At 43.4% G+C, this 565448-nt stretch overlaps 1 protein-coding gene and 164 non-coding genes across 167 annotated transcripts; all 165 read left to right on the top strand.

The window, feature by feature from the left end:
* Nucleotides 1-60894: 60894 nt before the first annotated feature.
* On the top strand, nt 60895-164040 carry IRF2 (interferon regulatory factor 2). Of its 3 annotated transcripts, none has more exons than XM_077477295.1 (9): nt 60895-61061; nt 105189-105299; nt 130448-130547; nt 133671-133847; nt 143917-143963; nt 146653-146770; nt 153947-154105; nt 155464-155504; nt 161372-164040. In XM_077477295.1, the coding sequence occupies exons 2-9, from the start codon at nt 105213-105215 to the stop codon at nt 161681-161683; spliced, it is 1041 nt and encodes a 346-aa protein (XP_077333421.1). In that variant the 5' UTR covers nt 60895-61061; nt 105189-105212; the 3' UTR covers nt 161684-164040. The 3 variants fall into 3 exon arrangements, with proteins under 3 accessions (XP_077333421.1, XP_077333420.1, XP_077333422.1); XM_077477294.1 differs by lacking the exon at nt 60895-61061 and adding an exon at nt 61068-61349; XM_077477296.1 differs by lacking the exon at nt 60895-61061 and adding an exon at nt 103929-104066.
* Nucleotides 164041-294047: 130007 nt separating this feature from the next.
* On the top strand, nt 294048-294132 carry TRNAN-AUU (transfer RNA asparagine (anticodon AUU)). The gene is given in 2 exon segments: nt 294048-294084; nt 294097-294132. It is a non-coding gene; the product is annotated as a tRNA-Asn (tRNA).
* A 2315-nt stretch (nt 294133-296447) lies between these two features.
* On the top strand, nt 296448-296532 carry TRNAR-UCU (transfer RNA arginine (anticodon UCU)). Its single transcript is given in 2 exon segments — nt 296448-296484; nt 296497-296532. It is a non-coding gene; the product is annotated as a tRNA-Arg (tRNA).
* Nucleotides 296533-297647: 1115 nt separating this feature from the next.
* Nucleotides 297648-297732, top strand: TRNAR-UCU (transfer RNA arginine (anticodon UCU)). The gene is given in 2 exon segments: nt 297648-297684; nt 297697-297732. It is a non-coding gene; the product is annotated as a tRNA-Arg (tRNA).
* Nucleotides 297733-298847: 1115 nt separating this feature from the next.
* On the top strand, nt 298848-298932 carry TRNAR-UCU (transfer RNA arginine (anticodon UCU)). Its single transcript is given in 2 exon segments — nt 298848-298884; nt 298897-298932. It is a non-coding gene; the product is annotated as a tRNA-Arg (tRNA).
* Nucleotides 298933-300047: 1115 nt separating this feature from the next.
* TRNAR-UCU (transfer RNA arginine (anticodon UCU)) lies at nt 300048-300132 on the top strand. Its single transcript is given in 2 exon segments — nt 300048-300084; nt 300097-300132. It is a non-coding gene; the product is annotated as a tRNA-Arg (tRNA).
* A 1115-nt stretch (nt 300133-301247) lies between these two features.
* On the top strand, nt 301248-301332 carry TRNAR-UCU (transfer RNA arginine (anticodon UCU)). Its single transcript is given in 2 exon segments — nt 301248-301284; nt 301297-301332. It is a non-coding gene; the product is annotated as a tRNA-Arg (tRNA).
* Nucleotides 301333-302447: 1115 nt separating this feature from the next.
* On the top strand, nt 302448-302532 carry TRNAR-UCU (transfer RNA arginine (anticodon UCU)). Its single transcript is given in 2 exon segments — nt 302448-302484; nt 302497-302532. It is a non-coding gene; the product is annotated as a tRNA-Arg (tRNA).
* A 1115-nt stretch (nt 302533-303647) lies between these two features.
* On the top strand, nt 303648-303732 carry TRNAR-UCU (transfer RNA arginine (anticodon UCU)). Its single transcript is given in 2 exon segments — nt 303648-303684; nt 303697-303732. It is a non-coding gene; the product is annotated as a tRNA-Arg (tRNA).
* A 1115-nt stretch (nt 303733-304847) lies between these two features.
* On the top strand, nt 304848-304932 carry TRNAN-AUU (transfer RNA asparagine (anticodon AUU)). The gene is given in 2 exon segments: nt 304848-304884; nt 304897-304932. It is a non-coding gene; the product is annotated as a tRNA-Asn (tRNA).
* Nucleotides 304933-307247: 2315 nt separating this feature from the next.
* TRNAR-UCU (transfer RNA arginine (anticodon UCU)) lies at nt 307248-307332 on the top strand. Its single transcript is given in 2 exon segments — nt 307248-307284; nt 307297-307332. It is a non-coding gene; the product is annotated as a tRNA-Arg (tRNA).
* Nucleotides 307333-308447: 1115 nt separating this feature from the next.
* Nucleotides 308448-308532, top strand: TRNAR-UCU (transfer RNA arginine (anticodon UCU)). Its single transcript is given in 2 exon segments — nt 308448-308484; nt 308497-308532. It is a non-coding gene; the product is annotated as a tRNA-Arg (tRNA).
* A 1115-nt stretch (nt 308533-309647) lies between these two features.
* TRNAR-UCU (transfer RNA arginine (anticodon UCU)) lies at nt 309648-309732 on the top strand. Its single transcript is given in 2 exon segments — nt 309648-309684; nt 309697-309732. It is a non-coding gene; the product is annotated as a tRNA-Arg (tRNA).
* A 1115-nt stretch (nt 309733-310847) lies between these two features.
* TRNAR-UCU (transfer RNA arginine (anticodon UCU)) lies at nt 310848-310932 on the top strand. The gene is given in 2 exon segments: nt 310848-310884; nt 310897-310932. It is a non-coding gene; the product is annotated as a tRNA-Arg (tRNA).
* Nucleotides 310933-312047: 1115 nt separating this feature from the next.
* TRNAR-UCU (transfer RNA arginine (anticodon UCU)) lies at nt 312048-312132 on the top strand. The gene is given in 2 exon segments: nt 312048-312084; nt 312097-312132. It is a non-coding gene; the product is annotated as a tRNA-Arg (tRNA).
* A 1116-nt stretch (nt 312133-313248) lies between these two features.
* On the top strand, nt 313249-313333 carry TRNAR-UCU (transfer RNA arginine (anticodon UCU)). Its single transcript is given in 2 exon segments — nt 313249-313285; nt 313298-313333. It is a non-coding gene; the product is annotated as a tRNA-Arg (tRNA).
* A 1115-nt stretch (nt 313334-314448) lies between these two features.
* Nucleotides 314449-314533, top strand: TRNAR-UCU (transfer RNA arginine (anticodon UCU)). Its single transcript is given in 2 exon segments — nt 314449-314485; nt 314498-314533. It is a non-coding gene; the product is annotated as a tRNA-Arg (tRNA).
* A 1115-nt stretch (nt 314534-315648) lies between these two features.
* Nucleotides 315649-315733, top strand: TRNAR-UCU (transfer RNA arginine (anticodon UCU)). The gene is given in 2 exon segments: nt 315649-315685; nt 315698-315733. It is a non-coding gene; the product is annotated as a tRNA-Arg (tRNA).
* Nucleotides 315734-316848: 1115 nt separating this feature from the next.
* On the top strand, nt 316849-316933 carry TRNAR-UCU (transfer RNA arginine (anticodon UCU)). The gene is given in 2 exon segments: nt 316849-316885; nt 316898-316933. It is a non-coding gene; the product is annotated as a tRNA-Arg (tRNA).
* A 1115-nt stretch (nt 316934-318048) lies between these two features.
* Nucleotides 318049-318133, top strand: TRNAR-UCU (transfer RNA arginine (anticodon UCU)). Its single transcript is given in 2 exon segments — nt 318049-318085; nt 318098-318133. It is a non-coding gene; the product is annotated as a tRNA-Arg (tRNA).
* A 1115-nt stretch (nt 318134-319248) lies between these two features.
* TRNAR-UCU (transfer RNA arginine (anticodon UCU)) lies at nt 319249-319333 on the top strand. The gene is given in 2 exon segments: nt 319249-319285; nt 319298-319333. It is a non-coding gene; the product is annotated as a tRNA-Arg (tRNA).
* Nucleotides 319334-320448: 1115 nt separating this feature from the next.
* On the top strand, nt 320449-320533 carry TRNAR-UCU (transfer RNA arginine (anticodon UCU)). Its single transcript is given in 2 exon segments — nt 320449-320485; nt 320498-320533. It is a non-coding gene; the product is annotated as a tRNA-Arg (tRNA).
* A 1115-nt stretch (nt 320534-321648) lies between these two features.
* Nucleotides 321649-321733, top strand: TRNAR-UCU (transfer RNA arginine (anticodon UCU)). Its single transcript is given in 2 exon segments — nt 321649-321685; nt 321698-321733. It is a non-coding gene; the product is annotated as a tRNA-Arg (tRNA).
* Nucleotides 321734-322848: 1115 nt separating this feature from the next.
* TRNAR-UCU (transfer RNA arginine (anticodon UCU)) lies at nt 322849-322933 on the top strand. Its single transcript is given in 2 exon segments — nt 322849-322885; nt 322898-322933. It is a non-coding gene; the product is annotated as a tRNA-Arg (tRNA).
* Nucleotides 322934-324048: 1115 nt separating this feature from the next.
* TRNAR-UCU (transfer RNA arginine (anticodon UCU)) lies at nt 324049-324133 on the top strand. Its single transcript is given in 2 exon segments — nt 324049-324085; nt 324098-324133. It is a non-coding gene; the product is annotated as a tRNA-Arg (tRNA).
* A 1115-nt stretch (nt 324134-325248) lies between these two features.
* TRNAR-UCU (transfer RNA arginine (anticodon UCU)) lies at nt 325249-325333 on the top strand. Its single transcript is given in 2 exon segments — nt 325249-325285; nt 325298-325333. It is a non-coding gene; the product is annotated as a tRNA-Arg (tRNA).
* Nucleotides 325334-326448: 1115 nt separating this feature from the next.
* On the top strand, nt 326449-326533 carry TRNAR-UCU (transfer RNA arginine (anticodon UCU)). The gene is given in 2 exon segments: nt 326449-326485; nt 326498-326533. It is a non-coding gene; the product is annotated as a tRNA-Arg (tRNA).
* A 1115-nt stretch (nt 326534-327648) lies between these two features.
* Nucleotides 327649-327733, top strand: TRNAR-UCU (transfer RNA arginine (anticodon UCU)). The gene is given in 2 exon segments: nt 327649-327685; nt 327698-327733. It is a non-coding gene; the product is annotated as a tRNA-Arg (tRNA).
* A 1115-nt stretch (nt 327734-328848) lies between these two features.
* On the top strand, nt 328849-328933 carry TRNAR-UCU (transfer RNA arginine (anticodon UCU)). The gene is given in 2 exon segments: nt 328849-328885; nt 328898-328933. It is a non-coding gene; the product is annotated as a tRNA-Arg (tRNA).
* A 1115-nt stretch (nt 328934-330048) lies between these two features.
* TRNAR-UCU (transfer RNA arginine (anticodon UCU)) lies at nt 330049-330133 on the top strand. Its single transcript is given in 2 exon segments — nt 330049-330085; nt 330098-330133. It is a non-coding gene; the product is annotated as a tRNA-Arg (tRNA).
* Nucleotides 330134-331248: 1115 nt separating this feature from the next.
* Nucleotides 331249-331333, top strand: TRNAR-UCU (transfer RNA arginine (anticodon UCU)). The gene is given in 2 exon segments: nt 331249-331285; nt 331298-331333. It is a non-coding gene; the product is annotated as a tRNA-Arg (tRNA).
* A 1115-nt stretch (nt 331334-332448) lies between these two features.
* TRNAR-UCU (transfer RNA arginine (anticodon UCU)) lies at nt 332449-332533 on the top strand. Its single transcript is given in 2 exon segments — nt 332449-332485; nt 332498-332533. It is a non-coding gene; the product is annotated as a tRNA-Arg (tRNA).
* Nucleotides 332534-333648: 1115 nt separating this feature from the next.
* Nucleotides 333649-333733, top strand: TRNAR-UCU (transfer RNA arginine (anticodon UCU)). Its single transcript is given in 2 exon segments — nt 333649-333685; nt 333698-333733. It is a non-coding gene; the product is annotated as a tRNA-Arg (tRNA).
* A 1115-nt stretch (nt 333734-334848) lies between these two features.
* TRNAR-UCU (transfer RNA arginine (anticodon UCU)) lies at nt 334849-334933 on the top strand. The gene is given in 2 exon segments: nt 334849-334885; nt 334898-334933. It is a non-coding gene; the product is annotated as a tRNA-Arg (tRNA).
* Nucleotides 334934-337248: 2315 nt separating this feature from the next.
* Nucleotides 337249-337333, top strand: TRNAR-UCU (transfer RNA arginine (anticodon UCU)). Its single transcript is given in 2 exon segments — nt 337249-337285; nt 337298-337333. It is a non-coding gene; the product is annotated as a tRNA-Arg (tRNA).
* A 1115-nt stretch (nt 337334-338448) lies between these two features.
* TRNAR-UCU (transfer RNA arginine (anticodon UCU)) lies at nt 338449-338533 on the top strand. The gene is given in 2 exon segments: nt 338449-338485; nt 338498-338533. It is a non-coding gene; the product is annotated as a tRNA-Arg (tRNA).
* Nucleotides 338534-340848: 2315 nt separating this feature from the next.
* TRNAR-UCU (transfer RNA arginine (anticodon UCU)) lies at nt 340849-340933 on the top strand. The gene is given in 2 exon segments: nt 340849-340885; nt 340898-340933. It is a non-coding gene; the product is annotated as a tRNA-Arg (tRNA).
* A 1115-nt stretch (nt 340934-342048) lies between these two features.
* Nucleotides 342049-342133, top strand: TRNAR-UCU (transfer RNA arginine (anticodon UCU)). The gene is given in 2 exon segments: nt 342049-342085; nt 342098-342133. It is a non-coding gene; the product is annotated as a tRNA-Arg (tRNA).
* Nucleotides 342134-343248: 1115 nt separating this feature from the next.
* Nucleotides 343249-343333, top strand: TRNAR-UCU (transfer RNA arginine (anticodon UCU)). The gene is given in 2 exon segments: nt 343249-343285; nt 343298-343333. It is a non-coding gene; the product is annotated as a tRNA-Arg (tRNA).
* A 1115-nt stretch (nt 343334-344448) lies between these two features.
* On the top strand, nt 344449-344533 carry TRNAR-UCU (transfer RNA arginine (anticodon UCU)). Its single transcript is given in 2 exon segments — nt 344449-344485; nt 344498-344533. It is a non-coding gene; the product is annotated as a tRNA-Arg (tRNA).
* A 1115-nt stretch (nt 344534-345648) lies between these two features.
* On the top strand, nt 345649-345733 carry TRNAR-UCU (transfer RNA arginine (anticodon UCU)). The gene is given in 2 exon segments: nt 345649-345685; nt 345698-345733. It is a non-coding gene; the product is annotated as a tRNA-Arg (tRNA).
* A 1115-nt stretch (nt 345734-346848) lies between these two features.
* On the top strand, nt 346849-346933 carry TRNAR-UCU (transfer RNA arginine (anticodon UCU)). Its single transcript is given in 2 exon segments — nt 346849-346885; nt 346898-346933. It is a non-coding gene; the product is annotated as a tRNA-Arg (tRNA).
* Nucleotides 346934-348048: 1115 nt separating this feature from the next.
* TRNAR-UCU (transfer RNA arginine (anticodon UCU)) lies at nt 348049-348133 on the top strand. Its single transcript is given in 2 exon segments — nt 348049-348085; nt 348098-348133. It is a non-coding gene; the product is annotated as a tRNA-Arg (tRNA).
* A 1115-nt stretch (nt 348134-349248) lies between these two features.
* On the top strand, nt 349249-349333 carry TRNAR-UCU (transfer RNA arginine (anticodon UCU)). Its single transcript is given in 2 exon segments — nt 349249-349285; nt 349298-349333. It is a non-coding gene; the product is annotated as a tRNA-Arg (tRNA).
* A 1115-nt stretch (nt 349334-350448) lies between these two features.
* Nucleotides 350449-350533, top strand: TRNAR-UCU (transfer RNA arginine (anticodon UCU)). Its single transcript is given in 2 exon segments — nt 350449-350485; nt 350498-350533. It is a non-coding gene; the product is annotated as a tRNA-Arg (tRNA).
* A 1115-nt stretch (nt 350534-351648) lies between these two features.
* On the top strand, nt 351649-351733 carry TRNAR-UCU (transfer RNA arginine (anticodon UCU)). The gene is given in 2 exon segments: nt 351649-351685; nt 351698-351733. It is a non-coding gene; the product is annotated as a tRNA-Arg (tRNA).
* Nucleotides 351734-352848: 1115 nt separating this feature from the next.
* Nucleotides 352849-352933, top strand: TRNAR-UCU (transfer RNA arginine (anticodon UCU)). Its single transcript is given in 2 exon segments — nt 352849-352885; nt 352898-352933. It is a non-coding gene; the product is annotated as a tRNA-Arg (tRNA).
* Nucleotides 352934-354048: 1115 nt separating this feature from the next.
* On the top strand, nt 354049-354133 carry TRNAR-UCU (transfer RNA arginine (anticodon UCU)). Its single transcript is given in 2 exon segments — nt 354049-354085; nt 354098-354133. It is a non-coding gene; the product is annotated as a tRNA-Arg (tRNA).
* Nucleotides 354134-355248: 1115 nt separating this feature from the next.
* TRNAR-UCU (transfer RNA arginine (anticodon UCU)) lies at nt 355249-355333 on the top strand. Its single transcript is given in 2 exon segments — nt 355249-355285; nt 355298-355333. It is a non-coding gene; the product is annotated as a tRNA-Arg (tRNA).
* A 1115-nt stretch (nt 355334-356448) lies between these two features.
* On the top strand, nt 356449-356533 carry TRNAR-UCU (transfer RNA arginine (anticodon UCU)). The gene is given in 2 exon segments: nt 356449-356485; nt 356498-356533. It is a non-coding gene; the product is annotated as a tRNA-Arg (tRNA).
* A 1115-nt stretch (nt 356534-357648) lies between these two features.
* On the top strand, nt 357649-357733 carry TRNAR-UCU (transfer RNA arginine (anticodon UCU)). The gene is given in 2 exon segments: nt 357649-357685; nt 357698-357733. It is a non-coding gene; the product is annotated as a tRNA-Arg (tRNA).
* A 3554-nt stretch (nt 357734-361287) lies between these two features.
* On the top strand, nt 361288-361372 carry TRNAR-UCU (transfer RNA arginine (anticodon UCU)). Its single transcript is given in 2 exon segments — nt 361288-361324; nt 361337-361372. It is a non-coding gene; the product is annotated as a tRNA-Arg (tRNA).
* A 421-nt stretch (nt 361373-361793) lies between these two features.
* On the top strand, nt 361794-361878 carry TRNAR-UCU (transfer RNA arginine (anticodon UCU)). Its single transcript is given in 2 exon segments — nt 361794-361830; nt 361843-361878. It is a non-coding gene; the product is annotated as a tRNA-Arg (tRNA).
* Nucleotides 361879-362299: 421 nt separating this feature from the next.
* Nucleotides 362300-362384, top strand: TRNAR-UCU (transfer RNA arginine (anticodon UCU)). The gene is given in 2 exon segments: nt 362300-362336; nt 362349-362384. It is a non-coding gene; the product is annotated as a tRNA-Arg (tRNA).
* A 1128-nt stretch (nt 362385-363512) lies between these two features.
* On the top strand, nt 363513-363597 carry TRNAR-UCU (transfer RNA arginine (anticodon UCU)). Its single transcript is given in 2 exon segments — nt 363513-363549; nt 363562-363597. It is a non-coding gene; the product is annotated as a tRNA-Arg (tRNA).
* Nucleotides 363598-369324: 5727 nt separating this feature from the next.
* TRNAR-UCU (transfer RNA arginine (anticodon UCU)) lies at nt 369325-369409 on the top strand. Its single transcript is given in 2 exon segments — nt 369325-369361; nt 369374-369409. It is a non-coding gene; the product is annotated as a tRNA-Arg (tRNA).
* Nucleotides 369410-372963: 3554 nt separating this feature from the next.
* TRNAR-UCU (transfer RNA arginine (anticodon UCU)) lies at nt 372964-373048 on the top strand. Its single transcript is given in 2 exon segments — nt 372964-373000; nt 373013-373048. It is a non-coding gene; the product is annotated as a tRNA-Arg (tRNA).
* A 421-nt stretch (nt 373049-373469) lies between these two features.
* On the top strand, nt 373470-373554 carry TRNAR-UCU (transfer RNA arginine (anticodon UCU)). The gene is given in 2 exon segments: nt 373470-373506; nt 373519-373554. It is a non-coding gene; the product is annotated as a tRNA-Arg (tRNA).
* Nucleotides 373555-373975: 421 nt separating this feature from the next.
* Nucleotides 373976-374060, top strand: TRNAR-UCU (transfer RNA arginine (anticodon UCU)). The gene is given in 2 exon segments: nt 373976-374012; nt 374025-374060. It is a non-coding gene; the product is annotated as a tRNA-Arg (tRNA).
* A 1141-nt stretch (nt 374061-375201) lies between these two features.
* TRNAR-UCU (transfer RNA arginine (anticodon UCU)) lies at nt 375202-375286 on the top strand. The gene is given in 2 exon segments: nt 375202-375238; nt 375251-375286. It is a non-coding gene; the product is annotated as a tRNA-Arg (tRNA).
* Nucleotides 375287-376907: 1621 nt separating this feature from the next.
* On the top strand, nt 376908-376992 carry TRNAR-UCU (transfer RNA arginine (anticodon UCU)). The gene is given in 2 exon segments: nt 376908-376944; nt 376957-376992. It is a non-coding gene; the product is annotated as a tRNA-Arg (tRNA).
* Nucleotides 376993-378107: 1115 nt separating this feature from the next.
* On the top strand, nt 378108-378192 carry TRNAR-UCU (transfer RNA arginine (anticodon UCU)). Its single transcript is given in 2 exon segments — nt 378108-378144; nt 378157-378192. It is a non-coding gene; the product is annotated as a tRNA-Arg (tRNA).
* A 4718-nt stretch (nt 378193-382910) lies between these two features.
* TRNAR-UCU (transfer RNA arginine (anticodon UCU)) lies at nt 382911-382995 on the top strand. Its single transcript is given in 2 exon segments — nt 382911-382947; nt 382960-382995. It is a non-coding gene; the product is annotated as a tRNA-Arg (tRNA).
* A 2318-nt stretch (nt 382996-385313) lies between these two features.
* TRNAR-UCU (transfer RNA arginine (anticodon UCU)) lies at nt 385314-385398 on the top strand. Its single transcript is given in 2 exon segments — nt 385314-385350; nt 385363-385398. It is a non-coding gene; the product is annotated as a tRNA-Arg (tRNA).
* Nucleotides 385399-386513: 1115 nt separating this feature from the next.
* Nucleotides 386514-386598, top strand: TRNAR-UCU (transfer RNA arginine (anticodon UCU)). The gene is given in 2 exon segments: nt 386514-386550; nt 386563-386598. It is a non-coding gene; the product is annotated as a tRNA-Arg (tRNA).
* Nucleotides 386599-387713: 1115 nt separating this feature from the next.
* Nucleotides 387714-387798, top strand: TRNAR-UCU (transfer RNA arginine (anticodon UCU)). Its single transcript is given in 2 exon segments — nt 387714-387750; nt 387763-387798. It is a non-coding gene; the product is annotated as a tRNA-Arg (tRNA).
* Nucleotides 387799-388912: 1114 nt separating this feature from the next.
* TRNAR-UCU (transfer RNA arginine (anticodon UCU)) lies at nt 388913-388997 on the top strand. The gene is given in 2 exon segments: nt 388913-388949; nt 388962-388997. It is a non-coding gene; the product is annotated as a tRNA-Arg (tRNA).
* A 1115-nt stretch (nt 388998-390112) lies between these two features.
* On the top strand, nt 390113-390197 carry TRNAR-UCU (transfer RNA arginine (anticodon UCU)). Its single transcript is given in 2 exon segments — nt 390113-390149; nt 390162-390197. It is a non-coding gene; the product is annotated as a tRNA-Arg (tRNA).
* A 1379-nt stretch (nt 390198-391576) lies between these two features.
* Nucleotides 391577-391661, top strand: TRNAR-UCU (transfer RNA arginine (anticodon UCU)). Its single transcript is given in 2 exon segments — nt 391577-391613; nt 391626-391661. It is a non-coding gene; the product is annotated as a tRNA-Arg (tRNA).
* A 2579-nt stretch (nt 391662-394240) lies between these two features.
* TRNAR-UCU (transfer RNA arginine (anticodon UCU)) lies at nt 394241-394325 on the top strand. Its single transcript is given in 2 exon segments — nt 394241-394277; nt 394290-394325. It is a non-coding gene; the product is annotated as a tRNA-Arg (tRNA).
* A 1115-nt stretch (nt 394326-395440) lies between these two features.
* On the top strand, nt 395441-395525 carry TRNAR-UCU (transfer RNA arginine (anticodon UCU)). The gene is given in 2 exon segments: nt 395441-395477; nt 395490-395525. It is a non-coding gene; the product is annotated as a tRNA-Arg (tRNA).
* A 1167-nt stretch (nt 395526-396692) lies between these two features.
* On the top strand, nt 396693-396777 carry TRNAR-UCU (transfer RNA arginine (anticodon UCU)). The gene is given in 2 exon segments: nt 396693-396729; nt 396742-396777. It is a non-coding gene; the product is annotated as a tRNA-Arg (tRNA).
* Nucleotides 396778-397892: 1115 nt separating this feature from the next.
* Nucleotides 397893-397977, top strand: TRNAR-UCU (transfer RNA arginine (anticodon UCU)). Its single transcript is given in 2 exon segments — nt 397893-397929; nt 397942-397977. It is a non-coding gene; the product is annotated as a tRNA-Arg (tRNA).
* A 1128-nt stretch (nt 397978-399105) lies between these two features.
* TRNAR-UCU (transfer RNA arginine (anticodon UCU)) lies at nt 399106-399190 on the top strand. The gene is given in 2 exon segments: nt 399106-399142; nt 399155-399190. It is a non-coding gene; the product is annotated as a tRNA-Arg (tRNA).
* A 1115-nt stretch (nt 399191-400305) lies between these two features.
* On the top strand, nt 400306-400390 carry TRNAR-UCU (transfer RNA arginine (anticodon UCU)). The gene is given in 2 exon segments: nt 400306-400342; nt 400355-400390. It is a non-coding gene; the product is annotated as a tRNA-Arg (tRNA).
* A 1128-nt stretch (nt 400391-401518) lies between these two features.
* Nucleotides 401519-401603, top strand: TRNAR-UCU (transfer RNA arginine (anticodon UCU)). The gene is given in 2 exon segments: nt 401519-401555; nt 401568-401603. It is a non-coding gene; the product is annotated as a tRNA-Arg (tRNA).
* Nucleotides 401604-402718: 1115 nt separating this feature from the next.
* TRNAR-UCU (transfer RNA arginine (anticodon UCU)) lies at nt 402719-402803 on the top strand. The gene is given in 2 exon segments: nt 402719-402755; nt 402768-402803. It is a non-coding gene; the product is annotated as a tRNA-Arg (tRNA).
* A 1115-nt stretch (nt 402804-403918) lies between these two features.
* Nucleotides 403919-404003, top strand: TRNAR-UCU (transfer RNA arginine (anticodon UCU)). Its single transcript is given in 2 exon segments — nt 403919-403955; nt 403968-404003. It is a non-coding gene; the product is annotated as a tRNA-Arg (tRNA).
* A 2341-nt stretch (nt 404004-406344) lies between these two features.
* TRNAR-UCU (transfer RNA arginine (anticodon UCU)) lies at nt 406345-406429 on the top strand. Its single transcript is given in 2 exon segments — nt 406345-406381; nt 406394-406429. It is a non-coding gene; the product is annotated as a tRNA-Arg (tRNA).
* A 1115-nt stretch (nt 406430-407544) lies between these two features.
* TRNAR-UCU (transfer RNA arginine (anticodon UCU)) lies at nt 407545-407629 on the top strand. Its single transcript is given in 2 exon segments — nt 407545-407581; nt 407594-407629. It is a non-coding gene; the product is annotated as a tRNA-Arg (tRNA).
* A 3698-nt stretch (nt 407630-411327) lies between these two features.
* On the top strand, nt 411328-411412 carry TRNAR-UCU (transfer RNA arginine (anticodon UCU)). The gene is given in 2 exon segments: nt 411328-411364; nt 411377-411412. It is a non-coding gene; the product is annotated as a tRNA-Arg (tRNA).
* A 2315-nt stretch (nt 411413-413727) lies between these two features.
* Nucleotides 413728-413812, top strand: TRNAR-UCU (transfer RNA arginine (anticodon UCU)). The gene is given in 2 exon segments: nt 413728-413764; nt 413777-413812. It is a non-coding gene; the product is annotated as a tRNA-Arg (tRNA).
* A 1115-nt stretch (nt 413813-414927) lies between these two features.
* TRNAR-UCU (transfer RNA arginine (anticodon UCU)) lies at nt 414928-415012 on the top strand. The gene is given in 2 exon segments: nt 414928-414964; nt 414977-415012. It is a non-coding gene; the product is annotated as a tRNA-Arg (tRNA).
* Nucleotides 415013-416127: 1115 nt separating this feature from the next.
* TRNAR-UCU (transfer RNA arginine (anticodon UCU)) lies at nt 416128-416212 on the top strand. Its single transcript is given in 2 exon segments — nt 416128-416164; nt 416177-416212. It is a non-coding gene; the product is annotated as a tRNA-Arg (tRNA).
* Nucleotides 416213-419497: 3285 nt separating this feature from the next.
* On the top strand, nt 419498-419582 carry TRNAR-UCU (transfer RNA arginine (anticodon UCU)). Its single transcript is given in 2 exon segments — nt 419498-419534; nt 419547-419582. It is a non-coding gene; the product is annotated as a tRNA-Arg (tRNA).
* A 423-nt stretch (nt 419583-420005) lies between these two features.
* Nucleotides 420006-420090, top strand: TRNAR-UCU (transfer RNA arginine (anticodon UCU)). Its single transcript is given in 2 exon segments — nt 420006-420042; nt 420055-420090. It is a non-coding gene; the product is annotated as a tRNA-Arg (tRNA).
* Nucleotides 420091-421231: 1141 nt separating this feature from the next.
* Nucleotides 421232-421316, top strand: TRNAR-UCU (transfer RNA arginine (anticodon UCU)). The gene is given in 2 exon segments: nt 421232-421268; nt 421281-421316. It is a non-coding gene; the product is annotated as a tRNA-Arg (tRNA).
* Nucleotides 421317-422444: 1128 nt separating this feature from the next.
* Nucleotides 422445-422529, top strand: TRNAR-UCU (transfer RNA arginine (anticodon UCU)). The gene is given in 2 exon segments: nt 422445-422481; nt 422494-422529. It is a non-coding gene; the product is annotated as a tRNA-Arg (tRNA).
* A 1115-nt stretch (nt 422530-423644) lies between these two features.
* TRNAR-UCU (transfer RNA arginine (anticodon UCU)) lies at nt 423645-423729 on the top strand. The gene is given in 2 exon segments: nt 423645-423681; nt 423694-423729. It is a non-coding gene; the product is annotated as a tRNA-Arg (tRNA).
* A 1115-nt stretch (nt 423730-424844) lies between these two features.
* TRNAR-UCU (transfer RNA arginine (anticodon UCU)) lies at nt 424845-424929 on the top strand. Its single transcript is given in 2 exon segments — nt 424845-424881; nt 424894-424929. It is a non-coding gene; the product is annotated as a tRNA-Arg (tRNA).
* Nucleotides 424930-426044: 1115 nt separating this feature from the next.
* On the top strand, nt 426045-426129 carry TRNAR-UCU (transfer RNA arginine (anticodon UCU)). The gene is given in 2 exon segments: nt 426045-426081; nt 426094-426129. It is a non-coding gene; the product is annotated as a tRNA-Arg (tRNA).
* A 2315-nt stretch (nt 426130-428444) lies between these two features.
* TRNAR-UCU (transfer RNA arginine (anticodon UCU)) lies at nt 428445-428529 on the top strand. The gene is given in 2 exon segments: nt 428445-428481; nt 428494-428529. It is a non-coding gene; the product is annotated as a tRNA-Arg (tRNA).
* A 1115-nt stretch (nt 428530-429644) lies between these two features.
* TRNAR-UCU (transfer RNA arginine (anticodon UCU)) lies at nt 429645-429729 on the top strand. The gene is given in 2 exon segments: nt 429645-429681; nt 429694-429729. It is a non-coding gene; the product is annotated as a tRNA-Arg (tRNA).
* Nucleotides 429730-430857: 1128 nt separating this feature from the next.
* TRNAR-UCU (transfer RNA arginine (anticodon UCU)) lies at nt 430858-430942 on the top strand. Its single transcript is given in 2 exon segments — nt 430858-430894; nt 430907-430942. It is a non-coding gene; the product is annotated as a tRNA-Arg (tRNA).
* Nucleotides 430943-433650: 2708 nt separating this feature from the next.
* TRNAR-UCU (transfer RNA arginine (anticodon UCU)) lies at nt 433651-433735 on the top strand. Its single transcript is given in 2 exon segments — nt 433651-433687; nt 433700-433735. It is a non-coding gene; the product is annotated as a tRNA-Arg (tRNA).
* A 1128-nt stretch (nt 433736-434863) lies between these two features.
* TRNAR-UCU (transfer RNA arginine (anticodon UCU)) lies at nt 434864-434948 on the top strand. The gene is given in 2 exon segments: nt 434864-434900; nt 434913-434948. It is a non-coding gene; the product is annotated as a tRNA-Arg (tRNA).
* A 2734-nt stretch (nt 434949-437682) lies between these two features.
* On the top strand, nt 437683-437767 carry TRNAR-UCU (transfer RNA arginine (anticodon UCU)). Its single transcript is given in 2 exon segments — nt 437683-437719; nt 437732-437767. It is a non-coding gene; the product is annotated as a tRNA-Arg (tRNA).
* A 1115-nt stretch (nt 437768-438882) lies between these two features.
* TRNAR-UCU (transfer RNA arginine (anticodon UCU)) lies at nt 438883-438967 on the top strand. Its single transcript is given in 2 exon segments — nt 438883-438919; nt 438932-438967. It is a non-coding gene; the product is annotated as a tRNA-Arg (tRNA).
* A 1128-nt stretch (nt 438968-440095) lies between these two features.
* TRNAR-UCU (transfer RNA arginine (anticodon UCU)) lies at nt 440096-440180 on the top strand. The gene is given in 2 exon segments: nt 440096-440132; nt 440145-440180. It is a non-coding gene; the product is annotated as a tRNA-Arg (tRNA).
* Nucleotides 440181-442901: 2721 nt separating this feature from the next.
* On the top strand, nt 442902-442986 carry TRNAR-UCU (transfer RNA arginine (anticodon UCU)). The gene is given in 2 exon segments: nt 442902-442938; nt 442951-442986. It is a non-coding gene; the product is annotated as a tRNA-Arg (tRNA).
* Nucleotides 442987-444114: 1128 nt separating this feature from the next.
* Nucleotides 444115-444199, top strand: TRNAR-UCU (transfer RNA arginine (anticodon UCU)). The gene is given in 2 exon segments: nt 444115-444151; nt 444164-444199. It is a non-coding gene; the product is annotated as a tRNA-Arg (tRNA).
* A 2721-nt stretch (nt 444200-446920) lies between these two features.
* Nucleotides 446921-447005, top strand: TRNAR-UCU (transfer RNA arginine (anticodon UCU)). Its single transcript is given in 2 exon segments — nt 446921-446957; nt 446970-447005. It is a non-coding gene; the product is annotated as a tRNA-Arg (tRNA).
* Nucleotides 447006-448120: 1115 nt separating this feature from the next.
* TRNAR-UCU (transfer RNA arginine (anticodon UCU)) lies at nt 448121-448205 on the top strand. The gene is given in 2 exon segments: nt 448121-448157; nt 448170-448205. It is a non-coding gene; the product is annotated as a tRNA-Arg (tRNA).
* Nucleotides 448206-449320: 1115 nt separating this feature from the next.
* TRNAR-UCU (transfer RNA arginine (anticodon UCU)) lies at nt 449321-449405 on the top strand. Its single transcript is given in 2 exon segments — nt 449321-449357; nt 449370-449405. It is a non-coding gene; the product is annotated as a tRNA-Arg (tRNA).
* A 2315-nt stretch (nt 449406-451720) lies between these two features.
* Nucleotides 451721-451805, top strand: TRNAR-UCU (transfer RNA arginine (anticodon UCU)). The gene is given in 2 exon segments: nt 451721-451757; nt 451770-451805. It is a non-coding gene; the product is annotated as a tRNA-Arg (tRNA).
* Nucleotides 451806-456520: 4715 nt separating this feature from the next.
* On the top strand, nt 456521-456605 carry TRNAR-UCU (transfer RNA arginine (anticodon UCU)). Its single transcript is given in 2 exon segments — nt 456521-456557; nt 456570-456605. It is a non-coding gene; the product is annotated as a tRNA-Arg (tRNA).
* A 1115-nt stretch (nt 456606-457720) lies between these two features.
* On the top strand, nt 457721-457805 carry TRNAR-UCU (transfer RNA arginine (anticodon UCU)). The gene is given in 2 exon segments: nt 457721-457757; nt 457770-457805. It is a non-coding gene; the product is annotated as a tRNA-Arg (tRNA).
* Nucleotides 457806-458920: 1115 nt separating this feature from the next.
* On the top strand, nt 458921-459005 carry TRNAR-UCU (transfer RNA arginine (anticodon UCU)). Its single transcript is given in 2 exon segments — nt 458921-458957; nt 458970-459005. It is a non-coding gene; the product is annotated as a tRNA-Arg (tRNA).
* Nucleotides 459006-460120: 1115 nt separating this feature from the next.
* On the top strand, nt 460121-460205 carry TRNAR-UCU (transfer RNA arginine (anticodon UCU)). The gene is given in 2 exon segments: nt 460121-460157; nt 460170-460205. It is a non-coding gene; the product is annotated as a tRNA-Arg (tRNA).
* A 1114-nt stretch (nt 460206-461319) lies between these two features.
* TRNAR-UCU (transfer RNA arginine (anticodon UCU)) lies at nt 461320-461404 on the top strand. The gene is given in 2 exon segments: nt 461320-461356; nt 461369-461404. It is a non-coding gene; the product is annotated as a tRNA-Arg (tRNA).
* A 4049-nt stretch (nt 461405-465453) lies between these two features.
* TRNAR-UCU (transfer RNA arginine (anticodon UCU)) lies at nt 465454-465538 on the top strand. The gene is given in 2 exon segments: nt 465454-465490; nt 465503-465538. It is a non-coding gene; the product is annotated as a tRNA-Arg (tRNA).
* Nucleotides 465539-469041: 3503 nt separating this feature from the next.
* Nucleotides 469042-469126, top strand: TRNAR-UCU (transfer RNA arginine (anticodon UCU)). Its single transcript is given in 2 exon segments — nt 469042-469078; nt 469091-469126. It is a non-coding gene; the product is annotated as a tRNA-Arg (tRNA).
* Nucleotides 469127-471441: 2315 nt separating this feature from the next.
* Nucleotides 471442-471526, top strand: TRNAR-UCU (transfer RNA arginine (anticodon UCU)). Its single transcript is given in 2 exon segments — nt 471442-471478; nt 471491-471526. It is a non-coding gene; the product is annotated as a tRNA-Arg (tRNA).
* Nucleotides 471527-475041: 3515 nt separating this feature from the next.
* On the top strand, nt 475042-475126 carry TRNAR-UCU (transfer RNA arginine (anticodon UCU)). The gene is given in 2 exon segments: nt 475042-475078; nt 475091-475126. It is a non-coding gene; the product is annotated as a tRNA-Arg (tRNA).
* Nucleotides 475127-476241: 1115 nt separating this feature from the next.
* Nucleotides 476242-476326, top strand: TRNAR-UCU (transfer RNA arginine (anticodon UCU)). The gene is given in 2 exon segments: nt 476242-476278; nt 476291-476326. It is a non-coding gene; the product is annotated as a tRNA-Arg (tRNA).
* Nucleotides 476327-478641: 2315 nt separating this feature from the next.
* On the top strand, nt 478642-478726 carry TRNAR-UCU (transfer RNA arginine (anticodon UCU)). Its single transcript is given in 2 exon segments — nt 478642-478678; nt 478691-478726. It is a non-coding gene; the product is annotated as a tRNA-Arg (tRNA).
* A 1115-nt stretch (nt 478727-479841) lies between these two features.
* TRNAR-UCU (transfer RNA arginine (anticodon UCU)) lies at nt 479842-479926 on the top strand. The gene is given in 2 exon segments: nt 479842-479878; nt 479891-479926. It is a non-coding gene; the product is annotated as a tRNA-Arg (tRNA).
* Nucleotides 479927-482241: 2315 nt separating this feature from the next.
* On the top strand, nt 482242-482326 carry TRNAR-UCU (transfer RNA arginine (anticodon UCU)). The gene is given in 2 exon segments: nt 482242-482278; nt 482291-482326. It is a non-coding gene; the product is annotated as a tRNA-Arg (tRNA).
* A 2310-nt stretch (nt 482327-484636) lies between these two features.
* TRNAR-UCU (transfer RNA arginine (anticodon UCU)) lies at nt 484637-484721 on the top strand. Its single transcript is given in 2 exon segments — nt 484637-484673; nt 484686-484721. It is a non-coding gene; the product is annotated as a tRNA-Arg (tRNA).
* A 1115-nt stretch (nt 484722-485836) lies between these two features.
* Nucleotides 485837-485921, top strand: TRNAR-UCU (transfer RNA arginine (anticodon UCU)). Its single transcript is given in 2 exon segments — nt 485837-485873; nt 485886-485921. It is a non-coding gene; the product is annotated as a tRNA-Arg (tRNA).
* Nucleotides 485922-487049: 1128 nt separating this feature from the next.
* Nucleotides 487050-487134, top strand: TRNAR-UCU (transfer RNA arginine (anticodon UCU)). The gene is given in 2 exon segments: nt 487050-487086; nt 487099-487134. It is a non-coding gene; the product is annotated as a tRNA-Arg (tRNA).
* A 1115-nt stretch (nt 487135-488249) lies between these two features.
* Nucleotides 488250-488334, top strand: TRNAR-UCU (transfer RNA arginine (anticodon UCU)). Its single transcript is given in 2 exon segments — nt 488250-488286; nt 488299-488334. It is a non-coding gene; the product is annotated as a tRNA-Arg (tRNA).
* A 1115-nt stretch (nt 488335-489449) lies between these two features.
* Nucleotides 489450-489534, top strand: TRNAR-UCU (transfer RNA arginine (anticodon UCU)). Its single transcript is given in 2 exon segments — nt 489450-489486; nt 489499-489534. It is a non-coding gene; the product is annotated as a tRNA-Arg (tRNA).
* Nucleotides 489535-490649: 1115 nt separating this feature from the next.
* On the top strand, nt 490650-490734 carry TRNAR-UCU (transfer RNA arginine (anticodon UCU)). The gene is given in 2 exon segments: nt 490650-490686; nt 490699-490734. It is a non-coding gene; the product is annotated as a tRNA-Arg (tRNA).
* A 1115-nt stretch (nt 490735-491849) lies between these two features.
* Nucleotides 491850-491934, top strand: TRNAR-UCU (transfer RNA arginine (anticodon UCU)). The gene is given in 2 exon segments: nt 491850-491886; nt 491899-491934. It is a non-coding gene; the product is annotated as a tRNA-Arg (tRNA).
* Nucleotides 491935-493049: 1115 nt separating this feature from the next.
* On the top strand, nt 493050-493134 carry TRNAR-UCU (transfer RNA arginine (anticodon UCU)). The gene is given in 2 exon segments: nt 493050-493086; nt 493099-493134. It is a non-coding gene; the product is annotated as a tRNA-Arg (tRNA).
* Nucleotides 493135-494249: 1115 nt separating this feature from the next.
* TRNAR-UCU (transfer RNA arginine (anticodon UCU)) lies at nt 494250-494334 on the top strand. The gene is given in 2 exon segments: nt 494250-494286; nt 494299-494334. It is a non-coding gene; the product is annotated as a tRNA-Arg (tRNA).
* A 2315-nt stretch (nt 494335-496649) lies between these two features.
* On the top strand, nt 496650-496734 carry TRNAR-UCU (transfer RNA arginine (anticodon UCU)). Its single transcript is given in 2 exon segments — nt 496650-496686; nt 496699-496734. It is a non-coding gene; the product is annotated as a tRNA-Arg (tRNA).
* A 2328-nt stretch (nt 496735-499062) lies between these two features.
* Nucleotides 499063-499147, top strand: TRNAR-UCU (transfer RNA arginine (anticodon UCU)). The gene is given in 2 exon segments: nt 499063-499099; nt 499112-499147. It is a non-coding gene; the product is annotated as a tRNA-Arg (tRNA).
* Nucleotides 499148-500262: 1115 nt separating this feature from the next.
* Nucleotides 500263-500347, top strand: TRNAR-UCU (transfer RNA arginine (anticodon UCU)). The gene is given in 2 exon segments: nt 500263-500299; nt 500312-500347. It is a non-coding gene; the product is annotated as a tRNA-Arg (tRNA).
* A 1115-nt stretch (nt 500348-501462) lies between these two features.
* Nucleotides 501463-501547, top strand: TRNAR-UCU (transfer RNA arginine (anticodon UCU)). Its single transcript is given in 2 exon segments — nt 501463-501499; nt 501512-501547. It is a non-coding gene; the product is annotated as a tRNA-Arg (tRNA).
* Nucleotides 501548-502662: 1115 nt separating this feature from the next.
* TRNAR-UCU (transfer RNA arginine (anticodon UCU)) lies at nt 502663-502747 on the top strand. The gene is given in 2 exon segments: nt 502663-502699; nt 502712-502747. It is a non-coding gene; the product is annotated as a tRNA-Arg (tRNA).
* A 2315-nt stretch (nt 502748-505062) lies between these two features.
* TRNAR-UCU (transfer RNA arginine (anticodon UCU)) lies at nt 505063-505147 on the top strand. The gene is given in 2 exon segments: nt 505063-505099; nt 505112-505147. It is a non-coding gene; the product is annotated as a tRNA-Arg (tRNA).
* A 1115-nt stretch (nt 505148-506262) lies between these two features.
* TRNAR-UCU (transfer RNA arginine (anticodon UCU)) lies at nt 506263-506347 on the top strand. Its single transcript is given in 2 exon segments — nt 506263-506299; nt 506312-506347. It is a non-coding gene; the product is annotated as a tRNA-Arg (tRNA).
* A 1115-nt stretch (nt 506348-507462) lies between these two features.
* Nucleotides 507463-507547, top strand: TRNAR-UCU (transfer RNA arginine (anticodon UCU)). The gene is given in 2 exon segments: nt 507463-507499; nt 507512-507547. It is a non-coding gene; the product is annotated as a tRNA-Arg (tRNA).
* Nucleotides 507548-508662: 1115 nt separating this feature from the next.
* Nucleotides 508663-508747, top strand: TRNAR-UCU (transfer RNA arginine (anticodon UCU)). The gene is given in 2 exon segments: nt 508663-508699; nt 508712-508747. It is a non-coding gene; the product is annotated as a tRNA-Arg (tRNA).
* Nucleotides 508748-511062: 2315 nt separating this feature from the next.
* On the top strand, nt 511063-511147 carry TRNAR-UCU (transfer RNA arginine (anticodon UCU)). Its single transcript is given in 2 exon segments — nt 511063-511099; nt 511112-511147. It is a non-coding gene; the product is annotated as a tRNA-Arg (tRNA).
* Nucleotides 511148-513457: 2310 nt separating this feature from the next.
* TRNAR-UCU (transfer RNA arginine (anticodon UCU)) lies at nt 513458-513542 on the top strand. Its single transcript is given in 2 exon segments — nt 513458-513494; nt 513507-513542. It is a non-coding gene; the product is annotated as a tRNA-Arg (tRNA).
* Nucleotides 513543-514657: 1115 nt separating this feature from the next.
* TRNAR-UCU (transfer RNA arginine (anticodon UCU)) lies at nt 514658-514742 on the top strand. Its single transcript is given in 2 exon segments — nt 514658-514694; nt 514707-514742. It is a non-coding gene; the product is annotated as a tRNA-Arg (tRNA).
* A 1115-nt stretch (nt 514743-515857) lies between these two features.
* On the top strand, nt 515858-515942 carry TRNAR-UCU (transfer RNA arginine (anticodon UCU)). Its single transcript is given in 2 exon segments — nt 515858-515894; nt 515907-515942. It is a non-coding gene; the product is annotated as a tRNA-Arg (tRNA).
* Nucleotides 515943-517057: 1115 nt separating this feature from the next.
* On the top strand, nt 517058-517142 carry TRNAR-UCU (transfer RNA arginine (anticodon UCU)). The gene is given in 2 exon segments: nt 517058-517094; nt 517107-517142. It is a non-coding gene; the product is annotated as a tRNA-Arg (tRNA).
* A 1115-nt stretch (nt 517143-518257) lies between these two features.
* On the top strand, nt 518258-518342 carry TRNAR-UCU (transfer RNA arginine (anticodon UCU)). The gene is given in 2 exon segments: nt 518258-518294; nt 518307-518342. It is a non-coding gene; the product is annotated as a tRNA-Arg (tRNA).
* A 1115-nt stretch (nt 518343-519457) lies between these two features.
* Nucleotides 519458-519542, top strand: TRNAR-UCU (transfer RNA arginine (anticodon UCU)). Its single transcript is given in 2 exon segments — nt 519458-519494; nt 519507-519542. It is a non-coding gene; the product is annotated as a tRNA-Arg (tRNA).
* A 4715-nt stretch (nt 519543-524257) lies between these two features.
* TRNAR-UCU (transfer RNA arginine (anticodon UCU)) lies at nt 524258-524342 on the top strand. Its single transcript is given in 2 exon segments — nt 524258-524294; nt 524307-524342. It is a non-coding gene; the product is annotated as a tRNA-Arg (tRNA).
* A 1116-nt stretch (nt 524343-525458) lies between these two features.
* Nucleotides 525459-525543, top strand: TRNAR-UCU (transfer RNA arginine (anticodon UCU)). Its single transcript is given in 2 exon segments — nt 525459-525495; nt 525508-525543. It is a non-coding gene; the product is annotated as a tRNA-Arg (tRNA).
* A 1115-nt stretch (nt 525544-526658) lies between these two features.
* On the top strand, nt 526659-526743 carry TRNAR-UCU (transfer RNA arginine (anticodon UCU)). Its single transcript is given in 2 exon segments — nt 526659-526695; nt 526708-526743. It is a non-coding gene; the product is annotated as a tRNA-Arg (tRNA).
* A 1115-nt stretch (nt 526744-527858) lies between these two features.
* Nucleotides 527859-527943, top strand: TRNAR-UCU (transfer RNA arginine (anticodon UCU)). Its single transcript is given in 2 exon segments — nt 527859-527895; nt 527908-527943. It is a non-coding gene; the product is annotated as a tRNA-Arg (tRNA).
* A 5457-nt stretch (nt 527944-533400) lies between these two features.
* Nucleotides 533401-533485, top strand: TRNAR-UCU (transfer RNA arginine (anticodon UCU)). The gene is given in 2 exon segments: nt 533401-533437; nt 533450-533485. It is a non-coding gene; the product is annotated as a tRNA-Arg (tRNA).
* A 1115-nt stretch (nt 533486-534600) lies between these two features.
* Nucleotides 534601-534685, top strand: TRNAR-UCU (transfer RNA arginine (anticodon UCU)). Its single transcript is given in 2 exon segments — nt 534601-534637; nt 534650-534685. It is a non-coding gene; the product is annotated as a tRNA-Arg (tRNA).
* A 1115-nt stretch (nt 534686-535800) lies between these two features.
* TRNAR-UCU (transfer RNA arginine (anticodon UCU)) lies at nt 535801-535885 on the top strand. Its single transcript is given in 2 exon segments — nt 535801-535837; nt 535850-535885. It is a non-coding gene; the product is annotated as a tRNA-Arg (tRNA).
* A 1116-nt stretch (nt 535886-537001) lies between these two features.
* TRNAR-UCU (transfer RNA arginine (anticodon UCU)) lies at nt 537002-537086 on the top strand. The gene is given in 2 exon segments: nt 537002-537038; nt 537051-537086. It is a non-coding gene; the product is annotated as a tRNA-Arg (tRNA).
* Nucleotides 537087-538201: 1115 nt separating this feature from the next.
* Nucleotides 538202-538286, top strand: TRNAR-UCU (transfer RNA arginine (anticodon UCU)). The gene is given in 2 exon segments: nt 538202-538238; nt 538251-538286. It is a non-coding gene; the product is annotated as a tRNA-Arg (tRNA).
* A 1116-nt stretch (nt 538287-539402) lies between these two features.
* Nucleotides 539403-539487, top strand: TRNAR-UCU (transfer RNA arginine (anticodon UCU)). The gene is given in 2 exon segments: nt 539403-539439; nt 539452-539487. It is a non-coding gene; the product is annotated as a tRNA-Arg (tRNA).
* Nucleotides 539488-540602: 1115 nt separating this feature from the next.
* On the top strand, nt 540603-540687 carry TRNAR-UCU (transfer RNA arginine (anticodon UCU)). The gene is given in 2 exon segments: nt 540603-540639; nt 540652-540687. It is a non-coding gene; the product is annotated as a tRNA-Arg (tRNA).
* Nucleotides 540688-541803: 1116 nt separating this feature from the next.
* TRNAR-UCU (transfer RNA arginine (anticodon UCU)) lies at nt 541804-541888 on the top strand. The gene is given in 2 exon segments: nt 541804-541840; nt 541853-541888. It is a non-coding gene; the product is annotated as a tRNA-Arg (tRNA).
* A 1115-nt stretch (nt 541889-543003) lies between these two features.
* TRNAR-UCU (transfer RNA arginine (anticodon UCU)) lies at nt 543004-543088 on the top strand. Its single transcript is given in 2 exon segments — nt 543004-543040; nt 543053-543088. It is a non-coding gene; the product is annotated as a tRNA-Arg (tRNA).
* A 1115-nt stretch (nt 543089-544203) lies between these two features.
* TRNAR-UCU (transfer RNA arginine (anticodon UCU)) lies at nt 544204-544288 on the top strand. The gene is given in 2 exon segments: nt 544204-544240; nt 544253-544288. It is a non-coding gene; the product is annotated as a tRNA-Arg (tRNA).
* A 1115-nt stretch (nt 544289-545403) lies between these two features.
* On the top strand, nt 545404-545488 carry TRNAR-UCU (transfer RNA arginine (anticodon UCU)). Its single transcript is given in 2 exon segments — nt 545404-545440; nt 545453-545488. It is a non-coding gene; the product is annotated as a tRNA-Arg (tRNA).
* Nucleotides 545489-547829: 2341 nt separating this feature from the next.
* On the top strand, nt 547830-547914 carry TRNAR-UCU (transfer RNA arginine (anticodon UCU)). Its single transcript is given in 2 exon segments — nt 547830-547866; nt 547879-547914. It is a non-coding gene; the product is annotated as a tRNA-Arg (tRNA).
* A 2341-nt stretch (nt 547915-550255) lies between these two features.
* TRNAR-UCU (transfer RNA arginine (anticodon UCU)) lies at nt 550256-550340 on the top strand. Its single transcript is given in 2 exon segments — nt 550256-550292; nt 550305-550340. It is a non-coding gene; the product is annotated as a tRNA-Arg (tRNA).
* Nucleotides 550341-551455: 1115 nt separating this feature from the next.
* On the top strand, nt 551456-551540 carry TRNAR-UCU (transfer RNA arginine (anticodon UCU)). The gene is given in 2 exon segments: nt 551456-551492; nt 551505-551540. It is a non-coding gene; the product is annotated as a tRNA-Arg (tRNA).
* A 2341-nt stretch (nt 551541-553881) lies between these two features.
* TRNAR-UCU (transfer RNA arginine (anticodon UCU)) lies at nt 553882-553966 on the top strand. The gene is given in 2 exon segments: nt 553882-553918; nt 553931-553966. It is a non-coding gene; the product is annotated as a tRNA-Arg (tRNA).
* A 1115-nt stretch (nt 553967-555081) lies between these two features.
* On the top strand, nt 555082-555166 carry TRNAR-UCU (transfer RNA arginine (anticodon UCU)). Its single transcript is given in 2 exon segments — nt 555082-555118; nt 555131-555166. It is a non-coding gene; the product is annotated as a tRNA-Arg (tRNA).
* Nucleotides 555167-556294: 1128 nt separating this feature from the next.
* Nucleotides 556295-556379, top strand: TRNAR-UCU (transfer RNA arginine (anticodon UCU)). Its single transcript is given in 2 exon segments — nt 556295-556331; nt 556344-556379. It is a non-coding gene; the product is annotated as a tRNA-Arg (tRNA).
* Nucleotides 556380-562294: 5915 nt separating this feature from the next.
* Nucleotides 562295-562379, top strand: TRNAR-UCU (transfer RNA arginine (anticodon UCU)). Its single transcript is given in 2 exon segments — nt 562295-562331; nt 562344-562379. It is a non-coding gene; the product is annotated as a tRNA-Arg (tRNA).
* The last annotated feature ends 3069 nt before the right edge of the window (nt 562380-565448 follow it).

Below are 565448 nucleotides of genomic sequence, written 5' to 3'. Positions count from 1 at the left end.
GCTGCTAACACAAATATTGCTGGAAACAATATATAAAGATATATGGACAATGATATAGCGCTCTATTCAAAACAAACAAAATATATAAAAAAGTTCATAAACAAAAATATAGTGAATGGCTTCAAAATACGATATCCTCAGATATGGTGATCACATCCAAAGGCAGAAGAAGGAATAGTCATAATCCATTTCATACGCAGAGGAGGAGGGGAACCGTCACCAACACCCAAAAACACTGACTCTTACCATAGATGTACAGATAAAAACGCATGTAGTAAATCACCAAGGGGGAGGCAGTTTTCTATGCTGATTTCCCTTCGTCTACAGAAGCGCAATCATCTCAATGGGAGTCGTCCAATGGGAAAAGAGGATTCCTATTTCTGTTTAGTAGGCACTTCACTTCCCAGGAACTGCTTAAATCTCCAGACCAACAATCCTCCCAAAAACCATAGAAAACATAAAACAAAGTGGCCTCATTGCGCAGGTATACTGATAAACCAATAATCTTTTTATTCTCTAAAACCGTAGTTGAACTCACATTTAAGATGAGATATACAGGCATCAAATGACATTCGGCTACAGATGGAAAAAAACGAATGAAGACCACTCCTGTGCTCCTTCTGATGTCACCAGGTCCCAAAAAACGCCCGACGTTTCGCCACCAACGTGCGTCCTCAGGGGCATGACCGTGACAGAAGAAGGAGAGCTATAAATACAGATAACTATCAAACAATTAGTGGCCTACCTTGATTCAGGTGTCAGTCTGTGGCTGCAATGTGCAACCCATTAGAAATCACCGCCGCCCCACCATGTTCCCAGCACATTCAATTGCATTCAAACAGGGGGAAGGTAAACAAGGTGACCACTTCCGGTGCGCCGTGCGTATCAAAACACCGGACTTCCGGTCTAAAGATGCGCTCCAGCGGAAAAAAACCCCAAATATAAACGAAAAAAGAGATAAAAAAATGGTGTCCTGCACAGGAGAAAACCCAAACAGACCATATCGATCCACCCAACGAGTGCCCCAGGGCATCCAGCCCCAGAAGCAACCTCGTCAGGTCACTCGGTATACCCGGAAGTGAAGTACGTCTCACGGCGCACCACTTCCGGTGTATAGATGCGTTCCACCTCACAGAGCCACTGCATGGATGGCAAACTTCCGGTCCTGCGCAGAGCACTCGGCAGCGAGGGAACAATTCTCTCAGTGTCTATGTGCTCAGCAGGAGTAAAACCGCCTGAAAACAGGCAGTCTACAACGAACATGCCCAATGCAACCGGCCACACAGAAGCAAAAGCACAAATATGAATGGAAACACCCACACCCCGCTTATCATGACCATAAACAGGGCAGAAATGCAGCATCCAATGGCCACACAGAAATGGAGAACTGCTGACCAAAGCAGCGATATGAACCAAACAAAACAAAAAAAAATTTTTTTATTTTGTTTATAAAATATGGAACAGCAAAAAAAAAAAAAAATTTTTTTAAAAAAATAATTCAATTAAATTAAAACAAAAGAAAAGAGATATAAACTAATATATTATGTCACTAAAAATATACCCATAATATATCCCTTTTGATGGGGACCATAGAAAGGATATAATATCTCCAAAGGGAGAAAACAATTAAAATTAACCCAGCAGAGTCAAAAAATATCGCATAATACACCTATCCACCCAAGGATCTAGTATAGCTATATGGGAAAGGAACCATAAACATCGTACAGGAGCAAAGGAGTGGTATCCATGTACATAAATCAAAAATTAAAACACACACACAAAGAAATTCAAACAACTTTAGCTGTTACTAATAAATGCATTTACATCCCATTCGACATTCATGCCGAATGGGGCATAGCACTGAACCTGATAGATCCATTTGGTTTCGAGACGTGAAATTTCACGAACCATATTGCTGCCTCTCCAGTGCCCCTGAAATCTGTCGATACCCATAAAGATGGTGCCCTGAGGGTTCTTATTATGCTTTAGGGCAAAATGTTTCGATAGACTATGTTTTGGGAATCCTTTCTTAATATTGGCTATGTGCTCTTCAAGCCTGACATGTAGTTGCCGCTTGGTCCTCCCAATATACTGTTTCGAACATGGGCACTGTATTAAGTAAACTACATATTTGGAGGAGCAAGAAATAAATGGCTTTATCTGAAATGTTTCCAATGTCGAAGTTGACTGGAACGATTCAGTTCTCCTACCGGTGAGGGAATTCAGTTTACACGTGGGACATCTCCTGCATGGAAAAAACCCACCCATATTCTGAAAAAAGGAGGATTTCCTCGGTGGACTAATAACGTTAGGGGCCAGCTGCAGTCGTAAAGGGGGCACTCCCCGATAAACGACTTTGGGGCGTTCCGGCAATAAAGAACATTAGGGTGATAGATAAGAAGATTGTCACCAAAACTTTTTTTAAAGAAACTGACCGCAATGGGTTTATTAACATTAATAGTTGCCACCATAAGGTCTGGTTGGATTCTATTCCCAAAAGTCAGTTTTTACGATTAAGGCGGAATTGCACCGAAGTTGAGGATTTTTTTAAGGAGGCTGGCATTCTGAGGGCCCGTTTTATTGAAAAGGGGTATCAGGAAGAAATTTTAGAAAAAGCTTTTCTTGCAGCTCTCTATAAGGATAGGGAAGAGCTGCTAGGGACGAGAGATAGAGTTGAGGACATTTCCTTTAGGTTCTCGTTTATTACGAGTTATTCCAATCAATATTATGACATTAAAACTATAGTGTCTAAATATTGGAATGTACTCAAAGGTGACAAGGTTCTTGGTTCTTTATTGCCGGAACGCCCCAAAGTCGTTTATCGGGGAGTGCCCCCTTTACGACTGCAGCTGGCCCCTAACGTTATTAGTCCACCGAGGAAATCCTCCTTTTTTCAGAATATGGGTGGGTTTTTTCCATGCAGGAGATGTCCCACGTGTAAACTGAATTCCCTCACCGGTAGGAGAACTGAATCGTTCCAGTCAACTTCGACATTGGAAACATTTCAGATAAAGCCATTTATTTCTTGCTCCTCCAAATATGTAGTTTACTTAATACAGTGCCCATGTTCGAAACAGTATATTGGGAGGACCAAGCGGCAATTACACGTCAGGCTTGAAGAGCACATAGCCAATATTAAGAAAGGATTCCCAAAACATAGTCTATCGAAACATTTTGCCCTAAAGCATAATAAGAACCCTCAGGGCACCATCTTTATGGGTATCGACAGATTTCAGGGGCACTGGAGAGGCAGCAATATGGTTCGTGAAATTTCACGTCTCGAAACTAAATGGATCTATCAGGTTCAGTGCTATGCCCCATTCGGCATGAATGTCGAATGGGATGTAAATGCATTTATTAGTAACAGCTAAAGTTGTTTGAATTTCTTTGTGTGTGTGTTTTAATTTTTGATTTATGTACATGGATACCACTCCTTTGCTCCTGTACGATGTTTATGGTTCCTTTCCCATATAGCTATACTAGATCCTTGGGTGGATAGGTGTATTATGCGATATTTTTTGACTCTGCTGGGTTAATTTTAATTGTTTTCTCCCTTTGGAGATATTATATCCTTTCTATGGTCCCCATCAAAAGGGATATATTATGGGTATATTTTTAGTGACATAATATATTAGTTTATATCTCTTTTCTTTTGTTTTAATTTAATTGAATTATTTTTTAAAAAAAATTTTTTTTTTTTGCTGTTCCATATTTTATAAACATAAAAAATTTTTTTTTTTTTTTGTTTTGTTTGGTTCATATCGCTGCTTTGGTCAGCAGTTCTCCATTTCTGTGTGGCCATTGGATGCTGCATTTCTGCCCTGTTTATGGTCATGATAAGCGGGGTGTGGGTGTTTCCATTCATATTTGTGCTTTTGCTTCTGTGTGGCCGGTTGCATTGGGCATGTTCGTTGTAGACTGCCTGTTTTCAGGCGGTTTTACTCCTGCTGAGCACATAGACACTGAGAGAATTGTTCCCTCGCTGCCGAGTGCTCTGCGCAGGACCGGAAGTTTGCCATCCATGCAGTGGCTCTGTGAGGTGGAACGCATCTATACACCGGAAGTGGTGCGCCGTGAGACGTACTTCACTTCCGGGTATACCGAGTGACCTGACGAGGTTGCTTCTGGGGCTGGATGCCCTGGGGCACTCGTTGGGTGGATCGATATGGTCTGTTTGGGTTTTCTCCTGTGCAGGACACCATTTTTTTATCTCTTTTTTCGTTTATATTTGGGGTTTTTTTCCGCTGGAGCGCATCTTTAGACCGGAAGTCCGGTGTTTTGATACGCACGGCGCACCGGAAGTGGTCACCTTGTTTACCTTCCCCCTGTTTGAATGCAATTGAATGTGCTGGGAACATGGTGGGGCGGCGGTGATTTCTAATGGGTTGCACATTGCAGCCACAGACTGACACCTGAATCAAGGTAGGCCACTAATTGTTTGATAGTTATCTGTATTTATAGCTCTCCTTCTTCTGTCACGGTCATGCCCCTGAGGACGCACGTTGGTGGCGAAACGTCGGGCGTTTTTTGGGACCTGGTGACATCAGAAGGAGCACAGGAGTGGTCTTCATTCGTTTTTTTCCATCTGTAGCCGAATGTCATTTGATGCCTGTATATCTCATCTTAAATGTGAGTTCAACTACGGTTTTAGAGAATAAAAAGATTATTGGTTTATCAGTATACCTGCGCAATGAGGCCACTTTGTTTTATGTTTTCTATGGTTTTTGGGAGGATTGTTGGTCTGGAGATTTAAGCAGTTCCTGGGAAGTGAAGTGCCTACTAAACAGAAATAGGAATCCTCTTTTCCCATTGGACGACTCCCATTGAGATGATTGCGCTTCTGTAGACGAAGGGAAATCAGCATAGAAAACTGCCTCCCCCTTGGTGATTTACTACATGCGTTTTTATCTGTACATCTATGGTAAGAGTCAGTGTTTTTGGGTGTTGGTGACGGTTCCCCTCCTCCTCTGCGTATGAAATGGATTATGACTATTCCTTCTTCTGCCTTTGGATGTGATCACCATATCTGAGGATATCGTATTTTGAAGCCATTCACTATATTTTTGTTTATGAACTTTTTTATATATTTTGTTTGTTTTGAATAGAGCGCTATATCATTGTCCATATATCTTTATATATTGTTTCCAGCAATATTTGTGTTAGCAGCTATTTTTGTTTTATATAGATTGATTTTGCTTTTTAGCGCAACAAAATTTTTTTCACTTTTCTCTGTTATCTGGATTTTATATTGTGTTGCTTTTGATTGTGGTTTAGATGGATATTTTTGATTTTAGGGCTGCTTATGCAGTGGACACTGAGGGTGTATTTAATGCCATAGATGTTCCTAATGACGATTTGGGGGGAGTGTTTATGAGACTAAAAAATCTTCTTACTACTGAATTGCATACCAAATGGGATATTGCTTTTTTTAAACAATACCTTTTGGATAAGATGGTTCCCCGAAGTCTAAGGTGGGACCTGACCCCTTTGAGTGATGTAGAAGATACTAATGAGTGGTTTCAGTTTTTTAACGACGCAGGCCTGAAGCTTCTCCAGTTTTTGGTGGGGAAGAAATTGGAGAAGTTACAGAGGGTTGATGCCGAGGTTAATGTCCTTAGGGAGAATCTGAAACCATTCAAAGATTCCGGAGAATATTTGGAGAAATCCGAATCTCTCAGAAAATATTTAGAAAAGGAGGGGATAGAACAGCGTAACAAAAAGAAGAAAAAATATCTTAGAGATTTAGGTGACTACCAAAAAAAAGAAGTATTTAAATGGCAGTCCAAAAAGATAGGAGGAGCTAATGCAGTGGGAGGGGGGGGTGCTGAATCCTCTATGGAGGTTCAAAACCATCAGAATGTTACTGTTGGTTCATCTAGTGTTAGTTTAAGCCAATTACCTACTAACAGCCAACATACGGGCCATCCTCAACAGCATGGACCACCAGCCAAAGGTAGTGGTAGAGGAGGCGGGAAGAAACGGGGTGGTAATCAGAGATCGTTCCAACCCCCACCACTTAATACACAAAATCGCTTTGCCCCACTTGAGTGGAGAGAAGGTCCATATGTGGACGACCGCTATCTCACTGAGTATCCCAGTCAATGGAGTAACAATAACTTTATGGGGAATAACCGATCTCCTAGAACGCCCAATGACTGGTGGCAGGAGCCAAGGTACCCTCCCACTGGTGTACCAGGTGGTGGAGGGGGTAGGCCTCTAGGAGAAAATAGTTTTTTTCAGGGGGCCCAGAATTACAAGAGAAACCTAAACCCAAAAGGGGTACCAGAGGGGGGAGGCGGGTCCGCACAAAAAAGGAAGCGCATTTGAAGGATTTTGGCTTATTTAATTTGAGCGGAACAGTTTTGACTAACGAGGAGAAACATGTCTTGAATCATGGTCTTAAATTTGCCCCCCCCAAACCTCTGAATAAATTTCAAACTTTTATAGATGTTCAAAAATTCATCAGAAGAATTAATATCCAGAGGTATATGGTTGGGAATCCCTTTACTAAGAAGAGTTTGGTTTCTAATGACATTAGACACACTAGTTTAACAAATGCCTCCCTTTTTAACCCTCCAGGCCCTGTTCCTCCAGCGGTTGCAGTTTTTAAAGATTTGGTCTTGAAAGACCTACAGGAGTTAAATGTTAAAAAAAGTAAACAAGAATATACGTTTAGGAAGGGTATGGAAACACTTAAAAATAGAGATGACATCATAGTCCGCCCCGCGGATAAAGGGGGGGGCATTGTCATCCTAGACAAAGAGGCCTATAGGACCGAGATGACACGTCTCTTGTCCGATAAAGCCACCTACTCTTTGCTAAGAGGGAATCCTGTAATACAGTATAGAAAGGATTTGGTGGAAATTGTTGATAGGGGTCATCTCGATGGTATTGTTTCCAAAAAAGAGAAAGCCTTCTTGATTCCTATTGTGCCACGCACACCAATCATTTATTATCTACCCAAGATCCATAAGGATCCTATTTGCCCCCCTGGAAGACCGATTGTCAGTGGCATCGACTCGGTGACTTCCAGGGTGGGCAAATATATTGATAATTTTTTGCAGCCCCTGGTGATAAATACACCATCGTACCTTAGGGATTCTAAGCAGGTCATTAATCTGCTGAGAGATATTTGTTGGGATGATACTTTTATTTTCGCAACAGCGGATGTTTCCTCCCTTTATACGATTATCTCTCACCAACATGGAATGGAGGCCGTTGAGTATTTTTTGCAACGCGATACCTTGCATCCGCAACAGATTGATTTTATCATGAGCCTCCTTAAATATGCCATGGAGAAAAACTACTTTTGGTATGATGGGTCCTATTATGTCCAAAAGAGAGGTGTCGCCATGGGGGCAAAATTTGCCCCGAGTATGGCTAATCTATTTATGGCCAAATGGGAGGAGGATGTCATATATCGCGAGGCCAAGCCAGAGCTGGTTCTCTGGAAACGGTATATTGATGACATCCTCCTCCTATGGAAAGGTAGTTTGCAGTCACTTAGGGATTTCATTTATGGCCTGAATCAAAATGATAGGGGCATAATTTTGACCTTTGAAGCCAGCAGCAAGGTAATTCACTTTCTAGATTTGGACATTAGGGTGATAGATAAGAAGATTGTCACCAAAACTTTTTTTAAAGAAACTGACCGCAATGGGTTTATTAACATTAATAGTTGCCACCATAAGGTCTGGTTGGATTCTATTCCCAAAAGTCAGTTTTTACGATTAAGGCGGAATTGCACCGAAGTTGAGGATTTTTTTAAGGAGGCTGGCATTCTGAGGGCCCGTTTTATTGAAAAGGGGTATCAGGAAGAAATTTTAGAAAAAGCTTTTCTTGCAGCTCTCTATAAGGATAGGGAAGAGCTGCTAGGGACGAGAGATAGAGTTGAGGACATTTCCTTTAGGTTCTCGTTTATTACGAGTTATTCCAATCAATATTATGACATTAAAACTATAGTGTCTAAATATTGGAATGTACTCAAAGGTGACAAGGTTCTTGGTTCTTTATTGCCGGAACGCCCCAAAGTCGTTTATCGGGGAGTGCCCCCTTTACGACTGCAGCTGGCCCCTAACGTTATTAGTCCACCGAGGAAATCCTCCTTTTTTCAGAATATGGGTGGGTTTTTTCCATGCAGGAGATGTCCCACGTGTAAACTGAATTCCCTCACCGGTAGGAGAACTGAATCGTTCCAGTCAACTTCGACATTGGAAACATTTCAGATAAAGCCATTTATTTCTTGCTCCTCCAAATATGTAGTTTACTTAATACAGTGCCCATGTTCGAAACAGTATATTGGGAGGACCAAGCGGCAATTACACGTCAGGCTTGAAGAGCACATAGCCAATATTAAGAAAGGATTCCCAAAACATAGTCTATCGAAACATTTTGCCCTAAAGCATAATAAGAACCCTCAGGGCACCATCTTTATGGGTATCGACAGATTTCAGGGGCACTGGAGAGGCAGCAATATGGTTCGTGAAATTTCACGTCTCGAAACTAAATGGATCTATCAGGTTCAGTGCTATGCCCCATTCGGCATGAATGTCGAATGGGATGTAAATGCATTTATTAGTAACAGCTAAAGTTGTTTGAATTTCTTTGTGTGTGTGTTTTAATTTTTGATTTATGTACATGGATACCACTCCTTTGCTCCTGTACGATGTTTATGGTTCCTTTCCCATATAGCTATACTAGATCCTTGGGTGGATAGGTGTATTATGCGATATTTTTTGACTCTGCTGGGTTAATTTTAATTGTTTTCTCCCTTTGGAGATATTATATCCTTTCTATGGTCCCCATCAAAAGGGATATATTATGGGTATATTTTTAGTGACATAATATATTAGTTTATATCTCTTTTCTTTTGTTTTAATTTAATTGAATTATTTTTTAAAAAAAATTTTTTTTTTTTTGCTGTTCCATATTTTATAAACAAAATAAAAAAATTTTTTTTTTGTTTTGTTTGGTTCATATCGCTGCTTTGGTCAGCAGTTCTCCATTTCTGTGTGGCCATTGGATGCTGCATTTCTGCCCTGTTTATGGTCATGATAAGCGGGGTGTGGGTGTTTCCATTCATATTTGTGCTTTTGCTTCTGTGTGGCCGGTTGCATTGGGCATGTTCGTTGTAGACTGCCTGTTTTCAGGCGGTTTTACTCCTGCTGAGCACATAGACACTGAGAGAATTGTTCCCTCGCTGCCGAGTGCTCTGCGCAGGACCGGAAGTTTGCCATCCATGCAGTGGCTCTGTGAGGTGGAACGCATCTATACACCGGAAGTGGTGCGCCGTGAGACGTACTTCACTTCCGGGTATACCGAGTGACCTGACGAGGTTGCTTCTGGGGCTGGATGCCCTGGGGCACTCGTTGGGTGGATCGATATGGTCTGTTTGGGTTTTCTCCTGTGCAGGACACCATTTTTTTATCTCTTTTTTCGTTTATATTTGGGGTTTTTTTCCGCTGGAGCGCATCTTTAGACCGGAAGTCCGGTGTTTTGATACGCACGGCGCACCGGAAGTGGTCACCTTGTTTACCTTCCCCCTGTTTGAATGCAATTGAATGTGCTGGGAACATGGTGGGGCGGCGGTGATTTCTAATGGGTTGCACATTGCAGCCACAGACTGACACCTGAATCAAGGTAGGCCACTAATTGTTTGATAGTTATCTGTATTTATAGCTCTCCTTCTTCTGTCACGGTCATGCCCCTGAGGACGCACGTTGGTGGCGAAACGTCGGGCGTTTTTTGGGACCTGGTGACATCAGAAGGAGCACAGGAGTGGTCTTCATTCGTTTTTTTCCATCTGTAGCCGAATGTCATTTGATGCCTGTATATCTCATCTTAAATGTGAGTTCAACTACGGTTTTAGAGAATAAAAAGATTATTGGTTTATCAGTATACCTGCGCAATGAGGCCACTTTGTTTTATGTTTTCTATGGTTTTTGGGAGGATTGTTGGTCTGGAGATTTAAGCAGTTCCTGGGAAGTGAAGTGCCTACTAAACAGAAATAGGAATCCTCTTTTCCCATTGGACGACTCCCATTGAGATGATTGCGCTTCTGTAGACGAAGGGAAATCAGCATAGAAAACTGCCTCCCCCTTGGTGATTTACTACATGCGTTTTTATCTGTACATCTATGGTAAGAGTCAGTGTTTTTGGGTGTTGGTGACGGTTCCCCTCCTCCTCTGCGTATGAAATGGATTATGACTATTCCTTCTTCTGCCTTTGGATGTGATCACCATATCTGAGGATATCGTATTTTGAAGCCATTCACTATATTTTTGTTTATGAACTTTTTTATATATTTTGTTTGTTTTGAATAGAGCGCTATATCATTGTCCATATATCTTTATATATTGTTTCCAGCAATATTTGTGTTAGCAGCTATTTTTGTTTTATATAGATTGATTTTGCTTTTTAGCGCAACAAAATTTTTTTCACTTTTCTCTGTTATCTGGATTTTATATTGTGTTGCTTTTGATTGTGGTTTAGATGGATATTTTTGATTTTAGGGCTGCTTATGCAGTGGACACTGAGGGTGTATTTAATGCCATAGATGTTCCTAATGACGATTTGGGGGGAGTGTTTATGAGACTAAAAAATCTTCTTACTACTGAATTGCATACCAAATGGGATATTGCTTTTTTTAAACAATACCTTTTGGATAAGATGGTTCCCCGAAGTCTAAGGTGGGACCTGACCCCTTTGAGTGATGTAGAAGATACTAATGAGTGGTTTCAGTTTTTTAACGACGCAGGCCTGAAGCTTCTCCAGTTTTTGGTGGGGAAGAAATTGGAGAAGTTACAGAGGGTTGATGCCGAGGTTAATGTCCTTAGGGAGAATCTGAAACCATTCAAAGATTCCGGAGAATATTTGGAGAAATCCGAATCTCTCAGAAAATATTTAGAAAAGGAGGGGATAGAACAGCGTAACAAAAAGAAGAAAAAATATCTTAGAGATTTAGGTGACTACCAAAAAAAAGAAGTATTTAAATGGCAGTCCAAAAAGATAGGAGGAGCTAATGCAGTGGGAGGGGGGGGTGCTGAATCCTCTATGGAGGTTCAAAACCATCAGAATGTTACTGTTGGTTCATCTAGTGTTAGTTTAAGCCAATTACCTACTAACAGCCAACATACGGGCCATCCTCAACAGCATGGACCACCAGCCAAAGGTAGTGGTAGAGGAGGCGGGAAGAAACGGGGTGGTAATCAGAGATCGTTCCAACCCCCACCACTTAATACACAAAATCGCTTTGCCCCACTTGAGTGGAGAGAAGGTCCATATGTGGACGACCGCTATCTCACTGAGTATCCCAGTCAATGGAGTAACAATAACTTTATGGGGAATAACCGATCTCCTAGAACGCCCAATGACTGGTGGCAGGAGCCAAGGTACCCTCCCACTGGTGTACCAGGTGGTGGAGGGGGTAGGCCTCTAGGAGAAAATAGTTTTTTTCAGGGGGCCCAGAATTACAAGAGAAACCTAAACCCAAAAGGGGTACCAGAGGGGGGAGGCGGGTCCGCACAAAAAAGGAAGCGCATTTGAAGGATTTTGGCTTATTTAATTTGAGCGGAACAGTTTTGACTAACGAGGAGAAACATGTCTTGAATCATGGTCTTAAATTTGCCCCCCCCAAACCTCTGAATAAATTTCAAACTTTTATAGATGTTCAAAAATTCATCAGAAGAATTAATATCCAGAGGTATATGGTTGGGAATCCCTTTACTAAGAAGAGTTTGGTTTCTAATGACATTAGACACACTAGTTTAACAAATGCCTCCCTTTTTAACCCTCCAGGCCCTGTTCCTCCAGCGGTTGCAGTTTTTAAAGATTTGGTCTTGAAAGACCTACAGGAGTTAAATGTTAAAAAAAGTAAACAAGAATATACGTTTAGGAAGGGTATGGAAACACTTAAAAATAGAGATGACATCATAGTCCGCCCCGCGGATAAAGGGGGGGGGCATTGTCATCCTAGACAAAGAGGCCTATAGGACCGAGATGACACGTCTCTTGTCCGATAAAGCCACCTACTCTTTGCTAAGAGGGAATCCTGTAATACAGTATAGAAAGGATTTGGTGGAAATTGTTGATAGGGGTCATCTCGATGGTATTGTTTCCAAAAAAGAGAAAGCCTTCTTGATTCCTATTGTGCCACGCACACCAATCATTTATTATCTACCCAAGATCCATAAGGATCCTATTTGCCCCCCTGGAAGACCGATTGTCAGTGGCATCGACTCGGTGACTTCCAGGGTGGGCAAATATATTGATAATTTTTTGCAGCCCCTGGTGATAAATACACCATCGTACCTTAGGGATTCTAAGCAGGTCATTAATCTGCTGAGAGATATTTGTTGGGATGATACTTTTATTTTCGCAACAGCGGATGTTTCCTCCCTTTATACGATTATCTCTCACCAACATGGAATGGAGGCCGTTGAGTATTTTTTGCAACGCGATACCTTGCATCCGCAACAGATTGATTTTATCATGAGCCTCCTTAAATATGCCATGGAGAAAAACTACTTTTGGTATGATGGGTCCTATTATGTCCAAAAGAGAGGTGTCGCCATGGGGGCAAAATTTGCCCCGAGTATGGCTAATCTATTTATGGCCAAATGGGAGGAGGATGTCATATATCGCGAGGCCAAGCCAGAGCTGGTTCTCTGGAAACGGTATATTGATGACATCCTCCTCCTATGGAAAGGTAGTTTGCAGTCACTTAGGGATTTCATTTATGGCCTGAATCAAAATGATAGGGGCATAATTTTGACCTTTGAAGCCAGCAGCAAGGTAATTCACTTTCTAGATTTGGACATTAGGGTGATAGATAAGAAGATTGTCACCAAAACTTTTTTTAAAGAAACTGACCGCAATGGGTTTATTAACATTAATAGTTGCCACCATAAGGTCTGGTTGGATTCTATTCCCAAAAGTCAGTTTTTACGATTAAGGCGGAATTGCACCGAAGTTGAGGATTTTTTTAAGGAGGCTGGCATTCTGAGGGCCCGTTTTATTGAAAAGGGGTATCAGGAAGAAATTTTAGAAAAAGCTTTTCTTGCAGCTCTCTATAAGGATAGGGAAGAGCTGCTAGGGACGAGAGATAGAGTTGAGGACATTTCCTTTAGGTTCTCGTTTATTACGAGTTATTCCAATCAATATTATGACATTAAAACTATAGTGTCTAAATATTGGAATGTACTCAAAGGTGACAAGGTTCTTGGTTCTTTATTGCCGGAACGCCCCAAAGTCGTTTATCGGGGAGTGCCCCCTTTACGACTGCAGCTGGCCCCTAACGTTATTAGTCCACCGAGGAAATCCTCCTTTTTTCAGAATATGGGTGGGTTTTTTCCATGCAGGAGATGTCCCACGTGTAAACTGAATTCCCTCACCGGTAGGAGAACTGAATCGTTCCAGTCAACTTCGACATTGGAAACATTTCAGATAAAGCCATTTATTTCTTGCTCCTCCAAATATGTAGTTTACTTAATACAGTGCCCATGTTCGAAACAGTATATTGGGAGGACCAAGCGGCAATTACACGTCAGGCTTGAAGAGCACATAGCCAATATTAAGAAAGGATTCCCAAAACATAGTCTATCGAAACATTTTGCCCTAAAGCATAATAAGAACCCTCAGGGCACCATCTTTATGGGTATCGACAGATTTCAGGGGCACTGGAGAGGCAGCAATATGGTTCGTGAAATTTCACGTCTCGAAACTAAATGGATCTATCAGGTTCAGTGCTATGCCCCATTCGGCATGAATGTCGAATGGGATGTAAATGCATTTATTAGTAACAGCTAAAGTTGTTTGAATTTCTTTGTGTGTGTGTTTTAATTTTTGATTTATGTACATGGATACCACTCCTTTGCTCCTGTACGATGTTTATGGTTCCTTTCCCATATAGCTATACTAGATCCTTGGGTGGATAGGTGTATTATGCGATATTTTTTGACTCTGCTGGGTTAATTTTAATTGTTTTCTCCCTTTGGAGATATTATATCCTTTCTATGGTCCCCATCAAAAGGGATATATTATGGGTATATTTTTAGTGACATAATATATTAGTTTATATCTCTTTTCTTTTGTTTTAATTTAATTGAATTATTTTTTAAAAAAAATTTTTTTTTTTTGCTGTTCCATATTTTATAAACATAAAAAATTTTTTTTTTTTTTTTGTTTTGTTTGGTTCATATCGCTGCTTTGGTCAGCAGTTCTCCATTTCTGTGTGGCCATTGGATGCTGCATTTCTGCCCTGTTTATGGTCATGATAAGCGGGGTGTGGGTGTTTCCATTCATATTTGTGCTTTTGCTTCTGTGTGGCCGGTTGCATTGGGCATGTTCGTTGTAGACTGCCTGTTTTCAGGCGGTTTTACTCCTGCTGAGCACATAGACACTGAGAGAATTGTTCCCTCGCTGCCGAGTGCTCTGCGCAGGACCGGAAGTTTGCCATCCATGCAGTGGCTCTGTGAGGTGGAACGCATCTATACACCGGAAGTGGTGCGCCGTGAGACGTACTTCACTTCCGGGTATACCGAGTGACCTGACGAGGTTGCTTCTGGGGCTGGATGCCCTGGGGCACTCGTTGGGTGGATCGATATGGTCTGTTTGGGTTTTCTCCTGTGCAGGACACCATTTTTTTATCTCTTTTTTCGTTTATATTTGGGGTTTTTTTCCGCTGGAGCGCATCTTTAGACCGGAAGTCCGGTGTTTTGATACGCACGGCGCACCGGAAGTGGTCACCTTGTTTACCTTCCCCCTGTTTGAATGCAATTGAATGTGCTGGGAACATGGTGGGGCGGCGGTGATTTCTAATGGGTTGCACATTGCAGCCACAGACTGACACCTGAATCAAGGTAGGCCACTAATTGTTTGATAGTTATCTGTATTTATAGCTCTCCTTCTTCTGTCACGGTCATGCCCCTGAGGACGCACGTTGGTGGCGAAACGTCGGGCGTTTTTTGGGACCTGGTGACATCAGAAGGAGCACAGGAGTGGTCTTCATTCGTTTTTTTCCATCTGTAGCCGAATGTCATTTGATGCCTGTATATCTCATCTTAAATGTGAGTTCAACTACGGTTTTAGAGAATAAAAAGATTATTGGTTTATCAGTATACCTGCGCAATGAGGCCACTTTGTTTTATGTTTTCTATGGTTTTTGGGAGGATTGTTGGTCTGGAGATTTAAGCAGTTCCTGGGAAGTGAAGTGCCTACTAAACAGAAATAGGAATCCTCTTTTCCCATTGGACGACTCCCATTGAGATGATTGCGCTTCTGTAGACGAAGGGAAATCAGCATAGAAAACTGCCTCCCCCTTGGTGATTTACTACATGCGTTTTTATCTGTACATCTATGGTAAGAGTCAGTGTTTTTGGGTGTTGGTGACGGTTCCCCTCCTCCTCTGCGTATGAAATGGATTATGACTATTCCTTCTTCTGCCTTTGGATGTGATCACCATATCTGAGGATATCGTATTTTGAAGCCATTCACTATATTTTTGTTTATGAACTTTTTTATATATTTTGTTTGTTTTGAATAGAGCGCTATATCATTGTCCATATATCTTTATATATTGTTTCCAGCAATATTTGTGTTAGCAGCTATTTTTGTTTTATATAGATTGATTTTGCTTTTTAGCGCAACAAAATTTTTTTCACTTTTCTCTGTTATCTGGATTTTATATTGTGTTGCTTTTGATTGTGGTTTAGATGGATATTTTTGATTTTAGGGCTGCTTATGCAGTGGACACTGAGGGTGTATTTAATGCCATAGATGTTCCTAATGACGATTTGGGGGGAGTGTTTATGAGACTAAAAAATCTTCTTACTACTGAATTGCATACCAAATGGGATATTGCTTTTTTTAAACAATACCTTTTGGATAAGATGGTTCCCCGAAGTCTAAGGTGGGACCTGACCCCTTTGAGTGATGTAGAAGATACTAATGAGTGGTTTCAGTTTTTTAACGACGCAGGCCTGAAGCTTCTCCAGTTTTTGGTGGGGAAGAAATTGGAGAAGTTACAGAGGGTTGATGCCGAGGTTAATGTCCTTAGGGAGAATCTGAAACCATTCAAAGATTCCGGAGAATATTTGGAGAAATCCGAATCTCTCAGAAAATATTTAGAAAAGGAGGGGATAGAACAGCGTAACAAAAAGAAGAAAAAATATCTTAGAGATTTAGGTGACTACCAAAAAAAAGAAGTATTTAAATGGCAGTCCAAAAAGATAGGAGGAGCTAATGCAGTGGGAGGGGGGGGTGCTGAATCCTCTATGGAGGTTCAAAACCATCAGAATGTTACTGTTGGTTCATCTAGTGTTAGTTTAAGCCAATTACCTACTAACAGCCAACATACGGGCCATCCTCAACAGCATGGACCACCAGCCAAAGGTAGTGGTAGAGGAGGCGGGAAGAAACGGGGTGGTAATCAGAGATCGTTCCAACCCCCACCACTTAATACACAAAATCGCTTTGCCCCACTTGAGTGGAGAGAAGGTCCATATGTGGACGACCGCTATCTCACTGAGTATCCCAGTCAATGGAGTAACAATAACTTTATGGGGAATAACCGATCTCCTAGAACGCCCAATGACTGGTGGCAGGAGCCAAGGTACCCTCCCACTGGTGTACCAGGTGGTGGAGGGGGTAGGCCTCTAGGAGAAAATAGTTTTTTTCAGGGGGCCCAGAATTACAAGAGAAACCTAAACCCAAAAGGGGTACCAGAGGGGGGAGGCGGGTCCGCACAAAAAAGGAAGCGCATTTGAAGGATTTTGGCTTATTTAATTTGAGCGGAACAGTTTTGACTAACGAGGAGAAACATGTCTTGAATCATGGTCTTAAATTTGCCCCCCCCAAACCTCTGAATAAATTTCAAACTTTTATAGATGTTCAAAAATTCATCAGAAGAATTAATATCCAGAGGTATATGGTTGGGAATCCCTTTACTAAGAAGAGTTTGGTTTCTAATGACATTAGACACACTAGTTTAACAAATGCCTCCCTTTTTAACCCTCCAGGCCCTGTTCCTCCAGCGGTTGCAGTTTTTAAAGATTTGGTCTTGAAAGACCTACAGGAGTTAAATGTTAAAAAAAGTAAACAAGAATATACGTTTAGGAAGGGTATGGAAACACTTAAAAATAGAGATGACATCATAGTCCGCCCCGCGGATAAAGGGGGGGGCATTGTCATCCTAGACAAAGAGGCCTATAGGACCGAGATGACACGTCTCTTGTCCGATAAAGCCACCTACTCTTTGCTAAGAGGGAATCCTGTAATACAGTATAGAAAGGATTTGGTGGAAATTGTTGATAGGGGTCATCTCGATGGTATTGTTTCCAAAAAAGAGAAAGCCTTCTTGATTCCTATTGTGCCACGCACACCAATCATTTATTATCTACCCAAGATCCATAAGGATCCTATTTGCCCCCCTGGAAGACCGATTGTCAGTGGCATCGACTCGGTGACTTCCAGGGTGGGCAAATATATTGATAATTTTTTGCAGCCCCTGGTGATAAATACACCATCGTACCTTAGGGATTCTAAGCAGGTCATTAATCTGCTGAGAGATATTTGTTGGGATGATACTTTTATTTTCGCAACAGCGGATGTTTCCTCCCTTTATACGATTATCTCTCACCAACATGGAATGGAGGCCGTTGAGTATTTTTTGCAACGCGATACCTTGCATCCGCAACAGATTGATTTTATCATGAGCCTCCTTAAATATGCCATGGAGAAAAACTACTTTTGGTATGATGGGTCCTATTATGTCCAAAAGAGAGGTGTCGCCATGGGGGCAAAATTTGCCCCGAGTATGGCTAATCTATTTATGGCCAAATGGGAGGAGGATGTCATATATCGCGAGGCCAAGCCAGAGCTGGTTCTCTGGAAACGGTATATTGATGACATCCTCCTCCTATGGAAAGGTAGTTTGCAGTCACTTAGGGATTTCATTTATGGCCTGAATCAAAATGATAGGGGCATAATTTTGACCTTTGAAGCCAGCAGCAAGGTAATTCACTTTCTAGATTTGGACATTAGGGTGATAGATAAGAAGATTGTCACCAAAACTTTTTTTAAAGAAACTGACCGCAATGGGTTTATTAACATTAATAGTTGCCACCATAAGGTCTGGTTGGATTCTATTCCCAAAAGTCAGTTTTTACGATTAAGGCGGAATTGCACCGAAGTTGAGGATTTTTTTAAGGAGGCTGGCATTCTGAGGGCCCGTTTTATTGAAAAGGGGTATCAGGAAGAAATTTTAGAAAAAGCTTTTCTTGCAGCTCTCTATAAGGATAGGGAAGAGCTGCTAGGGACGAGAGATAGAGTTGAGGACATTTCCTTTAGGTTCTCGTTTATTACGAGTTATTCCAATCAATATTATGACATTAAAACTATAGTGTCTAAATATTGGAATGTACTCAAAGGTGACAAGGTTCTTGGTTCTTTATTGCCGGAACGCCCCAAAGTCGTTTATCGGGGAGTGCCCCCTTTACGACTGCAGCTGGCCCCTAACGTTATTAGTCCACCGAGGAAATCCTCCTTTTTTCAGAATATGGGTGGGTTTTTTCCATGCAGGAGATGTCCCACGTGTAAACTGAATTCCCTCACCGGTAGGAGAACTGAATCGTTCCAGTCAACTTCGACATTGGAAACATTTCAGATAAAGCCATTTATTTCTTGCTCCTCCAAATATGTAGTTTACTTAATACAGTGCCCATGTTCGAAACAGTATATTGGGAGGACCAAGCGGCAATTACACGTCAGGCTTGAAGAGCACATAGCCAATATTAAGAAAGGATTCCCAAAACATAGTCTATCGAAACATTTTGCCCTAAAGCATAATAAGAACCCTCAGGGCACCATCTTTATGGGTATCGACAGATTTCAGGGGCACTGGAGAGGCAGCAATATGGTTCGTGAAATTTCACGTCTCGAAACTAAATGGATCTATCAGGTTCAGTGCTATGCCCCATTCGGCATGAATGTCGAATGGGATGTAAATGCATTTATTAGTAACAGCTAAAGTTGTTTGAATTTCTTTGTGTGTGTGTTTTAATTTTTGATTTATGTACATGGATACCACTCCTTTGCTCCTGTACGATGTTTATGGTTCCTTTCCCATATAGCTATACTAGATCCTTGGGTGGATAGGTGTATTATGCGATATTTTTTGACTCTGCTGGGTTAATTTTAATTGTTTTCTCCCTTTGGAGATATTATATCCTTTCTATGGTCCCCATCAAAAGGGATATATTATGGGTATATTTTTAGTGACATAATATATTAGTTTATATCTCTTTTCTTTTGTTTTAATTTAATTGAATTATTTTTTAAAAAAAATTTTTTTTTTTTTGCTGTTCCATATTTTATAAACAAAATAAAAAAATTTTTTTTTTGTTTTGTTTGGTTCATATCGCTGCTTTGGTCAGCAGTTCTCCATTTCTGTGTGGCCATTGGATGCTGCATTTCTGCCCTGTTTATGGTCATGATAAGCGGGGTGTGGGTGTTTCCATTCATATTTGTGCTTTTGCTTCTGTGTGGCCGGTTGCATTGGGCATGTTCGTTGTAGACTGCCTGTTTTCAGGCGGTTTTACTCCTGCTGAGCACATAGACACTGAGAGAATTGTTCCCTCGCTGCCGAGTGCTCTGCGCAGGACCGGAAGTTTGCCATCCATGCAGTGGCTCTGTGAGGTGGAACGCATCTATACACCGGAAGTGGTGCGCCGTGAGACGTACTTCACTTCCGGGTATACCGAGTGACCTGACGAGGTTGCTTCTGGGGCTGGATGCCCTGGGGCACTCGTTGGGTGGATCGATATGGTCTGTTTGGGTTTTCTCCTGTGCAGGACACCATTTTTTTATCTCTTTTTTCGTTTATATTTGGGGTTTTTTTCCGCTGGAGCGCATCTTTAGACCGGAAGTCCGGTGTTTTGATACGCACGGCGCACCGGAAGTGGTCACCTTGTTTACCTTCCCCCTGTTTGAATGCAATTGAATGTGCTGGGAACATGGTGGGGCGGCGGTGATTTCTAATGGGTTGCACATTGCAGCCACAGACTGACACCTGAATCAAGGTAGGCCACTAATTGTTTGATAGTTATCTGTATTTATAGCTCTCCTTCTTCTGTCACGGTCATGCCCCTGAGGACGCACGTTGGTGGCGAAACGTCGGGCGTTTTTTGGGACCTGGTGACATCAGAAGGAGCACAGGAGTGGTCTTCATTCGTTTTTTTCCATCTGTAGCCGAATGTCATTTGATGCCTGTATATCTCATCTTAAATGTGAGTTCAACTACGGTTTTAGAGAATAAAAAGATTATTGGTTTATCAGTATACCTGCGCAATGAGGCCACTTTGTTTTATGTTTTCTATGGTTTTTGGGAGGATTGTTGGTCTGGAGATTTAAGCAGTTCCTGGGAAGTGAAGTGCCTACTAAACAGAAATAGGAATCCTCTTTTCCCATTGGACGACTCCCATTGAGATGATTGCGCTTCTGTAGACGAAGGGAAATCAGCATAGAAAACTGCCTCCCCCTTGGTGATTTACTACATGCGTTTTTATCTGTACATCTATGGTAAGAGTCAGTGTTTTTGGGTGTTGGTGACGGTTCCCCTCCTCCTCTGCGTATGAAATGGATTATGACTATTCCTTCTTCTGCCTTTGGATGTGATCACCATATCTGAGGATATCGTATTTTGAAGCCATTCACTATATTTTTGTTTATGAACTTTTTTATATATTTTGTTTGTTTTGAATAGAGCGCTATATCATTGTCCATATATCTTTATATATTGTTTCCAGCAATATTTGTGTTAGCAGCTATTTTTGTTTTATATAGATTGATTTTGCTTTTTAGCGCAACAAAATTTTTTTCACTTTTCTATATATATATATATATAAGCCATAAATTCACCTTTTACATTTATTTGTCTATTGGAGTAGGGGAATATCTATTTCTTGATCATACATCACAGGACACAGGAGCTTCATTACATAGTGGGTTATATAGGCACCTCTGGTGATTGGACACTGGTTGACCCCAATTAAGGAGAATTCCTCCCCTATATAACCCCTCCCATATGGGAGGCACCTCAGTTTTTTTGCCAGTGTCTATGGTGGTTGGTTACGTAAAACTTTAGCTCTGTGCAGGTCCCTGCGGGGGGCCTAAGGGCTACAACAAACCGGATCCATACCTCGGGCCGATATTTGACTCCCAAGATGTTATGGTACCCAGGCCTCGTCAGCCGAAGAAACAAGGTTTGGCCTGTAAGTCCTCTCCATTGGAAGACTGGGCTCTGGGAAAACCAGACTTGGTGTACTGTTTACACAGAGTGCACGAAAGTTTCTGGCAGAGTCTTTTACATGGTCCAGGTAGGAGGCTCTTCCAAGAAAGAGCCCCAGATAAACCTGAAGGTTGGCTAACACTACCCGCCGTGATGGGTGAAGGCTGGAATTTGTCTGGTTCAGCAATTCCTGCGGCGGGGACAGGTAAGGGAAGTTAATCCTATATATATAATTATATGATGGATTTCTTCATTGTGAGAAGTTGTATGTCTTACCTTGTTTCCACCACTAGAGGGAGCAAGAGCAGCCTGATGCATACTTACATGCCTTTCAGTACACACGCTCAGTGAAGCTTGGTTCTCCAGCTGTCTCACATCTCCACTGCAATCCCTGCCACAACAAGGTAACACGGGGTCCCACGTAGTCTGGGTGTCAGAGAGTTGCCCGTAGCGGACATGTCACTGGGCGCGCTGCGGGGCGTCGATGTGTGCTGGTGCGCGCGAGTGCGCGCTGGTGCGCACGCGCGTGCGTCGGTGCGTGTTGGCGCCAGTCGGCCTACTTAAGTGTTCCCCCGTGGTGTGCTCGGTGCTGTCCGATCTGCAGCTTCCTGTGCCCTGTTGCTTGTGTTCCTGAACTCCTGTTTACCCGGCTCGTCCCTTGGATTTTCCTGTCTGCTGCCTGCCTTCGACCTCGGCCTGTCTCTGACCTCGCATCTGCCTGCTCCTTTGTACCAAGCTGCCCGCCTGTTGCCAACCCTGCTTGTGACCTGGACTCGAACTTGCTCATCCCTTGTCTGCACTGTCTGCCTGCTGTCATCTGTGCCTGTGGCTGGACCTGCCCACCACCTTCTGCTCGCATCTGCTCCTGCTTCCAGCTGTGAGAGTCTGTCTACCTGTCTGAATCCTGCCGTCGGATCTCTCCTTCAGCATCTAACCCGCCAGGCTCTCATACCCGTCTGCGCTCCCGTGCCTCCTGTCCATCCTACCAGGGGCCGTGAACCAGACCCGTAAGGGAGACCTTCCCCTGCTATTTCGGGCTCACCTGTCAGGTACGTGGGTCTGACACTGGGGGTCCCACGCAGCTCTGGTGGAGTTCTCCTTTCCCCCTCTGGATCCCGCGGTCATTGTGCACGCTCGCGGGCACGCGTGCCGGGCGCGTTCCCGGCCTAATGGAGGAGGGGGGAGTGTGGTTGTGAGCCGTGCACGTCAGTGTGCACGGCGCTGTACTGCGCGGGCGCCAGGCGGCAGTTCTAAAAAGCCCAGAGCGTCAGGGGGCTGTCAGTGTGAGACACAGGAGCTGTGGGCAGTAAGCATCCGTGGGGATTGGATCCAGGCAAACCTTAGACACCTACTCAGCATCAGGTTGTGATGCATATATATTTATTGTGAGACTTTAAGCACAACAGTGATTGCACTTGTACTAGTACCTCTGCTTTGTAGCTTAGGACTATGTCTCCTCGTAAGAGGGTCTCAGGGGGAGGTAGCAAGGGCACTGGTAAATCACTGCCTAGGTCCAGGGGTTCTAAAAGTGCCTGTAAGTTACCATCCCCCCCTGCAAGACTGGAGCCAGCCTCTCAAGACGAGTCAGTGCCCCTGTCAGGTTTTGCGGGACAGGTAAGGGAAGTTAATCCTATATATATAATTATATGATGGATTTCTTCATTGTGAGAAGTTGTATGTCTTACCTTGTTTCCACCACTAGAGGGAGCAAGAGCAGCCTGATGCATACTTACATGCCTTTCAGTACACACGCTCAGTGAAGCTTGGTTCTCCAGCTGTCTCACATCTCCACTGCAATCCCTGCCACAACAAGGTAACACGGGGTCCCACGTAGTCTGGGTGTCAGAGAGTTGCCCGTAGCGGACATGTCACTGGGCGCGCTGCGGGGCGTCGATGTGTGCTGGTGCGCGCGAGTGCGCGCTGGTGCGCACGCGCGTGCGTCGGTGCGCGTTGGCGCCAGTCGGCCTACTTAAGTGTTCCCCCGTGGTGTGCTCGGTGCTGTCCGATCTGCAGCTTCCTGTGCCCTGTTGCTTGTGTTCCTGAACTCCTGTTTACCCGGCTCGTCCCTTGGATTTTCCTGTCTGCTGCCTGCCTTCGACCTCGGCCTGTCTCTGACCTCGCATCTGCCTGCTCCTTTGTACCAAGCTGCCCGCCTGTTGCCAACCCTGCTTGTGACCTGGACTCGAACTTGCTCATCCCTTGTCTGCACTGTCTGCCTGCTGTCATCTGTGCCTGTGGCTGGACCTGCCCACCACCTTCTGCTCGCATCTGCTCCTGCTTCCAGCTGTGAGAGTCTGTCTACCTGTCTGAATCCTGCCGTCGGATCTCTCCTTCAGCATCTAACCCGCCAGGCTCTCATACCCATCTGCGCTCCCGTGCCTCCTGTCCATCCTACCAGGGGCCGTGAACCAGACCCGTAAGGGAGACCTTCCCCTGCTATTTCGGGCTCACCTGTCAGGTACGTGGGTCTGACACTGGGGGTCCCACGCAGCTCTGGTGGAGTTCTCCTTTCCCCCTCTGGATCCCGCGGTCATTGTGCACGCTCGCGGGCACGCGTGCCGGGCGCGTTCCCGGCCTAATGGAGGAGGGGGGAGTGTGGTTGTGAGCCGTGCACGTCAGTGTGCCCGGCGCTGTACTGCGCGGGCGCCAGGCGGCAGTTCTAAAAAGCCCAGAGCGTCAGGGGGCTGTCAGTGTGAGACACAGGAGCTGTGGGCAGTAAGCATCCGTGGGGATTGGATCCAGGCAAACCTTAGACACCTACTCAGCATCAGGTTGTGATGCATATATATTTATTGTGAGACTTTAAGCACAACAGTGATTGCACTTGTACTAGTACCTCTGCTTTGTAGCTTAGGACTATGTCTCCTCGTAAGAGGGTCTCAGGGGGAGGTAGCAAGGGCACTGGTAAATCACTGCCTAGGTCCAGGGGTTCTAAAAGTGCCTGTAAGTTACCATCCCCCCCTGCAAGACTGGAGCCAGCCTCTCAAGACGAGTCAGTGCCCCTGTCAGGTTTTGCAGCCTCTCCTAATGTCCCAGCCCCGGTTTATGTGACTGAGGACTCCCTTAGGGCTACATTGGAGGGTTTTGAAGGGAGAATAATGAATTTTATTTCTGCTTCCCTGAAAGATAGCAGGAAAAGGGGTAGATCCCCTCCCTCTGCTGAAATTCCTCTCTCAGATGATTCTTCTGAAAATGAGGAGCGATCATGAGCAGTCAGAGGAATCAGAGGAAGAGGAGAGAGTCCCCTACTCCCAGGCGCTCAGAAAACAGGTGCAGTATTATACTGAATTGGTGCGTACCGCATTCAGAATGCCTGCTGCTGAAGTCGCTACGTCCTCTGTTTCTTCCCTGGGAGTCAGGAAAGCCCCACAGACTGCCTATTCCTTTCCAATTCATCCCTTAATGGATGAATTGTTGTATAAGGATTCGGGACATCCCGATAAACTGTTTGCTCCTCCTAAAAGGTTTTCTATGCATTATCCTCTGGAGGAAAGTTTCACCAAGAAGTGGGGGGTCCCATCTGTTGATGCGGCTGTTTCTTGCGTGAATAAAAACCCGACTTGTCCCTTGGATAATGCGCAGGTATTTAAGGATCCAACTGATAAAAAGCTGGAAACTTTATTAAAAGCCTCCTTTTCCATGACTGGCGCTGTGGTGCAACCTACAGTCACAGCAGTGGGGTTGTGTCAGTTCCTCAAGGAACAGGTTAAGCAGATGCTTGGGCTCCTTCCCAGTGAGGAAGTAGAAAATTATGCATAACTGCCTCATATTCTGTGTTTCATGATTGATGCGATTTTGGATTCTGTCCAACAAGCATCACATTTGTCCCTCATGTTGGTACACATGCGAAGGGCCCTTTGGCTAAAGAATTGGGCTGCTGAGCTGTCATGCAAGAAGCATTTGATTGGGTTCCCATTTAAAGGGGAACGTTTGTTTGGAGAAGAATTAGACAAATTCGTCCAAAAAATTTCGGGAGGTAAATCTACTCTCCTTCCAGTCAAAAGGAGCAAGCGTCTTTCATTTAGGCGTGCTCTCTCTCCCGGAGCATCAAGCTCTAAGCAGTGGCGACGGCCTTCTCAACCCTCCTCTACAGGAAAGGCTCAAGGCCGAGCCCAGGGATAGAAAAAGACTTGGGGGCAAAAGCCTGCCAAGCAGAGCCCAAAAGCTTTCTTGTGAAGGGGCGCCCCCGCTCGGTCGAGTGGGGGGAAGGCTCCTGCGGTTTACAGGAGCCTGGCCGGAAGAGATCCGGGACAAGTGGGTGATCTCTTCGGTATCTCTGGGCTACAGGCTAGAGTTTCAGGAGATTCCACCTTCTCGTTTTCTAAGGTCAAGGATCCCCAGGGATCCAGTAAAGCAAAAACCGCTATTTCTGGCCTTAGATCACTTGCTATCCCAGGGGGTGATAGTAGAAGTGGACCCAAAAGAACAGGGTTCAGGCTTTTACTCAAATCTCTTCACCGTTCCGAAGCCAAATGAAAGTGTCAGACCTATCCTAGATCTGAAGGATCTGAACCGGTTTTTGCGCATCCGGTCCTTCCGAATGCAGTCAATTCGCACTGTGGTCTCCTCCCTGCAAGGGGGAGAGTTTATGGCATCAATAGACATCAAGGATGCATATCTCCATGTGCCAATTTTTCCCGCACACCAAAAATTTCTAAGGTTCGCGGTAGAGCGGCGCCATTTTCAATTTGTGGCCTTGCCGTTCGGGCTTGCTACGGCCCCTCGAGTCTTCACAAAGATTCTGGACCCTCTCTTGGCAAACCTAAGAGCTCAGGGTATAGCCATCATGGCTTATCTAGACGATTTGCTTCTCATGGAGAAAACAGCAGCGTTCCTGAACCACAGCGTCACCAGAACGCTAGAACACCTGGAACGCCTAGGTTGGATCATAAACCTAGAAAAGTCATCCCTACAGCCTGCTACCAGGTTGGAATACCTGGGTATGATCATCGACACCGCTCAGGGCAACGTGTTTCTTCCAAGGCCAAAGGCCTTGGCCATTGGGGATCTGGTGCGCCTAATTCTGGGCAGGAGATCTTCCCCCGTTCGATTGTGCATGAGACTGTTAGGGAAAATGGTCGCCTCCTTCGAGGCCGTCCCATTCGCCCAGTTCCACTCAAGGCCTCTGCAAAGATGCATCCTTGCGGCTTGGAACAGAAAGCCCCAATCCTTGGATCTTCCTATGCGTCTATCCCCAGGGGCACGCAGGAGTCTCATCTGGTGGTTACAAACCAAGAATTTGCTGAAGGGCAAAACTTTTCTTCCTCTTCCATGGAAGATTATCACGACAGATGCCAGCCTGACAGGCTGGGGAGCAGTGTTGGAGGAGACGTGCTCGCAGGGGAAATAGTCTGCGATCGAGAAGCTATTGCCCATAAATGTTTTGGAGATCCGGGCAGTTTATATGGCTCTCATAAAGTGGTCTTACAGACTACGAGGTCTCCCTGTTCGAGTTCAGTCCGACAATGCCACAGCAGTGGCTTATATCAATCACCAGGGCGCTACCAGGAGTCTGGTGGCCCAAAAAGAGGTGAATCGCATAATTGTCTGGGCAGAAAAGCATGTTCCGTGTCTTTCTGCAGTCTTCATTCCAGGAGTGGAAAATTGGCAGGCGGATTTTCTGAGCCACCAGAAGTTGTGCCCAGGAGAATGGGCTCTGCACCCCGACGTGTTTCGGAACATATGTCACAGGTGGGGTACTCCAGACGTAGATCTGTTTGCATCCAGGTTCAACAGGAAACTGGACAATTTGGTGTCAAGGACAAGAGATACACTTGCTCAGGGGTCAGATGCTCTGACAGTTCCCTGGGATCAGTACAATCTGATCTATGCCTTCCCCCCGAGCCCGCTTCTGTCGCGGTTCCTGGGAAGAGTCAAGAGGGAGACAAAGTCGGTCCTTTTGGTGGCCCCGGCTTGGCCCAGGCGACCATGGTACGCAGAGATCATGAAGTTGGCATTAGGCAGGCCATGGATCCTCCCTCTCCGGCCAGATCTGCTCTCACAGGGTCCAATCTACCATCCTGCTTTATGCAGTCTGAATTTGACGTTTGGCTGCTGAGACCCACATTCTGAGAGACCGTGGCCTTTCGGGGCCAGTCCTTTCTACTCTGGTCAATGCCAGAATGCCGGCCTCCAGGCTTATTTATTACAAAATCTGGAGGGCATATGTTTCCTGGTGTGAACTCAGGAAATGGCATCCTAGAAAGTATGTCATTAGCAGGATCTTGGCCTTTCTCCAGTCAGGCCTAGAAATGAATATGGCCATAAGCACTATCAAGGTGCAGATTTCGGCCCTGTCAGTGTTTTTTCAAAAGCCACTTGCATCGCATTCCCTGGTGCGGGCTTTCATCCAGGGCTCCATGCGGATAAGACCGCTAGTCAAACCTCCGGTATGCCCATGGGATCTGAATTTGGTTCTCTCGGCTTTGCAGGGGCAACCATTTGAACCTTTGCATCTGGCTTCATTAGTTCTCCTGACTAAAAAATTGGTCTTCTTGGTAGCCATATCCACGGCTAGAAGAGTATCAGAGCTAGCAGCTCTTTCCAGCAAGGAGCCGTATCTAATTATTCATAAGGACCGGGTGGTCATGCGTCCCAACAGGTCCTTTCTACCTAAGGTGGTTTCGGGATTCCATTTGAATCAAGACGTAATCCTACCATCCTTTTTTCCGGATCCACAGTCCGCAGAAGAAGAATCTTTGCACACTTTGGATGTGGTTAGAGCAATCAGTATTTATCTTCAAGCAACTGCTCAGATAAGGAAAACTGCTTATTTATTTTGCCGGAAGGCCCTAGGAAGGGCCAGGCGGCGTCAAAATCCACTCTCTCAAGATGGATTAGACAGGTTATTTCTCAGCCCTATAGTGTAAAGGGGAAGATTCCTCCTTTTCAAGTGAAAGCGCACTCAACTAGGGCTGTAAGTGCTTCTTGGGCAGTGCATCACCAGGCCTCCCTGGCTCAGATCTGTAAGGCTGCAACTTGGTCATCAGTCCACACATTCACCAGATTCTATCAGGTGGATGTCAGAGGGCAAGATGATATTGCCTTCGGGCGCAGCGTACTGCAAGCTGCAGTTTAGGTCCTCCGGTCCCTGGCGGTCTATAATTATGATCTTTGTCTCCCTCCCCTCAATCTGAGCATTGCTTTGGGACATCCCACTATGTAATGAAGCTCCTGTGTCCCGTGATGTATGGTCAAGAAAATGGGATTTTTATATACAGCTTACCTGTAAAATCCTTTTCTTGAGAGTACATCACGGGACACAGCGCTCCCGCTCCTCTTGGGTTTTACGTGGTTTCTTATTGCTTTGCTACAAAACTGAGGTGCCTCCCATATGGGAGGGGTTATATAGGGGAGGAATTCTCCTTAATTGGGGTCAACCAGTGTCCAATCACCAGAGGTGCCTATATAACCCACTATGTAATGAAGCTCCTGTGTCCCGTGATGTACTCTCAAGAAAAGGATTTTACAGGTAAGCTGTATATAAAAATCCCATTATTTGAGACATAACAGAAAATAGAAAATATATTTATTTTCCAAATTTTTGGTCTCTCTTTTCGTTTTTTTATAGCAACATTTTTTTAAAAACCACGTGGTTATTAACCACTTAAGCCCCGGACCATTTTGCTGGCCAAAGACCAGAGCACTTTTTGCGATTCTGCACTGCGCTGCTTTAACTGACAATTGTGCGGTCGTGTGACGTGGCTCCCAAATAAAATAGACATCCTTTTTCCCCACAAATAGAGCTTTTTTTGGTGGTATTCGATCGCCCCTGCAGTTTTTATTTTTTGCGCTATAAACAAAAAAAAGAGCGTCAATTTTGAAAAAAAAAACATTATTTTTTACATTTTTCTATAATAAATATCCCCCAAAAATATATATATATAAAAAAAACACTTTTTTCCCTCAGTTTAGGCCGATATGTATTCTTCTACATATTTTTGGTAAAAAAAAAAAAAAATCGCAATAAGTGTATATTGATTGGTTTGCACAAAAGTTATAGTGTTAATAATAGGGGATAGTTTTATGGCATTTTTATTAATAATTATTTTTTTTTTACTAGTAATGGCGGCGATCATTGATTTTTATCATGACTGTGACATTATGGCAGACACATCAGACATTTTTGACATATTTTTGGGACCATTGTCATTTATACAGCAACCAGTGCTATCCAAATGCACTGATTCCTGTGTAAATGACACTGGCAGTGAAGGGGTTTACCACTAGGGGGCAGTGTAGGCTTAAGTATGTCCTGGGGAGTGATTCTAACTGGGGGGCGTGGCTGTGTGTGACACATCACTGATCTCTGCTCCCGATCACAGGGAGCAGGGATCAGTGACACTGTCTCTAGGCAGAACGGGGGAAATGCTTGTTTGCATTAGCATCTCCCGATACTTCCTCTCCGTGAGGCGATCGTGGGTATTCCCGCAGCGATCTAATCTGCCGGACCCACTACCTGACTCACGGAGGTCCCGGCCGGCCCACACGCAATGGCACCACGGAAAATTTAAAGGGACATACAGGTATGCCCACATACATCAGCGTGTGCCGGTCGAGAAACGGTTAAATATCACCAAAATAAATCTCTATATGTACTATTTGGGTACATTTTGCATGACCCTGCAATTTGGCAGTTAAAGTAGCCCAATGCCGAACAGCAAAAAAATGGCCTGGTTATGAAGGGGGTAAAACCTTCTGGAGCTCAAGTGGTTAAAAGGTAGGAGGGAAATAAGCATCCAAGGGATTGTTTTAGAAATTAGGTTACGTGCCAATAGAGGTGAGAAGTATTAGAGAGATACTATACATTAGAAGACAATTAGGAAAAATAGGATTTTTATAACAGCTTACCTGTAAAATCCTTTTCTTTTGAGGTGCATCACGGAACACAGGGACTCATTAATTACTGATGGGTTATAGGATATCACTAGGTGATTGGACACTGGCACACCCTAGACAGGAAGTTCAATCCCCCATATAACCCCTCCCCCTACTGGAGGTACCTCAGTTTTGTAGCAAAGCAATATAAGTGTATTAGAAGAGGGGAGGGACCTCTGTGTCCCGTGATGTACCTCAAAAGAAAAGGATTTTACAGGTAAGCTGTTATAATCCTATTTTCTTTCTCGTACATCACGGGACACAGAGACTCAGTAATTACTGATGGGATGTCCCAGAGCAATGCTATCTGAGGGGAGGGGAACCACACAACATAGGGTGTAATCATACCCGAGGACCCTGTACCACTGCCTGCAGCACACTACACCCAAAGGCGATGTCCTCATGCCTTCTCACATCCACCTGATAAAATTTGGTGAATGTATGGACTGATGACCAGGTTGCAGCCTTGCAGATTTGAGCCATGGGGGCCTGGTGATGCGCCGCCCACGAAGCACTAATAGCCCTAGTGGAGTGCACCTTGATCTGAAAAGGCGGAATCTTTTGCTTCAAACCATAAGCTTGAACAATTACTTGTCAAATCCATTTAGCAATGGTAGATTTCGATGCTGCCTGTCCTCTCTTGGGACCCTCTGGCAATATGAACAAAACATCTGTTTTGCGAACCTGAGCAGTCGCTTCCAGATAGGCTTTGACTGCTCTCACTACATCCAAAGAATGTAGTGACTTCTCTTCCGTAGAACAGGGATTTGGAAAAAAGGAAGGCAGAACAATATATTGGTTTAGATGAAAACCTGAGACCACCTTCGGTAGAAAACTAGGATGAGGGCATAACACCACTCTATCTTTGTGCATTATCAGATACGGTTCTTTACAAGAGAGGGCAGATAATTCTGATACTCTTCTGGCAGAAGAAATGGCCACCAGAAAAATAAATTTCCTTGTCAACAGAACTAAGGGAATCTGATGTATCAGTTCAAAAGGCTGCTTCTGTAAAGCTGACAGAACCAAATTCAAATCCCAGGGGTTCAGAGGCGCCCTAACTGGAGGATTAAGGCGCGTTACCCCTTGTATAAAGCTTCGGACCAAAGAATGCGAAGCAAGTGGACGTTGAAACAGAACCGATAAGGCTGAGACTTGGCCCTTGATGGTACTCAAGCTCAGTTTCATCTCTAACCTATTTTGCAGAAATTCAAGGATTCTGCTTATGACATATTTTCTGGGGTGCCAACACCTGGATTCACACCAAGAGACATATGCTTTCCAGACTCTATGATAAATCATTCTGGAAGCTGGCTTTCTTGCATTAATCAAGGTAGATATCACAGGGCCCGAAAGTCCACAGTTCTTCAGAATGTGGGTTTCAATAGCCAAACCATTAAATTTAGCATTTGTAAGGTAGGATGGAATACCGGTCTCTGGGATAGCAGGTCTGGACGGGACGGTAGGGTCCAAAGAGAGTCTACTGCCATCTTCACTATTTCTGCATACCAAGCTCTTCTGGGCCATGCCGGGGCCACCAGAAGCACTGACTTATTTTCCTGCCTGATCCTGCAAAGCAGTCTTGGCAGTAGCAGAATAAGAGGGAACGCATAAATCAGAGAGAACTGATGCCATGGAGTTACCAACGCATCTGTCCCGCATGCATGAGGATCCCTCATTCTTGACACAAAGTTGTCGACCTTGTTGTTGAACCTGGACGCAAAGAGATCTACATCCAGAACCCCCCCCCATCTCTGGCATATGGCCAAGAAGACGTTGGGGTGAAGAGACCATTCCCCTGGGACTGACTGCTGGCGGCTCAAGTTGTCCGCCTGCCAGTTCTCTACCCCCGGAATGAAGACTGCGATATGCATGGCACATGTCTTTCTGCCCAAATTAAGATCTGGTTTAATTCTTCCTGAGCTGCACGACTCTTGGTGCCCCCTTGGTGATTGATATAAGCCACTGCTGTGGCATTGTCAGACTGGATCCTGAGTGTCCAGGCTTTTAGGGCTAGATACGCAGCACGAATCTCCAGAATGTTGATGGGTAAGGCCCTCTCGGTCTTGGACCATCTCCCTTTGGACAGTCGACTGTTCCAAGACTGCCCCCCAACCCGAAAGACTGGCATCTGTTGTTACCACTGTTCAGGTAACTGGTAAAAAGGATTTTCCTTTCCGCAGATTTTCAACCACCAGCTGAGACTCCAATGCATTGTAGGGGACAGATGCATCGGAAAATCTAACGCCTGAACCTTCTTGTTCTAGGCCAATAGGATACTGTTTTGCAGTAGCCTTGAATGAGACTGAGTGTAGGGAACTGCTTCAAATGAAGCCACCATCTTCCCCAACAACCTCATACTAAGACGAATAGAAGTACCCTTCTTTGCCCTGACTACCTGAATCAGTTCTCTTATAGCATTGATCTTTGCTTGGGGTAGGAATACCCTCTGCTGGGCTGTATCTATGACCAGACCCAAATACTCTAGTCTTCTTACTGGTTTTAAAGAAGACTTCTCTAATTTGACGACCCAACCTAGGCATTCCAGGTAATTGATTGTGGTGACCAAATTTTTGTCCAGGGTGGGCTACCAACCGGTCTATCAAGAGTAAGACGTCTAGGTATGCTATTATCGTTATACCTTGGGCCCTTAATCTGGCCAGAAGAGGGGCCAAGATCTTTGTAAACACAGACCTACGAACTGAAAGTGGCATTTTTCTATTTCGAAACGCAGGAATTTTTGATGAGCAGGGAAAATAGGTACATGCAGGTACGCATCCTTGATGTCTATTGATGCCAGAAGTTCTCCTCCTTGTAGGATGGAAACTACCGATCGGATCGATTCCATGCGAAAGGACCATATCTCTAGAAAATCTGTTTAGATCTTTGAGATCTAGAATGGGTCTGACATCTCCGTTCGGTTTTGGTACCGTGAAATGGTTTCAATAAAACCCCATTCCCTGCTCTTGCATGGGAACTAGCATGATATCTTATTGCGACAATAGTCGCTCCAACGCTAGAAGGAGAGACTTCTTTTTCTCTGGGTCTCTGGGTACATTTGATCTGAGGAAACGAGGAGAAGGGAATTCTCGGAATTCTAGTTTGTAACCTAGAGTTATTGTGGAGACCACCCATTTGTCCTGAAATTCCTCCTGCCAGAGCCCTGAGAATTTTAGTAGTCTTACCCCCACTCGAGTGAGCGGGGGCGCCCCTTCATAAGGAGGTCTAGCGTTTTGTCTTGAAGACCTTCTCCCCCAGGACTTCTTTTGTCCCTGGGGTTGACTCTGAGTTTTAACCTTAGAGCCTGACGGAGGAGGCCGTCGTGACTGCCTGGAGGCTGATGACCCCGGCACTGGAGAAAGTGCCCGTTTAAAGGAGGGACATTCACTCCTTTTCTTGACTGGTAAAAGGGTGCTTTTCCCACTAGAGATCCTTTGGATATAATTGTCCAAATCCTCTCCAAACAGTTTTGCACCATGAAAGGGAAATCCCACCAGGAGTTTCTTACATGGTGATTCGCCTGACCAATTTTTCAGCCACAAGATTCTACGCATGTGTACCAATCCAAGCGTAAGGCGAGAGGTCTGAAGGATAGAATCTCTTATAGCATCAACAGCAAAACACAAAGCCGCTGGTAGGTTAGCTAACCCCCGGGCTTGCTGTTCAGGTAAAGCTTTAAGCACCTGTTTAACATGGTCTGTCAAATATTGACAGACTCCAATTGCTGCCACTGCAGGTTGAGCTACTGAACCTGCCAAGGAGAAAACATTTTTTAATAGGAATTCCATTTTCTTATCAGTTGGATTACTAAGTATCTGCGCGTTGTCAACAGGACAAGTCAGGCTTTTTTTTTTACGGAGGAAATGGCGGCGCCACATCTTAGTAAATTTTTCCTCCATAGGATAAAGTGTAGAAAACTTCTTAGGGGGAAAATAAATGTTTATCTGGGTGATCCCACTCAGAATAGATAAGCCTTTCCAGCAAACCATGAACAGGAAAAGCATGTGCAGTTTGAGAAGGTTTCAGTGAACCCAGAGAAGAAGTGGGTTCTCTAACTGACTCAGGTACGGGTAACTTAAACGTGGAACAGACCAATCCAGCAAGAATTTGCACCAACATTTTCTCATCCTGAGAAGCTGAAGAGGGCCCTTCTCCACTAGATTCCTCATAAGTGGAATCATCAGTCTCCTCCCGATTCCTCTCCTTTATCCCAGAGTTCCTCACTCTGAGGGTTCTGGGTGACAGAGGGGGGCCTAGTGCGTTTTCGTCCGCTGAGTGAAGATGCGATTAAGGCCACTAATCTTTCCTCTAAACCGTTTATGGTTGAGGAAAAAACCTCCTGTGTAATGTACACAGGGGCTGAAGTGCCAGAAGCAGATGCAGCCTCTGACCCCGACGGCTCTCCCTGGCCAGCCTCCCTGGGTCCTGCAGGGGGGGAAGGTGCTGCAGGGGGGGGGGGGTCCTCAGAGCCTGAAGGTACCTCTTTTACCCATAGTGCAAAGCAACAAAAGGTAGAGGTACCACAAAAAAATGCACTGACTGCTGAGCCCTGTAGTTCAGCAACTGCCACTGCTACTAAGACTCAGTCTGGTGTCTAAGTAAATGCTGCCTGGGAATGCCTGTGTCTCCCACACTCACATGCACCTGTCAGCTCTGTGTCCCTCCATAGGCTGTGTGCATCTGAAAAAGAGTGCACTTTAAAGCCTGTGTAGCCTAGGTACCTCCAGTAGGGGGAGAGGTTATATGGGGGATTGAACTTCCTGTCTAGGGTGTGCCAGTGTCCAATAACCTAGTGATACCCTATAACCCATCAGTAATTACTGAGTCTCTGTGTCCCATGATGTACGAGAAAGAAACACTTGATCTTAGCACCCAAAGCCATGTGCTGAAACAGGAAACATCTGCACCCTGAGAGCTACTGTACTGTTGATAACTATTCTGACAGTGGGCAGCCAGCAAGGGGGAGGCTCTTCCATAAATATGAGGCTGGAAATTATTTGATAGGGCAGCTATGATGTTTATTGGTACCCTGATATATGATCAAAACAAGACCTGCTGCAATTTCAGTGTACCCACTTCGGGTTAAAATTTCACTATGCAGAAAGCACTACTCAATAAAGTGTATGTTTAGGCAAAATAAAGAGAAAACATATGCAATACATCTCAACACTACGTGCATTTTTTATTTTGTGTTGTCTCCTTAAAACCTTGCAAGTACAGAAACTGCCCTGCCAGAAATCCAGTGAGCACCTAACATTGAGCTGACTACTTTGCTGTAAGAAAATCCCAACCGGTGTTGTTATCCCTGCCTAAGGTTTCTTCTACTGGACCGCAGAACACCGCCTCCTTGTGTTATGGGGAATGTGGTTTGTAGAACTGTGTCATCAGCGCAAACAAAAAATGTATATATTGCAATGATGTCTTAAATATGTTTTTTTAGATGTACACTTTGTCGCATATACGGTTTGTGTTTTTCAAGTGCATGAAAAAAAGCATTACAAGATGCATGACTGCCATTATTGTAGAAGAATAACAATTTTGAGTTGTTATCCATTGTAACAATGAGTTAAGCCCCATACACACTATCAGTTTATCTGCTGAGTTGTTCCTTCAGATTTACCAAAACCATATAATATGACGTCAAACCTTAGGAGTTTAAATTTGTATGCAATCAGGCAGGCCCTTGCATTACATGGTTTTGTTAAACCTGAGGGGAAAAAATCAGCAGAAAATCTGATAGTGTATATGGGGCATTACAATCATGGTGTTCCTGAGTCTGCATCCTTTGCAGTTAAGGCTAAAAAACCCAAACAATCCCATGGAAATAAAGTACTACTAGTACTTGTGAATGCTGGGTCTGATATATCGCCATTTTTTCCATTTTCATTTAGTTCTTGAGTTTCTTAATACTGGAGGGGAAAGTGAAAGTAAAAGAAATTAATCACATCACTGCAGCAGAGTATAACACAAGAGAAATGAAAGGGAAAGAAAGAAGTACGTGTCTAATTGGAATCAAATCTAACCGTGTATTTAAGAGAGCTCCAAATCTCATTATTAGTGAGATATTGGCTGTGAGTATTCTAAGTGATCTATAATCTGCTCAGTTTATGTAGGACTGGTGTTCGTTTCTTCCCTGAACTATTATAAAAAAGATTGCATCAATGCAATACAATTCAGAGCTTAGTCATTTTTCCTCTTCTGCCTTTGCATTCTTTCCATCTTCATAGCTGTTCTTTACGAGTTGCACACATGAGATTACGCACATTTACACCTGTACTGTATGTCAGTATGCTGTAACTACCATGTTACCAATGGCATTGATCTCATGAAAGAGTTTGGAATAGCTGTGTATTAACACTGATTTATTAAATAATTTTAAAACGTTCACACAATAGATTTTGTGAATATTCATTTCAAATTCTCTAATCGTGTACAAATAAAAAAAAGTAAACGTGAATTTACTTTTCACATGAATAGATCATTTAAAGTGTTACTAAACCCAGTAATATGAAAATAGTTCATCTGCCCCCCCCCCCCCCAACCCACATTGGCAACAAATATTCTTTTTACATTAAAATACTGCCACTATATACCTTTTTGGCTGATCTGTATACCACGGTCAGTGATAAACTGCACAGTTTCTCCAGTGCTTAAAAATTTATATAGGAGGAGATTTTTACTTCAGCCTGTATACACGCCCACATGTATGATGCCAATATCATGAGACCTCAGGGCCGTCTTTAAGGCTGGGCCCTGTCATTGTTGTGGGGTCCAAAACAGCTGCCTCATTTGCCAACCATCCAGGTTTAAATTGCCTTGTACCTTGAAGTTTTAGTCCTGTGTCCCGATATCTCAGTGTGAAGTGCTGCTACTAATGCTGCCCAGCTCTGCCCTATTGTTGTGTACAGATGACTCACCTGCAGACCTTGTGTTTACATGTAAATAACCGGCATTCATATTTAACCAGTTCCCGACCAGCGCACGCCGATGTACATCAGCAGAATGGCACGGGCAGGCATATTGGTGTACAGGTACGTCCAATCTTCAATGCCGCCCTGCCATCGCTCGCGTGGCGTTCGGGACCCCTGTGAGTCCAGTCGCGGGTCCCGCGGACTTGATCGCCGCGGGCATACCCACGATCGTCTCACGGGACGGCTGAATGGAGGAAATGCCGTGTAAACAGCATTTCTCCATTCTGCCTAGCAACTAGTGACGCTGATCTCTGCTCTGTGTGATTGGAGCAGAGATCAGTGCTCACTAAATGAAAGCCCAACCCCCCCCCACAGTTAGTAACACACCCCTAGGGACACTTAACCCCTACACTGCCACCCACTGGTTAACCCCTTCACTGCCAGTGTCACTTACACAGGAATCACTGCATTTATATAGCAGTGATTACTGTAGAAATGACAATGGTCCCAAAAATGTGTCAAAAATGTCCGATGTGTCCGCCATAATGTAGCAGTCACAATAAAAATCGCTGATCGCCACCATTACTAGTAAAAAAAAAAAAAATTATTAATAAAAATGAAATAAAACTATCCCTATTTTGTAAACGCTATAACTTTTGCGCAAACCAATCAATAATCGCTTATTGCGATTTTTTTTTACCAAAAATATGTAGAAGAATACTTATCGGCCTAAACTGAGGGAAAAAAATGTTTTTTTAATATATTTTTGGGGGATATTTATTATAACAAAAAGTAAAAAATAATGAATTTTTTCAAAATTGTCGCTCTATTTTTATTTATAGCGCAAAAAATAAAAACCGCAGAGGTGATCAAATACCACTAAAAGAAAGCTCTATTTGTGGAAAAAAAAGTACGTCAATTTTGTTTGGGAGCCACGTCGCACGACCGCGCAGTTGTCAGTTAAACACGACGCAGTGCCGAATCACAAAAAGTGGTCTGGTCTTTGACCAGCAAAATGGTACGGTCTGTAAGTGGTTAAATATCGTCGGTAATACTAAGTAAATAGCTGTGTCTGGCTGCATTGATATGTAAATAAAGGTGGCATTCATATGTACATCATGTAAATAACATTAAATATAAAAACCTATGAGTGATTAATTGATTGCAATAGTAGTGAAAAAAGTTGATCTACCTCTCTAATAAATCAAACATACCATAATTTATAAAAAGAATTGTAATTAACAAGTGTTAATAATGAAATTCGAAAAATCCCAGTGAAGTGATAAAAAAGTCCAATAAATGAAAAATAGTCCAGTGAAAACTTAACTAAATACCTACATTTCATAAGAATTCATGGAAGAATAAAAAATATTAGGTTAATAGTAGCAATAAAAATGAAATGTAAAAAATATATATTAGTGATAATAATAAAAAATTGGTGATAATATGAGTGTAATAATAATGTAAAAATAAAAAGTGTTCAATATTCTGTGCAACCAAAACACACCAAGGATCGTGACCACCACCACACAAAATATGCGCTTACCAAAAGGCAAGAGATTTCATGCCCATAGTCAATCTCCATAGCACCTCCTCAGACCATGATCACAGTAGGCTCCCTTATTGAATGAAACAGACCGGGACCGTCAACAGCAGCACGTGAAGCAGAAAGGAAGTACTCGGGATTCCAGGGAAATGGAAAGAAGACTCACCATAGCATAATTCCGTATTACAAATTTAATAGAAGTAAACAAATACACTTACATAGAAAGCAGTATAAACACCCATAAAAAAATGCCGGCCGGCATGCAATTGCCCGTCCAACCTACGCTGTATCGTGATGACGTCAGCACGTGGTGACCCAGGTTTTTATTTTTCTTAACAAACACAAAACAATACAGACGCACAACAGCTCTGCCAACATCAGGCCATTAACAAGGAAGGGACCCACGTAGGGGTCATAGGGTATTGTTACAATATCAAGGATCGTTAGAATATTTATGACTTCCTTAGTAAAGCAGCAACATTAGGTTGTCCTGGCTCCTGCTCCATGGGTGGACTGACAATGAGCTAGCTCACCTAGAATATCTCGCTAGCCCGGGTTAGTTTATCAGTATGTTAAGGAGAGTCATCATATATCAGAGAGGTCACCTAATCTGTTGCAGCAGTGGAGGATTCCGCTAATCACTTACTCTACACTCTGTCATGTTTTTTTGGACAGCCTCTATGTGTGTAGGTGTCCCTGTAGAGGGGTACCACATTGTTAACAAGTGTTTTCCATAAGCCTATAGAGGGAGGAGTCTTTCGCTTCCAGCATAGGACATTGGATTTCCTGGCATAGAACAGCAGGAGGTCCACTCTGGGCACCAAGTCCTCCACCAGCCCCAGCAGGCATATTCTTGGGGATGGATCAATAGAGATACTTAGCAGATCATTCCCCTCTGAAAGAATTTGTGACCAGAAACCTGTAATGACCGGGGAGGACCGAAAGATGTGGATAAAGTCCCCAGAGGCATGGTCACACCGATAGCATTCTGGGGAGAGAGAAGACCTCATCCTATGAACCCGAGCAGGAGTAAGATATGCCCTATGGACAATCTTGTATTGAATGAGACGGTCTCTCAAGGAAACCAGTATTTTAAATGGGAAGTCCCACACATCCTCCCAATCCTCGTACTCCATCTCCAGAACATCACGGCCCCATTGCTGATGGAGCCTGTACAGTTCAGGAGAAGAGACCCGGAGGAGATGTGCATATAGCACTGAGGTGGGTTTTCCAGTACAGTCAAACCGCAAAATCCGCTCTAGGTCAGATTGCACCATCTGCCTTTCACCTGGAGGGAACTGAGCCCTGAAAGCATGGGACAACTGTAGATACCTGAATTTGTGCAAGAGCGGGGTGCTGTGCTGAGACATTAAGTGATCAAAGGAGAATATCGTTAGGTCTGAGGTGATGTCTGAGAGAGCCTTGATATTGTACCTGGCCCATATCACAGGGTCTGGTATTTCAAGAAAGTGTTGTAGGTTGGGATTGTTCCAGAGTGGGGGGTTCGGGGATACAGCGGTCACAGGTCAGGCCTTCCCTCCAGGTCCTAAGGGTGGTACGCATGGAAGGCGTTAGGTCGTATGGAGCCTTTGGACCTGCAAAAGAAGATTCAACAGCGCCTCCGCAGATCGCAACACCGCAGCCTCAATGGCCCAAGCCGAGTTGTATCTATCTGGAACAAGCCACCAGAATGCAGTGACCAATTGGGCTGCAATGAAGTATTTGTGACAGTCCGGGAACGCTAAGCCCCCCTGCGAACTAGGGCGCATTAGGGTGGTTAATTTAAAGGAGGGAGGATGTGGACCCCAAAGAAAGGAGGAGAAAACCCTGTTTAGTTGGGAAAAGAATGATTTGGGGATCCATTGAGGGGAATTACGAAAAAAGTATGTAAACTTGGAAAGGATTTTCATCTTGATGAGGTTAACACGACCCAGTAGGGACAGAGGGAGGTTCTCCCATGCTTTCAGTTTGGCTTTGACTGAGTTAATTACCGGTGACAAGTTCATTGGAATGAAGTCAGTAACGTTCCCTGAAATACACACCCCCAAATAGTTAAGCTTGTTCACCCATTGTAGCTGAAGAGAAGCCTAGGCCTCTTTTTTAGCTTCGGCATCAATAGCCAGAAGCTGCGACTTTGCCCAATTAACCCTGAGCCCCGTCATTAAAGAAAATTCTTCCAGGACTGACAATGCCCCCTACAGAGAGGAGCCTGCATCATTCAGGAAGAGGAGGAGGTTGTCTGCATACAAGGCCACCCTTTCCTCCAGCCAGCCCAGCCGTAGACTTAATGTGTTGCGAAACATGTAGTGTCTCCACCACTGGTTTGGTACAATCATTTTTATTGTAAAAAGAATAACATCTTGAGGGAAAGTCCTGCAGGAGGGGGAGGTCGCAGATCTGCTTTCAGGAGAGGCCCAGACTGCTTAGGTGCAAAGTGGGAAGAGCATTGGACCACCAAGGTGACCATACTTTAAGGAATTTAGAGTGAGAATCATTTAATATGCTTGACATTTCCTCGTTGATCAGTTAGGGTGCTCTTCACCATGACAAATGGAACAGAAGGCCTCTTACATGCTCTGACTATAACCCTGTAGGCCGCAATGAATAAATAAGATGGCAGTTTCTGTTGGTATGAGAACAAATGCAACAAGGTGATCTTAGCATCTTTGCATATGCGAATGTAGGGATTGTAGGAGTCCAAACACCCTGGACCAAAACCCACCAAAGTGTACTACATCGCCCTATTGGCCACACCTGCTAAAGCACCGGTCGTTGTAGGCCAGGTTCGACCTCACAATCCGGGCTGGTACCCAATTCCATCATTGAAGGACTTTGTATGCAATGTTTTTTTTTATTTAGCTGTCAGCAGGAGGCACACTGGAAGGTGTCCTGGAGTCTTACTCTGAGCACACACGGAAAAAGCAGCTACAAAGGCAGTTACATCAGCAGATAGACTAGGCCACCAGAATTGTTGGGAAATGGCCCAAAACAGTTGATTTTTTACAGTGTGAAAGTTTCTCTGGGTCTATCGAAAAACCAGCAGTGGAAATGACGTAACCCAGGAATTTAACCTGTTCACGATGGAATTCACACTTCTCCAATTTAAAATAGAGATTGTTCTCTCTTAGTTTCTGAAGCACACAACAGATATCTGTGTGGTGCCTCTCCAGGAACTTGAAAAATATGAGGGTATCGTAGAGATTAACCACCACACATAACTGCAAAAAATCTTGGAGAGCATTGTTAATAAATTCCTGGAAAACTGCTGGGGTGTTGCAAAGGCTAAAAGGCATTAAAAATGTACTCCTAATGGCCTGTTCTGGTATTAAATGCAGTTTTCCACTAGTCGCCCTCCTTAATCCTTACTAGATTGTATGCCCCTCTCAAATCAAACTCCCTTGAGGCGGTCAAATAACTCCGTAATCAACAGAATCGGATAGGCTTTCATAATCATGAAACGATTGAAACCCTATAATCAATACAAGGTCTCAGTTCACCACTCTTCTTCACAAAGAAGAAACCAGTACCAGCACCAGCAGGAGACAAGGATTTGCGGATGAAACCTTCATAAAATGCGTCTGCAACATACTCCTCCATGGCCTTATCCTCCAAGACTGACAAAGGGTAAACCCAACCATGAGGGGATATGGCACCAAGTTGAAGGTCAATTGCGCAATCATACGACCGGTGTGGAGGCAAACTACCGGCTTGACCTTTGTCAAAGATATCGCTAAAATCACGGTACTCCTCCTGCAGGAAGTAGAGAGAGAAGTGCACAGGACCTTGGCTACCTTCAAGAAGCAAGTCTTACTGCATTGTGGTGACCAGGAGAGAACCCAGCACAGAGCCAATAAAAAGAGGGGTTGTGCCTCTGTAACCAAGGATAACCAATATCCAGTGGAAATTTAGGTGAGGAAATAACTTGGAATTGGATTATCTGATGGTGAAGAGCCCCTATGGCCACGGACAACGGAACAGTCTCATGAGTCACATGGGCAGGCTGTAGGGGTCTTCCATCAAGAGCCTCAGTGGCAAGTGGAGTGTCACGCAGCTGCAGCGGAATCGAGTGCTACGATACAAAGGCAGCATCAATGAATAGGCCTGCAGCCCAGAGTGTTGATTAGAGCCTGTATCTCGACAGACGACTCAGCTCAAGAAAGGGTAACTGAAACCAGGGGGTTATCCTTCTGGATAACTGGGGATGAAACAAGGTCACCTAAGGTCTGTCTCCGGGACGTTTCTTGGATGGGTAGGACAAAACTTCCAAAAGTGGCCTGGCCACAATAAAGGCACAATCTCTCCCTCCTTCTAAGAGTCCTCTCATCTGCAGAGAGATGCGTGAAGCCCAAGTGCATGGGTTCATCTTCACAGACCAACTCGGTACTAGGAGGCATGGGAGGTGAGGAAGGCAAGGGTGGGACTGCAAAGCTCAAACATACAGGAGACTTCCGCAAGCGCTCCTTAAAAGAGAGTCTTTCTCTGAGCCTGGATTCAATGAGGATGGCAATGATCAACTCCTCCAGCTCAGTGGGTATATCTCGGGCTACTATATCATCCTTGATGGTATCCAAGAGACCATGAGAAAAAACAGCCACGAGGGCCTCATTGTTCCAAGCAACCTCTACTGCCAGAGTACGTAATTCAATGGCATAATCGGCAACAGTTCTTGTACTCTGTTTGATGGACATGAGGCACTTGGCAGCAGAAGCAGAGCATACGGGAACGTCAAATACCCTTTTGAAGGAAGCCACAAACTCAGGGTAAATCAAGACAACAGGTTTTTGTGTCTCCCATAGAGGGTTTGCGCAGGCCAAGGCTCTCTCAGAAAGCAAAAATATCATAAAACCTACTTTGCTTCTGTCCGTGGGAAACGTCTGGGGCAGCACCTCAAAATATATATCAACCTGGTTGAGAAACCCTCTGCATTGGACTGGATCGCCCCCAAATTGCTGGGGAAGTGGAGTGGAACCAGACTTACCTCTTATAGAGGTAATACTCGAGGCAGGTGCCTGCACAGAGACTGGAGCAGCAGCAGGGATCACCTGCAACACCGGTTGTACTGGAGCAGCCACAGTGGGAGATTCCAGGTGAGCCCTGCGACTCAGGAGCATTTATAACGCCATGGCAAACTGATCCATATGGTGATCCTGCTCATCCAGTCTGGAAAAAATATTACCAACAAGTGGATTGACTGCATCTTCTGATTTCCTGGCCTTCGCCTACTGTCAGAAACTATGAATCAGACAGAGACAGAAGTACAGTTAAATCTCACTTGCGTAATAATAATAAAAAAAGCTAAACATAGTCAAAACATAGCCAGAGTTCAGGAACCGGAATGGATAGTCAGACAAGCCAAAAATGTCAGGTAGCCAGAGATGAGCGTAGTAGAACAACAAGTAGGATCTGGAGCCAGAAGGAATGTCAGGTCCATGTAGACATACACACACAAACACACCTTCACACACTTACACATATATATATACATATATTTATATACAATATATATCTACATACACTAGCACACACTTAAATACATACACACATGCTAGCATACATTCATACTTATATACTAATTCATATACTCTCATTTACATACACACAATGATTTGTATTTGCACTAATTGCACCTATCCTTAGGTGTGCATTTATATTAAATAAGTATGTATAGACTTGACTCACATACATTCCTCACCACTCACTTCACACACATACACTGTCATGTTGGTCATTACATGAAAAAAATCCCATGAGAGGTCAAGACTCTACAAAACCAATTAATCAGTCCTTCATGTAACATCCAATTCTTATGAGGGGGACTTCAAATATATGCCGTGATGTGGAAATGTTGATACTGGATATCCAAATTCCACCAGCAACAAACTTATAAGGAGATAGCAGGTACACTTATCATAGAAAAATAATGGGTACTCTTAGCCTAAGATGTGGACCCACACACCGGGATGGTGGGTCAATCATGCATCTAGGTGAATCCACCGCAAATGGTCCTCCAGAGGGAATGATCAGACACCCGGCTCTCAATCGAGATATCCAATGTAGGTTGTCTGTGTCTCAAACTCCCCGGAAAATACAATCATAAAGGTAGGTATAATAAGAAAAAAATTGAATAGAAAAAAAAAAAAATCTGAGCTGCATTTTTTGTTTTTTTAACGTCTCGTAAATGCATGTTGGAATGACCATGATGCTACCCTTTAGATCGTTTTGATGCATACGTCTGCTCTGACCATCCAAGAAGCAGAAAACAACCGGGTGGCACACAACCCAACTGAAGAGGGGGTTCCAGTCTCCTATCCTTGTACACTTTCTTAACCAACTTGATTATCCATGAAACTATTGTACTAGAGCACTGGATCTGCAAACCATGGCTCCCCAGCTGCCGCAGAATCACATGTCCCATGAGGTATTGTAAGGCTCCATGCACACTGAAGCTCAAAAAAGCTTTTTCTGGACACCAGATTGCTGGCAGAAAACGCTGGTTGAAAAACGTGCTTTTAACAGTGCTTTGTACCGTTTATGAGTGTTTTATAGCATTAGCACAGAATACACAAAGGACACTCCAAAAATCCCACAGCGCATTCCAAACTCCCACAATGCATTGAAAAAATAGAACGCCAAACGCTAATTAGCCCGTGTTTATGAGAATTTATCAGCGTTTGTCGTTTTTTGGTGGTGAAAATGGCAATTTGAACGCAAATTTCTGGCGTTCAGAAAAAATCCCATAAACTCCACTGCTCACTAAAGCTAAAAAAACGTCCATGTGTACATGGACACATAGGCTAACACAGAGTGGAGTTTATGGGCTTTTAAAAAAAAAAACGCCCAAACTCCAATAAACTGCAGTTTATGAGCTCCAGTGTGCATGGAGCCTAAAGCTCTGATATTTACAGACATGATGGATACTAGACATGTGCATTCGTTTTTGTCCTAATGCATTTTCGTCCGAATCTCAGGTATTTTCATTTTCGTTTTGACAAACGATAACGAAAGTGCAGAATCTGAAAAACGAAAGATCCGACATAAATAAATGCTTTATTTTCGTTGTTACAACAGTTCGATTTAGAATAGGAGATTCGACGTGACTGACAATAACAATCTGTGTCTATAGAACCTGTGGTCGAATGTGCCTAACCTTAACTCTATTAGTCCAAGATTATATAGAGAAAATATTCGACAGAGAGAAAAGATTTGACAGAGAGAAAAGATTCTAAAGTGCTAATTTTAAAGGCTAATATGCAAGTTACTGTCATAAAAAGTGTTTGGGGACCCGGGTCCTGCCCCAGGGGACATGTATCGATGCAAAAAAAAGTTTTAAAAACATCAGTTTTTCGGGAGAAAAAAAAAAAAAAGTGTGGGGTTCCCCCAAATTCAATTACCAGGCCCTTCAGGTCTGGTATGGATATTAAGGGGAACCCTGCATCAAATGTAAAAAAAAAAAATTGACGTGGGGTTCCCCCTTAATATCCATACCAGACCTGAAGGGCCTGGTAACTGAATTTTGGGGAACCCCATGCTTTATTTTATTTTTTTTTTATCAATGACTTTCAATGAGTGTTCTCTGTATTACGGGAGCTGACAATTCATTATAGCCACGAGTGATTTTAAAGGACTTTTTTTCCTGCAGAAATTACACTTTGTGCAGGGACAGTTCTAAGCAGGGGAAACATGCGTCCCTTCACAGGTATACCAAACACTTTTTAGGACAGTAACTTGCATATTAGCCTTTAAAATTAGCACTTTAGATTTTGAACGTTGGAGTCCCATAGACTTTAATAGGGTTCTAAAGTTCACACGAAGTATGCTATATACTAGCCCTGTTGAATCTTCTTTATACATTCGACAGACACCATAAGCCTTCAAAGACAGATTCGGCCATAATTCATGTGGATTTTCGGACGAATGCAATTTTTGAACGAAAAACTAAATAAATAAAAACTAATTTTGGGAGTAACTAAATAAATTTATTTTTTGGACGAAAGCGAAATTCCGAAACAAAATATTTTACTCTGCACATGTCTTATGGATACTCTGGAATGGCCGGAGGGCCCCAGATGATGCTTCTTTGCCCTGTCTTTTTTTTTATTTTTTTTTGAGTGTTACAAATAGGTTAGATGAAAGTCTGAAGGGATTTATGGCTTGAAGATAGTGTACCGAAGTAATATTGTCTTCATGAAGAAGGTCAAAATTGGATTTGAAAAGATTGGCGGGGCCTAAGGCTCGGAGATAGTAGAGGAAGAGAAGAACTTGTGCCGCGTACACACGATTGGAATTCTCGTTGGAAAAAGCTAAGATGGTTTTTCCGACGGAATTCCGCTCAAACTTGGCTTGCATACACATGGTCACACAAAAGTTCTATCCGAGTACAAAAAATAATATTATTATTTAGATCCCAGAGCCTGAAGTTCTGATATTCCCCAGCCCGATGCCATCGCTACCAAGAAAAATAATTTCCACGTGAGATTCCACAAGAATGCATTTTTCTGGGGGGGGGGGGGGGGAGTGGGGCAGCTCCCACTTCCTCCCGGGGGAACCGCGGCGCCTAAAGGAAGATCACCTCTCCCCCTCCCTCTCGGCAATCATCTGGGACACATCACAGATCCCAGATATTGCCAGGCAAGTCACAGCATGCAGTGCAGCTCACGCATGTGCAGTGCGTCCCCGGCTGTGAAGCCACGGCCGGACGCCCACAGTGACAATGTTGGCTCCGCAGAGAGGAAGGAAAGACGAGCAGGGCTTTATTCCCCCACATTGCTGGACCCTGGGACAGGTAAGTGTCCCATTATTAAATGTCAGCAGCTGCAATATTTGTAGCCACTGACTTTTAATTTATTTTTTCGGTCCTTCAGATTCCTCTCTGCCCAAATGAAGATGAGTTCCACTTCCCTTAGTAAGGAACTGTTGTTGATTCCACCTTGGTGATGTACTGTATGTGTGATATTGCAACTCTATTGTCTATCCGAATCAGAACTGATTTGTCCTTGATCTGAGAGAGCAAATGCTGTTGATATGAGATAAGCCACCTGGATTTCCAGGATATTTGCGATGATGTCTGCCCATCTTTCTTGAACCAACATCTGGTTGCAATGTGTCCCCTAGCCTAGGCATCTCCCTCTTTGTCCATCAGTGCAGACCCCTGTGCATCAAACTTAGGATAGATGGTTTGCTCCATTGCTTCAGGAATTCTAGCTAAAGGAGCCTGAGGTATCCATGGGACCATCTGGATTCAAAAAGACAAAAATCCTTATTAGGTTGAGTTAGCTTGAGGCTGTTATGGAGGACCATGTCCTCACTCTCTTTACTTTCTGAATGATCACCCACACTTTCTGAGATGGCAGGGACACCATCCCTTTTGTGGTGTTGAATAAGGCGCCTGGAAACTGGAGAAAAAATGACTCGTTTGATGATTTACCAACCAACCGTATCTTGATAGTGTAGGCTACGGCATTCACCTGTGTTCCACTAGCTGGGCTGGATCTTTTTGAATATGAAGAACTATGGGGGTTATCTACGAAAGGCAAATCCACTTTGCACTACAAGTGCAAAGTGCACTTGAAATTGCACTGAAAGCTGCAAATCTGAAGGGAAGATCTTAAATGAGAGGAAGCTCTGCTGATTTTATCATCCAATAATGTGCAAGCTAAAATGCTGTTTTTTATTTCACTTGCATGTCCCCCTCGGATCTACAGCGACTGCGCTTCCAAGTGCACCTTTAGTGCAATTTCAAGTGCACTTTTAGTGCAAAGTGGATTTGCCTTTTTGGAAATAACCCCCTATGTCTTTTCATGGATGGTATCCTGATCTGGTTGGGGTCTTCAAAGTTTTGTTTATGTCGCCTTGATGTCCGCTTGGACTTCTGGCGTACAAGGCTGAAGTACGTAAACGTAGCAGCATAAGTGCTCTCTTTTTTTTCTCTACTCACCTGGACGATGGTCCCTACCTTAAATGTTGCAGAGGGTCTTGTTCGGATGGCGTACTGATTATTAACAGACAGAAAAAACAGCTAGATAAAGATAAAGGAGTTAGCGACTGGTATTTCAGCTGGAGCAAGGAAACGTTATTCCTGAGTAATGAAAAGAAAGAAATTACATTTACTGTTGGCAAAAAACAGGGTCCCTTCCAGGAGCTCCCTGCATAGGCAACCTCCTCAGATGATAACAGACTACCATGCCTAAAACTCCCAGCAATAAACAATGGAGAGGGGAGGGACATGTGTGGAAGATACAACCCTCTAAAAAAATGATTTTCGACAAACAAGGGCAAAAATGTTTAAATTTGCCCATATTCAAGATGGCCACCACAACCTAAGGCCTAGGACCTATAAGGCCCGCCTGACTAAACATGGCCCACCAAGCCGGCTCCTGACTTCTTTGCATGCACAAAGTGGGCATGAAGACGCTGAGGGACTCGGAAAAGCCGGCACGAGGTGTGTGCTAAAGTAACCCGGAATGAAAGTACAATATCACAAGGAGGGGAATGTGGTGGGGAGGAAGAAAGCCAGAAAGAGAGAGGAACGCAAGGAAAGAAAAGCAAGAGAAAATGGATGACAGGAGAAGAAATGGAAGGCTAAGTGAAAAATAGATATAGCTGCTTTCTCTGCTGCAGGCTTGAGTAAATGCCAGTATATAAATGCAGATAGGAGCTCTTAGTTAAGAGACATCTGCTGTCCCACAGAAGGGACTCTCTATCTTATCAGCACATTTAGCTGCCCAAGAATAGGGAATGCACCTGAGAGAGGCTTGAACCCAGCTGGAAGCTGCGGACTGCAGAGATAAGGGACGTTTGACCACCATTCACTGACCATGAGGTATGAGGGAAAAAAAGGAGAATGCTGGGAGTGCACTAAGGTGGAGCTTGTCACAGGTATGCTGCCATGGAGGCACTAGGAAAAAGTTTTGCCTACAGTTCTACTTTAACCCCTTCCCGCCGAGCGTACGCAGATGTGTGTATGTATTTTTTTAAAAGCGCCCGCCGTCCCCGCGAGCTCACAAAGCAAAGAAAATGCATACGGAAGTCGCGCCCGCATATGTAAACGGTGTACAAATCACACATGTGAGGTATCGCCTCGATCGTCAGATCGAGTGCAATAATTCTAGCACTAGACCTCCTCTGCAACGCTAACCTGGTAACCGTAAAAAAATTTAAAGCGTCGCCTATTGAGATTTTTAGGTACCATACTTTGTCGTCAATCCACGAGTGCGTGCAATTATAAAGTGTGACATGTTTGGTATCTATTTACTCTGCGTAACATTATCTTTCACATTATGCAAAAAAAATGGGCTAATTTTACGGTTTTGTTTTTTTTTAATTCATGAAAGTGTCCCTTTTCCCAAAAAGTTGCGTTTAAAACACTGCTGCGCAAATACTGTGTGACATAAAATATTGCAACAATCGCCATTTTATTCTCTAGAGTCTCTGCTAAAAAATATATATATATATAATGTTTGGGGGTTCCAAGTAATTTTCTAGCAAAAAATATGAATTTTAACTTGTAAACACCAAATTCCAAAAATAGGCTTAGTCATGAAAGGGTTAAATACTGAAATTTGCACTTAAAACTGTAATTTTGTAACTTTAGGAAATGCCAGTAAAAACGTGGTCGTGGCAGTAAATTTTGGATGTTGTGGCAGTAAATTTCAATCTGGTAGGTTGGGAACACTGTAGAGCGCTGAGTCCATCTGTAATGGCTCTCTCCTTTCACTTCCCGGGCCTCACAAGCTTTGCTGAGGAAAGGGCAATTGGCTCCTGCTGTTGTCAGCTGAATCTGGTGGCAAAGGAGTGGGGGGGGGGGGGCAGTGCTGAGCCCCCAAGTGTGCCTCCACAGCAAGTGGCTTTGGCTTCCTATGCCAAGAAGAGGTGGAGCCAGGAGCCCCAGTTAGGGGTCCAAGAAGAGGAAGTTCAGGGCTGCTCTGTGCCATTTCGGGCAAGCATAAACCATTTTCGGCTCAACTCACTAAGACCCCTTTCACACTGGGCCGCCAGTGCGTTAGCAGTAAAGCGCCGCTCTTCTTATAGGTGATTTACTGCTGTTTAAGCTGCGCTTTTTGGCTGCTGGCAAGGCACTTTTAACATCTGCTAGCGGTCAAAACGGTTAAAACGCCCACGTTGCTGCACTTCCAAAGTGCTTTTCAGGCGCTTTGGAATCACTAACACGGTACAAAGGGTAAACCGCGCTACTCAAACAGCAAAAGAAAGTAACCTATAAGCAGCAACCCTAATCGTAATACTCCGATATCAAACTAAATAGGTGAACAAAATGAGCTGCGCTAAAAACAAAAAAATTTATATACCTAAAACCTAATCCAAAACTATACCGATAGATATTGAAAAGAACAATATTAAGTGACGAAAATATGATTAGTAAATAGTATACATAAATGCTATCATATCATCATATAAGTGAATAAAGTGTATACTAGATCTGAAGTGAAATTAACATAAATATTATAGAAAAAACCCCCCACAAAAATTAATGTATATTAAAACAAAAATTATGTGTGCTAAATCTAAACCAATAAAATTAGCAAAAATGGTATTCAAAAGCAATAAAGAGTTCATATATAATGAAGAAAAATTTGTCCAAAAAATATTGTTGATTCCTCAAAATTGATATTAAGGTGCAAAAATATCCACAAATGCGTGTATATAGAAAATAATCAAAACAATCCTCCACCAGTGAGAAGAGGGGCCGCTTACCAGAGTTTTAGATCCCAGTATTAGTGAGATCAGTAAGGCAACAGCACAGAGGTTTCTGGATGAACCGTCACAGGCACCACACCGTTTGCATCTCCAATACGAAGGCTCCAATCGGGTAACGAAGGTATCGTAGATTGCTGACACCACGCTGCTTCTATCTCCAATAAATATAAATAAATATTGGAGATAGAAGCAGCGTGGTGTCAGCAATCTACGATACCTTCGTTTCCCGATTGGAGCCTTCGTATTGGAGATGCAAACGGTGTGGTGCCTGTGACGGTTCATCCAGAAACCTCTGTGCTGTTGCCTTACTGATCTCACTAATACTGGGATCTAAAACTCTGGTAAGCGGCCCCTCTTCTCACTGGTGGAGGATTGTTTTGATTATTTTCTATATACACGCATTTGTGGATATTGTTGCACCTTAATATCAATTTTGAGGAATCAACAATATTTTTTGGACAAATTTTTCTTCATTATATATGAACTCTTTATTGCTTTTGAATACCATTTTTGCTAATTTTATTGGTTTAGATTTAGCACACATAATTTTTGTTTTAATATACATAAATTTTTGTGGGGGGTTTTTTCTATAATATTTATGTTAATTTCACTTCAGATCTAGTATACACTTTATTCACTTATATGATGATATGATAGCATTTATGTATACTATTTACTAATCATATTTTCGTCACTTAATATTGTTCTTTTCTATATCTATCGGTATAGTTTTGGATTAGGTTTTAGGTATATACATTTTTTTGTTTTTAGCGCAGCTCATTTTGTTCACCTATTTTGCTTTGGAATCACTGGCCATTCATTGCAATGGGCAGTGGCTGTATACTGCGCTCCCAAACCGCCCCAAAGATGCGGCTTGCAGGACATTTTCTAATGTCTCACAAGCACACCGCCCCACTGTGAAGGCACTCAGGCTTTCCCATTTGGGCAGCATGGGAAGAGGTTTTCAGGCGCTATTTCTAGTGCTAAAATGCCTGAAAACTGCCTCAGTTTGAAAGGGATCTAAGAGATAAATACTGCATGAATTTTTTTGTTAAAATAACTCATGCAGTATTTGTCTCAAAAGTAGTCACTTCACAAAAAAATGCATTATTTAACGAACGTGTTAATTATTTATGTCTTGCAATATTTAGCACTTTTTTTTTAATCAGGCCTGATTCACACTTGTGCAGGTTGCAATTTGCATATTGCAGGTGCATTTTGCATTTTTCAATACACATTAACCACTTCCCGACCAGCGCACGACGATGTACGTCGACAGAATGGCACGGGCAGGCATATTGGCGTACAGGTACATCCAATATTCAATGCCACCCTGCCATCGGGAGCACGCCGCCGGCGGCGCGCTCCCGCGCTGGTCGGGTCCCCGTGAGTCCGGTCGCGGGACCCGCGGACTCGATCGCCGCGGGCATCCCCGCGATCGTCTCACGGAGCGGCCGAATGGAGGAAATGCTGTGTAAACATTTCTCCATTCTGCCTAGCAACTAGTGACGCTGATCTCTGCTCCATGTGATTGGAGCAGAGATCAGTGTTCACTAAATGAAAGCCCAACCCCCCCACAGTTAGTAACACACCCCTAGGAACACTTAACCCCTACACTGCCACCCACTGGTTAACCCTTTCACTGCCAGTGTCATTTACACAGGAATCACTGCATTTATATAGCAGTGATTACTGTATAAATGACAATGGTCCCAAAAATGTGTCAAAAATGTCCGATGGGTCCCCCACAATGTCGCAGTCACAATAAAAATCGCTGATCGCCGCCATTACTAGTAAAAAAAAATAATAATAAAAAATTATTAATAAAAATGCTATAAAACTATCCCTATTTTGTAAACGCTATAACTTTTGCGCAAACCAATCAATAATCGCTTATTGCGATTTTTTTTACCAAAAATATGTAGAAGAATACGTATCGGCCTTAACTGAGGGAAAAAAATGTTTTTTTATATATTTTTGGGGGATATTTATTATAACAAAAAGTAAAAAATAATGTGTTTTTTTCAAAATTGTCGCTCTATTTTTGTTTATAGCGCAAAAAATAAAAACCGCAGGGGTGATCAAATACCACCAAAAGAAAGCTCTATTTGTGGTAAAAAAAGGATGTCAATTTTGTTTGGGAGCCACGTCGCCCGACCGCGCAATTGTCAGTTAAAGCGAAGCAGTGCCGAATCGCAAAAAGTGGTCTGGTCTTTGACCAGCAAAATGGTCCGGTCTGCAAGTGGTTAAACCACTGAAGTCTATGGAACCAAAAAAATAAAAATAAAAAACCCTCGCCCTTTCCATAAAATGCATAGATGTGAACTATATCCATAGGAAACCATTTTAAATGGGCTGTAGAATACCTCCCAACACTTAGGCTGCTTTCACACTGGGGCGGTATTCAGGCGTTACAGCGCTAAAAATAGCGCCTGTGTAGCGCCTGAAAAAAACCGGCCCCTTTAACTCCAGTGTGAAAGCCGGAGGGCTTTCACACTGGAGCGATGCGCTGGCAGGACGGTGAAAAAAGTCCTGCTAGCCGCATCTTTGGAGCGGTGTATTCACCGCTCCTATACCGCTCCTACCCATTGAAATCAATGGGACACCGCGGCAATACCGCCGGCAAAGCGCCGCTGCATCGGCGCTTTGCGGGCGGGTTTAACCCTTTTTCGGCCGCTAGCGGGGGTTAAAACCACCCCGCTAGCGCCCGCAGACCGCCGCTAAAACGACGGTAAAGCGCCGCTAAAAATAGCGGCGCTTTACCGCTGGCGCTGCTCCCGCCCCAGTGTGAAAGCAGCCTTAGAGATGGGAATGAGGGACACCTACCAGCAAACGTATGTAGGCATGGGACACGCCCCCTGTCACACCCCATTAAAGGAGGATTAACCCCCCCCAAAAAAGTTTAATTAAATCCACAAGGGCTTTTTTTTTTACCACTACTGTTCCTTTATATCGGCTTTTAAAATTTACAAATTTGGCAGTTTAGAATTTGGATGAAAGGTTTGTCACTGGGATACACTTTCTGAAGGATAAAAACTTGCATTTTATGTACAGCTATTTGGATCAAGCCAAACTGAGGGGGCAAATAAGGAGGAAAGAGGGACATTGCTTCAAATCAGGGACAGTCCCGCTAAATCAGGGACAGTTGGGAGCTATGCTGTAGTGTGTATGTGCAAAACTGAGAATGCACTAAAAAATGCATAGGTGTGAACCAGGCCCAACACTGCACCAGAAGTGTTAATATAGCACACAGCAATATTGTGAAACTATGAAAACATTCAAGGGTGTTTTCATTCACAACACAGTCTCCCTCTGATGAAATGTTACAATTTATATTTATTCCTGAGCTCAGGGGGAGAACATTTTCACACTGATACATTGTATACTTTTCACTTCCTGGCCAGTGCAGAGTTCCTTAGGCTCCATTCACACCTGAACGTAACGTTTTCTGGCAGAAAATCGTGCGATTTTGCGGCGTTTTGTCGCAATTTTGTCCAGGGCAAAAGGTCACCAATGTAAAAAGAAGAAAAACGCCCATATCTGCCCGATTTGAGCGACAAAAAAAGGGTCCAGAACTTGTTTGAGCTTCAGGCGACTTGGAGTGGAGATGTGAACCATCTCCATTGAGAATAATAGATTTTTTCCCCTCCAGCGTTTTGTAGCTTCAAGCTTCAAGCTACAAAATGCTCAGTTGTGAATGGGGCCTAAGGCCTCATGTACACTGCTGCTGCTAAACGGACGTTTAGGGTCCTTTCACACGGGGCGGATCAGTTCTGATCCGCCCCGTGGATATCCGTTTGCTCAGCGGGGATCACTCTGCTGATCCCCGCTGAGCAGGGAGAAGACAGCTCCGTCTCTGCACACTGCGCAGGGACGGACCTCTCACAGCGCCGCTCTCCCCTATGGGAGATCGGATGACGACGGACCGCAGTGCCCGTCGTCACCCGATCCGATCCGCAGACGGATGGAAAAATAGCTTTTTCCTCCGTTACACTTTTTCGGATCGGAGCGGGTCGGATGTCAGCGGACATGTCACCGCTGACATCCGACGCTCCATAGAGCTCTATGGAGCACCCGTTCAGGCCCGCCGGAAAAACTGACAGGCGGGCCTGAACGGGACGTCAGTGTGAAAGAGGCCTTAGGAGCAGTTGGGCATTTTTTTGTCAACTGCTCCTGAACCCTCTTCTATGTTATCTTATCAGTACATGTACACAGAGTCATTTCTGGGCAGTTGAGTTAAGAGGCATTTCAAGCACCAAAGCTTCTAAACGCGGTAATTTGTGTTTAGCCGCGTTTTGTTTACAGGCGTTGTTCATTTTTGGCTATTTTGAAAAAAATTAATTTTTAAACGCAAATGTGACAAAATGCCACATGCAGCATGTAAACGCAGGAAAACGGACGTTTTAAACATGGGTTACTATCTGTCAGGTTAAATCATTCAGGAGAGTTTGTAAAAACGTCCTGTGTACATGAAGCCTAAATGCTATTTTGTACTTTTCTAGCACCAGGTGATAAATAACGAATGTGTGTTTTTTTTACTGAATTAACTGTAACCACTTATCATCCGGGCCAATTCTGACAGTTTGCTCCTACATGTAAAAATCTCATTTTATTTTGCTAGAAAATTACTTAGAACCACCAAATATTATATATAAGTATATTTTTTTAGCAGAGGCCATATAGAATAAAATGGTAGGTGTTGCAATTTTTTATGTCACACGTTATTTGCAAAGCAGCTTTTCAAGTGCAATTTTTGATAAAAAAAAGTTTTAATTAAATAAAAAAAACACAACACTAAAGTTAGCCCAATTTTTTGTATAATGTAAATGATAATGTTACGCTGGGTAAAGAGATACCTAACATGCAACACTTTAAAATTCCGTCTGCCCGGGGAAACGAGGCAAACTACAGTGCTTAAAATTCTCCATAGGTGATGCTTTAAACACCTTTACAGGTTACCAGTTTAGCACAGGAGGTCTGGTGCTAGAATTATTTATTTTTATCTGACAATACCCCACATGAGTGGTGCCATCACCATTTACATAAGCATTCTGAAGTAAGGTATGCATTCGCATTTGCAAATTTTTTTTAGAATTATTTATTTAATATAAACATTTATTTTTCTGGATTAACCGTATTGCTATCCCAAGGGATGAATAACACCCCTTGTGATAGCATAAGCTGTGACAGGTCCTCTTTATGGAGAGATCAGGGATCTATTAGACCCCAAATCTCTCATCTAGCTTCCCATGCAGCCGATCAGACACAGACCGGTCTGATCGGCTGCTTTCCTGGCTGCTGGTGGCCAGATAAAGAGGGGTGGAACCAGAAGTGATGACATAACATGTCGCTCCCGATTTCTGGGCTTACAGAGCAGGGAGCTCAGTTCCTCTCTCTCTTTCTGTTCAGGGCAGCCATCGCTGCATAGCTTCTTGGGCACAGCGATCAAACAGCAGAGCCCAGGAGAGGCAGCTGCGAGAGAAGGGATCGAGTGGCTAGCTAACCACTCGGATCACTTATGCATGTTAGGGAATCGCTGTCTGAAAAGACACATACCAGAATGATCAGTGGCGGCCCGTCCATTAGGGTCGCACGCACACCGCCCCCCCCCCTTTTTTTGTAGCACGTGATTAGAATAAGAGGCTTCAAAAAAAGGTGGGCTTGGGGCACAGAGCACTGCTGCAGTTGTGTGACTATAGCCTATGAATATTCGCTATTGACACACTGATCCTCCTCCCGGGCGAATCAGGAAGCAGGTCTTGAGACCCATCACCCAATTGGCTGAAAGGACAGTACACATAGGAGGAGGGAGGAGACACACGGCGGAAGCAGCTGTAATGTAGCAGAGGAGGAGAGGACACAGGAGCTGCCTGCCGATACAGGAACCGCTGCTCGCAATGTAGATGGGGTAAGTGCCAGGCTGGATGACCAACCGGCAGAGCTTTTTTTTCAGCGGGAACTTGGTGGAAATGAGTTCCAGCAACTCTGGCTCAGACCCTTTAGTGCCTGCTCACCACAATCACTTGTAAACACAGGAGTCTGATTTCTGAGTTTACAAGTGACAGCTCTGCACTCTGTATGTAATGCAATCCTGATATTTATGCCCCTTTAAGACCCTTCTACTGTTTGTGAGATATGACCACACCCACTATTTGATGTGATTTGGAGGGTGTGTGTGGGAGGGGTTTTGGCGGGTCGTGGTTGAGTTCCAGCACCTATTGTTTGAGAAAAAAAGCCCTACCGATCGAGGAGGGTGCAGGTGACCTGCGACCGCCGACTGACCTACCTACCTGGAGCGGGCGGGGGTAGTTGTTTGCTACCCCCCCCCAGAAAAAAAAAACACCAGCCACCACTGGGAATGATGCCTGTAGGTGCAGGCATCATTCCGTTATAACTACTGAAACCGGAGGACGTCCTCCCAGCAGGAAGTGGTTAATGATTTATCTATTTTTTTGCACTATTTACCTCAATATCTTAACAAATGTGTGGTTTCTACCTCACAATCAATATTTTACTTTGATTAATTGACTCTTTTATAATCTCATATATTTCCAAAAAATGAGTCACATGACCTTCATATCGCATGTGGTAACTTTTAGGCTGGGTTCACACTTGTGCGATGCGGGAACCAGTGCGATTCCTGTGTGGGTTCCCACATCGCACCTGAATCGCAGGCACTGCGATCTGCGAACCACTGTAGGTGTCAATGTAAACTTAATGACACCCCCAGATCGGTTTGCAGATCGCAGTGCTAACTGTCAAATGGTACAGGAATCATATAGCATAGATGTGAACACCCAGGAGATCCGATTCCAGTGTGGACCAAAAAAAGGGTCCTGTATGATTTTGGTGAGAATGCGACAGTTTGTATGGCTGAATTCGTATCGCACATGTGATCTGCACAGCAATTCAGTGTGAATCACGTGCGATGTTTGCGATCGCATAAGTGTGAACCCTGCCTCATTGAATTAACCCCTTTGTATTAAAAAAAAAAATAAGTTTACAATGAATTTAAAGCGGTTGTAAACCCTCCCTAGTGACGTTTAACTATAGGTAAGCCTAGAATAAGGCTAGGTAGTGGAAATATCTCCTAAATGTGCGTCGTTTAGGAGAGATTTCACTTGTAGTGCGCCGATGATTTAATCACCACATGCGCTGTGAAGAACATGACCTCCTTGCCATTTCTTCCCCCAGCGTGTACCGTTACTGAGGGCTCCCATGCTCATGCGCGGGGGTGACATCACGCGACTCTGGCCAGTCAAAGAGCCGGAGTCTGTGGTCCCCGGAAGGAAGAGGGGTGAAGATGGACGCAGCCTGCACAGGGGACAGCAATGGATTTGCTTGCGGGTAAGTGTACCATAATGGGCCAGTATGCGATACACACCAGCCCATTATGCTTTTAATTTGCAGGGAGCAAAAGAGGAAGTAAAACCCATCAGGGTTTACTTCCTCTTTAAGCAGCACCTGTGTCCATTTTTGGGCAATGTATTGGTTATATATGAGCATATGCTTGTCAGCAGTCATGTATTGTGGACCAGCAGGCCTGACAATGGGAGTATGTGTGGATGTATGCCCCCTGTCCTGTGTCCCTGTCTCCTGGGGCCCCTGTCCTGTGTCCCTGTCCAGTGGGGCCTCGGTCTCCCCTGCCCTGGGTCCCTGTCCCGTGGGGCCTCTGTCTCCCCTGCCCTGGGTCCCTGTCCCGTGGGGCCTCTGTCTCCCCTGCCCTGGGTCCCTGTCCCGTGGGGCCTCTGTCTCCCCTGCCCTGGGTCCCTGTCCCGTGGGGCCTCTGTCTCCCCTGCCCTGGGTCCCTGTCCCGTGGGGGCCTCTGTCTCCCCTGCCCTGGGTCCCTGTCCCGTGGGGGCCTCTGTCTCCCCTGCCCTGGGTCCCTGTCCCGTGGGGGCCTCTGTCTCCCCTGCCCTGGGTCCCTGTCCCGTGGGGGCCTCTGTCTCCCCTGCCCTGGGTCCCTGTCCCGTGGGGCCTCTGTCTCCCCTGCCCTGGGTCCCTGTCCCGTGAGCGCCTCTGTCTCCCCTGCCCTGGGTCCCTGTCCCGTGGGGGCCTCTGTCTCCCCTGCCCTGTCCCCCGTGGGGCCTCTGTCTCCCCTGCCCTGTCCCCCGTGGGGCCTCTGTCTCCCCTGCCCCCCGTGGGGCCTCTGTCTCCCCTGCCCTGTCCCCCGTGGGGCCTCTGTCTCCCCTGCCCTGCCCCCCGTGGGGCCTCTGTCTCCCCCGCCCTGTCCCCCGTGGGGCCTCTGTCTCCCCGTGGGGCCTCTGTCTCCCCCGCCCTGTCCCCCGTGGGGCCTGTCTCCCCTGCCCTGTCCCATGGGGCCTTTGTCTCCCCTGCCCTGGGTCCCTGTCCCGTGGGGCCTCTGTCTCCCCTGCCCTGGGTCCCTGTCCCGTGGGGCCTCTGTCTCCCCTGCCCTGGGTCCCTGTCCCGTGGGGGCCTCTGTCTCCCCTGCCCTGGGTCCCTGTCCCGTGGGGGCCTCTGTCTCCCCTGCCCTGTGTCCCGTGGGGCCTCTGTCTCCCCTGCCCTGTGTCCCGTGGGGCCTCTGTCTCCCCTGCCCTGTCCCCCGTGGGGCCTCTGTCTCCCCTGCCCTGTCCCCCGTGGGGCCTCTGTCTCCCCCGCCCTGTCCCCCGTGGGGCCTCTGTCTCCCCTGCCCTGTCCCATGGGGCCTCTGTCTCCCCTGCCCTGTCCCGTGGGGCCCCTGTCCCCTCTGTCCTGTGTCCCCTGGGGTCTCTGTCTACCCTGTCCTGTGTCCCTGTCCCCCCAGGCCTCTGTTCTGTGTCCCTGTCCCACTGGGCCTCTGTCCCTGTTCCCCCGGTTCTATGTCCTTGGGACCTGTGTCTCTGTCTCCCCCTGTCCTGTGTCCCTGGGGCCTCTGTCCCCCTGTCCCTGTCCTGTGTCCCTGGGGCCTTTGTCCTGTCTCCTGGGGCCCCTGTCCTGTCTCTGCCCCCCTGTCCTGTGTCCCTGTCCCCTGGGGCCTCTGTACTGTGTCCCTGCCCCCCTGTACTGTCTCCTGGGGCCCCTGTCCTGTGTCCCTGTCCCCTGGGGCCGGTGTCCCCTGTCCTCGTCCCCCCTGTACTGTCTCCTGGGGCCTCTGTCCTGTGTCCCTGTCCTCTCTGTCCCCCCTGTACTGTCTCCTGGGGCCTCTGTCCTGTGTCCCTGTCCTGTCTCTTGGGGCCCCAGTCCTGTGTCTCTGTCCTGTGTCCCTGTCTCCTCTGTCCTGTGTCCCTGGGGCCTTTTTCCTGTGTCCCTGTCCCCTCTGTCCTGTGTCCCTTTTCCTGTTCCCTCTGTCCTGTGCTCCTGGGGCCTTTTTCCTGTGTCCCTGTCCCCTCTGTCCTGTGCTCCTGTCCCCTCTGTCCCTGGGGCCCCAGTCCTGTGTCTTTGTCCCCTCTGTCCTGTGTCCCTGGGGCCTTTTTCCTGTGTTCCTGTCCCCTCTGTCCCTGTCCCCTGGGGCCTCTAGCTGTCCGCCCTTTCCTCCTCAGTGAGGAGAGGAGAGGGAAGTGAAAATGAAATTGCCTTGTGCAGAGAATGGCTGTGTCGGGGGGCGGGCTCACCAATGAGAAGGAGGCCCCTCCTCCTCCCTTCCCTGTCCTTGTGCTGAGCAAACACGAAACAAACAAATCCTGGGAGGGGGGATCTCTCTCCGGGCTCAGCTCTCTCTCACTTTCCTCTCCTTGTTTTGCTTTCGATCTGGAGCCGTCAGTTTTAGTTTTGATCCTGCGATCTGTTACTATTGGTAAGTAACTTCCTCCTGATCTCCGGGCACACTGCACTGCACATTGGGACTGGGTCTGTGTGTTGTGTGGATGGCTTTCAGGTCTCAGCACACAATTCCAGGAAGCAGAGCCTGTTACGAAATAAATGTCAGAAGGGAGAAGAAGAAGAGGTGTGATTAGGAAGCCTGGATTGGGAGTTGAGATAAAACGAAGTTTTAATTTCGGTTTTGGATTAAGAGTGCTGATCATCATTGGCTGTCAGGATGAGGAGGCTGATCGCTGTGCCAGGCTGGAGCAGTCAGCTGGAGGTAGGTAGATGGGTGGCTAGGTGGGCACTGTGATGGGGGACCTTGGCTGGATGTGCTCTGTGCATGGTGATGGTGGGTGCAGAGCTCCATCCTCAGAACATGGGCAGGAATGCTGGGCACATCACCCAGCTGACAGCCTGCTATTTCCAGTCCTTTACACAGCTCTGATTTCAGTGTGCAAGCAGGAGAAAAGCTTTGCAGCACTGGCATCCCATAGTAACCCATGGATTTTGTGCAAGTCATTTCCCCCAAGTCTGTCATCTGGTGACCATACACGCTTCTCATCAATTTCTTCTCCGATCCACTCTCCCCATAGGATTTATAGCGGAGAACCCATTTGATCGATATGCTACAAGCAGGGATTTCGATCGATAGTTGGAAGATATTGTCTTGCATCTCTATTTTCACCTTGCAGTCTCATAATCTGATCAATAGGAATCCCATCAAAGCAACATGATATCATTTATCACCTGACAGTTTGATCAAATTTGGTCTAACGCGATTATAAGGGAAGTTATGCCTTTTTGATTTTGTCGTTCGTTTTTGATTGGACCATATGTTGATCAGATAGTGAAATTGAAGCGAGTATGGCCACCATTAGGATGTCAGAGAATAAAGGTGAGGGTAGATGGATCGAAATTCACCTGCTTCAGCAGACCGTTCAAATTTCAAGCCATCTATGGCCGTTCCTATTTGTCACTCTAATGATTGACGCCTCTCGATCGGGACTGTTGGTATATTTTTGTTCGATCAGTGCTTGCAGCCTATTGGCGACGGCACTGATCGATAGATTTTGACAGCAGAGGAGTTTCGCTATCAGAATACAATAGAACAGCAGGGAGGATTTCTTCGTAGCCCTCAAATGTGTGGATGGGGGAATCAATTTGTTTTGATTAAGCAGTTGACTGATTAAAAAATCGATCTATTTATGGCCAGCTTGGACCTACAGATCTGTATATGTAGCTACAATGCCGTTGCTGTAAATGCATTGTTAGATGTAGTAATAGTACTGTTCTTGCATAGTGACCACTGGTTGAACTGCATTCCATATGTTTGTATGTGTAGAATATATTAAGGGCCCATGTAGAGGTGCGCGCTTTTTTTGTAGCGTTGGGTAGGTATGTTGTCATGCCTCATTGTAAGTTTCTTTGGTGTGTGTGCGTTTTGATGTGCAATTCGTAATGCTGTTGTGAATTTAGAAAATGCAATGGATAGGGTTAACAGCCATTGACCAAGGCTATCTAAGCGGGCCTTCACCCTATCCACTCAATTTCTAGCATTCCACTCAGTTGTGTTTTTATTTTTTTGGTGGGGCACATCCCTGCACTTCTTGGCTCCTCAACTAGGCGAGAATGATGCATCTGCTGCCCGCAGCCTTGTAGGATACTTGCATGATGCATCCCTGGAGGCCTGAGGGTACTATGCAGTGCGTCATGGGGGGGTGGCGGTCTGTTCCTAGTTTGATACGCTGCTATTGACTTTATGGGCCTCCCAACATTAAAATGCAGAGAAAAACAGAGATGTATTTTTTTTAAACTCGCTGCACAGTGCCAGTGCTGCTGTTAGAAATCACAGTTTACTATGCTTCAGTTATGGATTTGGGGGGGGGGGAACCAGATACTGGAACCGATCCCCCCTGCAGCAACTGATAGGAGGGTAGAGGAAGAGAAGTTGGGGGCGCCACAGCTGGATCGGTTTCAGCAAAAGGGCAGTACAGCTGGCCCTCTTGTTCATCAGGTGCCCAGGCCACCCAGTTAAACTGGTAGGACCTTGGCCCCGTACAGGTAGGCCGGTTGTACTGCCCTGACTGCAGCACTCAGAAGCTGTTTCTTATGGAAAACCATGATACATGTGTTTTGAAATGTGTAAAATGAAAATGCAACAGCAAAAATGGGACCTTATGCTTTGAGAGTATGTTTGCATATATAATATAGATTAATGAATGTAAAAAGCAAACTTGCACCCACCCTGTCATTATTATATAGCGCCAACAGTTTACACAGCGCTTTACATAGTCTGGCAATATCATATACAATATTAGTGAGTAACCAGTTGGATTGCAGTCACATAACCTAGACAGTGCAGTGTCCGCAGTCCCAAGAAGGCCTTAAATTGACAGCATGCGAGTCTTTATTTACCAGCTAGAAAAGGTGAAACATTCACATACGACCCAGGAGAGTTGCACAATTGTGGAGCAAAGTCTGCAAAACAATCTTTCAGAGAGGACAGACTTTATCCCAGTAACATGAAGTGCGTTCTGCAAAACCGGTGAAAAGCAAGTATAGACTGCCGAGCTAATAGATTAATTGGCTCCTAGAAGTGACAGCCCTTAAATGGGAGCGGCTAAAAAGCACGCATAAACGTGTGTTTTTTGCTTTTTTATTTAAAATTTTTTTTTTTTTTTTTTGGTGTTTGAGAGTAATGGTTTTCATCCTCTTGAGTGTTGTTGGGCTTTGGTGATTTTGCGATAAAACATTCAGGCATAAATGGATGCTGAAGGGGCTCTGGATTTGTAGAAGCACCTGTGTGCAATAGCTTCTTCACACTTATACGTTTTAACCCACAATGCATGTACATGGGTTATCCAATGTTTTTAATGGTGTTAGTTTACATCTGTGGGATGTGTTGACATGTATTGTCCATTTCTTGATGCATTCATGCACATTATAGAGCCTACTGTTGACAAAGGTGTCATATGCAAACACATTATTATTGATAACACTTGTAAAAATGCATGGAATTGTGCAAGGAAAGGTGTGACTGCTACTTTACTTAGTGTGCTAGTGATTGCTTTCAACAGAGACGTCAGCTGGAATTGGCTCTACTTGTGATCACAGTATGGTTGCTGTGCAAAGTCAACACAGCTATGTGGAATCTGTAAAGGGTTTACACCTCTCCTTGAACATATACCTTTCTCTGTGCTTTCTCATGCTTTTTTATATGCACAATCATTCGTCCATTGGCTGAGATTTCTTGGATTGTCACAAAAATAGATTTTGTTGAGCCTTTCCTCCACACAGCAAATGGAGACGCAAGTCCCGTACGAACGATATGAAAATCGGAAGTAAAATTTCATCCGATGAACGTTCTGACTATTTTCGGATCGTTAGTATGGTGCTTTTGACGGGTGATTCTGTTTTTGTGTCAGACAACAGCTGGATGTACAGACTATAAAATATTTGTCGTATGTGAGCTCAACGTCTGATTTTCGTTTAAGGCCTGAAAAAAATCGTAAGTGCAAGACTATGCATGCTCAAACTAAAGAATACATTATTCAACACATTATGTCACTTCTGAAGTTGAATTGTGGCATACAAATTTCATATTGTGAGTAACCTCTTCACTTTTGACATGAGACTAGCATGCAACAAAAAAACGGACGAACGGTCGCCCAAAAATCTGATCGTGTGTACGAGGCTTGAAGTGGAGTTCCATCCAAAAGTGAAACTTGCACTCATTTGTCACCTCCCCCCCTCCGGTGCCCCATTTGGCACCTTCCGGGGGGGGGGGGGGGGATACCTGTCCTTGATAGGTATCCTGTTCCCACTTTTGGGACATCACCACTTGGCTCCCTCCTCCTTCCCCTGCCACCGGGCCAGTAGGAGAGAGGAGCGGAGCTTCATGTATGCGCAGTAGGGTCCCGGCTTGAAGCCGTAAGGCTACACTGCTGGGACCCCCTACCCACAATATCAGCGACATTACATTTTGACAGCCAGCAGAATATCTTCCACTACCTGTCTAAGTGGGGATCGGGGAGCCAGTCCTTTCGTAACATGTTACACCCTGATAATGGATATAACATCTTATGAAAGGTGAACTAATCCTTTTAAAAATTGAAGGAGCAGGATGTAAATTTTTCTCAAACAAACAAAATTCTAACAGTGAAGGTGGTTTTCATTTGGGGAAATTCCAAAATTGAATGATAAAAGCAATCAAAATGAAGTATTTTTGAATGACATTCGTCAAGATTCTGATGGCATTATCGATTGTACTGAGAATATTTTTCATGAAAATTTACCATTTTAAAGGCAGGCAAAGTTGGCTCTAGTTTCTGGAGGAATCAACTGAAGTTCATGGATGGCCTGGCTCATCAAAAGTTAATTTTAAAATTTGAGTTGGGTGGAAATTTACCAGCTGAACAGTTACTGCATACTATCTGTTTGGCAGTGCCACTGTACTGAGGCAGAGGTGGGTACCTGAACACAATGGCTGGCAGTGTGTCTTCCTTCATCCACACTATTAGGCCTTGTTTTCACAGGGTGTACTACAGCATATGCCCCTACGAGGGCCATAGTTCCCTGCATGGGGATGCTCCAGTGTACCATGCAGACAATCACATTGATGTCCGTTTAAACACAGCGGTGCAGATCCTCGAATGCAGACACCAAATTGAAAGCAGTGTGTGAGCAGTCACTGTGTCCCAGTTGACATCAATGGGACTGCCTGCACGAAACACCTGTGCTTCCCCTTGTGGGTAAACGCAGCCCTTGCAGTGGTGTACTCTGTAGTACACCTAGAGCTGCACGATTCTGGATAAAAAGAGAATCACAATTTTTTTTTGCTTAGAATAAAGATCACGATTCTCAGCATAACATCATCTTTCACATTATACAAAAAAATGGGCTAACTTTGCTGTTTGTTTAGTTTTAATTAATTGAAGTGTATTTTTTTCCCCCAAAAAATTGTGTTTGAAAGACCGCTGCGCAAATACAGTGTGACCTAAAATATTGCAATGACTGCCATTTTATTTCCTAGGGTCTCTGCTAAAAGAAAATATATCATTTTTGAAGGTTCAAAGTAATTTTCTAGCAAAAAATATTGATTTTTAACTCGTAAGCAACAAGTGTCGGAAAAAGGTTTAGTCTTTAAGTGGTTAAACTACCTTCATTTACAGACCTGAAGTTCATCCTTTTTGATCTAAAAGAACCAAATGATACATTGGGGGTTATTTACTAAAGGAAAAATCCACTTTGCACTGCAAGTGCACATGAAAATGCACTTGGAAGTAAAGTCGCTGTAAATCCGGTGGGGACATGCAAGGAAAAAAAAAAAAAAAAAACATTTTAGCTTGCAAATGATTAGATGATAAAATCAGCAGAGCCACTCATTTCATATCTACCCCTTAAATTTGGAGCGACTGCACTTCCAAGTGCATTTCAGTGCAAAGTAGATTTGCCTTTTGTAAATAACCCCCAATGTTTCTTTTTATTGCTCAGCACTAAGCTATGTTGTGATAAACTTTGCTGGCTTTAGAATTGCTTTGCACTTGTTATATGAATCGTAGAAATGCTAGATTTAGATTGTAAGGCCCCTTTCACACCAACGTCCCGTTCAGGCCCGCCTGTCAGTTTTTCAGGCGGACCTGAACGGGTGCTCCATAGAGCTCTATGGAGCGTCGGATGTCAGCGGTGACATGTCCGCTGACATCCGACCCGCTCCGATCCGAAAAAGTGTGACGGAGGAAAAAGCTATTTTTCCATCCGTCTGCGGATCGGATCGGGTGACGACGGGCACTGCGGTCCGTCGTCATCCGATCTCCCATAGGGGAGAGCGGCGCTGTGACAGGTCCGTCCCTGCACAGTGTGCGGAGACAGACCTGTCATCTCCCTGCTCAGCGGGGATCGGCGGAGTGATCCCCGCTGAGCAAACGGACATCCACGGGGCGGATCAGAACTGATCCGCCCCGTGTGAAAGGACCCTAAGGGGGGTTGAATCGAGTTTTTTTTTATTTATTTTTTTTAACAATGAGCTGTACCTGGGGGTCAATGAGGCCTTACAGCTTTGCGGTAAAACATGTGGCTGCAAGGCAGAGGAAAGGGGTGTTCATGTGCAACCATTATGCTTTACAATACCAATATTATACCCACTGTTGTGCTAAATCGGGCCCTGCGGCTACCGCCCCTCAAGGCGCAGCAGTGCTGGTGTTTACGGGTTAAAACAGCCGGTGAGGAGGTCACATAATGGGGATCGCTCTTCAGACCACACCACAAGTTTAAGCGAGCCCTTGAGCTTAAATGGGGGGGGGGGTCAAGATATGTATGGCTACCCATACCAAAAGTTATTTAGGCTAGAACATACAGACTTCATGCAGATGGTGACCTTGGTGGAGATTGATTCTTGGGCAGTAGTGTGATTTAACCTAAGAACAGATGTGGATGTTTGCCTGCACTGTATAGCCATGGTCATCGGCCAGAGTTGTGGCCTTGTCTACACTATAGTGACCATGTACTTCCCCATCCCGTGAAGCTTCCCACCTAGGGTTGCAACCTCATCCCTTTAAAATGGAACACATATTAATTACACAGGTTCTGTAGCTGCTTAAGGCGGTAATTAAATTCACTTTGTGCTTCATCTGCATTAAATTAGCCTCATAACCTGTGTATGTCATGTGTTCAGGTTTAAAGGGATGAGGTGGCAACTCTACTCCCACCCCGATGACAGCTGGGGTAGTTGGAGACCTAAGCGGGTACGTTTTTCAGTCAGCTGGTGTTGGTTATGTAACAGGATTTTGTTCAAACTTTATTGTGAAAGTGTTTGCATCTATCCAATAACAGCTGCTGTGTGCAAGGTTTCTATTTCCCAGCTTATCTTCTCTGCCAGGATTGTCCAGGCCCACACATGGCTGTGTACACTACAGACAACCAGTACACACGGTCAGCTTTTTTCCATACGTAATAGAGGAAGGCTCCTGGTGACTGCAGGCCTCAGCACATAAAAGTGTACTGGGCCTGCCGCCTGACAGGCTCTCCTCCAGTGTTTACTGCAAAGTCAGCAGGCACTGCAATAGTTAAGCTGCTTGAAAGCTTCTCTCCTTTCAGTCAAGTAAGTTTCATGATTGATTTCACGTCTGGCCTATAGCAGTGCTCCATTGAGATGAGATTAGCCAATCATGTTCCTTTTTAACACGTCAGTGAGAAGGAAGGACTGTGTTGCTGGCAACTTCTAATAAGCAGAGGGGGAAGGGAGGCTGCCTGAGACTCCATAGCTGTAGTAGTTCTGTAGATGTACAGCGCATGCTGGCTTCTGAGCAGCTAAGCCTATCATCTATAGGCAATGTTTTCTTCTACATGGCAGCAGTGAAAGCAAGTCCTGTGTGTGTGTAGTGTTGTATTCAGTACGAGACTGCTACATACTAACACATATAGCATGAGAAAGCGGTATAAATTGTGACGCTAATAAAAAAACTGAGGATTAGAAGGTAGATACTATCTATAGCAGGCCATCCAGTCCAATGACTTCTCTATTTAGTACCTGAGAATGACAGCTGTACACTGCAGCGCTAAAAAAAAAGCTGCTTTTACAGGCATTTTCAGCTTGAATTGTGTGCTTTCTTGTGCATGGTTTTTATTGAGCTTCTTCAAGCTCCTTTTTGAGCTGTTTTCACCATAAGCATTTTTTTTTCCACAAAAAGGACCTGGGGGTCCTAGTAGATAGCAGGTGCATGCCATTGCTGAGCCTATTAACAAAGCAAACAGAATATTGGCATGCATTAAAAAGGGGATCAACTCTAGAGATAAAATGATAATTCTTCCGCTCTACAAGACTCTGGTCTGGCTGCACCTGGAGTATGCTGTCCACTTCTGGGCACCAGTCCGGTTTAACCTTAAACTACGTAGAGGGTTCTTTACTGCAAGAGCGGCAAGGATGTGGAATTCCCTTCCGGGGGTGGTCTCAGCGGGGAGCACTGATGATTTAAAAAAATTATTGGATAAGCACCTGAACGACCAATCACAATCACGCTGAAGTCAGCCGGATTTGACTGTGATGACGTACGACTGGACTAGAATAAGGAAGTTCATAGCCAGTAGCCAATAGCTGCCTTAGCGTCGGTTTTCGTCCATCGGACTAGCATACAGGCGAATGGCTTTTTCGACCAGACTCTAGTCCGTCAGAAAGATTTTAAACATGTTCTAAATCTAAAGTCTGTCTGATTTTTCGACAGTAAAGGTCCGATGAAGCCCACACACGGTCGAATTGTCTAACGGATTTGTTCCGTCGGACCTTTGCTGTTAGTCTGGCCGTGTGTACACGGTATTAGTTGGAGTTTGGCTTCAATTTGTTCGTGTATGTAAATGTGCTAGTTCATCTAATGTTGCGTACACGCGATCACACAATCCGATAGACTCAAGTCCGCCGGACAATTCCCCGCCCCCCCCCCCTGTTTTTTTTTTTACCCAAAAGTCCGGCGGACTAAGAAAGTAGTTTTACACCAAAATATGTCTGCCGGACTCGCAGTCCGGCGGACAATACGGCAGTGTGTGTGCTAATCTGCCATACTTTTGAAATGAACGGACTTTCCCGCGCACAGAGAAAAGTCCGTTCATTTTGAGCGCGGCTCCAGGTAGCCGGGACCAGCGAATGAAGCGTCGCTGGCCCTGTCACCTGGTATGGACTTAAAGGGGAAGCCCTACGCCGAAAAAACGGCGTGGGGCCCCCCCTAGGTCCATATAAGACCCTTATCCGAGCGCGCAACCCGGCCGGTCAGGAGAGGGGGTGGTGGCGAGCGAGTGCCCCCCTCCTCCTGAGCCGTACCAGGCCGCGTGCCCTCAACATGGGGGGGGCTTTGAGGAAGGGGGGCCGTGCGGCCCCCCCACCCCAAAGCACATTGTCCCCATGTTGAGGACAAGGGCCTCTTCCTGACAGCCCTGGCCGTTGGTTGTCGGGGTCTGCGGGCGGGGGGCTTATCGGAATCCGGGAGCCCCCTTTAATAAGGGGGCCCCCGGATACCGGCCCCCCACACTATGCAGGGACGGACCTGTCAGAGTGCCGCTCTCCCCTATGGGAGATCGGGTGACGATGGACCGGGTCGGATGTCAGCGGACATGTCACCGCTGACATCCGACGCTCCATAGACCTCTATGGAGTATCCGTTCAGGTCCGCCTAAAAGTTTTTCAGGTGGACCTGAACGGATCAGTAGTGTGAAAGAGCCCTTATTCAAATGAATTAGCTGCCCAAAATCGTAAATAAACTAAACACTATTCCAGAAGTTCTCCATGTGGTTTAGAAATTGTGCCTAAAGCACTGTGTATCTTTACTTCCTGTACAATGTTGTGACCCACACTACCTCTATTTCCTCTTAAAGTGGTTGTAAACCCTTACAACACACTTTGACCTACAGGTAAGCCTAGATTAAGGCTCGCCTGTAGGTCCAAGAAATATCTCCTAAACCTATACGGTTTAGGAGATATTTGCCCGAAGACAGGCACCGCTGTCTACGGTGCATGCACCATAGACAGCGGCGCACTGAGCGCGGCATTTTCAACGACGGAGCTGCCGTGCGTGTCGGCTCCTGTGCGCATGCGCGGGAGTGACGTCATCGCGGCTTCGCCGAATGACAGCGGCGGAGCTGCGAGACCCCACCGAGAAGATGGATGCGCCGGACTACAGGGGACAGCGGTGACTTCGCTGGCTCCTGTGTCAGGTAAGTGACACATAATGGACTACTATGCGATGCATAGTAGTCCATTATGCTTTGCCTTTGGCAGGGAATGAAAGAGGAAGTAAACTCATCAGGGTTTACTTCCTCTTTAAGATCTGGTTTACACCTATGTGTTTTCACTTTTGCAGAAACACACTACAGTCCATTTAACATGGTATCCTATAAGTGACATTCACATCTGTGCATTTATTATAAAGGGTCAGGGACTTATTTATTTTTTTCCCACAGCAGGTTGCTTTTTTGGTTCCATAGACCTCAATGGAAACTGCATTTTTGATGCATTTAAGCTGCATTTTTGCAATTTTTTCCTGCAAAACAGACACCTCCCCAAAAAGCAAAACGCACCAAAAATGCATTAAAAAAGCACAGAAAATGCGTGTGAAAAAAATGCACCTGGAAAACGCATCAATCGCAACCTGCATCGGTATAAACCAGGTGTTTTCAGTTTTGCAGAAACACCCTACAGTCCATTTAACATATAGAAAAAGGGGGAAACAGACTGCGCTAAGGTGAAAGATTGTGAAGTGTGTAAAATAATTGTGAATTTCTTAAATGATAAAAAATATCAAAGGTGTTCAGCTGCGGCTTCACTGTATCACATACAAGCAAAATAGATAAACGAAAAAACATAAGCCGCGCTTAAACAAAGAAAAATGTGATCAGCTACTTGTACAGTAGTATTAAGATATACACTATATAGGGTACAGTGATATTAGGATATACACCATATAGGGTACAGCAACCCTTTAAAAATATGTGCGTAATATAGAACACATATATATTATTGTTCTAGATTCAAAACTTCGCTGCTGTGATTCGCTATATATAATGAGAATGCATGACATAACTTATAAATACGAAAAATATATAAAACATCAACACCCAGTGTATAAACAATAAGTCCGTGTATAGAACGCCAAAATGATTGACGTAAGGCTGTAAATATAAGACCTCTAAAAATAAAAAATAATGTTCATGTAATCCAAACTGAGAAAAATCGTGTTCAATCCACCACCAGCATGTGTTAAGATTTGCTGCTTACCAGACGAATATGACCCCCCACTACAGAGGGTCACACAGAGCTCTATGAAATTGTGCACCACTTCCAGCCACAGGGGAGGGGATTCCACGATGTCCTCCTGACCTTGCTGCTTCAGAAGCTCTTGGGAAGAAAAGCTCGCTCCCGTATACTTGGCTCAAGGTCCAAAAGAAGGACTCAAAGGCAGGGGCATCAAAATCATAAAGGGAGATAAAACTCAAAATAGTATAAAACCCTTTTATTTTGGGATAAAAAATATAAAAATACACTTACAGATGTGTAAAAGAAAATACGCCTTAAGTCCGTGGCGCCGGCCGGACGCACACGGACAGACCCGTTCTCCTGGAACCCGTCACAAACACGAGGTGATAGCGTACCGCTCAGCGGTACGCTATCACCTCGTGTTTGTGACGGGTTTCAGGAGAACGGGTCTGTCCGTGTGCGTCCGGCCGGCGCCACGGACTTAAGGCGTATTTTCTTTTACACATCTGTAAGTGTATTTTTATATTTTTTATCCCAAAATAAAAGGGTTTTATACTATTTTGAGTTTTATCTCCCTTTATGATTTTGATGCCCCTGCCTTTGAGTCCTTCTTTTGGACCTTGAGCCAAGTATACGGGAGCGAGCTTTTCTTCCCAAGAGCTTCTGAAGCAGCAAGGTCAGGAGGACATCGTGGAATCCCCTCCCCTGTGGCTGGAAGTGGTGCACAATTTCATAGAGCTCTGTGTGACCCTCTGTAGTGGGGGGTCATATTCGTCTGGTAAGCAGCAAATCTTAACACATGCTGGTGGTGGATTGAACACGATTTTTCTCAGTTTGGATTACATGAACATTATTTTTTATTTTTAGAGGTCTTATATTTACAGCCTTACGTCAATCATTTTGGCGTTCTATACACGGACTTATTGTTTATACACTGGGTGTTGATGTTTTATATATTTTTCGTATTTATAAGTTATGTCATGCATTCTCATTATATATAGCGAATCACAGCAGCGAAGTTTTGAATCTAGAACAATAATATATATGTGTTCTATATTACGCACATATTTTTAAAGGGTTGCTGTACCCTATATGGTGTGAGTCCATTTAACATGTTTAGTTAGTTTCCTAATGGTCACGTTCATTTCTGCGCATTTTCATGTTGTGCGTTTTTTGGAAAGGATCAAGGATTTTTTTATTCTATTTTTTTCCTGCAGCAGGTTGCATGTTTGGTTCCATAGGCTTCAACGGAAATGCTTAAACACATCAGAATTTCAATGCTTGCATTTTTTATTTGTTATCTTGGGCTTGCAGGAGAAACCAGCAAAAACGGACACTTCCCAAAAATGCAAAGTGCATCAAAAACCCATTAAAACGTATGTGATAAAAACAGAAAATGCGCCCAGAAAATGCATCAACTGCAACCTGCATAGATATAAACGAGGCCTAAAGCCAGCACCATTTTGGCAGTGTCCCATATCTTCTTCCTCCATCCCTCCTCCTGCCCACCACTGACCACAGATCCCGTACATGGGCAGAAGAACATAGGATCTGCTGGAAGAAGAATCACTAGTGCCTATGCCGGAGCTGGAGGCTAAGGTCCTTCTAACAAACGCTCTGCAGATCCCACCACAGAAAGAATGCCAAGAAATCAGGACACACTGGGCCTGCACAGGTATATGTCACCTGCTAAAAACATGACAAAAACTGGATTCTGTATCTTTAGCATTGTCGCACTTTAGTAGTCATGCAACAAATTGCTCAGATGTGAAATGGGGGATAGAGTTCTAACCCTTCCAGATGTTGCTAAAAATTAGTTTGCTGACTTATCCCAGTTTTTTTTTTTTTTTTTGTCACTTTCTGTCCTGACAGGAAGTAAGCGCAAATCGTTCCAGTAGAAGCACAGCAGTAAATCCTGACAAAGGAAGCCATCCCCACTGGGGGAAGACAGCGGTTATTGCTAGCGACAATAATCCACCACCAGCAGTGCACCAGCCACTAGCGATAAATGCATGTAAAATCTGGCAGGCTGGTTGTACCCAAGTTGATCAGTCAACTTGGTACATTCAGCCTTGCCCATACCTGGTTCCAATGCAGGAACCCGTCTATGGCCTGGCCTTAGACGTGTGATAGCTCATCCCATGTTGGCTGTGTAGACTTTTGTAGAGGTAGACCGATTGTTTTATCCGTAGACCATGTATGGTGTTCATTCTTGAAGTCTTATAGGCGGTTTACATCTTCCATTCACAATTCAACAGTAAATAAAGGCATTTCACTCCTTGAACAAACATTCGGGGCAAAAGTGTTTTCTTTTGAAGTGGGTTCAAGCTTACCTGGCGCTTTCACAACTTTGTAAACCCAATGGCTTCTTATCTTATCAGAATATGAATTTTTTTTTTTCCTTGCTATTGATTGCACTATGGATATTTGTCCTTCCTATATATCACTACACTGGAGGCCTGAGATCAAGTCTTGTGAAAGGAGAGCAAGGAATAGAGAAGGAAGGACTGACACACCCATGGCAGTGAGCCCTCAGGAATGTGTGTGGATGAATGGGTTACTAATGAAGTTTACAACGCTGGAAAACTGGTCTGGCAGCCTCACTTCTTAAGTCTGAGTGTGTACAGCTTTGCAGCATTTATCTACTTCTCCCATACAAATTTCAGGGTGTTGTGTAAGTTCTAAATCCATTTCAGGTTCTCTGGCTTTATTTAAAACTGATCTCTGGGGAAAAAAGCAATATTTGCACATTTGCTATGTAAAAATAAATCGCCTCTAATTATCTGGATGCTGCTGCATTTTTTTTTTTTTTTTTTTTTTTTTTTTAATTCTAACTTTCATACATTCTGACACTGCTATAAGTACTGAAAATGACATTTCGGACTCTAGTACGCTGCATAAAGTGAAGGCTGCGTGGGTCACTTGCACTACACCTCTTCCATTCATAAAACCTCTTGTAGTATTCCCTCAGCATACAAAGTTTTCTTTGTTTGGACGAGGATCAGATGAATATCACAATCTCCAATCACAGAACACCTTGAATTTTGTGAAAAGAATACAAAATGTTTTGTGAACAGATACGGTAAATTGTGAGCAGCCGACGTAGCCATAACTGTTTGAAGTATGCTAAAGACAGGAGTGTCATTTTCGAGCCGACAGATACAGTGGTGTCAGAATAAATTCAAACTGGCATTTTTTACTGTACACAGCAGCTTCCAAATGGGACACACATCGGTAGGGTAATTTTATTTTTACATAGCAAATATTGTTCGTTCTTGGACTTGGGCTTTAAACGTGTCTCCGGCCAGTCCTGTATGTGTTGCCCAGTAGCTGCCAGTAAGATTCCGCCCTCTATCGCTTCCAGTTCAGGATTGAATGTGATTGGCAATGGAACAATTCAGGTGGGGTCTCTGAACTCTTGTGAAATGTAATGTATTTGTTGGGTATCGGGACGTAGTTATGGCAAATAAATTCCTATGTTGTACATGTCACTTTACTGAGCTTTGTAAGGTACTTTGAACAGGAAAAATCAATGGATTGAACATGTAAATATATACACTTAAAAAGCCCTGTTTCTTTTGGAATGGGCACTAAATTTATTATATTACAGGTACTTGTATAGCGCCCTCAATTTATGCAGCGGTATACATATATATTGTGCATTCACATCAATCCTTGCCCTTAAAGGAGTTGTAAAGGTAGAAAGTTTTTTTATCTTCATGCATTCAAGCCTTCTGTATATAGCAGCCAGCACCCCCTAGTACTTACCTGAGCCCCATCTCTGTTCAGGAGTGTTTTGGCTGTCCTGGACTCCCTCCTGATTGGCTGAGAGACAGCGGCAGCTCCATGTCTGAATGGACACACAGAGCTGTGACTCTGCTCGGGTGCCCCCATAGCATAGCTGCTTGCTGTGGGGGCACTCGACAGGAGGGAGGGGCCAGGAGAGCCAAATGGGAGGATCTGGACTGCTCTGTGCAAAGTAACTGCAACAGAGGAAGTAAGTATAACATGTTTGTAAAGTCTTGTTGAAAGTGTATTAAGTGTCTTTCTTAATAATGCACCCCCCCCCATAGCAGCCTTTCTCAGCCCTTTAAACAGAGAGAACCCGTGAAATATCTTTCTGGTCTCAGGGAAACCCTGCTAAAAAATGATTATCTCTACAACTCGTGATACATAGTGTGATGGTAAGTGGGAAGAATGCTCTTTACACTTCTGGTCATTGAGGAAAAGTGACCCCCCCTTACAGATGGCTAAAAAGATCAATGGTGTCAGTGGGAACTTATCTGAGAGGAAGAATTGCTGATTGCATAAGGAACCCCTAGCAACCTCTGGAGGAACCCTAAAGTTCCATGGAACCCTGGTTGAGAAACCCTGTAGTAGAGACTTCCCAATCAAATTCAGCACCATAGACTGTTCCTCAGATAGTGATCTGCAGAAAACATCAGAAAATAGCAATATACTATATACATAATTATATTCCAACGTCCGAACAGAATCAGTAACTACGATATGAGTAAGAGCCGGTTCACACAGAGGCAACACGACTTCCAGCGTGACTTTGGGAGGCAACTTGGACATGACTTGAGTATGAATCACAGCGCGACTTGAGGCAACTTACAAGGCAACTTGAAGTTGCCTCCAGGACAGGGGGCTTTGCCAGTGGCCAATCACATAGTTAATCAGCTCTGTGGGAGGGAGGGGTTTGCCTAGAAAACTATTTTTACTTCCTGGAAAGTTGCTTCAGTTAAGACAGGTGATCAGACTTGGAGGCGACTTCCATTGAAGTCACCTTTTGCCGGATTGAAGTAGTACAGGAACCTTTTCTGAAGTCGGAGCCACTTCAGTAGTGTGCATTAAGACGGCTCCATTCACTTCCATTGATTTTTCTCAACCACGCGACTTGAAATCGGATCCCAGGTCGTCCCCGTGTGAACCAGCTCAAGGCTCTTAATAACCTTATATAAATGCACAAATTCAGCTTTTACAGATATAATTAGGACAAGGATTCATAAAACCAGGGTGGTAGAGAGAGACTTATTACAAATGCTCACTGATAACAGAATCTTGCTTTGTTTTCATTTCAGTTTCTCCTTTTGATAGGAGCGGAAACTCGATTTGGAGGTTTGGGCATCTCATTTGTTTTTGAGTGTGCATGTCCTCTTTCTCTTTATATGACTATTGAGTAGTTCCGTAGTAGACACCACTGTGGAATGTTTGATGTGTCATAAGTTTCAAATACAATGTGTACATTTTAAATCTGAAAATTGTGAAAAAGTACACACTCTTAAAGCGGCCACAACCATTTTATCCCTGAGAAACCCTTGAAATAATTTTCACGTCTTGTGAAACCTCTGCTAAATCCAATTCATTGGGGCTTAGTGGGGAAAAATGTCTATTACATTGTTGGGCAGTGGGAAGAATGGCATGCTACTGACTGCCAAGTGGTATTGGATCCATCAAATGGGATTGTTCACAGCTCCTAGCAATCTTTGGAGGAACTTTAGGGTTCCATGGAACCCTGGTTGAGATTGCTCTAAAGTGTTCTACATAATGAGCATGTTGTAGACCACATTGTTGGTAAAAGTGAGCTCGTCTGCACTGAGCACACATATGGACAAACCTGCAATGTAGGAGCGTGTGCATTGTAAAGTAAGGCGGGGCGGGCACATACATGTTGCTGCTTGGCTGTTTTGGACATATTTTCATACATGTGAATTTAATGGGACAACCAGAATAGAAGGGTAATTCTAATTAAAAAATCTCCTGTACCCCTTAGCCAGATCATGTTTTAAATGCTGTATGTATACGATGTATCACCTGGTCAAGAAGTGAGGGGAACATCTCCCTCATGGGACACGGGCATAATTTATTCCTAAAAGTTCTAAACCTTAGTTTCTCTAATAGAAAAAAAATAAGTTTTTCGTTGATGCCTGTTTCTTTGCTAGGGGGATTTCCCTGCACTTCTTCTTCTTTTTTGGTCTTACACCTGTCAGACAGGAAGCCCTGAGGTTTTCCCTCACTTCCTGTTTTGTCAAATAAACAAAGTATGGAGAACTCTTCTAAATGGGGGCATAAACCGTGGTACATAAGACAGAGGTACTAACCTTTTCACACTCTACCTTAAACCAGAGTTCCACCCAAAAGTGGAACTTCCACTTATATGCTTCCTCCGGTGTCACATTTGACACCTTTTCAGGTATTTGTCGCTGCTGACTTTTTTTTTTTTTTTTTTTCACCCAGGCTGGACCTCCTCTTTATAAGGTGATGTTAAACCTTTTAAAATGTTAAAATCATTTACAGCAGCTGGCCTCAGTACTTGCCTTGTGTGCTGCTTCTCCTTCTTTTAGAGCCACCTACATGCACGCTCCTGCTAGACCAGGGGTGTCCAAACTTTTTTTTTTAAAGAGGGCCATATTTGATGAAGTGAACATGCTTGAGGGCCGACCATTTTGCCTGACATTCTTTAAACCATTAAAATTCGGTCTACGTGTGTTCGTTTGAGCACTAATACACTGCCCAACAAGAATTCTCTTGCCTTTGTGGCTGTGTGTGGTGAACAGATGAGCTTGGGCGTTTTATTTGGATATACTGTATTTATCGGCGGTCTGCCTATGTAAACAAGGCAGATCGCCGTTCTGCTTGTAAGAAGATGGAGATCTTTTGTTTCTGCTAAGCAGGAACACGGATCTCTGTATTCTGTCAGTTAAACCATCCCCCCCACACAATAATCACTTCAAGGGAACACGTTTAACCCTTTGATTGCCCCTGATGTCAACCCCTTCCCTGCCAGTGGCATTAGTACAATGACTGTGCATTTTTGTACAAAAAAATTTTAAGAACTGATCACTGTATTAGTGTTACTGGTCCCCAAAAAGTGTCAGTTCGTGCTTAATTTGTCTGCCACAATGTCACAGTCCTGCTAAAAAATCGCTGATCGGCACCATTACTAGTAAAAAAAAAAAAAAAAAAAAAAAGTCCCTAAATCTATCACATAGTTTGTAGATGCTATAAATTTTGTGCAAACCAATCCAATATATGCTTATTGGGATTTTTTTTTTAAGTGAAAGAAGTATTTTTTTATTATTATAATACATTTTTTTTGGATATGTTTTATAGCAGAAAGTGAAAAAAAAAAAACTATATATATATATATATATATATATATATATATATATATATATATATATATATATTATAATATAATTTTTCAAAATAAAAACCACAGAGCTGATCAAACCTTGCCAAAAGAAAGCTGTATTTGTGGGGGGGGGGGGGGGGCGTCAATTTTATTTGGGTACAGTGTCGCATGACCGCGCAATGTGTCGTATCGCATAAAATGGCCTGGTCAGGAAGGGGGTTAAACCTTCCGGAGCTGAAGTGGTTAAAAAGAAAAGCATACATTTTTCTCTGCTCCTCTGATACTACTGTAAACTTTATACTGTACTAGCAGTTGCGTGGGAATTTTACTGCTGAATATGGATAGTTTTATAGGAGCTTCACTTTTTGTTTCACGTTTCCTCTGTTCTGTGCCTGCCTTGTACGGATTAGGGGAAAAGTAAAGGCAATGGACAATTTTGTGATGCTGAAATTCTAACATGTTGAACCACCCCCCCCCCCCCCCCCAAATCTAGAATATGCTAGGCAGGCAGTGGTTTTAAAACTGATAGGCTCATGTACTTCAGCTCCCAGTACTTCTGCCAGTACAGAACATCTTTTTCAGAACAGAAACTGTAGACACGGCTCTATTATTAGAATGTGAAATAGGAAGTAGAAGAAGCAGGAAGTAGAAGAACGTTAGAAACATCTTTGAAACTGTTGGGAGAGATTAAACGCAACCCTTTTTTTTTTTTTTTTTTTTTTTTTTTATTTCTCTTGAAGGGGGATATATTACGCTTTTTATAAAACATTGTAATCTGACAGTTCCTGAAGGTCTGCATAATTTACTATTTATTTTCCTAAGAACTCAATGTATAGCTGAATGTCATTTTTTGATGATTTATTTATTTTAATTTTTTATGGCAATCTCTTCTCTGAACCCTTGAAAAACTGCAGGGGAAGGTGAAATGTTAAAAATAAATAAATAAATAAATAAATAAATGTATATATATATATATATATATATATATATATATATATATATATTATAATACTATTAAAATTTTGAAGTGTAATTGGTTTAGGAGGGAACCATGCAGTATGTGGCGCTACAAGATCATGCTGTTCGGTGGAGTAATGTAGTGTGAAAATAGTCATAGGATCATTGTGAAAATGGTGCATCTGTCATCACCATTTCATCACATGCTATGTGTGGTACAATATAAAGATGAAAGCATTAACTATTTAAGCCTGAGATTTACAGCCTTCAAAAGTAGAGCTTATTCGTAATAGCGAATTCTTAAAGCTGACCCCGGGAATGGTGCAAAATGCATTGTCATTCATTTTAATGAGGGAACTACAAGTCCTTGCTGCCACCACGGAAGACAGACCGTTCTCAATGGAACACGAGTGCAGTGATCACTATACAGTGCCTTGCAAAAGTTTTCACCCCCCCCTGGCTTCTTACCTATATTGTTACGTTACAGCCTTTAGTTCAATGATGGATCAGAACACAATACAGACAGTCCCCAGATTACAAACAAAATGGGGTCTGTAGACTTGTTAAGTTGAATCTGTATGTAAGTCGGAACAGGTACATATTTTTTTTTTTTTTAAGTGTAACTTCAGCCAAAAAAACTATTTTTAAGCTTTTTGGATAGCATAGGGAAGGGTTAACACCCCTGTAACGTTTGTTTTGCTGTTTGTGTCCCTGATCAGAAGATTTCACCTCACTTTCTGTCCCAATGACAATTGGATTTTGAAAATTTTGGGTTGTTGTGGAAACAAGCCTTGGTGATGGCCTCAGTGGAGGTACCTTTTTCCCATAATAACTCTTACAGGAGCAAATTTCCCTTCCTGGGGGTAGATTTCCTCTCACTTCCTGTTATCTCCCTCTGTTTGTAACTAGGGGACCGCCTTTAGTCTAAGAGTTGGTGAAGTAAAATTAGAAAAATATATACAGAAAACTATTTTTCGGAAATGATAAATGATAAAAAACTGATAATTGGCATGTGCGTATGTATTCACCCCCTTTGTTATGAAGCTCATAAAAAGCTCTGGTGCAACCAATTACCTTCAGAAGTCACATAATTAGTGAAATAATGTCCACCCATGTGCAATCTGAGTGTCACTTGCTCTGCCATTACATATACACACCTTTTTTTGAAAGGTTCCGGAGGCTGCAACACCTAAGCAAGAGGAACCACTAACCAAACACTGCCATGAAGACCAAGGAACTCCCCAAACAAGTAAGGCACAATGTTGTTGAGAAGAACAAGTCAGGGTTAGGTTATAAAAAATAAAAAAAAAATAATAATCTTTGATCCCAAGGAGCACCATCAAAGCTATCATAACCAAATGGAAAGAACATGGCACAACAGCAAACCTGCCAAGAGACGGCTGCACCACAAAAACTCATGGACCGGGTAAGGAGGGCATTAATCAGAGAGGCAGCACAGAGAGACCTAAGGTAACACTGGAGTATCTATACATAGGACAACAATAAGCTGTACACGCCATAGAGTTGGGCTTTATGGCAGAGTAGCCAAAAGAAAGCCATTACTTTCAGCAAAAAAACAAAATGGCACGTTTTGAGTTTGCAAAAAGGCATGTGGGAGACTCCCAAAATGTATGGAGAAAGGTGCTCTGGTCTGATACGACTAAAATTGAACTTTCGGGCCATCAAAGAAAATGCTATGTCTGGTGCAAACCCAACACATCACATCACCCAAAGAAACACCATCCCCACAGTGAAACATGGTGGTGGCAGCATCATGCTGTGGGGGTGTTTTTCACCAGCCGGGACTGGAAAACTGGTCAGAGTTGAGGGAAGGATGGATGGTGCTAAATACAGGGATATTCTTGAGCAAAACCTGTACCACTCTGTGTGTGTGATTTGAAGCTAGGACAGAGGTTCACCTTCCAGCAGGACAATGACCCCAACACTTGAGGGCTTTAAGGGGAAACGTAAATGTGTTGGAATTGTCTAGTCAAAGCCCAGACCTCAATCCAATAGAAAATCTGTGGTCGGACTTGGTTTGCTGTTCCTGGAGTCTGTACTCTGGACGTAGTGCATTTCCTGGACTCCACACTCTGTACGTTGCATAATTCTGAACTCGGCGCTCTGGACGTTAAGCGTGCCTAAGCCCTGCACTCAGCAATGTAGTGCACCCCACATACAACTGGCCCTTTTGGGGGCAATCGTACTGCTGGTGTGGCCCGTGATGAAACTGAGTTTGACAACCATGCTCTATTCTATGAAGGCTTTCCTGTTAAGGACTTAATTTCCTACATGTTTGTGCCTAATGCAGTTTGTACCCTTTTTTTCTTTTTCGTTTTCTTTTTTTTGACAGGGTGTAAATGTATACACACATTATATACTTTTCCCCCTATATTTTCATTAATAGCTAGGGAGTCTTCCTAGAGGGGACTAAAAAGCAAACTGCTACAGTGGTTGGTCTTTTCCTTGCATGTGGCAGAGAAGTGATAATGTGTCTTGTACAGCAGCTTCTAGTCTTGGGTTGTCCTCAAAGACTTATCACCTTTGCACTGTGAATTGCATCGGGCTACATAAGGACATTATCTTTGGCATGTAATAAAATTGTTTTAAAGCTGAACTCCAGGAAAAAGACTGGAGGATCGATATTGTTAAACTGAGCATGGATGATTCGCTTTTATTTTGATCAGCCAGCGCGCTAAAAAAAATAAAAAATTCTTCTCCATTCACACAAGTGAGGTGGATGTGGAAAATCTAACGATCGACTTCTCTTGAGCGGGAGCGGCCACACACCGTTCCAAATTGAACCGGTCACTGCTGATCCAGCAAAATTTCCATCAGTCTATGAACAGCTCAAGTCTCTCTTGTAGTGCAAACTTGTCAGTCTTAAGGCCCCCCTACACGCGATACAAAAATCGGATGGAAAAATTCGTACGACGAGCTGTCTGCCAATTTTCGGATCATTAGTATGGTACCTTGGACAGCCGATTTTTCGCTTTTTCGTCAGACAAAAGCTGGATGTGGAGACTATAAAATTTGTCAGACGCTAACTCAACGTCCAATTTTCGTTTCATTACTACGGTTTTCATACGAAAAAAATCGTAAGAGCAAGACTTCGCAATGCTCCGAAATGAAAGAATACATACAAAACTATTCAACACATTACGTCACTTCTGACATACGAAAAATGTTGTATTGTGAGTATCCTCTTCACTTTCGACATGAGACTAGCATGCCACAAAAAACGGACGTTCGGTCGTCTGTAAATCTGAGCGCGTGCACGAGGCTTTACTCTATGAATTTGCTTGCTGGTGGTAAGATTGCACAGTCGACTTTATCAGCCTGCTGCTGTTCCTTAGTTGTGCAGTAAGCAGGTTAGGGACTAGGAGGTGACAGTTCTGTGTTTCTGAGCTGAAATGGAATGTTGTTGACCCTTCTGGCTATGCAGCGTGACAGGTGTGCAAATTCTAAGTGGCTGGACAAAATCACAAATAGTTGGGCATTTAGTCCCTGTTTGTCAAATCTCAGCATTCACATATCTATTTAAACTGTACTTTAGTCCTCATGGGCACTGGGCCCATGTGCAGTGCATCGTATCCTGGTGTTTTTGTGTGCACAGGAGACACAGCTACAGCACCAAGCCCCACTCTATGGGATCTATGACTGGATGAAATAAGCAGCAGCTGGACGCTGTACCGAGTGCTACTCGAATTTAGGGCCATGGGTGTTCAGGTGCACCAAATTTCGGGATTTGAAGCACAGGTGTTAATAGTGTATGTGTGATCAGCTATAAGGCCCCATTCACACCTGAGCATTTTTTTGCTTGAGGCCTCAAGCTACAAAGCGCTGGAGGGGAAAAAATCTATTCTCTATGGAGATGGTTCACATCTCTACTCCAAAACGCCTGAAGCTCAAACAAGTTCTGGAACTTTTTTTTATCTTTTTCGTCAGATTTGTGCGTTTTTCAGTTTTTTTACATTGGTGACCTTTTTGACCTGTACAAAATCACTGCAAAATCATGTGACCTTCTGCCTGAAAACGCTACGCTCAGGTGTGAATGGGGTCTTAGCATTCAATAAATGTCTGTATGCCACATGGTTTAGGTGTATATAGGAGACCCTAAACACCTGGTGTACAGTAGGACAAAACAACATCTTAAAGTGATTGTAAACCCTTACAATCCACTTTTTGCTACAGGTAAGCCTATAATTTAGGAGATATCCCCTGTATCTGTATGTGCTGACGTAATCGGCACATGCGCACTGAAGCAATGGCACGCACGTGCCGCTTGCTTCAGTGAGTGTGCCATTACCGACGGCTCCTGCACGCATGCACGGGACTCAAGACATCGCAGCTCCGGCCAATCACAGCGCCAGAGCCGTGATACTCGGAAGTAACTCTGGGGAGAAGTCGCTGGCTGGTGCTGTGTAGGTCACCTAGGTCACCACAGTGAGGTGAGTATTCCATAATGGGCTAGTATGCTACGCATACTAGCTCATTATGCCTTTTGTCTTGCAGGTTTTTTTTTTTTTTTTTTCCCCCAAGTGGCTTTACAACCACTTTAAGCAAGCCTCGTCTTTTAATTCATACAGAAACAAAAACACTTGAACTTTCTCAGAGAGCTACTCAAACCGAAACCATAGTTTATTTTTCTATATGGAGCTCATGTGACAGGAAAAGGGTTAATCTAGTGTTGCGTCCTGCCCAGTTAATTTCGATTTACAGTTCTGTGTGTGTTTGAACTTGCATCATGCAGAGAAGATTGCAAGTCCCAACAGAATTGTGAGGAGTCACCGTAAAATAAGAACATTGGCTTTGCAGTGGTAAGAAGTGATCTGCCCAGCAAGCTATAGGAAAACCACATCTCTCTTACTTTTTAATAGGGGGCTATTTATCCAGCCTGGGAACATTGTGAACAGCTTGTACTGCATTGCAGATTTGTACATCTGTTCTCTCATGTGGATGTTCTAGTTCGTTATTAGAAAGGATAAATGTCCATTCAACTACTCACCACCTGCTTACTCCAGAACAGGGCCGTCTTTTAATATAGATTGGACCCTGGGCAAAAATTTTCTTGGGGGGGGGGGGGGCATGCAATTTCCCTCTCTGCCTACTCTGAGACATACAATAAATAGCAGCTAGACTTAAAATCAGTTTTCTGTATCAGATCAGGCAGCAATTACAGCATATCATTACTGCTTACTGACTAGTTGCTAGAGGTTACAGCACACATTATGGCTCACTGATTAGTTACTAGAGGTTACAGCACATCACCTCCTCACAGCAGGGGAGCATGATATACATCAGGAATGCTGCCATTATTTACATATCAATGCCGCCAGCCGCAGCTATTTACTTAGTATTGTCACCCCTATTTACATACTAATTCCGGTTATTTACATGTAAACACAGGGTCTGCAGGTGAGTCATCTTGTGCACAACAATAGGGCAGAGCTGGGCAGCATTAGTACCAGCACTTCAGATTGAGATATTGGGACACATCACAGGAGTAAAACTTCGAGGGACAAGGGAATTTAAACCTGGAAGGTTGGCAAGTATGAGGCAGCTGTTTTGGGCCCCACAACAATGACAGGGCCCAGGGCAGCTGCCCCTTTTGCCCTGCCTTAAAGACGGCCCTGCTCCAGAATAATGCCTAGTACACATGATCAGTAAGCCGAATGGAAAATATCGATTTTGAAGTAATCGTACGATAATCTGATCGTTGGCGCACAGCTTTCGAGAGCCAATCATGACTGTTCATGTGACATTTACTGACGCAAATTTTTTTTTCATGCGGTAAAAAAGCAGAAGAGCCCAGAAACGAAAGCATTACAGTACAATACAACACATTACATCACTTCTGATGTTGTATTCTGTCATACGAGGATTTTCATAACTTTAGTAACCTCGTCATTTGAAAAACAAAAACAGACGATCATTCATCTGATATTCTCATTGTGAGTGTGAGTCTTAAAGAGGAGCTCCAGTCTAATGTGAAAAAAATAAGTCAGCAGCTACAAAAACTGTAGCTGCTGACTTAAAAAAAAAAAATATAGCCACACACCTGACCCAGGATCCCCTTCACCCCAGACGGTTCTACCGGCTGTCTTCTTTTCTTGGCACTGAAATCTTAACTATGGGCACCCCCGGAAGTGACAGCTTGCAGCTTCACAGACAGGTTCCCACTGCACATGTGCATTGTCCATGGTCAAGAAGTCTGGGACAGAAGACTGCAAGGGGAACTTCCGATTGCCTACCTGATTGACAGGTATCTGCTGCTCTCCCCCAGCCCCCACCTCCCACGCCTCAAAAGCGACCAGTTCTTCAAGAGGAGCAGGGGACGAGTGCTTAAAGAGGACCTTCTCCTTTTGGGTGGAGATCCACTTGAAGGTTAAAGGGGACCAGTTGGCATGCAATTCTGGGAGCTGCCAATGCCAACCTGTTTTTGAAGATGTAATTACCAAGGCTGCCAACCTTGTTCAGATCCCTAACCTGAAACCCCAGAAGCCTCTTTAATGCTTTAGTCACCCATTATATAATGAAAACGTGATAAGTATAAAACGGTGACACTTACAGCTTTTACATACAACATAGTGGTAGGAGCACCCATATTTCCAACCTGAAATGCTAAATTGTGTATCCTTTAATAAGGCAGAAAGAAAAAAAACTAGTGTCAAAACTGTTGGTAGAGATCATCCCTTTTTTCTCTTTTTTTTTTTTTTTTTTTTTTTTTTTTTAACGATTTTGCTGAGATTTTACCTAGTTTACGGTGCATTTTTCACAGGATGTGGTTCAAACACATCAAAAGCAACATGAGTGCATCTTTACATTTTTGGTGCACCGAATGGGTTTTTTGGTGCTCAAACCGATACCGAAAATGAAAAATACACTAGGCCGAAAACCGATACCGAAACAGCACCGATACCAAAACATATTTAAAAAATATATATTTTTATACAGGAGATGGTCAGAGACTGGGGAAATGGTCAGAGACTGGGGACATGGTACAGGAAATGGTCAGAGACTGGGGACATGGTACAGGAAATGGTCAGAGACTGGGGACATGGTACAGGAAATGGTCAGAGACTGGGGGCGCGGTACAGGAAATGGTCAGAGACTGGGGGCGCGGTACAGGAGATGGTCAGAGACTGGGGACGCGGTACAAGAGATCAATGCAGCCTCACCAGTGCCCGTCAGATGCAGCCAGCCAGTGTCCCCATTGCAGCCAGAGTGTTCCATCCGTCCAATCCTGCGGGTGATCTGTCTATTAAAGTGCCCGGACTAGGGGGAGGGGCTGTGTGTGACGGCGCGTGGCCGGGAACACTCAGCTATTGAAATGAAAGCTGTGATGTTCCCGACACTGTGATCAAACAGGCGGCGGAGGTGGCTCTCCTGCGCTATAGGATACCCCCATGATGGGCGGCACCAGGGGCGGGGGGCAGAGCCCAGCTGAGCCCCGCCCCCACCCAGGCCACTACCCATTTTCGGCTCCATTATCGGCCGTTTTTTCTCTTTCAGCAAATTGCCGAAAAGTGCATTTTCGACCGATATGTTTTGGCGGCCGAAATTTTGGTGCATCCCTACTTTCAATGCATTTCAATTAGGAGGAGGTGCATTTTTGGTTTTATTTTTTTTTCTGCACCAAAAATACAGCAAGCAGAATTAAAAATAAATAAATAATAAAAAAAAAACACACCAGAGCCGTAATGGATCAGTGTGAAGATTTCCATAGGAATACATGATCACATGTTTTTTTTTTCTTCTGCTTTTTTTTTTTTTTTTTTTTAACACAACAGTCGAAGAAAAATGGATCATCGTGAAAGCAGCCTAAGTGTCAAATTCAACCCTGAATAATACCGAAGTCACTGAATGGAAACCACACTGGATTCTGCACAGAAACCGGACCGGTATATATGTAACCGGCCTTTACAGTAAATTGATTCAATAGCCATATATAATGTGTCTAGTCAATGACCAGTTTAGGGGCTACGGCTACAACAACCCATCAGATTAAACCTGTCACATTTTTATTTATTTCTTTTGACAAGCTAGTTTGGGAATGAAAAGTTAGATCTGATTGCTTGCCAGGGACGATGATTTTGCAGTCTCTCTTTATTTTAACTGTCCCAGCAAAAGTAAAACCATTTTCTGTTTGGTGATCACCAACACGTGTTCAGGGTGTGCCTGGGCACACCCTAATCAACCCCCTGCGCATCGCTCTGCCTGGCAATTCAACTCCGCTCTGCAGCTATTTAAAAAAGAATCTTCCCAGGTCCCATTGTTTAGCTAAGGACCTGGGGGCAGAAACGAGGGGGGGGGGCGGACTATTTAACCTCTTCCGGGTGCAGGCGAAGGGATCTTCCGCACTGCGGCTTCCGACAATTGAAGTCCTGGCCCCTTCTATATCAATCTGCTGAGGCAGGCTAGGACTTTTATTTAATTGTCGCAGTGCGGTAGATCACTCTGCCTGCACCCGACAGTGGTAGGCACTTTTATACCCTCAAAAGTGAGATATTATGGATCTGTTTAGAACCCTGATATTTCACCAAGGCTCCCCAAACAGGGCTGTTATAAAAAAATAAAAATAAAAAAAATCTACTTATACCGACCACAGGCCTAGTGATACTGTCCTCTGCCCCACTGACACCGTCCATGTTTTAATACATTTTAAAATGTTTGTTTATATTTTATTTATAAGGGTCTGTTCACATTGGAATGCAATGCGGGAGAGCCGTGTACATATGCGGCTTCTCAAACCACATTCCATTCCAATTGCACTTCCTTTTGCGATCTGCTGTGGGGGTCAGGTAATGCAGTGTATTTGCCCACATTGGATCGCATGGTTGAGGTGCATTTCAAAGTTTAGCTCGGTGCTGTTTCAGTCCATTCAAAATGAATGTGGCTGAAATCAAACAGCAAAGAACTGCATGTGAATCGCACAGCGTTCCTGTATGATTAACATGCACTAGTGTGAATGGGCCCTTAGAGAGTGAGTGAGTGTGAGTGTGTGTGTGTGTGTGTGTGTGTGTGTGTGTGTGTTTATATGTATATGTATATGTGTGTGTGTGTGTGTGTGTGTGTGTATATAATATATATATATATATATATTTACACACACACGCGCACGCGCGCGCTACGGTGAACACTATTTATATAGCCGGGACTGGAATATTACAGCATATAATATCATACTTCAGATGCATCTAATTGGATTTAATCACAATGCAGTATTGCCAGGAACTTTCACTGTCACCTAAGCTAAACCTCCACAACCATAGGCAGTCAAGTTAGTTTGCTACATTTGAGCTTTACCGATTGTGATTGGATGGAACATATGGGGTGAACATTATGGCACCCCTTTCTTCTGGTTACATTGGACCTATGAGAAAGTAGTTTTAACCCTGGGTGTATCTAAATGTGTTCCTGTTATGGGGCCAAATTCCCACTTGTTACTATTCCAAAGCTGATAGAGGATTATTACAGGTAAGGAAAGGTTGCTTGAAATTTGCACTGTGTGCATCTTTCTTGCGTGTTAATTGTTTGCTCAGAATTTGGAATAAGTAAATTGGAAAGTCATATTACAATTATATCTGCTCGTAGTTGACTTGAGCCAAGAGCACTGATGGGGAACCCAGAAAGAGATGGATCAGGGATGCCATGTGCAAACCCTTTGTAAGTATGACATGTTTGTAAAGATTATTTTAATTTAAAAAAAAAATCACTTTAAGCAATAATTTAAAAAAAGCACCAAGGTACATACATCACTTTCCAAGCAAACTATCCACGGAGATAATTTAAAATGTTGGCAACTATTGTTTTAAAATGGTTAAAATATTAGTGCTAGGAATTCTGTGAAATTTTTACAAACTGATTTGGAAGAATTCAGTATTGATCTGTAAGTAATTATCTAGCAGAAACCAGTCCATATGAACTACTAACCAAATTTTCCCACAATACCTCGCACGCTCACAGATGAAACAATTATTATGGTTCGGTTAAGGCACATTGCATCAAAAGCTTCACCCTCACAGTGTATCAGTCACCTACCTGCAGACCGGTACCGCAGGGTGCACCCACGTACCACAGGTCTGCGGATCAGTGGACCTAAATTGTAAAGAACTTTGCAGTCCTCCAATCTGCAGAACTGCGCTGACAAGTTATATGATCTGCGATAATCTCTTGTGATTTTAGAGGTGAACGGAGATTGGCAGACAGCCACCAACAGTTTCAACTTCCATTAGCATTTTATCGCTAAGCTCAAATCAAGTAAAAACTGTATCCTGTGCCAATTTAGTGAGCTAAGAAAACAATGGGGTTGCTTTACTAAAACTGGAGAGTGCAAAGTCTGGTGCAGCTCTGCATAGAAACCAATCAGCTTCCAGTTTTTAGCCTGGGTTCACACTAAATGCGGCTTTGAAATCAGTGAGTGTTCAGCTGAACTCGCACAATTTCAAACCGGCATTTCAGTCCGACTTTGGGGGTGCTTTGAGAGACATCTGTGTAAGGGCCAGCACAGATATCTTTTGAAATCGCCGCCAAAGTCGCCAAAAGTAGTGCAGGAACTACTTTTGGGAATCAATGCGGTGCCGCAAAGTTGGAGCCGCACTGATTAGGAATGTTGCTGGCAATAGGCGGCGAATATTAAATCATCTGGATGTGAACAGGGGCTTATTGTTAAAGCTTAATTGAACTAGTTAAAGTTAGAAGTTGGTTACCATACACCTCTGCACTGGATTTAACAAACCTATCATACTTGCCTACACTGTGCAGCTTGTTTTGCACAGAGTGGGCCCGAACCTCATCTTCTGCGGTCCCCCGGTGGCTCTCGCAGCTACTCCCCACATCAGATAACCCCCTAGGAGAAGCACGCTCCCGAGTGGGTTACCTTGCCAGCACGTTCCCGAGTCCAGCATTCGGCGTCCATAGCCGCCAAATGTATGACTTAGCCCCCCCCCCTGCCTGGTGCCCACGTCATTGGATTTGATTGACAGCCGCAGGAGCCAATGGCTGTGCTGCTATCAATCTATCCAATCAAGGGCCGAGAACCCCGAGCAGAGGCACAGCGCGTCCCCGCCGTGTCAAGTTCCTGGGCTCAGGTAAGTAAAACTGGGGGGGGGGATCACTGCCAGGTGGGTTTTTTTTTTTCACCCTAATGCATAGGATGCATTAAGGTGAAAAAACATGTGGGTTTACAACCCCTTTAAGCCCAGGTTCAAACTAAACTGTGGAAATTAAAGCTGTGCGAGTTCAGCTGAGCTCACACGATTTCACTCCTGCATGTCAGTCCTGATTTCGGCCACGATTTCAGAGACATCTGTGCAGGTTTCGGAATAGATGAAAGTAGTACAGAAACTACTTTTTGGAATCGGTGCAGCGGCGCAGATGCGGCATCGCACTGATTAGGACTGTGCCATTGAGGGCAATTGTCACCGAGCTGTCTGTGTCTCCATTTGGAGAATTCTGCTTCCTGCTGCAGTAACAGTGTTGATAGGATTTTATTTTTGGAGTTTTCCTACTCTGAAACAAAGAAAAACGCTGATAAAATATATGTGCATGGACACATAGGATAACATGCTGGGGAGTTTACTGGCTACATTAAAAAAAAAACTGCCTGCAGCCCAAAACAGCAGCTGTAAAAACGTCCAGCGAGCATGAAGTCTTAGAGCCCATTCACACAGGGGCAACTCCTGATCCGACTGCAGGTCGCCCCTAGTCGCCTCAGGTCGCCTCAGGTCGGACAACATTTAAAAAGCAATGTAAGTGAATGAGAGCCGTGTTAATGCACGCTACTGAAGTCGCTCCGACTTCAAAAAAGGTTCCTGTACTACTTCTATCCGACTTGTAGGCGACCGGTACCCATTGATTTCAATGGAGGTCGCCTCCAAGTCGGATCTCCGTCTATACGGAGGCGACTTTGACAGAATTATCAGCTCTCAAGAGGGAACTCGACGGCAAATTTCTGAAAAAAATTTGGCGTGGGTTCCCCCTCCGAGAGCATACCAGGCCCTTAGGTCTGGTATGGATTCCAAGGGGAACCCCCTACGCCGAAAAAACGGCGTGGGGGTCCCCCCCAGACCCTTATCCGAGCACGCTACCCGGCCGGCCAGGAAGGGGGGTGGGGACGAGCGGGCGGCCCCCCCCCTCCTGAGCCGTACCAGGCCGCGTGCCCTCAACATGGGGGGGTGCCTTGGGGGAGGGGGGGCGTGCGGCCCCCCCACCCCAAAGCACCTTGTCCCCATGTTGATGAGGACAAGGGCCTCTTCCCGACAACCCTGGCCGTTGGTTGTCGGGGTCTGCGGGCGGGGGGCTTATCGGAATCCGGGAGCCCCCTTTAATAAGGGGGCCCCCGGATACCGGCCCCCCACCCTATGTGAATGAGTATGGGGTACAATGTACCCCTACCCATTCACCTGTGAAATAAAGTACAATAAAACACACAACACAGAGAAAAAGTATTTTATTGCACAGCCGGGGGTCTTCCGTCTTCGGGGGTCTTCTCGCCGGACTCCTCCGCTATGTGTGTGTAGCTCTTTTGCCAGCGGAGGAGTCCGGCTTTCTTCCTCCCCGCCGCCGGCCTCTTCTCCCGACTTCGGGGGTCTTGTCCCCCTCTTCGGTTCTTCTGCCGGGCCACCGCGCCTGGTCCGGTGGCCCGGTCTTCTGTCGCCGTCTTCCGTTCTTCTGTCGCCGCCTTCGGTTCTTCTGCCGGGCCACCGCGCCTTCTTATAGCTCTTTTACAGGCGGTGGCCCGGTCTTCCGTCGCCGCCGCCGCCGCCGCCGCCGCCGCCGCCTTCCGTTCTTCTCCTTCTTCTTCTCCTGGAGATGTTGACTCGACGAGCTCTCCGGCCACAATGCCAGGGACGCGCTCCGCTGCCTCTTATATAGGGACAATGGGGCGGTGTCACATGGGTTGATGTCACATGGGTTGGTCACATGGGTTGATGTCACATGGTGACCCCGCCCCCTTACCATGTGACATCAACCCATGTGACCAACCCATGTGACATCAACCCATGTGACACCGCCCCATTGTCCCTATATAAGAGGCAGCGGAGCGCGTCCCTGGCATTGTGGCCGGAGAGCTCGTCGAGTCAACATCTCCAGGAGAAGAAGAAGGAGAAGAACGGAAGGCGGCGGCGGCGGCGGCGGCGACGGAAGACCGGGCCACCGCCTGTAAAAGAGCTATAAGAAGGCGCGGTGGCCCGGCAGAAGAACCGAAGGCGGCGACAGAAGAACGGAAGACGGCGACAGAAGACCGGGCCACCGGACCAGGCGCGGTGGCCCGGCAGAAGAACCGAAGAGGGGGACAAGACCCCCGAAGTCGGGAGAAGAGGCCGGCGACGGGGAGGAAGAAAGCCGGACTCCTCCGCTGGCAAAAGAGCTACACACACATAGCGGAGGAGTCCGGCGAGAAGACCCCCGAAGACGGAAGACCCCCGGCTGTGCAATAAAATACTTTTTCTCTGTGTTGTGTGTTTTATTGTACTTTATTTCACAGGTGAATGGGTAGGGGTACATTGTACCCCATACTCATTCACATAGGGTGGGGGGCCGGTATCCGGGGGCCCCCTTATTAAAGGGGGCTCCCGGATTCCGATAAGCCCCCCGCCCGCAGACCCCGACAACCAACGGCCAGGGTTGTCGGGAAGAGGCCCTTGTCCTCATCAACATGGGGACAAGGTGCTTTGGGGTGGGGGGGCCGCACGCCCCCCTCCCCCAAGGCACCCCCCCATGTTGAGGGCACGCGGCCTGGTACGGCTCAGGAGGGGGGGGGCCGCCCGCTCGTCCCCACCCCCTTTCCTGGCCGGCCGGGTAGCGTGCTCGGATAAGGGTCTGGTGTGGATCTGGGGGGGACCCCCACGCCGTTTTTTCGGCGTAGGGGGTTCCCCTTGGAATCCATACCAGACCTAAGGGCCTGGTATGCTCTCGGAGGGGGAACCCACGCCAAATTTTTTTCAGAAATTTGCCGTCGAGTTTCCCCTTGAGCTCATTCTCTGCTTGGCCGAGGCAAAAGTCGCCTGGCCTGGGGCGACTTGTAAGTCGTCCCAAGTCGCGCTTGAAGTCATCACAAGTCGTTTTGAAGTCGTCCCAAGTCGCCGCTGTCAAGTCGTGTCCAAGTAGCCTGATCAAGTCGCCTACAAGTCGTGTTGCCCCTGTGTGAATGGGCTCTGAAGATGATTATTATTGGGGTTAAAGTTTTGTGAATTGTATGTTTTTAAATTTTACTGCTTTATTGAATGATTATTTGAGCGCATCACACTGTTTACTTTTATTAACGTTATTTGAAGTGTCACATGGCGACTCTTCACTTACGTCTTTTGTGCTACCTGTACTGCACATATGTCCATACAAAGCACCACGTATTGCCCATTCTGTGCATGTGCCCGAACTAGTGCCATACTGCATCCCCGAGCCAGCTCGCTACCCCTAATATGCTTTCATTCCTCAAGAGCCCATGCGTCCCCTGAACAGGGGGTGTCTTCAGGGAGACCCTGCAAGGCAAAGGAGCCCCCTATAGGCAGAAGCTCCGCACACTAGAACTTTAAAAGCACATTATGCTGCAATGACTGCACAAAAAGGGACATGAAACAATCATAATGTAAGGTATGTTGCAACATGTATTCTTACTATTTCTCCTTGAAGGGTTTTATACAATAGGTTACAGCATACTGTCTTGGAAAAAAAATCTCCTCTAGTCAGATAGCCCCTTTATACCCAAACAGTATTTTGGGACTATTTATCTTCTAATTTGTTGTCAGCAACTTTTGCTGTAATCAGCAGGACATGCCAATTCATCTAAAGAAAACAAACACCACTCATGAAACAGTACTTTGATCTGCTGTTATCTTTTAGAAGCATTGGAGTTAGTTTATAATATTACTTTTTCTTGGAACAAAACTGAGGATCTCTGCTTACCACTGTCACATACACCAGGGCGTTCGTTATGATGCCCAGACAAAGCTATTGGATGTAATATCCAGGTGGCGTCAGGCATCAGCACCTTGCTCTACTGACCTGCCTGTCCAATGGTGATACATGCAGGAGGCTTCTCCCATTTTCCTTTTGAAATCAATTAGACTTAAAGTGAGTGTTTGCTGTTCCAAATTAGAACCATGAGACAATTTACGGTATTGCAAAATGTTCTCTCTCTGCATCTGTCTACAGGATGTATTTTTCTAGCTACTTAACCATGTGTTTATATATCAAAACACAGTAAATCAGTGTTTGTACCTAGTTAGTAGCTAAATGCGAGGCCCAATATTGTTCTTGCACAGGAGATCTTTGGTGTCCAAGTCCACCACTGTCACCCAGGGTCACTTCAATCAGATTTTGATCATTTATCTCAAGGTTGATTCATCTTACTTGTTGGAAATCTTTGTGAAGACAAAGGGAGGTTTATTAGCAGAGATGTGCAGAGTGGAGTTGTGTAGAATATGTAATGTACGGAATGGAGAGGTGTGGTGTGGGTTATATGATGCACATAATGGAGGGGTATGAGGTGCGTGATGTATGGTGTGGTGTGGTAAAGGGTACATAATGTATAGAGTGGAGTATATATTGTGTAGATTGTCATATTGTTAGATCGGAGACAAATAGAGGTTTAACAGAGATTTGCGGAACAAAGTATGTGATGTACAGGGCAGAGTGGTATGAAGTATGTGATGGACAGAATGGGGTGGTGTGGGATATGCAGTTGACAGAGTTGGGTGGTGTAGGGCAGTGGTTCTCAACCTCAGTCCTCAAGTACCCCTAACAGGCCGTGCTTTGAAAACTTTTCTTAGATTAAATAGCTCTTATCAATACCATGTCATTTATATTGATTTAAAACCACTGTGCAAATTAAAAGGAAAACCTGAAAACATGGATCGTTGGGGGTACTTAAAGACTTGAGGTTGAGAACCACTGGTGTAGAGAAAATGATGGACAGAGTGGGATGGTGTAGGGTACGCAATGGACAGAGAGGGGAGGGGGGTGTGGTGTAGGCGATGGACAGAGTGGGGGGGGGGGTGTGGGGTACGTGATGGACAGTGGGGGGGGTGTGGGGTACACGATGGATGGAGCGGGGGGGTGTAGGGTACGCGATGGACGGAGTGGGGCGGTGTAGGGTACGCGATGGACGGAGTGGGGCGGTGTAGGGTACGCGATGGACGGAGTGGGGGCGGTGTAGGGTACGCGATGGACGGAGTGGGGGCGGTGTAGGGTACGCGATGGACGGAGTGGGGGCGGTGTAGGGTACGCGATGGACGGAGTGGGGCGGTGTAGGGTACGCGATGGACGGAGTGGGGCGGTGTAGGGTACGCGATGGACGGAGTGGGGCGGTGTAGGGTACGCGATGGACGGAGTGGGGCGGTGTAGGGTACGCGATGGACGGAGTGGGGCGGTGTAGGGTACGCGATGGACGGAGTGGGGCGGTGTAGGGTACGCGATATACAGGGTGCAGTGATGTACCATGTGGTGTGGGGTACATGATGCACAGAGTGGGGGGGGGGTGTAGATGTGATGCACAGAGTGGAGTATGAGATTTACAGACTGGAGTGGGGTGGAGTATCTGATATGTAAACTGAAGTTGAGAATATGCAAAGCATGTTTGTCTCAGAATTGTTCAGAAATGTAATGATAATTATAGGGGGTAGTAAATGGCAAAGGTAGGGAGCACATTATGGAATTCCCTTTTAAATAGGGTTCTGTCAAACTTCATGTAAACAGAGAGTTACACATGAGAATTCAGAAAGCAAAACTGAAGGTAAAAATACAGCTTACACATTTTGTGTAAACTGTTTAAACTACTGTAATGCCATATATACAGCTATTGTGTGGGTGAGCATTCTGCAGTTTCTGATGTTACTTCTGCTTCTCCAGGCTACTACTTGGAATATAGAATGAAGCCCACTGGTGCTGTCCCTCCGTCAGGCATTCACTTCCTGTAGTGTAAGCCCTCCCAACCTCCCCCCTTCCAGCCTAAATAACTAAAATAGCCTGACTGGCTCACAGATAAAGCATGTTAGTTTGTCTGCAATGTGTATTACTACTATAAGGCCTAACTGGTACATAGTACAGTCCCTGCTTGTCTTGGCCTAATTTCTGGTGTGCATGTGATTATAAGGGTACAACAATTTTAAAGCATAAAGCTTAGGTGGAGGGAAAGTAAATATAATTTCTAACTATATTACCATAGCAAATTCTACCCTGTGCTGATTTTTTTTTTTTTTTGTATTCATAAACTTAGCATGACTCATATTTATATGAGACAATTAATGAAAAAACCTTGTCTTCTATAGCTGGCTGCCAAAACTCAATATGAAATATGAATTGTCCTTTCCTTTCACCTCGCATTGGTGCTTTTATTTGCAATACAAAATTTGTTTTCCTGTGACTGCGTGCGCCCGGGAAGGGAGAAATGCAGACCAGCAATCCCATGCCCCCCAGAGGGAAAAACAAAAAAAGGGCAGCATTCTACTCCCGCCGCAGTACTATAGCCTGAGCCAGATGTCCAGCCTTCACCCATCACGGCGGGTTCTGTCAGCCACAGACCAAGGACTGGGTACCCTTTTATGAGGGTCCACTCCCTTGGACCTGTACAGCACCCCACAGGAAATGCCTTAGTTCTGAAGTGCCCAGGATTTCCGCAATGCAGGGTCCAGCGCCACTCGGGGTCTCATTGCAGGCAAAACCTTGCAGTTGCTTCTGTTCTTCTTTATGAGGCTCGGGTACCATTTATCTTAGCATAGCAGCTTTTCCTAAATGGATCCGATTGAAAAAGCTGTCCCTTGATTTGTCAAAAACTGACTCGAGACCTTTAGCTTCGAGTAAAGAGAGTATAAAAGGGACTGTATCCGCCTTTTAAGACACTGGCGGAAAAACTGAAGTACTTCCTGTATGTGAGGGGTTATATAGACGGGGACTTCCTGTCTTTTTTTTTTTTTTTTATTCTGCCAGTGTCCAATCACCTATAGGTGGCGTATAACCCAGGTAGTAATGTATATGGCTGCTCTGTGTCCCATGATAAAGGAAAATAATCTTTCTAATGACAGTGCTGCTCTTGGTGTTCTGTAATGTTTATGATATGGACTGCTTGCACAGAATTTGCTTTCACTTGTAGTTCAGTGCTTATCGGGTATATATGGTTGCCTGTCAGACCAGCACTTTATGACTCTGTTTGAAATGTGCTTCCTCAGTGATCCACACACAAGATTAAAAAGAAATGGCTATACCGCTGTCAGTGCACCACTACTTCCCAGGATTCTCTTCTTTCTACTTCAGTATTAAAATTTTAGATACAGTTTCTCATTAATAAATGTTCTAAATTGACACGGGTTGTAAAGAAGAATACATGGCTCTGATAAATATAAAGCTTTAAATTCAAGAGCACATTCAATTCTCCTGTGATTAAAAATAAAAAACAATTGGCAGGTGATTGCTATGGGGGTGCAGCTGAAGAAAAATGGCAGCTGTGATATTGGCACAAGCCAGCACTGTGTAACTTACTGACGACTCTGCTGACTGTTCCATAGAAGCAGATAGGCTGTACTCGCTGTATTCATCACATGGGTTTCATTTTCATTTCTGACTGGAATAAACCTTCGATGGCCTGTCATTTTATGAGGTATATACTGTATAAAGGGCTGTTTCATAACATATTATTTTTGGAGGTATCTATGTCAACATGCTTTATAACCGGGACAGGAAGTGAAAGCCAAAAATCCTAAATGGAGACACACCTAACAATCAACATCAGAGTTTCTAGCCTTATTTTTCTCTCTCTTGAGACCAAAAAATTGGCACTTGGGACTTTACATTAGAATAGTTTGGTAATGGTTTCTTGTTTTTTGTTTTTTAAAACCCCACTGGGTAATGTGTATAAGTTTATAGGTCTACTTTGATCATTTGAAACAATTCTATTAGTATTTTGTTTTTACCTTTTTTATAATGCCTCTTGAACAATAGGATTCTGATTTTGTTGTAGACCAAAATGTATGGCTACTCTGTGCTGCCAAAATGATAAATAGTTAAAGTGGTTGTAAAAGCTAAAGGTTTTTTACCTCATGCATGCTTTGGTAAAAACCCTCAGTGTGAAGCTCCCCGCTCAGCCCCCCCCCCCCAATACTTAAGTCTGATCTCGATCCAGCGATGTGCATGAGACCCAAGGCTCGCCCAGGTCTCTCCCTAGTGATTGGCTGAGATGCAGGAGCCATTGGCTCCTGCAGCTGTCAATCACAGCCAGCGAGACAGAGGGCGGGGCTGAGCCGTACTCTGTGTCCTATGGACGCAGAGAGCCAGCTCGGGAGTGAGCATGCATGAGTGCCCCCACAGCAAGCCTGCTTGCTCTGGAGGCACTCGGCAAGGGGGAGGGGCTCAGAGCGGCGGTGGAGACCTGAGAATAGGAGGATTGGGGTTGCTCTGTGCAAAACCGCTGCACAGAGCATTTTTTTTCCTTTTTATAATCACTTTAATGAGGGCTCTTTATTTTATTTCAAAAGTTTTTATTAGAGATTTTGCATATTACAGATAATACATGCGGTAAAACAATGGATGAGGTATTGTAACAAACTTACAGGGGGAGAAGTGAATCAGACACTATTGGAATACACTATGCGTCTTTACGTGTAGGTACAAAATTTGCAAAGTAAACTCAACTCGTGTGTGAGAACATTCGACATTAACCACAGTGGAGAATCTTCAGGGTTCTCTCACTGTACGTGTTGTACCAGAAGATCACCAGTTTGGCCATCCCACCCAGTCACCCCCAAGGGGATCTAACTGTGCACGGGTGAGAGGTCGACCCATACAGCTGTGGTCCTCGTGGTAGCGAGGGCCCTTTAATTAATATGTATGTTCACACAGGAGTGTCATGAAATTAGTAGGCCCATATGAAAGATAAGTGGGCCCTAGGCATTGATAAAGAAAAATGCCTCAGCTACATTGAAAATTAATGAACAGTAGACGGTGGCTCCTGTTCATTCATAAACTGAAGCATTGTAAACGCAGTTTAGATGCTTCATTTGTGAATGGACAGAGTCAGTGATCAATGACTCTGTCCATTCAGAAACAGAAGGGGCAAGTAAATTACATGTTTACCAGCCCCTTTCCCCATTCTCCATCCTGACAGATCTGCCACAGCAGCTGGCGGGAGAGCAGGGATGCCGACAGCTCTGCGGGGGGGGGGGGATGACACTGGAGGACACCGGGGGGACCAGAGGATGACACTGGGTGACATCGGGGGGGCAGAGGATGACACTGGGGGACATTGGGGTGCTGGGGGATGACACTGGAGCACACTGGGGGGCCGGAGGAGCACACAGGGACAGTCGGTAGTGAGGGCAGTTCCGAGCACTGATTTCCCTGTATAGCTTTCAATACAGCAGCTGAAAGCCACGGGAGGAAAGAGGAGAAGCGGCTATCGGCTGCTTCTTTGAAACCCATACAGGGAGATCAGTGTTTGTATCTGCCCCCTCCACCTGTAACGAACAACCTGACTGTCAATCAGGGGCGGATCATCCATTAGTGCCATTAGTCCCCCCCCCATGTTCAACACCCCGCACCCATGGATGATAATCCACTGTGTTCACAGTTTAATTTGGTGTCTCTGGTGCCTAAAGCATAGATTATATATACAATTAGGAAGGAAGGGAATAAGAAGGTGAAGGAATTTGCTAGTCTTTTATTTAATTTAATGATGTGGACTGAATCTTTTCTTTTTGGTTTCATCTGTTTTTTTTTTTTTTTTTTTTTTTGTGGATAGACAAGACGATGCTGGTTCATTTTTTAAACAAGGGGTCAGAGTCTTGGTAGAAGATCAATCAATGATTGTATATGTCAATTTACTGTACCAAAAATCATTCCCAAATGTGGCAAAGACAGCAAGTCTGGATTACAATTTTAACTTTTCATGAAACACATCTTGAAACTGTATTTGTGCTTGTGTTCTATTTAATTCCATGCAATTGCTTAGCAGTAATAGTTACATGCACAGCAGTGAATTTCCCAAAATACCACCACAATAATTGCCTATAATTTATTTGTGAAATACTTCACCAGACCTGGTGTCAAGGAGAGAGACCATAGAGCTGAGATGTCTCTCATAGCAACCAAACATTGTTTAAAATTGAACTCTTGCCAAAGCCCACTAATGAACTGCAACTGCTGCATTTGTGAAAATTCTTATGTTCATTCATTCAGCCCGTACAGTACAGTAGGCTCCAAACCTTGGGTCCAAGTCTCAGCACCACTTTCATACTGGGGCTGCGCCGTGTTAGCAGTAAAGCGCCGCTAGTTTAAGCTGCGCTTTACCGTCATTTTAGCATTTTTCGGGGCACTTTTAACCCCCACTAGAGGCCGAGCAAAGGGTTAAAAGTGCCTGCGTTTTTGCACTGACAAAGCGCCTTGCATGCACTTCAGTAGCGCTGCCCATTCATTTCAATGGGCAGGGCATTTTTGGAGTGGTGTATACACCGCTCTGGCACTGCCTCCAAGATGCTGCTTGCAGGACATTTCCCGTACCACCCCAGTGTGAAAGCACTCGGGCTTTCACACTGGGGAGGCATGAGAAGCGCCTTACAGGTGCTATTTTTGCGCTAAAATGCCTGAAAAGTGCCTTCAGTGTGAAAGGGGTCTTACACTTCCAAGTGGAGTACACAGATGATAGCAGTTCCCCCACTCTGCATGACCTCCATTCAGAAAATGTATTGTATTTTCACAGAATACAAGGTGTTCTGTGATTTGAAAAGGGGAGATTGTGATATCCATCCTTACAACCTCCATTCACAGAACACCTTGCATTTTTCCAGTGCAAATGTCCACATTTCAGGAGTTTAGCTTTAGGAATTAAAAATGGGAGCAAGATTTGAGTCCTAAAAAATCCAAATCTGAATCTCCTCCAACCCTAAACTTTGAAACTACAATTTTTACTATGTATCTAATCCAGTTATTAAACTTTATACATGTTTATCTTTAGCTAAAATGTGTTAAACTAATATATCCCAAATTACATGACTGTTATAGTATTCACCTCCTGTTAATATACTGAGAAGCCTCATTTCACACTTATACATTCTACTTAAAGCGGGAGTCCGCCGGGAGTGCCCGTTTTTTTATTTTTTTTTTTTTTATTTTTTTTTTAAAGCCAGCAACTACAAATACTGCAGTTGCTGACTTTTTTAAAATAGTGACACTTACCTGTCCAGCGCGCCCGCGATGTCGGCACCCGAAGCCGATCTCTCGATCGTCTCTCGGGTGCTGCCGCCGCCATCTTGGGTATGGGAATCAGGAAGTGGAGCCTTTCGGCTTCATTTCCCGGTTCCCTACTGCGCATGCGCGAGTCGCGCAGCGCAATGAGGATGGACCCGCTGCCTCTGGGATCTGTGTGTTTCCCAGCAGGCAGCGGGGGACTTTCGGAAAGGGGCGTAATCTACGCCCCTTTCCGCAGAGAGCTATCCAGGAAGTGGGTGCAGATACCTGTACTGTACAGGTACCTGCACCCCCTCCCCCCTGAAAGGTGCCAATTGTGGCGCCGGAAGGGGGAGGATTCCAATGAGCGGAAGGTCCACTTTAGTGTGGACCTCCGCTTTAACTATAAATCTATTGTATGACTTTTTTTTTTTTTTTTTTTGCATTATATTCAATAAAATATTTGAAAAGAAAAAAAAAATCCAAATCTGTTTACAAGCACTGATCTGATGATCACAGAACACATTCCTCTCTGTTTGGCTGCATCACTTCCCAGCACATTACACTGCTTCCTCCAGTCATTTTAGATTCCATTCTAGAACAAGGAGGACAGAAACCTTTTCAAATGTTTTTAGTACACACACACACACACACACACACACACACACACACACACACACAAAACAGTGCAATGGCTTCAAAAACAATTCACAAACACAATAGAGTATTCTTAATAAATCATCATGCTCTGTGACAAGCATGCTAGGTTTAATTGTTGGTCCTTTATGAGAAAATGGACTGCTGTAATTCTGATTATTTTATTTATTTTTGGTATGCCCAATTTCCAATCTACTCTTCTCTAAACCTAACCATACACGTTTAGATTTAAACACTCGTAGAAAAATTGTTCACCTGAACTTCCTTTCTTGCTGTCATTAAGTTGACTAATTTTGTTTGGAAGACCTTTTAGATTTTCATCCAGACCTGCCATTTGGATGGAATGTCTAGATGTATTAAAAAGGTTTCATTACAAAGTGTATAATTACACAAATATGAAAACCACATTTACAGAATTTCATTGGTAAAGAATTTTTTTTCCCATCCTGCTCCTTTTGAGTTTTTGCTTCACTTTGGTTAAAAATTACCAAATTTCCACTAGAAAGTAAAAAAAAAAAAATGTTCTGAAAATTCAAATTTTTGTACAAAAACTAGTGTATGGTCAGCTTTAGTTTGTTCAGTAATGATAATAGTCTTTAATTTCCAGTAGTATGTTTTAGGACCATGTTAACATATATACAAGTAGATTACATTTGCATTCAATTGTACTTACTAATAGAGTCTCTAAGTGCCCGTTCACACTACCGCGACTTGTCAGGCGACTTAGCCGCCTGACAAGTCGCGCTCCGTTCTGTACTATGGAACCGTTCTAATAGGAGCGACTCAAGTCTCTCTGACTTAGAAAAAGGTTCCTGTACTATTTTTGGGGCGACTTCAGGCGACTTGCATTGACTTCTATACAGAAGTCATTTTGCAAGTCGCCGCTGAAGTTGTGTGCAGGTCGCGTCTGTGAGTCGTGCTGCAAGTCGCGTCGCCCCTGTGTGAACGGGCACTTACATTACTACTATTGAGTAGTAACACAAACAATAACAAGTTTATTTATATTGCATTCAAACCAACCTATCAAAATTATACTTATACCTTATCTGCACCTTTTGTTTTTCACTTGCATGTGCACTGGTCGTGTAGTTTCATGGTGTCCTTTTGTAGCCCTGTAAACACAATCTGTAGTAGAGTAAATCTTCACATTCCTTTTGTCAGCAGTTTCTGTTTTATGGGTTCAAAAAAGGCATGCAGAATGGCACTGCACAGATAACAGACAGAGATTATGCGTTGAGCTGTGAAGCCACAAGGAGTCACAGTTGGCTGCCCATAGTTAAGATGCCGGTGCCTGCCCCAGAAAGACTGGGGTTGGTGGGTGAGGATATTTCTGGATCCTGGGACAGGTAAGTGTGTGTGTTGTTTTTTTTTTTCTTTTAAAGTAAGCTGTGACAGTATTTGTAGCTGCTGACTTTCAAATTTTTGTTTACAAGGTGAAGAGCCTCTTTTAGGACCTGACACTTACTGTGAAGAAACTACATATCCCACAATCCCTTTGTTTCTCAGTCTAGTGCTCTGCAGGTGAAAGCTTCATAGTAATTAGATCTGACAGAGACCAAGCAGGCAGAGTAATGAAGGGAAGAGATGTGTTTTCATGACATTAGCACATTAGCACATTAGCACGCCCACAGTTTTAATGCACAGAGGAAATGGTGAGGCATAGACTGGAAGCTGCCAGAACAAGCAGTTACCCCTCCCTTAGGCTGACCATACACTATATACAATTTTCTTCAATTTCCTTTAGGTTTACCTTCAGCTTTGTAGTGCAAGGTCCTGCCTGACTGCATACAAATTGAAAGTGTTTAGGTTTGACCTCATATGGTTTTGGTAAATCTTAAGGAAAGTTGAACGATCCGGTCCACAAAATAATGAGGATCTGTCCCCTTCTGGTTTAGGCAGATTGGATCCAAGGGTAGCCGGGTATAAATGGACAGCAGAGTCTGTTTACTCCTGGCCACCCATAGAGCAGAGTGGGCTCTGTTTGTGTCCTCAGTCTGCAGTAACTGAAAGAACATAAATGTTTCATCCACCCTCTGTGTTCTGATCAGCAGGGGACCCCCCCCTTCTGATCGAAACGGAATCTGCCCAGTAAAAAAAGGGGCCTTATGCCTAGTACATATGATGACGCCAAAAACGGACGAAAAATACTGCCTTTGAAGCGATCATCCAATTAGTACACAGCTTTTGAGAGCTGGTCACGAGGGTCAAGTTCCATGGCTCGGGTAAGTAAAACTCGGGGGCCGGTCACTGCCATGTGTTTTTTCACCTTCATGCATAGGATGCATGAAGGTGAAAAAACACAGGTTTTTTAATATCTAGTTAAAACAACAAAAACATTGCAGTGCCTTTTAAAACGCTGTTACATACTTGGCTGTATCTGGTAAACAACTTATTTGTTAATATATCACTTTGTTACTTTGCCTATTGAATAAAATTGTTTTTTTTTTTTTTTTTATAAATGTCCTCAGTGTCATTCCTTGAACCTGGAAAAAATGCCTGTGGAAAGGATGCGGATGCGGCCGTGGTTAGAAGAACAGATAAATGCAGATCGAATCCCAGGATTGAAATGGTTAAATAAGGTACTGTCCTAATTTTTAATGTTATAAGGCATTTCCCTGACATTGTTGTCCTGTTTGAAGACCGTGCTACTGAGTTTTGTGGCACTATATAGTTCGGGAATAAGTAGAGGAGCAAGTCAAAAATCCTTTCCTTCTGTAATACAAATGTCTATAAAAAGTAACGTTTCCTCTGCAAATTTTGATTTGCTAAACCAACCCATCTGCTGCCAGCATTATTTTTATGATGATTGCTGCTGCGACATAGTGCCTGGCAGAAGGTCGAATCCTAGTTTAGTTTAGTTCAGTGCTGCTGCCATACTCCTTTGCCATTCTTTTAGCGGGTGAAAGGCCCATTTTGGTGGTGGTTCTGCATGCTACCTAGATACTTTTTAGTTGATCCAAGTCAATGTGTATGATTGCTCTTTGCTCCTAAAATATGATTTCCAAAGGAATCCAACAGAATTTCTACCATCAAAAACAATTCCGTGTAAGATTACCTGGAGGGCCCAAAGATTGATTTTTGGATTCCACAGGTTGTACCCTGCCCCAGAGAATTATAATGCGTTTTTTGTAGAAAATCATTTTTTATTTTATTTTTTATTTTGGCTACAATACCTTTTTTAAATAGTGTCAGAAATTTGGTGTTTAGCAGTCCACTAAATCCAATGGTGCTTATCTGCTCTTACACACCCCAAAATACAGCGCCTTAATACAGGCAGTCCCCGAGTTACGAACATCTGAGTTACGAATGACTCCTACTTATGAATGGAGGTGGTGTGATGTCGCTGTCAGCCGCGTGCGTTCCACACTGGTCCCGGATACATCTGAGCAACCATCTTGCAGCGCAGGAAACATCCCACACTGCAGTACTGCATGGCCGCAAGAGCCCCCCAAATAACATGACTGCATGCACAGAAGCACCCGGGACGTCCCACATCACTGCACAGGCTGGAGTTACACTTAGAAATGTACTATTTCGAATTACAAATAAATTAAACGCAAGAACAAACCTACAGTCCCTAACTTGTTCGGAACCCAGGGACCGCCTGTATAGGGTAACAAAGCTGTGCTTGTTTTCTGATCTTATTTCCACAAGACGCCTTATCTTGCTTCCTTACAGCTGTTTGTGCGTACAGTCAACCAGAACCGGGCACATTCACACCAGAAACTGCACTTTTTGCATGCACTGCATTTTAGTGCATTTTCTCGCATTTGCATGTGTTTCTGCACATTTGTGAGACTGCAAAATCCAGCTTGCTACTTTTTTCACTGCCCTGCATTGTAATGGTGTGAACTATGCCCATAGGATAATCTGGACCTTTGGACTGTCTATGCAGTGGAAATGCAGTCAAAAAATGAATCAAACTACATCTAGTGTGAATATGCCCTAAAGGTTGCTTTTAAATTGCATCCTTGATGATCGCTTTTTTTACAATGCAGCAGATATTTATTTCAGGGGCTTGTATAGCTCCGACAGTTTACACAGCACTTTACATATATATTGTACAATCACATCAATCCCTGCCTTCAAGGAGCTTACAAGCTGACGTCGCTAACTCACGTTCATGCATACACATACTAGGACCAATTTAGACAGGAACCAATTAACCTCCCCGCATGTCTTTTGAGTTTGAGAGGAAGCCGGGGTACCCAGAGGAAACCCACACAGGCACTGGGAAAACATGCACGCTCCAGGCAGATAGTGCTGTAGTTGGGATTTGAACCGACCACCCTAGTGCTAGGCAGGATTGTTAACCACTTAGCCACTACACTGCTCAAATTTCCCTGCTTTAACAAAAAAGGCATTGCCAAGATGGATGCATATTTTCACACAGAAATGTACCCTATGGTTGATTTGACATTACCATTCACATTGTACAAATATGTTATTCTAGAAGGATAGGTTAACATGAAATGGCTACAATGTGCTTCAAAACTAACCCCTGACGCTTATTTCACTTTTTTTTATTTTTAATTTATCTTTTTTTTTTTTTTTTTTTTTTTTTAATGCTTTTACCAAAGTCTGAAAATGTTTGTGATCGTGTGTAGCTCTGTCATACTAGCTGCAGCACAGTCTTTATTTAATAAATTATGTTTTTTTATGTCTTATTATGAAAGTGTGCATTGCACAATCCCCAATTTCAAGAGGAAATACATCTGACATATACAACTTTGAGATATTATGTTGGAACTTCCTCTTGGATCATTAATGTTGTAAAAGGTTTACATAAGGCATTTGAGGTTTGTTAGTGATTACGCAATATTTTTTATCACTTGTTAAATAGAACAGCTGTCAATAAAAATGGTAAATGAGATATTGATAATTTTTTTTTTCTGTGTATTACTGAAGATGAGAATTGAGTTAACTTGTTCCTAAGCCACAGGTTGGATAGTAAATCTCCATGAGTGCAAAAAAAGATAATGATTAACTTTATTCCCTAGCTATGGAGTTGTTTGTCAAGTCAAAGCTTGTACTGGGTCGAGTAGCTGTCACATTGAGTTGTTTTCTGTACAAATAGTACCGTCACTTGCTGTAACATGAAGGCACAGGAACAGGGGTGTATCTAAACTCCATTGGGCCCTGATGAAAAAAATTCTAAGCCAGGGCCCTCAACATTGTTTTTTTAATACCAGTTGGCATACCACGCACACTAATAAAATATACAACAATCTAGCTTGTATTAAGAAGAGAGCTGCCCCCAACTGAAACATGGCCTGTAGATTCCACACTGTTGATGTATTAAACTTTTGCTAAGTCTACCTTAATGATACCTCTTCCCCTAGTGTCCTATCCAAGAAGAAATATCTTATGATTGATGGTAATAGAACATATCTCTCTCAAGCTGTCTGTGGACACTCAACAGTGTACAATTGTTTAGCAAAGGTTTGACCCTTAGTGCCCGTTCACACTACCGCGACTTGTCAGGCGACTTAGCCGCCTGACAAGTCGCGCTCCGTTCTGTACTATGGAACCGTTCTAATAGGAGCGACTCAAGTCGCTCCGACTTGGAAAAAGGTTCCTGTAGTATTTTCGGGGCGACTTCAGGCGACTTGCATTGACTTCTATACAGAAGTCATTTTGCAAGTCGCCGCTGAAGTCGTGTGCAGGTCGCGTCTGTGAGACGCGCTGCAAGTCGCGTCGCCCCTGTGTGAACGGGCACTTAGGAGGCAGTTGGTCAGATGGCTATCCCATAAATATGTGCACATGGCTCACCCAAGCATACAGTGGTTAAGATTGGAGCAGAAGGAGGGAGCAAATGTTTTCAAAGCATCAGAATTTACTGTGGATGGAGCTATAACAATCAGGCAGGTGTCTGCTCTTTTCATAGCCTGAATAATGTGAAGACCAAACTTGAAGGGAAGCAAATATGACCTGAAGGAAACATGGGGACTTAAGGATGCCTGACCTCATCTTTCCAAATAATAGCTCTGCTCCTGTTATGCTGGCCATCAGGCTTTAATGCTTATGTAAGTGCCCTGGAGCAAGTCCTCATATAAGAACTTCTAACTCTTCTATAACTTTATTGATCTGCACATATGTTCCAGGTCAGTGATTGAGATAGATCATGTGATTTTTTTTTTTTCCTTCCTGCAACCATGGGTTGCAAGAAAGAAAATCACTAGACTTTTCCTACAACAGTCATTTTTGATGGGGAATTCCTCCCGTGGAGTTATTGTGCTCTCCCGATGGAGGGGTGTGGGGAACCATCCCTATCGGAACAACACAATGGAAAATCGCTAGCGGCTATAGCTACAGGCAGTAATCACATACTAGAAATTCAACATGCTGGTTGTACCCAATTCGATCATTGGATTGACTTGGGTACAATCAGCCTGCCCATAGGTGAATCGGATCTCGGCTGGCCCCTGCTGAACCGGCCAAGTTTTAAACCATCTTTTGCCAGCTTTAAAGTATTAAACCTACTTGATCAGCATAACAGCCAGGCAACTAGAAATGAGGGAGCTGTCATGTCGATCTTGCTTTCACTTCCTACTGTGTTGCTTACCTGGAACAGGCATGCAAGAAAAATTTTGATTTTCCATACTTCACTGGCTACATGCTTGTTCCAGAAGAGCGACTGTCTAGTTTGAAGGACCAGTATGGCAGCCTCAGAGTCTGTATATAAAGAAGACCAAGTCAATAATGACCACACCATATTGCTATCCTTATTGGTTTGCTTTAAGAAAGAATACAACCAAAAAGTGTGGACAGCCAAGAAGACTTTAATATAGTGCAAAGACTAGTTTGGAAACATTGTATGTGTATCTAGTTTCCAGTTCTTGTAAAAACATACCCAAATCCACAACACTGCTCAAGAGCTGCTCCTCCTGTCATCCACTGATACGACAGTCTTGGTGCGGGTTCCTGCAACCCATTCCTGCTCACCATCAGAAGTAAAAAGTTGAAAGCCACACTTGAGGAAGCTCTTCTTACTTTATTTATTCAAATCATCAGCAAAACACCTGCATACATAGTATCTCCACACTTACTTGACCCTGGGCCCCTGGGCTTGAGTTACTTTAGGGCCCTACCTTCTATACGTTACCGTATTTATCAGCGTATAACACTCACTGGCGTATAACACGCACCCCAAGTTTAGGAGGGAATTTTAAGGAAAAAAACTTTTAGAAGGGAAGTTTAAGGAAAAACATTGTATTTAAATGCCCATCAATGCAGCCTTATCAGTGTCCATCTGCAGCCTTGTCCTGTGTCATTGCAGCCTTTTCAGTGTCATTTGCAGCCTTATCAGTGTAGCCTTGTCATTTGCAGCCTTGCCCCAGTGTAATTTGCAGCCTTGAAGTTTAAAAATGGCGCCGCCCAGGGCCGTTTTTAAGGCAGGGCAAAAGGGGCAGCTACCCTGGGCCCTGTCATTGTTGTGTGGCCCAAAGCAGCTTCCTTATACTTGCCAACAATCCTGGTTTAAATTCCCTTGCCCCTTGAGATTTTTAGTCCTGTGCTGTCCAATATCTCAAGTGCTGCTACTAATGCTGCCCAGCTCTGCCCTATTGTTGTGTACAGAATGACTCACCTGCAGACCCTGTGTTTACATGTAAATTACCGGCATTCATGTAAATAGCTTGATATGTATATCATACCCCCCTGAGGTCATATCCACAGTAATCTCTAGCAAGCAGAAATCATGTGCTGTAACATCTAGCAACTAACCAGCCAGAACTGTAATGTGTGCTGTAACCTCTAGCAACCAGTCAGTGAACGGCAATGATACATTGTAACCTCTGTCAACCAATCACAATAGCTGCCAGATATGATTCAGTAAACTGATTTTGAGTCTAGCTGCTATTTTTTGTATGTCTCAAAGCAGGTGGAGAGCAAAACTGCATGGGGGGTGGGGCCCACGAAAAGTTTTTTTGCCCAGGGTCCAATCAATGTTAAAGCCGGCCCTGGCGCCGTCCTGTGTATCTCGGCAGCTCTCGGGTCCTCTCGGTGTCTCTCGGGTCCTCTCCCACTCTTGAGCGGAACCGAGAGTAGCCGAGTGTACTCGGCTCAGCTCAATCACGCCCAGTCCCTGTGTTATGTCCATCATAGGGCAGGACTGAGCGTGACTGTGAGTGGAGCCGAGCCGAGTACACTCGGCTATGTATCTCGACGGGGCCCCCTATTAGGCGGGGCCCCCTGTTGAGTGGGGGCCATGGGCTTAAGCCCAGTCAAGCCCAATGGTAAGTCCAGCTATGATTGTGGTATGTTGTAGTTTTTCAAGTATGAAGGAAATATAGAGGTGTGCCATGGTGGCTGGTCAAAGGTTTATTTTAATTTTCTACATCCAGAAACAGTCAAGGAACGATTTACAAAACAGAAGTGAGATGATATCTATTTTTCCTCATTTGGCCTTTAACAGATATCTGTAAAAAGATCAAAGTGCAATGATGTGTTGAGCTATAACAGACGGTCTATCTTTATCAATCTGAAATTACGAAAGTATGAGCAGAGTTCTTTTTTGCCTGTGACTTGGTTGTAAGGCTCCATTGACACTAGTGTTTTTTTTTTTTTTTAAGCTCTTATGCTGCGTACACACGACAAGACTTTTTGACAGCAAAGGTCCGATGGAACGAGTCCATCGGACAGTTCAATCGTGTGGGGGCTCCATCGGACCTTTGCTTGCCAAAAATCCAGCGGACTTTAGAAATAGATCATGTTTTAAGTTTTTCCACCACAACAGTTCGTGTGTATGCTAGTGCGAAGGACAAAAACTGACGCTAGGGCAGCTATTGGCTACTGGCTATGAACTTCCTTATTCTAGTCCAGTCGTACATCATCACGCTCGAATCCGTCAAACTTTGGTGTAATTGTGTGTGGCCAAATCCGTTCATTCAGAAAGTCCATCGGAACTCCGCCAAAAGTCCGTTGGAAAGACCATCGGAACTAGTCCCTCGAAAAGTCCGGTCATGTGCACGTGACATTAGAAGTTATTATGAGCATTTTTTTCATCTCCTACAACAGTGATTCTCAACCAGGGTTCCTCCAAAGGTTGCTAGGGGTTCCTTCAGCATTGGGCAATTTCTGCCCCTCGGATAAGTTCCCACTGACACCATTGATCTTTTTAGCTATCTGTAAGGAGGTAATTCTTCCCAATGACCAATAATGTAAGGACCAATCTTCCCACTGATCATCACACTATTGTATTATGACTTGTAGATCTCTAATTTCTAGCAGGGGTTCCCCGAGATCGGAGAACTATTTCAAGGGTTCCTCTGTGTTGAAAAGGTTGAGAAAGGCTGTCCTAGAAGGTAATGGTGTTATACTATGTGTCCATGCAAGCTATTTTATGCTAGAAGCATTATTCAAGCTTAGCATTTAGGAGCAGAAAAATATTTTTTGTAGCATTTTTGGGATCGTTTTTCCGGTAGAAAAAATGTGAAACGCTACTAAAATGATCCACTTCTTACACGTGTTTTTGTTAACACTTCTAAAAGCTACTAAAAGGTTACTACAAGCCAGGACACAAATGCTATTATCAGCATTTTTTTTTATGTTTTTTTTTTTTTTTTGCGCTTTTAAACACTAGCGCGCATGGAGCCTAAAAGTTATTCCTCTTTTTCTATCTCAGAAAGCTGGGAGTTGTGAGTTAAATGTGTTTGGCCACCATCCTACTCGCTTTTCAAATACATTTTACACTTTAAAACAAAGGATGTTCATTTTGGCTGATCCAAGTTTGCTTTAACTTTGAAAGAAAAAGAAAACTGAGCCAAAACCTATTTCCCTTAAACTTGGCTGCAGTGGTAGTACATCATCTTATGCCAACAAATCTACAGTAAATAACTGCAACAAGCACATCCATGTTACATTTGTAGTGGTGTGCATTGTGTGCTACACTGCCCAATAAAGTTGCCCATACACTAGTAGAATTTTGTTTTGTTTTTGGAACATTCCTTCAATTTTGTAATGTTTACAGAATGGGGTCAAAGTGATGTTAATTTTCAACAGTAATGATGAAAAAGCATCTGCAAAGCATCACACCCACAATCCTCAGATCACGGATACAATGCCACGATCCTGCAGACTTGGTACTCTGTATGCCCATACCTCCAGAATGGGCAGGCAGTTACTGAATTGCAGGAACTGCGCAGCGCAGTTCTTTGAGAACTACAAGCCGTCAGCCCCTCGCACAGTACTACCTGTAGTTCATTCACAGATTTCTGTGAATGAATGACACGGCGGTGTGGGCGGAGCACCACATAGTGCATGGTTTTTTAATTGTGATAGTGGGTGCAGGGGAAAATCCCCTGCCTGCTGTCACTCACAAGGAGGGGGTGGGGAGCTGGAACATGTTACATGTTCCACTCTAAGGCCCCTGTCACACCTGAGCATTTTTGTAGCTTGAAGGCTGAAGCTACAAAATGCTGGAGGGGAAAAATTCAATTAATCTTTATGGAGATGGTTCACATCTCCAATGCCTGAAGCTCAAACAAATTCTGGAACTTTTTTTTTTTTTTTTTAGGCAGATTTGAGCGTTCTTCTTTTTTTTTTTTTTTTTTTTATTAAAATGTCAGCATAACTTTTATTCTCATTGCCTTTTAATGAGAAAGTACCATAAATCAAATACCGCTGTCCATCCAGACTACACTGGATGTCTAAACCCCCACTAAAAAAAACACGGTGACATGAATTCATATTTTTTCTTTGTTTACATTTTTTTCAATAAAAAAAAAAGAACAGGGTCAAACAAATGGCTATGTATTAGAGGTCAACCGATATATCGGCCGGCCGATATATCGGCCGATATTTGCCGTTTTTTAATTAATCGGCATCGGCTGATTGAGCTGATAAAAAGGCCGATTTAGAACAGCGGGACTTGGAAATGACTTCTGTAATAGAAGTCAGTGTAAGGCCGCGTACACACGCGGGGACTGTTCGCTCAACTTTGTCCGTCAAACAGTTTCAGCGGACAGTCCGCTCAAAATTAGCATGGACGGACTTGCCCACACACGACGAACGAACAGTCCGCTGATACCGTGCCCGATGACGTGAACGGCACGTACGACGGGACTAGAAAACGACGTCCTATACACTGCAATGCAAACTTCGGCGTGTAAATCCTTTCTGAGCATGCGCGGAACTTAGTTTGACGAACAAGCCTACACACGAGGGGACTGTTCGCTGAAACAAAGTTTCAGCGGACAGTTTTTCGGAATTTCCGAAAAACTTTGTTCAGCAGACTGTCCGCTGAAACTGTCCGCTGAAAGCCCACACACGAGCGGACTGTCCGCCGAAACACTGTTCAACGGACAAAGTTGAGCGAACAGTCCCCGCGTGTGTACGTTGCCTGAGTCCTCATAGAAACAGTCTTTCCTCCTCTCTGGGCAGCCTGCCAAGAAAAAAACAGAAAGATACAATGTTTACACTTGAATGAATGAAATCATCTCTGTGTGTAGAAGTTCTCAGTTTAACCATTTAAAGGCTAAATCTTTTCTGACACTTGTTGCTTACAAGTAAAAGTCCTGTATTTTCTGCCAGAAAATCACTTAGACCCCCCAAAAAGTATATATATATTTTTTAGCAGAGATCCTAGGGAATAAAATAGCGGTTGTTACAATATTTTATGTCACACGGCATTTGCGCAGAGGTCTTTCAAATGCATTTTTTTGGGGGGGAAAAAAAATACACTTAATGATTTAAAAAAAAACAAAAAAAAAACAGTAAATTAGGCCATTTTTTTTTTTTCGTCCAAAAGTTTTGAGTACTTGTTTTTATTTTATAGGCTGCTTGCACACTGGAGCGGGCAGGCGTTGATGGTAAAATGTTGCTAGTTTTAGCGGCTCTTTACCATCATTTTAGCGGTGCTATTCAGCTGCTAGTGGGGCGCATATAATCCTAGTTAGCGGCCGAAGAAGAGGTTAAATGCGCCCGTGAAGCACCGCTGCCAAATCGCATTGAATGCGCTTGGGCAGTGGTGCCCATTAATATCAATGGGCAGGAGTGGTGGAGAAGCGGTATACACCACTCCAAACGTGCTGCTTGCATCGCCTCAGTGTGAAAGCGCTCTGTCTTTCACACAGACTGCAAGGGAGCCGTTTTGCAGGCACTTTACAGGCGCTATTTTTAGCCCAAAAGCGCCTAAAAAAACGCCCCAGTGGGAAAGGTGTCTGTTAGGTTTTATGAGATGAAGGGGGATAAAAAAATAAAAAATCGGCCTAACATATCGGCCAAAAAAAATCGGCATCATATATCGGCCATCGGCCGCCATGATTTCTAAATATCGGCATTGGCCAGAGAAAAACCCATATCGGTCGACCTCTACTATGTATTCAGCGCTACAAAAAGTACGAGTCTGTTGGCGAGTTTGTTAAAATCCCTGCAATGTACATAGATCACCCAGAGGGGATTGTTTTTACTCGTCAAAAAAGTGGAGTTACTCTTTAAGTGCATTACTGTGTACCAAGCACTCATAAGTCATACTTATACTGATTTGACTACAGTAGGCTGAAAATCTTTCACTTTGTAATAATGATACCTTTGTTTGGTTGCATGAAGGGGAGGGGGCATTCTTGCGTAAACCTATAGAGGTTTTTGGCTTTGCTTCCCCTGTCACTACATCGCTATTTTGGATTTGAAAATACCATGGTAAAAAAATAGCATGATATTTAAAATGACAAATTTTTGTAATGCTATTTTAAAGCATACAAAATAGAATGTTTTATTCATGAGTTCTGTTATTAGCTGTATGGAAAATATCATACTTGATAGATATTTGTGTGTGAAAATATCAGCCATTGACCTCGAAGGTTGTCTAAGTACAGTAGTGTGACAATTCTGTATATTCCACAAAATTTCAGTTCCTGTCTGGTAAAACTGTTGTCAGCAGGACAGGAAGTGGAGGCTAAATCCCTCTAATGGAGCTTTGTATAACATAAAAAATTCAGTTGAAGTTCACACCTTTCCCCACTAGAAAAAAATGTTTTGGCTTGACATCCTCTTTAACCACTTAAGCCCCGGACCAATTTGCAACCAAAGGACCAGGCCCCTTTTTTGCGATTCGGCACTGCGCCATTTTAACTGACAATTGTGCGGTCATGCGACTTGGCTCCCAAACAAAATTGGCGTCCTTTTTTCCCCACAAATGGAGCTTTCTTTTGGTGGTATTTGATCACCTGCGATTTTTATTTTTTGCGCTATAAACAAAAAGAGCGCAATTTTGAAAAAATATGCAATATTACTTTTTGCTATAATAAATATCCCCAAAAAAATATATAAAAAAACATTTCTTTTCCTCCGTTTAGGCCGATGCGTATTCTTCTACATATGTTTGGTAAAAAAAATGCAATTAGCGATTATTGATTGGTTTACGCAAAAGTTATGGCGTTTACAAAATAGGGGATAGTTTTTATAGCATTTTTATTAATATATATTTTTTTTGTGACTGCGACATTATGGCGGACACATCGGGCATTTTTGACACATTTTTGGGACCATTGTCATTTATACAGCAATCAGTGCTATTTAAATGCACCGATTCCTGTGTAAATGACACTGGCAGTGAAGGAGTTAAACACTAGGGGGCAGTGTAGGTGTTATGTATGACGTTATGTGGCTGGCTGCAAGTCTAAGTCTGGCTGCAATCATTTTTTCTGTGGGCAGCTGACGTTGCTGCCTTTTCTCCTCCTGGATTTACACAGACACACACTTGCAGCTCTGATTGGCCCTCCTATGACTCAACCCCCTTGCCTTCCTGGCAAACGCTCATGAGAGTTCGAGAGAGAGCTGTGCATGATGTCATATGCCTAGGCTAATGACCAGACAAGAAACGGGAAGTGGGCTGTATAGGGTATTTGGATAGTAAAACATATTTTTTTTTCTGCCAGTAAAGTTAAAACAACAAGGGCAGAAGATTGAATAGATGAAAAGTTGAAAAAATAACTGAAGGTCCACTTTAAGTTCCATAGTAAGTATAACAAGCATGCTATTCTGCATACACAAACAGATTTTACTGTTGTGGTTTTAGTAGCACTTTAGCAGAGCATTTTCCTAATTCAGTAGAGTTCTCTGCTCAGCCTACAGCTGTCAAAAGGAAAAAAAAAAGGCAGCCTTCTTATGGAGATAAAGAGAAACATTTTAACACTTTGTATCCACTCCACTTTTGGATCAAAGGAATGAACTTCGGCCTGTAAATAAGATCAGCTTAACCACTTAAAGATTAAACCTTTTTGACACTTGTTGCTTACAAGTTAAAATCTGTATTTTTTGCTACAAATTTACTTAGAACCCCCAAACACATTATATATATATATATATATATATATATATATATATATATATATATATATATATATATATATATAAAAAATTTTCATCCAAACAAACCATTTTTGTTTGTTCAATTCATTTAGATTTGGTCATTTTATATATTTTATATTATGATGGATATTTTCTTTGATATGTTTATGGGTTCTCTCTATTTTTTGTTAGACATGTGTAGTCAGAGCAGTTATATACGATTTCATGTTAAATGGTCCTGAAGAAGCGGGGACTCCCACGAAACGTGTAGACCAGACCAATTTACTATGCAATTGCTGATTAACTGAACTCAAGCTACTGTATCAGTGTTATTCTTGTAACTCTGTACTGTATGGTATACCTGCGGATGTATTTTTAAATATGTAATGTAATAAAAGTTTGCATAACTTTATATAAGCTCTAGGGTCAGTTTAGTTCTCAAAAGCATATTTAAAGTCCCGTTAGAGTCCGTTCACACAGGGGCAACTTGGGATCCGACTTCAAGTCGCCCCAAGTTGCCTCAGGTCGGACAACATTTAAAAACCAATGTAAGTGAATGAGAGCTGTCTTAATGCACGCTACTGAAGTCGCTCCGACTTCAAAAGAAGTTCCTTTACTACTTCAATCCGACTTGTAGGCGACCGGTACCCATTGATTTCAATGGAGGTCGCCTCCAAGTCGGATCTCTGTCTATACGGAGGCGACTTTGACAGAAATATTAGCTCTGAAGGGGGAACTCCACGCCAAATTTCTGAAAAAAAATTGGCGTGGGTTCCCCCTCCAAGAGCATACCAGGCCCTTAGGTCTGGTATGGATTCCAAGGGGAACCCCCTATGCCGAAAAAAGGGCGTGGGGGTCCCCCCAGATCCACACCAGACCCTTATCCGAGCACGCTACTCGGCCGGCCAGGAAAGGGGGTGGGGATGAGCGTGTGCCCCCCCCTCCTGAGCCGTACCAGGCCGCGTGCCCTCAACATGGGGGGGTGCCTTGGGGAAGGGGGGGCCGCGCGGCCCCCCCAACCCAAAGCACCTTGTCCCCATGTTGATGAGGACAAGGGCCTCTTCCCGACAACCCTGGCCGTTTTGGTTGTCGGGGTCTGCGGGCGGGGGGCTTATCGGAATCCGGGAGCCCCCTTTAATAAGGGGGCCCCCGGATACCGGCCCCCCACCCTATGTGAATGAGTATGGGGTACAATGTACCCCTACCCATTCACCTGTAGAATAAAAGTACCAAAAAAAACACAACACAGGGTTAAAATATTTTATTGCACGGCTCCGGGGGTCTTCCGTCTTCGGGGATCTTCTCGCCGGACTCCTCCGCTATCTTCTTGTAGCTCTTTTGCTAGCGGAGGGGCTTTCTTCCTCCGCCGCCGGCCTCTTCTCCCGACTTCGGGGGTCTTGTCCCCCTCTTCGGTTCTTCTGCCGGGCCACCGCGCCTTCTTATAGCTCTTTTACAGGCGGTGGCCCGGACGCCGCCGCCTTCCGTTCTTCTCCCTCCTCCCTCCTCCCTCCTCCTCGCCAGAGCCGCGCTGCGCAGCGCAACCACTTATATAGTGACAATGGGGCGGTGTCACATGGTATATGTCACATGGGTTGGTGTCACATGGTGACCCCGCCCCCTTACGATGTCATAGTCCCCATGTGACATATACCATGTGACACCGTCCCATTGTCACTATATAAGTGGCCGCGCAGCGTGGCTCTGGCATTCCGGCCGGAGAGATCGTCGAGGCAACATCTCCTGGAGGAGAAGAAGAAGAACGGAAGGCAGCGGCGACAGAAGACCGGGCCACCGCCTGTAAAAGAGCTATAAGAAGGCGCGGTGGCCCGGCAGAAGAACCGAAGAGGGGGACAAGACCCCCGAAGTCGGGAGAAGAGGCCGGCGGCGGGGAGGAAGAAAGCCGGACTCCTCCGCTAGTAAAAGAGCTACAAGAAGATAGCGGAGGAGTCCGGCGAGAAGACCCCGGAAGACCCCCGGAGCTGTGCAATAAAATATTTTAACGCTGTGTTGTGTTTTTTTTTGGTACTTTTATTTTACGGGTGAATGGGTAGGGGTACATTGTACCCCATACTCATTCACATAGGGTGGGGGGCCGGTATCCGGGGGCCCCCTTATTAAAGGGGGCTCCCGGATTCCGATAAGCCCCCCGCCCGCAGACCCCGACAACCAACGGCCAGGGTTGTCGGGAAGAGGCCCTTGTCCTCATCAACATGGGGACAAGGTGCTTTGGGGTGGGGGGGCCGCACGGCCCCCCCTCCCCCAAGGCACCCCCCCATGTTGAGGGCACGCGGCCTGGTACGGCTCAGGAGGGGGGGCGCACGCTCGTCCCCACCCCCTTTCCTGGCCGGCCGGGTAGCGTGCTCGGATAAGGGTCTGGTGTGGATCTGGGGGGACCCCCCAGCCGTTTTTTCGGCGTAGGGGGTTCCCCTTGGAATCCATACCAGACCTAAGGGCCTGGTATGCTCTCGGAGGGGGAACCCACGCCAAATTTTTTTCAGAAATTTGGCGTGGAGTTCCCCCTTCAGAGCTCATTCTCTGATTGGCCACGGCAAAAGTCGCCTGGCCTTGGGCGACTTGTAAATCGTCCCAAGTCAGGTTGAAGTCATCACAAGTCGCGCTGTGATCTAAACTCAAGTCGTGTCCAAGTTGCCTCACTCAAGTCGCCTACAAGTCGTGTTGCCCCTGTGTGAACGGACCCTTACACTTGTGTTTGGCTTTTAAAAAAGTGTCTGTTTTTGTGTTTTAAAATAAAGCTTTCCTGTATATATTGCTTTAAAGCTGAACTCCAAACTTACATTTAAGTACAGTGCCTTGAAAAAGTAGTCACACCCCTTGAAATTTTCCACATTTATGTTACAACCAAAAACATAAATGTATTTTATGTGACAGAACAACACAAAGTGGCACATAATTGTGAAGTGGAAAGAAAATGATAAATGGTTTTCAAAATGTTTTACAAAGAAATATGTGAAAAGTGTGGCATGCATTTGTATTCAGCCCCGAGTCAATACTTTGTAGAACCACCTAAAGAATTCTCTGCAATTACAGCTGCAAGTCTTTTTGGGTATGTCTCTACAAGATTTGCACATCTAGAGTAAAATTGTTGCCAATTCTTCTTTGCAAAATAACTCCAGCTTTGTCAGATTGGATGGAGAGCATCTGGGAACAGCAATTTTCAAGTTTTGTCACAGATTCTCAATTTAATTTAGGTCTGGACTTTGACTGGGCCATTCTAACACATGAATATGATTTGATCTAATCCATTCTATTCCGTTGTAGCCCCGGCTGTATGTTTAGGGTCATTGTCCTGCAGGAGAGTGAATCTCCACCCCATTCTAAAGTTTTTTTTTTTTTTTTGTTTTTGTTTTTTGCAGACTGCAACAGGTTTTCTTCTAAGCCCTTGTACACACGGTCGGACATTCCGACGGAAGGTGTCCGATCGGACCGTGTTGTCGGATAATCCAACTGTGTGTGGGCTCTATCGAACTGTTTCCATCGGAGTATCCGACGGACCAAGTTTTCCAACTTGTCTATAAAATTTTCCGACAACATGATCCGATCGGACTTTGTCCTATCATGTGTAGAGAATTCCGATCGGACAAAGTGCCACGCATGCTGAAATCAAATTCCTAAACCAAAGCTATTGGTTACTGGCCTGAACGTAGTCTCGTCCTAACGAAATAACGTCATCACATTAAGTACGATCGGATTTTCTGACAACTTTGGTTGTCGGAATGTTTGACCGTGTGTACAAGGGCTAAGATTGCCCTATATTTGGCTCCATCTATCTTCCCATCAACTCTGACCAGCTTCCCTGTCCCTGCTGAAGAAAAGCATCCCCATAACATGATGCTGCCACCACCATGTTTCACAGTGGGGATGGTGTGTTCAGGGTGATGTGCACTGTTAGTTTTCTGCCACACATAGCGTTTTGCTTTTAGGCCAAAAAGTTAAATTTCATCTCATCTGACCAGAGCACCTTCTTCCACATGTATTCTGTGTCCCCCACATGACTTCTCGCAAACTGCAAACTGGACTTCTTATGGCTTTCTTTCATCAATGGCTTTCTTCTTGCCACTCTTTCATAAAGGCCAGATTTGGAGTGCATAACTAATAGTTGTCCTGTGGACAGATTCTTCCACCTGAGCTGTGGATCTCAGCAGCTCCTCCAAAGTTACCATGGGCTCTTGGCTGCTTCTCTGATTGATGCTCTCCAGTCTCCTTGTCCAGCCTGTCAGTTTAGGTGGAGGCCATGTCTTGGTAGGTTTGCAGTTGTTTCATACTCCATTTTCATTTCATTCCATTTTTCCATTTTCAGATGATGGATTGAACAGTGCTCAGTGAGATGTTCAAAGCTTGGGATATTTTTTTTTATAATCTAACCCGGCTTTAGACTTCTCAACTTTATACCTGACTTGTCTGGTACATTCTTTGGCCTTCATGATGCTGTTTGTTCACTAAGGTTCTCTAACAAACCTCTGAAGGCTTAACATACAGCTGTATTCATACTGAAAATAAATTGCACACAAGTGGACTCTATTTACTAATTAGGGGATTTTTGAAGGCAATTGATACCCCTAACTAAAATCTAGTGGAACCAGAGTAAAAGGGGGTGAATAAAAAAATAAATAAATACACGCCACCCTTTTCACGTATTTTATTTAAAAAAAAAATATTAAAACCATTTGATCATTTTCCTTCCATGTCACAATTATGTGCCACTTTTGTGTTGGTCAATCACATAAAATACATTTTGCATTTTTGGGTGGAACATTTCAAAGAGTAGGAATACACTGTATAGCCACAAATGATCACAATCCACTTTGTGTGCATCAAATGCCTTTGGAAACCCAGATATTACTTTGTAAAAGTAGTGTTGACATCATCACTGTGCGGCCCATGGCCTGTGCAGAGCTGTGGGAGGGGCCCAGCAGCTTCATCCACTTACAGGCTGGCTGTAGAAAAGTACAAGAGGGGGCAGATACAGGACTAGGCACCCTGTACTAGGAGAAAGAATAGCAATGATCGGCCATGATTACAGGAAGCTCCTGCACAGAGGCAATGTTTCACCCTGGATTGCTGCTAAGATCTCAAAGAAGTAGTAATACACTTGCCTCTTGTATTTAAAGGTTTGCTTTTCTGAGTTTTTTGTTTTAAAGAGAAAATGTATAGGGCCTGCCTTTGGTGATATTTTAACTTGCTTGCTGTGTACACCCTATAGCAGTTTTAGGGCCGGTTCACACTGCAGGCGAGGCGAGGCGACTCCGACTTGCCTCGCCGCGACCTGCCGCGACCTCAGTGGCAACTTGCAGATGACTTCTGTATAGAAGTCAATGCAAGTCGCCCCGAGGTCGCCCAAAAGTAGTACAGGAACCTTTTTTCTGAGTCGGAGCGACTCGAGTCGCTCCTCTCAGAACGGTTCCATTGTACAGAACGGGGGCGACTTGCGAGAGCGAGGCGAGGCGAGTCGCGTCGCCTCGCATCGCCCGCTGTGTGAACCGGCTCTTACTGTTACATGCCATATCATATAAACAGATACGCGATTCTGCACTTCTGGGTAGGCAACGTGCATGCATGCTTGATTACATACAACGGAAGCCGATTGATGGGTGCCGGGTACTCTATGCTGCCGGCACCCCACCAATCACCAGGCAGAGACGCAGAACTGTGATCTGCCTATGTAAACAGGGCAGATCACCGTTCTGACAGGGGAGAAGGGATGGAGTTTGTGTCCCTGCATAAATAAATTCCATTCCCCCCCCCCCCCTTTCAGAAAGAGCACCTTACATTGTTCACGCACAATCTGGCTAGGCTCACAGTTAAAGGGGTTGTAAACCTTTGTGTTTTTTCACCTTAATGCATCCTATCAGTGACTATCCCCCCTATTTACTTTCCTGAACCCTCGAACTTGACCCAGCAGAGATGCGCTGTCTCTGCCCAGGGTTCTCGGCTCTTGATTGGATAGATTGATAGCAGCACAGCCATTGGCTCCTGCTGCTGTCAATCAAATCCAATGACGTGAGCACCAGGGGGCGGGGCCGAGACTCGGCCTCTATGGATGCTGAATGCTGGACTCGGGAGCGCGCCCGCAAGATAACACCCTCAGAAGCATTTCGCTTCTCCGAGGGGGGTTATCGGTTGATCGCCCTTGATGTATGTCATTAGTACAGTGACAGTGCATATTTTTAGCACTGATCACTGTATTGGTGTCGCTGGTCCCCAAAAAGTGTCAGTTAGTGTCAGAATGTCTGCTGCAATATCACAGTCCTGCTATAAGTTGCTGATTGTTGCCACTACTAAAAAAATAAAAATCTCCCATAGTTTTACGCAAACGTTATAGCGTTTACAATCAATATATGCTTAATTTTTATTTATTTTTTTACCAAAAACATATAGCATAATATATGTTGACCTTAATTTATGAAGAAAATTTTGTTTTTTTCTGTTTTTTTTGTTTTTATTGGATATGTTTTATAGCAGAAAGTAAAAAAAGAATGTTGTTTGTTGTGTTTTTTTTTTTTTTTGGTTTTTGTTTATAGCTGCAAAAAAATATAATAACCACAGAGGTGATCAAATACCACCAAAAGAAAGCTCTATTTGTGGGGGAAAAAAGGACATTGATTTCATTTGAACCCAGCGTCGCAAGAACACAGTTGTCCGTTTTAAAGTAATCCTGCGGTATTGCAAAAAATGGCTTGGTCATGAAGGGGGGTTAATCTTCCAGAGGTCAAGGGGTTAATGAATACTAGTTGCCCTGATGCCTGTGGCATCTATACATTATATGTCACTGATCTGGAGTAAGCATTTGGATATTAGAGTGAGAGTGAGCTGCATGCTTTGTATTAGGTCGGTGCCTTGGAAAGTACCAAAGCCATTGGATTAGCATGACAGCCTGCCAACACAGAACAAAGCTTTGCAAGCCATTGCTTTTTAAGGAAGCAGAAATGTTGTTCTTGGTTCAGATCTATGAGGCCAAGACGTGCTGAGAAGGAGTTGCCACACACAGATGTAAGAATCCAAGCTTGTCCATGTATTTCCTGTCCCGAAGGTATGGGAACACCATCAAATCAATTTTCTCTAACTCTATCTAAAATTATAATGCAGCTGTTTGGATATTAATAGCACCTAAGTGGTGGTGTTCTTTGATAAAAATTTAACCCCTGCTATAGATAACAATACGTAGCCATGACAAAGGAGAAAGTTGTCCAGATTTTTTAAAACCGTGCTAGCAGAGAGTGCAAGAAATGCGTGTACAGAATGTGTTTTTTTTTTTTTTTTTCATGGAATGTATAGACTGTGTAATAAACCAGTGTTCTGTCAGTCCGCTATCACACGGCAAAATACGGTATTTCTTCTTGAAACTTGAGATTATGTACAGTATATATTTCCACGTAAGAGATTTGTGCCATAGTTCATCCTGAGGTGTTTAAACTGAAAGATAATGTAGTTTACATTCCATTTTTATTTACTTTGTCAACAGGTTATGCTAATGAACTAAAAAAAAAAAAACACAGGTAAATGTATGCATAGCATGAAAGCTGAGTTCTAGGCAGGTAGGAACACTCGTTAGTGCAGTTCAGTATTAAAAAAAAAAAAAATTAATGCAAAAATGAAATGCAAAATTTTAAATTTCAACTTGTACAGCATTGCTCGCACTGTGGGTGGGATCAGCATTACTTGCGGCCAATCAGGTGTCCAGCATTCACATGTGCTGACAGAAGAAGGAAGCACAGAGATGACCTCAGCAGCCTGTTGCTGCTCCTTTACCTGCCAGCCTCAGGCTTCTGGCAGGGGGTGACCTAGCTGTGTTGATTAACTGCAACAGAAAAAAGTTAGGTCACCAGGCTGGTTGTACTGTGGGGGAGAGCCATGCATTTTACAATTTTCTTACCAAAACCATATAAAATGAGGTCAAACCTAAAGACTTTTGATTTGTATGCAATCAAGCAGGCCCTTGTACTAAATAGTGTAAGGTAAATCTGATGCCGCGTACACACGGGCGGACTGTATGTCGTACTTAGTTCGTCATACAATCCGACGGACAGTCCTTCGTACTTTCGACTCAGCGGACTTGACCACACACGGATGCACAAACAGTCCGTTGAAAGCTTGCGCGATGACATGTACAGCACGTACGACGGGACTAGAAATAGGAAGTCCAATACACAGCAAAGCACCCTTCCGCCGTGTAAATCCTTTCTGGGCATGCGCCATTCTTAGTCCGTCGAACTAGCATACTGACGAGCGGATTGTCAGCTGAAACCAAAGTACGACGGACAGAATTTTGAAAAATCCGAAATTCTTAGTACGCCGGACTGCACGCTGAAAAAGTCAGCTGAAGCCCACACACGAGCGGACTGTCCGCTGAAATGTGTTTCGACGGACTAAGTACGCCATACAGTCCGCCCGTGTGTACGCGGCATGAGGGAATTGGATACAAAAATTGTATAATGTATGACCAGCTTAAAGGGTAACTCTACTTTTTTGTGGGGGAAGAAAAATTAGCAAATAAAGAAACAATATTATAGCGTATACAGTTGCGACACAAGTCATATTGTAAATTAATGTTCTTAAAAATGACCTTTCCTTGAAAATGCAATGCCATACGTTACCTGGAGGTGTTCTGTACACAGAATTTGTACAGAACACCCCCCAGAAATATAATTTCCTGCTTGTTTGCTTGGCTCACCAATTTTCCCTAAAATACAAGTTGGATATCGGGCATCCCCTGCAACAAAAATGTCATTTTTGGTGAGCTACTTCCAATAGGAAACCGCATCTAAAGGGATGCAGTGCCTTGGAGGTGCACAGCTAATTGATAATTATGAAACCACACCCATTAGATTCCCTTTCCCACATGTATACAGACAAACACAGTGATTTCTTCAGAATAACAAAATGTAGGAATCTGCAAATCCTTGTAATGTACATACAGTTGTATGCAAAAGTTTAGGAACCCCTGACAATTTCCATGATTGTCATTTATAAATATTTGGGTGTTTGGATCAGCAATTTCATTTTGATCTATGAAATAACGGAAGGACACAGTAATATTTCAGTAGTGAAATGAGGTTTATTGGATTAACAGAAAATGCGGTGCATACATTTGGGAACCCCAACAGAATAATCGCATCAATATTTAGCAGAGCCTCCTTTAGCAGAAATAACAGCCTCTAGACGCTGCCCTTTCCTCTTGGCAAAAAGCCTCCAGTTCCTGTAAATTCTTGGGCTGTCTTGCATGAAATTATATTGAGGTCAGGAGACTGAGATGGCCACTCCAGAACCTTTACTTTATTCTGCCGTAGCCAATGACAGGTCAACTTGGCCTTGTGTTTTGTATCATTGTCATCTTGGAATATCCAAGTACGTCCCATGCGCAGCTTCCTGGCTGATGAATGCAAATGTTCCTCCGGTATTTTTTGATAACATACTGCATTCATCTTGCCAACAATTTTGACCAAATTTCCTGTGCCTTATTGTAGCTCACACATCCCCAAAACATCAGCGATTCACCTCTGTACCTTTCATCATAGGCCTTGCTGACTTCTCTCCAAGCGTAGCATTTATGGTTGTGGCTAAAAGGCTCAATTTTGGTCTCGTTACTCCAAATGACTTTATGCCAGAAGGTTTGAGGCTTGTCTCTGTGCTGTTTGGTGTATTTTAAGTGGGATACTTTGTGGCATTTGTGTAGTAATGGCTTTCTTCTGGTGACTCGACCATGCAGCCCATCTTCAATTGCCTCCTTATGTGCATCTTGAAACGCTCCACATGTTTTCAGAGGGTCCTGCATTTCACCTGAAGTTTTATATGTGGGTTTTTCTTTGCATCCCAAAAATTTTCCTGCCAGTTGTGGCTGAAATTTTAGTTGGTCTACCTGACTGTGGTTTGGTTTCAACAGAACCCCTCATTTTCCACTTCTTGATCAGAGTTTGAACACTGCTCATTGGCATTCTCAATTCCTTGGGATATGTTTTTCCTGTTTTTTATACAGTTCAACTAAATTTTTCTGCAGATCCTTTGATAATTAATTTGCTTTTCCCATGACCCAGAATCCAGAAAAGTCAGTGCAGCACTGGATGAAAGATGCAAGGGTCTGTCAGGAGTTCAGAAACTCATTGATCTATACGCACACACACTAATTACAAGCAAACAGATCACAGGTGAGGATGGTTACCTTTTTAATAGCCATTCAAACCCCTTTGTGTCAACTTGTGTGCGTGTTATCAGGCCAAAATCATCAGGGTTTGTAAGCTTTTGATCAGGGTCATTTGGGTAGTTTCTGTTGTGATTATGATTTAAAAAAGAGTAAACACCGTTGATTTGATATTAAATGGCTTCAGCCAAACACTAACCATGAGTGAAAGAAAAGTTTGTGTTATCGTTCATATTTGATATTTTGACCCTGTGTGTTCAGCTGATTTTATTTATTTTTTATATATTTAGCATTATTTGCGCTGATTGATAGGGGTGCACCAAATGGGTTTTTTGGTGCCGAAACCGATACCGAAAATGAAAAATACACTAGGCCAAAAACTGATACCGAAACAGCACCGATACCGAAAATGACTGTTTTTAAAAAATATTTTCATACAGCAGATGGTCAGAGACTGCAGGCATAGTACAGGAGATGGTCAGGGACTGCAGGCATGGTACAGGAGATGGTCAGGGACTGCAGGCATGGTACAGGAGATGGTCAGGGACTGCAGGCATGGTACCAGGAGATGGTCAGGGACTGCAGGCATGGTACCAGGAGATGGTCAGGGACTGCAGGCATGGTACCAGGAGATGGTCAGGGACTGCAGGCATGGTACCAGGAGATGGTCAGGGACTGCAGGCATGGTACCAGGAGATGGTCAGGGACTGCAGGCATGGTACCAGGAGATGGTCAGGGACTGCAGGCATGGTACCAGGAGATGGTCAGGGACTGCAGGCATGGTACCAGGAGATGGTCAGGGACTGCAGGCATGGTACCAGGAGATGGTCAGGGACTGCAGGCATGGTACCAGGAGATCAAAGCTGCCTCACCAGTTCCCCTCAGATGCAGCCTGCCTGATAAAAATACATGCACAGTGTTTTCCATGTATTCCAATGGCTTTAGTTTACACCATGCAGTCAGTTTCCCGTGCGGAAACTGACTGCATGGTGTGAACTAGAGCCATTGGAATACATGGAAAACGCTGTGCATTCATTTTGTGCAAAAAAAAAAGCACACGGAACTGCATCTGGTGTGAACTGGCCCCAAGCAAGCTACCTGGTTCCATTCCAACAGACTTCTATTGGGAATGCTCATATCGTTACCTCTACTAGCAATAACTTAACCCTTCCCCATTCTATCACATGGCAATAAAAACCTAGCTGGGTCAAAATCAAGATTATTATTTTTTTTTATATGGTCAATAAAGTGAGTACAGCCTTTGTCCTGTGACCTGGTTTATATAGCATGGCTCCATTCACACAATTGGCCAGAGGTAGATAGTTTCAGAGGCAAACAAATGACTTTTGCATGCAGCAGCACTGTGGGCACAAAAAACTTGATTTAGCTGCGGACAAAACTTTGCAATGCTTGCCCTGGGCACACTATTGCCCTGGGCACACTCTTCCCCCCTCATGCAGCTTGCCAGTGTCTAAATGCAGCCTCACCCATGCCCGGATCTGTGCGGTGATCTCTGTGTGTCACGGAGCTGTGCATTGAATTGCCTGGGCGGCTGCAGTAACAATGTCCCGCCTCCTGTAATCACGTCACGCTGATTCAATGTCCCACTGTTGGATCAGTGTACCGTCTGTCACAGGAGGCGGGACATTGTTACTGCAGCCACCCAGGCAATTCAATGCACAGCTCCGTGACACACGGAGATCACCGCACTGTCGGGCGGGAGGAAAGGAGGAGGGAGGACAGAGGACTGGGGACGAGCCAGGAAAACACCCGTGCAATGGGCGGCACCAGGGGGCGGAGCCCCGCACAGGCCCCACCTTCATTTTCGGACCCATTATCGGCAAGATATTCCTTTTCGGCAATTTGCCAAAAACACCATTTTCGGCCGATATGTTTCGGCGGCCGAAATTTCGGTGCATCCCTATTGATTACCATTTAATTATGCCCGCTAATGCCAGGAAAATATCCATTCCTGCTGGCCACAGTCTGGCCCCCCCTAAAGTCTGAACGACAATAAACTGGCCCTTTGTTTAGAAAGTTTGGAGACCACTGGTTTATCTTAAAGTTACAGCAAAAGCTATACAATCTGTGCCTTTTAAAATTGTCCCTTTTTTATTCTACTTTCTTCATGTCTGACTTCTTATAGGCGATTTCAATTTTTTCTCCTGTGCATCTACTTACATGTACAACCAACCACACCTGTGTAGGGGGAATCGAAGGCTGTATAAGAAACACTGTCCTGGGAGAAAATCCTGAATTGGGACATCTAATTTTTTATTATGAGCTGTTCCATTCACTTGAGATTGAAAATGAAAATAATACATGTGCTGTGCACTTAAGTTTCTTATGCAGCCTTCACATTTTCACAAGACAAAGGCTAAACTTTTCTTTGGGAGAACTATTTTATTATTTGGCCCCAGTCACACTTGAGCTGAGCATCTTTGGTGGTCTTTTGAGCATTTTTGTTTAGAAATTGTACAGGTGTTTTTGTGCACATTTTCGGCTTCAGTTTACTTATAATTTTAAGCCAATGGAAAGCTGTTATTTCAGGCCATCCATTTGAAAGCTGTCGAGGCCCGAGCTTGCAATTCTGTCCCTCTTTCGATCAGCAAGTTCAAACGACACTATGCTCAGGACTACGTGAACAGGCACCATTGAGGATAAAAGAATCCTAGTGTTGAGGGCTGAAACACTTTTGGTGGATCTTCGAATCACACTTCAAATTGCTCCGGCGTAACCAGGATATGTGTTCATGTGATATTCACCCATGATTTCCCTACTTTGTCTACTACTTGTTATAAGCAGCCGTAGTATGAGGGTATGCTGACTTATAGGCTGGGATATTATATATAAAAGTATTAGCTTGGTTTGCTATGAAGGTTAATAATCTAACTGGGTAGGCTGTGCCAACAGTATGAACAGTGTCTTTGTTCCAGGAAAGTGTTTCAAACTGTTATCAGTTTCAGCCAGCTCTGCATGGAGAGGCCGGATGTGAAGTTTTGCTTTCTCATTGTAAGATAAGCAAAGTCCACTAGAAATTTACTACCCAGAGCACAGTGTATTTTGCCATGTGTTTTATGAAAAGAGAGATATGCCATTAGTAATGGCTATCTTCACTTCAGCCTTTTTATACATGATTCATAATTTCTGTTTTAATAAAGATAATAGTAAGTATGGGGTGCTGTTTGCATCACTGCCAGTGTTTCTGCCTCTCTCAAAAGTTTTGCTTTCATTTAATGTAGTTGTGGCCGTGAAAATATGTTTTTCAATGTCTTTTAATTTCAGGAAAAGAAAATATTCCAGATTCCATGGATGCATGCAGCACGTCATGGGTGGGATGTGGACAAAGATGCTCCTCTGTTCAGAAACTGGGCAATTCATACAGGTATTCAACGCATGTCAACACGCCACTTAAAAGCATATTGCGTCTCAACTGTTTAATCTTCCTTTGCTAATAGCTAAAATCAACAGCTCCTTGATTGGTATGCAATGACAATATTGTGTGAATAAAACTCAGACCAAATATTCTCACTCTCTTACTCAAGAGTCTGTTACTTTTCACAGCAGTGTGGATTTTGATTATTATTAATTACGGCTGATGTTGATAGGCTTGTTTTGTTGAGCACAGCCCATTCTACATTTCAGAATGAAACAGACCAATAGCAAGACTGAATAGATTTAGTGTTGCAAGTTCCAAATGAATATAAAGCTGAAAAAAAAAAAGTCTTTAACGCACTGTGGCTTTTTTTCAGAGTTTAGGTAGAATGCTGCCCTTACATTTTGTGCTCTTCTGCTTTAATTACTAAATGGTTGTGCATGTGTATGTATATAATTTACCCATCAATAAAATATGTATTTAGCTATTATTATTATTATTCACGATTTTTATAGCACCAACAGTTTGTGCAGCACTTTACAACTTGAGGGCAGACAGTACAGTTACAATACAATTCAATACAGGCGCAATCAGAAGGCCCTGCTCTATATGTGAGTTTGTGTATATATTATGATTAAAGACCTCCAATGTTTTGCCCATTATGTCCTCATACGCCCTTCAGCAAACTGTATCAACATGACTTTGAAAGACTTCCATGGTTTGGTTTTACTGTATATATGGCTAATTAGTGTCAGAGAAGCTCAAAAAAATAAGACTTTTTATCCTATTTCTTAATATGAAAACCGCAAATGACAAATACACAAGCTATAGTTTGACTTTTGCTGTTTTGTGCAATCAAAACATGGACTCAAGATACATTCACTGGCAATGGTGCTTGTGTTCATATGACACATCAAGTTTTTTTTTTTCTAATTAGATGTTCAATAATGCATTGAATCCCGTTTCAGTTTTTTAAATGATTCAGAGATTCTTTCTCATGCCCCAGTCATTTGGTTCCCATACTCCATACTAGGGCTATAACAACTAATCGATTATGAAATGATTACTATTTTCATAATCGGCCAGTAACGTAATGGGGTTAAAACAAATAAAATGAGCCCTTTATAGTACAAAAAGAGCAAATAATTGCTACTGTAAATATTACTTTCACAGTTCTACAGTAAAAAAAAATTAACCCCTTTACAATAGTGATTATCTGCTTTTTTGTACTATAAAGGGCTAATTTTAGGTTGTTGTTTTTTTGTTTTGTTTTTAACCCTATTATGTCACTAAACGTCTTAGCCCCCCTGTACACACGGTCGGACATTCTGCCAACCAAATCCGTTGGATTTTGTCCGACGGATTGTGTCCGAAACTGTTGCATACACACGGTCGGACCAAGTTGTTGGAAAATCCGATCGTTCAGAACGTGATGACGTAATTTTGTTACGAAGGGACTACGTTCAGGCTAGTAGCCAATAGCTTTGGTGTAGGAATTTGATCTGAGCATGCGTGGCACTTTGTCCGATCGGAATTCTCTACACATGATCGGAGTATGTCCGATCGGACCAGTTTGTCGGAAAATATTTCCAACAAGTTGGAAAATTGGGTCAGACGGATATTCCGACGGAATCAGTCCGATGCATACCACACACAGTCGGGTTATCTGACAACACGGTCCGTTATCACACATTCCGACGGATTCTCCCACCGTGTGTACAAGGGCTTAGACTTGGTTCACATCTATGTATTTTTTTTTTTTTGTGCTTTTTGCAGAAACACCAATACAGTTTATATGGTTTCCTATGGGACACATTCATGCAAAACGGCTTTTTTTTGTTCAATACACTTCAATGAAGAAGCTGCAGAAAAACATGTAATGCATTTTTGCAGCAATTTGTGTTTTTTAATCTGCCCAACAACAAATTGGCCAAAAAAAGCAAAAACGCAAATCGCAGCAAAATCACGTGCGCAAAAATCAAAACGCACTGCAAAAACACAGATCAATTTTCAGACGAGAATATTCAGATGAAAAATGTTTGTACGTTTGCTGAATGAAAGAAAGTTGTTTGAAATTTTCACTTGTTTTTAACATTCTGTTTATAAAATGAATGTCATTTCTGAACGAAAACCACATATACTGTGAAAATTTCTTTGACCAAGAAGTCTTCCATTTCCAAATTTTCCTGTCGCTATGTTTGAAAATGAACATCGATTTGACCCCACTAACGAATAGAGAATCAAATGAACGTTCTTAAAATTACATTTTATTTTTTTTAATTTTTTTTAAGGAAGATATTTGTTTTGTTTTTTTTTTTAAATAAAAAAATGTGATCTCTGAGTCTGATGATATTTACCAGATTCACCCTTTTAATAGTATATACAGTATGTATCCGCTAATAGTATATACAGTATGTATCCGCTAATAGTATATACAGTATATCTCTCCTCTAATAGTATATACAGTATCTGAAATAGGAAGGAGGGAGCACCCACAATGCCACATTCGTAATGTATCATGGGAAAACAAAGAAGATACCAAATCGATATCAACAGGTCGGACTTTTAAGGCATGGATGCAAATAGGAAAGTAGAAAAAATAATCATTTTATTGAAAAATGCAATCTCACAACAGTGTTCAAAACAATATAAAAATCATATGAAATTATATCATTTGTACATTGGGCTCAATGTAATATGATTTTTATATTGTTTTGAACACTGTTATGATATATGCCTTAAAAGTCTGACCTGTTGATATCTATTTGGTATCTTCTTTGTTTTCCCTATATACAGTATCTCTCTTCTAATAGTGTATACAGTATATCTCTTCTGTCTGTTCTTCTCAGAGTGGATTATATATTTTGCTCCCCAACCATATAGTTGGTTATTTATATTTACCACTGCATAGAGCCATTTAAGAATAGATTGCCTTTTTTTAAAACTTTACATATTAACGAAATTATACACCACACTTTTTTTTTTTTTTAAGGTTATTAACCGATTAATCAAAACAATAATCGGCCATTTATGAAAATAATCGTTAGTTGCAGCCCTACTCCATACCTGCAGTTAAGAACCCCTGCTATAGATATTTTTATCTGATAATTTATATATGTTCTTGATTTATAGGGAAGTATCAGCCTGGTATAGATAAACCAGATCCAAAAACATGGAAGGCAAATTTTAGGTGTGCAATGAACTCATTACCGGATATAGAAGAAGTAAAAGACAAAAGTATGAAGAAAGGCAATAATGCCTTCAGGGTATACAGGATGATACCAATAGCAGAAAGACCTTCAAAGAGAGGTATGCTATGATCTTTTATTTGTGACTTTGGTGACCCGTCATTCAATTTGTAGTGACAACAATTGTTTTAGGCTAGGTTCACAGGTTTTGCGTTTCCCTGCAGCCGTGTTTATGTTGGCACAGCAGCCCATTCATTTGAATAAGCTGCTGAAATGCAGGGAAAAAGTCAGCAGGAAAAATTGCATGGTGCTTCGGCACCATGCTTTTTCACGTGTGGGAAACCGCACTGCATTTTTCAGTCCATGGGGGGTGCCATGAAGGGTTTGTTGCTGCCCTGCTTAAAAAAGGCAAATTTTTGATGCGGGAACGTATGTAATTTACACACTTTCTTACACCTGCAATAGTGTGAACCTAGCCTTAGATACTTTTGAGTGTGTTAATGTATGATGCATAGAACAATAAAATTCTGTGTTCCACAGCTGTAGGGGTCAGCCCCTAGGATTACTGAACTATATTGCACTGTGTTCCATCTATAATATATACAGCCTGCTATTTCCAGTTTAGCCACAAGATGTCACTGTTGCTGCCGACCCTTCAGAGGAGAGGAAACAGGAAGTGGCAGTGAGAGAGAACTGTGAGGAGTGTGTGGGCAGCTGAGGAATTCCTGTGCGGAGCTGAGGAAAAGTCAAGTCTGCCCTGAGGAGAGGGAGACTTTGTGTGGATAAAGAGTCGCAGTATCCAGCTAAAGATCGGGCACCTCGGGCAGAGAGAGAGAGCTGTGGTGATTTTGGGCCGCATCTGTGTTCATCCATCCGTCCCTGACGGGCAAGCTGCAGCACTAGGAACTGGACTTCACCTGCCTCATGAAGGAGGCCAAGACAAGGGACCCTCCAGCTGTCTAACAAACTGTGAGTGAGCACCGGTGCTGGATTGTGATAGGGAATAGTACAGTCCCTACTGAGATAGTACGTTGTAGAAACGTGTCCCGATAAGCGGGAATCAGGCAGGACATATTAGAAGAGGGTAGCCTGTATCACTGTGCATGTGTTGGCGGGAAAGCCATTTTGTGTACCACATTCCAGTTAGCCTTACTGTAAACTACTGTGAATTGTTAATACTGTTATCCTCCTCCTCCGGCCATTATATCTTACTGTTTAATAAAGCCGGTTTTTGTTTCAGCCTCCTTGTCTGCTGTCCCGTACTTGAAACCTGCATTGCGGTCTCCTATACCTCTGACCGCTACAAGTGGCGCTGCGAGCAGGGTACGGTTACAGAGATGGAGGCGGCTGAAGGCAACGTACCTGATGTTGATGTGAATGCCTTAGGTAATGGTGGAACCCCTACAAGGACCCTCCCTATGGGCATGCTTTTTAACTTGTTGCCAAAATTTGATGGCCAGAACATGTCACTGTCAGACTGGGTGACGAGATTACAGAGCGTTGCTAGAATTTACAATGTCAGCCCAGAGCTACAGGTGGAAATTGCTTTGGCTGCCCTGGAGGGTGAAGCGCGGAAAACTGTTTGCTTACAACCGGAAGCTACGCGCAGTACCTTGAAAGAGATTGTGCGCTTTCTAGAAGAAATATACGGTGAAACAGCTAGTGCGGGCCACCTCCGGGCAAAGTTCTTCTACCGGGTACAGCAGGAAAATGAAGGGGTCTCACAATATGCAACGGCTCTACAGGAAGTACTGGCTGAGATACAGAAAAAAGAGGCAGACGGGATAACCGCCATGGGATCCGCAGACCGGATACTGAGGGAACAATTGATCCTGGGACTCTACAGCTCTCACCTGAGACAAGCCCTACGGGAACGAGTCAGAGTGGACCCTACACTGAATTTTCGGCAAATATTGGCTGAGGCCGTGGAGCGAAGTAAAGAAGAAATTTATGCCTCTGGAGTGATACGGACCCAGACCGCCTCCCTCGGGGTTGCGAAGAATGAAGAGGTCCTGGTTAGAGTGGTGCAGGACCTACAAAGCTCCCTGGGTCTCATGCATGAGAAGTTGACGCAAATAGAGAGACGGATGGATTTGAGCTACCCCCCTGAGGTTGCATATCTGGGGCAACAACAACCTTATCAGACTGCCTCGATGGTTCCTGCACCAGAGCATCCTTACCCACGTATTCCCACCTACCGAGTCCCTCAATATCCTCCAGTGAGCTCGGCCAGTCCAGGCCTACGGGCGCCTCCTGCACACAGACAGAGAGAACAACGCAGAGAGGCTCAGTGCTGGCGGTGTGGAGAAAAAGGACACTTCGCTAGAGAATGCCGGAGGGACCTGCCTAGACGCCCAGAGCCGGCGTTAAACTTCAGGCCCCCGCAGTAATGAGGCACACTGCGGGGGAAGTAGAGTGTCAGGCCACTCAGCACAGCTCCGAACACCTGGTTGCAGGATGTCCCACCATAAGAGCCGAGTTTGAAGGCATTCCAGTCAACTGTTTAGTGGACACCGGATCACAGGTAACGACCATGCCTGAGTCATATTTCAACCGTTACTTTCAAGCACTGGCCAAGCCAGAACAGGGGACATTGATCCGGGTCACAGCAGCTAACCAGCAACAAATCCCTGTCACAGGTGTCGTATGGATGAATGTACGTCTGTGTGGACAGGAAGTTGGAAAAAAAGGTATCCTGCTGGTCCCTGAAACCTTCAAAGAAGATGTACCGGTGATAATGGGCATGAATATCCTGCGAGAGTTGGATCAAATTATGTTCACTAAAAGGGGGCCGGGCTATTGGAAGAATGCCACTCCACACAAACCAACGCAAAAGGCATTTCAACGGTTAATCCGGTTTTGTGGGACACAGAAGAGTGTCCCAGTACATCAGTCTGTAGGAAATATTCGAGTGCCGGGAAGGGCTACCCTTACCCTCCCTCCTGATCGGGAGACTATACTGACTTTGCCCGTGGGAACCTCCCGCAACCTTGAAGGTATGGAGGTGATCATTGAGCCTGCAGGCCTGGGAGAGTTAGGTCAGGATGTCCTAGTGGCCCGGACACTGGCAGTAGTCCAAAATGGACGAGTACCCATAAGAGCTGTAAACGTTGGACAACGGGAAGTCTCTCTGGTGCCAGGAGTGGAACTGGCTCGCGTGTACCTACATCGGGGAGAAGTGCTGAGTCAGGGAGAAGTGACTCTAGCTCCGATAGGCAATTCTGCTTGGACCTTGGCAGTTACTGCAAAGCCTGCAGAGGCACCGACCCCAGAATGGAATGGGACAGTCATCTTGGAACAAATGGAGATAGATGTGAAAGCTCTAAGTCCGGATCATTTACGAGCAGTTGAAACCATGCTGTGGGAGAATCAAGCTGCGTTTGCCCGCAATGCCAATGACTTTGGTTGCACAGATGCTATCACACATGAGATACCGACGGGGGACACTCCCCCAAGCCGAGAGAGATATCGACAGATTCCACCCAAGTTGTATCAAGAGGTGAAGACATTGCTGAAACAGATGATCGATTCAGGAGTGGTTCGGGGTAGTCAAAGTCCCTGGGCAGCCCCAGTGGTGCTTGTCAAGAAGAAGGATGGCACCATTCGATTTTGTGTGGATTACCGGAGATTGAATGCGTGCACAGTGCGGGACTCATATCCTCTGCCTCGCATCGAAGAGTCCCTAACAGCCCTAGGGCGGGCTAAATACTTCTCCACCTTGGATTTAGCAAGTGGATACTGGCAGGTATCGGTGGCTGAACAAGACAAGGAAAAGACAGCATTCATACTTCCCATGGGTCTGTTTGAATTTAATAGGATGCCATTTGGGCTGTCTAATGCCCCAGGAACCTTTCAGAGGCTGATGGAAAAATGTCTGGGAGATCTAAATTTTGAAGCTACCCTGATATACTTGGATGATATTATAGTGTACTCTGCTACTTTTGAAGAACACTTGGCCCGATTAGGACAGGTACTTGAGCGACTGCGGGCCCATGGCCTGAAGATAAAGCCAAAGAAGTGTCATCTCTTCAAGAAGGAGATCGAGTACTTAGGCCATACGGTGTCCAAAGACGGGGTGCTGCCATCCCAAAATAAAGTGGCTGCCATTCAACAATGGCCGGAGCCTAGAACGCTGCGTGAGTTGAAGGCCTTCCTTGGTCTGACTGGTTACTACCGGCGGTTCATCAAAGACTATGCAAAGATAGCGGGCCCTCTGAATGAGATTTTGAGAGGAACTGCTGGGCAATCCAAGAGTCAAAGTGTTCCCTGGGGACAGAAGCAAGAGGAGGCCTTCCTGACCTTGAAAGAGGCTCTGACATCGGCCCCCATCTTGGCTTATGCTGATTTTGACAAACCATTCTTCTTATCTACTGACGGTAGTCTCTACGGACTCGGGGCAGTGTTGTCACAGATGCAGGACGGACACGAAAGAGTGATTGCCTATGCCAGTAGGTCCCTGCGGGATACGGAGCGAAACCCTCATAACTATAGTTCCTTCCGGCTAGAGCTCCTTGCCCTGGTGTGGGCCATGACAGAGAAGTTTGCCGGTTACCTTACAGGGGCTAAAATCTTTGTACGGACTGATAACAATCCCCTGGCCCATCTGGATACTGCTAGACTGGGAGCCCTGGAGCAACGTTGGGCAGCTCGCCTTGCAAAGTATGACTTCTCAATTCGCTATCGCTCTGCTACAGAGAATACCAATGCTGATGGTCTGTCGAGGGTTACTTTTGAAACTCCATTGGGAGAGCTTGATGAACAAAAGGAAGAGGATGAAATTCCAGACTTCCGCAAGTTTACACCTCCAGCAGTCGCAGCACAGACAAGCGGGGAGGCCCGGTCCCTGCCTAAGGCATTAGCAAGAACTAATGAGGAATGGGGGCGAATACAAGATGAAGACATTGGACTGCGACAGATAAAAGGTTGGGTGGCTCGGCAAAGAAAACCAGACAGAGAGGAAAGGGCTGATCTTGATGCTGAGATGAAGTCAATTCTACATCAATGGGACAGACTAGAGGTTCATGGAGCTGTTCTATACCGCAAGTGGCAGCAGCCTGCCGATCTGGAGGCAAGATGGCAGGTTGTCATACCAAGGAGTCTGGCACTAGAGATAGCCAGGGAAGCTCATGAATTTGGAGCTCATTTCGGGCCAGTCAAAACTTACCAGTGGCTGCAGCCTTATGTGTATTGTCCACGACTGGAGGTCGTAGTTGAAGAAGTCTGCCGACAGTGTAGAGTGTGTGAGCTTACTAAAAGCACAGAGCAGAGGGCACCCATACAGCCCATACAGACCAAGGAACCGCTGGAGGTATTGCTGATAGATTATCTCCTCGTGGGACAGTCAGCCAGAGGCCCACAATACTGCCTGGTCATGATTGACCACTTCTCCAAGTTTGCAGTGGTCACTCCAACTCGGGACCAGACGGCTGAGTCTGCAGCTCGGGCCATCTGTCAAGATTTCATCCGGGTCTATGGATGCCCGAAACGGATTCACTCAGATCAAGGAGCATGCTTTCAAGGGAAAGTGATGGAGGAGTTACACCGACTGTATGGCATTGGAAAATCCAGGACAACTCCATATCATCCCCAAGGGAATGGGGCCTGTGAGCGCTTTAATCGGACTCTGCTTCAGATGCTGAGGACCTTAGAGGAGGACAAAAAGACGCACTGGCCAGACTATCTGCCTGAATTAGTCTGGGCCTACAATAATCGTGTCCACACTACCACCGGCTATACCCCATACATGCTACTGTTCGGTAGAGCCGGACGAGAAATTGTCGAATTGAATTTGGAACAGCCAGAAGATGTGATAGAGCGATCAACCACCTCATGGGTGAAAGAACACCGCAAGCGACTCCAGACCATCTGCCGGTTAGTAGGCCAGAGATTGCAAGAAAAGACTTATACTGACCGTCCTCCCATCCAAGAGATTCCGTTGCAACCTGGAGACCGGGTGCTGGTTCGAGAGAAACGGCCCAGAGGCAAGTTGAGTGAGCGTTGGGAGGTACAGCCGTACAAAGTGATCAAGAGAGTGTATCCCAATGGTCCAGTTTACGAAGTTCGTGTTGAGAATGGGGAGTCGGCTTCAAGGGTTCTACATAGGAATATGCTACGGCCATGTCGGTCAGAAGATCGGATACCTGCACAGAGGACACCACTCCCTGCCCCTTCCTCAGAATTTGTCATTTCCGATGGGAATAATATTGAAGACTGGTGGATTGTTCCTGACTCTGCACGTGATGAAGCCCCTGTTATAGAACCAGTACCAGCTCCAAGGGAGGAAGGACAAGTCCTAACAGAAAGACAAGACCTTCGGAGATCTAGTAGGTCTACTGCAGGGGTTCCACCAAACAGGTACAATGCTGATCAGTTTATTTGGTCTAACTGTATGTATTATGAACAATGTTGTGCTGCCGTTAAAGATTGATTTAACCCTTTTCTTCCCCATGGACTATATAGCAAGGCCGAGGACGGCCACCTTTAAGCGGGGAGGCATGTAGGGGTCAGCCCCTAGGATTACTGAACTATATTGCACTGTGTTCCATCTATAATATATACAGCCTGCTATTTCCAGTTTAGCCACAAGATGTCACTGTTGCTGCCGACCCTTCAGAGGAGAGGAAACAGGAAGTGGCAGTGAGAGAGAACTGTGAGGAGTGTGTGGGCAGCTGAGGAATTCCTGTGCGGAGCTGAGGAAAAGTCAAGTCTGCCCTGAGGAGAGGGAGACTTTGTGTGGATAAAGAGTCGCAGTATCCAGCTAAAGATCGGGCACCTCGGGCAGAGAGAGAGAGCTGTGGTGATTTTGGGCCGCATCTGTGTTCATCCATCCGTCCCTGACGGGCAAGCTGCAGCACTAGGAACTGGACTTCACCTGCCTCATGAAGGAGGCCAAGACAAGGGACCCTCCAGCTGTCTAACAAACTGTGAGTGAGCACCGGTGCTGGATTGTGATAGGGAATAGTACAGTCCCTACTGAGATAGTACGTTGTAGAAACGTGTCCCGATAAGCGGGAATCAGGCAGGACATATTAGAAGAGGGTAGCCTGTATCACTGTGCATGTGTTGGCGGGAAAGCCATTTTGTGTACCACATTCCAGTTAGCCTTACTGTAAACTACTGTGAATTGTTAATACTGTTATCCTCCTCCTCCGGCCATTATATCTTACTGTTTAATAAAGTCGGTTTTTGTTTCAGCCTCCTTGTCTGCTGTCCCGTACTTGAAACCTGCATTGCGGTCTCCTATACCTCTGACCGCTACACAGCAACCACCAAAATATTACATTTTTTTGACTTAACTCCTGATTAGTTACAGAAGTTACAGCTGTCTGCACATCATTATTATACAAAGTTCTATAGCTGTCTCATTATTATACAAAGTTCTATAGCTATCACAGGGGTAACATTGCTCCTATTATAGACTGATCTAGAAGGAACAAGGGAGGAATCATTGTTCAAGGTACTTTGTCTTGTAAAGGAGATTTCTCCTTCAAGCAAAATCTGAGTTGAGGTCAGTTTTGTGGGTTTAAATCTAATCTGTAACTGTGGGTCTCTGTGGGAGCTCTAGCTATATTAAAATGATAAAAGCTGACAAAGGCCCTATGCACACAGCAATATGAAAATACAGCAAATAGTATAGAGGGTCTTGCTGGCAGAAGTGTAGCATCCTCCATTGCTGGAAGCAAGTGACTATTCCTTAACTTTCTCCATTGCGGGGGGGGGGGACGGGCTTCTTCTCAAGAAAGCTGCCTAGCATCCTCTGTTACTAGGATACAGGCAACTTCTGCAGCCTTGCGTCCACTGTTGCTAGGACTAAGTCAGCTCTTGTGCCGCAATAGAGTACCTTTGCATTTTATGCATATAAATATTAGCACAAATGTTAACATGTATACATCGTACTTTATGGTTCATACTCAGAAACTCAGATGCAAGTTTTTTTTTTTTTTGCATATCTGAACTCAGCAGGTTTACTGATAAGTATTGGTTATAGAACTTCTTTCAGGTTTGCACAATGTGTATTAGTTGAACATCTTTCAAGTTACCCTGTGTAGCACTAACCCCCCGAAGAAGCTGCTGGTTATTTTTGGGCTTATCGTTTCCTTCCGTTCTCCTTGTGACACGTCTAGGGGATGTCCCGTGGTAGATGACCCAGTAACTTGAGACTGACAATAGATCCACTTGAATGGATTTTATTTGCAAAAACTCAAACCATTGAACAGGCTTTCAACTTGGGATCAGAGGGTTTGGAAAGGTAGTTCAGGTACTCTCAATGTCAAAGTCCAAAAAAACGTTAAATAACTTGCTTACTTTGACTGCATCCAGAGAATAGCCATTCGCAGCTGGATGAACACTCAGGTTGGACAGTCCCTCTCTCACAAGGCCTAGCAGCCAACAAGGTGCTTACTCAGGAACAAAGTCTTTGTCACAGACGATGTTGCAGAACACGTAGGGAAACTAAGCTGTAGAACACTTGTAGGATACCTGGATCTCTCAGCCTGCTTGGCGATATCCACAAGACCAGATTCTTTTGGTAACTTCAGCCCTTCCAGGCTCTTAAGAAAACCAACCTGTGCGTGGTGTTCTTCTAAAGAGTCCTCCCCTGGAATGGTCAAAGTAAAATGGGTCTCTCCCAAACCGGAGATGGCACCCAAGCACCTCAGAATCCTCCTTTAGTTTCATTGCCTTGGGCTAGCCAGCCCCGAGGCATTGAAGTCGGGTGGATCCGCACCCCGGGCCATAGCCTTCCTGGGGGCTGGTCAGGAGGACCAGGACCAAGTAGTCAGCACATCATACTGGACCGGAACCATGTGACGTCCGTATCTTAAATACCCTCTTCCAGAGGGCATAGTGAGAGGGCCACTCCCACTGACCTGGCTCCGAAAGAGAGTAACTTAAGCGCCTGATCATACCATTGTTCCACGCCTGCCTGAAGATACAGTGCCCCCCTGTGGCCAGGCTGAACATCTCACAGTCCAGTCAGACTGACACAGAAGTCCAATTTAGGCAAATAAACCCAAACCAAACTGTAGTTTGAGTAAAGTTTAACTTTAAAAAAACGCATAGAGCGTGCTCTTCAGGAGCCCACCACTACACCTGCGTATGAGCTCTAATAGTAATATTATTATACAGGATTTATATAACGCCAACAGTTTGCGCAGAAGGTTCATTTTGACTCCTTTGTTCTTGTTTTAGATTTAAGGCCTGACTCTGGGCTTGCCAGCTTTTAACAAAGTCCTTGCATACTGGGCCCCATGATATAACTTGAATGTGCTGTATGAGAAATCTGGTTACTTTTTTGCTGTCAATCATTGCAGCACAGCATCTGAATGGCAGGATCAGAATCGGAGCATTTTCAGGGATGGTGTGATAGCATAGTAACAACCTATATGCTTACAGTATTTTTATTTATTTATTTTTATAACTTCTGTTATTACTTATTAGCTCAGTGGGTTTCAGAATCCTCACTTTCATGGAAGACTGCCCTGTTTTGGGTGGACAGGCTCTGTTTTTTTTTAAAGAATTTTGTCTGTGAAAATCTTATTTAGGATTGTCATTCAGCCATACTCCAGTTCTCTGTATATTACTATGAATGATTCAACAGACAAGTGTGTTAGATTAGAGTTGGCACCCATAGCATTACTGCACATGGTAACAAAGTGTTATCTTGTCCCAGCTTTGCCTATAAATGGGAGTCCTCAAGTTTCATAAGAAAGAATCCCTGTGTAGATTATTTAGAAAGAGGTGCAATACACCTACTGCAGACAGTCTCCGCGTTGGATTACATCAGAGGAAACAATACCAATCCGCCATGCTTTTATAGCCTCTGAATACAAGTAAGAGCCAGAGTGGGAGACTGTTGTTTAATGTTTATAAGGACTTTAGCGTTATAACTACGGCCAGTAAAGATCTTTATTTGCATATGTACTCATATTTACCAGAAACATATTTGTATAACAGTGTATTGCACCAGTGTATTCACTACAATATGTGCAGGATAGATGGAGAACAACTTATTGTGTAACACTTGTTATGGGAAGTAGTTAGTCAGACATGTACACAAAGAATTGCCTGATGAAACATTTTTGAGGTTGCTAGCTTAGAAAAGAAGACTGTCCTGCATGCAGAATAGCAGACTGTTATGATATTATGCTTCCTAATATCTAAACTCATTTCTATTTTTCTTTCCCTTTCAGGAAAAAGAGCAAAAGCAGAAAAAGAAGAAAAAGTAAAACAAGAGAAGGTTTGGATTTTTATTTTTTCCCCACACTGCCTGCTATAATTTAAAGTGTCTCAGCACTACAAACTGAAAACACCATTTAAATTGGAATTCTATGATGTCACTAAACAATCAATCACAGAAACACCCTACCTAGCCCTCCTCTCCCTGACTATAGAAAAATTCCCAAATCCGACGAAAAATATAATAATACACATACTACTAGCAGCACGTCTCAGCATAGCCAGGAAATGGAAAAACCCTACCCCACCTATTCTACTAGACGTAGTTCAAACTACCCATGCACACTTTTCACACAAAACAGTACTAGCACTCAGACATGGTTCCAAAACACGAACCCTTTATATGTGGCAACAATGGAAGGACTGGGTCAGTTCTCCTAGCTTAGTCTCTTTATTCCACTCCTAATCATTGACTTTAAGACTCAGAATCCAACTTGCGGAGGGGAGCAGATGGCTCTTCCCGGGCACAGAATAGATCCCTTAGGGGGTGTTCGGGTTGAGCATCCCTCCTCCCTAGTGCTGCAGACGAATTGCACAGACATAACTGACCCATTCCGCCAGTTAGATCCGTGATACTATTTTCCCCTACAGTTACGATGTCTACATCACTGTGTGTGCCTCACATCCCAATTGATTCAGTTTCTCACAAAGTGGATTTTATATATCCTGATTTATCTACGTTCTATATTAAGATGTTGAATATGCTTTTTTTTTTTTTTTTTTTTCTGAAAAAATGCATGTCCATATTTCCCTAAATATGTGAATCTACGTTACCCTAATAACCAATGTTATATAGCTGCACACCTCTGTTAGCTATTATTATCATCTGTATCACAAACTACGATACATATTGTTGTATGACAAATGTTGTTGTTCGCCTTTTGTATGTTGACAAAATTGAATAAAAACTATTGAGAGAAAAGAAAAGTGGAATTCTAGGGGCTATTATGCACTATGCTTAAATCTGATCCCACCCCCTTCTAAATCCAAAACTAACTACCCTGTGAAAGGAAGATGCTTCTACTTACCTATTCTTGGAGTGCTCCAGCCCAGTCACCTAATCTCCCCAGTGGCTGGCTTTAGGGGTCGTGTATCACAATCACGTGATAGTTTTTTTTTGTTTTGTTTTTTGGATTGTTTTCGATTTTTACTAAGAGAGATCATACAACGTATAAGTAGAACATTTTATAAAAGTAATGACGGATACATATTAGAACATTATAACAAGAACGTTAAATTAAAAATACTGTTTCACCATGGAGTGCCTGCCCACTTTTTGCAACATGGCCGACCGGGTTCAGTCACATGCCTCATGGCAGTTCTGATGTGAGATTAGCATAAGGTGTGTGTGTGTGTGTGTGTGTGTGTTATATAGAGGAAATGGCCAACCCACCCCACTCTGAAGCAGAATGGCCTTCTAAGGAAAATGGCACATTCCTGAATGGAGAGTTATTTAAGGTAACCAGAATAACCAGGATTTTAGAGGCTTTATTAGATATTTGTGAGGCCAATAACAATAACGAATATGAAATATGCAATTTCTCTATCAAGGGGAGAGGAGAGATCACCAACATCTGAAATTCCTGGCCAGTGACGCCACACATAGACTTACTATGGGGCATCTATTGTCAGCTGTTTCTGCTCTCCCTGAAACTGCCACTGGGAGCCAATCACGTGACTTGATCAGAGTGCCCTGAGAATAAGTATAAGCGTCTTCCCTTTATCTAAAGGGTAGTTAGTATAGGATTTAGAGTGGGGTGGGAGCAGGTTTAAGCATCGTTTAATAATAGCCTGGAATTCCACTTTAATTCTTTGATACCATTCATGGCAAAAGGAACACTAAGCACAAATGATCCCTGCTTTACATGGTCCGGTTCAAAATTCAGACACTTCATACCAGATCATCTGAGCCCAACTTTAGCCAAAAAAATTAGAGCGTAACAAAGAGATACATTTTCAGGCAGGCATTTATTTATCTGTGACCCCACTGGGGATTTTTTTGCTCACTTTTGGGCCTGTAGATCCAGGATGAGAAATAGGGGTAGCGTAGTTGTCATTGTGACAGGAAAAACATACTTTTGTTGTAAATCTGTTTGTAGAGATTTGCCTTCACTTCCTGTCTCCAAAGGGAATTGAGTGGAAATTACCCCAATAGGAACACAAGCAGCAATAAAACCTGACAAAAGTGCTGAACTTCCCTCCCTCTCTTTGTTTGAAGTTGGTCTTACAATAATGTTTAATATGTAAATGTTTGAAGCGAAAAAACATGTGCACTAATCTTTGTTGTGGTGGCGTGTACAAATTTATTCCAAAGTATTTTAAAAAAGAACCACAAAATGTTAAAAAAACACACTAGGGGTGGGGGAACTATGAGAATCTTGTGATGACATTTTCAGTTTCAATTTGACTAGTAAGGAGGTTAAAAGCACTAAAGCTGTGTATTTCATAATGGGGGGGAAAAAGCTATGCTGTACGTCATGAGTATCATTTTTCACATTAAACACCTTGCTGTGTGAACACAAATTGTAAAGTGATCATTTTTACAAATGGCAAACCACATTTTGTTTTTAATGTGCTGTCCATCTTCGTTCGCAATTATCCCTAATGCAAAGGTCACACCAGTGGAATAGAAAAAATAAAAAAACACATAATGCTTGGATAGATTTAGTTAATCTTTGTGTTTTGTACAGGAGGAATTTGGCCAGAGAGCATTGCCTTTGGTGAATGGAGCATATACACTTCATCCACAATATGCATTGATATGTTCGACATTAAGACCAGAAGTTGATAGCACTGTAAATATTGTAGGTAAGTGTTTAAACTGCTGTATCCTTATGAAGCTAGAGGTAGTTCACTGCATGTTAATAGTGTCTTTGCACTTTGAGTCATTACGCCTATTGAGAATGTATTTACATGCAAGAATATGGAAGTTGTCAAAGCTTAGGATGCTCTCTTTATCCTTCCTTCACTACTTGGTGGTTTAATTGTGTCCACAGGGGAAAGATGTGGCCAAATCATGGTATGTTAAAGCACCTAATGTTTTTTTTCTTTTATATTATAACCTTACTTTAAATCAGCGGTTGTCAATTTACTATATATGGGCCTCAACTGCAGCACCTGATATCCCTAAAGGGCCAAGCTTAATGTTCAGTATGTGTAATGCTATAAAAGACTGTTTGTGGACATTCCACAGGAGGTGGTCAGAGTCTGTGAATAATGCTACAGATGTGGTTGTTGGCTGCAGACATGCTACGGGACACTGACATGGGAACATGTTATTGGAGATTACTGCTATTGCAATCCCTTTATAATAAAATGTTCCCACTATTGACCTCTGGGGTCTGAGTGCTGCACAACAAGTACCAAAAGGCTGCATTTGGCCCTCAAGCCATAGATCGGGCACCGGGAGCTTTAGATATTTACCAGTGCAGACACACTTTAAAGTAGTGGTTTGGCTTTGATAACATGTTATATGTTCCACCTATTTTTAGGGTAGAACGTGGGATATGTTCCCGCTCCTGCAGCCTTTTGGTGATCCAAGCTCTCGCTGTGACAGCAGTATGGGGAGAAGTTCCCCATTCAAATTGTCACTTTTTGAAAAGCGCGTATTCTGTGTGTAAATTTACTACTACTGTCAGCTTTTTCAGCTGTCGGCTTGTAATTCTCTATGCAGTATTACAGATGCTGTTGACTGCTGTGGTAGTTCATTGATTCTTCCTGTCTCTGTGAAGCAGCCTGGCTGTAAATGCGTTGATTTACTAAATGGTATGGTAGCCAATCAGCTTCTAAGTTCAGCTTGTTCAATTGAGTGCTGACAAAACAAATACCTGGAAGCTGATTGGCTTTTATGCAGAGCTGCACCAGATTTTGCACTTTCTAGTTTTAATAAAGAAATCCTTATGAGTTTGTGGAAACAACTGATGCAGAATCCATACAGGTGAAGGTCTTGTGGCCAAATATAGCTTCTTTGATCACATGATCTGTGGTAAATGGAAGAGCCAATCACCAGCTCTTCCTGAAAAATATAAAACTGGTCATGTTCTGTTGGTTTCTGTCAACATCCCTTATATTTGTGGCTCCATGCCTGATTATGCACATATGCCATTACCCATATGTATAAATTCCTTGCTGGGCCTAGGTGGTTTAGATGTTTCTGGCAAATATATATCTAGGGAGGGCTGTACTGCAGATACATTGAGAGCAAGCACAACATTAGCCTGAAATAACTCAGACACAACTTCCCCGAGAACAAGACCACACAGTTTCCATATTTGTAACTCTGGCATTTGTACAATGAAAATCATATTCTATTTTATCACTATATAAATGGAACTTCTGACTGCTTTTTGTGTACTGATTAGTTTGGTCTATACCAGGGGTAGGCAACCCGTGACACTGGGGGCGCAAGCGGCGCGCAAAGCCTCTTTTGCCGGCACTCTACTCCCTCCCCATCAGCAGAGCAGCGCAGGGAAGTGTCTGTGAGACACTAATGAATTCCAATTTCAGAATTCACCATGCTGCACCTGCACTGCACTGAGGAGGAGGCAGTGTGCCCCCACACATTGTAAAGATGGGAAACATTGTTTGCTGTAGCTGCGATTGTCGGGTGACAGTTTATGGAATTACTGTTGAGCTTCTGGGAACTTTGTTGAAATTATTCCTGAACCTCTGCTTCACTTACTACTGAACCCCTGCACTCTGTGTTCCTTTAAGCCACTGCCAGTATTCAGTGCAATGAAAATCGCACCCAACCACTTTTTCTCAGCTGCGAGGGCCCAACTTATGATCCTACATGCAGGCCCACTGCTTTCAGAAAATGCCCGTGACCTGAGCTCATAAGTGCGCATCCATTCCATATGCATGTATGTGACATCACATACAAGCACGTGGGCTGGATGCAAGAGGTGGATCAGCAGGATGAGTGTGCCAGGACCGGTCAATTTCCTTTCACCACTCTGCATATCACGCATATCATAGATGAGAAGAAGGTACAGCATTGGTGCAGATGAGCAGGAGGGTGCAACAGTGAGGAAAATGAGCAGGAGAGGTTCAGAGCTGGAACAGAAGAGCAGGAGGGTACAGCGGTGGGGCAGATGTGCAGGGAGGTACAGTGGTGGAAGAGATGAGAAGGGGGTTCAGCAGTGTTGGGCCTGATGAGCAGAGGGGTTCAGTGAAGGGCCAGATGAGCCGAAGGGTAAAGCAGTGGGGCAGATGTGAAAGGGGTACAGTTTTGGGGCAGGAGAGCAGAGGGGTACAGAAGTGAGCCAGATTTGCAGGAGGTACATTGGTGGGGCAGATGAGAAGGCTGGTTACAGTGGTGAGGCAGATGGGTTCAGTGTTAGGATGGATGAGAAGGTGATTCAGTAGTGAGACAGAAGAGCATGGGAATACGGCAGTGGAGCAGATGTGCCGGGAGGTACAGTGGTAGGACAGAAGAGCAAGGGGTTACAGTGGTGGGGCAGATGTGCAGGAGGTACAGTGGTTGAAGGGATGAGAAGGGGGTTCAGCAATGGGACAGAAAAGCAGGGGGTTACAGTGGTGGGACAGATGGGCAGGGGGGTTCAGTGTTGTGTCAGATGAGAAGGGGGTTGCAGTCCTGGGACAGAGTAGCAGGGGGAGTTCAGTGTTGGGGCATTCGAGAAAGGAGGTACATTGGTGAAACACTGGGTTACAATGGTGGGGCAGAAGAGCAGGGGGAACAGAGGTGGGACAGATGTGCAGGAGGTACAGCCATTGGGCAGTTGAGAAAGGGAGTTACAGTGGTGTGTGGCAGATGAGCAGATAAGTTCAGTGTTAGGACAGATGAGAAGATGGTTCAGTGGTGGAGCAAATGTGCATGAAGATACAGTGGTAGGGCAGATGAGCAAGGTGTTACAGTGGTAGGACAGAAAAGCAGGGGGTTCCAGTGGTGGGGCAGATGATCAGGAGGGTTACAGTGTTGGGAAAGACAAGCAGGGTGGTAGATCAGTGGGGAAAATGTGAACGGAGGTGTATTAGGGCAGATGTGCAGGGGGTTACAGTGGTGGGGCAGATGTGCAGGAGGTTACAGTGGTGGGGCAGATGTGAAGGGGTGTACAGTGGTGAAACCAATTTGCAGGGGGGACAGTGATATAAGGTGCATGAATTAGGGCTCATCTGAGGCATGAGAGTGCAGTATGTTAATTCCTCACTACTAAAGTAGTTTACAGCATTTACTTTATAAAAAAAATCCTTTTCGTGATTGAGAGCGTGCAGTTGACATTTGTTTGTTAAAAACACGCTTAATTTCTTTGAAAACATTTTTCGGCACACTGTACTCAAAAGGTTGCCTACCCCTGGTCTATACAGACAGAAGTAACATTGGGGATATTTTAACTTCAATCATTTTGAAAATGAGTAATTTCTTTTTCTGTTCCTGTCCACCTCTCATTTAAGTGTTCTGATCACACAATGGAAACTCTGTACTTAAATGTTTGGATTCTCTTGCATGTTTTGAAGGCTTTACAGTTTTTCTTGCAGTCCAACAAAATGGGATGTACAGAATTGACAGCACAACAAAAATAGCATGAGTTTCCTTGTGTAAGAAGGAAGCCTTATGCACTTATTTCTGTAAATGTCTTTTTTTTTTTTTTGTCTCTAGTTTTAGACTAGGGTAGGTAATAGTTCATATCCCTACTAGTTCTTTATTTTGCTATTTGTTTCAGTAGCTATTCTCTCCAAAGTATGGGAGATCCCCTTTTAGACCCTGGATATAGATACAGGTGTTACCAATGGAAATTTACCCCTTCCTTACTAATATGTGAACATTTTAGCATTTAGCTCTCCTTGTGATAATCCTCCTCCGAATAAATGCAGAGAGGGGATCTTCCAAGCAGGGATGAAGACAGTGACGGCTGGTGCTCAAAATGTTTTGGAGGGGCGCAAACTTTTTTGGAAAAATAAATCATCAATTGCTGCCACTGTGCCCATCAAATGCTGCCAGTGTGCCCTTGAATGCCCCCGGTGTGATGCCTGCTCGTCGTCTGCCCGGCACTTACCCTGTCTTGGTGGGGCAGCGGGTGACGCGGGGTCCTCCATGATTCTCCTGCCATCCTCCTCTCCCGTCCTGTCCTCCTGATAGTCATCCAATAGCGGTGCCTATGTCGTGTTTTTTTTTTTTTCAATGAGTTTTATCTATATTGCAAGAAAAGAAAATTGAACTGCGCTAACCTATAATAAATAAATAAATTAATCATACGAAGAAAGTGGCCTCGCTACTGGGGTCAGACCTAAGCTGCCCACAAAAATGACTTGAAGGTCACACCACTCTTAAACACCCTTGATAGTGATCAAAACAGAGTTAATGTGTTTGTGTCTAATGCAAAAACCTGTAAAAAATAAGATCCAAAATGAACACCAAATTAGATATGCAATAATTAACATGTATACCACATAAATCGTGAGAAAAATAAATGTGCAAGTGGAAAATAAATAAAGATATTGGATAAAATAATGAAAATCCATCTCAAATTAATAAATCAAGAATGAGTCCAGCAATTAAAAATGTGCACCCATATGTGAAATAGGCATAAAGAAATGAATGAAGTCCACCTCATGTCTGCATATGATCCAGGGAAGACGGATTTGTTGTGATGTGCATCCGGCCGGCGCAACCAACTTAAGGCCTGATTTACTCTGCGTTTTGTAAGTGTGTTTTTTTTTTTATTTTAACATGATTAAAAATTAGGGTTTTACACTATTTGGAGCCTTCTTATTTTTTTATATACATCGATACTTACCCATGAGTTTGGATTTGTTGGTGATAATTCGGAGGCCAGTAGTCCATGTTTCATGCAGTGGAGGTCATATGTACCAGTGGAGGAATGTGATGACTGGAGAAGCTACTATATTATTTTTACGCTGTTTGTGACCTTCTGGATTGGGGGTCAGAAATTTCTGGTAAGGAGCCAATCTTCACATAGGTGGTGGTGGATTTGACACGGCTCACATTTTCTGAAGATATTTGTGGATGGACTTCATTCATTTATTTCTTTACACCTATTTCACATATGGGTGCACATTTTTAATTGCTGTACTCTATTCTGTGGGACTTCTTCTTGATTTATTAATTTGAGATTGATTTTCATTATTTTATCCAATATCTTTATTTTCCACTTGCACATTTATTTTGCTCACAATTTATGTGGTATACATGTTAATTATTGGATATCTAATTTGTGTTAATTTTGGATCTGATGTATATTTCAGTCACCTGAGATTTGATTTTTTTTATACAGGTTTTTGCATTAGACACCAACACTTTAACTCTGTTTTGATCACTATCAAGGGTGTTTAAGAGTGGTGTGACCTTCGAGTCATTTTTGTGAGCAGCTTAAGTCTGACCCCAGTAGCGAGGACACTTTCTACGTATGATTTATTTATTTATTATAGGTTGGCGCAGTTCAATTTTCTTTTCTTGCAATATAGATAAAACGCATTGGAAAAACAAAAAACGACATGGGACCCCCCCAGTCCATTACCAGGCCCTTTGGGTCTGGTATGAATATTAAGGGGAATCCCAAACCAAAAATTTGAAACAAATTGCGTGGGGGTCCCCTAAAATCCATACCAGGCCCTTCAGGCCTGGTATGGATGTTAAGGGGACTACCTGCGCCAAATTAAATTTTAAAAAATGGCGTAGGATCCCACCACAAAATCCATACCAGACCCTTATCCGAGCACGCAACCTGGCAGGCCGCAGGAAAATAGGGGGGAACGAGAGAGTGTCCCCCCCCCCGAACTGTACCAGGCCACATGCCCTCAACATGGGGTGGGTGCTTTGGAGTAGCCCCACGAAGCACCTTGTCCCCATAACGGATGACATAAGAGGGTGGGCGGGGTGACCTGTTTTAAGTCACCGGGTGGCCCCGTCCTCAGCTATATAGCAGCTGTCACCGAGAAGAAGCGTCACTCGGCAGGAGCCTCCCATAGAGATGGAGCTGTTGCAGCTTTTTTTTTTTTTTTTTTTTTTTTTTTCTTTTTTAGAATTGGTGACGTGAGATGGATCTACATCACGGGGCATTTTTATTTTTTATCTTTTTAATAAAGGACTTGTCCCAAGTGCCTGTCTTTTTTACTATGTACCCGTTACTAATTCACATGGGGGGGAGCCCGGGATCTGGGGGTCCCCTTGTTAAAGGGGGCTTCCAGATTTCAATAAGCCCCACAACCACCGGGCAAAGGGACAAGGTGCTTTGAGGGGCTACTCCAAAGCACCCACCCCATGTTGAGGGCATGTGGCCTGGTATGGTTCAGGAGGGGGGGGGGGCGTGCTCTCTCGTCCCGTCCCCCTCTCTTTTCCTGCGGCATCCCAGGTTGCATGCTTGGATAAGGGTCTTGTATAGATTTTGGGGAGGACCTCTATACCATTTTATTTTTTTCATTTGGCGCAGTGTTCCCCTTAATATCCATACCAGACCTGAAGGGCCTGGCTAGCTTTGACATTTGCAAAAAGAGAAGGCAAAAAGGGACTATATAATGTGTGTGTGTGTGTGTGTGTGTGTGTGTGTGTGTGTGTGTGTGTGTATTTTATTTAAATATATACACACAGTATATAAATTAAAAACCCCTGAGAGTGAGTACAGCAGCAACAGATAGACATGGTCAATAGGCTGTTAAGGCCCAAGGGTCCTGCAGAGGTTCCCCACAATAACAAGGCATCCCCTGGGCCCATCAATATCCATATAGTGGTACAGTATTCGGCCTACATAGATCTAAGAAAAGAAGGACCAGGGGGTAGTTGGGTAAGAAAGTGGCGTAAATGGGTGTGCACCCAGCAGATGGTGAGACAGTAAAAGGACAAAGGAAACTAGGTGGTGTTCTGCTCTTTATATAAAAACTTCTTTATTGTAATTTTAAGAATCATAAACCATATTATAATGTATGCATTGCATATTAGTTGGTAAGCCTACCAGTGCTTATGGCTTGTACAACGTAATATGTAATCTGTATGTTTCCATGTTGCAGATGGAACGGCATATAGCAACAGCATGGTGGAAGAAATGATTGTCACCAACCCTCCTGATGTTTGTCAAGTTGTTGAAGTAATGACAGAAAGTGATGAGCAGCCACCATTTCCCTCTCAGCATTATCCACTGCAGATATCACCAGTCTCTTCATACGAAGGTCAGTGAGCACAGTATAATTCTTTAAAGAAGTGCACTTGTCACCTCCAAGCAGCCACCTAACAAGCTGAGTAATATTATTTAATAGGTGGCTTGCACATTCACTACAAAGAAATGATAATACTAGTTGGATAGCATGTTCTTGGAGGTAATTTTATCAAACTTGAGTCCATATGTGTCATGAAGTCAAGTCGTGTATACATCAGTGTCCTCTGAATGTTTTTGCTCAGTTTGTACTTTTTTTTTTTTTTTTTTTTCTCTTATTCCCACAACAACTAGACCCAAAAACTGACCACCATTACACATAGAGATGTGTATGCATCATGGTGTCCTTTAAATGTTTTTGCTCAGTACTCTTCTTACTCCCACAACAACTAGACCCAAGGACTGACCACCATTAAAGATAGGGATGTTTATGCATATAATATATATTAATTATGCCACCAATCAATGGTAAACATTTTTACTATAGTTTGTGTAATGTTTGGCCTTGATGTCATAAATTATGTCCCCTTGAAATGCTCAATGAATAGATTTTTGGGTTTTCTTTCAAGCGTGCACATCCATTTTAGATCTTCTGCTTATTTTATTGCTAATACTTGTTTATGGATGTGTAAAGGTTCATTAAAAAAAAAAAAAAAACTGTCATACCTCCTCTGTGCGGTTGATTTTTGCACAGAATGGCCCTGATCCTTCTCTTCTGGGGTCCTTTTGTGGCACTCCTGTCTCCTCCTCTCCTTGAGTGCCCAATTGGAGAGCTGCTCTCCCTCAGGGCACTGGTGCGGGCGCACTCCTGTGTCCTGCTGCTGCGTCCATTGGCACAGACAGCAGGACTCGGCCCTGCCCCCTGGCTCCCAAGTCATTAGATTTGATGGAGAGCAGCGAGAGCCAATGGCAATGCTGCTATCAATCTATGCAGTCAGGACACAAGACACTGGCTGGAGCTGGTGTGCTTGTCTCCGTCACTGGAAAGACTGGGTTCAGGTAAGTAAAAGGAGGGCTCTGGGGGGGGCTGCTGCATTACAGCAGTTTTTCACCTTAATGCAACCTTGATAGTTTACAATCCCTTAAACAACACTTGTTCTACCAGTACACATGGACTGGAGCCAGTGTTGATAAAAGTTTGTGTTGTGAAATTTTCTTTCTGCAATAAATTTAAGCAAATAGACCTGTGTATGCCTTTCCTGTAAGAACCATGATCCTTGCATGAGGCCTGAAAGCCCTTTCCCCACCTGGCATTGCTTATGCTGTAAAGGTAATACACTCATGTTGAGCGTTGATTATATTTGTTGACAGTATTGTAGTTTGATACACTATATTTTAATCTAATCTTTTTATTATTCATTTTGCTTTTGTTAGAGAGTGAAACCGATAGTGTGCCCAGCGATGATGAAAATGTGGTAAGTGTTGTGTTTTTTCCCATTTTACTCTATCTAGTGCAGGCTCATAATATCAATTTGGAGAAACATATTTATTCTAGTACTATGCATAAAAAAACTGAGCCACCTAAGGGAACAATACACTCAAAGTGAAAAATACAAATAATTACAACCCTGAAGTGGAGTGTAGTGTCTGCATTTTTTTTAAATTAACTGCACTGCAAAAAAATGAAGTATTGGGCTTGGTTGGTTTTACCTGCATATATTCTAGCAGGAACACTGGATATTTCACGTAAAAGCCCCTTGAAAGATTACCTGGGATTACCAGGAACTGGCTGACTTTTGCGACATGTGTACCGCTTTCTGTTCAACAGAAGCCCATCTAATGTACAATCTCGCTGGAAAACCATCATTCAATAAGCACTTGCAGCCAATGGCAGCAAGCACTGATCAGTGTATGTTGACAGTGGATGTGAGGGGTCCCCCCTGTCAGAATACCAAAGCACCATGGGAAAGATCCCCACAGCATACATTGTTGTGTTAATGCAGGGATCTGTCAATTATTTTTTTTTCCATTTAAGCTACTGGTTGAACAAAAAAAATCAGAGCATGCATATCCAGCTTAAAGCAGAGTTCCACCCAAAAGTGGAACTTACGCTTATCTAAGCGGGTACTTGTTTTTGACAGGTAACCCGTCCCCACTTCCGTCGGTACCTCAGAAGTCTGGCTCCCTCCTCCTTCCCCCTACTGTCGGGCCAGTAGCAGAGCGCAGGTGTGCTTTGCCCAATGCGCAGTAGGGACCTGGCCATGAGGTTCCCTTAGCGGCAATGGCACCAGCAGCACCCGACAGCTGATGGAAACATCAACTATGGTGCCGACATCACTGGACTCCAGGACAGGTAAGTGTCCTAATATTAAAAGTCAGCAGCTACAATATGCGTAGCTGCTGACTTTAAATTGTTTGAGGGGAAGGAGAAACTCCGCTTTAAGCTGTATTTGGCGTCATGATATCATTCAGTGCTTTTGAAAACTCTGCCTACCACTGGGTAGTTGGGAAATCGCTATAGACTTCCCTTTAGCCAACTTTAATTGTAAACACACTAGTTGCAAAGCACAAGAACTGGAAGCATGTGCACAGCAGAACGAGTTTTTAAAGTGCAGCATTTCACGATGGACGCCATGGAGGGAAGTATAATAATTTACCTACATTGATGTGTTTGAATCCATTCTGCGAATTACAAGCGTTTTGAACCTGAAAGTGATATTTTGACCTTTATCATACTCAAAGCGTGACCGTGTAACAGTCACCATTTAATATACAAATGTCAATCAAAAGCCAAACTCAACTTAAAGTGGTTGTAAACTCAATTATTTAACTTTGTACCTACAGGAAAGCCTATAATAAGGCTTACCTGTAGGTAAAAAAAATATCTCCTAAACCTGTACGGTTTAGGAGATATTCCCCCTCGGTATAGGGGATTCTCGGCCTGAAAATCCGGCAGTGGCCGACCGGCCGGAATGAAATCTCCCGCGCATGCTCCCTCTGCGTGTCTTCCGGGTATCGCGACTCCGGCCACTCACAGTGCCGGAGCCGCGATACCCGGAAGAAACGCAGAGGGAGCATGTCAGCTCCCTCGGCGTGGATCAGGCCAGATGTCGGGGCCTCGTTCTAAGGTATTTCATAATGAGCCAGTATGCGGTGCATACTAGCTCATTATGCCTTTTGCTTTGCAGGTTTCAAAAAATAAATAAAAAATTTGCGGTTTTACTACCGCTTTAATTGGATAATGTCATTAAAACATTTAGAAACAATGAATGAAAAAAATACATATAGATATAGACATGGTGTAAAGGATTACATAATCACTGTTGGTATGGTTGTTGTTACACTTTATAAGAGGGATTAATGACAACTCTGCTGATATAAGTGTTTGCTTAGGGAGGAGCCCTCTCTGTAAAGTATGTCAAATGACTGGTGCCTTAACTAAAGTAAGGTGATTGTTACATAGTAGGTGAGGTTTTAAAAAGACACAGATTGTGTTGTACATCTATATAATAAACAGCTGAATTTAAGTATATGTGAACAATGAACTTTTCATATTTGCTCCCCTTTGCTTTGGTAAATATTCAGTTGAAAATATTTTGTTGTATAGAGTTGATGAGTGCAAAACATGTATATGTGTATTGTTCCAAAAAAATCAATATAATCTGATTACTTCCCATGCCTATGCTGCACGCTTCTCAATAAGCATTGTTCCTATTTCTTTCTCTGGACTATAGAACACCTCCCCCTTGTGTTATGAAAATGAGGCACATGAGAGGTGTTTTGCTGTCCTAACACATTGTGTCCTAGGGTGACAACACTAATCCTCCATAGATATAGTACAGATAGTGAGCATTGTCACCCTAGGAGACATGTCTGTTACTGGCAGGATCAGATGAAAATAAAGAAACACATTCACTCATTAGATCAGGACATTGCTGTAGGGGACTTCCAGCAGCTGATGCTAAGCTGAGGCAGTTCCTGCTCATTGGTTTAGGCAATGCAGAATAGCATAAAATGGCCTGCTCTTGAAGGGGGTAAAATCTTCCAGAGCTGAAGTGCTTTAGCAGAAACGTTAATAGAAAAGTGAGGCATTGCTTTAAATAAGCCAGCTTCATCAGGCTATTTTTTAAGCATTACTAAATCTCAGTGACCTCTGAAACCTACAAACAGCTTACTTAACCCTTTCACTGCTCGATCTGTACGTTGTACTGTACGTCTGCAGCCACCAAGAGTGTATTTCTGACTAGCCAACTCTTTGTCCCCCTACGAGATGAAAAAAAAAAGTAAATAAAAAAGTTTAATTGTAAAAAATTTAAGTTACACCCAAGCACCTCTCCCTCAAAAAACAAAAAAAAAACAAATGTGACACTTCCCCCGCTACCTCCTTTACGCACATACAATGGGGATGCCTATGCACAAAAACGTTGCTTGCACTACACATCTTATGTATCTCTATGCATGTTGTAGAGAGCAATATTTCTAGCACCTGACATCCTCCACAAAGCAAAACAGATGCCCTGTAGGGAGATTTTAATGCATCCCCTATGGAAAATATAGGGTACGGAAGTTTGTCGCCATTTCACAGGTGCACAGAAATTTTAAGTTTGACATAATGGGTATCTATTTGCTCGGTGCAACCTTATTTTTTATATCTTACCAAAAATTGGGCCAGTTTTTGTGCTCTAAAATTATCTTTATGTATATTTTTTACTGAAATTTTGTGGTAATATCATGTGATATAAAAAAAATTGGAACTACCTTTATTTTATTCTTTAGGTTGTCTGCTTTTAGAAAATATAAAAATGCAGCGCTAAACTGAACAAATCTACCCCAGAAGAACACTTCTTAGGGAAGAGTATATATGAATATATAAAATTGTGCTCAACAATGCAAAAGAGGAGTTTCATAAGAACTTGTCACAGTCTTATACATAAGCCAATGCATTAACGTCCATCAAATGACTCTATATGGAATAATCAAGGTGGATCTCCTCAACAGGTAAACCTATCCTGGAACAACAACATATAGTTCATATAGGAAAATGACAATAAGGTCAATATAGTCTCTTATATAGGGAGAAGAAACACAAAGTAGTCCTCCTTATAGGCACAGATGATAGATGCAACTTCACGCTGAAAAATGGCAGATATGTATCTAGTAATAAAGAAGGTAATGGGTACTCTTACCACTGGGTATGGACCCACACATCGTACGATGGTGAGTCAATCAGGCATCAAATAATCCCCCCGGTTAATCTTCCAACCAGGATCGGTGTGGACCAGATGTAACATAACCACCTCAATATCCAGGGAATTCCATATGGAACAGATATCATTCGGTTTACAAAATTACACGCGCTACTTCATCCACCCAGCGGAATATGACTTAGGGAGAAAAAATAGACAGGCCTCCACATAGAGCAGTTCACTCCGATATAAAAAGTTTATTGGAATAAAATATTTAAAAAGACAACTGCATCACTCAGTATCTACAGACATGCTCATGGTCCGACATAACAAAAGTGTGGTATATCAAGCTTGGCAGGCTATGTACCCTGATATACCTCGATATATATATTTTATGTCGGACCATGAGCATGTCTGTACACTTTGAGTGATGCAGTTGTATTTTTTAAATATTTTATTCCAATAATCTTTTTATACCAGAGAGACCTACTTTATGTGCAGGCCTTTCTATTTATTTCTCCCTATGTCATATTCCGCTGGCTGGATGAAGTAGTGCGTGTCATTTTGGAAACCGGATGATATCTGTTCCATATGGAATTCCCTGGATATTAAGGTGGTTATGTTACATCTGGTCCACACCTATCCTGGTTGGAAGATTCACCGGGGGGATTATGCCATGCTTGATTGACTCACCATCGAATGATGTGTGGGTCCACACCTAGTGGTAAGAGTACCCATTACCTTCTTTATTACTAGATACATATATGCCATTTTTCAGTGTGAAGTCGCAGCTACCATCTGTGCCTATAAGGAGGACTACTTTGTGTTTCTTCTCCCTATATAAGAGACTATATTGACCTTATTGTTTTCCTATATGAACTATACGAATGTTCCAGGATAGGTTTACCTGTTGAGGAGATCCACCTTGATTATTCCATATAGAGTCATTTGATTGACATCATTGCATTGGTTTATGTATAAGACTGTGACAAGTTCGTATGAAACTCATTCTCTTTTGCATTGTTGAGCACAATTTTATATATTTATAATAAAAATATTTTGTTTTCACATACACCATTAAGTGAATACTGTTCCCTAAGACGTGTTCTTCTGGGGTAGATTTGTTCAGTTTAGCGCTGCATTTATTTTTTTTATTTTTTGCACTGTTTCACAATCACTATCATTGTTGATGCTGGCTGCTAATGTTTGTTGTTTTTTAAGGGTAGCACAACTTTGTTATATCTTTTGTTCTTTTAGAAAATATGCAATGCTTTGGGGGTTTATGCATTTTTCAGACTTAAAATTATTTTTAAACATGAGCAAAAACCCCCAAAAAATTATCTCCCCTGGCCCAGGAAAGTGCTTGGCAAGCAGTTCTTATCTTTGCTAAGTGCACCAAGTTCACACATGGGCATATGGAGTGTGTGGTGCGATATAGCAGTACAACTTTTTTTGGAGTATTTGGCCTGGATCCACCTGTATGTTGCATTACTTTTTCTACTAGTCTGCCAAAAGGTATACTTGGACCTTCCCGGGAGCACAGGCACTAGTTGCTCTTCTGCATTCTGAGAGTTGTCTTTTGAGTCCAGCCTTAAAGTGGTTACAAAAGGAAAATGTTTTTTACCTTAATGCATCCCCCCGAAAAATACTTTATTGGGTCCTGTATCGAGCCAGGACTGTGCCTGTGTGCTGGTCTTCTCTCCTCTCACCCTTCTCTCACAAACTTGGCTGAGACCGGCGGGAACCCTTGACTCCTGCTGCTGTCAGAGTGACCATGAATTTTACAGTGCACAGCAGTTCAAGGTGAAATTTGCACACAAAAGAGAATTATTCATTTGAGCAACTTGTCCCTTTTTGGGTGCCTTGAATTTTCCTTTTTCACCTTTGACTGCTCCCTCAATAGTTATCATATTAACATCTGTACTCTGGTAATCCTTTGTCATGTATTTATGCCTTTTTAAAAAAAAAACAGACTATATGCATATAATGAAAAACATAAAACAGCGTTTTGAAAATGTATACCGTAAGCATTTAAAATTTTCATTAAAAGAAGATTTACCCCAAAGCATTTTAGTTTCCAATTTAATGCTTTCTGATAATGAATTGTAATAGGGAAAATAACACAGCCTCATATAGTTCTTCTTTTTTGATTCCAGAGTCGATTGCAAAATCAACGGACCAGTGAAAACAGAGAGTGTGTACGGACTGCCAGCCCAAGAGCACTCTATAACCTCCCGGGCATGCAGACCTTTGTAACGTCTAACAAGCCAGATCTCCAAGTTACAATAAAGGAGGAGAAGTTCCCCATGCCCTATAACAGCAACTGGCCCATGTTTCCAGAACCAAACCCCATTTTACAGACAGCCAGTTCTTCAACACTTAACATCACCCGGAAAGACCATGAAACCAGAGCCACAGTTATTAAGAAAACATCAGATATCACTCAGTCGAGCCTTAAGACTTTTTAGAAGGACTTGTTTATATATTTTTATTTTCCGGGAGAGAAGAAAAAGGAATTTTGTCATCTTATTAAATTCACATTTTCTGCCCTTAACATGCCGTTTTGATTTAATCAAATCAGTCAGTGTGGAAAGCTGCCGTGGATACCGACGAAGATTTTTCTCAGGATTAAGGTCTACCAAAAAAGGGTCTGCAAGATGAGTGTAGAACAGGACCAATACAGATTCAAGTCAACACAGGCCTTAGCGTGGACTGGGAAGTGTGATATGGCAGGAGTATCATTCTCGTTTCTTAAAAAAAAATATTAAAAAGGTCTATATTGTAAATATGTATATTTTATATTACAGTTGTAGCCCATTTGCAATCTGCTTGTGCACCTTACAAAATCAGCACTTCACAGAAGGCAATTGGCCATTTATTGTACTCCTATACATTTTTTGTGGGGCCACAATTTACACAGCCTTATGTTAGGCATACCCAGGACTGGCTTGTATTCAGTATAACAAAATTTCGGTATATTTGCATGTTCTCCAAAGGATTTAAGAGCACCTTACAGACACAAAGGTCTGTTCATATTGAGAGCTTTGACTTTTTGTCAGAAAGATTTCACATCTTATCTACTTTTTTTATGGTGGCTATAAACTGTCCCCAGGCACTGTGAGATCTGCCGATTTGCGCAACAATTTTCAAGCTGCCAATGTCACTGTAAGTTTTCTTCCCCACCCCAGTCAGACCGTTGATTGTCAAACTTTTTTTTTTTCCAAAGCATATACAGTTAAAGGAACATTCCTTTTTTCTCTGAGCAAAAGGCAGGTATCTACATTGATGCATAGCAATTTCAACCTATTTGGAAACACTATCCGGCAGCAATTTAAAATAACTTGTTGTAAATGGCTGAGCAGACATAGGGATAAAATAAGGAACTTTACTGTGTGCCCTAAAACCGCACAATTCTGACTTGAGAATTTATTAAACTAATGAAAAATTTTTTGAGATGTTTGAAAGATTTTCCTAATTCTCCTTTTATAATATGTTTTTCCTTTTACAGTTAAAGATTACAGCAAGAGGGACTACAATGTTTTCTGTACTGGAAAAAAAAATCAGCTCTTCTACAAATGCCTTGGTGGATTATCAAAAAAAAAAAAAACTCCAGGCAATTTTGTAGAAAAAAGCATTTCACTTAACTCCTAGGTCTTTTGCTTAATGCAAAACTGATATAACTTCAATCAAGGAGTAGCTGATTGGCAACAAAAATTAGGCAGTCAATGGCCACTACACCTGCATTAAAAAGTTTTAATTGGAATCTTACCTTGAAAGTTAATTTGCTTTCCAAAGTATACATAGTGCTGGCCATACACAGATTTTTTACAAATAATCTTGGAACATTTCCAGAAACCAAGATTTATACGTAAACAATATGTTGAAAAGCATAATTCTTTGTATTGAAATGCTTGCAAAATGAAAACGTTATTTAATTTGCAGCGTACTCAAACTACAGAATTTGTTCAGCATGTTTGAATATTTCTCTGACCATTGCTATAGAATTATCACTTTTTAACACCCATCATGATACTTGGATGTGACATGCAAATTCCAAATCTCCTTTGGTTTGGATAAAACATTGCGTAATATATGACTATGTGTCTGCCTTAGACTGGGTTTCTTCCCCACTTTTAGCTGCTGTTGTATTCTTATACTATAAAATAAATTAAAAATGTAACATGGAGCTTGGGACCTCCTCATAGCAGCTGTAGCCAATGTGCAGACCTGCAAATAAAGAGCGTTTTTGCCACTAGTCTCCAAAGAATGGATACAAAACAGTTGGGCGGTTTAATTCTCCAGCATCTATATTAGACTGAAACACTCATTTTGGAAGTACCAGCCCTTTAAGGCAATCGCCTGCTACAACAGTAAAGGTTCTGTTCAGAGTAAAATATAAATAGTTCTATTAATGATTGTAATTTATTAAGAGCCTTTTTTTACTAACCTGCTCAAACCAAGGTACAATAGATCTCTACAATTTAGATCTATTCAGAGTTTTATATCTTCTTGAGCATTTTAAAATAATTATTATGCAAATTATTAAAAAATAAAGATATTACTAATCTCTCCCAAAGAAAGCTTTGTTTATGTTTTATACAGGGGATATTTTATTTGCGGTAAAATCTAAAATAAATATAATTTTTTTCTATCTTTTTATACAACAGATTTATTTTATGATTCAGTTTCCTGTTAGCGGAAAGAATGTTAATTACAACAGTGCAGTTTTCTCTTTTTTGTTATTAACATGAAACTGATATATCTGTCTAATGTAGAAAGAAAAATTATCCTGTGGATCGATAAATAAATATTAATTGCAGTTTTATTTGCTAAAATTTTTTTGACATTTCTATTTTTCTCCAGATGTGAGTGGTGTCAGTCATTTGCGTTCACATAAGTAAAAAAGGAGCAAGGGGGGCAGGACTTTAAATGAAGCACATGGTTGCAATGCAGTGCATTGGTGGATGTATAAAAAGTTTAATCGGTTCATATACATATATACACATAATTAGCTGATGTCAGTTTGGAAAGGATTCAACATGACAAAAACATGGGTAAAACATGATATTGCATAATCAAATTTCACAATCCATCATATTCATATGGGTACATACATAAATGGCATAGCATTGCCTGCATGACCTGTGGCCTCACTGGTTCTAGCATGATAAAAAGATGAATGAAAGATACTGCATAAATTTATAGCATTAGAAATGAAACGCGGCAATTGGTAGCTCTACCAATTGCTGTGTTTCATTTTTTATGCTATCAATTTATGCAGTATATTTCATGTTTTTGTCATGTTGAATTATTTTCTAAACTGACATCAGCTAATTATGTGTATATACAGTATCTCACAAAAGTGGGTACACCCCTCACATTTTTGTAAATATTTTATATCTTTTCATGTGACAACACTGAAGAAATAACATGTTTCTACAATGTAAAGTAGTGAGTGTACAGCTTGTATAACAGTGTAAATTTGCTGTCCCCTCAAAATAACTCAACACACAGCCATTAATGTCTAAACCGCTGACAACAAAAGTGAGTATACCTCAGTGTCAATATTGTGTGGCCACCATTATTTTCCAGCACTGCCTTAAACCCTCTTGGGCATGGAGTTCACCAGAGCGTCAGAGGTTGCCACTGCAGTCCTCTTCCACTCCGCCATGATGACATCACAGAGCTGGTGGATGTTGGAGACCTTGCACTCCTCCACCTTCCATCTGAGGATGCCCCACATATGTTTAATAGGGTTTAGGTTCTGAGACATGCTTGGCCAGTCCATCACCTTTACCCTCAGCTTCTTTAGCAAGGCAGTTTTCATCTTGGAGGTGTGTTTGGGGTCATTATTCTGTTGGAATACTGCCCTGTGGCCTAGTCTCCGGAGGGAGGGGATCATGCTCTGCTTCAGTATGTCACAGTACATGTTGGAATTCATGGTTCCCTCAATGAACTGTAGCTCCCCAGTGCCGGCAGCACTCATGCAGCCCCAGACCATGACACTCCCACCACCATGCATGACTGTAGGCAAGACACCCTTGCCTTTGTACTCCTTACCTGGTTACCACCACACACACTTAACACCATCTGAACCAAAAAAGTTTATCTTGGTCTCATCAGACCACAGGACATGGTTGTAGTAATCCATGTCCTTAGTCTGCTTGTCTTCAGCAAACTACAGGCTTTCTTGTGCATCATATTTAGAAAGGGCGTCCTTCTGGGACAACAGCCATGCAGACCAATTTTATGCAGTGTATGGTCTGAGCTCTGACAGGTTGACCCCCCACCCCTTCAACCTCTGCAGCAATGCTGGCAGCATTCAAATGTCTATTTCCCAAAGACAACCTCTGGATATGAAGCTGAGCCCGTGCATTCAGCTTCTTTGGTCGCCCATGATAAGACCTGTTCTGAGTGGAACCTGTCCTGTTAAACCGCTGTATGGTCTTGGCCACTGTGCTGTAGCTCAGTTTCAGGGTCTTGGCAATCGTCTTATAGCCTAGGCCAGTGATGGCGAACCTTGGCACTCCAGATGTTTTTGAACAACGTTTTCCATGACTCTTAACTACACTGAAGAGTGCATGAGCATCATGGGAAATATAGTTCCAAAACTTCTGGGGTGCCAAGGTTTGCCTTCACTGGCCTAGGCCATCTTTATGTAAAGCAACAATTTTATTTATTTATTTTTAGATCCTTGGAGGTCTTGGCCATGAGGTGCCATGTTGAACTTCCAGGAACCAGCATGACAGAATGAGAGCAATGACACCAAATTTAACACAACTGCTCACCATTCACACCTGAGACCTTGTTTATGTGGGTTTAATTAATCACTCCTTTATCAACATTAGTGTGGTCACACATTACAATATATTTTTATTATATTATTCAGATTAGCATTATCACCATCACATTATAAATTATTAGAGGGAGATTATAGGATTGTGTTGGGTCACATTTATTTACTATATACACATTTGTTTGGATGGATTAGTTTAGCATACACCTGGGCACAGCACCGTCCTTCTTTAACATTTTTCATGTTGAGATTTCTCAATCAGACAGCAGTAGGACAGGATTAATATCACCTTACCGAAGTCCAACTCTGTTCCTTAGGCCGCGTACACACAAGCAGACTTCTCGTCGGACTGAACTCCAAAGGACTTTTCAACAGCATTCCACCGAAATGGACTTGCCTACACACGATCACACCAAAAGTCTGATTGTTTAGAACGGAATGATGTACGATGGGACTAGAAAAGGGAAGTTCAATAGCCAATGGCTTCCCTTGCGTTGTATTTGTATGCTGTTCCGACGGACCAGACGAGCGGTTTTCTCAACAGGAACTGGTTCCGGCGGAAAGAATTGAAACGTTCTATTCCTAGGTCCATCAGAATTTTAGAAAGAAAAAGTCTGAAGCCCACACACAATCGGAATGACTGACAGAATGATTCCGGCTGACCTTTTCTGCCGGAAAGTCCGGTCGTGTGTACAGGGCATTACATATACACAAGTGTGTGTATAAGAAACCTCCCTCGGATACCTCCCATGGCATTAGAGACACTAAAACGTGTCACAACAACATTCAATTCTTGATACACAATTGTAGATAGTGTCTTTTATAGGCAATCTGTCAACATGTTTCGCAGGAACACCCAGCTTATTTAGGAGGTGAAGGGAGTGTGGCAGCACGCAGGTAAAATCACCTGGTTGTATTCAGGATGGGAAATATGTGTGTCCTAGATTCAGGCTTTATGCAGACTTTTACAATTAGAGGGGAAGAGTTAATGAGCCCAGCTGAAGTAAGTGGGCTCATTAAGACCTCTACAAAAAACCCCAGCATGCATAGGGAGATGCTCCATCCTGGAACCAGTTTTGTGTGTATAGACTGGGGAGTCTGAGATCTGTTCTGTGCGGTGAGTTAACGCCTGTGTGGCAAACCCCTACAATAGAGACAGGGACTGGGGCAGCACAAGGCTACACCCAGTTGTTAGACAGGGAGTCTACGTGTGTAGTTAGAGGTCAAGCTGACCAGGATTTATTTTCTTGTTTTATTTTGTTTGGCTGTTATATGTATCACTGCATGTAGCCTAAATAAACTGGACCTTTTGTTTTTTGCACCTACACCGCTGTCTGCTGTGCCTGACTTTGTGTTGTGAACCCATCCAGGGGGTCACACACACCCGCTACCGAGCGAACCCCCTCACAGTTGGTGGAGAATGCGGGCAGTTTGTTTTTTTTTTGTTAAGGCAGCATGGAGGAGATACTGAGACAGCTGGCTCTAGCAAATGCAAACCAGCAGCAAGCAAATGCAAATCAGCAGCAAACAAATGCAGCTTTACAAAAGAGCCTTGCAGCTCAACAACAAGCCCAGCAGCAGGCAAATGCAAATCAGCAGCAGACAAATGCAACTTTGCAGCAGAGTTTGGAAGCCCAGCAGCAGGCAAATGCAAATTAGCAGCAGACAAATGCAACTTTGCAGCAGAGTTTGGAAGCTCAGCAACAAGCCCAGCAGCGATCTGAAGCCCGCTTCATAGACCTGTTGCAGAAGCAAGAGCAGAATTTTCAACAGCAAATAGAGACATTGATACAGCAACGTCCGCAGACCAATGAAGCAAGTGGGTACAATAATACCGCAACCTTTGGTGTGAGCCGTTTACTGACAAAAATGACTGGAGAGGATGATCCGGAGGTGTTTTTGACCACATTTGAAAGGACTGCTGAAAGGGAAAAGTGGCCTAAGGAGCAATGGGCTGGACTGGTGGCCCCTCTGTTAACTGGGGAATCGCAGAAAGCTTATTATGAACTAGAGCCTGACCAAGCAAAAGACTATGTGGTGCTAAAAGCAGAAATATTGGCACGGCTGGGTGTCACCCTGGCAGTCCGGGCTCAGCGTGTGCATAACTGGACTTTTCAGGTTGGAAAACCTCCCAGGTCTCAAATGTATGATCTCATTCACCTGAGCAGGAAGTGGCTGCAGCCAGAGATTTTGACCGCACCAAACATTGTGGAACGTGTGGTTATGGATCGTTTCCTGAGAGCTCTTCCTACTGCCATCCAAAAATGGGTAAGCCATGGAGACCCAGAAAATGCAGATAAACTTGTGGATCTGGTTGAGAGGTACTTGGCTACAGAGAACTTGACCACCTCTTCCAGGGACTCACGGACTTTCCCCCCTAAGACCAGATCATCCCCAGTGGCGGGTAAGATGACTCCAAGGGGTGAGGGTGGAGAGAGTGAGAGGGTGGGAGTTCTACCTAAGGTCTGGCGGGAGCAGCCCAGGAAGCCCATGCTGCAAGAGGCAGCGAAAAAAATTATTTGCTACCGCTGCCGGCAAGAGGGACATATTGCAGCCAATTGCCCAGTTGTGGATGAGCCTATGCAATGTGACTTTATAAGGGAGAGACGTCAGTCGCTGTTTGCGACAGTTGCATGCACTGCCATTCGGGGACCTGAGAAACATTTATGTAAAATGTGTATTAATGGTAGACATGTTGATGTGTTGCTAGATTCAGGTAGCCTGGTAACATTGATAAAAGCTGAATTAGTTACTACAGAGGTCTCTGGGAAGAACAGGGTGGCTGTTATTTGTGTGCATGGGGACACCCGAGAGTATCCTGTAACTTCAGTGTTTTTTTGAGACCCCCAAAGGTAACCTCTCTCATCAGGTGGGGTTAGTGTCTCAGTTACCACATGATGCTATTGTGGGAAGGGATTATCCAAAATTCTGGGAACTCTGGGATTGTCCTGAGGCCCCCATTGGTGCCCCTATAAACCAGGAAGATGACCAGAATTCCTCTGGGAGTGGTGAGGACTCTCCTGAATTTCCCTTGTCGGTATTGGCGGGGGAAACTCGAGAAACTGGGGAGGAGCCAACATCCTCAGATGAAAACATGCCGTCTGTGGAGTTTTCGGATCTTGAGGTTCACAGGGAAAATTTTGCCACAGAACAGTTAAAAGACCCCACCCTAATAAAGGCACGGGAAAATGTGGTGAAAATAGATGGCGAGTTAGTGAACCCAGATAAGACTTGCCCTTATCCTTACTTCACTATGGAAAGGGACCTGCTATATCGAGTGGCTCAAAGGGCAGAAGAAACCATTGAGCAACTTGTAGTGCCCAAACCTTACAGGAAGTTGGTGTTAGAATTGGCTCATGGACACATTCTGGGAGGTCATCTGGGGACAGAGAAAACCAGAGAGAGGGTATTGCAGAGATTCTATTGGCCTGGGGTCATGAAGGAAATAGAAAATTATTGTTCCTCCTGCCCTGTGTGTCAGAAGTCGGCACCTATGCCACATTTCCGTAACCCACTGGTACCTCTTCCTATCATTGAGGTCCCCTTTGAGAGGATCGCAATGGATTTGGTAGGTCCGATAATGAAGTCTGCTAGGGGGCATCAGTACATTTTGGTTATATTGGACTATGCCACCCGTTATCCGGAAGCAATTCCTCTCCGAAATACCTCGGCCAAAACCATAGCCAAAGAGCTATCCCTTGTTTTTAGCCGCAAGGGTATTTGTAAGGAACTGCTTACGGACCAAGGTACACCCTTTATGTCCCGGGTTATGAAAGAATTATGCAAGTTGTACAAAGTGAAGCAATTGCGTACATCTGTGTATCACCCCCAAACAGATTTTTTTTTTTGAAAGATTCAACAAAACCCTAAAACAAATGTTAAAGAAGGTGGTGGATAGAGATGGAAAGAATTGGGATTGTCCAATACCCTATCTGATGTTTGCCATTAGGGAGGTACCCCAATCCTCTACGGGTTTCTCACCCTTCGAGTTGCTCTATGGGAGACACCCAAGAGGGCTGCTGGATATCGCCAAGGAAACTTGGGAAAATGAGAGTTCTCCTCACAGGAGTGTGATTGAGCATGTCGCCCTGATGCAAGATAGAATTGCACAGGTAATGCCAATTGTAAAGGAACATTTAACCCAAGCGCAGTTAGCACAGCAGAGAGTGTACAACCGTGGGGCCAAGACACGTACTTTTTCCCCGGGGGATAGGGTCTTGGTGCTAGTCCCTACGGTTGAAAGCAAATTTCTGGCCAAATGGCAAGGTCCATATGAAGTAATTGAAAAAATTAGTGAGGTGAACTACAGGGTTAGACAGCCAGGAAGGCGAAAGCCGGAGCAGATCTATCCCGTCAATCTGCTGAAAGCCTGGAGGGATAGGGAATCCCTAGTCGCAGAGACTTTGTCACAAGTACAGCCTGATTGCTTAGTTCCTGAGGTTGGAAAAGCAGACACCTTATCGAAACCCCAACAACAGGAGGTTAAAGAGTTTGTACTTCGTAACAAAGAGATTTTCTCTGAGCTTCCGGGACAAACATCTGGCGTAGAGCATGACATTATCACCCCGCCAGGAGAAAGGGTAAAACTAAAACCTTATAGAATACCAGAGGCCCGACGGGAGGCAATACGTGGGGAGGTTCAAAGGATGCTGGAATTGGGTGTGATAGAGGAGTCCCAGAGTGACTGGTCCAGTCCTATTGTACTAGTGCCCAAACCTGATGGGAGCTGGCGGTTTTGTAACGATTTTAGACAATTAAATAAAGTTACAAAATTTGACACCTACCCCATGCCACGTATAGATGAGTTGGTTGACCGGCTGGGAACAGCCCGATATATGACAACTCTTGATCTCACCAAAGGGTATTGGCAAATTCCCCTGGCCGAGTCGGCCAAGGAGAAAACTGCGTTTGTAACCCCAGATGGGGCATTCCAATATAAGAGAATGCCGTTTGGGTTACAGAATGCACCGGCAACATTCCAGCGGAAAATGGATAAGATTCTGAGGCCCCATCATAAATATGCTGCAGCTTACCTGGATGATGTGATTATCCATAGCACAGACTGGGTCTCACATTTGCCAAAAGTACAAGCAGTCCTAGACTCTATCCGGGAAGCTGGGTTTACGGCCAATCCAAAGAAGTGTACCATTGGACAGGAGGAGGCCAAATATCTTGGGTACACTATTGGGAGGGGGGTGATAAAACCCCAAGTCAATAAAGTCGAGGCCATACAGAGTTGGCCACGTCCCAACAGCAAGAAACAGGTACGGGCCTTTCTGGGAATCGCTGGCTATTATAGACGATTCATTCCCCATTTTGCTTCTCAGGCTGTGCCCCTCACCAACCTGACAAAAGGGAAAGAGTCGGTTATGGTTAAATGGTCCCCAGAGGCTGAGGAAGCATTTCGGTCCTTAAAAACAGCCTTATGTAGCCAGCCAGTGTTGTACTCACCAGACTTCTCTAAGGACTTTGTTGTACAAACTGATGCATCAGACGTTGGGTTAGAAGCAGTGTTATCCCAGGTCTGGAACGGGGAAGAGCACCCAGTCATTTACCTCAGCAGGAAGTTGAAGTCCCATGAGGTAAATTACTCCACGATTGAGAAGGAATGTTTAGCAGTGAAGTGGGCTCTAGATTCCCTTCGGTACTATCTGCTAGGTAGGCACTTTGACCTGGTGACTGATCACGCTCCTTTAAAGTGGATGGCTCAAAACAAGGAGACCAATAGAAGGGTAAATAGGTGGTTCCTGGCCCTACAGGAATTTAACTTTACAGTTAAGCATCGCCCTGGTGTTAAAATGGGGAATGTGGATGCTTTGTCTCGGATACATGCGTGTCTGGCTGCTTGTGTTACAACCCCAAGGTTGAAACAAGAGGGGGGGGGGGTATGTGGCAGCACGCAGGTAAAATCACCTGGTTGTATTAAGGATGGGAAATATGTGTGTCCTAGATTCAGGCTTTATGCAGACTTTTACAATTAGAGGGGAAGAGTTAATGAGCCCAGCTGAAGTAAGTGGGCTCATTAAGACCTCTACAAAAAAACCCAGCATGCATAGGGAGATGCTCCATCCTGGAACCAGTTTTGTGTGTATAGACTGGGGAGTCTGAGATCTGTTCTGTGCGGTGAGTTAACGCCTGTGTGGCAAACCCCTACAATAGAGACAGGGACTGGGGCAGCACAAGGCTGCACCCAGTTGTTAGACAGGGAGTCTACGTGTGTAGTTAGAGGTCAAGCTGACCAGGATTTATTTTCTTGTTTTATTTTGTTTGGCTGTTATATGTATCACTGCATGTAGCCTAAATAAACCGGACCTTTTGTTTTTTGCACCTACACCGCTGTCTGCTGTGCCTGACTTTGTGTTGTGAACCCATCCAGGGGGTCACACACACCCGCTACCGAGCGAACCCCCTCACAGGAGCTAGAATATTTGGAACACCTAACCCTTCAATGTACAAGGTGAGCCTTTTTCGATTATAGTTTATTGTTATATGTGTATATTCTTTTGTACATTGAACTGTGTAATGTTTCAATTAATCTTGCTCCCCTCACTCCTGAAGAAGCAAGGTGCTTCTGTGAAATGCATTAAGAGATTACATACCCATGGAAGACACCCTATCTACAATTGTGTATCAAGGCTTGACTGTTGTGACATGTTTTGGTGTCTGTAACCTTATGGGGGGTATCTGAAGGAGGTTTCATCACGTTTTTAATTATTTATGTGATTTTACTGTTGTAATAATAAAATAAGTAAGAATTCTATATTGTCTGTCTGGTTGGCACCTCAAAATCCACCTGGTTTCCTTCTATTTTTTGATTTCTAGAGCAGAATGTGCTTAGAATTGCATGTATTTTAACTGTGTGCCTGATCTAGATACTTGTATGGGTCACTGGCTGGGAAAGCATACCAAGAATACACATGGGAGTCAAGAAACTAGTATTTTAAAAATGCAAGGTCACCAATGATAGTTCACTTAGTTCTTTAAGACACTCAGTACACTAAATTCTTTTCCAGGTATTCATGTAGTATATAGCTTGGGGTCATGCTCTAGTAAAGGAGTCCATTACAAGAATGGAGGTAAAGCTTCTTAGAAGTCCTGCTGACAAACTGTAATCTATTTTGTCATTACAATAAAATGAATATACTGCATATACAGTGTAGTGTTTGTGTGTATGTATGTATGTGTGTATATATATATATATATATATATATATATATACACAGTTGTGCTCATAAGTTTACATACCCTGGCAGAATTTATGATTTATTAGCCATTTTTCTGAGAATATGAATGATAACACAAAAACTTTTCTTTCACTCATGGTTAGTGTTTGGCTGAAGCCATGTATTATCAATCAACTGTGTTTACTCTTTTTAAATAATAATCGCAACAGAAACTACCCAAATGACCCGGATCAAAAGTTGACATACCCCAGTTCTTAATACCGTGTATTGCCCCCTTTAATATCAATGACAGCTTGAAATCTTTTGTGGTATTTGTGGATGAGGCTCTTTATCTTCTCCGATGGTAATGATTGCCCATTCCTCTTGGAAAAAGGCCTCCAGTTCCTGTAAATTCTTGGGCTGTCTAACATGAACTGCATGTTTGCGATCTTCCCAGAGTGGCTCAATGATATTGAGGTCAGGAGATTGACATGGCCATTCCAGAACCTTCACTTTATTCTGCTGTAGCCAATGACACAGGTCGACTTGGCCTTGTGATCGTCATGTTGGAATGCCCAAGTAAGTCCCATGTGCAGCTTCCTGGCTGATGAATGCAAATATTCCTCCAGTATTTTTTAATAACATACTGCATTCATCTTGCCATCAATTTTGACCAAATTTCCTGTGTCTTTGTAGCTCACACATGCCCAAAACATCAGTGATCCACCTCCATGTTTCACAGTAGGAATGGTGTACCTTTTATCATAGGCCCTGTTGACTCCTCTCCAAATGAATTGTTTATGGTTGTGGCCAAAAAACGACATTTTGGTCTCATCACTCCAAATGACTTTGTGCCAGAAGATTTGAGGCTTGTCTCTGTGCTGTTTGCCGTATTGTAAGTGGGATAATTTGTGGCATTTGCATAGTAATGGATTTCTTCTGGTGACTCGACCATGCAGCCCATGTTTTTCAAGTGCCTCCTTAGTGTGCATCTTGAAACAGCCACACCACATGTTTTCAGAGAGTCCTGTATTTCACCTGAAGTTATTTGTTGGTTTTTCTTTGAATCCCGAACAATTTTCCTGTTGTGGCTAAAATTTTAGTTGGTCTACCTGACCATGGTCTGGTTTCAACAGAACCTCTAATTTTCCACTTCATGATTAAAGTTTGAACACTGCTGATTGGCATTCTAAATTCCTTGGATAACTTTTTATATCCCTTTCCTGTTTTATACAGTTCAACGACATTTTCCCGCAGATCCTTTGAAAATTATTTTGCTTTCCCCATGACTCAAAATCCAGAAACATCAATGTAGCACTGGATGAAAGATGCAAGGGTCTGTCAGGAGTCCAGAAACTCGTTGACCTTTATATATAATACACACACACACACACACACACACACACACACACACACACACACACACACACTACAAGAAAACAGATCACAGGTGAGGATGGTTACCTTCTTACCTTCAAACCCCTTTGTGTCAACTTGCGTGCATCTTATCAGGCCAAAAGCACCAGGGTATGTAAACTTTTGATCAGGATCATTTGGGTAGTTTCTGTTGTGATTATGATGTAAAAAGAGTAAACACAGTTGATTGATAATAAATGGCTTCAGCCAAACACTCACCATGAGCGAATGAAAATTTTTTGTTATTCATGGCCAAGAAATCATAAATTCTGCCGGGGTATGAAAACTTATAAGCAACAATTGTGTGTGTGTATATATAAATATATATTTTAATACTATTTTTATTTTAAGTTTTGAAAATCAATCCTGGCCTACTAAAATATAAAAGGTTTAAAGATTTTATTTACAACATGATGTTACACAAAGTCTTGTGCTTCAGTTATATAAAATAATAAAACTGGAGTTTTCCTTTAACCACTAGGCGTCCGCGCTATAGCCGAAAGACGGCTACAGCGCAGACTTCAATTGCCAGGAGGGTGTCCCTGGACATCCTCCTGTTTACTTCCCCAATGTGCGCTGCTGCGGGCACGCATTGGGGAAGTTCTGTGTTGGCCATGTCCCTTGGACACAGCCAATCACAGATTGTGCTAAATGGCCAGTCACAGCGGCCATTTAGCACTTGATCTGAGTGTCCAATGAGAGATGATCTCATATGTAAACATATGAGATCATCTCTCATCGCTGGCTCTCCCTCCTCACAAAGAGACAACATGTGAGGAGGGAGAGTGAACAGCTGCAGCTTGTGAGTAAAAAAAAAAGAAGGGGAAAATAAAGTGCCTACAGCACATGTCAGTGCCATCTGTCCCCAGTGCCACATATAAGTGCCATCTGTCATCAGTGTCATGTGTCATCAGTGGCATCTATTAGTGCCATCTCTCATCAGTGTCACCTGTCAGTGTCACGTGCCATCTGTTATCAGTGTCATCAGTGTGACGTGTCATCAGTGCCATCTGTCATCAGTGGCACGTCGGTGTCACGTGTCATTGTCCTGGTGCTCCAGGGCCTTCAAACGTGTAATAGGTAGTCAAGAAGTTAGATGTTTCATTTATGCTCCTGGAACACCTGATGGTGCTCCCTGCATGTTGGGCCTCTCTATGTGGCTAGGCTGTGAGAAAGTCCCACACATGTGTTATCGTAATACTCAGGAGGAGTAGCAGAATTTGTTTTGGGGTGTCATTTGTGGTATACACATGCTATGCGAGAGAAATAACCTATTACAATGACAATTTTGGGGGGAAAAAAAAATCATAATTTTGCAAAGAATTGTGTGAAAAAATGACAACATCAAAAACCTCACTATGCATCTTACTAAATACCCTGGAATGTCTACTTTCAAAAAAGGGTTCAATGGGGGGGGGGGGGGGGGTATTTGTACTTTCCTTGCTTGTTCGGGTCGCAAGAAATGAAACCACCAGTACATCAGGTGTGATCATTTTTTTTATGATTTGCACCACAGGTTTTAGACTCTCTAACTTTCACAAAGACCAAATAATATCCACAAATTTTGGTTATTTTTTACCAAAGATATGTAGCAGTATATATTGTGGCCAAAATTTATGAAGAAAAATTAATAATTTGCAAAATTTTATCACTGAAACTGAGAAAAATTGTTTTTTTTTCCCCCAACATTTTTGGTCTTTTTTTCATTTATAGCGCAAAAAATAAAAAACCCAGAGGTGATCCAATACCACCAAAAGATAGCTCTATTTGTATGAAAAAAATAAAAAAAATCATTTGGGTACAGTATTACAAGACTGAGTAATTGTCCTTCAAAGTGTAAGAGCACTGAAAGCTGAAAATTGGTCTGGTCACAAGGGGGTGTTTAAGTGCCCAGTTGTCAAGTGGTTAAACAAATGATTATTTTTGCAAATATTTACACCATGCTGCTTTTAGGATATCATCCTTTCTTTAGTTTGTATGTGAAATGTGCATAGATTGAATTTATTATTTATTATAGGTTGTATTTAAAATATAACATTGACATTTGCAGAAGTGCTGTGTATTGTACAAGTGGTTTTCAAGAGGAAAAACAGATTATGTATCACTGTAATATGTAAGCTCACAGGTGAGAAACTAGATTCCCCTCACTGTTCAGCTGTATACTTTTCTTGGAAATTCCCCAGACTGCATTCCAGAGGGCTAATTACACTTCGAAGAATCTACCACACAAACATCTAGTATACAAGTATTGATAGGTCTTACAGTCTTGTTAAAAAATAAATCCAAAACATTACCAGGTTTAGGTGGACATGGCCGCTGTAGCCCCCCCCCCCCCCGATGCCGGGTGCCTGAATTACAGGGGGGGGGGGTTTGAAGCACCTGATTAGAGCCATGAGCTCTCATAGGCTTCAAAAAAGGTGGACTTGGAGCACAGAGCATTGCGCTCACAGTCCACCCAGATGTGTTAGAAAAGCGAATGAATATATTCACTTTTCTAACATTGAACTGCCTCTCAGCCAGTCAGGAGGTGCAAGTCTTATACCCATCACCCGATTGGCTGAAGGCACAAGCGCTCCAATTGGACACCTAGCAGAAGGAAGAAGAGACGCACAGGAGGACAGAGAACCACAGAGGATGCAGGAGCCACTGCCTGACCCACCACCAGGATGGAGTAAGTGTGGGCCAGTCAGACGGCGAGTGGGGGGGTAACAGTGGCTGCACAGTATGGGCACAGGCTGTAGAAGATTTGCACAGAGGCTGCATATGATAGGCAAAGAGGCTGCCTATGATGGGCATGACCAAATGGCCACTTCCAAGCCAGATCCAAGGATTAAATGGGCATATATCAGAATGAACCCTCCCCACCGAGCAATATCCCACTCTCTTCCACAGCAAGGACAATCTGCTCTCCAATCAAAGGTGATCACTCTCCTGCTTCATGCTCAGCTGTTTTCCGATTCACACACACACAGTGGGTGCACAATTTCAGAATGTCTGAGGAAACTTTCTCATACCTTTACAAAAACTTAAAAAACTTTTTTAACAAAAACAAGTGCACAGGTCCTGTGCTGCATGAAAGGCACTACTGTCTGGGTAAACAACAAAAAAACTTTCAAAGCTAAAAAAAAAAAAAAAAAACAGTCATATAAAAATCATTATTTTGACAAAATCAGGGATAAATTAACTTCTGAACCCTAGGCGGCTGTTAACTTTCGGAGAAAACTTCATACAGGATATATACAAAAAAACAGCACTCAATGGGATCGAAGTAAAAGTTTAAAATCTTTATTTTTTTTGTCAGGTAGGTGGGGAAGTGTGTGTGTGTGTGTGTGTGTGTGTGTGTGTGTGTGTGTGTGTGTGTTGGAATAGAATTTTTATTTCAATCCCATTGCGTGCTGTTTTTTTGTATATATACTACTGTCTGCGTGGTGACCTGGGATCACGACTGGCTCCAAGCACTTGAACAAGCTGGACACCAAGGAAGGCCTGGTTGAAGGTAGCCAACTGCTCCCCCTGCACATCTGCCCCACACATCTGAACTTCCTTCTCATCTCTTCCACCACTGTACCCCCTGCACATCTGCCCCACTGCTGATTTATTTTAAGAAAATGCACAATTACAACTTTCACTATTATTATCATGTCTTACCAGTGTGCCGGTGTGCACTGGGCGTACTCTGTGATTGGCTAGTCTGTGGTTGGCTTGATGAAATAGTACTGGTGCTGCTGAAAGATGTTGAAGCTCCATCGGAAAAGATTGAAGCGTCATTGGAGTGTCCATCACCTGTTTCTAAAAATAAACATATGGTTATTTATATGCCATCCGCTGAGAAATATCTTTATACACCTTTTCATTTCTCACTGATCCATCAAGCTCAATCTGAATAATGCTATCACCAATTATAGTCAGGAAAGTAGATAGTTTCTGAGATGACCAGACCCTGCTGTTTGCTGGCATTTCTCCTTTATGTGGACTGAACAGCGACGTGGTGTTTGTTTAGCACTTTCCTTTGACATCAGCATTGACGTTTTTCTGTCCACCAATCAGTGGCATGTATCGTGTGACGCCAGTAGCTCTGCCCTAACCAAACCGTTCCATTTTCTATGGCCCCACATCAGGACCCTGAATGGTGCGGTATGGTTCGGTTGTATGGGCCGCTTTCATAATGGAAACACTGAAAATAGCGTACCGTACCGAACCAAACTGAACCGATCTTCTCAGTGGAAACGAGGCATTATACCATCAAACATAACCAAGCAAAAATATAGAAAACCACGACTGCAACACTGGGATTAAAAATTGCAATGTTGGTGTTATTTTGTATTTTTTGCATACGCCCGTATGCTATGCTTGTACTTATGCTAGCACTGTTCCTGTCCATGAGAGGCTATAGGCTACACCTGGGCTTCCTGGGCAGGAGAAATATTCCAGCAATTATATTGTACAGGTTCAGCTGCCTGTGTACAGGAGCAGTTATAGGGAGAGGCACAACCAAAATACACTCCAGACCAGGGACACAAGCCAGGTAAATTTGACAGGGATTATTAAAGGGGGCACGCTAACTTTTTGAAAACAACTAGGAGAGAAGAACAGAGGGCAGTTGAGAAGGGTGGCTGGTGCAATCCTATGTAAATGGGAGCAAATAGATTGGGTTGGCAACCCAGAGGTGAGTCTTGCAGAAAAAGCTACATGTTTAAAAAACTTCTGGGCATTACAATAAAAATACACTGAATGTCTGCTTCTTGGTAATGGACAATGGTCTCCCCTATGCATGCAAATGTCTTCAGAATCAACTCCTTAACCGCTTGAGATCTGCGCTATAGCCGAATGACGGCTACAGCGCGGACCTGCTTTGCCGGGACACGTCTATTAACGTCGTCCCGTGCACGAGCGGCCTGTGCGGCACGCTCTGTGATCAGCGAGTCTATGAGACTCGCCTGATCACGGATCCGAGCAAGGGGTCAATCCCGACCCCTTACCACGTGATCAGCTGTCAGCCAATGACAGCTGATCATGTGACACAACAGAGCCGGTAATCGGCTATTTTTCCTCCTCGCACTGACAGCGCGAGGAGAAAAAAAAAGCTGATCACCGGCGGCCTTGATCGGGACATCAGTCCCGATCACGGCCAGCTTATCAGTGCCCACCTGCCCCCTGCCAGTGCCACCCAAATAATAAAAAAGTGCCCCCCATCAGTGCCACCCATCAGTGCCCACAGTGTCACCCATCAGTGCCACCTAATAGGGGCCCACAATCTGCCTCAACAACAGTGCTGCACCCCAGTGCCACATATCCGTGCCCATCAGTGTCATCTACCAGTGCCCATCAGTGACCATCAGTGCTGCCCATCAGTGCCCAGCAGTGCCACCTATCAGAGCCAACTATCAGTGCCCATCAGTCCCATCTATCAGTGGTACCTATCAGTGCCCCTTAGTGCCACCCATCAGTGCCACCCATCAGTGCCATCTTATCTGTGCCCATCTTTGCCCATCAGTGCCGCCTTATCTGTGCCCATCAGTACTGCCTTATCTGTGCCTATCGGTGCCACCTTATCTGTGCCTATTAATGCCGCCTTAACTGTGCCTATCAGTGCCCACCAGTGCAGCCTATCAGTGCCCACCAGTGCCGCCTCATCAGCGCATTTCAATGAAGGAGAAAAATGACCTGTTTGCAAAATTTTATAACAAACTATTAAACATGATTTTTACATTTTTTTTATTTTGCATCTTTTTTTGTTTAGCAAAAAATAAAACTCCCAGCTGTAATTAAATACCACCAAAAGAAAGCTCTATTTGTGGGGAAAAAAATTATAAAAATTTAATTTGGGTACAGTATTGTATGGCCGTGCAATTGTCATTCAAAGTGCATCATTGGTCTGGGCAGGAGGGGGGTTTAAGTGCCCGGTAAGCAAGTAGTTAAGCAAAGCCTTGAGGGAGCATAGTGTCTGCCATTCACAGAGCATGGGTACTAGTTATTTTCTTTTGGTACTGCTTAGTGCTGTGTTTTATTATATGGGTTCATGCATATGGACTGATATAATCATTATTTCCTTGTTAAAAGATTTTATTGCATGTACAAATGACATACATAGTAGATACAATAATGATTATACAATCAAGGTAATGCAGTTTACTCACACAGATCCAAAAGTATTATTATCATTATCTGAATTAATTTAAAGACATAAATGGTAAATTATTAATAAATCCTTAACTAATAAACAATAATATCATTGATAGTGATGGACGAACTTCCGACGGGACGTTTCGCGAACGCGGCCAAAAGTTTGCGAACCGCAAAGTTTGCGGCAGACCCCATTGACTTTAATGGCAGGCGAACCTTAAAAACCTCCAGGTCATATTTTCGGCCACAAAATACTTACTAGCTGTGCACACATAGTCCCACAACATGGACACTGACATAACAAAAGTATTAAGTGAATCTGGGATCGACAACGACAAGCATTCTTTTTTTATCTGTGAAATTTTGACAATTCAGGAGCGCATGAAGGCCATGGAGGAGAGGCAAGGTCAGGCCAGGCTATGAAGGGGATGCAGGAGATGATCAGTGGCACAGTCAGGGCAGCGCAGTCCTGTGCCAGTGTCCCAGTGTGCCAACCTGTGCTTGAGCCCCTCCCTCTGCCCGGCCCTTACCTTCACCTATGCAGGGCTCCACTGCGGTGGTCCGGAGGTGCCAGTCCAGTGCTGATCCTCCACCATGGTGCTGGCACTGCTTGGCTTCTCCGCTGCTATTTACCTCACTGTCTGAAACCAGCACGGCGATAGAGACTGAGCACTGATACCAGCACCGAGATAGAGAGCACTGACACCAGCACCGAGATAGAGAGCACTGACACCAGCACCGAGATAGAGAGCACTGACACCAGCACGAGATAGAGAGCACTGACACCACACCAGCACCGAGATAGAGAGCACTGACACCACACCAGCACCGAGATAGAGAGGGAGAGAGCACTGACACTACACCAGCACCGTGATAGAGAGCACTGACACCAGCACCGTGATAGAGAGCACTGACACCAGCACCATGATAAAGAGCGCTGAGACCACACCAGCACCGAGATAGAGAGCACTGAGACCACACCAGCACTGAGATGCAGAGCACTGACACCACACCAGCACCATGATAGAGAGCACTGACACCTGCACCATGATAGAGAGCACTGAGACCACATCAGCACCAAGATAGAGGGCACTGAGACCACACCAGCACCGAGATAGAGAGCACTGAGACCACATCAGCACTGAGATAGAGAGCACTGAGACCACACCAGCACTGAGATAGAGAGCATTGAGACCACATCAACACCGAGATAGAGAGCACTGACACCACACCAGCACTTAGATAGAGAGCACTGAGACCACACCAGCACCGAGATAGAGAGCACTGAGACCACACCAGCACTGAGATAGAGAGCACTGAGACCACACCAGGACCGAGATAGAGAGCACTGACAGCAGCACTGATACCAGCAACTCGCTGCGGGACCCAAAAAGATGATACCGCTCAACCTCTTCAAACAGGAGGGTACGGGCATATAGTACTGTGTGCTTTTTTTGTATTAGAGAGTTATGCATATACATGGTCTACTGGTCACATGTGTTGAATTCCTCCGAGATCCATGCCTCATTAATTTTTATAAATGTCAGGTAGTCAACACTGTCGTGAGCTAGGCGAGTGCGCTTATCGGTCACGATCCCCCCTGCTGCGCTGAACGTCCTTTTAGACACGACACTGGACGAGGGGCAAGCCAACAGTTCCATTGCAAATTGGGCAAGCTCTGGCCAGAGGTCAAGCCTGCCCACCCAGTAGTCCAGGGGTTCATCACTCCTCAGGCCGCGTACACACGGGCGGACTGTTCGCTCAACTTTGTCCGCTGAACAGTGTTTCAGCGGACAGTCCGCTCGTGTGTGGGGCTTCAGCGGACAGTTTCAGCGGACAGTTTGACGAACAAAGTTTTTCGGAAATTCCGAAAAACTGTCCGCTGAAACTTGGTTTGAGTGGACAGTCCGCCCGTGTGTAGGCCACTTTCGAAATGAGCAAACTGTTCCCGCTCGGAGGAAAGTCTGCTCATTTCGAGCGCGTCTCCAGGTAGGCGGGGCCCGCGAAGGAGACGTCGCGGGCCCCGCCGCCTGGTATGGACTTAAAGGGGAACCCCAACGCCGAAAAAAATCGGCGTGGGGGTCCCCCCAAAGTCCACAACAGACCCTTGTCCGAGCACGCTACCCGGCCGGCCAGGAAAGGGGGGCGAGCGAGCGCGCCCCCCCTCCCGAGCCGTACCAGGCCGCGTGCCCTCAACATGGGGGGTGCCTTGGGGAAGGGGGGGCCGCGCGGCCCCCCCCCACCCCAAAGCACCTTGTCCCCATGTTGATGAGGACAAGGGCCTCTTCCCGACAACCCTGGCCGTTGGTTGTCGGGGTCTGCGGGCGGGGGGCTTATCGGAATCCGGGAGCCCCCTTTAATAAGGGGGCCCCCGGATACCGGCCCCCCACCCTATGTGAATGAGTATGGGGTACAATGTACCCCTACCCATTCACCTGTAAAATAAAAGTACCCAAAAAAAAACACAACACACGAGATAAAATATTTTATTGCACAGCTCCGGGGGTCTTCCGTCTTCGGGGGTCTTCTCGCCGGACTCCTCCGCTATCTTCTTGTAGCTCTTTTGCTAGCGGAGGAGTCCGGCTTTCTTCCTCCCCGCCGCCGGCCTCTTCTCCCGACTTCGGGGGTCTTGTCCCCCTCTTCGGTTCTTCTGCCGGGCCACCGCGCCTTCTTATAGCTCTTTTACAGGCGGTGGCCCGGTCTTCTGTCGCCGCCGCCTTCTGTTCTTCTGCCGGGCCACCGCGCCTTCTTATAGCTCTTTTAGAGGCGGTGACCCGGTCTTCTGTCGCCTTCCGGTCGCCTTCCGTTCTTCTTCTTGTTCTTCTTCTTGTTCTTCTCCAGGAGATGTTGACACGTCGCTCTCTCCGGCCGGAATGCCAGAGCCGCGCTGTGCGGCCACTTATATAGTGACAATGGGGCGGTGTCACATGGGTTGGTCACATGGTGACCCCGCCCCCTTACGTTGTCATAGTCCCCATGTGACATCAACCCATGTGACCAACCCATGTGACATATACCATGTGACACCGCCCCATTGTCACTATATAAGTGGCCGCGCAGCACGGCTCTGGCATTCCGGCCGGAGAGAGCGACGTGTCAACATCTCCTGGAGAAGAAGAAGAAGACCGGAAGGCGACCGGAAGGCGACCGGAAGGCGACAGCGGCGACAGAAGACCGGGCCACCGCCTGTAAAAGAGCTATAAGAAGGCGCGGTGGCCCGGCAGAAGAACGGAAGAGGGGGACAAGACCCCCGAAGTCGGGAGAAGAGGCCGGCGGCGGGGAGGAAGAAAGCCGGACTCCTCCGCTAGCAAAAGAGCTACAAGAAGATAGCGGAGGAGTCCGGCGAGAAGACCCCCGAAGACGGAAGACCCCCGGAGCTGTGCAATAAAATATTTTATCTCGTGTGTTGTGTTTTTTTTTGGGTACTTTTATTTTACAGGTGAATGGGTAGGGGTACATTGTACCCCATACTCATTCACATAGGGTGGGGGCCGGTATCCGGGGGCCCCCTTATTAAAGGGGGCTCCCGGATTCCGATAAGCCCCCCGCCCGCAGACCCCGACAACCAACGGCCAGGGTTGTCGGGAAGAGGCCCTTGTCCTCATCAACATGGGGACAAGGTGCTTTGGGGTGGGGGGGGGCTGCGCGGCCCCCCCTTCCCCAAGGCACCCCCCATGTTGAGGGCACGCGGCCTGGTACGGCTCGGGAGGGGGGGCGCGCTCGCTCGCCCCCCTTTCCTGGCCGGCCGGGTAGCGTGCTCGGACAAGGGTCTGTTGTGGACTTTGGGGGGACCCCCGCGCTGATTTTTTTCAGCGTTGGGGTTCCCCTTTAAGTCCATACCAGGCGGCGGGGCCCGCGACGTCTCCTTCGCGGGCCCCGCCTACCTGCACACGCGCTCGAAATGAGCGGACTGTTGCCTCGTGTGTGGGCGAGTCCGTTCATTTCAAAAGTTGCGCGGACTTAGTACGACGAACAAAGTTTGCCGTATTTGTCCGCTCAAAAAGTGCCGTGTGTGGGCGTGTTCGTTCATTCAAAAGTTTGAGCGGACTGTTTGACGAACTTAGTTTCGGCAGACAGTCCCCGCGTGTGTACGCGGCCTCAGAGATTCCACATCGGCCGTTAACCCGATGTAGTTGGACACCTGTCGGTCTAGGCATTCCCTGATGCTGGATCCGGATGACACCTGTCGATGGGTCGGCTGAAAGAATAACCTCATATCAGAAGTCACCAACACATCTTCAAACCGCCCTCTTCTTGCAGGCGCTGTTGGATTGGTACCCGCAACTCTTTCTCTGGGAGTGGGAATTCCTCCTCTGCCAGTGCATGGCAAAGCAGAATGCAGCAGTTGTCGAACTAAGGCCTGTAAGTGCTCCATTCTGACAGCCCTCTGTGATGGTGGTAACATATCCGCCATTTTGTGTTTGTACCGGAGGTCTAAGTAGGTTGCCACCCAGTACTGGTCCTTGACCTTTATGCTTTTAATATGGGGGTCCCTGTTAAAACACTGGAGCATGAAGGCCTCCATTTGCACTAAACTGGAAGCGGTGTGGTGGCCTGGCTCCTGCTCATCATCCAGGATAATGTCATCCTCCTCGTTCTCCTCTCCCCATCCACGCACAACAACAGGGATCCCAGAAAGGTTTAAAGCATGCTCTTCTTGCTCCTCCTCATGTGCCCCGGCACCATCCTCCTCTGACTCCTCTTCAGACTCCTGTTGTTGACTTGTCTCAGATAGAGTAACCCCCCGGGAATTTATCCAGCATTGCGACTTCCTCATCTTCCTGCTCCTGCTCCTCCACGGCTTGATCAATGACACGACGCAATGCACTCTCCATAAAGAAGGCATAAGGTACCATGTCACTGATGGCACCATGGCTGCGACTGACCAGTTTGGTGATCTCATCAAATGGCCGCAAAAGTCTGCATGCATCGTGCATGAGCAGCCACTGGCGCGGTGAAAAAAAACAAGCTCCCAAACCTCTTCAAACAGGAGGGTACGGGCATATAGTACTGTGTGCTTTTTTTGTACAAGGAAGTGAGCCAAAAGGTAGAAAAAAGATCCGTGTGCTCGATTAAATAAATCGTTTCGAGAGTTATGCTTATATATGGTCTACTGGTCACATGTGTTGAATTCCTCCGAGATCCATGCCTCATTAATTTTTATAAATGTCAGGTAGTCAACACTGTCGTGAGCTAGGCGAGTGTGCTTATCGGTCACGATCCCCCCTGCTGCGCTGAACGTGCTTTCAGACAGGACACTGGACGAGGGGCAAGCCAACAGCTCCATTGCAAATTGGGCAAGCTCTGGCCAGAGGTCAAGCCTGCCCACCCAGTAGTCCAGGGGTTCATCACTCCTCAGAGAGTCCACATCGGCCGTTAACCCGATGTAGTCGGACACTTGTCGGTCTAGGCATTCCCTGATGCTGGATCTGGATGACACCTGTCGATGGGTCGGCTGAAAGAATAACCTCATATCAGAAGTCACCAACACATCTTCAAACTGCCCTCTTCTTGCAGGCGCTGTTGGATTGGTACCTGCAACTCTTTCTCTGGGAGTGGGAATTCCTCCTCTGCCAGTGCATGGCAAAGCAGAATGCAGCAGTTGTCGAACTAAGGCCTGTAAGTGCTCCATTCTGACAGCCCTCTGTGATGGTGGTAACATATCCGCCATTTTGTGTTTGTACCGGAGGTCTAAGTATGTTGCCACCCAGTACTGGTCCTTGACCTTTATGCTTTTAATATGGGGGTCCCTGTTAAAACACTGGAGCATGAAGGCCTCCATTTGCACTAAACTGGAAGCGGTGTGGTGGCCTGGCTCCTGCTCATCATCCAGGATAATGTCATCCTCCTCGTTCTCCTCTCCCCATCCACGCACAACAACAGGGATCCCAGAAAGGTTTAAAGCATGCTCTTCTTGCTTCTCCTCATGTGCCCCGGCACCATCCTCCTCTGACTCCTCTTCAGACTCCTGTTGTTGACTTGTCTCAGATAGAGTAACCCCCCGGGAATTTATTCGGGCATTGCGACTTCCTCATCTTCCTGCTCCTGCTCCTCCACGGCTTGATCAATGACACGACGCAATGCACTCTCCATAAAGAAGGCATAAGGTACCATGTCACTGATGGCACCATGGCTGCGACTGACCAGTTTGGTGATCTCATCAAATGGCCGCAGAAGTCTGCATGCATCGTGCATGAGCAGCCACTGGCGCGGTGAAAAAAAAACAAGCTCCCCAGAACCTGTTCTGCCGCAGAGTTCGTACAGGTAGTCGTTAACTGCATGTTTCTGCTGGAGCAGCCTATCAAGCATATAGAAGGTTGAGTTCCATCAGGTCGGGCAATCGCAAATAAGACGTCTGACTGGCAGATTGTGTCGCCGCTGAATGTCAGCAAGGCGAGCCATGGCCTTGTAAGATCTTCTGAAATGGGTCGAGATTTTCCTTGCCTGCCGCAAGATGTCCTGGACCCCAGGGTATTTAACAACGAACCACACAAGTTTAAGACGTGTGCCATGCATGGCATGTGCGTAATTTTGCCCTGTTTCAATGCGCTAAGCAGATTGGCACCGATGTCACACACCACTTTGCCGACTGTCAAATTGAGTGGTGTTAGCCACTGATCTGCCTGTGAACGCAAAGCTGAAAGGAGTGCAGGGCCAGTGTGGCTCTTGGCTTCCAGGCACAACAGATGCAGCACAGCATGGCAACGTCTCACCTGGCATGTCGAATAGGTTCTGGGGAGCTTGGGTGGCGCAGCGGAAGAGACGCTAGCAGCGGAAAAGGAGGAGTCAGCCGAGGAGGAGAGGGAGGAAGATGGAGTAGGAGGAGGAGAAGAAGAGGCAGGCCTGCATGCAATCAGTGGCGGTAAAACCAAATCTACACGGGTGCCATGGGTTACATGCTTGACGATCGTCAGAAGGTTCACCCAGTGGGCAGTAAAAGTTATATACCTTCCCTGCCCGTGTTTGCTAGACCACGTGTCTGTGGTCAGATGTATCTTGGCACCGACACTGTGTGCCAGAGATACATTCACTTGCCGCTGAACATGGCCATATAGCTCTGAGATGCCCTTCTGTGAAAAATACTTCCTTCCTGGGACCTTCCATTGTGGTGTTCCAATGGCCACAAATTTTCGAAAGGCCTCCGAGTCCACCAGTTTATATGGCAGTAGTTGGCTGGCTATCAGTTCTGACAAGCCAGCCGTCAACCGTTGGGCAAGAGGGTTATCCGGCGTCATCATTGTTTTACGCTCAAACATTTGGCCCACGGAAGCCTGCCTTTTTCCAGAAAAACATGAGGATGGCATGATGGAAGGTGGAGTGGAGGACAATTGTGAGGAGAGAGAAGGAGAAGACGAGGCTGGATGGTGAGATCCTGGAGTGTGGCTTTGTGGGTTCCGTTGCTCCCACTGGGCTCGGTGATGTCAGCTCATGTGCCTTCTTAAGGCGGTCGTCCCTAGGTGAGTGTTGGGCTTACCGCGACTTATGCATTGACTGCAAAGGCTGTAGATGGCAACACTATTGTCAGCAGCGGACACGTTCAAAAAGCCCAGACTGCGGAGCCATGTGCCGGTGTCCTGGGAGCACCAGATGTGACCGTACATGGTTGATGCCTCGCTACTAGGGATGAGCCGAACACCCCCTGGTTCGGTTCGCACCAGAACTTTAGAACGGACCCCAAATTCGAACGAACTTTAGAACCCCATTGAAGTCTATGGGACTCAAACGTTCAAAATTAAAAGTGCTAATTTTAACGGCTAATATGCAAGATACTGTCCTAAAAAGGGTTTGGGGACCTGGCTCTTGCCCCAGGGGACATGGGTCAATGCCTAAAATGTTTTTATAAATGGCCGTTTTGGCGGGAGCACTGATTTTAATGATGATTAAAGTGAAGTTTAGAACAGTCCCTGCACAAAATGACATTAAACAGAAATAACATCATTGAAAACTGCTTGCGGTTTTAATGTTATATCTGGTTCCTTCAATATGGTTGAAAACCATTGAGAAAAATGGCATGGGTAGCCCTCCCTGCCCATTACCAGCCCCTTTGGGTCTTGTACGCATATCAAGGGGAACCCTGTACCCATATTAAAAAAAGGAAATGCGTGTGACCCCCAGGCCCTATATACTCAGAACAGCAGTATACAGGCGGTGCAAACAAGAGAGGGACTGTGTAGGTTTGTTGTGTTAAGTTGAATCTGTTTGTAATTTTCAACTGGTACATTTTTAAAGTGTAGCTCCAGTCAAAAAAAATATTTTTAAGGTTTTTGGAAAACATAGGGAAGGGTTATCACCCCTGTATAATTTGTTTTGTCGTCCATCTTTTTTCATCTCACTTGCTGTTGTCTCCTTCCGTTTGCAAGTAGGAGATGTTTGTAAGTTGGATGTTTGAAAGTAGTTGCCTGCCCTATATGCTCTGCAGAAATGGCGGAACAAGGTGTTGGTTTTGCCACAACATTGTAAGCCCTCAAAGTGACTCTTGCTGGGAGCTGGAGCGCCCTGCTGTGAACGATTATATCAAGAATTGTAATTACATGCCATTGTTGAACAGTGGTAGAAAAATTGACCTTTGGTGGTTGTGGTGCTGGTGCCACAACACTATAAGTCCTCACAGTTACTCCGGGTGGGCACAGGAACGGGCCCTCCTGTGAAATATTATATCAAGAATTGTAATTACATGTCCCTGTTAAACAGGGGCAGAAAAATTGGGCCTTAGGCACTGGTGCTGGTGCCACGACACTGCAACCTCTCCCATATACTCTCGTTTTATTGCAGGAATTAGCCCTGCGGCAAAGCATTGCATCAAAAATTGTACTTAAACGCCCCTGTTAAACAGGGGCAGAAAAATTGGGCCTTAGGCACTGGTGCCACCACACTGCAACCTCTCCCATATACTCTAGTTTTATTGCAGGAATTAGCCCTGCTGCAAAGCATTGCATCAAAAATTGTACTTAAACGCCCCTGTTAAACAGGGGCAGAAAAATTGGGCTAATGGCATTACCCAGAACCAAAAATGTTCTTCCAACATATCAGCGGAGGAGGAAGAGGATAGACAATCAAAATAACAGGACAGTCACTCAGCATCAGCATAGGCAGTCTTGAAGGGATGTGATATTTCAAAAAAAATTATTCGGTTACATCAGCTTCAGGTGCTTGGTAGCTGTGGGGGATCCAAGACTGATTCATCTTGATGAAGGTCAGTCGATCAACTGATTCGGTGGACAGGCGCACCCTGTGATCGGTAACAAAGCCACCAGCAGCACCGAAGGTGCGTTCCGAAAGAACGCTGGATGCAGGACAGGCCAGTAGCTCAATTGCATACTGTGCAAGCTCTGGCCAGTGATCCATCCTCAAGACCCAGTAAGCCAGAGGATTTTCGGTGGGAAAGGTGTCCAAGTCTGACCTTGCCCTTAGGTATTCCTGCACCATGTAAATCAGACGCTGGCGATGGTTGCTGGAACCGATCATACCTTGGGGCTGCGGACTAAAAAATTGTCTGAAAGCATCAGTCAGACGGCCACCTTCTCCACCGCTCCTTCTGACCGATGCCTCAGCAACACGTTGTCCAGGACCAGGAGTTTGTAACCTCCCAGTCTCTGGGAACGCATTGCACAGACCTTTCTGCAAGGCCTCCCGGAGATGTCTCATCCTCTGCTCCCTCTGCGATGGCAAGATAAGGTCGGCAACCTTACCCTTGTACCGTGGATCAAGGAGAGTGGCCAGCCAGTAATGGTCCCTCTCCTTGATCCGAAGAATACGAGGATCCTTCCGCAGGCTTCGCAGGATCAGGGAGGCCATGCAGCGTAGGTTAGCTGAGGCATTCGGTCCGGAGTCCTCTGGGTCACTAAGGGCAACATGATCCGCAGCTACCTCCTCCCAGCCATGTACAAGTCCACGTGTTTCTTGGGACTGTAAATCATCCCTACAAGACTGCTGCTGCTGCTGCTGATGCTGAGTGCCAGCCTCCACCTCCATGCTGACACAATCATCCTCCTCCTCCTCTTCCTCCTCCTCATCCTCTTCCTGTGTGATGGGTGGCACAGCAGGAACACTGTCTGGATAAAGGGGGCCTTGAGAGGCAAGGAAGTCCTCCTCTTCCTGCCTCTGTTCTGCCTCAAGTGCCCTGTCCATTATTCCACGCAGCGTATGCTCCAAGAGGTGGACAAGAGGTACAGTGTCACTGATGCATGCACTGTCACTGCTCACCATCCTTGTGGCCTCCTCAAACGGTGACAGGACAGTGCATGTATCCCTGATCATGCCCCACTGGCGTGGTGAGAAAAAACCGAGCTCCCCTGACCCTGTCCTGGTGCCGTAGTCGCACAGGTACTCATTGATGGCCCTCTGCTGCGTGTGCAGCCGCTGCAGCATGGCCAACGTTGAGTTCCACCTGGTGGGCATGTCACATATAAGGCGGTTCTTGGGCAGGTTCAACTCCTTTTGGAGCTCAGCCAGCCGAGCACAGGCATTAAATGATCGGCGGAAATGCACACAGACTTTCCTGGCCTGCTTCAGGACATCCTGTAAGCCGGGGTACCTGCCCAAGAACCGCTGCCCCACCAGGTTAAGGACGTGAGCTACACAGGGCACATGGGTCAGTTGTTCCTGTCGGAGGGCGGAGAGGAGGTTGGTGCCATTGTCACAAACCACCATTCCTGGCTTAAGCTGGCGTGGCGTCAACCACCTCTCTGCCTGCCCCTGCAGAGCTGACAAAACATCCGCCCCAGTGTGGCTCCTGTCCCCCAAACAAACCAGCGCAAGCACGGCATGGCATCGTTTTGTCTGCGTACTTGCGTAGCCCCTGGAACGCCTACGGAGCACCGCTGGTTCTGAGGACAGAGCACTGGAAGAGGCCATGGAGGAAGAAGAAGAGGAGGGGGTGGAGGAGAGAGGTGTGTCACAACCAATAGTAGCATTTTGGAGGCGTGGTGACGGAACAACCTCCAACACTACTGCACCTTGTCCTGCATCCTTCCCAGCTGCCAAAAGAGTGACCCAATGGGCCGTGAAAGACAGGTAACGTCCCTGTCCATGCCTGCTGGACCATGAGTCAGCGGTAATATGCACCTTACCGCTGACCGCCCTGTCCAGCGAGGCAAGGACATTGCCTTCCACATGCCGGTAGAGAGCCTTCCGTGAGAAAAAGTGGCGTTTGGGGACCTGCCACTGAGGAACCGCACATTGTACAAACTCACGGAAGGGGGTCGAGTCTACCAACTGAAAAGGCAGTAGTTGAAGTGCTAACAATTTAGCCAAGCTAGCATTCAACCGCTGGGCATGTGGATGGCTGGGAGTGAACTTCTTTCGCCGGTCCAGCAGCTGGGGCAGGGACATTTTCCTGCTATAATCGGACGTGGGTGTACCGCTAGCAGAGTTCCCGGAAGCACTTGGCTGTGACACACCTAATTCTACACCTTCATTCCTCTCAGAGCAGGTTTCAGAGAGGACTGAAGGTCTAGTGGGGTTGGAGATGCCAGCTGATGAAGAGCAAGGAGAGGCCCGCTTTGTTCTTTGGTGTGGGTCTTTGAGGTACGCTTGCCAACGAGCTGCATGGCAGGTCAACATATGTCTGGTCAAGCATGTGGTGCCCAAGCGGCTGATGTTTTGGCCACGCGAGATACGCTTGAGACATATGTTGCAAATAGCAGCGGTGCGATCTGATGCACTCGTCTCAAAAAAGGCCCACACCAAAGAACTTTTAGAATAACGCGCAGAGGCAGCGCCCTGCACAGGCGGAGCTCTGCGGTGTGATTCAGTCGGTGTGCTGCCCCTAAGCTGGCCCCCGGAGGGCATCCTGCCTCGTTGGACATGTGCCTCCTCCTCCTCCTCTCTCCTACCAGGCACCCACGTGGAGTCAGTGCCCTCATCATCCCCTCCCTCTTCATCGCTGTAGCAAACCTGGCAGTATGCTGCAGCTTGTGGAGCATGACTGCCAGATTGCTGTCCTTCTTGAGCATCCCCTCTCTCTGCGCTCACGCTACTGCCTTCCTCTAGCTGAGTGTCATCATCAGAGCCCACAAAACACTGGGCATCCTCCTGGAGCATGTACCCAACACTGCTCAAAGAGTTCTGGAGACTCCTCAGGAGGACGTGGTGGGTCTAGGGAAGGAGTCACTGATGATGACATTGAGAGGAGGGAAGACGATGCGTTGGCAGCTGCTTTGCTAGTACCTTGAGACTGGGTGAGAGAGGATGAGGAGGATGAAGAGGGCTTGGTCATCCACTCTACCAAGTCGTTGGCATGTTGCGGTTCAACATGTCCAGCTGCCGAAAAGAAGGACAAGCGTGTCCCATGGCCACGTGCTGATGACAATGCACCGCGTCCACGACCAGCACTGTTGTCTCTAGACACAGAGCCTGCTTGCCCTCTTTTATCGGCTCGCGCCTGTCTGCCTCTCCTTGCTGGCCTTCCAGACATGGTAATTGCCTGAAGGGAGTTGGGTAAAACAGCAGTGTAATGTAGTCACACAACACCCACTAAGCCCTGCAGATGGCTCTATTAGAGAACAGCAATAAACGGTAGATACAGGTGTATATTGTGCTGGAGTCACACAACACCCACTAACTCCTGCAGATGCCTTTATTATAGAACACCAGAGATAAAGGGATATACTATAATGGAGTCACACAACACCCACTAAGCCCTGCAGATGGCTCTATTAGAGAACAGCAATAAACGGTAGATACAGGTGTATATTGTGCTGGAGTCACACAACACCCACTAACTCCTGCAGATGCCTTTATTATAGAACACCAGAGATAAAGGGGTATACTGTAATTGAGTCACACAACACCCACTAAGCCCTGCAGATGCCTCTATTAGAGAACAGCAATAAAGGGTAGATACAGGTGTATATTGTGCTGGAGGCACAAAAAACCCACTAACTCCTGCAGATGCCTTTTTTATAGAACACCAGAGATAAAGGGGTATATACAGATGTATACTGTGCTGTGCTGGAGGCACACACAACTTCCAATAACTCCTGCAGATGGCAAGTGGGCTCAAATAGAGAAGAGCTATGTAGGTGGATATAGCGGTGTGTACTGGGTACAGAGCACGCAGACAGCACGCACAAGCTCCTAACACTACTGACTGCAAGCTCTATTATAAAAGATAGATCACTAGCTATATAGGTGAGGTGAATATAGCGGTGTATACTGCGGTCAGGGCACGCAGACAACAACCACTACACAACAGCAAGATCGAAAATCGGCCGAAAACGATCGGTGTGTACTGTGTTGAAGGTGCACAGAACACCCACTAACTGCTTCAGACGCCAACACACTACACTAGGCCGCCGCGCTGGCGGCCTTATATAGTGTGGGGCGTGTACTACACAGCCTGAGCTATGATTGGCCACAGGCATCCTGCCTGTGGCCAATCATGGCTCTCCTCGCTGCTGGCGCTGTGATTGGCCAAGCATGCGGGGTCACAGTGCATGCTTGGCCAATCATGAGCCAGCAATGCACTGCGATGACGCAGTGCATTGTGGGCCGTAAGCGCCACACGAATTTGGCGCGAACGGCCCGTAACGTTCGGAATTCGCCGAACGGGCGAATAGCCGATGTTCGAGTCGAACGTATGTTCGACTCGAACACGAAGCTCATCCCTACTCGCTACTGATACATTAGCAGTCTGCTTTGTCCCTCCTGTGCAATGCAAGTTCTGCCTGCTTCTCCTCCCTATCTGCTGGTCCATATCTCCCTCTGAACTCCCCTCCTCTTCCTCTCTTGTGGGCACCCACGTGACATCACTAGACACGTCATCATCGACGTCACCTTCCCCACCGCTATAATTAGAGATCTCGGAGTAGGCAGCAACACCGGTGACCAACCTCCTCCTTGGGCTGATCTGGGTACTGTCGTCAGACTGCTGAGTGACGGTTGTTGCTACCTTCTCTTCCTGATCCAATGCCAATCGCATCGGCAATGTCTTGTGATGAATTGGAAAATAATTCCTGTCACTCAAGCGGAAAGTATATGGTGGTGGTGGTGTTGGTGGTAGTGTCTTTGGGGGTGCACACAGCAGAGAGTGAAGAAGAGGGTGCAGATCGAGAGGATGAGGAGGGTGCAGAAGAGTAAGGTTGAGTGAGCCACTTAACCAAGTCTGGTGCATACTTTGACGTAATCGCACGCACCTTCTGCAATTTGCCACTTTGGCTCAAGTCTGTTGCTCCTGCCCTACCCCTACCACCCCTGCGGAAGCGCCTGCCTCTTCCTCTGCCTGTCATTTTTTAAATGACCCTGTGACAAAAGTCTCTAGAGAAGTGCAGTATGTATGTGGAAGAAGGTATATAAACACCCCGCTTCAATCCGTCGTTTTTGGGGGCCACTGGTCTATCACACCAGTTATAATACTTTTTTTAATTGCGTTTGTCACTCTTTGTAGTATCGCTGCTGAACCGCTCAGCAGTCACAATGCTGCACAGTGGAAATGCACTATACTTTCTATATGTGCTTTTTAAGTATTTTATACGTGTATTACACCACTATATACTGCACACCAAATAGTACACCTATACCAGTCCTTAAAAGGACCTTTGTGGACCTAATAGTAGCTAGCTAGTAGCTAGTGAATTGCAGACTGTCCCTGCTCAGAACACCAAACTGTCCTTCATTCCCTACACTGATAAAAGACAGCTGCAGAATCGGGCAGCAATCAGCAGCACAGCAGTCAGCAGTGCACCATAATATACTTTGTATATTTGAAAGAAAGTATATTATACGTGTACAACCCTATATACTGTACACCTATAAAGGGACCTTTGTGGACCTAGTAGCAAGTGATTTGCAGACTGTCCCTGCTCAGAACACCAAACTGTCCCTCAGTTCCTACACTGATAAAATACGGCTGCAGAATCGGGCAGCACTCAGCAGCACAGCAGTCAGCAGTGCACCATAATATACATTGTATATTTGAAAGAAAGTATGTTATACATGTACAACTCTATATACTGTACACCTATACCAGTCCTTAAAAGGACCTTTGTGGACCTAATAGTAATAGCTAGTGATTAAACTGACTGTCCCTGCTCCACACAGCATCCTGTCCCTACACTGACAAAAGACAGCTGCAGAATCGGTCAGCAGTGCACTCAGCAATCACCAGCACAGCAGTCAGCAGCAGTGCATCAGAACCCTATATACTGTACACCTATACCAGTCCTTAAAATGACTTTTGTGGACCTAATAGCTAGCGATTTGTGTCACTACAGTCTGTCCCTGCTCCACACAGCAACCTCTCCCTACACTGACAAAAGACAGAATGTAAAATGGCCACCAGATCAGGTCTATTTATAAGGTAGGGGGAATGTCTAATTGTCCATGTGCTGAAATGTCTCAATTGGCTGTCCTGTACCCCATGATGGATTTGTCTTGGGTCAAAGTTCTTCACAATGTAAACAAATATGGCCGCCAAGAACAGCAGCAGAAGTCTGCCGGTTTGGCGAATTCGCGAACGAGCAAAATTCACCGCGAACCGACCGACGGGCAAACCGCAAGGCCATCTCTAATCATTAATAATTTGTAAATCAAGGATCTTGCAAAATTAGATGCAATCCTCAGAACTATAATAAGTTAGAAAAAACGTGTATGCATTTTTTTATAATGATATGTAAGTATGAGTGTAGTAAAAGAAAGAACAGTGGTGTAGTGGTTAGCACTCTCACCTAGCAGTAAAAAGGGTCGCTGGTTCAAATCCCAACCATGACTCTACCTGCCTGGAGTTTGCATGTTCTCCCTGTGCCTGCGTGGGTTTCCTCCAGGTACTCTGGTTTCCTCCCACACTCCAAAGACATGCAGGTAGGTTAATTGGCTTCTGTCCAAAAAAATTGGCCCTAGTATATGTATGGGGACTTTGGATTCTGGGCTCCTTGAGGGTAGGGACCAATGTGAGTGTGCAACATACAGGGTAGACACCTCACTCAGGTTGAACTGGATGGACTGGTGTCTTTATTCAACCTTACTAACTATGAAACTATGAAACTATGAAGATGAGAGAGAAATGAAAAGATACAAAGAGAAAAAAGGAAAGGAAGAAAAGAAAGAGGGGAAGGGAAGGAATCCGCTGAATTGGGCCCAGAGCCACCCCTATTTCTGAAATGAATGTATTCAGGATGATATCTTCTCAATCAACTACCATGGCAAAAGCACTTTCAAGTCAAATGATGGAGATAAAAAGTTATCTATCCATGGCTGCCATATTTTTTCAAATTTAGGAATCGTGTTCGACGCAAGAGCTATCCATTTGGCATGAGACATAGTATTGTTCATTCTATTCACAGCTTCGTTAGTCACCAAGTTCGGAGTTCTCCAGGCTTTTGCCAGTGTTTGTTTGGCTGCTGTGAAAAGGTGAACCAGCAGGTTAAATTGGTAATGCGTTAAGTAATCCGGTTTTAAATTAAGGAGAGCCATTACAGGATCAATAGGGATTTCTTTTTAACTGCTTAAGGACCGCCTCCTGTACATATAAGTCGGCAGAAGGGCACGACTGGGCACAAGCACGTAGCGGTACGTTGCTCTTTACGTGCCCAGCCGTGGGTTGAGAGCGCGCTGCCTACGATCAGTGAAGTCACATACCAGGCCACGCCCCCTAAAAAAAAAAAAAACACATAACGTCACACATAACCCCTCCTCGCCCTCTAGTGGTTAACTCCTTCACTGCCAGTGTCATTTACACAGGAATCAGTGCATTTAACCACTTTCAGACCGGACCATTTTGCTGGTAAATGACCAGAGGTCTTTTTACACTTTGGCACTGCGCTGCTTTAACTGGTAATTGCGCGGTCATGCAATGTTGTACCCAAACGAAATTTGCGTCCTTTTCTTCCCACAAATAGAGCTTTCTTTTAAAGGTATTTGACTGACTCTGCGATTTTTATTTTTTGCGATATAAACGTAAAAAGACCGCAAATTTTGAAAAAAAATGATATTTTCTACTTTTTGTTATTAGAAAAATCCAATAAACTCAATTTTAGTCATACATTTAGGCCAAAATGTATTCAGCCACATGTCTTTGGTAAAAAAAAAGTCAATAATTGTATATTTATTGGTTTGCGCAAAAGTTGTCACATCTACAAACTAAGGTACATTTTCTGGAATTTACGCAGCTTTTATTTTATGACTGCCTATCTCATTTCTTGAGGTGCTAAAATGGCAGGGCAGTACAAAACCCCCCCAAATGACCCCATTTTGGAAAGTAGACACCCTAAGGAAATTGATAAGAGGCATGTTGAGCCCATTGAATATTTTATTTTTTTGCCGCAAGCGATTGAATAATGACAAAAAAAAAAATTTTTTTTTTTTTTTACACAAAGTTGTCACTAAATGATATATTGCTCACACATGCCATGGTTATATGTGGAATTGTACCCCAAAATACATTCTGCTGCTTCTCCTGAGTACGGGGATACCACATGTGGTCGACTTTTTGGAAGCCTAGCCGCGTACGGGGCCCCGAAAGCCAAGCACCGCCTTCAGGATTTCTAAGGGCATACATATGTCATTTTACTCCTCACTACCTATCACAGTTTTGAAGGCCATAAAATGCCAAGATGGCACAAAACCCCCACAAATGACCCCATTTTAGAAAGTAGACACCCCAAGCTATTTGCTGAGAGGCATGTTGAGTCCATGGAATATTTTATATTTTGCCACAAGTTGCGGGAAAATGACAAACTTTATAAATTTTTCACAAAGTTGTCACTAAATGATATATTGCTTACACATGCTATGGGCATATGTGAAATTACACCCCAAAATAAATTCTGCTGCTTCTCCTGAGTACGGGGATACCACATGTGTGGGATTTTTTGGGAGCCTAGCCGCGTACGGGGCCCCGAAAACCAAGCACCGCCTTCAGGCTTTCTAAGGCCGTAAATTTTTAATTTCACGCCTCACTACCTATTACAGTTTTGAAGGCCATAAAATGCCAAGATGGCACAAAACCCCCACAAATGACCCCATTTTAGAAAGTAGACACCCCAAGCTATTTGCTGAGAGGCATGTTGAGTCCATGGAATATTTTATATTTTGCCGCAAGTTGCGGGAAAATTACAAACTTTTTTTATTTTTTTATTTTTTTTCACAAAGTTGTCACTAAATGATATATTGCTCACGCATGCCATGGGCATATGTGAAATGACACCCCAAAATAAATTCTGCTGCTTCTCCTGAGTACGGGGATACCACATATGTGGGACTTTTTGGGAGCCTAGCTGCGTACGGGGCCCCAAAAGCCAAGAACCGCCTTCAGGCTTTCTAAGGGCGTAAATCTTTGATTTCACGCCTCACTACCTATTACAGTTTTGAAGGCCATAAAATGCCAAGATGGCACAAAACACCCACAAATGACCCCATTTTAGAAAGTAGACACCCCAAGCTATTTGCTGAGAGGCATGTTGAGTCCATGGAATATTTTATATTTTGCCGCAAGTTGCGGGAAATTTACAAACTTTTTTTTTTTTATTTTTTTTTTCACAAAGTTGTCACTAAATGATATATTGCTCATGCATGCCATGGGCATATGTAAAATGACACCCCAAAATAAATTCTGCTGCTTCTCCTGAGTACGGGGATACCACATGTGTGGGATTTTTTGGGAGCCTAGGTGCGTACGGGGCCCCGAAAGCCAAGAACCGCCTTCAGGCTTTCTAAGGGCGTAAATCTTTGATTTCATGCCTCACTACCTATTACAGTTTTGAAGGCCATAAAATGCCAAGATGGCACAAAACCCCCACAAATGACCCCATTTTAGAAAGTAGACACCCCAAGCTATTTGCTGAGAGGCATGTTGAGTCCATGGAATATTTTATATTTTGCCACAAGTTGCGGGAAAATTACAAACTTTTATTTTTTTTTCACAAAGTTGTCACTAAATGATATATTGCTCACACATGCCAGGGACATATGTGAAATGACACCCCAAAATAAATTCTGCTGCTTCTCCTGAGTACGGGGATACCACATGTGTGGGACTTTTTGAGAGCCTAGTCGCGTACGGGGCCCCGAAAACCAAGAACCGCCTTCAGGATTTCTAAGGGTGTAAATTTTGGATTTTACACCTCACTACCTATCACAGTTTTGAAGGCCATAAAATGCCAAAATAGCACAAAACCCCCCAAAATGACCCCATTTTGGAAAGTAGACACCCCAAGCTATTTGCCGAGAGGCATGGTGAGTATTTTGCAGCTCTCATTTGTTTTTGAAAATGAAGAAAAAAAAAAATAATGTATATTTTTTTTCTTTTTTTCAATTTTCAAAACTTTGTGACAAAAATGAAGGTCTGCAAAATACTAACCATACCTCTCGGCAAATAGCTTGGGGTGTCTCCTTTCCAAAATGGGGTCACTTGGGGGGATTTTGTGCTATCTGGGCATTCCATGGCCTCCGAAACTGTGATAGGCAGTGAGGAATGAAATCTAAAATTTACACCCTTAGAAATCCTGAAGGTGGTGCTTGGATTTTGGGGTACCGTACGCGGTTAGGCTCCCAAAAGGTCTCACACTTGTGGTATCCCCGTACTCAGGAGAAGCAACAGAATGTATTTTGGGGTGTAATTTTACATATAACCATGGCATGTTTGAGCAATATATCATTTAATGACAACTTTGTGCAAAAAAAAAAAAAAAAATAATAATAATGTATTTTTTCCACAACTTTTGTCAAAATATAAAATATTCCATGGACTCGACCTGCCTCTCAGCAAATAGCTTGGGGTGTCTACTTTCTAAAATGGGGTCATTTGGGGGGGTTTTGAACTGTCCTGGCATTTTATGCACAACATTTAGAAGCTTATGTCACACATCACCCACTCTTCTAACCACTTGAAGAAAAAGCCCTTTCTGACACTTTTTGTTTACATGAAAAAATATTTTTTTTTGCAAGAAAATTACTTTGAACCCCCAAACATGTAGTGTTTTTTTAAAGCAAAAGCCCTACCGATTAAAATGGTGGGTGTTTCATATTTTTTTTTCACACGGTATTTGCGCGGCGATTTTTCAAACGCATTTTTTGGGGAAAAAACACACTTTTTTTTATTTTAATGCACTAAAAATCACTATATTGCCCAAATGTTTGATGAAATAAAAAATATGATCTTAGGCCGAGTACATGGATACCAAACACGACATGCTTTAAAATTGCGCAGAAACGTGCAGCGGCGACAAACTACGTACATTTTTAAAAGCCTTTAAATGCCTTTACAGGTGACCACTTTAGATTTACGGAGGAGGTCTACTGCTAAAATTAGTACCCTCGATCTGACCTTCGCGGTGATACCTCACATGCATGGTGCAATTGCTGTTTACATATGCCACCAGACCAACGCTTGTGTTCCGCGTTGCGCCTTAGCAGGGGGGGACAGGGGTGTTTTTTTTTTTTTTTTTTTTTTTTATTATTTATTTTGCTTTTTTATTTTTTTTTTAAACTGTTCCTTTCATTTATATATATTTTTTTATGATTTTTATTGTTATCTCAGGGAATATAAATATCCCCTATGATTGCAATAGGTAGTGACAGGTACTCTTTTTTAAAAAAATTAGGGTCTATCAGACCCTAGATCTCTCCTCTGTCCTCAAAGCATCTGACCACACCAAGATCGGTGTGATAAAATGCTTTCCCAATTTCCCAATGGCGCTGTTTACATCCCGCAAAATCTAAGTCATGAAATGCTCGTAGCTTCCGGTGTCTTAGGCCATAGAGATGATTGGAGCCATTCTGGTCTCTGATCAGCTCTATGGTCAGCTGGCGGAACCACCGGCTGCATTCTCAGGTTCCCTGTTGGGACAGGAGAGCCTGAGAAAACCATGGAAGATGGTGCGGGGGGGGGACATTCCCTCCCACTGCTTGTAAAAGTAGTCTAGAGGCTAATTAGCCACTAGGATTGCTTTTACATAAAAGCCGACCGCTGGCTGAAAAGAATGATACCAAGATGATACCTAAACCTGCAGGCATCATTCTGGTATAAGCACTCAAAGTCCCGCAACATACCAGTATGTTGCTGGAACTGGTTGGGCATATATTGTATTTTTTTTTTCATGCAGCCTGTGGGCTGAACGAAAAAAAAATATTGATCGGTGGGCATGCCCACCATTAGATACCACCCTTCATCCACCCACTTTCTAATGGTGGGCATACATGCACCATTTATATATGCCGAAGCATGGGGGCATCCTCCCGCAAAAGGTAGGAGCAGATCGTTCCTCCACCCCGTATGCCCCCATGCTTCGGCATATATGCTCTTTTTTAACTGTGGTGGTGAAATCACCCCCGACAGTGCTGGAGTCGCGGCTTTATGTATCGTGGGAGCAAACGCTGTTGCTGTCAAGATAAATAAATCCGCTCTGCAGCAGAATGGCGTACCTGCTAAGCAAATGATGGTTAACAATAAAACAAAGTAACATTACAGTATAACAGTAGGACTTACCATACCTGCAAAGCAAATACAAAAAAAATCGCAAAAAATAACACATTTAACACAATCTGTGCCTAAAATATATATATGCCGAAGCATGGGGGCATCCTCCCGCAAAAAAGTTATGCCGCGTACATACATTCAAACTTTTCCACGGGCAAGCCCTCCGTCGGAATTTTGACTGTATGTACGCGGCATTAGGAGCAAAATCGATCCTCCACCCCTTATGCCCCCATGCTTCGGCATATATGCTCTTTTTTAACTGTGGTGGTGAAATCACCTCCGACAGCGCTGGGGTCGTGGCTTTACATATCGTGGGAGCAAACGCTGTTGCTGTCAAGATAAATAAATCCACGCTACAGCTGAATGGCGTACCTGAAAACAAAAAATGGTTAACAATAAAACATTGCAGAATAGAATACAGTACAAAGGAGCAGAACAATAGAGAGAGAATAGAGAGCGAGAGAGAACAATAAAACGACAACTATTTTTGGTTTTTTTATTTTATATTTTTTTTGGTTTTTTTGGTTTTTTTACTTTTTTTTTTTTTTTTTTTTTTAACACTTTTTTTTGTAACTTTAACACTTTTTCTGTTGTAACGGTTCCAGCGGTTTGGGTCTCTCAAAATGTGATGGCATCTTGGGAGACCCTGTGAACGTGTGCCTAGCTTGTGCAATGCTGTACCCTGCGCTAATACTCAACTAGTTCATGGTAGCGTTCAAAACACTCACCCTGACAAAGACCAGGCTGGTCAGGACAGCGGGGACAATAAGAACGGGTGTCACGCCTAAATCCGCGCTTGCTACAGACACGACATCTTTTTTGGGGGGCTCGTTGGGTAGGGGTACTCGGGATGACATAAGAATAATGCCTCTCATGCAGCCGGCTTACTGCATCTGGTAGGGGAAGGTGAGGTGGAGCACCGTCTGGATACAGAAGGGCTCTGACGATATCCTCCTGGAATTTGAGGAAGGATCCAGTCCGTCCTGAAGCTTTGTGTAGTACATAAGCATTCAGTATAGCCAATTGGAATAAATAAACAGACACTTTTTTGTACCAGCGTCTGGACTTACGGGCAACTAGATACGGCGCCAACAACTGGTCATTGAGGTCCACCCCTCCCATGTTAAGGTTATATTTGTGGACACAGAGGGGTTTCTCCACAACACCAGTCGCCGTAGAAATTTGGACCGTCGTGTCTGCATGAAGGGAGGTAAGAACGAAAACATTCTTATTATCCCTCCACTTCATAGCGAGCAAATTATTACTGCGCAAGCAGGCTCTCTCCCCCAGCCTAAGACGGGACTCTACAAGCCGCTGGGGAAAGCCCCGGCGATTAGGTCGCACGGTGCCACATGCTCCAATCTGCTGATCAAACAAGTGACTAAAGAGTGGCACGCTTGTGTAATAATTGTCCACGTACAAGTGGTACCCCTTTCCGAATAAGGGTGACACCAAGTCCCACACTATCTTGCCAGCGCTTCCTATGTAATCAGGGCAGTTCTCCGGCTCTACGTGACTATCTCTTCCCTCATAAACCATGAAACTACGTGTATAGCCTGTGGCCCTGTCACAGAGCTTATACATCTTGACCCCGTATCTGGAACGCTTGTTGGGGACGTATTGTTTGAAGGACAAGCGACCAGAAAATTTAATCAGGGACTCATCAACGCAGACAACTTGATCGGGAGTAAACAAGGCTGCAAAACGTTGGTTGAAGTGGTTTATGAGGGGCCGAATTTTGTAGAGCCGATCATACTCAGGGTCTCCACGAGGACGACAGAGTTCATTGTCGCTGAAGTGCATGAACCGCAAAATCATCTCGTATCGTGCCCTGGACATGGAAGCAGAGAACACGCGCATATGGTGAATTGGGTCAATGGACCAATATGACCGCAACTCACTCTTTTTGGTTATGCCCATGTTGAGGGAGAGGCCCAGAAAGATTTTAAATTCGGAAACCGTAACTGGTTTCCATTGTCTGGCAAGGGCGGACTGGGGAATAGTGGCGATGTGTTGAGCAGCGTACAAATTGGTTTGGTCCACAATAGATCTAAAGAGATCTTCGGTGAAAAACAGTGAGTAAAAGTCAAGTGTCGTAAAATCAACTGTTTCCACGTTAATGCCAGGTTGGCCAGTGAATGGGGGAAGTACGGGTTCTGCAGAAGTGGTGGGCACCCAAATAGGATTGGCGAATTCTGCAGGAAGGGCACTATGGGTACGACGGGCCTGTCTTTGTCTTCTTCTTGGTGGCAGCGGGACACTACTTGTGCTTGCCACCTCGCCAGCTTGAACTGCACTTATGGGACTCGCCACGTCACCACGTGTTACTGCAGTGCTGGATGTAGGTCCAGGGTGTACTAGGCCGCTGGTGCTTGCCAGTTCACCAGAAGGTTGAGCGGCTCTAGTACGTCTCTGCTCCATACGAGTGACCTGCGGTTCCTGCACCTCAACAACAGAATACATACGGGATTGGGCACACCTGTTCTTAACAGCGGCCTCATCTCCGTCGTCAGAGCTATCTGTCATGGAGCCGCTGTCCTCTACAGGATCGTATTCTGAGCCTGAATCTGACAGATGAGTGACGTCCTCTTCACTATCTGTCATGCTCAGAAACGTGTAGGCCTCATCACTAGTGTACCTTCGCTTTGCCATTTTGGGCTCTAAATTTAGGGGTACACTAGTGAGACTCACAGGTAAAAAAGCACCTAGCCTGTCAGCGACTGTTTCAAAACGCTACAAAAAAAACTGTTAGCGATCGCAGGGATCAAGCCTGACTCTGCGAACGCTGCAGTTATGTGTGTTGTGTTTTGTAAGTGACAGTGATCGATCGATACTGCACTTGGGTGGGCTGGGCTGGGCTTGGCGGAGGGGCTAAACGCAGGTGCTAGCGGGTATCTGGGCTGATCCCGCTAACAATGCGTTTTGGGAAACCTAAAATGCTGGCAACGCTAATATATATCTGATCAGATACTATATTACTAAGGGAGGTGTATGCTTTGCGCGTGGGTGTTAGCGGTACTGGCACTAACCTGACGCTGGGGCGACGCAGGCCTTATCTGACCCTAAAAAACTTATATCACCCGCCGGGTGATCAGGGGGTTAAACCTTTATTAGGTAATAAATGGCGGGTGCCCTGAAACAAAAAAATATAACTAACCAACCAGCGTCACCTGTAACAGTTATATGGTGATCACTGGTGAAAGGGTTAACTGGGGGGCAATCAGGGGGCTATGCGGTAGTATATGGGGGTCCCTGACGCTATAAAAAGCTGCGGCGAACCCAAATACTTACCTGCCTATCTAGCGTCACCTGTGACACTAATACAGCGATCAGAAAAAAATCGCTTATTAGTGACACTGGCGACGGGGGGTGATCACGGGGTTAAACCTTTATTGGGGGGGTTAGGGGGGCACCCTAGAGCTAAAGGGGGCTAGCCCTAACTGCCCTAACAGTTATTACAGTCACAAATGACACCAATGCAAAAAAAAAAAAAAAAAAAAAAAAAAAAAAAAAAAATGCACTTGGTGTCACTGTGACTGGGGGGGGCAGGGGTGATTGGGGGTGATTGGGGGGTGATCAGGGGGGTGAAAAGTGTGCCTGGCGTGTTCTACTGTTAGTGTAGTGTTAGGTGCAACTCACCGATCCGCTCTCCTCGGTGCCGGAACGAAAAAGACCGACACGAGGAGAGAATACATCACTTCCTCTCCTGTGTTTACATTACAGGAGAGGAAGTGATGTCACGGGGGATTTTCATTCGTCGGGAGCGATCGCGAGGGGGTGGCCATGAATGAATGGCCGTCCCCTCGTCCGGGATCGCTCCCGAACGAAAACCGACCGCCGCAGGCACCGGGCGGGGGCCCGATCGGGCCCCCGACCCGCGGGAGGCAAATCACGTACATGTACGTGCTTATGCCTGCCCGTGCCATTCTGCCGACGTACATCGGCGTTAGGCGGTCGGCAAGTGGTTAAATAGCACTGATTGCTGTATAAATGACAATGGTTCCAAAAATGTGTCAAAAATGTCCGATGTGTCTGCCATAATGTTGCAGTCACAATAAAAAAAAAATAAAAAAGCGCTGATCGCCGCCATTACTAGTAAAAAATATAATATGTAGAAGAATACTTATCTGCCTAAACTGAGGAAAAAACATTTTTTTTGATATTTTTTGGGGATATTTATTATAGCAAAAAATAAAAAAAATATTACATTTTTTTCAAAATTGTCGCTCTATTTTTGTTTATAGCGCAAAAAAAAACAAACACAGAGGTGATAAAAACCACCAAAAGAAAGCTCTATTTGTGGGAAAAAAAAGGACGCCAATTTTGTTTGGGAGCCACGTCGTGCGACCGCGCAATTATCAGTTAAATTGGTGCAGTGCTGAATCGCAAAAAGGGGCCTGGTCCTTTGCCTGCAAATTGGTCCGGGGCTTAAGTGGCTAAACAATTTAGATGCCATATTGAATATTACCATCCAAAAAGTTTGTGCTTTAGGGCATACCCACCAGGTGTGGAAATATGTGCCAAAATCCGAACAACCACAGACACATTGTGCTGAGCAATTCTGTGCATATTTAGCAGTTCTAACTGGTACAAGGTACCATCTGGTTATCACTTTGTAGTTTTCCTCAACCGCCAATACATTGGGGGAGATTGCTTTTGTTACTGACCAAATTCGGTTCCATTCCACATTTTCTAATGTTCTTTCCAGACCCAACTCCCATTTTTGTAATTGCAATTGGTTTTCCCAATTCAGGATGTGTTAAAATCTGGGAGTATAATAGTGATCTTACACCCCTAGTATGAGGATCATTCTTACAAATATTTTCAATACTAGTGAGTTGATCAAGTGGAGTATTATGCCGCGTACACACGAGCGGATTGTATGGCGTACTTAGTCCATCGAAACACATTTCAGCGGACAATCCACTCGTGTGTGGGCTTCAGCGGACTTTTTCAGCGTGCAGTCCGGAGTACTAAGAATTTAGTTTTTTTCGAAATTCTGTCCGTCGTACTTTGGTTTCAGCGGACAATACGGTCGTCAGTATGCTAGTTCGACGGACTAAGAATGGCGCATGCCCAGAAAGGATTTACACGGCGGAAGGGTGCTTTGCTGTGTCTTGGACTTCCTATTTCTAGTCCCGTCGTACGTGCTGTACACGTCATCGCGCAAGCTTTCGACAGACTGTTTGTGTATCCGTGTGTGGTCAAGTCCGTTCAGTGGAAACTAGGACGGATTGTCCGTCGGATTGTATGACGGACTAAGTACGCCATACAATCCGCTCGTGTGTACGCGGCATCAGAGTTTAGGTAGGGTGTGAAGAAATGTTTAATTTGGAGGTATTGAAATAATTCAGATTGGGGTAAACCATAAGATTCACATAGAGACGGAAAGGGGATAAAGGATGAGGAGTTTATGAATTTATGCATTGTCAAGAGGTTAAGGGATACCCATTCTCTAAATGATTTGGGAGAAACCCATGCAGGATAGAAAGCTGGATTATGAGAAGAGAGGATGAGAGGAGAGGATTGTGCATTGATTGTAGATGGCTCCCAATTTTAGTTTTATCCCATAGAGAAAGAAAATGCTTAGTAATAGGATTACTCAATTCTTTACGGTCTTTTGGGGAAATCCAAAGTAGGTTGGAAATTGTCAATGGGTCACATTCTGCAGCTTCTATGTGTACCCATAGAGGAATCTCGTAATTTGCTTGATATTTGGTAAGACTAGCCAAATGTGCTGCCTTATAGTACAGCGCAAAGTTAGGACATCCCAAAACCCCGTTTAATTTAGGGAGAAATCATGTGTATTTTTGTATTCATGGTTTAGAGTAACCCAATATATATGTCAATGTTCTATTCTGTAGAATTCTCAAAAAATTGGCAGGCACCGGAATTGGTAACACTCTGAATAAGTATAGTATTTTGGGAAGTATTGTCATTTTAATTGCAATTATTCTTCCAAACCATGATAGTGGAATGTGAGACCAGGATTTCATTAGGTTTGATATAGATTTTAGGATTGGAGGATAATTTAATGGAAAAAGATCTGACAATGAAGCAGTAAGATTGATCCCTAAATATGGGATTGATTTTTCATTCCAATTAAATGGGAGTCCCTGTTTTGCAGAGTTTAGTTCCAATTCTGAAAGGGATATGTTCAAAGCTAAGCATTTTTGTGGTATTATATAAAGTCATTATCCAATTTATGTAGTTAGGACCAAAGCCCCATTTTTGTAGGGTGTAGTTCATATACGACCAAGAAATAGAATCAAAGGCTTTTTTAATGTCTAGAGAAAGAAAACATGTGGGTATACAACGTGTTTATGTAATGTGCGCTAGCAGTGTTGTTCTACGCACATTGTCTCCCGCTTGACGTTTGGGCATAAATGCGACCTGGTCTTGATGTATTATAGATCCAATAATTTTATTTAGGCGAGATGCTAGAATTTTGATATCGGTGTTTAACATTGAAATAGGATGGTAATTAGAGCAGGAAGTTTTATCCGAATTAGGTTTCGAAATGATGAAAATGATTGCCATTAAGGATTTTGGTCTAAAGGATTTATCATCTAATATATTATTAAATGCATCCGCCAACAAAGGGGAAATTATGTCAGCAAAAGTGCGATAATAGAGTGCTGTATATCCGTCAGGGCCTGGTCTTTTATTTATTTTTAAATCCTTAATGGCAGCCATTACATCCTCGGTAGTTATATGTCCCTCTAAAAGATTCTTATGAGAGGAAGATATTTGAGGAATCTTTATACGTGAGAAAAAGGATTCAACTTCTTTAGGGTTAAACTCTTTTTTTCGGAGTATAGGGATAATCTAGATCCAAATTTCTGCACTATTTTGAGTGGATTACTAGTGTAAGCCCTTGTACACAAGGTCGGAGATTCCGTCGAAATGTTTCCTATCGGACCGTTTTGTCGGATATTCTGACTGTGTGTGGTCTGCATCGGACTGTTTCCGTCGGAATATCCAACGGACCAATTTTTCCAACTTGTCGGTAAAATATTCCGACAAAATTCTCCAATCGGACATACTCCGATCATGTGTAGCCTACTCCGATGGACAAGGTGCCCGCATGCTCAGATCAAATTCCTAGACCAAAGCTATTGGCTATTAGCCTTAATGTAGTCCAGTCCTAACGAAATAACATCATCATGTTATGTACAATCGGATTTTCCGACAATTTAGTCCGACCGTATGTATGCAACATCACTTCCGGACCTCTTCCGGAATTAATCCGTCGGAATTACTCTGATGGATTTGGTTGTCGGAACCTCCGACCGTGTGTACAACGGCTAACTGTTTCTAGCCCATTTAAGTCTGATTGGTTTAAATGATTTATTAATGGATTTTAGTGCACGAGCTAAGTACGTGCCAGATTTATTTAAATCGCATGTTTAGTACGGTACAATGATTTATCTGCAGAATTTGTAAGGAATAAATCGTATTCCAATCTTGCCTTTTCTAGTTTAATTTTTGTTGTTGGAATAGGATTGTTTTGAAAATCTATAAAAGAGGAATTCAATTTAGTTTCTAGTTTCCTTGCCAAATTGATGTGTTCCCGTTTGAGTATTCCTGACTGTTGTTGAATTATTTCTCTTAGAACAGGCTTGTGTGCTTCTCAGTGAGTCAATGGGGAAATGTCTGAACATGTGTTATTTTTTAAATATTCTTTTAGGGCTAGTTCTATTGATTTGCAATGATATGGGTGTTTTAATAATATGTTTGGAAGGTACCATGTGTGATCGTGCGCTTTCGGTATGGTAGATGCAATGGAAGTGAATACTGCATTATGATCGGACCAAGGAATTGGAATTATATTGGATGCAAGTATTTCTGGCACCATTCCTATAGTTAAAAAGATATGGTCAATTTGACTAAAAATTTGATGTGGGTGCGAGTATGTGTATTTTCTTTTGGTAGAATTATTTTCTCTCCAGGAGTCCGCTAATTTAAATTTAGAGACGAGCTGAGAGAAAGATTGTTTAGAATGGTTATTGGGAGAAGTAAAAGGGGTTTTGTCCAAAAATGGGAGTATGACCTGGTTGGAATCCCCATATATAATTAGTGATCCCATTTTATTTAAGTTTATTACTTGAAAAAGGTGTGACAGAAAAGCTATAGGTTTTTTATTAGGTGCATAGTACGAGACAATGGTAATGGCTGTGTCCATAATAAATCCGGTAAGTATTATATATCTGCCTTCTGGATCTTTCATTTCATTATGTAATGTGAAGGGAGTAGACCTATGAAAGGCTACAAGGAGTACCACGCTGCTTGGTATCAGCTGAAGCTGTGAATACTTGGGGATATGAAGCATTATAAAACTTGGAAGTTGAATTTTTTGTAAAATGTGTTTCTTGTATGCACACAATGTGTACTTTTTTGGCCTGAAATGTTCTAAAAGCTTTTGTATGCTTTTGTGGAATGTTTAGACCCTGAACATTCAGGGATAGAATATTCAATGGTGCCATAGTAGTTGTTGAGTCAGGAGACCGTTCTTACAGAATATTCCAGAGTGTTGGTTTCTCAACCCAATGTCCGCGGAAAAAGATAGAAAAAAGAGAAAGAAAAGTTCAGAAAGACCTGGAGTGGGTAAGGAACAAAAGATATGTGAGATCATGTAATAAATAGGTACAATAAAGATGTTAAAAAACATTCAAGGTGTACCCGTGATGGACAATATCCTCCAACAGGGGAAATGTCACCAACACTGAATCCCCCCATAATAAAACTGGGGATCCGGTGAAAGCGAATTCGGGATCACGGATCTTCCGTGAGCAGAACACCTGTCTCAAATATATTAAATATAAACATCATAACGATGTTTGTTAATAAACCCTTTTAATATATCTTTAATTTTAAGCATTAACTGAATTTTCACCCGATTAGGATACATTGATAAGGAATAGATTTGTCTAATAATAGTATTGAAATGTGAAATCCTAATACGGATAAGTGAATGGAAAAGAGATTAAACTTTAAACTATATAGTCTTATTTATCCTATGAATTTTAGTTATTTGGTTAATATAGAGAGAAAAAATAAATAAAACTCACACTTCTATGGATGAAACCCATCCATGGTGATAAAAATCAGTGTTAATGTATAGTTACACCAATATGATTTAAAAGGACCATATAGGTCTAATTGGAAAAATGTAATTTAAAAAAAATATATATAATTTTTTATACATATATATATATATATATATATATATATATATATATATAAAGTGAAAATGAAGGATAATATTAGGATTAAATATTAGCACCATAATTGTCGTTGTTAATAAAGACTTTCAATATTCTGTTAATTTAAGCATTAACTGAAATTTTCCACCCGATGAGGGTAAATTGATAAAGGATAGATTATACTAATAATAATATTGAGTGAGGAATCGGATAAGCAAAGGAAAAAAGATACTAAACTTCAATGTATAAAATCCTATTTATCCTGCGAATTGGAGATATTTGGTTAATATAAGAAGAAAAAAATAAAATAAAACTTGCAACCCTAAGGAAGTAACCCATCCATGGTGATTAAAATCAGTGTTATTGTATAGACACACCAATGTGAATCGAAACGGATCACATAGGTCAAATTATGAAATAAAATATAAGGAATAATAAAAATTAAAATAAAAGTAAAATAAAAATGTTATATGCTCTTCTCACTGACTAAACCGGAGGTATCCCTACCCAATCTGCTTAGGGAATTTGAGGTATATGGGCGGCTGTCTAACCTTAAAATAAACTTCACCAAGTCCGAAGCCATGGGGTAGCTATCCTGGAGCGTACTCTCCCAATCATACAATCCAGCTTTAGGTTACGATGGACATCTTCCACCTTGACCTACCTTGGCACGAATATCTCACCCGACCTAATTCGCATATACGAGAGTAATTTTCCCCCGTTGCTGGCAAAAACCAAGCTGCTCTTAGATTCGTGGCGTGGAGGACTGCATTCCTGATTTGGGAGGTGTAACCTCTTGAAAATGAGTGTGTTGCCCAAATTTCTCTACCTTTTCCAGGCCCTCCCAATGAGGATACCCCCGGTTTACTTTAAAAAAGTAAAATTTCCCAACAACATGATCCGATCGGACTTTGTCCAATCATGTGTAGAGAATTCCGATTGGACAAAGTGCCACGCATGCTCAGATCAAATTCCTAGACCAAAGCTATTGGCTACTAGCCTGAATGTAGTCCCGTCCTAACGAAATAACGTCATCACGTTAAGTACGATCAGATTTTCTGACAACTTTGTCTGACTGTGTGTATGCAACAGTTTCGGACAAAATCCGTCAGAAAAAATATGACGGATTTGGTTGTTGGAATTAGTGATGGCCGAACGGTTCGCCCGGCGGTCGTTTCGCGGCGAATTTCCGACTTTCGCCGTCCGCGGGTTCGAACGCCTTTTTCCGTCGTTCGCCCCGGCGGACTTACGTGTTTAATGTATACAAGAACTTTAACCTTTCGTGACACGTTTATCATGTGTTACAGGACAACCAATTGAGACATGACAGCTCATGGACACTTGGACATTCCCCCTAACCTATAAATACACCCGATCCGGTGGCCATTTTACATTCTTTCTTCTGTCACTGTAGGGAAAGGATCCTGTGTGGAGTAGGGACAGAGAAAACGCTAGCTATTTGGTACACAAAAGTTCTTTTCAGGACTGGTATAGGTGTTAGGTCAGCAGCCTGAGTTTCTTTTGTCAGTTTAGATAAAGGGACAGAGCGCTGTATGCTGCTATTTTAGGGACAGCTCAGCCAGATTAGTCTTTCTTCATCATCATCATCATCATCATCATTAGCTGTTACTATCAGGTCCACAAAAGAGCTGTTCCAGCTAATCGTTCCAGCCTACTCTTTTTTGCCAATTTGTATAGGGACAGGCAGGAAGCAGTGTGTCAGGCAGTGAGGATAATTTTAAAGACTTGCTGTTACTATTAGTTCCACAAAGGTTCTTTTCAGGACTGGTATCAGTGGTACGGTAATAGGCTTGTACACGTATAATATTCTTTCTTCCAAATATAGAAAGAATATTATACTTGACTGCTGCCCTTCTGCTGCAGTCTGCTAATCATTCACAACTCACTTGTTCCACAAAGCTCTTTATCAGGACTGGTAACTTGGTCTGTCTAGGGTGCTACGGTACATAGGCTTGGGTGCGGTACAGTCTGCTGTTCTGTAAGGACCGCTATCGGTCCACAATACATAGGGTTGCCGTGCACTACTGCTGACCGCTGCCCTATACTGCAGCAGTCCTTCATTGGTATAGGGACTGACGTACAGTCTGCTAATCACTAACACACAACCTGCTTGGTCCACAAAAGTTCTTATAAGGACTGGTAACTTGGTATAGGGTGCTACGGTACATAGGCCTGAGTGCGTTACAGTCTGCTGTTCTGTAAGGACCGCTATCGGTCCACAATACATAGGGTTGCCGTGCACTACTGCTGACCGCTGCCCTATACTGCAGCAGTCCTTCAGCGGTATAGGGACTGACGCACAGTCTGCTAAACACTAACACACAACCTGCTTGGTCCACAAAAGTTTTTATAAGGACTGGTAACTTGGTATAGGGTGCTACGGTACATAGGCCTGAGTGCAGTACAGTCTGCTGTTCTGTAAGGACCGCTATCGGTCCACAATACATAGGGTTGCCGTGCACTACTGCTGACCGCTGCCCTATACTGCAGCAGTCCTTCATTGGTATAGGGACTGACGTACAGTCTGCTAATCACTAACACACAACCTGCTTGGTCCACAAAAGTTCTTATAAGGACTGGTAACTTGGTATAGGGTGCTACGGTACATAGGCCTGAGTGCGTTACAGTCTGCTGTTCTGTAAGGACCGCTATCGGTCCACAATACATAGGGTTGCCGTGCACTACTGCTGACCGCTGCCCTATACTGCAGCAGTCCTTCATTGGTATAGGGACTGACGTACAGTCTGCTAATCACTAACACACAACCTGCTTGTTCCACAAAAGTTCTTATAAGGACTGGTAACTTGGTATAGGGTGCTACGGTACATAGGCTTGAGTGCGGTACAGTCTGCTGTTCTGTAAGGACCGCTATCGGTCCACAATAGATAGGGTTGACGTGCACCACTGCTGACCGCTGCCCTATACTGCAGCAGTCCTTCAGCGGTATAGGGACTGACGTACAGTCTGCTAAACACTAATACACAACCTGCTTGGTCCACAAAAGTTCTTATAAGGACTGGTAACTTGGTATAGGGTGCTACGGTACATAGGCTTGAGTGCGGTACAGTCTGCTGTTCTGTAAGGACCGCTATCGGTCCACAATAGATAGGGTTGACGTGCACCACTGCTGACCGCTGCCCTATACTGCAGCAGTCCTTCAGCGGTATAGGGACTGACGCACAGTCTGCTAAACACTAACACACAACCTGCTTGGTCCACAAAAGTTTTTATAAGGACTGGTAACTTGGTATAGGGTGCTACGGTACATAGGCCTGAGTGCGTTACAGTCTGCTGTTCTGTAAGGACCGCTATCGGTCCACAATACATAGGGTTGCCGTGCACTACTGCTGACCGCTGCCCTATACTGCAGCAGTCCTTCATTGGTATAGGGACTGACGTACAGTCTGCTAATCACTAACACACAACCTGCTTGGTCCACAAAAGTTCTTATAAGGACTGGTAACTTGGTATAGGGTGCTACGGTACATAGGCCTGAGTGCGTTACAGTCTGCTGTTCTGTAAGGACCGCTATCGGTCCACAATACATAGGGTTGCCGTGCACTACTGCTGACCGCTGCCCTATACTGCAGCAGTCCTTCAGCGGTATAGGGACTGACGCACAGTCTGCTAAACACTAACACACAACCTGCTTGGTCCACAAAAGTTCTTATAAGGACTGGTAACTTGGTATAGGGTGCTACGGTACATAGGCCTGAGTGCAGTACAGTCTGCTGTTCTGTAAGGACCGCTATCGGTCCACAATACATAGGGTTGCCGTGCACTACTGCTGACCGCTGCCCTATACTGCAGCAGTCCTTCATTGGTATAGGGACTGACGTACAGTCTGCTAATCACTAACACACAACCTGCTTGTTCCACAAAAGTTCTTATAAGGACTGGTAACTTGGTATAGGGTGCTACGGTACATAGGCTTGAGTGCGGTACAGTCTGCTGTTCTGTAAGGACCGCTATCGGTCCACAATAGATAGGGTTGACGTGCACCACTGCTGACCGCTGCCCTATACTGCAGCAGTCCTTCAGCGGTATAGGGACTGACGTACAGTCTGCTAAACACTAATACACAACCTGCTTGGTCCACAAAAGTTCTTATAAGGACTGGTAACTTGGTATAGGGTGCTACGGTACATAGGCTTGAGTGCGGTACAGTCTGCTGTTCTGTAAGGACCGCTATCGGTCCACAATAGATAGGGTTGACGTGCACCACTGCTGACCGCTGCCCTATACTGCAGCAGTCCTTCAGCGGTATAGGGACTGACGCACAGTCTGCTAAACACTAACACACAACCTGCTTGGTCCACAAAAGTTTTTATAAGGACTGGTAACTTGGTATAGGGTGCTACGGTACATAGGCCTGAGTGCGTTACAGTCTGCTGTTCTGTAAGGACCGCTATCGGTCCACAATACATAGGGTTGCCGTGCACTACTGCTGACCGCTGCCCTATACTGCAGCAGTCCTTCATTGGTATAGGGACTGACGTACAGTCTGCTAATCACTAACACACAACCTGCTTGGTCCACAAAAGTTCTTATAAGGACTGGTAACTTGGTATAGGGTGCTACGGTACATAGGCCTGAGTGCGTTACAGTCTGCTGTTCTGTAAGGACCGCTATCGGTCCACAATACATAGGGTTGCCGTGCACTACTGCTGACCGCTGCCCTATACTGCAGCAGTCCTTCAGCGGTATAGGGACTGACGCACAGTCTGCTAAACACTAACACACAACCTGCTTGGTCCACAAAAGTTCTTATAAGGACTGGTAACTTGGTATAGGGTGCTACGGTACATAGGCTTGAGTGCGGTACAGTCTGCTGTTCTGTAAGGACCGCTATCGGTCCACAATAGATAGGGTTGACGTGCACCACTGCTGACCGCTGCCCTATACTGCAGCAGTCCTTCAGCGGTATAGGGACTGACGTACAGTCTGCTAAACACTAATACACAACCTGCTTGGTCCACAAAAGTTCTTATAAGGACTGGTAACTTGGTATAGGGTGCTACGGTACATAGGCTTGAGTGCGGTACAGTCTGCTGTTCTGTAAGGACCGCTATAGGTCCACAATAGATAGGGTTGACGTGCACCACTGCTGACCGCTCACCTATACTGCAGCAGTCCTTCAGCGGTATAGGGACTAAGAGTTTTGTCACAGGGTCATTTAAAAAATGACATGCAGAGGAAGAGGCAGGCCCTTCCGCAGGGGTGGTAGGGGTAGGGCAGGAGCAACAGGCTTGAGCCAAAGTGGGAAGTTGCAGAAGGTGCGTTCAATTACTTTAAAGGATGCACCAGACTTGGTTGAGTGGCTCGCTCAGCCTTACTCTTCTGCACCCTCCTCATCCTCTCGATCTGCACCCTCTTCTTCACTCTCTGCTATGTGCACCCCCAAAGACACTACCACCAACAACACGACCACCACCACCACCACCACATACCTTCCGCTTGAGTCACTGGAATTATTTTCCGATCCATATCAAGAGGACATTTCTGATGCGCAGCCACTCTTGGTATTGGATCAGGAAGAGGAGGTAGCAACAAGCGCTACTCAGCAGTCTGACGCCAGTACCCAGATCAGCCCAAGGAGGAGGTTGGTCCCCGGTGTTGCTGCCTACTCTACTTATAGCGGTGGGGAAGGTGACGTTGATGATGACGTGTCTAGTGATGTCACGTGGGTGCCCACAAGAGAGGAAGAGGAGGGGAGTTCAGAGGGAGATATGGACCAGCAGATAGGGAGGAGAAGCAGCAATGACTTACATTGCACAGCAGGGACAAAGCAGACTGCAAATGTATCAGGAGCGAGTCATCGACCATGTACGGTCACATCTGGCGCTCCCAGGACACCGGCACATGGCTCCGCAGTGTGGGCTTTTTTTAACGTGTCCGCTGCTGACAATAGCGTTGCCATCTGCAATCTTTGCAGTCAACGCGTTAGTCGCGGTAAGCCCAATACTCACCTAGGGACGACCGCCTTAAGAAGGCACATGAGCAGCCATCACCGAGCCCAGTGGGAGCAACGGAACACACAAAGCCACACTGCAGGCTCTCACCGTCCAGCCTCGTCTTCTACTTCTCCTTCTCCTCTCTCCTCACAATTGTCCTCCACTCCACCTTCCATCACGCCAAGCTCACATTTTTCTGCAAAAAGGCAGGCTTCCGTGGGCCTAATGTTTGAGCGTAAAAAAATGATGACGCCGGATAACCCTCTTGCCCAACGGTTGGCGGCTGGCTTGTCAGAACTCATAGCCCGCCAACTACTGCCATATAAACTGGTGGACTCGGAGGCCTTTCGCAAATTTGTGGCCATTGGAACACCACAATGGAAGGTCCCAGGAAGGAAGTATTTCTCAGAGAAGGGCATCCCAGAGCTATATGGCCATGTTCAGCGGCAAGTGAATGTATCTCTGGCACACAGTGTCGGTGCCAAGATACATCTGACCACAGACACGTGGTCTAGCAAACACGGGCAGGGAAGGTATATCAGTTTTACTGCCCACTGGGTGAACCTTCTGACGGCCGTCAAGCATGTAACCCGTGGCACCCGTGTAGATTTGGTTTTACCGCCACGGATTGCATGCAGGCCTGACTCTTCTTCTCCTCCTCCTACTCCATCCTCCTCCCTCTCCTCCTCAGCTGCCTCCTCCTTTTCCGCTGCTAGCGTCTCTTCCACTGCACCGCCCAAGCTCCCCAGAACCTATTCCACATGCCAGGTGAGACGTTGCCATGCCGTGCTGCGTCTGTTGTGCCTGGAAGCAAAGAGCCACACTGGCCCGGCACTCCTTTCAGCTTTGCGTTCACAGGCAGATGAGTGGCTAACACCGCTCAATTTGACAGTTGGTAAAGTGGTGTGTGACAACGGTGCCAATCTGCTTAGCGCATTGAAACAGGGCAAAATCACGCACGTGCCGTGCATGGCACACGTCTTAAACTTGGTCGTGCAGCGATTCCTTGTCAAATACCCTGGGGTCCAGGACATCTTGCGGCAGGCAAGGAAAATCTCGGCCCATTTCAGAAGATCTTACACGGCCATGGCTCGCCTTGCTGACATTCAGCGGCGACACCATCTGCCGGTCAGACGTCTTATTTGCGATTGCCCGACGCGATGGAACTCAACCTTCTATATGCTTGATAGGCTGCTCCAGCAGAAACGTGCAGTTAACGTCTACCTGTATGAACTCTGCGAAAGAAACGGTTCTGGGGAGCTGGGTTTTTTTTCACCGCGCCAGTGGCTGCTCATGCGCGACACATGCAGACTTCTGCGGCCATTTGAGGAGATCACCAAACTGGTCAGTCGCAGCCATGGCGCCATCAGTGACATGGTACCTTATGCCTTCTTTCTGGAGCGTGCATTGCGTCGTGTCATTGATCAGGCTGTGGAGGAGCAGGAGCGGGAAGATGAGGAAGTCGCAATGCTGGATGAATTCCCAGGGGGGGCTACTCTATCTGAGACAAGTCAACAACAGGAGTCTGATGAGGAGTCAGAGGAGGATGGTGCCGGGGCGGATGAGCAGGAGCAAGAAGAGCATGCTTTAAACCTTTCTGGGATCCCTGTTGTGCGAGGATGGGGAGAGGAGAATGAAGAGGACGACATTATCCTGGATGATGAGCAGGAGCCAGGCCACCACACCGCTTCCACTTTAGTGCAAATGGGGGCCTTCATGCTCCAGTGTTTTAATAGGGACCCCCGTATAAAAAGCATGAGGGTCAAGGACCAGTACTGGGTGGCAACGTACTTAGACCCCCGGTACAAACACAAAATGGCGGAAATGTTACCGCCGTCGCAGAGGGCTGTCAGAATGCAGCACTTCCAGGCCTTGCTTCGAGAAATGCTGCATTCTGCTTTTGCGTGCGCTGGCAGAGGAGCAATTCCCACTCCCAGAGAAGGATTTGCGGGTACCAATCCAACAGCGCCTGCAAGAAGAGGCCGGTTTGAAGATGTGTTGGTGACTTCGGATATGAGGTCATTCTTTCAGCCGACCCATCGACAGGTGTCATCCGGATCCAGCATCAGGGAACGCCTAGACCGTCAGGTGTCCGACTACATTGGGTTAACGGCCGATGTGGACGCTCTGAGGAGTGATGAACCCCTAGACTACTGGGTGGGCAGGCTTGACCTCTGGCCAGAGCTTGCCCAATTTGCAATCGAACTGTTGGCTTGCCCCTCATCCAGTGTCCTGTCCGAAAGGACGTTCAGCGCAGCAGGGGGGATTGTGACCGATAAGCGTACTCGCCTAGCTCACCACAGTGTTAACTACCTCACATTTCTAAAAATGAATGAGGCATGGATCTCGGAGGAATTCAACACATGTGATCAGTAGACCATGTATATGTCTATAAACAATTTTTGGAATCAAGCACACAGACCTTCTTAATTCATTTGGCTCACTTCCCTGACCCAAAAAAGCACACCGTACTATATGCCCCTACCCTCCTCTTTGAAGAGGTTGAGCGGTGTCATATTTCTACTGGGGCTGCTTATTATGAGGGGTTCCCACCATCCCTGTGCTGTGCTGACTTCCTCCTGGGTGTTCTTATTATGAGGGGCTCCCACCATCCCTGTGCTGTGCTGACTTCCTCCTGGGGGTTCTTATTATGAGGGGATCACACCATCCCTGTGCTGTGCTGACTTCCTCCTGGGGCTGCTTACGGTGCTGCTGTCAGCGCTGTATGTCACGGAGCTGCTGTCAGCGCTGTATGTCACGGAGCTGCTGTCAGCGCTGTATGTCACGGAGCTGCTGTCAGCGCTGTATGTCACGGAGCTGCTGTCAGCGCTGTATGTCACGGAGCTGCTGTCAGCGCTGTATGTCACGGAGCTGCTGTCAGCGCTGTATGTCACGGAGCTGCTGTCAGCGCTGTATGTCACGGAGCTGCTGTCAGCGCTGTATGTCACGGAGCTGCTGTCAGCGCTGTATGTCACGGAGCTGCTGTCAGCGCTGTATGTCACGGTGCTGCTGTCAGCGCTGTATGTCACGGAGCTGCTGTCAGCGCTGTATGTCACGGAGCTGCTGTCAGTGCTGTATGTCACGGAGCTGCTGTCAGCGCTGTATGTCACGGAGCTGCTGTCAGCGCTGTATGTCACGGAGCTGCTGTCAGCGCTGTATGTCACGGTGCTGCTGTCAGCGCTGTATGTCACGGAGCTGCTGTCAGCGCTGTATGTCACGGAGCTGCTGTCAGCGCTGTATGTCACGGAGCTGCTGTCAGCGCTGTATGTCACGGAGCTGCTGTCAGCGCTGTATGTCACGGAGCTGCTGTCAGCGCTGTATGTCACGGAGCTGCTGTCAGCGCTGTATGTCACGGAGCTGCTGTCAGCGCTGTATGTCACGGAGCTGCTGTCAGCGCTGTATGTCACGGAGCTGCTGTCAGCGCTGTATGTCACGGAGCTGCTGTCAGCGCTGTATGTCACGGAGCTGCTGTCAGCGCTGTATGTCACGGAGCTGCTGTCAGCGCTGTATGTCACGGTGCTGCTGTCAGCGCTGTATGTCACGGAGCTGCTGTCAGCGCTGTATGTCACGGAGCTGCTGTCAGTGCTGTATGTCACGGAGCTGCTGTCAGCGCTGTATGTCACGGAGCTGCTGTCAGCGCTGTATGTCACGGAGCTGCTGTCAGCGCTGTATGTCACGGTGCTGCTGTCAGCGCTGTATGTCACGGAGCTGCTGTCAGCGCTGTATGTCACGGAGCTGCTGTCAGCGCTGTATGTCACGGAGCTGCTGTCAGCGCTGTATGTCACGGAGCTGCTGTCAGCGCTGTATGTCACGGAGCTGCTGTCAGCGCTGTATGTCACGGTGCTGATGTCAGTGCTCTGTATTACGGTGCTGCTGTCAGTGCTCTGTATCTCCTGCACCCTCTTGTTTGCCTACCCTGGTCCCTGACCTTCCCTCTCCTCCATTGCCTTCATTAGCTCCATAGTCCTGAATTGTCAGAACAATTTCCCAAATAAAAAAAAAATGCTTGTAGTTATCGATCCCAAATTCACCTCATACATGTATTATGCTATTGTCCAGGTGGTGGGACTACGTGCTACCCCCTAATAATTACCCCGTGGCCGCAAATTCGACCTAAAGGTTTGCGAAATTCGCCTCCCATTGAAGTCAATGGAGCCCGCGGCGAACGGTCGTTTTCGCGAACGTTTGTGTCCGTTCGCGTTTCGCGTTCGCGAAACGTCCCGTCGGAAGTTCGTCCATCACTAGTTGGAATGTCCGACCGTGTGTACAAGGGCTAAGAGGGATACCAGAATCTGTTATAGATGTGCAATCCTCAGTAACAGCATTGTGTCAATAATTTTTACCAGATATACCAATGGAAAGATTGGAGATGGACAGAGTGCACCGGGCTCTTATGCCCAAAAAAGCAGATGGCCCCCCAAGAGACATAATAGCTAAATTCCACCTTTTTCAGTTCAAAGGAACAATTATTAATTGCTGCTAGAGAAAAGACTAACTTAGTCTTTCAGGGACATAACTATCAATTATTTGCTGACTGGGAGGCTGAGGCTGGTAAGGCGCAAAGCAGAATCAATGGCCTCTGATGAGCTCCAGAACACAGTCAGCTGGATGGATCAGAGGACCCAAGATGTGTAAAGGTTTCCTGCATTACAGTTACATCAGCCATCAGAGGAAGCAGTGCGGTGTGATGGCACCAGCTTGGATCGGGACTGAGATACCAGGAAAGGAGCCTTGCAAGCATCTGGGCCTGATGTGGTGAGTGGGCACTTGCCCAGATCAGTATAGTGTACTGTTGCTGTGTTACTTTGTTACAGACTTCTGGTGGGACTTGTAGTCCCACAGGAGAATTCTCATTCATCCATAGCCTGCATACAGTGGAGATTCAGGGTTGCTTTCCCTGTGTTATAAAGTTAATGCTGTATCATATCCACTGCTAAGGAGAAAACATATAAGTGCCTTCTGTTTTGCAAGTACACTATTATCAGTGCATCACTTTTTCCTATAGCCTGCTGTCTACTTGTTTCTTTGTTGTATTTACAAATACTGCCGTCTAATACCATGAGCTAGCTGAACATCAAGAGGACAAGGACTTCTATCATCTTCTACAAAATACCATAGTTCACTTTGCATTTGGGATATTGCATTACAACCTAGGGGGAGCCCTTGAGTATAGGATATATACATATATCTATTGTATTGTACCATTGCATGTTCATAACTTTTTCTGTGGTTCTGGTGTGTGCATTGAGGTTTCAGGGGAAAGGTGTTCAGTACCAGTTTCAGTAATATTGAGCACTTGTCCTACTGCACACCTGTCTGGATATACCCCCTATGAAAATCACTGAATCCTCAGTTTATGCACATATTGACTGTTCTCTTTTCTCATCCATTATATCTGAATTGTCACAATGTTTATTGTGCTATTTTCTTAGTCAATTTCCTAAGTGGTTAATTGACAATTTGTGTGAGACTCCATCTATTACTACAGTTGGTGAAGTGATGGGTTTCAAAGCAATGGTAAATATATTGCACAGTAAATCTTTACTATAATCTTTGTTCAGTCATACTGTGTGTGGTTCTCATTGATAACATTACAAACTTCCCAGAAGATGGAACCTGAGGTGTCAGAAGTGAGAGAGGACCTGCAGAGTGGGGGTAGCCAGTGGGGTTTAGAGTCAATCAGCAGCCCCTACATATATATATATATATATATATATATATATATATATATATATATATACAGTATTTCTTGTTCATACATCACGGGACACAGAGCCTTCATTACATAGTGGGTTAGATAGGCACCTTCGGTGATTGGACACTGGTTAACCCTAATTAAGGAGAATTCCTCCCCTATATAGCCTCTGCCATTTGGGCAGCACCTCCGTTTTTTCGCCAGTGTCTAAGGTGGTTGGTCACGTAAAACATGTGCTATGAAGAAAGCTCTATTCAGGTCAGTGTGGGGGCTTAGGGGCTATGCTGACCGGATCCATATCTCGGGCTGATATTTTGACTCCCAAGATGGTATGGTACCCGGGCCTCGTTATCCAAAGAAACAAGGTTTTGCCTGTAAGTCTCTACTTGGAGGACTGGGCTCTGGGAAAACCAGGCTTGGTGTACTATTAAGACAGTGGCACGAAAGTTCTGGCAGAGTCTTTTACAGGTCCAGGAAAGAGGTTCTTCTGAGTAGGAAACCATAAAACCCTGAAGGTTCGGCACAACACTACCCGCCATGATGGGCGAAGGCTGGAAACTGTCTGTTCTCAGCAGTTTCTGCGGTGGGGACAGGTAAGTGAAGTTAATCCTATATATATTACATATTATGGATTTCTTCAAAGAGTAATTGTATGTCTTACCTGGTTTTCCGTTACTAGAGGGAGTAAAGAGCAAGCCTGGTGTATACTTACATGCCTTCCAGGATACACACTCAGTGAAGCCGGTCTCCAGGGCCGCTCTCCTCCTCTGCTGAAGGCTCTGCCACACATAATGTATATAGGGGGTCCCACGTAGTGATGTAGGTCCCACGCAGTCCTCTACGGTGGTTCTCCCCCTCATCCTCGGCCGCCGCCATGATGTACTACGGGCGCACTTTTACACTTTTTGCAAGGGAACAGGGGGTGCGTGGTTGCGGTGCTGGGCACAGCGCACCAGTGCGCAGGCGCCAGATGGCTATTTTGAAAAGCCCAGAGCGTCAGAGCCCTGTAAGCAGATGGACACAGAGCTGTGGGCAGTAAGCATCCTAAAGTGGTCGGATCCAGGCAAACCTAAGACACCTACTCTGCATCAGGATATGCAGTATTGATCAAGTCACTCTTTGACGAAACATACGTCGGGAGGGTGGCATGCTGACATCATCGCTGTTTAGGACGGGTGTCTGCAAGTCGGCCGGCATTTCTTTATGAGTTTTTAATATTTCTACAAATGTAAGTGCAATATTTTTGCTCTTATAAAATAAATTGTGTTTTATGGACACTATGGTGAGTTTCCTTTTCCGAAGGGATCATGATTGCGGCTTACTGGTCTGCCCTTTGTGTTTGGATCGTTTGGCTTGTCCTCATTTTAACCATAGCTGATTCCTGCCATTTCCAATGGATGTCTGGAGGTTGATTTGATGCTACAGATTTAATACTACAGGCCCAGTATCGCTTACCCTCTGGTAAGCGCCTAGTTTGTATGGTGGAGGTTCACAGGCACTGGTGTTTCTGTTTGCACAGAAGAATTTGATTAAAGCGGAGGTCCACCCTAAAATGGACCTTCCGCTCATCGGAACCCACCCCCCCTCCGGCGCCACAATTGGCACCTTTCAGGGGGGAGGGGGGTGCAGTTACCTGGATAATCCAGGTAACTGCACCCACTTCCGGGATAGCTCTCTGCGGAAAGGGGCGTAGATTACGCCAGTTTCCGCAAGTGCCCGCCCCCTTCCGCAAGTGCCCCGCTGCCTGCTGGGAAACACACAGATCCCAGAGGCAGCGGGGACCATCCTTATTGCGCAGCGCTACTCGCGCATGCGCAGTAGGGAACTGGGAAATGAAGCCGAAAGGCTCCATTTCCTGATTCCCATACCCAATATGGCGGCGGCAGCACCCGAGTACCGATCTAGAGATCGGCTTCGGGTGCCGACATCGCGGGCGCGCTGGACAGGTAAGTGTCACTATTTTTAAAGTCAGCAGCTGCAGTATTTGTAGCTGCTGGCTTTAAAAAAAAAAAACGCGGAGTCCCGGCGGACTCCCGCTTTAAGTCATCGCTTTCACTTTACTCACCAGACTTTGATATAATACATTATTTCTTTTATTTCAGGACTTGTTATTCTATCACGTATTTATCACGTATTACATAGTTACATAGTTAATCACATGTTCATTCATGATTATGATTTTATATTTATTATGGTGATTTCTTGGTATCATTTATTGTGATACATTATTACATATTTTAGCTTAATTTTATGCGCAGCTATTTTCTATTTTTGGGTTATGGTGTTTGTAGATATCTTTCAAATTTGAGCTGCAGCTATATGTTCAGTGATTTATTTATTTAGTTTCTAGCGCGGTATCAAACTCTATTTTTTCCTTAAAAGATAGCAGAAAAAGGGTTAGATCCCCTCCCTCTTCTGCAGTTTCTCTTTCAGATGATTTTTCTGACAATCAGGAAAGATCCCTATCCAGAGATTGGGATCAAGAGCAGTCGGATGAATCGGTGGAAGAGGAGAAAGTTTCTACCTCTCAGGCACTAAAGAGGCAGGTCCAGTATTATACTGAGTTGGTGTGTACCACATTCAGGATGCCCTCTGCTGAAGTTGCCTCATCCTCTATTTCCTCCTTGGGGTCAGAAAGGTCCCACAGAGTGCCTTTACCTTTCCAATTCATCCTTTAATGGATAAATTGTTGTATGAGGACTGGGGACATCCCAATAAACTGTTTTCTCCTCCTAAGCCCTTGTACACACGGTCGGAGATTCTGACAACCAAATCCGTCTGAGTTATTCTGACGGATTAATTCCAGAAGAGGTCCGGAAGTGATGTTGCATACACACGGTCGGACCAAGTTGTCGGAATTTCCAGTTGCCAAGAACGCGGTGACGTAAGCCGCGTATGGCGGCACTAGAAAAAGGAAGTTCAGCACCACGTCCGGCACCCTTTCGGCTCCTTCTGCTGATCTCGTGTCTATCGCGTGTTAGTAGAAGTTTGGTGAGAGACGATTCGCGCTTTTCAGATTTGTGATTCATTTCGCTACTGCTCTTCAGTTTCTGCTTGTCTTTGCATATCTGCTTATCAGTGCGTGTAGTCAGTAAGCATTTGTTTCTCATTGTGGACTATATCTTGGTATAGTACACTTTGATTTGCATTGCTTATTGTCTGCTTGCTTCTGCTATTCAGGCCGTTCTTTCAGGCATTGCTGTTTATCAGTGCTTTCTGTTGTCCGTTCTGACCAGCCGACCGTTTTAAACCATGTTTCATCTACGTACTCGTCGTAGAGTTTGTGCTGTGCAGGGGCTTCCTGTTGGGGTTCTTACTTTGACACAAGCCCGGTCCATGAACAGGTAGGGGAGGCGTTTGTGGACCAAGAATTGTTTGCGCCAGCGTGACCAGTTCTCACACATGCATTTGCTCCGTGAGATCCGGGAGAATAATCCTGATGATTTCAGGAATTATCTCCGGATGACGGACCGCGTTTTCACCGTCTGCTGGCTTTGGTGTCCCCTTATATCACCAGGCAGGATACCTGCATGCGGCAAGCCATCACTCCGGAGCAGAGGCTCATCGCCACGTTGTGCTACTTGGCAACAGGGAGAAGCCTTCAGGACCTCAAGTTCTCCACAGGCATCTCCCCCCAGGCTCTAGGGATCATTATTCCAGAGACCTGTTCTGCCATCATTCAGGTCCTGCAGAAGGACTATATGAAGGTAAGTTTTATCCTTTAACATCACATTCTATGTATTTAATGCTTGCTAATGTATTGCATTTCTTTCCTCATTCCCTAATTACCATCATTGCAATATGCTCTAATTCATATGCTCTGCCCCTTTGTCCTCATGCATATTTGCCTCACTAACTTCCCCACCATGCTCTTCTTGGCCCATAAAACTATTGTCTAGTCACTTACCAATGTCTTTTGTCAGCTCCATAGTATTGCTTTCCCCTAAACACCCCCTAAAATGTCTACAAATGTTATGTGTGTGCTTCAATTCATGCAGAGTGACTTTTTTTCTTTTTTGGTTGTGCCAAACTCATTAGGAACCCCCCCCCCCCCCCAACTGCTAGGTCAGCTGATAGCAATCCTCTATCTGCTGACTTTACCAAACCCAATACCCACTATACCTACCTTTTTGATGGTCACATTTATGGACGAGTTCACCAAAGCATGTAGTGCAAGGGCCTGCCTCAATACTTTCAAATGCTATCATTTTTTTTCCCCCCTATTATTATCTTGATATGTAATAGCAGAATGTCAAAATGTGCTTCCATTTTGTGTTATTTTTGGTATTATGACACTTCTTACCTGTCCGGTGGGCTGCCAATAGTGTAAGTAAGGAGGGGCTTCCCAAAGTATCACACATTATTTAGGCATTCAGCTTTCAATCAAGTGGAGATGGTTACCTGTCCAAAACATCCCCCCCCCCCTCATTTTTAGGGCCCATCAGATGGGGGGGATGGGGGGTGATGACTCTGATAAGGGGACCTTATACTTTAGGCTTTAAATACTCAGTTCCCAAAATGTTATACTCATCTTGGCCAAAAATGTTGGTGTCTAATCTGCTTGCAATGTTGATGTGCAAAATTATAAAAAAAAAATCTTGTTTCACTCCACAGTTTCCTTAAACGCCACAGGAATGGCAGACTGTGGCCTCCCACTTTGCCAGTCGTTGGGACTTTCCCAATTGTGGAGGTGCAATTGATGGGAAACACGTCTGCATCGTCCCACCCCCCAACTCTGGGTCGTACTATTTTAACTACAAGGGGTTTAATAGTATTGTGATGTTGGCGGTGGTGTCTGCGACCTATGACTTCTTGTATGTGGACGTGGGGCAAAATGGCCGGATGTCGGATGGTGGAGTGTTCACACGGACGGAGTTCTTCTGGTGTCTCCAGAGTGCCAGTCTGGGCTTGTCACCCCCAGAAGAGAATCAGGAAGGACTCCAGTTCGTCTTTGTCGCGGATGAGGCGTTTGCCCTGGCAAACCATCTGATGCGGCCTTTCCCGATGAGGACCCTCACCCCGGACCAGAGGATTTTTAATTTCCGGCTGGCCAGAGCCAGAAGAGTGGTGGAGAACACTTTTGGAATACTGGCCAGCCGGTTTCGCCTTTTTTTAATGCCTATCCACATGGTGGAATATAAAATCAATCACATAGTGCTTGCCTGCTGTGTTCTGCACAATTTCTTAAAAAGACATTTAGCAAACTATGCAGTCTCAGTTGGCCAAGATGCAGACTTGCTTGAAAATGAGAACCTCACGGCCCTTGAAGCTGCTCATCCTGGCTTGCCCCCCCCCAAAGCGCCCATGAGGTCTGAACCCAATACATGGAGGACTTTGTGGGTAGGGGGGCCATTGATATGCCAGACAATGTCTGAGCGGCATTTTTGGAATACATTTTTCTTTGAAACTCCAATAATCTTTGTTTTCATTTACTTCTTGGCTTGGTTTTAGGTGTCTGCTAGGTAAAAAATGTTTCTTTGTTGTTGTGCCTTTTTCTACAACAGTGCAAACCCAAGTTCTGAGCGAGATGAGGGGACAGTCTCTTCTTCAGATAATCTTATTATGTTGTGGGTCTGCTACATACACACCTTGTTTTTGTTAACTAATGTATGTAGTGCATTACTGACCAAAATCTTGCTCATTTTCAGCACCATGGCAGAAATATGTGGGGTCATGAAAATGGCATGATTATGAAAATTAACACATCACTGTGGGTGTTATTTACTAAAGGCACATCCACTATGCACTACAAGTGCACTGCAAAAGTGCACCTGAAACTGCACTTGGAGTGCAAAGTGGAGTTGCCTTTAGTAAATAACACCCATTGTCACCGAAAACAAAAATTTTACTCCAAATACTGCTTTTGTGCATTGAAAAAGGAAGCCACACATTGTTGATAATTTCACTTTTTAATCAAAGCACATTCACATGTGCTTTTAGAAAAGGGTTTTACAACAAACCAACATATTGGGTGTATCAAAAACATTATTTAAGGTCATTTTGGGGTAACTTGGTGTTTTTGTGTAAACAGGAATGTATCAAAGCGTAACATACAGAACACAGGAACTTACAAAGTTCAACTTTGAAAAGTGAAGACAATATCAGATATGAATATGTACAAAGTGGGCTGATATTGCCTTCATCACATGGAGTGTCACCCCTGGAAAATCCAAAATTGGAAGATGCACAGAGTGTGTCAACATGTGCTATCTCCCATCATGGGGGATCAATGTACATGTTTTGGGGCTACAACCCCTTCAACTCAGCCACTTTCCACAAAACACGTACATTGATCCCCCATGATGGGAGATAGCACATGTTGACACACTCTGTGCATCTTCCAAATTTGGCTTTTTGCAAAAGTCAAAAAGTTGTTTTAAAAAAAAAAACCCTAGCTAGTTTGGGGTGTTTCACACTCTCCCCAAAACATCAATGATGTTCTTCATTTTATTTTTAACATCATTGATGTTTTGCTGTATATTTTCTAAATCCCGATTGCACACCATTATCTCCCCAATCAGGATCTGGGCACTTTCACTGGTAAAATGTGATTCTTCTTCCACATCACCTACAAAAAAAGCAAAAAAAACACACCATGTATTATAAATATGCCGACATACCTTGATTAGCTTACCGGAAGCTGTGGTCTCCGACACTCACCTGTTGTGGTGACAATTTGTCCAACTTCAACGATCTCTCCTTCCTCCTCCTCCTGCTCCTCTGCTTCTGGTGTTGGAATTTTGCCTTCTTTGTGAGGGGTGGGGTCCCAGGTGTCCTCAGACTTCCCGAGTCTTCTCTCCCCTATGAGAATGTAAAAAAGGAATACTTAGCACACAGAGGGCAGAAATAGGAATATGAAACATTGCTTGGAAGTGTTGTACAATTGTGTTTTTTGGCCGAGTTCAAAGGTGAGAACATTATTGTGGACACTTTGTTAAGCTGGAATACTTACCTGCAGAACGATGTTTCTTACGAACGAATGAAACCATGAACTTGAAAGTGGCCATTTTAAACTGCACAACATGAAATCAAAGCACATGGAGCATGTATGCAAGCAAGAATAATCATATGAACACACGACAACTACTTACTTTTTTCAAGAACACGCTTGATCCGTCTGTACTGATCGTGCTCCCTCAGTTTCAGGTCTGACCAGCGTTTTCTCAGTTGATCCTTGGATCGTTGTACCCCAAAATTCTGCAGAAGACTCTTCACAACTTTAGTCATGATCTTGGCCTTTCTGATATTTGGGTTTGGGTAAGGTCCATACTTCCCATCATAGTCAGTCCTGTTCAATATGTCCACCATCTCCAACATCTCTACAAAAGACATATTTGAGGCCTTAAATCTTCTCTTCCTGGATCGGGACTTTCCTCACCCTCCTCCTCGTTAGTGGAACTCTAATTGCACACCTGTGTTCTCTCCGCCATGTGCTCTTCCCACTGCGCAGAAAGCGAAGGGGCGGGGAATAGCCTAGAAAGAATATCAGGGGCGGGCGGAGTTTCACGCATGCGACTGTATATAAAACGCAACACGCGTGTGTCGTACGTACGATCTGTGAACAGAGGGAGAAGTGACGTCCGGGGTACGAACGAGGAAGCCGTTCATTGTTTTAGCTGTAACGTTTGAATTTTATTACTTAAATGTGAGTACCCAGGACTTGGTCCTTTTTATAATAAAGAATTTGTGTGACTTACTTCACTATTGGAGCCCCTTTTCTCTTTTTCGGGTCTGACCTGTGATCCTTTGCGGAGTACCTGGAGGAAAATATCTGGGGCGCTTGCATCACATTTAGGATACACACCGCAAACCTTTGGAGTATACTGCTGTATATATACCAACTGCGGACACACACCCCAATTGAGGATACACCTTATATATTGGAGCATATTGCTGTCTAACTGACAGCAGTGAGGCAAGGTACCCACTGCACTCAGTGTGTGAGCACCCACTTTGAGGAACTGTAAGATCACCGGTGGAACTACCCCGTGTTTATTCACAGGATTAACCCTTCACACAGCACAGCGTGGATTCACTCTATTTTGCATGAATTAATATGGATTACTAGTCCTTTATGTCAATTAAGAGACACCTTAAGAAACCCTTCTGAACTGCTGTTTTTTAGGTTAATTTATTTACTTTTTGATATATTTTTTTACATACATTTTTTTATTTTTTATTTTTTATTCATTTATTTGTTGGATTTTACCCTTACACAATTTTCCGTACACACGCTGGCACTTGGATGCACTTTTATGGACTAAGACACACCTGCTTGATTTCACAACTTTCTGGATTGATATTATCAGAATTTGCGTTTTTGCTTTTACTACTTCACTTGCACTTTATTACGATTGTATAGATTATTTATATTTCTCTATTTTTGATCTCAGTATGAATAACACTAGGAATAAGTGTATATTCTGAACACCCCATTAATCACTTTGTATGATTTTATGCACATAGGTTGTAGATATAATTTAAATTAATTTTAATCGCATAGGTGCGTCTTTTAGATTTTATATGCGATTATTTATTATTTGTGTTACTAGATTTAATTAATTTTGTGTGGAGCGCAACACCATTCTTTTTTACTTATTATCACTTGAGGGGAGGGTTTGCACCTCTGCCGGTGGTTTGCTGCAACCATACCAGTTCTTTTTAATTCACCATTGTAGCGCGAGGATAACCCACTATTACCAGGTATAGTATTGTTGTACATATTTTGGGAGTAAAAATTAATGATGTTAAGTTGATTTTTGCTCACTAATTGCTGATTTTAGAAAGTGTTTCACATATCAATAGACAGTAGTGGCCAAAACCTTTGGGACAAGAATGAAAAATGCTGGGCTCAGAATGATAGTCTTTTCTTTTGGTTAACAGTTTGCAACAGTCTTGATATGAAAATTGTGTGTGTGTTTGATGAACCAAAAACTAAAACTATGTCCCTTTTTCATACACAGGAAGACATCAGCCAGGAGGAGGGTGTGGACTGCAGCAGCCAGGAGGTGGCTGTGGAAAGTGGCAGCCAGGAGGAGGCAGGGGTAAGCAGCAGCCAGGCGGTGGGCGGGCGGAGGAGCCTGACAGAATGCCAGGTCCCTCCCCTCCGCCTTCCACGCAAAAGGGCGAGAAAGGGGGGGAATGTGGAGGAGTTGGATCTGAGGCTGATCGGGGAGGCTTCAGCGGCCCTCCAAGCCACCCCCACCTATCAAGAGGCCTTTGCCACCTTGGCTACATGCAAACTGGAGAAAATGGAGGAGATAATTATACACACCCTCAACAAGGGTCTGTTGGGCCAAATCACACAGGCAACACACTTGTGTGATTTGGCCCATGCCCCTCCTCCTCCTCCTCCTTCTGCCACACCTCCAGCACCACAGCCACAGCCTGTAAGGAAGCGTGGAAGGAAGACCAGAGTGTGATGACCTGGGTTCAGTCTGGTCTGACAGAAGATGCAGCCTCTTGTAGTACCACAGCCTGGGAACATAGATGTCATCTGCTGCTGTTCCGGGTTTCTTGGACTTCAGGACCAGACTTCTCTCCCTCAGACATGTACTCCTCAGGCCACCAATTTTTGCATTTAAATAGTTGATGTGTGCCCTTCGCTAATATCCCCAGTTTCTCCATCGCTGCCTCCCTCTTTATTTGCTACTGACACCTAAATAAAGTTTTTTTTTGTTTGAAGAAATACTTGTGGATGTGTTTTACTTCAAAAAGGCCAGTTTATTTGTGAGCAGGCAGGCACATTTCAAAAATACAAAGTGACATGAATAACAAGGGGCACCAACACCAAACAACCTCCTGTAGATTAAAAAAGAAAAAGAAAATACAAAAAAGATAATAATGGTGTTGTGGTAAGTTGACACACAAAACACACCCCAAAAAATGCAAAGATGAGCAAAATTTCAAAAAAGGAGATGTTTATGAAAAAAAAACAAACACAAATTCCCCCCCCCCCCAAAAAAAAAAAAAAAATAATGTGTAGATGTGACGATTTAAAATATTGTATTGCTGAAATGAGTAAAAAAGACGTTCGGGAAAAGTGTGTGTGACTATGAGCATCAAAAGAAGTTCATTCTTGCAGCATTGTAAAGAACAACATTGCAGCGTGACGAATGTGCTATATCAATTACGAGCAGTAGTTTTACCTGAGCGAGCACTTCCGTGTCCGAATTTGATTGTGAGCATGCATGGCACCTTGTCCGTCGGAGTAGGCTACACATGATCGGAGTATGTCCGATCGGAGCATTTTGTCTGAAAATTTTACTGGCAAGTTGGAAAAATTGGTCCGTCGGATATTCCGACGCAAACAGTCTGATGCAGACCACACACAGTCGAAATATCAGACAAAACGGTCCGATCGGAAACATTCTGACGGAATCTCCGACCGTGTGTACAAGGGCTAAGAGGTTTTCTATGCTTTATCCTCTGGAGGAAAGCTTCACCAAAAAGTGGGAGGTTCCATCCTTGGATGCGGCTGTCTCTTGTGTGAATAAAAGCCTGATCTTTCCTCTGGACAATGCTCAGGTATTTAAGGATCCAACTGATAAGAAGCTGGAAACTTTATTAAAAGCCTCCTTTTCCATGGCTGACGCTGTAGTCCAACCTACAGTCGTAGCATTGGTTTATGCCAATTCCTTAAGGAACAAGTTAAGCAGATGCTTAACCTCCTTCCCAGTGAGGAAGTGGAGAATTATGCAGACCTTCCTCAAGTTCTGTGTTTTATGATCGATGCCATTCTGGACTCAGTCCAACAAGCATCGCGTTTGTCTCTCCTGTTAGTGCACATGCGCAGGTCTCTGGGGCTTAAGCATTGGGCAGTTGAGCTATCACGCAAGAAGTACTTAACTGGATTCCCATTCAAAGGGGAGAGCTTGTTTGGGGGATGATCTGGATAAATTCATCCAAAGGATTACTGGTGGTAAATGTACGCTTTTACCAATTAAATGGCCATCATTTAAACATTCTCTTTCCCCATCCCCTAGAGCAGTGATGGCGAACCTTGGCACTCCAGATGTTTTGGAACTGCATTTCCCATGATGCTCATGCACTCTGCAGTGTAGTGGAGCATCATGGGAAATGTATTTCCAAAACATCTGGGGTGCCAAGGTTCGCCATCACTGCCCTAGAGCATCAAGCTCTAGGCAGTGGCGACGCCTTCCCAATCTAGTTCCAGAGAAAAGGCCTAAGGTCATGTCCAAAGTCAGAAGAAGACTTGGGGACAAACATCTGCCAAGCAGGGCCCCAAAGCATCCCTATTAGGGATGAGCTTCATGTTCGAGTCGAACATACGTTCGACTCGAACATCGGCTGTTCGGCGAATTCCGAACGTTGTGGGCCGTTCGTGCCAAATTCGTGTGGCGCTCACGCCCCACAATGCACTGCGCCATCGCAGTGCATTGCTGGCTCATGATTGGCCAAGCATGCACTGTGACCCTGCATGCTTGGCCAATCACAGCGCCGGCAGCGAGGAGAGCCATGATTGGCCACAGGCATCCTGCCTGTGGCCAATCATAGCTCAGGCTGTGTAGTACACGCCCCACACTATATAAGGCTGCCAGCGCGGCGGCCTTGTGTAGTGTGTTGGCGTCTGTAGGAGTTAGTGGGTGTTCTGTGTACCTTCAACACAGTATAAACCGATCTTTATCGGCCGATTTTTTCGTTCTTGCTCTTCTGTAGTGATTGTTGTCTGCGTGCCCTGACCGCAGTATACACCGCTATATTCACCTATATAGCTAGCTATATTTCTCTTTTTTAATAGAGCTTGCAGTCAGTGGTAGGAGATTGTGCGTGCTGTCTGCATGCCCTGAACCCAGTATACACCGCTATATCCACCTATATAGCTAACTATCTTGCTCGTTTTAAATAGAGCTTGCAGTCAGTTGTTGGAGATTGTGCGTGCTGTCTGCGTGCTCTGAACCCAGTATACACCACAATATCCATCTATATAGCTACCTATCTTGCTCGTTTTAAATAGAGCTTGCAGTCAGTGGTAGGAGATTGTGCGTGCTGTCTGCATGCTCTGAACCCAGTATACACCGCTATATCCATCTATATAGCTAGCTATCTTGCTCGTTTTAAATAGAGCTTGCAGTCAGTGGTAGTAGATTGTGCGTGCTGTCTGCGTGCTCTGAACCCAGTATACACCACTATATCCACCTATATAGCTAGCTATCTTGCTCATTTTAAATAGAGCTTGCAGTCAGTGGTAGGAGATTGTGCGTGCTGTCTGCGTGCTCTGAACCCAGTATACACCGCTATATCCATCTATATAGCTAGCTATCTTGCTCGTTTTAAATAGAGCTTGCAGTCAGTGGTAGTAGATTGTGTGTGCTGTCTGCGTGCTCTGAACCCAGTATACACCGCTATATCCACCTATACAGCTAACTATCTTGCTCATTTTAAATAGAGCTTGCAGTCAGTGGTAGGAGATTGTGAGTGCTGTCTGCATGCTCTGAACCCAGTATACACCGCTATATCCATCTATATAGCTAGCTATCTTGATCGTTTTAAATAGAGCTTGCAGTCAGTGGTAGGAGATTGTGCGTGCTGTCTGTGTGCTCTGAACCCTGTATACACCGCTATATCCACCTATATAGCTAACTATCTTGCTCGTTTTAAATAGAGTTTGCAGTCAGTGGTAGGAGATTATGCGTGCTGTCTGCGTGCTCTGAACCCAGTATACACCGCTATATCCATCTATTTAGCTAGCTATCTTGCTCGTTTTAAATAGAGCTTGCAGTCAGTGGTAGGAGATTGTGCGTGCTGTTTAACAGGGACATGTAATTACAATTCTTGATATAATATTTCACAGGAGGGCCCGTTCCTGTGCCCACCCAGAGTAACTGTGAGGACTTATAGTGTTGTGGCACCAGCACCACAACCACCAAAGGTAAATTTTTCTACCACTGTTCAACAATGGCATGTAATTACAATTCTTGATATAATCGTTCACAGCAGGGCGCTCCAGCGCCCACCAGGAGTCACTTTGAGGGCTTACAATGTTGTGGCAAAACCAACACCTTGTTCCGCCATTTCTGCAGAGCATATAGGGCAGGCCCCTTCTTTCAAACATCCAACTTACAAACATCTCCTACTTGCAAACGGAAGGAGACAACAGCAAGTGAGATGAAAAAAGACGGACGGCAAAACAAATTATACAGGGGTGATAACCCTTCCCTATGTTTTCCAAAAAGCTTAAAAATTGTTTTTTTGACTGGAGCTACACTTTAAAAATGTACCAGTTGAAAATTACAAACAGATTCTACTTAACACAACAAATCTACACAGTCCCTGTCTTATTTGCACCGCCTGTATACTGCTGTTCTGAGTATATAGAGCCTGGGGGCCACACGTATTTCCTTTTTTTAATATGGGTACGGGGTTCCCCTTAATATCCGTACAAGACCCAAAGGGGCTGGTAATGGGCAGGGAGGGCTACCCATGCCATTTTTCTCAATGATTTTCAACCATATTGCAGGAACCAGATATAACATTAAAACCGCAAGCAGTTTTAAATGACGTTATTTCCATTTAATGTCATTTTGTGCAGGGACTGTTCTAAACACGGGAAACACATGGCACACTATAGACACCCCCCAGGCACAATATTTAAAGGAATATTTTACTTTTTTTTTTCACTTTAATCGTCATTAAAATCAGTGCTCCCGCCAAAACGGGCATTTTTAAAAACATTTTAGGCATTGACCCATGTCCCCTGGGGCAGGAGCCAGTTCCCCAAACCCTTTTTAGGACAGTATCTTGCATATTAGCCGTTAAAATTAGCACTTTTAATTTCGAATTTTCGAGTCCCATAGACCTCAATGGGGTTCTGACGTTCGTACGAATTTGGGGTCCGTTCGAAAGATCTGGTGCGAACCGAACCAGGGGGTGTTCAGCTCATCCCTAATCCCTATGAAGGGGCGCCCCCACTCGGTCGAGTGGGGGGGGGAGGCTTCTGCAGTCTGCTGGAGCCTGGTGGGAAGAGGTACAAGACAGATGGGTAGTCTCCTCAGTATCTCTGGGCTACAAGCTAGAGTTTCAAGAGCTTCCTCCACCTCGATTCCTAAGGTCAAAGGCCTCCAGAGATCCAGTAAAGCGAAAGCCGCTTCTTCTGGCCTTAGATCGCCTACTATCCCAGGTGGGTGATAGTAGAGGTGAACCCAGAGGATCAGGGTTCAGGGTTTTATTCAAATCTCTTCACGGTTCCAAAACCAAATGGAGATGTCAGACCCATCCTAGATCTTGAGGACCTGAATCAATTCCTGCACATTTGGTCCTTCCGCATGCAGTCATTCTGCTCAGTGGTGTCCACCCTTCAAGGGGGAGAATTTATGGCATCAATAGATATCAAAAAGGTACATATCTCCATGTGCCAATATTTCCCGCTCACCAAAAATATCTAAGGTTCGCGGTAGGCCAGCGCTACTTTCAATTTGTGTACCTTACTTTCGGTCTCGGTACAGCTCCTCAAGTTTTTACAAAAATTCTAGCTCCGCTCTTAGCGAATCTAAGGGCCCAGGGCATAACCGTGGTAGCTTATCTGGACGATTTGCTACTCAGAGCGATCAGTAGTGCACCTAAACCACAGTGTTTCCAAGACAGTGAAACATCTACAAAGCCTAGGTTGGATTCTCAATCTAGAAAAGTCTTCTTTACAGCCATTAAAGAGGTTGGAATATCTAGGCATGATCATAGACACCGCTCAAGGCAGAGTGTTCCTACCAGAGCCAAAAGCCAAGGCCATAAAAGACCCTTTGGTCTGTCTAGTATTAAGCAAAAAGAGTTCCTCCATTCAGCTATGTATGAGACTGTTAGGAAAGATGGTCGCCTCTTTCGAGGCTGTTCCTTTTGCCCAGTGTTTTACTCAAGGCCTTTGCAGAGAAGCATCCCCATGGCTTGGAACAAAAAGCTTCATGCCTTGGATATTCCTATGTGCCTATCCCCAAGGATACACCAAAGCCTCAATTGGTGGTTACAGACCAAAAATCTTTCTTCCACTACCATGGAAGATCACAAACACAGATGCCAGCCAGATAGGCTGGGGAGCAGTTCTGGAAGAATCATACACTCAGGGAAGATGGTCCGCGGCTGAAAGGCTCTTGCCCATCAATATCCTAGAAATTTGGGCAATTTATTTGGCCCTCAAGAACTGGTCTTTCAGACTACAAGGTCATCTTACTCGGGTACAGTACGACAATGCCACAGCAGTGGCTTACATCAATCACCGAGGTGGCACCAGAAGTCTGGATGCCCAAAAAGAGGTGAATCGCATTCTTACATGGGCAGAAAGCCATGTTCCTTGCCTAGCTGCAGTCTTCATTCCAGGGATAGAAAATTGGCAAGCGGATTTTCTAATCCACCATCAGCTTTGTCCAGGAGAGTGTCTCTACACCCCGACATATATCAGATCATATGTCAAAAGTGGGGAACCCCGGATGTAGACCTATTCGCATCCAGATTCAACAGGAAACTGGACAACTTTGTGTCAAGAACAAGGGATGTACTTGCTCAGGGGTCAGATGCTCTAACAATTCCATGGGATCAGTATCAACCTAATCTATGCCTTCCCTCCAAATCCGCTTCTTCCGCGGTTCCTGGGGAGAGTCAAAAGGGAAGCAAAGTCAGTCCTTTTAGTAGCTCCGTCTTGGCCCAGACGACCTTGGTGTGCAGAAATCGTAAAGATGGTAGTAGGCAGGCCTTGGGTCCTTCCACTCTGGCCAGATCTACTCTTACAAGGTCCAATATAACATCCTGCTTTACAAAGTCTAAATTTAACAGTTTGGCTGCTGAGACCCACATTATGAAAAACCGTGGGCTCTTGGATTGAGTCCTTTCCACTCTGGTTAATGCTAGAAAGCTGGCCTCCAGGCTTATTTACTATAGAATCTAGAAGGCATATGTTTCCTGATGTGAACCCAGGGGGTGGCATCCTAGAAAGTATGTCATTAGCAGGATCCTGGCCTTTCTTCAGTCAGACCTAGAGATGAAATTGGCCTTGAGCACTATCAAGGTCCAAATTTCGGCTTTGTCAGTATCTTTTCAGAAGCCACTTGCTTCACATTCCCTTGTCCGGGCCTTTGTTCAGGGACACTGCGCTTAAATCCGCCAGTCAAACCTCTGGTGTGCCCATGGGATCTGAATTTTTTTTGTCCACATTACAGGGTCAAACTTTTGAACCATTGCACCATGCTTCTTTAGCTCTCTTGACTAAGAAGTTGGTCTTTTTGGTAGCTATATCTTTTGCTAGAAGAGTATCGGAGTTAGCAGCTCTTTCGTGCAAAGAGCCGTATTTGATTATTCACAAGGACAGAGTAGTGATACACCCGCATCGGTCCTTCTTACCCAAGGTGGTTTCAGGATTCCATTTGAATCAAGATGTGATCCTTCCATCCTTTTTTCCAGTTCTGCAGTCCACGGAAGAAGAATCTCTACACACTCTTGATGTTGTAAGAGCAGTCAGTATTTACCTGCAGGTAACTGCTCAGATACGGAAGACGGATTGTTTATTCATCCTGCCAGAAGGCCCTAAAAAAGGCCAGGCAGCGTCAAAATCCACTCTTTCTAGATGGATTAGACATTTGTCAGGCTTATGGTATAAAGAGGAAGACTCCTCCTTTTCAAGTTAAGGCACACTCAACTAGGGTTGTTAGTGCTTCTTGGGCAGTGCATCATCAGGCCTCCATGGCTCAGATCTGCAAGGCTGCGACTTGGTCTTCACTCCATACATTCACTAGATTCTACCAGGTGGATGTAAGAGGGCAAGAGGATGCTGCCTTTGGGCGCAGTGTACTGCAGGCTGCAGTTTAGTTCCTCTGGTCCATTTGCGGTGTATGTTTCTGATCTGTGTCTCCCTCCCTTCAAATTGAGCATTGCTTTGGGACATCCCACTATGTAATGAAAGCTCTGTTTCCCGTGATGTATTAACAAGAAAATAAGATTTTTTGAATACAGCTTACCTGTAAAATCCTTTTCTTGGGAAACCATCACGGGACACAAAGCTCCGCCCTTCTACGGGTTTTTACGTAGTTACTTATTGCTTTGCTACAAAACTGAGGTGCTCCCCCAATGGGAGGGGTTATATAGGGGAGGAATTCTCCTTAACCTGTGTCCAATCACCGAAGGTGCCTATCTAACCCACTATGTATTGAACGCTCTGCATCCCGTGATGTATTCCCAAGAAAAGGATTTTATAGGCAAGCTGTATTCAAAAAAATCTAATAAATATAAATATATATACAGTGGTGTGAAAAAGTGTTTGCCCCCTTCCTCATTTCCTGTTCCTTTGCATGTTTGTCACACTTAAGTGTTTCGGAACATCAAACCAATTTAAACAATAGTCAAGGGCAACACAAGTAAACACAAAATGCAATTTGTAAATGAAGGTGTTTATTATTAAAGGTGAAAAAAAATCCAAACCATCATGGCCCTGTGTGAAAAAGTGATTGCCCCCTAAACCTAATAACTGGTTGGGCCACCCTTAGCAGCAACAACTGCAACCAAGCGTTTGCGATAACGTGCAATGAGGCTTTTACAGCGTCCTGGAGGAATTTTGGCCCACTCATCTTTGCAGAATTGTCCTAATTCAGTTACATTAGAGGGTTTTCGAGCATGAACGGCCTTTTTAAGGTCATACCACAACATCTCAATAGGATTCAGGTCAGGACTTTGGCTAGGCCACTCCAAAGTCTTCATTTTGTTTTTCTTCAGCCATTCGGTGGTGGACTTGCTGGTGTGTTTATGATCATTGTCCTGCTGCAGAACCCAAGTTCGTTTCAGCTTGAGTACACGAACAGATGGTCGGACATTCTCCTTCAGGATCTCTTGGTAGACAGCAGAATTCATAGTTCCTTTTATCACGGCAAGTCTTCCAGGTCCTGAAGCAGCAAAACAGCCCCAGACCATCACACTACCACCACCATATTTTACTGTTGGTATAATGTTCTTTTTATGAAATGCAGTGTTCCTTCTACGCCAGATATACTTGGACACACACCTTCCAAAGAGTTCCACTTTTGTCTCATCGGTCCACAGAATGTTGTCCCAAAAGTCTTGGGGATCATCAAGATGTGTTGTGGAGAAATTGAGACGAGCTTTGATGTTCTTTTTGCTCAGCAGTGGTTTTCTCCTTGGAACTCTGCCATGCAGGCCATTTTTGCCCAGTCTTTTCCTGATGGTGGAGGCATGAACGCTGACCTTAACTGAGGCAAGTGAGGCCTGCAGTTCCTTGGACGTTGTTGTGGGGTCTTTTGTGACCTCTTGGATGAGTCGTCGCTGCGCTCTTGGGGTAATTTTGGGCGGCCGGCCACTCCTGGGAGGGTTCACCACTGTTCCATGTCTTCGCCATTTGTGGATAATGGCTCTCACTGTGGTTCGCTGGATTCCCAAAGCTTTGGAAATGGCTTTATAACCCTTTCCAGACTGATAGATCTCAATTACTTTCTTTCTCAATTGTTCCTGAATTTCTTTGGGTCTCGACATGATGTGTAGCTTTTAAGGATCTTCTGGTGGACCTTACTGTGTCAAGCAGCTCCTATTTAAGTGATGCCTTGATTGTGAACAGGTGTGGCAATAATCAGGCCTGGATGTGGCTAGAGAAATTAAACTCAGGTGTGGACAACCACAGTTATAGTATGTTTTAACAAGGGGGGCAATCACTTTTTCACACAGGGCCATGATGGTTTGGATTTTTTTTCACCTTTAATAATAAACACTTTCATTTACAAATTGCATTTTGTGTTTACTTGTGTTGTCCTTGACTATTGTTTAAATTCGTTTGATGTTCCGAAACACTTAAGTGTGACAAACATGCAAAGGAACAGGAAATGAGGAAGGGGGCAAACACTTTTTCACACCACTATATATATATATATATATATATATATATATATATATATATATATATATATATATATATATATATATATATATATATATATATATATATATATATATATATAAAATGTAGTGCTACGAATTTACGAATTGGTTAGAACACTTGCTGTTTAGGACACAGCAGTTTTAGATGTTAGTACCTGGCATGGATGTATTTGTCATATGACGGCCTCCCGGAAATTCAGCTCCGCGCTGTGCTTGTCATTCAGCTATAGCGTGGACGCCAAGTGGTTAAAGTGATATTAAATGCTTTTTTGGCTAGGGTAAAAAAGATGTTATAATTGCTTGCTCTGTACAACGATATTGCACAGAGTGGTGACTTACCGCCTCTTTGGTGGTCCCCTGCTGGTGCTATCCACTAAGCTATGTGCATTCATAGACACATACAGTGCTGGTATACCACACCCAGCTCCCTCCTCACAATTTGACTGACAGCAGCAGGAGCCAATGGCTCCCGCTGCTCTTAGTGTCTCCTGCGACTCTGGAAGATTAGAGAGTGGCGCTGCAGCTGGGATATAGTAGACATGTGCAAAAGGAAAAAATTTGTTTAGTTTCGTTTCGTTTTAATTCGTTAATTCATTAATTTCGTTTAGTTATATTGGTTAACTTCCTTAAATTCGTTTTCGGATTTCGCTTAGTTTTCTACCGAATTCGAAAAATCAGCCACATTCAAAAATATTTCAACCAAATTTGAAAATATTTCTACCGGATTCGAAATGATTTCAACATGATTCGAAATTATTTCAACCGCATTCGAAATGATTTCAACATGATTCGAAATTATTTCAACTGCATTCGAAAATATTTTGTGACCCGACTTTAGGACCATGTATCTCCGGGTCACTTGCTGCTAGAAACTTTGTTGTAGTGCTAGTAGTATTGTGTTTGTATACCAAATTTGGGGTTTCTAGCTATAAGTGACCCCGAGATATGTGGCCTCAAAGTCGCAAAATGTAATTCTCTGCTGCAGAAAAGTACTTGACATATTGCCTATATCTATGGGTCACTTAGTGGTAGGAACCCCAACTTGTGGCAGGTGATGTAGCAAGTGGCCAATCCACAACTTGGTCATGTGGCACTTGTGGCAGGTCACGTGGTACACGTGGCACTTGTGGCTGTTCACGTAAAACTCGTGACAAGTCACATGGCACCCCTGGCAGGTCGCATGGCACCCCTGGTTGGTCACGTGGCACCCATGGCAGGTCACGTGGCACCCCTGGCAAGTCACGTGGCACCCCGTGGCAAGTCACGTGGCACCCAGTGGCAAGTCACGTGGCACCTGTGGCAGGTCACGTGGCACTCGTGGCAGGTCACGTGGCACTTGTGGCCAGTCACGTGGCACTTGTGGCCAGTCACGTGGCACTTGCAGCAGGTGACTTGGCAAAATAGACAATGATATACAGCATATGTACTTGCCTTACGAATGAAATCCGTGACGTGCAAAAGGCAAAAATTTGTTTCGTTTTAATTCATTAAAGTGCGGTTCCACCCTAAAGTGGAACTTCCGCTCATCGGAACCCTCCCCCCTCCGGTGTCACAATTGGCACCTTTCAGGGGGGAGGGGGGTGCAGATACCTGTCAAAGACAGGTATTTACACCGACTTCCGGGCATAGACTCCCACGGGAGTCTATGCCTCTTCCTGTCCCTGTGCGCTGTCTGCTGGGACACACACGGGTCCCAGAGACAGCGCGGACAATTCCTATTAGGCTGCCAGACTCGCACATGCGCAGTGGGGAACCGGGAAGTGAAGCCGCAGCGCTTCACTTCCTGATTCCCTCACCTAGAATGGTGGCGGCAGCAGCCCAGAGCCGAGCGATCGATCAGCCTTGGCTGCCGGCATCGCTGGACCCTGGGACAGGTGAGTGTCCATTTATTAAAAGTCAGCAGCTGCAGTATTTGTAGCTGCTGGCTTTTAATATTTTTTTCCACAGTAAAATCCCTCTTTAAGTAATTCATTTTGTTTAGTTAGATTAATTAAATTCGTTTTCGGATTTCGTTTCGTTGTCGACTGAATTTGAAAAATCGGTCGCATTTTAAACTATTTCAACCGGATTTGAAATGATTTCAACTGCATTAGAAACTATATCAACGGGATTTGAAATGATTTCAACTGCATTAGAAACTACATCAATGGGATTTGAAAATATTTCAACCAAATTGGATAATATTTCAAACAAATTCAGCTATGTTCCTGGTAAATCTGTCTGTCAAATTTTTCACATATAAGAATAGAATTATACAGCCTGACAATTCAAAAATGACTTTAAATAAAAAATTTACTTAATTTATCTTATTCGAATTTCGGAAGATGGTGGTTTTATAATATATATATTTCTTTCTGACATTTGAATTTCGTATAGAATGAATTCGAATTTGAATAGAAAAGATTAGAATGGAAATAGAGAATAGACTAGAAAAACAATAGAACAGAATAGAATATATTATATTTTATTCTATTCTGTTCTATTGTTTTTCTAGTCTTTTCTGTTATATTCTATTAAAATCTTTTCTATTCAAATTCGAATTCATTCTATACAAAATTCGAATGTCTAAAAAAAAAAAAAAAAAAAAAAAAAATTATAATATATATATAAATATATATATATATAAATATATATATATATAAATATATATATATATATATATATATATATATATATATATATATATATATATATATATATATATATATATATTAGACATTCATTTAGAATGAATTCGAATTTGAATAGAAAAGATTTCAATAGAATATAAAAGAATAGACTAGAAAAACGATAGAACAGAATAGAATAAAATATAATATATTCTATTCTGTTCTATTGTTTTTCTAGTCTATTCTCTATTTCCATTCTAATCTTTTCTATTCAAATTCGAATTCATTCTATACGAAATTCAAATGTCAGAAAGAAATATATATATTATAAAACCACCATCTTCCGAAATTCGAATTTAGTATATAATGATTTCACCAAATCACCAAATTTGGGGTTTCTAGCACCAAGTGACCCTGAGATATGTGGCCCCAAATTCGGGTCGCAAAATGTCATTCTCTGCTGCAGAAAAGTGCTTGACATATTGTCCATATTAGAGAATGACATTTTGCGACCTGAATTTGGGGCCACATATCTCGGGGTCACTTGGTGCTAGGAACCCCATAACTTTTGGCAGGTGATGTGGCAAGTGGACAGTCCACAACTTGGTCATGTGGCACTTGTGGCAGGTCACGTGTCACCCCTGGCAGGTCACGTGGCACCCGTGGCAGGTCACGTGGCACCCGTGGCCAGTCAAGTGGCACTCGTGGCCGGTCACGTGGCACCCCTGGGCGGTCAAGTGGCACCCGTGGCCGGTCAAGTGGCACCCGTGGCCGGTCAAGTGGCACTCGTGGCCAGTCACGTGGCACCCGTAGCCGGTCAAGTGGCACCTGTGGCAGGTCACGTGGCACTCATGGCCGGTCACGTGGCACTCATGAACGGACAATGTCACTCATGGCCGGTCACTTAGCACTCGTGGCCGATCACGTGGCACTCATGGCAGGTGTTGTGGCAAGTGGACAATACACAACTTGGGGCAGTTGATGTGGCAAGCGGACAATACACAACTTGGGGCAGGTGATGTGGCAAGTGGACAATACACAACTAGTGGCAGGTGACGTGGCAAGTGGACAATACACAACTTGTGGCAGGTGACGTGGGAAGTGGACAATGCACAACTTGTGGCAGGTGATGTGGAAAGTGGACAATACACAACTTGTGGCAGGTGACGTGGGAAGTGGACAATCCACAACTTGGTCACATGGCAGGTTACGTGGAACTTGTGGCCGGTCACATGGCACTCGTGGCCGGTCATGTGGCACTCGTGGCCGGTCACATGGCACTTGTGGCAGGTGTCGTGGCAAGTGGACAATACAAAACTTGTGGCAGGTGACGTGGCAAGTGGACAATACACAACTTGGTCACATGGCAGGTTACGTGGAACTTGTGGCCGGTCATGTGGCACTCATGGCCGGTCACGTGGCACTCGTGGCAGGTGTCATGGCACTCGTGGCAGGTGTCGTGGCAAGTGGACAATACACAACTTGTGGCAGGTGATGTGGCAAGTGGACAATCCCCAACTTGGAGTTCGGGTTAGGTTTAGGGTTAGGGTTGGGGTTAGGGTTTCCCCTTGAAGAATAAGGCTTGGACTCAGTGATAGAATAAAAATAAATAGAAAAATAATATTTTATACTATTCTGTTCAATTGTTTTTCTAGTCTATTCTTTTGTATTCAAATCTTTTCTATTCTAATTCATTCTATAAGAAATTCGAATTTCGGAAGATGGTATATATATATATATATATATATATATATATATATATATATATATATATATATATATATATTCATTCTTTTGTGTTATTATTTTATATTCTATTTTACTGTATTCTTTTTTAGAAATCGATTTATATTTTTTCGATTTTTATTCAAATTTGTTTTGAATAAGATTCGAATTGTTTTCAAATTTGATTCGACTAGAATTGTTTTTGCATTCGAATTTTTTCTAATTTTATTCGAATTTCGGCCGAATTCGGTTGAATTTGTTAGCATTGTAATTCGGTAATTCGGATGCATTCGAATGTCCGAATAATGAAAATTCGTTCGAATTTCGAATCGGAACAAAACGAAATGCACATGTCTAGGATATAGCTGGATCACTGAGAGGAGTCAGGGAAGTGTTTTTCAGGTTTAATGTGGATTAAATATTGAGGCTGTTGCATTGAAATGCATATGAGTTGATCTGAATCATCTACCCACCCATCCGTTCATTTAATATTACATTTTTGGATTAAAGAGTTATTAAACTTGAAATCAAAAATGTAATATATTGCAGCTTACTGATCATTGGATGTGGTAGCTGCATTAATTTATTTTTTTATTATTTTTTTCCCTTCTGTTTTCACTTGAACATGGCAAGTAACACACCTCCTGTATTAGGGTGCCCCCACTCTGGGTACAGGAGCACATTTTAACACTAGGGGGTTGATTTAGTAAAACCGCAGAGTGAAAAATCTGGCGCAGCGCTGCATAGAAACCAATCAGCTTCCAGGTCTTTTTGTCAAAGCTTAATTGAACAAGCTGAAGATAGAAGCTGATTGACTACCATGCACAGCTGCACCAGATTTTGCACTCTTCAGTTTTAGTAAATCAACTCCTAGCATTGTAAGTGTGGGGGGAGGGTAGTGTTATGTTGGCCATACATTATACAATTTTCCTAGTCAATGTCATTTAGATTTACCTTTAACTATTTAGTGCAAGGGCCTGCCTGATAGCATACAAATTGAAAGTGTTTAGGTTTGACCTCGTATTATATGGTTTTGGTAAATCGTAAGCCTAAAATTGCAGATGTGCTGCACTGAATGCAGCATTACGGTTTGAACAAGGCACATAAACAATTGTTTTTTACCTGTCTTTATTAAGCCTGTGTTGATCTATGCAGATTAATGTAGCTTAATCACGAGAATGTGAATGAGCCTTAGGGGCCTATAGCAGTTTTATTTACAATAGTAAGCTGTTGTTGGGTGTAATGTTACCCACTTTCTGGGGAAACAAGGGTTGCCATGATTTAAGATGGTTCATTTTATTTCATTTATGGTGATAAAGTCGAGAAGACTTGCAGGTTATACAATGTAGGTAATGAGATAATACAATATGTTAATACAAGTTCAAGTTAAAACTTGATTTAAACCCAGGTAAAAGAGTGGGGCCCAAATTTTTCACACTCGCATGACAGGTGTTTTTATTATTTTCAATTAGTGTTTAGATTTGTACATTTTGGGGTGCTTTTTGCTCATCATTCAACCCAGTTCTTGTGAGCCCAAAGCTTCATGGACCTATCCCTTGAGGATATACTGTATCATTTAGTCATATCATCTAGTCTGTCATCAAGTTTAAGCATTACTGTACGTATAATTTTGCAAGAATGCAATATACCTGTTTATAACGGCAACATCATCTTCTATTTTGAAATGTAAACATTTTCACACTTGCTGGTCAGTTTCATAATGGCCTGTACCATAAACCAACTGATACAAAATAAGTTGTTTGTAATAACTCCCTTTGACTAAAATTACTAAACTCATGGAACTTGATGTAGAATTTCTGCCTTCCTATCACTTTATATAGTTTGGATCAAGCTGGCCCAAATGAACTATTTGTATCACATAATGAGTGGCGTGTGTATGTGTGTGTGTGGTCTTACAGTGCCCATGTACATGAAGGTATCGCTCATCAATGTCTGGAACCAGGTGGCAACTGTCTAACATTAAGGCAGTCTCCCGACTTAGAGATGAGCCTCACTACTGTGTAGTGTTGAAGTCAAGGACATTGCTAGTTGGCAAAAAGACCAGGTCCAAGGCCAGCACGGGGGGGGGGGGGGGGGTTTGGCTGGGCGGTGGGGTTGTGTGACAGGGGGTAAGCTCACTTGCTGGTTGCTGCCTGGCTTACCAGTGCCCATCAATGCTGACCAGTAAACTCACCTGCCTGCCACACTGACCTACCTAACACACACACACACACACACTGACCTGACATACATACACTGCCATGCACTGACCTACCTGACACGCACTGACCTACTTGATACGCACTGACACACACACTTACCTACATACACTGACCTACTCTGACCTCTGACATACATACACTGACCTACCTACCTGACATACATACACTGACGGTAGTGACACACACTGACCTACCTGACCAGGAGACTTCATGTGTCCTGCAGCAACAGCTCAACTGTGGTGTGTGGTGCCCGTCCATCATTCCAGCAGGCAGCCAGAGAGAAGGAGAGCCGAGCGGGGATCTCACATGGTGGCTGCATTGCAACTACCTCTTCTTACTTGTCTTGCCGAGTTAACCTTTTGTAGTTGTGTTCCTCATACCCCATAGTGCTTTACAGACCCTGATTCCTTTGGATATGCCAGAACCCAACATGCACCCATTTGAATGAATTCAGACCAGGCTCAAAGCAGTTGAAACAACTTTACCGTTGGAACTTAACATTATAGTGCAACAGGCAGAAGACTTTATCTTAACAAAACCTAACCGTGCTTACATGTGGACGTCCTTGGCTTTGTGGTGGTATATCTGAATGATGCCCATCATTCAGATATTGGCATTTTCAGTCTGCAATTCCCTACACCATAAGAGCGATCATAGTGGCTATTCTGCCGCTAGATCGTTCTTACGGGAGGTGGAAGGGCACCCCCCCTTGCCGCCCTCCAGTGCTTCTACCGACTCACTGCTGCGATTGGGGAGTTGGAGAACGGATCCGCCGGCCCTTGGATGTTGAGCATAGAGATTTCTGCAGGACCAGATGGTCCCCAGAGTCTCTATAATCGTCGGAGGCCGGGTGTTGCGATGTTATGACATCACGCCCGGCCTCTGCATTCAAAAAAATGGCACCACCTCGGCTGGAAAGCCATGATCGTTTTTTAAATTTTTTTCATTTTAGGCTTCCCAGCCTAGAGGTGAGATATGGGGTTCAATACTGAGTTGGCCCAACCATTGCAGCTATAACAGCTTCAACTCTTCTGGGAAGGCGGTCCACAAGGTTTAGGAGTTGTGCCTATGGGAATGTTTGACCATTCTTCCAGAAGCACATTTGTGAGGTTAGGCACTGATGTTGGATGAGAAGGCCTGACTCGCAGTCTCCACTCTAATTCATCCCAAAGGTGTTCTGTCTGGTTGAGGTCAGGACTTTGTGCTGGTCAGTCAAGTTCCTCCACTCGTTCATCCATGTCTTTACAGACCTTGCTTTGTGCACTGGTTCAAATCATTTGTTGGAGGGGGGATTATTGTGTGCAGTTGTTTTTCAGTGGTTGGGCTTGGCCCCTTAGTTCCAGTGAAGGGAACTCTTAAGGCGTCAGCATACCAAGTGTGCAGTTCAATCAAGTTCCTCCATCCCAAACTCCCTCATCCATGTCTTTATGGACCTTGCTGGTGTGCAGTCATGTTGAAACAGGAAGGGGCTATCCCCAAACTGTTCCCACAAAATTGGGAGCATGAAATTGTCCAAAATGTCTTGGTATGCTGATGCCTTAAGAGTTCCCTTCACTGGAACTAAGGGGCCAAGCCCAACCACTGAAAAACAACTGCACACAATAATCCCCCCTCCAACAAATGATTTGAACCAGTGCACAAAGCAAGGTCTGTAAAGACATGGATGAATGAGTGGAGGAACTTGACTGACCGGCACAAAGTCTGGACCTCAACCTGATAGAACACCTTTGGGATGAATTAGAGTGGAGACTGCGAGTCAGACCTTCTCATCCAACATCAGTGCCTAACCTCACAAATGTGCTTCTGGAAGAATGGTCAAACATTCCCATAGACACCACTCCTAAACCTTGTGGACCGCCTTCCCAGAAGAGTTGAAGCTGTTATAGCTGCAATGGTTGGGCCAACTCAGTATTGAACCCTACAGACTAAGACTGGGATGCCATTAAAATTCATGTGTATGTAAAGGCAAGTGTCCCAATACTTTTGACAATATAGTGTACTTTAGACACATAAGCACTTCCCACTATTTATTTAAGAATCTCACTGCTCTTTTTCTACTTAATACATGTTATCATCTGGTGGTGGTACAGATTTTGTGATATATGCTTAGATCTGAACCATATTTGGTGAGATATTATTTTTTTCACCTTATTTGGACTTGTTCTAATTGGTGCAGTAGATGCAGTGGATGTCTACCTTTACTTCTTGGACACAAATATTTCAATTCCAAAAAAAGATGAAGAGAAACCAGACACAACAGTAAGAATAAAGGTAGTATTTAAAAGTGAGGTAATAGTGACATCTGCTGAAAAACTTTAGTATTGCATTAACAATTCCTATTTTTTTAGGATAAGTTCACCTTTCTACACAAATGCATAAATACATATACAGTGGGTATAGAAACAATTCACCCCCCCTTTAAAATAATAAAATTTTTATGCTTTGCAGCCTGAAGTGAAGACACATTTTTTGTTTTATTCAGCTGTATTTAGTGTCATAAGTTGTAGTGCAACTTATGACATCCAAGTTAAAACTTTAACACCAACACGTCATGATTTTCTTTTTAAAACAGAATCAGTGAGTTGGAAAAAGGATCACCCCCACCCCCTAAAATGACTTGTAAACTCAATCAGGTGTAGCTAATCACCTTCTCAATGGAAAACAAAGCCATTTGATTTTTAACTGTGATCAGCTGTGGTCATTTTGATTAGCTCAGCATGAAAAGAGCTTTCCTGGAGCATTTCAGTCCCTGATAGGGCAACGGAAGCAAACAATCAACTATGGGTGGCAGGACACTGACAAAAGATCTCTGGGATAAAGTTGTGCACAGACACAAGTCAGGAGATGGATACAAAAAAAATTCAAAGACTTTATCAACGCCCAGAAGCACAGTGAATTCTATTATTAAAGTGGTTATAAAAGCAGTTTTTTGTTATCTTAATGGATTCTATCCATTAAGATAAAAAAAATCTTATGTGTGCAGCAGCCCCCCTCAGTTCCCCTAATACTTATCTGATCCCAATCTCTATCCAGCGATGTGCACGAGTGCCTTGGCCATCTGGGACTCTGCCTCCTGATTGACTAAGAAACAGCAGCGGTGCCATTGGCTTCCACTGCTGTCATTCAAAGTCAGTTAGCCAATCAGGAAAGAGGGGGCAGGCCGAACTGCAGTTCCTTGCCTAAATGGACACACAGAGCTGCAGCTCGGCTCGGCTGTCCCCATAGTAAGCTGCTTGCTGTGGGGGCACTCAACAGGAGGGAGGGACCAGGAGCACAGAAGAGAGACCTGAGAAGAGGTGGATCCAGGCTGCTCTGTGCAAAACCACTGCACAGAGCAGGTAAATGAAAGGTTATGCTAAGCATCCATCTTGTATGTTTCATTCATCTTAATATTCACAAACTCTAAATGGACTGTCTCACGTGCTTACTTATCCAAGTTATCACATTCCTTCAGCTGCTGGAGAACAAAGTACAAAGGCTGCTTGTCTTGACCAGTTGTAACTGTATTAATATCTACTGCACATGTTTTTAACTATGAAAAATCTGTGTGATTTTTAATTTGCTATAAGAAACGCCTTCTGGCAAATCAATACAGTCAGTTCCCAGAACATATGTGTCCATGTCATTTGTTTTGGGACTTGGCTCCAGATGTATCTGAAATTGCATAATGCATCGATCCAAGGTCTGAGAGGTTAAAGGGACCACCCTAGACACAGGATTAACCCTTACAGCACTGGGGGCTCATCCGAGGATTGAAGACTACCCTTAACGGATTAGATGGAAGACTACCCTTAGTGGATTTGGTAAGTGACTCTTATTCTTATTGAGCGAAATTGACTTGCCGGGATCCGGGTGGCTTTCACCATAGAGATTGCTGTTGGGTTATAGAACCTCTCATAAGTAGAGATAAAAGTTGACCGGTCATATAAATAGTGTTTTGGGAATACTTGAAAAGGTTTTGGTAACCTTAGGTCATATAAATAGTGTTTTGGGAACAGTTGAAAAGGTTTTGGTAACCTTAGGAGAATTTACAGAGTACTCTAGAGTTTTAGTTCTGTTTGGGACAGAACAAAATACTGATGATCGATGTATTGTGCAAACTGTGTATTATTGTATAACTGCTTTGCTTGAAATCGGGACTGCTGTTTTGTTTCAAGAACCAAAGGGCACACTTGGTGAGTAGTGTCCCCGAAGGTTATAGACACAATTTGGGTAAAGGTCCATATTTTTGGAAAGGTAAGCCATATATTGAAGTGTTAGAATTAATGTACATTGTAAAGTTAATTTCATAGAAGGTTTAAGTCTGTCTGAAACAAAACAGCAGGTCCGTGCGCTAGGTTGTGCATTTATTGTAGGTTCAAAAACTCTTTAATTTGTTCCAAATTTATTCTGTTAAGGAATATAAGTTAAGGTATTGTCTGACTTATGCCGTGTACACACGGCCGGACTTTTCGACAGCAAAGGTCTGACGGAATGAATCCATCAGACAATTCGACCGTGTGTGGGCTTCATCGGACCTTTACTGTCAAAAAATCAGACTGACTTTAGATTTAGAACATTTTTCAAATCTTTCCAACGGACTCGAGTCTGGTCAAAAAAATCAGTTCGTCTGTATGCTAGTCCGACTCTAGTGCAGCTATAGGCTACTGGCTATGAACTTCCTTATTGTAGTCCGGTTGTACGTCATCACGGTGGAATCCGTCGGACTTTGGTGTGATTGTGTGTAGACAAGTCTGATTCAATGGAAGTCCGTTGAAAAGTCAGATAGAATTGAGTCAGTCGAAAAGTCTGGTCATGTGTACATGGCATTACACCGCTAGGTGGCAGTCAAGTACCGTGAATTGTTCTGTTTTCCTAGGGTAATGGGAAAAACGCAGGGTAAAATACCGATACCAAAAGTAGGTGAGAGTTGTAAGGAATTTGTAGCCAGAGTATGTGGACGGATCACTACCTCGTTAACCCTTGGGTGGATCATATGGCAGGATGGACAGAAGGTTTAGGCAGTTGTAGTTCCTTTCCCCGGGACAGCGCAAGTGACCCTTTTCATATGGACATGATAAAAGGCCTCTGTCTAAATGACAAAGACGCATGGCCATATTATGGTTCGGATCCCCAATGGGACAAGGACTATATGCGAAAGGGAGGACAAAACTGGTTGACATACACTCCCTATTCGTATGATAGGACAAATAGGAGGATTAAAACTCCTAAAATACAGGATAAAGATCCAGCTTCGGAGAAGAAATATGAGTTAGAGAAATCTCTAAACCATGGACGCTTCCAGTCACCCTGCCCTATAATGCTACTACAACTCCCACTGCCCCAAAAGGTTTATACCCAAGTCTGAGTCCCTAGGACTTAGATTTGCTAGCAGGTTACCATGTTAAACAAACCAACAACTCGAATCCTCCAAATCCTCCAAATGTTCCCCAAAGACCACAGGCACCACCTCCACAACAACCACAGCAACAGGCAGACAAAACAGCTGTAGTTTCATCCACAGTAAGAGATACAGAGGAAGAGTCGGATGTTGAGGAAGATAAGGATAATGAAGCAACGGGAGGATCCCTTATTACTAGTATTACTGACAGATTTGGTATAACTAACATAATAAAGCCATCAGGAAAACAAACCAAGACTAGAGCTCAAAGGACACAGCGGAAAGAGAAAGAAGCGGCCGCTGCAACTCAGCAGCTGCCCTTTATGACTGTAGGTGACAATCTATTAAAGAAAGTTATAGAGATTGAAGACATAAATCGCATAGTTAAAAACTGTCCTAAACCTACCGCCACTCTCGCCTACCTGAGAAGGGCTTGTAAAGGCAGAAACTATACACAGGGAGATATGAGGTTAATTATTGAGGGTGTTGTAGAGACAGGTACAGGTTGGGACTGGACCAAGGTCGGAACTATATCTACTGTAGAACCGGCGGGTACAGCTGCAACCGATTACAAGCTTAACACAGAACAAGGGAAAGATGATATGTGGGCTGAAGTGACAACTCACATGTTAGAAAATTTTAAACCAAAATCTTCATTGCCCATTGCCATAGCATGCAAAGAAAAGACAGGAGAATCAGTTCTTGAATTTTGGAAAAGATTCAAGAACTGATGTGTGGAAGCCTGTTTGGGTATTCTGCCAACTATGGATCCATTATTGATCCAGATTTTCCTGAGTAATCTCATACCCCATTTCGTGGTCCCAGTCAAATAAATGATTACTGAATGGTCAACCCTTTCTAGAATTTACTTTGGCAAAGCACTTGCACAGAAAGATGCAGCAGGTTGTTTTGATATACCAAAGCCATCACCTGTCTCCACACAACATTTCCAAGGAAATATGAAGGGAAACTTTAGAAAAAGAGGTAGAGGCAGGTTTAGAGAGAGAAGTGGAAGCGGGATGAGTCGCCCTAGAAACAATGGATGTTTCAACTATGGTGCAGAGGATCACTGGGTGAGTCAGTGTCCTCACCCTACCTCTCCACAGACTCCCAACTCCAGCTCTGCCCCTAACTAGACACAACAACCACAGGCATCCACCCAACAAGGTCCAACATTTACAATCAAATGGGAAAATCAACAACATTGATGGGGCCCGGAGGATAGTGTCCCAGCTTTTTCTTTTGTCTCAAATGATTTCACTGACAGTCCAATGGTTGTTATTTCAGTAAATGGGAGACTCCTTCCATATCTCGTTGATAGCGGTGACACTAGGATTACTATTTGTGAAGATCATTTCAAAGGCAAATTGGAACCAGCAAAACCCTCTTTGGGAATTAATGGGATACTGACAAAAACATATAGGACCCCACCCCTACTACAATTAGAACCAACTCAGAAGGAAGTCTAGACATTTCCTCAGATAAAATCACTATAGTAGCATGTAAACCAGGTTTATTGATGCTGTCACAACAAAGTGAAGAAGATTTTGAGGAAATAGACCCCCAGGTCTGGTCTACATCAGATGTGGATGTAGGACTTATTTCATGCACACCATACAAGGCCACTCTCAAAGAAGGTGCATTTCCTATCTATCACAAACAATATCCACTCTCTAAGGAAAAGATGGATGGCATAGTGCCAATGGTGAAAAAGTTTCTGCGGGATGGGATCCTGGAAGAAATAATTTCTCCCTACAACACACCTGCTAACCCTGTAAAGAAGCCGGATGGCTCCTTCAGGTTTGTACAGGACTTAAGGGCCATAAATGACCTCATAGTCCCAATAGCACCAATTGTACCTGATGTTCCATCACTCCTGTCCTCCATTCCAACCACAGCCAAATGTTTTACTGTGATTTATTTAAAGAATGCTTTTTTCTCTGTGCCTGTAGACGAGGAGACACGGCCACTCTTTGCTTTTACTGTGTCGTTTGACCAACACAATCGTCAGTTTACCTGGTGTAGAATGTCCCAGGGTTACATAGACTCACCTGGGGTCTATTATATAGGTAAGTATACACAATGCATATGACATGCCCGGCAGAGCCTTCCGTGGCGAGCAGCCCTACTTTTGTGGTATAAACTTTTCTATCCTAACCTTCATCTATTTCATGACATTGCAATATTTCTTGTATGAAATTTCTATATATTATTGTATCTTTATTTTGTATTTCCTGATGAAGTGGCAAACCCGCAAAACTAGTTGAAATTCCAATTCATCTGTGCACTTTTTTAGTATTTTCGTGCTTTCATATTTTGTATCAATACATTTTGGATATTTTACTTTTATTTTTTTATGTATGCTTCTTTATCTGTACTGAGATAGTCCTTTTGCCTGCTTTCTTTTTGGTGAGTCTTGGGTTGGGTCCAGACTCCCAATCTATTTATTCTAATTAAATTTGGATGATGGTACATTGTATATTTGTCTATATATTCAATATCGTCTTATGGGGCCATTCACTTTCTTCACTGTTAAAATTTAAATATGCTTATGCTAGAAAATCAGGATATGAAAAATGCTGGATTTGTAGTAAGTTACACCCAGAAACTGCTAAGATCCCACTTTTAGCTGTCCCTCTAAACCTCAAGTCATTATTGAAAAATACTCTCGTTATAAGTATTAAGAATGTCTCAGAAGGGTACCACAATCAGAGTATTATGTTTTACACTTTAGGAAGGACACATGAAACCCGAGTGGTGTGTTTGGTTAGGTAATACATCCAAAGGAGTAGGTATGTGTTCCAAGTCAGTATTTAACCACTTCAATACAGGGCACTTATACACCTTCCTGCCCAGACCAATTTTGAGCTTTCAGCACTGTCGCATTTTGAATGACAATTGCACGGTCATGCTACACTGTACCCAAACTAAATTTTTATAATTTTGTTCCCACAAATAGAGCTTTCTTTTGGTGGTATTTGATCGCCTCTGGGATTTTTATTTTCTGCTAAAAAAATAAAAAAAGACAGAAAATCTTGAAAAAAAACATGTTTTTTTGGTTTCAGTTACAAAACTTTGTAAATAAGTAAGTTTTCTCCTTCACTGATGGGCACTGATGGGGCTGCAGTGACAGGCACTGATAAGGCGGCACTGATGGGCACCGATGAGGTGGCACCAATGAAGTGGCACTGATAGGCGGCACTGATAGGTGGCACTGATATGCGACACAGATAGACACTGATAGGTGGCACAAATAGGCACTGATAGGTGGCACGGGATTGTCATGGATAGGTGGCATGGATTGGCATGGATGGGTGGCATGGATAGGTGGCATGGATGGGCATGGATAGGTGGCACGGATGGGCACGGATAGGCATGGATAGGCGGCACGGATTGGCGGCACGGATGGGCATGGATAGGCGGCACGGATGGGCATGGATTGGCACTGATAGGTGGCTAGGATGGGCACTGATAGGCGGCTAGGATGGGCACTGATAGGCGGCATGGATGGGCACTGATAGGCGGCATTGTAATTTAAAGTTTTGTAGGGATGGATGCCAATCAGTGCTAAACAATAATGCATGCCAATCAGTGATGCCAATTGTGGGCACTGATTGGCATCCATTATGGGCACTGATTGGCATTCATTATGGGCACTGGCTGGCATCCCTAGTGGTCTAGGGGGCATACCTGGTGGTCTGGTGGCGTCCCTGGTGGTCCAGTGTGGGCATCCTCGGGGGGGCTGTGCTGATAATCGATCAGCACAGACCCCCCCCTGTCAGAGGAGCAGCCGATCGTCTCTCCTCTACTCACGTCTGACAGATGCGAGTGAGGAAAAGCCGATCACCGGCTCTTCCTATTTACACTATGATCAGCCGTGATTGGACATGGCTGATCACGTGATAAAGAGTCTCCGTCTGAGACTCTTTACCGAGATCGTAGTTGCAGGATGTCAGACTGACACCCCGCAACAACGATCGCCGCCATGCGCTCCCCCGGGGGCGCGCAGCGGCTTAATATCCTGATCACGTCATGTGACGTCCGGTCAGGATATTACAACCACTTTGCCACCGTCATTTTGCTATATTGCGGGGCGGCAAGTGGTTAACATTTCAAAGGGTATTCCCATCCACACTAGTAATTTTACATATACAGGTCAGTTGTGTAGTTGCAAAAACCAATCCCTTAACAAGACCATTAGTAAACTTACTAAATACAGGAATACAACCTCTGGGATACTTGTGGATAGATTTGTTAGTGCTTCGCTTGAGGCTGGAGCTGACCCCCAATGTAGTTCTCTAAGATGTTTTTCATTACGAAACAATACATATGCTGTGGTAAAATTAGTTTTATGTTTTATGGATCCCCACAGGAGTGAAAGGATGGTGTTATTTAGCACAGTTGGTACCAGTCATGTCAGCCCTAGGCCAGACTCAGGAACATCACATACAAGTTACTTCAAGTCCAGTACATAGGTTAACTTATAAATACAAGAGAGAAAACCCACCTATGTTTTCTGTTTCAGATAAGGCATGGGTATGGTTTCCATCCTGGACAGGATGGGGCATAACCATGATGGACAAATTAAATAACTATACTAGTCTAATAAATTATGTTATGGAAAAAAAACTCCCAAGATGTAGAACTACTCAATGTTGAATAGTAAAATAGCAAAAACTGCGTTAACCCAAAGAAATATATCAAAAAAAGCAGCACACACTCAAACAAAGTTCAAAAATTCAAGAGCAAAAATAAATTGTAGCGCTAATTACTGCAAACAATATATCAAAGTACTCAAACAGTGATGATATGATAAAATGGTGAAAACTGCAAAGAAAATAATAATGAAGTGTCAATGTGCTCAGACAGTGACAATGTGTAAATAACAGCAGTATATGCAATGCTTATCCCAGATCAGAAATCAGTGTATATGAACAAATATACATGCATAAACTGTATAGGGGATAGCCCACGGTGATAGTAAAATAAAAAGTCCCACACAGTGAATAGTCCAATCAAGTGATCTGTGATTCAGTTGTGGTGATATAACAGAAAATCATAATAAAGGAGAACGGTTATTTGGAAAGATGCTGAGCGTATCTTTTGTGTCTGTTCCCTACTGCAGTAGTTATTAATTTGGAACCACTAATCAATATGAGGATAGGAGTTGCCTATCTACAAAATATTCATTTCAGGTGGCGAGCCAGCCAGGAGGGGTTACCAGGTGACCCCTGAGTATCCGAAACAGGGAGCTTGAGACGATCCGGGAATTTCTGATAATCAGCCGGCTGAGGTAAGCCTTTTGCTTACATTTGAGTTATCAGACCTCCTTGATCGATAAGGCATTTTAGGGACAAAGGGTACCTATTTTACTCTCCTTAATTGAACTGTATTGATTGGTGGTTATATGTTATGTTGTCACTGTCTACTGTCCATTGGAGTGTTATAGAGAAAGGGAAGAATAGTGCTGTTCACAGGTATATGTAGTACATCTGCTAGATAAAGTAGTTTAGAGGCAAGAGGGTATAGGCACACGTAGAAAAGACTGGCCAGTCATTATGGGCATTAAATTAAGTAAGGGAATAAAGGGTAAGAGACCCTCCAAAATGCCCAGCGCAAGAGGAGCGCTATATATGAACCGACACCCTGCCCCCTGCCCCCTGCCCTATAATGCTACTACAACTCCCACTGCCCCAAAAAGTTTATACCCAAGCCTGAGTCCCTAGGACTTAGATTTGCTAGCAGGTTACCATGTTAAACAAACCAACAACTCGAATCCTCCAAATCCTCCAAATGTTCCTCAAAGACCACAGGCACCACCTCCACAACAACCACAGCAACAGGCAGACAAAACAGCTGTAGTTTCATCCACAGTAAAAGATACAGAGGAAGAGTCGGATGTTGAGGAAGATAAGGATAATGAAGCAACGGGAGGATCCCTTATTACTAGTATTACTGACAGATTTGGTATAGCTTACATAATAAGGCCATCAGGATAACAAACCAAGACTAGAGCTCAAAGGACACAGCGGAAAGAGAAAGAAGCGGCCGCTGCAACTCAGCAGCTGCCCTTTATGACTGTAGGTGACAGTCTATTAAAGAAAGTTATAGAGATTGAAGACATAAATCGCATAGTTAAAAACTGTCCTAAACCTACCGCCACTCTCGCCTACCTGAGAAGGGCTTGTAAAGGCAGAAACTATACACAGGGAGATATGAGGTTAATTATTGAGGGTGTTGTAGAGACAGGTACAGGTTGGGACTGGACCAAGGTCGGAACTATATTTACTGTAGAACCGGCGGGTACAGCTGCAACCGATTACAAGCTTAACACAGAACAAGGGAGAGGTGATATGTGGGCTGAAGTGACAACTCACATGTTAGAAAATTTTAAACCAAAATCTTCATTGCCCATCGCCATAGCATGCAAAGAAAAGTCAGAAGAATCAGTTCTTGAATTTTGGAAAAGATTCAAGAACTGATGTGTGGAAGCCTGTTTGGGTATTCTGCCAACTATGGATCCATTATTGATCCAGATTTTCCTGAGTAATCTCATACCCCATTTCGTGGTCCCAGTCAAACAAATGATTACTGAATGGTCAACCCTTTCTAGAATTTACTTTGGCAAAGCACTTGCACAGAAAGATGCAGCAGGTTGTTTTGATATACCAAAGCCATCACCTGTCTCCACACAACATTTCCAAGGAAATATGAAGGGAAACTTTAGAAAAAGAGGTAGAGGCAGGTTTAGAGAGAGAAGTGGAAGCGGGATGAGTCGCCCTAGAAACAATGGATGTTTCAACTACGGTGCAGAGGATCACTGGGTGAGTCAGTGTCCTCACCCTACCTCTCCACAGACTCCCAACTCCAGCTCTGCCCCTAACTAGACACAACAACCACAGGCACCCACCCAACAAGGTCCAACATTTCCAATCAAATGGGAAAATCAACAACAATGATGGGGCCCGGAGGAGTGTCCCAGCTTTTCCTTTTGTCTCAAATGATTTTACTGACAGTCCAATGGTTGTTATTTCAGTAAATGGGAGACTTCTTCCATATCTCGTTGATAGCGGTGACACTAGGATTACTATTTGTGAAGATCATTTCAAAGGCAAATTGGAACCAGCAAAACCCTCTTTGGGAATTAATGGGATACTGACAAAAACATATAGGACCCCACCCCTACTACAATTAGAACCAACTCAGAAGGAGGTCTAGACATTTCCTCAGATAAAATCACTATAGTAGCATGTAAACCAGGTTTATTGATGCTGTCACAACAAAGTGAAGAAGATTTTGAGGAAATAGACCCCCAGGTCTGGTCTACATCAGATGTGGATGTAGGACTTATTTCATGCACACCATACAAGGCCACTCTCAAAGAAGGTGCATTTCCTATCTATCACAAACAATATCCACTCTCTAAGGAAAAGATGGATGGCATAGTGCCAATGGTGAAAAAGTTTCTGCAGGATGGGATCCTGAAAGAAATAATTTCTCCCTACAACACACCTGCTAACCCTGTAAAGAAGCCGGATGGCTCCTTCAGGTTTGTACAGGACTTAAGGGCCATAAATGACCTCATAGTCCCAATAGCACCAATTGTACCTGATGTTCCATCACTCCTGTCCTCCATTCCAACCACAGCCAAATGTTTTACTGTGATTTATTTAAAGAATGCTTTTTTCTCTGTGCCTGTAGACGAGGAGACACGGCCACTCTTTGCTTTTACTGTGTCGTTTGACCAACACAATCGCCAGTTTACCTGGTGTAGAATGTCCCAGGGTTACATAGACTCACCTGGGGTCTATTATATAGGTAAGTATACACAATGCATATGACATGCCTGGCAGAGCCTTCCGCGGTGAGCAGCCCTACTTTTGTGGTATAAACTTTTCTATCCTAACCTTCATCTATTTCATGACATTGCAATATTTCTTGTATGAAATTTCTATATATTATTGTATCTTTATTTTGTATTTCCTGATGAAGTGGCAAACCCGCAAAACTAGTTGAAATTCCAATTCATCTGTGCACTTTTTTAGTATTTTCGTGCTTTCATATTTTGTATCAATACATTTTGGATATTTTACTTTTATTTTTTTATGTATGCTTCTTTATCTGTACTGAGATAGTCCCTTTGCCTGCTTTCTTTTTGGTGAGTCTTGGGTAGGGTCCAGACTCCCAATCTATTTATTCTAATTAAATTTGGATGATGGTACATTGTATATTTGTCTATATATTCAATATCGTCTTATGAGGCCATTCACTTTCTTCACTGTTAAAATTTAAATATGCTTATGCTAGAAAATCAGGATATGAAAAATGCTGGATTTGTAGTAAGTTACACCCAGAAACTGCTAAGATCCCACTTTTAGCTGTCCCTCTAAACCTCAAGTCATTATTGAAAAATACTCTCGTTATAAGTATTAAGAATGTCTCAGAAGGGTACCACAATCAGAGTATTATGTTTTACACTTTAGGAAGGACACATGAAACCCGAGTGGTGTGTTTGGTTAGGCAATACATCCAAAGGAGTAGGTATGTGTTCCAAGTCAGTATTTAACCACTTCAATACAGGGCACTTATACACCTTCCTGCCCAGACCAATTTTGAGCTTTCAGCACTGTCGCATTTTGAATGACAATTGCACGGTCATGCTACACTGTACCCAAACTAAATTTTTATAATTTTGTTCCCACAAATAGAGCTTTCTTTTGGTGGTATTTGATCGCCTCTGGGATTTTTATTTTCTGCTAAAAAAATAAAAAAAAGACAGAAAATCTTGAAAAAAAACATGTTTTTTTGGTTTCAGTTACAAAACTTTGTAAATAAGTACGTTTTCTCCTTCACTGATGGGCACTGACGGGGCTGCAGTGACGGGCACTGATAATGCGGCACTGATGGGCACCGATGAGGTGGCACCAATGAAGTTGCACAGATAGGCGGCACTAATAGGTGGCACTGATATGCGACACAGATAGACACTGATAGGTGGCACAAATAGGCACTGATAGGTGGCACGGATTGTCATGGATAGGTGGCATGGATTGGCATGGATGGGTGGCATGGATAGGTGGCATGGATAGGTGGCACGGATGGGCATGTATAGGCGGCACGGATGGGCATGGATAGCTGGCACGGATGGGCATGGATGGCCACTGATAGGTGGCTAGGATGGGCACTGATAGGCAGCTAGGATGGGCACTGATAGGCGGCATGGATGGGCACTGATAGGCGGCATTGTAATTTAAAGTTTTGTAGGGATGGATGCCAATCAGTGCCAAACAATAATGCATGCCAATCAGTGATGCCCATTGTGGGCACTGATTGGCATCCATTATGGGCACTGATTGGCATTCATTATGGGCACTGGCTGGCATCCCTGGTGGTCTAGGGGGCATACCTGATGCTGGGCATCTCCTGGTGGTCTGGTGGCGTCCCTGGTGGTCCAGTGTGGGCATCCTCGGGGGGGGGGGGGGGCTGTGCTTAATATCCTGATCACGTCATGTGACGTCCGGTCAGGATATTACAACCACTTTGCCACCGTCATTTTGCTATATGGCGGGCGGCAAGTGGTTAACATTTCAAAGGGTATTCCCATCCACACTAGTAATTTTACATATACAGGTCAGTTGTGTAGTTGCAAAAATCAATCCCTTAACAAGACCATTAGTAAACTTACTAAATACAGGAATACAACCTCTGGGATACTTGTGGATAGATTTGTTAGTGCTTCGCTTGAGGCTGGAGCGGACCCCCAATGTAGTTCTCTAAGATGTTTTTCATTACGAAACAATACATATGCTGTGGTAAGATTTGTTTTATGTTTTCTGGATCCCCACAGGAGTGAAAGGATGGTGTTATTATAGCACAGTTGGTACCAGTCATGTCAGCCCTAGGCCAGACTCAGGAACATCACATACAAGTTACTTCAAGTCCAGTACATAGGTTAACTTATAAATACAAGAGAGAAAATCCACCTGTTTTCTGCCTCAGATAAGGCATGGGTATGGTTTCCATCCTGGACAGGATGGGGCATAACCATGATGGACAAATTAAATAACTACACTAGTCTAATAAATGATGTTATGGAAAAAAAACTCCCAAGATGTAGAACTACTCAATGTTGAATACTAAAATAGAAAAAACTGCGCTAAACCCAAAGAAATATATAAAAAAAAAAAGCAGCACACACTCAAACAAAGTTCAAAAATTCAAGAGCAAAAAGGAATTGTAGCGCTAATTACTGCAAACAATATATCAAAGTACTCAAACAGTGATGATATGATAAAATGGTGAATACTGCAAAGAAAATAATAATGAAGTGTCAATGTGCTGAGACAGTGACAATTAGGGATGAGCCGAACACCCCCCGGTTAGGGTTCGCACCAGAACTTTCGAACGGACCCCAAATTCGAACGAACTTTAGAACCCCATTGAAGTCTATGGGACTCGAACGTTCGAAATGAAAAGTGCTAATTTTAACGGCTAAAATGCAAGATACTGTCCTAAAAAGGGTTTGGGGACCTGGCTCCTGCCCCAGGGGACATGGGTCAATGCCTAAAATGTTTTTAAAAATGGCCGTTTTGGCGGGAGCACTGATTTTAATGACGATTAAAGTGAAAAAAAAATATGGTGCCTGGGGGGTGTCTGTAGTATGCCTGTGAAGTGCCACGTGTTTCCCGTGTTTAGAACAGTCCCTGCACAAAATGACATTAAACGGAAATAACACCATTTAAAACTGCTTGCGGTTTTAATGTTATATCTGGTTCCTGCAATATGGTTGAAAATCATTGAGAAAAATGGCATGGGTAGCCCTCCCTGCCCATTACCAGCCCCTTTAGGTCTTGTACGCATATTAAGGGGAACCCCGTACCCATATTAAAAAAAGGAAATGCGTGTGGCCCCCAGGCCCTATATACTCAGAACAGCAGTATACAGGCGGTGCAAACAAGACAGGGACTGTGTAGGTTTGTTGTTGTCACGATCTGGAGTCAGGCTCAGAGACCAATAGCTATAGCAGCAGAGCAGATATTCACACAGGTCACCCTGGCTGATGGCACGGGTTCACCTGAGGTGCGGGGTCTAAGCACTAACCGGTATTCACCAGAGCTCCCAAAGGTGGAGATGGGCTTGGCTGCGTGTTAGTGCCAGGTCGCGGTCCTCAGGATAGCCCCACCAGGAGGTGAGCAAGCCGGGGGTCTGGTAGCAGATATAGCAGGTAGAGATCAAGCAGAAGCGTAGTTGAGAAACAAGCCAAAAGTCGGTAACCAATAGTTGCAGGTTGGGATTCAGCAGAAGCGTAGTCCAGGAGCAAGCCAAATGTCGGTAACGAAAGGTAGCAAGGATACGGTCGGCAGCAGGAGAGATAGAAGCAAGATATTGGCTGGTAAAGGCACAATATTCTGGTAAGGAGGAAGTGCAGAGACATGGCTTATATAGGAAGTTCATGGGAGGAGCAAAGGGTTCAAGGTTCAAGGCAAACAAGATTCAAGACATGATCACTAAAGGAATTGTCCAAGGAGCTGTCCAGCATTCCAGGTGGCTCAGCAAGCAGAGTCACTGCCAGACACACCAGAGGTCCCAGGTTCAAGCCCAGGTCCTAACAGTACTCCCCTCCTCCCAGGACGTCCGCTGGACGTCTTAGGGCCAGGTTTCTGAGGAAACCTCTGGTGGAATTCCCTTGTTAATCTAGGGGCATGAACATTCTCCTCAGGCTCCCAAGAATTTTCTTCTGGCCCATATCCTTCCCATTGAACCAAATATTGCAATTTGTTCCTAGAGATCCTGGAGTCAAGAATTTTTCCCACCACAAATTCTTCTTCACCCTGTACCTCGACAGGTGGGGGAGGAGGATGAATTCTTCCAGAAAAAGTATTTTCATGAAATGGTTTGAGTAGTGATATATGAAACACAGGGTGAATCTTCATATTGTCAGGAAGTTTTAGGCGAAAAGTGACCGGGTTGATTTGAGCAGAAATCTCAAAAGGTCCCATAAACTTTTGACCCAACTTAGCACATGGAACTTGAACTTTTAAATTTTTGGTAGATAACCAAACTTTCTCACCTACTTGAAAAGTGGGAATTGACCTACGATGTCTGTCAGCAGCCCTCTTGTAATATTCCTGCGCCTCCTTCAATGTATCAGTCAATTTCTCCTGGATCTCATGTAATGAAGTTAGTCTGTTGGTAACAGCAGGAATTGAAGTTGAGATGGGGAGATCAGGAATAAAAACTGGATGATACCCCGTGTTTAAGAAAAATGGGCTTTGGGATGTGGAACTATGTTTAGAGTTATTATAAGCAAACTCTGCCGTAGGAAGGTAGTCCACCCAGTCATCCTGAAGATAACTCACGAAGCATCGAAGGTATTGCTCCAGAGTTTGATTGGTCCTCTCGGTCTGACCATTAGACTGCGGATGAAAAGCCGAGGACAGATTAACTGTTACACCCAAAGCTGAGCAAAAACTTCTCCAAAATTTTGAGGTAAACTGTACCCCTCTGTCAGACACCACATCATCAGGAATTCCATGAAGTTTAAAAACTTCTCTAACCATTACCTCAGCAGTATGTTCGGCGGAGGGTACCCCTTTAACTGGAATAAAATGAGCCATCTTAGTGAGACGGTCAACGACTACCAGAATGGTGGTCATCCCTTTTGAAAGAGGAAGGTCAACCACAAAGTCCATAGAAATTGACCCCCATGGTCTTGATGGAACAGGTAGTGGTAGAAGTAACCCCAGAGGAGAAGATCGAGGTGTCTTATTGCGAGCACAGGTTAGACATGAAGCCACATAACTCTTAACATCTTTCTTGTACCCAGGCCACCAAAAGGAACGTGATAAGAGTTCTTCTGTTTTAGAAACCCCAAAATGACCAGCAAGCTTAGAGTCATGTACCAACCTGAGGGCTTCTACCCGAACTGATTCAGGTACATAGAGGCAATGCGCTTGAGTCCAAAAACCATTGTTGTAATTGAGGTTAATGTCCTTAGGAGGATTATTAAGAAGTGGGTCATTCTCATACCCCTCCTTGAGAAGATTAAGAAATGTCTTTGAACTCATGGCCCCTAGAAAGTTCTTTTGAGGCAGGATTGTACATTCAGAGGTGCTTTCCTGGAGAGGCCCAGACAACATCCGTGATAGGGCATCAGCCTTACCATTCCTTGACCCAGGGCGGTATGAAATAACAAAATTAAACCTGGAAAAGAAAAGGGTCCAACGTGCTTGTCTAGATGACAACCTTTTAGCAGACCTAATAAATTCTAAATTTTTATGATCGGTGAGAACGGTTACAGGGTGCTTAGCTCCTTCCAGCAGATGCCTCCACTCAGAAAATGCTTCCTTAATTGCCAGCAGCTCCTTGTTTCCAATGTCATAATTCATCTCGGCTGAAGACATCAGTCGAGAGAAATAAGCACAAGGATGAAGCTGCATTTTTTCTCCCATTCGCTGAGAAAGGATAGCTCCTACAGCAGAATTAGAAGCATCAACTTCTACGATGAAAGGTAGTTCTGGATCTGGATGTACCAGGATTGGTGCAGAAGTGAAGAGAGTTTTCAGTTTACTAAAGGCAGCCTGTGCCTCAGGAGACCACAAAAAGGGCACCCCTTTCTTTGTCAACTGTGTGATTGGAGCAATTACCCTAGAGAAATTCCTTATAAATCTTCTGTAAAAGTTGGCAAAACCAACAAATCGCTGTATCTCTTTAACATTCTTAGGGGCGGGCCAATCCACCACAGCTTTGATCTTATCGGGATCCATGCTTACCCCTTCAGAAGAGATTATGTATCCCAAGAACTGAATCTGAGTTTGTTCAAACTCGCATTTCTCTAATTTTATGTAAAGTTGATTTCGCCTTAATCTCTCGAAAACAATACAGACATGCTTGCGGTGTTCTTCCAAAGTATCAGAGAAAATGAGAATGTCATCCAAATATGCTATTACAAACTGATCAAGCAAATCTCGAAAGACATCATTAATAAAATGTTGAAAAGTTGCAGGAGCATTGCAAAGCCCAAAGGGCATGACCAAAGACTCAAAATGTCCATATCTGGTTCTGAAAGCAGTTTTCCATTCATCACTGGAACGAATGCGGACAAGGTTGTATGCCCCCCGTAAATCTAATTTGGTAAAGAGCTTGGCAGAGCGGAGTCTCTCAAGCATTTCTGGAATCAGTGGGAGTGGATAGCGATTCTTAATTGTGATCTTATTTAAATCTCTGTAGTCAATACACGGACGCAGGGTGGAGTCCTTTTTCGTCACGAAGAATAAGGCTGCGCCAGCAGGAGAGGTTGAGTGTCTGATAAAACCCTTCTCAAGATTCTCATTAATCCACTCCCTGAGCACTTTCAGTTCAGGTTCTGATAAAGAATAAAGGCGACCAAATGGTATTTCTGCCCCTGGAAGCAATTCAATGGGACAATCATAAGAGCGATGAGGAGGCAGCTGATCTGCGTTCTTTTTATCACAAACGTCCCGAAACTCAAGATATTGTGGAGGTAGCTTGTCATATGACTGGATAGTTGCCAAAACTGCTTGTAAATCTTGGGTTGGTGGAGGGCTTATTTGATAAGATTCTTTGCAATGTTTCTTGCAATGGTCAGATGTAAAGCTTAAAGAACGTGTCTCCCAGTTGATGGAGGGATTATGGATAGAGAACCAAGGAATGCCCAGGATAATAGGGAACTTGGGTGATGTAATCAGCTCAAAGCTGATAGTCTCCTGATGGTCAGTTTCAATTAGGAGTTTAAGTGGGATTGTCTCGTGGGTAACAGGGCCTGAAGTCAAAGGTGAGCCATCCACAGTTTCCATATCAATTGGGGCAAGTTTATTTCTTATTTGAATGTTATTACTTTGGGCAAATTCGATGTCGATGAAGTTTCCCCCAGCCCCGGAGTCCAGCATAGCAGAGCAAGGTATTTCATTGCTTTCAACAATAAGCTTTATAGGGATGACAAAATGAGTTGATAAAGAATTAACTTTATTTGCTTCCTGAATCAAAGGAGAGATGGACTGAGAAATTGAGTTTATTTGTTCAGATACTGTAACATCCATTGCTGCAATTGTTCTTTTAAATTTATTGGGACAATTAACTGCGTAATGTCCAGAGTCTCCACAATAAAGACATAAGTTTTCTGAACGTCGTCTTTCTTTCTCCTGAGTAGTAATAGATCTTTTAATAGCATCCACCTGCATAGGTTCAGGAGTGTCAGAATCAGGAAAAACTCTTGGAACCTTAGGAGGATACTGAGTAGTAGAAAAACGCATGCCACCATTACTGCCTAGGATTCCCAGTCTCTCCTTTCTCCTTTCAGTAAGTCTCTGATCAATTCGAATACATAATTTAATAAAAGCTTCAAGGTCATCAGGACTTTCTACTCTGGCAAGCTCATCTTTTACTTGTTCCGAGAGTCCTTGACGGAACTGACTCTTCTGTGCTGCTGGATTCCAATTGGTATCTGAGATCCAACGTCGGAATTCAGTTGTGTACTCTGCAACAGAGCGTCTTCCCTGACGTAAATTGTGCAATTTTGCCTCAGCAGTAGCACAGCGGTTAGGATCATCGAAAACTTGGTTCATCGCAGTCACAAAAGAATCAAAATTATCCAGGATGACATCATCTTTCTCCACATAAGGGGAGGCCCAGGCTAAGGCTTCCTCAGTCAGGAGGTTGATAATAAACAGCACCTTTTTCCTGTCAAAAGTGAATGCAGCAGGTTGCATCTGAAAGTATATACGACATTGATTAAGGAATCCTCTATAATGGCGGCGGTCTCCGCTAAACTTGAGTGGTAGGGGCATTCGTGCATTAATTTCTATGGCAGCAGTATCTCGGGCATGAAAATCCCGCAATTGTTTGTGTAGATCAAGGATTTCCTCTTGTAGACCTTTCATTTCAATTTGTAACTCAGAAAATGTTTCCTGGTAGTCAACACCAAATGCCTGTAACTCAGCGATTTGAACCCTGAGAGGAGCCACGGCAGCTGCTACAACGGCCTCCATGTTTTTGGCCAGAATATTCTGTCACGATCTGGAGTCAGGCTCAGAGACCAATAGCTATAGCAGCAGAGCAGATATTCACACAGGTCACCCTGGCTGATGGCACGGGTTCACCTGAGGTGCGGGGTCTAAGCACTAACCGGTATTCACCAGAGCTCCCAAAGGTGGAGATGGGCTTGGCTGCGTGTTAGTGCCAGGTCGCGGTCCTCAGGATAGCCCCACCAGGAGGTGAGCAAGCCGGGGGTCTGGTAGCAGATATAGCAGGTAGAGATCAAGCAGAAGCGTAGTTGAGAAACAAGCCAAAAGTCGGTAACCAATAGTTGCAGGTTGGGATTCAGCAGAAGCGTAGTCCAGGAGCAAGCCAAATGTCGGTAACGAAAGGTAGCAAGGATACGGTCGGCAGCAGGAGAGATAGAAGCAAGATATTGGCTGGTAAAGGCACAATATTCTGGCAAGGAGGAAGTGCAGAGACATGGCTTATATAGGAAGTTCATGGGAGGAGCAAAGGGTTCAAGGTTCAAGGCAAACAAGATTCAAGACATGATCACTAAAGGAATTGTCCAAGGAGCTGTCCAGCATTCCAGGTGGCTCAGCAAGCAGAGTCACTGCCAGACACACCAGAGGTCCCAGGTTCAAGCCCAGGTCCTAACAGTTGTGTTAAGTTGAATCTGTTTGTAATTTTCAACTGGTACATTTTTAAAGTGTAGCTCCAGTCAAAAAAACTATTTTTAAGCTTTTTGGAAAACATAGGGAAGGGTTATCACCCCTGTATAATTTGTTTTGTCGTCCATCTTTTTTCATCTCACTTGCTGTTGTCTCCTTCCGTTTGCAAGTAGGAGATGTTTGTAAATTGGATGTTTGAAAGTAGGGGCCTGCCCTATATGCTCTGCAGAAATGGCGGAACAAGGTGTTGGTTTTGCCACAACATTGTAAGCCCTCAAAGTGACTCTTGGTGGGCGCTGGAGCGCCCTGCTGTGAACGATTATATCAAGAATTGTAATTACATGCCATTGTTGAACAGTGGTAGAAAAATTGACCTTTGGTGGTTGTGGTGCTGGTGCCACAACACTATAAGTCCTCACCGTTACTCTGGGTGGGCACAGGAAGGGGCCCTCCTGTGAAATATTATATCAAGAATTGTAATTACATGTCCCTGTTAAACAGGGGCAGAAAAATTTGGCCTTAGGCACTGCTGCTGGTGCCACCACACTGCAACCTCTCCCATATACTCTAGTTTTATTGCAGGAATTAGCCCTGCTGCAAAGCATTGCATCAAAAATTGTACTTAAACGCCCCTGTTAAACAGGGGCAGAAAAATTGGGCCTTAGGCACTGGTGCTGGTGCCACCACACTGCAACCTCTGCCATATAATCTAGTTTTATTGCAGGAATTAGCCCTTCTGCAAAGCATTGCATCAAAAATTGTAATTAAATGCCCCTGTTAAACAGGGGCAGAAAAATTGGGCCTTAGGCACTGGTGCTGGTGCCACCACACTGCAACCTCTGCCATATACTCTAGTTTTATTGCAGGAATTAGCCCTGCTGCAAAGCATTGCATCAAAAATTGTAATTAAACGCCCCTGTTAAACAGGGGCAGAAAAATTGGGCCTTAGGCACTGGTGCTGGTGCCACCACACTGCAACCTCTGCCATATACTCTAGTTTTATTGCAGGAATTAGCCCTGCTGCAAAGCATTGCATCAAAAATTGTAATTAAACGCCCCTGTTAAACAGGGGCAGAAATATTGGGCCTTAGGCACTGGTGCTGGTGCCACCACACTGCAACCTCTGCCATATACTCTAGTTTTATTGCAGGAATTAGCCCTGCTGCAAAGCATTGCATCAAAAATTGTAATTAAACGCCCCTGTTAAACAGGGGCAGAAAAATTGGGCCTTAGGCACTGGTGCTGGTGCCACCACACTACAACCTCTGCCATATACTCTAGTTTTATTGCAGGAATTAGCCCTGCTGCAAAGCATTGCATCAAAAATTGTACTTAAACGCCCCTGTTAAACAGGGGCAGAAAAATTGGGCCTTAGGCACTGGTGCTGGTGCCACCACACTGCAACCTCTCCCATATACTCTTGTTTGATTGCAGGAATTAGCCCTGCTGCAAAGCATTGCATCAAAAATTGTACTTAAACGCCCCTGTTAAACAGGGGCAGAAAAATTGGGCTGATGGCATCAACCAGAACCAGAAATGTTCTTCCAACATATCAGCAGAGGAGGAAGAGGATAGATAATCAACATAACAGGACAGTCACTCAGCATCAAAATAGGCAGTCTTGAAGGGATGTGATATTTCAAAAAAAATTATTCTGTTACATCAGCTTCAGGTGCTTGGTAGCTGTGGGTGATCCAAGACTGATTCATCTTGATGAAGGTCAGTCGATCAACTGATTCGGTGGACAGGCGCACCCTGTGATCGGTAACAAAGCCACCAGCAGCACTCAAGGTGCGTTCCGAAAGAACGCTGGATGCAGGACAGGCCAGTAGCTCAATTGCATACTGTGCAAGCTCTGGCCAGTGATCCATCCTCAAGACCCAGTAAGCCAGAGGATTTTCGGTGGGAAAGGTGTCCAAGTCTGACCTTGCCCCTAGGTATTCCTGCACCATGTAAATCAGACGCTGGCGATGGGTGCTGGAACCGATCATACCTTGGGGCTGCGGACTAAAAAATTGTCTGAAAGCATCAGTTAGACGGCCACCTTCTCCACCGCTCCTTCTGACCGATGCCTCAGCAACACGTTGTCCAGGACCAGGAGTTTGTAACCTCCCAGTCTCTGGGAACGCGTTGCACAGACCTTTCTGCAAGGCCTCCCGGAGATGTCTCATCCTCTGCTCCCTCTGCGATGGCAAGATAAGGTCGGCAACCTTACCCTTGTACCGTGGATCAAGGAGAGTGGCCAGCCAGTAATGGTCCCTCTCCTTGATCCGAAGAATACGAGGATCCTTCCGCAGGCTTTGCAGGATCAGGGAGGCCATGCAGCGTAGGTTAGCTGAGGCATTCGGTCCGGAGTCCTCTGGGTCACTAAGGACAACATGATCCGCAGCTACCTCCTCCCAGCCACGTACAAGTCCACGTGTTTCTTGGGACTGTAAATCATCCCTACAAGACTGCTGCTGCTGCTGCTGATGCTGATGCTGAGTGCCAGCCTCCACCTCCATGCTGACACAATCATCCTCCTCCTCCTCTTCCTCCTCCTCATCCTCTTCCTGTGTGATGGGTGGCACAGCAGGAACACTGTCTGGATAAAGGGGGCCTTGAGAGGCAAGGAAGTCCTCCTCTTCCTGCCTCTGTTCTGCCTCAAGTGCCCTGTCCATTATTCCACACAGCGTATGCTCCAAGAGGTGGACAAGAGGTACAGTGTCACTGATGCATGCACTGTCACTGCTCACCATCCTTGTGACCTCCTCAAACGGTGACAGGACAGTGCATGCATCCCTGATCATGCCCCACTGGCGTGGTGAGAAAAAACCAAGCTCCCCTGACCCTGTCCTGGTGCCGTAGTCGCACAGGTACTCATTGATGGCCCTCTGCTGCGTGTGCAGCCGCTGCAGCATGGCCAATGTTGAGTTCCATCTGGTGGGCATGTCACATATAAGGCGGTTCTTGGGCAGGTTCAACTCCTTTTGGAGCTCAGCCAGCCGAGCACAGGCATTAAATGATCGGCGGAAATGCACACAGACTTTCCTGGCCTGCGTCAGGACATCCTGTAAGCCGGGGTACCTGCCCAAGAACCGCTGCACCACCAGGTTAAGGACGTGAGCTACACAGGGCACATGGGTCAGTTGTCCCTGTCGGAGGGCGGAGAGGAGGTTGGTGCCATTGTCACAAACCACCATTCCTGGCTTAAGCTGGCATGGCGTCAACCACCTCTCGGCCTGCCCCTGCAGAGCTGACAAAACATCCGCCCCAGTGTGGCTCCTGTCCCCCAAACAAACCAGCGCAAGCACGGCATGGCATCGTATTGCCTGCGTACTTGCGTAGCCCCTGGAACGCCTACGAAGCACCGCTGGTTCTGAGGACAGAGCACTGGAAGAGGCCATGGAGGAAGAAGAAGAGGAGGGGGTGGAGGAGAGAGGTGTGTCACAACCAATAGTAGCATTTTGGAGGCGTGGTGGCGGAACAACCTCCAACACTACTGCACCTTGTCCTGCATCCTTCCCAGCTGCCAGAAGAGTGACCCAATGGGCCGTGAAAGACAGGTAACATCCCTGTCCATGCCTGCTGGACCATGAGTCAGCGGTAATATGCACCTTACCGCTGACCGCCCTGTCCAGCGAGGCAAGGACATTGCCTTCCACATGCCGGTAGAGAGCCGGAATCGCCTTCCGTGAGAAAAAGTGGCGTTTGGGGACCTGCCACTGAGGAACCGCACATTGTACAAACTCACGGAAGGGGGCCGAGTCTACCAACTGAAAGGGCAGCAGTTGAAGTGCTAGCAATTTAGCCAAGCTAGCATTCAACCGCTGGGCATGTGGATGGCTGGGAGTGAACTTCTTTCGCCGGTCCAGCAGCTGGGGCAGGGACATTTGCCTGCTATAATCGGACGTGGGTGTACCGCTAGCAGAGTTCCCGGAAGCACTTGGCTGTGACACATCTAATTCTACACCTTCATTCCTCTCAGAGCAGGTTTCAGAGAGGACTGAAGGTCTAGTGGGGTTGGAAATGCCAGCTGATGAGGAGCAAGGAGAGGTCCGCTTTGTTCTTTGGTGTGGGTCTTTGAGGTACGCTTGCCAACGAGCTGCATGGCAGGTCAACATATGTCTGGTCAAGCATGTGGTGCCCAAGCGGCTGATGTTTTGGCCACGTGAGATACGCTTGAGACATATGTTGCAAATAGCAGCGGTGCGATCTGATGCACTCGTCTCAAAAAAGGCCCACACCAAAGAACTTTTAGAATAACGCGCAGAGGCAGCGCTCTGCACAGGCGGAGCTCTGCGGTGTAATTCAGTCGGTGTGCTGCCCCTAAGCTGGCCCCCGGAGGGCATCCTGCCTCGTTGGACATGTGCCTCCTCCTCCTCCTCTCTCCTTCCAGGCACCCACGTGGAGTCAGTGCCCTCATCAACCCCTCCCTCTTCATCGCTGTAGCAAACCTGGCAGTATGCTGCAGCTTGTGGAACATGACTGCCAGATTGCTGTCCTTCTTGAGCATCCCCTCTCTCTGCGCTCACGCTACTGCCTTCCTCTAGCTGAGTGTCATCATCAGAGCCCACAAAACACTGGGCATCCTCCTGGAGCATGTACCCAACACTGTGCTCAAAGAGTTCAGGAGACTCCTCAGGAGGACGTGGTGGGTCTAGGGAAGGAGTCACTGATGATGACATTGAGAGGAGGGAAGACGATGCGTTGGCAGCTGCTTTGCTAGTACCCTGAGACTGGGGGAGAGAGGATGAGGAGGATGAAGAGGGCTTGGTCATCCACTCTACCAAGTCGTTGGCATGTTGCGGTTCAACATGCCCAGCTGCCGAAAAGAAGGACAAGCGTGTCCCATGGCCACGTGCTGATGACAATGCACCGCGTCCACGACCAGCACTGTTGTCTCTAGACACAGAGCCTGCTTGCCCTCTTTTATCGGCTCGCGCCTGTCTGCCTCTCCTTGCTGGCCTTCCAGACATGGTAATGGCCTGAAGGGAGTTGGGTAAAAAAGCAGTTGGGTAGTGTATATTGTGCTAGAGGCACACAACACCCACTAACTCCTGCAGATGCCTTTATTATAGAAGAGATACCAGAGATAAAGGGGTATATACAGATGTATACTGTGCTGTGCTGGAGGCACACACAACTTCCAATAACTCCTGCAGATGGCAAGTGGGCTCAAATAGAGAAGAGCTATGTAGGTGGATATAGCGGTATGTACTGGGTACAGAGCACGCAGACAGCACGCACTATCTCCTAACACTACTGACTGCAAGCTCTATTATAAAAGATAGATCACTAGCTATATAGGTGAGGTGAATATAGCGGTGTATACTGCGGTCAGGGCACGCAGACAACAACCACTACACAACAGCAAGATCGAAAATCGTCCAAAAACGATCGGTGTGTACTGTGTTGAAGGTACACAGAACACCCACTGCTTCAGACGCCAACACACTACACAAGGCCGCCGCGCTGGCGGCCTTATATAGTGTGGGACGTGCACTACACAGCCTGAGCTATGATTGGCCACAGGCATCCTGCCTGTGGCCAATCATGGCTCTCCTCGCTGCTGGCGCTGCGATTGGCCAAGCATGCGGGGTCAAAGTGCATGCTTGGTCAATCATGAGCCAGCAATGCACTGCGCCATCGCAGTGCATTGTGGGCCGTGAGCGCCACACGAATTTGGCGCGAACTGACCAAAATGTTCGGACTTCGCCGAACGGACGAACAGCCAATGTTCGAGTCGAACGTATGTTCGACTCGAACACGAAGCTCATCCCTAGTGACAATGTGTAAATAACAGCAGTATATGCAATGCTTATCCCAGATCAGAAATCAGTGTATATGAACAAATACACATGCATAAACTGTATAGGGGATAGCCCACGGTGATATTAAAATAAAAAGTCCCACACAGTGAATAGTCCAATCAAGTGATCTGTGATTCAGTTGTGGTGATATAACAGAAAATCATAATAAAGGAGAACGGTTATTTGGAAAGATGCTGAGCGTATCTTTTGTGTCTGTTCCCTACTGCAGTAGTTATTAATTTGGAACCACTAATCAATATGAGGATAGGAGTTGCCTATCTACAAAATATTCATTTCAGGTGGCGAGCCAGCCAGGAGGGGTTACCAGGTGACCCCTGAGTATCCGAAACGAGGAGCTTGAGACGATCCGGGAATTTCTGATAATCAGCCGGCTGAGGTAAGCCTTTTGCTTACATTTGAGTTATCAGACCTCCTTGATCGATAAGGCATTTTAGGGACAAAGGGTACCTATTTTACTCCCCTTAATTGAACTGTATTGATTGGTGGTTATATGTTATGTTGTCACTGTCTACTGTCCATCGGAGTGTTATAGAGAAAGGGAAGAATAGTGCTGTTCACAGGTATATGTAGTACATCTGCTAGATAAAGTAGTTTAGAGGCAAGAGGGTATAGGCACACGTAGAAAAGACTGGCCAGTCATTATGGGCATTAAATTAAGTAAGGGAATGAAGGGTAAGAGACCCTCAAAAATGCCCAGCGCAAGAGGAGCGCTATATATGAACCGAAGATGCGGTTCCGCCTATACTGAGCCCTTAGATTAATGGTTAAAGTGGACAGGGATCCACAAAGGGTAACTGGGTCACCACCAAAGTCCACAGGGACAAAGAATCATGCAGAGTATACAGCTAGAGAAACAGCTATCTATGTGAGGTGGATGGATCAAAGGTGACAATTAACACTAGACAAAATGGGACTTTTTGATAAGTTGTGGGATGAATTTGGGGTCAGGCACTACAACTAGTAAAGTCAAGAAACAGTAATGAGAGTTAAAACAGAATGCTTTATATGTTGTCAGAGAGGGAAGATGGGATGAGCACTATGGCTGCCCGTCTGATCATAGAGGGTACAGTACATGAAGTATGGTGTTACAATACATTGGATGCAAAGGATATCAGAGCAAAATAAGGAAAGCAGAAGTTTAACCACTTGAGATCCGCGCTATAGTAAAAAGACGTCTACAGCGCGGATCTCAATTTCCGGGACTACGTCTATTGACGTCGTCCCCTTTAAGAGTTCCCCGCGCGCTCCCGGGAGCGCGCATCGGGGAAAATCTGTGTTGGCCGTGTCCGCTGGACACAGCCAATCACAGATCGCTGTAAACGGCCAATCACAGCGGCCGTTTACAGCGCGATCGCCTCCTCCAATGGGTGATGATCTCAAATGTAAACAAATGAGATCATCACCCATTGCCGAACGTGTCTCCTCACACAGCGATAGCGTGTGAGGAGACCGAAGGTTTTTGTGAGTGTGTGAAGTGACAGTAAACTTATAAAAACCCGACCTGTGCCCAGATCTACCCTGCCAGTGCCCAGATCTACCCTGCCAGTGCCCAGATCTACCCTGCCAGTGCCCACCTGTGCCCACCTGTGCCCACCTGTGGCCACCTGTGCCCACCTGTGCCCACCTGTGCACCGCCAGTGCCCACCTGTGCACCGCCAGTGCTCCATCTGTGCACCACCAGTGCCCGCCAGTGCCCCGCCAGTGCCCGCCAGTGCCCGCCAGTGCCCGCCAGTGCCAATCGGTGCCCATCTGTACCAATCGGTGCCCATCTGTGCCTCAGCAGTGCCCATCTGTGCCGCCTAAGCAGTGCCCATCTGTGCCGCCTCAGCAGTGCCCATCTGTGCCGCCTAAGCAGTGCCCATCTGTGCCGCCTAAGCAGTGCCCATCTGTGCCCATCTGCTGCCTTATCAGTGCACATCCGTGCAATAAATCAGTGCACAATCTTTATGATTTGCACCATAGCTTGTAGACTCTATAAATTTCACACAGATCATATAATATGCAAAAATTTGGGTTATTTTTACCAAAGATGTGTAGTAGTATAAATTGTGGCCAAAATTTATGAAGAAAAATTGCTAATTTGCTAAATTTTGTCACAGAAACGAAGAAAAATTCATTTTTTTTCAAAATTTTCGGTCTTTTTTCATTTATAGCGCAGAAAATAAAAAACCGAGAGGTGATCAAATACCACCAAAAGAAAGCTCTATTGGTATGAAGAAAAGGACAAAAAAATCATTTGGTTACAGTGTTGCATGACTGAGTAATTGTCATTCAAAATGTGAGAGCACTGAAAGCTGAAAATTGGTCTGGGACTGAGGGGGGTTTAAGTGCCCAGTAAGCAAGTGGTTAAGCAAGGAAGTATTAAAGTTAAAAGAAAGTGAGAGAATGATATGCATGTGTTGTGTACAAATGGGAATAATATAAGCAATTTTAGAGAGATATTGGTGTATGTGTGTGAATGCTGGAACCTTTGGTTCTATCGCTTGTATGTGTCATGTACGCAGATGTGGCCCCCTCCTTTGTGCTCTCATGAAATAATGTAGCTGGGATGAGAGGTTGGTGATAAGCTGGAAGGACACCATGCCAATTTCAGTTTTTTAGACAAAACATCTATAACAAAATGTGCCGGGTTAACAAATCTAATAATAAACAATGTGATCACAATTATTTTTGAATCTGTTTTCTAAACATGGCAAAATGAAGGTTACATTTAACCGTGTCTTACACAAATTGAATATCCTGTGATAGTGGAAACAGTGCATTAAAAAAATGAGAAATTTAGTAAAATTAAGTAATATGTCCCCCTTTAAGGACATTTATCTGTGCATATATATTAGTGTGTGATATTGAAATTATCATATGAGTATTAATTTATAATATGAGTTTACCAATTTTATTAATAAAAATAGATATATTGAAACTGGTTTAGACAACCTTTGGTTGGAAATGAAATCCAGGTTTATGGGGAAATTGGTACAAATGGGAATACTTTAGATAAAGATAACAACTTTGTAATTTTACATTTATTGAGTGGAAAGAAAAAAAGATTATGATGAGGTTGTTAATTGGAATACAGCTGCCATAATGTTCAACAAAGCCAAGATGGATGGGATCCATAAAATGTTTTTCTACAGAAATTAAATCTTAAAGTCTGATAATAACTTGATGTGCGGTCCATGATGTGAGAGTAATAATAAATAACATTTAAATATAACAGACCCATCACATCAAGTCCACACACCCTGTTAGGATAGATGCTGCCTGCAGCCAGTTGGTTTATAGTTTTTGATGACTGAGTGCTTTCTGGAACGTCATACATATTGTTGGTCCTTTTGTTTTTATGTATTTTTATTTTTGAAATCCAAAGCAGAATGTGTGGATTGTGAAATGATGTGCCCCTTTCCCTTGTAAGTGCAGTGGGTATAAGTAGAATAATATTTTGGATTTATGGGCATCTCTGCATGACCACAGGCTATTGTTATCGTTTATTATAATATTGCCAGGAAAAAGTTGTCATTTTGAAACAAGAAACTGGAGTTCTTACACAAACAGCATGATAGAAAACATGCCAATGTTATATTTATGCAAGCTGGACCCAATAATGAAGGGTTCACCCGGATATATCAGAGCTTTAGCTTTTATGCAAAGGTGCTATTAGACAAAGTTACAGACATTATTTTGGTCAAATATTTAATTTTTAATGGTCCGACATTCTGCACAGCAAATATATAGCTAACTAAATGTTTGTCTAATGAAAGGTTCAAAATATGAATTTGTGTTGTTTGTTTATGTACAAATCTAACAATGAAAAATGAGTACATTTGATGTACCCTGTAAGATTAGACGCACACAATCCACTCCGACCTGATCTTCCACCCATCCCTCCCTCCACATCCACCCCCCCCCCACCCCCACCCTAACACCTTTTTTCACAGCTCGCCCCTCTCCTTCGTTCCTTCCCCTCCTCCCCCTTCTTCTTCTTGCTCTACCCATTCTTACTCGTTTCCCCTTATAGAGGTGGGAGCCGCCCCCTCCCCCGGCCAGCCTCCCGGCCTACCCGCCGACCTCCAGTGATCCCTACCAATTCTCTTCCGAAGTAGAGGGACTTGAAATAGAAATAGTAGTAACTGATTCCCAGACAACGAGTGGCATTAGATCCCTCAGCCGTAGTGTTGAACACAACCCTCCTTGATCATGCAGCAACAACTAACCCTGAAATGCGTATCGCTAAATGTCAAAGGTTTAAACCTTCCAGAGAAAAGATCGCAGGTACTAACAGCCTTGACGAAACACAGAGCCCACTTTCTGCTCTTGCAAGAAACACACTTCCGTACCGACGCTATACCCAAGCTAGCAAACCACATTTACAATAAGGCGTTGCATTCCACTAATCCTGAAGCTAAAACTAAAGGGGTTTCTATCCTTATTGCAAAGCACGCTGACTTTCAGCTTAAAGAGACCAAAATAGACCCAGAGGGGAGATATCTCTTTATCAAGGGCACATTTGCGTCTAAACCAGTCACACTGGCCAACCTTTACTGTCCCAATGAACATCAGATATCCTTCCTCAGAATGGTTTGCGACTTACTAGCCTCCTTCCAAGAAGGCATAGTGATACTGGGGGGAGACTTCAACGTTCCAATGAATCCTCTCCTAGATACCTCCACGGGAACGTCCGCACTCCCATACCGCGCGCTACGCCAAATTAAAAAACAATTTCAAAATCTGACCTTACACGACACTTGGCGGACCCTATAGCCGACTGTCAAAGACTATACTTTCTTTTCCTCACCACACCAAAAGTACTCTAGATTAGACTATTTCTTCCTATCCCAACGCGACCTGGACTACCTCTCCCAAGCGTCCATAGAGCCGATGTTTCTATCGGACCACCATCCTATCTCAATGACTCTCACTTTCCTGGAATCAACCCCCAGATCCAAAATCTGGAGGTTGAATCCATCCCTTCTAAAAGATCCGACAACTCTGCAACAGATACGCACGCGACTCCAACTGTATTTCAAAGAAAATTTAACCCCCGACATGTCGCCCCTTACCATTTGGGAGGCCCATAAATGTGTCATTAGAGGGGAACTAATCTCCCTAGCAACCGCCTCTAAAAAGAAAAGCCAAGAACAGATCAAGACCCTTATTGAACTGATACACAAACTCGAAAGGACACACAAACAGGCCACTTCACTATCAACGCTCCAGAATCTTACGCAAGCGCGCGTCACGCTCCTAGACGAGCTAGGGAAACGCACCAGGAGGCAATACATCCTGGGCCAAAAAATATTTTACGAGCATGGTAATAAAAGCGGGAGACTTCTAGCCGGCTCGATATAGGCGGCCAAGTCCCAAACTACAATCCACCAGATGCTTGATAGCAAGGGCAACATACTCTCTAAAATCAAGGACATTGCCAAGCACTTTGAAATGTTTTATTCTAAACTCTACAATTTACCAGGGGACAAGTCGGGGACACCTAGGGCCGGCGACCGTATCGACAAAATAAAGGACTTCCTATCCCAATACTGCCCCAAACCAATCTCACCCCATCAAGCGCAAGCCCTGGAGAGCCCTCTCTCTCCGGAGGAACTCCTCGTGGCAATCAAGCAAATGAAGGTAGGTAGGAGCCCAGGGCCAGATGGCCTTCCTCTTATGTACTACAAGACCTTTGCAGATGAACTGTCGCCTCCCCTATTACAATCTTTCAATGCGCTAGCTAACCCCAACGCCTCTCCAGGCCGCATGCTGGAAGCACACATAACAGTTATCCCCAAAATCGGTAAAGACCCAACGCAAGTGTCAAACTATAGACCCATATCTCTACTTAACGTGGACATCAAACTCTACGCAAAGATGCTTGCCAACAGATTGCTTCCGCTTATCCCTGACCTCATAGCATTGGATCAAGTGGGCTTCATCCCCGGTAGGGAAGCCAGGGATAACACTATCCGTACGCTGAATATACAGAACTGGCTTAACTCAACACGGTCCCAGGGGTTCTTTCTGTCCCTTGACGCTGAGAAGGCGTTCGACAGGGTGGCCTGGGACTACATGAGGGCTGTACTGCAAGGAGTGGGACTCCCTCCACGCCTGTGCTCCCACATTGACGCCCTGTATGCAAACCCTTCAGCTAAAGTAAAGGTCAATGGCCTCCTGTCAGACGCCTTCTCCATCAGCAACGGAACTCGGCAGGGATGCCCCTTGTCACCCTTAATCTGTGCTGACACTTGAACCCCTGCTAAACAGACTTAGAGCCAACCCTGACATAAAAGGATGCCGTGTAGGGGATAGGGAATTTAAGGTGGCAGCCTTTGCTGATGATATCCTGTTGTCACTACAGGCCCCGCGTATTTCCCTACCTAATCTTCTCAGCGATTTGAAACACTTCGGGGAGTTGTCAAACTTAAAAACCAACTACTCTAAATCATACACCCTTAACGTCTCGCTGCATACAAATTACTAGTCAACTGTCAGAGTTATATAAGCAAAACTTTGTGCCCGCTCTCACCAAAATCCAGACGGAACGAAATGACTGGGCCAACCTAAATGTTTCCTGGTTCGGCAGGGCGGCTTTAATAAAGATGATTGTACTCCCCCGACTCCTGTACCTGATGCAAACAATCCCGATTCACCTCCCTCCCTCATTCTTTGCAACGTATAAAAAAACATGTACCACCTTTATCTGGAAGAACTCTGCCCCCCGTATTAAATACTCCCGCCTAAATCGGGCGAAAACAAAAGGGGGGATTGGACTTCCAGACCTCCCCAAATACCACCTAGCTTCCCACTTAACCAGAGTAGTGGACTGGCGGATACACCAATCCAGAGAGGCTTAGATTCCCCTGGAGAATCATTTTACAGATGGCCTGCTACACTCCCTTCCCTGGCTTACCCCGAATCATTGGAACCAAGCCACCAAATCACATCCACTCATTTTCCCCTCTCTATTGGCCTTCAATCAAGCCTTGCGTCTCTTCAAAATATCCTTGCGACCGGGACCCCTGACCCCCATACGCAACAACCCAGATTTTCCCCCGGGAGAATGTTCTTCATTCTTAAAAAGAGAGTGGCCACACAAGGAGGTGTTAGCGCACCAATTCTTCCACAAAGGTAGACCACGCCCATACGAAAACCTAGCTGCACTCTCCCCGACCCATGGTTTCCCTTTATGGTCCTATAGACAATTGAGGCATTTCCTCGCCTCAGAAGACCCAGCCACCATTTGGTGTAGACAACTTCTCCCATTCGAGCGCCTATGTACAAGCAGAACCCCGCTGAGACATCTGATATCAAGCATATATGAATTGCTTCAAGATGGGCCTAACCAGACGGCTCACACACTGAGCTCCTGGGAAACAGATTTACAGATTAGCCTTACAAATGATCAGAGGGAAGACATATTTACGTACGCTCACAAAGGCTCAATGAATGTAGCAATTCAAGAAAACGGGTATAAGATCGCAACTAAATGGTATAGGACCCCTGCTAGGCTACATAAATTCTCCCCTGCAATTCCCAACATTTGCTGGAGATGCAAGACAGCGACAGGCTCCATGCTACATATCTGGTGGGAATGCCCCCTAATCCAACCCTTTTGGCAGGAAGTTCACGCCATCATTTCACAGGTCACCACCTACACCTTGAACTACAACCTCGCACAATATCTCCTCCACCTTACGACTCTCCCTAAACAGACCTATCTTAAATCCCTAGCCATGCATATGGTTAACGCTGCCAGGATGTGTATCCCTACACACTGGCGATCTACTGATGTTCCCTCCATTCGGGAATGGCTGTCCAGAGTTGCTAAGATAGAGGAGATGGAGGAGCTGATATATACCTCACATGAACGTTTACAGAAATTCTCGACGATCTGGGCCTGCTGGAAACACTTCCAAACCACAGACAAATATAAGACGTTCTTTCTCCCACTACGTAGGGACACTTCAACTAACTTACAATGCTAAGAGATGAGAGGTCGGCGGGGAGAGGGGAGGCCGGGAGGGGTGCCTACCCCATCTCTCTTTCCCCCCCCGAAACCCCCCCCACCCCCCCCCCATTCTTCCACCCCCTGACCCTCTTTCCTTTACCCCCTCCTGCCTACCCAATCAAACATTGAATATGTTGGTCGACATATTATGACGATATTTGTTTAGCGCAGTTCCTTTAGCCACGACCGTCTCAGCATTGAATATGTGTTACCTTATTTGCGATTTGAAAAGGTCGTGGCAGCATGTTCTATATTTGATGTAAAACCTGTTTCACTTGTGTGTATGCTATGCATCTTTCAATACAACCTTTTATGGGGAAAAAAAAAGAAAAATGAGTACATTTGAATCCAGCCACCTTATTGCCTCTATTGGAGGAGGCTCGAGACAAAGAAAAACCACATGTGTGTAGGAATCAGCTGCTGTGAGCCCAGTGCAGGACACACTCCCTGAAGACCCGAGTATTTACTTTTTTGTAGTGTTATTACCGGTTTTATACTGAGGATGAAGTTTATTACCCAGAAGGATACTCTGTATTCAGAGTCATTGGATCCTTTTTCCCCAGCTCAAGAAGCAGAGCTCCATGTTTTAGAAAAGCCTGTGAGCTATAAAAAGAGTATATATTTATATAGATAGTCAAGATATAGAGAGCTTTAGTTTCCATTTGAAGGGCCAGAAGTTTGTTTTTACTTCAGCAGGTAAACCAATCAAGCATGCTAAGTTAATTTGATCGGCTGTTTTCAGCCTTCTAGGTTCTTGCTGAGGTAGCCATACTAACAGTAAAACTCACATATGGAAGCAGAGACCAGGCGACTCTAAAGCCGCGTACACACGGGCGGACTGTCTGGCCAACTAAGTCCGTCAGACAATCCGACGGACAGTCCGTCCTACTTTCGAATGAATGGACTTGACCACACACGGATGCAAAACAGTCCACCGAAAGTTTGCGCGATGACGTGTACAGCACGTACGAAGGGACTAGAAATAGGAAGTCCAATACACAGCAATGCAACCTTTCGCCGTGTAAATCCTTTCTGAGCATGCGCCATACTTAGTCCGTCCAACTAGCCTACTCACGAGCGGACTGTCCGCTGAAACCAAAGTCTGACGGACAATATTACAACAACTACAATTACGGACAACTTCTTACGAAACAAGAGTTTGGAAGAGGTGATCATTTATGTCTGCCAGCGACTCTTTTCCCTTCAGCTTGACACATGGACCGTGTCATCAGTCACAAGCAGTTATGGCTGCCTTAGTAAATGAGCATGGGATAGAGACAGGGTTCACCACAGTTTGTTTTTATAACATACCACTTCTTGTTTTACCTGTTACCAAAGGTGTTACCAAAAGCTGAACATCCCTTCCAGAGATAACAAAAAGATATATCCAGGTGCCCAAGTCAGGATCTTATGAGTATGTATTTTGTTTATATGGACATGTTTTCTGGATGTCCAGTGGCAAATGCTACTGCAAAGGCCACAGTAAAAAGTGTTCTCAGAAGTAGTTTGTAAGTACAGAGTGCAGAATCTACTGAGAGTAACAGAGGAAATCATTTTTATAGGAGAGTCCTTGCTAGAAGTTTTGAGGTTTTATTTTTACAGCCCCTACTGTCTACAATGTACCGGACAAAGTAGAGTACTAGAAACTAGAAAACTTTTGCCTGAATGTTTTATTATATTTTATCAGGCCCCTAAGTGGATGTTGGACTCTCTCCCTATGGGAATTGGTTTGGGAGTGTGTTACTCACTTGCTTATATTTTGTCTCAGCAGCTGAAGTCCTCCATTCGGATCTCACAGAGAATGTTGCTGATCTTTTAAGGTTTTTAACAAACTCATTTATGTGTTTTCTCCCCAATTCCAGATCCTAAAAGTTTGGCCAGGTGACTTGTGGATTGTTAAGAGACATTTATATATAAGGAAATGCTTGGAGACTCAATACAGCATCTATTTCATGTACAGTTTTGCAAAACTTGAAGGAAAAGTCACCTGGATCTACACCAGACGCTGTAAAAAATGACTAAATTAAAGAAATCTCTGTGTTTGATTTGTTTCCCTGTTGCGATCACAGTCTAGGGTACTTTTTGATTCAATTACTTTAATGGTAAGATATTTGAAAAGTAGTTTAGCCATGTTAAAGTCATATTTGTCTTTTGTATCTCTTCCATTTTATGTAGAAATGTGTGTGTTTACATGTGCTGATAAGTCAGCATACCAACAATGAAGCTAGAAGGCCATTCTGGCCACAGGAGTGTATAGCCAGTACTCTGTAAATATGTCTTTGTTTTTCATAATGAAAAGTCATTTTGTAATGAAAAAAGCCGCTCAGCTATTATTTTCTCCACAATGGAGTTTTTGCCTCTTTGGCCTGGACTACCTCCACCTAAGCGTGTGGAGGTTCCAGGTTAAAGGTGATAGCAGGTATGGTTAGTGATCAAAATATTGATCAAAAGAGAGGAGACTGTAATGGAAATTTGTAGGTTCTGGATATAATTGTATTCTATTTTATATGTATTGCACAATGCCCTCACTGTGCGCAAGGCACTAATAATGTTTTCAGAACATGTTTTGCATTCTTTCGATTCCTGATTAGAATTAGCCTGCCTATGTAACGCCCCTTGTTACCATAAACGTACAATTGTAATATTAATGTGATACCTATGTAATCATGTGTATAAAAACCTTCAAATGTGTCATAATAAAGGAGAACGGTTATTTGGAAAGATGCTGAGCGTATCTTTTGTGTCTGTTCCCTACTGCAGTAGTTATTAATTTGGAACCACTAATCAATATTAGGATAGGAGTTGCCTATCTACAAAATATCCATTTCACCACCAAACTTCCACTTCACTCCCGTGATATCTCTCAAACTATTGCAACTCCCTACTCTATGGCCTGCCTCTAAACAGACAATTCCCCCTTCAGTCTATCTGATTCGCTGCTAGCAGTTGTATCCCCCTTACCAACTAGTAGAGGTGTCAGCCACCCGATCTCTGCCAATCTCTCCTTGGCTTCCGTTCGCCCAACAAACCAAATTCAAAATACTAAGGGCATAAAAAGCTTCCCACAACTCTGCCTCTAGCTATATCATTAATCTTATCATATAGTATCAAATAAACAACCCTGTTCTCTGCTTCCAACAACTCCTGTTCGCTAGCTCCCTCAACACTTCATCCCATGCTGGCCTCTGGGATTTTGCCAGGGGCTATCCCATCCTCTCAAATTCCATACTCCAATCTATATGGCTATTTCCCTGTCTATATGCCTCAGGGGATCCCTGGTAGTGATGGACGAACTTCCGATGGGACGTTTCGCGAACGCGTACCGCGAAAGGCGGACCGCGAACGCGGGCAATCGTTCGCGAACCGTAATGTTCGTGACGGGCCCCATTGATTTCAATGGGAGGCGAACTTTGCAAACCTACAGGTCAAATTTGCAGCCACAAAATAATTACTAGCTGTGCAAACATAGTCCCACCACATGGCCAATGACATAACACATGTATGAGGTGAATCTGGGATCGACAACTACAAGCATTCTTTTTTATATGTGAAATTGTTGTGACAATTCAGGACTGTGGAGCGTATGAAGGCAATGGAGGAGAGGGAAGGTCAGGGTAGGCAAAGAAGAGGGTGCAGGAGATCACCAGCAGCGTGACATACAGCAATGACACCTGCACCGTGATAGAGTGATCTGACACCAGCACCGTGATAGAGAGCACTGACATCAGCAGCGTGACATAAAGCACTGACACCAGCACGGCGATATACAGCACTGACACCAGCACCGTGATATACAGCACTGACACCTGCACCGTAAGCAGCCCCAGGAGGAAGTCAGCATAGCACAGGGATGGTGGGAGCCCCTCATAGTGAACATAGCACAGGGATGGTGGGAGCCCCTCATAATATGCACAGCAGAGGTACAGCCCCAGGAGGAAGTCAGCACAGCACAGGAATGGTGGGAGCCCCTCATAATAAGCAGCCCCAGGAGGATGTCAGCATAGCACAGGGATGGTGGGAGCCCCTCATAATAAGCAGCCCCAGGAGGAAGTCAGCAGAGCACAGGGATGGTGGGAGCCCCTCATAATGAGCATAGCACAGGGATGGTGGGAGCCCCTCATAATATGCACAGCAGAGGTACAGCTCCAGGAGGAAGTCAGCACAGCACAGGGATGGTGGGAGCCCCTCATAATAAGCAGCCCCAGGAGGAAGTCAGCACAGCACAGGGATGGTGGGAGCCCCTCATAATGAGCATAGCACAGGGATGGTGGGAGCCCCTCATAATATGCACAACAGAGGTACAGCCCCAGGAGGAAGTCAGCACAGCACAGGGATGGTGGGAGCCCCTCATAATAAGCAGCCCCAGGAGGAAGTCAGCACAGCACAGGGATGGTGGGAGCCCCTCATAATAAGCAGCCCCAGTAGAAATATGACACCGCTCAACCTCTTCAAACAGGAGGGTATGGGCATATAGTACGGTGTGCTTTTTTTGGACAAGAAAGTGAGCCAAATGAAGAAAGAAGGTCTGTGTGCTCGATTAAAAAAATCGTTTATAGACATATACATGGTCTACTGGTCACATGTGTTGAATTCCTCCGAGATCCATGCCTCATTCATTTTTAGAAATGTGAGGTAGTTAACACTGTTGTGAGCTAGGCGAGTACGCGTATCGGTCACGATCCCCCCTGCTGCGCTGAACGTCCTTTCCACCCAGTAGTCCAGGGGTTCATCACTCCTCAGAGCGTCCACATCCGCCGTTAACCCGATGTAGTCGGACACCTGACGGTCTAGGCCAGTGATGGCGAACCTTGGCACTCCAGATGTTTTGGAACTACATTTCCCATGATGCTCAACTACACTGCAGAGTGCATGAGCATCATGGGAAATGTAGTTCCAAAACATCTGGGGTGCCAAGGTTCGCCATCACTGGTCTAGGCGTTCCCTAATGCTGGATCCGGATGACACCTGTCGATGGGTCGGCTGAAAGAATGACCTCATATCCGAAATCACCAACACATCTTCAAACCGGCCTCTTCTTGCAGGCGCTGTTGGATTGGTACCCGCAACTCCTTCTCTGGGAGTGGGAATTGCTCCTCTGCCAGCGCACGCAAAAGCAGAATGCAGCATTTCTCGAAGCAAGGCCTGGAAGTGCTCCATTCTGACAGCCCTCGGTGACGGCGGTAACATTTCCGCCATTTTGTGTTTGTACCGGGGGTCTAAGTACGTTGCCACCCAGTACTGGTCCTTGACCCTTATGCTTTTTATACGGGGGTCCCTATTAAAACACTGGAGCATGAAGGCCCCCATTTGCACTAAACTGGAAGCGGTGTGGTGGCCTGGCTCCTGCTCATCATCCAGGATAATGTCGTCCTCTTCATTCTCCATTCCCATCCACGCACAACAACAGGGATCCCAGAAAGGTTTAAAGCATGCTCTTCTTGCTCCTCCTCATCCCCCCCGGCACCATCCTCCTCTGACTCCTCTTCAGACTCCTGTTGTTGACTTGTCTCAGATAGAGTAGCCCCCCCTGGGATTTCATCCAGTATTGCGACTTCCTCATCTTCCCGCTCCCGCTCCTCCACAGCTTGATCAATGACATGACGCAATGCACGCTCCATAAAGAGGGCATAAGGTACCATGTCACTGATGGCGCCATGGCTGCGACTGGCCTCCTTGCGAAAGGCCTCCGAGTCCACCAGTTTATATGGCAGTAGTTGGCGGGCTATCAGTTCTGACAAGCCAGCCGTCAACCGTTGGGCAAGAGGGTTATCCGGCGTCATCATTTTTTTACGCTCGAACATTAGGCCCACGGAAACCTGCCTTTTTGCAGAAAAACTTGAGCTTGGCGTGATGGAAGGTGGAGTGGAGGACAATTGTGAGGAGAGAGGAGAAGGAGAAGTAGAAGACGAGGCTGGACGGTGAGAGCCTGGAGTGTGGCTTTGTGTGTTCCGTTGCTCCCACTGGGCTCGGTGATGGCTGCTCATGTGCCTTCTTAAGGCGGTCGTCCCTAGGTGAGTGTTGGGCTTACCGCGACTAATGCGTTGACTGCAAAGATTGCAGATGGCAACGCTATTGTCAGAAGCGGACACGTTAAAAAAAGCCCACACTGCGGAGCCATGTGCCGGTGTCCTGGGAGCGCCAGATGTGACCGTACATGGTCGATGACTCGCTCCTGATACATTAGCAGTCTGCTTTGTCCCTCCTGTGCAATGTAAGTTATTCCTGCTTCTCCTCCCTATCTGCTGGTCCATATCTCCCTCTGAACTCCCCTCCTCTTCCTCTCTTGTGGGCACCCACGTGACATCACTAGACACTTCATCATCGACGTCACCTTCCCCACCGCTATAAGTAGAGATCTCGGAGTAGGCAGCAACACCGGGGACCAACCTCCTCCTTGGGCTGATCTGGGTACTGTCGTCAGACTGCTGAGTGGCGGTTGTTGCTACCTTCTCTTCCTGATCCAATACCAAGAGTGGATGCACATCAGAAATGTCTTGATATGGATAGGAAAATAATTCCTGTGACTCAAGCGGAAGGTATGTGGTGGTGGTGGTGGTGGTGTTGTTGGTGGTAGTGTCTTTGGGGGTGCACATAGCAGAGAGTGAAGAAGAGGGTGCAGATCGAGAGGATGAGGAGGGTGCAGAAGAGTAAGGCTGATTGAGCCACTCAACCAAGTCTGGTGCGTCCTTTAAAGTAATTGAACGCACCTTCTGCAACTTCCCACTTTGGCTCAAGCCTGTTGCTCCTGCCCTACCCCTACCACCCCTGCGGAAGGGCCTGCCTCTTCCTCTGCCTGTCATTTTTTAAATTACCCTGTGACAAAACTCTCAGTCCCTATAATGATAAAGGACTACTGCAGCAGAAGGGCAGCAGTCAGCATTAGTGCACCTCAACCCTGTGTATTGTGGACCTATACCAGTCCTTAAGGAATAGCAGACTGTACCTCACTCAACCCTATGTACTGTAGTACCCTAGACCTTACCAGTCCTTATAAGGACCTTTGTGGAACAAGTAGGTTGTGAATGATTAGCAGACTGTACCTCAGTCCCTATACTAGTAAAGGACTACTGCAGCAGTAGGGCAGCAGTCAGCTGTAGTGCACCTCAACCCTATGTATTGTGGACCTATACCAGTCCTTAAGGAATAGCAGACTGTACCTCACTCAACCCTATGTACTGTGGTACCCTAGACCTTACCAGTCCTTAAAAAGGACCTTTGTGGAACAAGTAGGTTGTGAATGATTAGCAGACTGTACCTCAGTCCCTATACCAATAAAGGACTACTGCAGCAGAAGGGCAGCAGTCAGCATTAGTGCACCTCAACCCTATGTATTGTGGACCTATACCAGTCCTTAAGGAATAGCAGACTGTACCTCACTCAACCCTATGTACTGTAGTACCCCAGACCTTACCAGTCCTTAGAAGGACCTTTGTGCAACTAGTAGGTTGTGATTAGCAGACTGTACCTCAGTCCCTATACTCATAAAGGACTACTGCAGCAGAAGGGCCGCAGTCAAGTATAATATTCTTTCTATATTTGGAAGAAAGAATATTATACGTGTACAAGCCTATTACCATACCAGTCCTGAAAAGAACCTCTGTGGACCTAATAGTAACAGCTACTGATTAAACTGACTGTCCCTCACTGCCTCACACACAGCTTCCTGCTTGTTCCTATTTAAACTGACAAAACAGAGGCTGCTGGAACAATAACTTGAATAGCACTTTTGTGGACCTAATAGTAACAGCTAATGATTAAACTGACTGTCCCTGCAGCACACAGCGTCCCGTCCCTCTCTCTACACTGACAAAAGACAGGCTGCTGCAAAAATCAGTAGCACAGCAGTGCCTCAAACCTATATCCTGAACCACACCTAACACCTATACCAGTCCTTAAAAGAACTTTTGTGGACCTAATAGCTAGCGATTTGGGTCACTGAAGTCTCTCCCTGCTCCACACAGCAACCTCTCCCTATAGTGACAGAAGAAAGAATGTAAAATAGCCGCCAGATCGGGTCTATTTATAAGTTAGGGGGAATGTCCAAGTGTCCATGTGCTGTAATGTCTGAATTGGCTGTCCTGTACCCCATGATGGATGTGTCATCATAGGTCAAAGTTCTTTTACACAGTAAACACGGAAGTCCGCCGGGCGAACTGCGGCAATAGTCCACTGATCGGGCGGATGGCGAACAGCTGAAATTCGCCGTGAAACAACCGCCGGGCGAACCGTTCGGCCACCCCTAATCCCTGGAAACTCATTTATTCAGGATAGTCTTTCCTGCCATCACCTAATTGCTGAGCTCTTCCTTTCTCCAACAACTAATCAACGGTACAAATATTTCTACTTAACATGACCTCCGGTTCCCACTTAAAGATCAAAAGATCTAGCACTAAGGCACATGTCAAAGCAGGTAAATTTCAATCTTAAACTGTATCTGGACCAGATCTTGAGCTCAACCCTATTATTTAGCAGTGACCATTATTCAATTGTGTTTATTTGTTATGACTTGAATAGTTCCTCAGGCAAGCTCCTCTAACAAAGTCCTCACAATGGACTTTGTGGGGCAATGGATAGTGCATTGAACTTCTCGTTGGTGTAGTAATTCAAAGGTTGTGGTTTCAAATCCCACCACAGTCAGTTTTATATAGTCCTTCTTCATAGTAATGCTGTTCTAATGCTTTATAAAGTAATGGATTACATTCATAAGGGAGCTTTATTGAAGTGGATTTGCTGTACAAGTTAACGATAGAGCCTAGTGGTTTAGGCTTCTCTTGAGAGTTGATATCAGCAAAATTGGAGGTACCCTGTGCAATTCAGAGCAAAGAGAGGGAATGGTAAGCTAACCTGCGTTATATTGTTCCCTTCCCTCATGCCCGGTGCAAGCTGTAATTCTTTATGTACCCTTTTGTCAGCCCCACAACTATTTACTGTCTAAATCTCGCTACCTTCACCACAATAAGAATTCCAAAGAATGCCCCATTTTTACCAATGACACCACCAAACTTACACTTCACTCCCGTGATATCTCTCGACTATTGCAACTCCTTACTCTATGGCCTGCCTCTAAACAGACCATTCCCCCTTCAGTCTATCTGATTCGCTACTGCCAGTTGTATCCCCCTTACCAACCATTTACTAGTAGAGGTGTCAGCCACCCGATCTCTGCCAATCTCTCCTTGGCTTCCGTTCACCCAACAAATCAAATTCAAAATACTAAGGGCATAAAAAGCTTCCCACAACTCTGCCTCTAGCTACATCATTAACCTTATCATATAGTATCAAATAAACCACCCTGTTCTCTGCTTCCAAGAACTCCTGTTCGCTAGCTCCCTCAACACTTCATCCCATGCTGTCCTCTGGGATTTTCCCATGGACTATCCCATCCTCTCAGATTCCCTACACCAATCTATATGGCTATTTCCCTGTCTGTATGCTTCAGGTGATCCCTGCAAACTCATCTATTCAGGATAGTCTTTCCTGCCATCACCTAATTGCTGAGCTCTTCCTTTCTCCAACAACTAATCAACGGTACAAATATTTCTACTTAACATGACCTCCGGTTCCCACTTAAATATCAAAAGATATTGCACTAAGGCACATGCCCAAGCAGGTAAATTTAAATCTTAAACTGTATCTGGACCAGATCTTGAGCTCATCCCTATTATTTAGCAGTGACCATTATTCAATTGTGTTTATTTGTTACGACTTGAATAGTTCCTCAGGCAAGTTCCTCTAACAAAGTCTTCAGAGAGGGCTCTGTGGCGCAATGGATAGCGCATTGGACTATTAGTTGGTGTAGTAATTCAAAGGTTGTGGGTTCGAGTCCCACCAGAGTCGGTTTTATATAGTCATTCTTCATAGTGATGCTGCTCTAATGCTTTATAAAGTAATGGATTACATTCATAAGGGAGCTTTATTGACGTGGATTTGCTGCACAAGTTAACGATAGAGCCTAGTGGTTTAGGCTTCTCTTGAGAGTTGATATCAGCAAAATTGGAAGTACCCTGTGCAATTCAGAGCAAAGAGAGGGAATGGTAAGCTAACCTGCGTTATATTGTTCCCTTCCCTCATGCCCGGTTCAAGCTGTAATTATTTATGTACCCTTTTGTCAGCCCCACAACTATTTACTGTCTAAATCTCGCTACCTTCCCCACAATAAGAATTCCAAAGAATGCCCCATTTTTACCAATGACACCACCAAACTTTCACTTCACTCCCGTGATATCTCTCGACTATTGCAACTCATTACTCTATGGCCTGCCTCTAAACAGACCATTCCCCCTTCAGTCTATCTGATTCGCTACTGCCAGTTGTATCCCCCTTACCAACCATTTACTAGTAGAGGTGTCAGCCACCCGATCTCTGCCAATCTCTCCTTGGCTTCCGTTCTCCCAACAAATCAAATTCAAAATACTAAGGGCATAAAAAGCTTCCCACAACTCTGCCTCTAGCTACATCATTAACCTTATCATATAGTATCAAATAAACCACCCTGTTATCTGCTTCAAAGAACTCCTGTTCGCTAGCTCCCTCAACACTTCATCCCATGCTGTCCTCTGGGATTTTCCCATGGACTATCCCATCCTCTCAGATTCCCTACACCAATCTATATGGCTATTTCCCTGTCTGTATGCTTCAGGTGATCCCTGCAAACTCATCTATTCAGGATAGTCTTTCCTGCCATCACCTAATTGCTGAGCTCTTCCTTTCTCCAACAACTAATCAACGGTACAAATATTTCTACTTAACATGACCTCCGGTTCCCACTTAAATATCAAAAGATATTGCACTAAGGCACATGCCCAAGCAGGTAAATTTAAATCTTAAACTGTATCTGGACCAGATCTTGAGCTCATCCCTATTATTTAGCAGTGACCATTATTCAATTGTGTTTATTTGTTACGACTTGAATAGTTCCTCAGGCAAGTTCCTCTAACAAAGTCTTCAGAGAGGGCTCTGTGGTGCAATGGATAGCGCATTGGACTTCTAGTTGATGAAGTAATTCAAAGGTTTTGGGTTTGAGTCCCACCAGAGTCGGTTTTATATAGTCATTCTTCATAGTGATGCTGCTCTAATGCTTTATAAAGTAATGGATTACATTCATAAGGGAGCTTTATTGACGTGGATTTGCTGCACAAGTTAACGATAGAGCCTAGTGGTTTAGGCTTCTCTTGAGAGTTGATATCAGCAAAATTGGAAGTACCCTGTGCAATTCAGAGCAAAGAGAGGGAATGGTAAGCTAACCTGCGTTATATTGTTCCCTTCCCTCATGCCCGGTGCAAGCTGTAATTCTTTATGTACCCTTTTGTCAGCCCCACAACTATTTACTGTCTAAATCTCGCTACCTTCCCCACAATAAGAATTCCAAAGAATGCCCCATTTTTACCAATGACACCACCAAACTTTCACTTCACTCCCGTGATATCTCTCGACTATTGCAACTCCTTACTCTATGGCCTGCCTCTAAACAGACCATTCCCCCTTCAGTCTATCTGATTCGCTACTGCCAGTTTTATCCACCTTACCAACCATTTACTAGTAGAGGTGTCAGCCACCCGATCTCTGCCAATCTCTCCTTGGTTTCCGTTCTCCCAACAAATCAAATTCAAAATACTAAGGGCATAAAAAGCTTCCCCCAACTCTGCCTCTAGCTACATCATTAACCTTATCATATAGTATCAAATAAACCACCCTGTTCTCTGCTTCCAAGAACTCCTGTTCGCTAGCTCCCTCAACACTTCATCCCATGCTGTCCTCAGGGATTTTCCCATGGACTATCCCATCCTCTCAAATTCCCTACACCAATCTATATGGCTATTTCCCTGTCTGTATGCTTCAGGTGATCCCTGCAAACTCATCTATTCAGGATAGTCTTTCCTGCCATCACCTAATTGCTGAGCTCTTCCTTTCTCCAACAACTAATCAACGGTACAAATATTTCTACTTAACATGACCTCCGGTTCCCACTTAAATATCAAAAGATATTGCACTAAGGCACATGCCCAAGCAGGTAAATTTAAATCTTAAACTGTATCTGGACCAGATCTTGAGCTCATCCCTATTATTTAGCAGTGACCATTATTCAATTGTGTTTATTTGTTACGACTTGAATAGTTCCTCAGGCAAGTTCCTCTAACAAAGTCTTCAGAGAGGGCTCTGTGGCGCAATGGATAGCGCATTGGACTTCTAGTTGGTGTAGCAATTCAAAGGTTGTGGGTTCGAGTCCCACCAGAGTCGGTTTTATATAGTCATTCTTCATAGTGATGCTGCTCTAATGCTTTATAAAGTAATGGATTACATTCATAAGGGAGCTTTATTGACGTGGATTTGCTGCACAAGTTAACGATAGAGCCTAGTGGTTTAGGCTTCTCTTGAGAGTTGATATCAGCAAAATTGGAAGTACCCTGTGCAATTCAGAGCAAAGAGAGGGAATGGTAAGCTAACCTGCGTTATATTGTTCCCTTCCCTCATGCCCGGTGCAAGCTGTAATTCTTTATGTACCCTTTTGTCAGCCCCACAACTATTTACTGTCTAAATCTCGCTACCTTCCCCACAATAAGAATTCCAAAGAATGCCCCATTTTTACCAATGACACCACCAAACTTCCACTTCACTCCCGTGATATCTCTCGACTATTGCAACTCCTTACTCTATGGCCTGCCTCTAAACAGACCATTCCCCCTTCAGTCTATCTGATTCGCTACTGCCAGTTGTATCCCCCTTACCAACCATTTACTACTAGAGGTGTCAGCCACCCGATCTCTGCCAATCTCTCCTTGGCTTCCGTTCTCCCAACAAATCAAATTCAAAATACTAAGGGCATAAAAAGCTTCCCCCAACTCTGCCTCTAGCTACATCATTAACCTTATCATATAGTATCAAATAAACCACCCTGTTCTCTGCTTCCAAGAACTCCTGTTTGCTAGCTCCCTCAACACTTCATCCCATGCTGTCCTCTGGGATTTTCCCATGGACTATCCCATCCTCTCAGATTCCCTACACCAATCTATATGGCTATTTCCCTGTCTGTATGCTTCAGGTGATCCCTGCAAACTCATCTATTCAGGATAGTCTTTCCTGCCATCACCTAATTGCTGAGCTCTTCCTTTCTCCAACAACTAATCAACGGTACAAATATTTCTACTTAACATGACCTCCGGTTCCCACTTAAATATCAAAAGATATTGCACTAAGGCACATGCCCAAGCAGGTAAATTTAAATCTTAAACTGTATCTGGACCAGATCTTGAGCTCATCCCTATTATTTAGCAGTGACCATTATTCAATTGTGTTTATTTGTTACGACTTGAATAGTTCCTCAGGCAAGTTCCTCTAACAAAGTCTTCAGAGAGGGCTCTGTGGCGCAATGGATAGCGCATTGGACTTCTAGTTGGTGTAGTAATTCAAAGGTTGTGGGTTCGAGTCCCACCAGAGTCGGTTTTATATAGTCATTCTTCATAGTGATGCTGCTCTAATGCTTTATAAAGTAATGGATTACATTCATAAGGGAGCTTTATTGATGTGGATTTGCTGCACAAGTTAACGATAGAGCCTAGTGGTTTAGGCTTTTCTTGAGAGTTGATATCAGCAAAATTGGAAGTACCCTGTGCAATTCAGAGCAAAGAGAGGGAATGGTAAGCTAACCTGCGTTATATTGTTCCCTTCCCTCATGCCCGGTGCAAGCTGTAATTATTTATGTACCCTTTTGTCAGCCCCACAACTATTTACTGTCTAAATCTCGCTACCTTCACCACAATAAGAATTCCAAAGAATGCCCCATTTTTACCAATGACACCACCAAACTTTCACTTCACTCCCGTGATATCTCTCGACTATTGCAACTCCTTACTCTATGGCCTGCCTCTAAACAGACCATTCCCCCTTCAGTCTATCTGATTCGCTACTGCCAGTTGTATCCCCCTTACCAACCATTTACTAGTAGAGGTGTCAGCCACCCGATCTCTGCCAATCTCTCCTTGGTTTCCGTTCTCCCAACAAATCAAATTCAAAATACTAAGGGCATAAAAAGCTTCCCCCAACTCTGCCTCTAGCTACATCATTAACCTTATCATATAGTATCAAATAAACCACCCTGTTCTCTGCTTCCAAGAACTCCTGTTTGCTAGCTCCCTCTAAACTTCATCCCATGCTGTCCTCTGGGATTTTCCCATGGACTATCCCATCCTCTCAGATTCCCTACACCAATCTATATGGCTATTTCCCTGTCTGTATGCTTCAGGTGATCCCTGCAAACTCATCTATTCAGGATAGTCTTTCCTGCCATCACCTAATTGCTGAGCTCTTCCTTTCTCCAACAACTAATCAACGATACAAATATTTCTACTTAACATGACCTCCGGTTCCCACTTAAATATCAAAAGATATTGCACTAAGGCACATGCCCAAGCAGGTAAATTTAAATCTTAAACTGTATCTGGACCAGATCTTGAGCTCATCCCTATTATTTAGCAGTGACCATTATTCAATTGTGTTTATTTGTTACGACTTGAATAGTTCCTCAGGCAAGTTCCTCTAACAAAGTCTTCAGAGAGGGCTCTGTGGCGCAATGGATAGCGCATTGGACTTCTAGTTGATGAAGTAATTCAAAGGTTGTGGGTTCGAGTCCCACCAGAGTCGGTTTTATATAGTCATTCTTCATAGTGATGCTGCTCTAATGCTTTATAAAGTAATGGATTACATTCATAAGGGAGCTTTATTGACGTGGATTTGCTGCACAAGTTAACGATAGAGCCTACTGTTTTAGGCTTCTCTTGAGAGTTGATATCAGCAAAATTGGAAGTACCCTGTGAAATTCAGAGCAAAGAGAGGGAATGGTAAGCTAACCTGCATTATATTGTTCCCTTCCCTCATGCCCGGTGCAAGCTGTAATTATTTATGTACCCTTTTGTCAGCCCCACAACTATTTACTGTCTAAATCTCGCTACCTTCCCCACAATAAGAATTCCAAAGAATGCCCCATTTTTACCAATGACACCACCAAACTTTCACTTCACTCCCGTGATATCTCTCGACTATTGCAACTCCTTACTCTATGGCCTGCCTCTAAACAGACCATTCCCCCTTCAGTCTATCTGATTCGCTACTGCCAGTTGTATCCCCCTTACCAACCATTTACTAGTAGAGGTGTCAGCCACCCGATCTCTGCCAATCTCTCCTTGGCTTCCGTTCTCCCAACAAATCAAATTCAAAATACTAAGGGCATAAAAAGCTTCCCACAACTCTGCCTCTAGCTACATCATTAACCTTATCATATAGTATCAAATAAACCACCCTGTTCTCTGCTTCCAAGAACTCCTGTTTGCTAGCTCCCTCAACACTTCATCCCATGCTGTCCTCTGGGATTTTCCCATGGACTATCCCATCCTCTCAGATTCCCTACACCAATCTATATGGCTATTTCCCTGTCTGTATGCTTCAGGTGATCCCTGCAAACTCATCTATTCAGGATAGTCTTTCCTGCCATCACCTAATTGCTGAGCTCTTCCTTTCTCCAACAACTAATCAACGGTACAAATATTTCTACTTAACATGACCTCCGGTTCCCACTTAAATATCAAAAGATATTGCACTAAGGCACATGCCCAAGCAGGTAAATTTAAATCTTAAACTGTATCTGGACCAGATCTTGAGCTCATCCCTATTATTTAGCAGTGACCATTATTCAATTGTGTTTATTTGTTACGACTTGAATAGTTCCTCAGGCAAGTTCCTCTAACAAAGTCTTCAGAGAGGGCTCTGTGGCGCAATGGATAGCGCATTGGACTTCTAGTTGATGAAGTAATTCAAAGGTTGTGGGTTCGAGTCCCACCAGAGTCGGTTTTATATAGTCATTCTTCATAGTGATGCTGCTCTAATGCTTTATAAAGTAATGGATTACATTCATAAGGGAGCTTTATTGACGTGGATTTGCTGCACAAGTTAACGATAGAGCCTACTGTTTTAGGCTTCTCTTGAGAGTTGATATCAGCAAAATTGGAAGTACCCTGTGAAATTCAGAGCAAAGAGAGGGAATGGTAAGCTAACCTGCATTATATTGTTCCCTTCCCTCATGCCCGGTGCAAGCTGTAATTATTTATGTACCCTTTTGTCAGCCCCACAACTATTTACTGTCTAAATCTCGCTACCTTCCCCACAATAAGAATTCCAAAGAATGCCCCATTTTTACCAATGACACCACCAAACTTTCACTTCACTCCCGTGATATCTCTCGACTATTGCAACTCCTTACTCTATGGCCTGCCTCTAAACAGACCATTCCCCCTTCAGTCTATCTGATTCGCTACTGCCAGTTGTATCCCCCTTACCAACCATTTACTAGTAGAGGTGTCAGCCACCCGATCTCTGCCAATCTCTCCTTGGCTTCCGTTCTCCCAACAAATCAAATTCAAAATACTAAGGGCATAAAAAGCTTCCCACAACTCTGCCTCTAGCTACATCATTAACCTTATCATATAGTATCAAATAAACCACCCTGTTCTCTGCTTCCAAGAACTCCTGTTTGCTAGCTCCCTCAACACTTCATCCCATGCTGTCCTCTGGGATTTTCCCATGGACTATCCCATCCTCTCAGATTCCCTACACCAATCTATATGGCTATTTCCCTGTCTGTATGCTTCAGGTGATCCCTGCAAACTCATCTATTCAGGATAGTCTTTCCTGCCATCACCTAATTGCTGAGCTCTTCCTTTCTCCAACAACTAATCAACGGTACAAATATTTCTACTTAACATGACCTCCGGTTCCCACTTAAATATCAAAAGATATTGCACTAAGGCACATGCCCAAGCAGGTAAATTTAAATCTTAAACTGTATCTGGACCAGATCTTGAGCTCATCCCTATTATTTAGCAGTGACCATTATTCAATTGTGTTTATTTGTTACGACTTGAATAGTTCCTCAGGCAAGTTCCTCTAACAAAGTCTTCAGAGAGGGCTCTGTGGCGCAATGGATAGCGCATTGGACTTCTAGTTGGTGTAGTAATTCAAAGGTTGTGGGTTCGAGTCCCACCAGAGTCGGTTTTATATAGTCATTCTTCATAGTGATGCTGCTCTAATGCTTTATAAAGTAATGGATTACATTCATAAGGGAGCTTTATTGACGTGGATTTGCTGCACAAGTTAACGATAGAGCCTAGTGGTTTAGGCTTCTCTTGAGAGTTGATATCAGCAAAATTGGAAGTACCCTGTGCAATTCAGAGCAAAGAGAGGGAATGGTAAGCTAACCTGCGTTATATTGTTCCCTTCCCTCATGCCCGGTGCAAGCTGTAATTCTTTATGTACCCTTTTGTCAGCCCCACAACTATTTACTGTCTAAATCTCGCTACCTTCACCACAATAAGAATTCCAAAGAATGCCCCATTTTTACCAATGACACCACCAAACTTTCACTTCACTCCCGTGATATCTCTCGACTATTGCAACTCCTTACTCTATGGCCTGCCTCTAAACAGACCATTCCCCCTTCAGTCTATCTGATTCGCTACTGCCAGTTGTATCCCCCTTACCAACCATTTACTAGTAGAGGTGTCAGCCACCCGATCTCTGCCAATCTCTCCTTGGTTTCCGTTCTCCCAACAAATCAAATTCAAAATACTAAGGGCATAAAAAGCTTCCCCCAACTCTGCCTCTAGCTACATCATTAACCTTATCATATAGTATCAAATAAACCACCCTGTTCTCTGCTTCCAAGAACTCCTGTTTGCTAGCTCCCTCAACACTTCATCCCATGCTGTCCTCTGGGATTTTCCCATGGACTATCCCATCCTCTCAGATTCCCTACACCAATCTATATGGCTATTTCCCTGTCTGTATGCTTCAGGTGATCCCTGCAAACTCATCTATTCAGGATAGTCTTTCCTGCCATCACCTAATTGCTGAGCTCTTCCTTTCTCCAACAACTAATCAACGGTACAAATATTTCTACTTAACATGACCTCCGGTTCCCACTTAAATATCAAAAGATATTGCACTAAGGCACATGCCCAAGCTGGTAAATTTAAATCTTAAACTGTATCTGGTCCAGATCTTGAGCTCATCCCTATTATTTAGCAGTGACCATTATTCAATTGTGTTTATTTGTTACGACTTGAATAGTTCCTCAGGCAAGTTCCTCTAACAAAGTCTTCAGAGAGGGCTCTGTGGCGCAATGGATAGCGCATTGGACTTCTAGTTGATGACGTAATTCAAAGGTTGTGGGTTCGAGTCCCACCAGAGTCGGTTTTATATAGTCATTCTTCATAGTGATGCTGCTCTAATGCTTTATAAAGTAATGGATTACATTCATAAGGGAGCTTTATTGACGTGGATTTGCTGCACAAGTTAACGATAGAGCCTACTGTTTTAGGCTTCTCTTGAGAGTTGATATCAGCAAAATTGGAAGTACCCTGTGAAATTCAGAGCAAAGAGAGGGAATGGTAAGCTAACCTGCATTATATTGTTCCCTTCCCTCATGCCCGGTGCAAGCTGTAATTATTTATGTACCCTTTTGTCAGCCCCACAACTATTTACTGTCTAAATCTCGCTACCTTCCCCACAATAAGAATTCCAAAGAATGCCCCATTTTTACCAATGACACCACCAAACTTTCACTTCACTCCCGTGATATCTCTCGACTATTGCAACTCCTTACTCTATGGCCTGCCTCTAAACAGACCATTCCCCCTTCAGTCTATCTGATTCGCTACTGCCAGTTGTATCCCCCTTACCAACCATTTACTAGTAGAGGTGTCAGCCACCCGATCTCTGCCAATCTCTCCTTGGCTTCCGTTCTCCCAACAAATCAAATTCAAAATACTAAGGGCATAAAAAGCTTCCCACAACTCTGCCTCTAGCTACATCATTAACCTTATCATATAGTATCAAATAAACCACCCTGTTCTCTGCTTCCAAGAACTCCTGTTTGCTAGCTCCCTCAACACTTCATCCCATGCTGTCCTCTGGGATTTTCCCATGGACTATCCCATCCTCTCAGATTCCCTACACCAATCTATATGGCTATTTCCCTGTCTGTATGCTTCAGGTGATCCCTGCAAACTCATCTATTCAGGATAGTCTTTCCTGCCATCACCTAATTGCTGAGCTCTTCCTTTCTCCAACAACTAATCAACGGTACAAATATTTCTACTTAACATGACCTCCGGTTCCCACTTAAATATCAAAAGATATTGCACTAAGGCACATGCCCAAGCAGGTAAATTTAAATCTTAAACTGTATCTGGACCAGATCTTGAGCTCATCCCTATTATTTAGCAGTGACCATTATTCAATTGTGTTTATTTGTTACGACTTGAATAGTTCCTCAGGCAAGTTCCTCTAACAAAGTCTTCAGAGAGGGCTCTGTGGCGCAATGGATAGCGCATTGGACTTCTAGTTGGTGTAGTAATTCAAAGGTTGTGGGTTCGAGTCCCACCAGAGTCGGTTTTATATAGTCATTCTTCATAGTGATGCTGCTCTAATGCTCTATAAAGTAATGGATTACATTCATAAGGGAGCTTTATTGACGTGGATTTGCTGCACAAGTTAACGATAGAGCCTAGTGGTTTAGGCTTCTCTTGAGAGTTGATATCAGCAAAATTGGAAGTACCCTGTGCAATTCAGAGCAAAGAGAGGGAATGGTAAGCTAACCTGCGTTATATTGTTCCCTTCCCTCATGCCCGGTGCAAGCTGTAATTCTTTATGTACCCTTTTGTCAGCTCCACAACTATTTACTGTCTAAATTTTGCTACCTTCCCCACAATAAGAATTCCAAAGAATGCCCCATTTTTACCAATGACACCACCAAACTTTCACTTCACTCCCGTGATATCTCTCGACTATTGCAACTCCTTACTCTATGGCCTGCCTCTAAACAGACCATTCCCCCTTCAGTCTATCTGATTCGCTACTGCCAGTTGTATCCCCCTTACCAACCATTTACTAGTAGAGGTGTCAGCCACCCGATCTCTGCCAATCTCTCCTTGGCTTCCGTTCTCCCAACAAATCAAATTCAAAATACTAAGGGCATAAAAAGCTTCCCACAACTCTGCCTCTAGCTACATCATTAACCTTATCATATAGTATCAAATAAACCACCCTGTTCTCTGCTTCCAAGAACTCCTGTTCGCTAGCTCCCTCAACACTTCATCCCATGCTGTCCTCTGGGATTTTCCCATGGACTATCCCATCCTCTCAGATTCCCTACACCAATCTATATGGCTATTTCCCTGTCTGTATGCTTCAGGTGATCCCTGCAAACTCATCTATTCAGGATAGTCTTTCCTGCCATCACCTAATTGCTGAGCTCTTCCTTTCTCCAACAACTAATCAACGGTACAAATATTTCTACTTAACATGACCTCCGGTTCCCACTTAAATATCAAAAGATATTGCACTAAGGCACATGCCCAAGCAGGTAAATTTAAATCTTAAACTGTATCTGGACCAGATCTTGAGCTCATCCCTATTATTTAGCAGTGACCATTATTCAATTGTGTTTATTTGTTACGACTTGAATAGTTCCTCAGGCAAGTTCCTCTAACAAAGTCTTCAGAGAGGGCTCTGTGGCGCAATGGATAGCGCATTGGACTATTAGTTGGTGTAGTAATTCAAAGGTTGTGGGTTCGAGTCCCACCAGAGTCGGTTTTATATAGTCATTCTTCATAGTGATGCTGCTCTAATGCTTTATAAAGTAATGGATTACATTCATAAGGGAGCTTTATTGACGTGGATTTGCTGCACAAGTTAACGATAGAGCCTAGTGGTTTAGGCTTCTCTTGAGAGTTGATATCAGCAAAATTGGAAGTACCCTGTGCAATTCAGAGCAAAGAGAGGGAATGGTAAGCTAACCTGCGTTATATTGTTCCCTTCCCTCATGCCCGGTTCAAGCTGTAATTATTTATGTACCCTTTTGTCAGCCCCACAACTATTTACTGTCTAAATCTCGCTACCTTCCCCACAATAAGAATTCCAAAGAATGCCCCATTTTTACCAATGACACCACCAAACTTTCACTTCACTCCCGTGATATCTCTCGACTATTGCAACTCCTTACTCTATGGCCTGCCTCTAAACAGACCATTCCCCCTTCAGTCTATCTGATTCGCTACTGCCAGTTGTATCCCCCTTACCAACCATTTACTAGTAGAGGTGTCAGCCACCCGATCTCTGCCAATCTCTCCTTGGCTTCCGTTCTCCCAACAAATCAAATTCAAAATACTAAGGGCATAAAAAGCTTCCCACAACTCTGCCTCTAGCTACATCATTAACCTTATCATATAGTATCAAATAAACCACCCTGTTATCTGCTTCAAAGAACTCCTGTTCGCTAGCTCCCTCAACACTTCATCCCATGCTGTCCTCTGGGATTTTCCCATGGACTATCCCATCCTCTCAGATTCCCTACACCAATCTATATGGCTATTTCCCTGTCTGTATGCTTCAGGTGATCCCTGCAAACTCATCTATTCAGGATAGTCTTTCCTGCCATCACCTAATTGCTGAGCTCTTCCTTTCTCCAACAACTAATCAACGGTACAAATATTTCTACTTAACATGACCTCCGGTTCCCACTTAAATATCAAAAGATATTGCACTAAGGCACATGCCCAAGCAGGTAAATTTAAATCTTAAACTGTATCTGGACCAGATCTTGAGCTCATCCCTATTATTTAGCAGTGACCATTATTCAATTGTGTTTATTTGTTACGACTTGAATAGTTCCTCAGGCAAGTTCCTCTAACAAAGTCTTCAGAGAGGGCTCTGTGGTGCAATGGATAGCGCATTGGACTTCTAGTTGATGAAGTAATTCAAAGGTTTTGGGTTTGAGTCCCACCAGAGTCGGTTTTATATAGTCATTCTTCATAGTGATGCTGCTCTAATGCTTTATAAAGTAATGGATTACATTCATAAGGGAGCTTTATTGACGTGGATTTGCTGCACAAGTTAACGATAGAGCCTAGTGGTTTAGGCTTCTCTTGAGAGTTGATATCAGCAAAATTGGAAGTACCCTGTGCAATTCAGAGCAAAGAGAGGGAATGGTAAGCTAACCTGCGTTATATTGTTCCCTTCCCTCATGCCCGGTGCAAGCTGTAATTCTTTATGTACCCTTTTGTCAGCCCCACAACTATTTACTGTCTAAATCTCGCTACCTTCCCCACAATAAGAATTCCAAAGAATGCCCCATTTTTACCAATGACACCACCAAACTTTCACTTCACTCCCGTGATATCTCTCGACTATTGCAACTCCTTACTCTATGGCCTGCCTCTAAACAGACCATTCCCCCTTCAGTCTATCTGATTCGCTACTGCCAGTTTTATCCACCTTACCAACCATTTACTAGTAGAGGTGTCAGCCACCCGATCTCTGCCAATCTCTCCTTGGTTTCCGTTCTCCCAACAAATCAAATTCAAAATACTAAGGGCATAAAAAGCTTCCCCCAACTCTGCCTCTAGCTACATCATTAACCTTATCATATAGTATCAAATAAACCACCCTGTTCTCTGCTTCCAAGAACTCCTGTTCGCTAGCTCCCTCAACACTTCATCCCATGCTGTCCTCAGGGATTTTCCCATGGACTATCCCATCCTCTCAGATTCCCTACACCAATCTATATGGCTATTTCCCTGTCTGTATGCTTCAGGTGATCCCTGCAAACTCATCTATTCAGGATAGTCTTTCCTGCCATCACCTAATTGCTGAGCTCTTCCTTTCTCCAACAACTAATCAACGGTACAAATATTTCTACTTAACATGACCTCCGGTTCCCACTTAAATATCAAAAGATATTGCACTAAGGCACATGCCCAAGCAGGTAAATTTAAATCTTAAACTGTATCTGGACCAGATCTTGAGCTCATCCCTATTATTTAGCAGTGACCATTATTCAATTGTGTTTATTTGTTACGACTTGAATAGTTCCTCAGGCAAGTTCCTCTAACAAAGTCTTCAGAGAGGGCTCTGTGGCGCAATGGATAGCGCATTGGACTTCTAGTTGATGAAGTAATTCAAAGGTTGTGGGTTCGAGTCCCACCAGAGTCGGTTTTATATAGTCATTCTTCATAGTGATGCTGCTCTAATGCTTTATAAAGTAATGGATTACATTCATAAGGGAGCTTTATTGACGTGGATTTGCTGCACAAGTTAACGATAGAGCCTACTGTTTTAGGCTTCTCTTGAGAGTTGATATCAGCAAAATTGGAAGTACCCTGTGAAATTCAGAGCAAAGAGAGGGAATGGTAAGCTAACCTGCATTATATTGTTCCCTTCCCTCATGCCCGGTGCAAGCTGTAATTATTTATGTACCCTTTTGTCAGCCCCACAACTATTTACTGTCTAAATCTCGCTACCTTCCCCACAATAAGAATTCCAAAGAATGCCCCATTTTTACCAATGACACCACCAAACTTTCACTTCACTCCCGTGATATCTCTCGACTATTGCAACTCCTTACTCTATGGCCTGCCTCTAAACAGACCATTCCCCCTTCAGTCTATCTGATTCGCTACTGCCAGTTGTATCCCCCTTACCAACCATTTACTAGTAGAGGTGTCAGCCACCCGATCTCTGCCAATCTCTCCTTGGCTTCCGTTCTCCCAACAAATCAAATTCAAAATACTAAGGGCATAAAAAGCTTCCCACAACTCTGCCTCTAGCTACATCATTAACCTTATCATATAGTATCAAATAAACCACCCTGTTCTCTGCTTCCAAGAACTCCTGTTTGCTAGCTCCCTCAACACTTCATCCCATGCTGTCCTCTGGGATTTTCCCATGGACTATCCCATCCTCTCAGATTCCCTACACCAATCTATATGGCTATTTCCCTGTCTGTATGCTTCAGGTGATCCCTGCAAACTCATCTATTCAGGATAGTCTTTCCTGCCATCACCTAATTGCTGAGCTCTTCCTTTCTCCAACAACTAATCAACGGTACAAATATTTCTACTTAACATGACCTCCGGTTCCCACTTAAATATCAAAAGATATTGCACTAAGGCACATGCCCAAGCAGGTAAATTTAAATCTTAAACTGTATCTGGACCAGATCTTGAGCTCATCCCTATTATTTAGCAGTGACCATTATTCAATTGTGTTTATTTGTTACGACTTGAATAGTTCCTCAGGCAAGTTCCTCTAACAAAGTCTTCAGAGAGGGCTCTGTGGCGCAATGGATAGCGCATTGGACTTCTAGTTGGTGTAGTAATTCAAAGGTTGTGGGTTCGAGTCCCACCAGAGTCGGTTTTATATAGTCATTCTTCATAGTGATGCTGCTCTAATGCTTTATAAAGTAATGGATTACATTCATAAGGGAGCTTTATTGACGTGGATTTGCTGCACAAGTTAACGATAGAGCCTAGTGGTTTAGGCTTCTCTTGAGAGTTGATATCAGCAAAATTGGAAGTACCCTGTGCAATTCAGAGCAAAGAGAGGGAATGGTAAGCTAACCTGCGTTATATTGTTCCCTTCCCTCATGCCCGGTGCAAGCTGTAATTCTTTATGTACCCTTTTGTCAGCCCCACAACTATTTACTGTCTAAATCTCGCTACCTTCACCACAATAAGAATTCCAAAGAATGCCCCATTTTTACCAATGACACCACCAAACTTTCACTTCACTCCCGTGATATCTCTCGACTATTGCAACTCCTTACTCTATGGCCTGCCTCTAAACAGACCATTCCCCCTTCAGTCTATCTGATTCGCTACTGCCAGTTGTATCCCCCTTACCAACCATTTACTAGTAGAGGTGTCAGCCACCCGATCTCTGCCAATCTCTCCTTGGTTTCCGTTCTCCCAACAAATCAAATTCAAAATACTAAGGGCATAAAAAGCTTCCCCCAACTCTGCCTCTAGCTACATCATTAACCTTATCATATAGTATCAAATAAACCACCCTGTTCTCTGCTTCCAAGAACTCCTGTTTGCTAGCTCCCTCAACACTTCATCCCATGCTGTCCTCTGGGATTTTCCCATGGACTATCCCATCCTCTCAGATTCCCTACACCAATCTATATGGCTATTTCCCTGTCTGTATGCTTCAGGTGATCCCTGCAAACTCATCTATTCAGGATAGTCTTTCCTGCCATCACCTAATTGCTGAGCTCTTCCTTTCTCCAACAACTAATCAACGGTACAAATATTTCTACTTAACATGACCTCCGGTTCCCACTTAAATATCAAAAGATATTGCACTAAGGCACATGCCCAAGCTGGTAAATTTAAATCTTAAACTGTATCTGGTCCAGATCTTGAGCTCATCCCTATTATTTAGCAGTGACCATTATTCAATTGTGTTTATTTGTTACGACTTGAATAGTTCCTCAGGCAAGTTCCTCTAACAAAGTCTTCAGAGAGGGCTCTGTGGCGCAATGGATAGCGCATTGGACTTCTAGTTGGTGTAGTAATTCAAAGGTTGTGGGTTCGAGTCCCACCAGAGTCGGTTTTATATAGTCATTCTTCATAGTGATGCTGCTCTAATGCTTTATAAAGTAATGGATTACATTCATAAGGGAGCTTTATTGACGTGGATTTGCTGCACAAGTTAACGATAGAGCCTAGTGGTTTAGGCTTCTCTTGAGAGTTGATATCAGCAAAATTGGAAGTACCCTGTGCAATTCAGAGCAAAGAGAGGGAATGGTAAGCTAACCTGCGTTATATTGTTCCCTTCCCTCATGCCCGGTGCAAGCTGTAATTCTTTATGTACCCTTTTGTCAGCCCCACAACTATTTACTGTCTAATACTCGCTACCTTCACCACAATAAGAATTCCAAAGAATGCCCCATTTTTACCAATGACACCACCAAACTTTCACTTCACTCCCGTGATATCTCTCGACTATTGCAACTCCTTACTCTATGGCCTGCCTCTAAACAGACCATTCCCCCTTCAGTCTATCTGATTCGCTACTGCCAGTTGTATCCCCCTTACCAACCATTTACTAGTAGAGGTGTCAGCCACCCGATCTCTGCCAATCTCTCCTTGGTTTCCGTTCTCCCAACAAATCAAATTCAAAATACTAAGGGCATAAAAAGCTTCCCCCAACTCTGCCTCTAGCTACATCATTAACCTTATTATATAGTATCAAATAAACCACCCTGTTCTCTGCTTCCAAGAACTCCTGTTTGCTAGCTCCCTCAACACTTCATCCCATGCTGTCCTCTGGGATTTTCCCATGGACTATCCCATCCTCTCAGATTCCCTCCACCAATCTATATGGCTATTTCCCTGTCTGTATGCTTCAGGTGATCCCTGCAAACTCATCTATTCAGGATAGTCTTTCCTGCCATCACCTAATTGCTGAGCTCTTCCTTTCTCCAACAACTAATCAACGGTACAAATATTTCTACTTAACATGACCTCCGGTTCCCACTTAAATATCAAAAGATATTGCACTAAGGCACATGCCCAAGCAGGTAAATTTAAATCTTAAACTGTATCTGGACCAGATCTTGAGCTCATCCCTATTATTTAGCAGTGACCATTATTCAATTGTGTTTATTTGTTACGACTTGAATAGTTCCTCAGGCAAGTTCCTCTAACAAAGTCTTCAGAGAGGGCTCTGTGGCGCAATGGATAGCGCATTGGACTTCTAGTTGATGAAGTAATTCAAAGGTTGTGGGTTCGAGTCCCACCAGAGTCGGTTTTATATAGTCATTCTTCATAGTGATGCTGCTCTAATGCTTTATAAAGTAATGGATTACATTCATAAGGGAGCTTTATTGACGTGGATTTGCTGCACAAGTTAACGATAGAGCCTAGTGTTTTAGGCTTCTCTTTAGAGTTGATATCAGCAAAATTGGAAGTACCCTGTGAAATTCAGAGCAAAGAGAGGGAATGGTAAGCTAACCTGCGTTATATTGTTCCCTTCCCTCATGCCCGGTGCAAGCTGTAATTATTTATGTACCCTTTTGTCAGCCCCACAACTATTTACTGTCTAAATCTCGCTACCTTCCCCACAATAAGAATTCCAAAGAATGCCCCATTTTTACCAATGACACCACCAAACTTTCACTTCACTCCCGTGATATCTCTCGACTATTGCAACTCCTTACTCTATGGCCTGCCTCTAAACAGACCATTCCCCCTTCAGTCTATCTGATTCGCTACTGCCAGTTGTATCCCCCTTACCAACCATTTACTAGTAGAGGTGTCAGCCACCCGATCTCTGCCAATCTCTCCTTGGCTTCCGTTCTCCCAACAAATCAAATTCAAAATACTAAGGGCATAAAAAGCTTCCCACAACTCTGCCTCTAGCTACATCATTAACCTTATCATATAGTATCAAATAAACCACCCTGTTCTCTGCTTCCAAGAACTCCTGTTTGCTAGCTCCCTCAACACTTCATCCCATGCTGTCCTCTGGGATTTTCCCATGGACTATCCCATCCTCTCAGATTCCCTACACCAATCTATATGGCTATTTCCCTGTCTGTATGCTTCAGGTGATCCCTGCAAACTCATCTATTCAGGATAGTCTTTCCTGCCATCACCTAATTGCTGAGCTCTTCCTTTCTCCAACAACTAATCAACGGTACAAATATTTCTACTTAACATGACCTCCGGTTCCCACTTAAATATCAAAAGATATTGCACTAAGGCACATGCCCAAGCAGGTAAATTTAAATCTTAAACTGTATCTGGACCAGATCTTGAGCTCATCCCTATTATTTAGCAGTGACCATTATTCAATTGTGTTTATTTGTTACGACTTGAATAGTTCCTCAGGCAAGTTCCTCTAACAAAGTCTTCAGAGAGGGCTCTGTGGCGCAATGGATAGCGCATTGGACTTCTAGTTGGTGTAGTAATTCAAAGGTTGTGGGTTCGAGTCCCACCAGAGTCGGTTTTATATAGTCATTCTTCATAGTGATGCTGCTCTAATGCTTTATAAAGTAATGGATTACATTCATAAGGGAGCTTTATTGACGTGGATTTGCTGCACAAGTTAACGATAGAGCCTAGTGGTTTAGGCTTCTCTTGAGAGTTGATATCAGCAAAATTGGAAGTACCCTGTGCAATTCAGAGCAAAGAGAGGGAATGGTAAGCTAACCTGCGTTATATTGTTCCCTTCCCTCATGCCCGGTGCAAGCTGTAATTCTTTATGTACCCTTTTGTCAGCCCCACAACTATTTACTGTCTAAATCTCGTTACCTTCACCACAATAAGAATTCCAAAGAATGCCCCATTTTTACCAATGACACCACCAAACTTTCACTTCACTCCCGTGATATCTCTCGACTATTGCAACTCCTTACTCTATGGCCTGCCTCTAAACAGACCATTCCCCCTTCAGTCTATCTGATTCGCTACTGCCAGTTGTATCCCCCTTACCAACCATTTACTAGTAGAGGTGTCAGCCACCCGATCTCTGCCAATCTCTCCTTGGTTTCCGTTCTCCCAACAAATCAAATTCAAAATACTAAGGGCATAAAAAGCTTCCCCCAACTCTGCCTCTAGCTACATCATTAACCTTATCATATAGTATCAAATAAACCACCTTGTTCTCTGCTTCCAAGAACTCCTGTTTGCTAGCTCCCTCAACACTTCATCCCATGCTGTCCTCTGGGATTTTCCCATGGACTATCCCATCCTCTCAGATTCCCTACACCAATCTATATGGCTATTTCCCTGTCTGTATGCTTCAGGTGATCCCTGCAAAACTCATCTATTCAGGATAGTCTTTCCTGCCATCACCTAATTGCTGAGCTCTTCCTTTCTCCAACAACTAATCAACGGTACAAATATTTCTACTTAACATGACCTCCGGTTCCCACTTAAATATCAAAAGATATTGCACTAAGGCACATGCCCAAGCAGGTAAATTTAAATCTTAAACTGTATCTGGACCAGATCTTGAGCTCATCCCTATTATTTAGCAGTGACCATTATGCAATTGTGTTTATTTGATACGACTTGAATAGTTCCTCAGGCAAGTTCCTCTAACAAAGTCTTCAGAGAGGGCTCTGTGGCGCAATGGATAGCGCATTGGACTTCTAGTTGATGAAGTAATTCAAAGGTTGTGGGTTCGAGTCCCACCAGAGTCGGTTTTATATAGTCATTCTTCATAGTGATGCTGCTCTAATGCTTTATAAAGTAATGGATTACATTCATAAGGGAGCTTTATTGACGTGGATTTGCTGCACAAGTTAACGATAGAGCCTACTGTTTTAGGCTTCTCTTGAGAGTTGATATCAGCAAAATTGGAAGTACCCTGTGAAATTCAGAGCAAAGAGAGGGAATGGTAAGCTAACCTGCATTATATTGTTCCCTTCCCTCATGCCCGGTGCAAGCTGTAATTATTTATGTACCCTTTTGTCAGCCCCACAACTATTTACTGTCTAAATCTCGCTACCTTCCCCACAATAAGAATTCCAAAGAATGCCCCATTTTTACCAATGACACCACCAAACTTTCACTTCACTCCCGTGATATCTCTCGACTATTGCAACTCCTTACTCTATGGCCTGCCTCTAAACAGACCATTCCCCCTTCAGTCTATCTGATTCGCTACTGCCAGTTGTATCCCCCTTACCAACCATTTACTAGTAGAGGTGTCAGCCACCCGATCTCTGCCAATCTCTCCTTGGCTTCCGTTCTCCCAACAAATCAAATTCAAAATACTAAGGGCATAAAAAGCTTCCCACAACTCTGCCTCTAGCTACATCATTAACCTTATCATATAGTATCAAATAAACCACCCTGTTCTCTGCTTCCAAGAACTCCTGTTTGCTAGCTCCCTCAACACTTCATCCCATGCTGTCCTCTGGGATTTTCCCATGGACTATCCCATCCTCTCAGATTCCCTCCACCAATCTATATGGCTATTTCCCTGTCTGTATGCTTCAGGTGATCCCTGCAAACTCATCTATTCAGGATAGTCTTTCCTGCCATCACCTAATTGCTGAGCTCTTCCTTTCTCCAACAACTAATCAACGGTACAAATATTTCTACTTAACATGACCTCCGGTTCCCACTTAAATATCAAAAGATATTGCACTAAGGCACATGCCCAAGCAGGTAAATTTAAATCTTAAACTGTATCTGGACCAGATCTTGAGCTCATCCCTATTATTTAGCAGTGACCATTATTCAATTGTGTTTATTTGTTACGACTTGAATAGTTCCTCAGGCAAGTTCCTCTAACAAAGTCTTCAGAGAGGGCTCTGTGGCGCAATGGATAGCGCATTGGACTTCTAGTTGGTGTAGTAATTCAAAGGTTGTGGGTTCGAGTCCCACCAGAGTCGGTTTTATATAGTCATTCTTCATAGTGATGCTGCTCTAATGCTTTATAAAGTAATGGATTACATTCATAAGGGAGCTTTATTGACGTGGATTTGCTGCACAAGTTAACGATAGAGCCTAGTGGTTTAGGCTTCTCTTGAGAGTTGATATCAGCAAAATTGGAAGTACCCTGTGCAATTCAGAGCAAAGAGAGGGAATGGTAAGCTAACCTGCGTTATATTGTTCCCTTCCCTCATGCCCGGTGCAAGCTGTAATTCTTTATGTACCCTTTTGTCAGCCCCACAACTATTTACTGTCTAAATCTCGCTACCTTCACCACAATAAGAATTCCAAAGAATGCCCCATTTTTACCAATGACACCACCAAACTTTCACTTCACTCCCGTGATATCTCTCGACTATTGCAACTCCTTACTCTATGGCCTGCCTCTAAACAGACCATTCCCCCTTCAGTCTATCTGATTCGCTACTGCCAGTTGTATCCCCCTTACCAACCATTTACTAGTAGAGGTGTCAGCCACCCGATCTCTGCCAATCTCTCCTTGGCTTCCGTTCTCCCAACAAATCAAATTCAAAATACTAAGGGCATAAAAAGCTTCCCACAACTCTGCCTCTAGCTACATCATTAACCTTATCATATAGTATCAAATAAACCACCTTGTTCTCTGCTTCCAAGAACTCCTGTTTGCTAGCTCCCTCAACACTTCATCCCATGCTGTCCTCTGGGATTTTCCCATGGACTATCCCATCCTCTCAGATTCCCTACACCAATCTATATGGCTATTTCCCTGTCTGTATGCTTCAGGTGATCCCTGCAAACTCATCTATTCAGGATAGTCTTTCCTGCCATCACCTAATTGCTGAGCTCTTCCTTTTTCCAACAACTAATCAACGGTACAAATATTTCTACTTAACATGACCTCCGGTTCCCACTTAAATATCAAAAGATATTGCACTAAGGCACATGCCCAAGCAGGTAAATTTAAATCTTAAACTGTATCTGGACCAGATCTTGAGCTCATCCCTATTATTTAGCAGTGACCATTATTCAATTGTGTTTATTTGATACGACTTGAATAGTTCCTCAGGCAAGTTCCTCTAACAAAGTCTTCAGAGAGGGCTCTGTGGCGCAATGGATAGCGCATTGGACTTCTAGTTGATGAAGTAATTCAAAGGTTGTGGGTTCGAGTCCCACCAGAGTCGGTTTTATATAGTCATTCTTCATAGTGATGCTGCTCTAATGCTTTATAAAGTAATGGATTACATTCATAAGGGAGCTTTATTGACGTGGATTTGCTGCACAAGTTAACGATAGAGCCTACTGTTTTAGGCTTCTCTTGAGAGTTGATATCAGCAAAATTGGAAGTACCCTGTGAAATTCAGAGCAAAGAGAGGGAATGGTAAGCTAACCTGCGTTATATTGTTCCCTTCCCTCATGCCCGGTGCAAGCTGTAATTCTTTATGTACCCTTTTGTCAGCCCCACAACTATTTACTGTCTAAATCTCGCTACCTTCACCACAATAAGAATTCCAAAGAATGCCCCATTTTTACCAATGACACCACCAAACTTTCACTTCACTCCCGTGATATCTCTCGACTATTGCAACTCCTTACTCTATGGCCTGCCTCTAAACAGACCATTCCCCCTTCAGTCTATCTGATTCGCTACTGCCAGTTGTATCCCCCTTACCAACCATTTACTAGTAGAGGTGTCAGCCACCCGATCTCTGCCAATCTCTCCTTGGCTTCCGTTCTCCCAACAAATCAAATTCAAAATACTAAGGGCATAAAAAGCTTCCCACAACTCTGCCTCTAGCTACATCATTAACCTTATCATATAGTATCAAATAAACCACCCTGTTCTCTGCTTCCAAGAACTCCTGTTTGCTAGCTCCCTCAACACTTCATCCCATGCTGTCCTCTGGGATTTTCCCATGGACTATCCCATCCTCTCAGATTCCCTCCACCAATCTATATGGCTATTTCCCTGTCTGTATGCTTCAGGTGATCCCTGCAAACTCATCTATTCAGGATAGTCTTTCCTGCCATCACCTAATTGCTGAGCTCTTCCTTTTTCCAACAACTAATCAACGGTACAAATATTTCTACTTAACATGACCTCCGGTTCCCACTTAAATATCAAAAGATATTGCACTAAGGCACATGCCCAAGCAGGTAAATTTAAATCTTAAACTGTATCTGGACCAGATCTTGAGCTCATCCCTATTATTTAGCAGTGACCATTATTCAATTGTGTTTATTTGTTACGACTTGAATAGTTCCTCAGGCAAGTTCCTCTAACAAAGTCTTCAGAGAGGGCTCTGTGGCGCAATGGATAGCGCATTGGACTTCTAGTTGGTGTAGTAATTCAAAGGTTGTGGGTTCGAGTCCCACCAGAGTCGGTTTTATATAGTCATTCTTCATAGTGATGCTGCTCTAATGCTTTATAAAGTAATGGATTACATTCATAAGGGAGCTTTATTGACGTGGATTTGCTGCACAAGTTAACGATAGAGCCTAGTGGTTTAGGCTTCTCTTGAGAGTTGATATCAGCAAAATTGGAAGTACCCTGTGCAATTCAGAGCAAAGAGAGGGAATGGTAAGCTAACCTGCGTTATATTGTTCCCTTCCCTCATGCCCGGTGCAAGCTGTAATTCTTTATGTACCCTTTTGTCAGCCCCACAACTATTTACTGTCTAAATCTCGTTACCTTCACCACAATAAGAATTCCAAAGAATGCCCCATTTTTACCAATGACACCACCAAACTTTCACTTCACTCCCGTGATATCTCTCGACTATTGCAACTCCTTACTCTATGGCCTGCCTCTAAACAGACCATTCCCCCTTCAGTCTATCTGATTCGCTACTGCCAGTTGTATCCCCCTTACCAACCATTTACTAGTAGAGGTGTCAGCCACCCGATCTCTGCCAATCTCTCCTTGGCTTCCGTTCTCCCAACAAATCAAATTCAAAATACTAAGGGCATAAAAAGCTTCCCACAACTCTGCCTCTAGCTACATCATTAACCTTATCATATAGTATCAAATAAACCACCCTGTTCTCTGCTTCCAAGAACTCCTGTTTGCTAGCTCCCTCAACACTTCATCCCATGCTGTCCTCTGGGATTTTCCCATGGACTATCCCATCCTCTCAGATTCCCTCCACCAATCTATATGGCTATTTCCCTGTCTGTATGCTTCAGGTGATCCCTGCAAACTCATCTATTCAGGATAGTCTTTCCTGCCATCACCTAATTGCTGAGCTCTTCCTTTCTCCAACAACTAATCAACGGTACAAATATTTCTACTTAACATGACCTCCGGTTCCCACTTAAATATCAAAAGATATTGCACTAAGGCACATGCCCAAGCAGGTAAATTTAAATCTTAAACTGTATCTGGACCAGATCTTGAGCTCATCCCTATTATTTAGCAGTGACCATTATTCAATTGTGTTTATTTGTTACGACTTGAATAGTTCCTCAGGCAAGTTCCTCTAACAAAGTCTTCAGAGAGGGCTCTGTGGCGCAATGGATAGCGCATTGGACTTCTAGTTGGTGTAGTAATTCAAAGGTTGTGGGTTCGAGTCCCACCAGAGTCGGTTTTATATAGTCATTCTTCATAGTGATGCTGCTCTAATGCTTTATAAAGTAATGGATTACATTCATAAGGGAGCTTTATTGACGTGGATTTGCTGCACAAGTTAACGATAGAGCCTAGTGGTTTAGGCTTCTCTTGAGAGTTGATATCAGCAAAATTGGAAGTACCCTGTGCAATTCAGAGCAAAGAGAGGGAATGGTAAGCTAACCTGCGTTATATTGTTCCCTTCCCTCATGCCCGGTGCAAGCTGTAATTCTTTATGTACCCTTTTGTCAGCCCCACAACTATTTACTGTCTAAATCTCGTTACCTTCACCACAATAAGAATTCCAAAGAATGCCCCATTTTTACCAATGACACCACCAAACTTTCACTTCACTCCCGTGATATCTCTCGACTATTGCAACTCCTTACTCTATGGCCTGCCTCTAAACAGACCATTCCCCCTTCAGTCTATCTGATTCGCTACTGCCAGTTGTATCCCCCTTACCAACCATTTACTAGTAGAGGTGTCAGCCACCCGATCTCTGCCAATCTCTCCTTGGCTTCCGTTCTCCCAACAAATCAAATTCAAAATACTAAGGGCATAAAAAGCTTCCCACAACTCTGCCTCTAGCTACATCATTAACCTTATCATATAGTATCAAATAAACCACCCTGTTCTCTGCTTCCAAGAACTCCTGTTTGCTAGCTCCCTCAACACTTCATCCCATGCTGTCCTCTGGGATTTTCCCATGGACTATCCCATCCTCTCAGATTCCCTCCACCAATCTATATGGCTATTTCCCTGTCTGTATGCTTCAGGTGATCCCTGCAAACTCATCTATTCAGGATAGTCTTTCCTGCCATCACCTAATTGCTGAGCTCTTCCTTTCTCCAACAACTAATCAACGGTACAAATATTTCTACTTAACATGACCTCCGGTTCCCACTTAAATATCAAAAGATATTGCACTAAGGCACATGCCCAAGCAGGTAAATTTAAATCTTAAACTGTATCTGGACCAGATCTTGAGCTCATCCCTATTATTTAGCAGTGACCATTATTCAATTGTGTTTATTTGTTACGACTTGAATAGTTCCTCAGGCAAGTTCCTCTAACAAAGTCTTCAGAGAGGGCTCTGTGGCGCAATGGATAGCGCATTGGACTTCTAGTTGGTGTAGTAATTCAAAGGTTGTGGGTTCGAGTCCCACCAGAGTCGGTTTTATATAGTCATTCTTCATAGTGATGCTGCTCTAATGCTTTATAAAGTAATGGATTACATTCATAAGGGAGCTTTATTGACGTGGATTTGCTGCACAAGTTAACGATAGAGCCTAGTGGTTTAGGCTTCTCTTGAGAGTTGATATCAGCAAAATTGGAAGTACCCTGTGCAATTCAGAGCAAAGAGAGGGAATGGTAAGCTAACCTGCGTTATATTGTTCCCTTCCCTCATGCCCGGTGCAAGCTGTAATTCTTTATGTACCCTTTTGTCAGCCCCACAACTATTTACTGTCTAAATCTCGTTACCTTCACCACAATAAGAATTCCAAAGAATGCCCCATTTTTACCAATGACACCACCAAACTTTCACTTCACTCCCGTGATATCTCTCGACTATTGCAACTCCTTACTCTATGGCCTGCCTCTAAACAGACCATTCCCCCTTCAGTCTATCTGATTCGCTACTGCCAGTTGTATCCCCCTTACCAACCATTTACTAGTAGAGGTGTCAGCCACCCGATCTCTGCCAATCTCTCCTTGGCTTCCGTTCTCCCAACAAATCAAATTCAAAATACTAAGGGCATAAAAAGCTTCCCACAACTCTGCCTCTAGCTACATCATTAACCTTATCATATAGTATCAAATAAACCACCCTGTTCTCTGCTTCCAAGAACTCCTGTTTGCTAGCTCCCTCAACACTTCATCCCATGCTGTCCTCTGGGATTTTCCCATGGACTATCCCATCCTCTCAGATTCCCTACACCAATCTATATGGCTATTTCCCTGTCTGTATGCTTCAGGTGATCCCTGCAAACTCATCTATTCAGGATAGTCTTTCCTGCCATCACCTAATTGCTGAGCTCTTCCTTTCTCCAACAACTAATCAACGGTACAAATATTTCTACTTAACATGACCTCCGGTTCCCACTTAAATATCAAAAGATATTGCACTAAGGCACATGCCCAAGCAGGTAAATTTAAATCTTAAACTGTATCTGGACCAGATCTTGAGCTCATCCCTATTATTTAGCAGTGACCATTATTCAATTGTGTTTATTTGTTACGACTTGAATAGTTCCTCAGGCAAGTTCCTCTAACAAAGTCTTCAGAGAGGGCTCTGTGGCGCAATGGATAGCGCATTGGACTTCTAGTTGGTGTTGTAATTCAAAGGTTGTGGGTTCGAGTCCCACCAGAGTCGGTTTTATATAGTCATTCTTCATAGTGATGCTGCTCTAATGCTTTATAAAGTAATGGATTACATTCATAAGGGAGCTTTATTGACGTGGATTTGCTGCACAAGTTAACGATAGAGCCTAGTGGTTTAGGCTTCTCTTGAGAGTTGATATCAGCAAAATTGGAAGTACCCTGTGCAATTCAGAGCAAAGAGAGGGAATGGTAAGCTAACCTGCGTTATATTGTTCCCTTCCCTCATGCCCGGTGCAAGCTGTAATTCTTTATGTACCCTTTTGTCAGCCCCACAACTATTTACTGTCTAAATCTCGTTACCTTCACCACAATAAGAATTCCAAAGAATGCCCCATTTTTACCAATGACACCACCAAACTTTCACTTCACTCCCGTGATATCTCTCGACTATTGCAACTCCTTACTCTATGGCCTGCCTCTAAACAGACCATTCCCCCTTCAGTCTATCTGATTCGCTACTGCCAGTTGTATCCCCCTTACCAACCATTTACTAGTAGAGGTGTCAGCCACCCGATCTCTGCCAATCTCTCCTTGGTTTCCGTTCTCCCAACAAATCAAATTCAAAATACTAAGGGCATAAAAAGCTTCCCCCAACTCTGCCTCTAGCTACATCATTAACCTTATCATATAGTATCAAATAAACCACCTTGTTCTCTGCTTCCAAGAACTCCTGTTTGCTAGCTCCCTCAACACTTCATCCCATGCTGTCCTCTGGGATTTTCCCATGGACTATCCCATCCTCTCAGATTCCCTACACCAATCTATATGGCTATTTCCCTGTCTGTATGCTTCAGGTGATCCCTGCAAACTCATCTATTCAGGATAGTCTTTCCTGCCATCACCTAATTGCTGAGCTCTTCCTTTCTCCAACAACTAATCAACGGTACAAATATTTCTACTTAACATGACCTCCGGTTCCCACTTAAATATCAAAAGATATTGCACTAAGGCACATGCCCAAGCAGGTAAATTTAAATCTTAAACTGTATCTGGACCAGATCTTGAGCTCATCCCTATTATTTAGCAGTGACCATTATTCAATTGTGTTTATTTGATACGACTTGAATAGTTCCTCAGGCAAGTTCCTCTAACAAAGTCTTCAGAGAGGGCTCTGTGGCGCAATGGATAGCGCATTGGACTTCTAGTTGATGAAGTAATTCAAAGGTTGTGGGTTCGAGTCCCACCAGAGTCGGTTTTATATAGTCATTCTTCATAGTGATGCTGCTCTAATGCTTTATAAAGTAATGGATTACATTCATAAGGGAGCTTTATTGACGTGGATTTGCTGCACAAGTTAACGATAGAGCCTACTGTTTTAGGCTTCTCTTGAGAGTTGATATCAGCAAAATTGGAAGTACCCTGTGAAATTCAGAGCAAAGAGAGGGAATGGTAAGCTAACCTGCATTATATTGTTCCCTTCCCTCATGCCCGGTGCAAGCTGTAATTATTTATGTACCCTTTTGTCAGCCCCACAACTATTTACTGTCTAAATCTCGCTACCTTCCCCACAATAAGAATTCCAAAGAATGCCCCATTTTTACCAATGACACCACCAAACTTTCACTTCACTCCCGTGATATCTCTCGACTATTGCAACTCCTTACTCTATGGCCTGCCTCTAAACAGACCATTCCCCCTTCAGTCTATCTGATTCGCTACTGCCAGTTGTATCCCCCTTACCAACCATTTACTAGTAGAGGTGTCAGCCACCCGATCTCTGCCAATCTCTCCTTGGCTTCCGTTCTCCCAACAAATCAAATTCAAAATACTAAGGGCATAAAAAGCTTCCCACAACTCTGCCTCTAGCTACATCATTAACCTTATCATATAGTATCAAATAAACCACCCTGTTCTCTGCTTCCAAGAACTCCTGTTTGCTAGCTCCCTCAACACTTCATCCCATGCTGTCCTCTGGGATTTTCCCATGGACTATCCCATCCTCTCAGATTCCCTCCACCAATCTATATGGCTATTTCCCTGTCTGTATGCTTCAGGTGATCCCTGCAAACTCATCTATTCAGGATAGTCTTTCCTGCCATCACCTAATTGCTGAGCTCTTCCTTTTTCCAACAACTAATCAACGGTACAAATATTTCTACTTAACATGACCTCCGGTTCCCACTTAAATATCAAAAGATATTGCACTAAGGCACATGCCCAAGCAGGTAAATTTAAATCTTAAACTGTATCTGGACCAGATCTTGAGCTCATCCCTATTATTTAGCAGTGACCATTATTCAATTGTGTTTATTTGTTACGACTTGAATAGTTCCTCAGGCAAGTTCCTCTAACAAAGTCTTCAGAGAGGGCTCTGTGGCGCAATGGATAGCGCATTGGACTTCTAGTTGGTGTAGTAATTCAAAGGTTGTGGGTTCGAGTCCCACCAGAGTCGGTTTTATATAGTCATTCTTCATAGTGATGCTGCTCTAATGCTTTATAAAGTAATGGATTACATTCATAAGGGAGCTTTATTGACGTGGATTTGCTGCACAAGTTAACGATAGAGCCTAGTGGTTTAGGCTTCTCTTGAGAGTTGATATCAGCAAAATTGGAAGTACCCTGTGCAATTCAGAGCAAAGAGAGGGAATGGTAAGCTAACCTGCGTTATATTGTTCCCTTCCCTCATGCCCGGTGCAAGCTGTAATTCTTTATGTACCCTTTTGTCAGCCCCACAACTATTTACTGTCTAAATCTCGCTACCTTCACCACAATAAGAATTCCAAAGAATGCCCCATTTTTACCAATGACACCACCAAACTTTCACTTCACTCCCGTGATATCTCTCGACTATTGCAACTCCTTACTCTATGGCCTGCCTCTAAACAGACCATTCCCCCTTCAGTCTATCTGATTCGCTACTGCCAGTTGTATCCCCCTTACCAACCATTTACTAGTAGAGGTGTCAGCCACCCGATCTCTGCCAATCTCTCCTTGGTTTCCGTTCTCCCAACAAATCAAATTCAAAATACTAAGGGCATAAAAAGCTTCCCCCAACTCTGCCTCTAGCTACATCATTAACCTTATCATATAGTATCAAATAAACCACCCTGTTCTCTGCTTCCAAGAACTCCTGTTTGCTAGCTCCCTCAACACTTCATCCCATGCTGTCCTCTGGGATTTTCCCATGGACTATCCCATCCTCTCAGATTCCCTCCACCAATCTATATGGCTATTTCCCTGTCTGTATGCTTCAGGTGATCCCTGCAAACTCATCTATTCAGGATAGTCTTTCCTGCCATCACCCAATTGCTGAGCTCTTCCTTTCTCCAACAACTAATCAACGGTACAAATATTTCTACTTAACATGACCTCCGGTTCCCACTTAAATATCAAAAGATATTGCACTAAGGCACATGCCCAAGCAGGTAAATTTAAATCTTAAACTGTATCTGGACCAGATCTTGAGCTCATCCCTATTATTTAGCAGTGACCATTATTCAATTGTGTTTATTTGTTACGACTTGAATAGTTCCTCAGGCAAGTTCCTCTAACAAAGTCTTCAGAGAGGGCTCTGTGGCGCAATGGATAGCGCATTGGACTTCTAGTTGGTGTAGTAATTCAAAGGTTGTGGGTTCGAGTCCCACCAGAGTCGGTTTTATATAGTCATTCTTCATAGTGATGCTGCTCTAATGCTTTATAAAGTAATGGATTACATTCATAAGGGAGCTTTATTGACGTGGATTTGCTGCACAAGTTAACGATAGAGCCTAGTGGTTTAGGCTTCTCTTGAGAGTTGATATCAGCAAAATTGGAAGTACCCTGTGCAATTCAGAGCAAAGAGAGGGAATGGTAAGCTAACCTGCGTTATATTGTTCCCTTCCCTCATGCCCGGTGCAAGCTGTAATTCTTTATGTACCCTTTTGTCAGCCCCACAACTATTTACTGTCTAAATCTCGTTACCTTCACCACAATAAGAATTCCAAAGAATGCCCCATTTTTACCAATGACACCACCAAACTTTCACTTCACTCCCGTGATATCTCTCGACTATTGCAACTCCTTACTCTATGGCCTGCCTCTAAACAGACCATTCCCCCTTCAGTCTATCTGATTCGCTACTGCCAGTTGTATCCCCCTTACCAACCATTTACTAGTAGAGGTGTCAGCCACCCGATCTCTGCCAATCTCTCCTTGGCTTCCGTTCTCCCAACAAATCAAATTCAAAATACTAAGGGCATAAAAAGCTTCCCACAACTCTGCCTCTAGCTACATCATTAACCTTATCATATAGTATCAAATAAACCACCCTGTTCTCTGCTTCCAAGAACTCCTGTTTGCTAGCTCCCTCAACACTTCATCCCATGCTGTCCTCTGGGATTTTCCCATGGACTATCCCATCCTCTCAGATTCCCTACACCAATCTATATGGCTATTTCCCTGTCTGTATGCTTCAGGTGATCCCTGCAAACTCATCTATTCAGGATAGTCTTTCCTGCCATCACCTAATTGCTGAGCTCTTCCTTTCTCCAACAACTAATCAACGGTACAAATATTTCTACTTAACATGACCTCCGGTTCCCACTTAAATATCAAAAGATATTGCACTAAGGCACATGCCCAAGCAGGTAAATTTAAATCTTAAACTGTATCTGGACCAGATCTTGAGCTCATCCCTATTATTTAGCAGTGACCATTATTCAATTGTGTTTATTTGTTACGACTTGAATAGTTCCTCAGGCAAGTTCCTCTAACAAAGTCTTCAGAGAGGGCTCTGTGGCGCAATGGATAGCGCATTGGACTTCTAGTTGGTGTTGTAATTCAAAGGTTGTGGGTTCGAGTCCCACCAGAGTCGGTTTTATATAGTCATTCTTCATAGTGATGCTGCTCTAATGCTTTATAAAGTAATGGATTACATTCATAAGGGAGCTTTATTGACGTGGATTTGCTGCACAAGTTAACGATAGAGCCTAGTGGTTTAGGCTTCTCTTGAGAGTTGATATCAGCAAAATTGGAAGTACCCTGTGCAATTCAGAGCAAAGAGAGGGAATGGTAAGCTAACCTGCGTTATATTGTTCCCTTCCCTCATGCCCGGTGCAAGCTGTAATTCTTTATGTACCCTTTTGTCAGCCCCACAACTATTTACTGTCTAAATCTCGTTACCTTCACCACAATAAGAATTCCAAAGAATGCCCCATTTTTACCAATGACACCACCAAACTTTCACTTCACTCCCGTGATATCTCTCGACTATTGCAACTCCTTACTCTATGGCCTGCCTCTAAACAGACCATTCCCCCTTCAGTCTATCTGATTCGCTACTGCCAGTTGTATCCCCCTTACCAACCATTTACTAGTAGAGGTGTCAGCCACCCGATCTCTGCCAATCTCTCCTTGGTTTCCGTTCTCCCAACAAATCAAATTCAAAATACTAAGGGCATAAAAAGCTTCCCCCAACTCTGCCTCTAGCTACATCATTAACCTTATCATATAGTATCAAATAAACCACCTTGTTCTCTGCTTCCAAGAACTCCTGTTTGCTAGCTCCCTCAACACTTCATCCCATGCTGTCCTCTGGGATTTTCCCATGGACTATCCCATCCTCTCAGATTCCCTACACCAATCTATATGGCTATTTCCCTGTCTGTATGCTTCAGGTGATCCCTGCAAACTCATCTATTCAGGATAGTCTTTCCTGCCATCACCTAATTGCTGAGCTCTTCCTTTCTCCAACAACTAATCAACGGTACAAATATTTCTACTTAACATGACCTCCGGTTCCCACTTAAATATCAAAAGATATTGCACTAAGGCACATGCCCAAGCAGGTAAATTTAAATCTTAAACTGTATCTGGACCAGATCTTGAGCTCATCCCTATTATTTAGCAGTGACCATTATTCAATTGTGTTTATTTGATACGACTTGAATAGTTCCTCAGGCAAGTTCCTCTAACAAAGTCTTCAGAGAGGGCTCTGTGGCGCAATGGATAGCGCATTGGACTTCTAGTTGATGAAGTAATTCAAAGGTTGTGGGTTCGAGTCCCACCAGAGTCGGTTTTATATAGTCATTCTTCATAGTGATGCTGCTCTAATGCTTTATAAAGTAATGGATTACATTCATAAGGGAGCTTTATTGACGTGGATTTGCTGCACAAGTTAACGATAGAGCCTACTGTTTTAGGCTTCTCTTGAGAGTTGATATCAGCAAAATTGGAAGTACCCTGTGAAATTCAGAGCAAAGAGAGGGAATGGTAAGCTAACCTGCATTATATTGTTCCCTTCCCTCATGCCCGGTGCAAGCTGTAATTCTTTATGTACCCTTTTGTCAGCCCCACAACTATTTACTGTCTAAATCTCGTTACCTTCACCACAATAAGAATTCCAAAGAATGCCCCATTTTTACCAATGACACCACCAAACTTTCACTTCACTCCCGTGATATCTCTCGACTATTGCAACTCCTTACTCTATGGCCTGCCTCTAAACAGACCATTCCCCCTTCAGTCTATCTGATTCGCTACTGCCAGTTGTATCCCCCTTACCAACCATTTACTAGTAGAGGTGTCAGCCACCCGATCTCTGCCAATCTCTCCTTGGCTTCCGTTCTCCCAACAAATCAAATTCAAAATACTAAGGGCATAAAAAGCTTCCCACAACTCTGCCTCTAGCTACATCATTAACCTTATCATATAGTATCAAATAAACCACCCTGTTCTCTGCTTCCAAGAACTCCTGTTTGCTAGCTCCCTCAACACTTCATCCCATGCTGTCCTCTGGGATTTTCCCATGGACTATCCCATCCTCTCAGATTCCCTACACCAATCTATATGGCTATTTCCCTGTCTGTATGCTTCAGGTGATCCCTGCAAACTCATCTATTCAGGATAGTCTTTCCTGCCATCACCTAATTGCTGAGCTCTTCCTTTCTCCAACAACTAATCAACGGTACAAATATTTCTACTTAACATGACCTCCGGTTCCCACTTAAATATCAAAAGATATTGCACTAAGGCACATGCCCAAGCAGGTAAATTTAAATCTTAAACTGTATCTGGACCAGATCTTGAGCTCATCCCTATTATTTAGCAGTGACCATTATTCAATTGTGTTTATTTGTTACGACTTGAATAGTTCCTCAGGCAAGTTCCTCTAACAAAGTCTTCAGAGAGGGCTCTGTGGCGCAATGGATAGCGCATTGGACTTCTAGTTGGTGTTGTAATTCAAAGGTTGTGGGTTCGAGTCCCACCAGAGTCGGTTTTATATAGTCATTCTTCATAGTGATGCTGCTCTAATGCTTTATAAAGTAATGGATTACATTCATAAGGGAGCTTTATTGACGTGGATTTGCTGCACAAGTTAACGATAGAGCCTAGTGGTTTAGGCTTCTCTTGAGAGTTGATATCAGCAAAATTGGAAGTACCCTGTGCAATTCAGAGCAAAGAGAGGGAATGGTAAGCTAACCTGCGTTATATTGTTCCCTTCCCTCATGCCCGGTGCAAGCTGTAATTCTTTATGTACCCTTTTGTCAGCCCCACAACTATTTACTGTCTAAATCTCGTTACCTTCACCACAATAAGAATTCCAAAGAATGCCCCATTTTTACCAATGACACCACCAAACTTTCACTTCACTCCCGTGATATCTCTCGACTATTGCAACTCCTTACTCTATGGCCTGCCTCTAAACAGACCATTCCCCCTTCAGTCTATCTGATTCGCTACTGCCAGTTGTATCCCCCTTACCAACCATTTACTAGTAGAGGTGTCAGCCACCCGATCTCTGCCAATCTCTCCTTGGTTTCCGTTCTCCCAACAAATCAAATTCAAAATACTAAGGGCATAAAAAGCTTCCCCCAACTCTGCCTCTAGCTACATCATTAACCTTATCATATAGTATCAAATAAACCACCTTGTTCTCTGCTTCCAAGAACTCCTGTTTGCTAGCTCCCTCAACACTTCATCCCATGCTGTCCTCTGGGATTTTCCCATGGACTATCCCATCCTCTCAGATTCCCTACACCAATCTATATGGCTATTTCCCTGTCTGTATGCTTCAGGTGATCCCTGCAAACTCATCTATTCAGGATAGTCTTTCCTGCCATCACCTAATTGCTGAGCTCTTCCTTTCTCCAACAACTAATCAACGGTACAAATATTTCTACTTAACATGACCTCCGGTTCCCACTTAAATATCAAAAGATATTGCACTAAGGCACATGCCCAAGCAGGTAAATTTAAATCTTAAACTGTATCTGGACCAGATCTTGAGCTCATCCCTATTATTTAGCAGTGACCATTATTCAATTGTGTTTATTTGATACGACTTGAATAGTTCCTCAGGCAAGTTCCTCTAACAAAGTCTTCAGAGAGGGCTCTGTGGCGCAATGGATAGCGCATTGGACTTCTAGTTGATGAAGTAATTCAAAGGTTGTGGGTTCGAGTCCCACCAGAGTCGGTTTTATATAGTCATTCTTCATAGTGATGCTGCTCTAATGCTTTATAAAGTAATGGATTACATTCATAAGGGAGCTTTATTGACGTGGATTTGCTGCACAAGTTAACGATAGAGCCTACTGTTTTAGGCTTCTCTTGAGAGTTGATATCAGCAAAATTGGAAGTACCCTGTGAAATTCAGAGCAAAGAGAGGGAATGGTAAGCTAACCTGCGTTATATTGTTCCCTTCCCTCATGCCCGGTGCAAGCTGTAATTATTTATGTACCCTTTTGTCAGCCCCACAACTATTTACTGTCTAAATCTCGCTACCTTCCCCACAATAAGAATTCCAAAGAATGCCCCATTTTTACCAATGACACCACCAAACTTTCACTTCACTCCCGTGATATCTCTCGACTATTGCAACTCCTTACTCTATGGCCTGCCTCTAAACAGACCATTCCCCCTTCAGTCTATCTGATTCGCTACTGCCAGTTGTATCCCCCTTACCAACCATTTACTAGTAGAGGTGTCAGCCACCCGATCTCTGCCAATCTCTCCTTGGCTTCCGTTCTCCCAACAAATCAAATTCAAAATACTAAGGGCATAAAAAGCTTCCCACAACTCTGCCTCTAGCTACATCATTAACCTTATCATATAGTATCAAATAAACCACCCTGTTCTCTGCTTCCAAGAACTCCTGTTTGCTAGCTCCCTCAACACTTCATCCCATGCTGTCCTCTGGGATTTTCCCATGGACTATCCCATCCTCTCAGATTCCCTACACCAATCTATATGGCTATTTCCCTGTCTGTATGCTTCAGGTGATCCCTGCAAACTCATCTATTCAGGATAGTCTTTCCTGCCATCACCTAATTGCTGAGCTCTTCCTTTCTCCAACAACTAATCAACGGTACAAATATTTCTACTTAACATGACCTCCGGTTCCCACTTAAATATCAAAAGATATTGCACTAAGGCACATGCCCAAGCAGGTAAATTTAAATCTTAAACTGTATCTGGACCAGATCTTGAGCTCATCCCTATTATTTAGCAGTGACCATTATTCAATTGTGTTTATTTGTTACGACTTGAATAGTTCCTCAGGCAAGTTCCTCTAACAAAGTCTTCAGAGAGGGCTCTGTGGCGCAATGGATAGCGCATTGGACTTCTAGTTGGTGTTGTAATTCAAAGGTTGTGGGTTCGAGTCCCACCAGAGTCGGTTTTATATAGTCATTCTTCATAGTGATGCTGCTCTAATGCTTTATAAAGTAATGGATTACATTCATAAGGGAGCTTTATTGACGTGGATTTGCTGCACAAGTTAACGATAGAGCCTAGTGGTTTAGGCTTCTCTTGAGAGTTGATATCAGCAAAATTGGAAGTACCCTGTGCAATTCAGAGCAAAGAGAGGGAATGGTAAGCTAACCTGCGTTATATTGTTCCCTTCCCTCATGCCCGGTGCAAGCTGTAATTCTTTATGTACCCTTTTGTCAGCCCCACAACTATTTACTGTCTAAATCTCGTTACCTTCACCACAATAAGAATTCCAAAGAATGCCCCATTTTTACCAATGACACCACCAAACTTTCACTTCACTCCCGTGATATCTCTCGACTATTGCAACTCCTTACTCTATGGCCTGCCTCTAAACAGACCATTCCCCCTTCAGTCTATCTGATTCGCTACTGCCAGTTGTATCCCCCTTACCAACCATTTACTAGTAGAGGTGTCAGCCACCCGATCTCTGCCAATCTCTCCTTGGTTTCCGTTCTCCCAACAAATCAAATTCAAAATACTAAGGGCATAAAAAGCTTCCCCCAACTCTGCCTCTAGCTACATCATTAACCTTATCATATAGTATCAAATAAACCACCTTGTTCTCTGCTTCCAAGAACTCCTGTTTGCTAGCTCCCTCAACACTTCATCCCATGCTGTCCTCTGGGATTTTCCCATGGACTATCCCATCCTCTCAGATTCCCTACACCAATCTATATGGCTATTTCCCTGTCTGTATGCTTCAGGTGATCCCTGCAAACTCATCTATTCAGGATAGTCTTTCCTGCCATCACCTAATTGCTGAGCTCTTCCTTTCTCCAACAACTAATCAACGGTACAAATATTTCTACTTAACATGACCTCCGGTTCCCACTTAAATATCAAAAGATATTGCACTAAGGCACATGCCCAAGCAGGTAAATTTAAATCTTAAACTGTATCTGGACCAGATCTTGAGCTCATCCCTATTATTTAGCAGTGACCATTATTCAATTGTGTTTATTTGATACGACTTGAATAGTTCCTCAGGCAAGTTCCTCTAACAAAGTCTTCAGAGAGGGCTCTGTGGCGCAATGGATAGCGCATTGGACTTCTAGTTGATGAAGTAATTCAAAGGTTGTGGGTTCGAGTCCCACCAGAGTCGGTTTTATATAGTCATTCTTCATAGTGATGCTGCTCTAATGCTTTATAAAGTAATGGATTACATTCATAAGGGAGCTTTATTGACGTGGATTTGCTGCACAAGTTAACGATAGAGCCTACTGTTTTAGGCTTCTCTTGAGAGTTGATATCAGCAAAATTGGAAGTACCCTGTGAAATTCAGAGCAAAGAGAGGGAATGGTAAGCTAACCTGCGTTATATTGTTCCCTTCCCTCATGCCCGGTGCAAGCTGTAATTATTTATGTACCCTTTTGTCAGCCCCACAACTATTTACTGTCTAAATCTCGCTACCTTCCCCACAATAAGAATTCCAAAGAATGCCCCATTTTTACCAATGACACCACCAAACTTTCACTTCACTCCCGTGATATCTCTCGACTATTGCAACTCCTTACTCTATGGCCTGCCTCTAAACAGACCATTCCCCCTTCAGTCTATCTGATTCGCTACTGCCAGTTGTATCCCCCTTACCAACCATTTACTAGTAGAGGTGTCAGCCACCCGATCTCTGCCAATCTCTCCTTGGCTTCCGTTCTCCCAACAAATCAAATTCAAAATACTAAGGGCATAAAAAGCTTCCCACAACTCTGCCTCTAGCTACATCATTAACCTTATCATATAGTATCAAATAAACCACCCTGTTCTCTGCTTCCAAGAACTCCTGTTTGCTAGCTCCCTCAACACTTCATCCCATGCTGTCCTCTGGGATTTTCCCATGGACTATCCCATCCTCTCAGATTCCCTCCACCAATCTATATGGCTATTTCCCTGTCTGTATGCTTCAGGTGATCCCTGCAAACTCATCTATTCAGGATAGTCTTTCCTGCCATCACCTAATTGCTGAGCTCTTCCTTTTTCCAACAACTAATCAACGGTACAAATATTTCTACTTAACATGACCTCCGGTTCCCACTTAAATATCAAAAGATATTGCACTAAGGCACATGCCCAAGCAGGTAAATTTAAATCTTAAACTGTATCTGGACCAGATCTTGAGCTCATCCCTATTATTTAGCAGTGACCATTATTCAATTGTGTTTATTTGTTACGACTTGAATAGTTCCTCAGGCAAGTTCCTCTAACAAAGTCTTCAGAGAGGGCTCTGTGGCGCAATGGATAGCGCATTGGACTTCTAGTTGGTGTAGTAATTCAAAGGTTGTGGGTTCGAGTCCCACCAGAGTCGGTTTTATATAGTCATTCTTCATAGTGATGCTGCTCTAATGCTTTATAAAGTAATGGATTACATTCATAAGGGAGCTTTATTGACGTGGATTTGCTGCACAAGTTAACGATAGAGCCTAGTGGTTTAGGCTTCTCTTGAGAGTTGATATCAGCAAAATTGGAAGTACCCTGTGCAATTCAGAGCAAAGAGAGGGAATGGTAAGCTAACCTGCGTTATATTGTTCCCTTCCCTCATGCCCGGTGCAAGCTGTAATTCTTTATGTACCCTTTTGTCAGCCCCACAACTATTTACTGTCTAAATCTCGCTACCTTCACCACAATAAGAATTCCAAAGAATGCCCCATTTTTACCAATGACACCACCAAACTTTCACTTCACTCCCGTGATATCTCTCGACTATTGCAACTCCTTACTCTATGGCCTGCCTCTAAACAGACCATTCCCCCTTCAGTCTATCTGATTCGCTACTGCCAGTTGTATCCCCCTTACCAACCATTTACTAGTAGAGGTGTCAGCCACCCGATCTCTGCCAATCTCTCCTTGGTTTCCGTTCTCCCAACAAATCAAATTCAAAATACTAAGGGCATAAAAAGCTTCCCCCAACTCTGCCTCTAGCTACATCATTAACCTTATCATATAGTATCAAATAAACCACCCTGTTCTCTGCTTCCAAGAACTCCTGTTTGCTAGCTCCCTCAACACTTCATCCCATGCTGTCCTCTGGGATTTTCCCATGGACTATCCCATCCTCTCAGATTCCCTCCACCAATCTATATGGCTATTTCCCTGTCTGTATGCTTCAGGTGATCCCTGCAAACTCATCTATTCAGGATAGTCTTTCCTGCCATCACCTAATTGCTGAGCTCTTCCTTTCTCCAACAACTAATCAACGGTACAAATATTTCTACTTAACATGACCTCCGGTTCCCACTTAAATATCAAAAGATATTGCACTAAGGCACATGCCCAAGCAGGTAAATTTAAATCTTAAACTGTATCTGGACCAGATCTTGAGCTCATCCCTATTATTTAGCAGTGACCATTATTCAATTGTGTTTATTTGTTACGACTTGAATAGTTCCTCAGGCAAGTTCCTCTAACAAAGTCTTCAGAGAGGGCTCTGTGGCGCAATGGATAGCGCATTGGACTTCTAGTTGGTGTAGTAATTCAAAGGTTGTGGGTTCGAGTCCCACCAGAGTCGGTTTTATATAGTCATTCTTCATAGTGATGCTGCTCTAATGCTTTATAAAGTAATGGATTACATTCATAAGGGAGCTTTATTGACGTGGATTTGCTGCACAAGTTAACGATAGAGCCTAGTGGTTTAGGCTTCTCTTGAGAGTTGATATCAGCAAAATTGGAAGTACCCTGTGCAATTCAGAGCAAAGAGAGGGAATGGTAAGCTAACCTGCGTTATATTGTTCCCTTCCCTCATGCCCGGTGCAAGCTGTAATTCTTTATGTACCCTTTTGTCAGCCCCACAACTATTTACTGTCTAAATCTCGTTACCTTCACCACAATAAGAATTCCAAAGAATGCCCCATTTTTACCAATGACACCACCAAACTTTCACTTCACTCCCGTGATATCTCTCGACTATTGCAACTCCTTACTCTATGGCCTGCCTCTAAACAGACCATTCCCCCTTCAGTCTATCTGATTCGCTACTGCCAGTTGTATCCCCCTTACCAACCATTTACTAGTAGAGGTGTCAGCCACCCGATCTCTGCCAATCTCTCCTTGGCTTCCGTTCTCCCAACAAATCAAATTCAAAATACTAAGGGCATAAAAAGCTTCCCACAACTCTGCCTCTAGCTACATCATTAACCTTATCATATAGTATCAAATAAACCACCCTGTTCTCTGCTTCCAAGAACTCCTGTTTGCTAGCTCCCTCAACACTTCATCCCATGCTGTCCTCTGGGATTTTCCCATGGACTATCCCATCCTCTCAGATTCCCTACACCAATCTATATGGCTATTTCCCTGTCTGTATGCTTCAGGTGATCCCTGCAAACTCATCTATTCAGGATAGTCTTTCCTGCCATCACCTAATTGCTGAGCTCTTCCTTTCTCCAACAACTAATCAACGGTACAAATATTTCTACTTAACATGACCTCCGGTTCCCACTTAAATATCAAAAGATATTGCACTAAGGCACATGCCCAAGCAGGTAAATTTAAATCTTAAACTGTATCTGGACCAGATCTTGAGCTCATCCCTATTATTTAGCAGTGACCATTATTCAATTGTGTTTATTTGTTACGACTTGAATAGTTCCTCAGGCAAGTTCCTCTAACAAAGTCTTCAGAGAGGGCTCTGTGGCGCAATGGATAGCGCATTGGACTTCTAGTTGGTGTTGTAATTCAAAGGTTGTGGGTTCGAGTCCCACCAGAGTCGGTTTTATATAGTCATTCTTCATAGTGATGCTGCTCTAATGCTTTATAAAGTAATGGATTACATTCATAAGGGAGCTTTATTGACGTGGATTTGCTGCACAAGTTAACGATAGAGCCTAGTGGTTTAGGCTTCTCTTGAGAGTTGATATCAGCAAAATTGGAAGTACCCTGTGCAATTCAGAGCAAAGAGAGGGAATGGTAAGCTAACCTGCGTTATATTGTTCCCTTCCCTCATGCCCGGTGCAAGCTGTAATTCTTTATGTACCCTTTTGTCAGCCCCACAACTATTTACTGTCTAAATCTCGTTACCTTCACCACAATAAGAATTCCAAAGAATGCCCCATTTTTACCAATGACACCACCAAACTTTCACTTCACTCCCGTGATATCTCTCGACTATTGCAACTCCTTACTCTATGGCCTGCCTCTAAACAGACCATTCCCCCTTCAGTCTATCTGATTCGCTACTGCCAGTTGTATCCCCCTTACCAACCATTTACTAGTAGAGGTGTCAGCCACCCGATCTCTGCCAATCTCTCCTTGGTTTCCGTTCTCCCAACAAATCAAATTCAAAATACTAAGGGCATAAAAAGCTTCCCCCAACTCTGCCTCTAGCTACATCATTAACCTTATCATATAGTATCAAATAAACCACCTTGTTCTCTGCTTCCAAGAACTCCTGTTTGCTAGCTCCCTCAACACTTCATCCCATGCTGTCCTCTGGGATTTTCCCATGGACTATCCCATCCTCTCAGATTCCCTACACCAATCTATATGGCTATTTCCCTGTCTGTATGCTTCAGGTGATCCCTGCAAACTCATCTATTCAGGATAGTCTTTCCTGCCATCACCTAATTGCTGAGCTCTTCCTTTCTCCAACAACTAATCAACGGTACAAATATTTCTACTTAACATGACCTCCGGTTCCCACTTAAATATCAAAAGATATTGCACTAAGGCACATGCCCAAGCAGGTAAATTTAAATCTTAAACTGTATCTGGACCAGATCTTGAGCTCATCCCTATTATTTAGCAGTGACCATTATTCTATTGTGTTTATTTGTTACGACTTGAATAGTTCCTCAGGCAAGTTCCTCTAACAAAGTCTTCAGAGAGGGCTCTGTGGCGCAATGCATAGCGCATTGGACTTCTAGTTGGTGTAGTAATTCAAAGGTTGTGGGTTCGAGTCCCACCAGAGTCGGTTTTATATAGTCATTCTTCATAGTGATGCTGCTCTAATGCTTTATAAAGTAATGGATTACATTCATAAGGGAGCTTTATTGACGTGGATTTGCTGCACAAGTTAACGATAGAGCCTAGTGGTTTAGGCTTCTCTTGAGAGTTGATATCAGCAAAATTGGAAGTACCCTGTGCAATTCAGAGCAAAGAGAGGGAATGGTAAGCTAACCTGCGTTATATTGTTCCCTTCCCTCATGCCCGGTGCAAGCTGTAATTCTTTATGTACCCTTTTGTCAGCCCCACAACTATTTACTGTCTAAATCTCGCTACCTTCCCCACAATAAGAATTCCAAAGAATGCCCCATTTTTACCAATGACACCACCAAACTTTCACTTCACTCCCGTGATATCTCTCGACTATTGCAACTCCTTACTCTATGGCCTGCCTCTAAACAGACCATTCCCCCTTCAGTCTATCTGATTCGCTACTGCCAGTTGTATCCCCCTTACCAACCATTTACTAGTAGAGGTGTCAGCCACCCGATCTCTGCCAATCTCTCCTTGGTTTCCGTTCTCCCAACAAATCAAATTCAAAATACTAAGGGCATAAAAAGCTTCCCCCAACTCTGCCTCTAGCTACATCATTAACCTTATCATATAGTATCAAATAAACCACCTTGTTCTCTGCTTCCAAGAACTCCTGTTTGCTAGCTCCCTCAACACTTCATCCCATGCTGTCCTCTGGGATTTTCCCATGGACTATCCCATCCTCTCAGATTCCCTACACCAATCTATATGGCTATTTCCCTGTCTGTATGCTTCAGGTGATCCCTGCAAACTCATCTATTCAGGATAGTCTTTCCTGCCATCACCTAATTGCTGAGCTCTTCCTTTCTCCAACAACTAATCAACGGTACAAATATTTCTACTTAACATGACCTCCGGTTCCCACTTAAATATCAAAAGATATTGCACTAAGGCACATGCCCAAGCAGGTAAATTTAAATCTTAAACTGTATCTGGACCAGATCTTGAGCTCATCCCTATTATTTAGCAGTGACCATTATTCAATTGTGTTTATTTGATACGACTTGAATAGTTCCTCAGGCAAGTTCCTCTAACAAAGTCTTCAGAGAGGGCTCTGTGGCGCAATGGATAGCGCATTGGACTTCTAGTTGATGAAGTAATTCAAAGGTTGTGGGTTCGAGTCCCACCAGAGTCGGTTTTATATAGTCATTCTTCATAGTGATGCTGCTCTAATGCTTTATAAAGTAATGGATTACATTCATAAGGGAGCTTTATTGACGTGGATTTGCTGCACAAGTTAACGATAGAGCCTACTGTTTTAGGCTTCTCTTGAGAGTTGATATCAGCAAAATTGGAAGTACCCTGTGAAATTCAGAGCAAAGAGAGGGAATGGTAAGCTAACCTGCATTATATTGTTCCCTTCCCTCATGCCCGGTGCAAGCTGTAATTATTTATGTACCCTTTTGTCAGCCCCACAACTATTTACTGTCTAAATCTCGCTACCTTCCCCACAATAAGAATTCCAAAGAATGCCCCATTTTTACCAATGACACCACCAAACTTTCACTTCACTCCCGTGATATCTCTCGACTATTGCAACTCCTTACTCTATGGCCTGCCTCTAAACAGACCATTCCCCCTTCAGTCTATCTGATTCGCTACTGCCAGTTGTATCCCCCTTACCAACCATTTACTAGTAGAGGTGTCAGCCACCCGATCTCTGCCAATCTCTCCTTGGCTTCCGTTCTCCCAACAAATCAAATTCAAAATACTAAGGGCATAAAAAGCTTCCCACAACTCTGCCTCTAGCTACATCATTAACCTTATCATATAGTATCAAATAAACCACCCTGTTCTCTGCTTCCAAGAACTCCTGTTTGCTAGCTCCCTCAACACTTCATCCCATGCTGTCCTCTGGGATTTTCCCATGGACTATCCCATCCTCTCAGATTCCCTCCACCAATCTATATGGCTATTTCCCTGTCTGTATGCTTCAGGTGATCCCTGCAAACTCATCTATTCAGGATAGTCTTTCCTGCCATCACCTAATTGCTGAGCTCTTCCTTTTTCCAACAACTAATCAACGGTACAAATATTTCTACTTAACATGACCTCCGGTTCCCACTTAAATATCAAAAGATATTGCACTAAGGCACATGCCCAAGCAGGTAAATTTAAATCTTAAACTGTATCTGGACCAGATCTTGAGCTCATCCCTATTATTTAGCAGTGACCATTATTCAATTGTGTTTATTTGTTACGACTTGAATAGTTCCTCAGGCAAGTTCCTCTAACAAAGTCTTCAGAGAGGGCTCTGTGGCGCAATGGATAGCGCATTGGACTTCTAGTTGGTGTAGTAATTCAAAGGTTGTGGGTTCGAGTCCCACCAGAGTCGGTTTTATATAGTCATTCTTCATAGTGATGCTGCTCTAATGCTTTATAAAGTAATGGATTACATTCATAAGGGAGCTTTATTGACGTGGATTTGCTGCACAAGTTAACGATAGAGCCTAGTGGTTTAGGCTTCTCTTGAGAGTTGATATCAGCAAAATTGGAAGTACCCTGTGCAATTCAGAGCAAAGAGAGGGAATGGTAAGCTAACCTGCGTTATATTGTTCCCTTCCCTCATGCCCGGTGCAAGCTGTAATTCTTTATGTACCCTTTTGTCAGCCCCACAACTATTTACTGTCTAAATCTCGCTACCTTCACCACAATAAGAATTCCAAAGAATGCCCCATTTTTACCAATGACACCACCAAACTTTCACTTCACTCCCGTGATATCTCTCGACTATTGCAACTCCTTACTCTATGGCCTGCCTCTAAACAGACCATTCCCCCTTCAGTCTATCTGATTCGCTACTGCCAGTTGTATCCCCCTTACCAACCATTTACTAGTAGAGGTGTCAGCCACCCGATCTCTGCCAATCTCTCCTTGGTTTCCGTTCTCCCAACAAATCAAATTCAAAATACTAAGGGCATAAAAAGCTTCCCCCAACTCTGCCTCTAGCTACATCATTAACCTTATCATATAGTATCAAATAAACCACCCTGTTCTCTGCTTCCAAGAACTCCTGTTTGCTAGCTCCCTCAACACTTCATCCCATGCTGTCCTCTGGGATTTTCCCATGGACTATCCCATCCTCTCAGATTCCCTCCACCAATCTATATGGCTATTTCCCTGTCTGTATGCTTCAGGTGATCCCTGCAAACTCATCTATTCAGGATAGTCTTTCCTGCCATCACCTAATTGCTGAGCTCTTCCTTTCTCCAACAACTAATCAACGGTACAAATATTTCTACTTAACATGACCTCCGGTTCCCACTTAAATATCAAAAGATATTGCACTAAGGCACATGCCCAAGCAGGTAAATTTAAATCTTAAACTGTATCTGGACCAGATCTTGAGCTCATCCCTATTATTTAGCAGTGACCATTATTCAATTGTGTTTATTTGTTACGACTTGAATAGTTCCTCAGGCAAGTTCCTCTAACAAAGTCTTCAGAGAGGGCTCTGTGGCGCAATGGATAGCGCATTGGACTTCAAGTTGGTGTAGTAATTCAAAGGTTGTGGGTTCGAGTCCCACCAGAGTCGGTTTTATATAGTCATTCTTCATAGTGATGCTGCTCTAATGCTTTATAAAGTAATGGATTACATTCATAAGGGAGCTTTATTGACGTGGATTTGCTGCACAAGTTAACGATAGAGCCTAGTGGTTTAGGCTTCTCTTGAGAGTTGATATCAGCAAAATTGGAAGTACCCTGTGCAATTCAGAGCAAAGAGAGGGAATGGTAAGCTAACCTGCGTTATATTGTTCCCTTCCCTCATGCCCGGTGCAAGCTGTAATTCTTTATGTACCCTTTTGTCAGCCCCACAACTATTTACTGTCTAAATCTCGTTACCTTCACCACAATAAGAATTCCAAAGAATGCCCCATTTTTACCAATGACACCACCAAACTTTCACTTCACTCCCGTGATATCTCTCGACTATTGCAACTCCTTACTCTATGGCCTGCCTCTAAACAGACCATTCCCCCTTCAGTCTATCTGATTCGCTACTGCCAGTTGTATCCCCCTTACCAACCATTTACTAGTAGAGGTGTCAGCCACCCGATCTCTGCCAATCTCTCCTTGGCTTCCGTTCTCCCAACAAATCAAATTCAAAATACTAAGGGCATAAAAAGCTTCCCACAACTCTGCCTCTAGCTACATCATTAACCTTATCATATAGTATCAAATAAACCACCCTGTTCTCTGCTTCCAAGAACTCCTGTTTGCTAGCTCCCTCAACACTTCATCCCATGCTGTCCTCTGGGATTTTCCCATGGACTATCCCATCCTCTCAGATTCCCTACACCAATCTATATGGCTATTTCCCTGTCTGTATGCTTCAGGTGATCCCTGCAAACTCATCTATTCAGGATAGTCTTTCCTGCCATCACCTAATTGCTGAGCTCTTCCTTTCTCCAACAACTAATCAACGGTACAAATATTTCTACTTAACATGACCTCCGGTTCCCACTTAAATATCAAAAGATATTGCACTAAGGCACATGCCCAAGCAGGTAAATTTAAATCTTAAACTGTATCTGGACCAGATCTTGAGCTCATCCCTATTATTTAGCAGTGACCATTATTCAATTGTGTTTATTTGATACGACTTGAATAGTTCCTCAGGCAAGTTCCTCTAACAAAGTCTTCAGAGAGGGCTCTGTGGCGCAATGGATAGCGCATTGGACTTCTAGTTGATGAAGTAATTCAAAGGTTGTGGGTTCGAGTCCCACCAGAGTCGGTTTTATATAGTCATTCTTCATAGTGATGCTGCTCTAATGCTTTATAAAGTAATGGATTACATTCATAAGGGAGCTTTATTGACGTGGATTTGCTGCACAAGTTAACGATAGAGCCTACTGTTTTAGGCTTCTCTTGAGAGTTGATATCAGCAAAATTGGAAGTACCCTGTGAAATTCAGAGCAAAGAGAGGGAATGGTAAGCTAACCTGCGTTATATTGTTCCCTTCCCTCATGCCCGGTGCAAGCTGTAATTATTTATGTACCCTTTTGTCAGCCCCACAACTATTTACTGTCTAAATCTCGCTACCTTCCCCACAATAAGAATTCCAAAGAATGCCCCATTTTTACCAATGACACCACCAAACTTTCACTTCACTCCCGTGATATCTCTCGACTATTGCAACTCCTTACTCTATGGCCTGCCTCTAAACAGACCATTCCCCCTTCAGTCTATCTGATTCGCTACTGCCAGTTGTATCCCCCTTACCAACCATTTACTAGTAGAGGTGTCAGCCACCCGATCTCTGCCAATCTCTCCTTGGCTTCCGTTCTCCCAACAAATCAAATTCAAAATACTAAGGGCATAAAAAGCTTCCCACAACTCTGCCTCTAGCTACATCATTAACCTTATCATATAGTATCAAATAAACCACCCTGTTCTCTGCTTCCAAGAACTCCTGTTTGCTAGCTCCCTCAACACTTCATCCCATGCTGTCCTCTGGGATTTTCCCATGGACTATCCCATCCTCTCAGATTCCCTCCACCAATCTATATGGCTATTTCCCTGTCTGTATGCTTCAGGTGATCCCTGCAAACTCATCTATTCAGGATAGTCTTTCCTGCCATCACCTAATTGCTGAGCTCTTCCTTTTTCCAACAACTAATCAACGGTACAAATATTTCTACTTAACATGACCTCCGGTTCCCACTTAAATATCAAAAGATATTGCACTAAGGCACATGCCCAAGCAGGTAAATTTAAATCTTAAACTGTATCTGGACCAGATCTTGAGCTCATCCCTATTATTTAGCAGTGACCATTATTCAATTGTGTTTATTTGTTACGACTTGAATAGTTCCTCAGGCAAGTTCCTCTAACAAAGTCTTCAGAGAGGGCTCTGTGGCGCAATGGATAGCGCATTGGACTTCTAGTTGGTGTAGTAATTCAAAGGTTGTGGGTTCGAGTCCCACCAGAGTCGGTTTTATATAGTCATTCTTCATAGTGATGCTGCTCTAATGCTTTATAAAGTAATGGATTACATTCATAAGGGAGCTTTATTGACGTGGATTTGCTGCACAAGTTAACGATAGAGCCTAGTGGTTTAGGCTTCTCTTGAGAGTTGATATCAGCAAAATTGGAAGTACCCTGTGCAATTCAGAGCAAAGAGAGGGAATGGTAAGCTAACCTGCGTTATATTGTTCCCTTCCCTCATGCCCGGTGCAAGCTGTAATTCTTTATGTACCCTTTTGTCAGCCCCACAACTATTTACTGTCTAAATCTCGCTACCTTCACCACAATAAGAATTCCAAAGAATGCCCCATTTTTACCAATGACACCACCAAACTTTCACTTCACTCCCGTGATATCTCTCGACTATTGCAACTCCTTACTCTATGGCCTGCCTCTAAACAGACCATTCCCCCTTCAGTCTATCTGATTCGCTACTGCCAGTTGTATCCCCCTTACCAACCATTTACTAGTAGAGGTGTCAGCCACCCGATCTCTGCCAATCTCTCCTTGGTTTCCGTTCTCCCAACAAATCAAATTCAAAATACTAAGGGCATAAAAAGCTTCCCCCAACTCTGCCTCTAGCTACATCATTAACCTTATCATATAGTATCAAATAAACCACCCTGTTCTCTGCTTCCAAGAACTCCTGTTTGCTAGCTCCCTCAACACTTCATCCCATGCTGTCCTCTGGGATTTTCCCATGGACTATCCCATCCTCTCAGATTCCCTCCACCAATCTATATGGCTATTTCCCTGTCTGTATGCTTCAGGTGATCCCTGCAAACTCATCTATTCAGGATAGTCTTTCCTGCCATCACCTAATTGCTGAGCTCTTCCTTTCTCCAACAACTAATCAACGGTACAAATATTTCTACTTAACATGACCTCCGGTTCCCACTTAAATATCAAAAGATATTGCACTAAGGCACATGCCCAAGCAGGTAAATTTAAATCTTAAACTGTATCTGGACCAGATCTTGAGCTCATCCCTATTATTTAGCAGTGACCATTATTCAATTGTGTTTATTTGTTACGACTTGAATAGTTCCTCAGGCAAGTTCCTCTAACAAAGTCTTCAGAGAGGGCTCTGTGGCGCAATGGATAGCGCATTGGACTTCTAGTTGGTGTAGTAATTCAAAGGTTGTGGGTTCGAGTCCCACCAGAGTCGGTTTTATATAGTCATTCTTCATAGTGATGCTGCTCTAATGCTTTATAAAGTAATGGATTACATTCATAAGGGAGCTTTATTGACGTGGATTTGCTGCACAAGTTAACGATAGAGCCTAGTGGTTTAGGCTTCTCTTGAGAGTTGATATCAGCAAAATTGGAAGTACCCTGTGCAATTCAGAGCAAAGAGAGGGAATGGTAAGCTAACCTGCGTTATATTGTTCCCTTCCCTCATGCCCGGTGCAAGCTGTAATTCTTTATGTACCCTTTTGTCAGCCCCACAACTATTTACTGTCTAAATCTCGTTACCTTCACCACAATAAGAATTCCAAAGAATGCCCCATTTTTACCAATGACACCACCAAACTTTCACTTCACTCCCGTGATATCTCTCGACTATTGCAACTCCTTACTCTATGGCCTGCCTCTAAACAGACCATTCCCCCTTCAGTCTATCTGATTCGCTACTGCCAGTTGTATCCCCCTTACCAACCATTTACTAGTAGAGGTGTCAGCCACCCGATCTCTGCCAATCTCTCCTTGGCTTCCGTTCTCCCAACAAATCAAATTCAAAATACTAAGGGCATAAAAAGCTTCCCACAACTCTGCCTCTAGCTACATCATTAACCTTATCATATAGTATCAAATAAACCACCCTGTTCTCTGCTTCCAAGAACTCCTGTTTGCTAGCTCCCTCAACACTTCATCCCATGCTGTCCTCTGGGATTTTCCCATGGACTATCCCATCCTCTCAGATTCCCTACACCAATCTATATGGCTATTTCCCTGTCTGTATGCTTCAGGTGATCCCTGCAAACTCATCTATTCAGGATAGTCTTTCCTGCCATCACCTAATTGCTGAGCTCTTCCTTTCTCCAACAACTAATCAACGGTACAAATATTTCTACTTAACATGACCTCCGGTTCCCACTTAAATATCAAAAGATATTGCACTAAGGCACATGCCCAAGCAGGTAAATTTAAATCTTAAACTGTATCTGGACCAGATCTTGAGCTCATCCCTATTATTTAGCAGTGACCATTATTCAATTGTGTTTATTTGTTACGACTTGAATAGTTCCTCAGGCAAGTTCCTCTAACAAAGTCTTCAGAGAGGGCTCTGTGGCGCAATGGATAGCGCATTGGACTTCTAGTTGGTGTTGTAATTCAAAGGTTGTGGGTTCGAGTCCCACCAGAGTCGGTTTTATATAGTCATTCTTCATAGTGATGCTGCTCTAATGCTTTATAAAGTAATGGATTACATTCATAAGGGAGCTTTATTGACGTGGATTTGCTGCACAAGTTAACGATAGAGCCTAGTGGTTTAGGCTTCTCTTGAGAGTTGATATCAGCAAAATTGGAAGTACCCTGTGCAATTCAGAGCAAAGAGAGGGAATGGTAAGCTAACCTGCGTTATATTGTTCCCTTCCCTCATGCCCGGTGCAAGCTGTAATTCTTTATGTACCCTTTTGTCAGCCCCACAACTATTTACTGTCTAAATCTCGTTACCTTCACCACAATAAGAATTCCAAAGAATGCCCCATTTTTACCAATGACACCACCAAACTTTCACTTCACTCCCGTGATATCTCTCGACTATTGCAACTCCTTACTCTATGGCCTGCCTCTAAACAGACCATTCCCCCTTCAGTCTATCTGATTCGCTACTGCCAGTTGTATCCCCCTTACCAACCATTTACTAGTAGAGGTGTCAGCCACCCGATCTCTGCCAATCTCTCCTTGGTTTCCGTTCTCCCAACAAATCAAATTCAAAATACTAAGGGCATAAAAAGCTTCCCCCAACTCTGCCTCTAGCTACATCATTAACCTTATCATATAGTATCAAATAAACCACCTTGTTCTCTGCTTCCAAGAACTCCTGTTTGCTAGCTCCCTCAACACTTCATCCCATGCTGTCCTCTGGGATTTTCCCATGGACTATCCCATCCTCTCAGATTCCCTACACCAATCTATATGGCTATTTCCCTGTCTGTATGCTTCAGGTGATCCCTGCAAACTCATCTATTCAGGATAGTCTTTCCTGCCATCACCTAATTGCTGAGCTCTTCCTTTCTCCAACAACTAATCAACGGTACAAATATTTCTACTTAACATGACCTCCGGTTCCCACTTAAATATCAAAAGATATTGCACTAAGGCACATGCCCAAGCAGGTAAATTTAAATCTTAAACTGTATCTGGACCAGATCTTGAGCTCATCCCTATTATTTAGCAGTGACCATTATTCAATTGTGTTTATTTGATACGACTTGAATAGTTCCTCAGGCAAGTTCCTCTAACAAAGTCTTCAGAGAGGGCTCTGTGGCGCAATGGATAGCGCATTGGACTTCTAGTTGATGAAGTAATTCAAAGGTTGTGGGTTCGAGTCCCACCAGAGTCGGTTTTATATAGTCATTCTTCATAGTGATGCTGCTCTAATGCTTTATAAAGTAATGGATTACATTCATAAGGGAGCTTTATTGACGTGGATTTGCTGCACAAGTTAACGATAGAGCCTACTGTTTTAGGCTTCTCTTGAGAGTTGATATCAGCAAAATTGGAAGTACCCTGTGAAATTCAGAGCAAAGAGAGGGAATGGTAAGCTAACCTGCATTATATTGTTCCCTTCCCTCATGCCCGGTGCAAGCTGTAATTATTTATGTACCCTTTTGTCAGCCCCACAACTATTTACTGTCTAAATCTCGCTACCTTCCCCACAATAAGAATTCCAAAGAATGCCCCATTTTTACCAATGACACCACCAAACTTTCACTTCACTCCCGTGATATCTCTCGACTATTGCAACTCCTTACTCTATGGCCTGCCTCTAAACAGACCATTCCCCCTTCAGTCTATCTGATTCGCTACTGCCAGTTGTATCCCCCTTACCAACCATTTACTAGTAGAGGTGTCAGCCACCCGATCTCTGCCAATCTCTCCTTGGCTTCCGTTCTCCCAACAAATCAAATTCAAAATACTAAGGGCATAAAAAGCTTCCCACAACTCTGCCTCTAGCTACATCATTAACCTTATCATATAGTATCAAATAAACCACCCTGTTCTCTGCTTCCAAGAACTCCTGTTTGCTAGCTCCCTCAACACTTCATCCCATGCTGTCCTCTGGGATTTTCCCATGGACTATCCCATCCTCTCAGATTCCCTCCACCAATCTATATGGCTATTTCCCTGTCTGTATGCTTCAGGTGATCCCTGCAAACTCATCTATTCAGGATAGTCTTTCCTGCCATCACCTAATTGCTGAGCTCTTCCTTTTTCCAACAACTAATCAACGGTACAAATATTTCTACTTAACATGACCTCCGGTTCCCACTTAAATATCAAAAGATATTGCACTAAGGCACATGCCCAAGCAGGTAAATTTAAATCTTAAACTGTATCTGGACCAGATCTTGAGCTCATCCCTATTATTTAGCAGTGACCATTATTCAATTGTGTTTATTTGTTACGACTTGAATAGTTCCTCAGGCAAGTTCCTCTAACAAAGTCTTCAGAGAGGGCTCTGTGGCGCAATGGATAGCGCATTGGACTTCTAGTTGGTGTAGTAATTCAAAGGTTGTGGGTTCGAGTCCCACCAGAGTCGGTTTTATATAGTCATTCTTCATAGTGATGCTGCTCTAATGCTTTATAAAGTAATGGATTACATTCATAAGGGAGCTTTATTGACGTGGATTTGCTGCACAAGTTAACGATAGAGCCTAGTGGTTTAGGCTTCTCTTGAGAGTTGATATCAGCAAAATTGGAAGTACCCTGTGCAATTCAGAGCAAAGAGAGGGAATGGTAAGCTAACCTGCGTTATATTGTTCCCTTCCCTCATGCCCGGTGCAAGCTGTAATTCTTTATGTACCCTTTTGTCAGCCCCACAACTATTTACTGTCTAAATCTCGTTACCTTCACCACAATAAGAATTCCAAAGAATGCCCCATTTTTACCAATGACACCACCAAACTTTCACTTCACTCCCGTGATATCTCTCGACTATTGCAACTCCTTACTCTATGGCCTGCCTCTAAACAGACCATTCCCCCTTCAGTCTATCTGATTCGCTACTGCCAGTTGTATCCCCCTTACCAACCATTTACTAGTAGAGGTGTCAGCCACCCGATCTCTGCCAATCTCTCCTTGGCTTCCGTTCTCCCAACAAATCAAATTCAAAATACTAAGGGCATAAAAAGCTTCCCACAACTCTGCCTCTAGCTACATCATTAACCTTATCATATAGTATCAAATAAACCACCCTGTTCTCTGCTTCCAAGAACTCCTGTTTGCTAGCTCCCTCAACACTTCATCCCATGCTGTCCTCTGGGATTTTCCCATGGACTATCCCATCCTCTCAGATTCCCTACACCAATCTATATGGCTATTTCCCTGTCTGTATGCTTCAGGTGATCCCTGCAAACTCATCTATTCAGGATAGTCTTTCCTGCCATCACCTAATTGCTGAGCTCTTCCTTTCTCCAACAACTAATCAACGGTACAAATATTTCTACTTAACATGACCTCCGGTTCCCACTTAAATATCAAAAGATATTGCACTAAGGCACATGCCCAAGCAGGTAAATTTAAATCTTAAACTGTATCTGGACCAGATCTTGAGCTCATCCCTATTATTTAGCAGTGACCATTATTCAATTGTGTTTATTTGTTACGACTTGAATAGTTCCTCAGGCAAGTTCCTCTAACAAAGTCTTCAGAGAGGGCTCTGTGGCGCAATGGATAGCGCATTGGACTTCTAGTTGGTGTTGTAATTCAAAGGTTGTGGGTTCGAGTCCCACCAGAGTCAGTTTTATATAGTCATTCTTCATAGTGATGCTGCTCTAATGCTTTATAAAGTAATGGATTACATTCATAAGGGAGCTTTATTGACGTGGATTTGCTGCACAAGTTAACGATAGAGCCTAGTGGTTTAGGCTTCTCTTGAGAGTTGATATCAGCAAAATTGGAAGTACCCTGTGCAATTCAGAGCAAAGAGAGGGAATGGTAAGCTAACCTGCGTTATATTGTTCCCTTCCCTCATGCCCGGTGCAAGCTGTAATTCTTTATGTACCCTTTTGTCAGCCCCACAACTATTTACTGTCTAAATCTCGTTACCTTCACCACAATAAGAATTCCAAAGAATGCCCCATTTTTACCAATGACACCACCAAACTTTCACTTCACTCCCGTGATATCTCTCGACTATTGCAACTCCTTACTCTATGGCCTGCCTCTAAACAGACCATTCCCCCTTCAGTCTATCTGATTCGCTACTGCCAGTTGTATCCCCCTTACCAACCATTTACTAGTAGAGGTGTCAGCCACCCGATCTCTGCCAATCTCTCCTTGGTTTCCGTTCTCCCAACAAATCAAATTCAAAATACTAAGGGCATAAAAATCTTCCCCCAACTCTGCCTCTAGCTACATCATTAACCTTATCATATAGTATCAAATAAACCACCTTGTTCTCTGCTTCCAAGAACTCCTGTTTGCTAGCTCCCTCAACACTTCATCCCATGCTGTCCTCTGGGATTTTCCCATGGACTATCCCATCCTCTCAGATTCCCTACACCAATCTATATGGCTATTTCCCTGTCTGTATGCTTCAGGTGATCCCTGCAAACTCATCTATTCAGGATAGTCTTTCCTGCCATCACCTAATTGCTGAGCTCTTCCTTTCTCCAACAACTAATCAACGGTACAAATATTTCTACTTAACATGACCTCCGGTTCCCACTTAAATATCAAAAGATATTGCACTAAGGCACATGCCCAAGCAGGTAAATTTAAATCTTAAACTGTATCTGGACCAGATCTTGAGCTCATCCCTATTATTTAGCAGTGACCATTATTCAATTGTGTTTATTTGATACGACTTGAATAGTTCCTCAGGCAAGTTCCTCTAACAAAGTCTTCAGAGAGGGCTCTGTGGCGCAATGGATAGCGCATTGGATTTCTAGTTGATGAAGTAATTCAAAGGTTGTGGGTTCGAGTCCCACCAGAGTCGGTTTTATATAGTCATTCTTCATAGTGATGCTGCTCTAATGCTTTATAAAGTAATGGATTACATTCATAAGGGAGCTTTATTGACGTGGATTTGCTGCACAAGTTAACGATAGAGCCTACTGTTTTAGGCTTCTCTTGAGAGTTGATATCAGCAAAATTGGAAGTACCCTGTGAAATTCAGAGCAAAGAGAGGGAATGGTAAGCTAACCTGCATTATATTGTTCCCTTCCCTCATGCCCGGTGCAAGCTGTAATTCTTTATGTACCCTTTTGTCAGCCCCACAACTATTTACTGTCTAAATCTCGCTACCTTCCCCACAATAAGAATTCCAAAGAATGCCCCATTTTTACCAATGACACCACCAAACTTTCACTTCACTCCCGTGATATCTCTCGACTATTGCAACTCCTTACTCTATGGCCTGCCTCTAAACAGACCATTCCCCCTTCAGTCTATCTGATTCGCTACTGCCAGTTGTATCCCCCTTACCAACCATTTACTAGTAGAGGTGTCAGCCACCCGATCTCTGCCAATCTCTCCTTGGCTTCCGTTCTCCCAACAAATCAAATTCAAAATACTAAGGGCATAAAAAGCTTCCCACAACTCTGCCTCTAGCTACATCATTAACCTTATCATATAGTATCAAATAAACCACCCTGTTCTCTGCTTCCAAGAACTCCTGTTTGCTAGCTCCCTCAACACTTCATCCCATGCTGTCCTCTGGGATTTTCCCATGGACTATCCCATCCTCTCAGATTCCCTCCACCAATCTATATGGCTATTTCCCTGTCTGTATGCTTCAGGTGATCCCTGCAAACTCATCTATTCAGGATAGTCTTTCCTGCCATCACCTAATTGCTGAGCTCTTCCTTTTTCCAACAACTAATCAACGGTACAAATATTTCTACTTAACATGACCTCCGGTTCCCACTTAAATATCAAAAGATATTGCACTAAGGCACATGCCCAAGCAGGTAAATTTAAATCTTAAACTGTATCTGGACCAGATCTTGAGCTCATCCCTATTATTTAGCAGTGACCATTATTCAATTGTGTTTATTTGTTACGACTTGAATAGTTCCTCAGGCAAGTTCCTCTAACAAAGTCTTCAGAGAGGGCTCTGTGGCGCAATGGATAGCGCATTGGACTTCTAGTTGATGAAGTAATTCAAAGGTTGTGGGTTCGAGTCCCACCAGAGTCGGTTTTATATAGTCATTCTTCATAGTGATGCTGCTCTAATGCTTTATAAAGTAATGGATTACATTCATAAGGGAGCTTTATTGACGTGGATTTGCTGCACAAGTTAACGATAGAGCCTAGTGTTTTAGGCTTCTCTTGAGAGTTGATATCAGCAAAATTGGAAGTACCCTGTGAAATTCAGAGCAAAGAGAGGGAATGGTAAGCTAACCTGCGTTATATTGTTCCCTTCCCTCATGCCCGGTGCAAGCTGTAATTATTTATGTACCCTTTTGTCAGCCCCACAACTATTTACTGTCTAAATCTCGCTACCTTCCCCACAATAAGAATTCCAAAGAATGCCCCATTTTTACCAATGACACCACCAAACTTTCACTTCACTCCCGTGATATCTCTCGACTATTGCAACTCCTTACTCTATGGCCTGCCTCTAAACAGACCATTCCCCCTTCAGTCTATCTGATTCGCTACTGCCAGTTGTATCCCCCTTACCAACCATTTACTAGTAGAGGTGTCAGCCACCCGATCTCTGCCAATCTCTCCTTGGCTTCCGTTCTCCCAACAAATCAAATTCAAAATACTAAGGGCATAAAAAGCTTCCCACAACTCTGCCTCTAGCTACATCATTAACCTTATCATATAGTATCAAATAAACCACCCTGTTCTCTGCTTCCAAGAACTCCTGTTTGCTAGCTCCCTCAACACTTCATCCCATGCTGTCCTCTGGGATTTTCCCATGGACTATCCCATCCTCTCAGATTCCCTACACCAATCTATATGGCTATTTCCCTGTCTGTATGCTTCAGGTGATCCCTGCAAACTCATCTATTCAGGATAGTCTTTCCTGCCATCACCTAATTGCTGAGCTCTTCCTTTCTCCAACAACTAATCAACGGTACAAATATTTCTACTTAACATGACCTCCGGTTCCCACTTAAATATCAAAAGATATTGCACTAAGGCACATGCCCAAGCAGGTAAATTTAAATCTTAAACTGTATCTGGACCAGATCTTGAGCTCATCCCTATTATTTAGCAGTGACCATTATTCAATTGTGTTTATTTGTTACGACTTGAATAGTTCCTCAGGCAAGTTCCTCTAACAAAGTCTTCAGAGAGGGCTCTGTGGCGCAATGGATAGCGCATTGGACTTCTAGTTGATGAAGTAATTCAAAGGTTGTGGGTTCGAGTCCCACCAGAGTCGGTTTTATATAGTCATTCTTCATAGTGATGCTGCTCTAATGCTTTATAAAGTAATGGATTACATTCATAAGGGAGCTTTATTGACGTGGATTTGCTGCACAAGTTAACGATAGAGCCTAGTGTTTTAGGCTTCTCTTGAGAGTTGATATCAGCAAAATTGGAAGTACCCTGTGAAATTCAGAGCAAAGAGAGGGAATGGTAAGCTAACCTGCGTTATATTGTTCCCTTCCCTCATGCCCGGTGCAAGCTGTAATTATTTATGTACCCTTTTGTCAGCCCCACAACTATTTACTGTCTAAATCTCGCTACCTTCCCCACAATAAGAATTCCAAAGAATGCCCCATTTTTACCAATGACACCACCAAACTTTCACTTCACTCCCGTGATATCTCTCGACTATTGCAACTCCTTACTCTATGGCCTGCCTCTAAACAGACCATTCCCCCTTCAGTCTATCTGATTCGCTACTGCCAGTTGTATCCCCCTTACCAACCATTTACTAGTAGAGGTGTCAGCCACCCGATCTCTGCCAATCTCTCCTTGGCTTCCGTTCTCCCAACAAATCAAATTCAAAATACTAAGGGCATAAAAAGCTTCCCACAACTCTGCCTCTAGCTACATCATTAACCTTATCATATAGTATCAAATAAACCACCCTGTTCTCTGCTTCCAAGAACTCCTGTTTGCTAGCTCCCTCAACACTTCATCCCATGCTGTCCTCTGGGATTTTCCCATGGACTATCCCATCCTCTCAGATTCCCTCCACCAATCTATATGGCTATTTCCCTGTCTGTATGCTTCAGGTGATCCCTGCAAACTCATCTATTCAGGATAGTCTTTCCTGCCATCACCTAATTGCTGAGCTCTTCCTTTCTCCAACAACTAATCAACGGTACAAATATTTCTACTTAACATGACCTCCGGTTCCCACTTAAATATCAAAAGATATTGCACTAAGGCACATGCCCAAGCAGGTAAATTTAAATCTTAAACTGTATCTGGACCAGATCTTGAGCTCATCCCTATTATTTAGCAGTGACCATTATTCAATTGTGTTTATTTGTTACGACTTGAATAGTTCCTCAGGCAAGTTCCTCTAACAAAGTCTTCAGAGAGGGCTCTGTGGCGCAATGGATAGCGCATTGGACTTCTAGTTGGTGTAGTAATTCAAAGGTTGTGGGTTCGAGTCCCACCAGAGTCGGTTTTATATAGTCATTCTTCATAGTGATGCTGCTCTAATGCTTTATAAAGTAATGGATTACATTCATAAGGGAGCTTTATTGACGTGGATTTGCTGCACAAGTTAACGATAGAGCCTAGTGGTTTAGGCTTCTCTTGAGAGTTGATATCAGCAAAATTGGAAGTACCCTGTGCAATTCAGAGCAAAGAGAGGGAATGGTAAGCTAACCTGCGTTATATTGTTCCCTTCCCTCATGCCCGGTGCAAGCTGTAATTCTTTATGTACCCTTTTGTCAGCCCCACAACTATTTACTGTCTAAATCTCGCTACCTTCACCACAATAAGAATTCCAAAGAATGCCCCATTTTTACCAATGACACCACCAAACTTTCACTTCACTCCCGTGATATCTCTCGACTATTGCAACTCCTTACTCTATGGTCTGCCTCTAAACAGACCATTCCCCCTTCAGTCTATCTGATTCGCTACTGCCAGTTGTATCCCCCTTACCAACCATTTACTAGTAGAGGTGTCAGCCACCCGATCTCTGCCAATCTCTCCTTGGTTTACGTTCTCCCAACAAATCAAATTCAAAATACTAAGGGCATAAAAAGCTTCCCCCAACTCTGCCTCTAGCTACATCATTAACCTTATCATATAGTATCAAATAAACCACCTTGTTCTCTGCTTCCAAGAACTCCTGTTTGCTAGCTCCCTCAACACTTCATCCCATGCTGTCCTCTGGGATTTTCCCATGGACTATCCCATCCTCTCAGATTCCCTACACCAATCTATATGGCTATTTCCCTGTCTGTATGCTTCAGGTGATCCCTGCAAACTCATCTATTCAGGATAGTCTTTCCTGCCATCACCTAATTGCTGAGCTCTTCCTTTCTCCAACAACTAATCAACGGTACAAATATTTCTACTTAACATGACCTCCGGTTCCCACTTAAATATCAAAAGATATTGCACGAAGGCACATGCCCAAGCAGGTAAATTTAAATCTTAAACTGTATCTGGACCAGATCTTGAGCTCATCCCTATTATTTAGCAGTGACCATTATTCAATTGTGTTTATTTGATACGACTTGAATAGTTCCTCAGGCAAGTTCCTCTAACAAAGTCTTCAGAGAGGGCTCTGTGGCGCAATGGATAGCGCATTGGACTTCTAGTTGATGAAGTAATTCAAAGGTTGTGGGTTCGAGTCCCACCAGAGTCGGTTTTATATAGTCATTCTTCATAGTGATGCTGCTCTAATGCTTTATAAAGTAATGGATTACATTCATAAGGGAGCTTTATTGACGTGGATTTGCTGCACAAGTTAACGATAGAGCCTAGTGTTTTAGGCTTCTCTTGAGAGTTGATATCAGCAAAATTGGAAGTACCCTGTGAAATTCAGAGCAAAGAGAGGGAATGGTAAGCTAACCTGCGTTATATTGTTCCCTTCCCTCATGCCCGGTGCAAGCTGTAATTATTTATGTACCCTTTTGTCAGCCCCACAACTATTTACTGTCTAAATCTCGCTACCTTCCCCACAATAAGAATTCCAAAGAATGCCCCATTTTTACCAATGACACCACCAAACTTTCACTTCACTCCCGTGATATCTCTCGACTATTGCAACTCCTTACTCTATGGCCTGCCTCTAAACAGACCATTCCCCCTTCAGTCTATCTGATTCGCTACTGCCAGTTGTATCCCCCTTACCAACCATTTACTAGTAGAGGTGTCAGCCACCCGATCTCTGCCAATCTCTCCTTGGCTTCCGTTCTCCCAACAAATCAAATTCAAAATACTAAGGGCATAAAAAGCTTCCCACAACTCTGCCTCTAGCTACATCATTAACCTTATCATATAGTATCAAATAAACCACCCTGTTCTCTGCTTCCAAGAACTCCTGTTTGCTAGCTCCCTCAACACTTCATCCCATGCTGTCCTCTGGGATTTTCCCATGGACTATCCCATCCTCTCAGATTCCCTCCACCAATCTATATGGCTATTTCCCTGTCTGTATGCTTCAGGTGATCCCTGCAAACTCATCTATTCAGGATAGTCTTTCCTGCCATCACCTAATTGCTGAGCTCTTCCTTTCTCCAACAACTAATCAACGGTACAAATATTTCTACTTAACATGACCTCCGGTTCCCACTTAAATATCAAAAGATATTGCACTAAGGCACATGCCCAAGCAGGTAAATTTAAATCTTAAACTGTATCTGGACCAGATCTTGAGCTCATCCCTATTATTTAGCAGTGACCATTATTCAATTGTGTTTATTTGTTACGACTTGAATAGTTCCTCAGGCAAGTTCCTCTAACAAAGTCTTCAGAGAGGGCTCTGTGGCGCAATGGATAGCGCATTGGACTTCTAGTTGGTGTAGCAATTCAAAGGTTGTGGGTTCGAGTCCCACCAGAGTCGGTTTTATATAGTCATTCTTCATAGTGATGCTGCTCTAATGCTTTATAAAGTAATGGATTACATTCATAAGGGAGCTTTATTGACGTGGATTTGCTGCACAAGTTAACGATAGAGCCTAGTGGTTTAGGCTTCTCTTGAGAGTTGATATCAGCAAAATTGGAAGTACCCTGTGCAATTCAGAGCAAAGAGAGGGAATGGTAAGCTAACCTGCGTTATATTGTTCCCTTCCCTCATGCCCGGTGCAAGCTGTAATTCTTTATGTACCCTTTTGTCAGCCCCACAACTATTTACTGTCTAAATCTCGCTACCTTCACCACAATAAGAATTCCAAAGAATGCCCCATTTTTACCAATGACACCACCAAACTTTCACTTCACTCCCGTGATATCTCTCGACTATTGCAACTCCTTACTCTATGGCCTGCCTCTAAACAGACCATTCCCCCTTCAGTCTATCTGATTCGCTACTGCCAGTTGTATCCCCCTTACCAACCATTTACTAGTAGAGGTGTCAGCCACCCGATCTCTGCCAATCTCTCCTTGGTTTCCGTTCTCCCAACAAATCAAATTCAAAATACTAAGGGCATAAAAAGCTTCCCCCAACTCTGCCTCTAGGTACATCATTAACCTTATCATATAGTATCAAATAAACCACCCTGTTCTCTGCTTCCAAGAACTCCTGTTTGCTAGCTCCCTCAACACTTCATCCCATGCTGTCCTCTGGGATTTTCCCATGGACTATCCCATCCTCTCAGATTCCCTACACCAATCTATATGGCTATTTCCCTGTCTGTATGCTTCAGGTGATCCCTGCAAACTCATCTATTCAGGATAGTCTTTCCTGCCATCACCTAATTGCTGAGCTCTTCCTTTCTCCAACAACTAATCAACGGTACAAATATTTCTACTTAACATGACCTCCGGTTCCCACTTAAATATCAAAAGATATTGCACTAAGGCACATGCCCAAGCAGGTAAATTTAAATCTTAAACTGTATCTGGACCAGATCTTGAGCTCATCCCTATTATTTAGCAGTGACCATTATTCAATTGTGTTTATTTGTTACGACTTGAATAGTTCCTCAGGCAAGTTCCTCTAACAAAGTCTTCAGAGAGGGCTCTGTGGCGCAATGGTTAGCGCATTGGACTTCTAGTTGGTGTAGCAATTCAAAGGTTGTGGGTTCGAGTCCCACCAGAGTCGGTTTTATATAGTCATTCTTCATAGTGATGCTGCTCTAATGCTTTATAAAGTAATGGATTACATTCATAAGGGAGCTTTATTGACGTGGATTTGCTGCACAAGTTAACGATAGAGCCTAGTGGTTTAGGCTTCTCTTGAGAGTTGATATCAGCAAAATTGGAAGTACCCTGTGCAATTCAGAGCAAAGAGAGGGAATGGTAAGCTAACCTGCGTTATATTGTTCCCTTCCCTCATGCCCGGTGCAAGCTGTAATTCTTTATGTACCCTTTTGTCAGCCCCACAACTATTTACTGTCTAAATCTCGCTACCTTCACCACAATAAGAATTCCAAAGAATGCCCCATTTTTACCAATGACACCACCAAACTTTCACTTCACTCCCGTGATATCTCTCGACTATTGCAACTCCTTACTCTATGGCCTGCCTCTAAACAGACCATTCCCCCTTCAGTCTATCTGATTCGCTACTGCCAGTTGTATCCCCCTTACCAACCATTTACTAGTAGAGGTGTCAGCCACCCGATCTCTGCCAATCTCTCCTTGGTTTCCGTTCTCCCAACAAATCAAATTCAAAATACTAAGGGCATAAAAAGCTTCCCCCAACTCTGCCTCTAGCTACATCATTAACCTTATCATATAGTATCAAATAAACCACCCTGTTCTCTGCTTCCAAGAACTCCTGTTTGCTAGCTCCCTCAACACTTCATCCCATGCTGTCCTCTGGGATTTTCCCATGGACTATCCCATCCTCTCAGATTCCCTACACCAATCTATATGGCTATTTCCCTGTCTGTATGCTTCAGGTGATCCCTGCAAACTCATCTATTCAGGATAGTCTTTCCTGCCATCACCTAATTGCTGAGCTCTTCCTTTCTCCAACAACTAATCAACGGTACAAATATTTCTACTTAACATGACCTCCGGTTCCCACTTAAATATCAAAAGATATTGCACTAAGGCACATGCCCAAGCAGGTAAATTTAAATCTTAAACTGTATCTGGACCAGATCTTGAGCTCATCCCTATTATTTAGCAGTGACCATTATTCAATTGTGTTTATTTGTTACGACTTGAATAGTTCCTCAGGCAAGTTCCTCTAACAAAGTCTTCAGAGAGGGCTCTGTGGCGCAATGGATAGCGCATTGGACTTCTAGTTGGTGTAGTAATTCAAAGGTTGTGGGTTCGAGTCCCACCAGAGTCGGTTTTATATAGTCATTCTTCATAGTGATGCTGCTCTAATGCTTTATAAAGTAATGGATTACATTCATAAGGGAGCTTTATTGACGTGGATTTGCTGCACAAGTTAACGATAGAGCCTACTGTTTTAGGCTTCTCTTGAGAGTTGATATCAGCAAAATTGGAAGTACCCTGTGCAATTCAGAGCAAAGAGAGGGAATGGTAAGCTAACCTGCGTTATATTGTTCCCTTCCCTCATGCCCGGTGCAAGCTGTAATTCTTTATGTACCCTTTTGTCAGCCCCACAACTATTTACTGTCTAAATCTCGCTACCTTCACCACAATAAGAATTCCAAAGTATGCCCCATTTTTACCAATGACACCACCAAACTTTCACTTCACTCCCGTGATATCTCTCGACTATTGCAACTCCTTACTCTATGGCCTGCCTCTAAACAGACCATTCCCCCTTCAGTCTATCTGATTCGCTACTGCCAGTTGTATCCCCCTTACCAACCATTTACTAGTAGAGGTGTCAGCCACCCGATCTCTGCCAATCTCTGCTTGGTTTCCGTTCTCCCAACAAATCAAATTCAAAATACTAAGGGCATAAAAAGCTTCCCCCAACTCTGCCTCTAGCTACATCATTAACCTTATCATATAGTATCAAATAAACCACCCTGTTCTCTGCTTCCAAGAACTCCTGTTTGCTAGCTCCCTCAACACTTCATCCCATGCTGTCCTCTGGGATTTTCCCATGGACTATCCCATCCTCTCAGATTCCCTACACCAATCTATATGGCTATTTCCCTGTCTTTATGCTTCAGGTGATCCCTGCAAACTCATCTATTCAGGATAGTCTTTCCTGCCATCACCTAATTGCTGAGCTCTTCCTTTCTCCAACAACTAATCAACGGTACAAATATTTCTACTTAACATGACCTCCGGTTCCCACTTAAATATCAAAAGATATTGCACTAAGGCACATGCCCAAGCAGGTAAATTTAAATCTTAAACTGTATCTGGACCAGATCTTGAGCTCATCCCTATTATTTAGCAGTGACCATTATTCAATTGTGTTTATTTGTTACGACTTGAATAGTTCCTCAGGCAAGTTCCTCTAACAAAGTCTTCAGAGAGGGCTCTGTGGCGCAATGGATAGCGCATTGGACTTTTAGTTGATGAAGTAATTCAAAGGTTGTGGGTTCGAGTCCCACCAGAGTCGGTTTTATATAGTCATTCTTCATAGTGATGCTGCTCTAATGCTTTATAAAGTAATGGATTACATTCATAAGGGAGCTTTATTGACGTGGATTTGCTGCACAAGTTAACGATAGAGCCTAGTGTTTTAGGCTTCTCTTGAGAGTTGATATCAGCAAAATTGGAAGTACCCTGTGAAATTCAGAGCAAAGAGAGGGAATGGTAAGCTAACCTGCGTTATATTGTTCCCTTCCCTCATGCCCGGTGCAAGCTGTAATTCTTTATGTACCCTTTTGTCAGCCCCACAACTATTTACTGTCTAAATCTCGCTACCTTCCCCACAATAAGAATTCCAAAGAATGCCCCATTTTTACCAATGACACCACCAAACTTCCACTTCACTCCCGTGATATCTCTCGACTATTGCAACTCCTTACTCTATGGCCTGCCTCTAAACAGACCATTCCCCCTTCAGTCTATCTGATTCGCTACTGCCAGTTGTATCCCCCTTACCAACCATTTACTAGTAGAGGTGTCAGCCACCCGATCTCTGCCAATCTCTCCTTGGCTTCCGTTCTCCCAACAAATCAAATTCAAAATACTAAGGGCATAAAAAGCTTCCCACAACTCTGCCTCTAGCTACATCATTAACCTTATCATATAGTATCAAATAAACCACCCTGTTCTCTGCTTCCAAGAACTCCTGTTCGCTAGCTCCCTCAACACTTCATCCCATGCTGTCCTCTGGGATTTTCCCATGGACTATCCCATCCTCTCAGATTCCCTACACCAATCTATATGGCTATTTCCCTGTCTGTATGCTTCAGGTGATCCCTGCAAACTCATCTATTCAGGATAGTCTTTCCTGCCATCACCTAATTGCTGAGCTCTTCCTTTCTCCAACAACTAATCAACGGTACAAATATTTCTACTTAACATGACCTCCGGTTCCCACTTAAATATCAAAAGATATTGCACTAAGGCACATGCCCAAGCAGGTAAATTTAAATCTTAAACTGTATCTGGACCAGATCTTGAGCTCATCCCTATTATTTAGCAGTGACCATTATTCAATTGTGTTTATTTGTTATGACTTGAATAGTTCCTCAGGCAAGTTCCTCTAACAAAGTCTTCAGAGAGGGCTCTGTGGTCAATGGATAGCGCTTTGGACTTCTAAGTTGGTGTAGTAATTCAAAGGTTGTGGGTTCGAGTCCCACCAGAGTCGGTTTTATATAGTCATTCTTCATAGTGATGCTGCTCTAATGCTTTATAAAGTAATGGATTACATTCATAAGGGAGCTTTATTGACGTCGATTTGCTGCACAAGTTAACGATAAAGCCTAGTGGTTTAGGCTTCTCTTGAGAGTTGATATCAGCAAAATTGGAAGTACCCTGTGCAATTCAGAGCAAAGAGAGGGAATGGTAAGCTAACCTGCGTTATATTGTTCCCTTCCCTCATGCCCGGTGCAAGCTGTAATTCTTTATGTACCCTTTTGTCAGCCCCACAACTATTTACTGTCTAAATCTCGCTACCTTCCCCACAATAAGAATTCCAAAGAATGCCCCATTTTTACCAATGACACCACCAAACTTCCACTTCACTCCCGTGATATCTCTCGACTATTGCAACTCCTTACTCTATGGCCTGCCTCTAAACAGACCATTCCCCCTTCAGTCTATCTGATTCGCTACTGCCAGTTGTATCCCCCTTACCAACCATTTACTAGTAGAGGTGTCAGCCACCCGATCTCTGCCAATCTCTCCTTGGCTTCCGTTCTCCCAACAAATCAAATTCAAAATACTAAGGGCATAAAAAGCTTCCCACAACTCTGCCTCTAGCTATATCATTAACCTTATCATATAGTATCAAATAAACCACCCTGTTCTCTGCTTCCAAGAACTCCTGTTCGCTAGCTCCCTCAACACTTCATCCCATGCTGTCCTCTGGGATTTTCCCATGGACTATCCCATCCTCTCAGATTCCCTACACCAATCTATATGGCTATTTCCCTGTCTGTATGCTTCAGGTGATCCCTGCAAACTCATCTATTCAGGATAGTCTTTCCTGCCATCACCTAATTGCTGAGCTCTTCCTTTCTCCAACAACTAATCAACGGTACAAATATTTCTACTTAACATGACCTCCGGTTCCCACTTAAATATCAAAAGATATTGCACTAAGGCACATGCCCAAGCAGGTAAATTTAAATCTTAAACTGTATCTGGACCAGATCTTGAGCTCATCCCTATTATTTAGCAGTGACCATTATTCAATTGTGTTTATTTGTTACGACTTGAATAGTTCCTCAGGCAAGTTCCTCAGGCAAGTTCCTCAGGCAAGTTCCTCAGGCAAGTTCCTCTAACAAAGTCTTCAGAGAGGGCTCTGTGGCGCAATGGATAGCGCATTGGACTTCTAGTTGGTGTAGTAATTCAAAGGTTGTGGGTTCGAGTCCCACCAGAGTCGGTTTTATATAGTCATTCTTCATAGTGATGCTGCTCTAATGCTTTATAAAGTAATGGATTACATTCATAAGGGAGCTTTATTGACGTGGATTTGCTGCACAAGTTAACGATAGAGCCTAGTGGTTTAGGCTTCTCTTGAGAGTTGATATCAGCAAAATTGGAAGTACCCTGTGCAATTCAGAGCAAAGAGAGGGAATGGTACAAATATTTCTACTTAACATGACCTCCGGTTCCCACTTAAATATCAAAAGATATTGCACTAAGGCACATGCCCAAGCAGGTAAATTTAAATCTTAAACTGTATCTGGACCAGATCTTGAGCTCATCCCTATTATTTAGCAGTGACCATTATTCAATTGTGTTTATTTGTTACGACTTGAATAGTTCCTCAGGCAAGTTCCTCTAACAAAGTCTTCAGAGAGGGCTCTGTGGCGCAATGGATAGCGCATTGGACTTCTAGTTGGTGTAGTAATTCAAAGGTTGTGGGTTCGAGTCCCACCAGAGTCGGTTTTATATAGTCATTCTTCATAGTGATGCTGCTCTAATGCTTTATAAAGTAATGGATTACATTCATAAGGGAGCTTTATTGACGTGGATTTGCTGCACAAGTTAACGATAGAGCCTAGTGGTTTAGGCTTCTCTTGAGAGTTGATATCAGCAAAATTGGAAGTACCCTGTGCAATTCAGAGCAAAGAGAGGGAATGGTACAAATATTTCTACTTAACATGACCTCCGGTTCCCACTTAAATATCAAAAGATATTGCACTAAGGCACATGCCCAAGCAGGTAAATTTAAATCTTAAACTGTATCTGGACCAGATCTTGAGCTCATCCCTATTATTTAGCAGTGACCATTATTCAATTGTGTTTATTTGTTATGACTTGAATAGTTCCTCAGGCAAGTTCCTCTAACAAAGTCTGCAGAGAGGGCTCTGTGGCGCAATGGATAGCGCATTGGACTTCTAGTTGGTGTAGTAATTCAAAGGTTGTGGGTTCGAGTCCCACCAGAGTCGGTTTTATATAGTCATTCTTCATAGTGATGCTGCTCTAATGCTTTATAAAGTAATGGATTACATTCATAAGGGAGCTTTATTGACGTGGATTTGCTGCACAAGTTAACGATAGAGCCTAGTGGTTTAGGCTTCTCTTGAGAGTTGATATCAGCAAAATTGGAAGTACCCTGTGCAATTCAGAGCAAAGAGAGGGAATGGTAAGCTAACCTGCGTTATATTGTTCCCTTCCCTCATGCCCGGTGCAAGCTGTAATTCTTTATGTACCCTTTTGTCAGCCCCACAACTATTTACTGTCTAAATCTCGCTACCTTCCCCACAATAAGAATTCCAAAGAATGCCCCATTTTTACCAATGACACCACCAAACTTCCACTTCACTCCCGTGATATCTCTCGACTATTGCAACTCCTTACTCTATGGCCTGCCTCTAAACAGACCATTCCCCCTTCAGTCTATCTGATTCGCTACTGCCAGTTGTATCCCCCTTACCAACCATTTACTAGTAGAGGTGTCAGCCACCCGATCTCTGCCAATCTCTCCTTGGCTTCCGTTCTCCCAACAAATCAAATTCAAAATACTAAGGGCATAAAAAGCTTCCCACAACTCTGCCTCTAGCTACATCATTAACCTTATCATATAGTATCAAATAAACCACCCTGTTCTCTGCTTCCAAGAACTCCTGTTCGCTAGCTCCCTCAACACTTCATCCCATGCTGTCCTCTGGGATTTTCCCATGGACTATCCCATCCTCTCAGATTCCCTACACCAATCTATATGGCTATTTCCCTGTCTGTATGCTTCAGGTGATCCCTGCAAACTCATCTATTCAGGATAGTCTTTCCTGCCATCACCTAATTGCTGAGCTCTTCCTTTCTCCAACAACTAACCAACGGTACAAATATTTCTACTTAACATGACCTCCGGTTCCCACTTAAATATCAAAAGATATTGCACTAAGGCACATGCCCAAGCAGGTAAATTTAAATCTTAAACTGTATCTGGACCAGATCTTGAGCTCATCCCTATTATTTAGCAGTGACCATTATTCAATTGTGTTTATTTGTTACGACTTGAATAGTTCCTCAGGCAAGTTCCTCAGGCAAGTTCCTCTAACAAAGTCTTCAGAGAGGGCTCTGTGGCGCAATGGTTAGCGCATTGGACTTCTAGTTGGTGTAGTAATTCAAAGGTTGTGGGTTCGAGTCCCACCAGAGTTGGTTTTATATAGTCATTCTTCATAGTGATGCTGCTCTAATGCTTTATAAAGTAATGGATTACATTCATAAGGGAGCTTTATTGACGTGGATTTGCTGCACAAGTTAACGATAGAGCCTAGTGGTTTAGGCTTCTCTTGAGAGTTGATATCAGCAAAATTGGAAGTACCCTGTGCAATTCAGAGCAAAGAGAGGGAATGGTAAGCTAACCTGCGTTATATTGTTCCCTTCCCTCATGCCCGGTGCAAGCTGTAATTCTTTATGTACCCTTTTGTCAGCCCCACAACTATTTACTGTCTAAATCTCGCTACCTTCCCCACAATAAGAATTCCAAAGAATGCCCCATTTTTACCAATGACACCACCAAACTTCCACTTCACTCCCGTGATATCTCTCGACTATTGCAACTCCTTACTCTATGGCCTGCCTCTAAACAGACCATTCCCCCTTCAGTCTATCTGATTCGCTACTGCCAGTTGTATCCCCCTTACCAACCATTTACTAGTAGAGGTGTCAGCCACCCGATCTCTGCCAATCTCTCCTTGGCTTCCGTTCTCCCAACAAATCAAATTCAAAATACTAAGGGCATAAAAAGCTTCCCACAACTCTGCCTCTAGCTACATCATTAACCTTATCATATAGTATCAAATAAACCACCCTGTTCTCTGCTTCCAAGAACTCCTGTTCGCTAGCTCCCTCAACACTTCATCCCATGCTGTCCTCTGGGATTTTCCCATGGACTATCCCATCCTCTCAGATTCCCTACACCAATCTATATGGCTATTTCCCTGTCTGTATGCTTCAGGTGATCCCTGCAAACTCATCTATTCAGGATAGTCTTTCCTGCCATCACCTAATTGCTGAGCTCTTCCTTTCTCCAACAACTAATCAACGGTACAAATATTTCTACTTAACATGACCTCCGGTTCCCACTTAAATATCAAAAGATATTGCACTAAGGCACATGCCCAAGCAGGTAAATTTAAATCTTAAACTGTATCTGGACCAGATCTTGAGCTCATCCCTATTATTTAGCAGTGACCATTATTCAATTGTGTTTATTTGTTATGACTTGAATAGTTCCTCAGGCAAGTTCCTCTAACAAAGTCTTCAGAGAGGGCTCTGTGGTCAATGGATAGCGCATTGGACTTCTAAGTTGGTGTAGTAATTCAAAGGTTGTGGGTTCGAGTCCCACCAGAGTCGGTTTTATATAGTCATTCTTCATAGTGATGCTGCTCTAATGCTTTATAAAGTAATGGATTACATTCATAAGGGAGCTTTATTGACGTGGATTTGCTGCACAAGTTAACGATAGAGCCTAGTGGTTTAGGCTTCTCTTGAGAGTTGATATCAGCAAAATTGGAAGTACCCTGTGCAATTCAGAGCAAAGAGAGGGAATGGTAAGCTAACCTGCGTTATATTGTTCCCTTCCCTCATGCCCGGTGCAAGCTGTAATTCTTTATGTACCCTTTTGTCAGCCCCACAACTATTTACTGTCTAAATCTCGCTACCTTCCCCACAATAAGAATTCCAAAGAATGCCCCATTTTTACCAATGACACCACCAAACTTCCACTTCACTCCCGTGATATCTCTCGACTATTGCAACTCCTTACTCTATGGCCTGCCTCTAAACAGACCATTCCCCCTTCAGTCTATCTGATTCGCTACTGCCAGTTGTATCCCCCTTACCAACCATTTACTAGTAGAGGTGTCAGCCACCCGATCTCTGCCAATCTCTCCTTGGCTTCCGTTCTCCCAACAAATCAAATTCAAAATACTAAGGGCATAAAAAGCTTCCCACAACTCTGCCTCTAGCTACATCATTAACCTTATCATATAGTATCAAATAAACCACCCTGTTCTCTGCTTCCAAGAACTCCTGTTCGCTAGCTCCCTCAACACTTCATCCCATGCTGTCCTCTGGGATGTTCCCATGGACTATCCCATCCTCTCAGATTCCCTACACCAATCTATATGGCTATTTCCCTGTCTGTATGCTTCAGGTGATCCCTGCAAACTCATCTATTCAGGATAGTCTTTCCTGCCATCACCTAATTGCTGAGCTCTTCCTTTCTCCAACAACTAATCAACGGTACAAATATTTCTACTTAACATGACCTCCGGTTCCCACTTAAATATCAAAAGATATTGCACTAAGGCACATGCCCAAGCAGGTAAATTTAAATCTTAAACTGTATCTGGACCAGATCTTGAGCTCATCCCTATTATTTAGCAGTGACCATTATTCAATTGTGTTTATTTGTTACGACTTGAATAGTTCCTCAGGCAAGTTCCTCTAACAAAGCCTTCAGAGAGGGCTCTGTGGCGCAATGGATAGCACATTGGACTTCTAGTTGGTGTAGTAATTCAAAGGTTGTGGGTTCGAGTCCCACCAGAGTTGGTTTTATATAGTCATTCTTCATAGTGATGCTGCTCTAATGCTTTATAAAGTAATGGATTACATTCATAAGGGAGCTTTATTGACGTGGATTTGCTGCACAAGTTAACGATAGAGCCTAGTGGTTTAGGCTTCTCTTGAGAGTTGATATCAGCAAAATTGGAAGTACCCTGTGCAATTCAGAGCAAAGAGAGGGAATGGTACAAATATTTCTACTTAACATGACCTCCGGTTCCCACTTAAATATCAAAAGATATTGCACTAAGGCACATGCCCAAGCAGGTAAATTTAAATCTTAAACTGTATCTGGACCAGATCTTGAGCTCATCCCTATTATTTAGCAGTGACCATTATTCAATTGTGTTTATTTGTTACGACTTGAATAGTTCCTCAGGCAAGTTCCTCTAACAAAGTCTTCAGAGAGGGCTCTGTGGCGCAATGCATAGCGCATTGGACTTCTAGTTGGTGTAGTAATTCAAAGGTTGTGGGTTCGAGTCCCACCAGAGTCGGTTTTATATAGTCATTCTTCATAGTGATGCTGCTCTAATGCTTTATAAAGTAATGGATTACATTCATAAGGGAGCTTTATTGACGTGGATTTGCTGCACAAGTTAACGATAGAGCCTAGTGGTTTAGGCTTCTCTTGAGAGTTGATATCAGCAAAATTGGAAGTACCCTGTGCAATTCAGAGCAAAGAGAGGGAATGGTAAGCTAACCTGCGTTATATTGTTCCCTTCCCTCATGCCCGGTGCAAGCTGTAATTCTTTATGTACCCTTTTGTCAGCCCCACAACTATTTACTGTCTAAATCTCGCTACCTTCCCCACAATAAGAATTCCAAAGAATGCCCCATTTTTACCAATGACACCACCAAACTTCCACTTCACTCCCGTGATATCTCTCGACTATTGCAACTCCTTACTCTATGGCCTGCCTCTAAACAGACCATTCCCCCTTCAGTCTATCTGATTCGCTACTGCCAGTTGTATCCCCCTTACCAACCATTTACTAGTAGAGGTGTCAGCCACCCGATCTCTGCCAATCTCTCCTTGGCTTCCGTTCTCCCAACAAATCAAATTCAAAATACTAAGGGCATAAAAAGCTTCCCACAACTCTGCCTCTAGCTACATCATTAACCTTATCATATAGTATCAAATAAACCACCCTGTTCTCTGCTTCCAAGAACTCCTGTTCGCTAGCTCCCTCAACACTTCATCCCATGCTGTCCTCTGGGATGTTCCCATGGACTATCCCATCCTCTCAGATTCCCTACACCAATCTATATGGCTATTTCCCTGTCTGTATGCTTCAGGTGATCCCTGCAAACTCATCTATTCAGGATAGTCTTTCCTGCCATCACCTAATTGCTGAGCTCTTCCTTTCTCCAACAACTAATCAACGGTACAAATATTTCTACTTAACATGACCTCCGGTTCCCACTTAAATATCAAAAGATATTGCACTAAGGCACATGCCCAAGCAGGTAAATTTAAATCTTAAACTGTATCTGGACCAGATCTTGAGCTCATCCCTATTATTTAGCAGTGACCATTATTCAATTGTGTTTATTTGTTACGACTTGAATAGTTCCTCAGGCAAGTTCCTCTAACAAAGCCTTCAGAGAGGGCTCTGTGGCGCAATGGATAGCACATTGGACTTCTAGTTGGTGTAGTAATTCAAAGGTTGTGGGTTCGAGTCCCACCAGAGTTGGTTTTATATAGTCATTCTTCATAGTGATGCTGCTCTAATGCTTTATAAAGTAATGGATTACATTCATAAGGGAGCTTTATTGACGTGGATTTGCTGCACAAGTTAACGATAGAGCCTAGTGGTTTAGGCTTCTCTTGAGAGTTGATATCAGCAAAATTGGAAGTACCCTGTGCAATTCAGAGCAAAGAGAGGGAATGGTACAAATATTTCTACTTAACATGACCTCCGGTTCCCACTTAAATATCAAAAGATATTGCACTAAGGCACATGCCCAAGCAGGTAAATTTAAATCTTAAACTGTATCTGGACCAGATCTTGAGCTCATCCCTATTATTTAGCAGTGACCATTATTCTATTGTGTTTATTTGTTACGACTTGAATAGTTCCTCAGGCAAGTTCCTCTAACAAAGTCTTCAGAGAGGGCTCTGTGGCGCAATGCATAGCGCATTGGACTTCTAGTTGGTGTAGTAATTCAAAGGTTGTGGGTTCGAGTCCCACCAGAGTCGGTTTTATATAGTCATTCTTCATAGTGATGCTGCTCTAATGCTTTATAAAGTAATGGATTACATTCATAAGGGAGCTTTATTGACGTGGATTTGCTGCACAAGTTAACGATAGAGCCTAGTGGTTTAGGCTTCTCTTGAGAGTTGATATCAGCAAAATTGGAAGTACCCTGTGCAATTCAGAGCAAAGAGAGGGAATGGTAAGCTAACCTGCGTTATATTGTTCCCTTCCCTCATGCCCGGTGCAAGCTGTAATTCTTTATGTACCCTTTTGTCAGCCCCACAACTATTTACTGTCTAAATCTCGCTACCTTCCCCACAATAAGAATTCCAAAGAATGCCCCATTTTTACCAATGACACCACCAAACTTCCACTTCACTCCCGTGATATCTCTCGACTATTGCAACTCCTTACTCTATGGCCTGCCTCTAAACAGACCATTCCCCCTTCAGTCTATCTGATTCGCTACTGCCAGTTGTATCCCCCTTACCAACCATTTACTAGTAGAGGTGTCAGCCACCCGATCTCTGCCAATCTCTCCTTGGCTTCCGTTCTCCCAACAAATCAAATTCAAAATACTAAGGGCATAAAAAGCTTCCCACAACTCTGCCTCTAGCTACATCATTAACCTTATCATATAGTATCAAATAAACCACCCTGTTCTCTGCTTCCAAGAACTCCTGTTCGCTAGCTCCCTCAACACTTCATCCCATGCTGTCCTCTGGGATTTTCCCATGGACTATCCCATCCTCTCAGATTCCCTACACCAATCTATATGGCTATTTCCCTGTCTGTATGCTTCAGGTGATCCCTGCAAACTCATCTATTCAGGATAGTCTTTCCTGCCATCACCTAATTGCTGAGCTCTTCCTTTCTCCAACAACTAATCAACGGTACAAATATTTCTACTTAACATGACCTCCGGTTCCCACTTAAATATCAAAAGATATTGCACTAAGGCACATGCCCAAGCAGGTAAATTTAAATCTTAAACTGTATCTGGACCAGATCTTGAGCTCATCCCTATTATTTAGCAGTGACCATTATTCAATTGTGTTTATTTGTTACGACTTGAATAGTTCCTCAGGCAAGTTCCTCTAACAAAGTCTTCAGAGAGGGCTCTGTGGCGCAATGGATAGCGCATTGGACTTCTAGTTGGTGTAGTAATTCAAAGGTTGTGGGTTCGAGTCCCACCAGAGTCGGTTTTATATAGTCATTCTTCATAGTGATGCTGCTCTAATGCTTTATAAAGTAATGGATTACATTCATAAGGGAGCTTTATTGACGTGGATTTGCTGCACAAGTTAACGATAGAGCCTACTGTTTTAGGCTTCTCTTGAGAGTTGATATCAGCAAAATTGGAAGTACCCTGTGCAATTCAGAGCAAAGAGAGGGAATGGTAAGCTAACCTGCGTTATATTGTTCCCTTCCCTCATGCCCGGTGCAAGCTGTAATTCTTTATGTACCCTTTTGTCAGCCCCACAACTATTTACTGTCTAAATCTCGCTACCTTCACCACAATAAGAATTCCAAAGTATGCCCCATTTTTACCAATGACACCACCAAACTTTCACTTCACTCCCGTGATATCTCTCGACTATTGCAACTCCTTACTCTATGGCCTGCCTCTAAACAGACCATTCCCCCTTCAGTCTATCTGATTCGCTACTGCCAGTTGTATCCCCCTTACCAACCATTTACTAGTAGAGGTGTCAGCCACCCGATCTCTGCCAATCTCTGCTTGGTTTCCGTTCTCCCAACAAATCAAATTCAAAATACTAAGGGCATAAAAAGCTTCCCCCAACTCTGCCTCTAGCTACATCATTAACCTTATCATATAGTATCAAATAAACCACCCTGTTCTCTGCTTCCAAGAACTCCTGTTTGCTAGCTCCCTCAACACTTCATCCCATGCTGTCCTCTGGGATTTTCCCATGGACTATCCCATCCTCTCAGATTCCCTACACCAATCTATATGGCTATTTCCCTGTCTTTATGCTTCAGGTGATCCCTGCAAACTCATCTATTCAGGATAGTCTTTCCTGCCATCACCTAATTGCTGAGCTCTTCCTTTCTCCAACAACTAATCAACGGTACAAATATTTCTACTTAACATGACCTCCGGTTCCCACTTAAATATCAAAAGATATTGCACTAAGGCACATGCCCAAGCAGGTAAATTTAAATCTTAAACTGTATCTGGACCAGATCTTGAGCTCATCCCTATTATTTAGCAGTGACCATTATTCAATTGTGTTTATTTGTTACGACTTGAATAGTTCCTCAGGCAAGTTCCTCTAACAAAGTCTTCAGAGAGGGCTCTGTGGCGCAATGGATAGCGCATTGGACTTTTAGTTGATGAAGTAATTCAAAGGTTGTGGGTTCGAGTCCCACCAGAGTCGGTTTTATATAGTCATTCTTCATAGTGATGCTGCTCTAATGCTTTATAAAGTAATGGATTACATTCATAAGGGAGCTTTATTGACGTGGATTTGCTGCACAAGTTAACGATAGAGCCTAGTGTTTTAGGCTTCTCTTGAGAGTTGATATCAGCAAAATTGGAAGTACCCTGTGAAATTCAGAGCAAAGAGAGGGAATGGTAAGCTAACCTGCGTTATATTGTTCCCTTCCCTCATGCCCGGTGCAAGCTGTAATTCTTTATGTACCCTTTTGTCAGCCCCACAACTATTTACTGTCTAAATCTCGCTACCTTCCCCACAATAAGAATTCCAAAGAATGCCCCATTTTTACCAATGACACCACCAAACTTCCACTTCACTCCCGTGATATCTCTCGACTATTGCAACTCCTTACTCTATGGCCTGCCTCTAAACAGACCATTCCCCCTTCAGTCTATCTGATTCGCTACTGCCAGTTGTATCCCCCTTACCAACCATTTACTAGTAGAGGTGTCAGCCACCCGATCTCTGCCAATCTCTCCTTGGCTTCCGTTCTCCCAACAAATCAAATTCAAAATACTAAGGGCATAAAAAGCTTCCCACAACTCTGCCTCTAGCTACATCATTAACCTTATCATATAGTATCAAATAAACCACCCTGTTCTCTGCTTCCAAGAACTCCTGTTCGCTAGCTCCCTCAACACTTCATCCCATGCTGTCCTCTGGGATTTTCCCATGGACTATCCCATCCTCTCAGATTCCCTACACCAATCTATATGGCTATTTCCCTGTCTGTATGCTTCAGGTGATCCCTGCAAACTCATCTATTCAGGATAGTCTTTCCTGCCATCACCTAATTGCTGAGCTCTTCCTTTCTCCAACAACTAATCAACGGTACAAATATTTCTACTTAACATGACCTCCGGTTCCCACTTAAATATCAAAAGATATTGCACTAAGGCACATGCCCAAGCAGGTAAATTTAAATCTTAAACTGTATCTGGACCAGATCTTGAGCTCATCCCTATTATTTAGCAGTGACCATTATTCAATTGTGTTTATTTGTTATGACTTGAATAGTTCCTCAGGCAAGTTCCTCTAACAAAGTCTTCAGAGAGGGCTCTGTGGTCAATGGATAGCGCTTTGGACTTCTAAGTTGGTGTAGTAATTCAAAGGTTGTGGGTTCGAGTCCCACCAGAGTCGGTTTTATATAGTCATTCTTCATAGTGATGCTGCTCTAATGCTTTATAAAGTAATGGATTACATTCATAAGGGAGCTTTATTGACGTCGATTTGCTGCACAAGTTAACGATAAAGCCTAGTGGTTTAGGCTTCTCTTGAGAGTTGATATCAGCAAAATTGGAAGTACCCTGTGCAATTCAGAGCAAAGAGAGGGAATGGTAAGCTAACCTGCGTTATATTGTTCCCTTCCCTCATGCCCGGTGCAAGCTGTAATTCTTTATGTACCCTTTTGTCAGCCCCACAACTATTTACTGTCTAAATCTCGCTACCTTCCCCACAATAAGAATTCCAAAGAATGCCCCATTTTTACCAATGACACCACCAAACTTCCACTTCACTCCCGTGATATCTCTCGACTATTGCAACTCCTTACTCTATGGCCTGCCTCTAAACAGACCATTCCCCCTTCAGTCTATCTGATTCGCTACTGCCAGTTGTATCCCCCTTACCAACCATTTACTAGTAGAGGTGTCAGCCACCCGATCTCTGCCAATCTCTCCTTGGCTTCCGTTCTCCCAACAAATCAAATTCAAAATACTAAGGGCATAAAAAGCTTCCCACAACTCTGCCTCTAGCTATATCATTAACCTTATCATATAGTATCAAATAAACCACCCTGTTCTCTGCTTCCAAGAACTCCTGTTCGCTAGCTCCCTCAACACTTCATCCCATGCTGTCCTCTGGGATTTTCCCATGGACTATCCCATCCTCTCAGATTCCCTACACCAATCTATATGGCTATTTCCCTGTCTGTATGCTTCAGGTGATCCCTGCAAACTCATCTATTCAGGATAGTCTTTCCTGCCATCACCTAATTGCTGAGCTCTTCCTTTCTCCAACAACTAATCAACGGTACAAATATTTCTACTTAACATGACCTCCGGTTCCCACTTAAATATCAAAAGATATTGCACTAAGGCACATGCCCAAGCAGGTAAATTTAAATCTTAAACTGTATCTGGACCAGATCTTGAGCTCATCCCTATTATTTAGCAGTGACCATTATTCAATTGTGTTTATTTGTTACGACTTGAATAGTTCCTCAGGCAAGTTCCTCAGGCAAGTTCCTCAGGCAAGTTCCTCAGGCAAGTTCCTCTAACAAAGTCTTCAGAGAGGGCTCTGTGGCGCAATGGATAGCGCATTGGACTTCTAGTTGGTGTAGTAATTCAAAGGTTGTGGGTTCGAGTCCCACCAGAGTCGGTTTTATATAGTCATTCTTCATAGTGATGCTGCTCTAATGCTTTATAAAGTAATGGATTACATTCATAAGGGAGCTTTATTGACGTGGATTTGCTGCACAAGTTAACGATAGAGCCTAGTGGTTTAGGCTTCTCTTGAGAGTTGATATCAGCAAAATTGGAAGTACCCTGTGCAATTCAGAGCAAAGAGAGGGAATGGTACAAATATTTCTACTTAACATGACCTCCGGTTCCCACTTAAATATCAAAAGATATTGCACTAAGGCACATGCCCAAGCAGGTAAATTTAAATCTTAAACTGTATCTGGACCAGATCTTGAGCTCATCCCTATTATTTAGCAGTGACCATTATTCAATTGTGTTTATTTGTTACGACTTGAATAGTTCCTCAGGCAAGTTCCTCTAACAAAGTCTTCAGAGAGGGCTCTGTGGCGCAATGGATAGCGCATTGGACTTCTAGTTGGTGTAGTAATTCAAAGGATGTGGGTTCGAGTCCCACCAGAGTCGGTTTTATATAGTCATTCTTCATAGTGATGCTGCTCTAATGCTTTATAAAGTAATGGATTACATTCATAAGGGAGCTTTATTGACGTGGATTTGCTGCACAAGTTAACGATAGAGCCTAGTGGTTTAGGCTTCTCTTGAGAGTTGATATCAGCAAAATTGGAAGTACCCTGTGCAATTCAGAGCAAAGAGAGGGAATGGTACAAATATTTCTACTTAACATGACCTCCGGTTCCCACTTAAATATCAAAAGATATTGCACTAAGGCACATGCCCAAGCAGGTAAATTTAAATCTTAAACTGTATCTGGACCAGATCTTGAGCTCATCCCTATTATTTAGCAGTGACTATTATTCAATTGTGTTTATTTGTTACGACTTGAATAGTTCCTCAGGCAAGTTCCTCTAACAAAGTCTGCAGAGAGGGCTCTGTGGCGCAATGGATAGCGCATTGGACTTCTAGTTGGTGTAGTAATTCAAAGGTTGTGGGTTCGAGTCCCACCAGAGTCGGTTTTATATAGTCATTCTTCATAGTGATGCTGCTCTAATGCTTTATAATGTAATGGATTACATTCATAAGGGAGCTTTATTGACGTGGATTTGCTGCACAAGTTAACGATAGAGCCTAGTGGTTTAGGCTTCTCTTGAGAGTTGATATCAGCAAAATTGGAAGTACCCTGTGCAATTCAGAGCAAAGAGAGGGAATGGTAAGCTAACCTGCGTTATATTGTTCCCTTCCCTCATGCCCGGTGCAAGCTGTAATTCTTTATGTACCCTTTTGTCAGCCCCACAACTATTTACTGTCTAAATCTCGCTACCTTCCCCACAATAAGAATTCCAAAGAATGCCCCATTTTTACCAATGACACCACCAAACTTCCACTTCACTCCCGTGATATCTCTCGACTATTGCAACTCCTTACTCTATGGCCTGCCTCTAAACAGACCATTCCCCCTTCAGTCTATCTGATTCGCTACTGCCAGTTGTATCCCCCTTACCAACCATTTACTAGTAGAGGTGTCAGCCACCCGATCTCTGCCAATCTCTCCTTGGCTTCCGTTCTCCCAACAAATCAAATTCAAAATACTAAGGGCATAAAAAGCTTCCCACAACTCTGCCTCTAGCTACATCATTAACCTTATCATATAGTATCAAATAAACCACCCTGTTCTCTGCTTCCAAGAACTCCTGTTCGCTAGCTCCCTCAACACTTCATCCCATGCTGTCCTCTGGGATTTTCCCATGGACTATCCCATCCTCTCAGATTCCCTACACCAATCTATATGGCTATTTCCCTGTCTGTATGCTTCAGGTGATCCCTGCAAACTCATCTATTCAGGATAGTCTTTCCTGCCATCACCTAATTGCTGAGCTCTTCCTTTCTCCAACAACTAACCAACGGTACAAATATTTCTACTTAACATGACCTCCGGTTCCCACTTAAATATCAAAAGATATTGCACTAAGGCACATGCCCAAGCAGGTAAATTTAAATCTTAAACTGTATCTGGACCAGATCTTGAGCTCATCCCTATTATTTAGCAGTGACCATTATTCAATTGTGTTTATTTGTTACGACTTGAATAGTTCCTCAGGCAAGTTCCTCAGGCAAGTTCCTCAGGCAAGTTCCTCTAACAAAGTCTTCAGAGAGGGCTCTGTGGCGCAATGGTTAGCGCATTGGACTTCTAGTTGGTGTAGTAATTCAAAGGTTGTGGGTTCGAGTCCCACCAGAGTTGGTTTTATATAGTCATTCTTCATAGTGATGCTGCTCTAATGCTTTATAAAGTAATGGATTACATTCATAAGGGAGCTTTATTGACGTGGATTTGCTGCACAAGTTAACGATAGAGCCTAGTGGTTTAGGCTTCTCTTGAGAGTTGATATCAGCAAAATTGGAAGTACCCTGTGCAATTCAGAGCAAAGAGAGGGAATGGTAAGCTAACCTGCGTTATATTGTTCCCTTCCCTCATGCCCGGTGCAAGCTGTAATTCTTTATGTACCCTTTTGTCAGCCCCACAACTATTTACTGTCTAAATCTCGCTACCTTCCCCACAATAAGAATTCCAAAGAATGCCCCATTTTTACCAATGACACCACCAAACTTCCACTTCACTCCCGTGATATCTCTCGACTATTGCAACTCCTTACTCTATGGCCTGCCTCTAAACAGACCATTCCCCCTTCAGTCTATCTGATTCGCTACTGCCAGTTGTATCCCCCTTACCAACCATTTACTAGTAGAGGTGTCAGCCACCCGATCTCTGCCAATCTCTCCTTGGCTTCCGTTCTCCCAACAAATCAAATTCAAAATACTAAGGGCATAAAAAGCTTCCCACAACTCTGCCTCTAGCTACATCATTAACCTTATCATATAGTATCAAATAAACCACCCTGTTCTCTGCTTCCAAGAACTCCTGTTCGCTAGCTCCCTCAACACTTCATCCCATGCTGTCCTCTGGGATGTTCCCATGGACTATCCCATCCTCTCAGATTCCCTACACCAATCTATATGGCTATTTCCCTGTCTGTATGCTTCAGGTGATCCCTGCAAACTCATCTATTCAGGATAGTCTTTCCTGCCATCACCTAATTGCTGAGCTCTTCCTTTCTCCAACAACTAATCAACGGTACAAATATTTCTACTTAACATGACCTCCGGTTCCCACTTAAATATCAAAAGATATTGCACTAAGGCACATGCCCAAGCAGGTAAATTTAAATCTTAAACTGTATCTGGACCAGATCTTGAGCTCATCCCTATTATTTAGCAGTGACCATTATTCAATTGTGTTTATTTGTTACGACTTGAATAGTTCCTCAGGCAAGTTCCTCTAACAAAGCCTTCAGAGAGGGCTCTGTGGCGCAATGGATAGCACATTGGACTTCTAGTTGGTGTAGTAATTCAAAGGTTGTGGGTTCGAGTCCCACCAGAGTTGGTTTTATATAGTCATTCTTCATAGTGATGCTGCTCTAATGCTTTATAAAGTAATGGATTACATTCATAAGGGAGCTTTATTGACGTGGATTTGCTGCACAAGTTAACGATAGAGCCTAGTGGTTTAGGCTTCTCTTGAGAGTTGATATCAGCAAAATTGGAAGTACCCTGTGCAATTCAGAGCAAAGAGAGGGAATGGTACAAATATTTCTACTTAACATGACCTCCGGTTCCCACTTAAATATCAAAAGATATTGCACTAAGGCACATGCCCAAGCAGGTAAATTTAAATCTTAAACTGTATCTGGACCAGATCTTGAGCTCATCCCTATTATTTAGCAGTGACCATTATTCAATTGTGTTTATTTGTTACGACTTGAATAGTTCCTCAGGCAAGTTCCTCTAACAAAGTCTTCAGAGAGGGCTCTGTGGCGCAATGGATAGCGCATTGGACTTCTAGTTGGTGTAGTAATTCAAAGGTTGTGGGTTCGAGTCCCACCAGAGTCGGTTTTATATAGTCATTCTTCATAGTGATGCTGCTCTAATGCTTTATAAAGTAATGGATTACATTCATAAGGGAGCTTTATTGACGTGGATTTGCTGCACAAGTTAACGATAGAGCCTAGTGGTTTAGGCTTCTCTTGAGAGTTGATATCAGCAAAATTGGAAGTACCCTGTGCAATTCAGAGCAAAGAGAGGGAATGGTAAGCTAACCTGCGTTATATTGTTCCCTTCCCTCATGCCCGGTGCAAGCTGTAATTCTTTATGTACCCTTTTGTCAGCCCCACAACTATTTACTGTCTAAATCTCGCTACCTTCCCCACAATAAGAATTCCAAAGAATGCCCCATTTTTACCAATGACACCACCAAACTTCCACTTCACTCCCGTGATATCTCTCGACTATTGCAACTCCTTACTCTATGGCCTGCCTCTAAACAGACCATTCCCCCTTCAGTCTATCTGATTCGCTACTGCCAGTTGTATCCCCCTTACCAACCATTTACTAGTAGAGGTGTCAGCCACCCGATCTCTGCCAATCTCTCCTTGGCTTCCGTTCTCCCAACAAATCAAATTCAAAATACTAAGGGCATAAAAAGCTTCCCACAACTCTGCCTCTAGCTACATCATTAACCTTATCATATAGTATCAAATAAACCACCCTGTTCTCTGCTTCCAAGAACTCCTGTTCGCTAGCTCCCTCAACACTTCATCCCATGCTGTCCTCTGGGATTTTCCCATGGACTATCCCATCCTCTCAGATTCCCTACACCAATCTATATGGCTATTTCCCTGTCTGTATGCTTCAGGTGATCCCTGCAAACTCATCTATTCAGGATAGTCTTTCCTGCCATCACCTAATTGCTGAGCTCTTCCTTTCTCCAACAACTAATCAACGGTACAAATATTTCTACTTAACATGACCTCCGGTTCCCACTTAAATATCAAAAGATATTGCACTAAGGCACATGCCCAAGCAGGTAAATTTAAATCTTAAACTGTATCTGGACCAGATCTTGAGCTCATCCCTATTATTTAGCAGTGACCATTATTCAATTGTGTTTATTTGTTATGACTTGAATAGTTCCTCAGGCAAGTTCCTCTAACAAAGTCTTCAGAGAGGGCTCTGTGGCGCAATGGATAGCGCATTGGACTTCTAGTTGGTGTAGTAATTCAAAGGTTGTGGGTTCGAGTCCCACCAGAGTCGGTTTTATATAGTCATTCTTCATAGTGATGCTGCTCTAATGCTTTATAAAGTAATGGATTACATTCATAAGGGAGCTTTATTGACGTGGATTTGCTGCACAAGTTAACGATAGAGCCTAGTGGTTTAGGCTTCTCTTGAGAGTTGATATCAGCAAAATTGGAAGTACCCTGTGCAATTCAGAGCAAAGAGAGGGAATGGTAAGCTAACCTGCGTTATATTGTTCCCTTCCCTCATGCCCGGTGCAAGCTGTAATTCTTTATGTACCCTTTTGTCAGCCCCACAACTATTTACTGTCTAAATCTCGCTACCTTCCCCACAATAAGAATTCCAAAGAATGCCCCATTTTTACCAATGACACCACCAAACTTCCACTTCACTCCCGTGATATCTCTCGACTATTGCAACTCCTTACTCTGTGGCCTGCCTCTAAACAGACCATTCCCCCTTCAGTCTATCTGATTCGCTACTGCCAGTTGTATCCCCCTTACCAACCATTTACTAGTAGAGGTGTCAGCCACCCGATCTCTGCCAATCTCTCCTTGGCTTCCGTTCTCCCAACAAATCAAATTCAAAATACTAAGGGCATAAAAAGCTTCCCACAACTCTGCCTCTAGCTACATCATTAACCTTATCATATAGTATCAAATAAACCACCCTGTTCTCTGCTTCCAAGAACGCCTGTTCGCTAGCTCCCTCAACACTTCATCCCATGCTGTCCTCTGGGATTTTCCCATGGACTATCCCATCCTCTCGAATTCCCTACACCAATCTATATGGCTATTTCCCTGTCTGTATGCTTCAGGTGATCCCTGCAAACTCATCTATTCAGGATAGTCTTTCCTGCCATCACCTAATTGCTGAGCTCTTCCTTTCTCCAACAACTAATCAACGGTACAAATATTTCTACTTAACATGACCTCCGGTTCCCACTTAAATATCAAAAGATATTGCACTAAGGCACATGCCCAAGCAGGTAAATTGAAATCTTAAACTGTATCTGGACCAGATCTTGAGCTCATCCCTATTATTTAGCAGTGACCATTATTCAATTGTGTTTATTTGTTACGACTTGAATAGTTCCTCAGGCAAGTTCCTCAGGCAAGTTCCTCTAACAAAGTCTTCAGAGAGGGCTCTGTGGCGCAATGGATAGCGCATTGGACTTCTAGTTGGTGTAGTAATTCAAAGGTTGTGGGTTCGAGTCCCTCCAGAGTTGGTTTTATATAGTCATTCTTCATAGTCATGCTGCTCTAATGCTTTATAAAGTAATGGATTACATTCATAAGGGAGCTTTATTGACGTGGATTTGCTGCACAAGTTAACGATAGAGCCTAGTGGTTTAGGCTTCTCTTGAGAGTTGATATCAGCAAAATTGGAAGTACCCTGTGCAATTCAGAGCAAAGAGAGGGAATGGTAAGCTAACCTGCGTTATATTGTTCCCTTCCCTCATGCCCGGTGCAAGCTGTAATTCTTTATGTACCCTTTTGTCAGCCCCACAACTATTTACTGTCTAAATCTCGCTACCTTCCCCACAATAAGAATTCCAAAGAATGCCCCATTTTTACCAATGACACCACCAAACTTACACTTCACTCCCGTGATATCTCTCGACTATTGCAACTCCTTACTCTATGGCCTGCCTCTAAACAGACCATTCCCCCTTCAGTCTATCTGATTCGCTACTGCCAGTTGTATCCCCCTTACCAACCATTTACTAGTAGAGGTGTCAGCCACCCGATCTCTGCCAATCTCTCCTTGGCTTCTGTTCACCCAACAAATCAAATTCAAAATACTAAGGGCATAAAAAGCTTCCCCCAACTCTGCCTCTAGCTACATCATTAACCTTATCATATAGTATCAAATAAACCACCCTGTTCTCTGCTTCCAAGAACTTCTTTTCGCTAGCTCCCTCAACACTTCATCCCATGCTGGCCTCTGGGATTTTCCCAGGGACTATCCCATCCTCTCAAATTCCCTACACCAATCTATATGGCTATTTCCCTGTCTGTATGCCTCAGGTGATCCCTGCAAACTCATCTATTCAGGATAGTCTTTCCTGCCATCACCTAATTGCTGAGCTCTTCCTTTCTCCAACAACTAATCAACGGTACAAATATTTCTACTTAACATGACCTCCGGTTCCCACTTAAATATCAAAAGATATTGCACTAAGGCACATGCCCAAGCAGGTAAATTTAAATCTTAAACTGTATCTGGACCAGATCTTGCGCTCATCCCTATTATTTAGCAGTGAAAATTATTCAATTGTGTTTATTTGTTACGACTTGAATAGTTCCTCAGGCAAGCTCCTCTAACATAGTCTTACAGAGAGGGCTCTGTGGCGCAATGGATAGCGCATTGGACTTTTAGTTGGTGTAGTAATTCAAAGGTTGTGGGTTCGAGTCCCACCAGAGTCGGTTTTATATAGTCATTCTTCATAGTGATGCTGCTCTAATGCTTTATAAAGTAATGTATTACATTCATAAGGGAGCTTTATTGACGTGGATTTGCTGCACAAGTTAACGATAGAGCCTAGTGGTTTATGCTTCTCTTGAGAGTTGATATCAGCAAAATTGGAGGTACCCTGTGCAATTCAGAGAAAAGAGAGGGAATGGTAAGCTAACCTGCGTTATATTGTTCCCTTCCCTCAAGCTGTCATTCTTTATGTACCCTTTTGTCAGCCCCACAACTATTTACTGTCTAAATCTCGCTACCTTCACCACAATAAGAATTCCAAAGAATGCCCCATTTTTACCAATGACACCACCAAACTTCCACTTCACTCCCGTGATATCTCCCGACTATTGCAACTCCTTACTCTATGGCCTGCCTCTAAACAGACCATTCCCCCTTCAGTCTATCTGATTCGCTACTGACAGTTGTATCCCCCTTACCAACCATTTACTAGTAGAGGTGTCAGCCACCCGATCTCTGCCAATCTCTTCTTGGCTTCCGTTCACCCAACAAATCAAATTCAAAATACTAAGGGCATAAAAAGCTTCCCACAACTCTGCCTCTAGCTACATCATTAACCTTATCATATAGTATCAAATAAACCACCCTGTTCTCTGCTTCCAAGAACTCCTGTTCGCTAGCTCCCTCAACACTTCATCCCATGCTGTCCTCTGGGATTTTCCCATGGACTATCCCATCCTCTCAGATTCCCTACACCAATCTATATGGCTATTTCCCTGTCTGTATGCTTCAGGTGATCCCTGCAAACTCATCTATTCAGGATAGTCTTTCCTGCCATCACCTAATTGCTGAGCTCTTCCTTTCTCCAACAACTAATCAACGGTACAAATATTTCTACTTAACATGACCTCCGGTTCCCACTTAAATATCAAAAGATATTGCACTAAGGCACATGCCCAAGCAGGTAAATTTAAATCTTAAACTGTATCTGGACCAGATCTTGAGCTCATCCCTATTATTTAGCAGTGACCATTATTCAATTGTGTTTATTTGTTATGACTTGAATAGTTCCTCAGGCAAGTTCCTCTAACAAAGTCTTCAGAGAGGGCTCTGTGGTCAATGGATAGCGCATTGGACTTCTAAGTTGGTGTAGTAATTCAAAGGTTGTGGGTTCGAGTCCCACCAGAGTCGGTTTTATATAGTCATTCTTCATAGTGATGCTGCTCTAATGCTTTATAAAGTAATGGATTACATTCATAAGGGAGCTTTATTGACGTGGATTTGCTGCACAAGTTAACGATAGAGCCTAGTGGTTTAGGCTTCTCTTGAGAGTTGATATCAGCAAAATTGGAAGTACCCTGTGCAATTCAGAGCAAAGAGAGGGAATGGTAAGCTAACCTGCGTTATATTGTTCCCTTCCCTCATGCCCGGTGCAAGCTGTAATTCTTTATGTACCCTTTTGTCAGCCCCACAACTATTTACTGTCTAAATCTCGCTACCTTCCCCACAATAAGAATTCCAAAGAATGCCCCATTTTTACCAATGACACCACCAAACTTCCACTTCACTCCCGTGATATCTCTCGACTATTGCAACTCCTTACTCTATGGCCTGCGTCTAAACAGACCATTCCCCCTTCAGTCTATCTGATTCGCTACTGCCAGTTGTATCCCCCTTACCAACCATTTACTAGTAGAGGTGTCAGCCACCCGATCTCTGCCAATCTCTCCTTGGCTTCCATTCTCCCAACAAATCAAATTCAAAATACTAAGGGCATAAAAAGCTTCCCACAACTCTGCCTCTAGCTACATCATTAACCTTATCATATAGTATCAAATAAACCACCCTGTTCTCTGCTTCCAAGAACTCCTGTTTGCGAGCTCCCTCAACACTTCATCCCATGCTGTCCTCTGGGATTTTCCCATGGACTATCCCATCCTCTCAGATTCCCTACACCAATCTATATGGCTATTTCCCTGTCTGTATGCTTCAGGTGATCCCTGCAAACTCATCTATTCAGGATAGTCTTTCCTGCCATCACCTAATTGCTGAGCTCTTCCTTTCTCCAACAACTAATCAACGGTACAAATATTTCTACTTAACATGACCTCCGGTTCCCACTTAAATATCAAAAGATATTGCACTAAGGCACATGCCCAAGCAGGTAAATTTAAATCTTAAACTGTATCTGGACCAGATCTTGAGCTCATCCCTATTATTTAGCAGTGACCATTATTCAATTGTGTTTATTTGTTATGACTTGAATAGTTCCTCAGGCAAGTTCCTCTAACAAAGTCTTCAGAGAGGGCTCTGTGGCGCAATGGATAGCGCATTGGACTTCTAGTTGGTGTAGTAATTCAAAGGTTGTGGGTTCGAGTCCCACCAGAGTCGGTTTTATATAGTCATTCTTCATAGTGATGCTGCTCTAATGCTTTATAAAGTAATGGATTACATTCATAAGGGAGCTTTATTGACGTGGATTTGCTGCACAAGTTAACGATAGAGCCTAGTGGTTTAGGCTTCTCTTGAGAGTTGATATCAGCAAAATTGGAGGTACCCTGTGCAATTCAGAGAAAAGAGAGGGAATGGTAAGCTAACCTGCGTTATATTGTTCCCTTCCCTCAAGCTGTCATTCTTTATGTACCCTTTTGTCAGCCCCACAACTATTTACTGTCTAAATCTCGCTACCTTCACCACAATAAGAATTCCAAAGAATGCCCCATTTTTACCAATGACACCACCAAACTTCCACTTCACTCCCGTGATATCTCCCGACTATTGCAACTCCTTACTCTATGGCCTGCCTCTAAACAGACCATTCCCCCTTCAGTCTATCTGATTCGCTACTGACAGTTGTATCCCCCTTACCAACCATTTACTAGTAGAGGTGTCAGCCACCCGATCTCTGCCAATCTCTTCTTGGCTTCCGTTCACCCAACAAATCAAATTCAAAATACTAAGGGCATAAAAAGCTTCCCACAACTCTGCCTCTAGCTACATCATTAACCTTATCATATAGTATCAAATAAACCACCCTGTTCTCTGCTTCCAAGAACTCTTGTTCTCTAGCTCCCTCAACACTTCATCCCATGCTGGCCTGTGGGATTTTCCCAGGGACTATCCCATCCTCTCAAATTCCCTACACCAATCTATATGGCTATTTCCCTGTCTGTATGCCTCAGGTGATCCCTGGAAACTCATCTATTCAGGAAAGTCTTTCCTGCCATCACCTAGATGCTGAGCTCTTCCTTTCTCCAACAACTAATCAACGGTACAAATATTTCTACTTAACATGACCTCCGGTTCCCACTTAAATATCAAAAGATATTGCACTAAGGCACATGCCCAAGCAGGTCAATTTAAATCTTAAACTGTATCTGGACCAGATCTTGAGCTCATCCCTATTATTGAGCAGTGACCATTATTCAATTGTGTTTATTTGTTACGACTTGAATAGTTCCTCAGGCAAGTTCCTCAGGCAAGTTCCTCAGGCAAGTTCCTCTAGCAAAGTCTTCAGAGAGGGCTCTGTGGTGCAATGGATATTGCATTGGACTTCTAGTTGGTGTAGTAATTCAAAGGTTGTGGGTTCGAGTCCCACCAGAGTCGTTTTTATATAGTCATTCTTCATAGTGATGCTGCTCTAATACTTTATAAAGTAATGGATTACATTCATAAGGGAGCTTTATTGACGTGGATTTGCTGCACAAGTTAACGATAGAGCCTAGTGGTTTAGGCTTCTCTTGAGAGTTGATATCAGAAAAATTGGAAGTACCCTGTGCAATTCAGAGCAAAGAGAGGGAATGGTAAGCTAACCTGCGTTATATTGTTCCCTTCCCTCAAGCTGTAATTCTTTATGTACCCTTTTGTCAGCCCCACAACTATTTACTGTCTAAATCTCGCTACCTTCCCCACAATAAGAATTCCAAAGAATGCCCCATTTTTACCAATGACACCACCAAACTTCCACTTCACTCCCGTGATATCTCTCGACTATTGCAACTCCTTACTCTATGGCCTGCCTCTAAACAGACCATTCCCCCTTCAGTCTATCTGATTCGCTACTGCCAGCTGTATCCCCCTTACCAACCATTTACTAGTAGAGGTGCCAGCCACCCGATCTCTGCCAATCTCTCCTTGGCTTCCGTTCACCCAACAAATCAAATTCAAAATACTAAGGGCATAAAAAGCTTCCCACAACTCTGCCTCTAGCTACATCATTAACCTTATCATATAGTATCAAATAAGCCACCCTGTTCTCTGCTTCCAAGAACTCCTGTTCGCTAGCTCCCTCAACACTTCATCCCATGCTGTTCTCTGGGATTTTCCCATGGACTATCCCATCCTCTCAAATTCCCTACACCAATCTATATGGCTATTTCCCTGTCTGTATGCCTCAGGTGATTCCTGGAAACTCATCTATTCAGGATAGTCTTTCCTGCCATCACCTAATTGCTGAGCTCTTCCTTTCTCCAACAACTAATCAACGGTACAAATATTTCTACTTAACATGACCTCCGGTTCCCACTTAAATATCAAAAGATATTGCACTAAGGCACATGCCCAAGCAGGTCAATTTAAATCTTAAACTGTATCTGGACCAGATCTTGAGCTCATCCCTATTATTTAGCAGTGACCATTATTCAATTGTATTTATTTGTTACGATTGAATAGTTCCTCAGGCAAGTTCCTCTAACAAAGTCTTCAGAGAGGGCTCTGTGGTGCAATGGATAGCGCATTGGACTTCTAGTTGGTGTACTAATTCAAAGGTTGTGGGTTCGAGTCCCACCAGAGTCGGTTTTATATAGTCATTCTTCATAGTGATGCTGCTCTAATGCTTTATAAAGTAATGGATTATATTCATAAGGGAGCTTTATTGACGTGGATTTGCTGCACAAGTTAACGATAGAGCCTAGTGGTTTAGGCTTCTCTTGAGAGTTGATATCAGCAAAATTGGAAGTACCCTGTGCAATTCAGAGCAAAGAGAGGGAATGGTAAGCTAACCTGCGTTATATTGTTCCCTTCCCTCATGCCCGGTGCAAGCTGTAATTCTTTATGTACCCTTTTGTCAGCCCCACAACTATTTACTGTCTAAATCTCGCTACCTTCCCCACAATAAGAATTCCAAAGAATGCCCCATTTTTACCAATGACACCACCAAACTTCCACTTCACTCCCGTGATATCTCTCGACTATTGCAACTCCTTACTCTATGGCCTGACTCTAAACAGACCATTCCCCCTTCAGTCTATCTGATTCGCTACTGCCAGTTGTATCCCCCTTACCAACCATTTACTAGTAGAGGTGTCAGCCACCCGATCTCTGCCAATCTCTCCTTGGCTTCCGTTCTCCCAACAAATCAAATTCAAAATACTAAGGGCATAAAAAGCTTCCCACAACTCTGCCTCTAGCTACATCATTAACCTTATCATATAGTATCAAATAAACCACCCTGTTCTCTGCTTCCAAGAACTCCTGTTCGCTAGCTCCCTCAAAACTTCATCCCATGCTGTCCTCTGGGATTTTCCCATGGACTATCCCATCCTCTCAGATTCCCTACACCAATCTATATGGCCATTTCCCTGTCTGTATGCTTCAGGTGATCCCTGCAAACTCATCTATTCAGGATAGTCTTTCCTGCCATCACCTAATTGCTGAGCTCTTCCTTTCTCCAACAACTAATCAACGGTACAAATATTTCTACTTAACATGACCTCCGGTTCCCACTTAAATATCAAAAGATATTGCACTAAGGCACATGCCCAAGCAGGTAAATTTAAATCTTAAACTGTATCTGGACCAGATCTTGAGCTCATCCCTATTATTTAGCAGTGACCATTATTCAATTGTGTTTATTTGTTACGACTTGAATAGTTCCTCAGGCAAGTTCCTCTAACAAAGTCTTCAGAGAGGGCTCTGTGGCGCAATGGATAGCGCATTGGACTTCTAGTTGGTGTAGTAATTCAAAGGTTGTGGGTTCGAGTCCCACCAGAGTCGGTTTTATATAGTCATTCTTCATAGTGATGCTGCTCTAATGCTTTATAAAGTAATGGATTACATTCATAAGGGAGCTTTATTGACGTGGATTTGCTGCACAAGTTAACGATAGAGCCTAGTGGTTTAGGCTTTTCTTGAGAGTTGATATCAGCAAAATTGGAAGTACCCTGTGCAATTCAGAGCAAAGAGAGGGAATGGTAAGCTAACCTGCGTTATATTGTTCCCTTCCCTCATGCCCGGTGCAAGCTGTAATTCTTTATGTACCCTTTTGTCAGCCCCACAACTATTTACTGTCTAAATCTCGCTACCTTCCCCACAATAAGAATTCCAAAGAATGCCCCATTTTTACCAATGACACCACCAAACTTCCACTTCACTCCCGTGATATCTCTCTACTATTGCAACTCCTTACTCTATGGCCTGCCTCTAAACAGACCATTCCCCCTTCAGTCTATCTGATTCGCTACTGCCAGTTGTATCCCCCTTACCAACCATTTACTAGTAGAGGTGTCAGCCACCCGATCTCTGCCAATCTCTCCTTGGCTTCCGTTCTCCCAACAAATCAAATTCAAAATACTAAGGGCATAAAAAGCTTCCCACAACTCTGCCTCTAGCTACATCATTAACCTTATCATATAGTATCAAATAAACCACCCTGTTCTCTGCTTCCAAGAACTCCTGTTCGCTAGCTCCCTCAAAACTTCATCCCATGCTGTCCTCTGGGATTTTCCCATGGACTATCCCATCCTCTCAGATTCCCTACACCAATCTATATGGCCATTTCCCTGTCTGTATGCTTCAGGTGATCCCTGCAAACTCATCTATTCAGGATAGTCTTTCCTGCCATCACCTAATTGCTGAGCTCTTCCTTTCTCCAACAACTAATCAACGGTACAAATATTTCTACTTAACATGATCTCCGGTTCCCACTTAAATATCAAAAGATATTGCACTAAGGCACATGCCCAAGCAGGTAAATTTAAATCTTAAACTGTATCTGGACCAGATCTTGAGCTCATCCCTATTATTTAGCAGTTACCATTATTCAATTGTGTTTATTTGTTACGACTTAAATAGTTCCTCAGGCAAGTTCCTCTAACAAAGTCTTCAGAGAGGGCTCTGTGGCGCAATGGATAGCGCATTGGACTTCTAGTTGGTGTAGTAATTCAAAGGTTGTGGGTTCGAGTCCCACCAGAGTCGGTTTTATATAGTCATTCTTCATAGTGATGCTGCTCTAATGCTTTATAAAGTAATGGATTACATTCATAAGGGAGCTTTATTGACGTGGATTTGCTGCACAAGTTAACGATAGAGCCTAGTGGTTTAGGCTTCTCTTGAGAGTTGATATCAGCAAAATTGGAAGTACCCTGTGCAATTCAGAGCAAAGAGAGGGAATGGTAAGCTAACCTGCGTTATATTGTTCCCTTCCCTCATGCCCGGTGCAAGCTGTAATTCTTTATGTACCCTTTTGTCAGCCCCACAACTATTTACTGTCTAAATCTCGCTACCTTCCCCACAATAAGAATTCCAAAGAATGCCCCATTTTTACCAATGACACCACCAAACTTCCACTTCACTCCCGTGATATCTCTCGACTATTGCAACTCCTTACTCTATGGCCTGCCTCTAAACAGACCATTCCCCCTTCAGTCTATCTGATTCGCTACTGCCAGTTGTATCCCCCTTACCAACCATTTACTAGTAGAGGTGTCAGCCACCCGATCTCTGCCAATCTCTCCTTGGCTTCCGTTCTCCCAACAAATCAAATTCAAAATACTAAGGGCATAAAAAGCTTCCCACAACTCTGCCTCTAGCTACATCATTAACCTTATCATATAGTATCAAATAAACCACCCTGTTCTCTGCTTCCAAGAACTCCTGTTTGCTAGCTCCCTCAACACTTCATCCCATGCTGTCCTCTGGGATTTTCCCATGGACTATCCCATCCTCTCAGATTCCCTACACCAATCTATATGGCTATTTCCCTGTCTGTATGCTTCAGGTGATCCCTGCAAACTCATCTATTCAGGATAGTCTTTCCTGCCATCACCTAATTGCTGAGCTCTTCCTTTCTCCAACAACTAATCAACGGTACAAATATTTCTACTTAACATGACCTCCGGTTCCCACTTAAATATCAAAAGATATTGCACTAAGGCACATGCCCAAGCAGGTCAATTTAAATCTTAAACTGTATCTGGACCAGATCTTGAGCTCATCCCTATTATTTAGCAGTGACCATTATTCAATTGTATTTATTTGTTACGATTGAATAGTTCCTCAGGCAAGTTCCTCTAACAAAGTCTTCAGAGAGGGCTCTGTGGTGCAATGGATAGCGCATTGGACTTCTAGTTGGTGTACTAATTCAAAGGTTGTGGGTTCGAGTCCCACCAGAGTCGGTTTTATATAGTCATTCTTCATAGTGATGCTGCTCTAATGCTTTATAAAGTAATGGATTATATTCATAAGGGAGCTTTATTGACGTGGATTTGCTGCACAAGTTAACGATAGAGCCTAGTGGTTTAGGCTTCTCTTGAGAGTTGATATCAGCAAAATTGGAAGTACCCTGTGCAATTCAGAGCAAAGAGAGGGAATGGTAAGCTAACCTGCGTTATATTGTTCCCTTCCCTCATGCCCGGTGCAAGCTGTAATTCTTTATGTACCCTTTTGTCAGCCCCACAACTATTTACTGTCTAAATCTCGCTACCTTCCCCACAATAAGAATTCCAAAGAATGCCCCATTTTTACCAATGACACCACCAAACTTCCACTTCACTCCCGTGATATCTCTCGACTATTGCAACTCCTTACTCTATGGCCTGCCTCTAAACAGACCATTCCCCCTTCAGTCTATCTGATTCGCTACTGCCAGTTGTATCCCCCTTACCAACCATTTACTAGTAGAGGTGTCAGCCACCCGATCTCTGCCAATCTCTCCTTGGCTTCCGTTCTCCCAACAAATCAAATTCAAAATACTAAGGGCATAAAAAGCTTCCCACAACTCTGCCTCTAGCTACATCATTAACCTTATCATATAGTATCAAATAAACCACCCTGTTCTCTGCTTCCAAGAACTCCTGTTTGCTAGCTCCCTCAACACTTCATCCCATGCTGTCCTCTGGGATTTTCCCATGGACTATCCCATCCTCTCAGATTCCCTACACCAATCTATATGGCTATTTCCCTGTCTGTATGCTTCAGGTGATCCCTGCAAACTCATCTATTCAGGATAGTCTTTCCTGCCATTACCTAATTGCTGAGCTCTTCCTTTCTCCAACAACTAATCAACGGTACAAATATTTCTACTTAACATGACCGCCGGTTCCCACTTAAATATCAAAAGATATTGCACTAAGGCACATGCCCAAGCAGGTAAATTTAAATCTTAAACTGTATCTGGACCAGATCTTGAGCTCATCCCTATTATTTAGCAGTGACCATTATTCAATTGTGTTTATTTGTTACGACTTAAATAGTTCCTCAGGCAAGTTCCTCTAACAAAGCCTTCAGAGAGGGCTCTGTGGCGCAATGGATAGCGCATTGGACTTCTAGTTGGTGTAATAATTCAAAGGTTGTGGGTTCGAGTCCCACCAGAGTCGGTTTTATATAGTCATTCTTCATAGTGATGCTGCTCTAATGCTTTATAAAGTAATGGATTACATTCATAAGGGAGCTTTATTGACGTGGATTTGCTGCACAAGTTAACGATAGAGCCTAGTGGTTTAGGCTTCTCTTGAGAGTTGATATCAGCAAAATTGGAAGTACCCTGTGCAATTCAGAGCAAAGAGAGGGAATGGTAAGCTAACCTGCGTTATATTGTTCCCTTCCCTCATGCCCGGTGCAAGCTGTAATTCTTTATGTACCCTTTTGTCAGCCCCACAACTATTTACTGTCTAAATCTCGCTACCTTCCCCACAATAAGAATTCCAAAGAATGCCCCATTTATACCAATGACACCACCAAACTTCCACTTCACTCCCGTGATATCTCTCGACTATTGCAACTCCTTACTCTATGGCCTGCCTCTAAACAGACCATTCCCCCTTCAGTCTATCTGATTCGCTACTGCCAGTTGTATCCCCCTTACCAACCATTTACTAGTAGAGGTGTCAGCCACCCGATCTCTGCCAATCTCTTCTTGGCTTCCGTTCTCCCAACAAATCAAATTCAAAATACTAAGGGCATAAAATTTAAAGAATGCCCCATTTTTACCAATGACACCACCAAACTTCCACTTTACTCCCGTGATATCTCTCGACTATTGCAACTCCTTACTCTATGGCCTGCCTCTAAACAGACCATTCCCCCTTCAGTCTATCTGATTCGCTACTGCCAGTTGTATCCCCCTTACCAACCATTTACTAGTAGAAGTGTCAGCCACCCGATCTCTGCCAATCTCTCCTTGGCTTCCGTTCTCCCAACAAATCAAATTCAAAATACTAAGGGCATAAAAAGCTTCCCACAACTCTGCCTCTAGCTACATCATTAACCTTATCATATAGTATCAAATAAACCACCCTGTTCTCTGCTTCCAAGAACTCCTGTTTGCGAGCTCCCTCAACACTTCATCCCATGGTGTCCTCTGGGATTTTCCCATGGACTATCCCATCCTCTCAGATTCCCTACACCAATCTATATGGCTATTTCCCTGTCTGTATGCTTCAGGTGATCCCTGCAAACTCATCTATTCAGGATAGTCTTTCCTGCCATCACCTAATTGCTGAGCTCTTCCTTTCTCCAACAACTAATCAACGGTACAAATATTTCTACTTAACATGACCTCCGGTTCCCACTTAAATATCAAAAGATATTGCACTAAGGCACATGCCCAAGCAGGTAAATTTAAATCTTAAACTGTATCTGGACCAGATCTTGAGCTCATCCCTATTATTTAGCAGTGACCATTATTCAATTGTGTTTATTTGTTACGACTTGAATAGTTCCTCAGGCAAGCTCCTCTAACAAAGTCTTCAGAGAGGGCTCTGTGGCGCAATGGATAGCGCATTGGACTTCTAGTTGGTGTAGTAATTCAAAGGTTGTGGGTTTGAGTCCCACCAGAGTCGGTTTTATATAGTCATTCTTCATAGTGATGCTGCTCTAATGCTTTATAAAGTAATGGATTACATTCATAAGGGAGCTTTATTGACGTGGATTTGCTGCACAATTTAACGATAGAGCCTAGTGATTTAGGCTTCTCTTGAGAGTTGATATCAGCAAAATTGGAAGTACCCTGTGCAATTCAGAGCAAAGAGAGGGAATGGTAAGCTAACCTGCGTTATATTGTTCCCTTCCCTCATGCCCAGTGCAAGCTGTAATTCTTTATGTACCCTTTTGTCAGCCCCACAACTATTTACTGTCTAAATCTCGCTACCTTCCCCACAATAAGAATTCCAAAGAATGCCCCATTTTTACCAATGACACCACCAAACTTCCACTTCACTCCCGTGATATCTCTCGACTATTGCAACTCCTTACTCTATGGCCTGCGTCTAAACAGACCATTCCCCCTTCAGTCTATCTGATTCGCTACTGCCAGTTGTATCCCCCTTACCAACCATTTACTAGTAGAGGTGTCAGCCACCCGATCTCTGCCAATCTCTCCTTGGCTTCCGTTCTCCCAACAAATCAAATTCAAAATACTAAGGGCATAAAAAGCTTCCCACAACTCTGCCTCTAGCTACATCATTAACCTTATCATATAGTATCAAATAAACCACCCTGTTCTCTGCTTCCAAGAACTCCTGTTTGCGAGCTCCCTCAACACTTCATCCCATGCTGTCCTCTGGGATTTTCCCATGGACTATCCCATCCTCTCAGATTCCCTACACCAATCTATATGGCTATTTCCCTGTCTGTATGCTTCAGGTGATCCCTGCAAACTCATCTATTCAGGATAGTCTTTCCTGCCATCACCTAATTGCTGAGCTCTTCCTTTCTCCAACAACTAATCAACGGTACAAATATTTCTACTTAACATGACCTCCGGTTCCCACTTAAATATCAAAAGATATTGCACTAAGGCACATGCCCAAGCAGGTAAATTTAAATCTTAAACTGTATCTGGACCAGATCTTGAGCTCATCCCTATTATTTAGCAGTGACCATTATTCAATTGTGTTTATTTGTTACGACTTGAATAGTTCCTCAGGCAAGTTCCTCTAACAAAGTCTTCAGAGAGGGCTCTGTGGTGCAATGGATAGCGCATTGGACTTCTAGTTGGTGTAGCAATTCAAAGGTTGTGGGTTCGAGTCCCACCAGAGTTGATTTTATATAGTCATTCTTCATAGTGATGCTGCTCTAATGCTTTATAAAGTAATGGATTACATTCATAAGGGAGCTTTATTGACGTGGATTTGCTGCACAAGTTAACGATAGAGCCTAGTGGTTTAGGCTTCTCTTGAGAGTTGATATCAGCAAAATTGGAAGTACCCTGTGCAATTCAGAGCAAAGAGAGGGAATGGTAAGCTAACCTGCGTTATATTGTTCCCTTCCCTCATGCCCGGTGCAAGCTGTAATTATTTATGTACCCTTTTGTCAGCCCCACAACTATTTACTGTCTAAATCTCGCTACCTTCACCACAATAAGAATTCCAAAGAATGCCCCATTTTTACCAATGACACCACCAAACTTCCACTTCACTCCCGTGATATCTCTCGACTATTGCAACTCCTTACTCTATGGCCTGCCTCTAAACAGACCATTCCCCCTTCAGTCTATCTGATTCGCTACTGCCAGTTGTATCCCCCTTACCAACCATTTACTAGTAGAGGTGTCAGCCACCCGATCTCTGCCAATCTCTTCTTGGCTTCCGTTCTCCCAACAAATCAAATTCAAAATACTAAGGGCATAAAATTTAAAGAATGCCCCATTTTTACCAATGACACCACCAAACTTCCACTTCACTCCCGTGATATCTCTCGACTATTGCAACTCCTTACTCTATGGCCTGCCTCTAAACAGACCATTCCCCCTTCAGTCTATCTGATTCGCTACTGCCAGTTGTATCCCCCTTACCAACCATTTACTAGTAGAAGTGTCAGCCACCCGATCTCTGCCAATCTCTCCTTGGCTTCCGTTCTCCCAACAAATCAAATTCAAAATACTAAGGGCATAAAAAGCTTCCCACAACTCTGCCTCTAGCTACATCATTAACCTTATCATATAGTATCAAATAAACCACCCTGTTCTCTGCTTCCAAGAACTCCTGTTTGCGAGCTCCCTCAACACTTCATCCCATGGTGTCCTCTGGGATTTTCCCATGGACTATCCCATCCTCTCAGATTCCCTACACCAATCTATATGGCTATTTCCCTGTCTGTATGCTTCAGGTGATCCCTGCAAACTCATCTATTCAGGATAGTCTTTCCTGCCATCACCTAATTGCTGAGCTCTTCCTTTCTCCAACAACTAATCAACGGTACAAATATTTCTACTTAACATGACCTCCGGTTCCCACTTAAATATCAAAAGATATTGCACTAAGGCACATGCCCAAGCAGGTAAATTTAAATCTTAAACTGTATCTGGACCAGATCTTGAGCTCATCCCTATTATTTAGCAGTGACCATTATTCAATTGTGTTTATTTGTTACGACTTGAATAGTTCCTCAGGCAAGCTCCTCTAACAAAGTCTTCAGAGAGGGCTCTGTGGCGCAATGGATAGCGCATTGGACTTCTAGTTGGTGTAGTAATTCAAAGGTTGTGGGTTTGAGTCCCACCAGAGTCGGTTTTATATAGTCATTCTTCATAGTGATGCTGCTCTAATGCTTTATAAAGTAATGGATTACATTCATAAGGGAGCTTTATTGACGTGGATTTGCTGCACAATTTAACGATAGAGCCTAGTGATTTAGGCTTCTCTTGAGAGTTGATATCAGCAAAATTGGAAGTACCCTGTGCAATTCAGAGCAAAGAGAGGGAATGGTAAGCTAACCTGCTTTATATTGTTCCCTTCCCTCATGCCCAGTGCAAGCTGTAATTCTTTATGTACCCTTTTGTCAGCCCCACAACTATTTACTGTCTAAATCTCGCTACCTTCCCCACAATAAGAATTCCAAAGAATGCCCCATTTTTACCAATGACACCACCAAACTTCCACTTCACTCCCGTGATATCTCTTGACTATTGCAACTCCTTACTCTATGGCCTGCCTCTAAACAGACCATTCCCCCTTCAGTCTATCTGATTCGCTACTGCCAGTTGTATCCCCCTTACCAACCATTTACTAGTAGAGGTGTCAGCTACCCGATCTCTGCCAATCTCTCCTTGGCTTCCGTTCTCCCAACAAATCAAATTCAAAATACTAAGGGCATAAAAAGCTTCCCACAACTCTGCCTCTAGCTACATCATTAACCTTATCATATAGTATCAAATAAACCACCCTGTTCTCTGCTTCCAAGAACTCCTGTTCGCTAGCTCCCTCAACACTTCATCCCATGCTGTCCTCTGGGATTTTCCCATGGACTATCCCATCCTCTCAGATTCCCTACACCAATCTATATGGCTATTTCCCTGTCTGTATGCTTCAGGTGATCCCTGCAAACTCATCTATTCAGGATAGTCTTTCCTGCCATCACCTAATTGCTGAGCTCTTCCTTTCTCCAACAACTAATCAACGGTACAAATATTTCTACTTAACATGACCTCCGGTTCCCACTTAAATATCAAAAGATATTGCACTAAGGCACATGCCCAAGCAGGTAAATTTAAATCTTAAACTGTATCTGGACCAGATCTTGAGCTCATCCCTATTATTTAGCAGTGACCATTATTCAATTGTGTTTATTTGTTACGACTTGAATAGTTCCTCAGGCAAGTTCCACTAACAAAGTCTTCAGAGAGGGCTCTGTGGCGCAATGGATAGCGCATTGGACTTCTAGTTGGAGTAGTAATTCAAAGGTTGTGGGTTCGAGTCCCACCAGAGTCGGTTTTATATAGTCATTCTTCATAGTGATGCTGCTCTAATGCTTTATAAAGTAATGGATTACATTCATAAGGGAGCTTTATTGACGTGGATTTGCTGCACAAGTTAACGATAGAGCCTAGTGGTTTAGGCTTCTCTTGAGAGTTGATATCAGCAAAATTGGAAGTACCCTGTGCAATTCAGAGCAAAGAGAGGGAATGGTAAGCTAACCTGCGTTATATTGTTCCCTTCCCTCATGCCCGGTGCAAGCTGTAATTCTTTATGTACCCTTTTGTCAGCCCCACAACTATTTACTGTCTAAATCTCGCTACCTTCCCCACAATAAGAATTCCAAAGAATGCCCCATTTTTAACAATGACACCACCAAACTTTCACTTCACTCCCGTGATATCTCTCGACTATTGCAACTCCTTACTCTATGGCCTGCCTCTAAACAGACCATTCCCCCTTCAGTCTATCTGATTCGCTACTGCCAGTTGTATCCCCCTTACCAACCATTTACTAGTAGAGGTGTCAGCCACCCGATCTCTGCCAATCTCTCCTTGGCTTCCGTTCTCCCAACAAATCAAATTCAAAATACTAAGGGCATAAAAAGCTTCCCACAACTCTGCCTCTAGCTACATCATTAACCTTATCATATAGTATCAAATAAACCACCCTGTTCTCTGCTTCCAAGAACTCCTGTTCGCTAGCTCCCTCAACACTTCATCCCATGCTGTCCTCTGGGATTTTCCCATGGACTATCCCATCCTCTCAAATTCCCTACACCAATCTGTATGGCTATTTCCCTGTCTGTATGCTTCAGGTGATCCCTGCAAACTCATCTATTCAGGATAGTCTTTCCTGCCATCACCTAATTGCTGAGCTCTTCCTTTCTCCAACAACTAATCAACGGTACAAATATTTCTACTTAACATGACCTCCGGTTCCCACTTAAATATCAAAAGATATTGCACTAAGGCACATGCCCAAGCAGGTAAATTTAAATCTTAAACTGTATCTGGACCAGATCTTGAGCTCATCCCTATTATTTAGCAGTGACCATTATTCAATTGTGTTTATTTGTTACGACTTGAATAGTTCCTCAGGCAAGTTCCTCAGGCAAGTTCCTCAGGCAAGTTCCTCAGGCAAGTTCCTCAGGCAAGTTCCTCTAATAAAGTATTCAGAGAGGGCTCTGTGGCGCAATGGATAGCGCATTGGACTTCTAGTTGGTGTAGTAATTCAAAGGTTGTGGGTTCGAGTCCCACCAGAGTCGGTTTTATATAGTCATTCTTCATAGTGATGCTGCTCTAATGCTTTATAATGTAATGGATTACATTCATAAGGGAGCTTTATTGACGTGGATTTGCTGCACAAGTTAACGATAGAGCCTAGTGGTTTAGGCTTCTCTTGAGAGTTGCTATCAGCAAAATTGGAAGTACCCTGTGCAATTCAGAGCAAAGAGAGGGAATGGTAAGCTAACCTGCGTTATATTGTTCCCTTCCCTCATGCCCGGTGCAAGCTGTAATTCTTTATGTACCCTTTTGTCAGCACCACAACTATTTACTGTCTAAATCTCGCTACCTTCCCCACAATAAGAATTCCAAAGAATGCCCCATTTTTAACAATGACACCACCAAACTTCCACTTCACTCCCATGATATCTCTCGACTATTGCAACTCCTTACTCTATGGCCTGCCTCTAAACAGACCATTCCCCCTTCAGTCTATCTGATTCGCTACTGCCAGTTGTATCCCCCTTACCAACCATTTACTAGTAGAGGTGTCAGCCACCCGATCTCTGCCAATCTCTCCTTGGCTTCCGTTCTCCCAACAAATCAAATTCAAAATACTAAGGGCATAAAAAGCTTCCCACAACTCTGCCTCTAGCTACATCATTAACCTTATCATATAGTATCAAATAAACCACCCTGTTCTCTGCTTCCAAGAACTCCTGTTCGCTAGCTCCCTCAACACTTCATCCCATGCTGTCCTCTGGGATTTTCCCATGGACTATCCCATCCTCTCAGATTCCCTACACCAATCTATATGGCTATTTCCCTGTCTGTATGCTTCAGGTGATCCCTGCAAACTCATCTATTCAGGATGGTCTTTCCTGCCATCACCTAATTGCTGAGCTCTTCCTTTCTCCAACAACTAATCAACGGTACAAATATTTCTACTTAACATGACCTCCGGTTCCCACTTAAATATCAAAAGATATTGCACTAAGGCACATGCCCAAGCAGGTAAATTTAAATCTTAAACTGTATCTGGACCAGATCTTGAGCTCATCCCTATTATTTAGCAGTGACCATTATTCAATTGTGTTTATTTGTTACGACTTGAATAGTTCCTCAGGCAAGTTCCTCTAACAAAGTTTTCAGAGAGGGCTCTGTGGCGCAATGGATAGCGCATTGGACTTCTAGTTGGTGTAGTAATTCAAAGGTTGTGGGTTCGAGTCCCACCAGAGTCGGTTTTATATAGTCATTCTTCATAGTGATGCTGCTCTAATGCTTTATAAAGTAATGGATTACATTCATAAGGGAGCTTTATTGACGTGGATTTGCTGCACAAGTTAACGATAGAGCCTAGTGGTTTAGGCTTCTCTTGAGAGTTGATATCAGCAAAATTGGAAGTACCCTGTGCAATTCAGAGCAAAGAGAGGGAATGGTAAGCTAACCTGCGTTATATTGTTCCCTTCCCTCATGCCCGGTGCAAGCTGTAATTCTTTATGTACCCTTTTGTCAGCCCCACAACTATTTACTGTCTAAATCTCGCTACCTTCCCCACAATAAGAATTCCAAAGAATGCCCCATTTTTACCAATGACACCACCAAACTTCCACTTCACTCCCGTGATATCTCTCGACTATTGCAACTCCTTACTCTATGGCCTGCCTCTAAACAGACCATTCGCCCTTCAGTCTATCTGATTCGCTACTGCCAGTTGTATCCCCCTTACCAACCATTTACTAGTAGAGGTGTCAGCCACCCGATCTCTGCCAATCTCTCCTTGGCTTCCGTTCTCCCAACAAATCAAATTCAAAATACTAAGGGCATAAAAAGCTTCCCACAACTCTGCCTCTAGCTACATCATTAACCTTATCATATAGTATCAAATAAACCACCCTGTTCTCTGCTTCCAAGAACTCCTGTTCGCTAGCTCCCTCAACACTTCATCCCATGCTGTCCTCTGGGATTTTCCCATGGACTATCCCATCCTCTCAGATTCCCTAAACCAATCTATATGGCTATTTCCCTGTCTGTATGCTTCAGGTGATCCCTGCAAACTCATCTATTCAGGATAGTATTTCCTGCCATCACCTAATTGCTGAGCTCTTCCTTTCTCCAACAACTAATCAACGGTACAAATATTTCTACTTAACATGACCTCCGGTTCCCACTTAAATATCAAAAGATATTGCACTAAGGCACATGCCCAAGCAGGTAAATTTAAATCTTAAACTGTATCTGGACCAGATCTTGAGCTCATCCCTATTATTTAGCAGTGACCATTATTCAATTGTGTTTATTTGTTACGACTTGAATAGTTCCTCAGGCAAGTTCCTCAGGCAAGTTCCTCTAATAAAGTCTTCAGAGAGGGCTCTGTGGCGCAATGGATAGCGCATTGGACTTCTAGTTGGTGTAGTAATTCAAAGGTTGTGGGTTCGAGTCCCACCAGAGTCGGTTTTATATAGTCATTCTTCATAGTGATGCTGCTCTAATGCTTTATAATGTAATGGATTACATTCATAAGGGAGCTTTATTGACGTGGATTTGCTGCACAAGTTAACGATAGAGCCTAGTGGTTTAGGCTTCTCTTGAGAGTTGATATCAGCAAAATTGGAAGTACCCTGTGCAATTCAGAGCAAAGAGAGGGAATGGTAAGCTAACCTGCATTATATTGTTCCCTTCCCTCATGCCCGGTGCAAGCTGTAATTCTTTATGTACCCTTTTGTCAGCACCACAACTAGTTACTGTCTAAATCTCGCTACCTTCCCCACAATAAGAATTCCAAAGAATGCCCCATTTTTAACAATGACACCACCAAACTTCCACTTCACTCCCGTGATATCTCTCGACTATTGCAACTCCTTACTCTATGGCCTGCCTCTAAACAGACCATTCCCCCTTCAGTCTATCTGATTCGCTACTGCCAGTTGCATCCCCCTTACCAACCATTTACTAGTAGAGGTGTCAGCCACCCGATCTCTGTCAATCTCTCCTTGGCTTCCGTTCTCCCAACAAATCAAATTCAAAATACTAAGGGCATAAAAAGCTTCCCACAACTCTGCCTCTAGCTACATCATTAACCTTATCATATAGTATCAAATAAACCACCCTGTTCTCTGCTTCCAAGAACTCCTGTTCGCTAGCTCCCTCAACACTTCATCCCATGCTGTCCTCTGGGATTTTCCCATGGACTATCCCATCCTCTCAGATTCCCTACACCAATCTATATGGCTATTTCCCTGTCTGTATGCTTCAGGTGATCCCTGCAAACTCATCTATTCAGGATGGTCTTTCCTGCCATCACCTAATTGCTGAGCTCTTCCTTTCTCCAACAACTAATCAACGGTACAAATATTTCTACTTAACATGACCTCCGGTTCCCACTTAAATATCAAAAGATATTGCACTAAGGCACATGCCCAAGCAGGTAAATTTAAATCTTAAACTGTATCTGGACCAGATCTTGAGCTCATCCCTATTATTTAGCAGTGACCATTATTCAATTGTGTTTATTTGTTACGACTTGAATAGTTCCTCAGGCAAGTTCCTCTAACAAAGTTTTCAGAGAGGGCTCTGTGGCGCAATGGATAGCGCATTGGACTTCTAGTTGGTGTAGTAATTCAAAGGTTGTGGGTTCGAGTCCCACCAGAGTCGGTTTTATATAGTCATTCTTCATAGTGATGCTGCTCTAATGCTTTATAAAGTAATGGATTACATTCATAAGGGAGCTTTATTGACGTGGATTTGCTGCACAAGTTAACGATAGAGCCTAGTGGTTTAGGCTTCTCTTGAGAGTTGATATCAGCAAAATTGGAAGTACCCTGTGCAATTCAGAGCAAAGAGAGGGAATGGTAAGCTAACCTGCGTTATATTGTTCCCTTCCCTCATGCCCGGTGCAAGCTGTAATTCTTTATGTACCCTTTTGTCAGCCCCACAACTATTTACTGTCTAAATCTCGCTACCTTCCCCACAATAAGAATTCCAAAGAATGCCCCATTTTTACCAATGACACCACCAAACTTCCACTTCACTCCCGTGATATCTCTCGACTATTGCAACTCCTTACTCTATGGCCTGCCTCTAAACAGACCATTCGCCCTTCAGTCTATCTGATTCGCTACTGCCAGTTGTATCCCCCTTACCAACCATTTACTAGTAGAGGTGTCAGCCACCCGATCTCTGCCAATCTCTCCTTGGCTTCCGTTCTCCCAACAAATCAAATTCAAAATACTAAGGGCATAAAAAGCTTCCCACAACTCTGCCTCTAGCTACATCATTAACCTTATCATATAGTATCAAATAAACCACCCTGTTCTCTGCTTCCAAGAACTCCTGTTCGCTAGCTCCCTCAACACTTCATCCCATGCTGTCCTCTGGGATTTTCCCATGGACTATCCCATCCTCTCAGATTCCCTAAACCAATCTATATGGCTATTTCCCTGTCTGTATGCTTCAGGTGATCCCTGCAAACTCATCTATTCAGGATAGTATTTCCTGCCATCACCTAATTGCTGAGCTCTTCCTTTCTCCAACAACTAATCAACGGTACAAATATTTCTACTTAACATGACCTCCGGTTCCCACTTAAATATCAAAAGATATTGCACTAAGGCACATGCCCAAGCAGGTAAATTTAAATCTTAAACTGTATCTGGACCAGATCTTGAGCTCATCCCTATTATTTAGCAGTGACCATTATTCAATTGTGTTTATTTGTTACGACTTGAATAGTTCCTCAGGCAAGTTCCTCAGGCAAGTTCCTCTAATAAAGTCTTCAGAGAGGGCTCTGTGGCGCAATGGATAGCGCATTGGACTTCTAGTTGGTGTAGTAATTCAAAGGTTGTGGGTTCGAGTCCCACCAGAGTCGGTTTTATATAGTCATTCTTCATAGTGATGCTGCTCTAATGCTTTATAATGTAATGGATTACATTCATAAGGGAGCTTTATTGACGTGGATTTGCTGCACAAGTTAACGATAGAGCCTAGTGGTTTAGGCTTCTCTTGAGAGTTGATATCAGCAAAATTGGAAGTACCCTGTGCAATTCAGAGCAAAGAGAGGGAATGGTAAGCTAACCTGCATTATATTGTTCCCTTCCCTCATGCCCGGTGCAAGCTGTAATTCTTTATGTACCCTTTTGTCAGCACCACAACTAGTTACTGTCTAAATCTCGCTACCTTCCCCACAATAAGAATTCCAAAGAATGCCCCATTTTTAACAATGACACCACCAAACTTCCACTTCACTCCCGTGATATCTCTCGACTATTGCAACTCCTTACTCTATGGCCTGCCTCTAAACAGACCATTCCCCCTTCAGTCTATCTGATTCGCTACTGCCAGTTGCATCCCCCTTACCAACCATTTACTAGTAGAGGTGTCAGCCACCCGATCTCTGTCAATCTCTCCTTGGCTTCCGTTCTCCCAACAAATCAAATTCAAAATACTAAGGGCATAAAAAGCTTCCCACAACTCTGCCTCTAGCTACATCATTAACCTTATCATATAGTATCAAATAAACCACCCTGTTCTCTGCTTCCAAGAACTCCTGTTTGCGAGCTCCCTCAACACTTCATCCCATGCTGTCCTCTGGGATTTTCCCATGGACTATCCCATCCTCTCAGATTCCCTACACCAATCTATATGGCTATTTCCCTGTCTGTATGCTTCAGGTGATCCCTGCAAACTCATCTATTAAGGATAGTCTTTCCTGCCATCACCTAATTGCTGAGCTCTTCCTTTCTCCAACAACTAATCAACGGTACAAATATTTCTACTTAACATGACCTGCGGTTCCCACTTAAATATCAAAAGATATTGCACTAAGGCACATGCCCAAGCAGGTAAATTTAAATCTTAAACTGTATCTGGACCAGATCTTGAGCTCATCCCTATTATTTAGCAGTGACCATTATTCAATTGTGTTTATTTGTTACGACTTGAATAGTTCCTCAGGTAAGTTCCTCTAACAAAGTCTTCAGAGAGGGCTCTGTGGCGCAATGGATAGCGCATTGGACTTCTAGCTGGTGTAGTAATTCAAAGGTTGTGGGTTCGAGTCCCACCAGAGTCGATTTTATATAGTCATTCTTCATAGTGATGCTGCTCTAATGCTTTATAAAGTAATGGATTACATTCATAAGGGAGCTTTATTGACGTGGATTTGCTGCACAAGTTAACGATAGAGCCTAGTGGTTTAGGCTTCTCTTGAGAGTTGATATCAGCAAAATTGGAAGTACCCTGTGCAATTCAGAGCAAAGAGAGGGAATGGTAAGCTAACCTGCGTTATATTGTTCCCTTCCCTCATGCCCGGTGCAAGCTGTAATTCTTTATGTACCCTTTTGTCAGCCCCACAACTATTTACTGTCTAAATCTCGCTACCTTCCCCACAATAAGAATTCCAAAGAATGCCCCATTTTTACCAATGACACCACCAAACTTCCACTTCACTCCCATGATATCTCTCGACTATTGCAACTCCTTACTCTATGGCCTGCCTCTAAACAGACCATTCCCCCTTCAGTCTATCTGATTCGCTACTGCCAGTTGTATCCCCCTTACCAACCATTTACTAGTAGAGGTGTCAGCCACCCGATCTCTGCCAATCTCTCCTTGGCTTCCGTTCTCCCAACAAATCAAATTCAAAATACTAAGGGCATAAAAAGCTTCCCACAACTCTGCCTCTAGCTACATCATTAACCTTATCATATAGTATCAAATAAACCACCCTGTTCTCTGCTTCCAAGAACTCCTGTTCGCTAGCTCCCTCAACACTTCATCCCATGCTGTCCTCTGGGATTTTCCCATGGACTATCCCATCCTCTCAGATTCCCTACACCAATCTATATGGCTATTTCCCTGTCTGTATGCTTCAGGTGATCCCTGCAAACTCATCTATTCAGGATAGTCTTTCCTGCCATCACCTAATTGCTGAGCTCTTCCTTTCTCCAACAACTAATCAACGGTACAAATATTTCTACTTAACATGACCTCCGGTTCCCACTTAAATATCAAAAGATATTGCACTAAGGCACATGCCCAAGCAGGTAAATTTAAATCTTAAACTGTATCTGGACCAGATCTTGAGCTCATCCCTATTATTTAGCAGTGACCATTATTCAATTGTGTTTATTTGTTACGACTTGAATAGTTCCTCAGGCAAGTTCCTCTAACAAAGTTTTCAGAGAGGGCTCTGTGGCGCAATGGATAGCGCATTGGACTTCTAGTTGGTGTAGTAATTCAAAGGTTGTGGGTTCGAGTCCCACCAGAGTCGGTTTTATATAGTCATTCTTCATAGTGATGCTGCTCTAATGCTTTATAAAGTAATGGATTACATTCATAAGGGAGCTTTATTGACGTGGATTTGCTGCACAAGTTAACGATAGAGCCTAGTGGTTTAGGCTTCTCTTGAGAGTTGATATCAGCAAAATTGGAAGTACCCTGTGCAATTCAGAGCAAAGAGAGGGAATGGTAAGCTAACCTGCGTTATATTGTTCCCTTCCCTCATGCCCGGTGCAAGCTGTAATTCTTTATGTACCCTTTTGTCAGCCCCACAACTATTTACTGTCTAAATCTCGCTACCTTCCCCACAATAAGAATTCCAAAGAATGCCCCATTTTTACCAATGACACCACCAAACTTCCACTTCACTCCCGTGATATCTCTCGACTATTGCAACTCCTTACTCTATGGCCTGCCTCTAAACAGACCATTCGCCCTTCAGTCTATCTGATTCGCTACTGCCAGTTGTATCCCCCTTACCAACCATTTACTAGTAGAGGTGTCAGCCACCCGATCTCTGCCAATCTCTCCTTGGCTTCCGTTCTCCCAACAGATCAAATTCAAAATACTAAGGGCATAAAAAGCTTCCCACAACTCTGCCTCTAGCTACATCATTAACCTTATCATATAGTATCAAATAAACCACCCTGTTCTCTGCTTCCAAGAACTCCTGTTCGCTAGCTCCCTCAACACTTCATCCCATGCTGTCCTCTGGGATTTTCCCATGGACTATCCCATCCTCTCAGATTCCCTAAACCAATCTATATGGCTATTTCCCTGTCTGTATGCTTCAGGTGATCCCTGCAAACTCATCTATTCAGGATAGTATTTCCTGCCATCACCTAATTGCTGAGCTCTTCCTTTCTCCAACAACTAATCAACGGTAAAAATATTTCTACTTAACATGACCTCCGGTTCCCACTTAAATATCAAAAGATATTGCACTAAGGCACATGCCCAAGCAGGTAAATTTAAATCTTAAACTGTATCTGGACCAGATCTTGAGCTCATCCCTATTATTTAGCAGTGACCATTATTCAATTGTGTTTATTTGTTACGACTTGAATAGTTCCTCAGGCAAGTTCCTCAGGCAAGTTCCTCAGGCAAGTTCCTCTAACAAAATCTTCAGAGAGGGCTCTGTGGCGCAATGAATAGCACATTGGACTTCTAGTTGGTGTAGTAATTCAAAGGTTGTGGGTTCGAGTCCCACCAGAGTCGGTTTTATATAGTCATTCTTCATAGTGATGCTGCTCTAATGCTTTATAATGTAATGGATTACATTCATAAGGGAGCTTTATTGACGTGGATTTGCTGCACAAGTTAACGATAGAGCCTAGTGGTTTAGGCTTCTCTTGAGAGTTGATATCAGCAAAATTGGAAGTACCCTGTGCAATTCAGAGCAAAGAGAGGGAATGGTAAGCTAACCTGCGTTATATTGTTCCCTTCCCTCATGCCCGGTGCAAGCTGTAATTCTTTATGTACCCTTTTGTCAGCACCACAACTAGTTACTGTCTAAATCTCGCTACCTTCCCCACAATAAGAATTCCAAAGAATGCCCCATTTTTAACAATGACACCACCAAACTTCCACTTCACTCCCGTGATATCTCTCGACTATTGCAACTCCTTACTCTATGGCCTGCCTCTAAACAGACCATTCCCCCTTCAGTCTATCTGATTCGCTACTGCCAGTTGCATCCCCCTTACCAACCATTTACTAGTAGAGGTGTCAGCCACCCGATCTCTGTCAATCTCTCCTTGGCTTCCGTTCTCCCAACAAATCAAATTCAAAATACTAAGGGCATAAAAAGCTTCCCACAACTCTGCCTCTAGCTACATCATTAACCTTATCATATAGTATCAAATAAACCACCCTGTTCTCTGCTTCCAAGAACTCCTGTTTGCGAGCTCCCTCAACACTTCATCCCATGCTGTCCTCTGGGATTTTCCCATGGACTATCCCATCCTCTCAGATTCCCTACACCAATCTATATGGCTATTTCCCTGTCTGTATGCTTCAGGTGATCCCTGCAAACTCATCTATTAAGGATAGTCTTTCCTGCCATCACCTAATTGCTGAGCTCTTCCTTTCTCCAACAACTAATCAACGGTACAAATATTTCTACTTAACATGACCTGCGGTTCCCACTTAAATATCAAAAGATATTGCACTAAGGCACATGCCCAAGCAGGTAAATTTAAATCTTAAACTGTATCTGGACCAGATCTTGAGCTCATCCCTATTATTTAGCAGTGACCATTATTCAATTGTGTTTATTTGTTACGACTTGAATAGTTCCTCAGATAAGTTCCTCTAACAAAGTCTTCAGAGAGGGCTCTGTGGCGCAATGGATAGCGCATTGGACTTCTAGTTGGTGTAGTAATTCAAAGGTTGTGGGTTCGAGTCCCGCCAGAGTCGATTTTATATAGTCATTCTTCATAGTGATGCTGCTCTAATGCTTTATAAAGTAATGGATTACATTCATAAGGGAGCTTTATTGACGTGGATTTGCTGCACAAGTTAACGATAGAGCCTAGTGGTTTAGGCTTCTCTTGAGAGTTGATATCAGCAAAATTGGAAGTACCCTGTGCAATTCAGAGCAAAGAGAGGGAATGGTAAGCTAACCTGCGTTATATTGTTCCCTTCCCTCATGCCCGGTGCAAGCTGTAATTCTTTATGTACCCTTTTGTCAGCCCCACAACTATTTACTGTCTAAATCTCGCTACCTTCCCCACAATAAGAATTCCAAAGAATGCCCCATTTTTACCAATGACACCACCAAACTTTCACTTCACTCCCGTGATATCTCTTGACTATTGCAACTCCTTACTCTATGGCCTGCCTCTAAACAGACCATTCCCCCTTCAGTCTATCTGATTCGCTACTGCCAGTTGTATCCCCCTTACCAACCATTTACTAGTAGAGGTGTCAGCCACCCGATCTCTGCCAATCTCTCCTTGGCTTCCGTTCTCCCAACAAATCAAATTCAAAATACTAAGGGCATAAAAAGCTTCCCACAACTCTGCCTCTAGCTACATCATTAACCTTATCATATAGTATCAAATAAACCACCCTGTTCTCTGCTTCCAAGAACTCCTGTTCGCTAGCTCCCTCAACACTTCATCCCATGCTGTCCTCTGGGATTTTCCCATGGACTATCCCATCCTCTCAAATTCCCTACACCAATCTATATGGCTATTTCCTTGTCTGTATGCTTCAGGTGAACCCTGCAAACTCATCTATTCAGGATAGTCTTTCCTGCCATCACCTAATTGCTGAGCTCTTCCTTTCTCCAACAACTAATCAACGGTACAAATATTTCTACTTAACATGACCTCCGATTCCCACTTAAATATCAAAAGATATTGCACTAAGGCACATGCCCAAGCAGGTAAATTTAAATCTTAAACTGTATCTGGACCAGATCTTGAGCTCATCCCTATTATTTAGCAGTGACCATTATTCAATTGTGTTTATTTGTTACGACTTGAATAGTTCCTCAGGCAAGTTCCTCTAACAAAGTCTTCAGAGAGGGCTCTGTGGCGCAATGGATAGCGCATTGGACTTCTAGTTGGTGTAGTAATTCAAAGGTTGTGGGTTCGAGTCCCACCAGAGTCGTTTTTATATAGTCATTCTTCATAGTGATGCTGCTCTAATGCTTTATAAAGTAATGGATTACATTCATAAGGGAGCTTTATTGACGTGGATTTGCTGCACAAGTTAATGATAGAGCCTAGTGGTTTAGGCTTCTCTTGAGAGTTGATATCAGCAAAATTGGAAGTACCCTGTGCAATTCAGAGCAAAGAGAGGGAATGGTAAGCTAACCTGCGTTATATTGTTCCCTTCCCTCATGCCCGGTGCAAGCTGTAATTCTTTATGTACCCTTTTGTCAGCCCCACAACTATTTACTGTCTAAATCTCGCTACCTTCACCACAATAAGAATTCCAAAGAATGCCCCATTTTTACCAATGACACCACCAAACTTTCACTTCACTCCCGTGATATCTCTCGACTATTGCAACTCCTTACTCTATGGCCTGCCTCTAAACAGACCATTCCCCCTTCAGTCTATCTGATTCGCTACTGCCAGTTGTATCCCCCTTACCAGCCATTTACTAGTAGAGGAGTCAGCCACCCGATCTCTGCCAATCTCTCCTTGGTTTCCGTTCTCCCAACAAATCAAATTCAAAATACTAAGGGCATAAAAAGCTTCCCACAACTCTGCCTCTAGCTACATCATTAACCTTATCATATAGTATCAAATAAACCACCCTGTTCTCTGCTTCCAAGAACTCCTGTTTGCTAGCTCCCTCAACACTTCATCCCATGCTGTCCTCTGGGATTTTCCCATGGACTATCCCATCCTCTCAGATTCCCTACACCAATCTATATGGCTATTTCCCTGTCTGTATGCTTCAGGTGATCCCTGCAAACTCATCTATTCAGGATAGTCTTTCCTGCCATCACCTAATTGCTGAGCTCTTCCTTTCTCCAACAACTAATCAACGGTACAAATATTTCTACTTAACATGACCTCCGGTTCCCACTTAAATATCAAAAGATATTGCACTAAGGCACATGCCCAAGCAGGTAAATTTAAATCTTAAACTGTATCTGGACCAGATCTTGAGCTCATCCCTATTATTTAGCAGTGACCATTATTCAATTGTGTTTATTTGTTACGACTTGAATAGTTCCTCAGGCGAGTTCCTCTAACAAAGTCTTCAGAGAGGGCTCTGTGGCGCAATGGATAGCGCATTGGACTTCTAGTTGACTTCTAGTCTAGTTCTAGTTGTGGGTTCGAGTCCCACCAGAGTCGGTTTTATATAGTCATTCTTCATAGTGATGCTGCTCTAATGCTTTATAAAGTAATGGATTACATTCATAAGGGAGCTTTATTGACGTGGATTTGCTGCACAAGTTAACGATAGAGCCTAGTGTTTTAGGCTTCTCTTGAGAGTTGATATCAGCAAAATTGGAAGTACCCTGTGAAATTCAGAGCAAAGAGAGGGAATGGTAAGCTAACCTGCGTTATATTGTTCCCTTCCCTCATGCCCGGTGCAAGCTGTAATTATTTATGTACCCTTTTGTCAGCCACCCGATCTCTGCCAATCTCTCCTTGGTTTCCGTTCTCCCAACAAATCAAATTCAAAATACTAAGGGCATAAAAAGCTTCCCACAACTCTGCCTCTAGCTACATCATTAACCTTATCATATAGTTTCCCTTCCCTCATGCCCGGTGCAAGCTGTAATTATTTATGTACCCTTTTGTCAGCCCCACAACTATTTACTGTCTAAATCTCGCTACCTTCCCCACAATAAGAATTCCAAAGAATGCCCCATTTTTACCAATGACACCACCAAACTTTCACTTCACTCCCGTGATATCTCTTGACTATTGCAACTCCTTACTCTATGGCCTGCCTCTAAACAGACCATTCCCCCTTCAGTCTATCTGATTCGCTACTGCCAGTTGTATCCCCCTTACCAACCATTTACTAGTAGAGGTGTCAGCCACCCGATCTCTGCCAATCTCTCCTTGGCTTCCGTTCTCCCAACAAATCAAATTCAAAATACTAAGGGCATAAAAAGCTTCCCACAACTCTGCCTCTAGCTACATCATTAACCTTATCATATAGTATCAAATAAACCACCCTGTTCTCTGCTTCCAAGATCTCCTGTTCGCTAGCTCCCTCAACACTTCATCCCATGCTGTCCTCTGGGATTTTCCCATGGACTATCCCATCCTCTCAAATTCCCTACACCAATCTATATGGCTATTTCCTTGTCTGTATGCTTCAGGTGAACCCTGCAAACTCATCTATTCAGGATAGTCTTTCCTGCCATCACCTAATTGCTGAGCTCTTCCTTTCTCCAACAACTAATCAACGGTACAAATATTTCTACTTAACATGACCTCCGGTTCCCACTTAAATATCAAAAGATATTGCACTAAGGCACATGCCCAAGCAGGTAAATTTAAATCTTAAACTGTATCTGGACCAGATCTTGAGCTCATCCCTATTATTTAGCAGTGACCATTATTCAATTGTGTTTATTTGTTACGACTTGAATAGTTCCTCAGGCAAGTTCCTCTAACAAAGTCTTCAGAGAGGGCTCTGTGGCGCAATGGATAGCGCATTGGACTTTTAGTTGATGAAGTAATTCAAAGGTTGTGGGTTCGAGTCCCACCAGAGTCGGTTTTATATAGTCATTCTTCATAGTGATGCTGCTCTAATGCTTTATAAAGTAATGGATTACATTCATAAGGGAGCTTTATTGACGTGGATTTGCTGCACAAGTTAACGATAGAGCCTAGTGTTTTAGGCTTCTCTTGAGAGTTGATATCAGCAAAATTGGAAGTACCCTGTGAAATTCAGAGCAAAGAGAGGGAATGGTAAGCTAACCTGCGTTATATTGTTCCCTTCCCTCATGCCCGGTGCAAGCTGTAATTCTTTATGTACCCTTTTGTCAGCCCCACAACTATTTACTGTCTAAATCTCGCTACCTTCCCCACAATAAGAATTCCAAAGAATGCCCCATTTTTACCAATGACACCACCAAACTTTCACTTCACTCCCGTGATATCTCTTGACTATTGCAACTCCTTACTCTATGGCCTGCCTCTAAACAGACCATTCCCCCTTCAGTCTATCTGATTCGCTACTGCCAGTTGTATCCCCCTTACCAACCATTTACTAGTAGAGGTGTCAGCCACCCGATCTCTGCCAATCTCTCCTTGGTTTCCGTTCTCCCAACAAATCAAATTCAAAATACTAAGGGCATAAAAAGCTTCCCCCAACTCTGCCTCTAGCTACATCATTAACCTTATCATATAGTATCAAATAAACCACCCTGTTCTCTGCTTCCAAGAACTCCTGTTTGCTAGCTCCCTCAACACTTCATCCCATGCTGTCCTCTGGGATTTTCCCATGGACTATCCCATCCTCTCAGATTCCCTACACCAATCTATATGGCTATTTCCCTGTCTGTATGCTTCAGGTGATCCCTGCAAACTCATCTATTCAGGATAGTCTTTCCTGCCATCACCTAATTGCTGAGCTCTTCCTTTCTCCAACAACTAATCAACGGTACAAATATTTCTACTTAACATGACCTCCGGTTCCCACTTAAATATCAAAAGATATTGCACTAAGGCACATGCCCAAGCAGGTAAATTTAAATCTTAAACTGTATCTGGACCAGATCTTGAGCTCATCCCTATTATTTAGCAGTGACCATTATTCAATTGTGTTTATTTGTTACGACTTGAATAGTTCCTCAAGCAAGTTCCTCTAACAAAGTCTTCAGAGAGGGCTCTGTGGCGCAATGGATAGCGCATTGGACTTCTAGTTGATGAAGTAATTCAAAGGTTGTGGGTTCGAGTCCCACCAGAGTCGGTTTTATATAGTCATTCTTCATAGTGATGCTGCTCTAATGCTTTATAAAGTAATGGATTACATTCATAAGGGAGCTTTATTGACGTGGATTTGCTGCACAAGTTAACGATAGAGCCTAGTGGTTTAGGCTTCTCTTGAGAGTTGATATCAGCAAAATTGGAAGTACCCTGTGAAATTCAGAGCAAAGAGAGGGAATGGTAAGCTAACCTGCGTTATATTGTTCCCTTCCCTCATGCCCGGTGCAAGCTGTAATTCTTTATGTACCCTTTTGTCAGCCCCACAACTATTTACTGTCTAAATCTCGCTACCTTCCCCACAATAAGAATTCCAAAGAATGCCCCATTTTTACCAATGACACCACCAAACTTTCACTTCACTCCCGTGATATCTCTCGACTATTGCAACTCCTTACTCTATGGCCTGCCTCTAAACAGACCATTCCCCCTTCAGTCTATCTGATTCGCTACTGCCAGTTGTATCCCCCTTACCAACTATTTACTAGTAGAGGTGTCAGCCACCCGATCTCTGCCAATCTCTCCTTGGCTTCCGTTCTCCCAACAAATCAAATTCAAAATACTAAGGGCATAAAAAGCTTCCCCCAACTCTGCCTCTAGCTACATCATTAACCTTATCATATAGTATCAAATAAACCACCCTGTTCTCTGCTTCCAAGAACTCCTGTTTGCTAGCTCCCTCAACACTTCATCCCATGCTGTCCTCTGGGATTTTCCCATGGACTATCCCATCCTCTCAGATTCCCTACACCAATCTATATGGCTATTTCCCTGTCTGTATGCTTCAGGTGATCCCTGCAAACTCATCTATTCAGGATAGTCTTTCCTGCCATCACCTAATTGCTGAGCTCTTCCTTTCTCCAACAACTAATCAACGGTACAAATATTTCTACTTAACATGACCTCCGGTTCCCACTTAAATATCAAAAGATATTGCACTAAGGCACATGCCCAAGCAGGTAAATTTAAATCTTAAACTGTATCTGGACCAGATCTTGAGCTCATCCCTATTATTTAGCAGTGACCATTATTCAATTGTGTTTATTTGTTACGACTTGAATAGTTCCTCAGGCAAGTTCCTCTAACAAAGTCTTCAGAGAGGGCTCTGTGGCGCAATGGATAGCGCATTGGACTTTTAGTTGATGAAGTAATTCAAAGGTTGTGGGTTCGAGTCCCACCAGAGTCGGTTTTATATAGTCATTCTTCATAGTGATGCTGCTCTAATGCTTTATAAAGTAATGGATTACATTCATAAGGGAGCTTTATTGACGTGGATTTGCTGCACAAGTTAACGATAGAGCCTAGTGTTTTAGGCTTCTCTTGAGAGTTGATATCAGCAAAATTGGAAGTACCCTGTGAAATTCAGAGCAAAGAGAGGGAATGGTAAGCTAACCTGCGTTATATTGTTCCCTTCCCTCATGCCCGGTGCAAGCTGTAATTCTTTATGTACCCTTTTGTCAGCCCCACAACTATTTACTGTCTAAATCTCGCTACCTTCCCCACAATAAGAATTCCAAAGAATGCCCCATTTTTACCAATGACACCACCAAACTTTCACTTCACTCCCGTGATATCTCTTGACTATTGCAACTCCTTACTCTATGGCCTGCCTCTAAACAGACCATTCCCCCTTCAGTCTATCTGATTCGCTACTGCCAGTTGTATCCCCCTTACCAACTATTTACTAGTAGAGGTGTCAGCCACCCGATCTCTGCCAATCTCTCCTTGGCTTCCGTTCTCCCAACAAATCAAATTCAAAATACTAAGGGCATAAAAAGCTTCCCACAACTCTGCCTCTAGCTACATCATTAACCTTATCATATAGTATCAAATAAACCACCCTGTTCTCTGCTTCCAAGAACTCCTGTTCGCTAGCTCCCTCAACACTTCATCCCATGCTGTCCTCTGGGATTTTCCCATGGACTATCCCATCCTCTCAAATTCCCTACACCAATCTATATGGCTATTTCCTTGTCTGTATGCTTCAGGTGAACCCTGCAAACTCATCTATTCAGGATAGTCTTTCCTGCCATCACCTAATTGCTGAGCTCTTCCTTTCTCCAACAACTAATCAACGGTACAAATATTTCTACTTAACATGACCTCCGGTTCCCACTTAAATATCAAAAGAAATTGCACTAAGGCACATGCCCAAGCAGGTAAATTTAAATCTTAAACTGTATCTGGACCAGATCTTGAGCTCATCCCTATTATTTAGCAGTGACCATTATTCAATTGTGTTTATTTGTTACGACTTGAATAGTTCCTCAGGCAAGTTCCTCTAACAAAGTCTTCAGAGAGGGCTCTGTGGCGCAATGGATAGCGCATTGGACTTCTAGTTGGTGTAGTAATTCAAAGGTTGTGGGTTCGAGTCCCACCAGAGTCGGTTTTATATAGTCATTCTTCATAGTGATGCTGCTCTAATGCTTTATAAAGTAATGGATTACATTCATAAGGGAGCTTTATTGACGTGGATTTGCTGCACAAGTTAACGATAGAGCCTAGTGGTTTAGGCTTCTCTTGAGAGTTGATATCAGCAAAATTGGAAGTACCCTGTGCAATTCAGAGCAAAGAGAGGGAATGGTAAGCTAACCTGCGTTATATTGTTCCCTTCCCTCATGCCCGGTGCAAGCTGTAATTCTTTATGTACCCTTTTGTCAGCCCCACAACTATTTACTGTCTAAATCTCGCTACCTTCACCACAATAAGAATTCCAAAGAATGCCCCATTTTTACCAATGACACCACCAAACTTTCACTTCACTCCCGTGATATCTCTCGACTATTGCAACTCCTTACTCTATGGCCTGCCTCTAAACAGACCATTCCCCCTTCAGTCTATCTGATTCGCTACTGCCAGTTGTATCCCCCTTACCAACCATTTACTAGTAGAGGAGTCAGCCACCCGATCTCTGCCAATCTCTCCTTGGTTTCCGTTCTCCCAACAAATCAAATTCAAAATACTAAGGGCATAAAAAGCTTCCCCCAACTCTGCCTCTAGCTACATCATTAACCTTATCATATAGTATCAAATAAACCACCCTGTTCTCTGCTTCCAAGAACTCCTGTTTGCTAGCTCCCTCAACACTTCATCCCATGCTGTCCTCTGGGATTTTCCCATGGACTATCCCATCCTCTCAGATTCCCTACACCAATCTATATGGCTATTTCCCTGTCTGTATGCTTCAGGTGATCCCTGCAAACTCATCTATTCAGGATAGTCTTTCCTGCCATCACCTAATTGCTGAGCTCTTCCTTTCTCCAACAACTAATCAACGGTACAAATATTTCTACTTAACATGACCTCCGGTTCCCACTTAAATATCAAAAGATATTGCACTAAGGCACATGCCCAAGCAGGTAAATTTAAATCTTAAACTGTATCTGGACCAGATCTTGAGCTCATCCCTATTATTTAGCAGTGACCATTATTCAATTGTGTTTATTTGTTACGACTTGAATAGTTCCTCAGGCAAGTTCCTCTAACAAAGTCTTCAGAGAGGGCTCTGTGGCGCAATGGATAGCGCATTGGACTTCTAGTTGATGAAGTAATTCAAAGGTTGTGGGTTCGAGTCCCACCAGAGTCGGTTTTATATAGTCATTCTTCATAGTGATGCTGCTCTAATGCTTTATAAAGTAATGGATTACATTCATAAGGGAGCTTTATTGACGTGGATTTGCTGCACAAGTTAACGATAGAGCCTAGTGGTTTAGGCTTCTCTTGAGAGTTGATATCAGCAAAATTGGAAGTACCCTGTGAAATTCAGAGCAAAGAGAGGGAATGGTAAGCTAACCTGCGTTATATTGTTCCCTTCCCTCATGCCCGGTGCAAGCTGTAATTCTTTATGTACCCTTTTGTCAGCCCCACAACTATTTACTGTCTAAATCTCGCTACCTTCCCCACAATAAGAATTCCAAAGAATGCCCCATTTTTACCAATGACACCACCAAACTTTCACTTCACTCCCGTGATATCTCTCGACTATTGCAACTCCTTACTCTATGGCCTGCCTCTAAACAGACCATTCCCCCTTCAGTCTATCTGATTCGCTACTGCCAGTTGTATCCCCCTTACCAACTATTTACTAGTAGAGGTGTCAGCCACCCGATCTCTGCCAATCTCTCCTTGGCTTCCGTTCTCCCAACAAATCAAATTCAAAATACTAAGGGCATAAAAAGCTTCCCCCAACTCTGCCTCTAGCTACATCATTAACCTTATCATATAGTATCAAATAAACCACCCTGTTCTCTGCTTCCAAGAACTCCTGTTTGCTAGCTCCCTCAACACTTCATCCCATGCTGTCCTCTGGGATTTTCCCATGGACTATCCCATCCTCTCAGATTCCCTACACCAATCTATATGGCTATTTCCCTGTCTGTATGCTTCAGGTGATCCCTGCAAACTCATGTATTCAGGATAGTCTTTCCTGCCATCACCTAATTGCTGAGCTCTTCCTTTCTCCAACAACTAATCAACGGTACAAATATTTCTACTTAACATGACCTCCGGTTCCCACTTAAATATCAAAAGATATTGCACTAAGGCACATGCCCAAGCAGGTAAATTTAAATCTTAAACTGTATCTGGACCAGATCTTGAGCTCATCCCTATTATTTAGCAGTGACCATTATTCAATTGTGTTTATTTGTTACGACTTGAATAGTTCCTCAGGCAAGTTCCTCTAACAAAGTCTTCAGAGAGGGCTCTGTGGCGCAATGGATAGCGCATTGGACTTCTAGTTGGTGTAGTAATTCAAAGGTTGTGGGTTCGAGTCCCACCAGAGTCGGTTTTATATAGTCATTCTTCATAGTGATGCTGCTCTAATGCTTTATAAAGTAATGGATTGCATTCATAAGGGAGCTTTATTGACGTGGATTTGCTGCACAAGTTAACGATAGAGCCTAGTGGTTTAGGCTTCTCTTGAGAGTTGATATCAGCAAAATTGGAAGTACCCTGTGCAATTCAGAGCAAAGAGAGGGAATGGTAAGCTAACCTGCGTTATATTGTTCCCTTCCCTCATGCCCGGTGCAAGCTGTAATTCTTTATGTACCCTTTTGTCAGCCCCACAACTATTTACTGTCTAAATCTTGCTACCTTCACCACAATAAGAATTCCAAAGAATGCCCCATTTTTACCAATGACACCACCAAACTTTCACTTCACTCCCGTGATATCTCTCGACTATTGCAACTCCTTACTCTATGGCCTGCCTCTAAACAGACCATTCCCCCTTCAGTCTATCTGATTCGCTACTGCCAGTTGTATCCCCCTTACCAACCATTTACTAGTAGAGGTGTCAGCCACCCGATCTCTGCCAATCTCTCCTTGGTTTCCGTTCTCCCAACAAATCAAATTCAAAATACTAAGCGCATAAAAAGCTTCCCCCAACTCTGCCTCTAGGTACATCATTAACCTTATCATATAGTATCAAATAAACCACCCTGTTCTCTGCTTCCAAGAACTCCTGTTTGCTAGCTCCCTCAACACTTCATCCCATGCTGTCCTCTGGGATTTTCCCATGGACTATCCCATCCTCTCAGATTCCCTACACCAATCTATATGGCTATTTCCCTGTCTGTATGCTTCAGGTGATCCCTGCAAACTCATCTATTCAGGATAGTCTTTCCTGCCATCACCTAATTGCTGAGCTCTTCCTTTCTCCAACAACTAATCAACGGTACAAATATTTCTACTTAACATGACCTCCGGTTCCCACTTAAATATCAAAAGATATTGCACTAAGGCACATGCCCAAGCAGGTAAATTTAAATCTTAAACTGTATCTGGACCAGATCTTGAGCTCATCCCTATTATTTAGCAGTGACCATTATTCAATTGTGTTTATTTGTTACGACTTGAATAGTTCCTCAGGCAAGTTCCTCTAACAAAGTCTTCAGAGAGGGCTCTGTGGCGCAATGGATAGCGCATTGGACTTTTAGTTGATGAAGTAATTCAAAGGTTGTGGGTTCGAGTCCCACCAGAGTCGGTTTTATATAGTCATTCTTCATAGTGATGCTGCTCTAATGCTTTATAAAGTAATGGATTACATTCATAAGGGAGCTTTATTGACGTGGATTTGCTGCACAAGTTAACGATAGAGCCTAGTGTTTTAGGCTTCTCTTGAGAGTTGATATCAGCAAAATTGGAAGTACCCTGTGAAATTCAGAGCAAAGAGAGGGAATGGTAAGCTAACCTGCGTTATATTGTTCCCTTCCCTCATGCCCGGTGCAAGCTGTAATTATTTATGTACCCTTTTGTCAGCCCCACAACTATTTACTGTCTAAATCTCGCTACCTTCCCCACAATAAGAATTCCAAAGAATGCCCCATTTTTACCAATGACACCACCAAACTTTCACTTCACTCCCGTGATATCTCTTGACTATTGCAACTCCTTACTCTATGGCCTGCCTCTAAACAGACCATTCCCCCTTCAGTCTATCTGATTCGCTACTGCCAGTTGTATCCCCCTTACCAACCATTTACTAGTAGAGGTGTCAGCCACCCGATCTCTGCCAATCTCTCCTTGGCTTCCGTTCTCCCAACAAATCAAATTCAAAATACTAAGGGCATAAAAAGCTTCCCACAACTCTGCCTCTAGCTACATCATTAACCTTATCATATACCGTATATACTCGAGTATAGGCCGACCCGAATATAAGCCGAGGCCCCCAATTTACCCCCAAAAAAACTGGCAAACTTATTGACTCGTGTATAAGCCGAGGGTGAGACATGCCTGTCCATCCCTGTGTGTGTGTCCGTCCATCCCTGTGTGTCCGTCCATCCCTGTGTGTCCGTCCATCCCTGTGTGTCCGTCCATCCATCCCTGTGTGTGTGTGTGTCCATCCATCCATCCATCCCTGTGTGTGTGTGTCTCCATCCATCCATCCATCCATCCCTGTGTGTGTGTGTCTCCATCCATCCATCCCTGTGTGTGTCTCCATCCATCCACCCATCCCTGTGTGTGTCTCCATCCATCCACCCATCCCTGTGTGTGTGTGTGTATCTGTGTGTGTGTGTGTGTGTGTGTGTGTGTGTGTGTGTGTGTGTGTGTCCAGCCTACCTTTGTCCCGAGCCTCCGTCCCGTGCCTTGCCTCCTTGCCTCCGTTCCGTCCCGTGCCGTGCCGTGCCTTGCCGTCGTGCCTTGCCTTGCCTCCGTCCCGTCCCGTGCCGTGCCGTGCCGTGCCTTGCCTTGCCTCCGTCCCGTGCCCTCTTCGGCGGCCATTGTAAAATTCAAAAGCCGCGCCTCCTCCTTCGCCTGTGATAGGCGGAACACTGAATTTCCCAGCAGCCTGTGTTCCGCCTATCACTGACATCGTATCATCCTCGTCCGTAGTACGAGGATGATACGATGTCCGTGATAGGCGGAACACAGGCTGCTGGGAAATTCAGTGTTCCGCCTATCACAGGCGAAGGCGGAGCCGGAGGCGCGGCTTTTGAATCGTAGAATGGCCGCTGTCTGTCTGCTCGACACGCTGATCGAGCGGGCAGACAGCGATGACTCGAGTATAAGCCGAGGGGGGCACTTTCAGCCTCAAAAAAGAGGCTGAAAATCTCGGCTTATACTCGAGTATATACGGTAGTATCAAATAAACCACCCTGTTCTCTGCTTCCAAGAACTCCTGTTTGCTAGCTCCCTCAACACTTCATCCCATGCTGTCCTCTGGGATTTTCCCATGGACTATCCCATCCTCTCAGATTCCCTACACCAATCTATATGGCTATTTCCCTGTCTGTATGCTTCAGGTGATCCCTGCAAACTCATCTATTCAGGATAGTCTTTCCTGCCATCACCTAATTGCTGAGCTCTTCCTTTCTCCAACAACTAATCAACGGTACAAATATTTCTACTTAACATGACCTCCGGTTCCCACTTAAATATCAAAAGATATTGCACTAAGGCACATGCCCAAGCAGGTAAATTTAAATCTTAAACTGTATCTGGACCAGATCTTGAGCTCATCCCTATTATTTAGCAGTGACCATTATTCAATTGTGTTTATTTGTTACGACTTGAATAGTTCCTCAGGCAAGTTCCTCAGGCAAGTTCCTCTAACAAAGTCTTCAGAGAGGGCTCTGTGGCGCAATGGATAGCGCATTGGACTTCTAGTTGGTGTAGTAATTCAAAGGTTGTGGGTTCGAGTCCCACCAGAGTCGGTTTTATATAGTCATTCTTCATAGTGATGCTGCTCTAATGCTTTATAAAGTAATGGATTACATTCATAAGGGAGCTTTATTGACGTGGATTTGCTGCACAAGTTAACGATAGAGCCTAGTGGTTTAGGCTTCTCTTGAGAGTTGATATCAGCAAAATTGGAAGTACCCTGTGCAATTCAGAGCAAAGAGAGGGAATGGTACAAATATATTTCTACTTAACATGACCTCCGGTTCCCACTTAAATATCAAAAGATATTGCACTAAGGCACATGCCCAAGCAGGTAAATTTAAATCTTAAACTGTATCTGGACCAGATCTTGAGCTCATCCCTATTATTTAGCAGTGACCATTATTCAATTGTGTTCATTTGTTACGACTTGAATAGTTCCTCAGGCAAGTTCCTCTAACAAATTCTTCAGAGAGGGCTCTGTGGCGCAATGGATAGCGCATTGGACTTCTAGTTGGTGTAGTAATTCAAAGGTTGTGGGTTCGAGTCCCACCAGAGTCGGTTTTATATAGTCATTCTTCATAGTGATGCTGCTCTAATGCTTTATAAAGTAATGGATTACATTCATAAGGGAGCTTTATTGACGTGGATTTGCTGCACAAGTTAACGATAGAGCCTAGTGGTTTAGGCTTCTCTTGAGAGTTGATATCAGCAAAATTGGAAGTACCCTGTGCAATTCAGAGCAAAGAGAGGGAATGGTAAGCTAACCTGCGTTATATTGTTCCCTTCCCTCATGCCCGGTGCAAGCTGTAATTCTTTATGTACCCTTTTGTCAGCCCCACAACTATTTACTGTCTAAATCTCGCTACCTTCCCCACAATAAGAATTCCAAAGAATGCCCCATTTTTACCAATGACACCACCAAACTTCCACTTCACTCCCGTGATATCTCTCGACTATTGCAACTCCTTACTCTATGGCCTGCCTCTAAACAGACCATTCCCCCTTCAGTCTATCTGATTCGCTACTGCCAGTTGTATCCCCCTTACCAACCATTTACTAGTAGAGGTGTCAGCCACCCGATCTCTGCCAATCTCTCCTTGGCTTCCGTTCTTCCAACAAATCAAATTCAAAATACTAAGGGCATAAAAAGCTTCCCACAACTCTGCCTCTAGCTACATCATTAACCTTATCATATAGTATCAAATAAACCACCCTGTTCTCTGCTTCCAAGAACTCCTGTTCGCTAGCTCCCTCGACACTTCATCCCATGCTGTCCTCTGGGATTTTCCCATGGACTATCCCATCCTCTCAGATTCCCTACACCAATCTATATGGCTATTTCCCTGTCTGTATGCTTCAGGTGATCCCTGCAAACTCATCTATTCAGGATAGTCTTTCCTGCCATCACCTAATTGCTGAGCTCTTCCTTTCTCCAACAACTAATCAACGGTACAAATATTTCTACTTAACATGACCTCCGGTTCCCACTTAAATATCAAAAGATATTGCACTAAGGCACATGCCCAAGCAGGTAAATTTAAATCTTCAACTGTATCTGGACCAGATCTTGAGCTCATCCCTATTATTTAGCAGTGACCATTATTCAATTGTGTTTATTTGTTACGACTTGAATAGTTCCTCAGGCAAGTTCCTCAGGCAAGTTCCTCAGGCAAGTTCCTCTAACAAAGTCTTCAGAGAGGGCTCTGTGGCGCAATGGATAGCGCATTGGACTTCTAGTTGGTGTAGTAATTCAAAGGTTGTGGGTTCGAGTCCCACCAGAGTCGGTTTTATATAGTCATTCTTCATAGTGATGCTGCTCTAATGCTTTATAAAGTAATGGATTACATTCATAAGGGAGCTTTATTGACGTGGATTTGCTGCACAAGTTAACGATAGAGCCTAGTGGTTTAGGCTTCTCTTGAGAGTTGATATCAGCAAAATTGGAAGTACCCTGTGCAATTCAGAGCAAAGAGAGGGAATGGTAAGCTAACCTGCGTTATATTGTTCCCTTCCCTCATGCCCGGTGCAAGCTGTAATTCTTTATGTACCCTTTTGTCAGCCCCACAACTATTTACTGTCTAAATCTCGCTACCTTCCCCACAATAAGAATTCCAAAGAATGCCCCATTTTTACCAATGACACCACCAAACTTCCACTTCACTCCCGTGATATCTCTCGACTATTGCAACTCCTTACTCTATGGCCTGCCTCTAAACAGACCATTCGCCCTTCAGTCTATCTGATTCGCTACTGCCAGTTGTATCCCCCTTACCAACCATTTACTAGTAGAGGTGTCAGCCACCCGATCTCTGCCAATCTCTCCTTGGCTTCCGTTCTCCCAACAAATCAAATTCAAAATACTAAGGGCATAAAAAGCTTCCCACAACTCTGCCTCTAGCTACATCATTAACCTTATCATATAGTATCAAATAAACCACCCTGTTCTCTGCTTCCAAGAACTCCTGTTCGCTAGCTCCCTCAACACTTCATCCCATGCTGTCCTCTGGGATTTTCCCATGGACTATCCCATCCTCTCAGGTTCCCTACACCAATCTATATGGCTATTTCCCTGTCTGTATGCTTCAGGTGATCCCTGCAAACTCATCTATTCAGGATAGTCTTTCCTGCCATCACCTAATTGCTGAGCTCTTCCTTTCTCCAACAACTAATCAACGGTACAAATATTTCTACTTAACATGACCTCCGGTTCCCACTTAAATATCAAAAGATATTGCACTAAGGCACATGCCCAAGCAGGTAAATTTAAATCTTAAACTGTATCTGGACCAGATCTTGAGCTCATCCCTATTATTTAGCAGTGACCATTATTCAATTGTGTTTATTTGTTACGACTTGAATAGTTCCTCAGGCAAGTTCCTCAGGCAAGTTCCTCTAACTAAGTCTTCAGAGAGGGCTCTGTGGCGCAATGGTTAGCGCATTGGACTTCTAGTTGGTGTAGCAATTCAAAGGTTGTGGGTTCGAGTCCCACCAGAGTCGGTTTTATATAGTCATTCTTCATAGTGATGCTGCTCTAATGCTTTATAAAGTAATGGATTACATTCATAAGGGAGCTTTATTGACATGGATTTGCTGCACAAGTTAACGATAGAGCCTAGTGGTTTAGGCTTCTCTTGAGAGTTGATATCAGCAAAATTGGAAGTACCCTGTGCAATTCAGAGCAAAGAGAGGGAATGGTAAGCTAACCTGCGTTATATTGTTCCCTTCCCTCATGCCCGGTGCAAGCTGTAATTCTTTATGTACCCTTTTGTCAGCCCCACAACTATTTACTGTCTAAATCTCGCTACCTTCACCACAATAAGAATTCCAAAGAATGCCCCATTTTTACCAATGACACCACCAAACTTTCACTTCACTCCCGTGATATCTCTCGACTATTGCAACTCCTTACTCTATGGCCTGCCTCTAAACAGACCATTCCCCCTTCAGTCTATCTGATTCGCTACTGCCAGTTGTATCCCCCTTACCAACCATTTACTAGTAGAGGTGTCAGCCACCCGATCTCTGCCAATCTCTCCTTGGTTTCCGTTCTCCCAACAAATCAAATTCAAAATACTAAGGGCATAAAAAGCTTCCCCCAACTCTGCCTCTAGCTACATCATTAACCTTATCATATAGTATCAAATAAACCACCCTGTTCTCTGCTTCCAAGAACTCCTGTTTGCTAGCTCCCTCAACACTTCATCCCATGCTGTCCTCTGGGATTTTCCCATGGACTATCCCATCCTCTCAGATTCCCTACACCAATCTATATGGCTATTTCCCTGTCTGTATGCTTCAGGTGATCCCTGCAAACTCATCTATTCAGGATAGTCTTTCCTGCCATCACCTAATTGCTGAGCTCTTCCTTTCTCCAACAACTAATCAACGGTACAAATATTTCTACTTAACATGACCTCCGGTTCCCACTTAAATATCAAAAGATATTGCACTAAGGCACATGCCCAAGCAGGTAAATTTAAATCTTAAACTGTATCTGGACCAGATCTTGAGCTCATCCCTATTATTTAGCAGTGACCATTATTCAATTGTGTTTATTTGTTACGACTTGAATAGTTCCTCAGGCAAGTTCCTCTAACAAAGTCTTCAGAGAGGGCTCTGTGGCGCAATGGATAGCGCATTGGACTTCTAGTTGGTGTAGTAATTCAAAGGTTGTGGGTTCGAGTCCCACCAGAGTCGGTTTTATATAGTCATTCTTCATAGTGATGCTGCTCTAATGCTTTATAAAGTAAAGGATTACATTCATAAGGGAGCTTTATTGACGTGGATTTGCTGCACAAGTTAACGATAGAGCCTAGTGGTTTAGGCTTCTCTTGAGAGTTGATATCAGCAAAATTGGAAGTACCCTGTGCAATTCAGAGCAAAGAGAGGGAATGGTAAGCTAACCTGCGTTATATTGTTCCCTTCCCTCATGCCCGGTGCAAGCTGTAATTCTTTATGTACCCTTTTGTCAGCCCCACAACTATTTACTGTCTAAATCTCGCTACCTTCACCACAATAAGAATTCCAAAGAATGCCCCATTTTTACCAATGACACCACCAAACTTTCACTTCACTCCCGTGATATCTCTCGACTATTGCAACTCCTTACTCTATGGCCTGCCTCTAAACAGACCATTCCCCCTTCAGTCTATCTGATTCGCTACTGCCAGTTGTATCCCCCTTACCAACCATTTACTAGTAGAGGTGTCAGCCACCCGATCTCTGCCAATCTCTCCTTGGCTTCCGTTCTCCCAACAAATCAAATTCAAAATACTAAGGGCATAAAAAGCTTCCCACAACTCTGCCTCTAGCTACATCATTAACCTTATCATATAGTATCAAATAAACCACCCTGTTCTCTGCTTCCAAGAACTCCTGTTCGCTAGCTCCCTCAAAACTTCATCCCATGCTGTCCTCTGGGATTTTCCCATGAACTATCCCATCCTCTCAGATTCCCTACACCAATCTATATGGCTATTTCCCTGTCTGTATGCTTCAGGTGATCCCTGCAAACTCATCTATTCAGGATAGTCTTTCCTGCCATCACCTAATTGCTGAGCTCTTCCTTTCTCCAACAACTAATCAACGGTACAAATATTTCTACTTAACATGATCTCCGGTTCCCACTTAAATATCAAAAGATATTGCACTAAGGCACATGCCCAAGCAGGTAAATTTAAATCTTAAACTGTATCTGGACCAGATCTTGAGCTCATCCCTATTATTTAGCAGTGACCATTATTCAATTGTGTTTATTTGTTACGACTTGAATAGTTCCTCATGCAAGTTCCTCTAACAAAGTCTTCAGAGAGGGCTCTGTGGCGCAATGGATAGCGCATTGGACTTCTAGTTGGTGTAGTAATTCAAAGGTTGTGGGTTCGAGTCCCACCAGAGTCGGTTTTATATAGTCATTCTTCATAGTGATGCTGCTCTAATGCTTTATAAAGTAAAGGATTACATTCATAAGGGAGCTTTATTGACGTGGATTTGCTGCACAAGTTAACGATAGAGCCTAGTGGTTTAGGCTTCTCTTGAGAGTTGATATCAGCAAAATTGGAAGTACCCTGTGCAATTCAGAGCAAAGAGAGGGAATGGTAAGCTAACCTGCGTTATATTGTTCCCTTCCCTCATGCCCGGTGCAAGCTGTAATTCTTTATGTACCCTTTTGTCAGCCCCACAACTATTTACTGTCTAAATCTCGCTACCTTCACCACAATAAGAATTCCAAAGAATGCCCCATTTTTACCAATGACACCACCAAACTTTCACTTCACTCCCGTGATATCTCTCGACTATTGCAACTCCTTACTCTATGGCCTGCCTCTAAACAGACCATTCCCCCTTCAGTCTATCTGATTCGCTACTGCCAGTTGTATCCCCCTTACCAACCATTTACTAGTAGAGGTGTCAGCCACCCGATCTCTGCCAATCTCTCCTTGGCTTCCGTTCTCCCAACAAATCAAATTCAAAATACTAAGGGCATAAAAAGCTTCCCACAACTCTGCCTCTAGCTACATCATTAACCTTATCATATAGTATCAAATAAACCACCCTGTTCTCTGCTTCCAAGAACTCCTGTTCGCTAGCTCCCTCAAAACTTCATCCCATGCTGTCCTCTGGGATTTTCCCATGGACTATCCCATCCTCTCAGATTCCCTACACCAATCTATATGGCTATTTCCCTGTCTGTATGCTTCAGGTGATCCCTGCAAACTCATCTATTCAGGATAGTCTTTCCTGCCATCACCTAATTGCTGAGCTCTTCCTTTCTCCAACAACTAATCAACGGTACAAATATTTCTACATAACATGACCTCCGGTTCCCACTTAAATATCAAAAGATATTGCACTAAGGCACATGCCCAAGCAGGTAAATTTAAATCTTAAACTGTATCTGGACCAGATCTTGAGCTCATCCCTATTATTTAGCAGTGACCATTATTCAATTGTGTTTATTTGTTACGACTTGAATAGTTCCTCATGCAAGTTCCTCTAACAAAGTCTTCAGAGAGGGCTCTGTGGCGCAATGGATAGCGCATTGGACTTCTAGTTGGTGTAGTAACTCAAAGGTTGTGGGTTCGAGTCCCACCAGAGTCGGTTTTATATAGTCATTCTTCATAGTGATGCTGCTCTAATGCTTTATAAAGTAATGGATTACATTCATAAGGGAGCTTTATTGACATGGATTTGCTGCACAAGTTAACGATAGAGCCTAGTGGTTTAGGCTTCTCTTGAGAGTTGATATCAGCAAAATTGGAAGTACCCTGTGCAATTCAGAGCAAAGAGAGGGAATGGTAAGCTAACCTGCGTTATATTGTTCCCTTCCCTCATGCCCGGTGCAAGCTGTAATTCTTTATGTACCCTTTTGTCAGCCCCACAACTATTTACTGTCTAAATCTCGCTACCTTCCCCACAATAAGAATTCCAAAGAATGCCCCATTTTTACCAATGACACCACCAAACTTCCACTTCACTCCCGTGATATCTCTCGACTATTGCAACTCCTTACTCTATGGCCTGCCTCTAAACAGACCATTCCCCCTTCAGTCTATCTGATTCGCTACTGCCAGTTGTATCCCCCTTACCAACCATTTACTAGTAGAGGTGTCAGCCACCCGATCTCTGCCAATCTCTCCTTGGCTTCCGTTCTCCCAACAAATCAAATTCAAAATACTAAGGGCATAAAAAGCTTCCCACAACTCTGCCTCTAGCTACATCATTAACCTTATCATATAGTATCAAATAAACCACCCTGTTCTCTGCTTCCAAGAACTCCTGTTCGCTAGCTCCCTCAAAACTTCATCCCATGCTGTCCTCTGGGATTTTCCCATGGACTATCCCATCCTCTCAGATTCCCTACACCAATCTATATGGCTATTTCCCTGTCTGTATGCTTCAGGTGATCCCTGCAAACTCATCTATTCAGGATAGTCTTTCCTGCCATCACCTAATTGCTGAGCTCTTCCTTTCTCCAACAACTAATCAACGGTACAAATATTTCTACTTAACATGACCTCCGGTTCCCACTTAAATATCAAAAGATATTGCACTAAGGCACATGCCCAAGCAGGTAAATTTAAATCTTAAACTGTATCTGGACCAGATCTTGAGCTCATCCCTATTATTTAGCAGTGACCATTATTCAATTGTGTTTATTTGTTACGACTTGAATAGTTCCTCATGCAAGTTCCTCTAACAAAGTCTTCAGAGAGGGCTCTGTGGCGCAATGGATAGCGCATTGGACTTCTAGTTGGTGTAGTAACTCAAAGTTTGTGGGTTCGAGTCCCACCAGAGTCGGTTTTATATAGTCATTCTTCATAGTGATGCTGCTCTAATGCTTTATAAAGTAATGGATTACATTCATAAGGGAGCTTTATTGACATGGATTTGCTGCACAAGTTAACGATAGAGCCTAGTGGTTTAGGCTTCTCTTGAGAGTTGATATCAGCAAAATTGGAAGTACCCTGTGCAATTCAGAGCAAAGAGAGGGAATGGTAAGCTAACCTGCGTTATATTGTTCCCTTCCCTCATGCCCGGTGCAAGCTGTAATTCTTTATGTACCCTTTTGTCAGCCCCACAACTATTTACTGTCTAAATCTCGCTACCTTCACCACAATAAGAATTCCAAAGAATGCCCCATTTTTACCAATGACACCACCAAACTTTCACTTCACTCCCGTGATATCTCTCGACTATTGCAACTCCTTACTCTATGGCCTGCCTCTAAACAGACCATTCCCCCTTCAGTCTATCTGATTCGCTACTGCCAGTTGTATCCCCCTTACCAACCATTTACTAGTAGAGGTGTCAGCCACCCGATCTCTGCCAATCTCTCCTTGGCTTCCGTTCTCCCAACAAATCAAATTCAAAATACTAAGGGCATAAAAAGCTTCCCACAACTCTGCCTCTAGCTACATCATTAACCTTATCATATAGTATCAAATAAACCACCCTGTTCTCTGCTTCCAAGAACTCCTGTTCGCTAGCTCCCTCAAAACTTCATCCCATGCTGTCCTCTGGGATTTTCCCATGGACTATCACATCCTCTCAGATTCCCTACACCAATCTATATGGCTATTTCCCTGTCTGTATGCTTCAGGTGATCCCTGCAAACTCATCTATTCAGGATAGTCTTTCCTGCCATCACCTAATTGCTGAGCTCTTCCTTTCTCCAACAACTAATCAACGGTACAAATATTTCTACTTAACATGACCTCCGGTTCCCACTTAAATATCAAAAGATATTGCACTAAGGCACATGCCCAAGCAGGTAAATTTAAATCTTAAACTGTATCTGGACCAGATCTTGAGCTCATCCCTATTATTTAGCAGTGACCATTATTCAATTGTGTTTATTTGTTACGACTTGAATAGTTCCTCAGGCAAGTTCCTCTAACAAAGTCTTCAGAGAGGGCTCTGTGGCGCAATGGATAGCGCATTGGACTTCTAGTTGGTGTAGTAATTCAAAGGTTGTGGGTTCGAGTCCCACCAGAGTCGGTTTTATATAGTCATTCTTCATAGTGATGCTGCTCTAATGCTTTATAAAGTAATGGATTACATTCATAAGGGAGCTTTATTGACATGGATTTGCTGCACAAGTTAACGATAGAGCCTAGTGGTTTAGGCTTCTCTTGAGAGTTGATATCAGCAAAATTGGAAGTACCCTGTGCAATTCAGAGCAAAGAGAGGGAATGGTAAGCTAACCTGCGTTATATTGTTCCCTTCCCTCATGCCCGGTGCAAGCTGTAATTCTTTATGTACCCTTTTGTCAGCCCCACAACTATTTACTGTCTAAATCTCGCTACCTTCACCACAATAAGAATTCCAAAGAATGCCCCATTTTTACCAATGACACCACCAAACTTTCACTTCACTCCCGTGATATCTCTCGACTATTGCAACTCCTTACTCTATGGCCTGCCTCTAAACAGACCATTCCCCCTTCAGTCTATCTGATTCGCTACTGCCAGTTGTATCCCCCTTACCAACCATTTACTAGTAGAGGTGTCAGCCACCCGATCTCTGCCAATCTCTCCTTGGCTTCCGTTCTCCCAACAAATCAAATTCAAAATACTAAGGGCATAAAAAGCTTCCCACAACTCTGCCTCTAGCTACATCATTAACCTTATCATATAGTATCAAATAAACCACCCTGTTCTCTGCTTCCAAGAACTCCTGTTCGCTAGCTCCCTCAAAACTTCATCCCATGCTGTCCTCTGGGATTTTCCCATGGACTATCACATCCTCTCAGATTCCCTACACCAATCTATATGGCTATTTCCCTGTCTGTATGCTTCAGGTGATCCCTGCAAACTCATCTATTCAGGATAGTCTTTCCTGCCATCACCTAATTGCTGAGCTCTTCCTTTCTCCAACAACTAATCAACGGTACAAATATTTCTACTTAACATGACCTCCGGTTCCCACTTAAATATCAAAAGATATTGCACTAAGGCACATGCCCAAGCAGGTAAATTTAAATCTTAAACTGTATCTGGACCAGATCTTGAGCTCATCCCTATTATTTAGCAGTGACCATTATTCAATTGTGTTTATTTGTTACGACTTGAATAGTTCCTCAGGCAAGTTCCTCTAACAAAGTCTTCAGAGAGGGCTCTGTGGCGCAATGGATAGCGCATTGGACTTCTAGTTGGTGTAGTAATTCAAAGGTTGTGGGTTCGAGTCCCACCAGAGTCGGTTTTATATAGTCATTCTTCATAGTGATGCTGCTCTAATGCTTTATAAAGTAATGGATTACATTCATAAGGGAGCTTTATTGATGTGGATTTGCTGCACAAGTTAACGATAGAGCCTAGTGGTTTAGGCTTTTCTTGAGAGTTGATATCAGCAAAATTGGAAGTACCCTGTGCAATTCAGAGCAAAGAGAGGGAATGGTAAGCTAACCTGCGTTATATTGTTCCCTTCCCTCATGCCCGGTGCAAGCTGTAATTCTTTATGTACCCTTTTGTCAGCCCCACAACTATTTACTGTCTAAATCTCGCTACCTTCCCCACAATAAGAATTCCAAAGAATGCCCCATTTTTACCAATGACACCACCAAACTTCCACTTCACTCCCGTGATATCTCTCGACTATTGCAACTCCTTACTCTATGGCCTGCCTCTAAACAGACCATTCCCCCTTCAGTCTATCTGATTCGCTACTGCCAGTTGTATCCCCCTTACCAACCATTTACTAGTAGAGGTGTCAGCCACCCGATCTCTGCCAATCTCTCCTTGGCTTCCGTTCTCCCAACAAATCAAATTCAAAATACTAAGGGCATAAAAAGCTTCCCACAACTCTGCCTCTAGCTACATCATTAACCTTATCATATAGTATCAAATAAACCACCCTGTTCTCTGCTTCCAAGAACTCCTGTTCGCTAGCTCCCTCAAAACTTCATCCCATGCTGTCCTCTGGGATTTTCCCATGGACTATCCCATCCTCTCAGATTCCCTACACCAATCTATATGGCTATTTCCCTGTCTGTATGCTTCAGGTGATCCCTGCAAACTCATCTATTCAGGATAGTCTTTCCTGCCATCACCTAATTGCTGAGCTCTTCCTTTCTCCAACAACTAATCAACGGTACAAATATTTCTACTTAACATGACCTCCGGTTCCCACTTAAATATCAAAAGATATTGCACTAAGGCACATGCCCAAGCAGGTAAATTTAAATCTTAAACTGTATCTGGACCAGATCTTGAGCTCATCCCTATTATTTAGCAGTGACCATTATTCAATTGTGTTTATTTGTTACGACTTGAATAGTTCCTCATGCAAGTTCCTCATGCAAGTTCCTCTAACAAAGTCTTCAGAGAGGGCTCTGTGGCGCAATGGATAGCGCATTGGACTTCTAGTTGGTGTAGTAACTCAAAGGTTGTGGGTTCGAGTCCCACCAGAGTCGGTTTTATATAGTCATTCTTCATAGTGATGCTGCTCTAATGCTTTATAAAGTAATGGATTACATTCATAAGGGAGCTTTATTGACGTGGATTTGCTGCACAAGTTAACGATAGAGCCTAGTGGTTTAGGCTTCTCTTGAGAGTTGATATCAGCAAAATTGGAAGTACCTTGTGCAATTCAGAGCAAAGAGAGGGAATGGTAAGCTAACCTGCGTTATATTGTTCCCTTCCCTCATGCCCGGTGCAAGCTGTAATTCTTTATGTACCCTTTTGTCAGCCCCACAACTATTTACTGTCTAAATTTTGCTACCTTCCCCACAATAAGAATTCCAAAGAATGCCCCATTTTTACCAATGACACCACCAAACTTTCACTTCACTCCCGTGATATCTCTCGACTATTGCAACTCCTTACTCTATGGCCTGCCTCTAAACAGACCATTCCCCCTTCAGTCTATCTGATTCGCTACTGCCAGTTGTATCCCCCTTACCAACCATTTACTAGTAGAGGTGTCAGCCACCCGATCTCTGCCAATCTCTCCTTGGCTTCCGTTCTCCCAACAAATCAAATTCAAAATACTAAGGGCATAAAAAGCTTCCCACAACTCTGCCTCTAGCTACATCATTAACCTTATCATATAGTATCAAATAAACCACCCTGTTCTCTGCTTCCAAGAACTCCTGTTCGCTAGCTCCCTCAACACTTCATCCCATGCTGTCCTCAGGGATTTTCCCATGGACTATCCCATCCTCTCAAATTCCCTACACCAATCTATATGGCTATTTCCTTGTCTGTATGCTTCATGTGATCCCTGCAAACTCATCTATTCAGGATAGTCTTTCCTGCCATCACCTAATTGCTGAGCTCTTCCTTTCTCCAACAACTAATCAACGGTACAAATATTTCTACTTAACATGACCTCCGGTTCCCACTTAAATATCAAAAGATATTGCACTAAGGCACATGCCCAAGCAGGTAAATTTAAATCTTAAACTGTATCTGGACCAGATCTTGAGCTCATCCCTATTATTTAGCAGTGACCATTATTCAATTGTGTATATTTGTTACAACTTGAATAGTTCCTCAGGCAAGTTCCTCTAACAAAGTCCTCTAACAAAGTCCTCTAACAAAGTCCTCTAACAAAGTCCTCTAACAAAGTCCTCAGAGAGGGCTCTGTGGCGCAATGGATAGCGCATTGGGCTTCTAGTTGGTGTAGTAATTCAAAGGTTGTGGGTTCGAGTCCCACCAGCGTCAGTTTTATATAGTCATTCTTCATAGTGATGCTGCTCTAATGCTTTATAAAGTAATGGATTACATTCATAAGGGAGCTTTATTGACGTGGATTTGCTGCACAAGTTAACGATAGAGCCTAGTGGTTTAGGCTTCTCTTGAGAGTTGATATCAGCAAAATTGGAAGTACCCTGTGCAATTCAGAGCAAAGAGAGGGAATGGTAAGCTAACCTGCGTTATATTGTTCCCTTCCCTCATGCCCGGTGCAAGCTGTAATTCTTTATGTACCCTTTTGTCAGCCCCACAACTATTTACTGTCTAAATTTTGCTACCTTCCCCACAATAAGAATTCCAAAGAATGCCCCATTTTTTTTTAGTCATTCTTCATAGTGATGCTGCTCTAATGCTTTATAAAGTAATGGATACATTCATAAGGGAGCTTTATTGACGTGGATTTGCTGCACAAGTTAACGATAGAGCCTAGTGGTTTAGGCTTCTCTTGAGAGTTGATATCAGCAAAATTGGAAGTACCCTGTGCAATTCAGAGCAAAGAGAGGGAATGGTAAGCTAACCTGCGTTATATTGTTCCCTTCCCTCATGCCCGGTGCAAGCTGTAATTCTTTATGTACCCTTTTGTCAGCCCCACAACTATTTACTGTCTAAATTTTGCTACCTTCCCCACAATAAGAATTCCAAAGAATGCCCCATTTTTACCAATGACACCACCAAACTTTCACTTCACTCCCGTGATATCTCTCGACTATTGCAACTCCTTACTCTATGGCCTGCCTCTAAACAGACCATTCCCCCTTCAGTCTATCTGATTCGCTACTGCCAGTTGTATCCCCCTTACCAACCATTTACTAGTAGAGGTGTCAGCCACCCGATCTCTGCCAATCTCTCCTTGGCTTCCGTTCTCCCAACAAATCAAATTCAAAATACTAAGGGCATAAAAAGCTTCCCACAACTCTGCCTCTAGCTACATCATTAACCTTATCATATAGTATCAAATAAACCACCCTGTTCTCTGCTTCCAAGAACTCCTGTTCGCTAGCTCCCTCAACACTTCATCCCATGCTGTCCTCAGGGATTTTCCCATGGACTATCCCATCCTCTCAAATTCCCTACACCAATCTATATGGCTATTTCCTTGTCTGTATGCTTCAGGTGATCCCTGCAAACTCATCTATTCAGGATAGTCTTTCCTGCCATCACCTAATTGCTGAGCTCTTCCTTTCTCCAACAACTAATCAACGGTACAAATATTTCTACTTAACATGACCTCCGGTTCCCACTTAAATATCAAAAGATATTGCACTAAGGCACATGCCCAAGCAGGTAAATTTAAATCTTAAACTGTATCTGGACCAGATCTTGAGCTCATCCCTATTATTTAGCAGTGACCATTATTCAATTGTGTATATTTGTTACAACTTGAATAGTTCCTCAGGCAAGTTCCTCTAACAAAGTCTTCAGAGAGGGCTCTGTGGCACAATGGATAGCGCATTGGACTTCTAGTTGGTGTAGTAATTCAAAGGTTGTGGGTTCGAGTCCCACCAGAGTCGGTTTTATATAGTCATTCTTCATAGTGATGCTGCTCTAATGCTTTATAAAGTAATGGATTACATTCATAAGGGAGCTTTATTGACGTGGATTTGCTGCACAAGTTAACGATAGAGCCTAGTGGTTTAGGCTTCTCTTGAGAGTTGATATCAGCAAAATTGGAAGTACCCTGTGCAATTCAGAGCAAAGAGAGGGAATGGTAAGCTAACCTGCGTTATATTGTTCCCTTCCCTCATGCCCGGTGCAAGCTGTAATTCTTTATGTACCCTTTTGTCAGCCCCACAACTATTTACTGTCTAAATCTCGCTACCTTCCCCACAATAAGAATTCCAAAGAATGCCCCATTTTTACCAATGACACCACCAAACTTCCACTTCACTCCCGTGATATCTCTCGACTATTGCAACTCCTTACTCTATGGCCTGCCTCTAAACAGACCATTCCCCCTTCAGTCTATCTGATTCGCTACTGCCAGTTGTATCCCCCTTACCAACCATTTACTAGTAGAGGTGTCAGCCACCCGATCTCTGCCAATCTCTCCTTGGCTTCCGTTCTCCCAACAAATCAAATTCAAAATACTAAGGGCATAAAAAGCTTCCCACAACTCTGCCTCTAGCTACATCATTAACCTTATCATATAGTATCAAATAAACCACCCTGTTCTCTGCTTCCAAGAACTCCTGTTCGCTAGCTCCCTCAAAACTTCATCCCATGCTGTCCTCTGGGATTTTCCCATGGACTATCCCATCCTCTCAGATTCCCTACACCAATCTATATGGCTATTTCCCTGTCTGTATGCTTCAGGTGATCCCTGCAAACTCATCTATTCAGGATAGTCTTTCCTGCCATCACCTAATTGCTGAGCTCTTCCTTTCTCCAACAACTAATCAACGGTACAAATATTTCTACTTAACATGACCTCCGGTTCCCACTTAAATATCAAAAGATATTGCACTAAGGCACATGCCCAAGCAGGTAAATTTAAATCTTAAACTGTATCTGGACCAGATCTTGAGCTCATCCCTATTATTTAGCAGTGACCATTATTCAATTGTGTTTATTTGTTACGACTTGAATAGTTCCTCATGCAAGTTCCTCATGCAAGTTCCTCTAACAAAGTCTTCAGAGAGGGCTCTGTGGCGCAATGGATAGCGCATTGGACTTCTAGTTGGTGTAGTAACTCAAAGGTTGTGGGTTCGAGTCCCACCAGAGTCGGTTTTATATAGTCATTCTTCATAGTGATGCTGCTCTAATGCTTTATAAAGTAATGGATTACATTCATAAGGGAGCTTTATTGACGTGGATTTGCTGCACAAGTTAACGATAGAGCCTAGTGGTTTAGGCTTCTCTTGAGAGTTGATATCAGCAAAATTGGAAGTACCTTGTGCAATTCAGAGCAAAGAGAGGGAATGGTAAGCTAACCTGCGTTATATTGTTCCCTTCCCTCATGCCCGGTGCAAGCTGTAATTCTTTATGTACCCTTTTGTCAGCCCCACAACTATTTACTGTCTAAATTTTGCTACCTTCCCCACAATAAGAATTCCAAAGAATGCCCCATTTTTACCAATGACACCACCAAACTTTCACTTCACTCCCGTGATATCTCTCGACTATTGCAACTCCTTACTCTATGGCCTGCCTCTAAACAGACCATTCCCCCTTCAGTCTATCTGATTCGCTACTGCCAGTTGTATCCCCCTTACCAACCATTTACTAGTAGAGGTGTCAGCCACCCGATCTCTGCCAATCTCTCCTTGGCTTCCGTTCTCCCAACAAATCAAATTCAAAATACTAAGGGCATAAAAAGCTTCCCACAACTCTGCCTCTAGCTACATCATTAACCTTATCATATAGTATCAAATAAACCACCCTGTTCTCTGCTTCCAAGAACTCCTGTTCGCTAGCTCCCTCAACACTTCATCCCATGCTGTCCTCAGGGATTTTCCCATGGACTATCCCATCCTCTCAAATTCCCTACACCAATCTATATGGCTATTTCCTTGTCTGTATGCTTCATGTGATCCCTGCAAACTCATCTATTCAGGATAGTCTTTCCTGCCATCACCTAATTGCTGAGCTCTTCCTTTCTCCAACAACTAATCAACGGTACAAATATTTCTACTTAACATGACCTCCGGTTCCCACTTAAATATCAAAAGATATTGCACTAAGGCACATGCCCAAGCAGGTAAATTTAAATCTTAAACTGTATCTGGACCAGATCTTGAGCTCATCCCTATTATTTAGCAGTGACCATTATTCAATTGTGTATATTTGTTACAACTTGAATAGTTCCTCAGGCAAGTTCCTCTAACAAAGTCCTCTAACAAAGTCCTCTAACAAAGTCCTCTAACAAAGTCCTCTAACAAAGTCCTCTAACAAAGTCCTCTAACAAAGTCCTCAGAGAGGGCTCTGTGGCGCAATGGATAGCGCATTGGGCTTCTAGTTGGTGTAGTAATTCAAAGGTTGTGGGTTCGAGTCCCACCAGCGTCAGTTTTATATAGTCATTCTTCATAGTGATGCTGCTCTAATGCTTTATAAAGTAATGGATTACATTCATAAGGGAGCTTTATTGACGTGGATTTGCTGCACAAGTTAACGATAGAGCCTAGTGGTTTAGGCTTCTCTTGAGAGTTGATATCAGCAAAATTGGAAGTACCCTGTGCAATTCAGAGCAAAGAGAGGGAATGGTAAGCTAACCTGCGTTATATTGTTCCCTTCCCTCATGCCCGGTGCAAGCTGTAATTCTTTATGTACCCTTTTGTCAGCCCCACAACTATTTACTGTCTAAATTTTGCTACCTTCCCCACAATAAGAATTCCAAAGAATGCCCCATTTTTTTTTAGTCATTCTTCATAGTGATGCTGCTCTAATGCTTTATAAAGTAATGGATACATTCATAAGGGAGCTTTATTGACGTGGATTTGCTGCACAAGTTAACGATAGAGCCTAGTGGTTTAGGCTTCTCTTGAGAGTTGATATCAGCAAAATTGGAAGTACCCTGTGCAATTCAGAGCAAAGAGAGGGAATGGTAAGCTAACCTGCGTTATATTGTTCCCTTCCCTCATGCCCGGTGCAAGCTGTAATTCTTTATGTACCCTTTTGTCAGCCCCACAACTATTTACTGTCTAAATTTTGCTACCTTCCCCACAATAAGAATTCCAAAGAATGCCCCATTTTTACCAATGACACCACCAAACTTTCACTTCACTCCCGTGATATCTCTCGACTATTGCAACTCCTTACTCTATGGCCTGCCTCTAAACAGACCATTCCCCCTTCAGTCTATCTGATTCGCTACTGCCAGTTGTATCCCCCTTACCAACCATTTACTAGTAGAGGTGTCAGCCACCCGATCTCTGCCAATCTCTCCTTGGCTTCCGTTCTCCCAACAAATCAAATTCAAAATACTAAGGGCATAAAAAGCTTCCCACAACTCTGCCTCTAGCTACATCATTAACCTTATCATATAGTATCAAATAAACCACCCTGTTCTCTGCTTCCAAGAACTCCTGTTCGCTAGCTCCCTCAACACTTCATCCCATGCTGTCCTCAGGGATTTTCCCATGGACTATCCCATCCTCTCAAATTCCCTACACCAATCTATATGGCTATTTCCTTGTCTGTATGCTTCAGGTGATCCCTGCAAACTCATCTATTCAGGATAGTCTTTCCTGCCATCACCTAATTGCTGAGCTCTTCCTTTCTCCAACAACTAATCAACGGTACAAATATTTCTACTTAACATGACCTCCGGTTCCCACTTAAATATCAAAAGATATTGCACTAAGGCACATGCCCAAGCAGGTAAATTTAAATCTTAAACTGTATCTGGACCAGATCTTGAGCTCATCCCTATTATTTAGCAGTGACCATTATTCAATTGTGTATATTTGTTACAACTTGAATAGTTCCTCAGGCAAGTTCCTCTAACAAAGTCTTCAGAGAGGGCTCTGTGGCACAATGGATAGCGCATTGGACTTCTAGTTGGTGTAGTAATTCAAAGGTTGTGGGTTCGAGTCCCACCAGAGTCGGTTTTATATAGTCATTCTTCATAGTGATGCTGCTCTAATGCTTTATAAAGTAATGGATTACATTCATAAGGGAGCTTTATTGACATGGATTTGCTGCACAAGTTAACGATAGAGCCTAGTGGTTTAGGCTTCTCTTGAGAGTTGATATCAGCAAAATTGGAAGTACCCTGTGCAATTCAGAGCAAAGAGAGGGAATGGTAAGCTAACCTGCGTTATATTGTTCCCTTCCCTCATGCCCGGTGCAAGCTGTAATTCTTTATGTACCCTTTTGTCAGCCCCACAACTATTTACTGTCTAAATTTTGCTACCTTCCCCACAATAAGAATTCCAAAGAATGCCCCATTTTTACCAATGACACCACCAAACTTTCACTTCACTCCCGTGATATCTCTCGACTATTGCAACTCCTTACTCTATGGCCTGCCTCTAAACAGACCATTCCCCCTTCAGTCTATCTGATTCGCTACTGCCAGTTGTATCCCCCTTACCAACCATTTACTAGTAGAGGTGTCAGCCACCCGATCTCTGCCAATCTCTCCTTGGCTTCCGTTCTCCCAACAAATCAAATTCAAAATACTAAGGGCATAAAAAGCTTCCCACAACTCTGCCTCTAGCTACATCATTAACCTTATCATATAGTATCAAATAAACCACCCTGTTCTCTGCTTCCAAGAACTCCTGTTCGCTAGCTCCCTCAAAACTTCATCCCATGCTGTCCTCTGGGATTTTCCCATGGACTATCACATCCTCTCAGATTCCCTACACCAATCTATATGGCTATTTCCCTGTCTGTATGCTTCAGGTGATCCCTGCAAACTCATCTATTCAGGATAGTCTTTCCTGCCATCACCTAATTGCTGAGCTCTTCCTTTCTCCAACAACTAATCAACGGTACAAATATTTCTACTTAACATGACCTCCGGTTCCCACTTAAATATCAAAAGATATTGCACTAAGGCACATGCCCAAGCAGGTAAATTTAAATCTTAAACTGTATCTGGACCAGATCTTGAGCTCATCCCTATTATTTAGCAGTGACCATTATTCAATTGTGTTTATTTGTTACGACTTGAATAGTTCCTCAGGCAAGTTCCTCTAACAAAGTCTTCAGAGAGGGCTCTGTGGCGCAATGGATAGCGCATTGGACTTCTAGTTGGTGTAGTAATTCAAAGGTTGTGGGTTCGAGTCCCACCAGAGTCGGTTTTATATAGTCATTCTTCATAGTGATGCTGCTCTAATGCTTTATAAAGTAATGGATTACATTCATAAGGGAGCTTTATTGATGTGGATTTGCTGCACAAGTTAACGATAGAGCCTAGTGGTTTAGGCTTTTCTTGAGAGTTGATATCAGCAAAATTGGAAGTACCCTGTGCAATTCAGAGCAAAGAGAGGGAATGGTAAGCTAACCTGCGTTATATTGTTCCCTTCCCTCATGCCCGGTGCAAGCTGTAATTCTTTATGTACCCTTTTGTCAGCCCCACAACTATTTACTGTCTAAATCTCGCTACCTTCCCCACAATAAGAATTCCAAAGAATGCCCCATTTTTACCAATGACACCACCAAACTTCCACTTCACTCCCGTGATATCTCTCGACTATTGCAACTCCTTACTCTATGGCCTGCCTCTAAACAGACCATTCCCCCTTCAGTCTATCTGATTCGCTACTGCCAGTTGTATCCCCCTTACCAACCATTTACTAGTAGAGGTGTCAGCCACCCGATCTCTGCCAATCTCTCCTTGGCTTCCGTTCTCCCAACAAATCAAATTCAAAATACTAAGGGCATAAAAAGCTTCCCACAACTCTGCCTCTAGCTACATCATTAACCTTATCATATAGTATCAAATAAACCACCCTGTTCTCTGCTTCCAAGAACTCCTGTTCGCTAGCTCCCTCAAAACTTCATCCCATGCTGTCCTCTGGGATTTTCCCATGGACTATCCCATCCTCTCAGATTCCCTACACCAATCTATATGGCTATTTCCCTGTCTGTATGCTTCAGGTGATCCCTGCAAACTCATCTATTCAGGATAGTCTTTCCTGCCATCACCTAATTGCTGAGCTCTTCCTTTCTCCAACAACTAATCAACGGTACAAATATTTCTACTTAACATGACCTCCGGTTCCCACTTAAATATCAAAAGATATTGCACTAAGGCACATGCCCAAGCAGGTAAATTTAAATCTTAAACTGTATCTGGACCAGATCTTGAGCTCATCCCTATTATTTAGCAGTGACCATTATTCAATTGTGTTTATTTGTTACGACTTGAATAGTTCCTCATGCAAGTTCCTCATGCAAGTTCCTCTAACAAAGTCTTCAGAGAGGGCTCTGTGGCGCAATGGATAGCGCATTGGACTTCTAGTTGGTGTAGTAACTCAAAGGTTGTGGGTTCGAGTCCCACCAGAGTCGGTTTTATATAGTCATTCTTCATAGTGATGCTGCTCTAATGCTTTATAAAGTAATGGATTACATTCATAAGGGAGCTTTATTGACGTGGATTTGCTGCACAAGTTAACGATAGAGCCTAGTGGTTTAGGCTTCTCTTGAGAGTTGATATCAGCAAAATTGGAAGTACCTTGTGCAATTCAGAGCAAAGAGAGGGAATGGTAAGCTAACCTGCGTTATATTGTTCCCTTCCCTCATGCCCGGTGCAAGCTGTAATTCTTTATGTACCCTTTTGTCAGCCCCACAACTATTTACTGTCTAAATTTTGCTACCTTCCCCACAATAAGAATTCCAAAGAATGCCCCATTTTTACCAATGACACCACCAAACTTTCACTTCACTCCCGTGATATCTCTCGACTATTGCAACTCCTTACTCTATGGCCTGCCTCTAAACAGACCATTCCCCCTTCAGTCTATCTGATTCGCTACTGCCAGTTGTATCCCCCTTACCAACCATTTACTAGTAGAGGTGTCAGCCACCCGATCTCTGCCAATCTCTCCTTGGCTTCCGTTCTCCCAACAAATCAAATTCAAAATACTAAGGGCATAAAAAGCTTCCCACAACTCTGCCTCTAGCTACATCATTAACCTTATCATATAGTATCAAATAAACCACCCTGTTCTCTGCTTCCAAGAACTCCTGTTCGCTAGCTCCCTCAACACTTCATCCCATGCTGTCCTCAGGGATTTTCCCATGGACTATCCCATCCTCTCAAATTCCCTACACCAATCTATATGGCTATTTCCTTGTCTGTATGCTTCATGTGATCCCTGCAAACTCATCTATTCAGGATAGTCTTTCCTGCCATCACCTAATTGCTGAGCTCTTCCTTTCTCCAACAACTAATCAACGGTACAAATATTTCTACTTAACATGACCTCCGGTTCCCACTTAAATATCAAAAGATATTGCACTAAGGCACATGCCCAAGCAGGTAAATTTAAATCTTAAACTGTATCTGGACCAGATCTTGAGCTCATCCCTATTATTTAGCAGTGACCATTATTCAATTGTGTATATTTGTTACAACTTGAATAGTTCCTCAGGCAAGTTCCTCTAACAAAGTCCTCTAACAAAGTCCTCTAACAAAGTCCTCTAACAAAGTCCTCTAACAAAGTCCTCTAACAAAGTCCTCAGAGAGGGCTCTGTGGCGCAATGGATAGCGCATTGGGCTTCTAGTTGGTGTAGTAATTCAAAGGTTGTGGGTTCGAGTCCCACCAGCGTCAGTTTTATATAGTCATTCTTCATAGTGATGCTGCTCTAATGCTTTATAAAGTAATGGATTACATTCATAAGGGAGCTTTATTGACGTGGATTTGCTGCACAAGTTAACGATAGAGCCTAGTGGTTTAGGCTTCTCTTGAGAGTTGATATCAGCAAAATTGGAAGTACCCTGTGCAATTCAGAGCAAAGAGAGGGAATGGTAAGCTAACCTGCGTTATATTGTTCCCTTCCCTCATGCCCGGTGCAAGCTGTAATTCTTTATGTACCCTTTTGTCAGCCCCACAACTATTTACTGTCTAAATTTTGCTACCTTCCCCACAATAAGAATTCCAAAGAATGCCCCATTTTTTTTTAGTCATTCTTCATAGTGATGCTGCTCTAATGCTTTATAAAGTAATGGATACATTCATAAGGGAGCTTTATTGACGTGGATTTGCTGCACAAGTTAACGATAGAGCCTAGTGGTTTAGGCTTCTCTTGAGAGTTGATATCAGCAAAATTGGAAGTACCCTGTGCAATTCAGAGCAAAGAGAGGGAATGGTAAGCTAACCTGCGTTATATTGTTCCCTTCCCTCATGCCCGGTGCAAGCTGTAATTCTTTATGTACCCTTTTGTCAGCCCCACAACTATTTACTGTCTAAATTTTGCTACCTTCCCCACAATAAGAATTCCAAAGAATGCCCCATTTTTACCAATGACACCACCAAACTTTCACTTCACTCCCGTGATATCTCTCGACTATTGCAACTCCTTACTCTATGGCCTGCCTCTAAACAGACCATTCCCCCTTCAGTCTATCTGATTCGCTACTGCCAGTTGTATCCCCCTTACCAACCATTTACTAGTAGAGGTGTCAGCCACCCGATCTCTGCCAATCTCTCCTTGGCTTCCGTTCTCCCAACAAATCAAATTCAAAATACTAAGGGCATAAAAAGCTTCCCACAACTCTGCCTCTAGCTACATCATTAACCTTATCATATAGTATCAAATAAACCACCCTGTTCTCTGCTTCCAAGAACTCCTGTTCGCTAGCTCCCTCAACACTTCATCCCATGCTGTCCTCAGGGATTTTCCCATGGACTATCCCATCCTCTCAAATTCCCTACACCAATCTATATGGCTATTTCCTTGTCTGTATGCTTCAGGTGATCCCTGCAAACTCATCTATTCAGGATAGTCTTTCCTGCCATCACCTAATTGCTGAGCTCTTCCTTTCTCCAACAACTAATCAACGGTACAAATATTTCTACTTAACATGACCTCCGGTTCCCACTTAAATATCAAAAGATATTGCACTAAGGCACATGCCCAAGCAGGTAAATTTAAATCTTAAACTGTATCTGGACCAGATCTTGAGCTCATCCCTATTATTTAGCAGTGACCATTATTCAATTGTGTATATTTGTTACAACTTGAATAGTTCCTCAGGCAAGTTCCTCTAACAAAGTCTTCAGAGAGGGCTCTGTGGCACAATGGATAGCGCATTGGACTTCTAGTTGGTGTAGTAATTCAAAGGTTGTGGGTTCGAGTCCCACCAGAGTCGGTTTTATATAGTCATTCTTCATAGTGATGCTGCTCTAATGCTTTATAAAGTAATGGATTACATTCATAAGGGAGCTTTATTGACGTGGATTTGCTGCACAAGTTAACGATAGAGCCTAGTGGTTTAGGCTTCTCTTGAGAGTTGATATCAGCAAAATTGGAAGTACCCTGTGCAATTCAGAGCAAAGAGAGGGAATGGTAAGCTAACCTGCGTTATATTGTTCCCTTCCCTCATGCCCGGTGCAAGCTGTAATTCTTTATGTACCCTTTTGTCAGCCCCACAACTATTTACTGTCTAAATCTCGCTACCTTCCCCACAATAAGAATTCCAAAGAATGCCCCATTTTTACCAATGACACCACCAAACTTCCACTTCACTCCCGTGATATCTCTCGACTATTGCAACTCCTTACTCTATGGCCTGCCTCTAAACAGACCATTCCCCCTTCAGTCTATCTGATTCGCTACTGCCAGTTGTATCCCCCTTACCAACCATTTACTAGTAGAGGTGTCAGCCACCCGATCTCTGCCAATCTCTCCTTGGCTTCCGTTCTCCCAACAAATCAAATTCAAAATACTAAGGGCATAAAAAGCTTCCCACAACTCTGCCTCTAGCTACATCATTAACCTTATCATATAGTATCAAATAAACCACCCTGTTCTCTGCTTCCAAGAACTCCTGTTCGCTAGCTCCCTCAAAACTTCATCCCATGCTGTCCTCTGGGATTTTCCCATGGACTATCCCATCCTCTCAGATTCCCTACACCAATCTATATGGCTATTTCCCTGTCTGTATGCTTCAGGTGATCCCTGCAAACTCATCTATTCAGGATAGTCTTTCCTGCCATCACCTAATTGCTGAGCTCTTCCTTTCTCCAACAACTAATCAACGGTACAAATATTTCTACTTAACATGACCTCCGGTTCCCACTTAAATATCAAAAGATATTGCACTAAGGCACATGCCCAAGCAGGTAAATTTAAATCTTAAACTGTATCTGGACCAGATCTTGAGCTCATCCCTATTATTTAGCAGTGACCATTATTCAATTGTGTTTATTTGTTACGACTTGAATAGTTCCTCATGCAAGTTCCTCATGCAAGTTCCTCTAACAAAGTCTTCAGAGAGGGCTCTGTGGCGCAATGGATAGCGCATTGGACTTCTAGTTGGTGTAGTAACTCAAAGGTTGTGGGTTCGAGTCCCACCAGAGTCGGTTTTATATAGTCATTCTTCATAGTGATGCTGCTCTAATGCTTTATAAAGTAATGGATTACATTCATAAGGGAGCTTTATTGACGTGGATTTGCTGCACAAGTTAACGATAGAGCCTAGTGGTTTAGGCTTCTCTTGAGAGTTGATATCAGCAAAATTGGAAGTACCTTGTGCAATTCAGAGCAAAGAGAGGGAATGGTAAGCTAACCTGCGTTATATTGTTCCCTTCCCTCATGCCCGGTGCAAGCTGTAATTCTTTATGTACCCTTTTGTCAGCCCCACAACTATTTACTGTCTAAATTTTGCTACCTTCCCCACAATAAGAATTCCAAAGAATGCCCCATTTTTACCAATGACACCACCAAACTTTCACTTCACTCCCGTGATATCTCTCGACTATTGCAACTCCTTACTCTATGGCCTGCCTCTAAACAGACCATTCCCCCTTCAGTCTATCTGATTCGCTACTGCCAGTTGTATCCCCCTTACCAACCATTTACTAGTAGAGGTGTCAGCCACCCGATCTCTGCCAATCTCTCCTTGGCTTCCGTTCTCCCAACAAATCAAATTCAAAATACTAAGGGCATAAAAAGCTTCCCACAACTCTGCCTCTAGCTACATCATTAACCTTATCATATAGTATCAAATAAACCACCCTGTTCTCTGCTTCCAAGAACTCCTGTTCGCTAGCTCCCTCAACACTTCATCCCATGCTGTCCTCAGGGATTTTCCCATGGACTATCCCATCCTCTCAAATTCCCTACACCAATCTATATGGCTATTTCCTTGTCTGTATGCTTCATGTGATCCCTGCAAACTCATCTATTCAGGATAGTCTTTCCTGCCATCACCTAATTGCTGAGCTCTTCCTTTCTCCAACAACTAATCAACGGTACAAATATTTCTACTTAACATGACCTCCGGTTCCCACTTAAATATCAAAAGATATTGCACTAAGGCACATGCCCAAGCAGGTAAATTTAAATCTTAAACTGTATCTGGACCAGATCTTGAGCTCATCCCTATTATTTAGCAGTGACCATTATTCAATTGTGTATATTTGTTACAACTTGAATAGTTCCTCAGGCAAGTTCCTCTAACAAAGTCCTCTAACAAAGTCCTCTAACAAAGTCCTCTAACAAAGTCCTCTAACAAAGTCCTCTAACAAAGTCCTCAGAGAGGGCTCTGTGGCGCAATGGATAGCGCATTGGGCTTCTAGTTGGTGTAGTAATTCAAAGGTTGTGGGTTCGAGTCCCACCAGCGTCAGTTTTATATAGTCATTCTTCATAGTGATGCTGCTCTAATGCTTTATAAAGTAATGGATTACATTCATAAGGGAGCTTTATTGACGTGGATTTGCTGCACAAGTTAACGATAGAGCCTAGTGGTTTAGGCTTCTCTTGAGAGTTGATATCAGCAAAATTGGAAGTACCCTGTGCAATTCAGAGCAAAGAGAGGGAATGGTAAGCTAACCTGCGTTATATTGTTCCCTTCCCTCATGCCCGGTGCAAGCTGTAATTCTTTATGTACCCTTTTGTCAGCCCCACAACTATTTACTGTCTAAATTTTGCTACCTTCCCCACAATAAGAATTCCAAAGAATGCCCCATTTTTTTTTAGTCATTCTTCATAGTGATGCTGCTCTAATGCTTTATAAAGTAATGGATACATTCATAAGGGAGCTTTATTGACGTGGATTTGCTGCACAAGTTAACGATAGAGCCTAGTGGTTTAGGCTTCTCTTGAGAGTTGATATCAGCAAAATTGGAAGTACCCTGTGCAATTCAGAGCAAAGAGAGGGAATGGTAAGCTAACCTGCGTTATATTGTTCCCTTCCCTCATGCCCGGTGCAAGCTGTAATTCTTTATGTACCCTTTTGTCAGCCCCACAACTATTTACTGTCTAAATTTTGCTACCTTCCCCACAATAAGAATTCCAAAGAATGCCCCATTTTTACCAATGACACCACCAAACTTTCACTTCACTCCCGTGATATCTCTCGACTATTGCAACTCCTTACTCTATGGCCTGCCTCTAAACAGACCATTCCCCCTTCAGTCTATCTGATTCGCTACTGCCAGTTGTATCCCCCTTACCAACCATTTACTAGTAGAGGTGTCAGCCACCCGATCTCTGCCAATCTCTCCTTGGCTTCCGTTCTCCCAACAAATCAAATTCAAAATACTAAGGGCATAAAAAGCTTCCCACAACTCTGCCTCTAGCTACATCATTAACCTTATCATATAGTATCAAATAAACCACCCTGTTCTCTGCTTCCAAGAACTCCTGTTCGCTAGCTCCCTCAACACTTCATCCCATGCTGTCCTCAGGGATTTTCCCATGGACTATCCCATCCTCTCAAATTCCCTACACCAATCTATATGGCTATTTCCTTGTCTGTATGCTTCAGGTGATCCCTGCAAACTCATCTATTCAGGATAGTCTTTCCTGCCATCACCTAATTGCTGAGCTCTTCCTTTCTCCAACAACTAATCAACGGTACAAATATTTCTACTTAACATGACCTCCGGTTCCCACTTAAATATCAAAAGATATTGCACTAAGGCACATGCCCAAGCAGGTAAATTTAAATCTTAAACTGTATCTGGACCAGATCTTGAGCTCATCCCTATTATTTAGCAGTGACCATTATTCAATTGTGTATATTTGTTACAACTTGAATAGTTCCTCAGGCAAGTTCCTCTAACAAAGTCTTCAGAGAGGGCTCTGTGGCACAATGGATAGCGCATTGGACTTCTAGTTGGTGTAGTAATTCAAAGGTTGTGGGTTCGAGTCCCACCAGAGTCGGTTTTATATAGTCATTCTTCATAGTGATGCTGCTCTAATGCTTTATAAAGTAATGGATTACATTCATAAGGGAGCTTTATTGACGTGGATTTGCTGCACAAGTTAACGATAGAGCCTAGTGGTTTAGGCTTCTCTTGAGAGTTGATATCAGCAAAATTGGAAGTACCCTGTGCAATTCAGAGCAAAGAGAGGGAATGGTAAGCTAACCTGCGTTATATTGTTCCCTTCCCTCATGCCCGGTGCAAGCTGTAATTCTTTATGTACCCTTTTGTCAGCCCCACAACTATTTACTGTCTAAATCTCGCTACCTTCCCCACAATAAGAATTCCAAAGAATGCCCCATTTTTACCAATGACACCACCAAACTTCCACTTCACTCCCGTGATATCTCTCGACTATTGCAACTCCTTACTCTATGGCCTGCCTCTAAACAGACCATTCCCCCTTCAGTCTATCTGATTCGCTACTGCCAGTTGTATCCCCCTTACCAACCATTTACTAGTAGAGGTGTCAGCCACCCGATCTCTGCCAATCTCTCCTTGGCTTCCGTTCTCCCAACAAATCAAATTCAAAATACTAAGGGCATAAAAAGCTTCCCACAACTCTGCCTCTAGCTACATCATTAACCTTATCATATAGTATCAAATAAACCACCCTGTTCTCTGCTTCCAAGAACTCCTGTTCGCTAGCTCCCTCAACACTTCATCCCATGCTGTCCTCTGGGATTTTCCCATGGACTATCCCATCCTCTCAAATTCCCTACACCAATCTATATGGCTATTTCCTTGTCTGTATGCTTCAGGTGATCCCTGCAAACTCATCTATTCAGGATAGTCTTTCCTGCCATCACCTAATTGCTGAGCTCTTCCTTTCTCCAACAACTAATCAACGGTACAAATATTTCTACTTAACATGACCTCCGGTTCCCACTTAAATATCAAAAGATATTGCACTAAGGCACATGCCCAAGCAGGTAAATTTAAATCTTAAACTGTATCTGGACCAGATCTTGAGCTCATCCCTATTATTTAGCAGTGACCATTATTCAATTGTGTATATTTGTTACAACTTGAATAGTTCCTCAGGCAAGTTCCTCTAACAAAGTCTTCAGAGAGGGCTCTGTGGCGCAATGGATAGCGCATTGGACTTCTAGTTGGTGTAGTAATTCAAAGGTTGTGGGTTCGAGTCCCACCAGAGTCGGTTTTATATAGTCATTCTTCATAGTGATGCTGCTCTAATGCTTTATAAAGTAATGGATTACATTCATAAGGGAGCTTTATTGACGTGGATTTGCTGCACAAGTTAACGATAGAGCCTAGTGTTTTAGGCTTCTCTTGAGAGTTGATATCAGCAAAATTGGAAGTACCCTGTGAAATTCAGAGCAAAGAGAGGGAATGGTAAGCTAACCTGCGTTATATTGTTCCCTTCCCTCATGCCCGGTGCAAGCTGTAATTCTTTATGTACCCTTTTGTCAGCCCCACAACTATTTACTGTCTAAATCTCGCTATCTTCCCCACAATAAGAATTCCAAAGAATGCCCCATTTTTACCAATGACACCACCAAACTTTCACTTCACTCCCGTGATATCTCTCGACTATTGCAACTCCTTACTCTATGGCCTGCCTCTAAACAGACCATTCCCCCTTCAGTCTATCTGATTCGCTACTGCCAGTTGTATCCCCCTTACCAACCATTTACTAGTAGAGGTGTCAGCCACCCGATCTCTGCCAATCTCTCCTTGGCTTCCGTTCTCCCAACAAATCAAATTCAAAATACTAAGGGCATAAAAAGCTTCCCACAACTCTGCCTCTAGCTACATCATTAACCTTATCATATAGTATCAAATAAACCACCCTGTTCTCTGCTTCCAAGAACTCCTGTTCGCTAGCTCCCTCAACACTTCATCCCATGCTGTCCTCAGGGATTTTCCCATGGACTATCCCATCCTCTCAGATTCCCTACACCAATCTATATGGCTATTTCCCTGTCTGTATGCTTCAGGTGATCCCTGCAAACTCATCTATTCAGGATAGTCTTTCCTGCCATCACCTAATTGCTGAGCTCTTCCTTTCTCCAACAACTAATCAACGGTACAAATATTTCTACTTAACATGACCTCCGGTTCCCACTTAAATATCAAAAGATATTGCACTAAGGCACATGCCCAAGCAGGTAAATTTAAATCTTAAACTGTATCTGGACCAGATCTTGAGCTCATCCCTATTATTTAGCAGTGACCATTATTCAATTGTGTATATTTGTTACAACTTGAATAGTTCCTCAGGCAAGTTCCTCTAACAAAGTCTTCAGAGAGGGCTCTGTGGCGCAATGGATAGCGCATTGGACTTCTAGTTGGTGTAGTAATTCAAAGGTTGTGGGTTCGAGTCCCACCAGAGTCGGTTTTATATAGTCATTCTTCATAGTGATGCTGCTCTAATGCTTTATAAAGTAATGGATTACATTCATAAGGGAGCTTTATTGACGTGGATTTGCTGCACAAGTTAACGATAGAGCCTAGTGTTTTAGGCTTCTCTTGAGAGTTGATATCAGCAAAATTGGAAGTACCCTGTGAAATTCAGAGCAAAGAGAGGGAATGGTAAGCTAACCTGCGTTATATTGTTCCCTTCCCTCATGCCCGGTGCAAGCTGTAATTCTTTATGTACCCTTTTGTCAGCCCCACAACTATTTACTGTCTAAATCTCGCTATCTTCCCCACAATAAGAATTCCAAAGAATGCCCCATTTTTACCAATGACACCACCAAACTTTCACTTCACTCCCGTGATATCTCTCGACTATTGCAACTCCTTACTCTATGGCCTGCCTCTAAACAGACCATTCCCCCTTCAGTCTATCTGATTCGCTACTGCCAGTTGTATCCCCCTTACCAACCATTTACTAGTAGAGGTGTCAGCCACCCGATCTCTGCCAATCTCTCCTTGGCTTCCGTTCTCCCAACAAATCAAATTCAAAATACTAAGGGCATAAAAATCTTCCCACAACTCTGCCTCTAGCTACATCATTAACCTTATCATATAGTATCAAATAAACCACCCTGTTCTCTGCTTCCAAGAACTCCTGTTCGCTAGCTCCCTCAACACTTCATCCCATGCTGTCCTCTGGGATTTTCCCATGGACTATCCCATCCTCTCAAATTCCCTACACCAATCTATATGGCTATTTCCTTGTCTGTATGCTTCAGGTGATCCCTGCAAACTCATCTATTCAGGATAGTCTTTCCTGCCATCACCTAATTGCTGAGCTCTTCCTTTCTCCAACAACTAATCAACGGTACAAATATTTCTACTTAACATGACCTCCGGTTCCCACTTAAATATCAAAAGATATTGCACTAAGGCACATGCCCAAGCAGGTAAATTTAAATCTTAAACTGTATCTGGACCAGATCTTGAGCTCATCCCTATTATTTAGCAGTGACCATTATTCAATTGTGTATATTTGTTACAACTTGAATAGTTCCTCAGGCAAGTTCCTCTAACAAAGTCTTCAGAGAGGGCTCTGTGGCGCAATGGATAGCGACATTGGACTTCTAGTTGGTGTAGTAATTCAAAGGTTGTGGGTTTGAGTCCCACCAGCGTCAGTTTTATATAGTCATTCTTCATAGTGATGCTGCTCTAATGCTTTATAAAGTAATGGATACATTCATAAGGGAGCTTTATTGACGTGGATTTGCTGCACAAGTTAACGATAGAGCCTAGTGGTTTAGGCTTCTCTTGAGAGTTGATATCAGCAAAATTGGAAGTACCCTGTGCAATTCAGAGCAAAGAGAGGGAATGGTAAGCTAACCTGCGTTATATTGTTCCCTTCCCTCATGCCCGGTGCAAGCTGTAATTCTTTATGTACCCTTTTGTCAGCCCCACAACTATTTACTGTCTAAATCTCGCTATCTTCCCCACAATAAGAATTCCAAAGAATGCTCCATTTTTACTAATGACACCACCAAACTTTCACTTCACTCCCGTGATATCTCTCGACTATTGCAACTCCTTACTCTATGGCCTGCCTCTAAACAGACCATTCCCCCTTCAGTCTATCTGATTCGCTACTGCCAGTTGTATCCCCCTTACCAACCATTTACTAGTAGAGGTGTCAGCCACCCGATCTCTGCCAATCTCTCCTTGGCTTCCGTTCTCCCAACAAATCAAATTCAAAATACTAAGGGCATAAAAAGCTTCCCACAACTCTGCCTCTAGCTACATCATTAACCTTATCATATAGTATCAAATAAACTACCCTGTTCTCTGCTTCCAAGAACTCCTGTTCGCTAGCTCCCTCAACACTTCATCCCATGCTGTCCTCTGGGATTTTCCCATGGACTATCCCATCCTCTCAAATTCCCTACACCAATCTATATGGCTATTTCCTTGTCTGTATGCTTCAGGTGATCCCTGCAAACTCATCTATTCAGGATAGTCTTTCCTGCCATCACCTAATTGCTGAGCTCTTCCTTTCTCCAACAACTAATCAACGGTACAAATATTTCTACTTAACATGACCTCCGGTTCCCACTTAAATATCAAAAGATATTGCACTAAGGCACATGCCCAAGCAGGTAAATTTAAATCTTAAACTGTATCTGGACCAGATCTTGAGCTCATCCCTATTATTTAGCAGTGACCATTATTCAATTGTGTATATTTGTTACAACTTGAATAGTTCCTCAGGCAAGTTCCCCTAACAAAGTCTTCAGAGAGGGCTCTGTGGCGCAATGGACAGCGCATTGGACTTCTAGTTGGTGTAGTAATTCAAAGGTTGTGGGTTCGAGTCCCACCAGCGTCATTTTTATATAGTCATTCTTCATAGTGATGCTGCTCTAATGCTTTATAAAGTAATGGATTACATTCATAAGGGAGCTTTATTGACGTGGATTTGCTGCACAAGTTAACGATAGAGCCTAGTGGTTTAGGCTTCTCTTGAGAGTTGATATCAGCAAAATTGGAAGTACCCTGTGCAATTCAGAGCAAAGAGAGGGAATGGTAAGCTAACCTGCGTTATATTGTTCCCTTCCCTCATGCCCGGTGCAAGCTGTAATTCTTTATGTACCCTTTTGTCAGCCCCACAACTATTTACTGTCTAAATTTTGCTACCTTCCCCACAATAAGAATTCCAAAGAATGCCCCATTTTTACCAATGACACCACCAAACTTTCACTTCACTCCCGTGATATCTCTCGACTACTGCAACTCCTTACTCTATGGCCTGCCTCTAAACAGACCATTCCCCCTTCAGTCTATCTGATTCGCTACTGCCAGTTGTATCCCCCTTACCAACCATTTACTAGTAGAGGTGTCAGCCACCCGATCTCTGCCAATCTCTCCTTGGCTTCCGTTCTCCCAACAAATCAAATTCAAAATACTAAGGGCATAAAAAGCTTCCCACAACTCTGCCTCTAGCTACATCATTAACCTTATCATATAGTATCAAATAAACCACCCTGTTCTCTGCTTTCAAGAACTCCTGTTCGCTAGCTCCCTCAACACTTCATCCCATGCTGTCCTCTGGGATTTTCCCATAGACTATCCCATCCTCTCAAATTCCCTACACCAATCTATATGGCTAATTCCTTGTCTGTATGCTTCAGGTGATCCCTGCAAACTCATCTATTCAGGATAGTCTTTCCTGCCATCACCTAATTGCTGAGCTCTTCCTTTCTCCAACAACTAATCAACGGTACAAATATTTCTACTTAACATGACCTCCGGTTCCCACTTAAATATCAAAAGATATTGCACTAAGGCACATGCCCAAGCAGGTAAATTTAAATCTTAAACTGTATCTGGACCAGATCTTGAGCTCATCCCTATTATTTAGCAGTGACCATTATTCAATTGTGTATATTTGTTACAACTTGAATAGTTCCTCAGGCAAGATCCCCTAACAAAGTCTTCAGAGAGGGCTCTGTGGTGCAATGGACAGCGCATTGGACTTCTAGTTGGTGTAGTAATTCAAAGGTTGTGGGTTTGAGTCCCACCAGCGTCAGTTTTATATAGTCATTCTTCATAGTGATGCTGCTCTAATGCTTTATAAAGTAATGGATTACATTCATAAGGGAGCTTTATTGACGTGGATTTGCTGCACAAGTTAACGATAGAGCCTAGTGGTTTAGGCTTCTCTTGAGAGTTGATATCAGCAAAATTGGAAGTACCCTGTGCAATTCAGAGCAAAGAGAGGGAATGGTAAGCTAACCTGCGTTATATTGTTCCCTTCCCTCATGCCCGGTGCAAGCTGTAATTCTTTATGTACCCTTTTGTCAGCCCCACAACTATTTACTGTCTAAATTTTGCTACCTTCCCCACAATAAGAATTCCAAAGAATGCCCCATTTTTACCAATGACACCACCAAACTTTCACTTCACTCCCGTGATATCTCTCGACTATTGCAACTCCTTACTCTATGGCCTGCCTCTAAACAGACCATTCCCCCTTCAGTCTATCTGATTCGCTACTGCCAGTTGTATCCCCCTTACCAACCATTTACTAGTAGAGGTGTCAGCCACCCGATCTCTGCCAATCTCTCCTTGGCTTCCGTTCTCCCAACAAATCAAATTCAAAATACTAAGGGCATAAAAAGCTTCCCACAACTCTGCCTCTAGCTACATCATTAACCTTATCATATAGTATCAAATAAACCACCCTGTTCTCTGCTTCCAAGAACTCCTGTTCGCTAGCTCCCTCAACACTTCATCCCATGCTGTCCTCTGGGATCTTCCCATGGACTATCCCATCCTCTCAGATTCCCTACACCAATCTATATGGCTATTTCCCTGTCTGTATGCTTCAGGTGATCCCTGCAAACTCATCTATTCAGGATAGTCTTTCCTGCCATCACCTAATTGCTGAGCTCTTCCTTTCTCCAACAACTAATCAACGGTACAAATATTTCTACTTAACATGACCTCCGGTTCCCACTTAAATATCAAAAGATATTGCACTAAGGCACATGCCCAAGCAGGTAAATTTAAATCTTAAACTGTATCTGGACCAGATCTTGAGCTCATCCCTATTATTTAGCAGTGACCATTATTCAATTGTGTATATTTGTTACAACTTGAATAGTTCCTCAGGCAAGTTCCTCTAACAAAGTCTTCAGAGAGGGCTCTGTGGCGCAATGGATAGCGACATTGGACTTCTAGTTGGTGTAGTAATTCAAAGGTTGTGGGTTTGAGTCCCACCAGCGTCAGTTTTATATAGTCATTCTTCATAGTGATGCTGCTCTAATGCTTTATAAAGTAATGGATACATTCATAAGGGAGCTTTATTGACGTGGATTTGCTGCACAAGTTAACGATAGAGCCTAGTGGTTTAGGCTTCTCTTGAGAGTTGATATCAGCAAAATTGGAAGTACCCTGTGCAATTCAGAGCAAAGAGAGGGAATGGTAAGCTAACCTGCGTTATATTGTTCCCTTCCCTCATGCCCGGTGCAAGCTGTAATTCTTTATGTACCCTTTTGTCAGCCCCACAACTATTTACTGTCTAAATCTCGCTATCTTCCCCACAATAAGAATTCCAAAGAATGCCCCATTTTTACCAATGACACCACCAAACTTTCACTTCACTCCCGTGATATCTCTCGACTATTGCAACTCCTTACTCTATGGCCTGCCTCTAAACAGACCATTCCCCCTTCAGTCTATCTGATTCGCTACTGCCAGTTGTATCCCCCTTACCAACCATTTACTAGTAGAGGTGTCAGCCACCCGATCTCTGCCAATCTCTCCTTGGCTTCCGTTCTCAAAACAAATCAAATTCAAAATACTAAGGGCATAAAAAGCTTCCCACAACTCTGCCTCTAGCTACATCATTAACCTTATCATATAGTATCAAATAAACTACCCTGTTCTCTGCTTCCAAGAACTCTTGTTTGCTAGCTCCCTCAACACTTCATCCCATGCTGTCCTCTGGGATTTTCCCATGGACTATCCCATCCTCTCAAATTCCTTACACCAATCTATATGGCTATTTCCTTGTCTGTATGCTTCAGGTGATCCCTGCAAACTAATCTATTCAGGATAGTCTTTCCTGCCATCACCTAATTGCTGAGCTCTTCCTTTCTCCAACAACTAATCAACGGTACAAATATTTCTACTTAACATGACCTCCGGTTCCCACTTAAATATCAAAAGATATTGCACTAAGGCACATGCCCAAGCAGGTAAATTTAAATCTTAAACTGTATCTGGACCAGATCTTGAGCTCATCCCTATTATTTAGCAGTGACCATTATTCAATTGTGTATATTTGTTACAACTTGAATAGTTCCTCAGGCAAGTTCCTCTAACAAAGTCTTCAGAGAGGGCTCTGTGGCGCAATGGATAGCGACATTGGACTTCTAGTTGGTGTAGTAATTCAAAGGTTGTGGGTTTGAGTCCCACCAGCGTCAGTTTTATATAGTCATTCTTCATAGTGATGCTGCTCTAATGCTTTATAAAGTAATGGAAACATTCATAAGGGAGCTTTATTGACGTGGATTTGCTGCACAAGTTAACGATAGAGCCTAGTGGTTTAGGCTTCTCTTGAGAGTTGATATCAGCAAAATTGGAAGTACCCTGTGCAATTCAGAGCAAAGAGAGGGAATGGTAAGCTAACCTGCGTTATATTGTTCCCTTCCCTCATGCCCGGTGCAAGCTGTAATTCTTTATGTACCCTTTTGTCAGCCCCATAACTATTTACTGTCTAAATCTCGCTATCTTCCCCACAATAAGAATTCCAAAGAATGCCCCATTTTTACCAATGACACCACCAAACTTTCACTTCACTCCCGTGATATCTCTCGACTATTGCAACTCCTTACTCTATGGCCTGCCTCTAAACAGACCATTCCCCCTTCAGTCTATCTGATTCGCTACTGCCAGTTGTATCCCCCTTACCAACCATTTACTAGTAGAGGTGTCAGCCACCCGATCTCTGCCAATCTCTCCTTGGCTTCCGTTCTCCCAACAAATCAAATTCAAAATACTAAGGGCATAAAAAGCTTCCCACAACTCTGCCTCTAGCTACATCATTAACCTTATCATATAGTATCAAATAAACCACCCTGTTCTCTGCTTTCAAGAACTCCTGTTCGCTAGCTCCCTCAACACTTCATCCCATGCTGTCCTCTGGGATTTTCCCATAGACTATCCCATCCTCTCAAATTCCCTACACCAATCTATATGGCTAATTCCTTGTCTGTATGCTTCAGGTGATCCCTGCAAACTCATCTATTCAGGATAGCCTTTCCTGCCATCACCTAATTGCTGAGCTCTTCCTTTCTCCAACAACTAATCAACGGTACAAATATTTCTACTTAACATGACCTCCGGTTCCCACTTAAATATCAAAAGATATTGCACTAAGGCACATGCCCAAGCAGGTAAATTTAAATCTTAAACTGTATCTGGACCAGATCTTGAGCTCATCCCTATTATTTAGCAGTGACCATTATTCAATTGTGTATATTTGTTACAACTTGAATAGTTCCTCAGGCAAGTTCCTCTAACAAAGTCTTCAGAGAGGGCTCTGTGGCGCAATGGATAGCGCATTGGACTTCTAGTTGGTGTAGTAATTCAAAGGTTGTGGGTTCGAGTCCCACCAGCGTCAGTTTTATATAGTCATTCTTCATAGTGATGCTGCTCTAATGCTTTATAAAGTAATGGATTACATTCATAAGGGAGCTTTATTGACGTGGATTTGCTGCACAAGTTAACGATAGAGCCTAGTGGTTTAGGCTTCTCTTGAGAGTTGATATCAGCAAAATTGGAAGTACTCTGTGCAATTCAGAGCAAAGAGAGGGAATGGTAAGCTAACCTGCGTTATATTGTTCCCTTCCCTCATGCCCGGTGCAAGCTGTAATTCTTTATGTACCCTTTTGTCAGCCCCACAACTATTTACTGTCTAAATTTTGCTACCTTCCCCACAATAAGAATTCCAAAGAATGCCCCATTTTTACCAATGACACCACCAAACTTTCACTTCACTCCCGTGATATCTCTCGACTATTGCAACTCCTTACTCTATGGCCTGCCTCTAAACAGACCATTCCCCCTTCAGTCTATCTGATTCGCTACTGCCAGTTGTATCCCCCTTACCAACCATTTACTAGTAGAGGTGTCAGCCACCCGATCTCTGCCAATCTCTCCTTGGCTTCCGTTCTCCCAACAAATCAAATTCAAAATACTAAGGGCATAAAAAGCTTCCCACAACTCTGCCTCTAGCTACATCATTAACCTTATCATATAGTATCAAATAAACCACCCTGTTCTCTGCTTCCAAGAACTCCTGTTCGCTAGCTCCCTCAACAATTCATCCCATGCTGTCCTCTGGGATCTTCCCATGGACTATCCCATCCTCTCAGATTCCCTACACCAATCTATATGGCTATTTCCCTGTCTGTATGCTTCAGGTGATCCCTGCAAACTCATTTATTCAGGATAGTCTTTCCTGCCATCACCTAATTGCTGAGCTCTTCCTTTCTCCAACAACTAATCAACGGTACAAATATTTCTACTTAACATGACCTCCGGTTCCCACTTAAATATCAAAAGATATTGCACTAAGGCACATGCCCAAGCAGGTAAATTTAAATCTTAAACTGTATCTGGACCAGATCTTGAGCTCATCCCTATTATTTAGCAGTGACCATTATTCAATTGTGTATATTTGTTACAACTTGAATAGTTCCTCAGGCAAGTTCCTCTAACAAAGTCTTCAGAGAGGGCTCTGTGGCGCAATGGATAGCGCATTGGACTTCTAGTTGGTGTAGTAATTCAAAGGTTGTGGGTTCGAGTCCCACCAGTGTCAGTTTTATATAGTCATTCTTCATAGTGATGCTGCTCTAATGCTTTATAAAGTAATGGATTACATTCATAAGGGAGCTTTATTGACGTGGATTTGCTGCACAAGTTAACGATAGAGCCTAGTGGTTTAGGCTTCTCTTGAGAGTTGATATCAGCAAAATTGGAAGTACTCTGTGCAATTCAGAGCAAAGAGAGGGAATGGTAAGCTAACCTGCGTTATATTGTTCCCTTCCCTCATGCCCGGTGCAAGCTGTAATTCTTTATGTACCCTTTTGTCAGCCCCACAACTATTTACTGTCTAAATTTTGCTACCTTCCCCACAATAAGAATTCCAAAGAATGCCCCATTTTTACCAATGACACCACCAAACTTTCACTTCACTCCCGTGATATCTCTCGACTATTGCAACTCCTTACTCTATGGCCTGCCTCTAAACAGACCATTCCCCCTTCAGTCTATCTGATTCGCTACTGCCAGTTGTATCCCCCTTACCAACCATTTACTAGTAGAGGTGTCAGCCACCCGATCTCTGCCAATCTCTCCTTGGCTTCCGTTCTCCCAACAAATCAAATTCAAAATACTAAGGGCATAAAAAGCTTCCCACAACTCTGCCTCTAGCTACATCATTAACCTTATCATATAGTATCAAATAAACCACCCTGTTCTCTGCTTCCAAGAACTCCTGTTCGCTAGCTCCCTCAACAATTCATCCCATGCTGTCCTCTGGGATCTTCCCATGGACTATCCCATCCTCTCAGATTCCCTACACCAATCTATATGGCTATTTCCCTGTCTGTATGCTTCAGGTGATCCCTGCAAACTCATTTATTCAGGATAGTCTTTCCTGCCATCACCTAATTGCTGAGCTCTTCCTTTCTCCAACAACTAATCAACGGTACAAATATTTCTACTTAACATGACCTCCGGTTCCCACTTAAATATCAAAAGATATTGCACTAAGGCACATGCCCAAGCAGGTAAATTTAAATCTTAAACTGTATCTGGACCAGATCTTGAGCTCATCCCTATTATTTAGCAGTGACCATTATTCAATTGTGTATATTTGTTACAACTTGAATAGTTCCTCAGGCAAGTTCCTCTAACAAAGTCTTCAGAGAGGGCTCTGTGGCGCAATGGATAGCGCATTGGACTTCTAGTTGGTGTAGTAATTCAAAGGTTGTGGGTTCGAGTCCCACCAGAGTCGGTTTTATATAGTCATTCTTCATAGTGATGCTGCTCTAATGCTTTATAAAGTAATGGATTACATTCATAAGGGAGCTTTATTGACGTGGATTTGCTGCACAAGTTAACGATAGAGCCTAGTGGTTTAGGCTTCTCTTGAGAGTTGATATCAGCAAAATTGGAAGTACCCTGTGCAATTCAGAGCAAAGAGAGGGAATGGTAAGCTAACCTGCGTTATATTGTTCCCTTCCCTCATGCCCGGTGCAAGCTGTAATTCTTTATGTACCCTTTTGTCAGCCCCACAACTATTTACTGTCTAAATTTTGCTACCTTCCCCACAATAAGAATTCCAAAGAATGCCCCATTTTTACCAATGACACCACCAAACTTTCACTTCACTCCCGTGATATCTCTCGACTATTGCAACTCCTTACTCTATGGCCTGCCTCTAAACAGACCATTCCCCCTTCAGTCTATCTGATTCGCTACTGCCAGTTGTATCCCCCTTACCAACCATTTACTAGTAGAGGTGTCAGCCACCCGATCTCTGCCAATCTCTCCTTGGCTTCCGTTCTCCCAACAAATCAAATTCAAAATACTAAGGGCATAAAAAGCTTCCCACAACTCTGCCTCTAGCTACATCATTAACCTTATCATATAGTATCAAATAAACCACCCTGTTCTCTGCTTCCAAGAACTCCTGTTCGCTAGCTCCCTCAACAATTCATCCCATGCTGTCCTCTGGGATCTTCCCATGGACTATCCCATCCTCTCAGATTCCCTACACCAATCTATATGGCTATTTCCCTGTCTGTATGCTTCAGGTGATCCCTGCAAACTCATCTATTCAGGATAGTCTTTCCTGCCATCACCTAATTGCTGAGCTCTTCCTTTCTCCAACAACTAATCAACGGTACAAATATTTCTACTTAACATGACCTCCGGTTCCCACTTAAATATCAAAAGATATTGCACTAAGGCACATGCCCAAGCAGGTAAATTTAAATCTTAAACTGTATCTGGACCAGATCTTGAGCTCATCCCTATTATTTAGCAGTGACCATTATTCAATTGTGTTTATTTGTTACGACTTGAATAGTTCCTCAGGCAAGTTCCTCTAACAAAGTCTTCAGAGAGGGCTCTGTGGCGCAATGGATAGCGCATTGGACTTCTAGTTGGTGTAGTAATTCAAAGGTTGTGGGTTCGAATCCCACCAGCGTCAGTTTTATATAGTCATTCTTCATAGTGATGCTGCTCTAATGCTTTATAAAGTAATGGATACATTCATAAGGGAGCTTTATTGACGTGGATTTGCTGCACAAGTTAACGATAGAGCCTAGTGGTTTAGGCTTCTCTTGAGAGTTGATATCAGCAAAATTGGAAGTACCCTGTGCAATTCAGAGCAAAGAGAGGGAATGGTAAGCTAACCTGCATTATATTGTTCCCTTCCCTCATGCCCGGTGCAAGCTGTAATTCTTTATGTACCCTTTTGTCAGCCCCACAACTATTTACTGTCTAAATCTCGCTACCTTCCCCACAATAAGAATTCCAAAGAATGCCCCATTTTTACCAATGACACCACCAAACTTCCACTTCACTCCCGTGATATCTCTCGACTATTGCAACTCCTTACTCTATGGCCTGCCTCTAAACAGACCATTCCCCCTTCAGTCTATCTGATTCGCTACTGCCAGTTGTATCCCCCTTACCAACCATTTACTAGTAGAGGTGTCAGCCACCCGATCTCTGCCAATCTCTCCTTGGCTTCCGTTCTCCCAACAAATCAAATTCAAAATACTAAGGGCATAAAAAGCTTCCCACAACTCTGCCTCTAGCTACATCATTAACCTTATCATATAGTATCAAATAAACCACCCTGTTCTCTGCTTCCAAGAACTCCTGTTCGCTAGCTCCCTCAATACTTCATCCCATGCTGTCCTCTGGGATTTTCCCATGGACTATCCCATCCTCTCAAATTCCCTACACCAATCTATATGGCTATTTCCCTGTCTGTATGCTTCAGGTGATCCCTGCAAACTCATCTATTCAGGATAGTCTTTCCTGCCATCACCTAATTGCTGAGCTCTTCCTTTCTCCAACAACTAATCAACGGTACAAATATTTCTACTTAACATGACCTCCGGTTCCCACTTAAATATCAAAAGATATTGCACTAAGGCACATGCCCAAGCAGGTAAATTTAAATCTTAAACTGTATCTGGACCAGATCTTGAGCTCATCCCTATTATTTAGCAGTGACCATTATTCAATTGTGTTTATTTGTTACGACTTGAATAGTTCCTCAGGCAAGTTCCTCTAACAAAGTCTTCAGAGAGGGCTCTGTGGCGCAATGGATAGCGCATTGGACTTCTAGTTGGTGTAGTAATTCAAAGGTTGTGGGTTCGAGTCCCACCAGAGTCGGTTTTATATAGTCATTCTTCATAGTGATGCTGCTCTAAAGCTTTATAAAGTAATGGATTACATTCATAAGGGAGCTTTATTGACGTGGATTTGCTGCACAAGTTAACGATAGAGCCTAGTGGTTTAGGCTTCTCTTGAGAGTTGATATCAGCAAAATTGGAAGTACCCTGTGCAATTCAGAGCAAAGAGAGGGAATGGTACAAATATTTCTACTTAACATGACCTCCGGTTCCCACTTAAATATCAAAAGATATTGCACTAAGGCACATGCCCAAGCAGGTAAATTTAAATCTTAAACTGTATCTGGACCAGATCTTGAGCTCATCCCTATTATTTAGCAGTGACCATTATTCAATTGTGTTTATTTGTTACGACTTGAATAGTTCCTCAGGCAAGTTCCTCTAACAAAGTCTTCAGAGAGGGCTCTGTGGCGCATTGGACTTCTAGTTGGTGTAGTAATTTAAAGGTTGTGGGTTCGAGTCCCACCAGAGTCGGTTTTATATAGTCATTCTTCATAGTGATGCTGCTCTAATGCTTTATAATGTAATGGATTACATTCATAAGGGAGCTTTATTGACGTGGATTTGCTGCACAAGTTAACGATAGAGCCTAGTGGTTTAGGCTTCTCTTGAGAGTTGATATCAGCAAAATTGGAAGTACCCTGTGCAATTCAGAGCAAAGAGAGGGAATGGTAAGCTAACCTGCGTTATATTGTTCCCTTCCCTCATGCCCGGTGCAAGCTGTAATTCTTTATGTACCCTTTTGTCAGCACCACAACTATTTACTGTCTAAATCTCGCTACCTTCCCCACAATAAGAATTCCAAAGAATGCCCCATTTTTAACAATGACACCACCAAACTTCCACTTCACTCCCGTGATATCTCTCGACTATTGCAACTCCTTACTCTATGGCCTGCCTCTAAACAGACCATTCCCCCTTCAGTCTATCTGATTCGCTACTGCCAGTTGTATCCCCCTTACCAACCATTTACTAGTAGAGGTGTCAGCCACCCGATCTCTGCCAATCTCTCCTTGGCTTCCGTTCTCCCAACAAATCAAATTCAAAATACTAAGGGCATAAAAAGCTTCCCACAACTCTGCCTCTAGCTACATCATTAACCTTATCATATAGTATCAAATAAACCACCCTGTTCTCTGCTTCCAAGAACTCCTGTTCGCTAGCTCCCTCAACACTTCATCCCATGCTGTCCTCTGGGATTTTCCCATGGACTATCCCATCCTCTCAGATTCCCTACACCAATCTATATGGCTATTTCCCTGTCTGTATGCTTCAGGTGATCCCTGCAAACTCATCTATTCAGGATAGTCTTTCCTGCCATCACCTAATTGCTGAGCTCTTCCTTTCTCCAACAACTAATCAACGGTACAAATATTTCTACTTAACATGACCTCCGGTTCCCACTTAAATATCAAAAGATATTGCACTAAGGCACATGCCCAAGCAGGTAAATTTAAATCTTAAACTGTATCTGGACCAGATCTTGAGCTCATCCCTATTATTTAGCAGTGACCATTATTCAATTGTGTTTATTTGTTACGACTTGAATAGTTCCTCAGGCAAGTTCCTCTAACAAAGTCTTCAGAGAGGGCTCTGTGGCGCAATGGATAGCGCATTGGACTTCTAGTTGGTGTAGTAATTCAAAGGTTGTGGGTTCGAGTCCCACCATAGTCGGTTTTATATAGTCATTCTTCATAGTGATGCTGCTCTAATGCTTTATAAAGTAATGGATTACATTCATAAGGGAGCTTTATTGACGTGGATTTGCTGCACAAGTTAACGATAGAGCCTAGTGGTTTAGGCTTCTCTTGAGAGTTGATATCAGCAAAATTGGAAGTACCCTGTGCAATTCAGAGCAAAGAGAGGGAATGGTAAGCTTACCTGCGTTATATTGTTCCCTTCCCTCATGCCCGGTGCAAGCTGTAATTCTTTATGTACCCTTTTGTCAGCCCCACAACTATTTACTGTCTAAATCTCGCTACCTTCCCCACAATAAGAATTCCAAAGAATGCCCCATTTTTACCAATGACACCACCAAACTTCCACTTCACTCCCGTGATATCTCTCGACTATTGCAACTCCTTACTCTATGGCCTGCCTCTAAACAGACCATTCGCCCTTCAGTCTATCTGATTCGCTACTGCCAGTTGTATCCCCCTTACCAACCATTTACTAGTAGAGGTGTCAGCCACCCGATCTCTGCCAATCTCTCCTTGGCTTCCGTTCTCCCAACAAATCAAATTCAAAATACTAAGGGCATAAAAAGCTTCCCACAACTCTGCCTCTAGCTACATCATTAACCTTATCATATAGTATCAAATAAACCACCCTGTTCTCTGCTTCCAAGAACTCCTGTTCGCTAGCTCCCTCAACACTTCATCGCATGCTGTCCTCTGGGATATTCCCATGGACTATCCCATCCTCTCAAATTCCCTACACCAATCTATATGGCTATTTCCCTGTCTGTATGCTTCAGGTGATCCCTGCAAACTCATCTATTCAGGATAGTCTTTCCTGCCATCACCTAATTGCTGAGCTCTTCCTTTCTCCAACAACTAATCAACGGTACAAATATTTCTACTTAACATGACCTCCGGTTCCCACTTAAATATCAAAAGATATTGCACTAAGGCACATGCCCAAGCAGGTAAATTTAAATCTTAAACTGTATCTGGACCAGATCTTGAGCTCATCCCTATTATTTAGCAGTGACCATTATTCAATTGTGTTTATTTGTTACGACTTGAATAGTTCCTCAGGCAAGTTCCTCTAACAAAGTCTTCAGAGAGGGCTCTGTGGCGCATTGGACTTCTAGTTGGTGTAGTAATTTAAAGGTTGTGGGTTCGAGTCCCACCAGAGTCGGTTTTATATAGTCATTCTTCATAGTGATGCTGCTCTAATGCTTTATAATGTAATGGATTACATTCATAAGGGAGCTTTATTGACGTGGATTTGCTGCACAAGTTAACGATAGAGCCTAGTGGTTTAGGCTTCTCTTGAGAGTTGATATCAGCAAAATTGGAAGTACCCTGTGCAATTCAGAGCAAAGAGAGGGAATGGTAAGCTAACCTGCGTTATATTGTTCCCTTCCCTCATGCCCGGTGCAAGCTGTAATTCTTTATGTACCCTTTTGTCAGCACCACAACTATTTACTGTCTAAATCTCGCTACCTTCCCCACAATAAGAATTCCAAAGAATGCCCCATTTTTAACAATGACACCACCAAACTTCCACTTCACTCCCGTGATATCTCTCGACTATTGCAACTCCTTACTCTATGGCCTGCCTCTAAACAGACCATTCCCCCTTCAGTCTATCTGATTCGCTACTGCCAGTTGTATCCCCCTTACCAACCATTTACTAGTAGAGGTGTCAGCCACCCGATCTCTGCCAATCTCTCCTTGGCTTCCGTTCTCCCAACAAATCAAATTCAAAATACTAAGGGCATAAAAAGCTTCCCACAACTCTGCCTCTAGCTACATCATTAACCTTATCATATAGTATCAAATAAACCACCCTGTTCTCTGCTTCCAAGAACTCCTGTTCGCTAGCTCCCTCAACACTTCATCCCATGCTGTCCTCTGGGATTTTCCCATGGACTATCCCATCCTCTCAGATTCCCTACACCAATCTATATGGCTATTTCCCTGTCTGTATGCTTCAGGTGATCCCTGCAAACTCATCTATTCAGGATAGTCTTTCCTGCCATCACCTAATTGCTGAGCTCTTCCTTTCTCCAACAACTAATCAACGGTACAAATATTTCTACTTAACATGACCTCCGGTTCCCACTTAAATATCAAAAGATATTGCACTAAGGCACATGCCCAAGCAGGTAAATTTAAATCTTAAACTGTATCTGGACCAGATCTTGAGCTCATCCCTATTATTTAGCAGTGACCATTATTCAATTGTGTTTATTTGTTACGACTTGAATAGTTCCTCAGGCAAGTTCCTTAGGCAAGTTCCTCAGGCAAGTTCCTCAGGCAAGTTCCTCAGGCAAGTTCCTCTAACAAAGTCTTCAGAGAGGACTCTGTGGCGCAATGGATAGTGCATTGGACTTCTAGTTGGTGTAGTAATTCAAAGGTTGTGGGTTCGAGTCCCACCAGAGTCGGTTTTATATAGTCATTCTTCATAGTGATGCTGCTCTAATGCTTTATAAAGTAATGGATTACATTCATAAGGGAGCTTTATTGACGTGGATTTGCTGCATAAGTTAACGATAGAGCCTAGTGGTTTAGGCTTCTCTTGAGAGTTGATATCAGCAAAATTGGAAGTACCCTGTGCAATTCAGAGCAAAGAGAGGGAATGGTAAGCTAACCTGCGTTATATTGTTCCCTTCCCTCATGCCCGGTGCAAGCTGTAATTCTTTATGTACCCTTTTGTCAGCCCCACAACTATTTACTGTCTAAATCTCGCTACCTTCCCCACAATAAGAATTCCAAAGAATGCCCCATTTTTACCAATGACACCACCAAACTTCCACTTCACTCCCGTGATATCTCTCGACTATTGCAACTCCTTACTCTATGGCCTGCCTCTAAACAGACCATTCGCCCTTCAGTCTATCTGATTCGCTACTGCCAGTTGTATCCCCCTTACCAACCATTTACTAGTAGAGGTGTCAGCCACCCGATCTCTGCCAATCTCTCCTTGGCTTCCGTTCTCCCAACAAATCAAATTCAAAATACTAAGGGCATAAAAAGCTTCCCACAACTCTGCCTCTAGCTACATCATTAACCTTATCATATAGTATCAAATAAACCACCCTGTTCTCTGCTTCCAAGAACTCCTGTTCGCTAGCTCCCTCAACACTTCATCCCATGCTGTCCTCTGGGATATTCCCATGGACTATCCCATCCTCTCAAATTCCCTACACCAATCTATATGGCTATTTCCCTGTCTGTATGCTTCAGGTGATCCCTGCAAACTCATCTATTCAGGATAGTCTTTCCTGCCATCACCTAATTGCTGAGCTCTTCCTTTCTCCAACAACTAATCAACGGTACAAATATTTCTACTTAACATGACCTCCGGTTCCCACTTAAATATCAAAAGATATTGCACTAAGGCACATGCCCAAGCAGGTAAATTTAAATCTTAAACTGTATCTGGACCAGATCTTGAGCTCATCCCTATTATTTAGCAGTGACCATTATTCAATTGTGTTTATTTGTTACGACTTGAATAGTTCCTCAGGCAAGTTCCTCTAACAAAGTCTTCAGAGAGGGCTCTGTGGCGCATTGGACTTCTAGTTGGTGTAGTAATTTAAAGGTTGTGGGTTCGAGTCCCACCAGAGTCGGTTTTATATAGTCATTCTTCATAGTGATGCTGCTCTAATGCTTTATAATGTAATGGATTACATTCATAAGGGAGCTTTATTGACGTGGATTTGCTGCACAAGTTAACGATAGAGCCTAGTGGTTTAGGCTTCTCTTGAGAGTTGATATCAGCAAAATTGGAAGTACCCTGTGCAATTCAGAGCAAAGAGAGGGAATGGTAAGCTAACCTGCGTTATATTGTTCCCTTCCCTCATGCCCGGTGCAAGCTGTAATTCTTTATGTACCCTTTTGTCAGCACCACAACTATTTACTGTCTAAATCTCGCTACCTTCCCCACAATAAGAATTCCAAAGAATGCCCCATTTTTAACAATGACACCACCAAACTTCCACTTCACTCCCGTGATATCTCTCGACTATTGCAACTCCTTACTCTATGGCCTGCCTCTAAACAGACCATTCCCCCTTCATTCTATCTGATTCGCTACTGCCAGTTGTATCCCCCTTACCAACCATTTACTAGTAGAGGTGTCAGCCACCCGATCTCTGCCAATCTCTCCTTGGCTTCCGTTCTCCCAACAAATCAAATTCAAAATACTAAGGGCATAAAAAGCTTCCCACAACTCTGCCTCTAGCTACATCATTAACCTTATCATATAGTATCAAATAAACCACCCTGTTATCTGCTTCCAAGAACTCCTGTTCGCTAGCTCCCTCAACACTTCATCCCATGCTGTCCTCTGGGATTTTCCCATGGACTATCCCATCCTCTCAGATTCCCTAAACCAATCTATATGGCTATTTCCCTGTCTGTATGCTTCAGGTGATCCCTGCAAACTCATCTATTCAGGATAGTCTTTCCTGCCATCACCTAATTGCTGAGCTCTTCCTTTCTCCAACAACTAATCAACGGTACAAATATTTCTACTTAACATGACCTCCGGTTCCCACTTAAATATCAAAAGATATTGCACTAAGGCACATGCCCAAGCAGGTAAATTTAAATCTTAAACTGTATCTGGACCAGATCTTGAGCTCATCCCTATTATTTAGCAGTGACCATTATTCAATTGTGTTTATTTGTTACGACTTGAATAGTTCCTCAGGCAAGTTCCTCTAACAAAGTCTTCAGAGAGGGCTCTGTGGCTCAATGGATAGCGCATTGGACTTCTAGTTGGTGTAGTAATTCAAAGGTTGTGGGTTCGAGTCCCACCAGAGTTGGTTTTATATAGTCATTCTTCATAGTGATGCTTCTCTATTGCTTTATAAAGTAATGGATTACATTCATAAGGGAGCTTTATTGACGTGGATTTGCTGCACAAGTTAACGATAGAGCCTAGTGGTTTAGGCTTCTCTTGAGAGTTGATATCAGCAAAATTGGAAGTACCCTGTGCAATTCAGAGCAAAGAGAGGGAATGGTAAGCTAACCTGCGTTATATTGTTCCCTTCCCTCATGCCCGGTGCAAGCTGTAATTCTTTATGTACCCTTTTGTCAGCCCCACAACTATTTACTGTCTAAATCTCGCTACCTTCCCCACAATAAGAATTCCAAAGAATGCCCCATTTTTACCAATGACACCACCAAACTTCCACTTCACTCCCGTGATATCTCTCGACTATTGCAACTCCTTACTCTATGGCCTGCCTCTAAACAGACCATTCGCCCTTCAGTCTATCTGATTCGCTACTGCCAGTTGTATCCCCCTTACCAACCATTTACTAGTAGAGGTGTCAGCCACCCGATCTCTGCCAATCTCTCCTTGGCTTCCGTTCTCCCAACAAATCAAATTCAAAATACTAAGGGCATAAAAAGCTTCCCACAACTCTGCCTCTAGCTACATCATTAACCTTATCATATAGTATCAAATAAACCACCCTGTTCTCTGCTTCCAAGAACTCCTGTTCGCTAGCTCCCTCAACACTTCATCCCATGCTGTCCTCTGGGATTTTCCCATGGACTATCCCATCCTCTCAGATTCCCTAAACCAATCTATATGGCTATTTCCCTGTCTGTATGCTTCAGGTGATCCCTGCAAACTCATCTATTCAGGATAGTATTTCCTGCCATCACCTAATTGCTGAGCTCTTCCTTTCTCCAACAACTAATCAACGGTACAAATATTTCTACTTAACATGACCTCCGGTTCCCACTTAAATATCAAAAGATATTGCACTAAGGCACATGCCCAAGCAGGTAAATTTAAATCTTAAACTGTATCTGGACCAGATCTTGAGCTCATCCCTATTATTTAGCAGTGACCATTATTCAATTGTGTTTATTTGTTACGACTTGAATAGTTCCTCAGGCAAGTTCCTCTAACAAAGTCTTCAGAGAGGGCTCTGTGGCGCAATGGATAGCGCATTGGACTTCTAGTTGGTGTAGTAATTCAAAGGTTGTGGGTTCGAGTCCCACCAGAGTCGGTTTTATATAGTCATTCTTCATAGTGATGCTGCTCTAATCCTTTATAAAGTAATGGATTACATTCATAAGGGAGCTTTATTGACGTGGATTTGCTGCACAAGTTAACGATAGAGCCTAGTGGTTTAGGCTTCTCTTGAGAGTTGATATCAGCAAAATTGGAAGTACCCTGTGCAATTCAGAGCAAAGAGAGGGAATGGTAAGCTAACCTGCGTTATATTGTTCCCTTCCCTCATGCCCGGTGCAAGCTGTAATTCTTTATGTACCCTTTTGTCAGCCCCACAACTATTTACTGTCTAAATCTCGCTACCTTCCCCACAATAAGAATTCCAAAGAATGCCCCATTTTTACCAATGACACCACCAAACTTCCACTTCACTCCCGTGATATCTCTCGACTATTGCAACTCCTTACTCTATGGCCTGCCTCTAAACAGACCATTCGCCCTTCAGTCTATCTGATTCGCTACTGCCAGTTGTATCCCCCTTACCAACCATTTACTAGTAGAGGTGTCAGCCACCCGATCTCTGCCAATCTCTCCTTGGCTTCCGTTCTCCCAACAAATCAAATTCAAAATACTAAGGGCATAAAAAGCTTCCCACAACTCTGCCTCTAGCTACATCATTAACCTTATCATATAGTATCAAATAAACCACCCTGTTCTCTGCTTCCAAGAACTCCTGTTCGCTAGCTCCCTCAACACTTCATCCCATGCTGTCCTCTGGGATATTCCCATGGACTATCCCATCCTCTCAAATTCCCTACACCAATCTATATGGCTATTTCCCTGTCTGTATGCTTCAGGTGATCCCTGCAAACTCATCTATTCAGGATAGTCTTTCCTGCCATCACCTAATTGCTGAGCTCTTCCTTTCTCCAACAACTAATCAACGGTACAAATATTTCTACTTAACATGACCTCCGGTTCCCACTTAAATATCAAAAGATATTGCACTAAGGCACATGCCCAAGCAGGTAAATTTAAATCTTAAACTGTATCTGGACCAGATCTTGAGCTCATCCCTATTATTTAGCAGTGACCATTATTCAATTGTGTTTATTTGTTACGACTTGAATAGTTCCTCAGGCAAGTTCCTCTAACAAAGTCTTCAGAGAGGGCTCTGTGGCTCAATGGATAGCGCATTGGACTTCTAGTTGGTGTAGTAATTCAAAGGTTGTGGGTTCGAGTCCCACCAGAGTTGGTTTTATATAGTCATTCTTCATAGTGATGCTGCTCTATTGCTTTATAAAGTAATGGATTACATTCATAAGGGAGCTTTATTGACGTGGATTTGCTGCACAAGTTAACGATAGAGCCTAGTGGTTTAGGCTTCTCTTGAGAGTTGATATCAGCAAAATTGGAAGTACCCTGTGCAATTCAGAGCAAAGAGAGGGAATGGTAAGCTAACCTGCGTTATATTGTTCCCTTCCCTCATGCCCGGTGCAAGCTGTAATTCTTTATGTACCCTTTTGTCAGCCCCACAACTATTTACTGTCTAAATCTCGCTACCTTCCCCACAATAAGAATTCCAAAGAATGCCCCATTTTTACCAATGACACCACCAAACTTCCACTTCACTCCCGTGATATCTCTCGACTATTGCAACTCCTTACTCTATGGCCTGCCTCTAAACAGACCATTCGCCCTTCAGTCTATCTGATTCGCTACTGCCAGTTGTATCCCCCTTACCAACCATTTACTAGTAGAGGTGTCAGCCACCCGATCTCTGCCAATCTCTCCTTGGCTTCCGTTCTCCCAACAAATCAAATTCAAAATACTAAGGGCATAAAAAGCTTCCCACAACTCTGCCTCTAGCTACATCATTAACCTTATCATATAGTATCAAATAAACCACCCTGTTCTCTGCTTCCAAGAACTCCTGTTCGCTAGCTCCCTCAACACTTCATCCCATGCTGTCCTCTGGGATTTTCCCATGGACTATCCCATCCTCTCAGATTCCCTAAACCAATCTATATGGCTATTTCCCTGTCTGTATGCTTCAGGTGATCCCTGCAAACTCATCTATTCAGGATAGTATTTCCTGCCATCACCTAATTGCTGAGCTCTTCCTTTCTCCAACAACTAATCAACGGTACAAATATTTCTACTTAACATGACCTCCGGTTCCCACTTAAATATCAAAAGATATTGCACTAAGGCACATGCCCAAGCAGGTAAATTTAAATCTTAAACTGTATCTGGACCAGATCTTGAGCTCATCCCTATTATTTAGCAGTGACCATTATTCAATTGTGTTTATTTGTTACGACTTGAATAGTTCCTCAGGCAAGTTCCTCTAACCAAGTCTTCAGAGAGGGCTCTGTGGCGCAATGGATAGCGCATTGGACTTCTAGTTGGTGTAGTAATTCAAAGGTTGTGGGTTCGAGTCCCACCAGAGTCGGTTTTATATAGTCATTCTTCATAGTGATGCTGCTCTAATGCTTTATAATGTAATGGATTACATTCATAAGGGAGCTTTATTGACGTGGATTTGCTGCACAAGTTAACAATAGAGCCTAGTGGTTTAGGCTTCTCTTGAGAGTTGATATCAGCAAAATTGGAAGTACCCTGTGCAATTCAGAGCAAAGAGAGGGAATGGTAAGCTAACCTGCGTTATATTGTTCCCTTCCCTCATGCCCGGTGCAAGCTGTAATTCTTTATGTACCCTTTTGTCAGCCCCACAACTATTTACTGTCTAAATCTCGCTACCTTCCCCACAATAAGAATTCCAAAGAATGCCCCATTTTTACCAATGACACCACCAAACTTCCACTTCACTCCCGTGATATCTCTCGACTATTGCAACTCCTTACTCTATGGCCTGCCTCTAAACAGACCATTCGCCCTTCAGTCTATCTGATTCGCTACTGCCAGTTGTATCCCCCTTACCAACCATTTACTAGTAGAGGTGTCAGCCACCCGATCTCTGCCAATCTCTCCTTGGCTTCCGTTCTCCCAACAAATCAAATTCAAAATACTAAGGGCATAAAAAGCTTCCCACAACTCTGCCTCTAGCTACATCATTAACCTTATCATATAGTATCAAATAAACCACCCTGTTCTCTGCTTCCAAGAACTCCTGTTCGCTAGCTCCCTCAACACTTCATCCCATGCTGTCCTCTGGGATTTTCCCATGGACTATCCCATCCTCTCAAATTCCCTACACCAATCTATATGGCTATTTCCCTGTCTGTATGCTTCAGGTGATCCCTGCAAACTCATCTATTCAGGATAGTCTTTCCTGCCATCACCTAATTGCTGAGCTCTTCCTTTCTCCAACAACTAATCAACGGTACAAATATTTCTACTTAACATGACCTCCGGTTCCCACTTAAATATCAAAAGATATTGCACTAAGGCACATGCCCAAGCAGGTAAATTTAAATCTTAAACTGTATCTGGACCAGATCTTGAGCTCATCCCTATTATTTAGCAGTGACCATTATTCAATTGTGTTTATTTGTTACGACTTGAATAGTTCCTCAGGCAAGTTCCTCTAACAAAGTCTTCAGAGAGGGCTCTGTGGCTCAATGGATAGCGCATTGGACTTCTAGTTGGTGTAGTAATTCAAAGGTTGTGGGTTCGAGTCCCACCAGAGTTGGTTTTATATAGTCATTCTTCATAGTGATGCTGCTCTATTGCTTTATAAAGTAATGGATTACATTCATAAGGGAGCTTTATTGACGTGGATTTGCTGCACAAGTTAACGATAGAGCCTAGTGGTTTAGGCTTCTCTTGAGAGTTGATATCAGCAAAATTGGAAGTACCCTGTGCAATTCAGAGCAAAGAGAGGGAATGGTAAGCTAACCTGCGTTATATTGTTCCCTTCCCTCATGCCCGGTGCAAGCTGTAATTCTTTATGTACCCTTTTGTCAGCCCCACAACTATTTACTGTCTAAATCTCGCTACCTTCCCCACAATAAGAATTCCAAAGAATGCCCCATTTTTACCAATGACACCACCAAACTTCCACTTCACTCCCGTGATATCTCTCGACTATTGCAACTCCTTACTCTATGGCCTGCCTCTAAACAGACCATTCGCCCTTCAGTCTATCTGATTCGCTACTGCCAGTTGTATCCCCCTTACCAACCATTTACTAGTAGAGGTGTCAGCCACCCGATCTCTGCCAATCTCTCCTTGGCTTCCGTTCTCCCAACAAATCAAATTCAAAATACTAAGGGCATAAAAAGCTTCCCACAACTCTGCCTCTAGCTACATCATTAACCTTATCATATAGTATCAAATAAACCACCCTGTTCTCTGCTTCCAAGAACTCCTGTTCGCTAGCTCCCTCAACACTTCATCCCATGCTGTCCTCTGGGATTTTCCCATGGACTATCCCATCCTCTCAGATTCCCTAAACCAATCTATATGGCTATTTCCCTGTCTGTATGCTTCAGGTGATCCCTGCAAACTCATCTATTCAGGATAGTATTTCCTGCCATCACCTAATTGCTGAGCTCTTCCTTTCTCCAACAACTAATCAACGGTACAAATATTTCTACTTAACATGACCTCCGGTTCCCACTTAAATATCAAAAGATATTGCACTAAGGCACATGCCCAAGCAGGTAAATTTAAATCTTAAACTGTATCTGGACCAGATCTTGAGCTCATCCCTATTATTTAGCAGTGACCATTATTCAATTGTGTTTATTTGTTACGACTTGAATAGTTCCTCAGGCAAGTTCCTCTAACAAAGTCTTCAGAGAGGGCTCTGTGGCTCAATGGATAGCGCATTGGACTTCTAGTTGGTGTAGTAATTCAAAGGTTGTGGGTTCGAGTCCCACCAGAGTTGGTTTTATATAGTCATTCTTCATAGTGATGCTGCTCTATTGCTTTATAAAGTAATGGATTACATTCATAAGGGAGCTTTATTGACGTGGATTTGCTGCACAAGTTAACGATAGAGCCTAGTGGTTTAGGCTTCTCTTGAGAGTTGATATCAGCAAAATTGGAAGTACCCTGTGCAATTCAGAGCAAAGAGAGGGAATGGTAAGCTAACCTGCGTTATATTGTTCCCTTCCCTCATGCCCGGTGCAAGCTGTAATTCTTTATGTACCCTTTTGTCAGCCCCACAACTATTTACTGTCTAAATCTCGCTACCTTCCCCACAATAAGAATTCCAAAGAATGCCCCATTTTTACCAATGACACCACCAAACTTCCACTTCACTCCCGTGATATCTCTCGACTATTGCAACTCCTTACTCTATGGCCTGCCTCTAAACAGACCATTCCCTCTTCAGTCTATCTGATTCGCTACTGCCAGTTGTATCCCCCTTACCAACCATTTACTAGTAGAGGTGTCAGCCACCCGATCTCTGCCAATCTCTCCTTGGCTTCCGTTCTCCCAACAAATCAAATTCAAAATACTAAGGGCATAAAAAGCTTCCCACAACTCTGCCTCTAGCTACATCATTAACCTTATCATATAGTATCAAATAAACCACCCTGTTCTCTGCTTCCAAGAACTCCTGTTTGCTAGCTCCCTCAACACTTCATCCCATGCTGTCCTCTGGGATTTTCCCATGGACTATCCCATCCTCTCAGATTCCCTACACCAATCTATATGGCTATTTCCCTGTCTGTATGCTTCAGGTGATCCCTGCAAACTCATCTATTCAGGATAGTCTTTCCTGCCATCACCTAATTGCTGAGCTCTTCCTTTCTCCAACAACTAATCAACGGTACAAATATTTCTACTTAACATGACCTCCGGTTCCCACTTAAATATCAAAAGATATTGCACTAAGGCACATGCCCAAGCAGGTAAATTTAAATATTAAACTGTATCTGGACCAGATCTTGAGCTCATCCCTATTATTTAGCAGTGACCATTATTCAATTGTGTTTATTTGTTATGACTTGAATAGTTCCTCAGGCAAGTTCCTCTAACAAAGTCTTCAGAGAGGGCTCTGTGGCGCAATGGATAGCGCATTGGACTTCTAGTTGGTGTAGTAATTCAAAGGTTGTGGGTTCGAGTCCCACCAGAGTCGGTTTTATATAGTCATTCTTCATAGTGATGCTGCTCTAATGCTTTATAAAGTAATGGATTACATTCATAAGGGAGCTTTATTGACGTGGATTTGCTGCACAAGTTAACGATAGAGCCTAGTGGTTTAGGCTTCTCTTGAGAGTTGATATCAGCAAAATTGGAAGTACCCTGTGCAATTCAGAGCAAAGAGAGGGAATGGTAAGCTAACCTGCGTTATATTGTTCCCTTCCCTCATGCCCGGTGCAAGCTGTAATTCTTTATGTACCCTTTTGTCAGCCCCACAACTATTTACTGTCTAAATCTCGCTACCTTCCCCACAATAAGAATTCCAAAGAATGCCCCATTTTTACCAATGACACCACCAAACTTCCACTTCACTCCCGTGATATCTCTCGACTATTGCAACTCCTTACTCTATGGCCTGCCTCTAAACAGACCATTCCCCCTTCAGTCTATCTGATTCGCTACTGCCAGTTGTATCCCCCTTACCAACCATTTACTAGTAGAGGTGTCAGCCACCCGATCTCTGCCAATCTCTCCTTGGCTTCCGTTCTCCCAACAAATCAAATTCAAAATACTAAGGGCATAAAAAGCTTCCCACAACTCTGCCTCTAGCTACATCATTAACCTTATCATATAGTATCAAATAAACCACCCTGTTCTCTGCTTCCAAGAACTCCTGTTTGCTAGCTCCCTCAACACTTCATCCCATGCTGTCCTCTGGGATTTTCCCATGGACTATCCCATCCTCTCAGATTCCCTACACCAATCTATATGGCTATTTCCCTGTCTGTATGCTTCAGGTGATCCCTGCAAACTCATCTATTCAGGATAGTCTTTCCTGCCATCACCTAATTGCTGAGCTCTTCCTTTCTCCAACAACTAATCAACGGTACAAATATTTCTACTTAACATGACCTCCGGTTCCCACTTAAATATCAAAAGATATTGCACTAAGGCACATGCCCAAGCAGGTAAATTTAAATATTAAACTGTATCTGGACCAGATCTTGAGCTCATCCCTATTATTTAGCAGTGACCATTATTCAATTGTGTTTATTTGTTATGACTTGAATAGTTCCTCAGGCAAGTTCCTCTAACAAAGTCTTCAGAGAGGGCTCTGTGGCGCAATGGATAGCGCATTGGACTTCTAGTTGGTGTAGTAATTCAAAGGTTGTGGGTTCGAGTCCCACCAGAGTTGGTTTTATATAGTCATTCTTCATAGTGATGCTGCTCTATTGCTTTATAAAGTAATGGATTACATTCATAAGGGAGCTTTATTGACGTGGATTTGCTGCACAAGTTAACGATAGAGCCTAGTGGTTTAGGCTTCTCTTGAGAGTTGATATCAGCAAAATTGGAAGTACCCTGTGCAATTCAGAGCAAAGAGAGGGAATGGTAAGCTAACCTGCGTTATATTGTTCCCTTCCCTCATGCCCGGTGCAAGCTGTAATTCTTTATGTACCCTTTTGTCAGCCCCACAACTATTTACTGTCTAAATCTCGCTACCTTCCCCACAATAAGAATTCCAAAGAATGCCCCATTTTTACCAATGACACCACCAAACTTCCACTTCACTCCCGTGATATCTCTCGACTATTGCAACTCCTTACTCTATGGCCTGCCTCTAAACAGACCATTCGCCCTTCAGTCTATCTGATTCGCTACTGCCAGTTGTATCCCCCTTACCAACCATTTACTAGTAGAGGTGTCAGCCACCCGATCTCTGCCAATCTCTCCTTGGCTTCCGTTCTCCCAACAAATCAAATTCAAAATACTAAGGGCATAAAAAGCTTCCCACAACTCTGCCTCTAGCTACATCATTAACCTTATCATATAGTATCAAATAAACCACCCTGTTCTCTGCTTCCAAGAACTCCTGTTCGCTAGCTCCCTCAACACTTCATCCCATGCTGTCCTCTGGGATTTTCCCATGGACTATCCCATCCTCTCAGATTCCCTAAACCAATCTATATGGCTATTTCCCTGTCTGTATGCTTCAGGTGATCCCTGCAAACTCATCTATTCAGGATAGTATTTCCTGCCATCACCTAATTGCTGAGCTCTTCCTTTCTCCAACAACTAATCAACGGTACAAATATTTCTACTTAACATGACCTCCGGTTCCCACTTAAATATCAAAAGATATTGCACTAAGGCACATGCCCAAGCAGGTAAATTTAAATCTTAAACTGTATCTGGACCAGATCTTGAGCTCATCCCTATTATTTAGCAGTGACCATTATTCAATTGTGTTTATTTGTTACGACTTGAATAGTTCCTCAGGCAAGTTCCTCTAACAAAGTCTTCAGAGAGGGCTCTGTGGCTCAATGGATAGCGCATTGGACTTCTAGTTGGTGTAGTAATTCAAAGGTTGTGGGTTCGAGTCCCACCAGAGTTGGTTTTATATAGTCATTCTTCATAGTGATGCTGCTCTATTGCTTTATAAAGTAATGGATTACATTCATAAGGGAGCTTTATTGACGTGGATTTGCTGCACAAGTTAACGATAGAGCCTAGTGGTTTAGGCTTCTCTTGAGAGTTGATATCAGCAAAATTGGAAGTACCCTGTGCAATTCAGAGCAAAGAGAGGGAATGGTAAGCTAACCTGCGTTATATTGTTCCCTTCCCTCATGCCCGGTGCAAGCTGTAATTCTTTATGTACCCTTTTGTCAGCCCCACAACTATTTACTGTCTAAATCTCGCTACCTTCCCCACAATAAGAATTCCAAAGAATGCCCCATTTTTACCAATGACACCACCAAACTTCCACTTCACTCCCGTGATATCTCTCGACTATTGCAACTCCTTACTCTATGGCCTGCCTCTAAACAGACCATTCCCTCTTCAGTCTATCTGATTCGCTACTGCCAGTTGTATCCCCCTTACCAACCATTTACTAGTAGAGGTGTCAGCCACCCGATCTCTGCCAATCTCTCCTTGGCTTCCGTTCTCCCAACAAATCAAATTCAAAATACTAAGGGCATAAAAAGCTTCCCACAACTCTGCCTCTAGCTACATCATTAACCTTATCATATAGTATCAAATAAACCACCCTGTTCTCTGCTTCCAAGAACTCCTGTTTGCTAGCTCCCTCAACACTTCATCCCATGCTGTCCTCTGGGATTTTCCCATGGACTATCCCATCCTCTCAGATTCCCTACACCAATCTATATGGCTATTTCCCTGTCTGTATGCTTCAGGTGATCCCTGCAAACTCATCTATTCAGGATAGTCTTTCCTGCCATCACCTAATTGCTGAGCTCTTCCTTTCTCCAACAACTAATCAACGGTACAAATATTTCTACTTAACATGACCTCCGGTTCCCACTTAAATATCAAAAGATATTGCACTAAGGCACATGCCCAAGCAGGTAAATTTAAATATTAAACTGTATCTGGACCAGATCTTGAGCTCATCCCTATTATTTAGCAGTGACCATTATTCAATTGTGTTTATTTGTTATGACTTGAATAGTTCCTCAGGCAAGTTCCTCTAACAAAGTCTTCAGAGAGGGCTCTGTGGCGCAATGGATAGCGCATTGGACTTCTAGTTGGTGTAGTAATTCAAAGGTTGTGGGTTCGAGTCCCACCAGAGTCGGTTTTATATAGTCATTCTTCATAGTGATGCTGCTCTAATGCTTTATAAAGTAATGGATTACATTCATAAGGGAGCTTTATTGACGTGGATTTGCTGCACAAGTTAACGATAGAGCCTAGTGGTTTAGGCTTCTCTTGAGAGTTGATATCAGCAAAATTGGAAGTACCCTGTGCAATTCAGAGCAAAGAGAGGGAATGGTAAGCTAACCTGCGTTATATTGTTCCCTTCCCTCATGCCCGGTGCAAGCTGTAATTCTTTATGTACCCTTTTGTCAGCCCCACAACTATTTACTGTCTAAATCTCGCTACCTTCCCCACAATAAGAATTCCAAAGAATGCCCCATTTTTACCAATGACACCACCAAACTTCCACTTCACTCCCGTGATATCTCTCGACTATTGCAACTCCTTACTCTATGGCCTGCCTCTAAACAGACCATTCCCCCTTCAGTCTATCTGATTCGCTACTGCCAGTTGTATCCCCCTTACCAACCATTTACTAGTAGAGGTGTCAGCCACCCGATCTCTGCCAATCTCTCCTTGGCTTCCGTTCTCCCAACAAATCAAATTCAAAATACTAAGGGCATAAAAAGCTTCCCACAACTCTGCCTCTAGCTACATCATTAACCTTATCATATAGTATCAAATAAACCACCCTGTTCTCTGCTTCCAAGAACTCCTGTTTGCTAGCTCCCTCAACACTTCATCCCATGCTGTCCTCTGGGATTTTCCCATGGACTATCCCATCCTCTCAGATTCCCTACACCAATCTATATGGCTATTTCCCTGTCTGTATGCTTCAGGTGATCCCTGCAAACTCATCTATTCAGGATAGTCTTTCCTGCCATCACCTAATTGCTGAGCTCTTCCTTTCTCCAACAACTAATCAACGGTACAAATATTTCTACTTAACATGACCTCCGGTTCCCACTTAAATATCAAAAGATATTGCACTAAGGCACATGCCCAAGCAGGTAAATTTAAATATTAAACTGTATCTGGACCAGATCTTGAGCTCATCCCTATTATTTAGCAGTGACCATTATTCAATTGTGTTTATTTGTTATGACTTGAATAGTTCCTCAGGCAAGTTCCTCTAACAAAGTCTTCAGAGAGGGCTCTGTGGCGCAATGGATAGCGCATTGGACTTCTAGTTGGTGTAGTAATTCAAAGGTTGTGGGTTCGAGTCCCACCAGAGTTGGTTTTATATAGTCATTCTTCATAGTGATGCTGCTCTATTGCTTTATAAAGTAATGGATTACATTCATAAGGGAGCTTTATTGACGTGGATTTGCTGCACAAGTTAACGATAGAGCCTAGTGGTTTAGGCTTCTCTTGAGAGTTGATATCAGCAAAATTGGAAGTACCCTGTGCAATTCAGAGCAAAGAGAGGGAATGGTAAGCTAACCTGCGTTATATTGTTCCCTTCCCTCATGCCCGGTGCAAGCTGTAATTCTTTATGTACCCTTTTGTCAGCCCCACAACTATTTACTGTCTAAATCTCGCTACCTTCCCCACAATAAGAATTCCAAAGAATGCCCCATTTTTACCAATGACACCACCAAACTTCCACTTCACTCCCGTGATATCTCTCGACTATTGCAACTCCTTACTCTATGGCCTGCCTCTAAACAGACCATTCGCCCTTCAGTCTATCTGATTCGCTACTGCCAGTTGTATCCCCCTTACCAACCATTTACTAGTAGAGGTGTCAGCCACCCGATCTCTGCCAATCTCTCCTTGGCTTCCGTTCTCCCAACAAATCAAATTCAAAATACTAAGGGCATAAAAAGCTTCCCACAACTCTGCCTCTAGCTACATCATTAACCTTATCATATAGTATCAAATAAACCACCCTGTTCTCTGCTTCCAAGAACTCCTGTTCGCTAGCTCCCTCAACACTTCATCCCATGCTGTCCTCTGGGATTTTCCCATGGACTATCCCATCCTCTCAGATTCCCTAAACCAATCTATATGGCTATTTCCCTGTCTGTATGCTTCAGGTGATCCCTGCAAACTCATCTATTCAGGATAGTATTTCCTGCCATCACCTAATTGCTGAGCTCTTCCTTTCTCCAACAACTAATCAACGGTACAAATATTTCTACTTAACATGACCTCCGGTTCCCACTTAAATATCAAAAGATATTGCACTAAGGCACATGCCCAAGCAGGTAAATTTAAATCTTAAACTGTATCTGGACCAGATCTTGAGCTCATCCCTATTATTTAGCAGTGACCATTATTCAATTGTGTTTATTTGTTACGACTTGAATAGTTCCTCAGGCAAGTTCCTCTAACAAAGTCTTCAGAGAGGGCTCTGTGGCTCAATGGATAGCGCATTGGACTTCTAGTTGGTGTAGTAATTCAAAGGTTGTGGGTTCGAGTCCCACCAGAGTTGGTTTTATATAGTCATTCTTCATAGTGATGCTGCTCTATTGCTTTATAAAGTAATGGATTACATTCATAAGGGAGCTTTATTGACGTGGATTTGCTGCACAAGTTAACGATAGAGCCTAGTGGTTTAGGCTTCTCTTGAGAGTTGATATCAGCAAAATTGGAAGTACCCTGTGCAATTCAGAGCAAAGAGAGGGAATGGTAAGCTAACCTGCGTTATATTGTTCCCTTCCCTCATGCCCGGTGCAAGCTGTAATTCTTTATGTACCCTTTTGTCAGCCCCACAACTATTTACTGTCTAAATCTCGCTACCTTCCCCACAATAAGAATTCCAAAGAATGCCCCATTTTTACCAATGACACCACCAAACTTCCACTTCACTCCCGTGATATCTCTCGACTATTGCAACTCCTTACTCTATGGCCTGCCTCTAAACAGACCATTCCCTCTTCAGTCTATCTGATTCGCTACTGCCAGTTGTATCCCCCTTACCAACCATTTACTAGTAGAGGTGTCAGCCACCCGATCTCTGCCAATCTCTCCTTGGCTTCCGTTCTCCCAACAAATCAAATTCAAAATACTAAGGGCATAAAAAGCTTCCCACAACTCTGCCTCTAGCTACATCATTAACCTTATCATATAGTATCAAATAAACCACCCTGTTCTCTGCTTCCAAGAACTCCTGTTTGCTAGCTCCCTCAACACTTCATCCCATGCTGTCCTCTGGGATTTTCCCATGGACTATCCCATCCTCTCAGATTCCCTACACCAATCTATATGGCTATTTCCCTGTCTGTATGCTTCAGGTGATCCCTGCAAACTCATCTATTCAGGATAGTCTTTCCTGCCATCACCTAATTGCTGAGCTCTTCCTTTCTCCAACAACTAATCAACGGTACAAATATTTCTACTTAACATGACCTCCGGTTCCCACTTAAATATCAAAAGATATTGCACTAAGGCACATGCCCAAGCAGGTAAATTTAAATATTAAACTGTATCTGGACCAGATCTTGAGCTCATCCCTATTATTTAGCAGTGACCATTATTCAATTGTGTTTATTTGTTATGACTTGAATAGTTCCTCAGGCAAGTTCCTCTAACAAAGTCTTCAGAGAGGGCTCTGTGGCGCAATGGCTAGCGCATTGGACTTCTAGTTGGTGTAGTAATTCAAAGGTTGTGGGTTCGAGTCCCACCAGAGTCGGTTTTATATAGTCATTCTTCATAGTGATGCTGCTCTAATGCTTTATAAAGTAATGGATTACATTCATAAGGGAGCTTTATTGACGTGGATTTGCTGCACAAGTTAACGATAGAGCCTAGTGGTTTAGGCTTCTCTTGAGAGTTGATATCAGCAAAATTGGAAGTACCCTGTGCAATTCAGAGCAAAGAGAGGGAATGGTAAGCTAACCTGCGTTATATTGTTCCCTTCCCTCATGCCCGGTGCAAGCTGTAATTCTTTATGTACCCTTTTGTCAGCCCCACAACTATTTACTGTCTAAATCTCGCTACCTTCCCCACAATAAGAATTCCAAAGAATGCCCCATTTTTACCAATGACACCACCAAACTTCCACTTCACTCCCGTGATATCTCTCGACTATTGCAACTCCTTACTCTATGGCCTGCCTCTAAACAGACCATTCCCCCTTCAGTCTATCTGATTCGCTACTGCCAGTTGTATCCCCCTTACCAACCATTTACTAGTAGAGGTGTCAGCCACCCGATCTCTGCCAATCTCTCCTTGGCTTCCGTTCTCCCAACAAATCAAATTCAAAATACTAAGGGCATAAAAAGCTTCCCACAACTCTGCCTCTAGCTACATCATTAACCTTATCATATAGTATCAAATAAACCACCCTGTTCTCTGCTTCCAAGAACTCCTGTTTGCTAGCTCCCTCAACACTTCATCCCATGCTGTCCTCTGGGATTTTCCCATGGACTATCCCATCCTCTCAGATTCCCTACACCAATCTATATGGCTATTTCCCTGTCTGTATGCTTCAGGTGATCCCTGCAAACTCATCTATTCAGGATAGTCTTTCCTGCCATCACCTAATTGCTGAGCTCTTCCTTTCTCCAACAACTAATCAACGGTACAAATATTTCTACTTAACATGACCTCCGGTTCCCACTTAAATATCAAAAGATATTGCACTAAGGCACATGCCCAAGCAGGTAAATTTAAATATTAAACTGTATCTGGACCAGATCTTGAGCTCATCCCTATTATTTAGCAGTGACCATTATTCAATTGTGTTTATTTGTTACGACTTGAATAGTTCCTCAGGCAAGTTCCTCTAACTAAGTCTTCAGAGAGGGCTCTGCAATGGATAGCGCATTGGACTTCTAGTTGGTGTAGTAATTCAAAGGTTGTGGGTTCGAGTCCCACCAGAGTCGGTTTTATATAGTCATTCTTCATAGTGATGCTGCTCTAATGCTTTATAAAGTAATGGATTACATTTATAAGGGAGCTTTATTGACGTGGATTTGCTGCACAAGTTAACAATAGAGCCTAGTGGTTTAGGCTGCTCTTGAGAGTTGATATCAGCAAAATTGGAAGTACCCTGTGCAATTCAGAGCAAAGAGAGGGAATGGTAAGCTAACCTGCGTTATATTGTTCCCTTCCCTCATGCCCGGTGCAAGCTGTAATTCTTTATGTACCCTTTTGTCAGCCCCACAACTATTTACTCTCTAAATCTCGCTACCTTCCCCACAATAAGAATTCCAAAGAATGCACCATTTTTACCAATGACACCACCAAACTTCCACTTCACTCCCGTGATATCTCTGGACTATTGCAACTCCTTACTCTATGGCCTGCCTCTAAACAGACCATTCCCCCTTCAGTCTATCTGATTCGCTACTGCCAGTTGTATCCCCCTTACCAACCATTTACTAGTAGAGGTGTCAGCCACCCGATCTCTGCCAATCTCTCCTTGGCTTCCGTTCTCCCAACAAATCAAATTCAAAATACTAAGGGCATAAAAAGCTTCCCACAACTCTGCCTCTAGCTACATCATTAACCTTATCATATAGTATCAAATAAACCACCCTGTTCTCTGCTTCCAAGAACTCCTGTTCGCTAGCTCCCTCAACACTTCATCCCATGCTGTCCTCTGGGATTTTCCCATGGACTATCCCATCCTCTCAGACTCCCTACACCAATCTATATGGCTATTTCCCTGTCTGTATGCTTCAGGTGATCCCTGCAAACTCATCTATTCAGGATAGTCTTTCCTGCCATCACCTAATTGCTGAGCTCTTCCTTTCTCCAACAACTAATCAACGGTACAAATATTTCTACTTAACATGACCTCCGGTTCCCACTTAAATATCAAAAGATATTGCACTAAGGCACATGCCCAAGCAGGTAAATTTAAATCTTAAACTGTATCTGGACCAGATCTTGAGCTCATTCCTATTATTTAGCAGTGACCATTATTCAATTGTGTTTATTTGTCACGACTTGAATAGTTCCTCAGGCAAGTTCCTCTAACAAAGTCTTCAGAGAGGGCTCTGTGGCGCAATGGATAGCGCATTGGACTTCTAGTTGGTGTAGTAATTCAAAGGTTGTGGGTTCGAGTCCCACCAGAGTCGGTTTTATATAGTCATTCTTCATAGTGATGCTGCTCTAATGCTTTATAAAGTAATGGATTACATTCATAAGGGAGCTTTATTGACGTGGATTTGCTGCACAAGTTAACGATAGAGCCTAGTGGTTTAGGCTTCTCTTGAGAGTTGATATCAGCAAAATTGGAAGTACCCTGTGCAATTCAGAGCAAAGAGAGGGAATGGTAAGCTAACCTGCGTTATATTGTTCCCTTCCCTCATGCCCGGTGCAAGCTGTAATTCTTTATGTACCCTTTTGTCAGCCCCACAACTATTTACTGTCTAAATCTCGCTACCTTCCCCACAATAAGAATTCCAAAGAATGCCCCATTTTTACCAATGACACCACCAAACTTCCACTTCACTCCCGTGATATCTCTCGACTATTGCAACTCCTTACTCTATGGCCTGCCTCTAAACAGACCATTCGCCCTTCAGTCTATCTGATTCGCTACTGCCAGTTGTATCCCCCTTACCAACCATTTACTAGTAGAGGTGTCAGCCACCCGATCTCTGCCAATCTCTCCTTGGCTTCCGTTCTCCCAACAAATCAAATTCAAAATACTAAGGGCATAAAAAGCTTCCCACAACTCTGCCTCTAGCTACATCATTAACCTTATCATATAGTATCAAATAAACCACCCTGTTCTCTGCTTCCAAGAACTCCTGTTCGCTAGCTCCCTCAACACTTCATCCCATGCTGTCCTCTGGGATTTTCCCATGGACTATCCCATCCTCTCAAATTCCCTACACCAATCTATATGGCTATTTCCCTGTCTGTATGCTTCAGGTGATCCCTGCAAACTCATCTATTCAGGATAGTCTTTCCTGCCATCACCTAATTGCTGAGCTCTTCCTTTCTCCAACAACTAATCAACGGTACAAATATTTCTACTTAACATGACCTCCGGTTCCCACTTAAATATCAAAAGATATTGCACTAAGGCACATGCCCAAGCAGGTAAATTTAAATCTTAAACTGTATCTGGACCAGATCTTGAGCTCATCCCTATTATTTAGCAGTGACCATTATTCAATTGTGTTTATTTGTTACGACTTGAATAGTTCCTCAGGCAAGTTCCTCTAACAAAGTCTTCAGAGAGGGCTCTGTGGCGCAATGGATAGCGCATTGGACTTCTAGTTGGTGTAGTAATTCAAAGGTTGTGGGTTCGAGTCCCACCAGAGTTGGTTTTATATAGTCATTCTTCATAGTGATGCTGCTCTATTGCTTTATAAAGTAATGGATTACATTCATAAGGGAGCTTTATTGACGTGGATTTGCTGCACAAGTTAACGATAGAGCCTAGTGGTTTAGGCTTCTCTTGAGAGTTGATATCAGCAAAATTGGAAGTACCCTGTGCAATTCAGAGCAAAGAGAGGGAATGGTAAGCTAACCTGCGTTATATTGTTCCCTTCCCTCATGCCCGGTGCAAGCTGTAATTCTTTATGTACCCTTTTGTCAGCCCCACAACTATTTACTGTCTAAATCTCGCTACCTTCCCCACAATAAGAATTCCAAAGAATGCCCCATTTTTACCAATGACACCACCAAACTTCCACTTCACTCCCGTGATATCTCTCGACTATTGCAACTCCTTACTCTATGGCCTGCCTCTAAACAGACCATTCGCCCTTCAGTCTATCTGATTCGCTACTGCCAGTTGTATCCCCCTTACCAACCATTTACTAGTAGAGGTGTCAGCCACCCGATCTCTGCCAATCTCTCCTTGGCTTCCGTTCTCCCAACAAATCAAATTCAAAATACTAAGGGCATAAAAAGCTTCCCACAACTCTGCCTCTAGCTACATCATTAACCTTATCATATAGTATCAAATAAACCACCCTGTTCTCTGCTTCCAAGAACTCCTGTTCGCTAGCTCCCTCAACACTTCATCCCATGCTGTCCTCTGGGATTTTCCCATGGACTATCCCATCCTCTCAGATTCCCTAAACCAATCTATATGGCTATTTCCCTGTCTGTATGCTTCAGGTGATCCCTGCAAACTCATCTATTCAGGATAGTATTTCCTGCCATCACCTAATTGCTGAGCTCTTCCTTTCTCCAACAACTAATCAACGGTAAAAATATTTCTACTTAACATGACCTCCGGCTCCCACTTAAATATCAAAAGATATTGCACTAAGGCACATGCCCAAGCAGGTAAATTTAAATCTTAAACTGTATCTGGACCAGATCTTGAGCTCATCCCTATTATTTAGCAGTGACCATTATTCAATTGTGTTTATTTGTTACGACTTGAATAGTTCCTCAGGCAAGTTCCTCAGGCAAGTTCCTCTAACAAAATCTTCAGAGAGGGCTCTGTGGCGCAATGGATAGCACATTGGACTTCTAGTTGGTGTAGTAATTCAAAGGTTGTGGGTTCAAGTCCCACCAGAGTCGGTTTTATATAGTCATTCTTCATAGTGATGCTGCTCTAATGCTTTATAATGTAATGGATTACATTCATAAGGGAGCTTTATTGACGTGGATTTGCTGCACAAGTTAACGATAGAACCTAGTGGTTTAGGCTTCTCTTGAGAGTTGATATCTGCAAAATTGGAAGTACCCTGTGCAATTCAGAGCAAAGAGAGGGAATGGTAAGCTAACCTGCGTTATATTGTTCCCTTCCCTCATGCCCGGTGCAAGCTGTAATTCTTTATGTACCCTTTTGTCAGCACCACAACTAGTTACTGTCTAAATCTCGCTACCTTCCCCACAATAAGAATTCCAAAGAATGCCCCATTTTTAACAATGACACCACCAAACTTCCACTTCACTCCCGTGATATCTCTCGACTATTGCAACTCCTTACTCTATGGCCTGCCTCTAAACAGACCATTCCCCCTTCAGTCTATCTGATTCGCTACTGCCAGTTGTATCCCCCTTACCAACCATTTACTAGTAGAGGTGTCAGCCACCCGATCTCTGCCAATCTCTCCTTGGCTTCCGTTCTCCCAACAAATCAAATTCAAAATACTAAGGGCATAAAAAGCTTCCCACAACTCTGCCTCTAGCTACATCATTAACCTTATCATATAGTATCAAATAAACCACCCTGTTCTCTGCTTCCAAGAACTCCTGTTCGCTAGCTCCCTCAACACTTCATCCCATGCTGTCCTCTGGGATTTTCCCATGGACTATCCCATCCTCTCAGGTTCCCTACACCAATCTATATGGCTATTTCCCTGTCTGTATGCTTCAGGTGATCCCTGCAAACTCATCTATTCAGGATAGTCTTTCCTGCCATCACCTAATTGCTGAGCTCTTCCTTTCTCCAACAACTAATCAACGGTACAAATATTTCTACTTAACATGACCTCCGGTTCCCACTTAAATATCAAAAGATATTGCACTAAGGCACATGCCCAAGCAGGTAAATTTAAATCTTAAACTGTATCTGGACCAGATCTTGAGCTCATCCCTATTATTTAGCAGTGACCATTATTCAATTGTGTTTATTTGTTACGACTTGAATAGTTCCTCAGGCAAGTTCCTCTAACAAAGTCTTCAGAGAGGGCTCTGTGGCGCAATGGATAGCGCATTGGACTTCTAGTTGGTGTAGTAATTCAAAGGTTGTGGGTTCGAGTCCCACCAGAGTCGGTTTTATATAGTCATTCTTCATAGTGATGCTGCTCTAATCCTTTATAAAGTAATGGATTACATTCATAAGGGAGCTTTATTGACGTGGATTTGCTGCACAAGTTAACGATAGAGCCTAGTGGTTTAGGCTTCTCTTGAGAGTTGATATCAGCAAAATTGGAAGTACCCTGTGCAATTCAGAGCAAAGAGAGGGAATGGTAAGCTAACCTGCGTTATATTGTTCCCTTCCCTCATGCCCGGTGCAAGCTGTAATTCTTTATGTACCCTTTTGTCAGCCCCACAACTATTTACTGTCTAAATCTCGCTACCTTCCCCACAATAAGAATTCCAAAGAATGCCCCATTTTTACCAATGACACCACCAAACTTCCACTTCACTCCCGTGATATCTCTCGACTATTGCAACTCCTTACTCTATGGCCTGCCTCTAAACAGACCATTCGCCCTTCAGTCTATCTGATTCGCTACTGCCAGTTGTATCCCCCTTACCAACCATTTACTAGTAGAGGTGTCAGCCACCCGATCTCTGCCAATCTCTCCTTGGCTTCCGTTCTCCCAACAAATCAAATTCAAAATACTAAGGGCATAAAAAGCTTCCCACAACTCTGCCTCTAGCTACATCATTAACCTTATCATATAGTATCAAATAAACCACCCTGTTCTCTGCTTCCAAGAACTCCTGTTCGCTAGCTCCCTCAACACTTCATCCCATGCTGTCCTCTGGGATTTTCCCATGGACTATCCCATCCTCTCAAATTCCCTACACCAATCTATATGGCTATTTCCCTGTCTGTATGCTTCAGGTGATCCCTGCAAACTCATCTATTCAGGATAGTCTTTCCTGCCATCACCTAATTGCTGAGCTCTTCCTTTCTCCAACAACTAATCAACGGTACAAATATTTCTACTTAACATGACCTCCGGTTCCCACTTAAATATCAAAAGATATTGCACTAAGGCACATGCCCAAGCAGGTAAATTTAAATCTTAAACTGTATCTGGACCAGATCTTGAGCTCATCCCTATTATTTAGCAGTGACCATTATTCAATTGTGTTTATTTGTTACGACTTGAATAGTTCCTCAGGCAAGTTCCTCTAACCAAGTCTTCAGAGAGGGCTCTGTGGCGCAATGGATAGCGCATTGGACTTCTAGTTAGTGTAGTAATTCAAAGGTTGTGGGTTCGAGTCCCACCAGAGTCGGTTTTATATAGTCATTCTTCATAGTGATGCTGCTCTAATGCTTTATAATGTAATGGATTACATTCATAAGGGAGCTTTATTGACGTGGATTTGCTGCACAAGTTAACGATAGAGCCTAGTGGTTTAGGCTTCTCTTGAGAGTTGATATCAGCAAAATTGGAAGTACCCTGTGCAATTCAGAGCAAAGAGAGGGAATGGTAAGCTAACCTGCGTTATATTGTTCCCTTCCCTCATGCCCGGTGCAAGCTGTAATTCTTTATGTACCCTTTTGTCAGCCCCACAACTATTTACTGTCTAAATCTCGCTACCTTCCCCACAATAAGAATTCCAAAGAATGCCCCATTTTTACCAATGACACCACCAAACTTCCACTTCACTCCCGTGATATCTCTCGACTATTGCAACTCCTTACTCTATGGCCTGCCTCTAAACAGACCATTCGCCCTTCAGTCTATCTGATTCGCTACTGCCAGTTGTATCCCCCTTACCAACCATTTACTAGTAGAGGTGTCAGCCACCCGATCTCTGCCAATCTCTCCTTGGCTTCCGTTCTCCCAACAAATCAAATTCAAAATACTAAGGGCATAAAAAGCTTCCCACAACTCTGCCTCTAGCTACATCATTAACCTTATCATATAGTATCAAATAAACCACCCTGTTCTCTGCTTCCAAGAACTCCTGTTCGCTAGCTCCCTCAACACTTCATCCCATGCTGTCCTCTGGGATTTTCCCATGGACTATCCCATCCTCTCAAATTCCCTACACCAATCTATATGGCTATTTCCCTGTCTGTATGCTTCAGGTGATCCCTGCAAACTCATCTATTCAGGATAGTCTTTCCTGCCATCACCTAATTGCTGAGCTCTTCCTTTCTCCAACAACTAATCAACGGTACAAATATTTCTACTTAACATGACCTCCGGTTCCCACTTAAATATCAAAAGATATTGCACTAAGGCACATGCCCAAGCAGGTAAATTTAAATCTTAAACTGTATCTGGACCAGATCTTGAGCTCATCCCTATTATTTAGCAGTGACCATTATTCAATTGTGTTTATTTGTTACGACTTGAATAGTTCCTCAGGCAAGTTCCTCTAACAAAGTCTTCAGAGAGGGCTCTGTGGCGCAATGGATAGCGCATTGGACTTCTAGTTGGTGTAGTAATTCAAAGGTTGTGGGTTCGAGTCCCACCAGAGTCGGTTTTATATAGTCATTCTTCATAGTGATGCTGCTCTAATCCTTTATAAAGTAATGGATTACATTCATAAGGGAGCTTTATTGACGTGGATTTGCTGCACAAGTTAACGATAGAGCCTAGTGGTTTAGGCTTCTCTTGAGAGTTGATATCAGCAAAATTGGAAGTACCCTGTGCAATTCAGAGCAAAGAGAGGGAATGGTAAGCTAACCTGCGTTATATTGTTCCCTTCCCTCATGCCCGGTGCAAGCTGTAATTCTTTATGTACCCTTTTGTCAGCCCCACAACTATTTACTGTCTAAATCTCGCTACCTTCCCCACAATAAGAATTCCAAAGAATGCCCCATTTTTACCAATGACACCACCAAACTTCCACTTCACTCCCGTGATATCTCTCGACTATTGCAACTCCTTACTCTATGGCCTGCCTCTAAACAGACCATTCGCCCTTCAGTCTATCTGATTCGCTACTGCCAGTTGTATCCCCCTTACCAACCATTTACTAGTAGAGGTGTCAGCCACCCGATCTCTGCCAATCTCTCCTTGGCTTCCGTTCTCCCAACAAATCAAATTCAAAATACTAAGGGCATAAAAAGCTTCCCACAACTCTGCCTCTAGCTACATCATTAACCTTATCATATAGTATCAAATAAACCACCCTGTTCTCTGCTTCCAAGAACTCCTGTTCGCTAGCTCCCTCAACACTTCATCCCATGCTGTCCTCTGGGATATTCCCATGGACTATCCCATCCTCTCAAATTCCCTACACCAATCTATATGGCTATTTCCCTGTCTGTATGCTTCAGGTGATCCCTGCAAACTCATCTATTCAGGATAGTCTTTCCTGCCATCACCTAATTGCTGAGCTCTTCCTTTCTCCAACAACTAATCAACGGTACAAATATTTCTACTTAACATGACCTCCGGTTCCCACTTAAATATCAAAAGATATTGCACTAAGGCACATGCCCAAGCAGGTAAATTTAAATCTTAAACTGTATCTGGACCAGATCTTGAGCTCATCCCTATTATTTAGCAGTGACCATTATTCAATTGTGTTTATTTGTTACGACTTGAATAGTTCCTCAGGCAAGTTCCTCTAACCAAGTCTTCAGAGAGGGCTCTGTGGCGCAATGGATAGCGCATTGGACTTCTACTTAGTGTAGTAATTCAAAGGTTGTGGGTTCGAGTCCCACCAGAGTCGGTTTTATATAGTCATTCTTCATAGTGATGCTGCTCTAATGCTTTATAATGTAATGGATTACATTCATAAGGGAGCTTTATTGACGTGGATTTGCTGCACAAGTTAACGATAGAGCCTAGTGGTTTAGGCTTCTCTTGAGAGTTGATATCAGCAAAATTGGAAGTACCCTGTGCAATTCAGAGCAAAGAGAGGGAATGGTAAGCTAACCTGCGTTATATTGTTCCCTTCCCTCATGCCCGGTGCAAGCTGTAATTCTTTATGTACCCTTTTGTCAGCCCCACAACTATTTACTGTCTAAATCTCGCTACCTTCCCCACAATAAGAATTCCAAAGAATGCCCCATTTTTACCAATGACACCACCAAACTTCCACTTCACTCCCGTGATATCTCTCGACTATTGCAACTCCTTACTCTATGGCCTGCCTCTAAACAGACCATTCGCCCTTCAGTCTATCTGATTCGCTACTGCCAGTTGTATCCCCCTTACCAACCATTTACTAGTAGAGGTGTCAGCCACCCGATCTCTGCCAATCTCTCCTTGGCTTCCGTTCTCCCAACAAATCAAATTCAAAATACTAAGGGCATAAAAAGCTTCCCACAACTCTGCCTCTAGCTACATCATTAACCTTATCATATAGTATCAAATAAACCACCCTGTTCTCTGCTTCCAAGAACTCCTGTTCGCTAGCTCCCTCAACACTTCATCCCATGCTGTCCTCTGGGATTTTCCCATGGACTATCCCATCCTCTCAAATTCCCTACACCAATCTATATGGCTATTTCCCTGTCTGTATGCTTCAGGTGATCCCTGCAAACTCATCTATTCAGGATAGTCTTTCCTGCCATCACCTAATTGCTGAGCTCTTCCTTTCTCCAACAACTAATCAACGGTACAAATATTTCTACTTAACATGACCTCCGGTTCCCACTTAAATATCAAAAGATATTGCACTAAGGCACATGCCCAAGCAGGTAAATTTAAATCTTAAACTGTATCTGGACCAGATCTTGAGCTCATCCCTATTATTTAGCAGTGACCATTATTCAATTGTGTTTATTTGTTACGACTTGAATAGTTCCTCAGGCAAGTTCCTCTAACAAAGTCTTCAGAGAGGGCTCTGTGGCGCAATGGATAGCGCATTGGACTTCTAGTTGGTGTAGTAATTCAAAGGTTGTGGGTTCGAGTCCCACCAGAGTCGGTTTTATATAGTCATTCTTCATAGTGATGCTGCTCTAATCCTTTATAAAGTAATGGATTACATTCATAAGAGAGCTTTATTGACGTGGATTTGCTGCACAAGTTAACGATAGAGCCTAGTGGTTTAGGCTTCTCTTGAGAGTTGATATCAGCAAAATTGGAAGTACCCTGTGCAATTCAGAGCAAAGAGAGGGAATGGTAAGCTAACCTGCGTTATATTGTTCCCTTCCCTCATGCCCGGTGCAAGCTGTAATTCTTTATGTACCCTTTTGTCAGCCCCACAACTATTTACTGTCTAAATCTCGCTACCTTCCCCACAATAAGAATTCCAAAGAATGCCCCATTTTTACCAATGACACCACCAAACTTCCACTTCACTCCCGTGATATCTCTCGACTATTGCAACTCCTTACTCTATGGCCTGCCTCTAAACAGACCATTCGCCCTTCAGTCTATCTGATTCGCTACTGCCAGTTGTATCCCCCTTACCAACCATTTACTAGTAGAGGTGTCAGCCACCCGATCTCTGCCAATCTCTCCTTGGCTTCCGTTCTCCCAACAAATCAAATTCAAAATACTAAGGGCATAAAAAGCTTCCCACAACTCTGCCTCTAGCTACATCATTAACCTTATCATATAGTATCAAATAAACCACCCTGTTCTCTGCTTCCAAGAACTCCTGTTCGCTAGCTCCCTCAACACTTCATCCCATGCTGTCCTCTGGGATATTCCCATGGACTATCCCATCCTCTCAAATTCCCTACACCAATCTATATGGCTATTTCCCTGTCTGTATGCTTCAGGTGATCCCTGCAAACTCATCTATTCAGGATAGTCTTTCCTGCCATCACCTAATTGCTGAGCTCTTCCTTTCTCCAACAACTAATCAACGGTACAAATATTTCTACTTAACATGACCTCCGGTTCCCACTTAAATATCAAAAGATATTGCACTAAGGCACATGCCCAAGCAGGTAAATTTAAATCTTAAACTGTATCTGGACCAGATCTTGAGCTCATCCCTATTATTTAGCAGTGACCATTATTCAATTGTGTTTATTTGTTACGACTTGAATAGTTCCTCAGGCAAGTTCCTCTAACCAAGTCTTCAGAGAGGGCTCTGTGGCGCAATGGATAGCGCATTGGACTTCTACTTAGTGTAGTAATTCAAAGGTTGTGGGTTCGAGTCCCACCAGAGTCGGTTTTATATAGTCATTCTTCATAGTGATGCTGCTCTAATGCTTTATAATGTAATGGATTACATTCATAAGGGAGCTTTATTGACGTGGATTTGCTGCACAAGTTAACGATAGAGCCTAGTGGTTTAGGCTTCTCTTGAGAGTTGATATCAGCAAAATTGGAAGTACCCTGTGCAATTCAGAGCAAAGAGAGGGAATGGTAAGCTAACCTGCGTTATATTGTTCCCTTCCCTCATGCCCGGTGCAAGCTGTAATTCTTTATGTACCCTTTTGTCAGCCCCACAACTATTTACTGTCTAAATCTCGCTACCTTCCCCACAATAAGAATTCCAAAGAATGCCCCATTTTTACCAATGACACCACCAAACTTCCACTTCACTCCCGTGATATCTCTCGACTATTGCAACTCCTTACTCTATGGCCTGCCTCTAAACAGACCATTCGCCCTTCAGTCTATCTGATTCGCTACTGCCAGTTGTATCCCCCTTACCAACCATTTACTAGTAGAGGTGTCAGCCACCCGATCTCTGCCAATCTCTCCTTGGCTTCCGTTCTCCCAACAAATCAAATTCAAAATACTAAGGGCATAAAAAGCTTCCCACAACTCTGCCTCTAGCTACATCATTAACCTTATCATATAGTATCAAATAAACCACCCTGTTCTCTGCTTCCAAGAACTCCTGTTCGCTAGCTCCCTCAACACTTCATCCCATGCTGTCCTCTGGGATTTTCCCATGGACTATCCCATCCTCTCAAATTCCCTACACCAATCTATATGGCTATTTCCCTGTCTGTATGCTTCAGGTGATCCCTGCAAACTCATCTATTCAGGATAGTCTTTCCTGCCATCACCTAATTGCTGAGCTCTTCCTTTCTCCAACAACTAATCAACGGTACAAATATTTCTACTTAACATGACCTCCGGTTCCCACTTAAATATCAAAAGATATTGCACTAAGGCACATGCCCAAGCAGGTAAATTTAAATCTTAAACTGTATCTGGACCAGATCTTGAGCTCATCCCTATTATTTAGCAGTGACCATTATTCAATTGTGTTTATTTGTTACGACTTGAATAGTTCCTCAGGCAAGTTCCTCTAACAAAGTCTTCAGAGAGGGCTCTGTGGCTCAATGGATAGCGCATTGGACTTCTAGTTGGTGTAGTAATTCAAAGGTTGTGGGTTCGAGTCCCACCAGAGTTGGTTTTATATAGTCATTCTTCATAGTGATGCTGCTCTATTGCTTTATAAAGTAATGGATTACATTCATAAGGGAGCTTTATTGACGTGGATTTGCTGCACAAGTTAACGATAGAGCCTAGTGGTTTAGGCTTCTCTTGAGAGTTGATATCAGCAAAATTGGAAGTACCCTGTGCAATTCAGAGCAAAGAGAGGGAATGGTAAGCTAACCTGCGTTATATTGTTCCCTTCCCTCATGCCCGGTGCAAGCTGTAATTCTTTATGTACCCTTTTGTCAGCCCCACAACTATTTACTGTCTAAATCTCGCTACCTTCCCCACAATAAGAATTCCAAAGAATGCCCCATTTTTACCAATGACACCACCAAACTTCCACTTCACTCCCGTGATATCTCTCGACTATTGCAACTCCTTACTCTATGGCCTGCCTCTAAACAGACCATTCCCCCTTCAGTCTATCTGATTCGCTACTGCCAGTTGTATCCCCCTTACCAACCATTTACTAGTAGAGGTGTCAGCCACCCGATCTCTGCCAATCTCTCCTTGGCTTCCGTTCTCCCAACAAATCAAATTCAAAATACTAAGGGCATAAAAAGCTTCCCACAACTCTGCCTCTAGCTACATCATTAACCTTATCATATAGTATCAAATAAACCACCCTGTTCTCTGCTTCCAAGAACTCCTGTTTGCTAGCTCCCTCAACACTTCATCCCATGCTGTCCTCTGGGATTTTCCCATGGACTATCCCATCCTCTCAGATTCCCTAAACCAATCTATATGGCTATTTCCCTGTCTGTATGCTTCAGGTGATCCCTGCAAACTCATCTATTCAGGATAGTCTTTCCTGCCATCACCTAATTGCTGAGCTCTTCCTTTCTCCAACAACTAATCAACGGTACAAATATTTCTACTTAACATGACCTCCGGTTCCCACTTAAATATCAAAAGATATTGCACTAAGGCACATGCCCAAGCAGGTAAATTTAAATCTTAAACTGTATCTGGACCAGATCTTGAGCTCATCCCTATTATTTAGCAGTGACCATTATTCAATTGTGTTTATTTGTTACGACTTGAATAGTTCCTCAGGCAAGTTCCTCTAACCAAGTCTTCAGAGAGGGCTCTGTGGCGCAATGGATAGCGCATTGGACTTCTACTTAGTGTAGTAATTCAAAGGTTGTGGGTTCGAGTCCCACCAGAGTCGGTTTTATATAGTCATTCTTCATAGTGATGCTGCTCTAATGCTTTATAATGTAATGGATTACATTCATAAGGGAGCTTTATTGACGTGGATTTGCTGCACAAGTTAACGATAGAGCCTAGTGGTTTAGGCTTCTCTTGAGAGTTGATATCAGCAAAATTGGAAGTACCCTGTGCAATTCAGAGCAAAGAGAGGGAATGGTAAGCTAACCTGCGTTATATTGTTCCCTTCCCTCATGCCCGGTGCAAGCTGTAATTCTTTATGTACCCTTTTGTCAGCCCCACAACTATTTACTGTCTAAATCTCGCTACCTTCCCCACAATAAGAATTCCAAAGAATGCCCCATTTTTACCAATGACACCACCAAACTTCCACTTCACTCCCGTGATATCTCTCGACTATTGCAACTCCTTACTCTATGGCCTGCCTCTAAACAGACCATTCGCCCTTCAGTCTATCTGATTCGCTACTGCCAGTTGTATCCCCCTTACCAACCATTTACTAGTAGAGGTGTCAGCCACCCGATCTCTGCCAATCTCTCCTTGGCTTCCGTTCTCCCAACAAATCAAATTCAAAATACTAAGGGCATAAAAAGCTTCCCACAACTCTGCCTCTAGCTACATCATTAACCTTATCATATAGTATCAAATAAACCACCCTGTTCTCTGCTTCCAAGAACTCCTGTTCGCTAGCTCCCTCAACACTTCATCCCATGCTGTCCTCTGGGATTTTCCCATGGACTATCCCATCCTCTCAAATTCCCTACACCAATCTATATGGCTATTTCCCTGTCTGTATGCTTCAGGTGATCCCTGCAAACTCATCTATTCAGGATAGTCTTTCCTGCCATCACCTAATTGCTGAGCTCTTCCTTTCTCCAACAACTAATCAACGGTACAAATATTTCTACTTAACATGACCTCCGGTTCCCACTTAAATATCAAAAGATATTGCACTAAGGCACATGCCCAAGCAGGTAAATTTAAATCTTAAACTGTATCTGGACCAGATCTTGAGCTCATCCCTATTATTTAGCAGTGACCATTATTCAATTGTGTTTATTTGTTACGACTTGAATAGTTCCTCAGGCAAGTTCCTCTAACAAAGTCTTCAGAGAGGGCTCTGTGGCTCAATGGATAGCGCATTGGACTTCTAGTTGGTGTAGTAATTCAAAGGTTGTGGGTTCGAGTCCCACCAGAGTTGGTTTTATATAGTCATTCTTCATAGTGATGCTGCTCTATTGCTTTATAAAGTAATGGATTACATTCATAAGGGAGCTTTATTGACGTGGATTTGCTGCACAAGTTAACGATAGAGCCTAGTGGTTTAGGCTTCTCTTGAGAGTTGATATCAGCAAAATTGGAAGTACCCTGTGCAATTCAGAGCAAAGAGAGGGAATGGTAAGCTAACCTGCGTTATATTGTTCCCTTCCCTCATGCCCGGTGCAAGCTGTAATTCTTTATGTACCCTTTTGTCAGCCCCACAACTATTTACTGTCTAAATCTCGCTACCTTCCCCACAATAAGAATTCCAAAGAATGCCCCATTTTTACCAATGACACCACCAAACTTCCACTTCACTCCCGTGATATCTCTCGACTATTGCAACTCCTTACTCTATGGCCTGCCTCTAAACAGACCATTCCCCCTTCAGTCTATCTGATTCGCTACTGCCAGTTGTATCCCCCTTACCAACCATTTACTAGTAGAGGTGTCAGCCACCCGATCTCTGCCAATCTCTCCTTGGCTTCCGTTCTCCCAACAAATCAAATTCAAAATACTAAGGGCATAAAAAGCTTCCCACAACTCTGCCTCTAGCTACATCATTAACCTTATCATATAGTATCAAATAAACCACCCTGTTCTCTGCTTCCAAGAACTCCTGTTTGCTAGCTCCCTCAACACTTCATCCCATGCTGTCCTCTGGGATTTTCCCATGGACTATCCCATCCTCTCAGATTCCCTACACCAATCTATATGGCTATTTCCCTGTCTGTATGCTTCAGGTGATCCCTGCAAACTCATCTATTCAGGATAGTCTTTCCTGCCATCACCTAATTGCTGAGCTCTTCCTTTCTCCAACAACTAATCAACGGTACAAATATTTCTACTTAACATGACCTCCGGTTCCCACTTAAATATCAAAAGATATTGCACTAAGGCACATGCCCAAGCAGGTAAATTTAAATATTAAACTGTATCTGGACCAGATCTTGAGCTCATCCCTATTATTTAGCAGTGACCATTATTCAATTGTGTTTATTTGTTATGACTTGAATAGTTCCTCAGGCAAGTTCCTCAGGCAAGTTCCTCTAACAAAATCTTCAGAGAGGGCTCTGTGGCGCAATGGATAGCACATTGGACTTCTAGTTGGTGTAGTAATTCAAAGGTTGTGGGTTCAAGTCCCACCAGAGTCGGTTTTATATAGTCATTCTTCATAGTGATGCTGCTCTAATGCTTTATAATGTAATGGATTACATTCATAAGGGAGCTTTATTGACGTGGATTTGCTGCACAAGTTAACGATAGAACCTAGTGGTTTAGGCTTCTCTTGAGAGTTGATATCTGCAAAATTGGAAGTACCCTGTGCAATTCAGAGCAAAGAGAGGGAATGGTAAGCTAACCTGCGTTATATTGTTCCCTTCCCTCATGCCCGGTGCAAGCTGTAATTCTTTATGTACCCTTTTGTCAGCACCACAACTAGTTACTGTCTAAATCTCGCTACCTTCCCCACAATAAGAATTCCAAAGAATGCCCCATTTTTAACAATGACACCACCAAACTTCCACTTCACTCCCGTGATATCTCTCGACTATTGCAACTCCTTACTCTATGGCCTGCCTCTAAACAGACCATTCCCCCTTCAGTCTATCTGATTCGCTACTGCCAGTTGTATCCCCCTTACCAACCATTTACTAGTAGAGGTGTCAGCCACCCGATCTCTGCCAATCTCTCCTTGGCTTCCGTTCTCCCAACAAATCAAATTCAAAATACTAAGGGCATAAAAAGCTTCCCACAACTCTGCCTCTAGCTACATCATTAACCTTATCATATAGTATCAAATAAACCACCCTGTTCTCTGCTTCCAAGAACTCCTGTTCGCTAGCTCCCTCAACACTTCATCCCATGCTGTCCTCTGGGATTTTCCCATGGACTATCCCATCCTCTCAGGTTCCCTACACCAATCTATATGGCTATTTCCCTGTCTGTATGCTTCAGGTGATCCCTGCAAACTCATCTATTCAGGATAGTCTTTCCTGCCATCACCTAATTGCTGAGCTCTTCCTTTCTCCAACAACTAATCAACGGTACAAATATTTCTACTTAACATGACCTCCGGTTCCCACTTAAATATCAAAAGATATTGCACTAAGGCACATGCCCAAGCAGGTAAATTTAAATCTTAAACTGTATCTGGACCAGATCTTGAGCTCATCCCTATTATTTAGCAGTGACCATTATTCAATTGTGTTTATTTGTTACGACTTGAATAGTTCCTCAGGCAAGTTCCTCTAACAAAGTCTTCAGAGAGGGCTCTGTGGCGCAATGGATAGCGCATTGGACTTCTAGTTGGTGTAGTAATTCAAAGGTTGTGGGTTCGAGTCCCACCAGAGTCGGTTTTATATAGTCATTCTTCATAGTGATGCTGCTCTAATCCTTTATAAAGTAATGGATTACATTCATAAGGGAGCTTTATTGACGTGGATTTGCTGCACAAGTTAACGATAGAGCCTAGTGGTTTAGGCTTCTCTTGAGAGTTGATATCAGCAAAATTGGAAGTACCCTGTGCAATTCAGAGCAAAGAGAGGGAATGGTAAGCTAACCTGCGTTATATTGTTCCCTTCCCTCATGCCCGGTGCAAGCTGTAATTCTTTATGTACCCTTTTGTCAGCCCCACAACTATTTACTGTCTAAATCTCGCTACCTTCCCCACAATAAGAATTCCAAAGAATGCCCCATTTTTACCAATGACACCACCAAACTTCCACTTCACTCCCGTGATATCTCTCGACTATTGCAACTCCTTACTCTATGGCCTGCCTCTAAACAGACCATTCGCCCTTCAGTCTATCTGATTCGCTACTGCCAGTTGTATCCCCCTTACCAACCATTTACTAGTAGAGGTGTCAGCCACCCGATCTCTGCCAATCTCTCCTTGGCTTCCGTTCTCCCAACAAATCAAATTCAAAATACTAAGGGCATAAAAAGCTTCCCACAACTCTGCCTCTAGCTACATCATTAACCTTATCATATAGTATCAAATAAACCACCCTGTTCTCTGCTTCCAAGAACTCCTGTTCGCTAGCTCCCTCAACACTTCATCCCATGCTGTCCTCTGGGATTTTCCCATGGACTATCCCATCCTCTCAAATTCCCTACACCAATCTATATGGCTATTTCCCTGTCTGTATGCTTCAGGTGATCCCTGCAAACTCATCTATTCAGGATAGTCTTTCCTGCCATCACCTAATTGCTGAGCTCTTCCTTTCTCCAACAACTAATCAACGGTACAAATATTTCTACTTAACATGACCTCCGGTTCCCACTTAAATATCAAAAGATATTGCACTAAGGCACATGCCCAAGCAGGTAAATTTAAATCTTAAACTGTATCTGGACCAGATCTTGAGCTCATCCCTATTATTTAGCAGTGACCATTATTCAATTGTGTTTATTTGTTACGACTTGAATAGTTCCTCAGGCAAGTTCCTCTAACCAAGTCTTCAGAGAGGGCTCTGTGGCGCAATGGATAGCGCATTGGACTTCTAGTTAGTGTAGTAATTCAAAGGTTGTGGGTTCGAGTCCCACCAGAGTCGGTTTTATATAGTCATTCTTCATAGTGATGCTGCTCTAATGCTTTATAATGTAATGGATTACATTCATAAGGGAGCTTTATTGACGTGGATTTGCTGCACAAGTTAACGATAGAGCCTAGTGGTTTAGGCTTCTCTTGAGAGTTGATATCAGCAAAATTGGAAGTACCCTGTGCAATTCAGAGCAAAGAGAGGGAATGGTAAGCTAACCTGCGTTATATTGTTCCCTTCCCTCATGCCCGGTGCAAGCTGTAATTCTTTATGTACCCTTTTGTCAGCCCCACAACTATTTACTGTCTAAATCTCGCTACCTTCCCCACAATAAGAATTCCAAAGAATGCCCCATTTTTACCAATGACACCACCAAACTTCCACTTCACTCCCGTGATATCTCTCGACTATTGCAACTCCTTACTCTATGGCCTGCCTCTAAACAGACCATTCGCCCTTCAGTCTATCTGATTCGCTACTGCCAGTTGTATCCCCCTTACCAACCATTTACTAGTAGAGGTGTCAGCCACCCGATCTCTGCCAATCTCTCCTTGGCTTCCGTTCTCCCAACAAATCAAATTCAAAATACTAAGGGCATAAAAAGCTTCCCACAACTCTGCCTCTAGCTACATCATTAACCTTATCATATAGTATCAAATAAACCACCCTGTTCTCTGCTTCCAAGAACTCCTGTTCGCTAGCTCCCTCAACACTTCATCCCATGCTGTCCTCTGGGATTTTCCCATGGACTATCCCATCCTCTCAAATTCCCTACACCAATCTATATGGCTATTTCCCTGTCTGTATGCTTCAGGTGATCCCTGCAAACTCATCTATTCAGGATAGTCTTTCCTGCCATCACCTAATTGCTGAGCTCTTCCTTTCTCCAACAACTAATCAACGGTACAAATATTTCTACTTAACATGACCTCCGGTTCCCACTTAAATATCAAAAGATATTGCACTAAGGCACATGCCCAAGCAGGTAAATTTAAATCTTAAACTGTATCTGGACCAGATCTTGAGCTCATCCCTATTATTTAGCAGTGACCATTATTCAATTGTGTTTATTTGTTACGACTTGAATAGTTCCTCAGGCAAGTTCCTCTAACAAAGTCTTCAGAGAGGGCTCTGTGGCGCAATGGATAGCGCATTGGACTTCTAGTTGGTGTAGTAATTCAAAGGTTGTGGGTTCGAGTCCCACCAGAGTCGGTTTTATATAGTCATTCTTCATAGTGATGCTGCTCTAATCCTTTATAAAGTAATGGATTACATTCATAAGGGAGCTTTATTGACGTGGATTTGCTGCACAAGTTAACGATAGAGCCTAGTGGTTTAGGCTTCTCTTGAGAGTTGATATCAGCAAAATTGGAAGTACCCTGTGCAATTCAGAGCAAAGAGAGGGAATGGTAAGCTAACCTGCGTTATATTGTTCCCTTCCCTCATGCCCGGTGCAAGCTGTAATTCTTTATGTACCCTTTTGTCAGCCCCACAACTATTTACTGTCTAAATCTCGCTACCTTCCCCACAATAAGAATTCCAAAGAATGCCCCATTTTTACCAATGACACCACCAAACTTCCACTTCACTCCCGTGATATCTCTCGACTATTGCAACTCCTTACTCTATGGCCTGCCTCTAAACAGACCATTCGCCCTTCAGTCTATCTGATTCGCTACTGCCAGTTGTATCCCCCTTACCAACCATTTACTAGTAGAGGTGTCAGCCACCCGATCTCTGCCAATCTCTCCTTGGCTTCCGTTCTCCCAACAAATCAAATTCAAAATACTAAGGGCATAAAAAGCTTCCCACAACTCTGCCTCTAGCTACATCATTAACCTTATCATATAGTATCAAATAAACCACCCTGTTCTCTGCTTCCAAGAACTCCTGTTCGCTAGCTCCCTCAACACTTCATCCCATGCTGTCCTCTGGGATATTCCCATGGACTATCCCATCCTCTCAAATTCCCTACACCAATCTATATGGCTATTTCCCTGTCTGTATGCTTCAGGTGATCCCTGCAAACTCATCTATTCAGGATAGTCTTTCCTGCCATCACCTAATTGCTGAGCTCTTCCTTTCTCCAACAACTAATCAACGGTACAAATATTTCTACTTAACATGACCTCCGGTTCCCACTTAAATATCAAAAGATATTGCACTAAGGCACATGCCCAAGCAGGTAAATTTAAATCTTAAACTGTATCTGGACCAGATCTTGAGCTCATCCCTATTATTTAGCAGTGACCATTATTCAATTGTGTTTATTTGTTACGACTTGAATAGTTCCTCAGGCAAGTTCCTCTAACAAAGTCTTCAGAGAGGGCTCTGTGGCTCAATGGATAGCGCATTGGACTTCTAGTTGGTGTAGTAATTCAAAGGTTGTGGGTTCGAGTCCCACCAGAGTTGGTTTTATATAGTCATTCTTCATAGTGATGCTGCTCTATTGCTTTATAAAGTAATGGATTACATTCATAAGGGAGCTTTATTGACGTGGATTTGCTGCACAAGTTAACGATAGAGCCTAGTGGTTTAGGCTTCTCTTGAGAGTTGATATCAGCAAAATTGGAAGTACCCTGTGCAATTCAGAGCAAAGAGAGGGAATGGTAAGCTAACCTGCGTTATATTGTTCCCTTCCCTCATGCCCGGTGCAAGCTGTAATTCTTTATGTACCCTTTTGTCAGCCCCACAACTATTTACTGTCTAAATCTCGCTACCTTCCCCACAATAAGAATTCCAAAGAATGCCCCATTTTTACCAATGACACCACCAAACTTCCACTTCACTCCCGTGATATCTCTCGACTATTGCAACTCCTTACTCTATGGCCTGCCTCTAAACAGACCATTCCCCCTTCAGTCTATCTGATTCGCTACTGCCAGTTGTATCCCCCTTACCAACCATTTACTAGTAGAGGTGTCAGCCACCCGATCTCTGCCAATCTCTCCTTGGCTTCCGTTCTCCCAACAAATCAAATTCAAAATACTAAGGGCATAAAAAGCTTCCCACAACTCTGCCTCTAGCTACATCATTAACCTTATCATATAGTATCAAATAAACCACCCTGTTCTCTGCTTCCAAGAACTCCTGTTTGCTAGCTCCCTCAACACTTCATCCCATGCTGTCCTCTGGGATTTTCCCATGGACTATCCCATCCTCTCAGATTCCCTACACCAATCTATATGGCTATTTCCCTGTCTGTATGCTTCAGGTGATCCCTGCAAACTCATCTATTCAGGATAGTCTTTCCTGCCATCACCTAATTGCTGAGCTCTTCCTTTCTCCAACAACTAATCAACGGTACAAATATTTCTACTTAACATGACCTCCGGTTCCCACTTAAATATCAAAAGATATTGCACTAAGGCACATGCCCAAGCAGGTAAATTTAAATATTAAACTGTATCTGGACCAGATCTTGAGCTCATCCCTATTATTTAGCAGTGACCATTATTCAATTGTGTTTATTTGTTATGACTTGAATAGTTCCTCAGGCAAGTTCCTCTAACAAAGTCTTCAGAGAGGGCTCTGTGGCGCAATGGATAGCGCATTGGACTTCTAGTTGGTGTAGTAATTCAAAGGTTGTGGGTTCGAGTCCCACCAGAGTCGGTTTTATATAGTCATTCTTCATAGTGATGCTGCTCTAATGCTTTATAAAGTAATGGATTACATTCATAAGGGAGCTTTATTGACGTGGATTTGCTGCACAAGTTAACGATAGAGCCTAGTGGTTTAGGCTTCTCTTGAGAGTTGATATCAGCAAAATTGGAAGTACCCTGTGCAATTCAGAGCAAAGAGAGGGAATGGTAAGCTAACCTGCGTTATATTGTTCCCTTCCCTCATGCCCGGTGCAAGCTGTAATTCTTTATGTACCCTTTTGTCAGCCCCACAACTATTTACTGTCTAAATCTCGCTACCTTCCCCACAATAAGAATTCCAAAGAATGCCCCATTTTTACCAATGACACCACCAAACTTCCACTTCACTCCCGTGATATCTCTCGACTATTGCAACTCCTTACTCTATGGCCTGCCTCTAAACAGACCATTCCCCCTTCAGTCTATCTGATTCGCTACTGCCAGTTGTATCCCCCTTACCAACCATTTACTAGTAGAGGTGTCAGCCACCCGATCTCTGCCAATCTCTCCTTGGCTTCCGTTCTCCCAACAAATCAAATTCAAAATACTAAGGGCATAAAAAGCTTCCCACAACTCTGCCTCTAGCTACATCATTAACCTTATCATATAGTATCAAATAAACCACCCTGTTCTCTGCTTCCAAGAACTCCTGTTTGCTAGCTCCCTCAACACTTCATCCCATGCTGTCCTCTGGGATTTTCCCATGGACTATCCCATCCTCTCAGATTCCCTACACCAATCTATATGGCTATTTCCCTGTCTGTATGCTTCAGGTGATCCCTGCAAACTCATCTATTCAGGATAGTCTTTCCTGCCATCACCTAATTGCTGAGCTCTTCCTTTCTCCAACAACTAATCAACGGTACAAATATTTCTACTTAACATGACCTCCGGTTCCCACTTAAATATCAAAAGATATTGCACTAAGGCACATGCCCAAGCAGGTAAATTTAAATATTAAACTGTATCTGGACCAGATCTTGAGCTCATCCCTATTATTTAGCAGTGACCATTATTCAATTGTGTTTATTTGTTATGACTTGAATAGTTCCTCAGGCAAGTTCCTCTAACAAAGTCTTCAGAGAGGGCTCTGTGGCGCAATGGATAGCGCATTGGACTTCTAGTTGGTGTAGTAATTCAAAGGTTGTGGGTTCGAGTCCCACCAGAGTCGGTTTTATATAGTCATTCTTCATAGTGATGCTGCTCTAATGCTTTATAAAGTAATGGATTACATTCATAAGGGAGCTTTATTGACGTGGATTTGCTGCACAAGTTAACGATAGAGCCTAGTGGTTTAGGCTTCTCTTGAGAGTTGATATCAGCAAAATTGGAAGTACCCTGTGCAATTCAGAGCAAAGAGAGGGAATGGTAAGCTAACCTGCGTTATATTGTTCCCTTCCCTCATGCCCGGTGCAAGCTGTAATTCTTTATGTACCCTTTTGTCAGCCCCACAACTATTTACTGTCTAAATCTCGCTACCTTCCCCACAATAAGAATTCCAAAGAATGCCCCATTTTTACCAATGACACCACCAAACTTCCACTTCACTCCCGTGATATCTCTCGACTATTGCAACTCCTTACTCTATGGCCTGCCTCTAAACAGACCATTCCCCCTTCAGTCTATCTGATTCGCTACTGCCAGTTGTATCCCCCTTACCAACCATTTACTAGTAGAGGTGTCAGCCACCCGATCTCTGCCAATCTCTCCTTGGCTTCCGTTCTCCCAACAAATCAAATTCAAAATACTAAGGGCATAAAAAGCTTCCCACAACTCTGCCTCTAGCTACATCATTAACCTTATCATATAGTATCAAATAAACCACCCTGTTCTCTGCTTCCAAGAACTCCTGTTTGCTAGCTCCCTCAACACTTCATCCCATGCTGTCCTCTGGGATTTTCCCATGGACTATCCCATCCTCTCAGATTCCCTACACCAATCTATATGGCTATTTCCCTGTCTGTATGCTTCAGGTGATCCCTGCAAACTCATCTATTCAGGATAGTCTTTCCTGCCATCACCTAATTGCTGAGCTCTTCCTTTCTCCAACAACTAATCAACGGTACAAATATTTCTACTTAACATGACCTCCGGTTCCCACTTAAATATCAAAAGATATTGCACTAAGGCACATGCCCAAGCAGGTAAATTTAAATCTTAAACTGTATCTGGACCAGATCTTGAGCTCATCCCTATTATTTAGCAGTGACCATTATTCAATTGTGTTTATTTGTTATGACTTGAATAGTTCCTCAGGCAAGTTCCTCTAACAAAGTCTTCAGAGAGGGCTCTGTGGCGCAATGGATAGCGCATTGGACTTCTAGTTGGTGTAGTAATTCAAAGGTTGTGGGTTCGAGTCCCACCAGAGTCGGTTTTATATAGTCATTCTTCATAGTGATGCTGCTCTAATGCTTTATAAAGTAATGGATTACATTCATAAGGGAGCTTTATTGACGTGGATTTGCTGCACAAGTTAACGATAGAGCCTAGTGGTTTAGGCTTCTCTTGAGAGTTGATATCAGCAAAATTGGAAGTACCCTGTGCAATTCAGAGCAAAGAGAAGGAATGGTAAGCTAACCTGCATTATATTGTTCCCTTCCCTCATGCCCGGTGCAAGCTGTAATTCTTTATGTACCCTTTTGTCAGCCCCACAACTATTTACTGTCTAAATCTCGCTACCTTCCCCACAATAAGAATTCCAAAGAATGCCCCATTTTTACCAATGACACCACCAAACTTCCACTTCACTCCCGTGATATCTCTCGACTATTGCAACTCCTTACTCTATGGCCTGCCTCTAAACAGACCATTCGCCCTTCAGTCTATCTGATTCGCTACTGCCAGTGGTATCCCCCTTACCAACCATTTACTAGTAGAGGTGTCAGCCACCCGATCTCTGCCAATCTCTCCTTGGCTTCCGTTCTCCCAACAAATCAAATTCAAAATACTAAGGGCATAAAAAGCTTCCCACAACTCTGCCTCTAGCTACATCATTAACCTTATCATATAGTATCAAATAAACCACCCTGTTCTCTGCTTCCAAGAACTCCTGTTCGCTAGCTCCCTCAACACTTCATCCCATGCTGTCCTCTGGGATATTCCCATGGACTATCCCATCCTCTCAAATTCCCTACACCAATCTATATGGCTATTTCCCTGTCTGTATGCTTCAGGTGATCCCTGCAAACTCATCTATTCAGGATAGTCTTTCCTGCCATCACCTAATTGCTGAGCTCTTCCTTTCTCCAACAACTAATCAACGGTACAAATATTTCTACTTAACATGACCTCCGGTTCCCACTTAAATATCAAAAGATATTGCACTAAGGCACATGCCCAAGCAGGTAAATTTAAATCTTAAACTGTATCTGGACCAGATCTTGAGCTCATCCCTATTATTTAGCAGTGACCATTATTCAATTGTGTTTATTTGTTACGACTTGAATAGTTCCTCAGGCAAGTTCCTCTAACCAAGTCTTCAGAGAGGGCTCTGTGGCGCAATGGATAGCGCATTGGACTTCTACTTAGTGTAGTAATTCAAAGGTTGTGGGTTCGAGTCCCACCAGAGTCGGTTTTATATAGTCATTCTTCATAGTGATGCTGCTCTAATGCTTTATAATGTAATGGATTACATTCATAAGGGAGCTTTATTGACGTGGATTTGCTGCACAAGTTAACGATAGAGCCTAGTGGTTTAGGCTTCTCTTGAGAGTTGATATCAGCAAAATTGGAAGTACCCTGTGCAATTCAGAGCAAAGAGAGGGAATGGTAAGCTAACCTGCGTTATATTGTTCCCTTCCCTCATGCCCGGTGCAAGCTGTAATTCTTTATGTACCCTTTTGTCAGCCCCACAACTATTTACTGTCTAAATCTCGCTACCTTCCCCACAATAAGAATTCCAAAGAATGCCCCATTTTTACCAATGACACCACCAAACTTCCACTTCACTCCCGTGATATCTCTCGACTATTGCAACTCCTTACTCTATGGCCTGCCTCTAAACAGACCATTCGCCCTTCAGTCTATCTGATTCGCTACTGCCAGTTGTATCCCCCTTACCAACCATTTACTAGTAGAGGTGTCAGCCACCCGATCTCTGCCAATCTCTCCTTGGCTTCCGTTCTCCCAACAAATCAAATTCAAAATACTAAGGGCATAAAAAGCTTCCCACAACTCTGCCTCTAGCTACATCATTAACCTTATCATATAGTATCAAATAAACCACCCTGTTCTCTGCTTCCAAGAACTCCTGTTCGCTAGCTCCCTCAACACTTCATCCCATGCTGTCCTCTGGGATTTTCCCATGGACTATCCCATCCTCTCAAATTCCCTACACCAATCTATATGGCTATTTCCCTGTCTGTATGCTTCAGGTGATCCCTGCAAACTCATCTATTCAGGATAGTCTTTCCTGCCATCACCTAATTGCTGAGCTCTTCCTTTCTCCAACAACTAATCAACGGTACAAATATTTCTACTTAACATGACCTCCGGTTCCCACTTAAATATCAAAAGATATTGCACTAAGGCACATGCCCAAGCAGGTAAATTTAAATCTTAAACTGTATCTGGACCAGATCTTGAGCTCATCCCTATTATTTAGCAGTGACCATTATTCAATTGTGTTTATTTGTTACGACTTGAATAGTTCCTCAGGCAAGTTCCTCTAACAAAGTCTTCAGAGAGTGCTCTGTGGCTCAATGGATAGCGCATTGGACTTCTAGTTGGTGTAGTAATTCAAAGGTTGTGGGTTCGAGTCCCACCAGAGTTGGTTTTATATAGTCATTCTTCATAGTGATGCTGCTCTATTGCTTTATAAAGTAATGGATTACATTCATAAGGGAGCTTTATTGACGTGGATTTGCTGCACAAGTTAACGATAGAGCCTAGTGGTTTAGGCTTCTCTTGAGAGTTGATATCAGCAAAATTGGAAGTACCCTGTGCAATTCAGAGCAAAGAGAGGGAATGGTAAGCTAACCTGCGTTATATTGTTCCCTTCCCTCATGCCCGGTGCAAGCTGTAATTCTTTATGTACCCTTTTGTCAGCCCCACAACTATTTACTGTCTAAATCTCGCTACCTTCCCCACAATAAGAATTCCAAAGAATGCCCCATTTTTACCAATGACACCACCAAACTTCCACTTCACTCCCGTGATATCTCTCGACTATTGCAACTCCTTACTCTATGGCCTGCCTCTAAACAGACCATTCCCCCTTCAGTCTATCTGATTCGCTACTGCCAGTTGTATCCCCCTTACCAACCATTTACTAGTAGAGGTGTCAGCCACCCGATCTCTGCCAATCTCTCCTTGGCTTCCGTTCTCCCAACAAATCAAATTCAAAATACTAAGGGCATAAAAAGCTTCCCACAACTCTGCCTCTAGCTACATCATTAACCTTATCATATAGTATCAAATAAACCACCCTGTTCTCTGCTTCCAAGAACTCCTGTTTGCTAGCTCCCTCAACACTTCATCCCATGCTGTCCTCTGGGATTTTCCCATGGACTATCCCATCCTCTCAGATTCCCTACACCAATCTATATGGCTATTTCCCTGTCTGTATGCTTCAGGTGATCCCTGCAAACTCATCTATTCAGGATAGTCTTTCCTGCCATCACCTAATTGCTGAGCTCTTCCTTTCTCCAACAACTAATCAACGGTACAAATATTTCTACTTAACATGACCTCCGGTTCCCACTTAAATATCAAAAGATATTGCACTAAGGCACATGCCCAAGCAGGTAAATTTAAATATTAAACTGTATCTGGACCAGATCTTGAGCTCATCCCTATTATTTAGCAGTGACCATTATTCAATTGTGTTTATTTGTTATGACTTGAATAGTTCCTCAGGCAAGTTCCTCTAACAAAGTCTTCAGAGAGGGCTCTGTGGCGCAATGGATAGCGCATTGGACTTCTAGTTGGTGTAGTAATTCAAAGGTTGTGGGTTCGAGTCCCACCAGAGTCGGTTTTATATAGTCATTCTTCATAGTGATGCTGCTCTAATGCTTTATAAAGTAATGGATTACATTCATAAGGGAGCTTTATTGACGTGGATTTGCTGCACAAGTTAACGATAGAGCCTAGTGGTTTAGGCTTCTCTTGAGAGTTGATATCAGCAAAATTGGAAGTACCCTGTGCAATTCAGAGCAAAGAGAGGGAATGGTAAGCTAACCTGCGTTATATTGTTCCCTTCCCTCATGCCCGGTGCAAGCTGTAATTCTTTATGTACCCTTTTGTCAGCCCCACAACTATTTACTGTCTAAATCTCGCTACCTTCCCCACAATAAGAATTCCAAAGAATGCCCCATTTTTACCAATGACACCACCAAACTTCCACTTCACTCCCGTGATATCTCTCGACTATTGCAACTCCTTACTCTATGGCCTGCCTCTAAACAGACCATTCCCCCTTCAGTCTATCTGATTCGCTACTGCCAGTTGTATCCCCCTTACCAACCATTTACTAGTAGAGGTGTCAGCCACCCGATCTCTGCCAATCTCTCCTTGGCTTCCGTTCTCCCAACAAATCAAATTCAAAATACTAAGGGCATAAAAAGCTTCCCACAACTCTGCCTCTAGCTACATCATTAACCTTATCATATAGTATCAAATAAACCACCCTGTTCTCTGCTTCCAAGAACTCCTGTTTGCTAGCTCCCTCAACACTTCATCCCATGCTGTCCTCTGGGATTTTCCCATGGACTATCCCATCCTCTCAGATTCCCTACACCAATCTATATGGCTATTTCCCTGTCTGTATGCTTCAGGTGATCCCTGCAAACTCATCTATTCAGGATAGTCTTTCCTGCCATCACCTAATTGCTGAGCTCTTCCTTTCTCCAACAACTAATCAACGGTACAAATATTTCTACTTAACATGACCTCCGGTTCCCACTTAAATATCAAAAGATATTGCACTAAGGCACATGCCCAAGCAGGTAAATTTAAATATTAAACTGTATCTGGACCAGATCTTGAGCTCATCCCTATTATTTAGCAGTGACCATTATTCAATTGTGTTTATTTGTTACGACTTGAATAGTTCCTCAGGCAAGTTCCTCTAACTAAGTCTTCAGAGAGGGCTCTGCAATGGATAGCGCATTGGACTTCTAGTTGGTGTAGTAATTCAAAGGTTGTGGGTTCGAGTCCCACCAGAGTCGGTTTTATATAGTCATTCTTCATAGTGATGCTGCTCTAATGCTTTATAAAGTAATGGATTACATTTATAAGGGAGCTTTATTGACGTGGATTTGCTGCACAAGTTAACAATAGAGCCTAGTGGTTTAGGCTGCTCTTGAGAGTTGATATCAGCAAAATTGGAAGTACCCTGTGCAATTCAGAGCAAAGAGAGGGAATGGTAAGCTAACCTGCGTTATATTGTTCCCTTCCCTCATGCCCGGTGCAAGCTGTAATTCTTTATGTACCCTTTTGTCAGCCCCACAACTATTTACTCTCTAAATCTCGCTACCTTCCCCACAATAAGAATTCCAAAGAATGCACCATTTTTACCAATGACACCACCAAACTTCCACTTCACTCCCGTGATATCTCTGGACTATTGCAACTCCTTACTCTATGGCCTGCCTCTAAACAGACCATTCCCCCTTCAGTCTATCTGATTCGCTACTGCCAGTTGTATCCCCCTTACCAACCATTTACTAGTAGAGGTGTCAGCCACCCGATCTCTGCCAATCTCTCCTTGGCTTCCGTTCTCCCAACAAATCAAATTCAAAATACTAAGGGCATAAAAAGCTTCCCACAACTCTGCCTCTAGCTACATCATTAACCTTATCATATAGTATCAAATAAACCACCCTGTTCTCTGCTTCCAAGAACTCCTGTTCGCTAGCTCCCTCAACACTTCATCCCATGCTGTCCTCTGGGATTTTCCCATGGACTATCCCATCCTCTCAGATTCCCTACACCAATCTATATGGCTATTTCCCTGTCTGTATGCTTCAGGTGATCCCTGCAAACTCATCTATTCAGGATAGTCTTTCCTGCAATCACCTAATTGCTGAGCTCTTCCTTTCTCCAACAACTAATCAACGGTACAAATATTTCTACTTAACATGACCTCCGGTTCCCACTTAAATATCAAAAGATATTGCACTAAGGCACATGCCCAAGCAGGTAAATTTAAATCTTAAACTGTATCTGGACCAGATCTTGAGCTCATTCCTATTATTTAGCAGTGACCATTATTCAATTGTGTTTATTTGTCACGACTTGAATAGTTCCTCAGGCAAGTTCCTCTAACAAAGTCTTCAGAGAGGGCTCTGTGGCGCAATGGATAGCGCATTGGACTTCTAGTTGGTGTAGTAATTCAAAGGTTGTGGGTTCGAGTCCCACCAGAGTCGGTTTTATATAGTCATTCTTCATAGTGATGCTGCTCTAATGCTTTATAAAGTAATGGATTACATTCATAAGGGAGCTTTATTGACGTGGATTTGCTGCACAAGTTAACGATAGAGCCTAGTGGTTTAGGCTTCTCTTGAGAGTTGATATCAGCAAAATTGGAAGTACCCTGTGCAATTCAGAGCAAAGAGAAGGAATGGTAAGCTAACCTGCATTATATTGTTCCCTTCCCTCATGCCCGGTGCAAGCTGTAATTCTTTATGTACCCTTTTGTCAGCCCCACAACTATTTACTGTCTAAATCTCGCTACCTTCCCCACAATAAGAATTCCAAAGAATGCCCCATTTTTACCAATGACACCACCAAACTTCCACTTCACTCCCGTGATATCTCTCGACTATTGCAACTCCTTACTCTATGGCCTGCCTCTAAACAGACCATTCGCCCTTCAGTCTATCTGATTCGCTACTGCCAGTGGTATCCCCCTTACCAACCATTTACTAGTAGAGGTGTCAGCCACCCGATCTCTGCCAATCTCTCCTTGGCTTCCGTTCTCCCAACAAATCAAATTCAAAATACTAAGGGCATAAAAAGCTTCCCACAACTCTGCCTCTAGCTACATCATTAACCTTATCATATAGTATCAAATAAACCACCCTGTTCTCTGCTTCCAAGAACTCCTGTTCGCTAGCTCCCTCAACACTTCATCCCATGCTGTCCTCTGGGATTTTCCCATGGACTATCCCATCCTCTCAAATTCCCTACACCAATCTATATGGCTATTTCCCTGTCTGTATGCTTCAGGTGATCCCTGCAAACTCATCTATTCAGGATAGTCTTTCCTGCCATCACCTAATTGCTGAGCTCTTCCTTTCTCCAACAACTAATCAACGGTACAAATATTTCTACTTAACATGACCTCCGGTTCCCACTTAAATATCAAAAGATATTGCACTAAGGCACATGCCCAAGCAGGTAAATTTAAATCTTAAACTGTATCTGGACCAGATCTTGAGCTCATCCCTATTATTTAGCAGTGACCATTATTCAATTGTGTTTATTTGTTACGACTTGAATAGTTCCTCAGGCAAGTTGCTCTAACAAAGTGTTCAGAGATGGCTCTGTGGCGCAATGGATAGCGCATTGGACTTCTAGTTGGTGTAGTAATTCAAAGGTTGTGGGTTCGAGTCCCACCAGAGTCGGTTTTATATAGTCATTTTTCATAGTGATGCTGCTCTAATGCTTTATAAAGTAATGGATTACATTCATAAGGGAGCTTTATTGACGTGGATTTGCTGCACAAGTTAACGATAGAGCCTAGTGGTTTAGGCTTCTCTTGAGAGTTGATATCAGCAAAATTGGAAGTACCCTGTGCAATTCAGAGCAAAGAGAGGGAATGGTAAGCTAACCTGCGTTATATTGTTCCCTTCCCTCATGCCCGGTGCAAGCTGTAATTCTTTATGTACCCTTTTGTCAGCCCCACAACTATTTACTGTCTAAATCTCGCTACCTTCCCCACAATAAGAATTCCAAAGAATGCCCCATTTTTAACAATGACACCACCAAACTTCCACTTCACTCCCGTGATATCTCTCGACTATTGCAACTCCTTACTCTATGGCCTGCCTCTAAACAGACCATTCCCCCTTCAGTCTATCTGATTCGCTACTGCCAGTTGTATCCCCCTTACCAACCATTTACTAGTAGAGGTGTCAGCCACCCGATCTCTGCCAATCTCTCCTTGGCTTCCGTTCTCCCAACAAATCAAATTCAAAATACTAAGGGCATAAAAAGCTTCCCACAACTCTGCCTCTAGCTACATCATTAACCTTATCATATAGTATCAAATAAACCACCCTGTTCTCTGCTTCCAAGAACTCCTGTTCGCTAGCTCCCTCAACACTTCATCCCATGCTGTCCTCTGGGATTTTCCCATGGACTATCCCATCCTCTCAGATTCCCTACACCAATCTATATGGCTATTTCCCTGTCTGTATGCTTCAGGTGATCCCTGCAAACTCATCTATTCAGGATAGTCTTTCCTGCCATCACCTAATTGCTGAGCTCTTCCTTTCTCCAACAACTAATCAACGGTACAAATATTTCTACTTAACATGACCTCCGGTTCCCACTTAAATATCAAAAGATATTGCACTAAGGCACATGCCCAAGCAGGTAAATTTAAATCTTAAACTGTATCTGGACCAGATCTTGAGCTCATCCCTATTATTTAGCAGTGACCATTATTCAATTGTGTTTATTTGTTATGACTTGAATAGTTCCTCAGGCAAGTTCCTCTAACAAAGTCTTCAGAGAGGGCTCTGTGGCGCAATGGATAGCGCATTGGACTTCTAGTTGGTGTAGTAATTCAAAGGTTGTGGGTTCGAGTCCCACCAGAGTCGGTTTTATATAGTCATTCTTCATAGTGATGCTGCTCTAATGCTTTATAAAGTAATGGATTACATTCATAAGGGAGCTTTATTGACGTGGATTTGCTGCACAAGTTAACGATAGAGCCTAGTGGTTTAGGCTTCTCTTGAGAGTTGATATCAGCAAAATTGGAAGTACCCTGTGCAATTCAGAGCAAAGAGAGGGAATGGTAAGCTAACCTGCGTTATATTGTTCCCTTCCCTCATGCCCGGTGCAAGCTGTAATTCTTTATGTAGCCTTTTGTCAGCCCCACAACTATTTACTGTCTAAATCTCGCTACCTTCCCCACAATAAGAATTCCAAAGAATGCCCCATTTTTACCAATGACACCACCAAACTTCCACTTCACTCCCGTGATATCTCTCGACTATTGCAACTCCTTACTCTATGGCCTGCCTCTAAACAGACCATTCGCCCTTCAGTCTATCTGATTCGCTACTGCCAGTTGTATCCCCCTTACCAACCATTTACTAGTAGAGGTGTCAGCCACCCGATCTCTGCCAATCTCTCCTTGGCTTCCGTTCTCCCAACAAATCAAATTCAAAATACTAAGGGCATAAAAAGCTTCCCACAACTCTGCCTCTAGCTACATCATTAATCTTATCATATAGTATCAAATAAACCACCCTGTTCTCTGCTTCCAAGAACTCCTGTTCGCTAGCTCCCTCAACACTTCATCCCATGCTGTCCTCTGGGATTTTCCCATGGACTATCCCATCCTCTCAGATTCCCTACACCAATCTATATGGCTATTTCCCTGTCTGTATGCTTCAGGTGATCCCTGCAAACTCATCTATTCAGGATAGTCTTTCCTGCCATCACCTAATTGCTGAGCTCTTCCTTTCTCCAACAACTAATCAACGGTACAAATATTTCTACTTAACATGACCTCCGGTTCCCACTTAAATATCAAAAGATATTGCACTAAGGCACATGCCCAAGCAGGTAAATTTAAATCTTAAACTGTATCTGGACCAGATCTTGAGCTCATCCCTATTATTTAGCAGTGACCATTATTCAATTGTGTTTATTTGTTACGACTTGAATAGTTCCTCAGGCAAGTTGCTCTAACAAAGTGTTCAGAGATGGCTCTGTGGCGCAATGGATAGCGCATTGGACTTCTAGTTGGTGTAGTAATTCAAAGGTTGTGGGTTCGAGTCCCACCAGAGTCGGTTTTATATAGTCATTTTTCATAGTGATGCTGCTCTAATGCTTTATAAAGTAATGGATTACATTCATAAGGGAGCTTTATTGACGTGGATTTGCTGCACAAGTTAACGATAGAGCCTAGTGGTTTAGGCTTCTCTTGAGAGTTGATATCAGCAAAATTGGAAGTACCCTGTGCAATTCAGAGCAAAGAGAGGGAATGGTAAGCTAACCTGCGTTATATTGTTCCCTTCCCTCATGCCCGGTGCAAGCTGTAATTCTTTATGTACCCTTTTGTCAGCCCCACAACTATTTACTGTCTAAATCTCGCTACCTTCCCCACAATAAGAATTCCAAAGAATGCCCCATTTTTAACAATGACACCACCAAACTTCCACTTCACTCCCGTGATATCTCTCGACTATTGCAACTCCTTACTCTATGGCCTGCCTCTAAACAGACCATTCCCCCTTCAGTCTATCTGATTCGCTACTGCCAGTTGTATCCCCCTTACCAACCATTTACTAGTAGAGGTGTCAGCCACCCGATCTCTGCCAATCTCTCCTTGGCTTCCGTTCTCCCAACAAATCAAATTCAAAATACTAAGGGCATAAAAAGCTTCCCACAACTCTGCCTCTAGCTACATCATTAACCTTATCATATAGTATCAAATAAACCACCCTGTTCTCTGCTTCCAAGAACTCCTGTTCGCTAGCTCCCTCAACACTTCATCCCATGCTGTCCTCTGGGATTTTCCCATGGACTATCCCATCCTCTCAGATTCCCTACACCAATCTATATGGCTATTTCCCTGTCTGTATGCTTCAGGTGATCCCTGCAAACTCATCTATTCAGGATAGTCTTTCCTGCCATCACCTAATTGCTGAGCTCTTCCTTTCTCCAACAACTAATCAACGGTACAAATATTTCTACTTAACATGACCTCCGGTTCCCACTTAAATATCAAAAGATATTGCACTAAGGCACATGCCCAAGCAGGTAAATTTAAATCTTAAACTGTATCTGGACCAGATCTTGAGCTCATCCCTATTATTTAGCAGTGACCATTATTCAATTGTGTTTATTTGTTATGACTTGAATAGTTCCTCAGGCAAGTTCCTCTAACGAAGTCTTCAGAGAGGGCTCTGTGGCGCAATGGATAGCGCATTGGACTTCTAGTTGGTGTAGTAATTCAAAGGTTGTGGGTTCGAGTCCCACCAGAGTCGGTTTTATATAGTCATTTTTCATAGTGATGCTGCTCTAATGCTTTATAAAGTAATGGATTACATTCATAAGGGAGCTTTATTGACGTGGATTTGCTGCACAAGTTAACGATAGAGCCTAGTGGTTTAGGCTTCTCTTGAGAGTTGATATCAGCAAAATTGGAAGTACCCTGTGCAATTCAGAGCAAAGAGAGGGAATGGTAAGCTAACCTGCGTTATATTGTTCCCTTCCCTCATGCCCGGTGCAAGCTGTAATTCTTTATGTACCCTTTTGTCAGCCCCACAACTATTTACTGTCTAAATCTCGCTACCTTCCCCACAATAAGAATTCCAAAGAATGCCCCATTTTTACCAATGACACCACCAAACTTCCACTTCACTCCCGTGATATCTCTCGACTATTGCAACTCCTTACTCTGTGGCCTGCCTCTAAACAGACCATTCCCCCTTCAGTCTATCTGATTCGCTACTGCCAGTTGTATCCCCCTTACCAACCATTTACTAGTAGAGGTGTCAGCCACCCGATCTCTGCCAATCTCTCCTTGGCTTCCGTTCTCCCAACAAATCAAATTCAAAATACTAAGGGCATAAAAAGCTTCCCACAACTCTGCCTCTAGCTACATCATTAACCTTATCATATAGTATCAAATAAACCACCCTGTTCTCTGCTTCCAAGAACTCCTGTTCGCTAGCTCCCTCAACACTTCATCCCATGCTGTCCTCTGGGATTTTCCCATGGACTATCCCATCCTCTCAGATTCCCTACACCAATCTATATGGCTATTTCCCTGTCTGTATGCTTCAGGTGATCCCTGCAAACTCATCTATTCAGGATAGTCTTTCCTGCCATCACCTAATTGCTGAGCTCTTCCTTTCTCCAACAACTAATCAACGGTACAAATATTTCTACTTAACATGACCTCCGGTTCCCACTTAAATATCAAAACATATTGCACTAAGGCACATGCCCAAGCAGGTAAATTTAAATCTTAAACTGTATCTGGACCAGATCTTGAGCTCATCCCTATTATTTAGCAGTGACCATTATTCAATTGTGTTTATTTGTTATGACTTGAATAGTTCCTCAGGCAAGTTCCTCTAACAAAGTCTTCAGAGAGGGCTCTGTGGCGCAATGGATAGCGCATTGGACTTCTAGTTGGTGTAGTAATTCAAAGGTTGTGGGTTCGAGTCCCACCAGAGTCGGTTTTATATAGTCATTCTTCATAGTGATGCTGCTCTAATGCTTTATAAAGTAATGGATTACATTCATAAGGGAGCTTTATTGACGTGGATTTGCTGCACAAGTTAACGATAGAGCCTAGTGGTTTAGGCTTCTCTTGAGAGTTGATATCAGCAAAATTGGAAGTACCCTGTGCAATTCAGAGCAAAGAGAGGGAATGGTAAGCTAACCTGCGTTATATTGTTCCCTTCCCTCATGCCCGGTGCAAGCTGTAATTCTTTATGTAGCCTTTTGTCAGCCCCACAACTATTTACTGTCTAAATCTCGCTACCTTCCCCACAATAAGAATTCCAAAGAATGCCCCATTTTTACCAATGACACCACCAAACTTCCACTTCACTCCCGTGATATCTCTCGACTATTGCAACTCCTTACTCTATGGCCTGCCTCTAAACAGACCATTCGCCCTTCAGTCTATCTGATTCGCTACTGCCAGTTGTATCCCCCTTACCAACCATTTACTAGTAGAGGTGTCAGCCACCCGATCTCTGCCAATCTCTCCTTGGCTTCCGTTCTCCCAACAAATCAAATTCAAAATACTAAGGGCATAAAAAGCTTCCCACAACTCTGCCTCTAGCTACATCATTAATCTTATCATATAGTATCAAATAAACCACCCTGTTCTCTGCTTCCAAGAACTCCTGTTCGCTAGCTCCCTCAACACTTCATCCCATGCTGTCCTCTGGGATTTTCCCATGGACTATCCCATCCTCTCAGATTCCCTACACCAATCTATATGGCTATTTCCCTGTCTGTATGCTTCAGGTGATCCCTGCAAACTCATCTATTCAGGATAGTCTTTCCTGCCATCACCTAATTGCTGAGCTCTTCCTTTCTCCAACAACTAATCAACGGTACAAATATTTCTACTTAACATGACCTCCGGTTCCCACTTAAATATCAAAAGATATTGCACTAAGGCACATGCTCAAGCAGGTAAATTTAAATCTTAAACTGTATCTGGACCAGATCTTGAGCTCATCCCTATTATTTAGCAGTGACCATTATTCAATTGTGTTTATTTGTTACGACTTGAATAGTTCCTCAGGCAAGTTCCTCTAACAAAGTTTTCAGAGAGTGCTCAGTGGCGCAATGGATAGCGCATTGGACTTCTAGTTGGTGTAGTAATTCAAAGGTTGTGGGTTCGAGTCCCACCAGAGTCGGTTTTATATAGTCATTCTTCATAGTGATGCTGCTCTAATGCTTTATAAAGTAATGGATTACATTCATAAGGGAGCTTTATTGACGTGGATTTGCTGCACAAGTTAACGATAGAGCCTAGTGGTTTAGGCTTCTCTTGAGAGTTGATATCAGCAAAATTGGAAGTACCCTGTGCAATTCAGAGCAAAGAGAGGGAATGGTAAGCTAACCTGCGTTATATTGTTCCCTTCCCTCATGCCCGGTGCAAGCTGTAATTCTTTATGTACCCTTTTGTCAGCCCCACAACTATTTACTGTCTAAATCTCGCTACCTTCCCCACAATAAGAATTCCAAAGAATGCCCCATTTTTACCAATGACACCACCAAACTTCCACTTCACTCCCGTGATATCTCTCGACTATTGCAACTCCTTACTCTATGGCCTGCCTCTAAACAGACCATTCCCCCTTCAGTCTATCTGATTCGCTACTGCCAGTTGTATCCCCCTTACCAACCATTTACTAGTAGAGGTGTCAGCCACCCGATCTCTGCCAATCTCTCCTTGGCTTCCGTTCTCCCAACAAATCAAATTCAAAATACTAAGGGCATAAACAGCTTCCCACAACTCTGCCTCTAGCTACATCATTAACCTTATCATATAGTATCAAATAAACCACCCTGTTCTCTGCTTCCAAGAACTCCTGTTCGCTAGCTCCCTCAACACTTCATCCCATGCTGTCCTCTGGGATTTTCCCATGGACTATCCCATCATCTCGGATTCCCTACACCAATCTATATGGCTATTTCCCTGTCTGTATGCTTCAGGTGATCCCTGCAAACTCATCTATTCAGGATAGTCTTTCCTGCCATCACCTAATTGCTGAGCTCTTCCTTTCTCCAACAACTAATCAACGGTACAAATATTTCTACTTAACATGACCTCCGGTTCCCACTTAAATATCAAAAGATATTGCACTAAGGCACATGCCCAAGCAGGTAAATTTAAATCTTAAACTGTATCTGGACCAGATCTTGAGCTCATCCCTATTATTTAGCAGTGACCATTATTCAATTGTGTTTATTTGTCACGACTTGAATAGTTCCTCAGGCAAGTTCCTCTAATAAAGTCTTCAGAGAGGGCTCTGTGGCGCAATGCATAGCGCATTGGACTTCTAGTTGGTGTAGTAATTCAAAGGTTGTGGGTTCGAGTCCCACCAGAGTCGGTTTTATATAGTCATTCTTCATAGTGATGCTGCTCTAATGCTTTATAAAGTAATGGATTACATTCATAAGGGAGCTTTATTGACGTGGATTTGCTGCACAAGTTAACGATAGAGCCTAGTGGTTTAGGCTTCTCTTGAGAGTTGATATCAGCAAAATTGGAAGTACCCTGTGCAATTCAGAGCAAAGAGAGGGAATGGTAAGCTAACCTGCGTTATATTGTTCCCTTCCCTCATGCCCGGTGCAAGCTGTAATTCTTTATGTACCCTTTTGTCAGCCCCACAACTATTTACTGTCTAAATCTCGCTACCTTCCCCACAATAAGAATTCCAAAGAATGCCCCATTTTTAACAATGACACCACCAAACTTCCACTTCACTCCCGTGATATCTCTCGACTATTGCAACTCCTTACTCTGTGGCCTGCCTCTAAACAGACCATTCCCCCTTCAGTCTATCTGATTCGCTACTGCCAGTTGTATCCCCCTTACCAACCATTTACTAGTAGAGGTGTCAGCCACCCGATCTCTGCCAATCTCTCCTTGGCTTCCGTTCTCCCAACAAATCAAATTCAAAATACTAAGGGCATAAAAAGCTTCCCACAACTCTGCCTCTAGCTACATCATTAACCTTATCATATAGTATCAAATAAACCACCCTGTTCTCTGCTTCCAAGAACTCCTGTTCGCTAGCTCCCTCAACACTTCATCCCATGCTGTCCTCTGGGATTTTCCCATGGACTATCCCATCCTCTCAGATTCCCTACACCAATCTATATGGCTATTTCCCTGTCTGTATGCTTCAGGTGATCCCTGCAAACTCATCTATTCAGGATAGTCTTTCCTGCCATCACCTAATTGCTGAGCTCTTCCTTTCTCCAACAACTAATCAACGGTACAAATATTTCTACTTAACATGACCTCCGGTTCCCACTTAAATATCAAAACATATTGCACTAAGGCACATGCCCAAGCAGGTAAATTTAAATCTTAAACTGTATCTGGACCAGATCTTGAGCTCATCCCTATTATTTAGCAGTGACCATTATTCAATTGTGTTTATTTGTTACGACTTGAATAGTTCCTCAGGCAAGTTCCTCTAACAAAGTTTTCAGAGAGTGCTCAGTGGCGCAATGGATAGCGCATTGGACTTCTAGTTGGTGTAGTAATTCAAAGGTTGTGGGTTCGAGTCCCACCAGAGTCGGTTTTATATAGTCATTCTTCATAGTGATGCTGCTCTAATGCTTTATAAAGTAATGGATTACATTCATAAGGGAGCTTTATTGACGTGGATTTGCTGCACAAGTTAACGATAGAGCCTAGTGGTTTAGGCTTCTCTTGAGAGTTGATATCAGCAAAATTGGAAGTACCCTGTGCAATTCAGAGCAAAGAGAGGGAATGGTAAGCTAACCTGCGTTATATTGTTCCCTTCCCTCATGCCCGGTGCAAGCTGTAATTCTTTATGTACCCTTTTGTCAGCCCCACAACTATTTACTGTCTAAATCTCGCTACCTTCCCCACAATAAGAATTCCAAAGAATGCCCCATTTTTAACAATGACACCACCAAACTTCCACTTCACTCCCGTGATATCTCTCGACTATTGCAACTCCTTACTCTATGGCCTGCCTCTAAACAGACCATTACCCCTTCAGTCTATCTGATTCGCTACTGCCAGTTGTATCCCCCTTACCAACCATTTACTAGTAGAGGTGTCAGCCACCCGATCTCTGCCAATCTCTCCTTGGCTTCCGTTCTCCCAACAAATCAAATTCAAAATACTAAGGGCATAAAAAGCTTCCCACAACTCTGCCTCTAGCTACATCATTAACCTTATCATATAGTATCAAATAAACCACCCTGTTCTCTGCTTCCAAGAACTCCTGTTCGCTAGCTCCCTCAACACTTCATCCCATGCTGTCCTCTGGGATTTTCCCATGGACTATCCCATCCTCTCAGATTCCCTACACCAATCTATATGGCTATTTCCCTGTCTGTATGCTTCAGGTGATCCCTGCAAACTCATCTATTCAGGATAGTCTTTCCTGCCATCACCTAATTGCTGAGCTCTTCCTTTCTCCAACAACTAATCAACGGTACAAATATTTCTACTTAACATGACCTCCGGTTCCCACTTAAATATCAAAAGATATTGCACTAAGGCACATGCCCAAGCAGGTAAATTTAAATCTTAAACTGTATCTGGACCAGATCTTGAGCTCATTCCTATTATTTAGCAGTGACCATTATTCAATTGTGTTTATTTGTCACGACTTGAATAGTTCCTCAGGCAAGTTCCTCTAAAAAAGTCTTCAGAGAGGGCTCTGTGGCGCAATGGATAGCGCATTGGACTTCTAGTTGGTGTAGTAATTCAAAGGTTGTGGGTTCGAGTCCCACCAGAGTCGGTTTTATATAGTCATTCTTCATAGTGATGCTGCTCTAATGCTTTATAAAGTAATGGATTACATTCATAAGGGAGCTTTATTGACGTGGATTTGCTGCACAAGTTTAACGATAGAGCCTAGTGGTTTAGGCTTCTCTTGAGAGTTGATATCAGCAAAATTGGAAGTACCCTGTGCAATTCAGAGCAAAGAGAGGGAATGGTAAGCTAACCTGCGTTATATTGTTCCCTTCCCTCATGCCCGGTGCAAGCTGTAATTCTTTATGTACCCTTTTGTCTGCCCCACAACTATTTACTGTCTAAATCTCGCTACCTTCCCCACAATAAGAATTCCAAAGAATGCCCCATTTTTACCAATGACACCACCAAACTTCCACTTCACTCCCGTGATATCTCTCGACTATTGCAACTCCTTACTCTATGGCCTGCCTCTAAACAGACCATTCGCCCTTCAGTCTATCTGATTCGCTACTGCCAGTGGTATCCCCCTTACCAACCATTTACTAGTAGAGGTGTCAGCCACCCGATCTCTGCCAATCTCTCCTTGGCTTCCGTTCTCCCAACAAATCAAATTCAAAATACTAAGGGCATAAAAAGCTTCCCACAACTCTGCCTCTAGCTACATCATTAACCTTATCATATAGTATCAAATAAACCACCCTGTTCTCTGCTTCCAAGAACTCCTGTTCGCTAGCTCCCTCAACACTTCATCCCATGCTGTCCTCTGGGATTTTCCCATGGACTATCCCACCCTCTCAAATTCCCTACACCAATCTATATGGCTATTTCCCTGTCTGTATGCTTCAGGTGATCCCTGCAAACTCATCTATTCAGGATAGTCTTTCCTGCCATCACCTAATTGCTGAGCTCTTCCTTTCTCCAACAACTAATCAACGGTACAAATATTTCTACTTAACATGACCTCCAGTTCCCACTTAAATATCAAAAGATATTGCACTAAGGCACATGCCCAAGCAGGTAAATTTAAATCTTAAACTGTATCTGGACCAGATCTTGAGCTCATCCCTATTATTTAGCAGTGACCATTATTCAATTGTGTTTATTTGTTACGACTTGAATAGTTCCTCAGGCAAGTTCCTCTAACATAGTGTTTAGAGATGGCTCTGTGGCGCAATGGATAGCGCATTGGACTTCTAGTTGGTGTAGTAATTCAAAGGTTGTGGGTTCGAGTCCCACCAGAGTCGGTTTTATATAGTCATTCTTCATAGTGATGCTGCTCTAATGCTTTATAAAGTAATGGATTACATTCATAAGGGAGCTTTATTGACGTGGATTTGCTGCACAAGTTAACGATAGAGCCTAGTGGTTTAGGCTTCTCTTGAGAGTTGATATCAGCAAAATTGGAAGTACCCTGTGCAATTCAGAGCAAAGAGAGGGAATGGTAAGCTAACCTGCGTTATATTGTTCCCTTCCCTCATGCCCGGTGCAAGCTGTAATTCTTTATGTACCCTTTTGTCAGCCCCACAACTATTTACTGTCTAAATCTCGCTACCTTCCCCACAATAAGAATTCCAAAGAATGCCCCATTTTTAACAATGACACCACCAAACTTCCACTTCACTCCCGTGATATCTCTCGACTATTGCAACTCCTTACTCTATGGCCTGCCTCTAAACAGACCATTCCCCCTTCAGTCTATCTGATTCGCTACTGCCAGTTGTATCCCCCTTACCAACCATTTACTAGTAGAGGTGTCAGCCACCCGATCTCTGCCAATCTCTCCTTGGCTTCCGTTCTCCCAACAAATCAAATTCAAAATACTAAGGGCATAAAAAGCTTCCCACAACTCTGCCTCTAGCTACATCATTAACCTTATCATATAGTATCAAATAAACCACCCTGTTCTCTGCTTCCAAGAACTCCTGTTTGCTAGCTCCCTCAACACTTCATCCCATGCTGTCCTCTGGGATTTTCCCATGGACTATCCCATCCTCTCAGATTCCCTACACCAATCTATATGGCTATTTCCCTGTCTGTATGCTTCAGGTGATCCCTGCAAACTCATCTATTCAGGATAGTCTTTCCTGCCATCACCTAATTGCTGAGCTCTTCCTTTCTCCAACAACTAATCAACGGTACAAATATTTCTACTTAACATGACCTCCGGTTCCCACTTAAATATCAAAAGATATTGCACTAAGGCACATGCCCAAGCAGGTAAATTTAAATCTTAAACTGTATCTGGACCAGATCTTGAGCTCATCCCTATTATTTAGCAGTGACCATTATTCAATTGTGTTTATTTGTTACGACTTGAATAGTTCCTCAGGCAAGTTCCTCTAACAAAGTCTTCAGAGAGGGCTCTGTGGCGCAATGGATAGCGCATTGGATTTCTAGTTGGTGTAGTAATTCAAAGGTTGTGGGTTCGAGTCCCACCAGAGTCGGTTTTATATAGTCATTCTTCATAGTGATGCTGCTCTAATGCTTTATAAAGTAATGGATTACATTCATAAGGGAGCTTTATTGACGTGGATTTGCTGCACAAGTTAACGATAGAGCCTAGTGGTTTAGGCTTCTCTTGAGAGTTGATATCAGCAAAATTGGAAGTACCCTGTGCAATTCAGAGCAAAGAGAGGGAATGGTAAGCTAACCTGCGTTATATTGTTCCCTTCCCTCATGCCCGGTGCAAGCTGTAATTCTTTATGTACCCTTTTGTCAGCCCCACAACTATTTACTGTCTAAATCTCGCTACCTTCCCCACAATAAGAATTCCAAAGAATGCCCCATTTTTACCAATGACACCACCAAACTTCCACTTCACTCCCGTGATATCTCTCGACTATTGCAACTCCTTACTCTATGGCCTGCCTCTAAACAGACCATTCGCCCTTCAGTCTATCTGATTCGCTACTGCCAGTGGTATCCCCCTTACCAACCATTTACTAGTAGAGGTGTCAGCCACCCGATCTCTGCCAATCTCTCCTTGGCTTCCGTTCTCCCAACAAATCAAATTCAAAATACTAAGGGCATAAAAAGCTTCCCACAACTCTGCCTCTAGCTACATCATTAACCTTATCATATAGTATCAAATAAACCACCCTGTTCTCTGCTTCCAAGAACTCCTGTTCGCTAGCTCCCTCAACACTTCATCCCATGCTGTCCTCTGGGATTTTCCCATGGACTATCCCACCCTCTCAAATTCCCTACACCAATCTATATGGCTATTTCCCTGTCTGTATGCTTCAGGTGATCCCTGCAAACTCATCTATTCAGGATAGTCTTTCCTGCCATCACCTAATTGCTGAGCTCTTCCTTTCTCCAACAACTAATCAACGGTACAAATATTTCTACTTAACATGACCTCCAGTTCCCACTTAAATATCAAAAGATATTGCACTAAGGCACATGCCCAAGCAGGTAAATTTAAATCTTAAACTGTATCTGGACCAGATCTTGAGCTCATCCCTATTATTTAGCAGTGACCATTATTCAATTGTGTTTATTTGTTACGACTTGAATAGTTCCTCAGGCAAGTTCCTCTAACAAAGTGTTCAGAGATGGCTCTGTGGCGCAATGGATAGCGCATTGGACTTCTAGTTGGTGTAGTAATTCAAAGGTTGTGGGTTCGAGTCCCACCAGAGTCGGTTTTATATAGTCATTCTTCATAGTGATGCTGCTCTAATGCTTTATAAAGTAATGGATTACATTCATAAGGGAGCTTTATTGACGTGGATTTGCTGCACAAGTTAACGATAGAGCCTAGTGGTTTAGGCTTCTCTTGAGAGTTGATATCAGCAAAATTGGAAGTACCCTGTGCAATTCAGAGCAAAGAGAGGGAATGGTAAGCTAACCTGCGTTATATTGTTCCCTTCCCTCATGCCCGGTGCAAGCTGTAATTCTTTATGTACCCTTTTGTCAGCCCCACAACTATTTACTGTCTAAATCTCGCTACCTTCCCCACAATAAGAATTCCAAAGAATGCCCCATTTTTAACAATGACACCACCAAACTTCCACTTCACTCCCGTGATATCTCTCGACTATTGCAACTCCTTACTCTATGGCCTGCCTCTAAACAGACCATTCCCCCTTCAGTCTATCTGATTCGCTACTGCCAGTTGTATCCCCCTTACCAACCATTTACTAGTAGAGGTGTCAGCCACCCGATCTCTGCCAATCTCTCCTTGGCTTCCGTTCTCCCAACAAATCAAATTCAAAATACTAAGGGCATAAAAAGCTTCCCACAACTCTGCCTCTAGCTACATCATTAACCTTATCATATAGTATCAAATAAACCACCCTGTTCTCTGCTTCCAAGAACTCCTGTTTGCTAGCTCCCTCAACACTTCATCCCATGCTGTCCTCTGGGATTTTCCCATGGACTATCCCATCCTCTCAGATTCCCTACACCAATCTATATGGCTATTTCCCTGTCTGTATGCTTCAGGTGATCCCTGCAAACTCATCTATTCAGGATAGTCTTTCCTGCCATCACCTAATTGCTGAGCTCTTCCTTTCTCCAACAACTAATCAATAGACATGTGCATTCGTTTTCGTCCGAATGCATTTTCGTCCGAATTTCAGCTATTTTCGTTTTCGTTTTGCCAAACGATAACGAAAGCACAAAATCCGAAAAACGAAAGATCCGACATAAATAAATGCTTTATTTTCGTTTTCATTGTTACAACAGTTCGATATAGAATAGGAGATTCGACGTGACTCTGACAAGTGTCTATAGAACCTGTGTTCGAATGTGCCTAACCTTACCTCTATTAGTCCAAGATTATATAGAGAAAATATTCGACAGAGAAAAAAGATTTGACAGAGAGAAAAGATTCTGCAAGATACTGTCCTAAAAAGTGTTTGGGGACCCGGGTCCTGCCCCAGGGGACATGTATCAATGCAAAAAAAAGTTTTAAAAACGGCCGTTTTTTCGGGAGCAGTGATTTTAATAATGATTAAAGTGAAACAATAAAAGTGTAATATTCCTTTAAATTTCGTAGGGGGGGGGTTGTCTATAGTATGCCTGTGAAGGGGCGCATGTTTCCCGTGCTTAGAATTGTCCCTGCACAAAGTGTCATTTATGCAGGAAAAAAAGTCCTTTAAAATCACTCGCAGCTATTATGAATTGTCGGCTCCGTAATACAGAGAACACTCATTGAAAGTCATTGATAAAAAAATAAATAAATAAATAAAAAAAAAAAAAGCGTGGGGGTCCCCCAAATTCAATTACCAGGCCCTTCAGGTCTGGTATGGATATTAAGGGGAACCCTGCCTCAAATTTAAGAAAAAATTTGACGTGGGGTTCCCCCTAAATATCCATAACCAGACCCTTCAGGTCTGGTATGGATATTAAGGGGAACCCCGCGTCAAATTTAAAAAAAAATTGACGTGGGGTTCCCCCTAAAAATCCATACCAGACCCTTTATCCGAGCACGCAACCTGGCAGGCCGCAGGAAAAGAGGGGGGGACGAGAGAGCGGCCCCCCTCCCTCCTGAACCGTACCAGGCCACATGCCCTCAACATTGGGAGGATGCTTTGGGGGTCTGTGACCCCTCAAAGCACCTTGTCCCCATGTTGATGAAGACAAGGGCCTCATCCCCACAACCCTGGCCGGTGGTTGTGGAGGTCTGCGGGCGGGGGGCTTATCAGAATCTGGAAGCCCCCTTTAACAAGGGGACCCCCAGATCCCGCCCCCCCCCCTGTTTGAAATGGTAAGGGGGTACAAAAGTACCCCTACCATTTCACAAAGAAAGTGTAAAAAATGTTTAAATAAAACAAACACACTTTTGAAAAATTCCTTTATTAAAAATAAAAAAATAAAAAAAAGATTCCAGCGGCGGTAATCCACTCTTGCTATCCATCGACGGACGGTCATATCTCCAGCGATGTCTAATATCATCCAGCGCAGCGCAGCATCCTTCTTCTGTCTCCGTGGAGGAGACACTACAGGCATTCCGGCGGCTGACGTTTGTTATATACGGAGGGCGGGGCCACCCGTCACCTGACCCCGCCCCCCTCTGACGCAAGGGGAAACCCAGGGTTCCCCGTGACGTAGGGGTGACCCGCACCCCTCTGATGTAACACAGGCAGGTTTCCGTTACATCAGAGGGGGGCGGGGTCACCTATACGTCACGGGGAACCCCGGGTTTCCCCTTGCGTCAGAGGGGGGCGGGGTCAGGTGACGGGTGGCCCCGCCCTCCGTATATAACAAACGTCAGCCGCCGGAATGCCTGTAGTGTCTCCTCCACGGAGACAGAAGAAGGATGCTGCGCTGCGCTGGATGATATTAGACATCGCTGGAGATATGACCGTCCGTCGATGGATAGCAAGAGTGGATTACCGCCGCTGGAATCTTTTTTTTATTTTTTTATTTTTAATAAAGGAATTTTTCAAAAGTGTGTTTGTTTTATTTAAACATTTTTTACACTTTCTTTGTGAAATGGTAGGGGTACTTTTGTACCCCCTTACCATTTCAAACAGGGGGGGGGGCGGGATCTGGGGGTCCCCTTGTTAAAGGGGGCTTCCAGATTCTGATAAGCCCCCCGCCCGCAGACCTCCACAACCACCGGCCAGGGTTGTGGGGATGAGGCCCTTGTCCTCATCAACATGGGGACAAGGTGCTTTGAGGGGTCACAGACCCCCAAAGCATCCTCCCAATGTTGAGGACATGTGGCCTGGTACGGTTCAGGAGGGAGGGGGGGCCGCTCTCTCGTCCCCCCCTCTTTTCCTGCGGCCTGCCAGGTTGCGTGCTCGGATAAAGGGTCTGGTATGGATTTTTAGGGGGAACCCCACGTCAATTTTTTTTTAAATTTGACGCGGGGTTCCCCTTAATATCCATACCAGACCTGAAGGGTCTGGTTATGGATATTTAGGGGGAACCCCACGTCAAATTTTTTCTTAAATTTGAGGCAGGGTTCCCCTTAATATCCATACCAGACCTGAAGGGCCTGGTAATTGAATTTGGGGGACCCTCACGCTTTTTTATTTATTTATTTATTTATTTTTTTTATCAATGACTTTCAATGAGTGTTCTCTGTATTACGGGAGCCGACAATTCATAATAGCTGCGAGTGATTTTAAAGGACTTTTTTTCCTGCATAAATGACACTTTGTGCAGGGACAATTCTAAGCACGGGAAACATGCGCCCCTTCACAGGCATACTATAGACAACCCCCCCCTACGAAATTTAAAGGAATATTACACTTTTATTGTTTCACTTTAATCATTATTAAAATCACTGCTCCCGAAAAAACGGCCGTTTTTAAAACTTTTTTTTGCATTGATACATGTCCCCTGGGGCAGGACCCGGGTCCCCAAACACTTTTTAGGACAGTAACTTGCAAATTAGCCTTTAAAATTAGCACTTTAGATTTTGAACGTTGGAGTCCCATAGACTTTAATAGGGTTCTAAAGTACGCTATATAGTTAGCTCCGTCGAATCTTCTTTATACATTCGACAGACACCATAAGCCTTCCAAGACAGATTCGACCGTAATTCATGTGGATTTTCGGACGAATGCAATTTTTGAACGAAAAACGAAATAAATAAAAACGAATTTCGGGAGTAACTAAATAAATTAAGTTTTCAGACGAAAACGAAATTCCGAAACGAAATATTTTACTCTGCACATGTCTACTAATCAACGGTACAAATATTTCTACTTAACATGACCTCCGGTTCCCACTTAAATATCAAAAGATATTGCACTAAGGCACATGCCCAAGCAGGTAAATTTAAATCTTAAACTGTATCTGGACCAGATCTTGAGCTCATCCCTATTATTTAGCAGTGACCATTATTCAATTGTGTTTATTTGTTACGACTTGAATAGTTCCTCAGGCAAGTTCCTCAGGCAAGTTCCTCAGGCAAGTTCCTCTAACAAAGTCTTCAGAGAGGGCTCTGTGGCGCAATGGATAGCGCATTGGACTTCTAGTTGGTGTAGTAATTCAAAGGTTGTGGGTTCGAGTCGGTTTTATATAGTCATTCTTCATAGTGATGCTGCTCTAATGCTTTATAAAGTAATGCATTACATTCATAAGGGAGCTTTATTGACGTGGATTTGCTGCACAAGTTAACGATAGAGCCTAGTGGTTTAGGCTTCTCTTGAGAGTTGATATCAGCAAAATTGGAAGTACCCTGTGCAATTCAGAGCAAAGAGAGGGAATGGTAAGCTAACCTGCGTTATATTGTTCCCTTCCCTCATGCCCGGTGCAAGCTGTAATTCTTTATGTACCCTTTTGTCAGCCCCACAACTATTTACTCTCTAAATCTCGCTACCTTCCCCACAATAAGAATTCCAAAGAATGCCCCATTTTTACCAATGACACCACCAAACTTCCACTTCACTCCCGTGATATCTCTCGACTATTGCAACTCCTTACTCTATGGCCTGCCTCTAAACAGACCATTCCCCCTTCAGTCTATCTGATTCGCTACTGCCAGTTGTATCCCCCTTACCAACCATTTACTAGTAGAGGTGTCAGCCACCCGATCTCTGCCAATCTCTCCTTGGCTTCCGTTCTCCCAACAAATCAAATTCAAAATACTAAGGGCATAAAAAGCTTCCCACAACTCTGCCTCTAGCTACATCATTAACCTTATCATATAGTATCAAATAAACCACCCTGTTCTCTGCTTCCAAGAACTCCTGTTCGCTAGCTCCCTCAACACTTCATCCCATGCTGTCCTCTGGGATTTTCCCATGGACTATCCCATCCTCTCAGATTCCCTACACCAATCTATATGGCTATTTCCCTGTCTGTATGCTTCAGGTGATCCCTGCAAACTCATCTATTCAGGATAGTCTTTCCTGCCATCACCTAATTGCTGAGCTCTTCCTTTCTCCAACAACTAATCAACGGTACAAATATTTCTACTTAACATGACCTCCGGTTCCCACTTAAATATCAAAAGATATTGCACTAAGGCACATGCCCAAGCAGGTAAATTTAAATCTTAAACTGTATCTGGACCAGATCTTGAGCTCATCCCTATTATTTAGCAGTGACCATTATTCAATTGTGTTTATTTGTTACGACTTGAATAGTTCCTCAGGCAAGTTCCTCAGGCAAGTTCCTCTAACAAAGTCTTCAGAGAGGACTCTGTGGCGCAATGGATAGTGCATTGGACTTCTAGTTGGTGTAGTAATTCAAAGGTTGTGGGTTCGAGTCCCACCAGAGTCGGTTTTATATAGTCATTCTTCATAGTGATGCTGCTCTAATGCTTTATAAAGTAATGGATTACATTCATAAGGGAGCTTTATTGACGTGGATTTGCTGCACAAGTTAACGATAGAGCCTAGTGGTTTAGGCTTCTCTTGAGAGTTGATATCAGCAAAATTGGAAGTACCCTGTGCAATTCAGAGCAAAGAGAGGGAATGGTAAGCTAACCTGCGTTATATTGTTCCCTTCCCTCATGCCCGGTGCAAGCTGTAATTCTTTATGTACCCTTTTGTCAGCCCCACAACTATTTACTGTCTAAATCTCGCTACCTTCCCCACAATAAGAATTCCAAAGAATGCCCCATTTTTACCAATGACACCACCAAACTTCCACTTCACTCCCGTGATATCTCTCGACTATTGCAACTCCTTACTCTATGGCCTGCCTCTAAACAGACCATTCCCCCTTCAGTCTATCTGATTCGCTACTGCCAGTTGTATCCCCCTTACCAACCATTTACTAGTAGAGGTGTCAGCCACCCGATCTCTGCCAATCTCTCCTTGGCTTCCGTTCTCCCAACAAATCAAATTCAAAATACTAAGGGCATAAAAAGCTTCCCACAACTCTGCCTCTAGCTACATCATTAACCTTATCATATAGTATCAAATAAACCACCCTGTTCTCTGCTTCCAAGAACTCCTGTTTGCGAGCTCCCTCAACACTTCATCCCATGCTGTCCTCTGGGATTTTCCCATGGACTATCCCATCCTCTCAGATTCCCTACACCAATCTATATGGCTATTTCCCTGTCTGTATGCTTCAGGTGATCCCTGCAAACTCATCTATTCAGGATAGTCTTTCCTGCCATCACCTAATTGCTGAGCTCTTCCTTTCTCCAACAACTAATCAACGGTACAAATATTTCTACTTAACATGACCTCCGGTTCCCACTTAAATATCAAAAGATATTGCACTAAGGCACATGCCCAAGCAGGTAAATTTAAATCTTAAACTGTATCTGGACCAGATCTTGAGCTCATCCCTATTTTTTAGCAGTGACCATTATTCAATTGTGTTTATTTGTTACGACTTGAATAGTTCCTCAGGCAAGTTCCTCTAACAAAGTCTTCAGAGAGGGCTCTGTGGCGCAATGGATAACGCATTGGACTTCTAGTTGGTGTAGTAATTCAAAGGTTGTGGGTTCGAGTCCCACCAGAGTCGGTTTTATATAGTCATTCTTCATAGTGATGCTGCTCTAATGCTTTATAAAGTAATGGATTACATTCATAAGGGAGCTTTATTGACGTGGATTTGCTGCACAAGTTAACGATAGAGCCTAGTGGTTTAGGCTTCTCTTGAGAGTTGATATCAGCAAAATTGGAAGTACCCTGTGCAATTCAGAGCAAAGAGAGGGAATGGTAAGCTAACCTGCGTTATATTGTTCCCTTCCCTCATGCCCGGTGCAAGCTGTAATTCTTTATGTACCCTTTTGTCAGCACCACAACTATTTACTGTCTAAATCTCGCTACCTTCCCCACAATAAGAATTCCAAAGAATGCCCCATTTTTACCAATGACACCACCAAACTTCCACTTCACTCCCGTGATATCTCTCGACTATTGCAACTCCTTACTCTATGGCCTGCCTCTAAACAGACCATTCCCCCTTCAGTCTATCTGATTCGCTACTGCCAGTTGTATCCCCCTTACCAACCATTTACTAGTAGAGGTGTCAGCCACCCGATCTCTGCCAATCTCTCCTTGGCTTCCGTTCTCCCAACAAATCAAATTCAAAATACTAAGGGCATAAAAAGCTTCCCACAACTCTGCCTCTAGCTACATCATTAACCTTATCATATAGTATCAAATAAACCACCCTGTTCTCTGCTTCCAAGAACTCCTGTTCGCTAGCTCCCTCAACACTTCATCCCATGCTGTCCTCTGGGATTTTCCCATGGACTATCCCATCCTCTCAGATTCCCTACACCAATCTATATGGCTATTTCCCTGTCTGTATGCTTCAGGTGATCCCTGCAAACTCATCTATTCAGGATAGTCTTTCCTGCCATCACCTAATTGCTGAGCTCTTCCTTTCTCCAACAACTAATCAACGGTACAAATATTTCTACTTAACATGACCTCCGGTTCCCACTTAAATATCAAAAGATATTGCACTAAGGCACATGCCCAAGCAGGTAAATTTAAATCTTAAACTGTATCTGGACCAGATCTTGAGCTCATCCCTATTATTTAGCAGTGACCATTATTCAATTGTGTTTATTTGTTACGACTTGAATAGTTCCTCAGGCAAGTTCCTCTAACAAAGTCTTCAGAGAGGGCTCTGTGGCGCAATGGATAGCGCATTGGACTTCTAGTTGGTGTAGTAATTCAAAGGTTGTGGGTTCGAGTCCCACCAGAGTCGGTTTTATATAGTCATTCTTCATAGTGATGCTGCTCTAATGCTTTATAAAGTAATGGATTACATTCATAAGGGAGCTTTATTGACGTGGATTTGCTGCACAAGTTTAACGATAGAGCCTAGTGGTTTAGGCTTCTCTTGAGAGTTGATATCAGCAAAATTGGAAGTACCCTGTGCAATTCAGAGCAAAGAGAGGGAATGGTAAGCTAACCTGCGTTATATTGTTCCCTTCCCTCATGCCCGGTGCAAGCTGTAATTCTTTATGTACCCTTTTGTCAGCCCCACAACTATTTACTGTCTAAATCTCGCTACCTTCCCCACAATAAGAATTCCAAAGAATGCCCCATTTTTACCAATGACACCACCAAACTTCCACTTCACTCCCGTGATATCTCTCGACTATTGCAACTCCTTACTCTATGGCCTGCCTCTAAACAGACCATTCCCCCTTCAGTCTATCTGATTCGCTACTGCCAGTTGTATCCCCCTTACCAACCATTTACTAGTAGAGGTGTCAGCCACCCGATCTCTGCCAATCTCTCCTTGGCTTCCGTTCTCCCAACAAATCAAATTCAAAATACTAAGGGCATAAAAAGCTTCCCACAACTCTGCCTCTAGCTACATCATTAACCTTATCATATAGTATCAAATAAACCACCCTGTTCTCTGCTTCCAAGAACTCCTGTTTGCGAGCTCCCTCAACACTTCATCCCATGCTGTCCTCTGGGATTTTCCCATGGACTATCCCATCCTCTCAGATTCCCTACACCAATCTATATGGCTATTTCCCTGTCTGTATGCTTCAGGTGATCCCTGCAAACTCATCTATTCAGGATAGTCTTTCCTGCCATCACCTAATTGCTGAGCTCTTCCTTTCTCCAACAACTAATCAACGGTACAAATATTTCTACTTAACATGACCTCCGGTTCCCACTTAAATATCAAAAGATATTGCACTAAGGCACATGCCCAAGCAGGTAAATTTAAATCTTAAACTGTATCTGGACCAGATCTTGAGCTCATCCCTATTTTTTAGCAGTGACCATTATTCAATTGTGTTTATTTGTTACGACTTGAATAGTTCCTCAGGCAAGTTCCTCTAACAAAGTCTTCAGAGAGGGCTCTGTGGCGCAATGGATAACGCATTGGACTTCTAGTTGGTGTAGTAATTCAAAGGTTGTGGGTTCGAGTCCCACCAGAGTCGGTTTTATATAGTCATTCTTCATAGTGATGCTGCTCTAATGCTTTATAAAGTAATGGATTACATTCATAAGGGAGCTTTATTGACGTGGATTTGCTGCACAAGTTAACGATAGAGCCTAGTGGTTTAGGCTTCTCTTGAGAGTTGATATCAGCAAAATTGGAAGTACCCTGTGCAATTCAGAGCAAAGAGAGGGAATGGTAAGCTAACCTGCGTTATATTGTTCCCTTCCCTCATGCCCGGTGCAAGCTGTAATTCTTTATGTACCCTTTTGTCAGCACCACAACTATTTACTGTCTAAATCTCGCTACCTTCCCCACAATAAGAATTCCAAAGAATGCCCCATTTTTACCAATGACACCACCAAACTTCCACTTCACTCCCGTGATATCTCTCGACTATTGCAACTCCTTACTCTATGGCCTGCCTCTAAACAGACCATTCCCCCTTCAGTCTATCTGATTCGCTACTGCCAGTTGTATCCCCCTTACCAACCATTTACTAGTAGAGGTGTCAGCCACCCGATCTCTGCCAATCTCTCCTTGGCTTCCGTTCTCCCAACAAATCAAATTCAAAATACTAAGGGCATAAAAAGCTTCCCACAACTCTGCCTCTAGCTACATCATTAACCTTATCATATAGTATCAAATAAACCACCCTGTTCTCTGCTTCCAAGAACTCCTGTTCGCTAGCTCCCTCAACACTTCATCCCATGCTGTCCTCTGGGATTTTCCCATGGACTATCCCATCCTCTCAGATTCCCTACACCAATCTATATGGCTATTTCCCTGTCTGTATGCTTCAGGTGATCCCTGCAAACTCATCTATTCAGGATAGTCTTTCCTGCCATCACCTAATTGCTGAGCTCTTCCTTTCTCCAACAACTAATCAACGGTACAAATATTTCTACTTAACATGACCTCCGGTTCCCACTTAAATATCAAAAGATATTGCACTAAGGCACATGCCCAAGCAGGTAAATTTAAATCTTAAACTGTATCTGGACCAGATCTTGAGCTCATCCCTATTATTTAGCAGTGACCATTATTCAATTGTGTTTATTTGTTACGACTTGAATAGTTCCTCAGGCAAGTTCCTCTAACAAAGTCTTCAGAGAGGGCTCTGTGGCGCAATGGATAGCGCATTGGACTTCTAGTTGGTGTAGTAATTCAAAGGTTGTGGGTTCGAGTCCCACCAGAGTCGGTTTTATATAGTCATTCTTCATAGTGATGCTGCTCTAATGCTTTATAAAGTAATGGATTACATTCATAAGGGAGCTTTATTGACGTGGATTTGCTGCACAAGTTTAACGATAGAGCCTAGTGGTTTAGGCTTCTCTTGAGAGTTGATATCAGCAAAATTGGAAGTACCCTGTGCAATTCAGAGCAAAGAGAGGGAATGGTAAGCTAACCTGCGTTATATTGTTCCCTTCCCTCATGCCCGGTGCAAGCTGTAATTCTTTATGTACCCTTTTGTCAGCCCCACAACTATTTACTGTCTAAATCTCGCTACCTTCCCCACAATAAGAATTCCAAAGAATGCCCCATTTTTACCAATGACACCACCAAACTTCCACTTCACTCCCGTGATATCTCTCGACTATTGCAACTCCTTACTCTATGGCCTGCCTCTAAACAGACCATTCCCCCTTCAGTCTATCTGATTCGCTACTGCCAGTTGTATCCCCCTTACCAACCATTTACTAGTAGAGGTGTCAGCCACCCGATCTCTGCCAATCTCTCCTTGGCTTCCGTTCTCCCAACAAATCAAATTCAAAATACTAAGGGCATAAAAAGCTTCCCACAACTCTGCCTCTAGCTACATCATTAACCTTATCATATAGTATCAAATAAACCACCCTGTTCTCTGCTTCCAAGAACTCCTGTTTGCGAGCTCCCTCAACACTTCATCCCATGCTGTCCTCTGGGATTTTCCCATGGACTATCCCATCCTCTCAGATTCCCTACACCAATCTATATGGCTATTTCCCTGTCTGTATGCTTCAGGTGATCCCTGCAAACTCATCTATTCAGGATAGTCTTTCCTGCCATCACCTAATTGCTGAGCTCTTCCTTTCTCCAACAACTAATCAACGGTACAAATATTTCTACTTAACATGACCTCCGGTTCCCACTTAAATATCAAAAGATATTGCACTAAGGCACATGCCCAAGCAGGTAAATTTAAATCTTAAACTGTATCTGGACCAGATCTTGAGCTCATCCCTATTTTTTAGCAGTGACCATTATTCAATTGTGTTTATTTGTTACGACTTGAATAGTTCCTCAGGCAAGTTCCTCTAACAAAGTCTTCAGAGAGGGCTCTGTGGCGCAATGGATAACGCATTGGACTTCTAGTTGGTGTAGTAATTCAAAGGTTGTGGGTTCGAGTCCCACCAGAGTCGGTTTTATATAGTCATTCTTCATAGTGATGCTGCTCTAATGCTTTATAAAGTAATGGATTACATTCATAAGGGAGCTTTATTGACGTGGATTTGCTGCACAAGTTAACGATAGAGCCTAGTGGTTTAGGCTTCTCTTGAGAGTTGATATCAGCAAAATTGGAAGTACCCTGTGCAATTCAGAGCAAAGAGAGGGAATGGTAAGCTAACCTGCGTTATATTGTTCCCTTCCCTCATGCCCGGTGCAAGCTGTAATTCTTTATGTACCCTTTTGTCAGCACCACAACTATTTACTGTCTAAATCTCGCTACCTTCCCCACAATAAGAATTCCAAAGAATGCCCCATTTTTACCAATGACACCACCAAACTTCCACTTCACTCCCGTGATATCTCTCGACTATTGCAACTCCTTACTCTATGGCCTGCCTCTAAACAGACCATTCCCCCTTCAGTCTATCTGATTCGCTACTGCCAGTTGTATCCCCCTTACCAACCATTTACTAGTAGAGGTGTCAGCCACCCGATCTCTGCCAATCTCTCCTTGGCTTCCGTTCTCCCAACAAATCAAATTCAAAATACTAAGGGCATAAAAAGCTTCCCACAACTCTGCCTCTAGCTACATCATTAACCTTATCATATAGTATCAAATAAACCACCCTGTTCTCTGCTTCCAAGAACTCCTGTTCGCTAGCTCCCTCAACACTTCATCCCATGCTGTCCTCTGGGATTTTCCCATGGACTATCCCATCCTCTCAGATTCCCTACACCAATCTATATGGCTATTTCCCTGTCTGTATGCTTCAGGTGATCCCTGCAAACTCATCTATTCAGGATAGTCTTTCCTGCCATCACCTAATTGCTGAGCTCTTCCTTTCTCCAACAACTAATCAACGGTACAAATATTTCTACTTAACATGACCTCCGGTTCCCACTTAAATATCAAAAGATATTGCACTAAGGCACATGCCCAAGCAGGTAAATTTAAATCTTAAACTGTATCTGGACCAGATCTTGAGCTCATCCCTATTATTTAGCAGTGACCATTATTCAATTGTGTTTATTTGTTACGACTTGAATAGTTCCTCAGGCAAGTTCCTCTAACAAAGTCTTCAGAGAGGGCTCTGTGGCGCAATGGATAGCGCATTGGACTTCTAGTTGGTGTAGTAATTCAAAGGTTGTGGGTTCGAGTCCCACCAGAGTCGGTTTTATATAGTCATTCTTCATAGTGATGCTGCTCTAATGCTTTATAAAGTAATGGATTACATTCATAAGGGAGCTTTATTGACGTGGATTTGCTGCACAAGTTTAACGATAGAGCCTAGTGGTTTAGGCTTCTCTTGAGAGTTGATATCAGCAAAATTGGAAGTACCCTGTGCAATTCAGAGCAAAGAGAGGGAATGGTAAGCTAACCTGCGTTATATTGTTCCCTTCCCTCATGCCCGGTGCAAGCTGTAATTCTTTATGTACCCTTTTGTCAGCCCCACAACTATTTACTGTCTAAATCTCGCTACCTTCCCCACAATAAGAATTCCAAAGAATGCCCCATTTTTACCAATGACACCACCAAACTTCCACTTCACTCCCGTGATATCTCTCGACTATTGCAACTCCTTACTCTATGGCCTGCCTCTAAACAGACCATTCCCCCTTCAGTCTATCTGATTCGCTACTGCCAGTTGTATCCCCCTTACCAACCATTTACTAGTAGAGGTGTCAGCCACCCGATCTCTGCCAATCTCTCCTTGGCTTCCGTTCTCCCAACAAATCAAATTCAAAATACTAAGGGCATAAAAAGCTTCCCACAACTCTGCCTCTAGCTACATCATTAACCTTATCATATAGTATCAAATAAACCACCCTGTTCTCTGCTTCCAAGAACTCCTGTTCGCTAGCTCCCTCAACACTTCATCCCATGCTGTCCTCTGGGATATTCCCATGGACTATCCCATCCTCTCAGATTCCCTACACCAATCTATATGGCTATTTCCCTGTCTGTATGCTTCAGGTGATCCCTGCAAACTCATCTATTCAGGATAGTCTTTCCTGCCATCACCTAATTGCTGAGCTCTTCCTTTCTCCAACAACTAATCAACGGTACAAATATTTCTACTTAACATGACCTCCGGTTCCCACTTAAATATCAAAAGATATTGCACTAAGGCACATGCCCAAGCAGGTAAATTTAAATCTTAAACTGTATCTGGACCAGATCTTGAGCTCATCCCTATTATTTAGCAGTGACCATTATTCAATTGTGTTTATTTGTTACGACTTGAATAGTTCCTCAGGCAAGTTCCTCTAACAAAGTCTTCAGAGAGGGCTCTGTGGCGCAATGGATAGCGCATTGGACTTCTAGTTGGTGTAGTAATTCAAAGGTTGTGGGTTCGAGTCCCACCAGAGTCGGTTTTAAATAGTCATTCTTCATAGTGATGCTGCTCTAATGCTTTATAAAGTAATGGATTACATTCATAAGGGAGCTTTATTGACGTGGATTTGCTGCACAAGTTAACGATAGAGCCTAGTGGTTTAGGCTTCTCTTGAGAGTTGATATCAGCAAAATTGGAAGTACCCTGTGCAATTCAGAGCAAAGAGAGGGAATGGTAAACTAACCTGCGTTATATTGTTCCCTTCCCTCATGCCCGGTGCAAGCTGTAATTCTTTATGTACCCTTTTGTCAGCCCCACAACTATTTACTGTCTAAATCTCGCTACCTTCCCCACAATAAGAATTCCAAAGAATGCCCCATTTTTACCAATGACACCACCAAACTTCCACTTCACTCCCGTGATATCTCTCGACTATTGCAACTCCTTACTCTATGGCCTGCCTCTAAACAGACCATTCCCCCTTCAGTCTATCTGATTCGCTACTGCCAGTTGTATCCCCCTTACCAACCATTTACTAGTAGAGGTGTCAGCCACCCGATCTCTGCCAATCTCTCCTTGGCTTCCGTTCTCCCAACAAATCAAATTCAAAATACTAAGGGCATAAAAAGCTTCCCACAACTCTGCCTCTAGCTACATCATTAACCTTATCATATAGTATCAAATAAACCACCCTGTTCTCTGCTTCCAAGAACTCCTGTTCGCTAGCTCCCTCAACACTTCATCCCATGCTGTCCTCTGGGATTTTCCCATGGACTATCCCATCCTCTCAGATTCCCTACACCAATCTATATGGCTATTTCCCTGTCTGTATGCTTCAGGTGATCCCTGCAAACTCATCTATTCAGGATAGTCTTTCCTGCCATCACCTAATTGCTGAGCTCTTCCTTTCTCCAACAACTAATCAACGGTACAAATATTTCTACTTAACATGACCTCCGGTTCCCACTTAAATATCAAAAGATATTGCACTAAGGCACATGCCCAAGCAGGTAAATTTAAATCTTAAACTGTATCTGGACCAGATCTTGAGCTCATCCCTATTATTTAGCAGTGACCATTATTCAATTGTGTTTATTTGTTACGACTTGAATAGTTCCTCAGGCAAGTTCCTCTAACAAAGTCTTCAGAGAGGGCTCTGTGGCGCAATGGATAGCGCATTGGACTTCTAGTTGGTGTAGTAATTCAAAGGTTGTGGGTTCGAGTCCCACCAGAGTCGGTTTTATATAGTCATTCTTCATAGTGATGCTGCTCTAATGCTTTATAAAGTAATGGATTACATTCATAAGGGAGCTTTATTGACGTGGATTTGCTGCACAAGTTAACGATAGAGCCTAGTGGTTTAGGCTTCTCTTGAGAGTTGATATCAGCAAAATTGGAAGTACCCTGTGCAATTCAGAGCAAAGAGAGGGAATGGTAAACTAACCTGCGTTATATTGTTCCCTTCCCTCATGCCCGGTGCAAGCTGTAATTCTTTATGTACCCTTTTGTCAGCCCCACAACTATTTACTGTCTAAATCTCGCTACCTTCCCCACAATAAGAATTCCAAAGAATGCCCCATTTTTACCAATGACACCACCAAACTTCCACTTCACTCCCGTGATATCTCTCGACTATTGCAACTCCTTACTCTATGGCCTGCCTCTAAACAGACCATTCGCCCTTCAGTCTATCTGATTCGCTACTGCCAGTTGTATCCCCCTTACCAACCATTTACTAGTAGAGGTGTCAGCCACCCGATCTCTGCCAATCTCTCCTTGGCTTCCGTTCTCCCAACAAATCAAATTCAAAATACTAAGGGCATAAAAAGCTTCCCACAACTCTGCCTCTAGCTACATCATTAACCTTATCATATAGTATCAAATAAACCACCCTGTTCTCTGCTTCCAAGAACTCCTGTTCGCTAGCTCCCTCAACACTTCATCCCATGCTGTCCTCTGGGATTTTCCCATGGACTATCCCATCCTCTCAAATTCCCTACACCAATCTATATGGCTATTTCCCTGTCTGTATGCTTCAGGTGATCCCTGCAAACTCATCTATTCAGGATAGTCTTTCCTGCCATCACCTAATTGCTGAGCTCTTCCTTTCTCCAACAACTAATCAACGGTACAAATATTTCTACTTAACATGACCTCCGGTTCCCACTTAAATATCAAAAGATATTGCACTAAGGCACATGCCCAAGCAGGTAAATTTAAATCTTAAACTGTATCTGGACCAGATCTTGAGCTCATCCCTATTATTTAGCAGTGACCATTATTCAATTGTGTTTATTTGTTATGACTTGAATAGTTCCTCAGGCAAGTTCCTCTAACAAAGTCTTCAGAGAGGGCTCTGTGGCGCAATGGATAGCGCATTGGACTTCTAGTTGGTGTAGTAATTCAAAGGTTGTGGGTTCGAGTCCCACCAGAGTCGGTTTTATATAGTCATTCTTCATAGTGATGCTGCTCTAATGCTTTATAAAGTAATGGATTACATTCATAAGGGAGCTTTATTGACGTGGATTTGCTGCACAAGTTAACGATAGAGCCTAGTGGTTTAGGCTTCTCTTGAGAGTTGATATCAGCAAAATTGGAAGTACCCTGTGCAATTCAGAGCAAAGAGAGGGAATGGTAAGCTAACCTGCGTTATATTGTTCCCTTCCCTCATGCCCGGTGCAAGCTGTAATTCTTTATGTACCCTTTTGTCAGCCCCACAACTATTTACTGTCTAAATCTCGCTACCTTCCCCACAATAAGAATTCCAAAGAATGCCCCATTTTTACCAATGACACCACCAAACTTCCACTTCACTCCCGTGATATCTCTGGACTATTGCAACTCCTTACTCTGTGGCCTGCCTCTAAACAGACCATTCCCCCTTCAGTCTATCTGATTCGCTACTGCCAGTTGTATCCCCCTTACCAACCATTTACTAGTAGAGGTGTCAGCCACCCGATCTCTGCCAATCTCTCCTTGGCTTCCGTTCTCCCAACAAATCAAATTCAAAATACTAAGGGCATAAAAAGCTTCCCACAACTCTGCCTCTAGCTACATCATTAACCTTATCATATAGTATCAAATAAACCACCCTGTTCTCTGCTTCCAAGAACTCCTGTTCGCTAGCTCCCTCAACACTTCATCCCATGCTGTCCTCTGGGATTTTCCCATGGACTATCCCATCCTCTCAAATTCCCTACACCAATCTATATGGCTATTTCCCTGTCTGTATGCTTCAGGTGATCCCTGCAAACTCATCTATTCAGGATAGTCTTTCCTGCCATCACCTAATTGCTGAGCTCTTCCTTTCTCCAACAACTAATCAACGGTACAAATATTTCTACTTAACATGACCTCCGGTTCCCACTTAAATATCAAAAGATATTGCACTAAGGCACATGCCCAAGCAGGTAAATTTAAATCTTAAACTGTATCTGGACCAGATCTTGAGCTCATCCCTATTATTTAGCAGTGACCATTATTCAATTGTGTTTATTTGTTACGACTTGAATAGTTCCTCAGGCAAGTTCCTCTAACAAAGTCTTCAGAGAGGGCTCTGTGGCGCAATGGATAGCGCATTGGACTTCTAGTTGGTGTAGTAATTCAAAGGTTGTGGGTTCGAGTCCCACCAGAGTCGGTTTTATATAGTCATTCTTCATAGTGATGCTGCTCTAATGCTTTATAAAGTAATGGATTACATTCATAAGGGAGCTTTATTGACGTGGATTTGCTGCACAAGTTAACGATAGAGCCTAGTGGTTTAGGCTTCTCTTGAGAGTTGATATCAGCAAAATTGGAAGTACCCTGTGCAATTCAGAGCAAAGAGAGGGAATGGTAAACTAACCTGCGTTATATTGTTCCCTTCCCTCATGCCCGGTGCAAGCTGTAATTCTTTATGTACCCTTTTGTCAGCCCCACAACTATTTACTGTCTAAATCTCGCTACCTTCCCCACAATAAGAATTCCAAAGAATGCCCCATTTTTACCAATGACACCACCAAACTTCCACTTCACTCCCGTGATATCTCTCGACTATTGCAACTCCTTACTCTATGGCCTGCCTCTAAACAGACCATTCGCCCTTCAGTCTATCTGATTCGCTACTGCCAGTTGTATCCCCCTTACCAACCATTTACTAGTAGAGGTGTCAGCCACCCGATCTCTGCCAATCTCTCCTTGGCTTCCGTTCTCCCAACAAATCAAATTCAAAATACTAAGGGCATAAAAAGCTTCCCACAACTCTGCCTCTAGCTACATCATTAACCTTATCATATAGTATCAAATAAACCACCCTGTTCTCTGCTTCCAAGAACTCCTGTTCACTAGCTCCCTCAACACTTCATCCCATGCTGTCCTCTGGGATTTTCCCATGGACTATCCCATCCTCTCAAATTCCCTACACCAATCTATATGGCTATTTCCCTGTCTGTATGCTTCAGGTGATCCCTGCAAACTCATCTATTCAGGATAGTCTTTCCTGCCATCACCTAATTGCTGAGCTCTTCCTTTCTCCAACAACTAATCAACGGTACAAATATTTCTACTTAACATGACCTCCGGTTCCCACTTAAATATCAAAAGATATTGCACTAAGGCACATGCCCAAGCAGGTAAATTTAAATCTTAAACTGTATCTGGACCAGATCTTGAGCTCATCCCTATTATTTAGCAGTGACCATTATTCAATTGTGTTTATTTGTTACGACTTGAATAGTTCCTCAGGCAAGTTCCTCAGGCAAGTTCCTCAGGCAAGTTCCTCTAACAAAGTCTTCAGAGAGGGCTCTGTGGCGCAATGGATAGCGCATTGGACTTCTAGTTGGTGTAGTAATTCAAAGGTTGTGGTTTCGAGTCCCACCAGAGTCGGTTTTATATAGTCATTCTTCATAGTGATGCTGCTCTAATGCTTTATAAAGTAATGGATTACATTCATAAAGGAGCTTTATTGACGTGGATTTGCTGCACAAGTTAACGATAGAGCCTAGTGGTTTAGGCTTCTCTTGAGAGTTGATATCAGCAAAATTGGAAGTACCCTGTGCAATTCAGAGCAAAGAGAGGGAATGGTAAGCTAACCTGCGTTATATTGTTCCCTTCCCTCATGCCCGGTGTAAGCTGTAATTCTTTATGTACCCTTTTGTCAGCCCCACAACTATTTACTGTCTAAATCTCGCTACCTTCCCCACAATAAGAATTCCAAAGAATGCCCCATTTTTACCAATGACACCACCAAACTTCCACTTCACTCCCGTGATATCTCTCGACTATTGCAACTCCTTACTCTATGGCCTGCCTCTAAACAGACCATTCCCCCTTCAGTCTATCTGATTCGCTACTGCCAGTTGTATCCCCCTTACCAACCATTTACTAGTAGAGGTGTCAGCCACCCGATCTCTACCAATCTCTCCTTGGCTTCCGTTCTCCCAACAAATCAAATTCAAAATACTAAGGGCATAAAAAGCTTCCCACAACTCTGCCTCTAGCTACATCATTAACCTTATCATATAGTATCAAATAAACCACCCTGTTCTCTGCTTCCAAGAACTCCTGTTCGCTAGCTCCCTCAACACTTCATCCCATGCTGTCCTCTGGGATTTTCCCATGGACTATCCCATCCTCTCAGATTCCCTACACCAATCTATATGGCTATTTCCCTGTCTGTATGCTTCAGGTGATCCCTGCAAACTCATCTATTCAGGATAGTCTTTCCTGCCATCACCTAATTGCTGAGCTCTTCCTTTCTCCAACAACTAATCAACGGTACAAATATTTCTACTTAACATGACCTCCGGTTCCCACTTAAATATCAAAAGATATTGCACTAAGGCACATGCCCAAGCAGGTAAATTTAAATCTTAAACTGTATCTGGACCAGATCTTGAGCTCATCCCTATTATTTAGCAGTGACCATTATTCAATTGTGTTTATTTGTTACGACTTGAATAGTTCCTCAGGCAAGTTCCTCTAACAAAGTCTTCAGAGAGGGCTCTGTGGCGCAATGGATAGCGCATTGGACTTCTAGTTGGTGTAGTAATTCAAAGGTTGTGGGTTCGAGTCCCACCAGAGTCGGTTTTATATAGTCATTCTTCATAGTGATGCTGCTCTAATGCTTTATAAAGTAATGGATTACATTCATAAGGGAGCTTTATTGACGTGGATTTGCTGCACAAGTTAACGATAGAGCCTAGTGGTTTAGGCTTCTCTTGAGAGTTGATATCAGCAAAATTGGAAGTACCCTGTGCAATTCAGAGCAAAGAGAGGGAATGGTAAACTAACCTGCGTTATATTGTTCCCTTCCCTCATGCCCGGTGCAAGCTGTAATTCTTTATGTACCCTTTTGTCAGCCCCACAACTATTTACTGTCTAAATCTCGCTACCTTCCCCACAATAAGAATTCCAAAGAATGCCCCATTTTTACCAATGACACCACCAAACTTCCACTTCACTCCCGTGATATCTCTCGACTATTGCAACTCCTTACTCTATGGCCTGCCTCTAAACAGACCATTCGCCCTTCAGTCTATCTGATTCGCTACTGCCAGTTGTATCCCCCTTACCAACCATTTACTAGTAGAGGTGTCAGCCACCCGATCTCTGCCAATCTCTCCTTGGCTTCCGTTCTCCCAACAAATCAAATTCAAAATACTAAGGGCATAAAAAGCTTCCCACAACTCTGCCTCTAGCTACATCATTAACCTTATCATATAGTATCAAATAAACCACCCTGTTCTCTGCTTCCAAGAACTCCTGTTCACTAGCTCCCTCAACACTTCATCCCATGCTGTCCTCTGGGATTTTCCCATGGACTATCCCATCCTCTCAAATTCCCTACACCAATCTATATGGCTATTTCCCTGTCTGTATGCTTCAGGTGATCCCTGCAAACTCATCTATTCAGGATAGTCTTTCCTGCCATCACCTAATTGCTGAGCTCTTCCTTTCTCCAACAACTAATCAACGGTACAAATATTTCTACTTAACATGACCTCCGGTTCCCACTTAAATATCAAAAGATATTGCACTAAGGCACATGCCCAAGCAGGTAAATTTAAATCTTAAACTGTATCTGGACCAGATCTTGAGCTCATCCCTATTATTTAGCAGTGACCATTATTCAATTGTGTTTATTTGTTACGACTTGAATAGTTCCTCAGGCAAGTTCCTCAGGCAAGTTCCTCAGGCAAGTTCCTCTAACAAAGTCTTCAGAGAGGGCTCTGTGGCGCAATGGATAGCGCATTGGACTTCTAGTTGGTGTAGTAATTCAAAGGTTGTGGTTTCGAGTCCCACCAGAGTCGGTTTTATATAGTCATTCTTCATAGTGATGCTGCTCTAATGCTTTATAAAGTAATGGATTACATTCATAAAGGAGCTTTATTGACGTGGATTTGCTGCACAAGTTAACGATAGAGCCTAGTGGTTTAGGCTTCTCTTGAGAGTTGATATCAGCAAAATTGGAAGTACCCTGTGCAATTCAGAGCAAAGAGAGGGAATGGTAAGCTAACCTGCGTTATATTGTTCCCTTCCCTCATGCCCGGTGTAAGCTGTAATTCTTTATGTACCCTTTTGTCAGCCCCACAACTATTTACTGTCTAAATCTCGCTACCTTCCCCACAATAAGAATTCCAAAGAATGCCCCATTTTTACCAATGACACCACCAAACTTCCACTTCACTCCCGTGATATCTCTCGACTATTGCAACTCCTTACTCTATGGCCTGCCTCTAAACAGACCATTCCCCCTTCAGTCTATCTGATTCGCTACTGCCAGTTGTATCCCCCTTACCAACCATTTACTAGTAGAGGTGTCAGCCACCCGATCTCTACCAATCTCTCCTTGGCTTCCGTTCTCCCAACAAATCAAATTCAAAATACTAAGGGCATAAAAAGCTTCCCACAACTCTGCCTCTAGCTACATCATTAACCTTATCATATAGTATCAAATAAACCACCCTGTTCTCTGCTTCCAAGAACTCCTGTTCGCTAGCTCCCTCAACACTTCATCCCATGCTGTCCTCTGGGATTTTCCCATGGACTATCCCATCCTCTCAGATTCCCTACACCAATCTATATGGCTATTTCCCTGTCTGTATGCTTCAGGTGATCCCTGCAAACTCATCTATTCAGGATAGTCTTTCCTGCCATCACCTAATTGCTGAGCTCTTCCTTTCTCCAACAACTAATCAACGGTACAAATATTTCTACTTAACATGACCTCCGGTTCCCACTTAAATATCAAAAGATATTGCACTAAGGCACATGCCCAAGCAGGTAAATTTAAATCTTAAACTGTATCTGGACCAGATCTTGAGCTCATCCCTATTATTTAGCAGTGACCATTATTCAATTGTGTTTATTTGTTACGACTTGAATAGTTCCTCAGGCAAGTTCCTCTAACAAAGTCTTCAGAGAGGGCTCTGTGGCGCAATGGATAGCGCATTGGACTTCTAGTTGGTGTAGTAATTCAAAGGTTGTGGGTTCGAGTCCCACCAGAGTCGGTTTTATATAGTCATTCTTCATAGTGATGCTGCTCTAATGCTTTATAATGTAATGGATTACATTCATAAGGGAGCTTTATTGACGTGGATTTGCTGCACAAGTTAACGATAGAGCCTAGTGGTTTAGGCTTCTCTTGAGAGTTGATATCAGCAAAATTGGAAGTACCCTGTGCAATTCAGAGCAAAGAGAGGGAATGGTAAGCTAACCTGCGTTATATTGTTCCCTTCCCTCATGCCCGGTGCAAGCTGTAATTCTTTATGTACCCTTTTGTCAGCCCCACAACTATTTACTGTCTAAATCTCGTTACCTTCACCACAATAAGAATTCCAAAGAATGCCCCATTTTTACCAATGACACCACCAAACTTTCACTTCACTCCCGTGATATCTCTCGACTATTGCAACTCCTTACTCTATGGCCTGCCTCTAAACAGACCATTCCCCCTTCAGTCTATCTGATTCGCTACTGCCAGTTGTATCCCCCTTACCAACCATTTACTAGTAGAGGTGTCAGCCACCCGATCTCTGCCAATCTCTCCTTGGTTTCCGTTCTCCCAACAAATCAAATTCAAAATACTAAGGGCATAAAAAGCTTCCCCCAACTCTGCCTCTAGCTACATCATTAACCTTATCATATAGTATCAAATAAACCACCTTGTTCTCTGCTTCCAAGAACTCCTGTTTGCTAGCTCCCTCAACACTTCATCCCATGCTGTCCTCTGGGATTTTCCCATGGACTATCCCATCCTCTCAGATTCCCTACACCAATCTATATGGCTATTTCCCTGTCTGTATGCTTCAGGTGATCCCTGCAAACTCATCTATTCAGGATAGTCTTTCCTGCCATCACCTAATTGCTGAGCTCTTCCTTTCTCCAACAACTAATCAACGGTACAAATATTTCTACTTAACATGACCTCCGGTTCCCACTTAAATATCAAAAGATATTGCACTAAGGCACATGCCCAAGCAGGTAAATTTAAATCTTAAACTGTATCTGGACCAGATCTTGAGCTCATCCCTATTATTTAGCAGTGACCATTATTCAATTGTGTTTATTTGTTACGACTTGAATAGTTCCTCAGGCAAGTTCCTCTAACAAAGTCTTCAGAGAGGGCTCTGTGGCGCAATGGATAGCGCATTGGACTTCTAGTTGGTGTAGTAATTCAAAGGTTGTGGGTTCGAGTCCCACCAGAGTCGGTTTTATATAGTCATTCTTCATAGTGATGCTGCTCTAATGCTTTATAAAGTAATGGATTACATTCATAAGGGAGCTTTATTGACGTGGATTTGCTGCACAAGTTAACGATAGAGCCTAGTGGTTTAGGCTTCTCTTGAGAGTTGATATCAGCAAAATTGGAAGTACCCTGTGCAATTCAGAGCAAAGAGAGGGAATGGTAAACTAACCTGCGTTATATTGTTCCCTTCCCTCATGCCCGGTGCAAGCTGTAATTCTTTATGTACCCTTTTGTCAGCCCCACAACTATTTACTGTCTAAATCTCGCTACCTTCCCCACAATAAGAATTCCAAAGAATGCCCCATTTTTACCAATGACACCACCAAACTTCCACTTCACTCCCGTGATATCTCTCGACTATTGCAACTCCTTACTCTATGGCCTGCCTCTAAACAGACCATTCGCCCTTCAGTCTATCTGATTCGCTACTGCCAGTTGTATCCCCCTTACCAACCATTTACTAGTAGAGGTGTCAGCCACCCGATCTCTGCCAATCTCTCCTTGGCTTCCGTTCTCCCAACAAATCAAATTCAAAATACTAAGGGCATAAAAAGCTTCCCACAACTCTGCCTCTAGCTACATCATTAACCTTATCATATAGTATCAAATAAACCACCCTGTTCTCTGCTTCCAAGAACTCCTGTTCACTAGCTCCCTCAACACTTCATCCCATGCTGTCCTCTGGGATTTTCCCATGGACTATCCCATCCTCTCAAATTCCCTACACCAATCTATATGGCTATTTCCCTGTCTGTATGCTTCAGGTGATCCCTGCAAACTCATCTATTCAGGATAGTCTTTCCTGCCATCACCTAATTGCTGAGCTCTTCCTTTCTCCAACAACTAATCAACGGTACAAATATTTCTACTTAACATGACCTCCGGTTCCCACTTAAATATCAAAAGATATTGCACTAAGGCACATGCCCAAGCAGGTAAATTTAAATCTTAAACTGTATCTGGACCAGATCTTGAGCTCATCCCTATTATTTAGCAGTGACCATTATTCAATTGTGTTTATTTGTTACGACTTGAATAGTTCCTCAGGCAAGTTCCTCAGGCAAGTTCCTCAGGCAAGTTCCTCTAACAAAGTCTTCAGAGAGGGCTCTGTGGCGCAATGGATAGCGCATTGGACTTCTAGTTGGTGTAGTAATTCAAAGGTTGTGGTTTCGAGTCCCACCAGAGTCGGTTTTATATAGTCATTCTTCATAGTGATGCTGCTCTAATGCTTTATAAAGTAATGGATTACATTCATAAAGGAGCTTTATTGACGTGGATTTGCTGCACAAGTTAACGATAGAGCCTAGTGGTTTAGGCTTCTCTTGAGAGTTGATATCAGCAAAATTGGAAGTACCCTGTGCAATTCAGAGCAAAGAGAGGGAATGGTAAGCTAACCTGCGTTATATTGTTCCCTTCCCTCATGCCCGGTGTAAGCTGTAATTCTTTATGTACCCTTTTGTCAGCCCCACAACTATTTACTGTCTAAATCTCGCTACCTTCCCCACAATAAGAATTCCAAAGAATGCCCCATTTTTACCAATGACACCACCAAACTTCCACTTCACTCCCGTGATATCTCTCGACTATTGCAACTCCTTACTCTATGGCCTGCCTCTAAACAGACCATTCCCCCTTCAGTCTATCTGATTCGCTACTGCCAGTTGTATCCCCCTTACCAACCATTTACTAGTAGAGGTGTCAGCCACCCGATCTCTACCAATCTCTCCTTGGCTTCCGTTCTCCCAACAAATCAAATTCAAAATACTAAGGGCATAAAAAGCTTCCCACAACTCTGCCTCTAGCTACATCATTAACCTTATCATATAGTATCAAATAAACCACCCTGTTCTCTGCTTCCAAGAACTCCTGTTCGCTAGCTCCCTCAACACTTCATCCCATGCTGTCCTCTGGGATTTTCCCATGGACTATCCCATCCTCTCAGATTCCCTACACCAATCTATATGGCTATTTCCCTGTCTGTATGCTTCAGGTGATCCCTGCAAACTCATCTATTCAGGATAGTCTTTCCTGCCATCACCTAATTGCTGAGCTCTTCCTTTCTCCAACAACTAATCAACGGTACAAATATTTCTACTTAACATGACCTCCGGTTCCCACTTAAATATCAAAAGATATTGCACTAAGGCACATGCCCAAGCAGGTAAATTTAAATCTTAAACTGTATCTGGACCAGATCTTGAGCTCATCCCTATTATTTAGCAGTGACCATTATTCAATTGTGTTTATTTGTTACGACTTGAATAGTTCCTCAGGCAAGTTCCTCTAACAAAGTCTTCAGAGAGGGCTCTGTGGCGCAATGGATAGCGCATTGGACTTCTAGTTGGTGTAGTAATTCAAAGGTTGTGGGTTCGAGTCCCACCAGAGTCGGTTTTATATAGTCATTCTTCATAGTGATGCTGCTCTAATGCTTTATAATGTAATGGATTACATTCATAAGGGAGCTTTATTGACGTGGATTTGCTGCACAAGTTAACGATAGAGCCTAGTGGTTTAGGCTTCTCTTGAGAGTTGATATCAGCAAAATTGGAAGTACCCTGTGCAATTCAGAGCAAAGAGAGGGAATGGTAAGCTAACCTGCGTTATATTGTTCCCTTCCCTCATGCCCGGTGCAAGCTGTAATTCTTTATGTACCCTTTTGTCAGCACCACAACTATTTACTGTCTAAATCTCGCTACCTTCCCCACAATAAGAATTCCAAAGAATGCCCCATTTTTACCAATGACACCACCAAACTTCCACTTCACTCCCGTGATATCTCTCGACTATTGCAACTCCTTACTCTATGGCCTGCCTCTAAACAGACCATTCGCCCTTCAGTCTATCTGATTCGCTACTGCCAGTTGTATCCCCCTTACCAACCATTTACTAGTAGAGGTGTCAGCCACCCGATCTCTGCCAATCTCTCCTTGGCTTCCGTTCTCCCAACAAATCAAATTCAAAATACTAAGGGCATAAAAAGCTTCCCACAACTCTGCCTCTAGCTACATCATTAACCTTATCATATAGTATCAAATAAACCACCCTGTTCTCTGCTTCCAAGAACTCCTGTTCGCTAGCTCCCTCAACACTTCATCCCATGCTGTCCTCTGGGATTTTCCCATGGACTATCCCATCCTCTCAAATTCCCTACACCAATCTATATGGCTATTTCCCTGTCTGTATGCTTCAGGTGATCCCTGCAAACTCATCTATTCAGGATAGTCTTTCCTGCCATCACCTAATTGCTGAGCTCTTCCTTTCTCCAACAACTAATCAACGGTACAAATATTTCTACTTAACATGACCTCCGGTTCCCACTTAAATATCAAAAGATATTGCACTAAGGCACATGCCCAAGCAGGTAAATTTAAATCTTAAACTGTATCTGGACCAGATCTTGAGCTCATCCCTATTATTTAGCAGTGACCATTATTCAATTGTGTTTATTTGTTACGACTTGAATAGTTCCTCAGGCAAGTTCCTCTAACAAAGTCTTCAGAGAGGGCTCTGTGGCGCAATGGATAGCGCATTGGACTTCTAGTTGGTGTAGTAATTCAAAGGTTGTGGGTTCGAGTCCCACCAGAGTTGGTTTTATATAGTCATTCTTCATAGTGATGCTGCTCTAATGCTTTATAAAGTAATGGATTACATTCATAAGGGAGCTTTATTGACGTGGATTTGCTGCACAAGTTAACGATAGAGCCTAGTGGTTTAGGCTTCTCTTGAGAGTTGATATCAGCAAAATTGGAAGTACCCTGTGCAATTCAGAGCAAAGAGAGGGAATGGTAAACTAACCTGCGTTATATTGTTCCCTTCCCTCATGCCCGGTGCAAGCTGTAATTCTTTATGTACCCTTTTGTCAGCCCCACAACTATTTACTGTCTAAATCTCGCTACCTTCCCCACAATAAGAATTCCAAAGAATGCCCCATTTTTACCAATGACACCACCAAACTTCCACTTCACTCCCGTGATATCTCTCGACTATTGCAACTCCTTACTCTATGGCCTGCCTCTAAACAGACCATTCGCCCTTCAGTCTATCTGATTCGCTACTGCCAGTTGTATCCCCCTTACCAACCATTTACTAGTAGAGGTGTCAGCCACCCGATCTCTGCCAATCTCTCCTTGGCTTCCGTTCTCCCAACAAATCAAATTCAAAATACTAAGGGCATAAAAAGCTTCCCACAACTCTGCCTCTAGCTACATCATTAACCTTATCATATAGTATCAAATAAACCACCCTGTTCTCTGCTTCCAAGAACTCCTGTTCGCTAGCTCCCTCAACACTTCATCCCATGCTGTCCTCTGGGATTTTCCCATGGACTATCCCATCCTCTCAAATTCCCTACACCAATCTATATGGCTATTTCCCTGTCTGTATGCTTCAGGTGATCCCTGCAAACTCATCTATTCAGGATAGTCTTTCCTGCCATCACCTAATTGCTGAGCTCTTCCTTTCTCCAACAACTAATCAACGGTACAAATATTTCTACTTAACATGACCTCCGGTTCCCACTTAAATATCAAAAGATATTGCACTAAGGCACATGCCCAAGCAGGTAAATTTAAATCTTAAACTGTATCTGGACCAGATCTTGAGCTCATCCCTATTATTTAGCAGTGACCATTATTCAATTGTGTTTATTTGTTACGACTTGAATAGTTCCTCAGGCAAGTTCCTCAGGCAAGTTCCTCTAACAAAGTCTTCAGAGAGGGCTCTGTGGCGCAATGGATAGCGCATTGGACTTCTAGTTGGTGTAGTAATTCAAAGGTTGTGGGTTCGAGTCCCACCAGAGTCGGTTTTATATAGTCATTCTTCATAGTGATGCTGCTCTAATGCTTTATAATGTAATGGATTACATTCATAAGGGAGCTTTATTGACGTGGATTTGCTGCACAAGTTAACGATAGAGCCTAGTGGTTTAGGCTTCTCTTGAGAGTTGATATCAGCAAAATTGGAAGTACCCTGTGCAATTCAGAGCAAAGAGAGGGAATGGTAAGCTAACCTGCGTTATATTGTTCCCTTCCCTCATGCCCGGTGCAAGCTGTAATTCTTTATGTACCCTTTTGTCAGCACCACAACTATTTACTGTCTAAATCTCGCTACCTTCCCCACAATAAGAATTCCAAAGAATGCCCCATTTTTAACAATGACACCACCAAACTTCCACTTCACTCCCGTGATATCTCTCGACTATTGCAACTCCTTACTCTATGGCCTGCCTCTAAACAGACCATTCCCCCTTCAGTCTATCTGATTCGCTACTGCCAGTTGTATCCCCCTTACCAACCATTTACTAGTAGAGGTGTCAGCCACCCGATCTCTGCCAATCTCTCCTTGGCTTCCGTTCTCCCAACAAATCAAATTCAAAATACTAAGGGCATAAAAAGCTTCCCACAACTCTGCCTCTTGCTACATCATTAACCTTATCATATAGTATCAAATAAACCACCCTGTTCTCTGCTTCCAAGAACTCCTGTTCGCTAGCTCCCCCAACACTTCATCCCATGCTGTCCTCTGGGATTTTCCCATGGACTCTCCCATCCTCTCAAATTCCCTATACCAATCTATATGGCTATTTCCCTGTCTGTATGCTTCAGGTGATCCCTGCAAACTCATCTATTCAGGATAGTCTTTCCTGCCATCACCTAATTGCTGAGCTCTTCCTTTCTCCAACAACTAATCAACGGTACAAATATTTCTACTTAACATGACCTCCGGTTCCCACTTAAATATCAAAAGATATTGCACTAAGGCACATGCCCAAGCAGGTAAATTTAAATCTTAAACTGTATCTGGACCAGATCTTGAGCTCATCCCTATTATTTAGCAGTGACCATTATTCAATTGTGTTTATTTGTTACGACTTGAATAGTTCCTCAGGCAAGTTCCTCTAACAAAGTCTTCAGAGAGGGCTCTGTGGCGCAATGGATAGCGCATTGGATTTCTAGTTGGTGTAGTAATTCAAAGGTTGTGGTTTCGAGTCCCACCAGAGTTGGTTTTATATAGTCATTCTTCATAGTGATGCTGCTCTAATGCTTTATAAAGTAATGGATTACATTCATAAGGGAGCTTTATTGACGTGGATTTGTTGCACAAGTTAACGATAGAGCCTAGTGGTTTAGGCTTCTCTTGAGAGTTGATATCAGCAAAATTGGAAGTACCCTGTGCAATTCAGAGCAAAGAGAGGGAATGGTAAGCTAACCTGCGTTATATTGTTCCCTTCCCTCATGCCCGGTGCAAGCTGTAATTCTTTATGTAGCCTTTTGTCAGCCCCACAACTATTTACTGTCTAAATCTCGCTACCTTCCCCACAATAAGAATTCCAAAGAATGCCCCATTTTTACCAATGACACCACCAAACTTCCACTTCACTCCCGTGATATCTCTCGACTATTGCAACTCCTTACTCTATGGCCTGCCTCTAAACAGACCATTCGCCCTTCAGTCTATCTGATTTGCTACTGCCAGTGGTATCCCCCTTACCAACCATTTACTAGTAGAGGTGTCAGCCACCCGATCTCTGCCAATCTCTCCTTGGCTTCCGTTCTCCCAACAAATCAAATTCAAAATACTAAGGGCATAAAAAGCTTCCCACAACTCTGCCTCTAGCTACATCATTAACCTTATCATATAGTATCAAATAAACCACCCTGTTCTCTGCTTCCAAGAACTCCTGTTCGCTAGCTCCCTCAACACTTCATCCCATGCTGTCCTCTGGGATTTTCCCATGGACTATCCCATCCTCTCAAATTCCCTACACCAATCTATATGGCTATTTCCCTGTCTGTATGCTTCAGGTGATCCCTGCAAACTCATCTATTCAGGATAGTCTTTCCTGCCATCACCTAATTGCTGAGCTCTTCCTTTCTCCAACAACTAATCAACGGTACAAATATTTCTACTTAACATGACCTCCGGTTCCCACTTAAATATCAAAAGATATTGCACTAAGGCACATGCCCAAGCAGGTAAATTTAAATCTTAAACTGTATCTGGACCAGATCTTGAGCTCATCCCTATTATTTAGCAGTGACCATTATTCAATTGTGTTTATTTGTTACGACTTGAATAGTTCCTCAGGCAAGTTCCTCTAACAAAGTCTTCAGAGAGGGCTCTGTGGCGCAATGGATAGCCCATTGGACTTCTAGTTGGTGTAGTAATTCAAAGGTTGTGGGTTCGAGTCCCACCAGAGTCGGTTTTATATAGTCATTCTTCATAGTGATGCTGCTCTAATGCTTTATAAAGTAATGGATTACATTCATAAGGGAGCTTTATTGACGTGGATTTGCTGCACAAGTTAACGATAGAGCCTAGTGGTTTAGGCTTCTCTTGAGAGTTGATATCAGCAAAATTGGAAGTACCCTGTGCAATTCAGAGCAAAGAGAGGGAATGGTAAACTAACCTGCGTTATATTGTTCCCTTCCCTCATGCCCGGTGCAAGCTGTAATTCTTTATGTAGCCTTTTGTCAGCCCCACAACTATTTACTGTCTAAATCTCGCTACCTTCCCCACAATAAGAATTCCAAAGAATGCCCCATTTTTACCAATGACACCACCAAACTTCCACTTCACTCCCGTGATATCTCTCGACTATTGCAACTCCTTACTCTATGGCCTGCCTCTAAACAGACCATTCGCCCTTCAGTCTATCTGATTCGCTACTGCCAGTTGTATCCCCCTTACCAACCATTTACTAGTAGAGGTGTCAGCCACCCGATCTCTGCCAATCTCTCCTTGGCTTCCGTTCTCCCAACAAATCAAATTCAAAATACTAAGGGCATAAAAAGCTTCCCACAACTCTGCCTCTAGCTACATCATTAACCTTATCATATAGTATCAAATAAACCACCCTGTTCTCTGCTTCCAAGAACTCCTGTTCGCTAGCTCCCTCAACACTTCATCCCATGCTGTCCTCTGGGATTTTCCCATGGACTATCCCATCCTCTCAAATTCCCTATACCAATCTATATGGCTATTTCCCTGTCTGTATGCTTCAGGTGATCCCTGCAAACTCATCTATTCAGGATAGTCTTTCCTGCCATCACCTAATTGCTGAGCTCTTCCTTTCTCCAACAACTAATCAACGGTACAAATATTTCTACTTAACATGACCTCCGGTTCCCACTTAAATATCAAAAGATATTGCACTAAGGCACATGCCCAAGCAGGTAAATTTAAATCTTAAACTGTATCTGGACCAGATCTTGAGCTCATCCCTATTATTTAGCAGTGACCATTATTCAATTGTGTTTATTTGTTACGACTTGAATAGTTCCTCAGGCAAGTTCCTCTAACAAAGTCTTCAGAGAGGGCTCTGTGGCGCAATGGATAGCCCATTGGACTTCTAGTTGGTGTAGTAATTCAAAGGTTGTGGGTTCGAGTCCCACCAGAGTCGGTTTTATATAGTCATTCTTCATAGTGATGCTGCTCTAATGCTTTATAAAGTAATGGATTACATTCATAAGGGAGCTTTATTGACGTGGATTTGCTGCACAAGTTAACGATAGAGCCTAGTGGTTTAGGCTTCTCTTGAGAGTTGATATCAGCAAAATTGGAAGTACCCTGTGCAATTCAGAGCAAAGAGAGGGAATGGTAAACTAACCTGCGTTATATTGTTCCCTTCCCTCATGCCCGGTGCAAGCTGTAATTCTTTATGTACCCTTTTGTCAGCCCCACAACTATTTACTGTCTAAATCTCGCTACCTTCCCCACAATAAGAATTCCAAAGAATGCCCCATTTTTACCAATGACACCACCAAACTTCCACTTCACTCCCGTGATATCTCTCGACTATTGCAACTCCTTACTCTATGGCCTGCCTCTAAACAGACCATTCGCCCTTCAGTCTATCTGATTCGCTACTGCCAGTTGTATCCCCCTTACCAACCATTTACTAGTAGAGGTGTCAGCCACCCGATCTCTGCCAATCTCTCCTTGGCTTCCGTTCTCCCAACAAATCAAATTCAAAATACTAAGGGCATAAAAAGCTTCCCACAACTCTGCCTCTAGCTACATCATTAACCTTATCATATAGTATCAAATAAACCACCCTGTTCTCTGCTTCCAAGAACTCCTGTTCGCTAGCTCCCTCAACACTTCATCCCATGCTGTCCTCTGGGATTTTCCCATGGACTATCCCATCCTCTCAAATTCCCTATACCAATCTATATGGCTATTTCCCTGTCTGTATGCTTCAGGTGATCCCTGCAAACTCATCTATTCAGGATAGTCTTTCCTGCCATCACCTAATTGCTGAGCTCTTCCTTTCTCCAACAACTAATCAACGGTACAAATATTTCTACTTAACATGACCTCCGGTTCCCACTTAAATATCAAAAGATATTGCACTAAGGCACATGCCCAAGCAGGTAAATTTAAATCTTAAACTGTATCTGGACCAGATCTTGAGCTCATCCCTATTATTTAGCAGTGACCATTATTCAATTGTGTTTATTTGTTACGACTTGAATAGTTCCTCAGGCAAGTTCCTCTAACAAAGTCTTCAGAGAGGGCTCTGTGGCGCAATGGATAGCCCATTGGACTTCTAGTTGGTGTAGTAATTCAAAGGTTGTGGGTTCGAGTCCCACCAGAGTCGGTTTTATATAGTCATTCTTCATAGTGATGCTGCTCTAATGCTTTATAAAGTAATGGATTACATTCATTAGGGAGCTTTATTGACGTGGATTTGCTGCACAAGTTAACGATAGAGCCTAGTGGTTTAGGCTTCTCTTGAGAGTTGATATCAGCAAAATTGGAAGTACCCTGTGCAATTCAGAGCAAAGAGAGGGAATGGTAAACTAACCTGCGTTATATTGTTCCCTTCCCTCATGCCCGGTGCAAGCTGTAATTCTTTATGTACCCTTTTGTCAGCCCCACAACTATTTACTGTCTAAATCTCGCTACCTTCCCCACAATAAGAATTCCAAAGAATGCCCCATTTTTACCAATGACACCACCAAACTTCCACTTCACTCCCGTGATATCTCTCGACTATTGCAACTCCTTACTCTATGGCCTGCCTCTAAACAGACCATTCGCCCTTCAGTCTATCTGATTCGCTACTGCCAGTTGTATCCCCCTTACCAACCATTTACTAGTAGAGGTGTCAGCCACCCGATCTCTGCCAATCTCTCCTTGGCTTCCGTTCTCCCAACAAATCAAATTCAAAATACTAAGGGCATAAAAAGCTTCCCACAACTCTGCCTCTAGCTACATCATTAACCTTATCATATAGTATCAAATAAACCACCCTGTTCTCTGCTTCCAAGAACTCCTGTTTGCTAGCTCCCTCAACACTTCATCCCATGCTGTCCTCTGGGATTTTCCCATGGACTATCCCATCCTCTCAAATTCCCTATACCAATCTATATGGCTATTTCCCTGTCTGTATGCTTCAGGTGATCCCTGCAAACTCATCTATTCAGGATAGTCTTTCCTGCCATCACCTAATTGCTGAGCTCTTCCTTTCTCCAACAACTAATCAACGGTACAAATATTTCTACTTAACATGACCTCCGGTTCCCACTTAAATATCAAAAGATATTGCACTAAGGCACATGCCCAAGCAGGTAAATTTAAATCTTAAACTGTATCTGGACCAGATCTTGAGCTCATCCCTATTATTTAGCAGTGACCATTATTCAATTGTGTTTATTTGTTACGACTTGAATAGTTCCTCAGGCAAGTTCCTCTAGCAAAGTCTTCAGAGAGGGCTCTGTGGCGCAATGGATAGCGCATTGGACTTCTAGTTGGTGTAGTAATTCAAAGGTTGTGGGTTCGAGTCCCACCAGAGTCGGTTTTATATAGTCATTCTTCATAGTGATGCTGCTCTAATGCTTTATAAAGTAATGGATTACATTCATAAGGGAGCTTTATTGACGTGGATTTGCTGCACAAGTTAACGATAGAGCCTAGTGGTTTAGGCTTCTCTTGAGAGTTGATATCAGCAAAATTGGAAGTACCCTGTGCAATTCAGAGCAAAGAGAGGGAATGGTAAACTAACCTGCGTTATATTGTTCCCTTCCCTCATGCCCGGTGCAAGCTGTAATTCTTTATGTACCCTTTTGTCAGCCCCCACAACTATTTACTGTCTAAATCTCGCTACCTTCCCCACAATAAGAATTCCAAAGAATGCCCCATTTTTACCAATGACACCACCAAACTTCCACTTCACTCCCGTGATATCTCTCGACTATTGCAACTCCTTACTCTATGGCCTGCCTCTAAACAGACCATTCCCCCTTCAGTCTATCTGATTCGCTACTGCCAGTTGTATCCCCCTTACCAACCATTTACTAGTAGAGGTGTCAGCCACCCGATCTCTGCCAATCTCTCCTTGGCTTCCGTTCTCCCAACAAATCAAATTCAAAATACTAAGGGCATAAAAAGCTTCCCACAACTCTGCCTCTTGCTACATCATTAACCTTATCATATAGTATCAAATAAACCACCCTGTTCTCTGCTTCCAAGAACTCCTGTTCGCTAGCTCCCCCAACACTTCATCCCATGCTGTCCTCTGGGATTTTCCCATGGACTATCCCATCCTCTCAAATTCCCTATACCAATCTATATGGCTATTTCCCTGTCTGTATGCTTCAGGTGATCCCTGCAAACTCATCTATTCAGGATAGTCTTTCCTGCCATCACCTAATTGCTGAGCTCTTCCTTTCTCCAACAACTAATCAACGGTACAAATATTTCTACTTAACATGACCTCCGGTTCCCACTTAAATATCAAAAGATATTGCACTAAGGCACATGCCCAAGCAGGTAAATTTAAATCTTAAACTGTATCTGGACCAGATCTTGAGCTCATCCCTATTATTTAGCAGTGACCATTATTCAATTGTGTTTATTTGTTACGACTTGAATAGTTCCTCAGGCAAGTTCCTCTAACAAAGTCTTCAGAGAGGGCTCTGTGGCGCAATGGATAGCGCATTGGACTTCTAGTTGGTGTAGTAATTCAAAGGTTGTGGTTTCGAGTCCCACCAGAGTTGGTTTTATATAGTCATTCTTCATAGTGATGCTGCTCTAATGCTTTATAAAGTAATGGATTACATTCATAAGGGAGCTTTATTGACGTGGATTTGCTGCACAAGTTAACGATAGAGCCTAGTGGTTTAGGCTTCTCTTGAGAGTTGATATCAGCAAAATTGGAAGTACCCTGTGCAATTCAGAGCAAAGAGAGGGAATGGTAAGCTAACCTGCGTTATATTGTTCCCTTCCCTCATGCCCGGTGCAAGCTGTAATTCTTTATGTAGCCTTTTGTCAGCCCCACAACTATTTACTGTCTAAATCTCGCTACCTTCCCCACAATAAGAATTCCAAAGAATGCCCCATTTTTACCAATGACACCACCAAACTTCCACTTCACTCCCGTGATATCTCTCGACTATTGCAACTCCTTACTCTATGGCCTGCCTCTAAACAGACCATTCGCCCTTCAGTCTATCTGATTCGCTACTGCCAGTGGTATCCCCCTTACCAACCATTTACTAGTAGAGGTGTCAGCCACCCGATCTCTGCCAATCTCTCCTTGGCTTCCGTTCTCCCAACAAATCAAATTCAAAATACTAAGGGCATAAAAAGCTTCCCACAACTCTGCCTCTAGCTACATCATTAACCTTATCATATAGTATCAAATAAACCACCCTGTTCTCTGCTTCCAAGAACTCCTGTTCGCTAGCTCCCTCAACACTTCATCCCATGCTGTCCTCTGGGATTTTCCCATGGACTATCCCATCCTCTCAAATTCCCTACACCAATCTATATGGCTATTTCCCTGTCTGTATGCTTCAGGTGATCCCTGCAAACTCATCTATTCAGGATAGTCTTTCCTGCCATCACCTAATTGCTGAGCTCTTCCTTTCTCCAACAACTAATCAACGGTACAAATATTTCTACTTAACATGACCTCCGGTTCCCACTTAAATATCAAAAGATATTGCACTAAGGCACATGCCCAAGCAGGTAAATTTAAATCTTAAACTGTATCTGGACCAGATCTTGAGCTCATCCCTATTATTTAGCAGTGACCATTATTCAATTGTGTTTATTTGTTACGACTTGAATAGTTCCTCAGGCAAGTTCCTCTAACAAAGTCTTCAGAGAGGGCTCTGTGGCGCAATGGATAGCCCATTGGACTTCTAGTTGGTGTAGTAATTCAAAGGTTGTGGGTTCGAGTCCCACCAGAGTCGGTTTTATATAGTCATTCTTCATAGTGATGCTGCTCTAATGCTTTATAAAGTAATGGATTACATTCATAAGGGAGCTTTATTGACGTGGATTTGCTGCACAAGTTAACGATAGAGCCTAGTGGTTTAGGCTTCTCTTGAGAGTTGATATCAGCAAAATTGGAAGTACCCTGTGCAATTCAGAGCAAAGAGAGGGAATGGTAAGCTAACCTGCGTTATATTGTTCCCTTCCCTCATGCCCGGTGCAAGCTGTAATTCTTTATGTACCCTTTTGTCAGCCCCACAACTATTTACTGTCTAAATCTCGCTACCTTCCCCACAATAAGAATTCCAAAGAATGCCCCATTTTTACCAATGACACCACCAAACTTCCACTTCACTCCCGTGATATCTCTCGACTATTGCAACTCCTTACTCTATGGCCTGCCTCTAAACAGACCATTCGCCCTTCAGTCTATCTGATTCGCTACTGCCAGTGGTATCCCCCTTACCAACCATTTACTAGTAGAGGTGTCAGCCACCCGATCTCTGCCAATCTCTCCTTGGCTTCCGTTCTCCCAACAAATCAAATTCAAAATACTAAGGGCATAAAAAGCTTCCCACAGGAGTGCGCATGCGCGAGGCTTCCAAGATGGCCGCGATCATCTAAAGCTCCGCTGCCTCGCGGAACA

The sequence above is a fragment of the Lithobates pipiens genome, unplaced genomic scaffold (genome assembly GCF_037356315.1).
Source record: "Lithobates pipiens isolate NorthernLeopardFrog02 unplaced genomic scaffold, aLitPip1_a1.2 Scaffold_13, whole genome shotgun sequence".
Taxonomy (NCBI): Eukaryota; Metazoa; Chordata; class Amphibia; order Anura; family Ranidae; genus Lithobates; species Lithobates pipiens.
This window is presented reverse-complemented; position numbering and strand designations above follow the sequence as displayed.

Coding starts and splice junctions, on each gene's coding strand:
- IRF2 (XM_077477294.1), top strand. CDS start 61,305: ATGAGGAGGCTGATCGCTGTGCCAGGCTGGAGCAGTCAGCTGGAG. Junction 61,350..105,188: donor GCTGGAGCAGTCAGCTGGAG/GTAGGTAGATGG, acceptor AAATGTCCTCAG/TGTCATTCCTTGAACCTGGA. Junction 154,106..155,463: donor ACCAGTCTCTTCATACGAAG/GTCAGTGAGCAC, acceptor TGCTTTTGTTAG/AGAGTGAAACCGATAGTGTG.